Raw genomic sequence first — 576,716 nt, forward strand, 5'->3', positions numbered from 1 at the left:
CTATTTTTGCTCCTGTCTTCAGTGTTTAGGTAGCAGGGCTCCCACCCCAGGCAGAGGTGGGGCGGGGGGAGGCAGGGGGAGACTGGAGACCAGTTTGGAGACGGAGGAGTCTTTGCAGCATAGTCCCCAGAGCGTTTTCCTCCCAAAAACAGTACAAGCAAGAGGACAAAGCAATGACTCTGCTTTCTTTATAACTTGTCGATAAATCTGACTTCTCCAACTTGAGAACACCATCTCACTGAGAGTGCAAACACAAACTATTAGTCCTTCGCTTTGCACGCTGGAACAGAGCACTCGCCTTTCAGCGGAACTGCCGTTCTGACAAAACCACCAGGCTCCAAAGGGGCCAGACGGGGAGAGCCGTGACCTCAGAGGGCCCATGTGCCCTGGGAGCCAGCTCTGGACAGCCCCACCGCGCCTCCACGAGCCTGTCCCAGCCACGAGCAGCCGGGCAGGCCGCAGCGGCCTGGATGGCCTACCCTTCAGACCTTGTCTTGCCCCTCTTCTTCTTCCTGCCTTTCCTCTTCAGGTGGGGCCCCTGCCCCTTCACTCCCTTCCTTCTTCATCCTTCACCACCACCGCGACCCTGACCAGCACTAAGCCAGTTAAAATCCTGCAGAGGCAGGATTGCCAATATCTGCGGTACCTCCTAGATTGGCTAACTTGAACTCATTAACATTGATGTGTTACTTTAAATAAGCCATTGTCTTCTTGCAGAGCAAAAGCTTCTTCTTTGTTCAAGAAATGTCAGGCATTAGTTAGTAAGGAGAGGCTTGTGAGAGGCAGTTGGACTCCTTATCCGGCCTCCAGCCCTGAATAGGAAACTGACCCAGACTTAGGGCTGCGGGGCCCCCGCCCCTGACCTCCTCCTTCTCTTGGGAGACTGGTTACACCTGCTGAAGGGTTAGGTCCAGCTTTGACAAGTCTGATTATGTGCATGCAGCCAAGGAGCAGACTGCACTCAGGGTCTCACGCTGCAGAGTTTCCGGCTGTGCAATCTTGTGCATTTTACCTTAGAACTTCATGCTCTTTATAAAATGGGAATATTAACGTTATGCATAATTGTAATTATATAATTGAAATTATGTACAATGATAAATGTGTGCACATGCTTATAAATGTTTTATATATATAACATATACATATATGTTTATAATAACATGTTATGTTTATATATAACATATATAAATGTTATATATATATGTATATATAGTTGATGTTTGTTGTTTTGTAATCACTTCAGTCATGTCCATTTCTTTTATGACCCCATGGACTATAGCCTACCAGGCTCCTCTGTCCACGAGATTCTCCAGCAAGAATACTGGAGTGGGTTCCCATGCCCTCCTCCAGGGGATCTTCCCAACCCAGGGATCAAACCCACATGTTCTGAATTGCAGGTGGATTCTTTACCACTGAGTCACATGGGAAGCACCTCTCTCTCTCTCTCTCTCTCTCTCTCTATATATATATATATATATATATATATATACACACACATATATATTTACCTGAGTGTCACACTTTCCCCCAGATAGCATACTAATTTTTCAGACCCAACTTGCTCTCGGGTTGGTGTGGAATGACTTTCATGCCCTAGATGCTGGAATTCTTCCCAGCAAAGAGTTTACCTGTTTGTGTTCCATATCTTCTGCGGCGTCCAGCCCATAATAATAGGCATTCAATAAATTAAAGAATGATGCTGCTTCTAATTACATTTCTAAGGAAGGAGTATGCCTCAGAACAAGCCATTTTCTCTAGACAGAAGTGTTTCTTCCTTGTTAGGGTTCCGCTTCTTGAGCTCAATTTTGATCTTTTCTCTTCTTGGGTCCAGCAGGCTCAGAGTCACTGGGGGAGTTTTCTGGCCCCGAAATCAGACCTGTACCTTCCTGTTCTGGTCTGGACCAGATTCCTTACTGCTGGGAGTTAATGCACAATCAATTTTTCTGATTAATCTTTAAAATGGATCAGAAACATAGACTTAAAGCCATGTATCAAAATAAGTAATGTATGTTTAATAATATCATCATCTCAAGTTTTAGTGTCTGACTCTTTGTGACCCCATGGACTGTAGCCCACCAGCCTCCTCTCTCCGTGGATTTCTCCAGGAAAGAATTTTGAATGGGTAACCATTCCCTTCCCCAGGGTAATCTTCCTGACCCAGGGATCGAACTCCGGTCTCCCACATTGCAGGCAGATTCTTTGCCGTCTGAGCCAGCAGGTACTCCTTTTAGCAACCCATGAAACTACTATACCTGGATCCGCTTAGAGGTTGAAAACTCCGGTCCTAGATCCACATTTTTCTCCGGGTGGCTGGGTTGGGTGGTCGCTGTGGCATGGCGGGTTAGAGGGAGATATTAGCGTGGAGCCTGGGGTGCGGACCCCCATCACTAGCAAAGCCCCCGCCGCACTGTGGTTTGGAGGGTGTGTCGCGTGCGGGGCTGAGAGCGGACGCGCCTTTTACTGTTGTTCTGTGCTTCTCCTGTGGGGTCCATACAGGGGCGGGAGCTCCGGGGGCCACGGCACTCAGCTCGCCCTGCACCTGCGGGATGCTCTGGTCCCGCTTGGACGCTCGCCGTCGGGGGGACCTGCGCCCTCGGGCTGGGCTGCCCCAGTCTCCGCCCGGGACACAGCCGAGGCCCCGCGCACGCCTTGTCCCGCGGGCCTGGCCACCTCCTGGGCAAGCAGGTGGCACCGCCCCAGCCCCTGGGACGACCGCATCCCCTCCGAGCGCTCGTGACTTCATCCATCCTTCCGGGCTCTATGTCCCCGCTGTCCCCGCTATCCACCTTTCCCCTCCCAGTCGCTTCTCCCTGCATGCTCCCTCAGTGCCCTACCCCGCCTCCCCGACAACCGCGCAGGACCCATGATCCCTGCGGAGCCCACTCACCTTGCTTCTCCAGGAGAAGGTCAGTTGCTCAGGGATCTCGCCCAGCTCAGCTTGCCGGACGGCAGTGCACCTGCGTGCTGTTCTGGGCTCAGTGCCTTGGGGCCTACCTACAGTGGCTTGCTTTGTTTTGAAGGAGGGGAGGACATTTTATCTGCTTTGTGAAAAAAGAAATCCAGTGTGGAGAAAGACATTGAGAAGAAAACATGAAATGTCAAGTTCAGTTCAGTGCAGTCCCTCAGTCCTGTCTTAGTGACCCCATAGACTGCAGCACGCCAAGCCTCCCTGTCCATCACCAACTCTCGGAGTTTACCCAAACTCATGTCCATTAAATCCGTGATGCCATCCAACCATCTCATCCTCAGCTGTCCCCTTCTCCTCCTGCTTTCAATCTTTCCCAGCATCAGGGTCTTTTCCAATCAGTCAGCTCTTCACATCAGGTGGTCAAAGTATTGGAGTTTCAGCTTCAACATCAGTCCTTCCAATGAACACCCAGGACTGATCTCCTTTAGGATGGACTGGTTGGATCTCCTTGCAGTTCAAGGGACTCTCAAGAGTCTTCTCCAACATCACAGTTCAAAAGCATCAATTCTTCTGTGCTCAGCTTTCTTTATAGTCCAACTCTCACATCCATACATGACCACTGGAAAAACCATAGCCTTGACTAGACGGACTTTGTTGGCGAAGTAATGTCTCTGCTTTTTAATATGCTGTCTAGGTTGGTCATAACTTTCCTTCCAAGGAAATGAAATATCAAAGGCTGACACAAAGGAAAACCATCCTTTTCTAATTTTGTGATATAACAGGGAGTTGGAACTGAAGAGTGTGGGGTTCAGTTTTAAGAAGCTTGAGAATTGTTCTTTTGAAACTGTATCTTGATCAAAGTTATGACTATAATATTTTAGCATGTCTGAGGAAGGAAAGGAGTTTCTTGATGTTAATTTTTAAGGCCTGGTCCTCAGAGAAACTGGGAAGACAGATGAGGAGTGATCAAAAAGAGGGCTGGCAGCCGCTGATGCTCTGTCACTCTGGGATTGAGATGTAACTTGGGTCTGTGTGATTGGAAGGCTTCCTACGTGTCAACAGTGGTAAAGAACCCCCCTGCCAGTGCAGGAGACTTAAGAGACTCCGGTTTGATCCCTGGGTCAGGAAGATCCCCTGGAGGAGGAAATGGCAACCTGCTCCAGGATCCTTGCCTGGAGAATCCCATGGACAGAGGAGCCTGGTGGGCTACCCTCCCTGGGGTCACAAAGAGTCAGACACAACTGACTCCGCATGCGTGCAGGGGTGATGGGGAGGGGAGTCTTCGAGTCTTCAGCTGCTTTGTGTAGAGAGCACTCCCCACCCCATCCTCACCCCCGGACTCAGGGGCAGCCACTCGTACAGGGACCCCTGAAAGCAGACAGCTGCGTGGGGGCTCCCCGGGCACAGGGGCCACAGGTCAGAGGGGCTAAGCGGAGGTCAATCACCCAGCAGGAGGCCCACCGGTAGGAAGGAGACCAGGGTAGATCCCAGGTCTTGCCGCTTCCCTTATGGGCCTGGGGCAGCCGGCTTTGCGAATGTCTGTGTCTGCTTCTCTCGACTCTGTGGCCGCCCAGATGGCCCGAGGAAGCCGGCTAGAATCCCCGCTAGGGTCCGCGGCTTCAGGTCTCCCTTCCCCAGGCGTCAGGCAGCCGCGCGGCTGGACCACTCTCAGCGGATCTGAACTGGGTTCTGGGGCGCCAGCAGCTGTAGGCCCCCTCCCACGGGCCGTGACCCTGGCCCTCAGATCGCTCCTCCTTCTTCTGCGGCTGGGAGCCACTTTCCCCTGGTCACCTGTCCCTGTCCCTGCGCGGGCCGTCCACGCTGGCCAGGGCAGTGCTGGGGGACTCAGTCCACACGCTGTGGCGGGCGGTGGCAGTCCCTCTCGGGCAGGGGACATGTCCCCGCCGCCAGGCGGAGCCCCTTCGGGCCGGTGGCCCCCACAGGCGGCCCCAGGTTCCGGGCGCACTAGCAGGTGTCTGATGTCTGCAGGCGCCGGCTTACAGGAGGCCCTGCCCGCCTCCTTCACCGGCAGCCACGCCCGCCGGGCACGGGGCATCAGGACGCAGCTCCGCTCCCTGCCCGGGGGCCCTGGGACCACGGGCGCCAGGGCTGCTCTGCCTCCGCTGCTCGCAAGCTGGCCTGGCCCCCGGGGGGGTGGGGTGACCCTGAGCTCCGAGGACCCCGGAGCAGAAGAGACAGGCCGCCGTTGAGGTCTACGCTGCCCTCTGTAGCACCGCCTCGCCAGCCCCTCGGGAGGAGCACAGCTCCATCCGGCCCACCTCTGTTCCCAAGAGTCGGAACTTGGGGAGAGGCGTCTGCTCCGACTGCCTGACCCCGGCACCCACACAGGCCGGAGCCCTGCTCTGTGAACACGTGGGGTTTAGAGGGGCAGCTGCAAGCCGGCGAGCCGGGACCCCTGCCCTCCAGAGCAGACAGCGGGGATGGGGGGAGAGGGGGGTGGGGGGGGGCGGGGGTGGGGAAGGCCGTAGAGCCCAGAGCAAGAAACGACATGTGGCAGGGTTGATGCTCACTGGAGTCAGGACAGAAACCAGGGGGAGGCAGGGGGTGTGTATGCGGGGGTGTGTGTGGTTGTGTGTATGTGTGTGGGGGTGGTTGTGTGTGTATCTCTGTGTGGTGGTGTGTGTGAGTGTGTATGTTTGTGTGTGGTTGTGTGTGTGTGTGTGGTTATATGTGTGTGTGGTTGTGTGTGGGGGTTGGTTGGTTGTGTGTGTGATTGTATGTGTGTGGTTGTGTGTGTGTCATTTGTGTGTATATGTGTGTGAGGGTGGTTGTGTGTATGTGGTTGTGTGTGTGTATGTGTGGGGGGTGGTTGTGTGTGTGTGGTTGTTTGTGTGTGTGTGTATGTGTGTGCGGGTGGTTGTGTGTGTGGTTGTGTGTGTGTGGTTGTGTGTATATGGTTGTATGTGTATGTGTGTGTGTGGTTGTATGTGTGTGGTTGTGTGTGTATGTGTGGTTGTGTGTGTGTGGTTGTTTGTGTGTATGTGTGTGTGTGTTTGTGTGTGTGTTTGTGTGTGTGTTTGTGTGTGTGTTTGTGTGTGTGTGTATGTGTGTGTAGAGGGTTTTCGGTAGGTGATACTGGAGCAGAGTCACGCACGGTCATGTAACCATCAGCAGGGAGAGTGTCCGAGCAGAAGGACGAGCAAACACAAGAGCTCTGAGCCCAGAGTGAGGAGGCCACGGTTTCCGGCCACAGGGTCAGGAGGCCTGGGGAGCCTCCGGGCGGGGCAGGGCCGAGGGCCGCAGGGGTCTGGGCGGGAGGAGACGGCCTGGGCCGGCTGGCGGCTGCAGGGGAGTTGCTCAGAGCTGAGCCGTGTTTTTCAAGTGGTTTCAGTTTGCCAGCGGAACAAGCGTTACTCAGCACCTAGACACCATCTCTAGGCATCGACCTGCGCCCTGCTGGCGGTGGTGTGAACAGCTGAGAACCTGAGTGGTGCTACCTTTTCTGAATGGAGTGAAGTTGCCACATGAAAAGTGATCTGCCGAGTCTCCGTGGTTTTCCCTCCTTGTTCAGGGCTCTCTCCCTTCCATGGGCCTGACAGACTAGCCCGCATGTGGCACTGTCCTGACAGCAAAGAGAGGGCTAATTTAAAGGCCTGTCTAAATAATGCAGTCAACAATTCCATGGTTCAGTAGATTTAAGATACATCATTTAAGATAAATGAGTGTAACTGTTCAAAAATTCAGTGAGTGAGAATGACGTGGAAATCAATTTTTTGCAAGAAATAAAAGATAATAGACTGTCCTGAAAAAAAAGAAAATCAACAAAGCTGCTGAAAACTCTTTCCAAGAGATTTCAAGAAGGCTTGATGTGCTGTGAAGGCTTGATGATCACCAAGTACTTGGTGATGTCGATCGGCTAAAAACATGTCTTTGAGCCGGGTTAGCATCCGCAAATACAGCAATAGCATGAGACCTTCTTTGTTCTGAGGTGAGGGGTGGGGTAAGTGACTAGCCCAAGGTCAGGATCCTGAGCGTTTTGTTAATAAGATGATTAAACCCTCGGAAGATTATGATGAGATAGACATGCACTTTGAGGAAAGTGCATTTTCAGTGGTTGCGCATATGAATTATACAACAATTATGTAATTTTGCCCAAAGCAAGAGCTTCTCAAATCCATATTACTCCCATCAAAAGCTCATTAATAATTTGGTCTTGCTATCTAATATTTTTGAGATTGATTTTTTTATTTTTGCAAGCAATTTTTTTTTGTTTGGTTTTATCTGTCACCCCCTGGTGAAAGACTCAGACTTTGTGAAAACTGAATAACTGTTGAAAATTCAATTTTACTGAAAATACTTAGTCATAGGAGAAGATGGCTATGCTTTCCAAACACCCCTCTGTGTCAGGCATTCTTTGTCTTCTCAAGCAGCCCCCCAACTATCCTATAAGGAAGCATTTGAATCACCAGGAGATTCAATAACTTGCACTTAAAACATAGACATAGAGGTTTAACTCAGGCATGTCTAAATTCAAAACCCATGGGACTTTTAAACAGCAAAAAACTCTCAGGCAGCAGTTGAAAGGATGGCCATACTGGAACACATATGTCATTTAAGCATAAATATTTAAGTTGGAGGGCGTGAGATTAAAAGGGAAGGTTTTTGCCGAGTTCAGACACTGCAAGCTCAGAGCACTGTGCTGAGGCTTTGAGTTGACCTTGTTGAGGTCATCTCGCTGTGTGACCCATGATCTCTGCACCCCACCTGCCAGGCTTCAGGGCCAGAACGTCATGACTTCTAATCACAAGGTAAAGAGACGACCAACAACTCACTCAAGTTAGGTAGCTGACTCTGATCTTTATTCTCTGTCAAAAAAAAATTATAGACAAGCTAGAACATATTAGCATAATTTAAACTTGTCTTCTACATTAAAATAATGCCATCTTCTCTGTTCTTCTGCAGTATCATAATTATCAGTAATTAAAATGTTAAATGCCTCATCATTGAAGTGGTTTCCATTTTTTTCTCCAGGCTGTCAAGATAATGATTTTTCACTTTTGTTCTGCAAAGGGGTGCAGCGAAGGAAAGGGCCTGTTGAGGAGAAGCAGATAGGGAAATCGAAGGTGAGGGCGTGACCCGCAGAAGCTAGTTCAGCATCACTGAAGCACTGGTAGTCCGGCTCAGGAATCCGCTCAGGATCTGCGGTTAGAATCTGAGGCTAATGAGTCTAAAATTAGTTGCTCTGCTCGATGTCCTTCCTTTCAGTGCTGGGAACTGATGGAGCAGGGAGAGGACACTCAATCTTTTATTTGCTCTGTGTACGGGATCGCTTCAGTCATGTCTGGCTCTTTAGGACCCTATGGACTCTTCTGTCCATGGGATTCAGGCAGGAATACTCAAGTGGGTCGCCACGCCTTCCCAACCCAGGGATCAAACCTGCATCTCTTATGTCTCCTGCATTGGCAGGTGGGTTCTTTATACTACCGCCAGCTGGCAAGTGTTAACTGTGAGTGACTGCCTGCCCCATCACAGCTGACTCCAGACTGTTCCATTTCTTCTGTTCACCGCGATTTACATTTTTGAGGAAGAGAGAGGATAGGGAAGGTTGTTGAGTTTGGAAGACAGATCATAAATCGAGCTGTCTCAATCCACACTCACCACTCACTCCTTCACCAAGTACTTACTGAGCACTGACTGTCTGCCAGGCTCCCCTCTAGGTCTTTTCGCTGAGCTTATGGCAGTTTGTACCCGCTAAATACTGCACTTAGAATGTGTGCGGCTGAACTCCTGATCTTTTTATTTGGAAAGTGAATTGGGAAAAGCGCCTTCCCCAGGGTTTCCATTTTGTTTTCAGTTCAGCATTGGGAAAGGAGTGCTGATTCCAGGCATACATCTGCTTCTCTATCAGAACGGACTCACTGCAAACTCATTTAAAAACTACTGCTCCGCAGTGAAGTGAGAGAAAGGCGATGAACAAAAAGTTACTCTGGAGAGTATGCACACTCAGTTGGTGAAGGCTGAATGAGACATCGGATCTTTTAAAAGAAGTTTCCAGTGTTGCATTCATTTATTCAATGGTTTATGGAGCATCTACTCTGTGCTGCAGTTTGCAAATTTTTCCTACTATGCTGTAAAATAGCATTGCAGACCCTTGAGCAGGACAAATAGAAAAGAAGTACTCATCTGGAGGAAGAATATGACAGAGCCTCCATGGTACCTTCTTGATTACTAATTAAAGTTCGATTCAGTTCAGTTCAGTCGCTCAGTCATGTCCGACTCTTTGCAACGCCATGAACCTCAGCATGCCAGGCCTCCCTGTCCATTACCAACTCCCAGAGTCCAAACCCATATCCACTGAGTTGGTGATGCCATCCAACCATCTCATCCTCTGCCATCCCCTTCTCCTCCTGCCCTCAATCTTTCCCAGCATCAGGGTCTTTTCAAATGAATTAAACTTCAATAGGATCAGCATAATAATAAATTCCTTTACAAATGATCTCACTGCAGTTTTGTTACAGGTGGTCAAATACTTGTGTTTCATATGAGTGTGTTTACAGTCATTTGGGGGCAGCTGACTCTATTGCAGAAATTAATTTTTTTTTTTTGATCATGCCACCAAACCAGAGATTGAAGCTGTGCCTCCTGCATTGGAAGCACAAAGTCTTAACCACTAGACCACCAGGGAAGTGCCCAGAAATTAATAATGTAGTAAGTCTCCAGAAAGTTGGGTGAAAGTTTTAGGAATTACTGTAAGACAGTTTATTTTCTGGGTGTTGATTTCTAATATGCATAGTTATAAATTAAAATTTTCTCTTCAACAACTAAAATATTCTTTTCCCTTTAAAAAACTGATTCTAAGATTCCGTTCTGTACCAAATCCACTCAGACACTATTTTCTTGAGCTACAAGTTTTCCACGTAATGCTCTCTGCAGACATTATATAGTCTTAGCTATTTTTCAGTCATCAAAAGCATGAATAGATTTATCATGCCACATGTGATAAATATTTGGTTTTAATTGGTTGAGTTGATTAGCACTTAATAAATAGCTTTTAGCCATCGTTGAACAGTCTCTGAGGTTAAAATGTTGACAGTGTCATTAATTTGATTCAAGTCCAATGGAATAATATTATAATGTGTATTGATTCCAAATTATGGAATAGCCTGTGAAATTTATTTTCTCCACTCACCAAACCATATTATTTTCCCCAGTTTTAAAGCCAGCAAATGTTACTTCGATGAAAATGAATAGTATGAATTGTAAAGAGATTGCTTTCAACAAAATGCAGCACAGATATGAAAGAGTGTTTCCAGGGGAAGTGCATTTGAAAATGTGACTAATCGATTAGTGGAAGAACTGAGGTTCATTAACATATCATTTTGCTTCCTTTATGTTGAATAGCAGTTTATTCTTTACTTTGACTAAAGTAACCCTGTGCAAATGCAACATTCCATAAAGTCCAGTGCCCAGGAGGACGGTGTCCTGGGAGCCCTGAGGTCCTGCTGGAGCCCCAGTAGGCTGGTGTCTTCTCTGCAGGATGCTCTGAGTCACTCATTTAATAAACTAGAAATCAAGATTTACAGTTAATTATAGCGCTGAGAGGTCTTCCCCATGGCTCAGCGGTAAAGAATCCACCTGCAATGCAGGAACCACAGGAGACACAGGTTTAATCCCCTGGAAGAGGGCATGGCAACCCACTCCAGCATTCTTGCCTGGAAAATCCCATGGATGGAGGAGCCTGGTGGGCTGCAGTCCATGGGGTCGCTGAGAGTCAGACACGACCGAGCGACTTCACTTTCACTTTTCACTTTCATGCATTGGAGAAGGAAATGGCAACCCACTCCAGTGTTCTTGCCTGGAGAATCCCAGGGACGGGGGAGCCTGGTGGGCTGCCGTCTATGGGGTCGCACAGAGTCGGACACGACTGAAGCGACTTAGCAGCAGGCAGCACAAAGACAAATATAGACCTCACAGAGTACACGGAGAAAGGAAAGGAAGCAAATGATTATTTATGATGAACTTTGGAAGTGATCCTGGTGATTTGGGGCAAAAGCTTACAAAAGATTTCTATTGTTCTTTTGTATACAAATTAATATGCACTATAGGAGATTTTTTATATAAAAATAAGTACAACTTAAAAATTCTTAACCCTAAAATCAGTAATAATAATCCTGTTCAAACATTTTGCTATAGATTTTTGTGGTATATATCATATATATTGGAGTAGGAAATGGCAACCCACTCCAGTGTTCTTGCCTGGAAAATTTCACAGATAGAGGAGCCTGGCGGCTACAGTCCATCAGGTTATGGAGTCGGACACGACTGAGCAACTGAGAGCATACATACGTACACACATAAAACAACATATTTTTAATGGTTGCATTTGTAATAATTCAAGAGATATTTTACTTTAAAAATTCTCTATTGAATTTTACACTCCTAGCTTGTGTTTGAGGAGTTACAAAAAAGATTTTTTAAAATAGTGCCTTGGGTTACTGAAAAAAGTATTAATCAAATAGGTCGAATACCATCTAGCCAACCTAATAAATGTCTCTGAAATTATTCCAGCCTATTGTCTGTCCATCTATTCACTTAAAGAAATCTTTCTTTTTTTTTTTTTTTTTAAAGTAAAGCTTTGTGTTGTTGGTGTCTTTGTTTTGGGTGCACAACAAAGTAAGTCAGATAGATATAGATATCCATCTCAACTATACACGTGTGTATGTGTGTTTATATATATGTGCATATATGTAATCTTTTTTAGATTCTTTCCCACTACAGGCTATGACAAGATATGGAATATAGGGCCCCTGTGTGATCAGTAGGTCCTTGTTGTTTGTCTACTACATACATAGTAGTGTGCACGTGTTTATCTCAAACTCTTAATCTGTCCTTCTCCCCACCTTTTTGTCATTGGTAATGATAAGTTTGTTTTCTATGTCTGTGAGTCCATTTTTGCTTTGTAAGTAAGTTCATTTTTATCATTTTGTTAGAGTCACATGCAAGTGATATCATATGATATATGTCTGATATACTTCACTTAGTGTGATCATCTCTAGGTCCATCATGTTGCCGCAAATGCCATTAGGTCATCCTCTTTGTGACTGAGTAGTATTCCATTGTATATATGCACCACATCTGCTTCGCCCGCTCCTCTGTCAATGGACACGTAGGTTACTTCCAGGTTTTGTCTACTGTAGATAGTGTTGCTATGCATTTTGGGGTCTGTGTAACTGTTTTAAATTAGAATTTTCATCTTTCCTGAATATATGCCCAGGAGTGAGATTGCTGGATCGATCATATGATAACTCTATTTTTAGCTTTTTTAGGAACTTTCATACTGTTTTTCATGGTGTCTGAACCAATTTACATCCCTACCAACAGTGTAGGAAGTGTCTCTTTTCTTTCATCCCCTCTCCAGCATTTATTATTTGTAGACTTTTTGATGATAACAGTGCTAATTGATGTGAGATGATACCTCATGCATTTCTCTAAATTTTAAAGCATCTTTCCATGAGCTTGTTGGCCATCTCTTTGCCTTCTTTGGAGAAATGGTTATTTAGGTCTTCTACCCATGTTTTGATCATTCTGAAATATATATATATCTCAGCTTTATATATATATATATACACACATACAAACAGCTTATACAGCTCTCTTTCTCTCTCTCTCTCTCTATATATATATATGGATCAGCTTTATATATATATATATATACACTTTACATATACAGATATATAGCTTTACATATACAGATATATAGCTTTATATATACATATGTGTGTGTGTGTATATATATATACCTATATCTATCTGTAGGAGCTGTTTGTATGTTTTGGAAATTAAGTCCTTAGTATCATGTACAAGCGTTTTCTCCCATCCCATAGGTTGTCTTCTTGTTTTGTTTACAGTTTCATTTGCTGTGCAAAAGCTTTTGAGTTTAATTAGATCCCATTAACTTTTGTTTTTATTTCCATTCTCTAGGAGACAAATCCAAAAAAATGTTACCTGATTTATGTCAAAGTGTGTTCTGCCTGTTTTCTGGTAGGAGTTTTGTAGTACCCAGGCTTACACTGAGGTCTAATCCATTCTGAGTGTATTTTTGCCTGTAGTCTTAGAGAATGTTCTGATTCCATTCTTTTACATGTAGCAGTCCAGTTTTCCCAGCAGCACTTATTGAAGAGACTGTATTTTCTCCATTGCATATTCTTGCCTCCTTTGTTGTAGATTGACTTACAATGAATGGGTGGGTTTATTTCTGGGTTCTGTACTCTGATCCATTGATCTACATATCTGTTTTGTGTAAGTACCTTACTTTTTTGACTACTATAGCTTCGTAGTATAGTCCAGAGTCAGGGAGCATGATTCCTTCAGCTCCACTCTTCTTTCTCAAGATTGTTTTGGCTATTCAGGGTCTTTTGTGCTTCCATACAAATTTTAAAACTATTTTTTTCTAGTTCTGTGAAAAACACCATTGGTAATTTGATAGGGATTTCATTGAATCTGTGGGCTGCCTTGGGTAGTATGGTCATTAAACAATATTTATTCTGTCAACCTAAGAACATGGTATATTAAAAAAAAAAAAGCAAAACTGGGCAGTTGGAAGAGGATAAAAATCACAGCAAGGTATGCTGATGCAGTGCACACATGGTGACAAGGAGTACGGGTGAAGAACCAAGCGTAGAGGAAAGGATGAACCTGTTTCGGGAAATGCTGAGCTTGAGATGTGTGTAGGACATCTCACAGCTAGTGTAAAGGCAGAACTCAAGCTTAGATGGAAGTTTCACAAATGTACATAGGAAAATGCACATATTTCCCAGCTACACAGTATTTTGTTCAACCTCTTGCATTTTGTATACTTAACTGACATTTTTTAAACCTAAATGTAAGCAAATTATGAAAAGTTTCAAGAGTTTAGATTGAGTTGAAACTCAGCATCTGCTAAACATAAATTAATGTCCAACAGAGATGAACTGGAAATAGGATTTCATCTTCTATTAATCACTTTGAAAGAAATTTTCATCACTATCTATAGATTTGCTCCAAATAAATGTTTGAGAACATTTAACAACCATCTTTGAAAGCCCTTCAGATGTTATTGCCCATTATTAAGAGAATGGGTTCATACAAAATCTGCCCTGAGTGTGAAATAATCACTCATAAAATAATGATTCTTGCTTTAAAGTCTTTGAATCTCATTTTCACATTTCCCACTGGCAAACTGATTGGATAGGAGTACCTCACACCTCTAAGCTAATGACTAACCACAGCTTATTTATTTGTGTACTTTTCTTCATAAATTTTGGCTTCCCAGGTGGCACAGAGGTAAAGAATCTGCCTGCCAATGCAGGAGACACAGGAGACCTGAGTTCGATCCTTGGGTTGGGAAGATCCCTGGAGGAGGACTTGACAACTCATTCCCGTATTCTTGCCTGGAAAATCCCATGGACAGAGGAGCCTGCCGGGCTACAGTCTGGTGGCAAAATTGACTAATACTTTCACTTTATTTGTCCTCTTTTTCTGTGACAGTGGCTTATGCTGTGTTCCCACCATCTGCAACCGGAACTATCTTAACCTCTCCAGCGTCACTTCTCTCCAGCTTCTCACCACCCTGTAGTCCCCCACATTCATCATTCCCTCTTAGGGGCTTCCTCCTATCCCCACTCTGCTTCCTTTACCCCATGCCCAACACATCATCACCAGGAGTAAAGCTCACAGTCCCCTTTCCTCTGTGACTCCTTCCCCTCTCTCCTTCTACCTGCTGAACACCCACAGCACTCTGTGCCATAGCTCGGTGTTGGTTTATTCAGTTCAGTTCAGTTCAGTTGCTCAGTCATGTCTGACTCTTTGTGACACCATGGACTTCAGAATACCAAGCTTCCCTGTCCATCACCAACTCCCTGAGTTCACTCAAACTCATGTCCATTGAGTCAGTGATACCATCCAACCATCTTATCCTCTGTAATCCCCTTCTCCTCCTGCCTTCAATCTTTTGCAGCATCAGGGTCTTTTCCAATGAGTCAGGTCTTCATATCAGGTGGCCAAAGTACTAGAGTTTCAGCTTCACCATCAGTTAGGCCAATGAATATTCAGGACTGATTTCCTTTAGGATGAACTGGTTGGATCTCCTTGCAGGCCAAGGGATTCTCAAGAGTATTCTCCAACACCACAGTTCACAAGCATAACAGTTCACAGTTCATCAATTCTTTGGTGCTCAGCTTCCTTTACAGTCCAACTCTCACATCCATACATGACTACTGGAAATACCAAGGCTTTGACTAGACAGACCTTTGTTGGCAAAGTAATGTCTCTGATTGTTAATATACTGTCTAGGTTGGTCATAACTTTTATTCCAAAAAGCAAGCCTCTTTCAATTTCATGGCTGCAGTCACTATCTGCAGTGATTTTGGAGCACAAGAAAATAAAGTCTCTCACTGTTTCCATTGTTTCCCCATCTATTTGTCATGAAGTGATGGGACTGGGTGCCATGATCTTAGTTCTCTGAATGTTGAATTTTGAGCCAACTTTTTCACTCTCTTCTTTCACTTTCATCAAGAGGCTCTTTAGTTCTTCTTCACTTTCTGCCATAAGGGTGGTATCATCTGCATATCTGAGGTTATTGATATGTCTCCCGGCAATCTTGTTTCCAGCTTGTGCTTCATCCAGTGCAGCGTTTCTCATGATGTACTCTGCATATAAGTTAAATGATAACAATATACAGCCTTGACATGCTCCTTTCCCGATTTGGAACCAGTCTGTAAGTTGACTTATAGTCACAGCCTTTTCAATAGATTTTGTGCTGTTTGCAGTTACTTTACTGTTGCATGTATATCTATTTAAGAAACACTTACATAGTGCCTACTTACCAGGCAATGTTCTAAGAACTTTATAACATTAATTCACTTAATGACCGTAACAGGCCTACTACTTTCCCCATTGTACAGAGAAGAAAACTGAAGCAGAGCCCAAGTTCCCATGGCCAGTAACTGGAGGTCATGTGTTTCAAGCCCAAGCAGCTTGACTCCAAAGCACATGTTCCTAACTACCGCTCTCTCTCAATAGCTGAAGATTTCATGAGCTTAGTGACTGTATCAGCTCCTTTAATAAAATCCCCTATGTGAACTAGTAGAGGGAGGATGTAATAAATGATTGATCAATGAGTACTATACTGAAGGCTTCCTCATGTTTCTTTATCAGGGGCTAGTTCTTCCTTGGGACCAGGCAGCTTTGGGAGGGGCTGAGCTTAGAGGGACGAGGCAGGGAGGTGACTGTGATGGAATGAGATGAGACAGCTGATTGAGCCACGGACGGGCTTCAGAGGCCCCCGCTGAACCACCTTCATACCTTGTGGACCAGAGCTACCCACCAAGTCCAGTGTGAAAGGGAATGGAAGGAACTAAGAGGAAATATGTGTGCGTGGCCAGTCACTAAGTCCTGTCCAACTCTTTTGAGACCCATGCACTATAGCCCATCAGGCTCCTCCGTCCATGGGATTTCCCAGGCAAGAACACTGGAGTGGGTTGCCATGCCCTCCTCGAGGAGATCTTCCCGACCCAGGGATGGAACTTGTTTCTCCTGCACTGGCAGACAGATTCTTTACCACTGAACCACCAGGAAGCACAGTAGGAAATATACACATATATTTAAGAACAATACTTCAATCATTCTGTGAGCAAAGGAAATAAAACTTGAAGTTGGAAAGTCAAATAGAGTACTCAAAGAGAACCAGTCTCTGGATGACATCACACAGCCAGGATCTCAGCACTCTGTTGGAGCTTTGCCCTTCTGCCTGGAACCCCACCCCACCCCCATGCACGTCTGCCTCTTCACACAAGTTCAGCACCATCAGTCATTACCTCCACTCCCCAAGCCCATGGAAGTGACTCAGCTCCTCCTATCTCCCTCCCATCCATCTTCCCCCATCAGACATAACTGATCTTGTATTCTCTCCTCTCTGGGCGATTTCCCTAACAGCAGTGTCACTGATGAGTTAACTGATTGCAAAACTATTCTCCTTGACCTCTGCCAAATGGGAGGTCTAAATTTTCCTAGGGCTTCTCAGGTGGTGCCAGAGGTAAAGAACCCGCCTGCGGATGCAGGAGACACAAGAGACTTGGGTTCAATCCCTGAGTCAGAAAGATGCCCTGGAGAAGGACATGGCAACCCACTCAAATATTCTTGCTTGGAGAATCCTATGGACAGAGGAACCTAAGTGAAAGTGAATGTGTTAGCCATTCAGTCATGTCCGACTCTTTGTGATGCCATAGACTGAGGTCCACCAGGCTCCTCTGTCCATGGGGATTCTCCAGGCAAGGATACTGAAGTAGTTGCCATTTCCTTCTCCAGAGGATCTTCCCAACCCAGGGATTGAACCCGGGTCTCCCACATTGCAGGTAGATTTTTCATCATCTGAGTCACCAGGGAAGTAGATATTTCTAACAAGAGTACAAAACCCAGCTAACATGCCTACCCCCGTTAAGAATAAAGACACCCTGAAAGTGAAAGTCACTCAGTCATGTGTGACTCTTTGAGACCCCATGGACTATACAGTCCATGGAATTCTCTAGGCCAGAATACTGGAGTGGGTAACTTTTCCCTTCTCCGGGGGATCTTCCCAACCCAGCAATTGAACTGGGGTGTCCTGCATTGCAGGCAGATTCTTTACCAGCTGAGCTACCAGGGAATCCTGCCTTCCACGATTTGGGTCAGAACTGCAGGGAAGAGATTCTTCTGTTGTCAAGTGACGAATTCTCTGAGCCACTGATGTTTACGGAGAATGCTCAGTGCTGAAGAAGCTGTGCTCTGGAGTGTACAGCACCGAGAAGGATTCATTCCCTGCTTGTTTTATCTGTTTCTGCATGTAACGTTGACCTGACGGTGTTTAGTCCTTTGTCTGAACAGGCAACTGGAGATAAAAATCATGTGCAATTTTTTAAAACGCTCAGTCTCCTTTCAGGATCACAGATGCACAGAGTCCATTTTCATCATGCAAGCCTTTCATCTTTCTGGTACCAAGGATGACCTGCTGAAATAGCCCGATGAGTCTCAACATTTGGCTTGTCAGCTGGCCTCTAACACCAGACTTATTGGACGCAGCAGAGGAGCAAGCAGGACGAGTGCCCAGCTAGCCTGCTAGGTCAGCTAGGAATTCAAGATCTGTGTCCACTTCCTGTTAGTCAGGGGCTGGCTTATTGTTTACGTAGCTATGGTCACTTCCACAGCTATGATATCACTTTATATAGTTATGATCAAACGTGGGTTTGGCTCTTTTCTGAGGGTGTTTTTGTTTTTTCAGTTATAGCGAAATAACACCAAGCTGAGGGATATGCATGTGTAAGCAGTTTCCTACAAACTCTGGATTTTGACTTCTACTGTTTTGTACCCCTACATAATAAGGAAATATAAATTTTTAAATCATATTAAGTGAATCAGAATTTAATGATTATGGAAATCATGAAAGAAATGGTTGTAGAATAATTTTGTTGCTTTTCAGTCACTAAGTTGTGTCTGACTCTTTGTGACCCCATGAACTACAGCATGCCAAGCTTCTTTGTCCTTCACTATCTCCCAGAGTTTGCTCAGACCCACATCAATTGAGTCAGTGATGCTATCCAACCATTTCATCCTCTGCCACCCCCTTCTAGAATAATTTTTCAAAGATAAATAGGACTCCCAGTACTTCCCCAGTGGTCCAGTAGCTCAGACTGAGCTCCCAATGCAGGGGGCCTGGGTTCTGTATCTGGTCAGGGAACAAGATCCCGCATGCTGCAACTAAGACCCAGCCACTCCTTGTCGGCTTTTTCTCCCTTTCAAACAGAAAAATATTAAACGAAGAAAATATCTCAGAAAGATTAACCTAGGAATAGTTCTAAGGCACCGGGGCAGAAAGCTTGCCTGTGGTCTGACAGAGAGGAGGAGCCAAGCTGAGAGCGGAGGCATTTCAGAGGAAAGAAACCTTGGTCCGACGCTCATGGAGCAGAAGCAGCCAGAAAGAGGAGGGCCACACCACAGGCTGTATGTCTGCCAAACAGGCGTCTGAGGAAGGGAAAGAGTTTTGTTTTAAAGATGTTGACTTTGAGAGAATGGTGGTCCAAGTCAACAGGATTCCAGGAGAATCCTGGAGGCAGAACGCAGATGTTCAGGGCCGTGGACCACAACGGATGGTGTAGTTTAGGAATTGACCAGGAAATGGTAGTTGGTCAATGAGAATTCATCATTCCCAGGAAGTGATTCTGAAGTCAATAAAAGGGCAGACACATGACTGGGGCATGTGTAGCAATGAAGACCACCAGGGGCAGACACCTGCCAGGGAAGGAGGAAGCCTCATTACCAGGTCCCCTGGTAAAAAGAAAGGCAGTGTTCATAAATATGCAATGTGGGGCTTCCCTGGTAGCTCAGCTGGTAAAGAACCCGCCTGCAGTGCAGGAGACCTGGGTTCAATCCCTGGGTTGGGAAGATCCCCTGGAGAAGGAAATGGCAACCCACACCAGTGTTCTTGCCTGGAGAATCCCATGGACAGAGGAGCCTGGTGGGCTACAGTCCATAGGGTCACAGAGAGTTGGACGCGCCTGAGCACATGAATTCTAACTCGTCACACCTCAAAGTACTTAATCGGATCTGAATAAACTTCAGGCATGTTTCCTGTACAAAGCTGAGAGAAGGAACGTCTGGACAACCAGATGCTGGTTCCAGAGCAAGCCTGTGCTCTCTGCGGGCCTGTCAGAATTTCATGTTTTCGAAACAGATGGGTCAGGAGGGAGTAATCGTAGTTCAGCTCTCCTGAACTTGGTTCACGTGTGGGTGTGGAAATCCTCGGGGCACGGGGTGCTGGCTGTGCCCCGGTCCAGAGCGGGACCCCCGGAACCAGGAGGAATGCCCGCCTGCCAGCCTCTTCCAGACCCAGCCCGCTGACCCCCATCACGTTGCACAGAGAGTGAATGTATCATCTAGGGGAAAAAAAATCACGCCTGATTTTTTTGTAGTTGTTTTCGGGGAGGGCGGGTATCTTTGTGCTTTTGGCTGACTGGGGGTTCATTCCACAGGTTGCTTCAGTAGTTATCTCTGGGGAGCCCCTGGTCCCCACCCGCATCCCGTTAGAGGTGATCCTGGTGTGTGCCGGGCTTCGCCTGCTGGCAGAGCCCTGTAGGAACCAAGCAGCTCAGCCTTGTTTCCTACAAATATTAAAAAGTGGACCCTAGGCAGCGCTTTTTAAAAAGACTGATTTCTTTACCGACTGTGGTGGGTTTCATTGCCCTGCAGGCTTTTCTCTAGTTGAGGCAATCGGGGGCTCATCTCAGCCGTGTTGGCGTCTCACTGCGGTGGCGTCTCTTGTTGCAGAGCACAGGCTCTAGAGTTGTGGTACATGGACTTAGTTGCTCCAAGGCACGCGGGATCTTCCCCACCCAGGAATCGAACCCATGTCTCCTGCATTAGCAGGCGAATTCTCTACCAGTGGACCACCAGGGATGTCTGAGGCATCGTTTTTTGTTAGGTCTGCCCATTAAGCACCCAATAAGCTCGCTGGCAGCCAGATGCCGTGTTGGGTCTGCACAGGTCTATCAGCAAACCCAAGTGCCCTTGGTCTGTGGAGACACTGAGCCCCTCCTGCTGTGGGAATGTGAGGGACCTTTGGGTTGCAGAGAAGTGGGTGGAGGAGGGGGAGTTGGCATGGAGAGGCTCCTGCTGGGGGCACAACAGCAGCTGGAGCTCAGGGGCCTGGGCCGTGAGTAGGAGGAGAGGGTCAAAAGCCAGCAAAGGTGGACCCTTGCATCTTAAAGAAGGCAGTTGAACTTGAACCTGAAAGCTACAGGGATTCGTGAAAGGGCTAAGCCGGGGGCAGCAAGTTGGGTGGTTGGATGGGGCGAGGCTGGAGCACAATAGAGACCTCTAGGACTGGCTCATGAGCCCAGGGCTGCCGCTGACAAGGAGCCCCTGACGTTCCAGCTCGCCTCTTCCGGGAAGCGCAGAGCTTCATTTTCCCAATGGAAAGGCTGATTTCAGAGCTGCCGGGTTCAGAGCACGTGGTTCTCTGCGGCATGCACTGTGTATATTTAGGTTTTAGTCCCACGGCAAATAATGTTGCTGTTTAGTCGCTCAGTCATGTCCGACTCTTTGTGACCCCATGGACTGTAGGCCACCAGGCTCCTCTGTCCATGGATTTCCCAGGGAAGAATCCTGGAGTGGATAGCTGTTCCCTTCTCCAGGCCATCATCCCAACTCCAGGATTGAATCTGTATCTTCTGTATTGGCAAGTGGGTTCTTTACCACTGAGCCACCTGGGTAAGTAAGCAAGTGTTAATCGCTCAGGTGTGCCTGACTCTTTGTGACCCCATGGACTGCAGCTCACCAGTCTCCTCTCTCCATAGGATTTTCCAGGCAAGGATACTGGAGTGGGTACCCATTTCCTTCTCCAGGGGATCTTCCCAACCCAGGTCTCCTGAACTGCAGGCAGATCCTTGACAGACTGAGTCACCTGGGAAGCTCCAGCAAATAATACTCAGGGCGAAGTAATTTGTTTCAAAAGTCTGAAGTGTGCTAAAAAGGAGGATGATTTGCTGCCAGGAGTGATTTACCTTCCTAACTGTGCCCAGTGTTGGCAAAAGGTCTGATGTAGCACGCTCTAATTATATTTAATGTCCACATTGCCAGTATTATGTCAAAGAATATTAGCAAGCAAGGATGCCTTTTACTTCACATGAAAGAAAATTGCAGCCTGTCATTTTAATACACAACCTCTATCATTTTAAATAGACAAGAGTGCTTTCAACACAACTGGATTTAAAGGACACTTTGCACGTTGACCCGTGCAAAGGCCACAGTATAAGTCAATTGGCATAAGTGATGGGTGCAGGCTTTGATTGTTCTCGGCGAGTAAATGTGAACGGGATCTCTGCTTGGCCAGGAAACGTGAACACCTGTATTTCTCTAGTGTTTTAGTCGCTCAGTCTTATCTGACTCTTTGTAACCCCATAGACTGTAGCCCGCCAGGCTCCTCTGTCCATGGAGTTCTCCAGGCAAGAATACTGGAGTGGGTTGCCATTCCCTTCTCCAGGGGATCTTCCCCATTCAGGGGTAAAACCCAGGTCTCCCTCATTGCAGGCAGATTCTTTACAGTCTGAGCCACCTGGGAAGCCCCTGGTATTTCCCTCTAGACTTGCACATAACAGCAAGAATAGCAACGGAGGTGAGCTGGGAGCAGTAACAGAGGTGATCGCCTCCAGGCAGTGAGCTGGGAAGGGAACCTGGAACCACTGGGCAACACAACTGCAGAGCAAGCGGCAAGAAAGAAACAAAGGCAGTGAAGACGAGGCGGCGGAAGCGCGGCTGTGCACAGAGCGACCCCTCTGCCTTCCTTGAAGGGCTTTCGAAATCCGCATCCATTTCTTCATGGCGTGACCTTCCTCTCTCCACCCTGCAGAATTTCTCCCTTCTCCACATACTGGCGCACGGGCGCCGGCAGCAGGAAAGACTGGCGGTGGCTTCACAGACACATGGTGACCAGCATGAGGCAGACCTAAGCCCAGAAACAAGGAACTCAGGCCAGACCGGAAACGTGGCCACCGCTGACTCCCACGGCCCAAGGAGGGACACCACCCGTGCAAGGAACCATCGGCCACGCACGCAATCGCTTCTGTGCCTTCAGCTTGAATCTGAATTTCTCAGAGGATTTGGGGGAGTTAAGGCATGATCTTTCAAATTTTTTAAAGCCCTGAATAACTAGCAGTTGGCATTGAGTTTGCCCTTTCCTTCTTTCCAATGGATGGTAGACGTTTCCGTGACCACAGCACTCACCTGACCTCATGCCATCCCAGCCCTCAGGCCTGGCCGCGCAGCTGAGCTCCAAACATCCCTTTCCGCTGCACACCCAATCCGCTTTGTCACAGCTCTTCTGTTCTTCTGGTTGTAATCCAGGCCTGCTGTGGGCAGGGCAGAAGGGAACAAAATACAGAGACCCCGTGGAGACCACAATGGGGTATCAGGACTTCACACCACCTTGTGCAGACGGTGGAAGCTCAGATAGAGACAGAAAGCAATTTCCTGGTGACTCAGTGAAGATCCCAAGGATGATTCAACTTCCTGCACTGTCCTCACACATCCTGTGCGTGCCTGCTAACTCGCTTCAGTCCTGTCCAACTCTTTGTGACCCCATGGACTGCAGCCTGCCAAGCTCCTCTGTCCGTGGGAGTGGGTTTACCGTGTCCTCCTCCAGGGGATCTTTCTGACCCAGGGATCCAACCCCTATCCCTTACATCTCCTGCATTGGCAACGGGTTCTTTACCTCTAGCACTACCTGAGAAGCCCAATACGCATCCTGCTAGTCATCAAAAGAGGGTACTATGATGGCACAGTTGTAAAGAACCCTGTGCAGGAGACATAAGAGGTGGTTCAATCCCTGGGTCAGGAAGATGCCCTGGAGAAGGCATCTTCAGTATTCTTACTTGGAGAATCCCATGGACAGAGGAGCCTGGTGGGCTACAGTCCATAGGTTGGCAAGAGTGGGACATGACTAAAACGACTTAGAATGCATATATTCACACATCTGTATATTTACTTTATGGATGCCAGGGAATCTTCTTTCTTAGAGAGATTGAAATGGACATGCTTAAAAAATTAATAGCCGACTGAAGAGCTGTCATTTCCATTCCTCATCTCAAGTTTTCTCTTACCTTTGGTCAGGGATTCGATTTAAACTGCAAGAGAGGCTGGTCCGAAAGAACTCACTGTGACTGAAGGACTGGAATTTAGCAAAATATATTGGAAAATGGTAGTATATGGTAGACCGTGTGGGTGTGCTTATTAAGTACAAAGAAATACGATTATAAGGGGACAGTTTAAGGACTTTAATTATAAGGATTCCTATTGTTTAATGACCAATATGCCTTTTACATTTACTAAATAAAACCCAGCATGTAAAGCAATTGACTCTGGTTTTGAAGGAGCATTTGACATCAGTGTAAGAGGTCCTCGCAGGCAGGGGTTTGCGGTGTCTCAGGGGAAGGCCCTGTGGACTGAAGAATCCCCGAGAGAACCGGGAAGAATCCCCGTGGAGTCCCGGGAAGGTCCTGGGAACTCAGTGAGCCACACACCACACCCACCAAGGGGACGAAGAAATGTTAGCAGCAGAGTCTGGGCCGAGTCAGGGTCACCCAGAAGAGTAATTTCAGGGCGGAGGCGCTCAGGGCGGAGTCAAGTCTGTAAACAGGAATCGAGCCACCGGGTGAGTGAAGACCCCCCTGAGCTGCAGGAAGACCTGGGGCAGGCTGGACGGCAGGGTGTGGGCACTGAGACCTGCACTCAGCCACAGGAAGGGCGGGCCCTCAGACACGGGCCCTCCACCAGTATAAAGGGACCCCCAGATCCCCATCCATGCAGGCATCCCTCATCCTCTGTGGTTTTGCCATAGTTACGCACTCAAGACTAGAAACTCACCTCACACAGAAGAACACATGTACTGCTCCCCACTCCAGTAGACAGCGGGGGTATCTATAAGGGGCTTCCCCAGTGACTCAGTGGTAGAGACTTTACCTGCAATGCAGGACCCGCAGGAGACACGGGTTCAAGCCTTGGGTTGGGAAGATCCTCTGGAGGAGGAAAGGGCAACCCACTCCAGTTTTCTAGCCTGGGAAATCCTGTGGACAGAGGAGCCTGGCGGGCTATAGTCCATGGGGTCACAAAGAGTCAGACATGAATGAGGCAATTTAGCACACACACCCATCTATGAGGTCGTTTAAAGAATTGCCAATTGAAACTCTGGCGCCGGAATATATAGATAGAAGGCGAGCCCAGAAAAAGATGTTCTTATTCATTTGATCCTTTTTAGAAGGCCAAGCAGTTACACCATCGTTTTGACAAGCAATTAATTCTTTAACAGGGGATCAAGAAAATGCTCAAAACGTTACATTTCAATACAACAGTGGCTGAATCAAATGCAGTCTGTTCAGCATCCAACTTGGGAGGAAAGTCAGCCTCAATCAGAGCACCTCAGCTGCGTTTCAGGAGAAAGATTACTTCCTGGGGTCAGTTTTAATCACTGAAAAATCTGTTTTATTCTGGAAATGCGATTTGCCTTTCATGAAAATATCCTTGATGCTATTTTTATTATCTTTATCTGACCTGTTGTTTTCTGACTCTCTGTGCTCAGTGCCTGGGTTTTGCCAATCTTGGAACATTTTGAGAAGTAACCCCTGGGGGCAGCCATCTGCAGATGAAGCATAAAATCTGTAATCTGGCAGAAATCACCTAATTAATTAGGCCTACACTGACGTTTATGTTCCAAAACCCAAAGTGGTTATTTTAGCAACGTTTGCTGATCACTTAAGAGATTTGAAGACCTAAAAAAAAAATCCTAAAATTTATTTTCAGATTTAGAGAATGAGGACAAATAGGCTGCCCGAATTTCCAGGTTAAATGAGCACGGTTCCCCGATCCAGAGGTGCTGGATGAGGAGGATCATCAGGCCGCTGGATCGACGGAGGCCGTGCGACATCACTGCGTGCTGATCTCCCAGCTTGTGAACACAGTGAAAGGCGACATCCTCGACCAAGTGTGGGCGCAGAGCAACAGAAGAGCCTCCGTGTGGGCGTCAGCAAGAGCAGGTGTCTGGGGAGATGGCCCCCAACTCTGCTAATACATTGCTGTCCGCTTTCTGTCCCTGTGACCCTAGGAAGGGATCAGACCACCCCAGGAGGCAAGGACAGACCAGCTTGTCCTCTCATAGACCTTGGGACGGGTTAATGCAGTGGCCCCATGAGACAAACAAAACCAAAAGTGAGCAGAGACGACTCAGGGCTTCCCCGCCGGACAGACTAAAGCGGTCAGGGCTTCGCTCCAGAGAGAGGGCCAGCAGATGGGGGAACTGCAACACTGCAAAGCGACTGAGGCTCCCAGAGGGGACTGCGGGTTTTCTTTTCCCCTCACATCCCCGCATTCTCGAAGTGGGCTGACACCTGTTAAGTCAGAAACAATTTCCTTCATTTTTCGGAGGGTACATGTCTGGGGCCAGGTGCTGGATGGATTCCAGGAGGATTCAAGGAATGCCGATGTTTGAGATTTCTTGCTCTTTAAGGGGCTCTTGAAAGCTGCGATCCATCTTTGTCTCTCTGTCAACCAGGGCCCCACAGAAGGTTGCGGTTGGAGGGAAGAGCTAACTCTACTGATGAAGCATGTGTTAGATTCCATGGTGACCACTGGAAACATGCCTTTCCATTGGAAGCCTAGGCTGCACAAGATCTCTTTTTGGATAATGGACTAGGCTAAGGGAGGTTAAGTCACGCAAGCAGTCTCTGCAGACCTCCGGAACTGGGTTCTGACCCACTGGGGTGACTGTGAGCCCAACCTCTGCTCTGACTGGTCCCTACAGAAAACCAGGTCCCAGTGCCTCACTTCTGTGAGTTGCTTCAGAGACCCTCCCAAGTTTCATTCAATTCTGTAAACGTTTAAGTAGGATAAAGATGGCCTGCTCCAAAAAGGACAACAGTACCTTTGCCAGATAACACCTAACTCAGTAGGATGAATAGGAAGACACACAGTTCACCGGCCGGGAGAATTCACCTGGATAAACCAGGAATAAGAAGTCAGGGCACAGCCAGCAGGAGAGGCCCTGATGCAGTCTGTTTTGGGTCTTTTGGGACCCCTTCTCTTCCCTCCTGTCACCAAAAAAATATTTACATATACTTGCAAATAGAGTTAAAAAGAAATTGAGAGCTGGGGAAAGACGGGGGAGGAAGGGGCGGGGTTTGGAAACTTTTCCCGGGAGAGGTGGAGCCGGGGGGGGGGGGGGGGGGGGGGGGCGGGGGCGGTACCCAAGGAGGGTGGCTCCCCCTCCAGCCATCCGTGGAGGGGGGCGCCTGCCTCTTTCACCTCTCACTGGGGGTTTTTTCTACTTTCAAACATTCGTTGACTTTCATCTGTCTTTTAGTCCCTGCACTTTGAGCCTCTCCACCTCCTAGCGCCCGCGGGGGAGCAGAGGCGAGCCTGCTAAAGCTCCCGAAGGGCCAAGGAGGTGACCGCGGGGTGGGTGGCTCGGGCTGGCCCCCTGGATCCCTGGGGACCCTGGTGCCCGCGCACCAGGCCCTTGCAGTCGCGGTGCCACACGCTTCCCCTTGCAACTTTGTGCTCCAGGACAGATGGGTCGTCTTCGCCCTGGGTGCTCTGGAGATGCTCTGCGGCTCAAAGCTCTCTCCTCGCTTTAAAGGCAGGAAGGGTCCCCGCCTGGCGGTCAGCTGACTCTGCTTGGCTGAGCCCCCTGGGGGCCGTGCATCCGTCCATCAACATCCGCGAGGGGCGGTCCACCTAATTGAGCTCCCACCGCTTGGCTTTCTTCAAAGGGTTCTCTCGCATGCGCTCCTCGGTGCATCAGCTCCCTCCTCCCTCTCCCTCCTGTCCCTCTCAAGGCGCCCCACCTACCATTACCCCGCCCCACGCCTCCATCTGTGCACCCCGGAGTTCTCAATAACTTCTTGGCCATTCAGAGGAAAGCGACCTTGACCGCATGGCCAAGAGCGCCATCTTCCCAGGCAAGCTTCCGGTATCCCGCTACCTCATTTGATTCCCTTTCTGGAGGGTGCACCCACCACCCGCCACTCACCCCCACCACCCAGCCTTTGATAAAACAACGTGAACATCCCTTTCGTCTTTGTCAGCCTAGGGACCAAAAACCAAAACAAAATAACTGAAAGCAAAGGAGTGATTGAGAGTGAGAAAATTATAATATCAGGATGGAACTTGAAGCACATTCCTGGAACAGCTGTCAACGTGTTAGCCTGGATTTAGAAGAAAATGTTAGTGTGAGGACCTCTGAGTATAGTATGAGTCATTGTTTTGATAAAATATTTCCCACTGAATCTTCCCTATAGATCTGCCCCATCCACCCACCCTCCAAAACATGTATTTGCTGGTTTTTTAGCATTTAGCTTTGTAAACCCATGTTTTGACTCATTAAGTAAAATTCAGTTGAAGAATACTTCAATTGGTTAAACACAGGCTTGCTTCCATACTTCAGTTGTTGTATTTTTATTGAAGTATAGCGGATGTACTGAAGTTCTGTTCAGTTCAGTCACTTAGTTATGTCCATCTCTTTGTGACCTCATGTGACTCTCACAAAAAGTACTGGAGTAGGAAATAGCAAAACACTCCAGTATTCTTACCTGGAAAATTCCATGGGACAGAAGAGCCCAGTGGGCTATAATCCGTGGGCTCACAAAGAGTCAGACACAACTGAGAAACTGAGCACACACACAGGCTGATGTACAATGTTGTGTTAATTTCAGGTGTACAGCAAAGTTGTGTGTGTGTGCATATACATATATAGAAACGTAGTGATCACGTATGGATGTGAGAGTTGGACTATAAAGAAAGCTGAGCACGAAGAATTGATGCTTTTGAACTGTGGTATTGGAGAAGACTTTTGAGAGTCCCTTGGACTGCAACATCAGTCCTGGGTGTCCATTGGTAGGACTGATGTTGAAGCTGAAACTCCAGTACTTTGGCCACCTGATGTGAAGAGCTGACTCATTTGAAAAGACCCTGATGCTGGGAAAGATTGAGGGCAGGAGGAGAAGGGGACGACAGAGGGTGAGATGGCTGGATGGCATCACCAACTCAATGGACATGGGTTTGGGTGGACTCCGGGAGTTGGTGATGGACAGGGAGGCCTGGTGTGCTGTGGTTCATGGGGTCGCAAAGAGTCAGACACGACTGAGCGACTGAACTGAACTGAGTTATTCTTTCTCAGATTCTTTTTCCTTATGGGTTATCACAAAATATTGCATGTGGTTCCCTGTGCTATAAGTAGGTCCTTATTGGTTACCTGCTTTATGTAGAGTAGTGTGTATATGTTAACCCCAAACCCTAATTTATCCCTTCGTGACAACCTTTCCCCATTTATAACGATAAGTTTTTTCCCTGTTTCATTTCTTAAGTTCCTTTTTTGAAAGTATCTACTTTTCCATTCTTGTTGTCAAAACTAATAGTTCTTTCATTTAGAAGAGTGGAGTTGGGGCCATAAGGGGTCATGTGTGAGGCAGGTGGGGTGCCCTGAGACCCCCTGGGCCAGCGTAGGGGATGGGGGAGACAAGTTCAGCTGTGCGTCTCCCTGCCTAGGAAAGTGAATCTGCTCAGTCTACGTACGGAGCAGTAGTGTAGGGGCAGGGAGATGATAAACGTCCCGTTCAAAGGCGTCTTGTGGATGGAGCGTGTAAGGCATACAACCCAGAAAGATATTTCATGAACATTTTATATAAAATGTCCACTTTTAGCAATTCACTGCAAGACATATATCATTTGTTTGTGGCTTATTTATTAAATTCCTACTTGATTTCAGCTTAGATTAGGTGCTGAGGATTTAAAGGTGAATTTGATTCACTTCTACCTTCACGGAGCTTCTTGTCTAGTATAGGAACATAGGCAAGCAAATGGCTTTAAATGTACTTTAAGTTCTTTTCTTTTCCACAGCTGGCCTCCTATACATAGTTGTAGATGCAATCAGTACAGGTTCTGTAAGGACACAGGTCTTCCTGGTGGCTCAGTGGTAAAGAACCTGCCTGCCAATGCAGGAGACATGAGTTTGATCCCTGGGTTCGGAAGATCCCGTGGAGAAGGGCATGGCAACCCGCTCCCGTATTTTTGCCTGGGAAATCCCATGGACAGAGGTTCTTGATTGGTTACAGTCCATGCTGTTTCAAAGAATTGGACACAACTGAGCTGAACAACTTAGCAAGCAAGCAAGCTGTAGGCACAAAGGAATATAAGGGTGCAGTTAGATATATGACGTTGGAGCTGGGTCAGAAAGATATGTTTGAAGGTCCCTACACATAAGAAAAAATTGAAATTATGGGAGGAATCAAGATGATGCAGGAAGGATATGTATTATGACAGGAGAACAGAGCAAGTATGTAAGTTCAGAGATTTTAAGTGTCTGAAAGAAATTTTGGACTGAAGCGAGTTAGCAGCAGCAGCAGCAATGGTTTATATTCAGAGGTGATTCATCTGATAAAAGGGCCACACTATAAAAAAACATACCCCTTGGTGCCACTAAACTTTGGTTTCAAAAGGTAGAATAATTAAGTTTAATCATTTCTTCCATCTATGACTTAAGCAGGTTGTAAGCATACATCACATCTTCAATATTATGCCAGACATCATGGCTATCTGTACCATAAAACAAAGCTCTGCCTTCTTGAGACTTATTTGCCAAAATAAATCTAACCTGAGACAACTGAAAAACGCTATGAAATGTCCTAATAAGGATCAGCATAAACAGTAGGATAATAAATACACTGAACAGAGTTAAGTGGAAAGCATGCAATCTGGAATGTCTTTATGGAGAAACTGGATGAATGCGGTCAGGTCATGTAGGTAGAATGTGGATACCTAGAGGGGATTCCAGGTAGAACGTACTGGATCAAACCCTTTTTAAAATGTTTTGAGGTGACATTGATTTATACTGTTATGAAGTGTCATGTGTATGATACTCGATTTCCACTTCTGTATACAACACAGCCTGGTCACACCAGAAGTTTCCACTATCACTGCACAGTTAATCTCCTTTACCTATCTCACCCTGCCCTCCACTTTGCCTCTCTGGTAACCACTACTCTCTTATCTCTATCTACATGTCTGTTTGGTTTGTTCATTTATTTTGTTTCTGTTTGTTGATTGGTTTTTATATTCCAAATTCAAGTGAACTCAGGGTATTTGTCTTTCTCCATCTGACTCAAATAACTTAGCGCAATATTCTCCAGGTCCATCCATGTTGTCACAAATGGCAAGATTTATCTTCGTTGTATTCATATGTACCGTGTCTTTATCCGTCCGTATGTTGATGGGCACTTAGGCTGCTTCCATACCTTGGTTGTTGCAAATAATGCCTCAGTGAGCATGCGGGTGCAGATATCTTCTCGGATTAGCAATTTTGTATTCTAAAGAGCAAGACACGACTTATTGACTGAACAACAACAAATTCTTTCAGTAAATACCGAAAAGTAAGATACTTGGATCATACGGTAGTTCTATTCTTTATTTTTTGAGCAATCTCCATATGTGGATTGAACTCTTTTGAGTCACAGCAGGACCTGCCTGGGTCCACCTGCCATGGCAGGGATTCCAACCTGCCAGGCACCATTTCCCAGTCCCACCTTTCCAGCAGACGGGCTGCAGGCTCCTGAGACAATATAGTCCATTTTCAGAAGACAGAGCCTGTTTATGCCATCAGCCCCTGAAAAATGGCAGAAAAGACAAGCTAAGCTTTCTGTCTTCTACTCTTGTTCAACGGCTCCAAGGACAATACCATCCTGCTTTGGGAATCGTGTGAGTAACTTGCTTTTAAAAACCTTCCTTAGCCTAGTTTTACCGAACTATTAATCCTGAATTCTGAGCATATCTGCTCAGAAAGGACGCCCCGGGGATCTCACTCTCAAACCTGCATTTTTGTCTTTCGGCTGAGCTCGCAAGACCTCACAGGAGGGTTCCCACAGACAGCCAACCAGTGACCTGGTTAAGGATGTGAGGAGTGGGCTGCAGGCCAGGAGCCAACATGCATGCTTTGACGGGTTCAGTGCCAACACCACCCCCCCACCCACCACAGCCCACTTAGGATCTGTTTAGTCAGGACAGTGTTACCTGCGAAAGAGGGGAAGAGGCGTCCAGGTTAGGCCAGTGCTAATCTCATCGGGTGCAAGTCAGTCTAAAGATGACTTAGAGTGTGGGAAGGTGGTTACCGATGAAGTGGGAAGTCTCCCAGTTAAGAGGACCGCAGGGGAAAATTGCAATCTGGTGTGAACTGCACACACAGATGCTCAGTGCACACTCGCTGAATGGAGGGACTCATTAACGGGTGAAATGCTGCTCAGTGGCTGAGATCCAAACCAGAAAACGCTTTCCCAAGCCTCTCCTAGGAAGGTTCCTCAGCAGCGAGAGAACGTAACTGCTGTCTGCCTTCCTGGAGAGAAGGGGAAAGTGAGGTGAAGTAGGCTGTCACCAAGAAGCAGGACAGAATTTCCCCGTGAGGATGCTCTTTTAAAAGCCTTAAAGTAAAGGGGAGGGGGCAGATAAATCAGGAGTTCAGGGTTAACATGTTCACTCCGTGCTGCACTGTGCTTAGTCACTCCGTCGTGTGCGCCCCCGTGGACTGTAGCCCACCAGGCTCCTCCATCCATGGGATTCTCCAGGCAAGGATACTGGAGTGGGTTGCCATGCCCTCCTCCAGGGGGTCTTCCGACTCAGGGACTGAACCAGGTCTCCCACATTGCAGGCAGATTCTCTACAGTCTGAGCCACCAGGGAAGCCCGACATGCACACACTGCTATACATAAAACAGATAACCAACGAGGACCTACTGCACAGCACGGGGGACTACGGTCAATATCTTGTAATAACCTGTAATAAAGATTCATATAAAACTCGTATAAAACCGAATCAGGGCCTTCCCCGGCGGTCCAGAGGCTGGGGCTCTGCTTCCCCTGCAGGAAAGAAGGGTGGTCGGGGAACTAATATCCCACATGCCGGGTGATGAGGCCAAAAAAATCTGATTCACTTTGCTTTACATCAGAAATGAGCATAACGTTGTAAATTAACAATTTAAAAAAATGGTTAAAAAGCTTTAAAAAAGAACAGTTACCTCTAGAAATTCTACCCAGGTAGTCCTTAGTTTTGTAAGATTTTAAACCAGCCACCAAAACAAACTCAAAGACCTGGCAGCTGGCAGAAGGCGGGGCAGCTCAGGCGGGAGCAGGGATTTGCCCTCTTTCTCTGGTTTCCTGTTCACGGGAGCTTTCCTCTCACAGATTTTCATTCACTGCCGAAGCTAGAGAGTGATAGTCACTCAGTCGTGTTCAATTCTTTGTGACCCCATGGACTGTAGCCCACCAGCCTGTCCATGGGATCCTGTCCATGGGATCCTGTCCATGGGATTCTCCAAGCAAGATACTGGAGTGGGTAGCCATTCCCTCCTCCAGGGGATCTTCACCACCTGAGTGTCGAACCCGTGTCTCCTGCATTGTAGGCAGACTCTTCACCATCTTGAGCCTCCAGGGCAGCCCGTACAGAAGCTAGGAATGAGCTCTAAATCAGAGACAGGCTTTGCAGGCTGCCAAGGGAATTCCAGCTTTAGAGTCTTTGTTTTTGTGGCCAAAATTTAAATTGGAGCCATTAATGTTCCCATGGAGTCTGTTGTCACTAATTTTTATCATTAATAATCATGTCCTCACTGAATTTAATTAAGCACCTCTTAAATGCTACTGGTTTAAATGTAACTTTGATGATTAATATCATTAAAATATTTTATTTCCATGTGAAGAGTTTCAGCTTTTTGCATGAATGATGAAGCAGCTTCACATTTGGTGTGGATCCCAGGCTCTTCTTTCTCTCCAACCGCAGGTCCCCTCTGAGCCACCACTTAGAGAAATGACCGCTGTTTCAAAGCTTGGGCAGTGGTGTGGGCTTTGCAGCACACGAGTGGAGCCTGTCTTCTTGTGAGGTCCGAAAGGGACCAAAATGGCCAAGTTCTGACACATGCGGGACAGAGCGCCAACTCTGGGACCCGCTGGGTCAAATGTCAAACGTCCAACGGCTCTCCTGACCTTGCACCTGGTTTCCCCATAATTCCTGTTATCATTTTTATCCTGATTTTTCTGTTACAAGGACCTGATTTCACAAAATCCACCATATTCACTTTTCATTAACAGATAGGCAGAACACAACCAGGAACTTTACTGAGTGTGTGTAATTGGTCACGAAGGTGATATTTTTGAGAAATACAATGTTAACAAAATCTTAAACTTCAAAGTTGCCTGGTTTTCCAGCTAAGCATGGACATTTTAAAATTACATGCATTCTAGTATGTATGAAGGAGCAGCGTGATGCCTCCCCCACCGCTTCAAGAACTATTTCTTCAACAGGATGGAAGCAAAAGCCAAAATTACTAAATCCAAAACACTTTAACTTCAGGCTTTGCTCAACAATAGAATGTGACCTGAATTTACTGACACTTTTACCTGCCTCGTCTGCTGTATTTTCAGATTACACGCTATCGCACAAGTTAGAGAAACAAAGCGCAGGAAAACGGTAATGAATGAGCATGTGGCTCTGCCCTGCTTGAAACAAGAAGTGTTTGGTGTGTAAATGTTGTGCTTGTCTTTCATTGTTTCAAGATCAAAAATTTAAAATATCTTCCAAATATACATATTTTCATTTGTAAAATGACTACTATGCTTTGGTCACTTGCTAAATCTTCAGACTATAGTTCTCCTAAACTTATGATCATGTTAATAATTTGCTTACCATAAAAAAGAATAATTACTATAAATGATTGTAAAATATTGAATAAATAAAGTATCTTCAAGCAATGGTAATGCTTAAAGAAAGAGAGAAAAGACACTACTCCTTCTGTGGCAGTGACTCCCCTAGGTCCGCATTCTGAACATTGTAAAGTAAAGGGAAGGAATTTATCCTGTCTTTCTAGGAGGGACTGTAGTTTGCCCTGGATAATAGGGAAAAGCTCTCCATTATGAAAAATGCAAGCTCTGATAAGTGTAGGACAAATGATAGGTTTAGGAAACAATCATTTTTCAACTCCCAAAGAAATAACAGATTTGATAAGAATCACCCATGGGTTCAAAACAGTTCAATGAAAGCTGCTGATGAATAGTGACTTATTAATTGCAAATTGTAAAACCAAACCCATACAGTGGGGATCCCATGATCACTACTTAACTGAGTCATGAGACCGAGCATGGTGACAATGTAAAGTAGACAGAAGCACCCAGGAGGTGTCCTCGCCTGAATCATTCACCCAAACTCCATCAAGCCTGCAGAACAAGGTGATCACGCACCTTTTTGCACCTATTTCCTAGTTCCTGCCTGGTATGCAGGTGTAGTTATGAACACGGGCCCTTTTTACTCTCATAAATATTCCAGTTTGGACAAGAAACTATATGGTTACCTCATCCAAACCTAACTTCTAATGATCAGGAAATAGAAGTTATAGAAGAAGCGGGAAGAGGCAGACGCTTTGACCTCTGAGTCACCAGGGCTGCCCTTGGAAACAATAAGGAAACAGTAAATACAGAAAGTGGAATATTCTACCAAAGAATTGGCCTGGTTTCCTCACAGCTTCAATGTTGTGAAAATGGTGGGAAGGCAGGGAACCAGGGCGTGAAGGTTTTGATGAAAGCGACTCAAGGCACATAACAACCAAAAGGCAAAGCCTGGACCTCGACTGGAGGCTGGTTTGGAATAACAAAAATGAAAGTTGTCATAGAAGACACTGAGGAATAATCGGGAAGATCTGATTCTAGATATTGGAGAATAAATTCTATTATTTGTGAAATTTATGTGAAAGGGAGAGACTATTGACTACAGATTTGGAAACTTGGGCTTCCCTGATAGCTCGATTGGTAAAGAAATCTGCCTGCAGTGCAGGAGACCCAGGTTCAATTCCTGGATTGGGAAGATCCGCTGGAGAAGGGATAGCCTACCCACTCCAGTATTCTTGGGCTTCCCTTGTGGCTCAGCTGGTAAGAATCCGCCTGTAATGTGGGAGACCTGGGCTTGATCCCTGGGTTGGGAAGATCCCTTGGAGAAGGGAACGGCTGCCCACTCCAGTATTCTGGCCTGGAGAATTCCACGGACTGTATAGTCCACGGAGTCATAAAGAGTCAGACACAACTGAACAAGTTTCACTTCACTTTTGGAAACTCACTCAATTCTCATGCATAACCATTGTTGTTATTCAGTGGCTCAGTCATGGCTGATTCTTTGCTACCCCATGGACTGCAGCACGCCAGGCCTCCCAGTCCTTCACCATCTCCTGGAGTTTGCTTGAACTCATGTTCATTGAGTTGGTGATGCCATCCAACCATCTCATCCTCTGTCGTCCCCTTCTCCTCCTGCCTTCAATCTTTCCCAGCATCAGGATCTTTTCCAAGGAGTCAGTTCTTCCAATCAGGTGGCCAAACTATTAGAGCTTCCACTTCAGCATCAGTCCTTTCAATGAATATTCACGACTGATTTCCTTTAGGATGGACTGGTTTGATCTCCTTGCAGTCCAAGTGACTCTCAAGAGTCTTCTCCAGCACCATAGTTCACAAGCATCAATTCTTTGGCACGCAGCCTTCTTTATGGTCCAACTCTCACATCTGTACATGACTCCTCCATGTAATCATACAGATCTGTATCTATCACTCGGGCATTACACAGCCTGAGCAGGACCACGGGACACACTACGACTTGGCCCTACCATTGTGGGGAGGTGCCCCTTTGGCCCAGATGGGTAAGCAGATGGCTAATGAGACTGAAGAAATCTCTTCTCCAATTTTTGGATGAGTTGAGAGGTGTTGAAGTGCAATCTAGTTGTAGAATCCTCCTTGGCAAGGGTTTTCTTTTGACTGTGTTGAATTCAGCAACTTTTTTAAAAACTGAGGTTTCAGATGAATATTGAGAAAATAAAGGCTAAGGAACATCAATCCCTCCAAGCTCCAATGCATAATGTAGCTGTCGGGTTCATCCAAAGGACAATCTGAGTGAGTGTGGAGGTGGAGGACCACAAGTCAATATTCCTTTTGACCTCATTTGTGTACCCAGGTCTCCATCAGTAAGGATGTTTTCAGGGCAGGAGAGGGGTGAAGGTCAGAGACATAGCTGCTCAACTCAGCCAAGGGCATTGGTCCATTTTTACCCCTGATGTTCCATGAAGACCCCAGTGGCCAGCGCAGCCCACACTGGACACCACAGTATGGTGGCCACTGAGGGTCATGAGCAGTAAAATCACTGCCAGAGATGCATTTATTCAGACAACTTGATGGCTGGGTACTGTGCAAAGGACAGGAGAGGCGTTAGGGCATTTCCAGAAGAAAGAGCAAGAGGAAAGTAAAGAGGAGCGATCAGAGAGACGAAGGCGTCGGCAGCCACCCTCCAGAGGGGGTGCCTTGCGTCAGGCTGTTCAGAACCACCCCCAGGAAAGTCAGTTCAGGTGCCGTGAGATGACAGGAACAATAGCTGGGAGAGTGGGGGTACAGAGATGCAGAAAAATTAACTCCTTTTCTGACATTGAAATGACAGTTCTGTTTTGACAGAGCTCTAAAATAAGCCCATGTCGCATAAGGTTTTCTTTTATGATAGAGTATCTATATAATTTTAATCTTTTCTATTATAGGATTGTGTGCTGCTCAAAAACAATAGGCACATTCATGTTTATTCATTAATAATTTTGGAGATCGCTTTCATCAGCACTTTAAGTTCCTCATTCCAGAAAGTTTCACTTACTCTGGATGATTTGTGCAATTCCATGATAAAATCATTACTTCACTTTATGCCCTTTAAAGACCCATTATATCTGGCAGAGATCAGTTCTCAGAGGATTTAATTTTTCCAGTGTTAAGGTGACTTTCTGTTATATGAGGAATTCATTCCTGTGAGTTTCAAGTGTGTGAGTGTGCACGAATGTATGTGTATGTGCATGTGAGTGTGTGAAAGTGAGAGTGAGTTGAGGGTGTGAGTGTGTGCAAGTGTAAATGCATGGGTGTGTAAGTGAGTGTGCAGAGTGGAATTGCATTATAGACATGACACCAGGATGTGGAGGCAGCTTTTGTATCCTAGCTCTCTGCCCCTTACTAGCTTTGAGTTGTTGGGCAGGTTTAAATTTTTGTGACTCTATAAAACAAAAATTCTACCTATTTTACACTACTTTTTGAAAGCAAAATGAGATGATGTGAGTAAGATGTCAGTTCCGATACCTGACCCGTAATAAACACAATAAATTCAAATTACTGTTATTTTGTGAATGTTTCTTTTTCATTAGATGTATTTCAGTGTGGAAATCTGTCAAACAGGTATTTATTCCCTTTTAACATTGGAGAGCTATCTACAGAAGTTAAAACGCAAAATGCTAGCCTTTGAACTACATATCAAAACACCTATCCTTAACCCTCTTTGCAAGTTGGTGGAGCCACTGGCTAGTTCAGAAGTAGCTGCCCACTTTCTTACAATCATGGGTAACGGGGTGTGTGCCCCTGATGTGGCAGAATGGGCAGGGACCACCCAGGAGGAGCTCCCCCAGCCGGCCTGCTGAGAGCAGCTTCCGCTGGGAACCAGTGATCTGCAGCTGCTTGGGCAGCGGCGGGGCTCAGGCTCCTCTCTGGTAAGGCGTCAGGAGGAGGGTGTGGGAGCCACGCAGCCGGAGCAGAGCGCTGCCAGGAGCCGTGATCTGCTGAAGCCAGAGGGAAAGCTGGCCTCTCGTCAAAAGACCTTGCGTCACGTCTTTATTTCTGATGACGGGATTTTTGAAACTGTGAAATGCAGGTTTTTCTTCATCATAGTGAATCATTCCTTTTCTTTTTATAAGGCCTGTGCCTTCTTACAATTAAGACAGAGAAACAAAGACTGGGAATGGGTGGAGTGGAGTGGCATGATGGTTCTCGGTCACTAAACCACTGTAGAAAAACGGCAGTGATATTTTGAACTATCAGCCACGAGTGTCCAAGCCTAAAATTGATTATTCTTGTCAGTGCCCCTGACAAGATTTTGTTTTTTAGAGTAATTATAGGCTTACAGAAAAGTTGAGCAGAAAGAACAATGTTCCTTATATTCCTTTTTCATCTTCCCTTCACATCCCTTCCTGCAACAGTTTCCCTTATTACTGACATGTTATGTGAGTGCCGCACAGGTGTTACAATTGATGAACCAACACTGATACATTATTACTAACTGAAGTCTGTAGTTTATCCTAGGGATAGCTCTTGGTACATTCTGTGGGTTTTGCCAAATGCAAGTGGCAGGTAATGTCATGTATCTACCATTATAATATCACAGGGAACAGGTTAAGAGCCCTAAACATCTTCTGTAGCCCGTGTACTCACCCCTTCCTCATCCCAACCCTTGGCAACCATGATCTTTGCATCATCTCCACAGTTTTCCCTTTTCTAGAATGTCTTATAGTTGGAATGATACAGCATGAAGCGCTTTCAGCTTCTCTCACTTAGTAACATGCATTTGAAGTTCCTCCATGTTGTTTTGTGGTTGATAGCTCATTTCTTTTTAGGACTGAATGTACTAGTTTACATCTTGGTTGGGTCCAAGTTTTAGCAATTAGTAATAAAGCTGCGGTAATATCTATGTGTATGTATTTGTGTGAACATAAGTTTTCAACTCATTTCAGCTCAATTTTTTTTTGAAAAGAACTACCTGAAGTTTCATCAGACCTCAGTTTCGTCTTGTTTTTCCTTCCCTGAAGAGCTTTAAAACTTTCTTTCTTTTTCTAGAGGTGGTAAATAAGAGGTATTTATTGGAAATGAAAAAGAGTCTGGACTACTGCATTTAATCGTGTATTGTAATTGTGTTTCTCCACCTTTTACACCAGAGACAGATATACAAAGAGCATTCAGTTATCACAGATGGCACGCTAAGGTGATTCTTCAGGCCTTTTACATAGTGACCCAAAGCCAGACACTGGATTCCACATAATCCAGTCTTAGCCAGAATCTTTAATTTACTTCTGTTGCTGTACATGTACTCGGCCATTACTAGGGCTTGCAAGTCAACAACAGGACAAAGAAATGTGCAATGTGCTGACGCGAAAAGTCAGTTGTGTTAACAGGCCTGCAACACGTGACCAAACTTGCTGAAATTAAAAACACTTTCTGAAAACAGTGTTAATGGCCTAAATATTTTATACACAGTTCATTTACCAAAACAAAATGCATTTAAATAATACAAAGCAACAATAAGTTTCTACCAACTTTATACGTAAGAGAGTACAAAATAACTTAGAGTATTTTGCTATTAATATTATCCAGACAGATGGCTGCTATGGGCAGTTATTTGCCTCTTTAAAAGCATGACATCACAGTGCCCCAAATGTTAGAAGACATAGATGGATGAACGAATGGATGGATGGATGGATAAACTACCACAAAGGTCAGGCAGAAGCCCTGGGAGGGGCCCTCCGCTGGTAAACAATAAAGAGTTGGGTTGCTGGACCATCTACTAGGATTACGCTTTTGTTTCGTTTTCAATATTTATTCATTTGCTGCGCCAGGTCTTAGTTGCAGCCTGAGGGATCTATCGTTGCCTCACGTGAACCCTTTGTTGTGGTGTGTGGGGTCTAGTTCCCTAACCAGGGATTGAACCCAGGCCCCCTCATTGGGAAGGCAGAGCCTTAGTCACTGGACCACCAGGGAGGTCCCCTAAGATTATGTCTGACTTTGTAAGAAACTGTCAAACTGTCTATAAAATAGCTCTACCATGTTGGATTTCCATCAGCAATGAATGAGAGTTCCTGTGGCTCCACATTCTTTTTTGAGGTTCACAAGCAACATTTTCTCCAGGTCTTCCCACAGGTACCAATCCACCAGGATTGAACCTTCCCTGGCACTAAAAAGTCCCAGCCCCAACTCTTCCTGACCTTGTTTGATCTTCTTCAAATGGAACTCAAGCAATTCTATCCCCATGGTCACCTTTCCTTGTCTTGACCCCATCTCAGCTGTACAGTTTCCACCTGAATCCTGCTTGCAGCTATCGCCTCACGGACTCAGTCTACCTTGTCTAGTTCAGTGTCCATCACTTTCCCACCCTCTGAGCGTTAACTTGGTCTGCATGGAAAACAAATAAAAACAAAATTACTGGGGACATTTGAACTTATTATGAGGTTGCAAAGTGGATGGTGATTTTCAAGTGCACATTAAGGTTTTTTGCAAGCTTTAAACTTTGTATTTTGTATTGGGGGTATAGCTGATTAATGGGTTTTCCTGATAGCTCAGCAGTAAAGAATCCGTCTGCAACACAGGAGCCTCAGGAGATGCAGGTTCAATCCCTAGGTGGGGAAGCTCCCCTGGAGGAGGGCGAGGCAACCCACTCCTGTATTCTCATTTAGAGAACCCCCATGGACAGAGGAGCCTGGGGGGCTACAGTCCATAGGGTCGCAAAGAGTTGGGCAGGACTAAAGCAACTTGGCAAGCACGCACATATGGCTGATTAACAATGTTGTGGTAGTTTCAGGAGGACAGCAAAGGGGCTCAGTCATACATACACATGTGTCCATAATCCCCCAAACTCCCCTCCCATCCAGGCTGGCACATAACATTGAGCGGAGTTCCGTGTTCTATAGATTATCCATTTTAAATATAGCAGTGAGTATATGACCTTCCCAAACTCCCTAACCATCCCTTCCCCCCAGCAAACATAACGTCATTTTCTAAGTCTGTGAATCTCTTTCTGTTTTGTAAGTAAGTTCATTTGTATCATTTTCAAGAGCACATTTAAATAAGTGATATGGCATCACTTGCTACTTTTTGCATTTAGCTTCTATTAAAGGTAGTGACAATACCTCTTGTGTATTATTCAGTATTCTACCATATCGGAAGCTTGAAGTTTGACTTATTTAATTTTATTCAGTTGTATTAATTTCCTTACCTTTGTTAAAAAAAGGGGCCTAAAAACTAAAAAGATGAGAAAGGATTTGCTTGTCAGATGGAACTAGTGGAGTGAGCACACAGGACGTTAATGTGGAAAAGTGGAAAGGAGGGGGCAAAGGGGGAGAAGGTGGACATGGGGTGGGTTGTTTGATCAACAGCCCCAAGGGCCAGGGAAGTGAGTCTTCAGTTCAGTTCAGTTCAGTCGCTCAGTCGTGTCCGACTCTTTGCAACCCCATGAATCGCAGCACGCCAGGCCTCCCTGTCCATCACCAACTCCCGGAGTTCACGCAAACTCATGTCCATCGAGTCAGTGATGCCATCCAGCCATCTCATCCTCTGACGTCCCCTTCTCCTCCTGCCCCCAATCCCTCCCAGCATCAGGGTCTTTTCCAATGAGTCAACTCTCTGCATCAGGTGGCCAAAGTATTGGAGTTTCAGCTTCAGCATCAGTCCTTCCAATGAATTCCCAGGACTGATCTCCTTTAGGATGGAGTGGTTGGATCTCCTTGCAGTCCAAGGGATTCTCAAGAGTCTTCTCCAACACCACAGTTCAAAAGCATCAATTCTTCAGCACTCAGCTTTCTTTATGGTCCAACTCTCATATCCATACATGACCACTGGAAAAACCATAGCCTTGACTAGACAGAAGTGAGTCCTACACAACTCTGAAGTGCGCTGTTACCAGTCACATGAATTAAAGATACATTTCCCCACCTCCGTTGCCTTCTCTCAGTTTCTCTAGACACCGGTTCATTCATTTCTCACCATCAACCTGGGTTGCTCCCGGCTTTTAAGTTAACTAGTAGTTGGAACTTACTCTTCTGTTCTGATTTCCTCTTCTCTAAAATGAAGGTGGTTGAATTAGATGGACTCTTTCATCACTCCTGGTTCTTAAAGAGTGTTATTTTTCAGAGTCTTTAAACTGGCCCATCAACACTCAGCTCAAGGTTTGTAGAGCACTGAGCCTATGACACTCCTGCTCCGAGCGTAAGATTTCTCTAAACCAACAGTCTCACTGTGCCCCAGGGCTCTCCTTGTGCTTCTGGGAAAGAAATCTTCCTCCCTGAGAAGAATCTTCTCTTCTATGATCAATGCCCACCACTGGTTTAGAAATCAGGCTTTAAACAGAATTATAACACTCCTAAAAAACCTTGGTGGGCGAGATGACCCCTTTTTTAGTGCACACACAGCTGTTTATTAATGTTATTCATTCATTCTGTAGGAATGGTATGAATGAGTAAAACTGTGCCACATCACATGCTCGGGTAGAGGATAAAAATCTAAACCATCTGTTCCTGACCTTCAAAGAGAATATATCCTCGTAGGACTGATAGAACGCACTGTAAAAACCATGAGTAAAGTTACGGCTGTGATAGTAACTCACAACATGCTCTGTAACGGTCCCTGGGGTCTGTGTAGCTGGACGGTCATGATAAGATGCTCTCCTCTACGGTTTTTTTTTTTTTTTAATCTCTAGTAAAGCAGCTACTCACCAAGCCCTTGCCTACGCAATACACTATTTTGGATTGCCAGGTAGCCAGAAAGTGGTCACTGCCTTCAAGGACTGCATGATTTTATAGAGTGGGCAAGTTATTTACTCGTTACTTTATGAGCAGGAAAGTGGGTGTGAAACATTGGAGTGTGACAAAGTAAGTGTTAGGAACCTGCAGCAGCATGAAAGCAGCACACTAAAACCTGTATTTGGGTCGTTTTGTTCTCTTTGTATTCAGCGGCATTTTAAAACTGTGCATAATTCACCTAAAAAATTGAACTTGGCTTTTGAAATCTGGCTGTATGATTTCCTGCTCCTCATGATGGATATTAGTTAGGTCGAGAGGCACCCGTAGAAGCCGATGCACTGAAGCAGAACGTGCGTCACTGGGCACGCAGTAAGATGCGGTTCTTGTCCTGAAGAGTTAGTTTATGATGGATGCTGGGTTATGTGTGGACGCAGGGGAAACATGGTGAATTGAGTTAGCCGAGTTCCAAGTTCCACAGGAAATGTTAGGGGAGGGTTGGGTAATTGAGTCCAGTGTTCATCTCTGAAGGTCAAGTGAAAAACAATGAAACCATATTGATCTTTAACTCTGCGTGTGATGCTTGTACACGTCTGAACTGCCTTAGGGATCAATAGGGCTCAATCTATTTTTAGGCAGTTTGTAACACGCTTGATCGGACTTCCCACACCTTGGCCCCACTCTGGACCCTCTGACTAGGTTACAGAGTGATTTTCAATTAGGATGATCAAATACATTTTTGTGCATTGAAGTAAGGGGATGTGTCTGTGGCAAGGCCTGTAAGGCAGGCTTAAATTAGCAATGTAATTTTTCTGAAGCAATAAATCAAATTCATGAAGAGGCTGACAGGAAAATCCCAGAAGACAATTAACTTGTCAGTGATTCACATGACTTAGTCCTTTTACAGAGCTATATGCTAACTTCGTGATTAAATTTTGAATTATTAAGAAACTTTTGATTTAAGAGTTCAAGGTGAACATATTTTAATTACAACTTTCAGATTACACTTAGCTTAGACAGCAAATTAACTACCTTAATTCCCATATTCTTGAGTATTTCTCCCTTCTATGGCCTTTTTTTTTTCTTGCCCTTGATTTGGGGCATTGTGTTATTTTCTATGGCTAGTGTAACAAATAACCAAAGACGTAGTGGACTAAGATGACATAAAAGCATTATCTTGCAGCTTTATGAATTACACGTTCAGCACAGGTCCTGCTGTGTTGGGTAAATCAAGGTGTTAGTAGAAGGCATTTCTTTTGCAGCCTTTTCCTTCTTGGATTTTCCACTTTCTACAAGTTGTCCACATTCATTGGCTTGTAGCCTCTTCCTCCATCTTCAAAGCCAGCAGCATCTGTTCAAGTCTTTCTCATGTAATATCACCTCCTCTTCTACAGCCAAATCTCTCTCTGCTTCTCCTTCTATTTTTGCCTCCCACTTTTAAGGTCCCCTGTGATTACATTAGAGCTTCCCTGGTGGCTCGGTGGCAAAGAATCTGCCTGCCAATGCAGGAGATGTGGGATGGATTCCTGGGTTGGGATGATCCCCTGGAGAAGAAAATGGTAACCGACCCTAGTAGTCTTCGCTGAGAAATCCCATGGACAGAGGAGCCCTGCAGGGCTACGGTCCATGGGGTCACAGAGAGTCAGACACAATTCAGTAACTAAATAGCAACAGTGATTTATCAACAGCAATTTATCAAGTGGGCTCACTTGATAAATCCAGGATGATAGCCCCATCTTAAGATCTGCAAGTTAATTACATCTTCACAGACTCTTTTGCACATAAGATGACATTCTCAGTTTCCAGAAATTAGGACTTGAGCATCTTTTAGGAGGGGGATCTTATCCTGCTGACCACAGGCTCTCACCAAAATAGGACGGTCAGTGTGTGTGTATTTCATGTTCTCCAACACACAAAGTCCTGAAAGGATAATATTATTATTGTCTTTGCATCTCTCTTAATTCTTTTTTGCTCCTTTTGCACTGATACCCAGTCTTAGGGCTGAATGCACCAGATAAGAAACAGCAAGACATCAACCAGAGTTGAACCTGCCTATGGTCAGACACTGGAGAAGGCAATGGCACCCCACTCCAGTACTCTTGCCTGGAAAATTCCATGGATGGAGGAGCCTGGTGGGCTGCAGTCCGTGGGGTCGCTAAGAGTCGGACACAACTGAGCGACTTCACTTTCACTTTTCACTTTCATGCTTTGGAGAAGGAAATGGCAACCCACTCCAGTGTTCTTGCCTGGAGAATCCCAGGGACAGGAGCCTGGTGGGCTGCCGTCTATGGGGTCACACAGGGTCGGACACGACTGAAGTGACTTAGCAGCAGTAGCAGCAGCAGCATGGTCAGACACCAGATATAGGAAGTTAAAACAACAAGCAGATGCTGAGTAGAGAGACAGTCAGTGTCAGGCATTAAATATGCAGAAGGGTTGATCATCAGATACCTCTGTCAAGGTCCAACCAGCAGCCGACGCCGGTGCAGGCAGGTGAAGCTCGGCGCTGTGCCTCCTGCGCACAAACAATCTCAGTGGTTATTTATCACGAGGATTTGGTGACTACAGAGAGCACAGAGATGGTCTCATAAATTCTCAGAGATGACGCTTTCCTCTTGCGTGGACTTCTTTAAACACCAGGGACCTGGCTTTCCGAGCTTGTCACTTTGCTCTCCATCTGCCTGAGAGCCCAGTGTCGGATGGCATTTGTTGGGCACCTGCAGAACTGTGCTATTTTACTTCACCATTTTCCATTTATAACTTTCATAGGGATTCTTTTTTCCCCCACTGTAACACAGGCTCTAATGTATTATCTGGAAAACACAGCAGTTCAAATTAATCACATGAGGGGGTTATTAACTCTTCTCTTATGATATATTCATTTTGGTTTGGTGTAAAGATAATTGTTACAAACTCATTTTTGTCACTTTACTAGATTCAACATCTCTATTAATTACTTTCCATACTGGGATTCATTAAGCATGAAAATTTCAATTACATTTTGAAAGAAAATGACTGGCCTTTCTGAATATTAAAGACTATTCTATTTTATTGCACTTTCACGCTGAATGCTTAGGCAAAAAAATTACTAGGAATTATTATTTTTATTATTTGTTAAATTTCATTGTCCTTAGACAAACTCAAGGCACTTTACAATTGGATTCAAACCTGTACCACTTAAAGATATAAATTTGAATAATCTGAGAAGGGAAAAAATTGAATATATGGAGAGGGCATGGCAACCCACTCCAATATTCTTGCCTGGAATCCTGTGGACTGAGGAGTCTAGAGGGCTACAGTCCATAGAGTCACAAGGAGTTGGTCATGACAGAAGTGACTTAGCATGCAGCAGAGGATGTAAAAGGCAATAAGACATTCAGACTTGAGGCAAAAACAGGCCTCTGTCCTCAGAAAGAGAACTTATTCCAAGTAGCACAGAGTCTCACATACCAGGTAAACGCAAAACTCCAAATCCTTTCTGTATAATAGCTGTTTTGATGTATCTGAATAGCAACACCTGTGTCATCTTTGCTTTGGCCTTGGTTGATCATCTTTCCCATGCAAGTGGAGATTTTCCCGGTTTTTGAGTGCTGAGCAATTTTGGATTGGGTCCCGCTCCCGCGTCTTGCTCCAAGCAATGGGAGGACAGGAAGAGAAGAGGCAGCAGCGGTAGTCTGCCTCACTCTCGGATCCCAGTTCCATGGTGGGTAGGCTGGCGAGGACCTTCCCCTGAGCTGACGGCAGGCTGAGGGAGGGTCATTAGAACAAAGGAGACTTGGACAAGTCTTGTAGATGGAAAAGAATGAGCCAGAGGAAGACAGGCACAGACATGGGAGGGAGAGGATTATGGAAGGAGCCCTGTCAGAGGAGGTGGTAGAGAAGTTCTGGAATAATTTGAAGTTCCCTACATTCACCACGATACGCTTCTCTGGTTTCCTTTGCTCGTGTTTTACCTTCTCGATGGAATAGATGCTTCCTCTTTGCTCTGCAATGGCAACCCACTCCAGTGTTCTTGCCTGGAGAATCCCAGGGACGGTGGAGCCTGGTGGGCTGCCGTCTATGGGGTTGCACAGAGTCGGACACGACTGAAGCGACTTAGCAGCAGCAGCAGCTTTGCTCTGCCAGATCTCACTCACCTCCAGGAAGTTGTCACTGAACACCTCCTCCTCCAGCCCTGAAGAAGCTAGATGTCCCTGCCAGGCATGCCCTTTAAAAGAGTGTTTCTCTACTTTCAGACTCACCAGAGCTGCTTACAGCTGTCTGTCTGTGTTCTTACCTGTGAGCCCGCTGTGGGCAAGAACCCTGTCCTATTCAGTTCTCCGTCAACATCACTATATATTAATGTATATGCATGTGTGCTCAGTAGTTCAGTCGTGTCCAACTCTATGCCCCACGGAGTATAGCCCACCAGGCTTCTAAGTCCATGGGATTTTTCAGGCAAGAATACGGGAATACTTTTCCTTCTCCAGTGGCTCGAACCTGCATCTCCTGCATTGGCAGGCAGATTCTTTACCAATGAGTCATGTATATATATACATGTTTGTTGACTGAATACAAGAGCACGTTTGGTAGGGCTGAGACTGTATCAAGTAGCAGGTGAGATGGTTGTGGTGAACTGAGAATGCGCTGAGATCTGGAGGCTGGAGCTGAAGTTTCCTCATGTGCTTATAAGGTCTTCCAATGCAGTAGGCTTGGCAGGTCAAGATGAAGGTCATATGAGTTCTTAAAATTCATTTATTCAAAGTTAGAACATTTGATGACTCATTACTGGGTAAGTGAAATGATGCTGAGGCCCAGAAAGAAGTCAGCAAGGGTGGAGTGGAACACTGGGAGGAAGGCCCTGACCTCATCCTGGAGGGAGGTGGGAGCAGGGCAGGACATCGTGGGGAACGTCACAGGTGATGAGGAGGATGAAAGCAGTGGGTGAGAATCAAGGATCGGAATTCTACACGGCAGGTTACCTGGAGTGAGGGTGGTGGGAAATGGCCTGGCTAGGTTCTGCATGCCTCAGGAGACCAGCAGGGCATGACACATGCCCTGTGACTGTGCCTGGGCCTTGCGGAGCATGGGCACCCGTGAGTTCAGCTCAGTCACTCAGTCATGTCCGACTCTCTGCGACCCCATGGACTGCAGCACGCCAGGCCTCCCTGTCCATCACCAACTCCCAGAGCTGACTCAAACTCATGTCCATCGAATCGGCGATGCCATCCAACCATCTCATCCTCTGTTGTCACCTTCTCCTCCCACCTTCAATCTTTCCCAGCATCAGGGTCTTTTCCAATGAGTCAGTTCTTCACATCAGGTGGCCAAAGTATTGGACCTTCAGCTTCAGCAGTGCATTAGAGGGTAGCTAATGGTCCTTTCTAGGCCAGTCAGAGCTGTGTCCATGTGGGAAGGTGGGAGGTGAAAGAAACCCACAGGATGGAACCCACCCTGCCTCATGACAATGGGAGGTGGGTTCAGATCTGCTAGGGGTACAGGGAGGTGCACAGTGGCTTTGGAGGCAACCCAGAAATCCGTCAACAGGAGGAATAAAAATTGTTTATTCACAAAATGGAACATTAGGCAGAAGTGAAAATGGCTATGTCATCTACATGCTACCAAATGGGTGAATTTAGAAACAAAATGCTAAATGAAAGCTGGCGTATTGTAAACACAGTGACACGGTTTGCTGAAATCCCAAACCAAGCAAAGCTAAAAAATAGACATGAGAAGTACGGGCCCTCTAGGGAGAAGGTGGAAATGGGGAGGGGAGAGAGCAGGCCAGAGCTGAAATGCCGGTGGAGGCCTGATCCCATTCCGTGTTTGATGACTGACTCACAGTGGTCAGTTTATTCTCAAGCTTCATAACTTAGCACTGTGCTTTATACAGATAGTCTTTTGGAAGCATTAAACATTGAACAACAATAAATGAAAATGCCCTGGGGGAATGAACCTTCTCTGTCTTAATCCATCTTTCAAGTCCTTTTGCACAGCCGGCCATTTCCCTAGGCTAGAACTTGATCATAACGGGAGAGCATCCACCTGCTTTTCACAGAAAGTTCACCAGATTTACCTTCTTGCTTAAGATAATCCAGAATCATCCGTTATCCTTCCTAGAGGCAGAGTGCTGTTGGTGGCAAAGATGAGGCTCTGGCTCTCTTCTCATGGGTTAAGTGACCAGTGTCCTGTCTTAACCATTCCTTAGAAAAGGGTCCTTCGTGAAAACTGCAACAATACACAGAGAAAGCAATCAACTCATTCCTCGGGAGGAACACCAGGCCCCTGCCTCCCTTGAAACCCCACAATCTTTGTCTGTTCTCGCTCTCTGCCCCCACAGATAGATACATGCAAGTGGTAGGAAAGCAGCTTTCTTGCTGCTCGAACGCCCCATCCTCCACCCCACCGCCACGCGCCAGTCCCATGGAGGGAAGTGGGATCTGGGCCCAACACTGCTCTTCAGGAAACTGCAGAACACCAGCCACTGGTGTGTGCTTTAAAGACGACAGGGGAGCAGGACCCAGATTCTCCTTCCCCTGCCTCCCTGCTTCACACCTGCTGCTCCTTATTTTTAAAATGGAGAGAATGGGAGGCTCAAACCCACACGTACGTATGGTTCATTTTGTTACATACATCTGAACATGGAGAGAAAAATCTTAGTCGGAAAAAACATCCAGGAGACTTAGGACCTGGTGCTGATTTGATTAAACCTTGGGTAGCTTTTCACCCTCCATGAACCTCAGTTCCCAAGTCTTAAAACAAAAGGACCCCTGCCCTGCTCTCCACCTCTCCACTTTGATGACTCGCCTGTGACTTTCTCAGAGATCAGTCATGTGGCTTCCTCGATGCTTTCAGAGCAGAATACAAGGTCCTTGTGGATGGAAAGGAGGGAGGGAGGGAGGGGCAAAGAGGAAGTGGTGAAGACGGAGGCTGGAGGAGGGAAGAGGGTAGTTAACCGCAGACCGTGGAGAAAAGGCAGCGCGTGGAAAGGCTTTGGGAACTCCAGAGAGCTCATAAAGTTAAAGTGAGTAATGCCATTGCAAAGGGCAATGACTGGTAATAATTACTGCTGCTACTGCTGCTAAGTGGCTTCAGTCGTGTCCGACTCTGTGCGACCCCATAGACGGCAGCCCACCAGGCTCCCCCATCCCCGGGATTCTCCAGGCAAGAACACTGGAGTGGGTTGCCATTTCCTTCTCCAATGCATGAAAGTGAAAGTGAATATGCTCAGTTGTGTCCGACTCTTAGCGACCCCATGGACCGCAGCCTACCAGGCTCCTCCATCCATGGGATTTTCCAGGCAAGAGTACTGGACTGGGTTGCCATTGCCTTCTCCCAATAATTACTATATGTACATAAAGAATAACCCGCTGTTTTGTAAGGAGTTAGAGTGAAAGCGAGTATTTTATTTCTGAACCAATCATTCACCTAGTGTATTTACTGCAGTTGTTTCAATTCACAGAAATGAGCAAAAACAGCCAACGACTGTACCAACTTTTGAACTTGTTGGACACATTTGGACACCACTGTGATTCACCAGGAGAAAACGGAAGCAGAAACGTCCTCAAATTTTCTTACATTTTGGCCTTTTTATACTTTAGATTTAAATATGTGCTACACATATGCATAATAAGTAAAAATAAAAACAACTACTTGGTTTATAAAATTAACAAGAATCATTCTAAAAATAAGTTTATCCTAATTAGTGTGAATCTCACAGCTACTTCCAGTCAATACTCTATTAGCGGTTCTAGCCGGAGCAAGTAAAACGAGCCATGAAACTTTGAGAAACAGTTTGAGTATTTTCTTCTCATCAAGTAGGGTATTTTGAAAATAGTTAATAAATGAAAGCACCTCAATAGTATTGGCAAATTTCTCTGATTTCTTCTCAGACATACCCAGCTGGTAAAATTATTTGAAGACACTGCCAATGTAGAAGCTGATTAAATGCATTATTCAAACGAATTTTATAACAATATGAAACTACGCTTTTCTGGAAGTAGTATAAACATTGGCCACTTTTTCTTTCCTGTTGAAAATTAAGTTCAAGTCTTAATAATATTAGTTAAAATTTGAAAGTCAACTAATTTTGCATTTTTGCTAACTATATGAGCTTTACAGGCTTACTTACTTTATTTTTTTACACTATGACCAAGTAGAATTTATTCTTGGAATTTGAGAATCGGTCAACAAAAATTAATCAATGTGATAAGTTACCTTAATAGAATGAAGGAAAAAAAAAATCATTTCGGTTGATGCAATATAAGAATTTGACAAACTTCCACATCCTTTCATAATAAAAACACTTACTAAAGTAGAAATAGAAGGAAACTTACTATGATAAAAGTCCATATATGAAAAACTCATGGCTAACAACATATTCAGCAGCAAAAGACTAAAGCTTTCCCCCTGGAATCAGGAACAGAGCCCACTTTTGCCACTTCTAGTCAATATCATATTAGATGTTCTGCAAGAAAAAGGCATTCAAATTAGAAAGGAAGAAATAAAATTATCTGTATTCACAAACAACATGATCTTTTATCTAGAAAATGCTAGAGATTACACACATGAAGTTAGAGCTAATAAATGAATTCAGTAAAGTTCCAAAATACAAATTCAACACACAAAAATCAGTTGCATTTCTATACTAGCAATGAGCAACCCAAAAAGATAATTAGGAAAATAATTTCATTTACAGTCTTACTTTGTTGTTCAGTTTCTAAGTCACATCCAGCTCTTTGTGACCCCAAGGACTGCAGCACGCCTGCAGTACTGGAGGACTGTCCTCCACTGCCTCCTGGAGTTTGCTCAAACTCACGTCAATTGAATTGGTAATGCCATCCAACCGTCTCATCCTCTGTCACCCCCTTCTCCTCCTGCCCTCAATCTTTCCCAGCATCAGTGTCTTTTCCAATGAGTTGGCTTTTCATATCAGGTGGCCAAATTATTGGAGCTTCAGCTTCAGCACCGGTTCTTCCAGTGAACATTCAGGGGTGATTTCCTGTAGGACTGACTTGTTTGATCTCCTGGCTTACAAGGGACTCTCAAAAGTCTTCTCCAACACCACAGTTCAAAATCATCAATTCTTTAGTGCTCAATCTTCTTTATGGTCCAACTCTCACATTCCTACTTGACAACAGGAAAAACCATAGCTTTGACTAGATGGACCTTTGTCAGCAAAGTGATGTCTCTGCTGTTTAGTTTTGTCAGAGCTTTCCTTCCAAGGAGCAAGCGTCTTTTAATTTCATGGCTGCAGTCACCGTCTGCAGTGATTTTGGAGCCCAAGAAAATAGTCTCTCACTGTTTCCAATCTTTCCCCTTCTATTTGCCGTGAAGTGATGGGACCAGATGCTGTGATCTTAGTTTTCTGAATGTTGAGTTTTAAACCAGCTTCTTCACTCTACTCTTTCACCCTCGTTAAGAGGCTCTTTAGTTCCTCTTCACTTTCTGCTGTTAGAGTGGTATCATCTGCACATCTGAGGCTGTTGATAGTTCTCCTGGCAATTTTTATAGGCTTTAATAAGCCTATTAAAGTCTTACTTTAATAACTGGCTTTAAAGAATAAACCAAAATGCTTAAAACTGCTTCCACAAAATGATTCATTTTTGATCATTTTTATTCTTTCTATTAATCAGTAGCAGTTAATAAAATGTGGGCATTGACATTAGGATTTTTTTTTCTAATGTACCCAAAATAAGATTTTATTTTCCCATTAAAAGTGCAAAAAGTATTTTTTCCTCAACAAATTAGGTTTTCCATCTGCAGAGTGGTTTGTACATTTCATGAATGGGGAGGGGCTGAGTCACAGGAAGTGGTTTTGTTTTCAGCTGATGACCTTCGAAAGTTCATGAACAGCAAATATTCTTCCTGTCGCCAAAATAATGGATGATTTCAAAGTCAGGGTGTTAAATGGTTGCTAAGGAAGTGTTACGGTGGAAGGCATTGTGCTGCCCAAGTGGTTGTTATGGCCACTCCACGCGTTAGGAAGACGTCAGCTCTTCTGCAGGGGTTGGAATTCTACCTGGTATCCGCTCCGCACCAGCGATTACCATTTTTATTGTAGCAACAAGCCAGTCCTGAAAATGGCTTTCAGTGCTTCTTTTTTGTTTCCCACTAACTATATTCTCGATAATACTGTTGAGATAAACTAGAAAAAAATTTCCACTTGGCCGGCTGGAAGCATTCACATTTGTATTTAGTGGAATGTGGATTGTTTCCAGAGACGGGCAGGTCACTCAGCCTGACACTGTTTCACAGGCTGCTGGTGGTCTTCTTAATTTTTCTCTTCTAAATAATGAGATGGAGAGAAGCCAGAAGTCAAGTTCCTAGCCTCTCACTGTCCTCAGAATCATGGCCATGATGGGTCATGCCCAAAATGAGAAGTATTAAAGAAACAAAAAAATTAAAAACAGAAAATTAAAGCAAGTAATAAAGCATAGAGCTGTATTCCAGCCATCAAGAATTGTGAGTTGTCTTTTTGTCACGTTAGCTTTTAAGTAACAATCTTTTCCTTTCAAGTGAAGGAAAAAGTAGCTTTTTCTTTCAAGTAAAGGAAGGATTATCAGTAAGACTGGAAGTTCTTTCTGCCAGCTCTTTCCCATACTCTCCAGAGCAATGACTATAGGGAGTTCCGTGTATGATTTTCCAGGCCATTCTACTAAACGTTTGCATATTCACAGGATATAATACGTAGTCAATCTATATGTGTTTTTAAAATATACCAAAAAACCACATATTTATTTCTGTATGTCCCTACAATTCGCTTTCTCCCCTCAACATTCTCTTAAAGATAGATAATTCTAATTTCTATGGTTGCAAATCTCTTCCTAAGAATCTTGCTATTTAATAGTTATTTTTAGAGTGAAATTAAGATGAAAAGAAAGCACAAAATTTAAAGACAATCTCATCCACATCACATCCATCTACCTCCACCCTGTAGAAGTTCTTTTGCTTTACATTGACTTTTTACTTCACATTTTTCTTTCTATCCCACTTTCAGAGGAAGAGAATGTTAAATTTAAAAGGTCTCCATTTATTGGAGGTTTTTGAAGAGATTGGTTACAAGTGACTTTCCCAGACAATTGAAATGCCAGATCTTCTCTGGATGGTAGTCTTTCTGAAATAATGTCTTAAACACATCTTAGCCTTAAAAATACAAACAGAAAACAAACAACCCCTGCAATCATGTTGAATATGCTTGCTGAATCGTATGATTTAAGATTTTCCAAGGTCGAGGGCTGTTTTTCCCTGTTGCACTAATGGTCCCATGTGATTTTTTTTCTCTTATATCCAGATTTTATGGTATTTCTGCCCATTGACTTAGTGTCGCATTGACAAAGAGACTTTTGCTCTCATTCTTGGTTAAGACTCTGGAAACCCTCTCCTTCCTGATTCTTAATAAACCATTCTTAACAACTTGGAAAATTTAACCATAAATTAATAAACCCAAACTAGCCTTCTATCTGTGGGGAACTCATTAAGAGCATAAATTTGTGTCACGGGCCTCTTTCTTATTTTTGGTTCTTGGGTGTGTCCTGGTCAAAATAACTAAAGTTGAAGATCTGAATTTTTCTTTGTGGGAAGAAAAAAGAAATATTTTAAAATGAGAAGTGCTTTCTGTTTCTTTTAGTTAATGCTTTTATTTGAGTATATGAAAAAAGTGATGAAGCAATAGGGAACAAGTTGTCATCACAAACAATAAGGACAGCTTTTCAAAGGCTGCCTCTCATAGCAACACAGGGCAGACTTTCTGCTGAACATCCCTTCAGATGTGGAAACTTCTGAGAGGACCCACAGCATCAACATTCATTTCTCAAATTAAAAAAAAAAAAGAAATATTTTCAAGAAGAAAAAATGATTATTTCTTCTGCCAATGATGAAAGAGACCAGTTATACGTGTGCGTATTTTAATATAATGATTTGTGCTGTTTTGGATATAAGTAAAAGCTCATTCATTTGAATCTGAAGTAATAAAACACGAAAATTCAGAGAGATACGTGCTTTCACAGATCATTTTGCCTGTTAAAAAAATGATTTGGCCCAGGGAAAGATGATAGAGATGACTTTGCTGAAAGATCCACTTTTTAAGGATGAAGAACTCACTTAACTTATTTCCATGAAGATGATGGTTGGTGCACAGGCTAGTCCAGGAATGTGTGTGCTTTGCTGGGCTGGGGGCCACGGCCCAGGTCACAGGGCGAGCTGTTGCTTCATATATATATATATATAATTTTATTGTTTTTTAAAATTTTTAATTGAAGGATAATTGCTTTACAAAATGTTGTGTTTCTTTGAATAGTCTGTCTTTCAGACTTTTCACTCTGTCCAAGTCTTTGTTCCCCGTCAAACTCAACCAGCACCATCTTTCTTCAATTATTAAATGAAAAAAGGAGTCAGAGCCTTTGCGTCCTCCCCTTCCCCGCCCCCGTTTGTTTTCCCAGCTAGATTTATTTGGAAAGTAAAGCGCTAATTAAAATACACAACAAAAAATGGTCATAATCGTTAGATCATAAAGTTAGAAAGGGACCCTAGAGGTCACCCAGCCGACCATATTTAGATGAGGTGAGAAGCCCCCTGATGAAAGAGAACCGCCCCGGGAGGTCCTACTGCTTCCCGGAAAAGTGGGCCCCCCACCACGGGAAGTACCAGGGCTTTAGAAGGAGCAAGTGGAAACCCGCAGAGGAGGGGCTCCAACGTCCGACGTGATGCGATATTAAAACGGACACCTGGGAAGCAGCAGGGTTTTGAAAGAGGAGTTAAAGGTTAAAGGGTTGGGTTTCTTCCTCCTCTTTGTTAGGCCTTTACTGTAGGCAGAAGATGGATAGGAAAATGTTGAAGAACATTAAAGGCGTATTTAGCCTAATTATGTTGCACAATAACTAAAGTGCATCCTATTTGAACATGAAAAAAAAATCCCTATAAAATAGTAGTTTCCTCTTCAGACTTTTTTCAAACCGCACAATGCTTTATTCTTTATTCTTGGGACTAAAAGTAGTTTGCATTATTTTAGAAGATATTATCAGAGTTAAACATCATTCCAGTTTCACAGAAATATGAATATTTAAGGTAGATGATTTAAAGAGGTATTTTCAAACACAGCTAAATACATACACCAGTGTGAATGTTCAGCTTCAGGAGAAGGATCAAGGGAACTTCTGAAGGCAAACCCAGCAGCACTACACGACTTCGGCTCGGATCCCACCAGTTACAAGCCCAGGCCTGCCGCCGGTCACGTGGACACAGCCCTGCAGGCAATGGAATCGACCACCTGTGGCCGTGGTTAGAGCCTTCGTGCTGTTCTAGAGCAGGCAGAGGTTGCACAGTCCACGAAATTCCCAGAACAGCCACCAGCTCACAAGCTAGAGCCTAATGAGGTAGGAGAGATAAGCAGGGCTTCCAAGTTCTTTAGTTCCCTTCTTTAAAAAAAAAAAACAAAAACTGGAAATTTGATAGCAGTGAGATCAGGATCTTAAAATTACATGACTTGTCATCATCACAAATGCATTATTTGTTTTATATGGAGCATTGTTGAGGAACATAAGCTTTGAGGGAGAAGTTTTATTCCTTGTTTATTTCATTGGAGTAAATGGAAGTCTCCTGCAGGTCGCTTCACATGTATGAGAACCTACTTGTTGGACCTGTGGAATCAGGGCTGTGCGGATAAACCTAGAGGCATTCGCAGTGCAGGTTGTACTGGACTCGCTGACAAGTCTGTGGGGCTAACAGGGAAATGGGGCTGGGGGCTGGGAGAGGCTTCGCGCGAAGTTTAGCGGTCCTGTCCTGTGTGATGAGATGCAACCCAGCCACACCTGGTTCCCGGGGCTCTGCAGACAAAACAGAATGAAGTCAGTTCAGCTTCCGTGGATGTTTATACTCATACTCCATAGTGACCACTATAGACTCTCTGGGTCTCCTCACTGTTTAATCAATACAGATATTTGGTGCTTCCCTGGTGACTCAGATGGTAAAGAATCTGCCTCCAACATGGGAGACCCATGTTTGGTCACTGCGTTGAGAAGATTCCCTGGAGAAGGGCATGGCAACCCACTCCTGTATTCTTGCCTGGAGCATCCCACGGACGCAGGAGCCTGGCAGGCTACAGTCCATGGGGTTGCAAAGAGTCAGACACGACTCAGCAACTAACACATTCAGCCACAGATTGTACTGGGCAGGGCAGGTAAAGATACTAGCAAAACAGGAGCCCTGCCCTGGGAACCTCAGTCAAACTCCACCGACTGATTCCACCAACTGTGGTGAGTCTTCCAGGAGCGCAGTCTTTGGGCAGAGGGTGTGGGTGTCCTAGCAGGGAGTGGTGACCATCAGCAGGATGTCTGGCTAGGAAATTCTAGACAGAAGCAAGGACTGGGCAGGTTGGCAGCAGCAATGGGTGCACCTGGGGAAGGGGCAGCAAGGTCCCAGTGCTCTGCTCCTGGACTTTGCATTTTCTCCTGTAGGTGATGTCATGACGTCACATGGTCATAGGAGCCTGGGCTGAGTACTGTGTGAACAGGAGGGGAAGTGCGAGTCCACAGGGATTCCATTGTTTCTAGGGTGGAAATCCAGAGCTCGTCCTCAGGCTCATGAAACTTACATGATTTCTTGAAATAAAAGACTGCCTGTTATGTGTGAATATCTGCACAGACTACATTTTGGAAGGATGCAGGGGAAATGTTTCTTTATCCAGGCAGTGGATGTGCAGGTTGGGGATTGGTGGGGAGACTTGCATTTGCCACTGGACACCTTTCTGCATGTTTGTTTTCTACGTTGCAGAGCATACTGTTTGACAGTTCCTAAGTCCCTGAGCACTGCCAGTGGGCCCTCACAGGACCCTGTTCTAGCCCAAGGAGAAAGGATCTACCTTTTTTTTAAATCATACCTCTGCTAACAGATGGATTTTGTTTGTTTTCATTTGGTAATATTTCTATTGCAATGTTTGCTCCTCTATGTGTCATTCAGGACTAGATATGGAGAGTAGGATCTTGTCAAGACTCCCCTTAAAAAATTAACATAATTGACATATGATAGCTTTATATGTACAACATAATGGTTCAATAGCCAGGACTCCTTTTTTTTTTGTTTTATTTTTAAACTTTACAATATTGTATTGGTTTTGCCAAATATCGAAATGAATCCACCACAGGTATACATGTGTTCCCCATCCTGAACCCTCCTCTCTCCTCCCTCCCCATACCATCCCTCTAGGTCGTCCCAGTTCACCAGCCCCAAGCATCCAGTATCGTGCATTGAACCTGGACTGGCGACTCGTTTCATATATGATATTATACGTATTTCAATGCCATTCTCCAAATCATCCCACCCTCTCCCTCTCCCACAGAGTCCAAAAGACTGTTCTATACATCAGTGTCTCTTTTGCAGGACTCCTTTTTGAGTAAAAAAGGGAGTTTCTTTAGAAAATATCAGTATCTGTTGATATTTTCTGGAATTACATTAAAAGAAAAAATAAAAATCATATAGTAGACTAAGGATGATCTTTTTATCTACAAGGAATTTGTGTGTATAGAGTTCCTTCCAATTCCCAAGATAGCATGTTGCATAAATAATTTATTACATTTGTATTATACATACAAATTCTTGAAAACTAAAGCATTAAGTGAGCAAGATAGTTTTTTAAACGTAGCACTGAGGCTGGCTTCTCTTCTCTGGTCCGTGTTATAAAGCGCTGTATGTTCTTTGTTGAGATATGAGGCTCTACACTGTGCCTTTGCTCACAGACAAGCTTGCTCATGTTTTACGTTTCCATATGAATGTGATTGCTCTGATTATGTCTTTCCAGGATTTTCACAGCATGTAAAAAAAGAAAAACTATTAGCAATTAAACTTTTGCTTAATTTTAGTTACATACTTGGCAGAGTCTAAGATATATTCAGCCAGAAGTCTGCATATATTCTTTTCTTTGGCAGAGAGAGAGGAAGTGAGTCTCAATATATACATGACTGTTTAAATTAACCAATACAGATTGCCACAGGAGCTATATCTCAACTTTCCCCCAGCGCCCCCACCCCCACCACCTCTTTTGAAATAGGTCAGTTTCAGCAGACAGTCTCACCGATTCTAAAATTCATATATTTTAAAGCGGATTATAGCTTTGTTGTTGTTCAGTCTCTAAGTCATGTCTGACTCTTTGCAACCCCGTGGACTGTAGCATGCCAGCCTCCTCTGTCCTCCACTGCCTCCTGAAGTTTGCTTAAATTCATGTCCACTGAGTCAGTGATGCCATCCAACCATCTCATCCTCTGTCGCCCCCTTCTCCTCCTGCCTTCAATTTTTCTCAGCATCAATGTCTTTCCCAATGAGTAGGTTCTTCGGTTCAGGTGGCCAAAGTGTTGGAGCTTCAGCATCAGTCCTTCCAATGAATATTCAGGGATGATTTCCTATAGGATTGACTCATTTGATCTCCCTGAAGTCTAAGGGACTCTCAAACGTCTTCTCCAGCACTGCAGTTCGAAAGCATCTATTCTTCAGCACTCAGCTTTCTTTATAGTCCACCTCTCACATCCCTACGTGACTGCTGGAAAAGCCATAGCTTTGACTAGATGGACTTTTATCAGCAAAGTGATGTGTCTTTTTTTTTTTTTAACATGCTGTCTAGTTTCGTCATAGCTTTTCTTCCAAGGAGCAAGCGTCTTTTAATTTTCTTGCGGCAGTCACCTTCTGCAGTGATTTTGGAGCCAAGAAAATAAAATCTGTCACTGCTTCCCCTAGATGATAAAAGTGTGGCATCAGCACGGGAGCCACCTGTGGTTATTTTGACTCACTTACAATAGACAGTGTTAAGCACTGAACTCCTTAGCCAGCCTGGCCAAACTTCAAGCACCGAATAGCCACAGGTTGTTATGGCCCTGTACGGGACAGCACAGGTACAGAATGTGCCATCATCTCAGAAAGTTCCATTGGATTGCACTAGTCTAGAATGAACATACATCATAAACAGAGTCCAAGTGGAAAACTTTCTGTAGTAATTTGTGAAGTGTAGTGAAGGCGGAGGTGCAGCTCCCTATATATTTCTTACAGACCAGAACATCAAGCACGCATCGGGGCTTCAGTTGCCTCTGTCCTGTTTTCACGTAGCATGTAACACGTTTGAGTTTGTGGAGCTCCGTGCTTGCTATGCTTTGTTTGCTTTTTTAGACAAAGGGAGGAAAGCGTGAGAACAGTCACGTGGATGACAGTCGCTGTGTTTCTCTGGTTTAACACAGCAGGAGCTGACTCAAGCTCGGACACAGTGTGCTGGTTTGGGTGGAGTTATAAAGAATCCCATGGACAGAGGAGCCTGGCAGCCTGCAGTCCACAGGGTCCCAAAGGATCGGACACGCCTGAAGGGATGTAGCACAGACCACTGACATTTACTGCCCTTCACTGATATCTGAGGAAAAATGATTTAAAAGGCCAATCTTGATTTCCTATCTTTTCTTCCTAGTATTCTTTGGGTTTCTAACCTTAGATTATCATACTTTATATACATACATATATATTATATACATATATGTATGGAATATATGTATAAAATATATTATAAAATATACATATTAAATATACATATATTTGACCCCTTTGAATAACACAAGTTTGAACTGGGTGGTTCTGCTTATGTGTGAATTTTTTGTAGTATCCACAAATTTTTTGCATCACTGTGTGATATGAAGTTGGTTGAATCCATGGATGCAGAACCGTGCATCTAGAGGGACCACGTATTGGGAGGGGCAACTATAGAGGATGAGATGGTTGGATGGCATCACCGATTCAATGGACATGAGTGTGAGCAAGCTCTGGAAGTTGGTGATGGACATGGAAGCCTGGTGTGCTGCAGTGCATGGGGTTGCAGAGAATTGGACACGACTGAGCAACTGAACTGAACTGACTATAAGTTATGCTCAAATTGTCAACTATGCAGTAGGTCAGTACCCCTAAGGCCAGCATTGTTCTGGCGTTAACTTTCTCTCTCTATGTATATGATACATTGAGCTTCAAAAGTGCTTAGAAATACTATATTATGGGATTCTTTATATAGGTGATCTAATATGTGATGTTGGGTAATTTTCTGTTTCCCTATAGAAGGACTTCATATGATCTTTTTTAGGACTTGCCTGGTGGCTCAGATGGTAAAGAGTAGAATGCGTCCATTGCAGTCTAAAGTTCTGCCATACGGAAGACCTGGGTTTAATCCCTGGATTGGGAGATTCCCCTGGGGGGAAGGGAAAGGCTACCTACTCCGGTATTCTGGCCTGGAGAAATTCATGGACTACATGGGGTCACAAAGAGTCGGCATGACTGAGCCACTTTCACCTTACACCATATAGAAAAATTAACTCAAAATAGATCAAAAACTTAAATGTAAAAGTTAAAACTATGAAACTCTTAGAAGAAAGTGAAAGTGTTAGTCGCTCATTTGTGTCCAACTCTTTGCGATCCCATGGACTGTAGCCCACCAGGCTCCTCTGTCCATGGGATTCTCCAGGCAAGAATACTGGAGTGATTAGTCAGTCCCTTTTCCAGGGGATCTTCCCAACCCAGGAATTGAACTTGTGTCTCCCACATTGCAGGCAGATTTTTTACCATCTGAGCCTCCAGGGAAGCCCCAAAAGGCAGTTGTTGCTTATATGTGATAACTTAAAGCACACGCAACAAAATAAAATAAATGTACTTCATCAAAAAGAAGAACTTGTTTCTCAAAGAACACTATTGATAAAGTGAAAAGACCAACCCACAGGATGGGAGAATGTATTTTCAGAGTGTATCTGATAAGGATCTAGTTGATAAAGAACTTTTGCAACTCAACAATAAAAACACAATCCAATTTTAAAAGAAGGAAAGGATTTAAAGAGCTAAGTCTCTAAAGAAGATATGCATTGCACTGTTCAGTTGCTAAGTCTTGTCAGACTCCCCGGGACCCCATGGACTGCAGCATGCCAGCCTCCTCTGTCCTCCATCTCCTAGAGTTTGTTCAGATTCATGTCCACTGAGTCAGTCCAAAGAAGATATATAAATGGTCAATTAGCCATGAAAACACACTCGACATCATTAGTGAGCAGGGAAATGTAAATCAGAGTACCAGTGAGATACCTTCACACCCACTTTGTCCTCGTTCAGTCGCTCAGTCGTGTCCCACTCTTTGCAACCCCAAGGACTGCAGCACACCAGGCTTCCCTGTCCTGCACCACCTCCTGGAGCTTGCTCAAGCTCATGTGATGGAATTGCACCGACTAGGATGGCTAAAATAAAAAAAAAAAAAAAAAAATTCAAGTGTTGACAAAAACATGTGAAATTAAAACCCTGTACCTTTCGGTGGGAATGTTAAAATGGTGCAGCCATGGTGGAAAAGAATTTGCCAGCTCCTCAAAAAGTGAAACATAGAGATATCATAAGACTCAGCAATTCCACTACGAAATATATACCCAAGATAATTGGAAGTATATAGTCACATGAAAACTTGAATTTGAATGTTCATAGGAGTAAACTCCGGGAGTTGGTGATGGACAGGGAGGTCTGGCGTGCTGCAGTTCATGGGGTTGCAAAGAGTTGGGCACGACTGAGTGACTGAACTGAACTGAGGAGTAACATAGTTATAACCCCAGCGTGGAAACAACTCAAATGTCCATCAGCTGATGGACAGAAAATCAGAATAAGGCATATCTCTACCACAGAATAGCATTCAGCCATAAAAAGCATGAAGTACTAATAGATGCTAAAACATCTAAGCATCATTCATCTATGGATGAATTTTGGAAACATGCTAAGTGAAGGAAGCCGGTCACAGAGGATCTCATGTTGTAAGATTCTGTGTATATGAAACAGAGTAAGCAAATGCACAGAGACGGAAATGAAGCTAGTGGTTGCTAGGAGCTGGGGGATGGAAGGAACGGGGGTGACCTCTAATGGGAATGGGGTTTCCCTTGGGGATTAGGAAATGTTCAGCTGGGGGTTGTGCAGCTTTGTGAATACTCTACAAACTATGCGCTTTTATTAAAGGATGAATTTTATGGTATATTATTATATCGCAATAAAATATTTTAAGATAAATATATAATTCTTGGTTTTTCTTTTTAACACTTTATCTAATCGTATGTAAGTTTCTTGAGTGTTGTCTGATCCAACGTTTTAGGGAACCTGAGGGGGAAAAAACTCAAGTGTCAGAGTGAAATGATAACTGCGAAATCAAGTCCCTGTTGTCATGTAGAAATGTAAGAAAGCGGCTCTTTTCACTTTAGCTAAAAGTATAAATTATAAGCGGAGTGTGTTATTTGTGAGCCAGAAAATTCAATTCTAAAACAATGAAAAGTTTGAAAGACTCAAGTAGTAAGCATCTTTTTTTAAAGTCAAGACTGCATGTTCTATAATCTTTTAACGGCTGTATAAACAGAGCTCTGCACTACACAGGATGTTCATATGTCTCTAAAGTTTGCAGTAAATGGAATGATTCTGAGTGCACTGGCAAACTACTAAGCACATTTATTTCCACTTGTTTGTCGCTCTCTGCATTTGTATTTAAATCTCTGAAGTCCTTTGGCAGGATCACCGCAGAGCTGCGGGCCTGGTGGCTTCATCTGCTGGGCTGTGAAAAAAATCCAGCCTGGACAAGTTGCCTGCAGGAAGTGTTTGCCACATGACCAATAAACAATAAAAGTATGGGTGTAATATTTTTTTAAATTCAGCTAGCTTGCAGAACAAAACAATTGCATGGTGATTTGATCTTAATTTGCAAAAGCCTTCAGACTGTCTGCTAGGGTTTCCAGTTCATTGTCTAAACTTTATACAGAGCTTTTCAGCCGGGCACTCAACCACGGTCTCCACGCCAAATTGAATGGGGACAAGATAAATCAAAGTTTAAAATAAAATTCTTGCTAAGGCCTTATAATTGTTGTGCTAGAGAAGACTTCTGAGAGTCTCTTGGACAGCAAGGAGAGCAGACTAGTCAATTCTAAAGGAAATCAACCTTGAATATTCATTGGAAGGACGGATGCTGTAGCTGAAGCTCCAGTACTTTGGCCACCTGATGTGAGGAGCCAACTGATTTGAAGACCCTTGATGCTGGAAAAGATTGAGGGCAGAATGAGAAGCGGGTGACAGAGGATGAGATGGTGGGATGGCATCACCGACTCCATAGACATGAGTTTGAGCAAGCTCTAGGAGATGGTGAAGGATAGGGAAGCCTGGAGCTGCAGTCCATGGGGTGGCAAAGAGTTGGACAGGACTTGGCTGAGTGACAACAACAAGACCTTATAAGCCATTTGTAACTAAATAATATAATCATATGCAAGATCGAATCTTTCTGAGTCAATATAAGCTAGCTCTTTCTAGGCTAAAAGTTTTATTTCAAGTAAGTACTGGCATATGTCCTACCATATACTGGATGTGCAAAAGCAGTAAGAAATGAACACCTTTCTCCTGAGTCCAGTCATCATAATCTTCAAGGACTACTACTCAATGCTTCTATGCACACATGTCCCTATATTTCACCTGCTATTATTGTGGAGACAACAGCCCAAAGGACAATGGAGTAAGTTAGTTGAGGCAAAGGTGGTGGCATTTGTGGTGACATAGGAAAAAAATGTAGCTAAATTTTTATAAGAACCATAGCTATTTGATTTGTAATCATTATGTTTTTGTGTTCTAATTCACTTAATTTGTAATGATCCCTTGTATAACTGTAAAATATAATTATAGAATAGGTCTACAAAATTAGTAATTTCCCCCTTTTTGTCTTCCTTACTCTTAAACCATCATTTTTTTTTTAATGTTTCTGAAATCTAAAGATCTGGTGACCATTCACAGGATAAGTTGCAATGAACCTTTTAAAAAGCATTATGTTTAAAGACCATTCAGTGGATTTCCATTAAAAATAACAAGAGAGAGGATCATTTACTAGGCATCCAGTTACTTCTTATTGTAGAAGGTTGTTCCAACCACCTGACAGGGTGTGCTTTAAAAGATTTATTTTATAATTTACATTTCAGTTTCCTTTGAAAGGGATATTTCTGTGTCTTCTATACATTCATTGTATTGATAGCAGATATAATATTCATTTAAAACATTGTAATATATTTTAGACAGCATATTAAAGAGCAGAGACATTACTTTGCCAACAAAGGTCCATATAGCCAAGCTACGGTTTTTTCAGTAGCCATGTATGGATGTGAGAGTTGGACCATAAAGAAGGCTGAGGGCAGAAGAATTGATACTTTTGAACTGTGGTGTTGGAGAAGACTCTTGAGAGTCCCTTGGACTGCAAGGTGATCAAACCTGTCAATCTTAAAGGAAACTAACCCTGATTATTCATTGACACTGAAACTAAAGCTCCAACAATTTGGCCACCTGATTCAAAGAGCTGACTCATTAGAAAAGACCCTGATGCTGGGAAAGACTGACGGCAGGAGGAGAAGGGGATGACAGAGGATGAGATGGTTGGATGGCATCACTGACTCAATGTATATGAGTTTGAGCAAGCTCTGGGAGATGGTGGAAGATGGGTAAGCCTGGAGTGCTTCAGTCCATGGGGTCGCAAAGAGTTGGGCATGACTGAGCAAATGAACAACATGTTTTAATTATTTGCATCAAAACACTAAGTGTTTTGTATTTATAATATCTGAGACTGCTCTTTTAATCTGCTGTTTTAAATATCTACTGTGACCTGATGTCTTAACTTATGTAGAACATTTTAAAGTCATGCTTATATATTAAGCAAAACTGAAGGGAATGGGGTGGGTGGTGCCAGGGAGGTTCAAGAGGGAGGGTACATAGATATACCCAGACTGATTCATGCTGATGTATGGCAGAAACCAACACAATACTGTAAAGCAATTTTTCAATTAAAAATAAATGAGTTTTAAAAACTGAGGGGAAATGTAAAGGGTCTTGGCAAAGTTGTGATGGACCCAGCAGAGATACTACAGATGACCAGCTGATAGAACTTTCAAATGACACTGAGATGTAAATTATAAAATAAATGTTTTGAAGTACATCATCTTATGTGGCTAAAACTACCTTCTACAGTAAGAAGTAACTGAAAACCAGTAACTAATCCTCTCTTTGGTTATTTTTAATAGAAATCCACCAAATGGTCTTTTTAGCTAATGCCTTTTTAAAGGTTGTCTACAACTCATTCTGTCAGTGGTCACCAGGTCTTCAGATTTTAGAAACATTTAAAAGATACAGAAAGTTAAGTGAGAGGTGATCCTTAACTAAACATCAGCGCAGTCATCTTCATTTCCCAAGGTCCGCTCCTGATTTATTTCATGCATGTGAACCTCTGTAGCGTTTACGTTTCCTATCAATCGTAGGAAAGGTGCTGTCATTTCATACTGCCTTCTTGCATGTCCATCATCTCCATCAGCGTGAGTGTAAACTCTTTAGGGGGCAGACCAGGAGGAGGCTCCGGAGCCAGCTCGAGCTGTGTTAACCGAAACCCATGCCTCAAACTGGGGCTTCCCGGCCACTTACCAGCCATGGGGCCTGGGACTAGTCGGTAAATTGGTATGAACTCAATGGTCTCACCTTTGAAACGAGAGTGATCATGCTTCCGTTAGAAGACTAAGATGATACCTGTGAAACATCAAGTGGGGCGTGGGAGAGTAAGTTTCAGCCAGCAGCCGCCCTCGCTCTAGGAGGCAGGGTCTCACTCCTTTATTCTTCTGGGTGCACCCAGTGAAATGCTTAGCACACATACTTCATGCGCTGTCAACAAATACTTATTAAAAACCTAGTAGCTGACATAATGGAAAAAGCAGAGGGGGAGGAAATCAGCAAATCTGGTCCAAGCCACTGAACAGCCATGTGACCTGGGAAACCTCAAGAGCTTGCTCAGACTTCAGTTTTCTCATCTGTAAAGTGGGTTATTAGAAATGAATAATGTTCATTTGAAGAGGATGGGGAAGGATTTGTTTGGGGAAGGATGCAGAAAGGGAATAAGATAGAGGAGGATGGAAGGAAACAGTGACAAGGTTGAAATAACTGCTTTAGGTAAACTCTGAATCCAGGAAAGACGAAAACCACATGGTCTTCTTATCCACTATGTGACCAAGCAGTAAAAGAGATCATCCATATAAAACCGCACGTCCAAGTTAAGTTTCGCCTTTGGAAATAAAGGAAAGAAAAACGAGAGTTCATCCTTTCTGAAGGGAGTAGCACACAACAGAGCCAACAAGCACCCTTGGGTTTTCCAGGGTCAGCATCCAGGAAAAGAGAGAAGGATGGGCGCAGCTGACCACGCTCGTCCCAGGCCTTGGCTTGGAGAAGTACCTGGCAGAGAGCAAGTGCTCACAAGTGCCAATTACGACGGAAGCAATAATAATTAGATATCAGTTACTATTAGTACCATTGGTGCTCCTGCATTCTGGCTGGGGTACACAAACACTATTATTCCGCTGTTAAGTAAATACACACAAAGAAGCGGAAAATACATTGTACTGTACATTTCCCCTTTATATAGGCAATAAGAATCCTCCTGGAAATGAAGTTTGAAGTAGAAGAAGCTTAGAACTTGACAGCAAAGAATTGGATGAAAGATGGTTATCAAAAAAACAAAGAAATAAGTTACAATTTTGTAAAGTGAGTAGCAGATCTAGTGAAGTAATCAGAAGCAGAAGAATGGTGATAAACATCTGGGGCGTAAATGTAATAATTAAGTTTTGTTTTTTTTTCTTTAATGCTGCAATTAGCTGAGCAGCCAGTTTCATGTTTAGGAAAAAATAGCTGGAAATGAGTTGTCAGTAATCCCCAATGTGTGGAGATGCATTGTTGTTCAGTCGCTCAGTCATATCCAACTCTTTGCAAGCCCCTGGGCTATAGTCTACCAGGCTCCTCTGCCCATGGGATTTCCCAGGCAGGAATTCTGCGGTGGGGTGCCATGGAGACACATGTGTGTAGTGTTTTAGCAGCTACTGTGAGTGGCCCAGGGACCCGGTGGGGGATTGGCCAGCCTTCAGATTAATCTTAACTCTAGGCTTTCAGACAGTGTAGGAAGATGAAATTAAATCCCAGTTTCACTCCCTTTATACGAATGATGAAAAACCTCTGTGACAGGGCTCTCTTGCTGTACTAACTGTACATGGGAAGAGAAGACCGTGAGATAACTTACATGTCTTCACCCTTTTGAAAAAGAATCATTTCCGAAAAGTATCATGGGATTAAACTCGGTACATTTTATTCTAGGATCAAATTATTCTAGGATGTGCACTTTATGTGCAAAATTATAGCAGTAATGTTCAGTACATTGCTTTTAACCAATATATGCAATTAAGTACAAAATAATTCTACAAGGATGAAGTAGACGTGAAACAAAAATAATACCACTTATGAGACAATTTTAGAACTCACTTTTCAGCCCACTGCAAGTATAGTTTAATCTGACTCTTTGCGACTCTATGGGCTGTAGTTCGCCAGGTTCCTCTGGCAGTGGCATTCTCCAGGCGAGAATACTGGAGCAGGTAGTCATTCCCTTCTCCAGGAGATCTTCCCAACCCAGGGGTCGAACCTGGGTCTCCTGCATTGCAGGTGGATTCTTTACTGTCTGAGCCACCAGGGAAGCCCATAGTTGAATCAAAGTGAGCAGCTACAGAGGAGGGAAAAGGAAGGCGCAACAGAGAGGCCGGGAGAGCTGGATGATCTGCCAGCTCTGTAATCCACTTTGAATTGGATTTTCCATGTGTTTTCAATGAGAAGACAGAACTTGCTGATCTTTAGGAAAAGGCCTGTCGGGTGTTGTATTTCATGATCTATCCTATAGATAAAAAAAAAAAAAAATATATATATATATATATATATATATATCATTAGTTGGAAACTGTGCTCAGAAACCTATAAACAAGGTTATTCGTGCGGCCTGCTCTCTGTATTCTTTCCTTCACATTGTTTGCGTCTTTGGAGCAAATTTCTTCAGTGGAAGGAGACAAACTAGGAGAGAGAGGGCCCATCCTTTCCTGGAGTATTCCAGTCCCAAGGAAGGACAACGCCAAAGAGTGCTCAAACTACGCACAATTGCACTCATCTCACACGCTAGTAAAGTAATGCTCAAAATTCTCCAAGCCAGGCTTCAGCAATATGTGAACCATGAACTTCCAGATGTGCAAGCTGGTTTTAGAAAAGGCAGAGGAACCAGAGATCAAATTGCCAACATCCGCTGGATCATGGAAAAAGCAAGAGAGTTCCAGAAAAACATCTATTTCTGCTTTATTGACTATGCCAAAGCCTTTGACTGTGTGCATCACAATAAACTGTGGAAAATTCTTCAAGAGATGGGAATACCAGACCACCTGAGCTGCCTCTTGAGAAATTTGTATGCAGGTCAGGAAGCAACAGTTAGAACTGGACATGGAACAACAGACTGGTTCCAAATAGGAAAAGGAGTTCGTCAAGGCTGTATATTGTCACCCTGTTTATATAACTTATATGCAGAGTACATCATGAGAAACACTGGACTGGAAGAAACACAAGCTGGAATCAAGATTGCCGAGAGAAATATCAATAACCTCAGATATGCAGATGACACCACCCTTATGGCAGAAAGTGAAGAGGAACTCAAAAGCCTCTTGATGAAAGTGAAAGTGGAGAGTGGAAAAGTTGGCTTAAAGCTCAACATTCAGAAAACAAAGATCATGGCATCCGGTCCCATCACTTCATGGGAAATAGATGGGGAAACAGTGGAAACAGTGTCAGACTTTATTTTTCTGGGCTCCAAAATCACTACAGATGGTGACTGCAGCCATGAAATTAAAAGACGCTCACTCCTTGGAAGCAAAGTTATGACCAACCTAGATAGCATATTCAAAAGCAGAGACATTACTTTGCCAACAAAGGTTCGTCTGTGGTCATGTATGGATGTGAGAGTTGGACTGTGAAGAAGGCTGAGCGCCGAAGAATTGATGCTTTTGAACTGTGGTGTTGGAGAAGACTCTTGAGAGTCCCTTGAACTGCAAGGAGATCCAGCCAGTCCATTCTGAAGGAGATCAGCCCTGGGATTTCTTTGGAAGGAATGATGCTAAAGCTGAAACTCCACTACTTTGGCCACCTCATGCGAAGAGTTGACTCATTGGAAAAGACTCTGATGCTGGGAGGGATTGGGGACAAGAGGAGAAGGGGACGACAGAGGATGAGATTGGCTGATGGCATCACAGACTTGATGAACGTGAGTCTGAGTGAACTCCGGGAGTTGGTGATGGACAGGGAGGCCTGGCGTGCTGCGATTCATGGGGTCGCAAAGAGTCGGACACGACTGAGCGACTGATCTGATCTGATCTGATCTGAGAGAAAAGCAGAGCTCCAAGTCCTGGGGGTCACAGAGTCGGGATTTGGCTCCCAGAATGGGCAGGTCCCGGATTCCCCATCGGTCCCATGGCAGGGGTTCCTCTGGACCCGCGTTTGGACCCTGGGAAAATCAGCCTCCTGTGTCCACGTGGAGAGAGGAAGCTGCAGAATGACCGCTGTTGGAAACGTGCCCCAGGCACGTTGGCGCCAGCCCAGGTTTCTGCTGCTTCCCCAGGCGTGGCCAGACCCGCTGAACCCGCAGCCCTGAGTCCTGTGCTGAGGCGGATGATGGCTGGACTGGCCGTGATCCCCGGAGCCAGTCGCGCCCCTGGGCGGGGCTGAGGGCGGCCCTCCGGCTTCTTCAATACTCTGTGTTTCCCTCTCTCCCGTCTCTTCTTCCACAAACCCCCTCCACCCGGGTTCTTTCCTTTTACTGCCTTTCGAAACATGAAACCCTATCGTTCCCTGGTTTAAATCACTGTTTATCAGCCATTCTTCCAAATTACTAGGTGAAGAACAGCTTTGAAGCTTATTTGATAATGAAGACTAGACACCCTGCTTTTTGTGCTGTATTTTAAGGAAAAGAGTGATTCTAATAGCAGTGTTTCTGAGTGACGGTAGAATGACATTTAGAGAGAGAAGTCTGCTGACAAAGACTTGTTTAAACACAGGCAGCTTTTTCTTCAGATGCCCAGCTATGGGATCATTTCAAAAACCTTATTTCCCCAGGGCAACTGTTTATTTTATTGTCTTATAAGTAAGTGTCATAAGTACTTTAAAGTTGGTAACTTGTAGTTATTATTTTGTAACATGGTCAGAGTCAGGACCCTATTAGCACGAAATAATAATTGCTACTAAGTGATCTCATTAAGAATGCTGTTTTTCATGAGGATGCCGGCCACTTTCAGCAAAGCACAGAAAGACTTCGGACTTGACTTTCCTGCTATCCCCAGGTCCGTGTCAGGTCAATGCCTCCTGATTTCCTCTGAACGGAGGACACAAGTACCTCTTCAGAGAAGTTCAATAGCAAAAGAAAAATGTTTTTAGGAATTCATTTCTGCTTTGCCCTATCCTCAACGGAGTCACCTCCAGAGGGGAGGGTGGAGGAGGTAGGGGGTGGCTGTCTCTCTCTGCTTGTTGTTTAATATCTAAGATAGATGCAGAACGGTTCCAAGACATGGATTTTGACTTTTTCCCTAACACTCCTAACTTACGGTAAACAGTAAAAACCAAAACCACACACGTGTTTGCAATGAGATTTTTTTTCCCCCCATGGAGGGATATTTATTTTTTAATTTTAGCTTTGAAAAAAGTGAAAGTGTTAGTTTCTCAGTAGTGTCTTGACTCTTTGTGACCCCATGGACTGTAGCCTGCCAGGCTCCTCTGTCCATGGGATTTCCCGAGCAACAATGCTGGATTGGGTTGCCACTTTCTCCTCCAGGGGCTCTTCCCAACCCAGGGATCAAACCCCAGTCTCTCCCACTGCAGGCAGGTTCTTTACTGTCTGAGCCACCAGGTTAAACTTTATTGTAATATAATTAACAAGTAAATTTGTAAAATATTCATAGTATACATCGTGATGATTTCATATTAAAATTATCTGTAAGAAAATAAAGAGAATTTTTTTAAAGCTTACTGACCACAGATACATACTGTTTTATTGAAAACAAAGCACAGCTCCAGCATCCTTTACTGACTTAGAAACAGAAATACCAACACTGATTATCATATGCTTACTGTTCTCAGAGACCAAAGACACTCACAGCCATGGCTTTCTGCCACAGTGCAGCTGTGTGTATAATTGACAGTGCTTTCAAACTTTATTTCCCCCTCTTGAAGCTGATTCTCAATAATGGCTTTAAGGAAACAAGCCTTCTAAGATGGCTGTGAACGGCCGTTGCTTATTATACTCATCACAAACTGCCCAATACTTTTGTTTGAACACGGTTAGCCTTTATAGGACTTCAGATATTATTCAAATATTCAAAGAACTAAGCATGTCTGTCTATATAAACTCTATTTTACTGTTTGGGGGTTTTGTTCAATTTTAAACACAAACATTATTGAAATAAAAATCTACTTTTTGTAATATTTCTAGATAATATTCAAGATAGAAGCTCTTTGTGGGAAGCTTATTTATTGTGTCCCAGAAATTCTAATTCTAGATTGATTAAATGATTTGCAGTAAGATAGGTGTTCAGATGGGAGTGACATATTTCTATTCTTGACTCCAAAAGGGTGACCAGCTAAGTGTTTTACATGTTTTATCTAATTAATTCCTAAAACAACACAATGAATAGGATCTCCTTGTTACTGCCATTCTGAAGGTGAGGAAACTGAAGCTTTAGAAGGTTAAATGACCTGTCCAAGTCCACATTGTAAGTGAAGTGGAGTTGCAGCTCTCTGAATCCAAAATCCATGTGCTTAGCCACCAAAAATAATAATAAAAAGATACACACACGTATGTATATAAAGTATGTTTTGATTGTCCATACCTATAAGAACTGTTATGTTAAAATTTAAATATATATTTTCAAAAAACTACCTTTAAAGCAGTTTTCTCCAACAGCACACTGGTTAGTATTAACATCAGGAGCAGTAGGTCTTCATTGCTCTGTAGGAAGCAAATGATTGTTCTAGTTCATTCTCTGGGGAGATGTTTCCAATCTGTGCTTCAAAAACATTGGAGGTTCAGTTCTACCATCACTTATGCCATCTTCCTGGCACCAGGTTACAACCTGACTAGACTCTAGTGCCCTTGGCAACTCTGGTATGTACATTACATTACGTATCTCACTAGCTGCACGTGTTTGGGGTATGCTAAATCATGAACATGAAGCAAATGACTGTTGAGGAATTATTGTCTGTGTTTTCTGACTTCTAGTCAATTATAACCACGCTTATATCAATGTGGAAAGCATGTATAGACATTAGTATTTCTGCACTTCTAAGTACAGCAGCATTGTAAACTCTCAGGAATACTTCACTGTGATGAATTAGATGAGATTCTGTCACTGAAAGGAAGTTACCCAAAACTTTAAGCCCATAATTAGTTATTGAAATTCATTTAGCTTAAATTTAAGCAAATTAGCATCATATGTGTATGATCACTTGTGTCTGACTCTCTGAGACCCTATGGACTGTAACCCACCAGGCTCCTCTGTCCATGGGAGTGGCTTGCCATTTCCTTCTCAAATTAGCATCTATGGTGGGGAAAAAAAGAAAACTAAACACTAAATCAAAATTGTGATTATCCTTTAAGAAATAAAACCTGTGAGTTCTCACATTTTTATTTAAAACAAAAACAAAGTGTATTCTTAGCTTAGGTAAAGGAAAGCTGTTCATGGGGGCCTTCCGTGTGTGAAATAAAGTTCCTCCTTTAGAATTTGTCTGATGAGACACCATCAGGTGCCCTTCCTATTGAGAGTTTGGTTCCCCCACCTTGCTAGAGGTTAAGCTACCTGAATAGAGTCCAAAGGTGGACCCTGCCAGTCTACCTACCCAAGACTGTGTGAAATGCATTCCTTCAACCTAACCTACAAACTCCCTGGGAATGAAGGTCTAAAGTACATTATTTGATTTGTTAAAGATGCAATAGGCTTCCCTGGTGATTCAGTGGTAAAGAATCCACCTGCAATGCAGGAAATGTGGGTTTGATCCCTGGGTCAGGAAGATCCCCTTGAGTAGTAGGAAATGGCAACCTACTCTAGTATTCTAGCCTGGATAATCCCATAGACAGAAGAGCCTGTTGGGTTATAGTCCACAGGGTCACAAAGAGAGTCAGACATGACTTAGGGACTAAACAATAAAGATGCAAGACAACATAACATTGATACTAGATATATTTCTAACAACTCTGACTTGTCTTGGTTACCTAAAATTCAAGTAATATAGTTTCACATATTGTTCACAGAAACATTTAATTGATAATCAACTTAAAGACTATTTATATTTCTCTCAAATTATAACAATAGGTCTTTTTCTTTAGTAAAATGATTGGCATATTAAAAGTAGTTGTTATTCATGGATACATACATTTAATACATATATAAGAAATGAATGGACATTTCCTAATGTGATTTAATTTTGGTAACTTTCCCACAAGAATAAAAGAAAATCATCAGAGGATACATAACTCTGTGTAGTGTAGTTCGTATTTCAAATAGCATCTCTTCAAAGGTTGTTTCCTTACAGATGCTGGCAGTAGAAATGAAATGCTCAGAGTCCCTTACTGTTCTAACCTGAAGGAAAGAGCATTTGAGAATTTTTAGTACTCCTGCCAAGTTGATGTATTCATTAAGACTCTTTGGGGCACAGATGACAGAACCAGTTCTACTGATTACCCATGGCTGTGTAACAAAAGACTCCACATCCTGGCACTTTGAAGGGGCACACACTTCCTGTCTCTGGGTTCCTGTGGGTGAGGAGTTGGGGTGCAGCTCTGCAGGGTCCTCTGGCTCTAGGCCTCTCACAACCTCTCCTGACCTTCCTTCACTCCCCGGGCACACTGCCAGGCTGGCCTCTCATCCCTTCTGCTGCCTTCCATCCATCAGAGCAAGCCACCCTTGAGGGGAGGGGCGACACAGGTGTGACCCTCCCCACCCCGCAGAAGGCGGGGGCCACTGGAGTCACCACGGGAGCACTTGCCACACTCACTCTGGAAAGCATAAAAGCAGGAAAGGTGAATGTGTTAAGGAGACTTAGGGCCTCTCTTGAAACGTGGGCTTGAAGACAGCACTGCCATCCCCGAGTGAACAGTCGAGGGAGAGTGGTCTCCTGTGAGCAAGCACCCAGGGCTCTGTGCACAGACATGGTACCCACCAATTATGGCTGTGCATCTGCCCGTTTTCCGCAGGGGGGCACTCCCGTCTGTGTGACACTTGCAGGAGGTCAGCCCACAGCCTCAGAGACAACTGTGGACTAAAGCTCAAATTCGTGCCTCGGACAGGAGGCGAAAGATGGCGTCTGAAAAGGAGCCAAAGGCAGTCGTAAGCTGTAACCCAAGGCCTTCCGGGGCCAACCGGAAGCCGAAGGCTAAGTGCTTCCGGTCCATCCGCTCTGTCCGCCATGGCCCAGGGGTGGACGTGGACGTGGGCCTCACAAGGCCACCTGCAACTCCTCGGAGCTCCCCGCACCGTCTCTGCCGGCCTTGTTGCCCTCAACTGCAGTCTTCCGCATCCTTGAAAAGTTCTCAGGACTCCAGTCCTTTCTTGCTTTTCAGTTGCCTATTTTGACCACTTCAATTTCAGAACTTAAATTCGGGTAATTCCTCCTAATCGTTCCAATGTGCTCGAGGTCTCTACACGAACTGCAGCTCTCATCCTCCACCGACTCAGGCAGCGTCTTTCCCCTTCACTGAACAAAAGCCTGTTTCCACGGCTTCCAACTCTGCACAGTGCCCACACGCCTCCCGCCCACCCGTGCCTTCCTTCTGTCAAGTCGACTCCCTCTTCAGATGGCTCCCACAGAAGCCTGTCAGTCAAGGAGGAAGCCAGATCCCAGCAACCCCACGTCTCACACACTCCCGCTAAACACCATACAGAAAACTTCAGGAAATGTGAGTAGCTGATGAATGCTAAGGAAAGAGTAAGTCTCAGGGTTTGAGCTGGAAACGTGAGGCATTTCTGAATCAACAGGTGGTGTTTCTCTTTGCCCATTTAGTGTCAGAGAAGGTAAATACTAAAAAGCAGAAATTTGAAGGGGAAATATTTCTCATACACCAATAAAAGTGTAAAGAAATTAGATTTGAGAGGAGGTCAGAATCAGTTTGTAAGTGTGCCAGTAGGAAAGTGAGTAAAAAGATGCCTTCAACTGGGAATATTTGAAGTCCTTTTAATATTTTAGGAGTTTTTAGTTGCCTATTTTGGATTTGTTTTTCTTGCTTCCCTTGTGGCTCAGACGTTAAAGTATCTGCCTACAGTGTGGGAGACCAGGGTTCGATCCCTGGGTGGGGAAGATCCCCTGGAGAAGGAAATGGCAATCCACTCCAGTACTCTTGCCTGGAAAATCCCATGGATGGAGGAGCCTGGTAGGCTACAGTCTATGGGGTCGCAGAGAGTCAGACAGGACTGAGCGACTTCACTTCACTTCAATGACTTTATAATTTAATAATTTCTTCACTGGAAGAAATAGTCCATGAATGATGATGGTGATATGGTTGATAAAGATTATGGTGATGAGAATCATGGTATGTGGTGGTGAGGTGATGATGATGAGGTGGTGGTGGTGAGGGTGGTGGTGTTTGGGGACAGTGACAATGATAGCTGTGTCTTAACTGAGAACTTTGTGTGTGCCAAATTTAGTTCTCATGCGTATTACCTCTAATGTGCATTAACTCACTTGATTCTCATAGCAGCTTTACCAGACTGGTTCTATTATTATCCTCACTTTACCTATGAGGACACTGGGGCAGAGGGGGCTAGGAACTTGCTCAAAGCACTCAGTGGCAATGGCATACATTAGAAGTCCTAACCTGCATTGAGCTGCACTCTGTTGCCGGCACTATGCTAAAGAACCCGCCCGCCAATGTGGGAGATGTATGAGAGAGATGCTGGTTCGATCCCTGGGTGGGGAAGATCCCCTGGAGTAGGAAACAGAAACCCACTCCAGTATGCTTGGCTGGAGAATCCCATGGACAGAAGAGACTGGTGGGCTACAGTCCACGGGGTCTCAAAGAGTCGGACACGACTGAGCGACTGAGCACTCACACACTTCTGCCTCTCCAGCTGGTCCCTCAGGGTAATGTAATTCTATTTCCCAATTATGGTGGCTCTTCACAGGTGGGTCAAACCACACACACACACACCCCCTTCCCAAGAGTGAAGTAGGCACTCAGGTTTCGACACTGGGTTTCTTGAGCCTCTGTGCACTGTGTCCCTCCTCTACATCTGTTTTCTGCTGTGAGATTTGCTCCTCTCCGGATAACTGCCCCTCATCCCTGCCTTTGTAGAACTGTTGGTAGTAGTTACTGTGAACAGTTTGCTTCCACAACCCACATATTTCCTTTGGCACAGACAAGAAAACGTAAGTATTTCTATTATGTCCTTGACTTTGAAACAACAGTGGTGATGTTAGCAGAACCAGAGACTCTGAAGTTCATTGGAAGAAAAATATTTGAAAGGGGAAAAAGAATACAACCCTTGCAGTTCCAGCAGGGAGGGAGTACATGTTCATGCTACGATGTTAGAAACCGCATGACAAAGTAGGAGTACAGAACCCAAAGCACTTTCCTCAAGGCTTAGGCAGTTTAGCACTTAATCTTTTCTAACGGTTTGTGTATCCATTTTCAGGGCAAGAAACTTCTATGTTCTAAGTACCTAACCAGTATAAATAATAAAAGGAGAACTGACAATTAAATGCTAGTGGGCCTTTTTGGAGCAAAAGATTCACATTTAAGTAGGAGGAGCTAGAGTATTTTCTGTGGGTGTCTGGCATTTCTTTTACTCATTTTCTATTGGGTTTTTGATGTCTTCCATAGCAGATTTGAGAGAAGGCAATGGCACCCAACTCCAGTGTTCTTGCCTGGAGAATCCCAGGGACGGTGGTGCCTGGTAGGCTGCCATCTTTGGGGTCGCACAGAGTCGGACACGACTGAAGCGACTTAGCAGCAGCAGCAGCGTAGCAGATTTGTGGTTTTTTATATTCTAGATACTTGTTCTTTCCTATTTATATTTATATTCATAAGTATCTTCTTGCTACTCTGAGTTGTTTCATTTTAATTATTTATTATTCCTGTTGATGAACAGAATTTTTTAATTTTAAAGGTCTCACTTCTGTAACCATTATTTTTATGATTTGTTCTTACAGATCTTAAAGGTATACTCTCCCAAATTTTCTGCTAAGCATTTTAAAGCTGTCTTTTTGTGTTAAGGGCTTTCCCTATCTGAACTGATTTTTGTATGTGGCATAAGTTAGGGGGGCTAATTTTATTCATTGTGAAAAGTCAGTTGTACATGCACTTACAAGGCTCTTAGTGTGGTATTTCTGATATTAAAGGAAATGCCAGGAAATGACATAGGGAAAAATCGTAAGCCAGTCCCACCTCTAAATACATAAACAATAATTCTTTAAAGAATAGCATATTGGACTGACTGAACTTTTAAAAAATTAAGACCAAGTTGCATGGACATTTGAACATTATTCAGCTGACAAATGTTGATGTAATCTACAATATCCTCTAGTGAAGGAGAAAGGCCCAATGATCATCATAATGGATGTGAGAAAGTATTCAGTAAAAAGGGGTTCCATTGTGTAATGGTGAGCACTCTGGACTCTGAAAGTATTCAGTAAATTTTGTTTACTGTTTATTTTTTTAAAAACTTTGAAAAGTCTAATTTTTAACAACCACTTCAAGCAGTCATGATCATATCTTAGTTCTTATGCATAGTTATTTTCAACATATTAACTATTTTAATACTGTCCTGAAATCAAGTTAAATGATCAGAAACTTGGCTTTCTGGCCCCCGTGTGACTTTGTTTCCTTTATGGATTGCACTCTTGAGATGTATGATTGCTTTGCTTTGAGAGGATGCTTGTTATCCTATGTGCTTTAGGGATGTTATTGAGGCTAAGTTTGAGTTTTGAACACAGCTGTCCAGGCCTATCTATTTTCTTCTAGCAAATGGTCTTTTTTCAGTCATGTGCGCACTTATGTGCACAAATCATGTGCACAAATCATGTGAGCTTAGTGTACATTTTCCTCATGACTTCACTTGCCTGGGAGCTCAAACATATGCTGATCCCATAGCCACTTTCTTTCAAAGTAAAGCAGAGCAGATAATTTGATGTTGTGGGCCCCAGCTTTAATTTAGTGTTCCCGAATTTACTTCCTAAGGTCCCAGTTTCTTCTCTATTAATTTATGATGGGCTGTTTTACTGGGTCTGCCTTAAAACTCATGTTTATAAAACAGCATTTAGAGAATAAATCTGAGGCGAGACACCTAACTAGTATACTCACCCTGTTCTTGTTCTTCTCTCAACCAGATATTTAATGTCTAGATTATTTCTTTTTTTGCTTCCCTGGTGGCTCAGTCAGTAAAGAATCTGCCTGCAATGTGGGAGACCTGGGTTTGATCCCTGGACTGGGAAGATCCCCTGGAGATTCCTTTTGTGCTTATGATTTTCTGCCTTGATTTTCGATGTTTCCTGGCCTTCTAAACAAACGGCAAAAAGTTGAATGCAAGGATCAGTTCTAATGTGTCTTTCTTACCCCTTGGAGCTGAGAGGCATGTACCAAGTCACTAAGTTAGAGGCACTGAATGAGTGCATGCCCCTAGTCTTATGCTGGACTGTGTTGAAACAGTTGGAAAGAGATTTTCATGTAATAAACAATAACCTCAAAGTTGTAAAAATGTTTATAAAGAGCTAGAAAGAGGTAAAGATCAATGTTGTTTTAACCAATAAGCCAAGCATGAGTTTTAACATTATTTGACTGAATTCTATATTGTGAATTAAATACATTTATGGGGAAGTAGGGAGAAGGAAATGGCAACCCACTCCAGTATTCTTGCTTGGAGAATCCTGTGGACAGAGGAGCCGGGAGGGCTGCTGTCCATAGGGTCACACACAGTCAGACACGACTGAAGTGACTTAGCATGCATGCATGCATTGGAGAAGGAAATGGCAACCTACTCCAGTATTCTTGCCTGGAGAGTCTCAGGGACAGAGGAGCCTAGTGGGCTGCCATCTATGGGGTCGCACAGAGTCAGACACAACTAAAGTGACTTAGCAGCAGCAGCAGCAGCATGGGGAAGTAGTGGTTTACTGGGAATGAAGTAAGTTTTCTAATCATATTTATAGCAGGCATTTATTAAGTCAAGAAAAGTATAAAAATGCTATTAGCTTTGAAAGGATATGAGTTAGCTATTCAAAACTGACAGTTTTCTACTAAAGGAAGCATTTTAAGGAATTACAAATTAAAAGTGCGAAGACCTGCATTTTGTACAGTGAAAATCAGTACAACTAAAGTACAGCTAAAAGTGAAAAAAAAATCATGGAAAAACAGCTGTGATAAATGTGATGGTCAAGGGTTAATATATACAACACATTATACAAGGAATTAAAAATAAAGAATGTGTGTAAAGAAAATTCAAAGACACTTTACGTAAAGAAACCATGACGTGAACTTTCCCACAACTTTAAGTGCCTCATATCAAGAGATTATTCTTATTGAGCTCATCATTTGGGAAAAATTATTAAATTGGCTTGTGTATAAATAAAAGATAATTAAAATACCAATGAACTACTATTTGCATTCTGTAAAACTAGCAAAAGCTATTCTAAAATGAAATTGAATACAGAAGAGGTTAAAGGGAATAGTTATCCTGAAAAATTCCCAATAATATTGTAAATCAGAATAATATTTTTAAATAAAAATATTTGTACCCTTTAGATCAGGAATCTCACTACTAGAAACTTACCAAAAATAAGTGACTCAAAGTACTACAAAGGGAAAACTGGTCCACAATCCCTTGTCCAAACTCTGGGCAGAATGTGCTTCAGAATTCAGACTTTTTCTTTTTTTTTAAAGATGTTATATGTATCTGCTGTATGTCGTGTGACATCTTACACTGAAATACATTGATATCTTTCTGTGGAACATGTTAGCAAGATAATGACTCACAATGAATTTTGAGTGTAAACTTAAGGGGAAAAATAGATTTTGTTTTCAAGCATGTAAAAAAAATTTTAGGTTTGTGCTTTTTTATTTCATAAATATGTGTAAGACCTCATATCAAAACGATATTATTAATATCAGTATTCTCTCTGACACAAATAACATAAACTATGAAACCATTTAAAGTGAGATATCATGGGAAAATTGATAAGGGTAACTTGGTGAAATACTAAGAAGACTAAAATTAAAATTAAGGAAACTATGTACCCATATGCAAAACTGTTTTTAAAATGTTTAAAAACTGGCTCAGTCTTTACTATGAGATCTTTAATTATAGTGATGTGAAAATGCAAGCTTGCCTGCCTCATCTGTTCCAATGAGTTTGCTCTATAAGAATTGGATGAATTTGGGATGCTTTTTTCTGTAGACATTACTATTTATAAACATGGATTATGTCAGGAATTTGTAATGAATCTAGAGTCTTATATTATTTCTGCCATTTTCCTGAGAGACTGTAAAACCATAATTTGAAAATAACTCATTTCAAATAGACATTTCAAATAGGTAACTCTCCGTTTTACCCTATGGACAGTATTGCGTGCAAGCATGCTAAATCACTTCAGTCCTGTCCAACTGTTTGTCACCTTATGGACTGTAACCTGCCAGGCTCCTCTGTCCATGGATTCTCCAGGCAAGAATGCTGGAGTGGGTTGCCATATCTTCCTCCAAGGGATTGAAAGGTTGTTGTTGAATCACGCGAATACACAGGGATTCTCGGGAAGAATTCAATCTGGGGCCAGAGACGAGGCTTGATCGCTCAGAGCTTTTGTGTAATGAAGTTTTATTAAAGTATAAAGGAGATAGAGAAAGCTTCTGACATAGGCATCAGAAGAGGGCAGAAAGAGTACCCCCCTGTTAGTCTTCAGCTGGATGTTATATAGTCACTAGCAATCTGTTAATGAAAGAAAGGAATGTCTTAAAATTCGGAATAGCACCAGGCCCCTCACCCATAAGATGCATTTTGGGATAATCTTGGCACCAAATGGTTTATCCTGGGCCATAAAATGATTAACTTGAATCTTAAAGAAGGGCAGACCACCATACAAATAGTTTCATTTACATAGATTAGGGGAACAATATCTGAGTATAACATACTGGTTTGTCAAGTAGGTTCTGGGCCAAGAGGCGGAACCGACTTGGAGACAGAGTTTGGGGTAAAGGCATAGTACATTAGCATAGCTTAAGACAAACATTTCCATAAGAAAGAGGCATTGGTTATCTCTAGGCTCAAGAATAGCTAACTTCAGGCGAAACCAGGTGTCATTATGGCCACACAGTATTTTAAGAGAAACCTCCCTTTAAATTTGTATAGAGAAGGAAAAAAATATTGCTAGTTTGTTTCCTCTTGCCGCTTAAGAGAGATAACAATGTCTGACACTTGCAGGCTATTTTGTCCTTTCTTCCTCCTTGAGAATTCCAGACCCTCTCTCTTTGGGGACCCCTAGATTTCCTATCAACCTGCCTAGGAAATGACTCTCTCAGGATCTTCCCAACCCAGTGATGGAACCCGCTTCTCTTAAGTCTCCTGCCTTGGCAGGCAGATTCTTTACCACTAACGCCACCTGCCAGTATTCAGTTCAGTTCAGTCGCTCAGTCGTGTCCCACTCTTTGCCACCCCATGGACTGCAGCACGCCAGGCCTCCCTGTCCATCACCAACTCCCAGAGCTTGCTCAAACTCATGTCCATTAAGTCAGTGATACCATCCAACCATCTTATCCTTTATCATCCCCTTCTTCTCCTGCCTTCAGTCTTTCCCAGCATCAGGGTCTTTTCCAATGAGTCAGTTCTTCACATCAGGTGGCCAAAGTATTGGAGTTTCAACTTCAGCATCAGTCCTTCCAATGACTATTCAGGACTGATTTCCTTTAGGATGGACCGGTTGGATCTCCTTGCTGTCCAGGGGACTCTCAAGAGTCTTCTCTAACACCACAGTTCAAAAGCATCAATTCTTCAGTGCTCAGCTTTCTTTACGGTCCAGCTCTCACATCCATACATGACTACTGGAAAAACCATAGCTTTGACTAGATGGACCTTTGTTGGTAATGAAATGTCTCTGCTTTTTTAATATGCTGTCTAGCTTGGTCATAGCTTTTCTTTCAAGGAGCAGTGTCTTTTAATTTCATCGCTGCAGTCACCATCTGTAGTGATTTTGGAGCCCAAGAAAATAAATTCTGTCACTGTTTCCAGTATTTCCCCATCTATTTGCCATGGAGTGATGGGACCAGATGCCATGATCTTAGTTTTTTGAATGTTGAGTTTTAAGCCAGCTTTTCCACTCTCTCTCTCACCTTCATCAAGAGGCTCTTCAGTTCCTCTTTGCTTTCTACCATAAGAGTGGTATCATCTTCATATCTGAGGTTACTGATATTTCTCCCGGCAATCTTGATTCCAGCTTGTGCTTCATCCAGCCTGGCATTTCACATGATGTACTCTGCATATAAGTTAAATAAGCAGAGTGACAATATACAGCCTTGATGTACTCCTTTTGCAATTTGAAACCAATCCAGTGTTCCATGTCTGGTTCTAACTATTGCTTCTTGACCTACATACAGATTTCTCAGGAAATTCTTCCCATCTCTTGAAGAAATTTCCAGTTTGTTGTGATCCACACAGTCAAAGGCTTTGGCATAGTCAATAAAGCAAAAGTAGATGTTTTTCTGGAACTCTCTTGCTTTTTCTGTGATCCAACGGATGTTGGCAGTTTGATCTCTGGTTCCTCTGCCTTTTCTAAATACAGCTTGAACCTCTGAAATTTCTCAGTTCACATACTGTTGAACCCTAGCTTGGAGAAGTTTGAACATTACTTTGCTAGTGTGTGAGATGAGAGCAGTTGTGTGGTAGTTTGAACATTCTTTGGTATTGCCTATCTCTGGGATTGGGGTGAAAACTGACCTTTTCCAGTTCTGTGGAAGCTGCTGAGTTAAGGAACCTGGAGGTGTAGGGAAGTGATAGGTCACCATCCAGAAGTCACAGTCAGCTCTTTGGTTGCATATGCTCACCCCCATTTGCTTGTGTTTGTGTAAACGCAGGTAATACTGCCTCTGCAATTTGTCCATGTCCTAGGCGGAATGTTCATTAGAATAAAAATAAGTTGATCTAATCACATGGAACCTCTATTTTCTCATCTATAAATGAAGATAATGAGTAATGTTCTTATTGAACATAAACTAGGGAGTCAGAGCATCTCCATTTGAATTGCAGCTTTTCACTTCCTTGGCTCTGCGATTGATGCTGATTTAGTAAGTGGCCTCTGCTGTGTTGTTTGCTGTGTTAAAACCATGTAATAACCTGGAGAGCCTGCCATGTGACAGTGTCTACACTACTTGCAAGAGCACATTGCTCCCACTTACGAGATCAGAAGCTGAGGCTCATGCACACAGACTGGCCTGATAAGTTGGATCTCTTCTAGCTCTCCCCGCTTGACACTGCAGGCAGAGGGTTGACGTGGCGACAGCTTTGGGTGGAAACCAAAGACGAGCAGGAGAGGTGCTTTCAGAACAGTCCTCAAGGTGGAAGGTGAGGAATGTGATCTGGTTAGTATGGTACCAATGCAACTTCTTTAAGAAGCTGTGAAGTGTTAGCAGTGGAGCAAACAGGTGACGGTGCGTGGGAGCCCCGGCGCCTTGTTTCTGTAGTTCTGTACAACTAGAAAGACTGCAAAATAGAAACGTTTTTAAAAGTGCCATATCTGGGAGCATTTATAAAACAGGTGCACTAGAGTATCATGGACTTTATTCCTAGTGCCCAGGGTAGAAATCAGCGCTTTGTCGGTACACAGTTACTAGTGAATGAGTGAATGATTCACTCACCTCAGTAATAATGAATGACAGCTAAGACACAGGCTGATCACTGGGCACCAAAATAGCTCACTAGGAAGTGTTTTCCTCTATAAAAAGGTAAGGTGACATCAGAGCAGGCATTAATTGAACACCTCTTGGCAAGTGTTGGACACTTCAGGGTGCCGTATCTGATTTATTCTCAGTTAGTCCAAGCAGGCAGTACTGAGTTTCAGCTTTCTGTCCGTGAACTGGGATGGTGAGCCTGCACTTCCGCCATGCTGCATGGTGTGTGTGCTGGGATCTGGGCTGGCACAGAGGGGAGAGACAAGCGGTGCTGGAATCAGGGTGTGTAGGAGCCAGTTGTCCACGCAGGGGGCCTGTTCAAGGAACCGTCTTGCTGAACTGAAGGCAGGCCAGTGGCCAGAGATCTAAGTCTAATCTGCCTTGGTTATCATTGTGAGACACACGCTGATCCATTTGCTCGTAAGCTTGTCTTAAAATACATAGAAGCTAGAGGCCAGGTGCAGTGGTCTTATGCCTCTGTAAAGACTGCTTGATTTAGCCCGATGGACATAGTTAGTTCTGGAGTCAGATGGGTTGGGTTTGGGTCAAGGTGCATCTCTCACGGGCAGGTTGCTTCATTTTGCGCTTCATTCTTTTCTAGTGAAAGGGGGTTACTACCAGTGCCCCCTTTGAGTGATTGCCATCGTAATGATTAGGAGAATTTGGAGATGGAAAGAACTGGAATGAAGCCCTTAGGCATCAATAGGTGCCCCTTACTATGATGATATCCTGATCTGCACCAAACACATGTGGCTTTGTTTAAATCCCACTGCTCTTTCATACCTTGCTGCCAGCATTTCATCACAGTACGCATTTTACAGTCTCAATATGTCATCTTTGCAAGTGAAGTATCAGAAAAATGGAAATAAAATCTCTAGAGAAAACCTTTTTGCCTATAATTTGTGGTCTTGTAAATTTAGAAGTCATATTCTGCAGATTTTTTTTTAAAAAGTTAATCATAAAAGATATAAATAGGTCTTCCTGTGTCCCCATAATCAATCCCACTTCCTTCCTGCCCACACCATAAGAATCCACTCACTTAAATTTAGCAGCTTTTGTTCACATTCACATTTTAAAATTTCTACTGTATGTATATATATATTTCTGTATAATACATAGCATTGTTGTGCTTACTTTTAAATGTTATAAGATGATATCCTTTTTTTTAAAAAAGTTATTGTTCGTGAAGTAAAGTTGCTGGGCAGTAGTAAGGTACACCTGTACTCAACTCTACTGCTGTCTAATCTCTCTTGAATTGTGTCAGCATCGAACTTCCATTAACAGTTTTGGATGATGTAGATCTTTGTCAACAACATTTTAGTTACCCATCTAGTAAATTCCTGGAAAAGGGCATGGCAGCCCACTCCAGTATTCTTGCCTGGAAATCCCATGGACAGAGGAGCCTGGCGGACTCTCCAGTTCATGGGGTCGAAAAATGAGTGAGTAACACTACATCTAGTAAATGTGTTTGTTTTAACCACCACCAGTAATAATGCCAGTGACAACAACGAAACCGGAGGAATAACTACGTTCAGTGATTCTTCCTCAGAAGTACCGGTGTGTGTGCCGCCTTTGATTTGCTCATGTTTTTGCTACTGTTACTCTGGTGAGCACTTCTTTCTGAGTGCAGTTTCCGTCTCCTGAGAAACATTCTGAGCTAGGCGTCGAAAACTCTCTTAGTCCTTGAGTTCCTATAATAGTCTTTATTTTTCCCATACTCTTGAATAATAGATTGAGTAAAAAAATTTCTGTTAACATTTATTTTTCCTCAACACTTTGAAGATACTATAAATATTTTCTGATCAGTGAAGAAGTTCCTGCAGGCCCATTTTGTTCCTTTTATCTTCCTTCTCTGGTTATTTAACTGTTTTCTTTTTGTCTTTTGGCATTCTGTAATTTCACTTAAAGTCTGTGATGGTTAATTTCATTATTATGTGTTGACTCAACTGGACCATTTGGCCAAAGATTATTCCGGGTGTTTCTGTGAGGGTATTTTTGGATGGGATTCCTCTGTAAATTGGCAGACTGAGTAAATCATATTGCCCTTCATGGGCTTCCCTGATAGCTCAGTTGGTAAAGAACCACCTGCAATGCGGGAGACCCTGGTTCCATTCCTGGGTCAGGAAGATCCGCTGGAGAAGGGATAGGCTACCCACTCCAGTATTCTGGCCTGGGGAATTCCATGAACTGTATAGTCCATGGGTTCGCAAAGAGTTGGACACGACTGAGCAACTTTCACTTTCAGGGTGTGGCTGGGGCTCATCATCCGATTGGCTGAAGGCCTGATGGGAACGAAGGACTGACTCTCCCTAAGTGAATCCTGCCTGTGGCCTCGGCTGGAACGTCAGCTCCACCTGTGTCTACAGCAGCCCTCAACCCTCACACCCAAACTGGGACAGATGATGATTTCATGAGGCACTTCCTTATAAGAATCCTCTTTATATATCTATTATTAATTCTGTTTCTCTGGAGCCCGTTGACAAATGCAGAGTTAATATCAGGTGTGTGGATATTTATCCTGCCGGGAACTGGTGCACTCCTCCGATGTGAGAGGTCTTGATGTTCAACAGTCCTGAGCAGTCTGCCCTTGCATCCGTCTCGGCCATGCTCTCTACCTCCTCCTCTGGTGCTCAGACTGGGCACGTGCTGGCAGCCCGTCTGCGCTCCTTGTCTCTTAACAGTTCCTTTCCGTGTCCTGACTCTTTAGTCCAGGTGTGTTCTAGGTAATCTTCCATTCCACCTTCTGGTCTGCCAGTTCTCTCTTGTCTCCGTCATCCAGTATGCTGCTTATTTCTTTTTCTATTTTCAGTGACTATATGTCCATTTCCAGAAGCTATTATTTGGTTCTTTTTCAAATCTGCCTGCCTCTTTATTCATAACATTTTTGCTTTGTGGTTCTCAGTGCTTTCCTATCTAAGAATTCCAAGTAGACCTGTCATTTTTCTCTCTTGTCCTAGTTTTTGAAGTGGGGGGAGTGCTAGTCTTTGGTTTGCTGTATGTACATAGCCTCTGTGTGTGTTTGCCTCCCATTTGGTCATTTTTCACGTTGATACCTTTACACCGAGAAGCATGTGTGGCTTAGGTGGTGGCCATGTTCCTCCAGATGGGTATTATTTTGCTTTTGGTGTGGCCCAGGAGCAGCACCTCCCTGTGAACCATCCTTAGGCTTTCTTTTTTTGCCCCAGGGGGTGGGTTCCCACACTGCACAGACACAGTGTAAGTTAGATCCCAAAACCATGCAGTCATCGTGTTTTACTTCTCAGAGATCTTTTCCCCGAGAGACCAGGGAAGCATGTGCTGCCTGCAGTCTCTCTTTCCAGTGAATAGATCCTTCTAGCTTCCTTTTCCTTGGGGATGCAGCCCGTGTAGAGTCCCAGGTCTAAGCTGATGTCTCAGCTTCGTTTCCCCAACTTGCACGGACCCAAAGCCTCATGCCATATCCACGAACAAGAGGTGAACGTTGCCTGGGCACCTGGGTGTTGCATTTGGGTCCTACAGGTAACCCATCACTAGAGGTGCTATTTTTGGCAAAAGAGCATTGTTCCTTTCCCCCTTCATGATCAGATTGTCATTTTATGCTACATCTGTACAGCAGTTTTTCACGTATCATGCTTTCTTGGCTTCTCTGAAAGCTCGGTGCAGGAAGAAGAGACTGAGGTACAGTAAGTAATGAGAAAGTGGCATTATATCTTTTGAGACAGGAGAACAGTTTAATTTTCTCCTGTCAAACAACTGGGTGTTTTAATAATCTTAGCCTTTTAAAGTCTCAGACTTTCAAGTTTCCTTACATCTTTGACATGATTTCTCTTTGCACATTCCACCCACACTTTATGAGCATAATAACGTGCTAACACTCTTTCTTCTACTGCGCTTTTTGTTCAGAGAATTCTAAGCACTTTGTAGACCTTGCCATTTATCCTGACAACACCTTTGCACACTGTGGAAGCTAGTCGGTTAGCAGGAGAGTTGGTTTAATGGAACATGAGGACCAGGGAGCCCAACACTGAAAACAGAATATCAGATTATCCTGTGAATAAATTCACACATGTGCAGCCAGAAACATAGGAAGAGTCTTTCCCCCCTTGCCCAGCTCAAGGAAGGGGTTTAAACCTAAAATAATATAGAAGAAAGTAAATCACCATCCTGCATGGTCTTCAGAGAAGAAACTTAATAGGCTAGCTTCTTGCTCACTTTTGCTTTGTATCTCTGACTTTATGGGGCATGGCTGGTGAAGTTTTCAGCAAGACGAGAACAGGGCTTACTAGGATAATTGCAGCGGGAAAGAAAGCATGTCTGTAGCCCTGATCAACAATGTAGGAAGTGGAGGGCGTGCCGTTTCTGGAACAGCGCAGCCTTCCTTGGCACAGAGAACCTGTGGGTTTGAGAGCAGGTGGTGGTCAGTCATCCAGACAGAAGACTGGCATCCCAGAGAACTGTCACGAGGAACCAGGGACCTGAGGGCAAAAATGCCAACAGGCTCCTGTAAGAGAGCTGTCAAAAGGTGAAGGGCTGCCGGGACATCGTGTGGAGTTGGCTTAACCCCAGGAAAACCCTGGGTGGTAAAGCAGGGAGGGAGAGCATGAAATAACAGAAGGGCTAAGGCTACGACGGAGGATGAGATGGCTGGATGGCATCACTGACTTGATGGACGTGAGTCTGGGTGAACTCCGGGAGTTGGTGATGGACAGGGAGGCCTGGCGTGCTGCGATTCATGGGGTCGCAAAGAGTCGGACACGACTGAGCGACTGAACTGAACTGAACTGAAGGCTACGTTACCGTCAGAAAGCTGGTCGAGTTGCTTCAGGTGAGGACACACTTACCTTCATGTTTCCTGAAAGCCATAGCAAAACAGACAACAGGGTGAGCTAACTCAGAATGAGAGGCTTCTCACTGTGTGGTCCATGCTGTGCCAGGAGTAACTTTCTCATAAAAGAACACTTATTTCCCTGTCATAACTACATCCAGAAAAGTTCATTTTGTGAGTTTCACATAAAGGATCTGAAAACCATGGGAATGTCTTCAGTTTTACCAAAAATGTAGAGGCATTTACCCAAATGAAAGGATGAGATGGCTGGATGGCATCACTGACTAGATGGACGTGAGTCTGAGTGAACTCCGGGAGTTGGTGATGGACAGGGAGGCCTGGCGTGCTGCGGTTCATGGGGTCGCAAAGAGTCGGACACGACTGAGCGACTGAACTGAAATGAACTGAAAGGCATTTACCAAAAACGCCTTTATTGTCTCCTTCTTACCTTGGCCCTTGATACCAGGTGAAAAGAAAATACTGAGTCTCCTGCAGGTCTAGCTCATCATACAGATGATAACTCTTTCTGAGCCCTACTGCCTCCTAGGCACAGTGCTAAGTGCCCTAATGCCTGAATGCACACAGTCCTCGGAGTCACACGATGCGGTGTGTCCATCCTGCGGGTAAGGACACTGAGGCCCAGGAAGGTTAAATGACTCGCTGTTGCTACAGTGTTCAGAGTGGCAGTGTTAGGGTTTAAATCGAAGTCTGGGCTTTAGAGGGGAGGCGTTTTACCGCTCTGTGGTATTTCCTGGATCAGTAGCGCTTGGACAGGGCTTGGAGAATTATCCTTGAGATGCACTCAGACTTTGATCCCACATGACATTTTTACTGGTTTGCTCTTACTGTGTTAAAGTAACTATTAGGTTTTCTCTTTAGAAAATTAGCACGTATTGATGGCAGCAGTCCATTTTTCCGCTCTTCCAGTTACTCATGCAAAACCCTGGAGTCATCCTTCGCTGGCTCTCCTCCAGCCACGCTGGTCTTTGCCGTTCCTCCAGCCCCGCAGGCGCGCTCTGCACACTGTACTTCATGTTGCTGTCCAGTCGCTCAGGTGTGTCTGGTTCTTTGCGACCATGTGGACTGCAGACTTGGTGCTTCTGCCCTGACGCCCCTTCCCCAGATAGTCTCAAGGCTCCCTCCTTCAGTCCCTTCCTGTCTCTGCCCAAATGCCTACTTGGCACAGCAGAGTCCAGATCCCTCTCCTGACACCACAAGCCCCTTCCCTACATGACTCCTCCACGGCACTCAACACCTGCCTGCCTGCTTGATGGTGGTATTTCTTTCCTGTCTGTCTCTCCCAGGGGCTAGGTTTGCCTGTCACGTTCTCTGCTACGTCTCTGGGACCCACAGGACGATGGTTCCCTCTGGAGGTGTGGGGTGTAAGGAGGGGAAACCCCAGAGCTTCTGGAGTGGGGTAGTACTCTATCACTGGCCTGGATACCTGAATCCTGAACTACTTGCTCACATTTTTGTATGCATGCTGTAGAGAGGATAATGCAGAAAGCCCTCTGGGATCAGAGAGAGTGATGCATTTGACAAGGGGACCTCAAATAGAGAAAGACTTCTGAGCAAATGTGGCTTTTGGCTTTCAGTTCAGTTCAGTTGCTCAGTCGTGTCTGACTCTTTGTGACCCCATGAACCACAGCACGCCAGGCCTCCCTGTCCATCACCAACTCTCAGAGTTCAGCCAAACCCGTGTCCATTGAGTCAGTGATGCCATCCTGCCATCTCATCCTCTGTCGTCCCCTTCTCCTCCTGCCCTCAATCTTTCCCAGCATCAGGGTCTTTTCAAATGAGTCAGCTCTTCTCATGAGGTGGCCAAAGTATTGTAGTTTCAGCTTCAGCATCAGTCCTTCCAATGAACACCCAGGACTGGTCTCCTTTAGGATGGACTGGTTGGATCTCCTTGCAGTCCATGGGACTCTCAAGAGTCTTCTCCAGCACCACAGTTCAAAAGCATCAATTCTTCGGTGCTCAGCTTTCTTCACAGTCCCAACTCTCACATCCATACATGACCACTGGAAAAACCATAGCCTTGACTTGATGGACCTTTGTTGGCAAAGTAATGTCTCTGCTTTTTAATAGACTGTCTAGGTTGGTCATAACTTTCCTTCCAAGGAGTAAGCGTCTTTTAATTTCATGGCTGCAATCACCATCTGCAGTGATTTTGGAGTCCAGAAAAATAAAGTCATGGAACATGCCGGTAGAAATAGAGGAGGGGTGTGGAAATGCTGGGAAGGAGTGATTTTCCTTCAGCTTTACCTTTTCTTGTTCTCAGGGTCCCCAGTTTTTTTTTTTTAACCCAGTCTTGAGTTTTGAGTGGGCTTGGGTTTTTTTTTTCCCCCTTGTCTTTTAGTTGGAGTGCAACTTCTAGTAATTTTTTCAGAAAACATGTACAGGTGGCATATTATATGTATGTGTGTGTGTGTGTGTGTGTGTGTGTGTGTATATATATATATATATATATGAAAGTCTCTCAGCTGCCTTCAAAACACAGCTTGACTGCTCAGGTCATTCGATGACTAACAGCAGAAATTTGCTCCACTGTCTCCAGCTTCTGCTGGTACCTAGAAGCCTGCACCTCATCTGGTTTACCCTTAAAATAACCTGAGACTTTTTTCTGCCTAATAATCCATGGCAGGCATGGTTATCTGAGAACAGATATGAACACTTTCAATATTTGCTCTCCCCTTTGCAGTTTTTTTTTTAAAAGTTCACCTCTGAAGTTATCACCCTGTAGACCTAGTCAAGCTAATGGTTTTAACACACTTAAGTCAGAGGTTTACCAAGACTGATCCCATTAGTACAGTGACCCCCGCAAACTTTGGGCCCGTGTGGCTGGGCCCCAGGTTACCCACTGAGCGCCCCAGTTAGGTGAGTGTTGGGTGACTGCCTCCCAGTGGTAGGAGCGGGTGGTGGTTATTTATTCTTGGGCTTCCCTGGTGGCTCAGCTGGTAAAGAATCAGCCTTTAATGCAGGAGACATGGGTTTGATCCCTGGGTTGAGAAGATCCCCTGGAGAAGGGAATGGCAATCTACTCCACTATTCTTGCCTGGAGAATCCCATCGACAGAGGAGCCTGGTGGGCTATAGTCCGGGGGTCGCAAAGAGTCAGACATGACTGAGCGACTAACTCTTCCACTTTTCACTTGTGTGTCTTCACGCAATCTTTTTTTTTAAAAAAGGTTTCCAACTCTCCATGTTTGAAACAATTGCTTTAAATAATTTATCCAAATATTCTTTTGTTTTACTTTATCTCTTTATGTCTTTAAGTTCGAAAATGAAATCAGGATAAAAAAAATCTATTGTATTTTGAGTGTTTTGCTTCTGAAAAAGGCTGATAATTCAATTTCACTGAAATTGAATTTTCACTGGAAAGCTTTAAATACATGCATTTTCCCTGACCTCTGTTTAATTCACATCATTCAAAGACAGTTCTTCTTTTATGAAAAATGTTTATAATTATTCCATAATATAAATTAGTCAACACAGAAAACAGAGTCCCAAAAACTAAGGACTTTGAGATCAACTTGGGCCCTAAAAATCAGAGCTGTTTGGCCCAGGAGGTGGTTTAATTTTCACTGGGGATGTGAGTGTCTTTGGATGTGGCACAGTCTCTCCCAGGCTGTTCTCTGTTCTTATTCCAGGGTATTTTACATTTTCATGTATCTTCAGTTCACTTCAGTCTCTCAGTCATGTCCGACTCTTTGTGATCCCATGGACTGCAGCACACCAGGCTTCCCTGTCCATCACCAACTCCCGAAGCTTGCTCACGTATCTTACCTAAACTTCAGATGGCTTAAAAATGCATTTTGCCTAAATACGCTATCGTTGCAATATCCTTGTTCTTTTTTTTTTTTTTTACTGTTGCAACCCTTCTAGTCTTGTCATAGTCATTATCATATCAGCATCGTGGAGGGGGTCAGATTTTTGCATGGTGAAAACTGGTGTGTTGGAATTGTAAATGGATTCTTTGTCTTCAGACGTTTCTCAGAACCTGTATTGTTTTGGAGAAACTGCGTGGAAGCAGGAGAGCTAATCTTTGTGCTGGGTCAGTGCCAGCACCCACGTCACTCCTGAAGGAGGGGTGAAGCCAGCTCTGAGCTGGCTGACGTTTGTGCCCTCCTCTCCTGGCGTGCGGTGAGACCCACGAGTTTCTTCTTGTGCCCCCGAAGCTGCTCCGTAGGTGCTTAGAAGAGTAGCTGGGCAAAATGAGAGCAACGGTGTTGACTCTGAGACTCCATGAAAAAGGGTCAGTCGCTCTAATGAGCTTTCAGAGATTCTTCCAGTAGATAACTTTTACTTCAGGGTGCAGGGCCTCAGAAGAAATCCCGCACAAGCAGAGTTCCTGCAAACTGCTGTAGATCTCACTGTCTTATCTTCTCAAAAGTGTGTGTGTTGGGGGTGCATGGGATTCCTTGAATGGTTGGATTTTTGCCTAGTTTTCTGCTAAAGACTAAGGCCCAGTTGTCTGAGGAGAAAACAATTTAAATCCTTTTTACTTCTTTTCCCCCGCCCCCCATCTCATTTTTGCAAACATACAAAGCAGCTTTGAATTTTGGTCTTTTCAGCAGCATAAGATGAAAAGCAGCTGGACAAAATAAAATGTCTTCATTTTTCTTTGGAAACATGGGTTATTGAACTTATGTTTCATTAAATAAACAAACAGGCTAAGATTTTTCCTTGCCGTGAATCAAGTGATTGGACAAGAAAGCAAATGATTTATTCATTTCTTTTATGGTTTTTGATCTCCTGGCCCTCTTCCTCCTATCTGTTCGCTCCAAATTTCCATAAACATTTTGAATTCTTGAGTCGACCACTGTGGCTTCAGCCTTAGGAAAATAACCAATGAGCCGGCTCAGGAGACACTTGCAGGCCATCTGTCAATTTGGGGCGGGCTTTCTTGCAGTAATTCCTTCCCGGACCCTGAACTCTTTTCAGGGAAAGGAAGGAAGAGAAAGAGACACCTAGAATTAACCTTTTAAAAATCCCTGGACTTCTGGAAAGGCTCCTTGGCTTCAGCAGGAAAGAGTCCCTCCTGATTCACTGGAGGGCGGCTTTTCTCTGACAGGCTCTACATGCTGACCTCTGACGTAAGCTTCTGAGCAAGAATCATGACACAAAATTAAGTAAAATTTGGCTGCAACGTTAGGATGTGATTCTGGGGAGGAAACGGGTGTCAGTTCTCAAGAACTCTCCTCCGTGTTAGTCACGGAGCTCCTGCGGTCAGCGCTTCTGTGTGAAGTCAGCCCTCAGCTCATCCGGGGGGCCCGGTGCGCGGTCATCGCAGCTGGGAAACCGTGTCCTGTCCGGTGCTGGGCTCACAGCACGGACTCCGGCCCGGAGGCAGGGCGGCTGGAAGGGCAGAGACGCCTCAGCGCATGCTCCGCTCCGGAGCCACGGAAGGATCCTTTCCCCTGGACTGTCTGTTGACACGATGGCACATTTACTTTCTTCTCCATAGACTTGCCCACCTGCCCTTGGGGTTGCTTTCTGTTTTACTGGTTTGGAGCACATTTGGGCTTCTCTGTAATCTCCAGTTGGGTCACAAATGAAGTGGAGAACTTTTCCCAGAGGGGAGTTTCAGCTTGTTTTCCTTGAGTAGGCATCTGTTCTTATAAAATATGGTGCTGTGTGTTCAACTCAGCAAGGGAAGTCCTGTGTTATTCTGTGCCCTGATGTCGGGAGGGATGGGTCTGCCCAGAGAAGCTGCTTCTCAGGCCGGGTGGGATCCACCGGATACCCCCACCCGGCCTTTTACAGACAAGCCAGCAAGGATGACTGGTCCAGCAGCATTCTGACTTGCAGCCACTGAGCTTTTGCAGGTCTCCTTCCACCAGCTTTCTCCTCATTTTTTTTAGCCCCGTGGTCATCTCTTCAGGTTTTTGCTGACATTATTTGAATTATGTCATCTGGGTAGTCATTTATTTTGCTTATTTATAAGACTAGCTATATTTGTCACTAAAAATGTAAAATTTTGAAGATTTTCATCTAACTGTTGAGGATAATTCTTTTCCCCAGGGGAAAATATTTTTTCTGATGTTTCCTCATTCTATTTTTCCCAACATGATAATGCTTTCCAGTTCTGTAGAGTGTTTCTCAGTTTATGTGTCTGATCGCTTGAGAGGGTAGCAGACCCCTGGAGCTCCGTATGCTTCCTCCCTCGCTTCTTCCAAGAGCCGGAGCACCGCTCAGTCATGTCTGACTCTTTGAGACTGCATGGACTGTAGCCTACTAAGCTCCTCAGTCCGTGGGATTTTCCAGGCAAGAATACTGGAATGGGTTGCCATTTCCTTCTCCAGGGGATCTTCCCGACCCAGGGATGGAACCCAGGTCTCCTGCATTGGCAGGCAGACACTTTACCATCTGAGCCACCAGGGAAGGCCTATGTGTTTTGATCACTGGGAGATTCAGGATGCACACAGCCCTCCGGGGACTTTGGAGCGTGACAGACATGGCTTGGATTTCCAGCTCCGCTGCTCCCTGCCTGTGCCCCGGTGAGCATGTCCCTCCGCTGAGTGTGAGCAAGTGAAATTTCGTGTGAAAGAGGACAATGAAGGCTCGCTGTTTTCGATGGATATGTCACGTTGTAAGCAGAAGGGCTCAGAGATCACTGTATACGAGATAGAAAGTGCTCACCCCCACCTCCTGAGAAAGTGAAGAAGAGAGAACGCATGTGGAGAAGTGGGCTAAGGAGAAACTGAGATGTGTCTGGAGTGAATCTCAAGACTTGTCACTGCCGTCCAGGTGAGAGGTCCACAGCCTCCCCCACTGGGCACTCTGAACTGCCACGGCTGGTGTGACCGTGGCTCTGGTCAGGTCCGCTTTACAGTCATAGCTGTGTGTTTATCTCCTTGGCTGGACTGTACGTATCCAGAGAGAGGGGGGTGAGGGCCTGATCATTCACTTCGTTGTCTAAAGCAGAGGGTGATGTGCCTGGGTTCATGTTTTGTTTATATCAAATCAAGAGGAGTTATTATATATTATATTAATTCAAGTAAAAAGACTGTCCAAACTAAGCTTCTGGGTGCAAAATATAGATTTATTTATTTTGGAACAAATTTTATGAAAGGGTTCATAAGATCAATGGGCTTTGTTGTTTTACCTCCAAAGGTGTGACATAATGTTAACTGATTATCAGCGTGCTCAGCAGGAGGAAAGGCCCTGAACTTTGTTATATACCTGACTTCGCAAGTGTCTTGCCTCACCTGGTGTTATTCTGGCATGAATATGAATAAAAACAAACACTTTAACACTTGTGTCATAGTTATAAACCAGTTGTGCAGAATTGGGTCAAAGGAATCGACCTTCCGTTTTTCACAGATAATGGTAAATGTAGTAGGAAATTCATCGTATTTGCTTTGTATCACAGCATTGGGCATGTTTGGAAATAGATTTCCATAAAGTTCATCCAACCTCAACATGAGGTTAATCTGGTACAATTATCTGACATAACCCTGTAATTAATTCTTTACCACTCAAAAAATTGGAGGGCAATATATTTGATTAAATTTATAAATTTGTTCTCTAACACCCACATAAGAAATCAACTTGGAATCCTTAGGTTTAGAAAAGAGTGTAATGCCCTGAGAACTGTAATTTCAGCACCAACAATTGGTTGCTAAATGTGACAAGATTGTAATCAACAGTCCTCAGAGGAAATTTTTAACAGCTTTAAGAGTTTCATTAGAGCCTCAGCTTCTCTTAATTTATGTATCAGCATCTTTTTGTCTAGACCATACTCACTTTATGTCATTTAACATTACAATCAATGAATTAAAAGAAGTGCAGAAATGTGTAAGGTGGGTGATATTTATGGGCCAGTGAGCTTACAGATGGGGCTGGTGTGCCTACTGGGTACAGAGATCCTGCTCCTGTGTGACTGAGTGTGGTAGGGAGGGCAGTGGATGTCCTTCCTCTTCTGTTTACTACAAAGAAACTGTTTACCAGAAAAAGCATCTGGATTCTATTGCTTTTTAATTTGCTGTAGATCATGGATGAAGTCTGGAACCACTTACGATGTAAGTGGCATTACAATATGGACAGGAAATAAGGGTGACAAAAAAGCCTCCCCAGAGTTGAGAGGTTCACATTCAACATCCCTCCTAGAAAATTCTCTTGTGTCTTAATTCACATCCCAAAGTATCAGTAACCTTGAAGCAAATAAAAAGCAATACAGTGTTTTCAAGTTAAGAAGTCACGAATTGGATTGAGGATGACATCATTTCTTACCAAACACTTAAATATTTTTGAAGCTTAGTTTCCTAGCTCAAGGTTCAGAGGAAGTGATAGAACGCATGAAATCATCAACCCTTCATACTGGAAGTCAGTCTCAGCCAGGGCAAGAAAGCCCTTGTATTTTTGTCCTCCTGTCCTGCCCAACAGGGGCCCAGTTCTCGTCCCTACAGTGCAAGGCAACACATTTTATTTTTGAATAGCTCAATAGAAAGTTCTTTATAATGAGTCAGTCTCTGTCTCCACATAATTCTTTTAATCCTCTGCATTTAAAAACGTCTAATTGCTGGTTTGTGTGGCATTCTTAATTTCTAAGACTACAGATGTTGTGCTTAGTTAGTTGCTCAGACGTGTCCAGCTCTTTTGCGACACCATGGACTGTAGCCTGCCAGGCTCCTCTGTCCATGAGATTCTCCAGGAAAGAATACTGGAGTGGGTTGCCATGCCCTCCTCCAGGGGATCTTCCCAACCTAGGGATTGAACCCAGGTCTCCCGCATTGCAAGTGGATTCTTTATCGTCTGAGCCACCAGGGAAGCCCATGACTACAGATGGTCCCCAGTTTATCATGGTTTGGCTTTCAGTTTTCAGCTTTACAATCGTGTGGAAGTGATGTGTGTCCAGTAGAAACGGTCTCCCACTTTTGAATCTTGATCTTTTCTAGGCCAGGGACGCGTGGTTCGATCCTCTTCCCTGCTGCCGGGGAGTGAGCTACAGCTCCCAGTCAGCCGCCAGATCACGAGGCTGAAAGGCCAGTACACTTCCAACTATTCTGTTTTTCACTTTCAGTACTGTATTCAGTAAACTTCCTGAGCTATTCAACACTTATTATAAAACGGGCTTTGTGTTAGATGATTATGCCCAACTGTAGGCTAATGTACGTGTTCTGAGTATGTTTAAAGCCAGCTAGGCTAAGCCGTGGTGTTCAGTAGGCTAGGTGTACTAAATATATTTTAGACTTAATAGTATTGTCCACTGATGATGGGTTTATGGGGAAAGCCCCATTGTAAGTTGAGGAAGATCTGTAGTTCCAGGAGATGGTACATGCTCTCCCTGTGATTTCTCTTTGCCAATTTCAAGACTCTGCATGAACACAGCCAGTGGCCTCCTTAGACCCTGGGACTGAGAACGGTAGTGCTTAAGTGGCCAGGCCAGAGCAGGGGATTGGTTGGTGTGGTCTTCCATTTCTTGAGACTGGACTTGCTTTTATTCATCCTAGAATTGTGTCACAACTCCCTAGCTCTTACCAGTCACATCAGGTCATCTGCTGAAATTCCGTGATGGAGCCAAGGACTGCCTCTCCTGAGGACACTCACTTCCACCATATGCTGTTGTGAGCGCAGTTTGTTGAGATCTCAGTTGTCAGTTAAGGTGATGGCATTTGTGTTATTTGGTCCATGTAAATATTCTTCATAGCTGAGCTAAATAGGGTACCTGAATTCCATTTTTTAATCTTGTATAACTTATTTTCCCTTTGCTTAGAATTAACCTTGTTTTTAGTGTGCTTTATTTTTTAGCTATATCTTGTTTGATTATTTTCCCCAAATGCTCTAACAGATTTGTCACAGCTAACAAGCCAGTTTCCAAATTTATTTCAAACATGTTTAGAGCTCTCCACCAGCCCCGTGGTCTGTTCCCTTGGAGCACTCTCCCGGCACCCTCAGCTCTGGCCCACTGGAAGGGCCACACCTGTTGCCCACTGTGGTCCTGGGAGCTGCTTTCATCAGCAGCCTGGGACGTGCCCAGGAGCCCCCTCTACCTCGTGTTTCTCTTTTTGTTGGTTCGTGCTCTCACTTTGTCAGAACCCATTATGTAGTACCTTTCTGACAAAGGGTACCTGGAGTAAACATTTTGAGACTGTGTATGTCTGAAGATTCTTTTTTCCTCCCTCCATTATATTTCCAGTGGAAACAGAATTCCAGGTTGAAAACCCGTTTTTGTCTGAGTTCTGGACACTTCGCTTCACTATCTTCTGGTGTCCAGTGAGGTTCTTGAGAAAGAGAACACCATCCTTCCTCCCTTCCCTTTGTCTGCGGCCTCTCCTTCTCTGGGAGCTCTCGGACGCTGTTCTGGATCTCCACTGATGATAGACTTTAAAATGTTACCCTTATTTCCTGTCCATACTGTAACGCCACTTACACACTGACATCGTAAGTGGTTCCAGACTCCATCCGTAAAAGCAATAGGATTGCTTTTTAATTCACTGTAGACCATGGATGGTGTCTGGAACTCTGGGGAGGCATTTTTGGACTCTTTCTCTTGTCCCAGGCATGTGATATGTCAGACAGTTTAGAGACTTACTGGAGAAGGAAATGGAAACCCACTCCAGTCTTCTTGCCAGGAGAATCCCAGGGACAGAGGAGCCTGGTGGGCTACAGTCCACGGGGTCACATAGAGTCGGTGTCTTTGTGACTGAACAACAATAGCAGAGACTTATATGCTTCAGTCCTGGGTTATTTTCCTTATTATTTCTTTCTTCTGTTGTTTTTTTTTTCCTGTGTTGAATTAATATTTATATTTTTTATCTTTTCTCTTCTTTAGTTATTTTTGTTCTACTTGTGAGAGTTTTTCAATTTTTTCCCTGAAATTCTCCACTGATTTTTACAGTTTTTAATGTTCTATTTTTCCAAGAATTCTTTACTGTTCTCCAGTTGTTCATTTTATAGCATTCCTTTTACCATGAATGTAATATATTTTCTTCTCTTTCTGAGAATATTATAGTGTTAAGAACTTTTTTTCCTCCTTGTGGTCTCTTTCCAAGGTTCTTTTAACTGCTTGTGACTTTAGCCTCAATCTTCCATGTTGGAAACTTTCCTTGACTATTGCATTATCCTTCATAATCCTTTCCTACTTAAGAATGACACCTGAAAAGCAAATTGGCAGCTCCAGTGAAGTGAGAGGGATGTCAGAGATTGTGGTCTGATGAGCTCTCTGTAGAGTGACTGTGTGGGGCGACCTCAGGTGTCAGTACCAGCAGGTCTTGTCTCTGGCATGGTCCGTTCTGGGGAAGAGGCCTCCTGTCTCCTGTCAGGGCAGGGTGGGTGCAGGAGTAGACACTGGAAGCGCACATTCCAGCAGCCGCGTGGGAAGAGGCAGCTGGGGCAGTGGCGGGGCGCCCTACATTCAGAAATGCTGCTTCTTAACCGTGTTCCTGTCAGTCTAGAGCCTCAGCTCTGCCCTCCTCTGTGTGCAGCGTTCTCCATCCTCTCCCCAGTGTGTCTGACTTCAGAGTCTCTCTGCTTTAGTTTGTCCCAAGAATAAATCCTTTGCTTCTTCTAGGGATGGGGGAAAGTGTCTGCAGGTCTGGACTCTCGATGTAAGGCTTTCAGACCAACCCCCTTGTATGAATCAATATCTAATGTCTTTGAAATGTCTTCATCATGGCTTCCATCTGTAAATTATGGAAAATTGATAAGAGGACCTAAAAATCTTGCTGTGTTCCTATTGGTTTGTCACTGAGAGTGGGAAAGACATTGGCGTAAGCCTGGAGAATAATTATAGAACATGTGCGAGTCAGGGTCAGAACCTTAAGGAAATGCTTCACTTCGAGTGGAGGAGGCAAAGTTGGGCTTAAACAGTGACAGTTAAAGCATCTGGTGGAGCCAGGATAAATACGTTGAATCCTCAAGTTAGACAGCGAGAGCGTTTATTACTGTAAGTGTATCATAAACAGTCTTATTTTCATATACTTATGTTAATGCATTTCTTCCAAGGATTTTGTTTCAGCGCTTGGTTTGGCAGAACGTGTACTAAAATTGGAACTTAGAGAAGAATAGCATGGCTTATGTGCAAGGATGACAAGTAAATTTCTGCTATATTTCACATTTTCAAAAAATTAACTCAAAATTTACCAAGGGCCTAACCATATAGGTTAAAACTATAAAACTCTTAAGAGAAAATAAAAAGAAAACTTTATGATCCTGGATTTACAATGATTTCCTGGCTATGATACCAAAGCATAGATGACAGTGAAAAAGGGAGAATTGAACTTCATCAAAATTTGAAAGTTTTAATTTTAATTTTGGGCACAATAGACAGAGTGAAAAGGCAGCCCACAGAATGGGACAGAATATTTGCAAATCGTGTATCTGATAGTGGATTGCCATCCAGACTGTATAAAGCACACCTGCAACTCAACAACAACAAAAATCAATCCGATTATAAAATGGACAAAAGACTTGAATAAACATTTCTCTGAGGAAGGCATACTAATGTTCAGTAAGCACATGAAAAGATGCTTACCATTAGGAAGCATTAGAGGAATACAGATCAAGACCAAAATGAGATACCACTTCACATCCCTCAGAATAACTGTTTTTTTTTTTAATATATAAAAAGGAAAATAAGAAAAGAACAAGAGCTGCTGAGGATATAGAAATGTTGGACCCTTGTGGAATGTGGATGGGAATGTGAAAGTTATCCAGCAGCAGTGGAAAATAGTGTGACGACTCTTCAAAAATATATGATCCAACAATTTCACTTCTGGAAGTATACCCAAGAGACATGAAGGCAGAGTTCAAAGAGATAGTTGTACATGCCTATTTATGTTCACAGTTGCCAAAAGGTAGAAGCAACGCAGGTATCCATCAAGGGATGAATGGATGAAAGAATGTGGCTATATCCACTCAGTAGAATATTCCTCACCGTAGAGGCAGGGAACTCTGACACACACAGCAGCATAGACGAGGCTTGGGCAGTATGTTAACTGAGAGAAACTTAAGTTGCAAAAGGACGAATACTGCACGATTCCACTCAGGGTTCCTAGAGAAGTCAGGTTGACAGAGATGGAAAGCAGATTGGTGGTTCCCAGGGCTCGAAGTGGAAAGCCTAGGGGGTAGCTTTCAGTGGGCCCAGAGCTTCAGTTTATGAAGATGAAAAGACTTTTGGAGACAGACTGTGATCATGTCTGTACAGCAAGGTGAGTGCGCTTAACACTTTCAAAGAGATCTGCCTTAGGCTCATGGAGCCTGGAGCTCGGCTTTAATAAGGGAAGAAGAAGCTGGTGACGACAGGGACTTTTACACTTTGGACAGTGAACCAAACACTTTTAAAAGGTAAAAATGATAAAGTTTTATGGTAAAATCGTAAAAGCTTATGTGCGTATGCACCGAGATTTAAAAAAATTTCAAGTCAGGAATAACCATTAAAAAGAAAACATTTGCGTTCCCAGGTATTTCATCTTGCTCAGATGTTCAAAACCATCTTGAGTGCCTCCTCTCTCTTAGTTTTCTTCATGACAGAATTCTTTGTCTTCACCCTTTTTCCTAAATGCACAGAGACCTGTCTTCCCTCCTTCCCTGAGGCATAACATCTTCCTCCTCATCCAGTTCCTCACACAGCAGTCAGGCTCTGCACCCTGACTGCTCATCCATAAACGTGAGTCCCTGTCGTCACCAGCTTCTCCTTCCCTTATTAAAGCCGTGCTCCAGGCTCCATCAGCCTAAGGCAGATCTCTTCCAGCGCATTCTCCACACAGGCCTCATCCTGCCCCCTCTGCTTCGCATCTCCAAGCGTCAGCTCTTCTCAGAATGCCTCCCACCTTACCTCCACGCCCTGCCCCAAGCGCTCCTGAAACTGCTTCCTGAGGCCTGGCCCTCTGAAGGCTGCTGATGGCCAGGGACAGCGCTGCTTCCACGGTCCTCACGGGGCACCGGGTCCTGCACAGCGGGACCGGCCTCTCAGCGTGCCTGCGGGCGTGTTCCATCCTGACACCCCTTCTCGTGCCTTGCCCTGCTGGGTGCCTGAGCTCATTCAGAAAATAAAGGAAAACGGAGGAGCTGCTTTTGTAAAGCAGCCATGCTGTGAATTTCACAAACTGAATCGATTGTAAATAAATTGTGCATTTTACAGTTGTGGAAATTTACCACTCCGGCCTCAGTGCCCCATTGTCGGAAAGACTCCCTGACTGTTGTTGGGTGCAGAGTGCTGGCCTGGCACCCGGGCACCTGGTTTCTGCAGTCTGGACGAGAGCACGCTCTGTGGTCTTCCTGCTAGAACTCTGCTCTTCCGAAGTTTGTCCTCCACGGGTGAAGTTACTTACTCTGTGGCCTCGTCCCTAAGCGGACGGCCTGCCATGGTCAAGGAGCCTGCATTTCCTCAACTCCCAGGAATGGTGTAGAGAAGGAAGGGAAACCTGAGTGCTCTGGTGGAAGAGGCTAAGGCTTTTGTGCTAGTCACTCAGTCGTGTCTGACTCTTTGTGACCCCATGGACTGTAGCCCACCCTGGGATTCTCCAGGCATGAGTACTGGAGTGGGTTGCCATTTCCTTCTCCAGGATAAGGCTGGGTAGAAAGCAATTTGTAAGAGTAACCTGAGTTAGTCCAGAGTGAAGGATACAGGTGCTGGGAAATCAGGCTGGACTCCCACAATTTCAGAATGCAGAGAGCGGCTGCCCCCAGAAGAAGCCCCCACTGTTCTAGAGCCATTGGATCATCCCTGCTTTCTGTCAGGCAGTTTTGTATTGTCTTCTTTCTGGGCCCTGATCCATCTGGCTGGCCTTCCATACGGCCAAGCTCTCACTCTCTGAAAGAGGCTTGGCGTGTTTACGTGTGTGTGCATGTGTGTGCACGTGTGTGCATGTGTGAATGTGTGTGTCCTCGCTTGTCATGTCTCCCCCTTCTCCTCTTGGAATCCGATACTCCTATGCATGTCTTTTCTCCTTCAGGAAAACATGGTCTTTTCAGTGGCTCCAAAACACAGCCTTCCTGGAATCCGCTGAATGGTTTATTTGGAGGGAAATGCCTAAATTCGAGATTGGCTTAAATTTAGATGATCTTTATCAATGCACGTGCAGCTTCTGCTGGGTGATTGTCAAGTCTGTGTGCGGCATGTTGTCTAGGACTAATGTTTTTCATCTTATATTAAAAAACTTTAAATGCTGGTTTTCATCCATATAAAAATGGGGCTGCTTATCTCAGAAATGTTTGTCATCTGCGTCCCTCAGCCTCTCCAGGTTTGAGAACTCCGGTGCCGTTTTACGCCCTCTCAGTCTCTCTCCGCTGCCCCCTGTCCTCAGGACTACCAGCCTCTGCTGCTTCAAGCCCATCCCCACCTCCGCCCTGTGCCCACAGCCCATGTGTGGGCCTGGGCTCCTGCCAAGGGCAGATCACCCTGCTGGTCTGGCCCCAGAGCTCCCAGTCTCTGCTCATCCGAGCTTTGCAGGGAAGAGCAGTCGCCCCTAGGTGCTCTGCTGACCTACCTGCTGGGCTTGGCATCATTGGAGCCCAGTGCAGCACCCTCTGTGTTCACACACACACCTTCTTGTGTGCCCATCGCTTGTGTGCAGAACAGTGACTCTCTGCAGCCCTCGGCCCTGGACTGAATCCAGATGGTCACAGCAGACTCCTGAACGTGTCAGTCAGTGGATTTCTCTCAAGGGCCCCAGAGGCCTCCTCTGTGATCCAGTTCCTGTGTCCCCTAGTCTGACAACTGGCTTGTGTGTGCCTATAGCGCAGTCCCGGAAGCTGTCCCAGCTGCAGGCAGGGAGAGTCCTCAGGGCAGAGAGGTGTCACCTGCTCTGCCTGTTGCAGCTTTTCAGGAGAAGGGCACCTCCTGCTGACCCATGATGTCCTGGGTCTTAGCCACTGTCTATTCCTCTTATTTTAGAAAGAAACTTTGGCTCTGGTCTTTTAGACACAGATATCATTAGAATATCCTGAAATTTTAAAGGAACATATGTGATCTATTATGGGCTTCCCAGGTGCTGCCTACCAACGCAGGAGGCATAAGAGACGTGGGTTCAATCCCTGGGTCAGGAAGATCCCCCCAAAGAAGGGCATGGCAACCCACTCCAGGATTCTTGCTTGGAGGATCTCATGGACAGAGGAGCCTGGCAGGCTACAGTCCATGGGGTTGCAAAGAGTTGGACATGACTGACGTGACTTAGCACACACGCACGTACGCGTGATCTATTACACCACGCAAGCCTGGAGACTGGAGGGGTCAGGAAGGCAAAACTGGGGATGCCCCACACCCGGCCCTGCCCTGCCTGCCGGTTCACATCGCTGCTGCCCGGTGGGCTCTCCGCATGAAAGAGGCAGTGCTCGTGACCCTGCGTCGAGCCCGTAGTGTGACTCTGGTATGAGGCGTGAGATGTTACCTGTCTGTGCTGCGTGGGGAATACTGAAGCTCAGACTAGGATGTTAGTCTGACTCCAGCATTTGCTCCATTCTGTGTTTTCATTTCCACACTACTCTAATTACTCAAAATGTTATGCTGGTGGTTTCACGGGTGCATCCATGTATCCCGATTTATCCAAGTGCTGTGTTTAAATATGGGCAGTTTAGGTGTCAGCTATGCCTTCGTGAAGCTGTCTTAAAATAATCATATGTATGAATGTCTATTACATATCAGAAGTCCTCCTTTCACCAATAAAACATTCTAGAATCTGTACGTAGGACTTAAAAATTCCTTACAGTCGAGTGTTGTATGATTTTTCACTTCAGACATCTGTGACCTTGGCTTTCCTGTTAGTTATTTATATGTGAAAGGTGAGAATAGCAAGCCAGAGACCCACGGACGCCTCACGCACACGTCTTAATGCCTGAAGTCCTGGCTCTCCCCTGGCTCCCCTCCCTGCTGCGAACGGCACGGAGAGGGCTGGGCTAACGGCTGAAGAGGACGGCCGTTTGGTGTGCTTCTGGGCTTGTTTGCTCCCATGTCTCTTTGTCTTCAGTCCCCTTTGCTCCTCTCCTCAGTCCTTGCTTTTTTTCTCAGCACGCAGTGCCCAGGTCTTCTGCCCGTGCTGTTCAGTGGTCCCCAGCTCCTTCGTGGTCTTACTGAAGCACTGGGCCCCTGAGGTCTGGCTCTAGAAAAGTGCTCTCCAGCTCTGTTGACTACGATGGCGGTCACTGGCTCCGCTCTGGCCTGTGGAAATGCCAGGGCCGTGGGCAGCTCCCACTGGATAACTGGACCTCTGTCCCATCCCTCCCACTCTAGAAAGCCATTCCGATTGCAAATGAGAGATGAACCTACTTCTTCTAATTGATTTTCAAGAAAAGGCCAAACTGTTATTACTAAAAATCATATTTACTGTAACAGGTTACTTTCAACAGAAGAAGAGCTGAAGTTGCAAACTCCCCCAAGCCACTTTGGTATTTTTCAAAGCCAGCAGGTTCTTAATAGAGGATGCCATTGGGACCCAGTAGTTAAAGCTGGGTGAAGGGTGAAGGGAAAGTGAAACTGTTAGTCTCTCAGCCTCATCCAACTCTTTGTGACCCCGTGGACTGCAGCCCGCCAGGCTCCTCTGTCCATAGAATTCTCTGGGCAAGAATGCTGGAGTTCATAGCTATGCCCTTCTCCAGGGGATCTTCCCAACCTAGGGATTGAACCCCCATCTCCTGCATTGCAGGCAGGTTCTTTACTGTCTGAGCCACCAGGGAGTGAAAGGTACAGGGCACCTTTCTTGTCTCCCCCTCCCCAGGTACCTTATAGATGAAGTAATTCTCAGACCAAATCCTGCAGCTGAGACAGACCTTTGTCAGGGAGTGGGCACAAAGACACACAAAGAGTCATCTGCCTGTGGTTGGAGACTTTCAGGGAGGGCCCCATTCCTGGTTGTAGTGGCATGTTTCACTGGGTGTGTGTGTGTGTGTGTGTGCTCAGTCTCTCAGTTGTGGTTGACTCTTTGCGATCCCCTGGACCATAGCCACAGGCCCCTCTGTCCTTGAAATTTTCCGGGCAAGAATACTGGAGCAGATCGCCACGCCCTCCTCCAGGGGCTCTTCCCCACCCAGGGACAGAACCCACATCTCTCTCGTCTCCTGTACCGGCAGGCAGACTGTATACCACTGCACACCTGGGAAGTCCCACGCCTCGCTGTTCATCGACATTAACACTGTCTCCTCTTGTTCTCTCCAGCCAGCTGCCTCCCTTTCACACTGAAGAGCGGGAGCAGAGGACCTGCTTTGCTGACCCTGAGAAGCAGGACAGACCCCCAGGAGCAGATGAGCCATGAGCCAGCGGAAGGCGGCCTGGATGCCTGCGATGCCTCAGGTACGAAGGAAGGCCTGCTGTGACGCGCCCCTCCCCTCAGCCCGTCTCCCCCTTCTCTGAGAACCCCTCTTCATCTGAGCGGGGGCTTCGTGGACAGTGGCCAAAAAAGCTCTGCACGATTGGGAGAGAGGTGGGCATGGTTGATGTTAGTGTGGTTCCCAGCAATGCAGGCAGCCTGACATGAATTTTCTGGAAAACCTGCGTGGCTTTTGGCTCTTTCACTTACTTTTCCCATGTTTGAAGGTCTGTTTGACCAATATGCTCGCTCTTTATCTCTTTGATTTTTAAGGTTAGGTCAGGCATGCTCTTCACTGAGTAGATAGCACGGGTGCTGGTGCTGCGGGGACTGACAGGTGGTGAGAAGCCGTGTGGTGGGTGAGCTCGTGGCACAGGCTGGGGGCTCCAAGGGAAGTGCCGGGTCCCAGTGAGGAGTGAGCCCTGCAGCCTCTGGAACCCGGTGCGCCTTCGGAGGCTACGGGGGCGGGAGGCCAGGCGGGCGGGACCAGAGGCTGAGAAGGGGGAGCCTTTCCGGGAGAAAGCGAGCAGGTGACAAAGGGCCTGGAGAGCGGAGGGCAGGGCTGGGCAGCGTGGGCCCCGCGTGGACCTGTGGAAGAGCTGTTCCCAGCGGGGCCGGGCCGGGGGCTGTTGGGGGCGGGCCCAGGCAGAACGTGGGGCTGTCGGGGGGGGGCCCAGGCAGAACGTGGGGCTGACGGGGGGACCCAGGCAGAACGTGGGGCTGTCGGGGGGCCCAGGCAGAACGTGGGGCTGTCGGGGGGCCCAGGCAGAATGTGGGGCTGTTGGGGGGGTGCCCAGGCAGAACGTGGAGCTGTCGGGGGGGCCCAGGCAGAACGTGGGGCTGACGGGGGGTGCCCAGGCAGAACGTGGGGCAGTCGGGGGGCCCAGGCAGAACGTGGGGCTGTTGGGGGGCCCAGGCAGAACGTGGGGCTGTCGGGGGGGGCCCAGGCAGAACGTGGGGCTGACGGGGGGGCCCAGGCAGAACGTGGAGCTGTCGGGGGGGCCCAGGCAGAACGTGGGGCTGACGGGGGGCCCAGGCAGAACGTGGGGCAGTCGGGGGGCCCAGGCAGAACATGGGGCTAATGGGGGGGCCCAGGCAGAACGTGGGGCTAATGGGGGGGCCCAGGCAGAACATGGGGCTGACGGGGGCCCAGGCAGAACGTGGGGCTGACGGGGGCCCAGGCAGAACGTGGGGCTGACGGGGGCCCAGGAAGAACGGGGGGCTGACGGGGTGGGCCAAGGACTGAAAGAGTTGGGGGGGTGCCCAGGCAGAACGGTGGGCATGGAAGGCAGCAGGCGTGGAGCACTCTTGCCGTGGGGTTTGCTCCTAGAACAAGGAGGTAGGATGATAAGCTGTCAGGGAGGTGGGGTCAGAAGGGTTTGTTTACTCTTAATTTATTTTAATATGGGGCCGGGCAGAGTGACTGAACCCTCTCCCTCTCCGTAGCAAACTCGGTCATCCTCTAGCCAGGTGGAGATCACCTCCGATCTATAGTAGTCTCCAGAGCAAGATCTATAGTTTCCCTTCAGCCTTAATCATAGGAAAAAAGCTGCTTATCCCACCAGTCAAGATGCCTTGAAGAAAAAGCAGTGCCAGCCAGCTGCAGACAGTTAGACACACACACACACACACACACACACACACACACATGTGCAAAGTCAAGTCTAACGTCAAATACAAGTCCAGTGTGGAAACCAATAACAGCTTCTTTACATTATTGGGTAGCCACTTGCCCTCTGTGGCTACTGTCATTTAAATTCATCAAAGGTCAATGGAATTAAAAATTCAGTTTCTCAATCACACTACCGCATTAGCAGTGCTCAGTGGCCGCACGTGGTGAGTGGCTACTCAGAGAAGAGCGCAGAAGCAGTCTGTTTCCACAGCACATTCTGGGGGCCAGGCTGCTGAGAGTTCTCCCACAAAGGCCTGTGTGAAACAGTGAAAGTGTTAGTCGCTCAGTCAAATCCGACTCTTTGTGACCCCATGGACTGTAGCCTGCCAGGCTCCTCTATCCATGGAATTCTCTAGGCAAGAATTCTGGAGTGAATGGGTTGCCATTTCCTTCTCAGGGGTTCTTCCCGACCCAGAGACTGAACCCAGGTCTCCTGAATTGCAGGCAGATTCTTTATCGTCTGAGCCACCAGGGAAGCCTAAAGAAAAATTAGCCTGGAAGAAGAGGAACTATTCATTGGAAAAGGGAGCAAAGCAAGCTGAAAAGGGATTTGTCAATCCTGAATGAGGAACATAGCAAAAGCCATACCATACACTGGAAGATTTAGGAGACAGGAAATCTTAGGTTGCCTGTGTGAATTGCAGAGGTGAACCCCAAATCAACAGCTATTAATACTAACCAGTTTATTGTAAGAGAAGAAAATTGAACACAAAAAGTCAGTAAAAATATAGTAAAGGCAACTCCAACAATAATACTTCAACTTTTTGCTTGTAATTCAATTATTTGAAACTCAGTACAGGATTCCCTAGAAGCCGAGACTGTGTGGTGATCCACAGAGGAGCTTCCTGTCCTCCACCCTGGGGTGTCCTGAAGCACAGGGCTCATTAGCACATTCCATGTGACCTGGAGGCTCAGGGAGGCTAGCTTCCTCAAATGACGAGTGGAAGGGGGGCCTCTGAGTCCGGGCTCCACGCTGTCTCTGGGACGTCGGTGGGCAGGGCCCTGACCAGGGTCTGGGCGCCCTGAAACTTGGTTGTGAGCAGAGAGGAGTGGTGTGTACAACCCTGTTTTGGAGAGAATCAGCAGGGCTGGGGAGCCACTATGCAGCCTGGGGCAACCTGGCTCGGGCCAGCGATCCAGCCATGGTATTTGCTCATGACATCTATGAGCACCATTTCAGCTACGTTTGGGGTCAAATAGGATTTCCTGGGCTTCTGCCCCAGCAATTCCCATAATTTTAAGGTTGCTGTTTCCATGGAGATATATTTCATGTTTTGAACAATTGACTTGAAATAAACTTTAGAATTTCAACTTTTATATGTTAGCATTCCTAGTTAGGATTACAGTGTTAGCATTTGTCAAAGGCTTAAGCAAATTCTGAACTACTTACTCTGATGGGATAGCCCTGGGGTTAAGTCTAAGAATAGTCTCTCAACATTTTAAAACTCTTGAAAAATTTGCTTTTCTTGAATGAAATCATGTAAATTGTCATACATGAGTCTTTATTTCTCTAATGTCTTCATGGTGAATGAAAATTGGATTTTAATATTGTTTCCAAAGAATCCTTTCATCAGGTAATGAGAACTAATTTTCTACCACAGTTTCTCTCCTTTTTTTGTCATGGCTACCATGAAGCTTCTAGAAGGATGGATTGATTTAATCATAGTCTTTGAAGTTTTAAGTGGAGGAAGGTTTAACACTGAGGCTAAAGAGAGTTATTGGGATCAAGTGAGAGAACAGGATGGAGGTTGGGGGGGGACAGGGCCTCTGGATCTGACTCTGGTTCAAGCCCTGTTCTCAGCCAAGAAGGATGAGACACTGATCTTTGTCAGTTACCCTACATAAATAAGTATTCAGTTCAGTTGTTCAACTGTGTCTGACTCTGTGTGACCCCATGGACTGCAGCACGCCAGGCTTCCCTGCCCATCACCAACTCCCAGAGCCAGTTCAAACTCATGTCCATTGCGTCAGTGATGCCATCCAACAATCCCATCCTCTTTTGTCCCCTTTTCCTCCTGCCTTCAATCTTTCCCAGCATCAGGGTCTTTTCCAGTGAGTCGGTTCTTCACATCAGATGGCCAAAGTATTGGAATTTCAGCTTCAACATCAGTCCTTCCAATGAATATTCAGGACTGATTTCCTTTAGGATTGACAGGCTGGATCTCCTTGCAGTCCAAGGGACTCTCAAGAGTCTTCTCCAACACCACAGTTCAAAAGCATAAAATAAGTATTCATGTTGGGTAATTGACTGCCATCTCAAGTAGTTATCAGAGGACCAGTTGACTTGTAACAATGACAGTCTCTTTCTAGTAACCAGAATCTTCCTGTCTGTAATCCATGGAAACCTCTTTCCTGATACTGAGATGTCTAGGAAGCCAGAATAGCAGTGAGGATTTGCTTACGGATGCAGAGTGAAGGTGCAGGGTGATCGCATCCTGAAGGACGCTTCCCTAGACCATGGTCACATCACCTGGTGCACCTGCTGCCCCACTGAGAACATCGTCTGGTGACGGGGATGCTCTTGTTCTCAGACTTTTATTTTTCCCCTCCCTACTAAGCTCAGCACCACTCAAGTGGGCTTTTCTGAAACCACTGCACCATGTCAGCCGTCCGTCCATCCACATCTTTCTGGATGTGTCTCTGTCACCAGTGTTAGGATGCTGTACGAGGAGGAGGATGGCCATCCCACTGGGAGGATAGGCATCCCATTACCTCCGCACTCCAGGAGGACCACAGCTTGCCTGACTCTTTCTTGGGTCACTTGTGTTACTGTTCTAGTCAATCTTAACTCTTTTTGGAGGTGGGGAACTCACATGGTAAATTGAAACTCCTGAGCTTGTCAACGTTTAAATGAAGGGTCCTCATTAGCAAATGACTTAAAAAATTTTTTTTATTTTACATTATTGGTTTTGCTATACATCAACATGAATCTGCCATGGCTGTACACATGTTCCCCATCCTGAACCCCACTCCCACCTCCCTCCCTGTGCCGTCTCCCAGAGGAATGGTACGGGGAGGGAGGTGGGACCCCATACAAGCCCTTTGTATGTATGACGCCATACAAGCCCCAAGCATCTTGTATCCTGCATCAAACCTGGACTGGCGATTCATTTCTTATATGATATTGTACATGTTTCAATGCCATTCTCCCAAAACATCCCACCCTCTCCCTCTCCCACAGACTCCAAAAGACTGTTCTATACATCTGTGTCTCTTTTGCTGTCTCACATACAGGGTTATCATTACCATCTTTCTAAATTCCGTATATTTGCATTAGTATACTGTATTGGTGGTTTTCTTTCTGGCTTACTTCACTCTGTATAATAGGCTCCAGTTTCATCCACCTCATTAGAACTGATTCAAATGTATTCTTTTTAATGGCTGAGTAATACTCCATTGTGTATATGTACCACAGCTTTGTTATCCATTCGTCTGCTGATGGACATCTAGGTTGCTTCCATGTCCTGGCTATTATAAACAGTGCTGCGATGAATATTGGGGTACATGTGTCTCTTTCCGTTCTGGTTTCCTCAGTGTGTATGTCCAGCAGTGGGATTGCTGGGTCATATGGCAGTTCTGTTTCCAGTTTTTTAAGGAATCTCCACACTGTTCTCCATAGTGGCTGTACTGGTTTGCATTCCCACCAACAGTGATTTTTAGTTATCATCTTAGTAATCCACAGGCAGTTGTGATATTTTTAAAGTCATGAGGCATCTTTTTTAAAAACACACCCCATATTTTACCTTTTATCAAAATTGTCTAGTATGTAAATTTTAATAGCCATCTTTTATATCAAAAGATCAAAAACCAAAAACTGTGTATGAATATTTTCCCGCCGAAGGTCTACTTACTGTCAATTGTATTTGATATCACTCAATTCTATAACAACAGGTTATTTGAATAAGTTCTTGAGTTCATGGACTCTGCCTCACCACCCCAAAAAGCATTTTTTAGAAGACTACTCTGCTTTTGGCATCATGCGAGGTGCTCAGGGAACATGGTGAAGCCTAAAGCCATCTCTGTGCTTTGAAAGGTTTTCTATTTGAAATGTTGCAAGAATTCCTGAGTCCTGTCCTCATGGCTCTATCAGGGGCTGTGGGGTGCTCCCTGGCATCTGGGTGGAGGACAGGCGGGGGCCAATGAGAACTGGAGTGCTGGGCGCTGGTGACGCAGGAGAAGCCACCTGCTGCAGCGTCGGGATTGCGCTTGCCCATGAGGACAGTAGGGTCCAGGGTGAAAAGAGGACGATTGCTGAAAGGAGGTGATCTGAAAGGCAGGGTCAGAAACGAGGAGGAGAGGAAGTCCCGGATGTACGCTGTAACTGTACGCTTGGTTGTGGACTGCTATCAACTGATGATGGAATTAATTTGTTCTATTTTTCTACAGTATGACTTTTTTCCCCTTGACCAAAAATGTATGAGGGCTTCCCTAGTAGCTCAGCTGGTGAAGAATCTGCCTTCAATGCAGGAGACTCCAATTTAATTCCTGGGTTGGGAAGATCTGCTGGAGAAGGGATAGGCTGCCCACTCCAGTATTCTTAGGCTTCCCTGGTGGCTCAGCTGGTAAAGAATCCGCCTGCAATGTGGGAGACCTGGGTTCGATCCCTAGGTTGGGAAGATTCTCTGAAGAGGGAAAGGCTACCCACTCCAGTATTCTGGCCAGGAGAAGTCCATGAACTATACAGTTCATGGGGTGGAAAAGAGTCAAACACGACTGGGTGACTTTCACTCAATCAGTCAAAACCATAAGATGATCAGGTGTATTATGTTGTTCAGCCACTCAGTCAGGTCCGACTCTTTGTGACCCCAGGGACTGCAGCACGCCAGGCCTCCCTGTCCATCACCATCTCCTGGAGTTTGCTCAAACTCATGTCCATTGAGTCAGTGATGCTATCTAACTATCTCATCCTCTGTTGCCCTCATCTCCTGTTGCCCTTAATCTTTCCCAGCATCAGGGTCTTTTTGAATGAGTCAGCTCTTCGCATCAGATGACCAAAGTATTTGAGCTTCAGCTTCAGCATCAGTCCTTCCAATGAATATTTAGGGTTGCACTTCATGGCAAATAGATGGGGAAAAAGTGGAAACAGTGACAAATTTTACTTTCTTGGGCTCCAAAAATCATTGCAGACCATGACTGCAGCACAAAATTAAAATGCTGCTCCTTGCCTGAACATCTGTGACAAAACTAGACAGCATATTCAAAAGCAGAGACATTACTTTGCCAACAAAGGTCCCTCTAGTCAAAGCTATGGTTTTTCCAGTGGTCATGTATGGATGTGAGAGTTGGACCATAAAGATGATGAGGTATATGACAGGAATGGTTTTTTGTCTATCTGTGTGGGTTTGTAGCTTTTTTTGTGTTTATGTTATTAATCTCTCACACTTCTCCAGATCTACGAAAAGGTACATTTCCTGTTCAGTGAAACCTGTCCTCAAAACCTAATTATCAGGAATTTTTGCTGTTGATCAAATCTCATTGATTTCTGTCCCCTCTTAATGTCAGCACACTGGTGAATTCGGAGGTGTGATGGTAAGGACAGAAGCGCCTCTGAGGGGTCTGAGTGGTGACAGGATAACGTATGTCACCTCTGTGTGAACTCGTCTGGGAGGGAGCACTGGACAGGGAAGCCTTCCTGCCGCCAGCTCTCCCTGGAGCGCTCTCAGCCAGGCCCCCAGCAGACAGGCAGTGGGGATGGTGGCTGACTCATAGTTTACGTGGGTTCTCCTGGGTCTTTGCTTGCTCTCTTTCCTGACCCCACGCTACTCTCCATTTCTTTAAAGGAGCACACGCGGGTCCCTCCAGAGCTGTTGGCATTGTGTGCCCCTGTTCAGCTGGCAGTGGGTATCGCTCAAGGACCACAGCCAACAACGCCCACAGTGTTTGCTGGCCCAGAGCCTGAGAACTTGAGCCCGTTCCCAAACGTTTACAGGATTTCTCTGTTAGGGACAACTCACCGTCGTGTGCGACGCTGCTGCAGCTGGGTTTACCCCCTCCTTGGTGAACACGTGTGAATACGTTTGGGGGTGTGTGCAGCTGCCTGGGAAAATGTGTGGAGAAAGGAGATGCTTAGAAGCTGTGTTCCCCATGGCTTGACAACTCCAGTAGCTGATTGTTGCTTCCATTCTTCCTTGCAAGCTGACTTTCTGACTTGCGAAGTCACATCCTTACTGCTGGGGGACTGGCCACCTCCACTTCTTCTCAGAGAATCTCAGGGGGTGTGAAAAGAAGCAGAGACAGGCTGGCTGTCCCTGGTCAGCTTCTCAGCGCCATGCTGTCCCATGGCCTTTGGTGAGGGTTGCTGTTGGGAAGGACTGATGATTAGGAGGTGCTGAAGAGGCAGGATGGAGGTGGAAGATGGGAGGCCCCAGAGAAGATCAGGTCACATTTTCTTGCCTCCGGCCTAAGACCAAGATTTACAGAATGAACAGCAAGGTACAGCATGGTCTTTGGAGTCATTTAGCAAATTGGACAGAGTTTCTGAGCTCTCAGATGAGTCATACTTCTTATCGTTGTTCTTGGAAGATAGCCTCAGCTCCATTTGCATGTTCCTTAACTTCAGATCTATGACTTTTGAACTTACTGTTGAAGGCCCTGAGCTGGCGGACAGTCTCTGCTATGTGTTGCTTCCTTGGAACTCACGGCGGGGGCAGAGAGCTAACAGGGAGTGAGCACAGAAGGAGCCCAGCTGTGTCTTTATCTTTGTATGATGTTGCCCCCAAAACCTCTTACAGCTCTAAACCTGGCAAAGCGAGGCCATGTTTTTTGCCCCCCTCGCCGTCCCTGGAGGAGGCTAACGTGACAGTTGCATCAACCTCCCCTCCAGGCGGCAGAGCGCCAGCGCCGCAGCCCTTCCTAGGCGCGGCTGGCCACTCGCCGGCGTGACACGGCGTGAGGCGGCGTGACACGGTGTGAGGCGGCGTGACACGGTGTAAGATGCTGTGACACTGTGTATGAGATGGTGTGACACAGTGTGAGACAGCGTGACACGGCGTGAGGCGGCGTGACACGGTGTGAGGCGGCGTGACACGGTGTAAGATGGTGTGACACTGTGTATGAGATGGTGTGACACAGTGTGAGACAGCGTGACACGGTGTAAGATGGTGTGACACTGTGTATGAGATGGTGTGACACAGTGTGAGACAGTGTGAGATGGTGTGACACTGTGTGTGTGAGATGGTGTGAGACAGTGTGAGACTGTGACATGGTGTAAGATGGTGTGACACTGTGTACTGTGTGTGTAATATGGTGTGACACAGTGTGAGATGGTGTGACATGGTGTGAGACTGTGACATGGTGTAAGATGGTGTGGCACTGTGTGTGTGAGATGGTGTGACACTGTGTACTGTGTGTGTAATATGGTGTGACACAGTGTGAGACAGTGTGAGATGGTGTGACACTGTGTGTGTGAGATGGTGTGACACAGTGTGAGACTATGACATGGTGTAAGATGGTGTGGCACTGTGTGTGTGAGATGGTGTGAGACAGTGTGAGATGGTGTGACACAGTGTGTGTGAGACAGTGACATAGTGTAAGATGGTGTGACACTATGAGATGGTGTGACACAGTGTGAGACAGTGTGAGATGGTGTGACACTGTGTGTGTGAGATGGTGTGAGACAGTGTGACATTGTGTGTAAGATGGTGTGAGATGGTGTTAACATTGTGTGTGAGACAGTGTGACACTGTGTGTGAGATGGTGTGACACAGTGTGAGACTGTGACATGGTGTAAGATGGTGTGGCACTTTGTGAGATGGTGTGGCACTGTGTACTGTGTAATATGGTGTGACACAGTGTGAGATGGTGTGACATGGTGTGAGACACTGTGACATTGTGTGAGATGGTGTGACACTGTGTGTGTGAGATGGTGTGACACAGTGTGAGACAGTGTGACATGGTGTGATACAGTGTGACACTGTGTGAGATCGTATGACACTGTGAGATGGTGTGACACTGTGTACTGTGTGTGTAATGTGGTGTGGCTGTGAGACAGTGTGAGATGATGTGAGACAGTGTGACATTGTGTGAGATGGTATGACACTGTGTGTGATATGGTGTGACACAGTGTGAGATGGTGTGACACTGTGTACTATGTGTAATATGGTGTGACACAGTGTGAGACAGTGTGACATGGTGTGAGATGGTGTGACACTGTGTGTGTGAGATGGTGTGACATGGCGTGAGACGGTGTGAAACTGTGTGTATGAGATGGTGTAACACAGAGACGGTGTGACACTGTGTGTGTGAGATGGTGTGACACAGTGATCCCAGAGTCTGCACTACTGGAACCGGCGTGGGGAGTGGCTGCAGTCCTGCCTTACTGAAATAATTATTCGCAGGTTTATACAGCTCCAGGACCCGAGGTGTGCAACACGACACGCCCTTCCCTTCCCCACCGCGCGCTGTTCCTGCGTGAGTGGCGTGTGTGCCTTTGCCTCTGAGAGGTGCTGTCCGGCTCTTTTGCTCAGGCGGTCTCCGGGTGGCGGGCTGGGTGGTGAGCGCCGGGCCTCCGCGCGCCTTCCGGAGGCCGTGGGTCTCCCTGGCCTGCTCCTCGTCGGCAGTGGCCTTTCCCAGGGCAAATCCTGCTTCTGCGTGCCGTCGTCTTGTGTAATACGAGTATCAGAGCCCCTGTGTTCCTCTGGTTCTAGCAGATTAGATAGCGCGAGTGACTGTAACGAGCCGTTCTCACTGCTTGGATGACGTGGGAGGCCCGAGCCGGCTGCCAGCCCGGCTTCCTGTGCGCACAGCGGGCCGCCTTTGTCCAGCCCCGCTCCCCGCCCCCTTGAGTCGTGCACGGCTTCTTCGCTTAGCACACGCCTGAGTGTGCCACGTGCTGCCACTCCCGCCTGGAGCTTGTCGATCCCGACGGCCTGCTCCTTGGCGCTCAGGTGTCTGCCGTGCTGCGGAGCGTCCCTGTGCGGGCCTGTATGCGCGCGTGCCCCACGGCAGTGCCGCCCCAGCTGTTGCCGTGGAAGGGTGCTGCCGGCCTGTGCCGAGATTAGACTCAAGCCCTTCGGGGCGGCTCTGAGGTCCTTCCTCAGGCAGAAAGCCCATTGACGTCAGCTCCCGGGGAGCCTGGTCTGGCCTTTTTGTCAGTTAAAAGTGCTCGCTTTCAGAAGGAGACAAAGGGCTGGGTGTTTTTAGAAAATTCAGTTTAACAAGTGCACCTGTTCTCTGCCTTGCGGGGTTTTCCCTTTGCCCTTTATCTCTCATGGAGTTTACCCTTAAGCCGACTCTGTGTCTCAGGGTCTGTCCTGACCCTCACCCTGAGGAAGCTCCATCCTTCGGGGGCTCAGACAGTGTTCGCCTCCTGAAGGGAGGATCAATGCCCTCCAGCAGGTGGTTCCGCCTTCTGCAGGCCCTCCCGTCTTGCCCCTGAGGCTGCAGCACCCAGGGCCACAGCGCCCAGGGTCCCCCGGCAGCCCCTTTGTAGCACGTGAGGGTCCCTCCACTGCGGTAATTCTCTTCCCTTAGTTTATCAAGTAAGTCATTCTTTCAAGACACATCTCAAGCCTATATAGTCTTCCCCATGCTGCTGCTAAGTCACTTCAGTCGTGTCCGACTCTCTGCGACCCCGTAGACAGCAGCCTACCAGGCTCCCCCGTCCCTGGGATTCTCCAGGCAAGAACAGTGGAGTGGGTTGCCATTTCCTTCTCCAATGCATGAAAGTGAAAAGTGAAAGTGAAGTCTCTTAGTCGTGTCCGATTCTTCACGACCCCTTGGACTGTAGCCCACCAGGCTCCTTCGTCCATGGGATTTTCCAGGCAAGAGTACTGGAGTGGGGTGCCATTGCCTTCTCCAGTCTTCCCCATACCTCACTCCAAACATGCACATTCTCCAGGAAGAGTTGATGGTCCTCCCTTCCAGGTACCAGCGTATCTTGTCCTCTCACCTCGTGGTATTCTGAGACTATTTACGTCTGCCTCCTCTCCAGACCGACTCTCCTGAGGGCAGAAGCCACCTTATGTACTCGCACACTCCAGCGTTCTCGCCTGGAGAATCCCACGTACAGAGGAGCCCAGCGGGCTACAGTCCATGGGGTTGCAAGAGTCAGACACTGCTGAGCAACTGCCCCGCCACCACCGTATGGGAACACGTTAGGAAGTCAACAGAACGGTTTTTGCGGAATCGCGGAAGATGGCACGCTCTAAGCTGGGACTGGAGCGGAGCTGCCAGGGTCAGCCTTCACGGAGCCCTCCTCTCACAGTTGAGAGCCCAGCGAGAATGGCCTGCTGTGTGGCTGGGGTTCTGGTTCTGCACACAAACCTGTGGACAGCATGGAGACCCCCAAGACGGAGCGGGTGGTGGGCCTCAGCAGAGCTGAGGGGGGCCCTTCTGCAGGCGCTCTGGTTTTCTCAGGAATTCGCACCCAGACGTCTGAAGCCAGGGCCTTTTGTGCCAACAAAATATCATCCTTCGGTCTATCAATAGAGCTGGAGCATGCTTCATAACTGATGTTTATTCTGTATATGCAAGGCATTTAACTGAGGTACCATTATCTGTGAGATGCAGGAGAATCTGATATTACAAATAGGACCTCTGACTTTGTTCTCCCAATTCTGACAGAATGCAGATATCAGACACTGAATATCTTACAGTTTCCCAGCCAGGGCTGCTGACGACCCTGCATAGATAAACCCTTCAGATGTCTCACTTTCTCTCATTGGTACTACCTGTAAAATCATCTGCATGATAACTTTATCTTCTGTTTAAGAAAAAAAAAAAAGTCATGTAAACGTTAAATTGTACCTTTTTCCTCAGAGTTTGTCCTAAGGGGACAAGAAAACTAGTCAGTTGCGGGATGTATGTGTTGCTCTGACCCCAGAGATAAGCTGATGCTGAAATCCTTCCAGCGGGGGTACACTCGCAAAAACTCTTACGGCTGGCACTTGGAAGATGAAATTTCATTCCAATCACAACCAGCCTGCAGCATTATCTTTAGAAAAGTAGGTATAAAGCTGCACAGGATGAACCATGTAACCTGCAGCAAAAGTTACTTTAAATTCAAATCTGATCTTCCAAATTCTCTTCTGTCCCCATTTGACACAAGATAATGAATAGCATTTTAATCCCCACCCAGTTCTCTAATATTCTCTGTGATGCTACCTGCAAAAAGTAAAGAAGGACACGTTGTGTCTGTGCTCATGCTGGGAGACACTACGAGAAGTGATATTTAAACAGCAGCAGCAGCAGCAGTTCTCCTGAGCTATCATTTGCTCATTTGAAGCCTGCAATTGGATGGTTTGGGGTATATTCATAGATCCGTGCAGCCGTCACTGCAGTCGGGTTTGGAACATCTTTGTTACTTCAGGACGGAACTGCGTGCCCTTTAGCTCCCAGCCACTGCCCGTGGCTCCGCCGCCCTCTCGTGTCCCTAAGCAGCCCAGCTCTCTGTCCCTACTGCTCTGACTTCTGTAGGAGGGGCTTGCGTGGTGCATGGTCTTTTGTGGCTGGCTTCTTTCATGCAGCGTAATGTCTTCAAGCTTTGTCCATGTTGTAGCGTGTGTAGAAAGTGCCTCACTCATTTCTGTGGACAAATACTATTCCATTTGATGGACATACCACATTTTGTCTCTCCACTCTCTAGTCAGTGGACATTCAGATTATTTTCACCTTTTGGCTATTGCTGGTAATGCTGTTTTAAACATTTGTGCTTTGTTGATCTTCTCTGTTGTTTTTCTGTCCTTAGTTTCATTAACTTCTGCTCTTATAATCTGTATAATTGCCTTCCTTCTGCTTGCTTTGTTTAGTTTGCAGTGTCTTTTTCAGTGTCGTAAAGTGGAAGGATAGGTTATTGATTTGTGATCTTTCTGCTTTATCAACAAAGGCATTTGCAGCTATGTATTTCCACCTAAGCACTGCTTTAACTGCATTCTATAAATTCTGTTATGCTGCCTTCATTTTCATTCATCTAAAAGTATTTTCTGATGCCCTTTTTAGTTCTTCTTTGACCCACTGGTTGTTGAGTGTTGCTTAATTTTCATTTATTTTTGACTTTTCCAAATCTCCATGTTGTTGACTCTTAATTTTATTGCACTGTGACCAGAGAACATACTTCCTATTACTTTTATCTTTGTTAACTTGTTAAGGTCGTTTTATGCTCCAGCATCTGGTCTGTCCTGGAGAATCTGCTGTGTGCTGTTGAGAAGGTGTCCCGCTGCTGGTACGTGGAGTGTCCTGTGTTGCGCGTGTCTTCTCATTCCTTCTTGATCGTCTGCCTCATTGTAAATTGGGGTATTGAAACCTCTCTTACTGTTGAATTGTCCTTTTCCCTCTTAAATTATGTCAGTTTTTGCTTCATATATTTCAGTGCTATGATGTTAAGTGCATGTATCTTTGTTATGTCTTCCAGATGGATTCACCTTTTTATCATTATGCAATAGCCCCATTTATCTCTAGTAACATGTTTTTTGTTTTAAACTCTGTTTTGCCTGATACTAGTTACTCCAGCTTTGCTGTGGGTACTGTTTTCCTGATAATATCTTTTTCATTTTTTTACTTTAAACCTATTTATATCTTTCAATTTAAAGTACATCTTCAGTAGATAATAAAGAGTTTTTAATCCAGTCTGACAATTTCTGCCTTTTAGTTGGATTGTTCAACTTATTTACATTTAATGTTATTATTAATATAGTTGAATTTTTAAATTTTTTATTTTATATTGGAGTATAGTTGATTAACAATGTTGTGTTAGTTGTAGTTGGATTTAAGTCTGCTGTTTTATTTTTGCCCCTATGTATCTCATTTAGAGATATATCTCATTTTTGTTTCTGTGTTTTTCCTTCACTGATTTCTTTGGCCTTGCATAATATTTTCTAAGGTAACATTTTAATCTCATGGTAACATTTTAATCTCATTAATGACTTTTTCATTCTATTTTTTCTTTCTGATTGCAAACCGCTCTCACCTTCTATTGTATCAGGCCGCTTCTTACATTTATGATTATAGATAGTTTTCTCTCCATAGGGCCCTAGTTCAGGTTCCTTGCTTTTTCCTTAGGTAGTAGCCCTTATTAGTGTTATTTATCCCAATTTTAATGTTTTTATAACACTGGGGAAGGGACTAGAATTTAGGGCTTAACCTAAGTGTTTCACTAGAGACAGAAGAGATTGCTAGCTGAGCCAAGGAGTCCCTGCTTTACCTGCCTGTTCAAATAGCGGTTCCTTCAGCAACTAGTAATATTGCTGAATAATCTCCCTGGTGTTCATTCATAGCTCTTAAAATTCAGTTGGGAAGAATTCCCTGGCAGTCTTGTGGTTAGGATTCCATGCTTCCACTGCAGGGGACACATGTTTGATCTTTGATGGCAAACTGAGATCCCACAAGCCAAAAAAATAAAGTTGTAGTTAAGCACTAAGGAAATATGTTTATGTTTGTTTGTTTGTTTTATTTAATAATAGGAAGTTGGTATATTGAAGGAAAAGCAAGGATTCACTTCATGAGGTTAATTCTACAAAGCCAAGCCTGAGGCATAAAATAATTCTCTGAGGTGCTATTATTAGGACAATTGATAGGAACCAGTACTCACTACTCCTGGGAATGGTGACTGAGTTCAGTTCAGTTCAGTTCAGTCACTTAGTCATGTCCGACTCTTTGTGACCCCATGAATCTCAGCACGCCAGGCCTCCCTGTCCATCACCAACTCCCAGAGTTCATTCTAACTCACGTCCGTTGAGTCGGTGATGCCATCCAGCCATCTCATCCTCTGTCGTCCCCTTCTCCTCTTGCCCCCAATCCCTCCCAGCATCAGAGTCTTTTCCAATGAGTAAACTCTGTGCATGAGGTGGCCAAAGTACTGGAGTTTCAGCTTTAGCATCATTCCTTCCAATGAACACCCAGGACTGGTCTCCTTTAGGATGGACTGGTTGGATCTCCTTGCAGTCCAAGGGACTCTCAAGAGTCTTCTCCAACACCACAGTTCAAAAGCATCAATTCTTCGGTGCTCAGCTTTCTTGACAGTCCAACTCTCACATCCCTACATGACCACAGGAAAAACCATAGCCTTGACTAGATGGACCTTTGTTGGCAAAGTAGTGTCGCTGCTTTTTAATAGACTGTCTAGGCTGGTCATAACTTGCCTTCCAAGGAGTAAGTGTCTTTTAATTTCATGGCTGCAGTCACCATCTGCAGTGATTTTGGAGCCCCAAAAAAAGTCTGCCACTGTTTCCACTGTTTCTCCATCTATTTGCCATGAAGTGATGGGACCAGATGCCATGATCTTCGTTTTCTGAATGTTGAGCTTTAAGCCAACTTTTTCACTCTCTTTCACTTTCATCAAGAGGGTCTTTAGTTCCTCTTCACTTTCTGCCATAAGGGTGGTGTCATCTGCATATCTGAGCTTATTGATATTTCTCCCAACAATCTTGATTCCAGCTTGTGCTTCTTCCAACCCAGTGTTTCTCATGAGGTACTCTGCATAGAAGTTAAATAAGCAGGGTGACAATATACAGCCTTGACATACTCCTTTTCCTATTTGAACCAGTCTGTTGTTCCATGTCCAGTTCTAACTGTTGCTTCCTGACCTGCATATAGGTTTCTCAAGAGGCAGCTCAGGTGGTCTGGTATTCCCATCTCTTGAAGAATTTTCCACAGTTGATTGTGATCCACACAGTCAAAGGCTTTGGCATAGTCAATAAAGCAGAAATAGGTGTTTTTCTGGAACTCTCTTGCTTTTTCCATGATCCAGCAGATGTTGGCAATTTGATCTCTGTTTCCTCTGCCTTTTCTAGAACCAGCATGAACATCTGGAAGTTCACGGTTCACGTACTGCTGAAGCCTGGCTTGGAGAATTTTGAGCATTACTTTACTAGCGTGTGAGATGAGTGCAATTGTGCGGTAGTTTGAGCATTATTTGGCATTGCCTTTCTTTGGGATTGGAATGAAAACTGACCTTTTCCAGTCCTGTGGCCACTGCTGAGTTTTCCAAATTTGCTGGCATAATGAGTGCAGCACTTTCACAGCATCATCTTTCAGGATTTGAAATAGCTCCACTGGAATTCCATCACCTCCACTAGCTTTGTTCCTAGTAATGCTTTCTAAGGCCCACTTGACTTAACATTCCAGAATGTTTGGCTCTGGGTGAGTGATCACACCATCATGATTATCTTGGTCGTAAAGATCTCTTTTGTACAGTTCTTCTGTGTATTCTTGCCACTTCTTCTTAATATCTTCTGCTTCTGTTAGGTCCATACCATTTCTGTCCTTTATCGAGCCCATCTTTGCATGAAATGTTCCCTTGGTATCTCTAATTTTCTTGAAGACATCTCTAGTCTTTCCCATTCTGTTGTTTTCCTCTATTTCTTTGCATTGATTGCTGAGGAAGGCTTTCTTCTCTCTCCTTGTTATTCTTTGGAACTCTGCATTCAGATGCTTATATCTTTGCTTTTCTCCTCTGCTTTTCACTTCGCTTCTTTTCACAGCTATTTGTAAGGCCTCCCCAGACAGCCATTTTGCTTTTTTGCATTTCTTTTCCATGGGGATGGTCATGATCCCTGTCTCCTGTACAATGTCATGAACTTCATTCCATAGTTCATCAGGCACTCTATCAGATCTAGTCCCTTAAATCTATTTCTCACTTCCACTGTATAATCATAAGGGATTGATTTAGGTCATACCTGAATGGTCTCGTGGTTTTCCCTACTTTCTTCAATTTAAGCCTGAATTTGGCAATAAGGAGCTCATGATCTGAGCCACAGTCAGCTCCTGGCCTTGTTTTTGCTGACTGTATAGAGCTTCTCCATCTTTGGCTGCAAAGAATATAATCAGTCTGATTCCAGTGTTGACCGTCTAGTGATGTCCATGTGTAGAGTCTTCTCTTGTGTTGTTGGAAGAGGGTGTTTGCTGTGACCAGTGTGTTGTCTTGGCAAACCTGTGTTAGCCTTTGCCCTGCTTCATTCTGTATTCCAAGGCCAAAGTTGCCTGTTATACCAGGTGTTTCTTGACTTCCTACTTTTGCATTCCAGTCCCCTATAATGAAAAGGACATCTGTTTTGGGTATTAGTTCTAAAAGGTCTTGTAGGTCTTCATAGAACCATTCAACTTCAGCTTCTTCAGCATTACAGGTTGGGGCATAGACTTGGATTATGGTGATATTGAATGGTTTGCCTTGGAAACGGATAGAGATCATTCTGTTGTAAGACTGGAAAATTTTCGTCTACCCTGTAGTTACAATTAAGTTTTTTTATTATGGGTAAGATACCCATAGCTTAAAACTTACCATCTAAATCATTTAAAATAATATTCTGTTGTATGTATGTACCATAATTTGTTGATCCATTCATCCACCCGCAAACACTTGGGTCATTTCCACCTTTTGTCCATTGTGAATAAAGTTGCTGAGAATATCAGAGCACAGGTATGTTTCAGTCCCTGCTTTCACTTCTTTTGGGCATAAACACAGAGGTAGAACTGCTTAAAGTCTGAGAAGTTGCCATAGCACTTTTTCATAATGGCTACATCATTTTACATTTCCGTCAGCCACCAACTAACAAAGGTTCCAGTTTCTCCACATCCTTGTTATTTTCGTTTGTTGTTTTTTATTTTGGTTTTTTGATAAGAGTCATCCTGGTGGGTGTGAATTGGCCACTGTATTTTTGAGTTATTTTTTAGTGGTTGCTCTAAGGCCTGCCATATATATCTTAACATATTAGAAGCAGCTTCAGATTTATACTAGCTCAAGCCCAGTGATGGGTCTTTGTTGTTCAGTCCCTCAGTCATGTCTGACTCTTTCACGACCCCATGGACTGTAGCCCACCAGGTTTCTCTGTCCATGGAATTCTCCAGGCAGGAATACTGGAGTGGGTTACCATTCCCTTCTCCAGAGGATCTTCACGACCCAGAGACTGAACTCTCCATCTCCTGCTTGGCAGGCAAATTCTTTATCACTGAGCTGCGTGGACAAAGGTCCGTATAGTCAAAGCTATGGTTTTTCCAGTAATCACATGTGATGTGAGAGTTGGTTTGTAATGAAGGCTGAGCACTGAAGAATTGATGCTTGCAAACTGTGGTGCTAGAGAAGACTCTTGAGAGTCCCTTGAACTGCAAGGAGATCAAATCAGGCAATTGTAAAAGGAATCAACCCTGAATATTCATTAGAAGGACTGATGCTGAAACTCTAATACTTTGGCCACCTGATCCAAAGAGCCAACTCATTGGAAAAGACCTTGATGCTGGGAAAGATTGAAGGTGGGAGGAGAGAGGGGTGACAGAGGATGAGATGCTTGGATGGCATGACCGACTCAATGGACATGAATTAGAGCAAACTCGGGGAGACAGTGGAGGACAGAGAGCCTGGTGAGCTACAGTCTATGGAGTCTCAAAGAGTCAGACATGACTGAGCAACTGAACCAGTCCTATTCCTTTCCCCCCTTCTGATGGTATTACTGTTATACATATTAAGTTTATTATAATACAAATCCAACAGTATATTTTCTTACAGTATATTTTCGTAATTATTACTTTACCATCTGCCACCATTTCCGTAGCAATTACAGCCTTGTCCCCACGCACTTCCCTTGTGCTGTTATTGGCAGATACACTATAGTTCTGTCACATTTCTTATGTTATAGGACTAAAAAATGTAATACAGCCATTACTTTATATAATTATTTTTATATAGTAGCTTTTTTAGCGAGTTATGAATCAGAAAAAAATATGCATTTAGAGTGTCTTTTGTAACTATTTCTGCTAGTGGTCTTTACTCATGTGAATTAGAATTTATAATCTTGAGGCTAAAAAATTCCGTTAATATTTTTTATAAAACAAGTTTTCTAGCAACAAGTTATTTTAGTTTTTGCTTTGGGAAAGTTCTTTATTTCCCCTTCATTTTTGAGGTATATCTTTGCTGTGTATAGACTTCTTTGTTGACAGGGTTTTTTTTCCTTTGAGCACTTCAAATGTGTTTTTGGCTGCCTTCTGGACTTGTTTCTCCTGAGAAGTGAGCTTTTAACTTTGTTGTGGTTCCTTTTAATGCACATTCATTTTCTCTTGCTTTTTTCAAGGTTCTCTCCTGTCTTCGCCATTCAGTATTTTTACAATGATGTGTCTATTTGTGGGTATTTTGAGTTGATCACGTTTGAAGTTCATTCAGCTTCCTAGGTGTGTAGGCTATCGGTCATAGTTTTTCAGTGAATTGGAGAAGTTTGAGGCATTATTTATTTGAAGACTTCTTTTTTTTCTGTCCTTTTGGTACTTATATTATGTGTAGGTTAGTACATTTAATGGTACTCCACTTTTCTGTAAAGTTCTGTTCCTTTTTTTTTTCTCTCTCTGTTCAAACTCTGTCAAACTTTCTTCAAGTCTGCTAATTCTTTCTTCTGCCAGTCTGCATCTACTGTTGAGCTCCCCTAGTTTTTTTGGCTGGGCCACACAGCATGTCTTAGTTCCCCGACCAGGGATGGAACCCACATCCCCTACATTGGAAGCCCAGTGTCTTAAGCACTGGACTGCCAGGGAAGCACCTCGTCAACTTTTCATTGCCCCTTGAACTCCACAATTTCCATCTGGCTCTTTTTTTATACATTTCTCTTTATTTTCTGATATTGTCTATTTGATGTGACATTGTCATTATGCCTTCTTTTACTTCTTTAATCATGGTTTCTTTTAGTTCTGTGAACATATTTATAATGACTACTTTGATATCCCCTATTAACTCTGACATCTGGTTACTCTCATAGTCAGTTTCTATTTTTTACTTTCCCTCCTTCCCCCAGCCTTTTCCCCAGTGTTCGGGTCATACTTCCCAGTTTATTTACATGTGTCATAACGTTTTTTAGGAAACTGGACATTTCAGATAATATATTGTAGCCACTCTGGTTCTGGTCCTCCTTCTGACCAGGGCTTGTTGTATTTGCTTGCTTATTTGTTTAGTTATTGCTGGATTATTTTAGTGTGTGCACGGGCAAGCACACACACACACAGTACACACAGCATAAACTTCTGACTGCAAGGAGGTCAAACCAGTCAACCCTACAGGAAGTCAGTGCTGAATATTCATTGGAAGGACTGATGCTGAAGCTGAAGCCCCAATACTTTGGCTACCTGATGGGAAGATTATTTAATTACTTTCAACAATGCCCTGGGGATACATTGATTGACAAACGAATCCAATCAAATTCTGGCTCCTTTGAAGGAAAGGTTTCTTAGGTCATGTTTGATATTTTAACCCTAAGAGGGCACCCACTGAGGGTAATCTTATTCCTTAGTTCTCTCCAGCAAGCTAGCTGAGACTGTCATTTCCTTAAAATCATCAATCTCTTCCCAGTTGCCTTTCATCTCAACCTCTGCTGTTCTTGAAGTTGCCCTCAGACTTAAACTTCTCTGGAAGTGAAGTCAGTTCCTTCCTCTTCCTAAGAGAGAGACCATAAAGAAAGCTGAGCGCCAAGCAATTGATATTTTTGAACTGTGGTATTGGAGAAGACTCTTGAGAGTCCCTTGGACTACAAGGAGATCCAACCAGTCCACCCTAAAGGAAATCAATCCTGAATATTCACTGAAGGAAATGATGCTGAAACTGAAGCTCCAGTACTGTAGCCACGTGATACAAAGAACTGACTCATTATAAAAGACCCTGATGCTGGGAAGGGTTGAAGGCAGGAGAAGGGGACGACAGAGGATGAGATGGTTGGATGGCATCACCGACTCGATGAGCATGAGTTTGAGCAAGCTCTGGGAGATGGTGATGGACAGGGAGGCCTGGCGTGCTGTGGTCCATGGGGTTGCAAAGAGTCAGACACGACTGAGTGACTGAACAACTGCAAAGACATAGGAGCTACCTGTTTTACAGAATGCTTCCCTCCCCAGACAGAAGTGCTGAGCCGAGGCTCTGCGGCTGGGAGTGGGACAGTGGCCAGCTTCTTTCTGAGTGACACTTCTGCTCTGGAGGCTGAGTGCTTGTGGGAGCAGAGAGGTAGACAGCAGTCTGGGGTCCCCTTAGCTCTCCTCTCCTGGCATGGAACCACCGCCTTGCAGCTGGAGGAGTGGTGCCTGGGGCATAGACTTCTGAACATGCCACAGCCATGGTAGAGCCTCCACTCCATGAATTGAGCCTGAGCTGAGAAGGAAGCTCTTCACCGCGCTCACCTGGGACTCATGTCAGCCGCGGGGAGCTGGGCCGGGTGAGAAACGCTCCAGCCACTGCTTCTCTGGCCTGGGGCCTGGCGCCAGGGAGAGGAGCCGCGCCGTCTTGGCTGTGGCTGTCTGAGGTGCAGCTGGCCGGAGGAAGGGAAGATGCCATCTCGGTGCAATTATCACAGACTGTCTCGTTAACAAATGACTGTAGATGCTCTTGCATGGAGGTGTCTCCATTTGTTGTGTGCTTTGGCAATCACTTCGGAGGCTTCAAGTATATGGATTTTCCCCCACAGTTTTCACCAGTTTCATTGGTAAGGAGCCCACAGAGCTCTTCACACTGTGGTGGAACATTGATCTCTAAATGATAGTATTCTGATTATTAGCCATTAGAGAAAAAATATCTTCATTTATATCTCTTATGGAAACATTGTTCACTTCAGGGGATAAAGTGTTACGGGAATGAGGCTGAGAAACAAACATGGCTTTCCATTGGCTTCAATTTCAAGTAAGAGAGATTTATTCCTGGGAGGAAAAGTCCCATAACTGATCGCATGGAAAGCCATGGCAAATACAGGGGAAACTGCTGACTGGTTAAAACTGTGTTTTCAGGGAGTCAACACCCTCTGTGAGGAGCCTTTTGTTTCATTTAGGAGCCAGATTTTGTTCTGATTTTGTGTCTTGTCTTAAAGACACACTGTCAGTGTTCCCTTCTCATCCACCCTGTGTCCCAGATAGTTAAAAACAAACAGAACAAAGCCTTACTGGGTGATGCATTTACCCAGAGAAGCTTCTAGCTGAGCAGGCATTTAGAGACCTTGGACTGAACTCTTCTCATTTTTTGTAAGTGAGGGAATACAGTCCTGGGGGTATGAGGCTTCTTGCCGTCATCAGCCCCATGTGGCAAAGCCTTGATTTCCCGCCTCATGGTGGCTCCATGCTCCAGCTGCTGCTATTACAGGACACTTTCGGGGTGGAGTTGAAGAGCAGTGACTCCCAGCCTCTAGCACTAGGAGATTCAACGGTTTAGCTTATAGACCAGACTTCCACTCATGCAGTGGCAGGTCATGCATGACTTCCTGCTGCTGCCCCAACTGCTTGGTTCCCAGCATGCTGATGGAGGGGGCTCCATATCTTTGCCTGTAGCTTCTACAGTGAAACATGGTGCACAGTGTCCTTAAAATGGATTGATTACAAGGCTGAGGGTAATGACAAAAACCAGATAGCCACAATGGTGTGATCCCCATCTAGAGCCAGACATCCTGGAATGTGAAGTCAAGTGTGCATTAGGAAGCTTCACTATGAACAAAGCTAGTGGAGGTGATGGAATTCCAGCTGAACTCTTTCAAATCCTAAAAGATGATGCTGTGAAAGTGCTGCACTCAGTATGCCAGCAAAGTTGGAAAACGCAGCAGTGGCCACAGGACTGGAAAAGGTCAGTTTTCATTTCAATCCCAAAGAAGGAAGTGCCAAAGAATGTTCAAACTACCGCACAATTGCACTCATCTCACATGTTAGTAAAGTAATGCTCAAAATTCTCCAAGCCAGGCTTCAGCAATATGTGAACCATGAACGTCCAGATGTTGAAGCTGGTTTTAGAAAAGGCAGAGGAACCAGAGATCAAATTGCCAACATCAATTGGATCATAGAAAAAGCAAGGGAATTCCAGAAAAACATCTGCTTCATTGACTATGCTAAAGCCTTTGACTCTGTGGATCACAACAAACTGGAAGATTCTTAACGAGATGGGAATATTGGACCACCTTACCTGCTTCCTGAGAAATCTGTATGCAGGTCAAGAAGCAACAGTTAGAACCGGACATGGAACAACAGATTGGTTCCAAATAGGAAAAGGAGTACGTCAAGGCCGTATATTGTCACCCTGCTTATTTAACTTCTATGCAGAGTACATCATGAGAAACGCTGGGTTGGATGAAGCACAAGCTGGAATCAAGATTTCAGGGAGAAATATCAATAACCTCAGATATGCGGATGACACCACCCTTACGGCAGAAAGTGAAGAGGAACTAAAAAGCCTCTTGATGAAAGTGAAAAAGGAGAGTGAACAAGCTGGCTTAAAACTCAACATTCAGGAAACTAAGATCATGGCATCTGGTCCCATCACTTCATGGCAAATAGATGGGGAAACAATGGAAACAGTGAAAGATTATTTTTTTTTTTTTGGCTCCAAAACCACTACAGATGGTGACCGCAGCCATGAAATTAAAAGACACTTGCTGGTTGGAAGAAAAGCTGTGACAAACCTAGAAAGTGTATTAAAAAGCAGAGACATTACTTTAAACTCCAAAGTACTGGAGTTTCAGTTTCAACATCAGTTCCTTCCAATGAGTTTTCAGGAGTGATTTCCTGATGCTGAAACTGAAACTCCAGTACTTTAGCCACCTCATGTGAAGAGCTGACTCATTGGAAAAGACCCTGATGCTGGGAAAGATTGAAGGCAGGAGGAGAAGCGGACGACAGAGGATGAAATGGTTCGATGGCATCACCAACTCAGTGGACATGAGTTTGAGCAAGCTCTGGGAGTTGGTGATGGACAAGGAAGCCTGGCGTGCTGCAGTTCATGGGGTCACAAAGAGTTGGATACGGCTGAGCAACTGAACAACAATGTCAAAAAATTATAGAATTCCCTACTTATCTGATTTTGTAAGTCTGTCTCTGATAGTTGTAGTGAGATATACTTATGCCTTTCCCCCAACGGCAGGAAGCCTGTTATATAATGAGCCACCTTTCCTTTTGGTTTATGTTACATTCAGAGGGCCTTGAATTATATGCACATTATGTAACAGTGGAGAAGGAAATGGCAACCCGCTCCAGTATCCTTGCCTGGAAAATCCCATGGACAGAGGAGCCTGGTGGGCTACAGTCCATGGGGTCGCAAAGAGTGGGACACGGCTGAGCACAGTGTTCCATTTCCTTTATCTAACACCACTGTGCACCCATGCTGTGTGGGTTTGTGCAGTGTTTTGACCTGTATCCATTAAAATATTTCTTTCAAACTGAATTCATGAAATTCAGAATATATTTTAGAAAAACAATAAGATGATTCATATAACTATATTGCGTAGTGGAAAAACAAACTTTTAAAAACTTTTATGAGTATATGGGAAGAGCCGTCACTATCTGAAATCTGAAAATTGCTTAACAACGCACTATGAATGAATTATTTTGTCTTCTTGCCTGAAGTCAATTGGCCCCACAAAAGAATTAATTCCTGAGATGAATTTGGTTGGTGCTAAGATCGGGGAATACAAGGTTGTGCTTTTAGGTTGGTGAAAATTATTCAGACAAGTCAGGTCCTTAAAACCAACATTGTGAGACTTGGAATACTTACAGGTTTTAAAATAATAGTAAAAAGAGAAGCCATGATAGTGCGGTGGAGTATTGTACTTGACTGATATTCATATTCTAAAACAGTCACTGCAATGTTAAATGTTTCACTTCACTCATGATTTCACCCAGTATTCTCCCAAATGAGAATCTGAACTGACCATTGTATAGATACCCAGTGTGAAATGCAAATCACTCAAGCCAGTGTTTCTAAATCCCTCCCTCAGAGATTCAACACTCAGCACAAACTAGAAGACATAATGATTTTTTATAATTAAAATGTGACACCTAGAACAGATGCATCTTTCAGGCTGCTGATGGTTACCTTGGCCTATTCTGTCTTCTCTGTGGTGTGAATGAAATAAGAGAGGACCCCATTTCCTGCACCCCAGAAATGCACTGCAGACACATCTCTGCAGCACAGCCACTGTGGGTTTAGTTGAAACTTAGAAATAAAATGCAGCACTCCACTTCTCTGGTTGTATGAGGCAGTACTTTTTATTTTGTTAGAAAGGTTGCACATATGTAATCAAAAATGCTCTGGTAATCTCTAAATATGAATTTTCCCCTAAACACAAAATCTGTTTAGAATCTACAGGGCTGGTGTGTGCTGTTTGTGTTACTGCCAAGAAAATGCTTTCCAGACTAAGGTTTTAAAGAGAAACACTCCTCCACATAAGCTTAGCTCTGGGACGTTTTAGCCGAAAGGCACTTGGAAGGACAAACAGAAGAGAGAGGGCTGTGGGGTCCTGTTGATAGTGGTCAGGAAGTACGCCCGGTGGGGACAGACAGGATTCCTGGGCCAGTGAACAAGAAGCCCTAGCTCGGCACTGCCTATGAGAGCAGAAGTCTTTGTAATGCCCACTTACCACCAAAGGTTCAGTTCAGTCACTCAGTTGTATCTGACTCTTTTCGACCCCATGGACTGCAGCACACCAGGCCTCCCTGTCCATCGCCAATTCCTGGAGTTTACTCAAACTCACATCCATTGAGTCAGTGATGCCATCCAACCATCTCATCCTCTGTCATCCCCTTCTCCTCCTGCTTTCAGTCTTTCCCAGCATCAGGGTCTTTTCCAATGAGTCAGTTCTTTGCATCAGCTGGCCAAAGTATTGGAGCTTCAGCTTCAACATCATTCCTTCCAATGAATATTCAGGACTGATCTCCTTTAGGATGGACTGATTGGATCTCCTTGCAGTCCAAGGGACTCTCAAAAGTCTTCTCCAACACCACAGTTCAAAAGCATCAATTCTTTAGTGGTCAGCTTCCTTTATAGTCCAACTCTCACATCCATACATGAGTACTGGAAAAACCATAGCCTTGACTAGATGGACCTTTGTTGGCAAAGTAATGTCTCTGCCTTTTAATATGTCTGCCATCAAAGAGGGCACGCCAAAGGCTTAAGCACACCACTGTCCTCATTCACAGGTGCCCTGAAGAAGAGGGAATGCCTTCACTTCTTCAGAGCACAGCAGTCTGCTATGAAGTTATACCCTGAAATATAAGCTAAACCCTTTGCCACACCCCTTTCACCAGAACTGTGGATCTGAATATAAGGAGAGCTTGGCAAGTGCCCTCCCAGCCTCAGGCACCTTTACAGTCTCACAGAACTCTGTGAGGCCTGGCCTTATGACCATCACTCTGGAGAGGCCGGCAGATATAGGCCTGGAGCTGGATATGAGCCTCTATCTTCCTGCATCAAAGCCCTGTGTCACAGCTCATCCCCTTCCTTCCCTCTTGCATTAGTGGAGTCTAGTGAACAGAGCAGTATGCTGGTCTAGACTATGCTGGTCTATGTTTGAGAGTTAGTCCTGTCACTAATTAGATACTTTTTTAGAATCGTATCTTTTAATATAAAATTACATGGAAGGGGACCCTGTTCCAGGGGTGACTCATTGTATGGACTAAAAGGGATGACTGCTTATCAATTTCATCCGATGTATGTTCAATAAGTGTAAAAGATATAATGAAAATTCACTAATTCAGTAAGTGCTTAGCAAGTGCTTGTTTTAAAAGTGTCAGATGAATGGTAAACAGGACCAACTCAGAGTTTATAGCCCATGGGAGGCAGGATGAATAGCTGGGAGCTCTGGGGCTCCTTGGGAAGTTCAGGTAGGAAAGACATCCCTGCTGGAGCTCTGGTTGGACACTCGGAGGCTTGAGAGAGGCTCCTGAGGGCACCTCAGGAGTTGCTCAGGTAGGAATGGGGTGAAGGAGAGGATGGGACGAGTAGGAGTTTGTGCTCAGCCCAGGAGGTGAGGCAGGTGGGAGCCCGAGGCTGTGCTGTGGCTTCAGGCGTCTGTAGGTGGTGGGAGATGTAACCCCATGAAGACCCTACGAGGCTCACCAGCAAGCTCGGACTTGTCCCTGAGAACCAAGAGGGTGGCCGGATCAGATTCCAGGTTTCTGGAGCTCACTCTGGCTTCATAAGGAAATGGATGGAGAAGGGCACAGCCAGGAAGACCAGAAAGTAGGCGGGCTGGAATGGTTGCGGTTGTACCAACGTTGGATGTGAGGACTTGTGGAGAAAGGTGCCAGAAGAACAGCGCCCAAGCAGCCAGAGACTGTTTGTTTCTGTTGGGAGGAGACCACGTACCAGATCAGAAACTGTCAACCGCAGAAAACGCGCAGCCCGAAAGCTGAGAACTATGTGCTATTTGGCAAACGAAACTGAGGGCCTAAGCCTGGAAGACAGCCTCTCAGATAGGTCTGAGGGACTGCTCCGAATAGGCAAGGGAGGGGCCAGCACACACAGGGATTCTGCAACAAAAACCAGGTAGTTGGAATATTAAAAGTACTATTAAAGAAAACTGGACATCGCAAGTTAATGACTTTAGACTTCCCAGGTGGCTCAGTGATAAAGAATCTGCCTGCCAAGCAGGAGAAAAGTTTCGATGCCTGGGTCAGGAAGATCCCCTGGAGAAGGAAATGGCAACCCACTCCAGTGTTCTTGCCTGGAGGATCCCATGGACAGAGGAGCCTGGTGGGCGACAGTCCATGGAGTTGCAGTCAGACGCGACTGAAGTGACTTAGCATGCACGTGTGTTTTCAGTCTTGGGTGAGCCACACCAACTGGCTACATTTGTGGGGCCCACCCGCTGGCCTGGGGTGGTGCCTGAGGACAGGGGCTTTGGAGTCCGGCCAGTCTCAGCTCAGATCTCAGCTCTGCCACTTACAGCTGTGAGCACTGCGCGCTGCTTGCCTCTGTGCTGCTTAGCCTCCTAGTTCTCACACCCTGAGGCTGCTGGGTTATTAAAGGAGTGAATATTGGGGAAACAATGTCTGGCAAAGAGTGAACACCACATAGTATTTGTTTAAAAATAATCAGATTCCTCGCTGGGAACCTCAGCCTCTGTGTCTAAGACTGCCTGTCTAGAATGTGGAGCCAGTAACAATATTTCATGGAAGCGCTGTGAGATAAAGTATAAAGAAGTGACTTAGACAGGCAAAGCCTGATACATGATACAAATGTTGGTGGGCCTCTGCAGTTTATACTTGAAGAAAGGATCATTTTAAAGTTGGCCCCTCACGACTACCAAACCAATGCACATCTCTGGAAACCCGCATCCTGCTAGTGGAACTAGTGGGAAAGAAGCTGGTCGATGACGGTTCAGGTTGTCCCACTCGGTGACATCTTTTACTTACGAACTTCTTGATTTTACAGTTCTTCTGTTCTTGTTGGTGGTGGTCAGTGGCTAAGTCGTGTCTGACTCTTTGCAGCCCCATACTCTGCAGCACGCCAGGCTTCCCTGTCCTTTACCACCCCCTGGAGTTTGCTCAAACTCAGGTCCATTGAGAGTTAAATACAAGGTAGTGATGCTCAAGTTTATGCTAAAAAACCACCTCAGATTCCCTCTGCTTGGCGATTCTGTAGTTAAGACATCTTCATGAGTGTTGATGTGGAAATACAGTCTCCCTACAAAAAGCGTGCTTGCCTCGGGCAGTGGCCTGCCCGTGGGCATTGTGGGAGCTGGCAGGGCGGGCGGGTGCCTTAAAGCCGCTGGAGGAAGGGTGTGGGTGCATGTGGGGGCAGACTGAAAGGAAAGTGGGTGGTGGGGAGCAGCCATGCTCTGAGCCGCTCTTTGCTAAAACGCTGGACAGACAGAAGTGTAGACGCCATTTCAGCAGCTGCTGTTTCTGTCCGAGTGTTGCTGCTGTCACTCACCTTAGCATCAGACTATTGTGCGCTTTCCAAAGCCTTCCCACGGCGCGTCTAATGGCATCTAATGGAGAGGGCGGCCTCCAGAGCATCTGGGCAGGAGCTCGTGCCCTGCCCTGCGAGCAGGCTCAGGCCCGCGAGAGCCAACAAACGCAGTGACGACGCTTCTGCCCGTATTTGTGCCCACGTCTGAATGACCAGCATCCACAGCGTCTCTAAGGGCTTTCTAAAAAGCACTTACTTACCAAGACATGACGAAACAAAAGAACAGGTACAAATACAATTATGATTTGATTGGAAAAAAGGCTGTTTTTCTTCCTACTACGAACGTATATTAGAGACCTTTGTCTTAGGCGTTGTTGTACTCTGTCTTCTTTATGTGTTGTTTTATTTATTTTTTACAAAAAAACAGTATTTATTTATTTGGCTGCGCCTGGTTTTAGTTGCAGCGTATGGGATCCAGGTCCCCAACCAGGGAGGGAACCTGGGCCCCTGCACTGGGAGCGCAGAGTCCTAGCCACTGGGCCACCAGGGAAGGCCCTATGTGTTATTTTAAGTGCTGACACTGCAGGAATCCCAGTCTCACTCTGGTGTTTAAAACAGAACCAGTAAGCCTGACGCTGGCAGGGTGGCTGTGGCTCCTCCCCGAGCAGCAGCACACGTGGTCGCCCAAACATAAGAGGTCTCCTGAAGCCAGCATGGCGGCAAAGACAGGAGGCGGCAGGCTTTTAAGAAGAGTCAGACTCCTGGAGGCGTTTCCTGTCCTCAGTCATGAGGCACCGAGCCCAACAGGAGAGACCCAAGAGTCTCGCAAGCTGAGGCTCCAAACGCATCCCATCTCAGGACCCGCAGGGCTCCTCCCGGGATGGTAGGAGTGTGCCCCATCAGACAAGTGCGGCTGTGGAGCTGCTTCAGAAGGGACTTAGTAGGTGCTGTGTGTGCATGTGTTTACTTACACACTTTTTGTTGTTTTTCGGTGCTTGTCTGACTTTTCCTTCGGGATACCTGTTGGCTGTGCTGTTTCCTGAACGTCTGTGTTGGTGGTGCCCCCAGGGAGGTCTTCAGTGTGTCCTAAACCACATTCTTTCTGCTCACACTGCGTCCGTCGCCCGGTCCCCCGAGGTCTGCGTCGGTACTCTGATTCTTGTTCAGTCCCTCAGTCGCATCCCGCTCTGTGACCCCGTGGACGGCAGCACGTCAGGCGCCCCTGTCCTTCACCATCTCCTGGCGTCTGCTCTGCGCTGTCCTCCCGGAGCACAGATAATCAGTCCCCTTGGAAAACTCCCCACGCCGAGTTATCATCTGCATCTCTGGTCTTCCTTGCTTCCTGTCAGCCATCCGTTCAGCAGCTGTTTTAGTGAATATGTACTGAGTGCCAGGAGCTGGGCTAAGTGTCAGAGACAGTGATGCACACAGAGCTGGTCTCTGCCCAAGTTGTACGTTGTTGGCAGAGGGAGGTGGGGAGTGGGGGGCTGAGGAGTGAGGAGGGACCAGAGAGGCGAGCAGCTGACTTTACCACGAGTGCTGACGTGGGGAAAACGTAGGTGTCCACAGGGTGGATGGGCGGACACCAGCCCAGACCTGCGGGCGGCGTGCGGCCCTCCAGAAGCGGTGATGTGGCAGCTGCCACCGCCAGGTTCTGGACTGTAGCTGCTGACCATGTTCCCACGGGATGGTAAATGCCATGTTGAGATCAGTTTGTCTGGTTTTATAGATTGGTGGAAAATCAGCACGTCAAAACTAGATCAAGGACAACTTAGAGCCAGTTCATTGTGGCCGTGGGAAATAGATTTTCCAGAACGACACCCACTGTTCTCTGAGTGATTGTACACTCTTTCAATGACAATAAATGCTTTCAGAAAAGTGAGACTCCTTATCATTAGCACAAATGGAGGTATCACCAAGTTAGTTTAGGATGTCGACGCACTTCTCTAAGCGTCTCACTTCCTCTACGGGCTCTGTTAGGGCAAAGCAAGTGGCGGTGACCAGTGCCCTTGTAAAACCGGACCGTTCGGCTTAGTCACCGCGACCCTGCAAAGATCACACCATTTTATAAGGTGATTCAGCTCAGAGCCGATTCTGAGTAAACAATACGTGAATTTCAAAACACTGATATGGTGACTATCTCCTGTTTACAGTTTGTTCTTTTTAGATGAAAGAGAGAAGGATATGAAATAACCATAGGCTCCTTTATCATTTAAGGAAATAGTAGTCTTGTGCTGGCCCAGCTGAGGACTTGATAGAAACGTGCGTGCTCAGCCCAGGCTGGGTCTGAACCAGGAGCTCTGGGGAGAGCAGACTACTCCTTAGAGATCCTCCAGACAGTCAACCACCACTTTATGGGAAAACATACACACACACGCACACACACATGCACACACATATACATGCATTATCACACACGCACATACATGCATGAGCACACACATACGCGCACACACACACAGGTACACAGACATACACACATATGCACACACACACACACGCATACACACTTGGGCTACATCCAGCCCGGCATTTTGCATAATGTACTCTGCATATAAGTTAAATAACAGGGTGATAACATACAGCCTTGACCTACTCCTTTCCCAGTTTGGAAAAAATCTGTTGTTCCATGTCTAGCCCTAACTGTTGCTTCTTGACCTGCATACAGGTTTCTCAGGAGGCAGATAAGGTGATCTGGTATTCCCATCTCTTGAGGAATTTTCCACAGTTTGTTGTGATCCACATAGTCAAAGGCTTTAGCAGAGTCAGTGAAGCAGAAGTAGATGTTTTTCTGGAATTCTCTTGCTTTTTCTCTGATCCAACAGATGTTGGCAATTTGATCTCTGGTTCCTGTACTTTTTCTAAATCCAACTTGTACATTTGAAAGTTCTTGGTTCATGCACTGTTGAAGCCTAGCATGGAGAATTTTCAGCATTACTTTGCTAGCATGTGAAATAAGTGCAATTGTGTGGTAGTTTGAGCATTCTTTGGCATTGCCTTTCTTTGGGATTGGAATGAAAACTGACCTTTTCCAGTCCTGTGGCCACTGCTGAGTTTTCCAACTTTGCTGGCATACTGAGTGCAGCACTTTCACAGCATCATCTTTTAGGATTTGAAATAGCTCAACTGGAATTCCATCACCTCCACTAGCTTTGTTCATAGTGATGCTTCCTAAGGCCCACTTGACTTCACAGTCCAAAATGTCTGACTCTAGGTGAGTGATCACACCATCCTGGTTATCTGGGTATTAAGATCTTTTTTGTGTAGTTCTTCTATGTATTCTTGCCACCTCTTCTTAATATCTTCTGCTTCTGTTAGGTCCATGCCATTTTTGTCCTTTATTGTACCCATCTTTGCATGAAATATTCCCTTGGTATCTCTGATTTTCTTGAAGAGATCTCTAGTCTTGCCCATTCTATCGTTTTCCTCAATTTCTTTGCATTGTTCGCTTAGAAAGGCTTTGTTATCTCTCTTTGCTATTCTTTGACATTCTTCATTTCAGATGGGTGTGAATGCCTTTTGCTTTGCCTTTTGCTTCTCTTCTTTTCTCAGCTATTTGTGAGGCCTCCTCAGGCAGCCATTTTGTGCCGGGGTCCAGCCCCAGCTGATCCAGGGTATTCGAAGGAGAGACGGCGTAGGCGAGGGTCAGGAAACAACTGCTTAATTAAACGTTAATTAAGGATATAAAGAGTAATAGAATGAGGATAGCTCAGTAGGAAAATTCAGTGGAGAAAAGAGGCTGAGTAGCTTGGTTTACGCGGGAGACCAATAAAACTTCAAGACAAGAAGTTTGCACCACTTATGTAGGCCACAGGCGTCCTTCCGTTCTCCCGAAGGAGAGGAGACACTGAGGCCTCCCCGGTCGGATCTTAGAAGCCCAGGCATAATTAGTAAGCATGGCGGGTTCCGCGCTCCACATGGAGACTCAGCCAGAGTGAGAGAGAGACATGGGGAGACTGGTCTTTTGAGGAACTGATCCCAATTCTTTATTTTCCATGGTCTACTTTTATACACTGAGATGTTATGCAAAAGTCACGCAGGGTCAGCAGTCCTGACTTTTATCAAAGTCAGGTGCTTCATACAAATGTATACAGAGGTCTTAGGGGTGTTACATCATCTTCTGGCCAGGGGGCCTGCTGACAATTTATGACCCTCTCCTTGTGACAGCGGTCAGTCAACCAGGACACTTATTTCTCCAGGGGTGATTATTCTTAAAACAGATGCCACCCAAATAAAGTTACATTCCTATAGGGTGAGGGTGTAGTGGGTTTTAGTTAAGGAAAGAATTTACTTAGCCTAAGGTCTAACGTGATTAATATCAAAGGTTAATACTTATTTCTTCTATATATTCATTAATGTGTGTAAGGGCAGGGGATATGGAGACTTAGCAACAAACATTGGCTCAACAAATGAAAAAACCCTTCACCAATACAATTTCTAATCAGCTCATTATACTTATACTAATAGCTTTCTAACTTTTCTAAGGAACCTGTTTTTAGAAGGTTTAAAGCATCTCGTGCCTCTCACGGTTGGGAGGCTGTGAGCAATCACATGTGGCCGGACAAGCCTGTCAGGCAGGCTAGAGAACCTTCAGAGGAGTTTGTAGGTTAAAACACTCTTGTCACGCCCAGGAGTTTTTATTAACTGGAGCTCTAGGTTAACTCCTTCTCCGAAAGAGGTGGTGGGGGACAGCCCCCCGTAAAGTCAGAGGTGTAGGGGAGAAAGCAAAGTAGTAAAGTAGGCAGACTCTGGTTTTGGGGGTAGATGCTCGAGAATTTCCAGGGGGACTCCTGAGGCTCGATCCCGCCTTTGCGTATGTTGAGCCTCCTTCCTCATGACCTTTGTCATGGGCGGAGTTCCTCACGCTGGCTCCCGGCAGTGATAGAATTCCAGTTGAGCTATTCCAGATCCTGAAAGATGATGCTGTGGAAAGTGCTGCACTCAATATGCAATATGCACTCAATATGCAATATGCCGGCTCCCGGCAATTTTGCCTCTTTGCATTTCTTTTTCTTGGTGATGGTCTTGATTACTGCCTCTTGTAACAATGTCACGAACCTTCGTCCATAGTTCTTTAGGCATTCTGTTTTTCAGATCTAATCCCTTGAATCTATTTGTCATGTCCACTGTATGATCGTAAGAAATTTGATTTAGGTCATACCCAAACAATCTAGTGGTTTTTCTCTACTTTCATCAATTTAAGTCTGAATTTGGCAATAAGGAGTTCATGATCTGAACCGTAGTCAGCTCCTAATCTTGTTTTTGCTGACTGTATAGAGCTTCTCCATCTTTGGCTACAAAGAATATAATCCATCTGATTTTGGTTTGGGCCATCTGGTGATGTCCCTTTGTAGAATCATCTTGTGTTGTTGGAAGAGGGTGTTTGCTATGATCAGTGCACTCTTTTGGCAAAACTCTATTAACCTTTGCCCTGCTTCATTTTGTACTCAAGGCCAAACTTGCCTGTTACTCCAGGTATCTCTTGACTTCCTACTTTTGCATTGCAGTCCCTGATGATGAAAAGGACATCTTTTCCAGTGTTAGTTCTAGAAGTTCTTGTAGGTCTTCATAGAACCAGTCAACTTCAGCTTCTTTGGTGTTAGTCATTGGGACATAGACTTGGATTACCGTGATATTGAATGGTTTGCCTTGGAAGTGAACAGAGATCATTCTGCTGTTTTTGAGATTGCACCCAAGTATTGCATTTCAGACTCTTTTGTTGACTATGAGGGCAGCTGCATTTCTTCTAAGGGATTCTTGCCCACAGTAGTAGATATAATGGTCATCTGAATTAACATATTACTCCTTATACCTTAAAGAAGAAATTTCATGGTAGAGTTTTTTCATTTCTCCCAGTTAGGTGCTATACTCCTTAGGAGAAAAACCAAAGAACAAGATCCAAAATTATTTGTTTCCATCCCACTACCCAATGGAGATGCACTGGCGACCCACTCCAGCATTCTTGCCTGGAGAATCCCATGGACGGAGGAGCCTGGTGGGCCGCAGTCCATGGGGTCGCTAAGAGTCGGACACGACTGAGTGACCTCACTTTCACTTTTCACTTTCATGCATTGGAGAAGAAATGGCAACCCACTGCAGTGTTCTTGCCTGGAGAATCCCAGGGACGGGGGAGCCTGGTGGGCTGCCGTCTATGGGTCGCACAGAGTCGGACATGACTGATGTGACTTAGCACCCAATGGCGTACCTAACACTTAACACTACCCGCAGTAGGTACCCAGCAGAATCTAACATATCCATGGTGCCTGTAGATGAAGACCATTTCAGAAGTGCCACTTCCCAAACTTTTCTTTTTGTATCTTGAAACTAGACTCAAGAAATCCTGTTACCCTGTGTCTTTAAAGTGAAAGAGGGTTGAACTCAACCATATAAAATACCATTTCTACAGGGCAAAACCAGTTGAGTACCAGCAGTTTCATAGGTCCAACTGTATTACATATATTTTCCCAAAGTGAAGCAGAATAGCCTTGTACCTAAGGAGACTGTGAAGTATTTCCTTGGCATTCCTGTACTGGGACAGCTTCCAGAGGCCAGCTTCACGTGGACAGCATCTCTGGAGGGTTTTTATCAGAAGGAGGAGGAGGCAGCCCCTCCAGCCTGGGAGAGGTAAGAGCTGCATCAAAATCCAGACTGCCCCTGCCAGGCAGCCTTCCTGACCCCATACCCGCCTCCAGGTTTGTTAGGAGGACTCGGGGAGGCTCTTCACCTCTTTTCCTTATCAACTTTGAAGCTTTCTCCTTCCCTCCCCCCTTTTTTTAAAGATCAGGTTATTTGGGCTGAGATTTATCTGCCTAAATTAGTTTTTAAATAGAGCTACGTTATCTCACCCAGCTCTCTTTTCTTATCCCTTCACATTTTGTTCTCCCTTCCGGATGAGGTTGTTCAAAGTGCAGCTGCGCTGACGGATGCAGGCTGTTGTGTGTGAACGCCCAGGCCACAGCTACCTGAAGTGACCACATGCTCCACACTTCAAATGTTTTTCATACAAATGTTATCAAAATACGCTTGGAAAAAGTCAGAAGTTCAAACAGATCATTTCAGTGGGATTTGTTTCCTTGCTTTTATCTCCTAATGAACTCCTTAACATAAAAGAATCTGGAAAAGTCTGGCTAATGGTTTTAAATCTCCTTCTAGAAGAAAACAGACCCAGTCCTTGTGGATGACAATTAATTTGGTGACTGTTGCTAGGATAGAATTTCCACCACGTGTGAATAGGAATGTGCATGCTAATTTATCATTCAAAGAGAATTTTTTTTATTTTTTGGTAAGAGCTTATGTGCAAAACCTGTTAGCACAAAGGGAGAAAGAAAGAAGGAGAAGCTGGTGTGGGCGGATGAGGGCCGTGATCCAATACAGCCAAGAGAGGGTTTGAGACTTATTTGGCAAAGGACATGGCTGGGGCTGGGGCCTGGCGAGGAGTGAGTAGCATAAGACAAACGGTCTCTGCAGGGCGAGCAGAATAGGGGATGGAGGCCATTTTTACTAACTGTATTTTGGAAAACAAGTAAAATTGCTGTGAGGATTTGTGCTTTCACCCTTACAGTTTAAATTTAAAAAAAGAAAGCCCAAAAGGTTATTGCTTAGTAAGAGATAATACAGAAACATTTTCTAGAAATACTGAAGAGCAAGGTCTAAATACAAGGTTTAACAACAAGGAAGGGATCCTGGGGAAGTGTTCTACATAGAAGCAGAACCAAAAGCATTGGGGTTACTTGAGGGGGAGAAAGAGACAGACAGGAAGAGGAGCACCAGCGTCTGTGAGCGTCAGTGTTCATCTCGTCTAAAGGACGCCTTCCCTGCACCGTGCAGACCACACATGTGGGCACTGTGGGGAGGCAAACGGATGTACAAAGTGAACCACTGCAGGAAGGAAGAGTGCGGATAACTTAAGAAAGATCTTGTATTTTTTTTTAATTTTATTTTTAAACTTGACATAATTGTATTAGTTTTGCCAAATATCAAAATGAATCCACCACAGGTATACATGTGTTCCCCATCCTGAACCCTCCTCCCTCCTCCCTCCCCATACCATCCCTCTGGGTCATCCCAGTGCACTAGCCCCAAGCATCCAGTTTCGTGCATCGAACCTGGACTGGCAACTCGTTTCATACATGATATTTTACATGTTTCAATGCCATTCTCCCAAATCTTCCCACCCTCTCCCTCTCCCACAGAGTCCATAAGACTGTTCTATACATCAGTGTCTCTTTTGCTGTCTCGTACACAGGATTATTGTTACCATCTTTCTAAATTCCATATATATGCGTTAGTATACTGTATTGGTGTTTTTCTTTCTGGCTTACTTCACTCTGTATAATAGGCTCCAGTTTCATCCACCTCATTAGAACTGATTCAAATGTATTCTTTTTAATGGCTGAGTAATACTCCATTGTGTATATGTACCACAGCTTTCTTATCCATTCATCTGCTGATGGGCATCTAGGTTGCTTCCATGTCCTGGCTATTATAAACAGTGCTGCGATGAACATTGGGGTACACGTGTCTCTTTCCCTTCTGGTTTCCTCAGTGTGTATGCCCAGCAGTGGGATTGCTGGGTCATAAGGCAGTTCTATTTCCAGTTTTTTAAGGAATCTCCACACTGTTCTCCATAGTGGCTGTACTAGTTTGCATTCCCACCAACAGTGTAAGAGGGTTCCCTTTTCTCCACACCCTCTCCAGCATTTATTATTTGTAGACTTTTGGATCGCAGCCATTCTGACTGGTTGTAATTTTGTTTTGAAAGTCGTTATCAGAACAGTTCCATTTCTTGGGAATAAGATAGTACCTGTCCTGCAGGAGGAGATGGCGCTTGAGGCCCCTCCCCCATTCACCTTCAGGGCTCTTTGAAGGTCAGCTTCCATCCACTCAGCTGGTAAAGAATCCACCTACAATGCAGGAGACCCCAATTTGATCCCTGGGTTGGGAAGATCTGCTGGAGAGGGGATAGGCTACCCACTCCAGTATTCTTGGGCTTCCCTGGTGGCTCAGCTGGTAAAGAATCTGCCTGCAATGTCAGAGACCTGGGTTTGATCCCTGGGTTGGGAAGATCCCCCGGAGAAGGGAAAGGCTACCCACTCTGCCCACCCCAGTATTCTGGCCTGGAGAATTCCATGGACTGAAGTCCCTGGGGTCACAGAGAGTCGGACACGACTGAGTGATTTTCACTTTCACTTTTCCACCCACTCCTGAGCTTACAGACCTGTCCTTACACAGGAAAGGGGGCACAGCTGTGGATTGCCACTTTGCCAGCCTCCTGGTACCTCCATCCTTCCAGAGCAATTCAGGAGAAAAAATATACATGAAATGTAGATAATATTTTTTAAAAACAAAAGTCAGATCATGTAAGTCCACCAAAGTTTCCCCATTTCATGAAGAAGGAAGACCAAGGCCAATGGCCTAAACAGCTTGCAGGAACTGGTGGCCATGCCCTTGCTACCTCCTGGCCACTCCCGCCCCTGCCCGCCTCAAGTCTCCTGGCACACTGACCACCTGGCTCCTTTGGAGAAGCCACACACGCTGTCTTCGTGGGGCCCGTGAAGTATTTCCCCCGGAGTAGTATTCTCCCCACGCCCACAGGCTCACCCTCGCCTCTGCCAAGTCTTGACTCACATCTCAGCTTCTCAGTGAGCCCCGCCCACCCGCTGCTGAAAGGCTGCCAGTGCCCAACCCCCTCATATCCACCACGGCTGCCACCGTCCAGCCTACTTACTTATGACATTTATGGCTTTCTATTCTCCATCCTGGAGTATGCGCTTCGTAAGGGCAGGGGTTTCTATCTGCTTGGTTCACTCATGTATCCCAAGTGTCTAGAATAATGCCTGGCGTGGTGGACACCCAGCTAAGTGTCTGTTGACAGAGCACATGAGTGATTTCCTAGTGTGGTGCAAGAGCTGGTGGTCAGCCGCCCCCAGACCCCTCGGCCAGCGTTGCCGGGTTTCCTTCTTGGCCCGAGGCCACCTGGGGAGACATGGCAGTGCTTTTGCGTTTGCCCGTCTCCTCGGGGCATCCACACACAGGAGCGCCCTGCGCGCATTCGTTCATTTGGTTTTAAAAATGATCTTATTTTAACTAAATATAGAATGTAAATCATTCAAGAAAAAATTTGAACTAAAAAATATTGAAAGACTTCTTTTCCCTTCTCAATATGCAGAAAATACTTACACAATAATATACTTTAGCCTTATCAAATAAAAATAAACCCTGACTTTAGACCCAGGCATGGATGGCACTGCTAATGACTAGCCGGCATGTAGTCTAATTTTATTTACACTTCGCAGTGATGAGATGCAAAGTTCTGGGGTTTGCGCCTTTTGCTTAATACATGTCTTTCCAAACAAAAACAAGCAGACAAAGCAGATATTTAAATCGTAGGGTTTCAAAAGCATATAAAAAGAGTTGCTTATTTTCAGAATAGCAAATTCATATTAAAAATATAGCCATAGTTTTAGGGCAGACAGAAGTATAGAAAACCGTTGATTTTTCTAATATCAAATTATCTTGATATCTTCACCTCTCTTCTTATCACCAAGATGACTTACTCTAAAAACTCAAGGTTGACAATTTTGCTCAGTTTTCGCAGAAGAAAAGGCCTTGGCTGCGGTGGGCGGGTATGGACTGTGGGCACCTGGATGGAGAATATGCCAAGGCTCAGGGAGGAGGCTGAGAGGTGAGGGAATAAGGAAGAGACAGAATGGAACCACATGTCCCCAAGCTTTGAGAACTGAGCTGGGGAGAAGCCCACAAAAGACACGAAAAATCCCGATTGGCGTTGGAAGTTGGTGTGACAGTGCTCACAGAGCAGCTGCACTTTTCTGCGGCAGATGCTTTGAGGCCTGGTGGCTTCTGTCCTTTCGCGACAAGATCACTGGTTTTCTTTGGCCTGGGAAGGCCTTCAAGAATCATCAGTTAGGCTAAAAGCTTGTTCGCTAAAAACACAGTTCAGCCTGAGTTGTCTCATTTTATGACCCTAAGAAAAATAGTAGGTCCCAGTCATGGGGCGCTGGCCCTGTGCCAGGCATGCATTTTCTCTCTGAATCCTCACAATTAATCCTCACAGTTACGTCTAAAATGACTTGAAAGAGCTGCCAGAGTGTGGCAGATCCAGGCTTCAAAATCAGGCTCTTCTGACTCCAGAGACCAGTTTCTTTCTTTTCCTTTTTTCTTAATAGTATTCCTGTCTATTGCATGCATATGACATGCCAGGCACCACGTGAGACATTTTACACACATCAGATCAGATCAGATCAGTCGCTCAGTCGTGTCGGACTCTTAGCAACCCCATGAATCGCAGCACGCCAGGCCTCCCTGTCCATCACCAACTCCCGGAGTTCACTCAGACTCACGTCCATTGAGTCAGTGATGCCATCCAGCCATCTCATCCTCTGTCGTCCCCTTCTCCTCCTGCCCCCAATCCCTCCCAGCATCAGAGTCTTTTCCAATGAGTCAACTCTTCGCATGAGGTGGCCAAAGGACTGGAGTTTCAGCTTTAGCATCATTCCTTCCAAAGAAATCCCAGGGCTGATCTCCTTCAGAATGGACTGGTTGGATCTCCTTGCAGTCCAAGGGACACTCAAGAGTCTTCTCCAACACCACAGTTCAAAAGCATCAATTCTTTGGCGCTCAGCCTTCTTCACAGTCCAACTCTCACATCCATACATGACCACAGAAAAAACCATAGCCTTGACTAGACGAACCTTTGTTGGCAAAGTAATGTCTCTATATCGTATCTGGGTTGCATAGTCCTCCATAATTCTCACTGTAACATTAGGACATGAATACTATTATTGTTCCCACTTTGATGATGAAAAATGAAGCTCAAAGCCGTTCTGTATTTTGTTCAGAGACACACACTTGGAAGGAGGTATAAGCAGTTTAAACTTGGCCAGTTTGTCTCTCCAACAAAGACACAAGTCTGCCCAGCTCAGATTCTTCTTCCCCACCAGATCTTTATAAAAGTTGAACTTACACTTGGATGCAAAGAACACTTTAAATGTAAAATCAGAGATTTTACAGGGCATATTCTTTTACTATAGTCAAAAAATTTAAAAAAACGATAATAATGTGGCTGAAAACATTCTTTGCTACTTGGAAATTGACAAGCACACTTCTGTATAACCCGTCTATCAAAGAGGATGTTAAAACTGAAATTAGAAATCTAGAAACATGTGAAAGGGGGAATATTTTATTTCGAAGACCATGGGACCCCTGAAAGCACAACTCAGGGAAAATGTATGGAAAGAAATGACTTCAGCATGAGAGAAGAAAGCCTGAAAATAAAGGAGCTGTGTACACATCACAAAAAACTGAGAGAAGATGGTAAGTGCAAGTGCGAAGAGAGAGTTCAGAGCAGCTGAAACCAATAGCGTATAAGATAAGAGAAACTACGGTATTGAGCTGACTCTGTGAAACGGGAAGAGGCTTCAGTTGTGGGCGGGATCTCGGGATCTCTGGGGGGCCTCTCGCTGCCACAGTGTAGTAACTCCTGCTCTCTGAGGACCTGAGTATTAGCCGTTGTCTTTCAAACTTGAGAAAGAAGCCGTTCAATACGTTGCTCTAAAGAAGCCAAACCTGCTATGGTCTGGAAAGAAAACAATGAAAAACGTTTACCTGCTCTGCGTTTCTTGTTTTGGAATAGCGTGCTTCAAAGTAGGGTTATAGGTTTGGCTTTTGTAAACTGAATTCCATGGAAATGCACTCTGGGGAGTCTGCCCACAGTATGGAATCTTGAGTTATGTTCACCTGTATGGGTGCACGTCCTAGTCCCTTCCTTCATCTCTTTCATCTACTGATAAAGTTTTATTTTCATCAGAGCTGCGCTGTGCCTGGTGACTACTTATTCAACAGATAGACCATGATTTTTAGACCCTCTTTAAATTCTTTGCCACTCAGAGCTCATGTATTGCCACTGATTTGGGCTTTTTAGAGGCAGGGTTTTGGGTTTTTCTATTATTACAGAACTTTCCATCTGTATTTTGCGGTTGTGAATCTGCACGTTTACTTTCCAATTAAGACTTGCCCTACCAAGTAGACTTCACAAACCGTGCCCGTCCGGCCTGTACTTGCACAGCAACACCGTTACAGCGCCAGGAAATTGTGATGGTGATTCTTCTACCTTTTAATGTTTTAAAGTAAAATGTGATTTTATAAGCCAAATGCAAGATTTGAAAAATTAGATTTTTCCCCCACTAATTATAGTTTCTTCAGTTATACTGCGCTCAGTAACTGTATCCTAGATAAACCCACCCAGAAATGACAGTTCTGGGGCACGCTAAGTGTGTTTAGTTCCACGTTTAACCGCCTTCATCAGCGTCAGCCCACCGCTTTCACCTTATTTTAATCCTCTGTAAAGGGAACGGGAAAGGAGGCTCTGACATCCAGTACAGACTGCAGACTCCAGTGGCCGCAGTGAATTGCTGGAGTTTTGTTAAAAGGCTTTGGTCAAGTTAAAAGCCCTTGCTTTGGACAGTGACCCAGGAGATATAGATGGGTAATGGATACCTTTAAGCAATTAATGATTTTCTGATAAACTTTGTGGAAATCTTCTATTTTATAATTTGAATCAGGTTCTAAATGCAAGATTCAAATGAATATTCTAGGGAATTCTCTGGCAGTCAAGTAAAGTTAGGACAGTTTTACTGCCCAGGGCCAGAGCTGATGCCGAGTCAGGGAACTCTGATTCCAAAAGCTGAGGTCTGGCCAAAAATAGACAAGCAAACAGATGAATAAAGGGATATTTTAAGTTAGATTATAGATCCAACCCTAGCCCTAACCCTAACCCTAACCTCCTTGCATTGATCTCCTGAAAACTTATTTACAGTGAACTTCTTTAAATCAGAGTTCCAAACATTAAATCAGACTTCACCTGTATTTTATGGTTACTTAAGAAATAAGATTTGACTGAAAACAAATGGATAGATTTTCATAGCATGTATACTTAAAAACCCAGCTATAGAAAACTGGGCTATTTCATGCTTAAGCTTGCTTTTATATCAGAGGAACATATTAACTGAACCCTCTTTAAAGTGATCTAACTATAATAAACACAAAAATTGGAAATACCGAATGCAGACATGCTGCTTTGGAGAATAAAGCACACATTATATATTTAAAGGGAAATCAAAGGCCCTAATTTGCCTTCTGTAGCTGCCTTTCATCAGGTTTATAATCCACATGCAAAATCTACAAAATGGGCCTAATTCCTAGCCCATAAAAGTCACCTCGAGAGCTGTTATGAGCAGTTATGGGAGTAAATTAACTTGAGTGTTTGAGAGCAGCCGTAATAACACATTCATGGAGAGACACAGGAAATGGTCGGCATGAAGGGGGCAGAACCAGCAATCTGTTCTCTCCTCCTGGCCTGACGTGGCTCTCAGAGGCTGTGTGAATGGTGCATGCTCAGTCCTCGAGTTCAGGGGGCACCAGTAGCTGTTGCCAATCTATGCTCTTCAGGGGTTACGTGTCCTCTGTGGTCACCCCAGGGTATCAGGCTCATTGAATCCTGAAACCGTAACTACCAAATCTACCAGTCTCGGGAAAAGAGGGTTAGGAAAATTTAATCAAAATGGTTTAAAAAGATCAGAAGAGTGTTTCACTGCAGCCTCTCATGGGCTGATATTCAGAAAAACAGAGACCCTGGGAATTTATAAGCAGAGAGCATTTACTTTTTATTTTTATCTTTGGTTGACGTGGGTCTTCGTTGCTGTGCACGGGCTTTCTCTAGTTGCAGGAGGCTCCTCACCGTGGTGGCTTCTCTTGTTGCAGAGCCTGGGCTCTAGGCGAGTGGGCTTTGCAAGCTGCGGCCCGCGCGCTCTGGAGCACCGGTTCAGTAGTTGTGGCGTACAGGCTTTCTTGCTTCAGGGCGTGTGGGATCTTCCCCTACAGGGAATGGAACCCATGTCCCCTGCATTAGCAAGTTGGATTCTTATCCACTGTGCCACCAGGGGAGTCCTCATTTACTTTTTGTTCTTCAAAAACAGTGATCTTCTTCTTCAGGGTGATTTAACAGTGATACATTGAACACCTATGAAATCCATCTGTTTACCAGAGTAGGGTAATGTGAAAGTGACAGATTTTCTTTTGTTGGGCTCCAAAATCACTGCCGATGCTGGCTGCAGCCATGAAATTAAAAGATGCTTGTTCCTTGAAAGAAAAGCTGTGACAAGCCTAAACAGCATATTAAAAAGCAGAGACATCACTTTGTCAACAAAGGTCCATATAGTCAGAGCTATGGTTTTTCTGGTAGTCATGCATGTTGGACCATAAAGAAGGCTGAGCACAGAAGGATTGATGCTTTCGAACTGTGGTGTTGGGGAAGACTCTTGGAGGGTCCCTTGGACAGCAAGGAGATCAAACTAGTTAAGCCTAAAGGAAATCAACTCTGAATATTCGTTGGAAGGACTGATGCTGAAGCTGAAGCTCCAATACTCTGGCCACCTGATGTGAAGAGCTGACTCACTGGAAAAGACCCTGATGCTGAGAAAGGTTGAGGGCAGGAGGGGAAGAGGGTGACAGAGGATGAGGTGGTTGGATGGCATCACTGACTCTATGGACATGAGTTTGAGCAAGCTCTGGGAGATGGTGAAGGACAGGGAAGCCTGACGTGCTGCAATCCATGGAGTTGAAAAGAGCTGGACATGAGTTAGTGACTTAACAACAACAGTGTGAAAGGCAGGCCATGGGTGTACAGTGTCCACCTGTTAAGACTCCAGCAGTTAGCAAGAAGGTGGAGGAACACGGTCAACAGAGACACCGGGAAGGTCTCCTTCATCCAGTGTGACCCCAATTCAACTAGTGGGGCCCCGCCCACTGTAACTTCTCAGTTTGTTTTACATTTATCCCCATTCTTGTTCCTCACCTAAAGAGTGTAATGTGATGGAGATTGGGGTATTCTAAGAGCCCAGGGATTGTAAGTCCTCTCTACCAGGTCTGACCTTGACAGCTTCCCTAGAAATACCGCCACTGCTTCTAGTTAAACTCCAGAGCCGAGGTATAAGGCTCCCACGGGGAACACACAGGTTTACATCAAGGTGACTGTATCTTGACTTATTTGCAATTATGTAAGATTATCAGATAAAAGTCACAGTCATTTTAAACTTGGTTTTAATGTTCAATTCCACCCCACTCCAGTACTCTTGCCTGGAGGATCCCATGGGCGGAGGAGCCTGGTGGGCCGCGGTCCATGGGGTCGCGAAGGGTTGGACACGACTAAGCAACTTCACTTTCTCTTTTCACTTTCATGCATTGGAGAAGGAAATGGCAACCCACTCCAGTGTTCTTGCCTGGAGAATCCCAGGGACGGGGGAGCCTCATGGGCTGCCGTCTATGGGGCCGCACAGAGTTGGACACGACTGAAGCGACTTAGCAGCAGCAGCAGCAGGAGAATTTTTCAGGATGCACATTAACATTTCTAAACTTTTGTTGTCAATGAGTTGAATCTGAGTTAATGATGTTTTGTTATTTTTCTTGGTGGCCCTGTGGTAAGGGAAAGTGCCCCTTTATGGTAAGTGGTAAGTGCCCCTTTATGCTGTGGATGGGAAATCAGCCCCTGAGTGGTAACTGTGGTGTGACTGCCTTGAAGCCACCCTTTGTTTCCTGTATTTCACTCAAATGCATTCCCTAGTGGCTCAGGTTAAGGAGTGTACTAGGTCTGGGCGCCATATATGTCCACCTCTATTCCATCTTCAGATTAAGAGGCCCATGTTGGGACCAGAGGCCCACCCTCACTCCCTTTGGAAGGAGAAGACGGGCAGAGTTGACACAGAGAGTGCCCAGGGCTTGCCCATCCGAAGCTCTCTGTGGCTGAGGCCCCATGAGCTGCCCAGTGCAGCAGAACAGTGTCCTGGCCCCCTGCCGGGTGGCACGGCTTTAACGGACGTTCCCTTTCTCCCCGTCAATGACCGGTGCACTGTCTTGGACTTTCTTGGGGCCAGCTGGGCCTCTAGAAAGGACCAGTGTGACGTGGAAAGCAAAGCCAACAGATTACTTAAGGCCACTTAGCCTTGGTGTGGTCTTCTGCAAAGATGGCGTCTGCCTGGTTGGCCACAGTCATGTCCCTCAGCCAGAAGCTCTCAGGGCACAGCAAGCGGAAGAAAAGAAAACTGGATATTTATTATGGGGAATTCCACTTAGGAACATATGTGGCTTTTTGTTCTATTTTTTCAGCTAGGCTTGATATGCTGCATAGTTGGGTTTGGTTAGTGATAGAAGTGATGATGGGTTATTTGAATGGGGCACATGTTCTTACGTAGGATTACTTTGAACACCAGTAGGCAGAGTGTGGGGCTTACCTGGTAGCTTAGCTGGTAAAGAATCCTCCTGCAATGCAGGAGCTCCTGGTTGGATTCCGGGGTTGGGGAGATCCCCTGGAGAAGGGAATGGCAACCCACTCCAGTGTTCTTGCCTGGGGACTCCCATGGACAGACGAGCCTGGCGGGCTACAGTCCATGGGGTCTCAAAGCATCGGACACGACTAAGCAGCTAGCTCCGCATAGCACACAGGCAGAGTGTGGAATACTGCGCCAGGGGCTCAAGACTCCTGGTGGAGATTTCTGGAAACATCCTGTGAAAGTCTCTGCCAGAGTGGAGTCCTAGAGGGAGGATAAGGGAATTTTCACATACACCATACGTGTGTGCTAAGTCGTTTCAGTCATGTCCAGCTCTTTGCAACCCCATGGGCTGTAGCCTGCCAAGCTCCTCTGTCCATGGGATTCTCCAGACTAGAATACTGGAGTGGGCTGCCATTTCCTTCTCCAGGGGATCTTTCAGACCCAGGGACTGAACCTGCGTCTCTTGCAGCTCCTGCACAGCACATGGATTCTTTACCCCTGAGCCACTGGAGAAGCCCTTCACACACACCAGCAGATGGCAAAAATCTAACCGCACACCAAGGATCCTCAAAGGGGCAGATTTGAACTTGGGGCCTCCAGGCTCTGGCTCGTAGTATTTTCCTCTCCTCTGTCTGAAACAAAGGATGTCCTGCCAAAGAGCTCCTTGGGGAGGAAAGGAGACTGTACCATTGCTCTTGTTGATGACCACAATGTGAATTAGTACAGACGATAAAGCAAAGTTATTAAACCCCTGCATCTCAACCACACAAAGTGCAAGTGTCCAGAGGTTTCGGAGGACACACTCTCTCAGCTTTCTCCTCCTTCAAGCACAGCTCTCTGGCTCCTGTGGTCACACAGACAACTGTGGCTGAAAAAACAAGGCTGCTTACTTTCTGGCTTCAGTGAGTCCTTTTTTTTTTTTTTTTTTTTTTTGTGATAAGGGTCCTTTCAAAAGATTTAATATGCAAAGTTGGTGGCTCAGATGGTAAAGCACCTGCCTACCATGCGGGAGACCTGGGTTCAGTCCCTGGGTCGGAAAGATCCTGTGGAGAAGGAAATGGAAACCCACTCCAGTATTTGGAAAATCCCATGGACAGAGGAGCCTGGTGGGCTACAGTCCATGGGATTGCAAAGAGTCGGACACGACTGAGCGACTTCACTTCACTTCAGTGATAGTTCACAACGTGTAGCTTTTCCAGACCTGAGATGGCGTGTGTGTGAGGAGGGTTGCCGTCATCAGGAAAAGGGCCGTCTGTATTGTGAAACCCAGACCCGGAAAAAACTGTCTGTGTGTCTGATGTGTGCAGAGCCCTCGGCGGCTGCACCAGCCTTTCTCTCCGTCTCCTTTTCCCTTCAGATGCTCTTCTGAGAGGAGCTCAGGAGAACGCAGTCTTGGTCAGTCACGGCCCGAGCCGCCCGCCCGTGGGAACGGCCACGGCCTCCGCTGGCCGCCCGTAGAGGCCCGCCAGCTCTGCTCCAGATCCACGCACGAGTCTGGAGCCACTGGTTTTTGTGTTCTGCTGGGGTTTTGTTTTGAGATGAACAGAAAGGAATACATTCTCTGGATTAAATGAGCCATTTTGTTTCTTATTTTTGAGACAAATCTCGGAATCAACAATTTTACTTTTTCTTATAACGGCACTGTGTCCCCTCGTATAAAGGTCAAGTCTCATTGCGAAATGTGGCTATTAAAATAATGTTTGCAAGGAAAGGATTCCCAAGCCACAGATGAAGACCTGCTTATTTCAAATGACCTTGACAACATAGTCATTTGTGTGGACACAAGGCGAGCCTCCCTGGGGAACACACTCATTAGGAACTTTAACAGCTGTTTATGAAACGCTCTGCTTGTCTATATGTAAGGTGGTCTCAGGGGTCAGGAAATTTAGGCCATTCCCAACTTGTCTTATTTCGGAGAAGGCGATGGCACCCCACTCCAGTACTCTTGCCTGGAGAATCCCATGGACGGGGGAGCCTGATGGGCTGCTTTCACTTCTCACTTTCATGCATTGGAGAAGGAAATGGCAACCCACTCCAGTGTTCTTGCCTGGAGAATCCCAGGGATGGAGGAACCTGGTGGGCTGCCGTCTATGGGGACGTACAGAGTCGGACATGACTGAAGCGACTTAGCAGCAGCAGCTTGTCTTATTTATCCCCAGTGCCTCCACGGTCACTTTCTACTTAAATGCTTTAAATTGACTTTGGGTCTCTTTGAGAAGTGTTTCTTTTGTTTAAGTCTTTTATTTGTATAATATATAAAAATGTATATAATTCTCTTATTCAGTTTTCTGTTTGACTCTTAAGATAGCCTCCAAGGAAAGTGATACATGTGACCTCTGAAAGCTGATTCAAAGTGTTGATCATTTAACACTTTAACAGTGTTGATCGTTTAACAGGGCTGTATTCTAATTTGGGTGCTTTTGAGAAGTGAAGACTGCCTCAGCATTCTGTGAATCTCAGTGGGTTTCTGAAGTGACTCAATATTTTCAAAATGGCAGTATCTTCAAAATGTAGTTATGCTCATAGGATTATCACAGAAACTTAGTATTGATTGTTTAACCTCAGCAGGCCTCTTAGCACCAGCCTCCTGGGGGCTAGATGAAAGCAGCGAAGGTGTTAGTCTCAGTCGTGTCCAGCTCTTTGTGACCCCGTGGATGGTAGCCCACCAGGCTCCTCTGTCCATGGAATTCTCCAGGTGAGAATACTGGAGTGGGTTGGCATTCCCTGACCCAGGGATTGAACCCAGGTCTCTCCAATTGCAGGCAGATTCTTTCCTCTCTGAGCCACCAGGGAAGCCCCAGGGGCTGGATACTCAGCCATTAAGCAGTGCTTATTTGCATGAGGAATTAATGTTTTGCTTTTGATTAATGAAAATTTCTACTTGGATCTTATTATTCAGCAAGGAATATGCTGACTCCCCCTTTCATACTTAAGGAGATTTATTTGGAATATTAATGTTTTAACAACAGGCCAGTTCTCAAAAGCATTCCCTAATTGGAAATTAAGCACCATTTAGGCATTGTTTTAGTGAAGAAGAGCAACTGGTTTTTAGTTGTTTTATAACACAAAGCAATACTAAAATTTAATTTGTTTTATAGTTAATTGATTTGAGTTCATAAAATAATTTAATCAGAACTGCAGTTTTAGGAATATTAGGGCTGAAGGAGTTGGTTTTCTCAACTCCAGTCTGTTTTCAAGGCTGTCCCATTCAGTGTATTGACTGTGTAACAACATTGTGCTTATTGAAACTGTAATGCCCTTTTAAGAAATAGGCCTGACTGTAATAGTACTGTAAGAACGCATGCTTCTCTCCAGTCACCATTTGCTGGCGTCAGTGCTAACGGCAGTCTGTCATCAGGTGGCACGAGGTGACAGGCAGGGGAGCCAACGCTGAGTGCCTCCTGCGTGCTGGCCTCTGCTGGAGGTTACGGAGGAAGAGACGCATGACTTCACATATCACGCTGTTTAAAGTAAAATTGTCAATGCAAATTTTATGTGCATTAAAATTTGGAAGAGGTTTAGTGTAACACGTTCATATACGCAGATAAAATACCTTAGTTCCAGGAGACAACAAAGCTGTGATGGATTGGAGAAAAATGAAGGCAGGCTTTGAGAAAGAAGTGCTTAAAACTCCAGTGAGAGACTTGGTGGGCTTGGGAGGCGTGAATTAGTGCCTGGCGGCTGGACTCCAGGTTAACATGCCAGACAAGGAATAAATTATCTTCTTAGAGTGCAGAGAGCTTGTGTGATATGACACATGTTGATAACTTAGTAGCAATTAAATGGAAAAGTCTGACATATAAACCCACATGTTTTTACTACGTTTGGGAGCAATAGACACTTGCTTGTAAATTATTTTGCTCAAATAACTATTTTAAATGTCACAGAAATTAAAATCAGGATAAAAAGAATGTCCTTTTATAGACTGTCTGTATAAATAGACAAGTTTAATATTTAATCAACCTGTGTCTTATATCTTTATAAAGAAAGGTTACTAGCATTTAAAAAGAAAAAACATTATTCAAGAATTAGCACTGTGAATTTTTATAGCTGTAAGCACTAATATTAAAAGTTGTAAAATAAAATCAATTGAGACACAGGCCCACATGTTGATCAAAGCATTCATAAAATATTAATTATACTTATTGTACCTAACTCTTAAGCTCTTTTGTAAAAGGGGTGCATGGTTAACTTATAAAGAAATTTGATGAGAAAAACCAACATTTTACCATTTCTTAGTCTCTTCCTTGAGCCATGCTTTAAAATGTTTTTATGAACATATCTTTCAAATTAGATAATAATCAGGCAGATATTCTTTCCTCTATATATGGATTATTATGCATAAAATACTAAAATTAATATAAAATTAATATGCAATTAAGCTAATTTTAAAATAACATATAGAAGAATTCTTAGAGAATGTAAGTCTGCTTGTAGTTGCACAGGTCCACTAATATAAGGCTTCATTACCAATATAGATTTCTTTCTTGATCGTTTTCCTTCATAGAGGGCAGAGGCGAATGTTTTATATTCTAAAATGCTGAACTGCTAGTGATGAGCATCATGATCTTGGCACCCTTCCTGGTGTTAGCTGCCCTGCTGATATTCTCTTAGTTTCCAATCTTTGCAGTGTGGACGGGCATGTCTTCACCTGAGAACGAAGGAAACTGTTCATTTCATAGAGAGTACATAGTAGTGGGGTGAACTTTGGCAGTGGTTCTTCCTCTGCTTTTGGAATTACAGCTCCTAATTTCGGTTTGCTTAAATTGTATTGTGATCTGATAACATTTTGACATGTAACTAAGTTTCAAGCTTTATGAGGGCTATCAGAATGGAGAGCTCACTTAATTATGAGCCAACCTGTTTATTCCTGAAAGGTTTGGAGTAACAAGTATTCAGTCCCAGTCTTCTCCTTCTGAGACATCACTAAGGAAACTCAAAGCGAAGGAAAAGAATCTGCAAGAAACAGCATTCGACAGGTGTTGCAGCACCTGCACACGTGGGTGAGTGACAGCGCCCTCTGAGGCTGTGTGTCTGTGATTTAAATCTTTGACTAAATATTTCACGAAGAAGAAACAGTGGCTGGGCGCCTATTGGATTCACATGAACAGAAGTGCCCTCCAGTATTAAGTAAGGAGGACACTTAACAGATATGATCAGTAATCAGAAGGCTCCTCCTCAACCTGTTCCTTTTCCGTTGTCAGGCTCTGGCATTTTTCATTGGTACGGGAAGTGTGTGCTGTCCAGCCATCGGCTGGAGAAAAGAAGGAAGTAAAGTAGAAAGAAATTGATTTCAGAAGAGGGCTAGTGACCATCCTGAAGCTTGTGTCCTGATTTAACGAAGACCCAAAAGAACAAATATCTGATGCTTTCCTCCCTGTGCCCTGTGCCTGGGCGCTCCGATGGCTTCTCTTCAAACTAAAGACACATTTTCTTGTAACAGGAAAGTCACTTGAATAACTCCAAAAGGCAACCGAAGAAACCTAAAGGACATTCAGAAGCATTCTGCCTGCAGAAGAATGAACAGTGAACACTTCCAGGAGAAACGCGTCCTCCCCAAACCGCCGGGCAGCCAGGCAGACCCTTCCCGCGGGGCCGAGGGCGCCGCGCGCGCGGATCCCCGACTCCCGGGAGAGTAACAGGTGTTAGCGAAGCCAGCCGCGTCGGCCTGGAGGCTTCGGGAGACCGGGCTATGCGGCTCGGCCGTTTCGGTTCTTTCTTCGCCAAACAAAACAAAACAAAAAAACACAGCAGGCAAATTCCACCCCCTTCCACCCCCCGTAAGGTAAGAGCCACCGGAATCTTTTGCTGGTTCCGCAAAGTGAAGAATTCCGATCCAGCGAGTGCCAGGGCTGGCGCGCGCTAGGAGCGACGCTCAGAGTTCACCGGGCAGTCGCGGAAACGCCCGGGGACCTGGCTGGGGAACCCGGGCCGCGCCGCCGTCCCCGCGCCCCGCCTGCCCAGTCTGGTGCAAATACACACATGCCCTTTTCCACTGTGGCCGTTTGGATGAGAGTGGGGAAAAGCAGACTAGGGAAGAAATTATATTTCAAGATAAAAAAATCCCTCCGAACTGGACGGAGAGAAGAATAAAAAAAAGTGGAGGGCTAGAAGAGACCCCGGGACCAAGCGCACACTGGGGTCCCCGGCCCTGCATCCACCGAGCGGCTGCACCGCCGCGCATGCCTCTCGCTCAGGTGACCGTCTTGACCTTCGCGGAAGCTGGGCTTCGGCGCGCCGGCCCCAGTCCTGGGAAGGTGACCTAGGCCAGGGAGTCTGGGCAGCCCGTCCCGCCGTGGGGCAGCCGACCCACCGCCACAACCCCCGATCCGCAGCGCTGCTATGGCTCCGCTGCCTGCGATGGGCGGGTACCGACACCTGCGCGCCGGGCGCTCGGCTCTCCAACTTGGCAAACTTCTGGCGGCCGCTCCGTGCTCAGAGCGCCCGTTGGGCGACATAGTTCCTTTCTGTAGTCATTGTCTGGATTGGGGCTGGGGGCCGAGGGAGGGGGGCATGGTCCGAGAAAGCCGAGGGTGAGGACTCAGTCTCAGAACTTGTTTGCCTTTTCTATTCTCTGGCCTCACCTGGGCAAACTGGGTTGTGCACACAAAGTTCGTTGTAAAGTATCAGAAAGGGAGTCCTGGGGAAGAGCTGGCTTGCTAAACCCTAGTTTACTGGGAACAGTAAGCCTTGATAGAAATTCCAACCCAGCGTCTGAGTTGGCACTCTCCTGGGAGTTGTGAGCACATTTCGGTTGGAGCTGCGGGCCGGCTGGCGGGAGGGTTCCCGGGCCCGGGCAGGGGACAAGGCTCGCCCGGCGGCGCACAGCTGGAGCAGCTGCAGGGCGGCGGGTATCAAGAATCTAACACCAGGCCCAGATGTGAGGACGCCTCGCAGAGACCCGGGCGTGGCTCGGTCCTCCGGCCCGGGCCCGGGGCGCACCCTGGACCCCGGGAGCCGCTGGGGTGTGGGGCCTGGCGCCGGGGGGCCAAGTAGCTGCGGGGCGCGCTGCGTGGGCGCGGGCGGCTGCGGCGTGGGGCGCCTTGGCTCCGCCAGTGGGCGTCTTCTGCAGCCGCCGCCGCCGCCTCCACGGGCAGCGGCACTGCGGCGCTTTTCTCCGCTGCTTTCGAGCAGTCGCTGAGGCTTAGCCACCACCGGAGCGCGCACAGACCACGCCACGCTTGCAGGCAGCGTCTCCGCCGCCCCTCGCCCGCCGGGAGCACGCCGATTGTGCGCGCCGGCCGGCAGCCAGGCGCCGCCGCGGGGGACTCGCCCTCCGGGCCCCGGGTCCTCCCGGCCCCCCATGCGGAATACGATGTGAAGACTGGGCCGAGCGGGCGCGGAAGACAGGAGAGGAGGACTAGACTGACGAACGGGCCGATCGGCCCGGGAGGGCTGGCCCTGCGGGGGCGGAGCCCGCGGAGTCCCGGCCTGTCGCGCGCCCCTCCCGCCCGCGGCCGGCCCCCACCGGCGGCCCGAGGAGGAGGAGGGGGGCCATGGCCAGCCCCGAAGAGCCACTTGCTCCCCGCCCCCAGGCCCCCCTGCCCGCGGCGGGGGACGAGCCCGGCTCTGGCAAACTCCGCCCGGAGCCCGGGCGCAGCGCCGCCGGCGGGAGGAGCGCAGCCGGCCCGGGCCCGGCCCCCGAGCCGCCTGGTCGCGGCCGGGCCGAGCGCGCCTGGTCCCCGCGCCCGCCCCCCTCTTCCGCTGGCCGCGCCAGCCCCCCGGGGGGCCCCGGCGCCCTGTCTGCGCGCGGCGGCGGGGGTGGCTGGGTTGCAGCGCGCGCTCCCTTCGCGCTCGCCTTCTCCTCCCCGGTCCGCGTCTCCGCTCCATCTTCCTTTTACTTCTGGCCGCCGCCCCCCCAACCCCCGCCTTTTCTTCTCCCCTCCTCATCTGCTTTTCACCTCCCCGCGCGTCTCCCAGGAAGGGAGGGCGCAGCGGCGGCGGCGGCGGCGGCCCGAGGAGGCGGCGGCGATGCTGGCGGCGGCGGCGGCGGCGGACAAGAGGCGGCTCCCCTGAGCGTCCCCCCAAGCAGGAGTCACCGCGGCGGCGGCGGCGGGCGGCGGCGGCTCTTCCTCTCCCCCGCGCTCCGAGGCTTGCTGCTCTCGCCCCGCGCCGGGCCCCGGCCGCCGCCGCCGCCCCGGCTCCCGCTCGGCCCGGCCGCCCCCCGCGCGGGCTCCCGCGGCTTCCCGGGCGCCGGCGGGGGCTGCCCCGCTCCGGTTCCCGGTCCCGGTCCCAACCCGGGCGGCGGCGGCCGAACGGCGCGGCGGCCCCGAGGCGCCGGCGCCGCGCTCGCCTCCGCGTTCCCGCTGCTTTTCGGCTCCGACATGGAAGATGGACCTTCTAATAACGCGAGCTGCTTCCGAAGGCTGACGGAGTGTTTCCTGAGCCCCAGTAAGTGCCAGGTTCCGCGTTCCCCGAGGCGGGTGGCGGGCCGGGTGTGTGTGGCCGGCCGGGGGGCATTGGGCGGCCGGCGACAGGCTTCTCTGGAGGGTCGGGGGGGGCTCGGCCAGCCCGGCACCCCGGGCTTCCCCAGGCTCCTCGTGTCGCGGGGAAGGGTAAGCCGGGAGGGCGGCGGGAGCCGCGCGCTTGGGACGGGACCTGCTGCTGCCCGCCTCGGGCCCCCGGGGCTGTTTCTGGCCACGCTCGCCCTACACGTCTTTTGCTATCATCTCCCACACCACGGACGCTGGCTCCTCTCTATTTAGTCTGGGGCCATTTGGCTGGAGCAGAGGCGCTTCCTTCCTCCGGGGGGGTCCCGCCCGCTGCCTGCCTCGGCTGGAGGAGGGCAGGCCAGGGCCCCGGGACCCCGCGCTCCCCAAGGTGGAGGCACGGGCTGTTCCCCGGGCTCGGTGTCGCGGCCCGGCCTGGCTACCCCGGGTCCCACCGGGACCCGTTTCCAGAGCGTGGACTGACCGCGTGGAGATGGGTGCGCCTCCGCCCAGAGTCCACTTTCTCTCGGATCTCGAGTCTAGATCCTGGGGCTTAGCCGGTGCTCGGGTTGGTAAGGGGCAAGACAATGGGCTGTTAGGGCGAAGGAGAACGGCGCCGCCGGTCCGGACCCCTGGGGCCGCGCCCCACCCGGGACCCCGGACACTCCCCGCGAGCGGGGCTCGGAGCGCGCTGGAGCAGGGGTGGCGAAAGGCGTGTCACGGGGGAGGGGGGCAAAACCGAGCAGAAGCATCGAGGCAGATATTTGCTAGGAGGCAGGAGGCAGGAGATGTTCAGGGAAGAGGCGCCGGGTGCGCGGAGGAGGGGGCCGCCGTTGTCTTGGATGGAGGGCGAGCGAGGTGAGGACCGGAGACCGGGGCGGGGCGGGAGGTCGCGCCCGCGGGAACCCCGGGCAATTCCGGCGCCAGCCGGGTCGGGCGCGGCTCCTCACGGCCCTCGGCGCGGGCTCCGGCGCCACCGTCCGCCGCGTGCGCACCCGAGCCTTTGTCTGCTTCTCGCCCGGGACCCGCGTTTCCGCGGCGCCTTCTCCCGGCCGGCGGTTCCAGGGTGGCCGTTCTCGGCTTCCCGCTCCCATCTGCCGCTCACTCCGCAGCCCTGGCCGGCCTGCAACCTCCCGGGCACCTGGGGTCCGACCCCTTCTCGCGGCCGGAACCCGTCTGGGCTCACCGCCCGCCCGGGAGCCTCTGGGGTGCCGTTCCCGGGCGTGTGAGCGTGTCTGGTGGGGCCTGGCCGCCGCCCCCCATCCTGCCGCGAGCTCCCGCCTCCCTGGCCAGGTTCAGCCCGCTCGGGCCGCGGGACACAGCGGCCTCGCGGACGCTTGTTGGCGGTCTGGAGCCGCTGGCGGCAGTCTCTGCTCGTGTTTGCCGTTGACCTGAAAGGACAGCGGGGTGTGGGCCCTGGACGCCCAGTGGACACCCCTATCCTGTAGCCTCCCCCTAGTCCGACCCGCAGGGCAGCTCTCAGGTGTCTACCTCCTTCGGGCCCCCACCTTGCGGATGTTGCATGACTCCTAGTTGCTGCGGTTCAGGAAGGACACGGTCTGCGGGGAGCGGCCTCGCCTGCTGCCCTTAGACGTGTTAGGTATGGACATCTGTACTTGCTGAAACGGACGCCGCTTGGCAGTGAACTGAAGGAAGGCTGGTGGAGAGTGTGGAGCTCCTAACTCACTCTGACTTAGTCCGGTGCCTAGGACTGGGGTTCCAGTCTGACCCTTTCCTCCTGAACTAGGGATTTCTTTCACTAAAAAATAAAACAGCAGTTTTTCACAATTTGCAGATGGTTGAAGGGAGGGAGAAGGGGGGGAGGCTCCCATACCTTGCGTCTGAAAGTTTTGGGTGAATGACTGTGCTAGGGAGACTGGGTATGTAGGGATTTCCCTAAAATGATGAGGTTTCTGTTCCTGTTGTTACTGCTGTTTGGGGTGGGGCAGGTTGGGAGGGGTGTTGGGGAGAAGAATAAAGATGAACATCTCAGGTAAGATGGAGGTGTCCTGGGAGAGTCCTTAGCAAACTTTCCTTTTGGAAAGACAGAGGACCCCCCGGGGAGAGGGCCATCTGCCCCCCTTCCCACCCCCGGCCCTGCAGGGAGTTTCCACAGGGAGAGGCCCAGTGATAATAGACTCAGGAGTTGTTGAAGGTTTTTGTTTGTTTGTTTCATGGTTTTTTTTTTTTGTTTGTTTTTTCCTCCCCCTTAACCAAGTCAGTGAGAAGTAGCTTGGGATTTGAATTGGAACCAATGTTTATAAAAATCTTTGGGACATTACTAAGGTAGTAAATACTAAAGGTCCCTGGGTTGGGAAGATCCCGTGGAGAAGGGAATGGCTACCCACTCCAGTATTCTGGCCTGGAGAATTCCATGGACTGTGTAGTCCATGGGGTTCAAAGAGTCGGACACAACTGAGGGCCTTTCACACACACACGCACACACGCTTTTGAGAAAAATCTATTATTGGACCCAGCTCACTGCAAAAATGGCAAGAGGCTAGATGGTGGCTTTAAGGACCGCATCAGTTTCTGCTCGGACACTGTGTCCTTCACGTTAGGGACTCTTTCTGTCTGTTGCTGCGTGACAAGCCACATTTGTGAGAATTGCTGAAGTACCTGAACCTTGGCAGACTTTTTTGATATTTGTCAATGAAAATGAGTCTTTTTGAGAAAAATTTGGGCTTCTGTAAGAATGCAAAAGTGCCCACATGTGTAAGGATGTGTCATAGCTGGTGGACGTTTATTCCCTTTTTTCCTTTCTGTCTGATCTCTTCTGGGTCTAACAAGCAAGTTGTCACATAAAGGCTGCTATGTCTGATTGTTGTTTGTAGAAATGCCTGTTTTACCATCATCGGAAAGCAAATCGTGTTTTGAGAGTATAATATCCTGTTTCCACTCCTGTCCATTTTGGCTCTGCATTTTGGTCACACAGATTCACTGATTCGCTCGGTAATACACGGAACAAACACTTATTAAGAGCTCCTGCCACTTGCCAGGTGCTGCCCTACCAGGCTGTAGTCTCAGAGTTCACCAACCTGAGAAGAGAGCCTCCGAGAAGCAAGTGCGGCAATGATGCCCAGTGCCAGGGGGCTTGGCGGTCGCTCTCTGACCCTGGCAGGCTGGTGCCAACTGAGCATCATCAGCCATCTGCCTTTAAGCGCTGACCTCTGAGCTTGTCCTCCGGCACTGGGCTTCAGGACTTCACTGCTCGCAGAGGTGTTGCTTTGAAGTCCGCTCTGCAGTGCCGCGTGTGTGTGTGTGTGTGTGTGTGTGCGCGCGCACACAGACAGGAAAGGAATGCCAAGAGGCCATGCTTTGACAGGCCAGTAGGAGCTGCATTGTCTTTTGGAGGAAACAGCTCAGTTTGTCTACACGTGGAGCATGGCAGGGCGTGCAGGAGGTATGTACACCGGTGGGGCAAGGACTTGGAGTTGAGTTGGGAATCCTGCCCTAAGGACACACGAAAGTTAAAGGAAGGTCCTTGTCTCTTTCTTCCTCACACAAATGCTCCTGCCTCTCTTCTCATGGGTGTTTCCCCAGTAGGCTGCTGTGAATAATGCATAGAGCTGTAGAAAAGAAAAATACTGCTCATAGACAGCAGAGATAGCGAGGAAAATGAGATAGAGAGAGATGAGATAGGATGAGAAAGTGTTTGTTGGTGCAGGCGGCAAACACGTCTTCACGCTACAATTTGTTGTATATTTCTAAAATATTCTGAACAGAAAATGTGTATGTGTCTAGGAAAGGTGGATTTTTAATATACTCTCCATCCATGACTAACCACTCCTTGCTCTGTTTCTTGAGACTTAAGATACTGTGTGGCCAACACTTGAGCAAACTGAGATAAATATGGTCCCTTTTAAGAGCAAGTGTGTGTAACACACAGACTCTACTCTAGACTTCACATTTAACTTGTTCCTGTGGACCTGATGATTCTGGGATTGCAGTGGGATGCGAGGCTGACCACACAGCAGCGAAACTGAGTAGACATCAGTTAACAGCAACTGACAGGGAGACGCAAACAGCGGAAACCAGTCCTTCGGAGGAGCTGCAGTGCTGATGGGATACCCACCAAGATAACCAGCAGAGGAACGCTGTGAGGACTTGCCGCCAGGCCCGGGTGAGATCAGGAAAGAGCCCAGTGAAGTGGAGGTGCCAGTGTCTGTCCTGACTGGTGGAATCAGGGTTTAATCCAAAGGAGAAGCTGTTTGAACCGGGAGGAGTTATTCAGATTTGTCAATTTTTAGTTTCACAAAATTCTTCTTTTAATTTCAAGCAACTTCCATGAACAAAGATAATCCCTAAACATTTAAATGAGAAACAGTGGAAACCGTAGAAGATGGTGTCTTCTGCAACGTCAGCCTGACCCATGAGCTTTAGGTAATTTTGCATCTAAAACTTTTTCTGTCCCATTAACAAAATTAAGTGAGGAGCAATAAATAAATAAGTGATGGGGATACAGCATGGTGACTGTAATTATTAATACTGTATTACATATTTGAAAGTTACCAAGGGAGTAGATCTTAAAAGTACTTATCACACACATACAAATGCAGTATACAAGGTAGTAGATTCTGTTTACTGTACAGAAGGTTAAGCTTGATGTGGTGAACATTTTACCAGTTAATACACTGTTAGCTATTGTTTGTTAAAATCAGCTCACAAATTGTGAGAAGGAAAGAAAAAATAATTTTAACGAAAAAGGAATATTTCCCTCTTAAAAGAAGAACTCAGTTTTAATTAAAAAACATTTTAATTTCCTTTTAAAATGTAGATCGAGCTCCTCCAGCTGATATAAATCTGACTAAAGGGAAGCTCCACTAAGTTGTTACACTGTCGCTCAGTCTTGTCCCACTCTTTGTGACCCCGTGGACTGCAGCAAGCCAGGCTTCCCTGTCCTTCACTGTCTTCCAGAGTTTGCTCAAACTCATGTGCATTGAGTCAGTGATGCTATCCAACCTTCTCAGCCTCTGTCTTCCCCTTCTCTTTTTGCTTTCAGTCTTTCCCAGCATCAGGGTCTCTTCCAGTAAGTTGACTCTTCACATCAGGTGGCCAAAGTATTGGAGCTTCAGTTTAAGCATCAGTCCTTCCAATGAATATTCAAGACTGATTTCTTTTAGGGTGGACTGGTTTGACCTCCTTATAGTCCAAGAGACTCTCAAGAATCTTCTCCAACACCATAGGTCAAAAACATCAATTTTCCAGCACTCAACTTTCTTTATGGTCCAAACTCTCACATCCATACATGTCTACTGGAAAAACCGTAGCTTTGACTATACAGACCTTTGTTGGCAAAGTGATGGGTCTGCTTTAATATGCTGTCCAGGTTTGTCATAGCTTTTCTTCCAAGGAGCAAGTGTCTTTCAATTGTGTGGCTTCAGTCACCATCCCCAAGAAAAGAAAATCTGCTACTATTTTCACCTTTTCCCCATCTATTTGCCATGAAGTCATGGGGCTGGATGCCATGATCCTAGTTTTTTATGTTGGGTTTAAACCAGCTTTTTCACTCTTTCACCTTCATCAAGAGGCTCTTTAGTTCCTCTTTGCTTTCTGCTGTTAGAGGGCTGCATATCTGAGGTTACTGATATTTCTCCTGGAAATCTTGATTCCAGCTTGTGCTTCATCCAGCCCAGCATTTCAAATGATGTACTCTGCATACAAGTTAAATACGCAGGATGGCAGTATGCAGCCTTGATGTAGTCCTTTCCCAATTGGACAGCCCATTGTTCTGTGTCCAATTCCAACTGTTGCTTCTTGATCTGAATACAGGTTTCTCAGGTGACAGGTCAGGTGGTCTGGTTTTCCCATGTCTTTAAGAATTTTCCATAGTTTGTTGTGATCCCTACAGTCAGATCTGAAGTCATGTATGATGTGAAAGTTGGACCATAAAGAAGGCTGAGCACCAAAGAAATGACGCTTTTAAACTGTGGTGCTGGAGAGACTCTTGAGAGTCCCTTGGACAGCAAGGAGATCCAGCCAGTTCATCCTAAAAGAAATCAACCCTGAATATTCATTGGAAGGACTGATGTGGAAGCTGAGGCTCCAATACTTTGGCCACCTGATGGGAAGAGCTGACTCACTGGAAAAGACGCTGATGCTGGGAAAGACTGAGGGCAAGAGGAGAAGGGGATGACAGAGGATGAGATGGTTGGATGGCATCACCGACTCAATGGACATGAGTTTGAACAAACTCCCGGAGATAGTGAAGGACAGGGAAGCCTGACGTATTACAGTCCACGGGGTTGCAAAGAATTGCACATGACTTAGTGACTGAACAACAAAAACTCAGTCAAAGGCTTTAGCTAGTCAATAAAAGTAGAAGTAGATGTTTTTTTTTCTGAAATTCCCTTGCTTTCTCTATAATCCAACAAATGCTGGTGATTTGATCTCTGGTTCCTATGCCTTTTCTAAATCCAGCTTGAACATCTGAAAGATTTTGGTTCACATACTGCTGAAACCTAGCTTGAAGGCTTTTGAGCATTCCTTGTTAGCCTGTGAACTGAGCACAACTGTGCGATAGTTTGAAAGTTCTTTGGCGTTGCCCTTCTTTGAGATTGAAATGAAAACTGACCTTTTGCAGTCCTGGGGCCATTGCTGAGTTTTCCAAATTTGCTGACATATTGAGTGCAACAGTTTCACAGCATCATCTTTTAGGATTTGAAATAGCTCAGCTGGAATTCCATCACCTCTATTAGCTTCGTTAGTAGTAATAGTTCCTAAGGCCCACTTGACAGTCTAGGATGTCTGGCTTTATGTGAGTGACCACACCATCCTGGTTATCCAGGTCATTAAGACCTTTTTTGTACAGTTCTTCTATGTGTTCTTGACACCTCTTCTTCTTGTCTTCTGCTTCTGTTAGGTCCACACCATTTCTGTCCTTTATTGAGCCCATCTTTGGATGAAATGTTTCCTTGGTATCTCCAGTTCTCTGGACTCGATCTCTAGTCTTTCCCATTCTATTGTTTTCCTCAATTTCCTTACATTGTTCACTTATGAAGGTTTTCTTATCTCTCTTTGCTATTCTCTGGAACTCTGCATTCAGTTGGGTTTATCTTTTCCTTTCTCCTAGCCTTTCACTTCTCTTCTTTCCTCAGCTATGTGTAAGGCCTTCTGAGACAATCACTTTGCCTTCTTGCAGTTCTTTTTCTTTGGGATCGTTCTGGTCACCACCTCCTGTACAGTGCTACAAAGCACTGTCCATAGTTGTTCAGGCACTCTGTCTACCAGATCTAATCCCTTGAATCTATTCTTCACGTCCACTGTATAATCATAAGGGATTTGATTTAGGTCATACCTGAGTGAAAGAAAGTGAAAGTGAAGTTGCTCAGTCGTGTTCGACTCTTTGCGACCCCATGGACTGTAGCCCGATAGGATTCCCCAGGCAGGAATACTGGAGTGGGTTGCCATTTCCTTCTCCAAAGTGTGGTTTTCCCTCCTTTCTTCAATTTGAGTCTGAATTTTGCAATAAGAAGCTGATGATTGGAGCCATAGTCAGCTCAGCGGTGGAGCTGCTCAAATCTTACAAAGGACGTAGAGGATGCCCGCACTGTGATTTTACTTGTCGCATTCTGCACCTCTGCAGTTCTCTCACTCAGGGCCTGGCCTGGTTGCTGCTGCCTGTCTCCCTGTGCAGAAGGTGAGCCTGGTGGGAACCTGAGGGCAGGGGCTCCTCTTCTGGGTTACAGTCCTGAGCCTGGAGAGATGGTGACACACCCATGGAAGGAGCCGATCCTTGTGTTGAAAATTCAGAGGCGAAAGGAAGCCGAACAGCAACATGATGTCTGCCTTCTAGGAGCTTAGACGCTGAAGGCCACTCATCAGAAGTGCCCTTGGCCTTGGCCCTGTCCCGAGGAGCCAGGAGTCGGCCCACCATGTGTTAGGGAGCACAGAGACGGGCCAGCGGACAGCAGGTTAGGGCTGTTAGGGCCAGCAGACAGCAGGTTCCTTGGCGAAGCTGGTGCAGCAGCTCTGGGCCTGAGCTGAGGCCCCTCTCCTCGGAGGGCCCAGAAAACATTACACAGCAGCCGGGCCAGGTCTTGCAGTGGAGGGTTCTTCCAGGCAGGGCCGGGGGAAGAGGGCCGGGGAAGGGCACATCGGAGCCTACCGTCTGTGTTCCTGAGTCCAGGGGTGGTCTGCTCACTGCAGGACGAGCCGGTAATCAGAAGACGAGGTGTGGATGCAAGGAGCTGCAAGTTTATTCCAAAGTCTGGCATCCAGGACGATTGTGGACTAGTGTCCTGGAGTACCCTCTATGGGAGTCTGGAGGCTGGGTCTTTCATAGAACAGGGAGGGCGAGGACCTGAAGGAGCCAAGTAAGAGGCTGGCCTCCGGGAGGGGATGTGTTAATTTCTTAGTTCCTGCAGCCATTAACCCCGGGGCAGGGTCAGGGTGTTCCCCTGAGCTGAACAAAGGCTCTTTAGTTTCACATTCTGGCCGTGGGGCAGGTTCTCCGAGGCAGACCATTAAGGAAGTGAAGTTGCTCAGTCCCGTGCAACTCTTGGCGATCTCATGGACAGTAGCCTACCAGGCTCCTCCATCCGTGGAATTTTCCAGGCAAGAGTACGGGAGCGGGTGGGTTGCCATTTCCTTCTCCAGGGGATCTTCCCGACCCGGCAACCGAACCCAGGTCTTCCGCATGGCAAGCAGACGCTTTACCTCTGAGCCACCAGGGAAGCCTAGAGATGGCATCCTTTCAGTGATTGTCCTGACAGAGGCAGTGGGAAGCAGTGGTCGATGGGCAAGACAGAGACCCGCAGGCAGTCAGAGCTGGTGCCTCCCCGTCCCTTCAGGAGGTGGCTGAGGGGCTTCCTGGGGAGGGGGCTGTAAGACTGACGGAGCTTCTCCAGGCCGCTGCCGAGGGTCTCACGGTTGTCCTTTGAAGGGCTGTACAGAGACGTAAGGGGAAAGGTGAGAAGACCACCTTCTGAGGTAGAGCTGGGCAGAGGCGGAGGCGAGGGCGGGGGGCTCCTCTGTGGCAGGCCCTCCTCCAGGTGAGGGGAGGCCGGGCCGGGCAGGATGGGCTGGGTGACCGCGTGAGGTCGGGGACGGTGGAGGTGTATTTTGGGGGCGGGGGCATGGTCCTGTGACCTGGAGAAAAGAAAGATCAGCATGGAAAGACGCTGTGCCTGCCCTGTGGCAAGCCCTGCTGGTGGTGCCTGCCTGCTGTGCTGTAGGCCCTGAGCCGTCAGACGCGGGGACCCCAGATAGCAGAAGTGTCAAGCATCTTCAGAGTTTGCAGTGAGTTAAACTGGACAGTTGGCCGCTCCAGTCTGGGTGATCCATGAGAGTCTCTCTGGGAAGAGGAAGTTACACTGGAATGTCAGCGACCGAGGGCTGCCAGCTCGGTGGGCGTGAGAAAGAGGTCATCCCAGACAGAGGTCACCCCGAGGAGCAGAGTGAGGCCTGACCCCTGGGAGCACCTCCCTGAGGTGCCCACGGGCGGTTAGGGTCCTGTCAAGTTTGCCTTTTGCTCCCTGGTGGGGGACGGTCTCCGAAGGTTCTAGGCAGGTGTGTGATGGGTGATCCGTGAGGTCAGTCCATTCTGCCTGCTGTCAGGCCAGTGAGTCTGAGGGGCTGCGGTGGATATGGTGGCCCAAAGGCCACCTCGCTGTAGTTGGGACCAGAGACAGTGGTCGTTTGGATCAGGGTGGTGATGATGGCAAAGGAAGCCGTCGAATTCCGTGGCTTCGGGGCCGTGTTTGGGGGCAGAATGTATGAGACGTGCAAGTGGATCAGCTACGTGGAGAGGTGGGGGGTGGGGGGGCAAGGCGTCCAGAACAAGACCTAGGCTTTGGCTGGAGCACGGGGGCACCAAGCGAAACTGCTGTGACGGGAGGGACTCAGGCGTCCTGTGTGGCCGTGTCAAGTCTGAGATGCCCGTGGCGCAGTTCAGTGGAGCTGATGAGAAGGCAGTTGGATAAGTTAAGTCTGGAAATTGAAGGGGTCGATGGACCAAGACCGGAGGATTTAGATTATAATCATGGTGTTTAAAGCCATGGGATTGTGTGTTCCCTGCTGTGAGTCTGCGAGTGCTTCAGGTGAAGTCGAGAGTCTTGGTGGGGGTCGCTCAAGAATCAGCCCTGTGCTGTGGGGTGAGGCTCCCCCTGGCTCTGATGAGTGATGGGGGGCTCTGGACAGGGAACTGAGGAGATCTGTGACTCCTCAGGGAGCAGGTGGAGCCCTGTTCTGAATGGGAACCCGAAATAACCGTGGGAGTGAAGGGCCAGAGGCAAAGCCAATGGGAGAGAAAGGGCCGTGGAGGCCCTGAGGAGGGGCTGTCTGAGAGTCAGGAGGCGAAGCCTCCGCAGGGCTTCCGGGGAGCGGTGGAGGCGGAGCTGTCTTCAGGGGCTGGGGGGCAGTGGAGACGAGACCGCGGGGTGTTCAATCCTCACAGAAGGAAGGGGAGACGTCGCCCCGAGACCCAGGGGTCGCCCCATGACCCAGGGGATACCCCGTGACCTGGGGGTCACCCCATGGCCCGGGGAGGGACGTGCTGGCTTTTCCCACCTAGGACTGGCCGGTGAGTTATTCGTTGAGGAAAAGGAGTTTGAAGACTAAGCAAAAAGAGAGTGGGACAGAACCTCCGAGCCCCTTGTCCTCAGAGAGGGGGCAGGGTGAGTGGCCTAGGGGCTGAGGGCCTGACAGCCCCCTCGCGGGCTCTCCTGCCCGGCTCCCTGACTGGGCAGCGCCCTGGGCTCTGAGGGGGATGGGAGTGGGAGGGTAGTGGGGCGAGTCCCCTGAGCCGAGCTGCCCAGGCCCACACCAGAGTCAGGGGCGCGATTGGAAGGTCCTGCCCTGGTCAGAGGGTGGACGGGAGACTGGACAGTTAGCGGAGTGATGGGAACATCGGAGAGCCTTGCAGGAGGGAAGGTATACGGTGAAAGGAGCATGGAGGGCTGACCCTTCACAGTGCGTCGGGGGGCGTGGATGAGGGTGAGCTGGCACAGAGCATGGGCACGCTCGTCTGTGTTGAACCAGGAAGCGTGGACACTTGTGAGCTCTGAGGACACAGCTTGGTGAAAATGGTCCGGCGGGATGAGACTTGAGAAGTGTCTCGAGGGGGCGGAGTGTTAGGCGTGTGGAGCTGAGCCTGGAGGGGAGTCTGCCGTCAGAATCCCGGATGCAGAAGTGGGGTGATCTCGTGGGGGCTTCCTGCAGAGGAGGGAAGATAAAGCTGGTGGGAGGGAGCCAGGAGAGACTACCAGGTCCGGCCCTGCCCTGCACCCCCCCCCCCACCCCAGGTCATTTCAGTGTTTGGTTGGGGAAGGGGCGTCATCAGATGATCTAACATGCGCGTGTCCACTGAGCACCAGCTGCCTTTGTCCCTACTGCTCATGCGTCGGTCCGGACTCATCCTTGCCTTCGACAAGCTGCTGTGTGATGAGGGATGTGGACAAGATCAAAGGCGATCACTGGCAACTGGTGGAGGGTTTCACAGTGGGAAGCACGTGCTTTAATGGTATCCACCGCCCCCAGGAAGACCTCTGTGTCCCCCTCCATCTGCCTTTAAAGCTCTCCGTGCGGTGACCCCAGGCGCCTCCCGCCTCACCTCCCCTCCAATGCCCACGGTGCCAATCGCTTGGGACCCTGAGCTTCTGGCTGGGTCAGGAGGTCTCCTTCTACACCCAGCCCTTCCCCCCCAACCAGGGCTGCTTCGGGTCCTCTGGAGTCCAGCCCTGCTTGCAGCTGCTCACGGGCCCATCTGTGTCTCCCAGTGCCTGAAGCTTGTACTGGTCCACATGCGTGTGCTCCCCGAGGGCAGGCAACACCTTCTATTCCTTGTCTTAACCTCAGTGCCTCGCACAAATGCCAGTGACAGAAGTCTAAGGAATAAGCAGGAGAAGGTGTGAGAGTGGGAGAGACTGAGCAAGACGGTCCTGTAAAAACATGAGTTTCCATAGAGGAACAATGAGATAGGTAATGTGGCCAATAAATTCTGCCCGTGTAAGCCAGAACTTCTTTGATTCTTTTTTCTTTTCCACGGGGTCTGAGTATGCTCTGGACCCAGTGACAGGGCCTCGGAGTCGCTGAGAGCGTGGCATCTTCCTGTGTCTGAGCCATGGGCTCGGGGAGCTCCAGGGCTGAGGGCGGAGGGGCGATCAGCATTAAGAGTGTTCTGGCCGCCTCAGCTTTAGTTCCCGAGGTGGTGATAAAAAGCTTTTTACTTTGACAAAAACATTTTCTAGACTAGGAAAGAGAAAGCGTTGCTTATGAAGTGCTGAAACAGTGCCATGTGTTTGGACATGCTGAATTATTTATAAGCATGCAAGCGTATCTGGACTTTAGAAGTCGGTGAGTGCTGTGTAAGAAGCAGTTTTGCAGGAAGAGCGCGTCCCTGCCTGGGCGGAGCACCCCGAGCAGGGGGGCGGGGGGGGGGGGCAGTCAGGCTGCGCCGCTCTGCCCACGACCTGGGTGTGCTCCCCTGTCCCGGGGTTCTAGCAGCTTCTCAGATGAACCTCTGCAGTGATACCCACAGGAGCTTGATCACTGTGCTGCCTCCATTTGGGTCATTGTACACTTTATCTTTGCTATTAAGACTGCATGCTTTTTTTCCAATTTTCTTTTGTCCCAGGACCAGAAGTTTACTGTGGAAACATTCTCGGGTCCTCAGTCCTTGTGCCTTTTTAGGATAATGTTCTTTGCCTCTCATGGTTAATTATCTTAAGGCAGGTTAAATACCTACTCACAGAACTGCAGAGATTCAAACAATGTGGTGTGGGCATGTGAACAGATAAACCAGTACAACAGAATTGAAAGACCTTAAAACAGCGCCAGACACGTAGAGGAATTTAGTATACTTTAAAAGTGTCATCTCATGTAGGAGAAGTAGAGATGGATTATTGAATAAATGATTTGGGGACGACTGAGTACTCATCTGGAAACAAAATAAAATTAGAGGTTATCTTTTACTCCAGGATAAATTCCATATGGATCATATGTTTAAATATACATTTAAAAAAAGATACCATAGAAACAAGGAAGTTCCTTTCTAGCCTTGGAGTTCAGTTCAGTTCAGTTGTGTCTGACTTTGCCTTGGAGTAGGGAGAGCCATTAAATGTGACTCAAAATCTGGAATTAATCAAAGGAAAGATTGAGGAGTTAGTCTACATTTGCAAAAACACCTTTTGATGGTCCTAAATAACATCGAATCACAGTTTATTCTGTGACACCCTCTGCCTGTCTGCATTATCTCTCTCCTGCTTCTAACAGGGCAGTCAAGGCTCTTCTTTACTGTCAGCCTTGTAAGAAAACTCTAATAGTCCGTATCACAGCAGAGCTCTGCCTGACATACAGGGAGCTCCCAGAATGATGAAGAAAAAGAACAACCCAATAAAAATAGTCAAAAATGAACAAAGAGATGCTCAGCCTCTTTCAGGATAAGCTGGTGAAGTCGCTTAGTCATGTCTGACTCTTTGCAACCCCATGGACTGTAACCTATCAGGCTCCTCCGACCATGGGATTTTCCAGGCAAGAATGCTGGAGTGGGTTGCCATTTCCTTCTCCAGGGGATCTTCCTGACCCAGGGATTGAACCCAGGTCTCCTGCATTTCAGGCAGACACTTTACCATTTAAGCCACCAGGGAAGCTCCTTTCATGATAAGATAAACGCCATTTAAAAGCACACCAAGGTACCATTTTCTCCTGTTGGATTTGCAAAAATTAGTAGATTGTTTAACATACCATTGGTAATTTTATGAGGAGGCAGGTATTGGTGTGCATTCCTGGTGGGAGCACCGATTGGTAGAGCCCAGGAAGAGAGCCATTTGGCAGTGTCGATCAGAATTAACAACGCATGTACTCTTTGAATCAGTTGGGCTCCCCTGGTGGTTCAGACGGTAAAGAATCTGCCTGCAGTGCGGAAGACCTAGGTTCAGTCCCTGGGTTGGGAAGATTCCTTGTAGAAGGAAATGGCAACCCACTCCGGTGCTCTGGTCTGGAGAATTCCATGGACAGAGGAACCTGGTGGGCTACAGTCCATGGGGTTGCAGAGTCAGACACAACTGAGTGACTTTCACTTCACTTTGAATCAGTTGTTTTACTTCTGGGAGTTTATCATTCAGATGTACTCACACACAGGCAAGATGACTTCACTGGGTATTAGCATGCATGTTAAGTTGCTTCAGTCGTATCTAACTCTTTGCGACCCTGTGGAATGTAGCCCACTGGGCTCCTCTGTCCATGGGGATTCTCCAGGCAAGAATCCTGGAGTGGGTTGTCCCGCTCTCCTCCAGTGGATCTTCCTGACCCAGGGATTGAACCCACATCTCCTGCATCTCTGGCATTGGCAGGCGGGCTCTTTACCACTAGTGCCACCTGAGAATCCCAGTATTAACTGATGGCAGCGCTGGTTGAAGAGAACAGTCGAAGAAACCACCGGAAGTTGCCTGTAGGGACCAGGCTGAAGAAAATCTGTAGCAGTGAAATGAATGCACTAAAGCTCTTTGTATACGTCGTCATGTGGAGAAAGCAAAGTGTAAAGCCGTGCACACACCCACACTTTTGTGTTGGAAAAGAGTGAAAGCGTATGCCTGTGTGCGCCTGTGTTGCATAAAGAAACATGGTGGAAACTCAGAAAGCGCGCCCAGTGCTTTGTTGGCAGTTCCGTGGGAGCAGTGGATACCCGGGGGCAGGGGCAACAGGAGATGTAGGGAGACTTCACGCCATAGCTTTTTATATTTTTTTTGATTTTTGAATAATTTATTACCTATTCAAAATTAAATTGAAAAGGAAGTAAGATTTTACCGAAATGCCATTTAACTAACTGTTGTCGTTCAGTTGCTCAGTCGCATCCGACTCTTTGCGACCCCATGGACTGCAGCACGCCAGGCTTCCCTGTCCATCACCATCTCCCAGAGCTTGCTCAAACTCACATCTGTTGCGTCAGCGATACCATCCAGCCATCTCACCCTCTGCTGTCCCCTTCTCCCCCTGCCCCCAGTCTTTCCCAGCGAGCCGGCTCTTGGCTTCAGGTGGCCACAGTGTACTCCTGCCCTCAGTCTTTCCCAGCATCGGGTCTTTCCCAGCGAGCCGGCTCTTGGCTTCAGGTGGCCACAGTGTAGTTGCCCTGGTTTGTGGTTGATGTAATCTTTGCTTTTTCTTTTTTATTGTCCTCCTGTTGAGATCATAGTTGATTTTTCAGGCCCTGAAGTTTGTTCACTTGATTCTGCCTTCCTCTAGCCTCCCACTTACTTCTCCTACACAAGATCTCGAAATGTCAAACCATGCATATTAAAAAAAAAAAAATCGCATGCATCAATTACCTCTCATACTTATCAGCTCCTTTCTACGTCATGCGCAGATTGAAAATGGAAACAAAGCCACTTCTATTTTAATGTACTTTCTGACTCCGATTGAGTCTATGGTTTCACATTTAAGAGATGAACTATTGTTTACACTGTTGGAGAGCTGCCCAGCCAGCTTCATCTGGTGGAAATCACTACATTTTGGCAAGAAACTGAGTGTCTTCCCTGTGAAAATGTGGGCTTTGCATTTTAGAGCTTCTTAAGGGAGTGCAAATGTAACCTTGAGTGGTCTTGTGACTGAATAATGCCCCTCGGCAGGAGACGGTGGTGGATTGTAATTTATTCCCTCATGGTGTTTTCCTTTCGAGCTGGGAAGGTGTGAGCTCATGCATCCATTCATCCTTCTCGGCCGCTGTGGGCGCTGTCTGGGCAGACCCGGTGGAAACCCGCCCTGACCTCAGAGACCTCACTGCCCACCAAGGACAGTGCCTGCCTTCTGGCTGTGCTTTTGTGGTGGAACCGAATTCTTTAGATCCTCACATTTCTGGTTTCTTCTCTGACTTTATTTTAGGTTTACAGTTGCTCTTCCCTGTTGCTCTGAGTGTCTGAGTGGGTTTCTTTCCTATCCCCTTAGTTTGAACTTCACCCCTGCTGATTTTTCCTGTGTTCTGCTTATACCATTGACGTTTTTCTTTGTCTTATCACTTAATATTATTTCCTCCTAGTCCACCCATTGGTTTTATTTTAGCTGCTGCTTCCTTCCTAGTTACTGGATTTTGTGCAGACCCTTTCCTAACCTTAAGCATCAGCCTGTCACTACCTTCACCGATTTCTTTGACCCGTGTGTCCTTGCTTCTGGGATCTTCAGTTAATCCTTGTTACACACCCTAGCCTTGGGGATGAGACGTTGTCAGCTTGCACGTACTTGGGCCTCTTGCTTGAAGGCACGACTTCCCCACAGTAGCCAGGGTTTCAGGCACAGCCCTGATGCTCCCTCTTCTCTTTCCCTGGATGGGACATGTGGAGCCGGGGGAGGGGGTTGGAATCCCTTCTTCACTCTGTTGAGCACCGCAGATGCTTTCAAGGCTTTCCGGGTCACTGGGAATGCCTTCGTGTTAAAGGTTATTCTTTATTAATGTTCCTGCTCTCGTTGAATTGCATTTCTCCTGAGAGCCTGTCATAGCTGGGGGTTCTGGCGCCTTCTGTGCATTGTAACCATTCTATTTTTTTTTTTTTTTTCTTTTGTCAAATGGGCCATCATTAGGAAATCTGTCACTTTTTTTTCCTAAGTTATTTTCAATTCTTTTTGTTTTGTATTGGTACATTTTTTGAAATTATCCTGGCCAGATTCTTGAGATTCAAAATTATTATGACTTCTTGTGGGTTGCAGTCTGGTGAAAAGTACCCCAGACTATTAAGACAGCAAGTTTTTGGGTACCAGGTTTCAGGTGGGATGACCCGATCTTTTTGCAAATGTGATGATGAGACGTGAACAGAGACCCCTGGGGAGGGGTGGGGGTGTGTGTGTGGAGAGAGATACAAACAGTTCATACTCTTGTTCGTCCTTTCTTTCTCTGTTGACACACTGCCGACCCTGGCCAGTGTTCGTAGTGCTTTGGGCTGGTGACTTCTCAGGAAGGAAAAGCAGGTAGTCCAAGGCCCTGGAAATGAGTCTGTGTCCCTCATCTGTTAAGTGGATGCCCAGGACTCGGCCTGAGGCGGTGCTTGTGGGGTTAGACAAGCCCACGTTGGAGCGAAGGTGAAATGAAATGATGTGTGTCAGTGTTGGCAACGATGCCTTGAACAGAGGAGGTGCTGAAGCATGTTGCGTCCACGAATCCCTGGGCCCTGAGGAGCCCCGAGGGACCGTCTTTCCCGGGAGGCAGGCAGGGCAGCCCCACGAGGGCACTGGGAGGCAGGAGATGATGGCGGGCAGGAGGCAGTCGGGGGCAGAGGGACGCAAGGGAAAGGCTGCCCGGCGCATCCACTGGGCACAGAAGGTGTTTTCTTTGTAGTTACAGGAAGCGTAGCTTCTGGAAACACTGATAGCAGGAAATGGCTGGAGCCTTAGAGCGATTCCACTTTCTTGGCAAGGAATTAAAGGAAAACATGTTGAAAATAAAAGGGAAGGATTTTTGGAAAGGGAAAAGAACTGAAGAAAAAAAAGTGACGATCACGAGCATTCTTCCATTTAGGGGATCTATTGTTTGAATGGCTGTCATGTCCCCCATTTGGGGGCCTCCGTGCTTCCAAGGTCTTTGACCTCTATTTTCTTGTGTCTCTGAACTGTTCGCCTGCACTTGGCCTGACTCAGGAGGGACGTTTCTGGTTTCCTCGGGGCCTTCCCGCTCTCGGGTCCGATGGGGAAGCTCCGCAGCTGGCTGTGCTGGGTGCCGGGTGGCCTCAGGCGGGCTGGGCGCAGGCCCGGGGCATCGCTTCCCTCTGGGCTCCGTCCAGAGGGCAGCATGGGTTAGATTTGGTTCCTAGGTATATTTTCTTTGCAGCTGGCTCTTTATTCACATCAGAATTTTGTAGATTGTTGGTCTACATTTTGAATTAGCTCTGTGAATGGTCTGAGTCCTATATATGTATGTTACACTTCTCTTTTGTGATTTAATGAACTCTCACTTGGAGAGAGGTGAGAATGTACCCATGAACAGTTAATCTTCCTAAGGGTGAATTTCGAGGCTACACTTTAAACAATTAAAAAAAAATAACACTCTGTATCTGGTTTGCATTTATCTGAAACAAAACTATCAATGACATATTATTTTCATTAAAAACTTGACAAATAATTTGAAGAATTGTGCTTTTATCTGTTATGATCTTTTGGAATTCTCTCATACTCTATAGTGGACATGTGTATTTTTTAAAAAAATACTGAATTGCTTCCTTTTTTCAGTAGTGTGGGGCTTTCTTGTGGCTCAGACAGTAAAGAATCCGCCTGCAATGCGGGAGACACGGGTTCGATCCCTGGGTTGGGAAGATCCCCTGGAGAAGGGACTAGCACCCCACTCTGGGATTCTTGCCTGGGGAATCCCATGGACAGAGGACCCTGGTGGGCTGCAGTCCACGGGGTCACACACAGTCGGACGCGACTGAGCGACTGTCACTCACTTCCAGTGGAGGAGAGTTCATAAAAATCAAAGGCAGCCCAGGGCTTTCATTCACCCGTGCAGCCTTAGCAAGCACTTCCTGCCCGCCCCTCTGCTCTTTGTACGGAGACCTGAGCTGGGTGGTTAGTCTGTCCTGATACCGAAACTGCTCACTGTTCATCTGTCTTTCCTAACTGTGGGGTCGAGGTGGGCTCTCTCTGGACCTCAGATCACCCACAGAGTCTTCAGCAGGAATCACTCATGAAGTGTGCAGCGAATGAAGGCTTCCCAAGAGCAACTGGTGCCCTGGAAACGTGTTCTGGGAAAAGATGTGGGTTCATGCCTCAGCTCTGCCTGATTTCTGAGCTAAGCTCTGCTCACCTGTAAAACAGGTGCTCAGTATATGTTCGCTTCCCCAAAGAAGAAATAATAGATCTGAGTCAGAGCACTTTGGATTTCATTGAACTGTAACAACTTTAGATCTGTGAAGTTTTCATTCTGATTTTATGTTATGCATGAGAGGCTCAGCTGATTTTTTTTTTTTTTTTTTTTAATATTAAAGTTCAGTTCAGTTGCTCAGTCGTGTCTGACTCTTTGCGACCCCATGGACTGCAGCTCACCAGGCCTCCCTGTCCATCACCAACTCCCAGAGTTTACTCAAACTCATGTCTGTTGAGTCGGTGATGCCATCCAACCATCTCATCCTCTGTCGTCCCCTTCTCCTCCTGCCCTCAATCTTTCCCAGCATCAGGGTCTTTTAAAATGAGTCAGTTCTTTGCATCAGGTGGCCAGAGTATTTGCGCTTCAGCTTCAGCATCAGTCCTTCCAATGAATATTCAGGACTGATTTCCTTTAGGATGGACTGGTTGGACCTCCTTGCAGTCCAAGGGACTCTCAAGAGTCTTCTCCAACACCACAGTTCAACAGCATCAATTCTTCGGCACTCAGCTTTCTTTATACTCCAACTCTCACATCCATACATGACTACTAGAAAAACCATACTCAAAGAAAATACACAAGTTTTCAGAAATCCTTAAAATGCTGCCTCTGATTTTTAGAAGGATCTCTGGCTTCCCGGAGGGTTCTATAATGGAGCATGGCTGGGGAAGTTGCAGGCCCTCCCGCTGCAGAGCTGGTGCTGGCGGCCCGGGTGGCCCATCTTCCTGGCTCCGGTGTCGGGGCTGACCTGCTGCGTGCGTCGCCTGCTGGGTGTTGTTGCCTCGTTTGTCCTGCTCTCTTCTTTTGTGTGAGGAGCCCGTCCTCAAGCGCAGGAGTCTGTGAACCATCTGTGGGTGGCCTAGTAGCTGCTCCCGGTGGCATCAAGTGCCCGGCTGAAGCTTGTGGGAGGTTGGGGGGAGGTCTCATCTGAGAGCTCCTGCAGGTCCCCTGGAGCTGAGTGTGGATGCGTGTCTGTGAAGTCACCCTGGGCTCACACCTCCGGCTCCAGCGGTTCTCTTAATACTCAGTTTCCCTTGAGAAAAGATTTCAAGGAACTCTAGTTTCTTAGTTCGACCTTCCCTGAAAACAGAGGTAGTTGATTTGGGAGGTGATTCCAGGCCTCATAGCTCAGTTGGTAAAGAGTCCACCTGCAATGCAGGAGACCCTGGTTTGATTCCTGGGTTGAGAAGATCAGCTGGAGAAGGGACAGGCTACCCACTCCAGTATTCTTGGGCTTCCCTGGTGGCTCAGCTGGTAAAGAATCCACATGCAATGTGGGATACCTGGGTTCGATCCCTGGGTTGGAAAGATCCCCTGGAGAAGGGAAAGGCTACCCACTCCAGTATTCTGGCCTGGAGAATTCCATGGACTGTACAGTCCATGGGGTCACAAAGAGTCGGACACGACTGAGCGACTTTCACTTTCATGCTCTGCTGGCCTCCACCCCCCTGGAGCAGAGGGACCTCTCTCCACAAGGGTTGCCCCCTCCCCCTCAAGGCTCGGGGTGGGAGCCAGCCAGCAGTGGTCACCCACCTCCCCACTGGGGATGATCCTCCTTGGTGCTCACCCTGCACTTCCAGACACTCCTGCACTTGCCGGAGGGCCTTGTCTCTCCTTCCGGGCTCAGGGTGTGCACACACATAGGATGCAGACCACCCTGGGTCCGGAGAGGGGGTCTCACCTTGCTAGGAACAGGCCCCCATTGCTGGGCCAGAAACCAGAAGTTTCATGTTGCTGTTCCTTGTCCTCAGCTTTCACAAGCATTTCTTCTGGATAATATATTAAAACTGCAGAGGGAATGTAGCTTTATTTATACATTTGGCACAGATGGAATTTAGGTTAGCAAGTCAATTCCAGAAGAAATCAACCTTGAATATTCATTGGAAGGGCTGATGCTGAAGCTGAAGCTCCTATACTTTGGCTACCTGTTGGGAAGAACCAACTCACTGGAAAAGACCCTGATGCTGGGAAAGATTGAAGGCGAAAGGAGAAGCGGGTGACAGAGGATGAGATGGTTCGACAGCATCACTGACTCAGTGGATAGGAATCTGAGCGAACTCTGGGAGGAGCCTGGTACACTGCAGTCCATGGGGTCCCATAAAGTGAGACACGACTTAGTGACGGAACAACGGAAGATACCTTTCCTGTCGGATGTTTCCAAATCAGAAGATCGTGTAAATAATCGATTCAATACAATCAATACAGTGGTTACCTAAGACTACTGAGAAACAGACTATTTCAAAGTAAATGCTAAAACTATATGAAAGCATCGATATGAATTTGTTGTCTGATAACAGGGTGGACTGTTTCTGTGAAGGGCTTGACAGTTCCTGTTTTAGACTTGGTGGGACACAGCTTCTGTCATCCCGGCTCAGCTCTGCTGCCATAGCGGGAAGACATGGGCAGAGCAGGGATGAATGACCTTATTTACAAAACCTGGCATGGGCTGGAGTTTGCTGACCCCTCATGTTAGAAGAATATATTATTTTGATGAACACAAATTCCTTGCTTCAGGCGTTTGGAAAGCACTAAGCCCTGTTTCAATGGAAAGAGTATCTGAGGTCATGTTCCTTGTTTGGGCATGCGGACGCCCACCCCGCAGCAGTGTGGCTGGCTGGCTCCCTGCTCCAGTGGCCCAGTTTGTTTAAGGCAGGGCGCCTGCTCCAGTAATTCAGCTTCTGTGGGGAGTCGAAAGGGCAGCGGTTTCATAAAACAAGAGCTGTTTTGGTGCTCCATGTAGAATTGGTATCGATGATTTTTTTTCTTTCCTTTAAACATCTTGTAGTCCTAAATCACTTCGCAGAGAAGACGACAGAAATCAGCAGACACATGTATAAATATGCACTTATCTCTGGGAACCATATGATGCATGTGTTATTTCTCTTGGCAGAGTGCTTTGCATTTTTTTTTGTACAGTTGAATTTGCCTGGACAGACGTTATTGCTGTACCCTTTTCTGTGGGTTACCAGGTTGATGCACACAGAGGTCAGTGACTTAGTGCCCAGAATGGCCAGTTTGTCAAGGAATCCCTGTTATCATATACATATGTGCATATCTTTCTTTCTTAATACATTGATCACTGATCCTGGGGAAGATTTGAGTAATGCAGCCTGGACTTATGATTTAGATATATTAGGAACATTTTAGCACGGTTTGCATACTGAATGTATGCTGAGTACGTAATGCATAGTGACATATACATTAGATATGATCATGTGTCATTATTACAATGCATGTGTAATAGTAATGCGTGAATAATGGAATGGCTACATTAAAGAAGCCCGAGGGAAATTGCTGGGCCTGTCTTCCTCCATGTGGTGTCCAGGGTGAAGGGAGGGAGATGCCCCCACTCAGCGGAGATGATGGGCGGACCCCAGGGCTCTCCTGAAATGGAGAAAGGGAAAGCCACTCAGTCGTGTCCGACTCTCTGCGACCCCATGGACTATACGGTCCATGGAATTCTCCAGGCCAGAATACTGGAGTGGGCAGCCTTTCCCTTCTCCAGGGGATCTTCCCAACCCAGGGATGGAACCCAGGTCTTCTTCATTGCAGGCTAATTCTTTACCAGCTGACTCACAGAGGAAGCCCAAGAATACTGAAGTGGGTAACCTATTCCTTCTCCAGAGGATCTTCCTGACCCAGGAATCGAACTGGGGTCTCGTGCCTTGCAGGCAGATTCTTTACCAACTGAGCTATCAGGGAAGCCCTAAAAGCCTTGAAATGGCGGAAATTCCTTATCCACTGTCTTCAAACTGGTGTTCCCACTTTCAAGAGGCGTGCATGCTTGCCTGCTCAGTCGGTTCAGTCCTGTTCAACCCTTTGTAGTCCTGTGGGCTATAGCCCGCCAGGCTGCTCTGTCCATGGGATTTTCCAAGAACACTGGAGTGGGTAGCCATGCCTTCCTCCAGGAGCTCTTCCTGACCCAGGGATCGAGTCCACGTCTCTTAGGTCTCTTGCGGTGGCAGGCGGGTTCTTTACCACCAGTGCCTCCTGGGAAGCCCCTTTTCAAGAAGGGGGCTTGGCAAAGATGTTAAGAAATGGATTTAAAGAAATCAATTTCTGTGTTTTCACTGTTCACATAGACTCTGGAAGAAACGAGTTTGCGTCCCTTTCAGGACTGTGCTCCTCCCCACAGCAGCAGCAGGGCTCATCCCGACTCCTCTGCAGTCTCGGCGCCGCTTGCTGGCCCGGCGTGTAGACGCGGGCGCCGACTCGGACCCCCTGAGGAGACCCTGCGCCCACGGAGGGTCCGGGGCGAGGCCCGCGGAGGCGCAGACTCGGACCCCCGAGGAGACCCTGCGCCCACGGAGGGTCGGGGGCGAGGGAGGGCCGACGCCGACGCCGACCCCGCCGAGGAGACCCTGCTCCCACGGAGGGTCGGGGCGAGGCCCGCGGAGGCGCAGACTCGGACCCCCCACCCTGGAGACCTTGCCCCCACGGAGGGTCGGGGCGGGGGCGAGGCCCGCGGAGCTGCTGCGGACGCCGAGCTCGCGGCTGCCCCTGCCCCTGCCCCTCCTCCGTCTTCAGATTCTGCCCCGGAAGTGAGGCGCAGCTTTGGATGTGTCTGCCTTATAAAGTAACTTTTTCAAACGGGAACCGGGCCTGACTTGGTCGTTCAAGGCTGTGGAAGACCGGCTTTGCAGTCAGGCACGCCACAGGACCGTCTCATAGTCTGAATGAACGATGCCTCGGCGCTAAGGTGTTGACGGAAATACGCGTAAGACGTATTTGCTGTAAAAAACATGTGGAAACGTACATCTATTTAAACTTGTGACAGAAATCTTTCTATGCCAACCTAAGAACCTGGTAGAGGGTTCCCTTGCTTCCGGAAGTGAAAGTGTGCCGCGGAAGCGGGAGTGGGTGTGAAAGGCGGTCGCTGCCGGAGCTCGCCCGCTGCGTGCCGGGGAGCCACCCGCGCCACGGGGCCCCTCGCCCAAGAACTGAACGCCCCGCGAGTGGGGCACAGCCAAGGAGGTCGAGGTTACAGACGGGGCCTGCGCCCGCGGTTTGGCTGGCCGGTGTCTTCCACGAGGCCGGAGAGGACCCGCGATTGCCTTCCTGCTGTGCACCAGCCTCTCCCCTCCTGACATCAGACCGCGGGCACTGGGACTTCACACGCCTCCTGTGTGGGCTTCCGCAATGGCTCAGACGGTAAAGAAGGCGCCTGCAATGCAGGAGACCCGACTTCAGTCCCTGTGTCCGGAAGATCCCCTGGAGGCGGGCCTGGCCACCCACTCCGGTATTCTTGCCTGGAGACTCCCATGGACAGAGGAGCCTGGCGTGCTCCGGTCACAGAGTTGAACACGACCGTACGGACTTAGCATGTACACACCTCTTTGTGTAGCAGAGCACACTCCCTGGGTATCTCTGTGGTGGATTATGTTTATTTAATTTTTAAAAATTGATCAGTTTTTCTTTTGGCTGTGCTGGGTCTCTCCCTTGCTGCACGTGGGCTTCTCTCTGCGGTGGCTTCTCCTGCTCCAGAGTTCGGGCTCTCGGGCTCAGGAGCTCCTCACTTGTGGTGCCAGGGCTTAGCTCTGAGGTTTGTGGAATCTTCCTAAACCAGCGATTGAACCCACGCATTGGCAGGTGGGTTCTTAACCACTGGACCACCAGGGAAGTCCCTGTTTGATTATTTCAAATTTCATGCGTATGCACTTTGATCCAGTGAGTGTTTTTTTGAGGGCTTCATGGCGTTGGTACAAAGGTGAACAAAGCTGGGAGTGTCCACAGCTCTGAGGCCTGTGTCCAGCAGTCCAGGCAGACCTCAGCCAACCAGCTGGACCCGTGTGTCCAGGGGTGGAGCTAGGCTGGGCACTCGTCCCCTTGAGGAAGAGACAGGGAGGAGGAGGAGGCTGGCTGATCGGTGGGTGTGGATGCTCTGAAGAGGAGCGAGGGGAGGGCTGGGTGGACGGGAGGTGTTCTGTTGGAGGAGCAGAGGCCTGGGAAGGGGTGCTTCTCTCCCAGGCGTGCGTGTGGGATCTGGTGCCTTGTCAGGGTCCAGGAGACACGCTGCCCTCCCCGCAAGGCCGACCGATTGATCACAGGCAAGCACCTCCCTGACGGATGATGGAGGAAACCAGATTCCGGCGCGGGTACGCCCTTCACATGGGCTTGACGTCCCCGAGGGCACACGCCGCTGGTGCTGCCGTGGGGGCCGGCAGAGACACCCAGTGACCGGGACAGTAACCTGAATAGCAGCACCTTGCAGACCTGGAAAGGTTTTCAGTTTGTAAATTTATTTATATTCATGATTTCCCATGGTTCCTTTTTATTGAAGGATAATTGACTTACAGTGTTACTTGAGTTTCAGGTGTATAACAGCGATTCAGTATTTTTATGCATTATGAGATGATCAGCTCGGTAATCCAGTTACCACCTGTCACACAAAGTTACTACAGTGTTAGTGACTGTGTTTCCTATGCCCTACCTTTCATCCCAGTGACTTTGTAACTGGAAGTTTGCTCCTGTGGTTCTTAAAAACCGTGCAGAGAGGACAGACCGTAAGCAACGGGAGCCTCAGGGTGCAGGCCTGGGCCCAGGGCTGGGGGCGCTTCGAGCCGCGGTCCAGGCCGCTGCAGCCCAGAGGCGCCTGCGAGGTGGCCTCCTGCCGCGTCGCCCTGGGCTGGACCGCCTTTGCCCCTGTGGTCCAGACTGTCTGGAGGGAAACCTTTCCCAGATTACTCAAGTGTAATTTCTAAAGCATCTACTTGTTAAAATACATGTTGTTTTTTAAAAATTATTTATTTTTAGTTGGGGGATAATTCCTTTACAATATGGTGTTGGTTTCTGCCATACATCAACACGGATCAGCCATAGGTGAACATATGTCCCCGCCCTCTTGAACCTCCCTCCCACCTCTTCCCCCCGCCTTGCCCGCCCCCGTGCCCCTCTAGGTTGTCCTAGAGCACCAGGTTTTAGCTTCCTGCCTCATACAGTGGGCATCCCTAGTGGCTCAGAGTCTGCCTGCAATGCAGGAGACCCGGGTTCGACTCCTGGGTCAGGAGGCTACCCTGGAGAAGGGAAGGGCAGCCCACTCCAGTATTCTTGCCTAGAAAAGTGCACGTACAGAGAAACCAGTTCATGGGATCGAAAAGAGTCAGACACGACTGAACGACTAACACTTAAACTCATACGGCCAATTCCCGCTGGCTATCTATTTTACTCATGGTAATGTATATGTTTCCATGCTATTCTTTCAATTCGTCCCATCCTCCCCTTCCCCAGCTGTGTCCACAAGTCTGTGCACTATGTCTGTGTAAAGCATCTGCTTTTAATAAGTTACATAGAAATCTTCCAATAATGTGTGATACCATTCTTACCCTATTGGATGTATATTGTGAATCTAATTATTCTCCCTTTTATCCTTACAAGCATCAATTATTATTCTTTTATAAAATAGAAATGCCTTAAAGAATTTTTAAGGTTTATGGTTCTATAGACTGCTCTAGTTAATAACCTCAGACAGCTGTGCATTCTTATTTCTCTTTCTTGAAGCCGTTTTCTATAGAGAAGTGCAAACATTCTGTTGGTAGATATATTTTTTAGAAAATACTTCCCTGTTTGGCTGTGCTGGGTCTTAGTTGCAGCACGTGGGATCTTCTGTCTTCTTTGCATCCTACAGGGCCTTCTAGCTGCGGCATTCGGGATTTAGTGCCTGGACCAGGGCCCGCTGCATTGGGATCACGGAATCTTAGCTACTGGACCCCTAGGGAGTCCCTGTTACAACTTTTAAGGTTGTTCCCCCCGCCCCCCTTTTTCCCTCTGCAGATCCGTGGGCATCGGCCTCAAAGGCTTGCCTGTCCTCCCTTCCCGCCCTAGGCAGCTTGCTGCTTCTGTCGCCTCTCAGGAGAGGCGGACACATATCTGTGGGAGGTCACTAGCCTTGATTATGGGAACTGCGGGCCTGCGTGTGGATGGAGCACACCCCCTGCGGTGGTGACTTCCCTCCTGACCACAGGAGAGTGGTTCCTGGGGTGGTGACCAGGGTGAGTGATAGTGACTCCATGTGTGCATTTTCAGTCTTTCCTGGTAAGGTGCTGGGCAAAGCAAGGATCAGTAAAGCTGTACTTACCAGGTGAATTATATTGTTCTCTGCCAAACTTATAAACTATTTCTAGTAAGTACTTTTTGTTCAGAATGTGTAGACTATTATTTAAACAATCCAGGTTTGATCTAAATTTGTTATCTTATATCAACAACATCGCATTGTTTACCAAAACTTTATTTTATACATCTAACCTGCAGATGAGCGTCTGGCGTGTTTTCAGTCCTTGTAACAGGAAGGTTGGGGGGAGAGGAAGCGGACAAGCACCCCAGCAGTGACTGATAGTTCCTAGTGACTTGTAGGTTATTACATGGAAGTGCTTCTTAGGTTTTCATGTTCTTTAGCTTTTCTTTGTGCTAAAGTAACTTAACTGCTTCTCTTGCCGTTTTGGAGTCACATGAGTAAGCTTGTGTAAATTTCACAATACAATCTGTTGATAGAACAATGTGAAATTTTTACTTTGAAACCTTTACAGACCAAGAATAGTATAGTTGTACTTGTTTAATATGTGGTTACTGAGTAAATGATGTATTGTGGTTGGAGACTGGAAAGTGATGTAAAATCTTAATATTACATCTAAAATAATACAGAAACAGAAAGGCATGCGACTTTTGAAAGATTTTAAAGATAATTGTTAAAGAAAAGCCATCAGAACTGTTACGATTTGAAAACCTTTTAGCAGTTTAAAAGCATTTTCGACATCTAAAAATTCCACATTGTCTGCATTTCTTATATCCCAATGGAAAAGAGTGACATGCGTGCAATTTAAAGGCCTTTGCTGCATTTGATGTTACATAGGTTATTTCTTTATGTCTGCCTTCAATTTTTATCCTTTATCAATTGCAGTTGAGAATTATCATAGATATGACTTCCTATCAAAATCAGATTAGCTTCTGAATTTTCAGCTGTACAAATTAAGGTAATGAAGGAAAAGTCATAATAGCGGCAAGGCGATAAAAGATAGGTATCAGAGGGTAATGGAGAGAATGCTAAGCCTTGGATCTGACGAGCAGGGTTTGAATGTGGGGCAGTATAAACACTGGCGCCTCCTACCTGCTGGTCATGGGCGCCTGGACACGTCACTGCGTCACTGAGTGTTTCCCCTAGTCTGTAACACGGTGCCCGTCTCACTCTCTGCCTGTCCCCCCTCTCTCTCCCTTTATGGTCAGGATAAGGATGAAACAGTGAATGTGAACGTGCTCTGTAACCTGTAAAATTCAGTGCAAGTGTGATGTGTCCCCAGGGCATTTTATAAAATCCGGGGGACAGGGAGCATAAACCGTAATGGTTCTCATTGTTGCTCGGTGTCTGAGTGGCAGCTCTGTGCTACAGGCTCTCAGAGACTGGCTCCCCCTCAGTAGCTCATCTGCCATTGTTGTTCACAGGCTCTATTTTAGAGTGCTAGGTGGGCAGCCAAGTACATAGCTTGTTATCCAGTGTGGGTGTCTTAACCCTGGGATGATGAACTTAACCTTCACCAAGTTGACTAGTGTACATTTAAATGATCGCGCTTTCAGACTTTGTAGTATACGCTTTGTAAACATTTTATTTTCCTTGCCTGGATCTGTGTAGTTCCGTCCACAGCACAGCCTCTGCAGTGTGAGTGTCCTTTTCCAAACAACAGTGCAGGTGAGCTGGCCTGAGCAGAGGGAGAGGATTACAACGCGTCCTTTCAGAATGAGCACAATGCTGCAGTAATCGGCATAGGAAAATTACGTTGTTCTTCTTTTAATGACGGATTTTCTTTGATATAAAAATACCTGAGCCCTCCCTCCCTCTGCTTCCTTCCTTAATAAAATTTCTTTGCATTTACTTTTGACTACTCCTGTGTTTAAAGTAATCTGCATTGTAAAGTGGAAATATAAGGAAAGGGTAGATGTGCTGCATATTTGAATCACTTCCAAATGGAAGAGGTTAAAATCGTTGCCTTCCTTCCTTCTTTCTTGCTTTCTTTTGGCAGAAAGCAGGAGGCTTTACTCTGAGGCACTTCACAAAAGGCATAATCTTAGAATCTGATTAGATACCCATTTTGAGTCGGACCTTTTCTCGAAGCATAAGAAGAGATCCTGACTCATTTTCAGAAGAGACATTATTGACAGCATGTACTCACAGCAAGTAGTGAATGGAGATGAGGGGAGATGGGATCTGGAATAAAAACTGATGGGAAAATCGGAATACGGAGAATAATTGCTAAAAAGCATTTTCTTACTTCCAAGAGATAGACGAGGCACATTTTTAGAAAATATTTTTTGGCTGGAGGGAAACTCAAGCCAGATTTTGCCTTCTGCTTTGGCATCCTGCCTTTATTGGAAATATCGTCCAGGGAATTCAGTGGGAACTCTGGAAGGGCTTTACTGCAAACCTGGGAGGCTCTCCCGCCTGCCCCCATCCCACCCCAGGAACCACACACTCAGGTCTGGGTGGGGGAGGGGGCCTGGTCCTTGCTCTTCTTTTCCTCCTGTTTGGATGGCACTGGGACAGAGCCTTGTACACACCTTTAAAAACAAGGCCCTTGTCTTTGTGATCCTGTGATGTTGCCTGACACACAGCTAGTGCTCCCAAGAGAATTACTGAGTGGGTTGCTGTGCCCTCTTCCCAGGGATCCTCCCAACCCAGGGGTCCAGCCCAGGTTTCCCTCATTTCAGGCAGAGTCTTTACTGTCTGAGCCACCAGGGAAGCCCATTGGCTGGATGTAGTATCTGCTTTCTCAGGGCAGATGTGATTTTCCAAAACCTGTGTGTGTGTGTGACCACCGTCCACCATACAGCTCACTTCTGGGGACGAAACAGATTGCACCCCCTTTCGTGGTTGGGTACAGTCAGTGCCTGTCACAGGTAGGTTGATCTGGTCATAAACGCACCTCTCGGCCCAGGAGGGCCAGGGTGGGCAGGAGATGTGGGCAGGGACTAGAGGGACGGCAGCCTGGGGAGGCCAGTGATGGGTCTGTGTCGGCCGTGTTCCTGCGTCTGGTTCAGGTGGGGAAGAGCCTCAGCTCACTGTCTGTGAGCAGTTAGTGGTGTGACTGCTTTTTGCCTCAGTTATCTCATCTATGCCAACAAAGGTCCGTCTAGTCAAGGCAGTGGTTTTTCCAGTGGTCATGTATGGATGTGAGAGTTGGACTATAAAGAAAACCGAGCACTGAAGAATTGATGCTTTTGAACTGTGGTGTGTGGTGTGAGAAGACTCTTGAGAGTCCCTTGGACTGCAAGGAGATCCAACCAGTCAATCCTAAAGGAGATCAGTCCTGAATGTTCATTGTAAGGACTGATGGTGAAGCTGAAGCACCAATATTTTGGCCACCTGATGTGAAGAACTGACTCATTTGAAAAGACCCTGATGCTGGGAAAGACTGAAGGCAGGAAGAGAAGGGGATGACATAGGATGAGATGGTTGGATGGCATCACCGACTTAATGGACGTAAGTTTGAGCAAGCTCCGGGAGTTGGTGATGGACAGGGAGGCCTGGCGTGCTGCAGTCCATGGGGTTGCAAAGAGTCAGACACGACTGAGCGATTGGACTGTACTGATCGCATCTATAAAACAGAATGAAAAGAATGGTACCTTGATCATAGATTGACCTAGTTAAATAATAGGCGTGAGGGCAATGCACTGAACACATCTCAGCTCTTGTTTCCTTTACTGAGGATAGCCCTCTTGCTAGAGAGGCAGGCTGTTGTTTTGCAGATTATAAATTGGTTTTGAGGCATCCAGTGACTTAGGCTTCCCTGATGTCTCAGATGGTAAAGAATCTGCCTGCTATGTGGGAGACCCAGTTTAGATCCTTGGGTCAGGAAGATCCCCTGGAGAAGGGAATGGCAACTCACTCCAGAATTCTTGCCTGGAGAATCCCATGGACAGAGGAGCCTGGCGGGCTACAGTCTACGGGGTCACAGAGTCGGACACGATGGAGCTACTGATACGTTCACTTCATTTTTCAGTGACCTGGTGACAGTCCCTCGGCCCAAGAGCAGAGGTTCTGACTTGTCCCCACCCCCAGAGCCTGCCCTGGTCGGGGGTGGAGGGTGTCTGGTTTGAGAATTGGGCGTTTGTACCGTGCACGGAGTCACGCCGGCTTGAAGCAGTGGGCGCATGGCATGGAGGCTCACTGCTGCACCTCCAGCTAATTGTTCATGCCTGTGTCCATGTGAGTGTGTAAACAGCCTGCCTAGTTTCTGCAGAATGACTGCTTGTGTAGCGATTCCTCCGCTGGAACGGTGAGCGCGGTTGCGTTCGCTGTGGGAATGACTGGACAGACGGCCGCTGTTCCTGGATTCTCTTGAGCCTTCACCCCGGAACGTCTGGAATGTGAGGTTTCCTGTCGGGGCCACCTTTGCCTGCGCTCTTCCTGTGAAGATTCTCCAAAAAGCTGTAAATTGCAATCAGATCACAGTGCTCCTTCTTGACAATTGATTTTAGTACTCAAAATTCTGTATCAGTGGAAAGATGATATCAAGTTATGTTTCCATATTTTCACCCTCAATTTTACTCCTCAGAAGAATCGTTAGAACTTTGTTTCGAGGGATGTGTGTGCGGGGTTTGTGTGTGTGTGTGTGTTCCGTGTCAGAATCAAACCAATGATCTGATTTGTTTGTTTGCTGATATGATAAAGTGCATGGGGTAAGCATATGAGATTCATTTCCCACGATTTGTTGTAACCCGAGGGTAGAAATATAAGATTCTTTTGGTAATGTGCACCATGTGTTATCCCAGGTGAACGAGAGATTTTGAATTTACCACATGAACGTAAATGTCTACCTATAGATAGAATATAGAGAGAATTATGCATCTGAAATTTGTAGAAAAAGTAAAGAATAAACACTGAGGGACTTCTAGAGGTCATGGGAATGGCTCAAATTATGCTGAGATGCTTACAATAATGATAACCCTTAGCTTGAGATATTTGCAGTTATTTTGAATGTTACTGTTTGAAACACTGCCTCCAGGCAGATTACTGTATTTATGTGGCATTTCATATTTTTCTGTTAAGAAAGTAGAATCTTTGGTTTTTATTAAATTAAAAAACAATATTCCTGTCTCTTGGTTTTTTGTTCATGATTACTCCTCAGGTGGTTATTAAAGCTATCTTCTTTATTGAATTCCTCAAATTATGTATTTCAGCAAAGACTATGGTCTTTAACATTTATTATTTAAATAGACCTATTCATTTATTTGAATATAATTTAAACTGTTCTAAGAAGCAGTTCCAAATTTCTGAAAAAGTTTTACCAAATGCATAGCTAGGAAAATGTTTAGACTTGTCGCAAATCCCTACACTCTAACTAGCATATCCACTTGTTCTATTGTACAGCATGATTCCAAGTCTGGTTTGTTGCTTGTCATGCACAGAGGCTTCCTAAGTTAATTGTCTACAAATGCAGACCTAAGAGGTTTTGCAAGTTTCCTTCCTCACTCACTGATTTAATGGGCTGATTGTGACTGTACACTCAGAAAGAAGTTGTATGTGGTTGAACTCACTCTGCCTCCCAGCGACACCGAACACATACGCACACGCACACACGTATGTACACACACACAGAGACCCTGTTTGACTGTGCCCTGAAGCCAAATCCCATCTGTGATGGGGTGCTTATGCCAAGACTAAATTGGCACCTCCATTCAGCCTGGTAACGGGATAAGCAATAACCATGGAGCCTTACAAGTGATCACAAGTGAGATCTCTCTGCAGAGACCACCTGTGCTGCTGCTTTTTAAAAACCCATTCCCTGTGCTGGGCACGCGCCCACAGCGCTCGTTCCCTTTGGGGTCTGACTTGCCCGTTTGTCTCTGCCAGAGTGAAATCCAAAGCTTTCTCCAAGGAGAGCTCCAGCCCGCAACCAGGGGAGTCCACAGCCCAGCAGCTGTGAGGGGGTGGTTTCTGCCTGGAGGGGGACGTGGCTGCTCCATTGTAGTGAAAATACCCCGTCACCCTCTGTCTCAAATGAGTCCTTGTCTAACTGACAGCCTGGAGGAACTGCTTTTCAGGAAGTCCAGCGGCTCTTCAGGAGGTCTCATAGGTCAGTGATTGCCACCTGGAAGGTAGAGGCTAGAGTTAGGACGGGCCGGAGACCTGGACTGCACCCGTCCGTGTGAATGGGGCTCCGTCCGGGGGACGTTAGAGTGAGGCTGCGTCTACAGAAAGTCTGCTGTGAAAGCCCGGCAGCATCTGTCACTTCTGTCGTATGTGTTTTGTCTTATCCATGTTTCTGCTATTTTATTTCCTTATTCTTTTTTGTTTTCTTTTTAATTTTGTTTGATTTTATATTGTTTTTTTCATCGTGCTTGATGGATGCTTGCAGTACATACTCTCTGGAACAAGGCAGAATGAATGATCTTCATATATTCATTATTTAGTATGATCCTGAGACAGTCTAATGTATTATCTTTGTTTTAACTGAAAGGAACCAGTGATTTTTATGGCCATGGGGCTACGAACTTGAGCGGCAGGATTCAGTTCGGCTGTAAGTCGTGTTCCTGGAAAACCCAAGCTCATTCCACCAACTGTGCCACCTGCCCCTTCAGGAAGACCAGCCACGAGGACATAACAGCTTCGACTCCACCCACACAGATGAGCTTCGCCGGGGGGCCGCCAACGCAACCACTGTTGTTGTTTAGCTGCTAAATCCTGTCCTACTTTTTTGTGACCCCATGGACTGTAGCCCCCCAGGCTCCTCTGTCCATGGGATTTTCCAGGCAAGAATACTCGAGTGGGTTGCCGTTTCCTTCTCCAGGGGATCGTCCCTACTCAGGGATTGAACCATGTCTCCTACATCGCAGACAGATTCTTTACCGCTGAGCGCCCTGGGAAGGCCCTGGACACAACCATGCCGCAAGCCAAGCACACGCATCCAGAGTGTCAGAGCTGACCCAGCAGGGTTCTCAGGGTGCCTCAGCCCCTCCCCTCGCCTCCTGCAACCGGAACTCAGAGCACCAGCTGACGTACTCTTCACTTTGAGAACCCCCTCAGAGACTTTTTGTTTCTTTTCTTTTTTTCTAGGAAGAAAATAATTGTTTCACAGATAGGATTTCCTTAAATAACAGAAGCTTCATGTCTGTACACATTTCAATTCAATTTTTAAGGATTCAGTTTTTAGACATCACTTCTATAAAATATCTATCATGGGAAAAAAGGAATTTTTAGAAATAAAAATGGATCTGTACTGTCCCTACTCTCCAGCTCCTCCAAACTGCCCGTCCCTGTTTCCTTTGGAGAAATTAAGGCAGGGTTTTAAAAATGTTTGGTTTTTGGTTTCTTTTCTTAGTTATTCCATCCTTTCTTTCTTCCAAGGGGAGTTCGAATCCTGTCTTTGTTTTTTCCCTTTTTTAATATACAGAATGCAGTCTGTGACTCTGTAACTATGAAGATAAAAGTTAGGCTGTCAGTGAAGATTGTATAGTATCTTCATTAAGAAAATCCCACTGGAGTGGGTAGCCTTTCCCTTCTCCAGGGGATCTTCCCAACCCAGAGGTCAAACCCAGGTCTCCCACATTGCAGGTGGATTCTTTACAAGCTGAGCCACAAGGGAAGCCCAAGAATACTGGAATGGGTAGCCTATCCTTTCTCCGGCGGACCTTCCCAACCCAGGAATTGAACCAGGGTCTCTTGCATTTCAGGTCGATTCTTTACCAACTGAGCTATCAGAGAAGCCCGAAGATTGTATAATATCTTCATTAAGGAAATCCCACCTCCTGAAGACATTGAGGCGAACCGTTTGCACTTAGCCCTTCAGTTGCAGGGCTGACTGGCCTCAGTCCCTCATCTTGTGGGCTCTCTCCTGCCCTGCCCCGGGGGACCCCACAGCTTTAATCTCACACTGAACTCTGATACTCTTCTGCACAGAGGAGACCTGGTCCCATGTTGCTGAAGCGTCTGCTCCTCTGTGAGCTTCCGGGCCCCTCCGTGTGCAGAGGCCCTTCCGAGCTGGATTTCAGGGCCGTGAAGTTAATGGAGGGTGCCTTCCTAATCGTTATTGTTTATGCTCCTTAGTATTCTTTTCTCCCTGTGCTTTGTTTGGAGGTAGAAGAGTAAGGCTGTATGCTTAGTCACTGAGTCATGTCTGACTCTTTTCCAGCCCTATAAACTGTAGCCCACCAGGCTCCTTTGTCCATGGGATTCTCCAGGCAAGAATGCTGCAGTGGGTTTCCATGCCCGGGGGATCTTCCCGACCCAGGGATCAAACGTGGGTCTCCCGCATTGCAGGCAGATTCTTTACCGTCTCAGCCACCAAGGAAACCTAGAAGAGCAAGCCTACATCTCACAAATGCATAAAGCACAGACATGGACTTCCCTGTGCAGCGTTCACATCAGAGGAAGATAAAAAGCTGGGTTTTTCTACATAGTGACTTTGTTCTCAGACATGACTATGGTACGCTCTTCACGGAAATTGTGAAATAGTCTCTTCCGACTGATGGAAAAATACCCAAGGTGATGGCAACGTTTTATCATGAAACCTGGGATCTCAGGTGGGAGGAAGCCCTGTGCCTTCAGGCAGAGCTAGGATCCTGCCGATTCCTGGGCGTGTAGCGCTAAAGAACGAGGTGATGTTACCGAAGCTCGTTAGTCGGGGTGTCCTGGAGCTGGAGTCCTGCGAGCCTCCAGTACTTTCTCCAGTTGGAGTTTAGGTGCTTGAAGGAGCCCCGTTGCCACGTCTGCGACTACAGTCGCTGCGCACCGGCAGCCTGTTTGGCTCGAGCGTGTCCGACACGAGCAAGCACAGCCTTCCCGTGGCCACGTCACGCCCAGGGCTGTAGCATCTGGACAGAGGTTCTCCTACCAAGACGCATCGAGGCCCTGGGACCCACGCCATTGAAGTCCATCCTTTTTGTCCTTAATTTGAAATCCCAAGGTATGGTGGTTGTGATGAACCCTCATCTCACAGCTTCTTGGAAGCTGCTGAGATTGAGCACGGAGTTCAATTTTCTTCAAAACACTGCATTTCCTGATGGTTCTCTAGAGTGATAGAAGTTTGTTAAAATTGCAGTGTGAAGGAATTTCTCAGGAGAGAGAGCCGGCCCACTGTTCTGTGTCCTGAAGAGCTTTCTGTGTAGCTGTTATTTGACATTTGCCATCATGGTCTCCTATCTGAGCTTATGTGCTTGAAACTCAAACTAGAATTCGATTTCCTTTGCTTCTAAAGCAGCATAGCTTCTGTGGCCTCCTGCTTAGAGAGGAATGGCATTCACCTCCCGCAGCCTCTGTGATCTCAGCCTCTTCATACCCCCGTTTTTTCTTTAATCTTCTTTTATGTCACTGCCCCTTGTGTATCTGCCTACAATGTGGGAGACCCAGGTTTGATCCCTGGGTTGGAAAGAGCCCCTGGAGAAAGAAATGACAACCCACTCCAGTATTCTTGCCTGGAGAATCCCATGGACAGAGGAGCCTGGTGGGCTACAGTCCAGGGGGTCGCAAAGAGTCGGACAGGACTGAGCTACCAGCACTCTCACTTCACTTTCCTCTTGAGTGTTAGGCACCATCTTTTGGTGATGTCTGCTTATAGTCTAAGTGTATAAGGACATTTTTGTTACATTTAGGTTTTATATAAGACATAATGTCTGATGGACATTGGTAAGACAGTGGAGCTAGTCCTTCTTTACCCCTCTGCATCACGGGGATTATTCACAGTTCTTCCTTATAGGTGTAATGCTTTGTTTATTAATGGTTTTATAGCAGTAAATTTAAATTTTGTAATAAAAATGTAGAAAGGTATTTAATTCAGACACATAACTAATGGTGTCCTATAATTAATAAATTTGATATAGACAATACAGCCTGCAGTTTTGGAAGGGACTTGTTGATGGTAGTTTACTTTTGTCCAAATTGTCTCAAGCAGTCCCAAAAGAATTGATATTTTCCCCCATCCTTACTCCCAGGTGAATGCTAGGGCCAATGTGTACATGGACGACATGTCAGATGGCTGAGTTGACGCTGAACCTCCCTGTAATCCGTCAAAAGACAGTGGCTAGGCGACCTCATGCACAGTGCAGAGGAAAAGAGTAACTCCAGTTCTTTTGATACTTATGTTTTTTTATCATTAAACTTTGTTGCTCTGGGCCATTTGCGGGAGAGCTAGACAGAGCTTTGGACTTGGAGCAGCAAGAGGTCCACCCAGCAGGCTGTGGAGGAGCTGACCCTTGGGTTCTGTCTCTCCAAGATCTCCTTTATTCTTCACATTTTCTACTCAGAAGACTTAACGCATGTAGAGTCTCCGATCGTTGTTTAGGCTATCAGCATCATGCCTTTTGTGAGATTGCGTCATCCTTTCTCTATCTGTATCTAAAACATCAGTATTGTCAAGTGTACATTTCTCTGATAATTTACAGTAGCAATATTTTTTCATTTCCAAATGTGCTCTGTAAATGTGTCCTACCAGTGTTAGCTATGGTGGGCAGAATACATATGTTCTAAGTGTGAAATGCACAATAAGAAATAGAACAAAGAATGAAAAAGGAAAAGCTTCCTTCAGAAAGAGTCTGTATGGGAAACAGATTCTGGATATAATCCGTTGATTATAAAAGCACAACATAATAAAAAAATAGATAAATTGGACTTCATAAGAATTAAAAACTTTGGGGTCTCAAGGGACACTATCAAGAAAGTGAAAAAAAAAGTGCATGGAGATAGAATATTTGGAAATCATTTATTTGATAGGGGTTTAATAACCAGAATATGTAAAGAACTTCTACAACTCAAGAGAAAAAAAACAATTAAACATGGTCAAAGGATTCGAATGACATTTCTCCAGAGAACATATGCAGGTGGCCAATAAGCATATGAAAGGACGCTCTGCATCATTAACCATTAGGGAAATGAAATCAAAACCAGAATGAGATACCAGCTCATGCCCAATACAATAGCAATAATTTAAAAAATGTAAAGTTATTGTTGGTGAGAGTGCTGAGAAATTTGGAACCTCCTGCGCTGCTGAAGGGAATGTAAACTGGTGCAGCCGTAAGGGGAAACAGCCCGTGGTTCCTTAAAAACCTAGACATAGAATCACCAAGGACCCAGCAGGTCCACTCTTAGGCATATATGTCCAGAGGAACTGTAATCAGGGACACAAACTAATACTTGTGTGATAAAGTTGATTGCGGCGTTATTCACAACAGCCAAAGGGTGGGAACATTCCAGATGTCCACTGACAGATGAATGGATGCACAAAATGGTCCGTCCGTAGTATGCAATATCATTCAGTCTTAAGAAGAAAGGAAGGTCTGACACATGCTGCAGCATGGTTAAATCTTGAAGACATGTCCGATGAAAAAGGATAAAGACTGTGTAGTTCCACTTACACGAACTGTCTAGCAGAGGCCAACTTTTAGAGACAGAAAGGAAAATGGAGGTTACCCGGGGCTCCAGAGCAGAGAATGGGGGTGCGCTGCTTAATGGTTACAGTTTCTGTCCGGGGTGATGAAGACGCTTTGGAACTAGAGACTGGTGCTGGTTCTATAACATTGTGAATGAGATTACTGCCATTGAATTGCACACTTAAAAAAGTTACGATATAAGGTCATAATTCCTTCACAGCACTATACATGAAATTGTATGGGATAATTACGATCCATTTTCCACGTAATCACAGTCTTTACATACATTTAAATCAGTGTTGTAAGAGCTTTGCTTGGATTCTCTGATTTTGTATTGAAGTTATGAAGCTTTCAAGGAGCTTGAAGTATTGTTTCAGATGATGAGTGCTTTGCATTAGATTTTTACTAATTGTGGATAAGTTCTTTATATGGACAATGGTGTTTAGTTGGAACCAAAATGAAACCAGTACAGTAAAAATGGTTTAATGCGATCGTAACAATTTGTTCTTGTTCACTTTTACGTTGAAAGCAATTGCTAATCCCGAGCTGGTTAAAATTCTCTAGTGCACTTTTAATTAAAAAAAAAAATTTCATAACTCAAACTAGGCCAATTGAAAGTAATTTTTGCTATTAAAATATATACACTACTATATATAAAATAGATAATTAACAAGGACCTATTGTATAGCACAGGGAACTAATACTCAGTATTTTGTAATAATCTATAAGAGAATAGAACTTGAAAGAATATATATATATATGTATAACTGAGTCACTTTCCCGTACGCCTGGAACTAACACAACAGTGTAAACCAACTTGACATCAATAAAAAAATTATTCATGTTTACTTGGAAAGTTTGTAACTAATTTATATCTTCTTGTTGTTGTTGTTGTTTAGTCTTGTGTCCAACTCTTTGTGACCCCGTGAACTGCAGCGCTCCAGACTTCCCTGTCGTTCTCTGCCTCCCAGAGTTTGCTAAGATTCATGTCCATTGAGTTGGTGATGCTAGCTAACCGTCTCAACCTCTTCCACCTCTTTCTCCTTTTTGTATCTATTTAAGGCGATAAAAAGTTTGGATTTTAAAATGTCATTCAAATGACCCGTTGTTTGACTTCGTGAATCTGGCATTGTGATATTTTAAAGCTCCAGGTCAGGCGAGACTGTTTTCCATGGCACCTTAGCTGTGTGCTGTTAGGATCATGCCTCCTTCTCGTGCCCGGCCTGCTGGAATCCTCCTTTCTGTGCTGTGTCCTTAGGCGCATGAGGAGTGCGTAGAGCACACTCTGTCATTGCTTTCTCCGGAGTCTGGTAGGCGAGGCTCTCTACCTTCGAGTTTGCTGCTGCCTCTGATGTTGGAGAAGACTCTTGAGAGTCCCTTGGGCTGCAAGGAGATCCAGCCAGTCCATTCTAAAGGAGATCAGTCCTGGGTGTTCACTGCAAGGACTGATGCTGAAGCTGAAGCTGAAACTCCAATACTTTGGCCACCTCATGCGAAGAGTTGACTCATTGGAAAAGACTCTGATGCTGGGAGGGATTGGGGGCAGGAGGAGAAGGGGACGACAGAGGATGAGATGGCTGGATGGCATCACCGACTTGATGGACATGAGTTTGGGTGAACTCCGGGAGTTGGTGATGGACAGGGAGGCCTGGCGCGCTGCGGTTCATGGGGTCGCAAAGAGTTGGACACGATTGAGCGACTGAAATGAACTGAACTGACTCCATCTTATCTGCTCACAGGCTCACTGCAGAGCTTAACTTCTGCGACTCCCAGGAACCCTTCAAAAGTTGTTCACCACTTAGTCATCACATCCTCCCACACCATCTACCCACTTGCACATCAGAAATACTGAAATTGTGTCAAGTCATTTATCTCTGTGTTAAAAAAAAAAACAAAACCAAAAAACTGACACTATGAACATCCTGAAATCAGGGATGCTGATTTTAACTCTGACAAAAGTCTGGGCCTTTGAAACACACAGGTCAGCTGCCCTCAGTGAAGTCAGGGCTCATTTCATGATCTGGATATTTTTTTCAATCCTGCACATGGATTATTCAGACCATTACAGTGCTTTTCATTGTGACGAAAGATGTGGTAGTGAATCCAGTTACTTATCATTCTTGAGGTTTAGGCCAGCTTAGTGAATTAATCAGTTTCACCACCCCTTGAAGCAATCACACTTAAAAAAAGTTACCATTTTGGGTGGAAATCTTCTAAATTTTGCTTGAAAGTTACGTGTGCTCTTCTGACTTCCGAATCAGAGCAAACTAATATCACTTGATCTTTTCTTGATAGAAATAACGAAAATCCATGCATCCTCAGCCTATGTCAGGCACCGTGCTTAGCGTCTCGCCTGGCTTGTTTTATGTGAGCCTTGGTCTGACCTGTGAGGTAGTGGAGATTTTCTTCGTTGAATATATATAAGGAAAAGAAACGTCAGAGAGATTAGATAACTTGGCCTGTGAGCACAGAGAGTTCCAAAACCCAGGCAAGCTGATCTCAGAGTGGTGCTATTTTATTTTCTGATGCTTGAAGATTGTCACACCACACTAGTCTCTTAAATTCTGACGGTTTTAAGATTTTTATCGTTTACAGCTATTTTTGTTTGTTCTGCTGTTGCACTGTGGCATTGGTTTATAATCCAGATAAACAAGGTATAAAATCATGTATAAAGCAAGAATAAACCACTTTCAAATAAAATATTGAGAGGAAACCTCATTGAAATCTGGAGAGCTTGTCTTCTGTGACATATTGCCAAATTACCATTCCTTTTTCATTTAAGTAAGTGTAAGGTTTATAAATAATTTTGTACCCTGAGAAAGTTGCTGTTTCAAAGGTGCTTCCCTTGATGACCTTTCTGGCAGTGCTCTTTGAGAGTGTTTTGGTTTCTCTGATTTCTTTTCTCTCCCTCTCCCCCATTCCCTGCTTCCTTCCCTCCCTCTGGGTCTCTCTGCAATTCTTGTGTCGCAAGTTAAAGAGTGTACGATGTGATCATGTGATCGAGTCCCTTGGCATCTGGGTTGATTATTGAGTGTGCTCTGAGCTGGGTGAGAACCCCTTGGGTCTGGTTCTTAGGATGATACCCTGGGTCATTACACTGTACGTCCTTCCCACACTGACCAGGGCATGGGCCCACTGCCAGGCCAAATGCTTAGGGCTCTTTGGTTACCTACCAACACTGCTTTTTTTTCTTTTTTAATGCTTACCCGACACTGTTCCTCTTTCACATCTCATCAGAGGGTTTGCGCCTTTCACTGTGTTTTGTTACAGGAGGAGGGGGAGCTGGTACAGTTCATCAGGCTCTGGCCCAGGAGGCTCTGGCCCAGGAGGCTTGGGGTAGGGGCCGAGGGGTGGAGCTGGCGCTGTTGTGTTTCTGCACAGATTTCCCTGGCTGGAGACGTGGAAAATACTGGAGGGGGGCCTGAACCCCCTCTTCCTGAGTCTCCATGGGCAGAAGGACCATGCCATTCTTGGAGTCTTTGGCTCAGACCACTGTTATTCCCTCCGTGTCTTTGGTCCTTTCTTCACATAGCCCACTTTCTCCTCCAGGAGATGGGCTCCATGTGTGTGAATCACAGCCGGTTCCATGCTGGACGCTGAGATGTGCCTGTGGTGGTGTGAGGAGACATGAGCCGACATAGACGGCCAGCACAGGCCACCTCTGGATAGTCCTCACATTGCCTTTTCTGTGTTTGCAAAGTGGGTGGACTTCACACCCATCTAAAGCAGCATCCAGGCTTTAGACCCAGGAATTACTCTCAAAGCAAATTCTGCTCCCCATGTCTCTTTCACCTGGCTAACCTGCAAGTTGAAGTTTTGCTACACTAACATAATGTAAAAATCCAAATTACTAGACAGTTACGTTAATCCAAGTGATTTTCTTAAGCACCAGTTGTGCCAATGTAGCAAACACATATTTAACCAATACATATTATATATGTGTGTTCATGCACCTGTGTCTATATACAAGCTATTTTTGCTATCAAAAAATTAGGGTCACTGTATTCTTCTCTGAATATTTCATTGATCAGTTTTCAGAAAGTAGTCACAGCCTAAAAGTTGAGTTATTTTTTATTTGGTGGGAATTTTCAGGACTTTAAGCCTGAGAGACAGCATCTCAAGTGAACCTGGCGAGAACCGCTCTGAGGAAGTGAGGGGAGAAGCCAGGTTATATAGAGGTTTTACAACAAAGGGCAGGGAATCAGAACATCAGAAGATTACTTTTAATGAAAATAAACCTGGTATGCAATACAAAGAGCTGACTCATTGGAAAAGACCCTGATGCTGGGAAAGACTGAAGGCAAGAGGAGATGGAGGAAAGACAGAGGAGGAGATGGTTGGATGGCCTCACCGACTCATTGGACATGAGTTTAAGCAAACCCCAGGAGAGAGTGAAAGACAGGGAATACTGGTGTGCTGCAGTCCAAGGGGTCACCAAGAGTCGAACATGACTGAACGATGGAAGAACAACAAAGATATCCCAAGTTAAGGAATTCACAGCTTTTCTATAAAGCGTCTGGGCTCGCTGGAAGAATCGTCCCTTTCACATGCATCTCAGCCCTCCTGGCCCAGCATCCTGTGTTTTCACATCCCGAGCTGCCTTGGGGCTCACCATCGGTAGTGGGTGCAGCCTGATGGCTGGTATTCTTCTCCTTCCCGAGTGCCCTCAGGGCTCACATTGGAGGGCTGGGCTCCCTAATGATTGTGACATCCTTGTTTACTGATAAGGCAGGAAACGCTCCATTTCTCAACATGTAATTTATTTAGAGAAAAAGCAGTCTTTGTTGCTGTGGGATTCTTCCACTGTTGATGCTGTGCTCCACTCCTGAGAGTTTTGTGAATAAGCGTGGATCCTTGAGGCTGAAGGCCGGAGGCATTTATTCTGCTCATAAGGTTGATTCTGTGTTTAGTTGACCTGTATTTTGGCTAAATCTCATGCGGCAGTCAGATCTATAGGGTAGGCTGACCTCCTGACTGGTCCTGGGTGGCTGGGACTTTCCTGAGTTCAGGACAGAATGTCTCACGTCCTGGGAAGCCCCTCAGTCCCTCTCAGGCAAGCCAAGAGAGCCGCTTATCCTGGAGCCAGGCTTTCCGAGGGGCTCACCTCCTCAAGGTCCTAGCCACCACCTCCCCCACTGCGGTACTGGCAGTTGGCAGCTGATGAGATGAAACAGCTCCTTTGAAGTTGTCCATGCAGAGTTGAAAGGTGTGGTCCTGCAGGAGGTACCAAAGTCCTAAAACTGACCCCGTGCTGATTCCGGGCACTGCTTCCTCGGGTAGTTTGTTGTTGCAGGAGGTCAGCTTGCCTGACGGAGTCAGAGGACAGAACTGACCTCTGCTCTCTCTAGAAATGGGCTTCACCCTTTTGGGCTTGCTCAGCTTGTCATCCCAGAGCTTCTCCTGGCTTTTCAGGACCTAAGGATGTAAGTGTTACCACACTCAAGAAAGCATCTTGCACTTGAGAAAACATCAGTCTCTTTTCATTGCAAATATCTCTTCTACGAACATGTATTTTCTTGAAGTTGTGCCCTTAGTTTTGACTCTAGGCATCTAGTACAGAAATAGATTGCCTAATTCTGCAGAGATTCAGGAGATGCCTGCCAGTATAACTGAAGATATTTATCTAAAATAAATTGTATCGAAAAAGTGATCTGTTCCATATCTGTATCGCTTTCAGTGTTTCGCAGTGAAGATGCTGGTGGTGTGCAGTGTATGTGCCTTTCCCTCTGTTGTTGAGAAATCCACTCTGATTTGCATAGGAAACTGCAGTGCACTCTAACTGGCTGGGTTCAGGAGAACCTGAACAGTTGTCTGTTAACAAATCCTTCACGGGGCTAGGAGGTGGCTCGCCTTTGAAGTTCAGTGGCTGTGTAATCATCTCCTGGTCGAATACTGACCTGACGTCCAAGCCAAGCGCCTTTAGTAGCAGGTGCTCTCGGCTTCACCTGTACAAGGCGCGCATGCAAAGTCGCTTGAACCGCGTCTGACTCCTGTTGACCCGTGAGCTGTAGCCCGCCCGGCTCCTCTGTCCATGGGATTCTCCAGGCAAGAGTACTGGAGTGGGTGCCATGCCCTCCTCCAGGGGATCTTCCTGACCCAGGGCTGGAACCCGCACCTCTTATGTCTCCTGCATTTACAGGCGAGTTCTTTCTTTACCACTAGTGCCACCTGGGAAGCCCTTTGTGCATGGTCACATCTTATTATAATATCTTGTGGATTTTGTGTTTATATATATATATTCACATTATGATAATATGTCAAAGAAACTTTAGAAAAGGCCACAAAAGATCTATCCCCTTTAGGCTGTCTGCCTAAAGAAAATGTTTCTCAAAGGGCATGAAAGCTACTTGAGGAAAAACTGGAATGATATTTTTTTAAGAGTTTACTGTGGCTACCAAGGAGCCGTTATTTCGTGAACTCACTCCCAGCACCTTGTGCTATCTCCTTGCTAAATACAGTTCTGGCCGTTTAAAACGAGGCTCTGTGCTAGAGCGAGCGCTGATTTTCACAGTAACTTTGGAGATTGGTTCCTGCGAGTTTCCTGCCTAAGGAAAGTAGAGGAGATGGCAGTCGCTGCCCGCTGAGCTCTGCTCTCTGGCATCCCTGTCTCGTGGGCAGCGCCGCGTGGCACTGAGCCACGGCCCACCTGGGGGATGCCTTCTGTTCCTGGGAAGAGCAGCAGGGGAACTGAAGTTCAGGCAACTTCCTGGAAAGCCAGTGTTTTCCAACTGCAAATCTGGCGTAAAACTAAAGGAGGAAAACTGCGGCTTGTGGGCAGAAGTCAGGGTTCTAGGTTACCGCGTGTGAATCAATGAAAATAGATGTTGCTGTGCTTCCTCCTTTCGGGGGCTTCGGGTGCGCTCCCCGCCGCGCTGCAAACACAGGGACGCAGCCTTGGGTCCCAGGAGCCAGCAAATGAGAGTGACCGTAAGTGGTCCTGATGGAGGTGCCAAGAGGGAGCAACGCAAGTGTGAGAAGACATTGAGCTTTAGTAAGAGAAGTGAGTAGTAGCCCCATAAAATGAATCTAAGCTGAGTGAGTACACCTTACTATGCATAAAGTATTCTTTGCAGAAAAGTGTTTTAAGATAAAATTTTCTTGAAACATTTTGGTACCCATCACACTTGAAAGAACCTCGGGCTCACACATCTAATATTTAATCATTGTTAAAAAAAAAAAGGACGCCCACAAAGCGATCGTGTCTCATTGCCTTCATCGTCACCTAATGAGCGACTTTGCCTCTTGCTTCTGTTTGTCACTCATGGAAGCAGTCCAGACTTAGCTTCATCACTTTGGTATCTGTAACATTCCAAAGTTTTGTTGAGAGTATCTGAATAAAAAGCTTCTTTGGAAGACTGACATTTAAAATGATGGGTTTTACATAGTTATAATGACTTAATTAGCTACCTTACAGATTTGTTTTATCTTAATATAATGAGTGGGGTTTAATTATTTTGTATGTATTTGTGTAAACTGGGTCTGGTGAGTCTACCACTTTGCTCATTAGACTCTCATTTTATCACGCTTCTTAACAGCGAGCAGGCCCCTGGTCCAGCCCTCACTTCCGTGCGACCAGGAGACACTCTGGACCTGCACAGGGAGTATTTTCTCAATTTTCATGCACTTCATCAGTTATTCAGATGTTTCTTGGATGCCTCCAGTGTGCCAGGAACTCTGCTAACTGCTGAAATATAACAGTGAACAAGACAAAAATAGTCCCTGTTCTGAAAAAGGCCCCGGGGGAACAGCTAGGGCAGGCTGCACACACTGGGGAAGCTGCACTGGGGTCAGGCAGATCCAAGGGACGCTTGGGAGACACCTGGGCCTTGGGGGCGGTGTGACTCGGGGGCTGGGGGTAGGGGGTAGGCGCCAGGGAGGGGAAGAGGTGGGGCAGGAGGCAGGGAGGCAGGGCACCCGGAACGCGGATTCAGAAACCCACGTGTGTGTGGCCAGGCCTGAGGCAGGCGTGCGTGGTCTGTCCCAGCGTCCAGGGGCTGGTCACTGTCCTTGCACTTAGAGTCGGGAGGTGTTGAGCTGGGGAAGGGAGGCAAAGGGGTGGCTTGGGATGGGATGTTGGGAGGCTTTCTGAGTAGCATCCACAGTTTTGATGTTACCTTTGCGAGATGAGGACCAGCTGAAAACTCTTAAGGAATAAGGAATAAGGTTGAATGAACACTGACGAAGGAGACTTTAGCATTTTTGGAGGCTGGTTTGGGAGGGCTTGAATAAAAGCAGAAAGGAGCTAGTGGAGTATTTAGGACCCAGTCCCTGACAAAAGGGGTAAAAAGGGAATCTCTGAGAGATGTCTGCAGGACATCATCAGCACAGCTTGGGGCTGTGGGTCCTGGAGAGGGGGGCAGGGAGGACGGGCGGATGGGAGGACACAAGGGGGATGGGTGTGGGCCCAGGAGGAGGGCCCGCTCGGAGCAGAGGAAGAGCTTGGCTTGGGCCAGCTGGGTCTGATGTGCGCATTGGCCCGACGAGTCCAGACCACGGGCGTATAGTCACAGGTCCTGTGGGGACCTGAGTCTAGAGAGAGACTGTCAGGGCTGGCGTCTCGTTGTTGATTAAAGTATCGCTGCGTCTTTAATGTTTCTGCTGCCATTGGAAGAGGAGCTCTGCAGTGCGCTGACTTGGGTGATTTTACACTTCGTTGTGACTAGTAATGTTTGATCGCCTCTACTTTAGAGTTCTATGGGCTTCCTCAGTGTCCACAAATTCGCGATTTCTCAGCTGAAATCAAATATTTGGTTCATTGTCTGCTGGGTTACGGGGCGAAGTATGTTCAAGGAAATACATCCAAACACGTGCAAAGAATGTGTTTTATTACTCTTCAAAAGACAGCACCTATTGGGGAAGTCACATTACCTTCTGTGACACCATGCGATGCAAGGAACAGGAACAAAAGGAGACGTTTGTTTTTCAATTTAAAGTGTGAATATGTGAAAGGAAACCAGGTAATGTAAAAGAGGAACTATTGCCTAAATAAAAATACTCTTTTCTGTTGGAGTTTTAGGACATTTTATGTGTCAGATTGGAATGAATTTTCATCTTCGAACACTGCTTCCAATTACAGATGTAATAAAGGATTTTGCTGGTAGTTCTCATGTCATTCTGTTTGAATTTATGCGCTATTGATTAAAATGGTAATGTTTTGGGTTTTGCTGTGTTGAAGCAGAGATATTTTTATAGTTATTCGTGAAAAAAGTGCAGTGAGGGGAGCATCTTTCTCTAGAGAAGATGTTTCAGTGCCGTTTCTTATGGTGTGCTTCAGTCCGTGTTCTTGGCATGAAGTGAACCAAAGAGGTTTATTTCTCACCTCTTTTCTGATGTGAAGACTTCTTCAAAAGTGTGTGTGGATGCAGAGAGTGTTCCTGATGTTTGCGTGCAGCTGTTGGGTTTCAGACAGGAGTGAGAAGACCCTCCCCTCGGGTTGCCGTAGTTGGGAGGAATACGAGAAGAAAAAATGCTCCCGTCAGAAAACTACTTTCTGTTCTCTGAGCAGTAGACATCTCATTTGGGCTACCTTTAGATTTGTAATGGGTAATTTAGCCTGGATATTTCTGTGCAGATCGTTTCTCCCAGTTATATTGTTCAGTATGTGGCGATGTTTGAAACCCTGCGCGAGATGAGTTGTCTTCTGCACGTGGACAGTGCGTGTTTTCAGTCCCTGGGAGAAGCCGGCACAGGGGTGTGTAAGGCACAGGGTAAGGGGCATCCCGTCTCTGTTGCCCGCTGAAGCTGTAGTTACTCATGACCATGTGACTTTCAGCTGGAACTTGGCAGGTCCTCAGAGGCTGGGAAAGAGAGCTGATTTTTGAATGAAGGAGCTAAAATAACATAAACAGTACATGATCTTTGTTTCACTTATGGTTTTATTAAACAAACACAGCTCGTTTAATCCAAACATTGTGGCAGGTTTTCTTAGAGGAAATTGTATTAATATTTATGGAGAATTTTCTGCATGTTGCTTTCAAGAGAATGAAAACATGTATGGCCACTACCCCACTAATGTGACAGGCTAGCAGGTAATTGTGCAGAGATTAGGTTAGTTTTGGGCTTCTCTGGTGGCTCAGCTGGTAGAGAATCCACCTGCACTGTGGGAGACCTGGATTCGATCCCTGGGTTGGGAAGATCCCCTGGAGAAGGGAAAGGCTACCCACTCCAGTATTCTGGCCTGGAGAATTCCATGAACTGTATAGTCCATGGGGTCAGACACGACGGAGGGACTTTCACTAGGTTAGTTTTAGAGAGAGAGAATTCCGTGCCTAGTGGTACTTGTCCCTCATCTGTCAGCTCCTGGTCACGGCCCTGCATGCCTGCTTTCAGATCAGATCAGATCAGATCAGTCGCTCAGTTGTGTCCGACTCTTTGCGACCCCATGAATAGCAGCACGCCAGGCCTCCCTGTCCATCACCAAACTCCCGGAGTTCACTCAGACTCACGTCCATTGAGTCAATTTGATCTCTGATTCCTCTGCTTTTCTATAACCAGCTTGAACATCTGGAAGTTCACGGTTCACGTATTGCTGAAGCCTGGCTTGGAGAATTTTGAGCATTACTTTACTAGCGTGTGAGATGAGTGCAATTGTGCGGTAGTTTGAGCATTCTTTGGCATTGCCTTTCTTTGGGATTGGAATGAAAACTGACCTTTTCCAGTCCTGTGGCCACTGCTGAGTTTTCCAAATTTGCTGGCATATTTGAGTGCAGCACTTTCACAGCATCATCTTTCAGGATTTGGAATAGCTCAACTGGAATTCCATCACCTCCTTACTAGAAGGCATATGGCTTGGGCTGGACCTCACAGTGTCCATCATCAGGGTAGGGACTCGGCCACGGCTCCTCCGGGCCCTTGTGCAGGGCCGGGAGGGGCCCCAGGGTGGGGGTCCTCTCGTTTTGCTGAGGTTGGTGGGCAGGGGTGGCGTGTGCCTCGTCTGTTGTGTGTGGAAGCCTGTGCTACAGTCAGGACGGGCCAGGTTACGGCGCCGTAACAAGCGGCCCTGGAGTGTCCCGGCTCCGTGCGACACTCACGTCTTTCCTTTTCCCACACAGTTCACCGCAGGACCAGATGAGAGCATCATAACGCCACACTTTTGCTTGCTTGTTTGTTTGTTTGCTGGGCTAAGTATGAATTGGGATTTTTGTCTCTTGCAGTTGAAAGGGTCTTCTGACAAACATGTTGGGATTCGGTTCGGTGGAAAGGAACACCACCGTAGGAGAGAGATTGAGGCAGCTCCGGGGTCAGGCGGCCTCAGGGTTTACTGTAACATGGATTTGGGCTCTCGGCTGCTTCCAGGGCAAGACTCTCAAAGTTACACAAGTCGTTTCCCTTATTTTATGAAGAGAAAGCTGAGGTGATGAGTGACCTGAACCGTCTGTTAAAGGTCAGATGAGAATCTAAGGACCAGGTTCAAGCCAGGAATGGCTTTCTCTACATGCAGGGATTTTTTTCAGGGTTTTCCAATCTCTTTCTCTCTCACACAAATGAAGGTAGAAAAGTTTTCAGGGCTGGACTCAAATCGTCACAAGAAAAGGCAGATGGATATGAGGTAGCAGACATGGTGGGCGCTTTACCCACGAGGTGGGAATTGATTGGATTTGAAAATCCTGTAAGTTATCATGTATGGCAGCAGAAGCACTACTTGAATCAGAACTCTTTCTAGAATAATCAACGGAAGGTGGCTGTTTGTGGGGACGGGTGTTTTGACCCAATCTCATGACACAGCAGTGGTGTTAAGGCCCCTGCCCTTGCTGCTCTGTGAGCTCAGCTGACGCCAGAGACCCGGGGTCTCGTGTGGAGACAGCACCACGTGCCTGAAGCTGTCTTCGCCGGGCACCTGCCCAGTTCCGTCTGCGCTGGTCCTGGAATAATAATCTCAGAACTTCATCGGCCACATGTCGAGGACTGGGCTTTGCAGTGCAGATGTGGCCTCGTCCTTCCAGAGGAGAAGCTGCCCTTTGTAAGAGATGCGTGTGCATTTGAGCTCTTACAGCTTCTACAGTTAATGCATTCCCAAAAGTTAACATTTTTCTCCATCGAAGTGGGAAAAGTATTTTGAAAAATATCAGTCTGCTATTTCCAAGCTAATGAAGCAAGGAACTAGAGAAACTTGGGTTTTTCTTTGATAAGTTTAACAACAGAATAAACATGCTTCCTGTTAGAATATAAAGAGCCTTAGGTTGATCGTCTTCAATTCTAAGTATCACCACACCAGTCTCCTGGGTTGCCACCTCACCTCGGTGTGACCAGGTACATCGCCTCAGAGCCCTTAGCAACCTGACTCAACCCCCTTCCTCAGCCCAGGCTCCCACACGACCTCCACACTCTCCATGCTGCAGCCACACCACACCACAGGGGCTTCTCCTCCCACCTGACTTGCTGTTTGCTCTCTGCCGACCTTTGCACATTCTTCCCTGAGCCTGCTCTGAGCCTTTCTTCCACTTGCTGTTCCCGGTACACCTGCTGCGCTAAGACATGCTCTTCTGTTCCCACTGTAATCCCCGGCGATATTTCTGGTTTTCTGTCCTGGGTGTGAGGTTAGACTGCATCTCCCCGTCCCCTTCAAGCTCGACACTTTGGCCAATAAAATGTAGAAGGAAGTCAGGTGTGTCACTTAACAGTGGACTTCTTTGATGGTCAGCGTGCAGTTTACCGTGTTGCCTTCGCCCAGGCTAAGCAGTGATGTTCTGGACTGTCACTTCAAGTGGCTAAGTGAGAGCAAAGTGAAGGTGTGTCCCGAGAACGTCAGTGGGCAGGTTTAGTGAGTGAAAAGAAATCTTTGATGTTTTAAGTCACTAAGATTTTGGAAGAGTTTGTTGCTGCTGTTTTTCAGTCGCGAAGTCATGTCCGATTCTTTGCAACCCCATGAGCTGTAGCATGCCAGACTTCCCTGTCTTTCACCATCTCCCAGAGTTTGCTCAAACTCATCCATTGAGTCAGTGATGCCATCCAACCATCTCATCCTCTGTCGTCCCCTTCTCCTCCTGCCCTCAATCTTTCCCAGCATCAGGGTCTTTTCCAGTAAGTCGTCTCTTCACATTAAGTGGCCAAAGTATTGGAGCTTCAGCTTCAGCATTAGTCGTTCCAATGAACATTCAGGGTTGATTTCCTTTAGGATTCTCCGAAAGCACAATTCAAAAGCATTAATTCTTTGGTGCTCAGCCTTCTTTATGGTCCACCTCTCACATCCATACATGACTGCTAGAGAAACCATAGCTTTGACTATATAGACCTTTGTTAGCAAAGTGATGTCTCTGCTTTTTAATACGCTGTCTAGATTTATCATAGCTTTTCTTCCAAGTAGCAAGCAGCTTTTAATTTCATGGCTGCAGTCACTGTCTGCAGTGATTTTGGAGCTGAAGAAAATAAAATCTGTCATTGTTTCCATAGTTTCCCCATCTATTTGCCATGAAGTGATGGGACTGGATGCCATGATCTTTATTTTTTTGAATGTTGAGTTTTAAGCCAGCTTTTTCAACTGTTCTCTTTCACTTTCATCAAGAAGCTCTTTAGTTCCTTTTCACTTTCTGCCATAAAGGTGGTGTCATCTGTATATCTGAGGTTATTTCTCCTGGCAGTCTTTATCTTCATCAAGATTGATGATGAAGCTTGAGCTTCATCCAGCCCGGCATTTCGCATGATGTACTCTGCATATAAATTAAATATGCAGGGTGACAATATACAGCCTTGACGTACTCCTTTCCCAACCTGGAACCAGTCCGTTGTTCCATGTCCAGTTCTAACTGTTGCTTCTTGACCTGCATACAGGTTTCTCAGGAGGCAGGTCAGGTGGTCTGGTATTCCCGTCTCTAAGAAGTTTCCACAGTTTTTTTGTGATCCACACAAAGACTTTAGTGTAGTCAATGGATTCGAAGTAGATGTTTTTCTGGAATTCTTTTGTTTTTTCTAGTATCCAGCGGATGTTGGTAATTTGATCTCTGGTTCCTCTGCCTTTGCTAAATCCAGCTTATACATCTGGCAGTTCTTGGTTCAGGTTCTTAATGTAAAAATGTCAGGGGTAGGGCATTAAGAGACTAGGACATTTTGAAAGCAGTTTCTCTTGTGAAGTGAATTTGAAGGACAGGGAAGCTGGCTCTAAGTCCTGGAGTGTATCAACTCTTGTGTGACAGCGTCTGCATCTCTGCCTCCTCCTCCTCCTCCTACTACTAAGTCGCTTCAGTTGTGTCCGACTCTGTGCGACCCCACAGATGGCAGCCCACCAGGCTCCGCCGTCCCTGGGATTCTCCAGGCAATACACTGGAGTGGGTTGCCATTTCCTTCTCCAATGCATGAAAGTGAAAAGTGAAAGTGAAGTCGCTCAGTCATGTCCGACTCTCGCGACCCCATGGACTGCAGCCTACCAAGCTCATGTCAGCTGTAAACCTGACATGCTGTAGTGCTCCTTGTGTGTGTGTGTGTGTGTGTGTGTGTGTTCGCGCAGGCGCGCGCTCCGTCTTTGGGACCTCATGGACTATAGCCCGCCAGGCTTCTCTGTCCATGGGATTTTCCAGGCAAGAATACTGGAGTGGGTTGCCATTTCTGCCTCCAGGGGATCTTCCCCAGCCCAGGGGTCGAACCTGTGTGTCCTGCATCTTCCTGCACTGGCAGTCAGATTCTTTACCACTGAGCCACCTGGGAAGCCCAATGCTACTAAGTCACAAGAAACATTGCCAAGTACATAGCAGCCACTCAACAAATGTTACCAAATCATATGTAATAAATTATGTGTGATAAGAGCTCTTTGAAAAACAGAATGCTAGGGGAGGGATAATTTGGGAGACTGGAATTGACGTATACACAGTACTGTGTATAAAACAGATAACTGATAAAGACCTACTGTACAGCATAGGAAACTCTACATACCACTCTGCAATGGCCTGTATGGGAAAAATAATCTTAGACGTGGATGCGTGTGGGTAACTGATTCACTTTGCTGTACACCTGAAACTAACAGAACACTGTAAATCAACTATATTCCAATGAAAATTACAAAAAGAAACCAAAATGCTAATATCATTGAATTTGAGTAGCTAAAGAAAAAATATTGAAATCATACTTAATCTAAATGTTTGGGTACTAGATTTGGCTAATACTGCTTTCAGCAGCAAGTCTGTTTTAAGAATTAATTCCTTATTTGAGAGGCACGGGTGAAGGGGATTGAGTAGGAGCAATATTTGAAAATACCAAGTTGTGATTGCACTGGGTATAACCCTGGCAGAGACGTTAAAGGCAGCTAAGTGGGCCCTGCAGTTACCTCTGTGGGAAAATACTTTTCTGTGTCCTTGATTAAACAGCCTCAAGACCTTGATGGAACGCACAGTGTGGGAGTGAAAGGTTTGATGAGGAAATATGTGGATGTAAATCTGCCAGCAGGAAGGGGAGCGGAGGTCGAAGAATCCACTGAGGAAGTTCATGCAGGGGGAGGGCTCCGGCTCTGCTGGAGTGTGGGAGAGGGTAGTGGGAGGGGCCGGGATCTGTGATGGGGGCGGGGTCTGTGATGGAGGCGGGGGTCTGTGATGGGGGCCTGGGCTCTGTGATGGGGGCCTGGGCTCTGTGATGGGGGCCGGGGTCTGTGATGGGGCTGGGGGGGTCTGTGATGGGGCTGGGGGGGTCTGTGATGGGGCTGGGGGGGTCTGTGATGGGGTTGGGGTCTGTGATGGGGGCGGGGTCTGTGATGGGGGCCTGGGCTCTGTGATGGGGGCCTGGGCTCTGTGATGGGGGCCGGGGTCTGTGATGGGGCTGGGGGGGGTCTGTGATGGGGCTGGGGGGGTCTGTGATGGGGGTGGGGTCTGTGATGGGGGTGGGGTCTGTGATGGGGGCCTGGGCTCTATGATGGCAGGGGTCTGTGATGGGGGCGGGGTCTGTGATGGGGGCCGGGGTGTGTGATGGGGGCCTGGGCTCTATGATGGCAGGGGTCTGTGATGGGGGCGGGGTCTGTGATGGGGGCCGGGGTGTGTGATGGGGCCCAGGAAGAAGCCCTTGCTATACCGTCCACTGAAGGGCACATCCGAGCAGTTACATATACCTGTGTGTGTGCGCACACATGCGTGTGTGCACACACACACACACACACACACACGAGAATACAGTTTTATTTCTTGAATGGAAACACAGACTCTCAAAAGGCAACCAATCCACTTTCTCATTGGCTTAAGTGTTTACCCTGATCTTAAAACTGTCAAGGACCAGGGTTCTTGGCCTCCTTGATCAATAGGAATCGATCAGAGGCCAGACATCAAATCTAGGCAAGGCTTAATTGGGGTCCCTGCTGCACCAGCGTGGAGCGAGGAGAACAGACAGTAGGTCCCCTTGCCCGCTGTCTTGCTGGGGGAGGGGAACAAGCTGGTTCCTTAGATGGGGTGAGGGTAGGGAGTGTGCCCGGGGAGAGGCTGGCAGCATGGCTTGGGGGTCTGTCTCCCCTTTGGTGGTGCTGTGTGCAGGGGGCATGGGCAGTACCCTGCTTTGCTCCGGACACCCTGCTTTTGTTTTCTGCTCTTCAGAATGGCAGTTGGAAGTTTTTGGTCTCTTTGTAATTTGCCCCAACTGTACATGCACACGCTTTCCAGGTGATTCTAGTGGTAAAGAACCCGCCTGCCTATGCAAGAGACATAAGAGACTCGGGTTTGATCCCTGGGTCAGGAAGATCCCTGGAGGAGGGCATGGTAACCCACTCCAGTATTCTTGCCTGGAGAATCCCATGGACAGAGGAGCCTGGAGGGCTGCAGTCCATGGGGTCGCAAAGAGTCAGACATGACTGAAGTGACTTAGCAGGCACGCAGGCACATCCACAGAGTTATTTTTCGTCCCTTACGGTTTCTTTGTATTTAGTTGTTGGAGATGTTTGTCCGGGGGCAGGCACTGCAGCAAAGGTCCAGGTGCCAGCCTGTCTCACGCCCACACTTTCCAGAGAACTCGTTCCCTGCCATTTCCTAGCAATTGTCCTTTAGAACCATGGGCTTCCTCCCCTCACTCACTCTACCGAGGGGTGAGCGTCTTGGGAAGGCTCAGTCCTCTTGACCGTGGGTCCCCAGCCTGGAGCCCTGAAAATGCAGCGCGGCTTCCCTGGAACCCTGGGGGAGTGAGGGGGAGGGGCTCTGCAGTGCCACCTTCCCACGGAGCTGGGACATGCTGGTGGACAGAGACTCAAGCCTCTGGCCGGGGAGGGGCGAGGGAGGTGCGGGGACGTGAAGGTTCCAGGCTGGGACTGTGATGTCAGCGGCCCTGGGAGCAGAAGCTTGTCCCCAGCCCACGGCAGTTGGAATCTGTTGAAGGGCGGTTGGTCAGTCCTCGGCCTGAGAGAGCTGGGCAGCGGGAGACTCCGCCGGTGTGTCTGCTTGGACTCCGGGTGGAGAGGAGGCCATCTGAGGACTCGTGAGCAAGCCCTTGTCCCCAGGAAAGCCCGCAGGCCAGATGCCAGCCCCGGGGGTCAGGCTGCCCGAGAGGCCGGGCCGGCCAGAGGGGCCAGCTTAGCAGCGCTGTGCGGTCTACCAGAGAAGCCCTCCTGCTTCCTTCTGCCTGCGAGCCCTGGCAGCTAATGACTTTCTGTGGGATGGCAAGATGGTATGGTGAGGAGGGGGCTTGTTCCAGTGGTACAGCTTCAGATGCTTATCAGCCCTTACTGTGTCCCAGGGTGCTCAGCCTGTTTAAAGACCCCTGGGTCCTCTAAGTCACTGTTTTATGGTAGCATCACGTAACTGGGACACCTGGGATTTTCCTCGTTGATGTCGGTTAAGCGATAAAAGCCGTGGCTTCAAGGGTTCCTCTGCCTTTTCATTCTTCTCAAAGGGTAGGAGAGAGACGGGTGAGAAAACTAAAACAGAAATTGATCGTGATGCAATTTATCAGAGAGAAGCTGGGAAAGAGATAGAGGAAAAAAAGAACTGTAGAGACACTGTGCCTTTGTGGAACAGAGAAAACTTCATTCCCATTGCAAGGGGGTGCGTTAAGCTGAGCTGGGGCTGCCCAGGACTGTGTTTTCCTTACGAAGGTGTGGGTGTACACTTTTCTTGGCTTGTTTTCGTATGCTTTTGTTTCCAGCAGAGCATTTATTACTCACCAGAAACACAGGCAGTCACGGTAAGGGGGGAGCTGGCGTACAATTCATCGTGATGGCTTGCATTCTTTATAAATTTCGTCCTATACTGTGGCATTTCCAAAGTTACTAGAGTGAAATAGATATTAGAATGTCTGGATTAGAGTTCAGGCTAATCTAGAAGTACCTTGTGGTGGGACTGTTGCTTGTCTCTGTGAAGGATTGCAGAGACCCATCTGGGTAGGGTAGAAAATAAGGATGGAGAACATGCCATAAGAGACAGCCAGAGATCTCTTCCAGAGACAGCGGATGAAGTGATGCAAAGGTTGTCAGGATGCATGGATCTGGCCATGTCATTTTACATAAATTCAAGTCCAAAGCTATGCTCCTAGCTGACAGCAAAAGCGAATTTCTAACTCTTGGTCTAAAGCACATTGAGTCTTCTAATTTATGTGGAAAAGGACAGGGAGAGGGATTTTTTTTTTTTTTCCTTTGAAAATTAATCGGTAATTCCACCCATTATCCCGGGAGAAGGAAATGGCAAACCACTTCAGGATCCTTGCCTGGAAAATCCCATGGACAGAGGAGCCTAGTGGGCTGCAGTCCATGGGGTCACAAAGAGTCAGACACAACTGAGCAACTAACACTGCCCATTGTATACGCTTAATAGAAAATAGAAGAACCTCAGGAACCATTTATTGAGAAGTTAGGTGTTCTAGATGGCATGTTGAGGGCTTTACCTGCATTACCTTTATTAGCCTTCACAGAAATTCTTACAAGACTGGTACTGTTATTACCACCATTTTACAGATCTGAACCTTAGCACAAGCATTGCCCAGGTCACACAGTAGGGACCGTACCATTTGTTCAATTACAAGTGAAGGGAAGAACTGCCTTTTATGTGATGTGTAACAGCTTCTTACCAGTGACTGAATGTGGAAAGTTTTAAGCAGTTGTGCTGAGAAGTGTTCACTTCATTTGTTTTACCCGCTTTACACGGTGACTTGACAGGGCTGCCGCTGCATTTGCATGTAGCCTTAGAAGTGATGTTGTTAAGGTCGCTCTCATTGTGTTCGTCTTGGGGGCTCTCTCCAAGCTCTGGAAATAGAAGAATAGAAATTAAATATGAGTAGTAGAGTTTGCTTTCAAATTTTTATGACAATAAATTTTACCATTCTCAGATGCAATTAGATATTTGCTAAAATGTATGTTGGTATTTTTGGAGATGGCAATGGCACCCCACTCCAGTACTCTTGCCTGGAGAATCCCATGGATGGAGGAGCCTGGTGGGCTGCAGTCCATGGGGTCGCTAAGAGTCGGACACGACTGAGCGTCTTCACTTTCACTTTTCACGTTCATGCATTGGAGAGGGAAATGGCAACCCACTCCAGTGTTCTTGCCTGGAGAGTCCCAGGGATGGAGGAGCCTGGTGGGCTGCCGTCTATGGGATCGCACAGAGTCGGACACGACTGAAGTGACTTAGCAGCAGCATGTTGGTATTTTAAGATCTAACCAGCAAATTGACAGGTTTGGGGGTTTTCCTCCACAAAAAATAAGTGGGGGAAAATGTCTTTTTATATTAAGACTATAAGTAGTTTGGTAGTCTGATTTATGGCCTTGAGTAACCCAAGAGGCCACGGGCCAAAATGTTACTTCTTTTGGTGAAGTTCTTGTTGTCATAGTGTTTGGTTTCCAGGAGACATCTATTTCACTCTTCCATTTCTTTTCCATTATATTAGGCTTGCAGTCTTCTTTCTGTTAGCTTCTAATTACATTCCATGATATGTAAAAATAAGATTTAAAGGCATGTGAAGGACACAACCAGAACTGTAAGTAAATCTGGTATCATTCATGGTTTCCCTTGTCTGGAGCTTCCTAGGGGGCTCAGTGGTAAAGAATCTACCTGCCAATGCAGGAGACATGGAGTTCAGTCCCTGGTCTGGGAAGATCCTTTGGAGAAGGAAATGGCAACCCACTCCAGTATTCTTCTTAGGAAAAACCTCATGGACAGAGGAGCCTGGCGGGCTACAGTGCGTGGGGTCGAGAAGAGTCGGACACGACTGAGCGACCGAACAACAGATTTCTCTTGTCTGCTTTAGTTTGACATTGCTAAGATCTGTCCGCAGTTACTAAGCTCTCCGGAAAAGAATTAACTAGAACATGTAATAGAGACATGCTGTTTCTGAAGTGGATTTGTTTCTGTCCTATTCCAAGTCTTTGTTTACGTGCCACATTTGGACTTGAGGGACTTCTTCCTACTCATCATAGTAGTCACATTTAATGTCACACACAAGTTACCTTAACACGATTTTGTAGTCAACACAGATTACTTAAAGGAAGATAACATTTCTGTGGCTAAAACTTGAGTTCTGTGTAGGAAAATGCTTGGGTACAACTACAGCTGAAAGCTCTCTGACAGACTTTTCTCCATACAGTTTAAGAACTGAGACAACATATGACTAGTTCATCATTAAAACCTGAGTTGGAAGAAAGCGGTTTAAAAAACACAACCCAGAAGGATAATTTTCTTAATCATGGTTATAGCTGTAGGTCTGTCGTGTATTTATCCATCTGACACTCTTTTGTTGCTTTATTGTTCAGTCAGTAAGTCGTGCCTAACTCTTTGCAACCCCATGGACTGCAGCACACCAGACTCCTCTGTCCTCCACTGCCTCCTGGAGTTTTCGAAAATTTATGTCCATTGAGTCAGTGATGCCATCCAGCCATCTCATCCTCTGTCATCCCTTCTCCTTTTGCCTTCAATCTTTCCTGGTATCAGGGTCTTTTCCAAGGAGCTGGCTCTTTGCATCAGGTGGCCGAAGTATTGGAGCTTCAGCAGATATTCGTTTACACGGCAGATATTAGGTACCTACTATTTTAGGAAGTGGGAATAGAGCAATGAAGAGATAAAACAAAAATCAAACCGCTGTCCTCCTGGATACTACCTGGATGTCTACCTCCCAGGTAGACAGAACAAGTGAAATGTAAGAGTGTCAGGCTGGTAATAAGTGGTATGGGGAAAAATAGAGCAGTGAGGGGGGACGGAGAGTGTAGTTATAATTTTAGTTGATAAATGCAGAATAGGCTACATTAAGAAGGCAAAATCTCAGCAAAGATTCTGAACAGGTGAGCCGGGCCGATCTCTGGTGACAACGTTTCAAGCAGAGGGAGCAACCAGCAAGTGCAGACACCAGGTCTGAGAGCACAGCTGACGTGTTTGAGAGCGCTGATTGCAGCGAGACCAGGGGAAGTAGAGGAGAAAAAAGGAGACTGTAGAAACCCTCCAATAGGGGTTAAGTCTCTTCTCTGTGTAAGACAGGGAGCCATAAAGGGTTTAAGGAGAGGAGTGATTTATCTGACTTAGTAACAATGCCCTGACTGCTGCTTTGAGAACAGACTATAAGGAGAAGAAGGGTGGAAAGAGGGAGACAGGATAGGAAGCCAATGGCTAATCCAGGCAAAGGACGATGGTGGCCAGGCCACAGCAGGGGCAGTGGACTGATGAAAAATGGCGGGTTGTGGACATATTTTAAAGATACAGCTAACAGGACTGAGTTCCAGTGGATCTGGATGTGGAGTGGGAGAGAAAGACATGAATGATGGTGTCAAAGTTTTGGCCAAGTTTCCTGACCAGCGTTTTGGAAAAATGAAGGATCGGGTTGGTGAGAAAATCAGGTGTTTATTTGGTTTTGGACATGTTAACTAGAGCTACCGAGTAGGCTTTTGGCGAAGTTATGATAGAAGTCTGGGTGTTAAAACTTGATTAAAACAGGCTTTGATTTTCATTTGTAATGGATTTCAGGCAAGCATTTCATGGCTATGTCTCATGGTTGATTTTACTTAGTCATTTAAATTGACTAGAATGATGAAATAGTAATAATCTTTTAATTTTGGTTGTCCTATGAGCTCATCTTTATTGACTTTGCAGCCATCCTTCCTTACGACAACTGGATCACTTTTCTTGACTATAATAGAGCCAAAGACATCTAGGTATCTGCACTTAGTGGTGCTGTGTCACTGCTTTGGTGGCAGTGGGGAATTCCAGTTTGAATTTCGTAAGAACTGATGCAAGGACGAGTAGGTTGGGCAAGGGGAGGACTGAGGCTGAGGCAGATAAGGCTGGCCCTGGAGGAACTGGCCAATGCTGAAGGCAGCAAGCTACACTTAGACTTTCGAACCAGAGGGGGTTGAGGTTACCTGGCTCACATAGTCAGATGAATCTTTGTTTTGGAATCAGGTGGGCTTGGTTTAAATTTCAGCTTTGCCAGTCACAAGATACTTGACTTTGAGAAAGTTCTCTGACTTAGCCAAATCTCAGTTTCTTCATCAGTAGATCAGAGATTACCCGACCTCTTGCATCTCATTTAGCATACCAGCTTTATCACTTACCTCTTCTGTATGTGTTGATTCTCTCTCATATTATGCAGGAGAGTATATGGTTCTCTGGCTTCGTGCAAATTCTTACTGCATCCCATAATGTCAGTTCTATTTCTGGTGCTGCTAAATTTGCTCGCTAGGTTCAGATGGTGTCCGCCAGATGTCTGTACTGTAAAGGTATCTTTTCCCCTTTGTTATGAGTAGTCTTTGGAATGATACTTTGAGGTGGTGTGAATATCATGCTTCTAATACCCTTTCATTCAGTGGTTTTAGCATTCATTGATTATCTTTGCCTGAATTATTATTTTGAGATTTTTACAGAATGATGATATTTGAAAATTCTATTTGTTGTACGTTTAAACCTTGACTTATCCTACAAAGAGCTCTCGTCGCAGCCCCCTCCTGACATGACATCTCCTGCTTCTGACCTTACTGCTTTCAGTTTTTGTTGTTTTGCCTTGTTTTGCATAGCATTATGCATTCATGGATTCCTTTTATATTCAATGCTATAATGATGCATTAAAATATATGTTCTTTTTGTTTTATGTTTAATGTCACCGTCTATTACTGTTTTTATTATTTTTGACCATCAAACTGCCCCATGTTTGGCTAGTATCAATTCTTTTCAAAACACTTCCTTACTCCATTTCATGTCTCCATGACCTTGTACAAACTTTTCCGTATTTACTTCATACTTTCCTATCTCAGACCTGGAGTCAACCATTTCTCCAAGGATCCCTGGTCCTGTTTAGTGGGCAACAGTGTTTAGCAGCCAGACCACTGCAGCTTGTGTGTTACTCCTTCTGGTCCCTTGCAGTGGCGAGAGCTAGGGCTCTATCTACTCCATCTGTCTATCATGCTAGTTCCAATTCAAATTCCATACTATAGGGCTTTCTTTACCAGGAAAGGCAATTAAAAATGATTATACAAAGTAATGGGCATAGAAAGCAATTATGAGCAAGCTGATGTATTACAGGCTAGTATGATTCAGTAAGAATCTTATGGTACAACTATTAATATTAGTGATTTAGCTCACTTAGAATAGTTTCTTCTGTGGCCTATGATAGAACAGGAAATCTGAGGAAAATGTTTGTCTTTGGAATCTCCATTTGATAGTTTGCATCCTTAACTTCTTCAGGGTGATTCTACATGCTTAATAGTATTAGTATCTTTATTTGCAAGCTGAATAGGAGTACATTTACTATTTTAACATGTCTTGTTTTAATAAAAATATCTTTATTAAAACATAAATGTTTACTAATAAGACTGAAGGAATTGACTAATGTCTGAATAGTAGCTGCAGATGTTGCTGATGTGATAGTCAACATATGAATTTTGATCTTTAAATTTTTGTATCCCATATTTGTCCTGCTTTTGCCCAGTTTAGGATATAGAATCGTATCAACTCCCCTAATGAGAATACTTTGAAACATTAATTTTAAAAAATGGAGATATCTTTGGTTTATAACATGATATGTCTCACGGGTGTGACATTATATTTGTGCTTCCATACACCCTCCAGTGTGCCTGCTACCACAAGTTTAGTTTTCATCCATCACCATGCAGTTGACCCCCTTTACAAGACCTTTTAGAACTAACATCCAAAAAAGATGTCCTTTTCATTATAGGGGACCGGAATGCAAAAGTAGGAAGTCAAGAAACACCTGGAGTAACAGGCAAATTTGGCCTTGGAATACGGAATGAAGCAGGGCAAAGACTAATAGAGTTTTGCCAAGAAAATGCACTGGTCATAACAAACACCGTCTTCCAACAACACAAGAGAAGACTCTATACATGGACATCACCAGATGGTCAACACCGAAATCAGATTGATTATATTCTTTGCAGCCAAAGATGGAGAAGCTCTATACAGTCAGCAAAAACAAGACCAGGAGCTGACTGTGGCTCAGACCATGAACTCCTTATTGCCAAATTCAGACTTAAATTGAAGAAAGCAGGGAAAACCACTAAACCATTCAGGTATGACCTCAGTCAAATCCCTTATGATTATACAGTGGAAGTGAGAAATAGATTTAAGGGCCTAGATCTGATAGATAGAGTGTCTGATGAACTATGGAATGAGGTTCGTGACACTGTACAGGAGACAGGGATCAAGACCATCCCCATAGAAAAGAAATGCAAAAAAGCAAAATGGCTGTCTGGGGAGGCCTTACAAATAGCTGTGAAAAGAAGAGAAGTGAAAAGCAAAGGAGAAAAGGAAAGATATAAACATCTGAATGCAGAGTTCCAAAGAATAGCAAGAAGAGATAAGAAAGCCTTCTTCAGGGATCAATGCAAAGAAATAGAGGAAAACAACAGAATGGGAAAGACTAGGGATCTCTTCAAGAAAATCAGACATACCAAAGGACCATTTCATGCAAAGATGAGCTCGATAAAGGACAGAAATGGTATGGACCTAATAGAAGCAGAAAATATTAAAAAGAGATGGCAAGAATACACAGAAGAACTGTACAAAAAAGATCTTCACGACCCAGATAATCACAGTGGTGTGATCACTGACCTAGAGCCAGACATCCTGGAATGTGAAGTCAAGAGGGCCTTAGAAAGCATCACTACGAACAAAGCTAGTGGAGGTGATGGAATTCCAGTTGAGCTATTCCAAATCCTGAAAGATGATGCTGTGAAAGTGCTGCACTCAATATGCCAGCAAATTTGGAAAACTCAGCAGTGGCCACAGGACTGGAAAAGGTCAGTTTTCATTCTAATCCCAAAGAAACGCAATGCCAAAGAATGCTCAAACTACCACACAATTGCACTCATCTCACACGCTAGTCAAGTAATGCTCAAAATTCTCCAAGCCAGGCTTCAGTAATATGTGAACTGTGAACTTCCTGATGTTCAAGCTGGTTCTAGAAAAGGCAGAGGAACCAGAGATCAAATTTCCAACATCTGCTGGATCATAGAAAAAGCAAGAGAGTTCCAGAAAAACATCTATTTCTGCTTTATTGACTATGCCAAAGCCTTTGACTGTGTGGATCACAATAAACTGTGGAAAATTCTGAAAGAGATGGGAATACCAGACCACCTGATCTGCCTCTTGAGAAATTTGTATGCAGGTCAGGAAGCAACAGTTAGAACTGGACATGGAACAACAGATTGGTTCCAAATAGGAAAAGGAGTTCGTCAAGACTGTATATTGTCACCCTGTTTATTTAACTTATATGCAGAGTACATCATGAGAAACGCTGGACTGGAAGAAGCACAAGCTGGAATCAAGATTGCTGGGAGAAATATCAATAAGCTCAGATATGCAGATGACACCACCCTTATGGCAGAAAGTAAAGAGGAACTCAAAAGCCTCTTGATGAAAGTGAAAGTGGAGAGTGGAAAAGTTGGCTTAAAGCTCAACATTCAGAAAACGAAGATCGTGGCATCTGGTCCCATCACTTCATGGGAAATAGATGAGGAAACAGTGGAAACAGTGTCAGACTTTATTTTTCTGGGCTCCAAAATCCCTGCAGATGGTGACTGCAGCCATGAAATTAAAAGACGCTTACTCTTTGGAAGGAAAGTTATGACCAACCTAGATAGCATATTGAAAAGCAGAGACATTACTTTGCCAACAAAGGTCCGTCTAGTCAAGGCTATGGTTTTTCCTGTGGTCATGTATGAATGTGAGAGTTGGACTGTGAAGAAGGCTGAGCGCCAAAGAATTGATGCTTTTTCACTGTGGTGTTGGAGAGGACTCTTGAGAGTCCCTTGGACTGCAAGGAGATCCACCCAGCCCCTTCTGAAGGAGATCAGCCCTGGGATTTCTTTGGAAGGACTGCTTCTAAAGCTGAAACTCCAGTACTTTGGCCACCTCATGCGAAGAGTTGACTCATTGGAAAAGACTCTGATGCTGGGAGGGATTGGGGGCAGGAGGAGTAGGGGACGACAGAGGATGAGATGGCTGGATGGCATCACTGACTCGATGGACGTGAGTCTGAGTGCACTCCGGGAGTTGGTGATGGACAGGGAGGCCTGGCGTGCTGCGATTCATGGGGTCGCAAAGAGTCGGACACGACTGAGCGACTGATCTGATCTATTTTTTTTATGTTCTCTTCCATTAAAGGTTATTACAGGACATTAGATATAGTTCCCTGTGCTATACAGTAGGTCCCTTTTGTTTATCTATTTGACATATAGTAGTTTGTATATTTTAATCCCAAACTCTTAGTCTATCCCCCCCACCCCTGCCTTTGGTAACCATAAGTTTGTTTTATATGTGAGTCTGTTTCATTTTTTAAGTATAATTCATTTGTCTCATTTTTTGATTCCACATATGAACAACATCATGTGATATTTGTCCTTCTCTTTCCGGCTTACTTAGCATGATAATCTCTAGGTTCATCCATGTTGCCATAAAGATCATTATTTCCTTCCTCTTTATGGCTGAGTAATATTCCATAGTGTGTGTGTGTGTGAATGAATCTTTATCCAATCATCTGTTGATGGACACTTAGGTTACTTCCATGTCTTAGCTACTGTAAATAACTGTGCTCTGAACATTGGAGTGCATGCATCTTTTCCAGTTATATGCTCAGAGGTGGGACTGCAGGATCATGGTAATGCTATTTTTAGTTTTTTAAGAAACCTCCACACTGTTCTCCATAATTGTTGTCCAGTTGCTAAGTTCTGTCTGACTCTGCAACCCCATGAACCGCAGCATGTCAGGCCTCTGTGTCCATCACTATCTCCTTGAGTTTGCTCAAATTCAAGTCCTTTGAGTAAGTGATGCCATCCAACCATTTCATCCTTTGTCACCCCCTTCTCCTCCTGCCCTCAATCTTTCCCAGCATCAGGGTCTTTTCCAATGAGTCAGCTTTTATTGTCAGGTGGCCAAAGTACTAAAGCTTCAGCTTCAGCATCAGTCCTTCCAATGAGTATTCAGGACTGATTTCCTTTAGGATGGACTGGTTTGATCTCCTTGCAGTCCAAGGGACTATCAAGAGTCTTCTCCAACACCACAGTTCCAAAGCATCAGTTCTTTGGTACTCAGCCTTCTTTATGGTCCAACTCTCATATCCATACATGACTACTGGAAAAACCATAGTTTGACTAGATGGACCTTTGTTGGCAAAGTGATGTCTCTGCTTTTTAAAACACCGTCCAGGTTTGACATAGCTATTCTTCCAAGGAGCAAGTGTATTTTAATTTTGTGGCTGCAGTCACCATCTGCATTGATTTTGGAGCCCAAGAAAGTGAAATCTGACAGTGTTTCCACATTTCCCCCATCTGTTTGCCATGAAGCAATAGGGCCGGATGCACATGATCTCAGTTTTTTGAATGTTGAGTTTTAAGCCAACTTTTTCACTGTCCTCTTTAACCTTTATCAACAGGCTCTTTAGTTTCTTCTTTGCTTTCTGCCATAAAGGTGGTGTCATCTGCATATTTGAGGCTATTTATATTTCTCCCAGCAATCTTGCTTCCAGTTTGTGATTCATTCAGCCCAGCCTTTTGCATGATTACTCTGCATAGAAGTTAAATAAACAGGATGACAATATACCGCCTTGGCATACTCATTTCTCAGTTTAGAACCAGTCCATTGTTCCTTGTCCTGTTTTAACTGTTGCTTCTTGTCCTATGTACAGGTTTCTCAGGAGGCAAGTAAGGTGGTCTGGTATTCTCATTTCTTTAAGAATTTTCCATAGTTTGTTGTAATTCACATAGTCAAAGGCTTTTAGCATAGTCAATGAAGCAGAAGTAGATGTTTCTCTCCTTAGTCTCACCATAACAGAAACAACATTTATTTTCATCACCTATTTTTTTTAACTTAGTATAATAAAAATGATCTGGGACTCTTCATTCTGATTCACCAGTGACCTACCAATCATTCAGCCAATTAATAACTCCTGCTGATTGCCTCTCTTAAATATATCTCAGATGCTTTCCTACTCCCTGTACAAACATTGCTGTTTTTTCCTTGAAGTTAATATTCTTCACTAAAGTGAGGTGGATGCTTCAAAAATGCATGGTAGACTTGAGTTGGAAGATAAGGCCTCAAATACACAAGCATCAGCTTCATTTATGCCTTTCTGCCTTTTATTTATTCTCCATCAACATTGGAGTACTTGTAGTGTACATGTAGTATACATGTAGTATACATGTAGTGCTTGCAGTATACATGCCTCATGCACTTCTAGTATCTATGTCTTGTCATGCTCTGAGCCTTGTCTGGAAATTCCGAAACCACCTCTTTGCTGCATAATTCCTTCCCATTAAGACCCAGTTCAGGCATTGTTTCCAGAAGACACACCTGACCCATTCCTTCCCATGGGTTCATTTGTTCAAATATTTATGATTTAAATATTTATTGAGCATCTATTATGGGGCAGGCATGTTTCTAGGTGTTTGAGATACTTCTATGAACAATAACAATAAAAAGGATTCTTGCTCTTGTCTCTCATATATCCCAGTAGGGGAGACAGCCAAAAAGGTAAATTCGAAATAAATTGCATGAGATTAGAGAGTGGTAGAGTGTCATGGGGAAAGTGTATAAATAGAGCAGAGTGAGGACAGAGATTGGGACAGTGGGCACTGAAAGACAGCAATTTTCTACACAGTGGTCAACCATGGCCCCAAATGAAATGGTGACATTTTAAACTGACTTTAAGTCAGTTTAAAGGAGGTGAACAACTAGTCTATGTAGATACCTGAGAAATGAGCGTTACAGGCAGAGGCAACAACCAGGGCAAAGGTTCCCATGTGCAGGTGTATCTCGTTTGTTCTAGAAGGTCAGAGGGGTTGTGCAGATCAGATCGTGTACGACCTTGTAAATCCCTCTAAGGACTTTGACTTTTAATCTCTGTGAGCTTGGGAGATGTCGGAAGGTTCTGAGCATAGGATAGATATGGTCTCACATTTTGACAGTTGCTATATTGAGACCAGAGGCTAGACAGATGCAGGATGACCAGTTAGGAAGCTATTATTGTCCCATCCAGATGAAAGAGATGAAGCTTGAACAAGAGTGCTGACTGTTAGGGGCATGAAACAGGGTCAGATTTCAAATGTATTTTGAAGTATTGGACAACAGGATTGCCTAACAGTTTGGACATGAGACATGAGGGAAAGAGTGTCAAGAATGAGTGGAATTATCACTGTCCTCTTTCACAACATGACTCTAACTGGTCATCTAGTCCCGTCAGTCCTACCACTTAATTATATTCTTTTTCCCCCTTGTTGTTTGTCAACTGAACTGCTGCAGTGATTTCTTAATAGGCCTTTCTGGATTTGGTTACTCATCCCTGTGGAAATAAAGATTATTCCGAAATGCGAATCTGAGTATACCATTCTTGAGGTTATATTCTCAGGTGTCCCCAGTCACGGGCACAGTGTTTCAAGTCCTTAGCATGGGACAGAAGAGCCTCTGCTTACTTTGGGAGCATCTTCCATCTCCCCATGAGACGCATCTACGGTTTACCAACTCCCTAGGACGTTGGGCCTTCACGCTTCCCTGCCAATGTCTGTGCCATTCCTCCTGTCTGGGATACCCTTCCATCTTGTCTGCTTAGGAAGTGACAAGACCAGCTTGCATGTCCTCCGTCTTGGAGCGCCTTTTCTGACCTTGCCATGGCACTAGTGTGGTACTTGCACTCAGCTGTTTACTGGCCCGATCTTGGAGGTCTCCGACACCACCAGCACCCTAGGGCAGGAGTGGTAGTCCATCCAGCATAGTCCAACACGCCCATGGCTGACTTTTAGGCACTTAGAGCTTCAAGGCAGAAAGGGCGACAGTGAGTTAAATTAGGCCTGAAAGAATGTTAAGTAGAAAAAAGCCTGGTGGCCAAGAAAGGTCAAGGCATTTTGTAGGAGAGCTTTGAGGTTCTCTCTCCTGGAGACTTTTCTCCAGCCAGGGCGAGTGGAGAGGCCAGAAAAGGGCGGAGGAGGCCGACCAGGTGCACAAAGCCATGGGGATTGCATGTTTAAATACTCCTTCAAGGGTTCTTGGCGCAGTCTCTAGCTGTGGGTTCTGGATTTGAGGTCGCAGCGCCTCGTCGGGTGAAGGAAGATTCCGGTCTTTTTGTGCTGGCGGAAACGGAAGTGCCTGGGCAGGCAGCTAGGCTGCATTTCCGGTATACACTGTGAGGTCCCCGGAAGTGCCCCCGCCGTCCCAGCCTCGAGTGCAACGCCCGTAGGGAACCAGGGGAGCGTAGGGCAGTGTGACTGTTTCTCTGGCCATCTGGGGAAAGCTTGGGTTAGGGAGACCGGAGTGAGGGATCCCCGGCTGATTCTGGCCTCAAGGTGGCCCCACAGGTTGTCTCACCCGGCTGTCAGCTGCTGCTGCTGCTGCTAAGTCGTTTCAGTCGTGTCCGACTCTGTGCGACCCCATAGACGGCAGCCCACCAGGCTCCCCCGTCCCTGGGATTCTCCAGGCAAGAACACTGGACTGGGTTGCCATTTCCTTCTCCAATGCATGAAAGTGAAAAGTGAAAGTGAAGTCGCTCAGTCGTGTCCGACTCCCAGCGACCCCATGGACTGCAGCCTACCAGGCTCCTCCGTCCATGGGATTTTCCAGGCAAGAGTACTGGAGTGGGGTGCCATTGCCTTCTCCGCCCGGCTCTCAGAGCAGGGGAGTAAAAGCCTGTGGGTAGACCCGTTGGCTCCACCCGAGATGCCAGGGACAGGGTGGTCTGAGGAAGTGTGGGACCTTCACAGGCCTTTCAGGGGCAGGGTGGTCAAGGCTGGTGACGGCTGCAGCCTCAGGACTTGCCCGTGTGCAGTCTGGTCCCCCTGAGGTCCGCAGACCCTGGAACCGTTCCTGAATTACTGGAGTGTGGCGTGGAAGGGCCTCACCTGGAATAGGGGGTCTGTCCTCCAAGCTGTGCGGTCACGGACATTCGGGGCTAAGGGTTTTTCACCTTCCAGAAAAGTAGTTCTCAGGCTGGTATGGGAAGAGATTATTAGCCTGGAGGCCTGAAAAGAGGAGGAGGCTGTTTCACTGATTGGTAGAACTGTAAGTTGGGGTGCCTTTGCGTTGCAATTTGTAATAGAAGCTCAACTCCAAATTGCTTAAATGGTTGGGAAACCTATGTCATAAAACAAGCAGCCCTGAGGTAGGGCAGCTCCAGGATTGATTAATTCAGTGCCTCCATGAGGTTCTTAAAGATACAGTTTTTATTTTTCCGGTTCTGTTAATTACTTTTGTTCTGATGGTGACAAGATAGGTGCTTTAGCGGCAGATCCGGTGTGAAGACGGGAGGAGAGAGGCTTTTCCCATGTGATGACTCTACCGGGGATGGATTATTTTCGTATTTCAGAGGGATGAAGTGATTTTCATGCTTAATTTATCTGTCCACTATAGTTGCCTTCCCAGACATAAAGAAAATACTGACTGACAGTGTCCTGAACAAGGGCAGTACCACTGAGAAAAGAAAAAGCTAAAAGGATGAGAAATATTATGGAGCTAGCATGAACAGGACTCAGCAATTATGTGTGTTTAAGGACTGATGGAGAGAGTGATTTAAAAGATACTTAGTTTAGGTGATTGGGTGGAAGAGAATCGCTACCCTATGGAATCAAAGAGAGGGATGCAGAAAAGAGAGGAGTAAAGTTTCAAGAAAGGAAGGTGGCAACTATCTTATGTGATTTTTTTTTTTTTAAAGTTGGTTTAGAAGCTAAAGGTAAAGATACAGAAGTCATTCACAGAGATGTTGTGGTTTAAGACATAGGGGGTTGAGAAGACTTTGGAAAACAATGTTGAATGAGGATAGAACAGAAGAAATGTCAACATTTTAACAGGTGAGTAGAGTCTCTAAGTCAGCAAAGAAACTTGGAAGGGCCATTTAGATAGCAAACTAGCACTTTGTAGCTAGCTCCAAGTTTTAAAATGTGTCAGTTCATGAAAATTGTCAATCAACTAAAACTTGTTTCATTTACATATTGAATTTTTTGATATCGGCTCTCAGTCAGTCCCCCACAGCATCCTTGGCTGGGGTTTATTGTATAAAAAGCTTGTAGCATTTTATATCGGATGGCTTACTTTTAACAGTTTTTTTTTTTCCCCTATGAAATTGACAGTTTTTCATTTTACTTTTCATAGAGTGGTTCATCTGTTTAATAATATATTTGCTTTAGAAAAATTGGTTGTTGGCCGATGGACCTTCTTTGCTGTGTCATATAGGAGAAATTCTCAGGACAAGAAGGAATCGGTTAACAATATCTGATATTGCTGAGACTGATGAAGATGAAGACTGAGATAATCATAATAAGCTGTTCAGAGAAGTTTGGTTTCATTGTAGTGCTGGGAGGTGATCTCATAGTGTGATGATAAGGCATGAATTGGAATTGAGTACATCAAGTAAGCACTGGACTACTAATTAGACTTTGATGGTGAAAAAAAAAAATAGAGCGTGTGTTGAATTTATTGGGCTTAAGGAAATTTTTGTGGTTGTTTCAGGGTGAGCGGAAACCTGAGCTTATTAGAAATTTGATAGAAGGGGATAAAAAGTTTGAAGACTTGAGATGTAGAGGTAAATACTTGAGTGAGCAAGGCACAGACTTAATGAAGAACCAAGAGAAAAGCAGTAGCTCAGTTCTAGGAGAAGGTAGAAAGAGAAATGTTGAATAGGAGAAGTGAAGGATCCTCTCGGGGGTGGTGGAGGAGGTCAAGTCACATGTCAGGGAGACAGTTATGTGTCTGGATGTTGAGAACAATGCAACAGTTTTGGTTCAGCTACTTTGGGACCAACATGGGAAGTCATCCAGGGAGAAATAACAAGTATTGGCATGACTGCATTTTTCCTCTTTAAACAGAAATACCAATGAAGGGGATTGGATGGTGGGTTTATCTACTGTTGGGGATATGCATGGCATTCTGTGGTGGTAGCTAAGCCATCCTTGCAGTAATTGGCAAAGATTTTCAGGCTCAGTAATGAGACAAAATTAATTCTAAAGGTGGGGAAACCAGGTGGACAGGGGCCAAAGTGTACACTTGGGGGCGGAGACCAGGCCCAACAGGAATGAAGGAGCAGGGTGTGAGGACGGAAGGTGTTCAGTCCCTAGGCTTGCTGAGACAGACTGTTAGTGACTGTGTGGCTTAAGTCACAGGCACCGCCCACTCTTCTGAAATCTGGGGAGTCCACGATCCAGGCGTTGGCTGGGTCGCTTCCTGATGAGGGCTCTTTTCCGGGTTTGCACATGGTCCTTTTCTTCCTGGGTGCTCAGGGGCAGAGAGACAGGCAGACATCTCTTAAGGGCACTAATGCCGTCAGGAGGGATCCACTCCCATGACCTAATTACCTCCCAAGGACCCCATCTCCAACTATCATTGCACTGAGGGTTTGAGCTTCAGTGTAGAATTTTGTGGGGACACAATTCAGTCCATAACAGAAAGTGTGGTCAGGGGAATTTTGTCCTGGGAGAGAAAGGACAATTTTGCAGTCCATGATTTATGACCTCCAAACCATATAGAAGGGTGCTGTGCTTAGTCACTCAGCCCCGTCCGACTCTGTGACCCTATGGACTGCAGCCTGCCAGGCTCCTCTGTCCATGGGATTCTCCAGGCAAGAATACTGGAGTGGGTTGCCATGCCCTCCTCCTTCCCAACCCAGGTCTTCTGCATTGCAGGGGGATTCTTTACTGTCTGAGCCACCAGGGAAGCCCATATAGAAGGGTGTTTGGGTGCAAATTAATTACATGTATTCTAATTTAACAGGTAAGCTTGAAGGAATAATAAGCAGTGGGTTTGGTGTAATTTTATACCTGTAGTTTTATTAGATATATAACCCAGATGACAATGTAGTTTGTGGTGTATAGTATTTTGAGATATATCATTTTTTAACAGAGAACCATTTAACGTACAAGCCAAGTTGTGGGCTTTCCTGGTGGCGCTAGTGGTGAAGAATCTGCTTGCCAATGCAAGAGATAGAAGAGACCTGGGTTCAACCTTGGTCAGGAAGATCCCCTAGAGAAGGGCATGGCAAACCGCTCCAGTGTTTTTTCCCATGGACAAAGGAGCCTGGTGGGCTATAGTCCCTGAGGTTGCAAAGAGTTGGACACTACCGAAGCAACTTAGCATGCGGAAGTTGAGAATAGTAAATAAAAATTAGTTTTGGATATTTAAAACATAAGTGTTTATTACATTTACAATGACTTTGAAGTTCAGCTATTTAAAAAAAATAATTTTTAGGTAGTTTTTATGAGACAGTTTTTCTCTGCAGGAAACTTAGTCTTGGTTTGAGTGATGTGATTCAGGGTTAAGGGTACCTCTCCGTGCCTTTCGGATCTTGTGTTTAGAATTGTGAACATTGGCAGAGTCTCGAAAGCAGTTTGTCTCATTACCAGCCACCAGACACCTGTTTTAATAGAGCTAATGTAAGAGCTACATGTACATTTTCTACCAGATTCCTTTTTAAAACTCTCCTATGTGGAATATAACAGTCATTCTTCTGGAACTGGAACTTTGACATATACATTTGCGTAAGTAGAAGTAGTTGTCATATAGTTTAGAAAGCCTTTAAAAAAAAACAACAAAAAAAACCCTCTTTTGCTTAAGATTGGGTTTAAGGGCAGAAACTTTGGTTACAATTAACGTAACACATTGGACTGTTTTCTTTTTTGTCGCTGTTAATAAGTGGCTAGAACCTGCTTAGCTCACAACTCTAATCTCCACCCTCACACTCACACAGCTCCCTTCCTTGCGGGTTCACACAGTAATGGGTGAAGTGCCACGCAGTGTAAACCGATAAGATAAGCAGCCCATGGCGCATTGCCACGAGCCGGGGTCCCTGCTGGGCTGGCTGACGCACACAGCACTCCCCTGATGTCAGACAGCTGATAAGTAGCGAGAAAAGGCTCTTTGTCTGAAAAATCAGCTCTATTGAAGTATTTTTTTTAAACATATTATTGCTTTGCTTGACTGAAGGCCAGATTCCCGTCTGTTTAAACCATTTAGTATTATTTCTGTATTGTTCGTCAGAAATGTTGGTCAGCAAAAATATGTTTAACTCATTATGCATGATTTCTGTGATATTTTTGTTACCACTCCCAAAGCCCAACATTTATTTTTGTGCTTTTGTGTGAAAAAAATAAGGGTGGCAAATTAGAGGATACCTGTGTATCATCCCTTTCTTAATAAACCTTTGAGGAGGAGGAAAAAAGTATGGACTGGAATCAATTCAGTACCACTTAACATCTGACAGGCAATTCATTTCAGAAATACTTATTGGCATTTATACTGAAACATGGAGGAATATTAGTTTCATGGGATTGAACTGTTCAAACTGGTGATAATCTACTGGTATAAATGCCAAACACATTCCCTCTGCTGATTAAAAAAAAAAAAACAACACATCAATCAGATCATACTCTAGAGCCAAATTATCATTGCATTGATAAAGTCTGAGCATTTTATCACCTGGTGAAATGTCTGCTTAACTATATGAATGGCTCATTATGAAATCTTTGAGAATAAAGAGAACTTCAAACCTGTAATTTTATGACTTTTGTTAAAAAGGGAAGCTCAGGTTTCCTGTAGCAAAATGAACAAACTGTCTGAAAACCTAAACATCCCAGCATATTATATATCAAAATTGTTGTTTTTTTTTCAGTCCCTCAGTTGTGTCTGACTCTTTGTCATCCATGGACTGCAGCGTGCCAGGCTTCCCTCTCCTTCACTGTCTCCCACAGTTTGCTCAAACTCATTGTCCATTGAGTCGGTGATGCCATCCAACCATCTCATCCTCTGTCATCCCCCCCACCTCCTGCCTTCAGTCTTTCCCAGCATAAGGTCTTTTCCAATAAGTCGGCTCTTCCTATCAGGCCAAAGTATTGGAGCTTCAGCTTCAGCATTTGTCCTTCCAATGTACATTCAGGGTTGATTTCCTTTAGGATTCTCCAAGCACCAAAGAAAGCATTAATTCTTAGTGCTCAGCCTTCTTTATGGTCCAACTCTCACATCCATATAAGACTACTGGAAAAACCATAGGTTTGACTATGCAGACCTTTGTTGGCAAAGTGATGTCTCTGCTTTTTAATACACTGTTGAGGTTTGTCATAGCTTTTCTTCCAAGGAGTAAGCATCTTTTAATATCATGGCTGCAGTCACCATCTGCAGTGATTTTGGAGCTGAAGAAAATAAAATCTGTCACTGTTTCCATTTTTTCCCCATCTATTTGCCATGAAATGATGGGACCGGATGCCATGACCTTCGGTTCTTGAATGTTGAGTTTTAAGCTAGCTTTTCCACTCTCCTCTTTCACCTTTATCAAGAGGCTCTTTAGTTCCTCTTCTCTTTCTGATATAAAGGTGGTGTCATCTGCATATCTGAGGTTATTGATTTTCTCCCTGCAATCTTGCCAGCTTGAGCTTCATCCAGCCCAGCATTTCGCATGATGTATTCTGCATATAAGTTAAATAAGCAGGGTGACAATATACCGCCTTGATGTACTTCTTTCCTGATTTTAAACCACTCCATTGTTCCATGTCTAGTTCTAACTGTTGCTTCTTGACCTGCATCAGGTTTCTCAGGAGCTAGATAAGGTGGTCTGGTATTCCCGTTTCTTTAAGAATTTCCCACAGTTTGGATTTCTTGGTAGCTCAGACAGTAAAGAGTCTGCCTGCAATGCAAGAAACCCGGGTTCAATCCCTGGGTTGGGAAGATCCTCTGGAGAAGGAAATGGCAATCCACTCCAGTATTCTTGCCTAGAAAATCCCATGGATAGAGGAGCCTGGTGTGCTACAGTCCATGGAGTTGCAAAAATTATTAGGTATTAATTCAGAGTTCAATTCAGGTTAGTGAAGTTCAGGTTTTTCATTATCATCTAGATTTTCTATTTCAAAATACACACTTTTGAATAACGTTGGCAATGAGAACTCTAGATTACAATAATAAGCATGTAAATCCAATTAGAATAATAAAGAATGGTAAAGTATGTTGAAAATGAAAACCTGCAGAGAATAATCTTCGAATTTTTTTCAGGAAGCTGAAAAGTGTTTTGGCAATATATAAATGCCATTTAATTCCCAAAGTTTCATTTTTAAGCTGTAGTATTCTACTTAGTCCTCATTTCTAACAACATAGTATTGTGTCTTTTGTTAATATGTTGACTAGTGTCTCATATGTATGTGCGAGCAGTTGCTAGCAATTACTGAGCACAATTTTAAACAGTTTTCATCTAATATCTCACTTAATTCTTAAAACAATCCTATAAGGTATAAATACTGTTTTTGTCTCTGTTTCACAGATGGGGAAATTGAGGTTCAAAAAGTCTGAATAACTTGTTCAATAACTCAGCTAGTGGTAGAGCTCAGAGAAGGACCCTGTCAGTCTTTCTCTAACCAACAGGTTAAATGGTGTCATGCTGCTGCTGCTGCTGCTAAGTCGCTTCAGTCGTGTCCGACTCTGCGACCCCATAGACGGCGGCCCACCAGGCTCCCCCGTCCCTGGGATTCTCCAGGCAAGAACACTGGAGTGGGTTGCCATTTGCTTCTCCAGTGCATAAAAGTGAAAAGTGAAAGTGAAGTCGCTCGGTCGTAGTGATCAGAAAAATAATGGACCTTTTCTTTGGCTGCCAACTTAGCTATCATCATTAGTGATTAAGTACTGAGGAAGGGAACTGGAGCTTTGGAGCTACTAGGCGACATTTTATGAAACTTTTAAGAAAACGGACGTGTTTATATTTAAATTTTTCTCTAGTATAAATGAACACAGTTCTCCTGTGCAGCACGTTTAAATAGTGTGTAGTGTAGATGCTTGTATTCCTAATTGTGGCATTTCTTACTCACTAGGGACAAAATGGGTCCTTAATTATTATTTTTTAATTTCGTAAATCATTTTGTACAAATGTATTAATTGAAATAAGTTAATTTACAGTGTTTTGTTAGTTTCAGGTGTATAGCAAAGTGAGTTAAATCTATATTATATAATGGAATATGTATATATATATGTATATATGTATATATATACACACACACATATACATATATATTCTTTTTCAGGTTCTTTTCCACTAGATTATTACAGGATATTGAGTGTAGTTCCCTGTGATATACAGTAGGTTTTTGTTGTTTATCTGTTTCATATATAATAGTGTGTATATGTCAGTCCCAAACTCCTACTTCATCTTTTCCGCCTTCCCTCTATCCCCTTTGATAACCGTAAGTTTGTTTTCTGTCTATATGAGTCTATTTATTTTGTAAATATATTCGTTTATATCATATTTTTAAGATTCTGTGTGTAAGTGATATCGTATGGCATTTGTCTTTCTGTGTCTGACGGGCTTCGCTCAGTATGACCGTCTCTTGGTCCAGCCATGTTGCTGCAAGCGGCATTATTTCATTCTTTTTTATGGCCAAGTAACATTCCGCCATGCATGTACATACCACATCTTCTTTATCTGTCCATCTGTCAGTAGGCACTTTAGGTTTCCTCCATGTCTTTGCTATTGTAAATAGCGCTTCTATGACTTTGGGATACATGTGTCTTTTCACATTAAAGTTTTCTTCAGATATATGCCTAGGCATGGGATTGCAGGATCATATGGTAACTCTATTTTTAGTTTTTAAAGAAATCTCCATACTGTTCTCCACAATGGCTGCACCAATTTACATTCCCATCAACTGTGTATGAATATTCATTTTTTGCCACAGCTTCTTCAGCATTTATGATTTGTAGACTTTTTAATAATGGTCATTCTTACTGGTGTGAGGTGATACCTTTTTGTACTTTTGATTTGCATTGCTTTAATAATTAGAAATATTGAGCATCTTTCCATGTGCCTGTTGGCCATCTGTTTGTCTTCTTTGGAAAAATGTCTACTTAGATCTTCTGCCCATTTTTTGATTGGGTTTATTTATTTATTTATTAGATATTAAGCTGTATGAGCTGTTTGTATATTTTGGAAGTTAATCCCTTGTCAGTAGCATCATTTACCGATATTTTCTGCCAGTCCTTAGATTATCTTTTCATTTTGTTGATGGTTTCTTTTGCTGTATGAAAGTGTTTGTGTTTAATTAGGCCACATTAAAATTTTTTTCTTTTTATTTTCATTAGTTTAGGAGACAAATAAAAAAACGATTGTTGCAATTTATGTAAAAGAGTGTTCTGCCTGTTTTCCTCTAGGAGTTTTATAGTATCTGGTCTTACATTTAGATTTACATATTGATCCTTTTTGAGTTAATTTTTGTGTGTGGTGTTAGAAAATGTTCTTATTACATTCTTTTACGTGTAGCTGTCCAGTTTTCCTAGCACCACTTATTGAAGAGACTTTTTTTCTCCATTGTATATTCTTGCCTCCTTTGTCTTGAATTAATTGACCATAGGTGTGTGGGTTTACCTTTGGGCAGTCTATCTTATTCCACTGATGTGTATGTTTTTATGCCAGTACCAGACTGTTTTGATTACTGTAGCTTTGTGGTATCATCTGAGATCAGGGCGCACAGTCCCCTCAGCTTCATTCTGGCCTTACTTGCCCTCTGAGACAACTGTCCGCAGCAGTGATACTGACTGTTAAGCACAGGGGGTGTGTGATATCTCAGTGCCAGCTGTAAATGGTGTGCGATTTCTTGCTCCAGTCTGTTGTTAGGACTTGACTCCTTAGCTTTCCCAATATAATTTCATTGCATGTGCTATTTCATTATATTTATATTTATCAGCCAAAAAGCTAGTAGGATAAACAAGATAGGTGGGCCAGAAGGCTTATTCCCCACAGACTCAAGTTGTTTGGTTGACTGCTGGCAGTTTGGCAGATTCAGTGTCATATGGATGTGTCTTAAATGGGATCAAAATAATGAAATTACTGGAAGGAAGAGGAACGTCTCATTATGATAGTGATTTCATTTATTCATTCAGTTCTAAGACATTTATTAAATGACTGCTGTGTGAAAATGAGTCACATCTCATTATTTGTGGATTCTGCATTTGCAGGTTTGTCTGCTCACTAAAATTTATTTGTAATTTCAGAATCAACACAGTGGTTTCATGTTATTCGTGGGCATGTGTATATATAGAGCAGTGGATAACACGAGCAGTGGTAACATCTACACACACATTCCCAGCTGAGGTCGAATGATGCCACACACTGCCTTATTTTTTCAGTTCTCATACTGTAAACAAAACTCATTTTTGTGGTATATTTAGTGTCACATTTTACTCATTTTTGTGCTTTTTATTACTAACTTTGCTGCTGAAATGGCTTCCAAGTGTAGTGTGCAAGTGTTGTTTAGGCTGTGATGTGCCTTTTTATGGAGAAAATGCATGTATCAGATAAGCTTCATTCAAGAATGAGTTACAGTGCTGTGAGCCAAGAGTTCAGTGTTATCAAATCATCAATATTTGCTAAATTAGGTATATTTATTATATATTTAATGCTTCCCTGGTGGCTCAGATGGTAAAGAATCTGCCTGCAATGCAGGAAAGCTGGGTTTGATCCCTGGGTTGGGGAGAGCCCCTGGAGAAGGGAATGGCTACCCACTCCAGTATTCTTGCCTGGAGGTTTTCATGGACATAGGAACATGGCAGGCTACAGTCTATGAGGTTTCAAAGAGCTGGACACAACTGAGCAACTAACACATTATATATTTAAGGTGCCTTTAAATAGAAACATACATAAAGCAAGGCTCTATATTGATCTGTTGGTGAAAATGTTGTGACGGAAGTTTACAGAAATCTAAGCCTGTATTTTGGTGTTCCCTGATGGCTCAGATGGTGAAGAATCGGCCTCCAACGCAAGAGACCTGTGTTCTATCGCTGTTGGGAAGATCCCCTGGAGAAGGAAATGGCAACCCACTCCAGTATTCTTGCCTGGAGAAATCGGACAGAAGAGCCTGGTGGGCTGTAGCCCAATGGATTGCAAAGAGTTGGACACAACTGACCCACTGACTCTTTCACGCTTCCAGCCTGTCTTTATTTTCCCACGAGAAGTGTTCCAGTAGTCATGGCTTCATGTTTGCTTTGGCTTCATAGAACATGACTGCTGCTGCTGACACAGATCAGCAGTGATTACAGGCACTGGGAATGAGAAGGTGAATGAGATGCAGTTCTGTCTTTAAAGATCGTGCTAATGGTGGAGACAGTTTTAAGTCGAAGTTTAGAAAGTTGATACATTGAAGATCCTATATAGCACAGGTCTTTTCAGAAAAGACTTTGAAGTCTTTTGGGGATTGAGATAGCAGTTTATTAACTTTGTTAGAGAAAATTGAGTTATTCCTGTTTTAAAATTAAGTAATGCTTGAGAATATTGGTTTTGATTTAGAAAACATTTATCTTAAAATATACTGTTTTTTATATTAATATGGTAAAACAATGAATTTTTGTAACTTCAAATATGCGTTTTTTAGGTATATGGTAAATCACATTACTATATGCATTGCCTTAATTCTTAGTCACAGCTCCTCCATTTATCTTGATTGTTCTCCTGGTGAGTGCAACTAAATCTAAGCATTAGGAACAGTGTAGTTATATATTTGCATGTCTTAGATATCAGATCAGATTAATAGTCTCTTTTTGCATGCTTACTATTGGATGCAATTAGCATTTATACATTTATTAAAAAGAGTCATTCTGGCTTTTAAAGCAATTTTAGAAATAAGATTGTCAGAAAGGAGAATGCATTGGTTTTCGAGGGCTGCCATAAGGCCATCCGTCACACTGGATTATATGTCCTTTTGCATTTTGTTACTTTCCATTGCTTTTCAGCATGTAAAATGCAGTTCTGAGTTAGTGCATGTCCATTTTATTTCTGGTGCCCAACTTCCTCTGAGAATGTGCCTTCCTGATGGCATTTCTCTCTGCTCTAGTTAACGTTGATTCTTTAAGGAAATGTGGGCCAACAGATATGTTAAGACAGATAGCATCTCCAACGACTAGTCAGCATCAGCGGTAGAGATCACGCAATAGCAGTGAGCATGGTATAGTCCAGCTTTTTTTTTTTTTTTTTTTTTTTCTTAAAATAAAGTACTTGTTTATTCACGGCTGTGTTGGGTCCTCATTGCTGTGCGGGCTTTTCTGTACTGTGGAGAGCAGGGGCCGCTGCCCAGTGCGGCTTCTCTTGTTGGCGAGCTCTTGCTCTAGGGCGCATGGGCTTCGGTCGTTGCAGTTTCCGGGCCCCAGAGTACAGGGTCCATAGTCGTGGTGCACGGGTTTGGTTGCTCTTCAGCATGTGGGGTCTTCCCTGATCGGGGACTAAACCTGTGTCTCTTGCCTTGGCAGGGGGATTCTTTACCACTGAGCCACCAGGGAAGCCCCTGCCGCTGATGAATCAGTTTTCTGTTCTTGGGCAGGTGACTCGTCCTTGGTTTGGGTTTTTCATCATAAAAGGGGAGAACAAGCAGCCTTCACTCCCGCAAGGCTGTGGGTATAGTCACATGAGGCAAGGTACTAGGTGAGCTGTAAAGATTTAAAGAAATTTTGTCGATACATATCAGTTTATATAAATCAGAACTGTTATTTGCTTCACATATTTATCACTTAAAATAGTTAAGTCCAAATCAGTGTTTATAAGTAGGTTGAGAAAGCTGGAGCGTGTCTTTTGAGTCTAATAACACTCTGACGAGAGAACTGCTGCTGCTAAGTCACTTCAGTCGTGTCCGACTCTGCGACCCCATAGACGGCAGCCCACCAGGCTCCCCCGTCCCTGGGATTCTCCAGGCAAGAACACTGGAGTGGGTTGCCATTTCCTTCTCCAGTGCATGCAAGTGAAAAGTGAAAGTGAAGTCGTTCAGTCGTGTCCGACTCTTCGAGACCCCGTGGACTGCAGCCCACCAGACTCCTCCATCCATGGGATTTTCCAGGCAAGCGTACTGGAGTGGGGTGCCATTGCCTTCTCCGCTGACGAGAGAAGGAAACATATTAAGTTTACCTCTCTATGTGGAACCCAAGACTCAGGATGGCAGCTGAGTGGCTGGCAGTTGGTTTCTGCTGTGTGCTTTAACGGCCTCAATTAAGGAACAGAGATCTGGCATAAGCTGGAAAACAAAGGCCTTGGAGCAGTGCTCTCCAACATAAATGTGGTGCCAACCACATATAGAAGTTACTAAACGTTTCCTCTGCTGCTGCTAAGTCACTTCAGTTGTGTCCGACTCTGTGCGACCCCAGAGACGGCAGCCCACCAGGCTCCCCTGTCTCTGGGATTCTCCAGGCAAGAACACTGGAGTGGGTTGCCATTTCCTTCTCCAGTGCATGAAAGTGAAAAGTGAAAGTGAAGTCGCTCAGTCGTGTCCGACTCTTAGCGACCCCATGGACTGTAACCTACCAGGCTCCTCCGTCCATGGGACTTTCAGGCAAGAGCACTGGAGTGGGTGCCATCGCTTAGTAGACACTAAAAAAGTAAACAGCCGAAATTAACTGTAATAATGCATCTAATTTACTCCAGTAAGTAATCGGTTTTTTAAATCTTACACTCTTATACAGTTGTCTTTGAAATCCATGTACATTTTATACTTAAAGCACCTCTCCCTTTGAAGCAGCAGCTTTTCAAGTGCTCAATTGCCACGCGTGGCTAATCACTACTGTGTTGACCAAGCACAGCCTTATAGACTTTCTGACAGTGTATTTCTAGTTCTTTGCTAGAAAATGTTGCTTCTGTGGTTCCAGGAGGCACTTGGTAAATGTTTGTTGACAGATTTGATAAGCCTTGTCTAACTTAATGAAATAATGAGCCATGCCATGTAGGGCCACCCAAGACGGACGGGTCACGGTCAAGAGTTCTGACAAAATGTGGTCCACTGGAGAAGGGAATGGCAAACCACTTCAGTTCTTGCCATGAGAACCCCATGAACAGTATGAAAAGGCAAACAGATGACACTGAAGGATGAACTCTCCAGGTGGGTAGGTGCCCAGTATGCTACTGGAGATCAGTGGAGAAATAACTCCAGAAAGAATGAAGGGATGGAGCCAAAGCAAAAAATACCCAGCTGTGGATGTGACTGTGGATAGAAGCAGGGTCTGATGCTGTAAAGAGCAATATTGCATAGGGACCTGGAAAGTTAGGGCCATGAATCTAGGCAAATTGGAAGTGGTCAGGCAGGAGATGGCAAGAGTGAACATTGACATGTTAAAAATCAGTGAACTAAAAGAGACTGGAATGAGTGAATTTCACTCAGATGACCATTGTATCTACTACTGTGGGCAGGAATCCCTTAGAAGAAATGGAGTAGCCCTCATAGTCAACAAAAGAGTCTGAAATGCAGTACTTGGGTGCAGTTTCAAAAATGACAGATTATCTCTGTCACTCATCTCACGTGCTAGCAAAGTGATGCTCAAAATCCTTCAAGCTAGGCTTCAACAGTATGTGAACTGAGAACTTCCAGATGTCCAAGCTGGATTTAGAAAAGGCAGAGGAACCAGAGATCAAATTGCCAACATCTGATGGATCATCAAAAAAGCAACAGAGTGCCAGAAAAACATATACTTCTGCTTTATTGATTATGCTAAAGCCTTTGTGTGGATCACAACAAATTGTGGAAAATTCTTAAAGAGATGGAAATAGCAGTCCACCTTACCAGCTTCCTGATAAATCTGCATATAGGTCAAGAAACAATGATTAGAACCAGACATGGAACAGCAGACTGGTTCCAAATAGGAAAAGGAGTACATCAAGGCTGTATATTGTCACCCTGCTTATTTAACTTCTATGCAGAGTACATCGTGAGAAATGCTGGGTTGGAAGAAGCACAAGCTGGAATGAAGATTGCTGGGAGAAATATCAATAACCTCAGATATGCAGATGACAACACCCTTCTTATGGCAGAAAGTGAAGAGGAACTAAAAAGCCTCTTGATGAAAGTGAAAGAGGAGAGTGAAAAAGTTGGCTTAAAGTTCAACATTCAGAAGATGAAGATCATGGCATCTGGTCCCATCACTTCATGGGAAATAGATGGGGAAACAGTGGAAACAGTGTCAGACTTTATTATTGGGGGCTCCAAAATCACTGCAGATGGTGATTGCAGCCATGAAATTAAAAGACACTTGCTCCTTGGAAGAAAAGTTTTGACCAACCTAGACAGAATATTCAAAAACAGAGACATTACTTTGCCAACAAAGGTCTGTCTAGTCAAGGCTATGGTTTTGCCAGTGGTCATGTATGGATGTGAGATTTGGATTGTGAAGAAAGCTGAGCACTGAAGAATTGATGCTTTTGAACTGTGGTGTTGGAGAAGACTCTGAGAGTCCCTTGGACTGCAAGGAGATCCAACCAGTTCATTCTAAAGGAGATCAGTCCTGGGTGTTCATTGGAAGGACTAATGATAAAGGTGAAACTCCAATACTCTGGCCACCTCATGTGAAGAGTTGACTCATTGGAAAAGACTCTGATGCTGGGAGGGATTAGGGGCAGGAGGAGAAGGGGACGACAGAGGATGAGATGGCTGGATGGCATCACCGACTCGATGGACATGGGTTTGGGTGAACTCCGGGAGTTGGTGATGGACAGGGAGGCCTGGCGCACTGCGATTCATGGGGTCACAAAGAGTCGGACACGACTGAGCAACTAAACTGAACTGAATGTGAAGTAAGTACATCACTGAACTTCAATCCTTTGGCCACCTGGTGCGAAGATCTGACTCATTGGAAAAGACCCTGATGCTGGGATTGAAGATTGGAGGAGAAGGAGACGACAGAGGATGAGATGGTTGGGTGGCATCACCGACTTGATGGACGTGAGTTTGAGCGGGCTCTGGGAGTTGGTGATGGACAGTGAGGCCTGGCGTGCTGCAGTCCATGGGCTCACAAAGAGTCAGGCCTTAATATCGACTGTGGACTTCAGGCGATTATGACATGTCACTGGAGGTTTATGGATTGTAACAAATGAACCACTCTGGTGGGAAATATTGATAATGCGGCAGGCTACGCACGTAGTGGTAGGTGATCTATAGGAAACCCTGGTGCCTTCCTCTCAATTTCTCTGTGAAACTTAAAACTATTCTAAGAAGTTGTCTTTAAAAACCTAGTTGTGTTGTGGGCTTATGCTGTTAGACTTAAATGTGTTACAGTAAGAATCACTATAATTATTTTCTCCTGAGCACTCATAGGAATGAAATTCATTATTCATAGGGATGTGACCATTCATTATTTTAAAAGATACCCTTGACCTGTTAAAAATATTTCCTGTGCATTTTTTTGGACTAAATGTTTGTAAGAGCCTAGTGCTGTGTTGTGGTGTCAGAGACAGGAAATGTCTTTATCACCAGTAACAGTTTGGAACTCAGCATGCCGCTTGAAAGATGCTTGCTCCTTGTAAGAAAAGCTATGACCAACCTAGACAGCATATTAAAAAGCAGAGGCATTACTTTGCCAACAAAGGTCCATCTAGTCAAAGTTTTGTTTTTTTCCAGTAGTCATGTACAGGTGTGAGAGTTGGACTATAAAGAAAGCTGGGCACCGAAGAATTGATGCTTTTGAACTGTGGTTGTTGGAGAAGACTCTTGAGAGTCCCTTGGACTGCAAGGAGATCCAACCAGTCCATCCTAAAGGAGATCAGTTCTGAATATTCATTGGAAGGACTGATGCCAAAGCTGAAGCTCCAATACTTTGGCCACTTGATATGAAGAACTGACTCATTTGAAAAGACCCTGATGCTGGGAAAGATTGAAGGCAGGAGGAGAAGGGGATGGCAGAGGGTGAGATGGTTAAGATTGCATCCCTGATTCGATGGACATGAGTTTGAGCAAGCTTTGGGAATTGGTGATGGACAGGGAAGCCTGGCATGGTGCAGTCCATGGAGTCGCAAAGAGTTGGATGTGACTGAGTGACTGAACGAAAGATTTAGAAGACTGAAGGGAATTTTTTTTTTTTTTTATAAAAAAATCAGAGACTTTAGAGTTCTTTGTTAAATGTTGTACTAGTGAGATGTGGGTCATCCAGCTTTTACTAGTCCAGCACACCTGCTCAGTCTGTTAGCTTGACCTGGGCTTTGATTTGATGATCTCCCAAATTCCTTCTGGTTCTAAGACTTTGCTTTTATATTCTATATTGATTCTTAGCAATGATACTTTTAAGTGTTGTTGAGGAGTGAAATTATGCTGGTAAAATATATTTTATATATATATATTTATATATATACTTCTCAATTATATATATATATATGTATATCTTGCTTCTTAAAAATTGGAAATAGGTTTGATTCAATAAAATGATTCTTTTCACTAAGATTTTTATCTGTATTCTTGTATGTCTTTAGTATGTGTTTTGCATAATTCCCCTGGTATTTTGTTATAAGTTTTATTTCTTGAAGGAAATCCCTGTCTTCTTAATGTATGTCACAATGTAAAGTCTCCTCCTGTTTTAATATGCCATGATGATAATGTCATAGTTTTTTTACATACTTTGTGAAAATTTCTGTTGCAGTCCTAACCGTAGCTGTTTCTGCTCAATGTTTTCCTTTACTTTTTAAGTTAGGGCTGCTGGAGAGGAATGGTTCGTTTTTCTCTCCCGTGAAGAAGCCTGGATTTATGCATTGAATTTCTATCTGACAAGTGGAAGACACGGTGTTTACATTAAAGTAAGATATATTAGGTGTCAAATATGCTGCTAGTCTGTCAGTTGTTTAATAGCTCCTGATGAATATATGAGTATATATCAGAAAATGAGAGAGACTCTGTATGAAACTTAATCTTACGTTCATTAAAAAAAAAAAAAGAAATGATCAGCTGACAGATTAGAAGTGCAGTACACCAAGGTGAAGGGTAGAATGCTTTCGGTGGGCGGCAGTGTCTCACTGCAGAGTTCCTGGACCCAGTGCCAGCTTGGTGTGTGTGTGTGTGTGCGTGTGTGTGTGTGTGTATGTGTGTGTGTAGGCTTCCCCACCCCAACAGGCTGTTAGTTCCCTGACACCAAGTGTGTGTCTGAGAATTCACCTCGATTTTGACACTTACCTACTCAGAACTAGGATCAGATTCCACCGGTAAAGGGGCTTACTGCCCCCAAGAGCCCTCTTCACCTCACACACCAGTTGCAAGTCCAGCCTGTTACCTGTGCTCTGAAAACCAGAGGTTCCGAGGACTGTCTCCAGCTCAGAATGACAGTCACAAAGTCCAGGTTGTTACCTGTCCTGCTGAGCAACTGACTATAAATCAGAGAGTCCCAGAGCCCCTTCCTCAGGCTTGATTAATTTGCTAGGAAGGCTCAGAGAACCCAGGAAGACCATTTGCTCCTTAGATTGCTGATTTATTATATTAATAAAAGGATACAGATCTGTAGCCAGATGGAGACACACAGGCAAGGTTTTGGACCAGAGAGCTATGTCCCTGTGGGCGTGGGGCCTGGCACGGCGGCCCATGGAAGGACATTCACCATCCCTGGGCTCTCGGGAGCAGGACCTCAGCCTTCCCTTTTGGGTTTTTAATGGAAGCTTTGTTCCATGACTAATCATTGGCCAATGGCCACTGATTCAGCCTCCAGCTCCTCTCCCTTCCCTGGAAGTCCAAGGCGGACTGAGAATTCCCGCCCTCTCATCACAGGGCTGGTTCTCCTGGCCCCTAGCCCTCACCCTTGGATGGCACCCAGAGCCACCTTCCCTGAAGTGCCTCAGGAACTGAGGACAAGGGGCTGAACCTTATCCCATGGCTCTTATCACTCAGGAAATTCCAAGGGTTCGGGAGCTGTGAGCCAGGAACTGCGAATGAAGACCAAACATGTATATTTTTTTTCTGATAAATTTGAGGTATCATATCACTGGTTTGCTGGACTAGGCAAGGAGAAGAATGTGGCTATAGCAGGTGTTTCTAGCTCTCGTGCGTGTGGAATATGCCAGGGCAGGTGGCCATGGGCGACATTTTCAGTGATTACCTCTGAATTAGTTTGAGGAAAGATTTTTACAATTTATTTCTGAGTAATCTCTGTTTTCTCAGGAAGATGTTCCTAGTCAAAACATTTTGTTGTTGTCTAGTCAGGAGTGTCGTGGGGTCCTGTCCGTGTGTGTTTGCAGTCTTGCACGCCCACGTGCTCACGGGTGAGGAGGAGGACCGGAGCGCCTGGCCTGCCGCAGCCCACTGCCTGCCCTCCGCATGCTCAGGCGCGAACCGCATCTCCCCTCGACAGCCCGGCTCCGGAGAGCAGCTGCGGACTGCTTAGGAAGCCCTGGCTTCACAACCCACTCTGTGACTGTCTCCACCGAAAATGCTTGTTCCGAAGGGTCAGGGGTTATGAGTTGAAGGTTTTTGTTGCAGGCTTTTAGGGGAGAAAAAAATCTCAGACCGAGGGTTTTGTGGCTGAGATTTTGAAATTTCTTTTGCAAAATCACAAAGAATCGTCCCTTCCCTTTGAATGCTGTGGATTTCCAGGAGAGAGAGAGAGATAGGGCTAGCCTGTGTGGCTGGGGAGGGCGAGGGTCAGAGCATGGTATGTAAGTGCACCCGCCTTCGTCTGTCTCACCTCCATTCCTGCCATTTCTTGAGCCAAGTTTTACATCATTTACATATATATGTGCAAGCATGTTCAGTCGTGTCCGACTCTTTGTGACCCCACGGACTGTAGCCCCGCCAGGCTCCTTTGTCCATGGGATTTTCCAGGCAAGAATACTTTTAATTCCCGTCAGAGCCATGAAACAGATATATAATTATCAGTTACAGATCAGGAAGCAGGTCAGAAAGACTCCCTAACTTGCTAAGTCATTCTGCTTGTTAGTGGCAGAACCAAGATTTTGAAATGATTTTTGTTTGATGGACACGCATGCTTAGTTGCTCAGCCATATCCGACTCTTTGTGACCCCCATGGACTGTAGCCTGCCAGGCTCCTCTGTCCATGGGATTTTTTCAGGGAAGAATACTGGAGTGGGTTGCCATTTCCTCTTCCAGGGGATCTTCCTGACCCAGGGATCGAACCCTTAGTCTCCTAATATCTCTTGCACTGCAGGCAGATTCTTTACCATCTGAACCATCAGGGAAGATGGACACGTGCATAAATACTTTAAAAATATTTGTGTGTATATGTGTTTATTTGTGTGAGTATAGATATAAAATTAATACATTAGATATAAAATTAATATACCCTACTGGCAAAATCATTTGACTATTTTGGAATAAGAAAAGTACCTATGGCAACCCCCTCTTCTTCTGCCCCACTCCCCAAGGTAAGGCATATTACTCTTGGTAACAAACAGTGGCATATTTTTACTGATGTGTTTCACTTATTGCCCGTGAAATGTGTTTTTACGATTATATTTCTTGTAATAATGGACTTGCCCTTATCTGTAAACATTAGCATTTATTTGCAAGGTGGCTTACAAATTGAGAATATCTCCTGGGTTAGACTGAGGATAAACTGGTCACCCAGGTAAGACAGTCTGATCTGTTGTACGGTGGTACCGCTCAGAAATGAGAACTCCATGATAATAATGCAGTTTACTCAAGGCATAAAGGAACATTCATTGTTTTATTATTATGTCTTTAATGTGGTCTGAATTGTTGTGTCTCTTACAAGCTCTCCCGACGTCAGAGGAAACGTAAACGCTCACCTCCTTGGGTTCCGTGTCCATGGCTGGGTTAATGCTTTGCTTCCCCAGCTCCCAACCCAAATGGATGTTAGCCCTCTGAATTCCTTGTCTTTCCCTTTTGCCTTCTGTTTCCCCAGCCAGAACATCTTCTTGTGCTCCCCGGAGAGTCTTGTGCCCTATTTTGAGAATCGTGGACTTCTCTAGTTTCTAAATGTGAACCAAAATCAATTTGCCTGTTAAAGATTGGGTTGGATTCTTTAGTCTTAAGGCTGCTCTTTATTATGAGTTACAAGCAGTGAAGTATAATAGGTTTTCAGGTATTTGAGCTGAAACATGGGGAAGTTCATTCATTCAGAAAATATTCGATCATCTCTTTCATACACCACATACCCTCCCAGGTGTTTTATGGAAGTGAGTCAAACCCACAAAATGTCTGTTCGCCTGAAGCGTGAGTTGCAGTTGGGGTTGACAGAAAGCAGATCATCATATAAATAATTCAGACACTTTCCGGTGGTGTCAAGGGCTATAAAGGATGTAAAACCAGCCAGAGGATCGAGAATGACCATAGCGTGTGGCAGGACCTGCTTCAGTGGCCGGCAGGTCAGACAGCTCTGGGAAGCCACCCTTGAGCTGAGCCCTGAGAAATGAAGAGGAGGCTGTTAAATCTAGAGAAAGAGCACAGGAAGGAAAGCCAGCAGGCAGCTCCCAGGCCCTTGGCGGGGAATTCCCTCTGTGCGCTCAGGACTGAAGAGCAGGGAGAGCTGACCAACTCAGCAGAGCTTGTGTGAACACACCAGAATGGATAGGTAATAAAAACACTTTTTTTACGCACTTTTTCACCTCTTCACACTTTAAAGGAAATGTCCAGTTCAGTTCAGTCACTCAGTCATGTCTGACTCTTTGTGACCCCATAGACTGCAGCACGCCAGGCCTCCCTGTCCTTCACTCCCAGAGCTTGCTCAAACTCATGTTCATAGAGTCGGTGCCATCCAGCCGTCTCATCTTCTGTCATCCCCTTCTCCTTCCACCTTCAAACTTTCCCAGCATCAGGGTCTTTTCCAATGAGTCAGTTTTTTGCATCAGGTGGCCAAAGTATTGGAGTTTCAGCTTCAGTATCAGTCCTTCCATTGAATATTCAGGACTGATTTCTTTTAGGATGGACTGGTTGGATCTCCTTGCAGTCCAAGGGACTCTCAAGAGTCTTCTCCAACACCACAGTTCAAAAGCATCAATTCTTTGGTGCTCAGCTTTCTTTATAGTCCAACTCTCACATCCATACATGACTACTGGAAAAACCATAGCTTTGACTAGACGGACCTTTGTTGGCAAAGTAATGTCTCTGCTTTTTAATATGCTTTCCAGATTGGTCATAAGTTGTCTTCCAAGGAACAGGCATCTTTACAAGACCCTGGTGGAGAGTTCTAACAAAACATGGTCCACTGGAGAAGGGAAAGGCAAACCACTTCAGTGTTCTTGTCTTGAGAACCCCATGAACAGTATGAAAATGCCAAAAGATAGGACACTGAAAGATGAACTCCCCAGGTCCGTAGGTGCCCAATATGCTACTGGAGATCAGTGGAGAAATAACTGCAGAAAGAATGAAGCTGCTGCCGCTGAAGCTAAGTCGCTTCAGTCGTGTCCGACTCTGTGCAACCCCATAGACGGCAGCCCACCGGGCTCCCCCGTCCCTGGGATTCTCAAGGCAAGAACACTGGAGTGGGTTGCCATTTCCTTCTCCAATGCATGAAAGCGAAAAGTGAAAGTGAAGTCGCTCAGTCGTGTCTGACCCTCAGCGACCCCATGGACTTCAGCCTTCCAGGCTCCTCCGTCCATGGGATATTCCAGGCAAGAGTACTGGAGTGGGGTGCCATCGCCTTCTCCGAAAGAATGAAGAGACGGAGCCAAAGCAAAAACAGCACTCAGATGTGACTGGTGATAGAAGTAAAATCTGGTGCTGTAAAGAGCAATATTGCATAGGAACCTGGAATGCTGGGTCCATGAATCAGGGTAAACTGGAAGTGGTCAAGCAGGAGATGGCAAGAGTGAACATGGACATTTTAGGAATTGGTGAACTAAAATGGACTGGAATAGGTGAATTTAACTCAGATGGTCATTATATCTACTACTGTGGGCAGGAATCCCTTAGAAGAAAGGAAATGTTAGGTGATCGCAAATAAAGGTTGTAATCTAAAAGCCGTCTGGATAGTAAGAATTTGTACATGAGTATGTTATTAGTCCTTTGCCACACATGTCCTGTTTAATAATTCCCCCTAAGTACTGAACCTTTAATTAATTATGATATTTGGAACGAAAAATACACATTTTCCTTTAGAAGCTATGCTTTTTCAGGTTCCTACACAGTAGACAGAGATCTGCAGTATTAAGTGCGGTGGCTGAGCGCTGAACACTGGCCTCGGGGTAAGCCACCTAGTAGCTGTGGGACTCGGAGAAGGCGGTGGCGCCCACTCCAGTGCTCTTGCCTGGAGAATCCCAGGGACGGAGGAGCCCGGTGGGCTGCAGCCCATGGGGTCGCTGAGAGTCCGGCAAGACTGAGCGACTTCACTTTCACTTTTCACTTTCATGCACTGGAGAAAGAAATGGCAACCCACTCCAGTGCTCTTGCCTGGAGAATCCCAGGGACGGGGGAGCCCGGTGGGCTGCCGTCTATGGGGTTGCACAGAGTCGGACACGACTGAAGCGACTTAGCAGCAGCAGCAGCAGCTATGGGACTTAGCCCATCTCTGCTTCAGCTTTCCCATCTGTAAAATGGGAATAAGTAGCAGCAGTTATGTGTGTAAGGGCTGCATGAAATGCCGAGTACCATGCCCGTCGTATTGGAGCAGTCAATGAAAGTTTGTGATTATAATTTTACTGGGCGATCTAGTTGACACTGAAATATTTTACACCCGGTCTGTGAGTTGTCTTGCTTACTTGTCTCTCCAGCTCTTTAGATTTTTATCCTGCTCCTTATTTACCTCCATTTTAATTTCGTTTCTTCCTGCCCCTCTTCTTCCTTTTTTGTTAAAACTTCACTTTGGATTAAATTAACTTTGCTCAGAGTTGTTTAATTTAGGATCCTAGTAATTCACGTGTACCCTCTAACTCAGTGTCTCCGTTTCCTCGTCCGCCGTGCACCCTGGGTTAGAGCTGGGGTGGCGAGGGCACGCTTTCTCTCATTCATTTTCTCTTTGCCTCTGATGTGGTGGCCGGGCCCTTCCCATATGGAGGGGGCGGCCCCTCTGGGGTGAGCTGATGCTTCAGGGGACTCTGGGGGTTTTGTTGAGGAGGAACCGATCCTGCAGGGTCGTAGCCGGCATTTACTGCTCAGGAGATGAGCGTGGATGTCTCTACTCACGCCTCCTCGTGGTTGCTGACGTGGATGCTCTTCTGGTGGCTTTTGTTCCCTTATAGACTTGGGGATGCTTAGGTTTATTTATCTATGAGGCTGCAGGAAATGAGCATCTAGATCTCATTACTTTTTTTTTTTTTTTTTTTAGATCTCATTACTAAATACACGTGTATCTTACGAATAAACTTCCCTTATGCTTTGTTTTGGGATAGCTAATTTCTGTATATTGTGCTTTTATAATAAGTACTGAAATTATTCAGACTGGAGTATTTTATACACTTGTGTTGCGTGCGTGCATGCTCAGTCACTTCAGTCATGTCCTACTCTTTGTGACCCTTTGAACTGTAGCCCGCCAGTCTCCTCTGTCCGTGGAACCCTCCAGGCAAGAATATTGGAGTGGGTTGCCATGCCCTCCTCTAGGGGATCTTCCCAACCCAGGGATCAAACTGGTGTCTTCTGTGTCTCCTGCATTGCAGGTGGATTCTTGACCCAGTGAGCCACCTGGGAAGCCCCATGCACTTGTCTTAATAAAGTATAAATTACATGAGAAGAAACACTTATTTTGATGAATTCAAAGTAAAGTCTTAGATTTTTGAAACGTACTTTAACACGCATTTCAAATTTACCTTTTTTCCCCAATGTGTGGTTTACAGATGTAGAGAGATGGAGATAAAATCATGCAATGAAGAAAATAGACATCTTTCAAAAAGCTTTCAGATAATTACATGTTCAAATGTTTAAACAGTTAAAAAGACAGCTTAGTCTTCTGTGAGAATGTGCTTTAATTGACTTTTCCTGGTTTGGTGACCACGTTGCACCGAAAGTGTTTTCTTGGTTAATCTCAAAAGTCTCCGCTCTGTGGAGCAACCAAATCTGGTGTAGAATTTCAGGACATTATTGAAGCAGAAGGATTATATTCTGGTTTAGCTGATGGGACCACAGAAAGCCTTGAGAATCTGATGAGAGCATGTTGACCTTTTTCAGGAAAATGCACAGATTGCTGAGGAATGCAAGATGCCACAGGCGCCTCTAGGGTTTCTGGATACCCTGGACCCCAGGTGTGCGGGGTTGATGGACCCCTGGTTGAGAAGCTTTTCCAGGTGCTATGAGACGTTTGGGAGCATCTCTCAATCTAGACCACTTCTGTGACTCTGTTTCCTTTTAAATATAAAATTACCAACAGTAGTTTGTCTACCTGAAGGGGAAAATTATAATTTGAACTGGGATGGTTCATATTTCTGTCTTAGACAAGTATTCATGAATTCATTACCAGATCATTAAACTTACTAGTTGAGCAGCAGATAAGTCAGGATTTGACTTGTCAAGCCATTTACCTTCACTACTGTGAGAGAGCAGCATGTCCACGTGAGGCAGTGATGTCCGAGAGGGCCGTTAAAGGTAAACCCCTGGACTGATAACCCGAGTGAAGATTGCTTAGGTCTTGAGGCCTTTCTTTGGGCTCCAAAATCACTGCAGATGGTGACTGCAGCCATGAAATTAAAAGATGCTTACTCCTTGGAAGGAAAGTTATGATCAACCTAGACAGCATATTAAAAAGCAGAGACATTATTTTGCCAACAAAGGTCCATCTAGTCAAGGCTATGGTTTTTCCAGTAGTCATGTATGGTTGTAAGAGTTGGACTGTGATGAAAGCTGAGCACCGAAGAATTGATGCTTTTGAACTCCGGTGTTGGAGAATACTCTTGAGAGTCCCTTGGACTGCAAGGAGATCCAACCAGTCCATCCTAAAGGAGATCAGTCCTGGGTGTTTATTGGAAGGACTGCTGTTGAAGCTGAAACTCCAGTAGTTTGGCCACCTGATGCGAAGAGCTGACTCATTGGAAAAGACCATGATGCTGGGAAAGATTGAGGGCAGGAGGAGAAGGGGCCAACAGAAGATGAGATGGTTGGATGGCATCACCAACGCGATGGACATGAGTTTGAGCACACTCTGGGAGTTGGTGATGGAAAGGGAAGCCTGGAGTGCTGCGGTCCATGGGGTGACAGAGTTTGACATGACTGAGTGACTGAACTGAACTGAAGTGACTGAGCCCTTTCTGTAGAGAACGTCTCTAGCAGCAGTTCTCCAGGGCTGTCCTCAAAGCTTCCACACACTGTGCAGCTTGGATGATAGACATTCATGCTTTCCGAGTTCTGAGGGTCAGGAGCGCAGGATCAGGGTGTTGGCAGAGGTGGTTCCGGGGAGGCTGTGAGGGAACCTGCCCTGGACCTCTCTCCCAGCTTCTGGCGATTTGCTGGGAATCTTGGGCCTCCCTTGGCTTTGGCACCGTCCCCTGACCTTTGCTTCCATTTTTACCTGCTGTTCCCCTCTGTGTGTGTCCGTGTCTTCACACGGCAGTGTTTTATAAGGACACTGGTCCTGTTGGATCAGGAGCCACCTTAGTCCAGCGGGACCCCTTCTCAGCTAATGACATCGCCCGCGACCCTCTTTCCAAATAAGGTCATATCCTGAGGCGCTACTGGAGGTAGCTAGCACTTGCATATGTGAATTTGGGGGATGCCATTCAAGGTACAGCCTTCCTTAAGTGATTTTTATTGCCATAATACCACAGGCCTTCTGTTTGAGGCGGTTCCTAGAAGTCCTAAAGGTCGGATGCCGAGACGTTTAGACCAGCGCTGTCAACATGCCCAGCTACGTTCTCAGCACATGGCCGTCCGTGTAACCTGCCTGCACTTTTAAGAATCTCAGTGTTGTCCGTTTTCTTAAGCTCTTCCCTCTCTTCCTTCCTTTCTCTGATTTACGTTCCTCTTGAGCTTCCACATGTGGGAAAGCTCGTAGCATCAGTTCTTTCAGGAGACACTCACTGGCAGCCTCAGCGCTACTGACACGGTGTGCGGGTGGGTCTTAGTTGCGGGGCTGTTCAGAGCATCGTAAGATGTTTAGTGGCGTCCCCGGCTTGCACCCACCAGATGCCGGTACAGCCCCTCCCCTGCACCGTGGCGAAGCAAACGTCTCGACATGCAGCTGAATGTCCTCCCGGGGACAAGTTTGCCGCCTGCTGAGAACCACTGACTTAAACTGTATGGCAAGTGTTGGGCCAGGTTGGGTACAATGATGACCAAATCCTGTGCTGCAACTCCCGGAGCTTGCTCAAACTCATGTCCATCGAGTTGGTGATGCCATCCAGCCATCTCATCCAGTGTCATTCCCTTCTCCTCCTGCCTTCAATCTTTCCCAGCATCAGGGTCTTTTCCAGTGAGTCGGTGAGTCAGTTCTTCACATCAGGTGGCCAAAGGATTGGAGTTTCAGCGTCAGCCTGAGTCTTTCCAATGAATAGTCAGAACCGATTTCTTTTAGGATTCACTGGTTTGATTTCCTTGCAGTCCAAGGGACTCTCAGTCTTCTCCAACACCACAATTCAAAAGCATCACTTCTTTGGCGCTCAGCTTTCTTTATAGTCCAACTCTCACATCCATACATGACCACTGAAAGAACCATAGCTTTGACTAGGCAGACCTTTGTTGGCTGGAAGAAACGTTAGCCGTCGTTCTTAATGGTTAGACATTTTCTTCGGTATTCTCTAGGTTTTTTTCATCTTTGTCTTAAATTGTAGTTTAAAAAATGTTTATCTGAAAGCTGTTTTGAAGAAGAGCTAATACCAGTGCTCTTATGTTTTAGTGTAAAATATCAATAGTTGGAAAATTGAGACCTTTCATTGATGTAAGAAGATCAGATTCATTCTTTTTCTTCATGGGTATAAATTTAATAACTGACTATATTTTATTTCTTCCTGATACTACACCTTACATTTGAATGCAAATGTACACATTTGGTTTCTATCTTTTGAAATATCTTAAGCTTTGTAATTGTTTTTATTATTAAATAAGGAGAAGCTGTAGTGCATGACTCTGATGCTGGGAAAGATTAGAGGCAGGAGGAGAAGGGGACGACAGAGACTGAGATGGTTGGATGGCATCACTGACTCAACGGACATGAGTTTGAGCACGCTTCGGGAGTTGGTGATGGACAGGGAGGCCTGATGTGCTGCAGTCCATGGGGTCGCAAAGAGTCGGGCAGGACTGAGCGACTGCACTGAACTGATAGTGTGTGTAGTAAAATAATGGGTGCTGTGCCGACTCGGCATTTCTACCGGCAGGGAACAGCTTTGAAAGAGCACAGTCGCTTTTCCTCACAGTCTCAAAGAGGGAGATCATGTCACTGCTGTTCCATTGTATGTTTTAGTGCAGTTTCACTAGGAAATAGATTTTCATTTTGGAAATCTTTTAATCTGATATTATTAAATTTCATTATATTTAAATCATTTAATTTTATAATGGAGTTTTGAAACAAAACAGTGGCACTAAAATGTAACAAAAATGACTTCATACATGATTCATGAAAACTAATATTAATACTTCATAAAGCTTTGTATGGAGGGACTTTCTGGGCTCACACATAGAATTGAAGTTAATACGATTAATCTTTTATGCATTCATGTTGGTGATTATTGGCCTAATTTCGATTATCATGGTCAGCATAATGTTTTAGAGGAATTAAGACCTTGATATTCATAGGTATTAAAAGCTCAGTGCTGCAAGTCAGGCATTTTGAGCTTAATTGCCGTAAATGGACCTACTGATTTTTGTTTTGATTTTGTACTGAATTTGCAGATATAGTGTTAGAGCTCACAGGCTGCTTGCTCTGTTCTTGCAAACAGGGAAGGTATTGAAATATATGAGCATCCTATAGAACAGAGCAGAGGAACATGGTGTCATATGTGTTTGTAAGATACAGGCTCAAAATTTTCTATTTAGATAAAGTCTTGTTGAGCAAAAAACCCAAAATTTGTAGACATAGGATAAAGAAATAATCTTTTCAAAGTTGAACCTTGGGTGACTCCTTTGATATATGATATCCCTTATATTTTTAAAAAATGAGCCTTCTGGAAGACAAAAACGAAGAACTTTTATTTCTTACAGTTTTTTTTTTCTTTTTCCTTCCTGAAAGAATGCTTGTGATTTCTCCTTCCATAAAGGATGTGAACCTTTTTCTCTGTCACCCTATTTTAAGAGATACTATAAAGACCATATTGTACAGCAAGATTAAGTGTACTTTTATTATTTCTTTTCTCCAAATGTATTTCTCTCATTTGTCAAAGAGAAACTTGTAAACTTTTAAGATTTCATATTTGTCGCCAGAAATATTCATTGTTTGGAGGTCAAATTTATTTCTCAAATAAGAATTCAACTACTTTAAAAGTGCTTCATTATTTATAGAATTTGGTAAATAATGGTTATAATTTGGCAATTATAAAAATATAATGCTAAAATTCTGTGACTCCATAGTTCTTTAGGTTATGCAAAAATATGTATTCTCTTATGAATAAAATAAGTTAAATGAATTTTTGACAGTCTGCAGCAAATGCAGTTATTTCCATTTGTAAATAAAGGTTTGTGTCATAATTCACAGAGATTTACTTCCAGAATGCCGGAAACAATTTGTTATGCCTGGAAAAAAATGTAGCACTTCTCTTTGGCAGCAATAAATGATATGCTTTTGTTATTTCCTTTTTCAGACGTTTTCTTTCAGACTCTTCTATCCAAATTCCAGAGTCTTGTGTGATTTTAAACCAAGGCCTATTTTGAACTTATTTAAAAATCAGCTTATTATTTTTTTAAATTAGGAGTTGTTGAAAGACATACACTCATCTTTCAACAGATAATCTGTTGGGTATTTATCATATGTCAGGTACTAAAGAACTGAAAGTAGTGAAGAAAAGAAAACTGGTATATTGACTATGGGCACCAAAGGTAAAAATAGAGAAGAGACTTGTGTGTGTGTTTTGAGTGGCAGAATTGGCAATTTCAGCAAAGATGCCAGGGCGACCTCCCTGAGCATAGAACACCTGTGGATTAAAATCTGAGGGAAATGAAGGAGTGGCCCCTTGGAGCGGCTGGGTAAGGGCTTCCCAGGCAGGGCCACCAGCACGTCGCTGATGAGGCAGCATCCTCGGCGTGTCTGACCACACGCCCGGAGTGAAGTGGACAAGGTGGAAACCAGACAAGTGAGGGGACGGGGTTATCTGGGGAAGGGGCGCCTACTCTGACGATTCGGGAAGGCCTTTGAGCCCAGTGACCGGATCGTGTCTGACTCACAATTTCACAGCATCGGTCTGTTGCCATGTAAAGACGAGCATGAAGGCAGGCACGGGTAACGGCAGGGAAGCCATTTGTGGACCATCTGCTGAGATGTGGAGGTGCCTCAGGCTGTGTCTAGAGCCTGGACGGCCGGAGGAAGGGTACTGAGCGTGTGGACTCTAGGTTTAGGGCCGACTGCGCTTAGCAACTGAGGAGGAGCTTGGGCTGACTAGCGAGATTTTGGCCTGAGAAGAGAAGGGCGTTTCACATACAGAGATGATGGAAACCTTTAAGGAGAAAGTTTTGGAAAAGTCTTATTTTGGAAATGGCATGGATTAAACAATTTTAGGTAGAATGTCACAACAGGAGTGTATTGATTAATTTACTTGCTTGTAAGATACACGGCTTTATTGTCAGTGTCAAACTCGGGTGTGCAGGTCTTCTCTTTTTTTAATTTTCAAGATTGTTCTTGAAGTGTGTTCCCAAGACTCTAGGTCTTGAGTCCGTATAAATTTTTGTATTGGTTTAGCAATTTCTTATAAAAAAAAACTATAAATCAATTTGGAGAGAATAAATGCCTTAATTGTACTGGGTCTTCTAATCCATAAACATCATATATCATTTATTTGTATTCTGTACTTATTTGTTCTGGTAGTTTTTTGTAGGTTCTTTAGGATTTTTTACCTGCAAGGTTATGTATGTTTGTGAATAAAGACAGCTTTACATCTTTCTTTCTAATCCGTTTGCTTTTACTTTTTTTCTTGTATTATTGCATTTTTCTTTGTTTTGCATTATTATACAGACTAGAACCTTCAGTACACTTTTGAACAAAAGTGGTGAGAGCAGACGTCTTTGTCTTATTCTGTGTCTTAGGAAAGGATTCAGTTTTTCACCATGAACTATGGTTTATCGCTGTCGATTTTTTTATAGATGCCTTTTATCTGGTTGAGGAGGTCTCCTTCTGTTTGCTTCGTGGAGAGTTTACATCGTGAGTGGTGGTTGTATTTTGTCATGTAATTTGACCTGTATTGATTTAGGTAATTGTATTTTTTTTTTTGTACTTTATTCACTTGGTGTATTATGTTAATTTATTTTTGGATGTTATACAAACCTTACATCCCTAGGATAAGGCCCTCTTGATTGTGATGCATATGACCTTTTACATGTTATTGGATTTAATTTGCTAGTATTTTATTAAGGATTTTTGCTCTACACTCATGAGGCACACTGATTTCTGTCTGGTATCAGGGCAGAATGCCTCATAACATGGTGGGTAAATCTTCCCTCTTGACTTTGTGTGGGATTGGTATTATTTTCTTCTTAAATATTTTAGATAATTCGCTAGTGAAGCCATGCTTTTTTACCAGTGATGTTGCTGACTGGCTAATGGTTCACAGGCTCTTCCTCCCTCAGGCACTTCCCTACGTACCCGCTGTGTCTGCTGACTGCACCTCCTAACCACTTGTATCCTTACTCAATTAGGTATTTAACCCCCTTTCAGACTTAAATTTATGATATTGGCCCACTTTTTTATGTTCATTGTTATATTAAAATTTGAGTAAATTAAAATACTTTTTGGATAATATTATCCTACCAAGTGAAGGAATTTAAGATATTTGGATTGGGACTCTCTGCTGCTATGGGCTGAATTATGTTTCCCAAAAATCTGTATGTTGAAACCCTAGCCATGAATGTGACTGTATCTGGAGTAAGGAGGTAGTTAAGGTTAAATGAGGTTGTAAGAGTGTGCTCCTAATCCCATGGGATTGGTGTCCTGCAAGAGGGGATGCCAGGGGACTAACGTTCTCTCTCCAGCGTGTGAGGACAGCTGGACGGGAGGCCTGTCCAGGAACCAGACCCTGAGAGGACCTTGACCTTGGGTTGCCCAGTCCCCAGAACTGTGGGCAAATAAAACCCTGTTGCTTCCGGTGCCCAGTCTGTGTGCTCATATTTTGTTACAACAGCCCGAGCTGACTCATGCATCTCCTTTATGCTCCTGCTTTTGGAGCGAGTCTTCCTGACTGCAGTGCCATGTAACGGAATGGCTAATAGAGTCTTCTGTGTAGGCTCTTCAGGGAATCCTGGGTTGGATGCCTGTTCTGGTCTGCTGGGAGAGCTACAGTAGCTAGGAAAATGAACGCGTGCGTCCACAAACTGTGGCCTCAGGAACTTCCTGCTACCAGATGGTGTGTTTCCTCAGAAACATGCACATATTCCCCAGAACTGTTAGTGTCTTTTGGAGTTAATTTGAGCTTGGGAAAGTAGTGATGCACTTTTCTGAGTTTGTACTTCTGTTAAACAAACAAAATAAATCTTTCAACTTTAACAACAGTTGACAGGTATGCTTTTTGTTAAACTGGTTATGGGTCACATAATTTGGGAACTCATACTCCTCTGGGGGAGAAGGCAATGGCACCCCACTCCAGTACTGTTGCCTGGAAAATCCCATGGATGGAGGAGCCTGGTACGCTGTAGTCCATGGGGTCGCACAGAGTCAGACACGACTGAAGTGACTTAGTAGCAGCAGCAGCATACTCCTCTGGGCTTCCCTGGTGGCTCAGATGGTAAAGTGTCTGCCTGCAATGTGGGAGACTGGGGTTTGATCCCTGAGTCAGGAAGATCCCTTGGAGAAGCAAATGGCAGCCCACTCCAGTACTCTTGCCTGGAAAATCCCATGGACGGAGGAGGCTGGTAGGCTACAGTCCATGGGGCGGCAAAGAGTCGGACATGACTCAGCGACTTCACTATACTCCTCTACTTTTAAGGAGATTAATGTGAAAAACAATCCAACCTTCAAAGGTGAATTTACTATTTTTGCATAAGAAATTGCCACAAATTTAATGATTTAAAACGATGCTCATTTATTGGCTCACAGTGCTGTGGACCATTAGTCTGGTATTGTGCTCATCTCACACGCTAGCAAAATGATGCTCAAAATTCTCCAAGCCAGACTTCAATAATATATGAACTGTGAACTTCCAGATGTTCAAGCTGGATTTAGAAAAGGCAGAGGAACCAGAAATCAAATTGCCAACATCCATTGATCATCAAAAAAGTGAGAGAGTTCAAGAAAAACATCTACTTGTGCTTTACTGACCATGCCAAAGCCTTTGACTGTGTGGATCACAAGAAACTATAGAAATTCTTAAAGAGATGGGAATACCAGACCACCTGACCTGCCTCCTAAGAAATCTGTGTGCAGGTCAAGAAACAGTAGTTAGAACTAGACATGGGACAGACTGGTTTCAAATAGGAAAAGGAGTTTTTCAAGGCTGTATATTGTCACCCTGCTTGTTTAACTTAAATGCAGACTACATCATGAGAAATGTTGGACTAGATGAAGCACAAGCTGGAATCAAGATTGCCAGGAGAAATATCAATAACCTCAGATATTCAGATGATACCACACTTATGGCAGAAAGTGAAGAAGAACTAAAGAGCCTCTTGGTGAAAAAGGAGAGTGAAAAAGTTGGCTTAAAACTCAACACTCAGAAAACTAAGATCATGGCATCTGGTCTCATCACCTCATGGCAAATAGATGGGGAAACAGTGGAAACAGTGTCAAACTTTATTTTTTTGGGTGCCAAAATCACTGCAGATGGTGATTGCAGCAATGAAATTAAAAAACCCTTGCTCCTTGGAAGAAAAGTTATGACCAATCTACACAACACATTAAAAAGCAGAGACATTACTTTGCCAGCAAAGGTCCATCTAGTCAAAGCGGTGGTTTCTCCAGTAGTCATGTATGGATATGACAGTTGGACTGTAAGGAAAGCTGAGTGCTGAAGAATTGATGCTTTTGAACTGTGGTATTGGAGAAGACTCTTGAGAGTCCCTTGGACTGCAAGGAGGTGCAACCAGTCCATCCTAAAGGAGACCAGTCATGAATATTCATTGAAAGGACTAATGCTGAAGCTGAAGCTCCAATACTTTGGCCACCTGATGCTAAGAACTGACTCATTTGAAAAGACCCTGATGCTGGGAAAGATTGAAGGTGGGAAGAGAAGGGGATGACAGAGGATGAGGTGGTTCAATGGCATCACTGACTCAATGGATATGACTTTAAGTAAACTCCAAGAGTTGGTGATGGACAGGGAAGTCCATGGGGTTGCAAAGAGTTGGACTCAACTGAGTGACTGAACTGAACTGAACAACGTAACATAACTTAATCACGAGAGTAAAATTCCATTGTATTCACAGTCTGCAAATTATGCAGGGTGTGTCCACCAGAAAAAAGTCTTGGGGGCATCTTAGAGTTACACCTGTCACTTAAGCGATTTATGTCTGTGGTTTTAAATCTTGATATAAAGAAGGATTGATCCAAGTAATTACTATGCAATCCAGTTGACAGAAATCTATACATACATGTTTTACATTTTTCTAGAATGACTCAGTCTTTCTAATGAGACAGTGTATAACACAGTCTCCTTCCATGATTTAAAAAATAGTATGGGGATGGGAATGAGCATTTCTGGTGGAATGCAGTATTTCTGGAAACTCTTGTCCATTTGTAAATCTGCTATCAGTATGAATGACTTCCAAGTGTCCACCTCTTAGCTTCTACAGAACTTCCTTCTTCTGAGCTGCAGATTTATATTTCCTGCTTTTTCCTGGAAATCACCATGTAGATAGTCTTATAGGCAGCTGCAATTTAGCAGACTCCAAAGCATTTTCTTTTCCGCATGCCTCTCACTAACTTCCGTGTCTCGTATGAGTGTCCATTACCTGAGCCAGAAGCCGTGCAGCCAGCTTTGACAGATCCTGTTGTTTCACTGTTGTTTAAATGTTACTAGTTTCTGTTGGCTGGCATTACCTGACATCAGACAGCATTTTAAAACTCCATAAGGTTAAGGATGTTGTTTGTTTATTGTGTGTATCAACCACATAGTTACGCCTGGTTCATAATAGTTACTCAATAAACATTTATTGGGTGAATAAACGAATCTCAGTGTTTAGAATTCATCTGAGCCAAACTCTGTGCTGGGTTAGTGGGCCGTCTCGTCCATGAAGCATGGTTATCTGTCTGACCGTGCATCTTCCTACTTGTTTTTGAATTTCCAGATTCAGCCTAAAACACAATAGAATGCCTGGCAGAGTAAGACTTTAATAATATTTTAAAATGAATTACATTGAATGCTGCTGCTAAGTCACTTCAGTCGTGTCCGACTCTGTGCGACCCCATAGATGTCAGCCCACCAGGTTCCCCTGTCCCTGGGATTCTCCAGGCAAGAACACTGGAGTGGGTTGCCATTTCCTTCTCCAATGCATAGAGCTGTATAAATAGTGATTTACTTTATAGAGAACATGTAGAAAATACCATTTCTGGATCGAGTTATTATAAAAATAATTAAGAAGCTTAAGTTTTTTAGGAAAGAAGGGAAACGTATGTCTTTAAGTCATTTTAAGAAAGATTTTATATTCTTGGATTTTTTTTGTTTCAATTATGTAGGTGAATACTTGATTTAAAAAAAATCTCCTTTGACAAGTAAAAAGGGATGGTTTATAGAAATGCCTAAGCGATGGGCTTCTGTATACTTTCACTTTTATAACATGATTGTTTTAAACTGAGATAAATGAAAGTGAAGATGTGAATACTTAAAAGTGTATTTCACCAGAGTTTAAAGTGACCATAGGAAATTACAGTTGTTACTCTGCTAGTCCTATATAAAGAGTGAACAGTGAAGTTATTAATTAAAAGTCTACCTGTATATTTATTATATCAGTCTCTTTTTTGTATTTCTCTTTTCTCCTTTATTCTTTTTTGTTATACCAGATTAAATTGCATCACAGGAAATCTATTTTCATTCCATTCTATATATTTTTAAGTTTTTTTTAAAACATTATATACTACTATTAATATAAGGTTTATTTCTGTGGGAGCATTTATTAGTTTTTTAACATTTTTAATCAAGTACTTTATTGAAAATCCCAGTATATAGTGGTAAATTTTGCTTTTCTCTTGTTATTGTTGTTTTAAATGTGTAGGTTGTACTTGCTGTTCGGCAGCTAAAGTATTTGTCCAGAGTCGTCATATGTATTGTGGGAAAGAGCAGAATGTGTTCACTTAGTATTAGGTTTATCTCTTGCCTGACATTTGAGAAGCCGCTTTCCCTTTCAGGTGACAGGATTTGATCTTAGCCATTTGGTTAATGCTATTAAAAGACGCTTACTCCTTGGAAGGAAAGTTATGACCAACCTAGATAGCATATTCAAAAGCAGAGACATTACTTTGCCAACAAAGGTCCGTCTAGTCAAGGCTATGGTTTTTCCTGTGGTCATGTATGGATGTGAGAGTTGGACTGTGAAGAAGGCTGAGCGCCAAAGAATTGATGCTTTTTCACTGTGGTGTTGGAGAAGACTCTTGAGAGTCCCTTGGACTGCAAAGAGATCCAACCAGTCCATTCTGAAGGAGATCAGCCCTGGGATTTCTTTGGAAGGAATGATGCTAAAGCTGAAACTCCAGTCCTTTGGCCACCTCATGCGAAGAGTTGACTCATTGGAAAAGACTCTGATGCTGGGAGGGATTGGGGGCAGGAGGAAAAGGGGACGACAGAGGATGAGATGGCTGGATGGCTTCACTGACTCGATGGACATGAGTCTGAGTGCACTCCGGGAGTTGGTGATGGACAGGGAGGCCTGGTGTGCTGCGATTCATGGGGTCGCAAAGAGTCGGACACGACTGAGCGACTGATCTGATCTGATTAATACCTTGTGAATCATATTGGTGACACATTGATTCTCCCTGCCACTTTCCGAAGTCATGACTACTCAGTCCTTGCGCCTTTAATCCCAATCATCCTCCCCAACTCTTGCGCCATGTGAGCTGCGTCAGCATCATTCAAAAACAGAGCTCTGCCCGTCTGACACGTCTTCAAAGCCAAAGCAGTGAACGCTCTTGGGTTACTTCTGTTTTTATCTCTAGGCTGCTTACTCCTTTCCTATTTTTTTGCCCATCTTGCTCATCGACCACTTCCTTCAAGACAGGTCTCAAGTTCACTCACAGATGTGTCTTCAGCTGACTTTTTAACCCTTTGCACAGTGCGCGGTGTCCTGTATACTTGCCCACGGCCTCCCTGTTCCTCTGACTCTCCACTGCTTAATCAGCGCGATCCAGCCTCTGTTAGCCATTCCTACGTGATCCTGCCTGAAAACTCTCAGGTTAGACCTGCTCGGTTCCTTTGAGGTCAGTGTTCAAACGCACTTTCTAGTTAACATGGTGCCAGCTAGACATTTTATTGATTTGATTTAAGAGCTCATGGGTAGGTGTAAAATGTGTTACTATTCTGAAACACACCTAGATGAAATGTTCCTTAAATATAGGTAAATCAGGTTTTGTGAAGTCGAATAACACTTAAACAGTAGCATTATTAGATATCTGTAAAAATCTTAAATCTCTTAATGCTTCCCGATGGAAAGGTGCCCACTGTTTCGATGAGGGTGGACGTTACTAAATAATTTTTCGTTAGTAACAATCTGTACGTGCAGCTCTTTCCGCGCGTCGTGTCCCCGTGGGGTCGGGGCAGCTGTTGCCGCCGCCTTTGTTAGTGAGCGCAGTGAGGCCCAGGCTTGTAGCGACCTGCTTGTGCTTGAGCTTATGGCGACTCAGAGCCTGGAGGGCCAAGATGCCCCACCAGGTTACCCTGAATTTCTAGCTGGACTTGAGTTACAGAGGTGAGAGTCGTAAACCCTCTACACTGCATAGCCTGTGGCCGGGGGTCTGCTTCCGTGTTAGGCTTCGCTGTGGTGCTGGCGTTTCCTGTCATGAGAAGGGTAAAGGTTTGCATCGTGAAGCTTACTCCTGTAATTCTACTCCAGAATCGTTTTTATCTTTATCTTATCACTTTGAGCAAGTTAATAAAAATTTGGCTTTCTCAATTCAAGAAACTCTCATAGATAACCCTCGGCTAAGGGAAAACATGTAATTTCACTTTGGTTTAGAAACACAACAGTGTAGGATTTGCCTTCTGATAAATGCAAATTACAAACGATGGAAACAATGTCTTCTTTGCAGCCAAGTCACCCTCCCCAGGCTGTGAATGCACTTGGAATGAGTAATCAGTTATGTAGGTCAAAATCCTAGTGGTATATTCAATTAAGTTTCATTAAATGACTCCTTTTTAGGTCATAGACAAATCTTCTTTCAGTAAGAATGTACCTGGGTGGAAGAAATTTTTAGGTTATACAAATAGATAATTAGCATGCAAGAATAATTATTATAAGACGTTTAAAACTTTGCTCAGCCTTATGGAAGTATTGTAGATGTATATGTATCCTTGAGGTATACAACATGATGTCTTCAGATACTTATATATTGAGAAAATATTACCACAATCAGGTTAGTTAACACCTCCATCCCCTCACTTAATTACCTTTGTATATGTGTGTGGATAACTTTTAAGATCTACTCTCAACAACTTCTAAGTATATAATACAGTACTGTTAATTACAGTCACAACACTGTATATCCGATCCCCAGGATTCATTCACTATTTCATCTTATAGTTGGAAGTTTGTAACCATTGGCCAAGGGGCTCCCCTGGTGGCTCAGATGGAAGAATCTGCCTGCAGTGCTGGAGACCCAGGTTCCATCCCCGGGTCGAGAAAATCCCCTGGAGAAGGAAATGGCAACCCACTCCAGTATTCTTGCCTGGAGAAGCCCATGGAAAGAAGAGCCTTGCAGGCTACAGTCCCTGGGGTTGCAAAGAGTGGGACGTGACTGAGTGACTGACACACACACAACCATTGACCAACATCTCCCACACCCCCAGCTACAAGCCCCTGGCAACCACCAATACTTTCTCTTTGAGTCTGATTTATTTAGATTCCATGTACAAATGAAATCGTATAGTATTTAATGCAGCATAATGCCTTCAAGTTCCATCCATGTTGTCACAAAGGCAGGCTCTCTTTCCTTTTTATGGCTGAATAATATTCCATTGTGAGTATATGTGTGTGTGTGATGCTTTTTATCCACTCATCTGAGATGGACCCTAAGGTTGTTCCCATGATTTGGTAATTATGAGTAGCGCTGCAATGAAGACGATGAACTAGGAATAAACTCATCAAACCCAGCAATCCTGTTGTGGACACATACCTTGAGAAAACCATAACTCAAAAGACACACGTGCTCCAGTGTTCATTGTAGCGCTGTTTATAACAGTCAGGACGTAGAAACAACCTAGACGCCCGTCGACAGGTTAGTGGTTGAAGAAGCTGTGGTGCATACATGGAATGGAACACCACTCAGCCATAAAAAGGAATGAACTTGAGTCAGTTCTAGTGAGGTGGATGAGCCTAGAGCCTATTATACAGTGAAATAAGTTAGAAAGACGGAGAAAAACAAATATCATGCATTAATGCATATATATGGAATCTAGAAAAATGGCACTGATGAACCTGTTTGCAGGGGAGGAGTAGAAACACAGACAGAGAGGACAGACTTGTGGACCCAGAGGGGGAAGAAGGGATGCATTCAGAGAGTGACGCTGAAACATGCACCTGGCCATATGCGAGCGAGGTAGCTATAAGAAGTTGCTGTAAGCACAGGCAGTTCACCTGGTGCTCTCTGACAGCTTAGAGGTGTGGGGTAGGGCGGGTTGGGAGGTAGGCTCAGAAGCCGGGGGACACATGTATACTTATGGCTGATTCACACTGTCGTACAGTAGAAACCAGTACAACACTGTAAAGCAATTATCCTGCAATTAAAAGAAAGTGTTCTAATGAATCTGTGTAAAAAAAGGCAGCACAGATATATCTCTTCTTCTTCTTTTTTTATGGCAATTCCCTGTGGCTTTCAGGATATTAGTTCCCTGACCTGAGATCCAACCTGTGCCCCTGGATAGAAGCGGGGAGTCCTAACCACTGGACTGCCAGGGGGTCCCCCAGATACATCTCTTAAAGATAGCGGTTTTATCTCCTTCGCATATATACCCAGGAGTACAACTGCTGGATCGTATGAGTTCTATTTTTAACTTTTCAAGGGACCCTCATACCGTTTTCCATGCCGGCTGCACCAGTTTGCATTCCCAGCAACAGTGCACAGGTATAATCACGTTCCCTCTTGTCATTTTGATGACAGCCAGACTAACAGGTGTGAGGTGAAGCTTCACTGCACTTTTGATTTTCATTTACCTGATTATTAGTGATGTTTGATACCTTTGTGTATATTCATCTATTCATCCTGTATGTCTTTTTTGGAAAAATGTCTATTCAAGTCCTACACCCATTTTTTTTTTAAATTTTATTTTATTCTTAAACTTTACATAATTGTATTAGTTTTGCCAAATATCAAAATGAATCCGCCACAGGTATACATGTGTTCCCCTTCCTGAACCCTCCTCCTTCCTTCCTCCCCATACCATCCCTCTGGGTCGTCCCAGTGCATTAGCCCCAAACATCCAGTATCGTGCATCAAACCTGGACTGGCAACTTGTTTCATACATGATATTTTACATGTTTTTAATTGGATTTTTTTTTTTTTTTTTTTTTTTTTTGCCACTGAGGTGGATGAATTGCTCTTATGTTGTGGATATCAACCATTTATCAGACGGATGTTTTTCTCCAATTCTGCAGGTTGCCTTTTTGTTTGGCTGACTGTTTCTGACGTGCAGAAGCTTCCTAGTTGCGTGCAGTCCCCCTTTTTTATTTTTGCTCTTGTCGCTTGTGTCGTCCAGAACAGCTTTGCCAACATCACATCAAGGAGCTTTCACCTGTGTGTTCCTTTAGGAGTTTTGTTGTTTCCCATCTCCTGTTTAAGTCTTAACTCCAATCTTGAGTTAATTCATGAGTGGTGTGAGGTAGGGGTCCCCTTCAGTTCTCATGCATGTGGTCATCCAGCTTTCCCAACATTGTTTATCTAAGAGACTGTCTTTTCCCCACTGAGTCTTCTTGTCTCTCTCGTCAAATATTAGTTGACTCCGTATTTGAAGGTTTTACTCTGGGCTCTTGGTTCTGTCTCCTTGGTCTGTTTGTCTGTTTGTCAGTGGGTGAGTGTTCAGTCATGTCTGACTCTTTGCAGCACCGTGGACTGTAGACCCCAGGCTCCTCTGTCCATGGGATTTTCCAGGCAAGAGTACTGGAGGGGCTTGCCATTTCCTGTCCAGAGGACCTTCCTGATCCGGGGATCAAACCTGCATCTCCTGCATTGCAGGTGGATACTTTACTGCTGAGCTGCCTGGGAAGCCTTTTCTGTCAGTACCATACTGTTTTTATTACTATAACTTTGTAATAACTTTTGTAATCAGGGATTGTGGTGTCTCCAGCTTTATTGTTCTCTATCAACTTTGCTTGGGCTCATTGGGAATGGGTCCCATGAATTGTAGGGCTTTCTGTGAAAAATGACACTCTGCTCCCTGTGTTTCCTCTTCAGTTAAAAAGAATGGTATCATTCCCTATGGGGTTTGACAGAAATCCAAAAAAGCGTCTCATCTGTTCATTTTTGTTGTAATTTTTGGGTCATTTTATTGATACTGAAAACCCATTACATCTCTTACCGGGTAATCTCTATGCATTGCGTATGAGGGACTCTGCCTTTTTAAATAAAGCCCAAAGGAAATGAATGTTAGAACCCACTGCCCGCTTCCCTTATTTGAAGAATGGAAGAAGGAACTGCTCTGTAAATCCTTACGTTTATAAGCTCATGTACACCAGTACACTGTGGGGAGGAGCTTTGACTTAAAGGGTTCATATTATAGAATATACAGGGATCTAATTCCAGACTTGGAGCTTCATTAGAGGTGGATTGAAGGGTGTCTAAATTAGAAAAGCATGTTTGGATAATAAAAAAAAATTCTTATTTTTCAGAAAACAGTATATTTAAACTGTTTCAGTGGGAAAAGAAATAGGAAAGTAGTGTGAAGAAAGAAACGAACCTCATCTGGTGTCAGGGAGGAGGAGTGGGGGGCACGGGCTGCTGAGAGGCGGGGCCCCTCGCTGGGACACTTGCTTTCTGACCTGGCTGCCTCTGTGATCTTGCAGGACTGGGCAGTTTGCAGCCGCATGGCTGCACGTCTGCGATGTCACGTAAGACAAACGATGTCTGTGGATTCATTTATTATTGTTGATGGTCCCTGTGCTGGGGATTCCCAAGACTTCTTCTAAGCTCAGTGATTTTCTGGGGCTCCGGGACACATAGTCATGCTTACGGTCAACACTTGTCATGGCAGGAGAGGGTGCAGTGCCGAACCAGCCAAGGGGGCGGTGCACAGGGTGAGGACCGGGGGATCTGGCAGGAGTCCTCCCCGAGAGGGTCACACAGGACTCGTCTGAGCACCCCCAGCAATGAGTGTGATGGCGTGTGTGCAGTACTGCTGACTAGGGAGACTCACTAGAGACTCAGCACCCGCGTTCTTGCTGGGGGCTCCTCACATAGGCAGGCTCTGCCTGCGGCTGTCCAGAATACAGACTCCCAGAGTGAAAGCAGGTGTTTGGCATAAATCACACTGTTTGCGCAAGCATTCTGGGCCCAGCATCTCACTGGCATCATGCTCCAAGCCAAGTTCTCTGGTGCCAGCCAAAGACCAAGCCTGCAGGCAGACCCTCAGAACAGTCTCAGGCGGGCCTGTCAAGTCTGTCCTGCTTGGAGCCAGGACCATGCTCCGCGGACAGTGGAGAGTGACACAGGCCAACTACTGCCCTCGTGGAGCTCGTTGTCTACCCGCAGAGGCTGGAGTCCAATAAGAGAACAATAAGAAAATAGAGTTCAGCTTGGGAGGGATGATGTGGAGTGAGAGAGAATTGTAGAGCAGCGGAGTGAATGTAGAGCATGTGCTCAGGGAAGTTATCTCTGAGGAAACTGCTCTTCCTTCAGCTAAATGTCTCACTTAGACAAGTGGTGAAGTGTGGAGAAGACTCAAGCAGACTCCAGAGGAGACGGTGGATGGGGAAGGACTGGGCAGGTTTGAGGAAATGAAGGAAACATGGGGGAAAAGGGGGGGTCTCAAGTTAGACTTACTCTCAGGTCTAATGGGTGGTTCCAACTGGTTCCTGCTCTAGAGATTTCTTCCTGCCTTCTTGTCAAAGCCCAGGGTTTAGCAGTCAGTTTCTCAGTCTACAGTCTGAAGTGAAATGTGTCCTGTAGTTCCGATCTGGGAGATAGTGGTCAGGAGCAATCCCACTGACGCATAATAAGCTCAGGGCGAGTGTCAAGAACAAGAGGCAGTTGGGCTTTAGGAGGTGGGCTCCCGGGCTTGTAGCTTTGTCCAGCCTTTAACGAGGGCTTCCACGTGATCACTGTTTGCTTTCAAGCTGCTCTGTGTTTTTTTTCCTTTCTTATGGTTTTGGTGCTAGGATTCATTTATTCAACCAATTTTTGTTGAGCGTTTACTCTGTGCCAGGCACATGATGCCCTGGATTATTAGTCCTCAGTTCAGTTCAGTTCAGTCGCTCAGTCATGTCCAACTCTCTGCGACCCCATGGACTGCAGCATGCCAGGGCTCCCTGTCCATCACCAGCTCCCAGAGTTTACTCCGACTCATATCCATTGAGTTGGTGATGCCATCCAACCATCTCATCCTCTGTTGTCTCCTTCTCCTCCTGCCTTCAGTCTTTCCCAACATCAGGGTCTCTTCAAATGAGTCAGTTCTTCGAATCAGGGGGCCAAACTATTGGAGATTCAACTTCAGCATCAGTCCTTCCAATGAATATTTAGGGTTGATTTCCTTTAGGATGGACTGGTTGGATCTCCTTGCAGTCCAAGGGACTCTCAAGAGTCTTCTTCAACACCACAGTTCAAAAGCATCAATTCTTCGGTGCTCAACTTTCTTTATAGTCCAACTCACATCCATTCATGACTACTGGAAAAACCATAGCTTTGACTAGATGGGCCTTTGTTGGCAAAGTAATGTTTCTGCTTTTAATATGCTGTCTAGGTAGGTTATAACTTTTCTTCCAAGGAGTAAACGTCTTTTAATTTCATGGCTGCAGTCACCATCTGCAGTGATTTTAGAGCCCAAAAAAGTAAAATCTGCCACTCTTTCCCATCTATTTGCCATGAAGTGATGGGACCAGATGCCATGATCTTAGTTTTCTGAATGTTGAGTTTTAAGCCAACTTTTACAATACCCTGGAATCATATACTGAGAAGTGTTGTGGGGAGGGGCAGACAGTGACTAACTGATGCTCTAGCTGTTGTATCTTTCTATTAAGGAAGGAGATCACGTGGTTGGAGTAGAGATGGGGGAGAGAGAGAGAGAGAGAGAGAGATACTCAGGAGGGGGAAGGTGTACAAAGCTGAGTGCGGAATTCAGAAGGCACATTTGCCTGACTTTAAGATCATTTCCCTGCTAAACTGCGCTTGATTTTGGCTAAGTAAAGAAGGCTGTGTGCTGGGGTCCAGCCCCGGTGGATCCAGGGAATTCGAAGCGGGGACGGCGTCGGCGAGAATCAGGAAACAACTGCTTAATTAAACGTTAAATAAGGATATAAAGAGTAATAGAATAAGGATAGCTCAGTGAGGAAATTCAGTGGAGAAAAGAGGCTGAAATAAGGATAGCTCAGTGAGGAAATTCAGTGGAGAAAAGAGGCTGAATAATTCAGCCAGAAGGTGAGAGAAAGAATGACACGGGGAGACCAAGTTTTGGTGAACAAGGCCCACACTTTATTATCCAAAGTAGTTTTTATACCTTAAGTTATGCATAGAGGATAATGGGGGAAGGGGTAGAGTCATGCAGCAAGCCAGGCTTTCTTCCTGCAGACTTATCATATGCAAAAGCTTAGGTGATTTGCATTGTCTTCTGGCCTGGAGGCCTGTTAACATTTTAAGACCCTTTCTTCAGAAAGCTTATTTTTCTCTAAAGGTGATTGGTCAGGAGCCACCCTCCAAAAGCATTAGATAAAGTTGCATTCCTACAGAGCAAAGGTTTGGTGGGCTATAACAAGAAAAAGAATTAACTCAAGGGTCCCAGGTTACAAACATTAAAGCTACTACTTACACCAATTATATTAATCAATACACTGCCAGGGACACAGCAGTTAAGGGATATGGAAACTTAGCAGCAAACATTGGCCCAACAAGTGAAAATCCCTTCACCAATACAATTTCTAATCAATCTTTTAACTGCTCAAAGGAATCTGTATTTGGGCAGTTTAGAACATGGAGCTGTAAGTTAACTCTTTTTTCAGAGAGAGGTAGTGGGGGACAGCCCCCCGTAAAGTCAGAGGTGTAGGTGAAAGCACAAAGCAGAAAGTAGGCAGACTCTGGTTTTGGGGGGTAGATGCTCGAGAATTTCCAGGGGGACTCCTGAGGCTCCATCCCGCCTTTGCGTATGCCGAGCCTCCTTCCTCATGGCCTTTGTCATGGGTGGAGCTCCTCACGCTGGCTCCCGGCAGTGATAGAATTCCAGTTGAGCTGTTCCAGATCCTGAAAGATGATGCTGTGGAAAGTGCTGCACTCAATATGCAATATGCCGGCTCCCGGCAGCTGTGCATAGGAACATATATGCAACCCGCGGGAATGACCACCTGCAGCTTGTGCGTACGCGCACGCACACACAACGTTTAGGAAAGCCTCGCCTTGAGCAGTGTAACCGCCCACCGCTGCTTCGCATGACATGAGAACCTTGTTTTCTTTTAACTTGACAGATGTTGTTCCCCTGCACTTAGAAAGTTTACTTCTTAAAACATATGTTTTCAATGGTCTTTTTAAAAACGCACGTGTTTATTGACTGGGCTGTGCTCGATCTTAGCAGCGCGCGGACTCTTCTCGTGGCGCGGGCCCCGCAGCGCGCGCCTGGGTAGTTACAGCCTGCAGGCTCGGTTGCTGTGCGGCGCGTGGCGTCTTCTCAGACCGGGATCCACCCGGTGTCCTGTGCGCTGCAAGCTGGGTTCTCGACCACTGGACCACTAGGGAAGCCCACGCAGTGTCTTTTGAAGAGTTAATCATGTCCACCAAGAATCGTGTGTTCTCTAAGCTAATCATTTGTCGTGGTTCGCGACTCCTCATGGTGACAGGCGTTTCAGCCCCCTCTCAGCTCAGGTTGTTCTTTGACAATTGAATGATGACAGTGCCGTGTTTAATAGCATGAGAGGTTTGGTTTTTTTTTTCCTTTTTTTATTTTTCTGGTTGCTTCTTTTTAATCCAAAGCTATCTAACAGTTGAACGAAGACTTTAAGAAGCTGAAAATTATTTACTTATTCTTTACACCTGGAGTAAGCATATGGGAAAATATGAAGTTGAGACAATTATTGTGATGAGTCAGAGAAAAGATTCTTAGTAAAATATACCTTAGAATTTTGAAATATATGGTTTCTTCTAATCCAGTTGAGGTTAGCTACTCAACTCTATTGAGTTGGATAATGGGGCAGGAGAGGACTTAATGCTAAGACACCTTCCCTCAGAAAAAAGAGTTCTTTTAAGACAGAGCAGAGCTGAGTTAGGGTAGCATAAGGGCACCATGGAATGGGGGCTCAGGAGCATGGGTGGGCAGGGGAGGGTGCTGGGCTCCTGCCATGCGGTTTCCACTGCTTTTGCAAAAAAAGTACAGACAGATAATAGAGATTTTATCTGCCAATTAAGATAGAGTTAATATTTGAAAAATTGTGTTTTTTTTTCCCCCATTTCTAGCAATAGATCCTTCAGTACTTGTAATTAATCTATAAGTATCCCTCTGAGAAAAACAATAGCCCTTCAGCCTCTGATTTGAAGGTGGTTTTGTAATTTTAATGAATCTGAAAGTGGCAAGATTCCAGAATTAAAAAAAAAGAAAATTCTTCAGCGTGTGGATCCCGTTTTTAGAATAACACTTTGTCATAAAGACACATTACAGATGCCTCCTGAGGTAAACCTGAGCGTGTATTGAGTCAGCGACATCATCAGAGAAGAACATTCCAAGAGACTTTAAAATGCAGTAGCTTGTACGTTTCTCGTGAGATATCTGGGCTTCCCTGGTGGCTCAGTGGCAAAGCATCCGCCTGCAATGCAGGAGATGCAGGACACACAGGTTTGATCCCTGGGTTGAAAAGATCCCCTGGGAGGAGGGCATGGCAACCCACTCAGGTATTCTTGCCTGGAGATTCCATGGACAGAGGAGCCTAGTGGGCTACAGTCCACGGGGTCGCAAAGAGTCAGACATGACTGAGCGACTGGGTTCAGAGTAGTAAAATGCTTAGTTTTTCACCTACAGGAGAACGCTACTGAACCAACTCATTGTAAAAACTGGTCAGTAAAGGGGAACACATTCAGCATGTATCCTGTCTTGTGGCAATGAACTAGCCACACAGCCGATGAGGTGAAGCTTCTTTCCGTGTTATTTGTCTTAGTCAGTGTTTTGGATTGTAACTACGCTAATAGATAGTGGAATCTCATTTTTGTTTAACTCCCTAGTGACAGATGATCATCGTTTCACATTCTTATTTGCCATATCTGTATCTTCCTGTGACAAAGTGTCAGCTCTTTGACTCATTTATAATTGTGGTTTTTTTTTTTTTCTTTTTGAGTTTTAAGCATTCTTTGTATATCTCAGATAGAGTTCCTTTATCTGATACGTAATTTGGCAAATAGGACTTGTGGCTTCCCTGGTGGCTCAGAGGATAAAGCGTCTGCCTGCAATGCAGGAGACCTAGGTTCGATCCCTGGGTTGGGAAGATCCCCTGGAGAAGGCAATGACAACCCACTCCAGTATTTTTGCCTGGTGAACCCCATGGACAAAGGAGCCTGGCGGGCTGCAGTCCACTGGGTCGCAAAAAGTCAGACACGACTGAGTGACTACACACACACACACACAATATGCACTAAGATGAAATGAGGTGACAGTGAGTCAATTATGACTTTATGTTTTCAGCCTGGGTTTCTGGAAGAATGGAGAATAGTAGTAACAGGAAAAAGAGTTAAAATCACTTTGGGAATAAGTGGGAAGGAGATGACTCACATAGTTTTGAGTCAAGATGGAGCTTGGGGTGATGGAAGAATTTCCAAACTAGAGATGAAAAATATACAAAAATTCTTGATTCAGATTTTGCTGTCATCATTGTAGATTACTGTAGAGAAAGCAGAGGTGAAGAGCAAATAGAAAGTTAGGATAGGAACCATATTATGTCACAAAAGGGATACAAGGAAGCTCTAAGAAGGAATCAAGTGTTGAATTTGCTGCACTGTCATGGGCATAATCAGAGTGTGAACATTACTTTGTTTTCTTGAAGTCAGATCAGTTCTCAGCTTACTTCTGTTCTGTGCCTTTTGTATCTGGAGACTCGAACTTGCTTTGTCAAGAGAGCTCTCTCTTACTTTAATGAGTCTCATATCTTTCAATACCTTATAGAATTTCTCAAATTGGATTTTACATCCCTGAGGCTCTTTGCAGGGTGAACATGGACTGGGTCTTGTTTCTTTATTAATTTAATTCAACTACATAATTATGTATAAGAGATCTATATCATTTAAATCAAGTGCTTAGCTAATAATTGAATTGAATTAATTGAAATAAATCATTTGCTTTCTCACTAATACCATTCTGTTGTGGAATCATGCAGTTGTGACTTTAGTCCCCAGCAGAATTAATTAATACGTCTAAGTTCTGTGCCTTGCCTGGTGCTGCAGGCATGCAGCCTGTTCTCTGAAGTCATAACGATATGCTTGGTTTTGTCTTTTCTGCATCTAAAAGTAAGAATTTCCATTGCCTTTTCCACCTAACCGTCTCTAAGGATGGTAATTTATTGAATAATTCACAGAGTATTCAGTAGTACTCTGAATAATTATTTTAAATAATTAAAATCACTGAGTAATGACTACTGATAGCCTGTGATTTTGAGTGCTTTAGTGAAATGGCATACCAACCTGAAGCAACAGTTTGACAATGTATGATTTTGTATTTTTTAAGTGAAGATCTGCGAAAGTTCTTTGAAAATTCTATGTCTATTCAACAGTTATTATTAGACTTTGAAGATTATTTTTGTGAAATGGACTATATATGTGAATATCAATGAAAAAATGTTGAGATTATTTTGGACTGAAGTCAGTTGTATTATTGGATTTAGTGGCCCCGAGAAAAAGGAGAATTTGTGCTGTAAACAGTAAAAGATAAGAACTTATTTAATAACCATATTTTTAGCACCCGAAGTCTGTTAGTACTTTACTCTCCTGTTTGATACTCTTACTAGAGTGTCACTTTTGTTAAGTGTTAAGTGTATGATAATTACTTATGTAAAGTAGAAGTGCTTTGTAAGGCTTAACCGCAGGGCACTAGAATACAGCGCTGATTCAAATGCAACACTGAAATTTATTGTTGGAAAACAGCTATGTAACATGATGAAATATCTGTAGTTTAAAATTTCTGAAGTTTTTTCTTTTTTCTTTACTTTTTCAAAGTGGTGAAACGTAAATAACACAGAATTTGCCGTTTTAAGCACATCAAGTATATAATCCGGTGGCATTAATGATACTCACAATGTGGGCCACCGTCACCCCTGTCTACTTCCCAAACCAGAAACTCTGTATCCGCAAAGCAGAGAATTCCTCCTTCTCCTTTTCCTCAGCTCCTGGAAGCCACTAATCTGCTTTGTCTCTATGAATTTACCTGGTCCAGAGGTTTCCTGTAGGTGGAATCATATAATATTCGCCCTTTGTGTCTAGCTGATTTTATTTACCATACTGTTCTTAAGGTTTCTCCATGTTGTAACTGAACTTCATGCCTCCTTATGGTTGAATCATAGTCCATTGTGTGTATGTATATCGTTAAAAATATTTATGTGCTAAATCTATTTGCATAACGTGTCGTTTTTCCATATCTTTGATGTAGAAGAAGATGTCACATTGGTTAATTTTATTCTGTTCGATTCTTTTACAGATTTGACAGATGAAAAAGTGAAGGCCTATCTTTCTCTCCACCCTCAGGTTTTAGATGAATTTGTGTCTGAAAGCGTTAGTGCAGAGACTGTAGAAAAATGGCTGAAGCGGAAAAACAAGAAGTCAGAAGGTAAGACCGCATTCAGATTGAGTGTTGGATTTTTTTCTATCTCATAGTGACAAAAAAGGTGTTTGTCACTTAACAAAAAATGCTAAAACTAAAATATAGACAAATATTAGTACATTAATTCTGTAAGAATTTCATTCTGCTTAAAAAGATAAAATAAGCTAGAATGAGAGGAAATAAATACAAAAGAATGATCTTTAAAAAAAAATGATCTTTAGTCAAAAAATTGAAAATTTATTTGGATATGACCACATTGAAAAATATGGAAGTTAGCATTAGACTTGACTTTATGCAAGTATTATTATCGATTATAAAAACATTCCATATATACTTCAAAAATATATTATTACATTATTACATTTTGCAAAATGTATTATTGAAACAATTTTTATATGTGCGCAGTAGGAAAATTGAGTTGCATTAGATGTTTCATTCATACTCATAAACTTAGGATATGGTTATATTAATGAAAAATGGAAGGTGGACTCAAAAGAAAAACATGTGAAGTCAAATGAATTTCCCCCTGAGTTGAATCTATATTAATATATTGACTTTGATTATTGTAGTGTTTTAATTTTGGATTTAGATGAATTTATCTTTGGCTGATTATGACTTCTCATTTCTGTGAATGTTGTTTTCATCATAGAAATTAAAGTTTGTGTATAATTTTAATTTATGGAAAACTTTAATATAAGCAAACATGTATACTACTTTTCTGGAAGTTTTTTAGTGCGACAAAAATGCTACACTTAAAGTTCAGAAGTGATCATCATTAAAATATCACGCTGTTAGAGCTATGCTACTGAGTATTGTGCATGAGGCCAACTTTCCTTACTCTACATAGGAAAGCTTCTGTAACTTGCTAACATAATTTTTACAAGACGAAAGAGGTTAATTTTTTAAAAAGAGAGCTTTGGATATTGAAGCACAAAATGGTCTTTAAAGTACATGTCCACTGCTGTGTATGAATGTGTGTGCATGTATGTGTGGATTGAAAGGGAGGGGAAAAAGGAGAAAGAAAGAAACATACATACATCAGAGACAGGCGTATTTTTTTCAAAAGGTTCATAGCACTAATAGTAAGAATAAAGCTTGACATGGCATATTTCATTTGTTACAAACCTTACACATTTGAAAATAATTTGAGATGTTTGAAACTTTTAAGTGTGACTGAGTTGTGCTCAAGGCAAGATGCAAATTTCAACTTGCTATATAATGATGGGTAATAACATGATCCCAAATTACATGATGTCAACATTGTTAATCAGTTACACTCCAATATAAAATAAAAAGTTAAAAATAGATATGATGTCTTTTAAATACAAAATTGAGCATACGTAGAAAATGAAAGGAATTGCAGACTGTTTTAGTGGTGGCTCAGCTGGTAAAGAATCCGCCTGCAATGCGGGAAACCCTGGTTTGATTCCTGGGTCGGGAAGATCCTCTGGAGAAGGGATAGGCTACCCATTCCAGTATTCTTGGGCTTCCCTTGTGGCTCAGCTGGTAAAGAATCCTCCTGCAATGCGGGAGACCTGGGTTTGATCCCTGGGTTGGAAAGATCCCCTGGAGAAGGGAAAGGCTGCCCACTCCAATATTCTGGCCTGGAGAATTCCATGGATACAGTCCATGGGTCACAAAGACTCGGACACGACTGAGTGACTTTTCACTTTCACTTTAGTTTGACAAGGATAGTTTTCTTTTAAATTTTATAAATATTTGAATGCATCACTCCATATCTCCCGAATCTGTTCTCTATGCTAGTTAACCAAATAATCCTTTAAAGTACTGGATACATATCCTCAGGAGTTAAACGACTATTAAGAATAGCAATGTGTGATTGAAACAGTACTCAGTTATGCTGGAAGAACACCTTGTTCTTATAGGAAGGTGATTTTGAAAGTGACCCTGTGCAGGGCTAGACTGCTGCTGCAATTGAGAATGTGAGTGAAGCGTCCCCTGGGGCTCACCGTCCAGCGATGAGAACAGGCCAAGAAGTGAGCGCACTGCAGGGTGCATTGGTAGGAACCAGGGGAGGCGGTTGGCAGTGGAAGGGCGTGAAAAGAACCTTTAATTGTGCTGCCAGGGGTGGGGTCTGGTAAGACCCTTGCTACCTCCTTTTCCAGAGAGTTCATCGCAAGAGTGTATCTGGTTACACCCCCTTCGTATTCAGTGAGATTCTGTAGCCCGGCCCCTGCAGACTGTTTAAAGACAAAATGTAGTGCTGAGCTTGCGTGAGTGGCATGAGAAAGCACTGCCCAATCTTCTTTGAGATGTAGAAAGCCAGTTAAATATCTTGATTTCATTTATGTGGTTACAGATTAAAGTAGTGGCGGTTCTCTGGAACATCCTGTGTCTTTTCCCTCACCGTCTTATTACTTTTTTAAAAAAATTCTGTGTTTTTCTCAAGTAGACCTTATTCTGCTCCCACCCCCTTTCATTGAAAATGTCTTGAGGAAGACAGTTTTTGTGGGGAGGATGTTTTAGGGAGTGTTTGCATTTCCCATGTGTGAACCCAGAAAGAGGAAGTGTGATAGCTAGAAAGATCTTGGAGGAAAGTTTGTTGAAAATGAGACGAGCCTGCCCAAATTATTTCACTTTGTGTGTCAGTTTAGTAAAAGAAAACGAAGTAGGGAAAGCTGTGCTGTAATAAATAATCTGCACAATACCTTGCACACTGGAAGTACTCAATAAATGTTTATTTTTTTAAACACTGCAAAACCAGCCTCATATGGAAATGATCTACACTATGGGGCAGAAAACTGGAAAGGCATATTCTGCCTAGAGAAAGGTATATGAAAATGCAAATTTTTAAACAAATAAAGGGTTATTTAAATTACAAAATCATATTTGCCTTTTAAATGGCCAGCTTTTATACTGCTTGGATATGTTTATTGTTTTAATGATGACTCTGTGCTATTAGAAAAGCTAGTTTTTCTCTCATTTAGTATTTTACTCAGCATCTACTGTTTGCTTGGTGCTTAGAAGGCAAAGCGCTTAAAAAATAGAGAATGCATGACACATTTATTTACACTATGATAATATTTATAATGGATTAATATCATGACCACAGTGCAGCTGTGATTTTCAAGGCACTTCAGATACATTCACCCTTTACATCTGGTTACATTAATGGGGATTAAACTTGGGTTCATTTGGTAGGTGTTGAAACTGTGCCAGGAAAAGCGTAAGGATCCCTGAAGGCTCAGTGTCTAGTTCTTGATAGAATTACTACTGGGCAGCAACTCCACGAGCAGGTCGGGGGCGTAGACTAAGTGTGTTGTGGTTATTTTGGTTTTTCTCACCTAATGGCGCGCTTGGTGCATACTAGGCGATTCTGTAAACACCGCTGTGGGTGGTTTTTATTTAATAAATGATGACATCAGGGAAGGTTACGTTCTCTTCCTCCGAGTGATCCACTCTGACCCTTTCACTACACTTGGTGATCATGTTATACCAGAACTACTTTTATCTTCTCCTTATCTCCCCCATAGTTATTCAAAAGCTTCTTGAAGAAAGGAGTTGCATAATATATGTTTTTAAATCCCTTGAGAGAGCTTGTCTTTCTGTTTACTCAGCAAACTATATGTGAAACACTTTTTAGGTCCTGGAATTATCAAGTTTCTAAGGAATTCATAGTCCATCAAACAGAAGAAGACAGAGAAGTTTCTGCTTTATCCTAGTTAGCCTGACAGTGAGCCAGAGTGGTCTTGTGAGGGACCCGGACAACTGGCCTTGTGACATAGACGGCGGTTGCTGTCTACGCTGAGTGGAAGAGAAGAGGGTTTGGGGAAGGTGAACCGCTGTGCGGCCGCAGGGATTAAACTTCAGAAGTCTTCACTCTGACTGTTTTCAGTTTAATTTTATTGCTTTCATACTGTTTTCATTTTAAACGCATCAAGTTCTACCTGTACTTTTGAGGCCAATTGTCTTTTGAAGGTTGACCTCTGATCCTGAATCCTAAACAGTTGATTTTCAGTAATGTTTGGAAATTGGAGATAGCCTTTATTTCCCTTATAAGCTCTTGTACTTTTTTAGAGAATATATAAACATTTCCTCAGAAAGCACTGAGGCCTGTACACTCTCACAGCTCTGCTTCCATTTGGGAAAAACTTAGGGAAGAAAGAAAATTATCCAGGTCATGAATTGTTTCACTAACTGTTATATTTTATGCTGATTTTTATGCAAAGTAAATTTGATGGGCCCAGCTGGTACTCTTCAAGGCTCAGCCTGCTGAACTATTCAGCATCTACACAAATCTCAAAGTATAAATATAAAGTTAATAAACAAACATTAGGATATGATGCAGATCCAACCAGTTGCACGTTTTGAAAGCACAGTCCGAGACGGAGCACGGCTTATACCCTGTGCTGTTCGGGGTCTCAGCAGGCGAGGGGGAGCTGTCACCCCCACTGTGCTCCTACCCACAATTATTAGTTGATAGTATTGCCGGTATTAGAAGGGGTGCGTGAAGAAGTCAGCATGGCTCTATTTGGAATCTTCTGGTAGCAGAATAAAACTTAAACTATGTGGACTTTGTTTAAAACCCCCCAGATGTGACTGTGATAATTCGTTTTGTAAAGGGAAACTGTGTTTTCAAGAGCGTGATTGACTGAACCCAAATTGTTTAAGAATGATAAGTAGCAGTGCCATCTTTTCTGGCTGACATTTTTTATTATTATTATACTTCTATGTCTAAAATATAGTAGCAGACCATCTCACTGTCATATGTATCTGTAAATGTCAGGTATTTAAGAATGAAAACATCTGTGCTGTTAGCTACCTTCAATGTTTACATGAATGGTTTTTTTTTTTACTCAAAGAATGTAGTTACTATATTTTTTTCACCTCTCCATGATTCTTGAGATGGAATTTAATTTTCACTCAAATAAAACTGTTAGATATTTCATACTTAGCACTAGTGAGATTTATATTATGTCCCCTAAACCTACTATACGCAACCTAAAATTTGGATTAGGTAGCGTCAGCCCTGCTTGTTATGTGGCATACAGTTTCTATGCTGCTGCTGCTGCTAAGTCGCTTTAGTCATGCGACCTGCTAAGTCGCTTTTTTATGTGCGACCGCATAGACGGCAGCCCACCAGGCTCCCCCATCCCTGGGATTCGCCAGGTAAGAATACTGGAATGGTTTGCCATTTCCTTCTCCAACGCATGAAAGTGAAAAGTGAAAGCGAAGTCGCTCAGTTGTGTCCGACTCAGCGACCCATGGACTGCAGCCTACCAGGCTCCTCCATCCATGGGATTTTCCAGGCAAGAGTACTGGAGTGGGGTGCCATGGTCTTCTCCGAGTTTCTATGCTAGTATATGTAATGTAGCAGGATCTTCAGAGAAGTCAATGGCACCCCACTCCAGTACTCTTGCCTGGCAAATCCCATGGATGGAGGAGCCTGGTAGGCTGCAGTCCATGGGGTCGCTAGGAGTTGGACACGACTGAGTGACTTGGCTTTCACTTTTCACTTTCATGCGTTGGAGAAGGAAATGGCAACCCACTCCAGTGTTCTTGCCTGGAGAATCCCAGGGATGGGGGAGCCTGGTGGGCTGCCATCTCTGGGGTTGCACAGAGTTGGACACGACTGAAGTGACTTAGCAGCAGCAGCAGCAGCAGGATCTTAAGTTAACAAAGCATGAATTACAGTGTTAAAAGATTTCAGTAAGTAAGACACTGATCAGTGATGTATTAGCTATTAAGAGGTGTGTGTGTGTTAGTTGCTCAGTTGTGTCTGACTCTTTGTGACCCCATGGACTGTAGCCTGCCAGGTTCCGCTGTCCATGGGATTTCCCAGGCAAGAATACTGGAGTGGTTGCCATTCCCTTCTCCAGGGGATCTTCCTGACCCAAGGATCACACCTGGGTCTCCTGCATTGCAGGCAGATTCTTTACCATCTGAGCCACTAGGGTTGACCCATTAAGACATACCATGAGAAAGAATAAACATAATTGAAATGGTTTACTGGGAACTTCACTTTGGGCACTTTCTCTCTTTTCCTTGAACTTGCTCTCTCAAAAATTGAAGTTACATTTTCACATAGAGCTTTCATATTTTTTTCATAATGGAAAAAAGAAAATGTGTTGATGTTACATGCCTTGATCTGAATTATAAATAAACATGAGTTCACCATCTGGTAAGTGGAAGGGAGATAAAGTTGATATTAATTCATTTGTAGAGGGTTATTTGATATATTTCATTAATTCTGTTAATTTTAAATACTGTTTTTAAAAATGTATCTTTCATATATTCTTTTTAGAGAGTGTTTGAGCTCCTTAGCAATCCAATCAAGTTGATGGGGATTTTGATAATTTCAAAGATTAAATCAGATCATCACAAATTTGTTAGTGATTATGAAATTAATTCAAATAAATTTAGTAGCTTTGGGAGAAGGCAATGGCACCCCACTCTAGTACTCTTGCCTGGAAAATCCCATGGGTGGAGGAGCCTGGTGGGCTATAGTCCATGGGGTCACAAAGAGCCAGACGCGACTGAGAGACTTCACTTTCACTTTTCACTTTCATGCACTGGAGAAGGAAATGGCAACCCACTCGAGTGTTCTTGCCTGGAGAATCCCAGGGACGGGGGAGCCTGGTGGGCTGCCGTCTATGGGGTCACACAGAGTCGGACACGACTGAAGCGACTTAGCAGCAGCAGCTGCAGCAGCAGCTTTGTTACAGACTAGATTGAAGCAGCTTTTATATATTATCTGTAAAATTCCTATTGGTGGCAGCTAATGTCTGTGCATTCAACACTGTTACTACATTTCCTAAGCAAAACTTTTGTTTGCAAGGGATTCTAACTAATGAAAATGTTATGAGCTGATAGAGTGCTGAAAAGACCTTGTTTTGGTCAGTGCTTCTCTTTATAAAAATTTTGTTTGTTAACTGTACATATAGAAAAAGTATGTAATAGAAATCATTGCATCTATTTATTTAATAGACTTTTTTCAGCATTTAAAATTTAGTTTCATATAACAGATTTTTAAAAATAAAAAACCTGTGAAAGATAAGTGATCTAATTGTGTGTGTGTGTGTTTTAATCTACTCCTTAAAACATACTGAAGATGTAACATTGATCTGGATGATTTGACCAAAGGTTGAATAATCTTTTCTAGAAACGTTGATTTCAGTGGTGAGTTGTAGCTGGAATGTGGCCAGGTACGACTCGTTTGTCTAGCTGTTTATTCAGCTTGCGTACATGTTACGGAAGTGTAGTTGGAGAACAAGGACTATAAGCTTGATTCCCTCATGGTCACTTTCTGATAGAGGAAGACATGATAAACACATAATCTAAGAATTAAACTTATTTTAGTATTTGTTGACAGTGTGTATTTGAAAACATCTAACATAATGTCTGCTGCTGCTTCAGCCACTCAGTCATGTCTGACCCTTGCGACCCCAGGGACTGTAGCCCGCCAGGCTCCTCTGTCCATGCGATTTCCCAGGGAAGAATACTGGAGTGGGTTGCCATGCCCTCCTCCAGGGGATCTTCCCGACCCAAGGATGGAACCCAGGTCTTCCTGCAGTACAAGTGGTCTCTTGCATTTCAGGCAGATCCTTTACCAACTGAGCCCCCAAGGAAGCCCAGCCTAGCATAATGTCTAACAAATAGAACATTTTAGTACAATTAAATTTGCTTGAGATTTTAAAATTCACATTGTTTGCTTGTGAACTCAGAGCCGGTATATTGTAAGCATGTCTACGTATCTGACTGCCCATCCTGGGATGATTGTAAGTCACAAGAGCGCTGTTTCTTGTGTTTACTGCCCTTGAGGGACTCACAGTCTTATGGTAGGAAAAGAAGATGTGAAACCAGGAGACTACAGCCATGAGGGTGTATAGTATAAGCGTGTTAAGTTGTGTGCTATAGTTTATCAAGACAACACTTGTGAGAACTGAGGTCATTGAGAGGTATGAAAATTGAGAAGGCTTTTTGCAAGAGTTGGTGCTGGGTTGGCTATTGGTTCCTCAGAGCAGCATCAACATCCCTTGGGAACTAGTTAGAAATACCACAGGTTGAAACTCACCCTAGACCTCCTGAATCAGAAACGTCTGTGGTTGGACCAGCAGTCTGTGTTCTCACAAGCCCCCGCTCCCCCGTAATTCTAATGCAAGCTAACATCTGAGAACCCCAGTCTTGGCCATCCAGGAGCCCAGAGATGAGGAAGTGTGGTTCCACTGTTGGCTGGGGGAGCTGGGGGACAGAGGCAGAGCTTCAGGACTTGCTGTGCTTTACTTCTGGAAGACCCTGGAGAGCAGGGTTCGGCACAGGAAATTCTGGGTGGAAGCAATTTGACAGGAAGTAGGAGGCGCTTAAAGGCAGGTCGGCTAACACAGCAGCTTAGGCAGAAGTTGAGAAATGAGCAAGTGCAGCCACTCTTCTTGTCATTTTTAAAAGTTTAATTTCTTTTGTTTGCTTTTGAAGTGCTGGAAGTTTTCATATGTGTGAAGTCATTTTGCTATAGATTGTGCATCATAAATATTTTTTCTTTATTTTAAGAACAAGAGAAGATGCTGTTTAAATTTTGGTCTTTCTACTCTAATTTTACTTTAGCTATTTTTTCATGTTCTTCATTGGCTGTAATAGGAAACGTGGAAACAGTGTAAAAATCCAAAATAGATGTCTAACTGATAGCTTTGCTAGAGTTTGCTGAGTTATAGGACCATGCGTATTATCACTGTTAGCAAGACAGCGACCACATAAAAATACACAGACTGAAAAACAAACAAAAACCACACGGGCAAAGCTAGTCAAGTGTACATCACTGTGGTGGTTTTGGATTTTGAGGATTTATAGATGTGTTTATAGTCTTCTTATATGAGTTGCTTTTAAAATAAGAAATAAATAAAAGAAATATTAACAGAAAGCTTTTAGTTTTCTTGTATGGAAGGTTTTGCCCCAACTTTCTTTGATTCTAATTCAGTTTAAGCCAATTATCCTCTGCTTGTTTGGCCGCTTTTCTGTTGCAGGGAGGAATAGACATTTCTTCTGTTTTTACTATTCACCTTTATTGTTGGTTTTTCTTCCCCCTCCCCCAATATATTATCTTTGGTCACGTAGATTATCACATAAGAAGTTGGTAGCTGAAATGGAGTCTAGCAAAGCACTCAGCTAGGTTTTTTCAGAGTTATCATTTTAAGTTTACCAGTTATTTTACTCAAATTTACAATTTCTCTTTTATAAGCTTAGCATTTGCTATAATAAGCATGGAATATGAATTCACTTGTAATTTGCTGTCTAAAGGGGGCAAAAAATAATAGTTTGGCCATAATTATTTAAATCAATTGTATAAATTTTTTCTTGTGATGAGAACTTTTAGGGTTTACTCTCTTAGCAACTTTCACACACCATGCAGCAGTGGTAGCTACAGCCCTCGTGCTGCGCCCGAGCCGCAGGACTCACTCACCTCATAACTTGGCGTTTGTACCTTTTGACCACTTTCACCCAATCTCCTCATCCCAAATCAGTTTACAAGGTGTTAAGGTTGAGAACTTTTTCTCTAAGGTCAGGGACGACACACGCTTGCCAACTCTCACCACTTCTATTCAACATGGCACTGGGAAGCCCCAGACTAAACAAGCAACAGAAAGCATCAGAATTGAAAAGGAAGATGTAAAACTGTTTCTGCAGATGACATGATTTTTTTCTTTCTTTTTTTTTTAAAAACTTGATTGTATTGGTTTTGCCGTATGACATGATTTTATATAGAGAAAAGTACTAAAGCCACCACCAGAAAATTGTTAGGTCTAATCAGTTAATTCAGGAAAATTGAAGAATATGATAAAGTATTGCTGAAAAATCAGTAGTATTTCTATATACTAACAATGTACTATTTGAAAAAGAAATAAAACAATTCCATTTACAATAGCATCAAAAGCAATAGAATTCTTAAGGAATAAATTCAACCAAGGAGGTGAAATACCTCTACTCTGAAAACTACAAGACACTGATGAAAGAAATTGAAGAAGACACAAATAAATTGAAAGGTGTACTGTGTTCATGTACTGGAAGAATTAATATTGTTGTAATTTCCATACTACCCCAAACTATCTATAGATTTAACACAGTCCCTGTTAAGCTTCCAGTGGCAGTTTTTTTTAATAGAAGTAGCTGTTGCTGCTGCTAAGTCACTTCAGTCTTGTCCGACTCTGTGCCACCCCACAGACGGCAGCCCACCAGGCTCCCCCGTCCCTGGGATTCTCCAGGCAAGAACACTAGAGTGGATTGCCATTTCCTTCTCCAATGCATGAAAGTGAAAAGTGAAAGTAAAGTCGCTCAGTCGTGTCCGACTCTTAGCGACCCCATGGACTGCAGCCTACCAGGCTCCTCCGTGCATGGGATTTTTCAGGCAAGAGTACTGGAGTGGGGTGCCATTGCCTTCTCCGAATAGAAGTAGAAAAAGGTATTATAACTTATATGAAACCAAAAGAGACCTGAAAAGCCAAAGCAATCTTGAGAAAGAAGAAAGTGTGAAGTGTCACACTTTCTGATTTCAAGCTACAGTACTTAAAACAGTATGGTACTGGCATGAAAAAAGAAAATAGATTAATGGAACAGACTCAAGAACTCAGAAATAAGCCCAAACATATGTCAACTAATATTTGACAATGGAGTCAAGTATACTAAAAAGACAAGCGACAGTCTTCAACAAGTGGTGCTGGCAAGACTGAACTTTTACGTGTGAAAGAACAAACTTAGATCGTTTCCACAAGGATTAACTTGAAAGGATTAAAGACATAAATGTAAGACCTGAGACCGTAAGACTCGTAGGAGAAAACAAAGGAAAAATAGCTCCTTGGCACTGGCATTGTCAGCGATGTTTTAGATGTGATAAAGCACAAGCAACAAAAACAAAAGCAGACAAGTGAGCCTACATCAAGCTAAAAGCTTCTGCACAGCAAAAAGAAACAGCAAAATGAAAAGACACAGAACAGAACGGGAAAAAGTATTTGCAGAGTGTCTATCTGATAAGGGATTAGTTCATCAAAATGTGTGAGGAACTCATACAATTCAGTAGCAACAACAGTAAAACAAAAGTAAGTCTTTCAATGTAAAAATGGGCAAAGGACCTGCATAGATATTTTTCCAAAAGAGATAGGGGAATGGTCAACAGGTACATGAAAAGATGTTCAACCTCCAGAATCATTAAAGTGAAAGTGAAGTCGCTCAGTCATGTCTGACTCTTTGCGACCCCATGGACTGTCGCCTACCAGGCTCCTCAGTCCATGGGATTTTCCTACTAGAGTGGGTTGCCATTTCCTTCTACAGGGGATCTTCCTGACCCAGGGATCAAACCCAGGTCTCCCGCATTGTAGCTGACACTTTACCATCTGAGCCACCAGGGAAGCCCCTCCAGAATCATTAGGAAAACGCAAATTGAAACCGCATCACCTGTAGAATGGCCATCGACAAAGACTAGAGATAACAAATGCTGGCAAGGGTGTGGAGAAAAAGAGCATCCTTGTACATTATTGGTGCAAAATCTAAATTGATAGTCACTGTAGAAAACAGTACGGAAGTTCCTCAGAAAAATAAAAGTACAGTTTTCATATGATTCAGCAGTTTCACTCCTGGGAATGAATACACCCAAAGGAAGTGAAAACACCATGTCAAAGAGGCATCTGCACCGGGAGGCTCACCGCAGCAGCACTCACCACAACGAGGCTGCACGGCAGCCTAAATCTCCACTGCCAAACACAGAAAGAAACTGTGGTCTGTATACACACAGTGCAGTATTGTTCAGTTATTAAAGAAGGCGGAAATCCTGCCACTTGTTACAACCTGGATGGACTTTGAGGGCATTTTGCTAACTCAGAGAAAGACAAATGCTGTACGATCTCACTCTTATGTGAAATAAAAGAATTGTAGAAGAGACCAGATTTGTGGTCACCAGTCATCAGGGGTGGTGTGGCAGCAGGGGGAAAGTGGGTGAAGGTGGTCAAAAGGCACAGACTTCCAGTTACCAGTCAGTGCCGTCACTCAGCTGTGTCCGACTCGGCGACCCCATGACTGCAGCACGCCAGGCCTCCCTGTCCATCACCAGCTCCCGGAGTTCACTCAAACTCATATCCATCGAGTCGGTGATGCCATCTAGCCATCTCATCCTCTGTCGTCCCCTTCTCCTCCTGCCTTCAATCTTTCTAACATCAGGGTCTTTTCAAATGAGTCAGCTCTCCACATCAGGTGGCCAAAGGATTGGAGTTTCAGCTTCAACATCAATCCCTCCAATGAACACCCAGGACTTATCTCCTTTCGGATGGACTGGTTGAATCTCCTTGCAGTCCAAGGGACTCTCAAGAGTCTTCTCCAACACCACAGTTCAAAAGCATCAATTCTTCGGTGCTCAACTTTCTTCACAGTCCAACACTCACATCCATGCATGACTACTGGAAAAACCATAACCTTGACTAGACGGACCTTTGTTGGCAAAGTAATGTCTCTGCTTTTTAATATGCTTTCTAGGTTGGTCATAACTTTCCTTCCAAGGAGCAAGTGTCTTTTAATTTCATGGCTGCAATCACCATCTGCAGTGATTTTGGAGCCCCCCCCAAATAAGTCTGTCACTGTTTCCATTGTTTCCCCATCTATTTCCCATGAAGTGATGGGACCATATGCCATGATCCTCCTTTTCTGAATGTTGAGTTTTAAGCCAACTTTTTCACTCTCCTCTTTCACTTCCATCAAGAGGCTCTAGGAATGTAATGTAAAACCTGACGACTGTAGTTAACACCGGTGTGTACGCACGTTGTTAAGAGAGTCGACTGTAAGAGTTCTCATCACAAGGAGATTTTTTTTCCTTTGTTAGAATTCATATCTATCTAAGACAAGGGATATTCACTAAACTTATTGTCATAATCATTTCACAATGTATATGTCAAATCTTTATGCTGTACTCCCTAATCTTATATAGTGCTGTATGTCAATTATATCCCAATAAAACTAAAAAAACATTTTAAAAAAGTATTAAAAAGGAAGGTTTGTGTTTAAGCTCAGGCCTGATGGATGGGTTTGCTAAAGAGCAGAGAGAGGGAAAGAGCTGGAGGACTCGAAAAGGAAGGGGCTCTGTTGGAGCTTCATGGGGGATATGGGTGTGAGCTGAGCAGGTGGCCCAAGGCCTTTTCAGGGCTTTGGTTTGACCTTTGTTTTGCCAAAGTCAAATGACAACTTACTTGTAGGTATCTTAATGCAATAGCTCAATATTTTGAAATAGAAGCAAAAAGGGTATATTTCTCTAATATCAAGGAATTAGATAATTATGAAATATCTAGGAATAATGTTTTGCTGGAAAGTTTATTTTCAAGTTGGGTAAATAAGCATTCATTTTGCTTTGGGCACAATTTAAAACCTAATGGTAAAACACTGAGTGTATTTGAGGAAAAGGGAACATCCAGTGAAGAAGATTCGGGAAGAGAGAAAGCGCTGATTTCTTTAATCTGTGTAAATCATGAAGCATTATCAAGAGTGACTCATAAAGCGTAGAACATTGACTAGAGACACAACAAAGCAAGGATGGTTCTCCAACTTTCAAAACAGCTGAACAGGAAATGATAAAAGTGATAAAGGGAATGATTTACCTTGAAATAACTGTAAACATGAAAAATTTACAATCAACAAAGCAACCATTAATTCTAGGGATGTTTTAGAAATTAACCTCAGTCTAAGAATTTCAAAAATCAAGGGTCCTTAGATCAATCATAGTCAAAACTCCTTATTTTGGAATTTGTATGATGTTTTTCACTTAAGAGTTTATCTAAAATATATAGAAATAACCGTATTTATTTTCCTAATTGTATATGTATGAGAATTATTTGCGATGGACTTATTAATAGTATTTCTCTCAGCCTTGAACAGTTTTTTTTAGATATCAGCGGAGGCACTCAGTTTTTCAGTTTGACCTATAATTATCCTCATACCGTAGTGTCTTTTCAGGTTTCTATACATTTCATTTTCTGTGGGGCTGAGAAAATTAATTTCTAGACTAAGTCCTATTAGAGTTTTCTACATAAATTGTTTATATGAAAGCATGATACAAAGAAAGGAAACTTAAAATATGTTAAAGTACTGGCAGTTTCTAAAATATGCACTTCAGTTCTTTTTTTGTGTTTGATACTCTAAGAAGGAAATTAGAAAAATAAGTGATTTTTAGAAGCAAAATATTTTTTCTTATATTTTTAACATAAGACTTGTATGTTCCCAATACACATTTAAGCTGTTAAAATTTTTTTGTTTTAAGAATTGCAGCTCTATATCCTAGAACAGTATCCTGTTATACTTGATCTAAATCCTTGCTCTAAATATTCACTGAATGAATATACTGAAGTTAAATATGGACAAGCAAAGTTTCAGTAAAGCTGGGGATTGCTAATATAAATCAATCAAAACTTATGAAATGAAATTAATGCCTGACTGTTAAACATTTATAGAAAGAATGAATGCATATGGTGAGGCCTATAAGATTGCAGAAAATCCCCATATTGTTTTATAAAACAAAAAAAATTGAAAACTGATTTTTATACTATTAAGAAAAAGCAACAATAATAATTTATCAGGAAAGAGCAAATATACAAAATGCTCCTATGTGTGTGTGTGTGTGTGTATATATATATATATATATATATATAAACTTAAATAGTGAAAAGAAGCAAAGATCTCAATAAAGTTTTAGAAATTTGAGTAAAAGATTAACTTTTTCAAATAGTAATAGCAAATAATAATGTAGTACTTATTTGCCAACTACTGTTTTTTTTTTCCCCTGCTGGGGATGGAACCCTGGCCCTGAGAGGGAAAGTACCAAGTCCTAACCACTAAACCACCAGGGCTTTCCCTCAGCTACTATTTTAAGTGCTTTATGTATATTAATTCAGCTAATCCTTACAGTAATATTGTGAGAAGGGTATTATTATCACCCGCGATTTACAGAGGAGCAAACCGAAATAGAGTTCTTAAGTATCAGAGCCCGGATATGAGCACACGTGTTGAAAGCGGGGCCTGGAAGGTATCTTCACACGCACCTACGGGTCATGGCGTTACTTGCAGTGGCAAAACGGCGGGAGCAACGCGAGCGTCCCCGGACGGATGAGAGAAGAGCTGAATGCGGAGCGGACCTTCCGTGAAGGTCTTCCGCCGTGAAAACGAAGGGGATTCTGACACACGCTGCAATAATGGATGCACCTCGAGGACATTATCCCATCACAAAAGGATAACTACTATGTGTTCCAACTAATACTAGCTACCTCGAACAGGTCCCTGTCTCTAAGAAAGAAAGGGTGGTGCTCGGGCGGAGAAGGCAATGGCACCCACTCCAGTGCTCTTGCCTGGAGGGTCCCATGGGCGGAGGAGCCCGGTGGGCTTCCGTCTATGGGGTCGCACAGAGTCGGACACGACTGAAGCGCCTTAGCAGCAGCAGCAGCAGCAGCAGCAGGGCTGGAGGGGAGGCAGGGGGAACTAAGGGTTTAGTGGGTGCAAAGTTTCTGTTTTGCAAGATGAAAAAGGTCTGGAGAGTGAGTGCAGGATAGTGTGAAATATACTCAACGCCGCTGGACTGTACAGTTAGAATCAGTTAAAACAGTCTGTTTTACCTTGTGCGTTTTATCAAAATGTTTAATTAAAGTGTTGACTTAGATGGCCTGGTGCTTCCCACGGTGCCGGCTTGCTTTTGTGGTGCTGGGACACTGGTGTGTAGGAGGGGGTCTGGGGCTTGTGAGGCTTGAGAGAGACCTTTTTGAAGTGAATTGGGTGTAAAAGTGAGTATTTCTCTTTTTTTAAATTTTTATTTTATTGGAGTATAATTGATTTACAATGTTGTGTTAGTTTCAGGGGTACAGGTGATTCAGTTAAGCGTATACATGTATATTCATTCTTTTTCAATTATTTTCTCATATGGAAGAATATTGAGTAGAGTTCCCTTTGCTGTGCAGCAGGTCCTTGTTGGCCATGTCTTAGATACAGTGGTGTGTGTGTTCATCTCAAGCTCCTAACCTACCCGCGCCCCTCCATGTTTCCCCTTTGCTAACCATGAGTTTGCTTTTGAAATCTCTAAGTCTGTTTCTGTTTTGTAAATAAGTGCATTTTTTGTCATTTTTAAAAAAGAAATTTCACGTATGAATGATAGATGACATTTGCTTTTCTTTGTCTGACTTATTTCATTTAAAAGTATAATAATCTCTATGTGTGTCCAAAAGTGAATATTTCTTTGGATTGGGAAAATAAATGACGTTAAATTAAGAATTTTTAAAAGCTGAGCAACCTGCAAACATCACAGAAATCTAGAAAAGTAACATAGTACTGTATTGACTAGCTTCCTGAGACATCCCTTTGCTACTGATTTTTGCGTGTATTTTGGCCCTATACTCCTGCATCTCTGTGTCATGGTTTTGTAATATCATTTTCCATAGAAAGGACAAAAGAGTAATTCAGTCTTCTGCCAGGATGATTGAGAGAATTTTTTTCATTTTGGTAAGTTAGACAGTTTTCTTTTAGCTTTAAAATTCATTATTGGTAACGCCATGAAGTATTTTAGGACTGTTGCCAAATCTGGGAAAACCCACCTCAACGTGTTTCATATGTAAGCTGTAATATTTGGAGATCTTCCAAATTTCTTTCTGTTTTAGTTCTTCTTTGGGACCGACAGCATGTTAAGCGGTTTGTCACTGACCCCCAGTGTCTCTGCACTAGGTGAGTTGGTGCAGGCTGTGTCAGAGGTATTCTGGTTCAAATGTCCGTGGAGGAGACTGGGAAACTCATAAATATACTCTGATAAATCTGGATTAAATCTGTGTCCAGGTCGACTTCCCTTTTGTTGTGCCCTAAAAATACCGTGGCCTTGCGAGCGCTGCTCGAAATGACAGTGACAGAGGGGAGGCCACAGTGCGATGAGACAGCGGTGTTCACCACCCGCGGTTTAAATGCCTGGCTTTTTCAAATTTCATAAATAGTTAACCACAAACACACACGACTCGCTCCAGAGGTTTTGGGGTCCGCTCACTCGCCTCCTGGACACCCCTCTGGTGACGACGCGGGTGACCCCTTCATCACTCGTGGCCGCGGGCCTTAGGGTCAGAGCCTATACCGCTGACACCCTTGTTCTTGCTGCCTAGCCCCTCCAGTAAATGCTTGTTAAATGAGGACTTCAGAAGAACAACTCCAGTTTTAAACTTGGATTCTACCACTTAACATTTAGCCCAAAGACCTCATTTAATTTCTGTACTTTAACCTTATGGAGTCTGTTTCCTCATATCTAACATGGGGATTAAAAAAAAAAAAAGCTCTGTAATTATGTGTGGTGATGAATGTTAATTAGCTGTATTATGTCGATCATTTTGCAGTATAAACAAACATTGAATCATCATGTTGTACATCTGAAGCTAATGTTATGTTGTATGTCAATTATTCCCCAATAAAAATAAAGTGAGTAAGTAAATAAAATGGGGATAAAACCTACTTCACAGGGCTTATGTAGAGATTAGCTCCTGATCCATACAAATCACTGACAAAATGACAGCCGTACACATTAATGTTTTTAAAGAAGAGTGTGCAGTTTCTGAGTGTACTGCTCGGAGTTTTAAAACTTGTATAGATTCATGTAACCACTACCATTCAGAACAGTTGCATCAACCTGAAACACTTTCTTCCTCTATCCTCTCATAATCAGACCCTCTGTCAACTCACTCCCTTGCAGAAAGTTCTCTGTTCTTCATCAGTACAGTTTTGTCTTCTCCAGAGTGTCTGTAAATGAAGTCTTGTGATGTCTTTTATCACTCGATACGATGCCTTGAGACTCGTCCGAGCATGTTGCCTGTGTCACTTGTCCATCTCATTCCCTGGTGGCTCAGAGGTTAAAGCGTCTGCCTCCAATGCAGGAGACCTGGGTTTGATCCCTGGGTGGGGAAGATCCCCTGGAGAAAGGGAAAGTGAAGTTGCTCAGTCGTATCCGACTCTTTGCGACCCCATGGACTGTAGCCTACCAGGTTCCACCGTCTATGGGATTTTCCAGGCAATGGCACCCCACTCCAGTATTCTTGCCTGGAGAATCCCATGGACGGAGAAGCCTGGTGGGCTGCAGTCCATGGGGTCGCAAAGAGTCGGACACGACTTCACGTTCACTTTCTCACTGCTGAGTATACTCTGTTGTGTGGGTGTGCCACCATCTGTTTACTCATTTGGCTGCTAAACCCCATTCAGTTATCCAGTTTTGTGGAATTCTGAGTAAGAGTAGCGCAGCTTTAAGTGACCCCCTAGAGTTTAACTTGCTCCCTAGAGCGATTTCATGGGCCATTCTGGGTCACGTTGCTTTTACCAGAGTGTTTTTATGTATTGACTTACGTTTTGGTCTTTTTCATGAGATTTATTCTTACCCCTTTGATAGGGATCTTTGAGTCTTCTGAGTCCACTTAAGACATCAGTATGATGTGTTTAGATGTGGGAAATGCCATCTGTTTAATGTTTATCCTACTTATGTTCAATTTCTTAGAGATTTAAAAAAAGTTGTTTGGCTGCACCATGCAGCTTGTGGGATCTTAGTACCCTGACCAGGGACTGAACCCTGGCTTCAGCAATGAGAGCCCAAAGTCCTCACCACTGGACCACCAGGCAATTCCCCATCTCAGAGATTTACTGTATTTACTAATTTTCAAACTGTAAGAAGGAATCATTTGATGACAAGAGTTCTCCATGCATTGGCTAAGCAGTGTTTGACATAATGGGCTATATTAAATGTTCACTTAATGAATAAAAGATTGAAAAGTGAATGAATAATTCAAAAGCACTCTAATGTATATAATGAAGTTAGTTTTGATCTATGGTCTGATAGTGACACTGAAAGGTTGTGGTGAATGGCATCAGTTTCACGATCTCTGAAGAGGAGAATTTAGTCTTCGGGACTAGAGATAAGGCTTCAGGCACTCAGAGCTTCAGGTGGCAAAACTTTTATTATAGGGCAGAAGTTTTATTATAGTGCAAAAGGGATAGAAAAAGCTTCTGACATAGACATCAGAGAGGGCAAAGAGTGCCCCGCTGACTAGTTTAGGTGGGGCTTCATATACTTATTTTTTGGTTACTAAGAGTAGATTAAAAGAATATCTCAAGTTTGAAAGGTCTTACCAGACCCACTCCCACAATCTATGTCTTAAGATAACAGGATTAGTCAGAAGCTTCCTATTAAGAAGGAAAAACCTGTCCTTGAACAAGATACATTATTTTTATATAGTCATTAGTACTGAGTTTAAGGAATAACATAACCTCTAGCAGGATGAGTTGTTTTGTTGGGTAATCATTAGCTCTGGGCTTAAAGAAAGTCTTAGAAGAAATAGACTGTTGCCATAACAACTCAAAGCTTAAGGAAAAAAAGTCTTATGCGACTAAGATGAAGGAATGTAGACAAAAAAATGTCCGTCCCTTTCTCCTCCTTGAGGGCCCCAGACCCCTTTCTCCTCCTCAAGGGCCCTGGACTCCTTATCAACCTACCTAAGAATTAACTCTCTCGATACAAGGTTGTTATCTTAATTCATTATGTTAAAAATATGGCTCTTCATATTAATTAGAGACGAACTTTTAGAGTAATTTACATGTTGCTCATAGCGGAAAGAAGGTGTGTGGTCTGTTAGTGCCCAAGGACGACTGCTTAAAGGCAGCTGTTATTTTATTCTTTGATGGCCTTGTAGTTGTTGAGCATGGTAAAGGGAATAATTATATATGTAATTCAAAGTGAAATATGATATTTATGATTATTAAAAATTTTTTTCAATGGCTGGATTTTTCCTCTAATGATTATGTATGGATAAATGACAGAGGAGAAGCACAGGACCCCAGAAGCTGCCTTAGTTCTCACGTTAACCACACTCTTCCGTCCGTTAATGTAACAACTTTGGAACTACCACAGTCGCTTGTCATTTGTCCTTGCATTGCGCTTGTATTTTTATTACTATTATTTTAGCTTTGGCTGTGCGACACAGCTTGTGGGATTTTAGGTCCCCGACCAGAGATTGAACTCAGGACCTCGGCAGTGAGAGTGCCAAGTCCTACGCGCTGGAAAGCCAGGGAGCCCCCTGTCCCTGCGTTCTTCACACGTGGAGTGGCGTCAGGCCACCGAGTGCGTTTATATTGTCATCAGAAGCAGTGCCACCGAGTAAGGCTTCATGTGTGATGGTACGAGAGGGCTCTTTAATCTAGATCCATAAGAAGAGTGCACAGAGAGCCTCTTTTTGACATATATAGATCTTTGGGAACAATGTAACTCGAAATGAAGCAATTTTGAAGGATAATTGCTTTACACAATTTTGTTTTCTGTCAAACCTCAACATGAATCAGCCATAGGTGTACATATGTCCTCTCCCACCCCATCCCACTCCCCCCGACCCCTGGTTTGGTACAGAGCCCCTGTTTGTGTTCCCTGGGACATACAGCAAATTCCCATTGGTTATCTATTTTACATATGGTAATGTAAGTTTCCACGTTACTCTCTCCATACATCTCAGCCTTTCGTCTCCTCTTTCTATGTCCATAAGTCTTTTTTCTATGTCTATTTCTCCACTGCTGCCCTGCAAATTAATTCTTTGGTACCATCTTTCTAGATTCCATATATATTCCTTAGTATATGATATTTTTCTTTCTCTTTCTGACTTACTTCACTCTGTATAACAGGGTCTGGATTCATCCACCTCATTAGAACTGAGTCAAATGTGTTCCTTTTTGTGGCTGAGTAATATTCCATTGCTCACTATGAGAGAAACGTAAATCAAAACTACAATGAGATACCACCTCACACCAGTCAGAATGGCCATCATCAAAATGTCCACAAACAATAAATGCTGGAGAGGGTGTGGAGAAATGGGAATGCTCTTGTACTCTTGGTGGGAATGTAAATTGATGCAGTCACTTTGGAAGATGGTATGGAGATTCCTTCAAAAACTAGGACTAAAACCATTATATGACCCAGCAATCCCACTCCTAGGTAATACCCAGAGGAAGCCAAGTTGAAAAAGACTCATGTACCCTGATGTTCATTGCAGCACTATTTACGACAGCTAGAACATGGAAGCAGCCTAGATGCCCATCCATAGCTGCATGGATAGATAAGCTGTGGTACCTATACACGATGGAGTATTACTCAGCCAAACAATTATTAAGTTGACAGTTTAGAAGTTTTATATACTATATTTGAATATCAGGGTTAGCATAGGGAAGCAGTATGGTGGTTATAGGTAATTACAGTCAGAGAATACAGTTAAAATTGCAGTATTCTGACAGTTTGCTATAATCCTGCTGTTTTTATGGGCTGTTTACAACATTGGAATGATCATGTATTTACCTTCTTGGGGCTTCCCTGATGGCTCAACAGTTAAAAATCTGCCTGCCAGTGCAGGAGCCACGGGTTCCATCCCTGAGTTGGGAAGGTCCCATGGAGAAGGAAATGGCAACTCTCTCCAGTATTCTTGCCTAGGAAATCCCATGGACAGAGGAGCCTGGTGGGCCACAGTCCATGTGGTCACAAAGAGTGGGACAGGACTTAGCAACTAACAACAACAAAATTAACTTTGCCCAAGAACAATCCCAATTTCTACTAATAGATAATTAAAAAAAAAATGTTAGCAGAATAGTTTCCATATATTTAGAAGGGTGGCTTAAAGTGATGTTGAAGATTCCCATTTCTCCACATTTAATTTATGCACATATATACTTCTCAATTTAAGGGACATGTAATTGCTGCTGCTGCTAAGTCGCTTCAGTCATATCCGACTCGGTGCGACCCCATAGACGGCAGCCCACCAGGCTCCGCCATCCCTGGGATTTTCTAGGCAAGAACACTGGAGTGGGTTGCCATTTTCTTCTCCAATGCATGAAAGTGAAAAGTGAAAGTGAAGTTGCTCAGTCGTGTCCGACTCTTTGAGACCCCGTGGACTGCAGCCCACCAGGCTCCTCCAACCATGGGATTTTCCAGGCAAGAGTACTGGAGTGGGTTGCCATTGCCTTCTCCGAAGGGACATGTAATTACTTCATAGCAAATTTAATGAACATAAAATTACTTTATAGCGACAGATATGTTAGGTCTATTTTAATAGCAATTTTTAACTTGAAAGCATCTCTTTAATCCTGATTTTAGAAATATAGAGAAATTTGAAGATGAGAAAATTATTCTTAGAGCACAGTTCTTTGGGGGATTAATGGATATCAGGAGTTCAGTCATAGACATGTTAAGTTTGAGACGTTTATTAGACATAGAAATGTAGTCAGATGTGCAGCTGGATATTTGAGTCTGAAATTCAGAGTGTGCTTAGGGCTGGAGAAATGAATTTGGAAATCATGAGCATATAGATGACATTTAGAGCTGTGAGACTGTGCGTGAGTGTACGCAGAGGCTCTAGGACTTGTACAGTTTCAACACAGGAAACTGGAGAAAAGGACCTAGCAGCAGAAACAGAAGGGAAGTGTCCAGTGAGTTAGGAAGATAACCAAAAATGTGTGGTGTCCTGGGAGCCAAGGGCAGGAGACCTATGGGATAGAGTGAACAATTGCGTCAGATGGCACTGGCAGATAAAGTGAGGTGAGGATGAAGAAGTGATTGTTTACTCTGGCAGTGTGGAAGGGTTAGTGATTTTGCTAAGCATGGTTTTGGCGGAGTGGCAGAGTTGATTGGGATGGGATTAAGAGAGTAGGAGGAGAGGGCCTGGAGATGAAGTGTAAATACGAGTCTTAAGATTTTGTTGGGAAGGAGAAGGACAGGACATGGTATCTGGAAGGGTGATAGCTTATTTATTTATTTTTTTAACATGTGTGCATCGGAGAAGGCAATGGCACCCCACTCCAGTACTCTTGCCTGGAAAATCCCATGGACGGAGGAGCCTGGTGGGCTAAGAGTCAGGTCGCTAAGAGTCAGACCTGACTGAGCGACTTCACTTTCACTTTTTACTTTCATGCATTGGAGGAAGAAATAGCAACCCGCTCCAGGGTTCTTGCCTGGAGAATCCCAAGGATGGTGGAGCCTGATGGGCTGCTGTCTGTGGGGTCGCACAGAGTCAGACACGACTGAAGCGACTTAGTAGTAGTAGTAGTATGGATTTTGTACCAAGAGTATTCCCAGGGGCAGTTAGTTCATCATTCAATAAATTTGGATGATTCATCCCAGCATCAACCACACAAACTAAGTCCAAAAAAATCAGAATGGTTCAGAATTCACATTTTAACCAACCTTTAAGAAACTGTTACATGGCAAATGGTGGTTTCACTTCAAAGAAGAATATATGCTTTTAGTAATACCTGAAAAGTCTATGAAGTCTTCCTCCATTCCCTAACTACATATCTTATGAGATCAGATTTTCTTTGTATGCTTCAACCATAACAACTTGCTACAAAAATTAAGTGCATTAGCTATTTAAAAAAGAATCTAGATTTTTAAATTATCTAGACTTTACAAAGATTTATAAAAATATAAAAATAAGCCTGTCTTCCCAGTAATTATTTTTTTTTGTTTTGGAAAATATTATTTTTTTGTAAAAACATGTATGTGTGTTATATATAATAGGATTATAATTATTATTTTAAAATATCAATACACATTGTAATCACCTCAGTTTTTATTACTATTAAAGCAAATATTAGTACTTATAAAAGGCATAAATCAAAAGCATGGGCTCCTCGTTAATTTTTAAGAGTGTAAAAGGAGTATGACAGTAAAAAAATTGAGAATTACTTCAATCTAAGAATATCCCAGATTTCTAATGCCTGGCTTTTAATGAAAGGCTAAACTCTTTTAAGAAATTATGATCTAAAAAGAGAATTCTAAAAACTCTGTGTAAGTAAGTATTGTACTTTATGCAATAGAGTTGTTCATAATGTATACATTCATTTAATTTCTTCAATTCTATAATATATTAGCATTTTCTGATATTGTTGAGCACATAAAATATGATGTTTGTCTCACTAATAGGTAGGACTTTTTGTTAATTAAAAGCCAATTCAGTGCATTATGACCTTTTTTATTTGCTCAAGTTCATTAAATTCCCATCTTAACTAAAGTGTTTAGATCTGACATATTAATAAAAGCAAATCTAAAGAGTGTGTGAGTAAGGAAAGTGAGAAGGAACTTTTGAGACAAGCATTGTACTTCAAAAAAGCATATAAATTCTAGCATTTGTTTTCATAAAACATGAAAAATTCACTATGAGCCGCTGTGCAACTAGTATCAATTGTATGACTGGAAGTGTTGTATACGTACTACCTTCTTATGAAAATATTCTACTTAATATGCTTCTTGAAAGTCTTGCTCAAATACGCGACCTGCCTCTCATGTAATCATTTTTATTTTCCAGTATTTAGAACAGTGGTAAAATACACATAAAATTTGCCCTTGGAACCATTTTTAGATATACGTTTCATTGGTATGTTACGCAACCATCACCACCATCCATGTCCATAACTCTTTTCCAGACCCATTAAACAATAATTTCCATCCCCCCTTCTCCATTGCTCTTAGAAATCACCGTTCTACTTTCTGTTATTTTGACTACGTATCTCATATTCACTTTCACTTTCATCTCATATAAGTGGAATCATATAGTATTCTCTTTATGACTGGCTTTTTAATTTAGCATAATCTTCTGAAGGTTCATCCGTGTTTTGACATGTATCAGAATTTCCTCCCTCTTTAAGGCTGAGAACTGCTCCGCTGTATGTTGACACCACGTTTTACTTACCCATTTATCTGTCGAGCTTCCATGGTTAGCTGTTTTGAATGAGGAGGCTCTGAACGTGGTTATGCAGATCTCTCTTCCGTCTCTGCCTTCAGTTCTTTGGGGAACATACTCAGAAGTGGAATTCCAGGACAGCAAGTCTGTTTTCAATTGAGGAGCCACCCTATGGTTTTCCATAACAAAACACCATTTAGTATCTTCACCAACAGCGCCCAAGGGTGCCAGTTTTTCCACAACCTCACTAACACTCGTTTTCTACTTTTTTGATAATCGCTATTCTAGTGGATGTCAGGTGGCACCTTGTAACTGATTTGCGTTTCCCTGATGATTGGTGGTGTTGAGCACGCTTTTATGTGCTCAGCCACCACTTTCCTATCTTCTTTGCTGATGTGTCTATTCAAGTCCTTTGCTCATTTTTAATTTGGGTTGTTTATTAGTTGTAGAAGTTCTTTATATATTCTGGATGTTAATCCCTTATCAGATATATTATTTAAAAATATTTTCTCCAGCTCTGTGGGTTGCCTTTCTAATTTGTTGGTAGTATCTTTTGATGCCCCAATTTTTATGCAGCCCAGTTTTTCAGTTTTTTCTTTTACCATGTATGCCTTTGGTATTGTGTCCAAGAAATCATTGATAAATCTGTTATCATGAAGATTTTCCCCATTATTTTAAGTTTCATAGTTTTAGGTCTTTGATCCATTTTGAGTTAATTTTTCTATATGATGAAAAGACTCCATCTTCACTATTTCACATGTGGATATTCAGTTTTTCCCAGCGCTATTTGTCAAAAAGATTTTCCTTTCATCAAGGGTATCCTTAGCACTCTTGTCAAATTATGTGACTATGTATGTGAACGTTTATTTCTGAACTCTTTATTTTATTCCACTGACCTACATGTCTGTCTTTAAGCCAGTACCACACTGGTTTGATTACTGTAGTTTTAAAATCAGAAAATGTGAGTCCTCCGGCTTTGGTTTTGTTTTTGTTTTTTTAATTGTTTTGGCTTTTTGCGGTCCCTTGAGATTTTATGTGAACTTTAGGATAGGTTCTCCTACTTGCTCACAAGTCATCTTTGGGATTTTGGTGTGGATTGTATTGACTCCATAGACTGCTGTGGTTAGTGTTGACATTGCAGCAATGTTAAGTCTTCCCATCATAAACATGGGATGTGTTTCCATTTATATTTACTTTGTTTCATCAATGTTTTGTAGCTTTTATTGTACAAATCTTTCCCCTCCTTGGTTAAATTATCAATACTTCCTAAGTATTTTATTCTTTTTGAGACTAGTGTAAATGGAATTGTTTTCTTAGTTTCATGTTTGCATTATCCAGTGTTAGTATGTAGAAATGCAGCTGACTTTTGTGTGTTGATTTGTATCCTGCTACTTTGCATTTATTAATTTGAATTTGTGCGCGCGCGTGTGTGTGCGTGCGTGTGTGTGTGTGTAATCTTTAGAGTTTGTTAGGTATGAGGTCATGTACAAAGAGAGGTCTTTTTGCTACTTCTTTCCAAGTTGGATGCCTTTTATTTATTTTTCTTGCCTAATTATACACTCTAGAACTTCTTGTATTGTGTTGAATAAAAGCATTGAAAGTGGGCATCCTTGGCTTATTCCTGATATTAAGGGAAAGGCTTCTCTTATATTGAGTGTGATGTTTGCTATGGGTTTTCATTTATGTGCTTTCATTTTGTTGACACAGCTTCTGTTCTAGTTTGTTGAGCATTTTATCATGAAAGGTGCTAAATTTTGTTAAATGCATATTCAGATTCAATTGAGATGTTGTGTTTTCTTCCCCTTCTTTCTGTTAATTTGGCATATTGATCATTTTTTGTAGGTTGATTCATTCTTGCGTTCCAGGAATAAATCTCGCTTGATCATGGTATATAATCCTTTTAATATGGTGATAACTTGAGTTTGCTAGTATTTTATTGAGGATTTTTGCATCGATATTCACAGGAGATATTTTTCTGCAGTTTTCTTTTCTTGTAGTTAATCTTTGTAATGCTGGCTTCAGGCAAAAAAGTTTAAAATGTTTTCTTCAACTTTTTGGAAAAGTATGAAAATACATGGTGTTTGCTCTTCTTTAAATGTTGGCGGCCCACTGGAGAAGGGAGCGGCAGACCGCTTCAGCATTCTCGCTTTCAGAAGCCCATGGACAGCATGGAAAGGCGCAAAAATATGACGCCATGAAATTAAAAGATATTTGCTCCTTAGAAGAAAAGCTCTGACCAACCTAGACAGCATATTAAAAAGCAGAGACATTACTTTGCCAACAAAGGTCCAGCTAGTCAAAGCTATGGTTTTTCCAGTAGTCATGTATGGGTGTGAGAGTTGGACTATAAAGAAAGCTGAGCGCTGAAGAATTGATGATTTTGAACTGTGGTGTTGGAGAAGACTCTTGAGAGTCCCTTGGACTGCAAGGAGATCCAACCAGTCCATCCTAAAGGAAATCAGTCCTGACTATTCATTGGAAGGACTGATACTGAAGCTGAAACTCCAAAATTTTGGCCACCTGATGCTAAGAGCTGACTCTTTAGAAAAGTCCCTGATGCTGGGAAAGATTGAAGGCAGGAGGAGAAGGGGACGACAGAGGATGAGATGGTTGGATGGCATCACCGACTCGATGGACATGAGTTTGAGTAAACTCTGGGAGATGGTGAAGGACAGCGAGGCCAGGCGTGCTGTAGTCCATGGGGTCGCAACGAATAAGACACAGTTTAGCAACTGAATGACGAACAACAAATGTTGGGTAGAATTCACTAGTGAAGCTATCAGGTCCAGGGCTTCTCTTGGTCAAGTTTTTTTCTTTTTTTTAATTCAGTCTCCTACTAGTTATGAGTCTTTTCAGATTTTCTTTTTCTTCACTATTTAATCTTGGTTTATATTTTATAATTTTTAGGAATTTGTCCTAAATTCCTTTATATTTCTAGGAATTTGTCCATTTCATCCAGTTAATTCCATTTGTTGATGTGCAGTTGTTCCTGCTTCTCTCTTATAATCCTTCTTATTTCTGTGGAATCAGTAGTAATAGCTGCACTTTTATTTTTATTTTAGTAATTACAGTCTTTTTTTCTTAATCCATCTATCAAGATTTTATCAAATTTTTGATCCTTTCAAAGAATCAGCTTTTGGTTTCACTGGTTTTCTATTTTGTTTTTCTGTTTGTTTCATTTATCTCTGCTCTAATCTTTTTTTATATTCTGCCTTCTGCTGGTTTGGGGCTTATTTTTTTCTAGTTGCTTTAGTTGTAAAGTTAGGTTGTGGTTTTGAGATCTCTCTTATTTTTTAATGTGAGCATTTCTAGTTATAAATTTTCTCCTTAACACTACTTTTACTGTGTCCCATACATAAGTTTGGTACTTTGTCAGTTTTTCTTTCCTGTTTTACATCTTTGTGTGTTTTCTAATTTCTATTGTGATTTCTTTTTTGAGCCACTGGTTGTTTAAGAAGGTGTTGTTTATTTTCACAAATTTGTGACTTGTCCAGCTCTTCTGTTGCTGTTGATCCTAACTTCATCTCATTGTGGTTGAAGAAGATGCTTTGCATCTATCTTTTTAGGGATTTTGAGACTTGATTTATGGGCTTAACATGTGGTCTGTCCTGTGACGTGTCCCATGTGCGTTTGGGAAGAATGCATATGTTATTATTGTTGGGTAGAGTGTTCTGTATATATATCTGTTTGATTTATTTGGTTGATTATGCTGTTCAGATCTGATGTTTCCTTGCTTATCTTCTGTCTGATTGGTATGTCCATTACAGGGACTAGGGTATTAAAGTTTTGAGCTATTATTGTGGAACTGACTTTCTATTTTCAATGCATTCATTTGTGTTCATGTATTTTCATGGCCTTTTATCCGGCGTGTAAATGTTTTTAACTTTTTAACTTGTTGCTATTTTGAGCATTTTATTAACATACAATGTCCTTTGTTTATTGTAACTTTTTTAGGTAAAAAAATGTGAAGTTGCAAAATTATAGTAATATCAGTACTAACTTGTAAACAAGCTTTTAAAATATGTACTAGCCTCAAATCATGTAGAAGACAAAATTTCAAACAGTTGTTAAAGTAATTTTTGTTGTTCAGTCGCTCAGTTGTGTCCAACTGTTTTGCAACCCCATGGACTGTATGTAGCCTGCCAAACTCCTTTGTGCATTGGATTTCCCAGGCAGGAATACTGGAGTGGGTTGCCATTTCCTTCTTCAGGGGATCTTCCTGGCCCAGTGACTGAATCCAGGTCTCCTACATTGCAGGCAGATTCTTTACCACTGAGCCACCTGGTAATACCAGCTTTAATCATTCTGCACCTGTTTACTTTTACTGAGCCATTCATTTTTTTCATATGACTTTGAGTTACTATCTGATGTCTTTTTATTTCAACTTGTAGAACTCCATCTGGCACTTCTTGTAAAGCAGTAATAAAGGTTATAAACTCTCTTTTGTACCTGAGAATGACTCACTTTTTCTTTTGCTTGTGAAAGATAGTTTTACTGATATAGGATACTTAGTTGATAAACTTTTTTCTTTCAGAACTTTAAATATATTGGCCCACTGCATTCTGGCCTCCAAATTTTCTGATGAGAAATCTGTGGATAATCTTATTGAAGGTCTTTGTGTGTGAAGAATTGCTTTCTCTTTTTCTACTTTCAACTCTCTCCTTCTATTTTTGTAAAGTTTGATTATAATATGTCCTGTATCGGTCCCTTTGAGTGCACCTTACTTGGAATCTAACCTTCTTGGATGTTTATATTCACGTCTTTCATTAAATCTGGGAAGCTTTCAGAGATTTATTTCAATATTCTCTACACTTTGTTTTCCTTTTCTGAGACTCCCACAACACATGTGTCTGTTCACGTGGTGGTCTTCCACAAGTCCTCTGTGCTCTGTTCAATTTGAGCAAGTTTAAAGTCTTTTAAAATCTTTGTCTGCTGACCTGCCATTAGTTCTTTCTCTAGGGAGAGTCTGTGTTGCTCTATTTTTTTTTCCTTTGACTGGGCCATACTGTACTGTTTCTTTGTGTGCCTTGATTTTTTTTTTTAATTGTGTATTTGCATGTAATACATAACTCTTAAAGCCAGATTCTTTCCTTTCTCCAGGATTTGTAATTTTTCGTTTGTTTTTCCATTGCTGTAGGCTCTGTGCAGAGGATCAGCTTAAAGTGTAAGCTCCAAACGTTCTTAGGTCTTTTCTAAGCTTGTGTCTTTACCTGAACATACATGGTATATGCAGATGCTTTGGAATGTCTTTAATGCCTGGCTCCCAGAGGGGAAAAGACAGAAATGGAGGATGGGGAAAAAGAGGAGTACCCTTTTAAACCTCTTGACAGTCTCTTTAGCCAGAAGAGAGGAACAGTTGGGGGAAGTGCAGCAACAATGTTGACCCACCTCCTAGTTTACACCTCTGAAATCAGAAACAGCAGTCAGTGACCGAATCGCAGGCTCTTGATATTTGAAGGTAGAGGTCCTTTTCATCCACCTTGACTCCCACAAGCTCTGTGCAGGCTACTGCAAGAATGCTGCACAGCTGCCTGCCATGGAGTGGGGAGCAGAGAGCTGGCACTGTGCTAGGAGCTGAAACTGACCAAAATTAACTGTAATTTACCATCCAGATGTTCCCTGGAAATTTCAGTCCTTCAGTAGGCTCCAGACTTTCAAATAATTACATCCAACAGATTCTGCCAGTGCAATTATTGTCTAGTGAAAGTGAAAATAGCTCAGTCACATTCAACTCTTTGTGACCCCATGGACTATAGAGTCCATGGAATTCTCCAGGCCAGAATACTGGGGTGGGTAGCCGTTCCCTTCTCCAGGGGATCTTCCCAACCCAGGGATCAAACCCAGGTCTCCCACATTGTGGGCAGATTCTTTACCAGCTGAGCTACCAGGGAAGCCCAAGAATACTGGAGTGGGTAGCCTTTCCCTTCTCCAGCAGATCTTCCCGACCCTGGAATCAAACTGGGGTCTCCTGCATAGCAGGTGGATTCTTTACCAGCTAAGCTACCAGGGAAGCCCTTTGTTGTCTAGAGGGGAGACTAATTTTCAAAATTCTCTCCCCCACCCCCAGGCATCTTACAAGGTATTTCCCCCATTAGTTTGTATTTCCTTATTTTACAAGATATAATTTTTTACTCAGACTCTTTATTCATTAAACATCCTTTGATGTAATAAAGTGAAGTAGCATCAGTTGTATACTCTAAATTTCAAAATTTTTTTTTGCTTTGAAATGCAACAAAACTAGATCTTTAATATTTTGCTCCCTCCTCTGATTTTATATGTATAAGTAGTGCTTCCTTTCCTTTTAAGTGAGCTTTACCCTCATTTAAAATTCTGATGGTTTGACCCTTTCAGACTGCACCACTACTTCTGGAACTTTGTGAAAGTAAATCTGTGAAACGGATCTTTTAAAAATAATTGTAAAGTGTTTCATACATGTAACTGTAGGTCCATACAAGTTGCTTAAATAGCTTATTGGACTTTCATGTAATGTGTTGAAAAGTCAAAGTTTTACCTGACAACAAAATGAATGATGAATATAAAGGAAGGAAGTAGCCGTGTAGGGGAGTGGCTTATGTTGGCTCAGCCAGTTAATAAATTTCCCGGAATGCTATGATCCAGTTGACATCAAAGTTGGTAGCTTGAAATCAGCCATGGGTTAAGTGTTTACACCACAGAAACCAGCAAATGCTACAAATCAGAGTTTTATGTATTTTCCTTCAGAGCTGATCAACAGTTACTTACGGAGCACTGAACTCCGTATCCTTCTACCAATGTGAGGTCACCGAGCTTGGAATTAAGAAGAGATACACAGTAGCACACTGTTACATAGAATTTCTGTCATAGGTGCAGTAGACATGGCCTCAAGGGGGCAGATCACAGTAAAATGTCATAAAATGATTAGAGAATGGTGAGTTTTCAATATTTATTACCTTTAAAATGTTTGTTTATATAATTAGGTTTTTAATAATGGCTGTTTTAACAACCAGCTTGCAAAATTCTTGAAAATTTAATAATTGGTTCTTTCAAGCCTGTACAAGCTGATTTTAGTACATCATAGGAATATTTATACCACAGAGATTGGAATGCTACAAATTAGAGCATACTTTCCCACAGGAGTCATTTGTTAAACTTTCACCAGCTTACCACTGGAGATAAGTCCTATAGTGATTCCGAGGTCCTCTGAAAATCAGTGAAAATTTTAGAGGTTCAGTTATCCTGGGTCATTGCTTGCAAAGTAATATGAAAATTACTACCTCATGCACCTCCCACTACAAAAGAGTTAGCATACAGCTGGTGGTCTGTTCAGGTTGGGAAGAAGCGTGTTCCACCCCTGAGAATGTTCTCTGTCCTGTGTACTGGACGATACAAGAGGCTGGGCTTTGGACTTAGAACACGCGCAGTCTGCCTGTAACAGACCCAGGCTGTGAGGCGAGTGACCTCGCTTCTGGTGCCATGTGACCCGGCGTGTCCTGTGATGGAGATGTGTCAGTGATGAGAAGGACAGCTACCCGAGGGAGTGGGGAGGACATGCCTGGGCCTGAGGTCACTCATCTGGCTGTCTGTTGGTGACCTTTGCTTTCTGCTGATGGTAAATACGCAAGTTTCCCGGCAGTGGCCTGCTACATTAAGGACATCCTTAAACTAAAGTGACTTTTTTTTTTTCTATGAGTCTGTGAGAGCTTTATAAATGTTATTCAACACTTAGAGTATTTCATGACCATTTGTGCTTGTTACCTAACATTACACACAGACACCTATGTATTTTGCTAGTGTGTGGCACACACAGCGATGACAGTGGCCGCTGGACCTGGGCGGCCACAGGCGGTTTCACGAAACAGGTGTCAATCCAGATGTTCCCGGATAAAAGGTGATACTTTGAAAAAGTTATTCAACTCTTGGAATAGCTCAGCATCACTTGGATTTGTTAACCCATATTCAAATGAAAGGTCTTTGATGACTCTTATGTGTGGATTTCAGACAAATACCACGAAAATAATGACATCAGCCACATCTATAGGTTCATTCACCATAAAACAGAATTTCAGTTTTGAAGATGTTTGCGACTGTCTTTAATGGTTACTTTATCCCTGCAGACAGGACTGCACTCTGAGTCCTTGGGCTGACTTCTCATGCAGTAGGCATCCGGCAGCACCCCCTGAACATTTTATCACTTTCTCAGCCACTGTGGGTGCTTCTCTGGTCAATACAATAACATTAACTTACCCTCAAGTCAGTGGCTGTGACATTTCTAGTGTGAAAAGCTCTTATAAGCAATTTGGGGCTTTTAAAGGGGGCACCATGTCTACGTTTAAAATATTCAATTCTTTTCTCTTTATACACTGAATGATTGGTCTCAAAATAACTGTGCAGCTTAACTGGTACCACAGTACTGTTGGCAAATGTTCTTTTGCATAAGGAGGATCACTTCAGTTCAGTGCAGTCACTCAGTCGTGTCCGACTCTTTGCAACCCCATGAGTTGCAGCACGCCAGGCCTCCCTGTCCATCACCATCTCCCGGAGTTCACTCAAATTCAGGTCCATTGAGTTGGTGATGCCATCCAGCCATCTCATCCTCCGTCGTCCCCTTCTCCTCCTTCCCCCAATCCCTCCCAGCATCAGAATCTTTTCCAATGAGTCAACTCTTTGCATGACGTGGCCAAAGTACTGGAGTTTCAGCTTTAGCATCATTCCTTCCAAAGAAATCCCAGGGCTGATCTCCTTCAGAATGGACTGGTTGGATCTCCTTGCAGTCCAAGGGACTCTCAAGAGTCTTCTCCAACACCACACTTCAAAAGCATCAATTCTTTGGTGCTCAGCCTTCTTCATAGTCCAACTCTCACATCCTACATGACCACAGGAAAAATCATAGCCTTGACTAAACAGACCTTTGTTGGCAAAGTAATGTCTCTGCTTTTCAATATGCTATCTAGGTTGGTCATAACTTTCCTTCCAAGGAGTAAGCGTCTTTTAATTTCATGGCTGCAGTCACCGTCTGCAGTGATTTTGGAGCCCAAAAAATAAAGTCTGACACTGTTTCCACTGTTTCCCCATCTATTTCCCATGAAGGGATGGGACCAGATGCCATGATCTTAGTTTTCTGAATGTTGAGCTTTAAGCCAACTTTTTCACTCTCCTCTTTGACTTTCATCAAGAGACTTTTTAGTTCCTCTTCACTTTCTGCCATAAGAGTGGTGTCATCTGCATATCTGAGGTTATTGATATTTCTCCCGGCAGTCTTGATTCCAGCTTGTGTTTCTTCCAGCCCAGCGTTTCTCATGATGTACTCTGCATATCAGTTAAATAAGCAGGGTGACAATATACAGCCTTGACATACTCCTTTTCCTATTTGGAACCAGTCTGTTGTTCCATGTCCAGTTTTAACTGTTGCTTCCTGACCTGCTGCTACTGCTGCTAAGTCACTTCAGTCATGTCCGACTCTGTGCGACCCCATAGACAGCAGCCCACCAGGCTCCCCCATCCCTGGGATTCTCCAGGCAAGAACACTGGAGTGGGTTGCCATTTCCTTCTCCTTCCTGACCTGCAGGATAAGGTAAATTATTAAAGCCAAAAGAGTGATCTTTTATCCTATTTTTTTTTTTTATTTACAGTTTCACCCTGTTCCTTTGGAGTAGATTCCTCCCTCCCATGAGTCGGAGAATCTTCTCATAAGTCAGTTTCATCTTTTTCAGTGTCTTTAGACATAAACGGTGCAGCTGTAGGTTGAGAAAATGAGTCAACTAAGCTCCCCTTTTTAAAGGCTAATGACCTATCCTTAAATATAAGAAAATATACTATGTATGAATTTTGTTTTTAGGATAAAATAATTAAAATATTAAATTCTAAATAATAATAGTTTGGGGTGAAGTGTACATTTTTCTGTGTCTGTGTAGGTGCAAAGAACTTGGGAATCCAAAATAGCTATTTATCAGATGTTATTGAAGTTGCAGAGGCTGGAGCAGGCATGTCCAAAGGCGGCAGATGCAAGTGCTGCAGAGCACTGAGAACATGAAGAGCCTCTGAAGACTCACATACTGATATCTTAAAGCAGTGACCTTAAAACATTTTAGAAAATATTAGGATACAATGGATGCATTCCATGTACTGTAGGAGCATTATGTAGCCTCTGAAAAATACAATGTATATTTGTGAAAAAATAAGAAATAAGTGAGTTGGATTTTAGTGTTATTATGAAAATAGTCTGCTCGTGAGCCCTCTGAATGGTCTCTGGGATGCCAGAGGCCTCTGGACCACATGTTGATAATTGCTGTTACTCAGTGAAAATGATGACTTTTAATGCAAAGCTGGACTTCCACCTATGACTGAGTGAAGAAGGTAGCAAAGTCTTTCCTCAAGAAGCAGTTATCAATTGGACAGTAATGGACAAAACCAGCCACTTTAGTCTCTGAATGTCAACCAAAGGTATACAGCAATTCGAGAGACATTCATAATTTGAAAACTGACCTTCCGTTTTCAGGTAAATTCAGGTAAGAACCGTGGCTATTCATCATGTTATGGCCTGGAGCTTCTTCCGTTACGCCCTGTCCCCTTGGTTGGAGCAGAGGCTCTGACAGCTTCTCTACAAGTTGAAAGGGTTCATTCAACTTGGAGGCGCCACCATCTTTGGAGCTTTGGAGGCCAATGAGTGGGGGAGGGCTGGCAAATCTCAGGCCGTGCCAGCCTGAGATCTCGGTGAGACTGAGACAGACAGGCTCCTGACTGAGGACATGCACACGTTCCTGGAGAAGCTTCCACTGGTTCCCCTTGGAAAGGGCCCAGACAGCATAGAACTCGAGCAGAGCTGAAGAGGGTTGGGATTCTGGGCATTGTCCCCTTCTGCTGGACAGATCCATCAGCAGTTGATGGAGAATGCAAAACTTCCTGTTAAAAATTAGACATCTTGAATAAAGCAGACTCCTGGAAAGATCAAATCACCAAAACTGACATAACAAGAAATAGAAAATCTAACAGGCCTTAGTAATTAAACATATTTCCACAACCCAAAGCTTGTTCTCCCCTGGCTATACTGATGAATCATATCAGGTATTGTAAATGGAGTTACTACCAATCCTTCTCCAGCTCTTTTCGGAAAGAGAGGAGGGAGAAAAACTTCCCAGCTTCTTCTTTGAGTCATGTATTAACCTGATAAGAAAACCAGACTAAAACATCACAAGACAAGCCTCCCTTGAACATACATGCAATAACCCCTAAATAAAATCAGGAAACCAAATCTAGTAACATATTAAAAATATGGTATGACCCTGTATGAATACCAGTTTGTTTAATAGCAGTAAATCAATTATTTAAACTTATTAGAGTTAACACAATTATCTTAATACAGACAAAGGTTTTGATAGAATTCAATATCCATTCATGATGAAAACTGTCAGAGAATTAGGAGACGTGAACTGTTAACTTGAGCAGTAAAAAACAGGACGTATCCAGGTTTAAGTGGAAGAACTAAATCCTTTTCCCACAGATACATGATCCTGGATGTGGAAAATTTTCAAATATTCCACAAAAAACTGCTAAACTAATGAATGTGTGAGCAAGGTCTCAGGAGACAAGGACTGATATAGGAAAAAAATCAAGACACAAAAATCAATCCATTTCCATCTACTAAAAAGGAACAGTCAGAAATTAAGAAAATACTTTTATTCATAATAGCCTCAAAAAATTAAAAAGCTTAGGAATAAATTTAGCAAAGAAACACAAATTTCATACACTGAAATCTATAAATCTTGCTGAGAGGGAGGAAAGAAAAGTCTGAATAAGTGGAAACAGATGTCATGTTCATGGGTTGGGAGAATCAGTATTGCCAGGATGACAGTTCTCCCCAAATTAATCTATATATTCAACTCATTACTTCTCAAAATCCAGGAGGGATTTTTTTAATGCAAATTGAGAGGTTGATTGTAAAAGGTAAAGGACCTGAAAGAGCCATAATAATCACAAAAGTAAAGTCCAGTTTTGAGGAGTTACATTACTTGGTTTCAGAACTTACTGTACTAATGGTATTTCAGCTCTGTTGTCCTGCCTTGCAGATAGGTCCATGCAGCAGAATTACAGATAGGTCCATGCAGCGGAATTACAGATAGGTCCATGCAGCAGAATTACAGATAGGTCCGTGCAGCGGAGTTACAGATAGGTCCGTGCAGCGGAGTTACAGCTAGGTCCGTGCAGCGGAGTTACAGCTAGGTCCGTGCAGCGGAGTTACAGCTAGGTCCGTGCAGCGGAGTTACAGCTAGGTCCGTGCAGCGGAGTTACAGCTAGGTCCGTGCAGCGGAGTTACTGCTAGGTCCGTGCAGCGGAGTTACAGCTTGGTCCGTGCAGCGGAATTACAGCTAGGTCCGTGCAGCGGAATTACAGCTAGGTCCGTGCAGCGGAATCCAGAGTCCAGGTAAAACCCTCACGGGGTCAAATGATTTTCAACAACGATGTTGAAACAATTCCTTAGAAGGAAGCATAGTTGTTATAGAACAATTGGATATCCAGATGCAATATTTAAAAATACTCTTTCCTCACATTATAAACTAAAATTAATTTAATATAGATCATATATCTAATTGAAAGAGCTAAAATTTTGAAATTCCTAGACAAAATAGGAAAAAAAAATTCATGATCTTGGGTGGGCCAAAGAGTTATTTTATACAATACCCCCAAAGGAGGATCCTTAAAATAAAAAAAATTCTTTTGGAAAAATAGACTTCATTAAAAACATATCTAGAATATATAAAGATTTGTTAAATTCAATAAGAAGATAGACAACCCAATGTATAAACAGACAACAGATTTGGATATGCGTTATCCCAGAGAAGTATGCAAATGACGGGTAAGTCTTCTCAACATCAATAACTGTTAGGGGAACGCAGCGAGATGTTGTATACTTACCAAGTATGAAAGGAAAACGACAGACACTGTCCAGTATTGATGACGATGAAGATAAACTGATACCTGTGCAATTCACTTTTGGAAAAGTAAAATGGTAATGGTGCTTTGGAAAACAATTGATCAGTTTCTAAGAAGGTTAAACTTACTTTATTAATATTCATCAAATCTACTCCTAAGTGTCTATCCAAGAGAAAGGAAAGTGTGTCCATACAAAAGATATGTATCCAGTAGTTCCTAGGGGGCATTGTTCAGAATAGCTCCAAATCAAAGACAATTAAAATGACTATTAGCTGGTAAATGGCTAAAATGTGATACATCCATATAATAGGAATACTATTTGGTAATAAGAAATACTGATACATGTTCTAACATGGATGAACCTCAAAATATTGTGCTATGTGGAAGAAGCCAGATACAGCTAGTTCTGTATTGTGTGATTCCACTTATTTGAAATGCCCGGAAAAGGTGAGTCTTTGAGAACCGAGACATCCCTGATGTGACTGGGCTGTGGTGGGAACAGGGATTGAATGTAACGGGGCATAAGGGGACTTGGAGGGGCACAGTGTCTAAACTGGATTGGTGAGAGCCCGTCACACCTCTGTAAATCGACTGGAATCACTGAGTTGTATACTTATCATGGGTTAATTTTATGGCATGTAAATTGGGCTTTAGTAAAGCTGCTAATGAAAAATCAATATCACTGCATATGTCTTAAAGTAGCTACTTTTAAACACACTGACCATATTTTTACAAACATTTCTTAGAGAAAATGTGAGCTCAATTTTTTCACAGATCTACATTTTAAGATGCAGATTTACAGATGACCACTAGGCCTGTTGAGGGGAAAGGTGAGGTTCTTTTGTTAAAAGCATTGTTTAGTCTACTGATCTATATTTAGTTTCTCCTTATTTGCCTAAAGATTTAATGACGGAAGATGGCTAGAAGATTTAGAGAAATGGTTGTCCTGCTAGCCATTCATTCACTCATGGGGGATAACAATGGAATAAAAAAGAATAGTAATCTAACAGGAAATAAAATTTTTCATTTCCTCCTAAAATACTGGGGACATGTTGTTTTTTATATATTTAATGGACTTATCTACAAATATCGGGATTTAGTATTTTATCATCTCACAGTATTAAAACCACCTATCAAAATCTTTTTTCATTTTTTCTTCTTCCTGTAACATCAGTGAACATTACATTTTACTTCTAAGTTGATGATTAGCAAATTATCATGATATTAGTTGCCATTTTGGCTCCAAACCTCCAGGTTATTTTTATACTAATATCTGTGTTTCCATTTCTACAGCCTTGAAGGTATGGTTGTGAGGGTTTATATTTTGAAATGTTCATTTGATTTTGTTTACTGATTTTTAACTACTTTCGACATTTTATGAAAATATTTTCTGGTAAATTAGAAGACCTCGTGATGTCACATATGGATGGATTCTTTGGCCTCTTAGATAGTTGTTTACACTTTATATTCAGTGTAGCTGTGGCTTCAGTCTGTTACACAAGATACTGATTTCATTTTTTCTGTACTTTTGGTGCTATTGTTCAGTTGCTAAGTCACGTTCGACTCTCTGTGACCCCGTGGACTACCGCACGCCAGGCTTCCCTGTCCTCCTCTCTCTCCCACGTTTGCTCACACTCACGTGCATCGAGTCGGTGGTGCCATCCAAGCATCTCATCCACTGTTGTCCCCTTCTTCTCCTGCGCTCAATCAGCGTGAGGGTCTTTTCCAATGAGTACTTAACTCAAAAATAAGTACTTGCTGGAAGGTGTACTTGGATATTCTCCAGGAAATTTTTTGCTGCAAGGGCTGTTTTTTCTAAGGCTTTAAAAAATCATTAAAATGATGTATAGATTGAAGATGGTTTCTTCTTGTCTTTAAAAAAAAATTTCTCTTTAACAAGCATCAATATTCCCTTTCTGAAATTGCTTAAATATTTTTCTTGTTTGTTCATCCTATTAGAAAGTAAGCTCCTTAAGAACAAGGATAAATGCCCGGCACATAACGGGTCCACAGTGCACATTTGTCGAGTAAACAAGCGTTTACAGAACTGCAGTGCCACGTGAAAAGTGGGACTGTTTTGGTTGCTCACTTGATGGTCACGAAGGACTCAAAATCTGGCCTCCATGTCCGTTTCCTCTTTGCCGTGACTCCTTATCCTTTCACTTGTAAGTGAGCGCCCTGGCCGCTCGGTCATGAGTGTGCACCAGGAGTGCAGAGTCGTCCCGGAGTTGTGGGTTCATAGGACGGTCTAGGTCGGGGCCTGGGCCCTCCACTGGCCACCGGCCTATTCGGGACTTGGTCGCTGAGCGGGAGCCAGCCATGGGCTGAGAGAGAAGCTTCGCCTTCCGTTTGCCACGGCTCCCATTGTCGCCTGGTCCACCGTCACTCCCTCCCGTCCACGGAAGGACAGACACCTTGGGGACCACCGCTCTCCTTTTCCTGTTTTATTTTTGCTTGTTTGGCAGCATTGGGCCTTCGCTGAGGGTCTCGTTCCCCAACCAGGGGCCACGGAGTCAGCCTCCAGGGGCCACCGGGGAAGTCCCCAAGTCAGGGCCTTTGTTACTTTGTGATTGTTCTTGTGGAAGGAAAACTATTTTTCAGTGTCAAATTATGTGGACTGGATGTTGCTTCACTTCAGACTTCAGATCAGTTCACTTCAGTCGCTCAGTCATGTCCGACTCTTCACAACCCTATGAATCACAGCACGCCAGGCCTCCCTGTCCATCACCAACTCCCGGAGTTCACTCAGACTCACGTCCATTGAGTCAGTGATGCCATCCAACCATCTCATCCTCTGTCGTCCCCTTTTCCTCCTGCCCCCAATCCCTCCCAGCATCAGAATCTTTTCCAATGAGTCAACTCTTCGCATGAGGTGGCCAAAGTACTGGAGTTTCAGCTTCAGTATCAGTCCTTCCAAAGAAATCCCAGGGCTGATCTCCTTCAGAATGGACTGGTTGGATCTCCTTGCAGTCCAAGGGACTCTCAAGAGTCTTCTCCAACACCACAGTTCAAAAGCAGCAATTCTTCAGCGCTCAGCTTTCTTCATAGTCCAACTCTCACATCCATACATGACCACTGGAAAAACCATAGCCTTGACTAAACGGACCTTTGTTGGCAAAGTAATGTCTCTGCTTTTCAATATGCTATCTAGGTTGGTCATAACTTTTCTTCTAAGAAGTAAGCATCTTTTAATTTCATGGCTGCAGTCACCATCTGCAGTGATTTTGGAACCCCCAAAAATAAAGTCTGACACTGTTCCCACTGTTTCCCCGTCTATTTCCCATGAAGTGATGGGACCGGATGCCATGATCTTAGTTTTCTGAATGTTGAGCTTTAAGCCAACTTTTTCACTCTCCTCTTTCACTTTCATCAAGAGACTTTTTAGTTCCTCTTCACTTTCTGCCATAAGGGTGGTGTCATCTGCATATCTGAGGTTATTGATATTTCTCCCGGCAATTCTTGATTCCAGCTTGTGTTTCTTCCAGTCCAGCGTTTCTCATGATGTACTCTGCATATAAGTTAAATAAGCAGGGTGACAATATACAGCCTTGACCACCTCCTTTTCCTATTTGGAACCAGTCTGTTGGTCCATGTCCAGTTCTAACTGTTGCTTCCTGACCTGCATACAGGTTTCTCAAGTGGCAGGTCAGGTGGTCTGGTATTCCCATCTCTTTCAGAATTTTCAACAGTTTATTGTGATCCACACAATCAAAGGCTTTGGCATAGTCAATAAAGCAGAAATAGATGTTTTTCTGGAACTCTCTTGCTTTTTCCATGATCCAGCGGATGTTGGCAATTTGATCTCTGGTTCCTCTGCCTTTTCTAAAACCAGCTTGAACATCTGGAAGTTCACGGTTCACATATTGCTGCACTTCAGACTTAGAGGCCGTCAAAGGCAGGCAGACTTCTTGCCCAGAGTTAGGACAGCAAGTGAGCGGCGGCCTGGCGTGCTGAGCCTCCTGCCGAGCTGCCTCTGGGGCGCCCCCCTCCCGCCGCTCCACCGCGCAGCACTCACCCAGGCCGTGTCTTCAGGGTGCTGGCCGTTTCCTTGGGCAAGAGAGCTCGATGGAACTTCCAAATACAGGAAGCCAGGTTCCCTTCTCCTAACCAGTTCACTGCGCTCATTAATCCCCTCAGCTGAATTCCCCAAATGTAATGGACTTGACATTCACTTAGCAGAAACTGTTTGGCTTCCTAGTCGGAAGAAGACGTAGAAGATACAGTCTTAAATCTGTACACAAGGTGAAAAAGCCAGATGTTAAGATACAGATAGCATTTTTCTTTCAAATACTTTAAACTGTCCATCAAACCAAAAGAGGAGTTGGTTTGTATAAATACTTAGCAGCAGAGTATCGTTTGCACGCTCGAGTTGGAGAAGCACTGGGCAGAACTGACGGAAAAAGCGAAGGGGACGTGTATATGCAGACGTCTGGACATTCGAGCTCTTCTTCCCTTGAACTAACTTCCGAGTCGTGGTGATGATTGGACAGTGGACGGCCCTAGAGGGTCGCAGCCTGGACGCTCCGCTTAGTGCTGCAGCCAGCTTGTGCGCATGAGCGCTACCTGCCGTCGCCCTGCGTTAATCACCCTTCACTTGTGACCCCCGTTTACTGAACTTCTTCGATAAAATCTAAAAGAGTTAGAAACGTATCTGTCTCTGCAACTTTATAATCTGTTAATTTGTTGTGATGATTAAATCAAATAGTTCAGAGAGCTTTAGAAAAGAATAAGAGGTTAAGGAATAAGTGAAAAAATTTTTAATCAAGTGACTTCAGTATGTAACATAAAGTCTGTGTTTTCCCTATAACATGGTTACATTCTTATGGAAATCAGATGTAATATTCAAATCATTATGGAACAAATATAACAAAATTGTATAAGAAAGATGTGTTAACATAGTAATACAAGAATAGCTACTGTTTACTGAACACGTACTATCTGATAGATCCAACCTTGCTAATTCTGAAAAAGTCCCCAGGTAGAGGCAGTGTGCGTGCATGCTAAGCCGCTTCAGTTGTGTCTGACTCTTTGCGACCCTATGGACTGCAGCCTGCCAGGCTCTTCTGTTCATGGCATTCTTCAAGCAAGAATACTAGAATGGGTTGCCATGCCCTCCTCCAGGGAATCTTCCCAACCCAGGGATCTAACCCAAGTGTCTCGTGTCTCTTGCATTAGCAGGTGGGTTCTTTACCACTAACACCACCTGGGAAGCCCTTTGATGTCTAATTTACTATAAATTCTGAAGCATCCAAGGGGCATGATCAGTTCAGGTCAGTTGAGTCACTCAGTCATGTGTGACTCTTTGCGACCCCATGAACTGCAGCATGCCAGGCTTCCCTGTCCATCACCAACTCCCAGAGCTTGCTCAAACTTATGTCCATTGAATTGGTGATGACATCCAACCATCTCATCCTCTGTTGTCCCCTTTTCCTCCCACCTTCAATCTTTCCCAGCATCAGGGTCTTTTCCAATGAGTCAGTTCTTTGCATCAGGTGGTCAAAGTATTAGAGCTTCAGCTTCAGCCTCAGTCCTTCCAATGAATATTCAGGACTGATTTCCTTTAGGATGGACTGGTTGGATCTCCTTGCAGGCCAAGGGACTGTCAAGAGTCTTCTCCAACACCACAGTTCAAAAGCATCAATTCTTTGGTGCTCAGCTTTCTTTATAGTCCAACTCTCACATCCATACCTGACCACTGGAATGATAGATAGTGATGGATGGAATATTTTTGAAAGATAAACTGGGTGGGTCAGTGTGTGTGTGTGTGTGTGTGTGTATACATGATTCCCAGGGCAGATACTGAATTCAGGGATCAGCTTAGAGGCCACTGGTTGATATGTGCTTTGGGACTATACTTAATATTATTTGTGGAAATGGGTGGTAAGCTGTAAATCTGAAAAAGATTAGAAAAAAAGAGGAAATGCCAGGACTCAGTGGTTTAGTTAATAAGAATGTTGAAGGAGAAAGAAGAATCAGTGCCCTCTCTGGACCTGTGGGACACGCCTTTGTCGGTGTTAAGGCAGATGAGGCTGTGCTCTGGTGTGGTATACACACGTTAGAAACTTGGTGTGCTGAGTGTGTACTGATGGTGGTAGTAAGACAGGGCTTCCTTGCCACACAAGGCCCGAGAAGGCAGCAGCGTTAAAGGCTGCCTCCCAGCGAGGGGTCTCCAGCCCCCACCCGCCACCCGCATCCTCTGGAAGGGCCACGTCAACACATTTTCTCTGGGTCAGAACTAGTTCCCGGGCACGGGGTGCTCACAGCCGGCGGACCTAAAGTGGCGTCTTGGCCGGTTTGTTTCTCATACCCTGTTGGTTACACAGGCATAGTCTGGCCATTAGCCAGCCTCGCAGGGAGAGCCCGTCAGAGGGCCTCACCTAGACCAGGGCAACCCGTCAGTCTTAATTTACCAGAAAGCAGTGCTTCCCTGCTGGTGGAGACAAGCCCGCCGCCTCCCGGGTCCGTGCTGCAGAGCAGCCTGTTGGCGGGAGTGGTCTGTGCCTTCACCAGGCCGTGCAGACACAGCTCTCGTGCCAGCAAGCGCGGGATGCTGGCACCTGCCCTGACAGCACAGGTGCTAATGGCCTTCTGAGACATTCGTGCGGATTGTGTCATTTAGAATATTGCAAATACTACAATCTCATTTTTAGGCATACGTATTGGATAAAATACAGTGTAGCCATATTTTCAGGCATTACTATTTGAGAATCTCTAAAAAGGTAATCATGAAAATGATTAACAAGCTGTTGTGTTATTTCATTTCCCTCCAAAATTGCTACGTACATACATCTAACTCTAAATATATTATGTTTTTTACCTTACAGAGGTTTAAAACCAAATTTTTAGACATTGCAAGAGGAAGCATTGCAAATACCTTCTGGCTTCCAGAGAGTGAATGACATGTTCTGTGTTCTTCAGAAACTACCCAGAGCTTCTAACGTTATTTTTTTTTTCTCCCTCCCTTCATCCCCCAGATGAATCAGCTCCTAAGGAAGTCAGCAGGGTAAGTAATGTGAATATAATTTTTTTTACTACAATATAGAAAGTACATTCTTTTGCATATTTTTTCAGTGCTCTAACATGCTAAAGTGTTAGAAAAATAATTACAAAATTGAGTGCCCTCTCCAAAGCGTCACTCGTGAGCGTGGAGTGAAGCCAGTGGGGAGAGAGGTGTCAAAGCAGAGGGCTCAAACTGATCACAGCGAGCAGATGTGCCCCGCGCGGCCTGCACGTGCTCAAGAGCTTTCTGCTGCTAACGGTCAGAGGCTGAGAGAGTGCATATTAAGATGGGATTTCTGGCTTCTCTTGAAACACACGAAGGTGAGGCCGCGGCGTTCCCAGGTGGGGGCAGGTGCTCCGGCCGCCGCCTCATGGCCCCTGCCCAGTGGCTTCGTGCTGCCTGGCTGGCCGTGCCTGCGAGTTCATGCACCTTCACTCTGCGGGAGCAAAAGGTGACTCCGCCCGGATCGAGGGCGTGACTTTCGTCAGTACTTTCACAAATGTTAAATACACTGTTTTCACACCCAGGAGAAATGCTTTAAGAGACTTAGCAAATTTAAGAGCTTGTGGGATGTGGTATCAAGAACCGTTACAAAATGATAATTCTGTGATTACACATAAAATGGATCTTATAATTCTATATCCTGTTGACAGATAAAGATCTTAACAGGTGGAATCAGTGTTGAAAATAATCAGTCGGAATTATACCTGATACAGCTTTGTGTAAGCGATCACTCTATCATATGATAGAAACTGAAGTACTGTTAATCAGAGTCACATATTCAGATACATTCCTTTATTTTGTATTATCTGAAGAAATGAATCTTTAAAATGACCAGGGCTATTGCTGGAGACCGGGCAGGGTTCCCCCTGCCCATCGCAACCTAACAGACTTCAGATTCTGGAAGTCTCAGGGTTTTCCTGGGTTTGGCACTGTTAGCTTTGCGTCTTCTGGGCTTGCAGTTGGAACGTTCCCAAGTCTGAGTGTTTCAGCGTGTATCAGGGGCAGAGAGATCAGCCTGGAATTTTTACAGCTACTGAGAGCAGCAGAAACAGCTGAAAGCAATGTATGAGGATAACAGAGGATCCTCACGAGTGGACCTGGACTGTCATGAGATACTGAGGTGTTGATATTGGTAAAGCCACTATCTCAGAGCTCCGAGGTGGTACCACCTGTTTATACATCAAGGACAGGAGGGAAAAAGCTGCGATACAACTTACCCATCACATTCTTGTTGTAGAATAGCTTTCATTTGTAGTGAATCCCTAACCTCAACTTAGCCTCTAGAAGCCTGGAAAGGTTTTAGATATTGCTGTTCTGAAGGGAAGTGGGAAAGAGATGCCCCAGGAGGTGGTTCCAACCCGCCCGCATGCCTTCCTTCCGTCCTGTTCCGTTGGCAGTGGAGTGGACAGCGGTCCTCCTGCTGCCTGCTGATGTCACCGCCCTGACTCCGCTCGCCCGCTTAGTGGGCTGCCTCCCAGCGTCCCCCCGTTTAAAGCTTTTGTCCCAGTGTCTGTCATCGGTGAGTTTGTTGCTGCAGTCCACGCTTTCACTTATTCTTGCCAGGCTCTATTTGGGGAAAATAGCTGTGTGAACAAAGAAGAGTCCTTTTGGTTGAATGCATCTTTGCATAGTTTAATTTTGCAAAATATCGCCACCAGGCATTGTGGGTGCAGATGGCAGCGTACGTTGTATAACAGTGCCTCCTGCTGGGTAAGCAGAGAGGAGACGCAGACGACATGGCGTGCTGTCTGTAAGGCCATGAGAAGTGAGGAGCGGCTATACACAGTGCTTTTCTTCTTTGCTATTATTTTATAAGATTCTCCTATTTTAGGCCAGATTTAGAGAAATGCATCTCCCGCTGAGAAGTGCTAAATACATGAGCTGATGATCTAGAAGAGTATCGGTTGCCAGGATCTTTATGTGTTTTTTTTTCCTGAATGTACTCCAGATCTCGGTCAGTTCTGATATTCAGAATTTGCTTTATAAAATGGCATACCAATGTTTAAGTTAAAGTGAGACTTAGAAATACCTTGTGCAACCTTGGGGATCAAACTAGTCAGTCCATCCTAAAGGAAACCAGTCCTGAATATTCATTGGAAGGACTGATGCTAAAGCTGAAACTCCAAAGCTTTAGCTATCTGATGTGAAGAACTGACTCGTTGGAAAAGACCCTGATGCTGGGAAAGACTGAAGGCAAGAGGAGAAGGGGATGACAGAGGATGAGATGGTTGGATGGCATCACCAACTCGATGGACATGAGTTTGAGCAAACTCTGGGAGATAGTGAAGGACAGGGAAGCCTAGCATGCTATAGTCCATGGGGTTGCAAAGAGTTGGACATGACTTAGCGACTGAACAATGAACAAGAAAATGTTTGGTAGAATTTACTAGTAAAGCCATCAGGTCCAGGGCTTTTCTTGGTCAAGTTATTTTTCTTTTGATTCAATCTCCTACTAGTTATGAGTCTTTTCAGATTTTCTTTTTCTTCACTGTTTAATCTTGGTGTGCTTTATATATCTCAGTTCAGTTCAGTCGCTCAGTCGTGTCCTACTCTTTGCAACCCCATGGACTGCAGCACTCCAGGCTTCCCTGTCCATCACCAACTCCCAGAGCTTACTCAAACTCATGCCCATCAAATCAATGATGCTATCCAACCAGTATCAAAACTAACCAAGTTCTGGAGTATATTTAGAACATCAACAAGAAAAACTTACAGATTCTGGCAACTGACACTCGTCTAGGTCATCAGCTCATGTATTTAACATTTCTCAACTTACATTTCTCAGAGATAGTGAAGAACAGGAAAGGTTGGAGTGCTGCAGTCCTTGGAGTTGCAAAGAGTCAGACACGGCTTAGCGACTGAACAACAACAACAAGTGCAAGCTTTAGGTAGATGGTGACCGGTCACAGGGCACACCCACTGTCGAGAGCTTGCTCTCCAGGGAGGCAGATTCTTACTCTCCAGGCAGTTCTGATTGTTGTGAGATACTTTGCACTGGGAGCCAAACAGCCTCTCCTTAACTGCTGTCTGCTAGCATTGTTTTGACTTTTGTAGCAACTCAAAAAAGGCTGGTATGTACAGGCCGCTCCACATGCTGCTGCCGCTGCTGCTAAGGCGCTTCAGTCGTGTCCGACTCTGTGTGACCCCATGGACGGCAGCCCACCAGGCTCCCCCATCCCTGGGATTCTCCAGGCAAGAACACTGGAGTGGGTTGTCATTTCCTTCTCCAATGCATGAAAGTGAAAAGTGAAAGTGAAGTCGCTCAGTCGTGTCCGACTCTTAGCGACCCCATGGACTGCAGCCCACCAGGCTCCTCCGTCCATGGGATTTGCCAGGCAAGAGCACTGGAGTGGGGTGCCATTGCCTTCTCTGATCCACATGAGAACTCCTCAAATAGAGGGACTGCATTCTGTCTTTCCAAGGGAAACACACTCACTCAGGTTTTTCCCATACATCTCCTTAGGGTTGGGTTGACATTCTGACAAAGCCTACTGTATTTCAATGTATTTTTAGAAGGTGGCAGCTCTGGGGCACGACATTGTAGACCAACTGTGGCTTGACCCCTGATAAGACAGGGTAGGCCAGGTAGTTCTTGTCAGCTCCGTGTCTGTAATAGGATTTAGGGAGAATCAGCTTTTCAGAGAAACTCCAGGACATTTATGGTTATTGATCTTTTGGTACACTAAGATATTTTTGACATGAAGTCAAGTCAGATCAGTAAGACTTCGGTCCTTTCTCCTCTTTCTTCCTCTCTTGCTCCTTCCCTCCCCGCCTCCCTCCTCCTCCCTACTTCTATTCCACAGACAAATACTTAGTGAGCATTTGTATGCCAGGCATTGTTCTAGGTTCTAGGAATACAGTGCAAAATGACACCCCAGTTCTCATAGAATGAGAGGCGGTGGTGGAGACAGTTGAAAATTTTTTTAAATTACAAATACACAGAATAAATAAACACATAGAAAGCAGAATGATCCAATAGAGAGTGATGGTGGATTAGGAATGGCGCTACTATAGAGACAAGGCCAGGGAAGAAGACAGGCTGGGGTTTGAGTGTGTAGCCGGCGATGCCTTCCAGGTAACTGGGAAGACATTACAGGGGGTGGAGGAAGGAGACATGCTGAGAGCTGGGGGAAGTGCACTGTGGCAGAAGGCGCAGCAAGTGCAAAGGCCCGGGGGCAGGGAGGTCCACGTCATAGAATGCAGTCATGCAGGCCAGAACTGAAAGAGGAGGGACAGAGCCCTGGTCATAGCCGTCGGGACAGGGACCTGCAGGGATGTGTGTCAGTCAGAGCCTCTAGTCAGGACAATTAGTCTTTTCTTTTACTATTATTGTTCTTGATGTAAGTGGCTCCAGCTTATAAATCAGAAAGATTTCTGACAAGAAAAGGGAGAGAAAACATCAAGCGAAAAAGAATATTTGGGTGCTGAGTACTAGAATATGACAAATTTAACCAGCTCTAGAATTCTTGGGGGCTTCCCTGGTGGCTCAGTGGTAAAGAATCCACCTGCAGTGCAGGAGATGCAGGCTCGGCCCCGGGTCGGCAAGATCCCCTGGGGAAGGAAATGGCAACCCACTCCAGTGTTCTTGCCTAGAAAATTCTGTGAAGAGAGGAGAATCCTTGGGTACTGTCTTTGCCCCTCAGAATGTTATCAATATGTTTCAGTATAGTCTTAATTTTCATTTCGCAGTCTTAGTCTTACGAAATATGTCCTGAAGAAGAATGCTAAGATCTGAGATTACTTGGTGAAAAGACATATGTATTTTGTAATACATACTACAGGTTGATAAGTTGGTTTATCAAATTATTGTTCCAGTTAAGATTTCATTCTAACCCAATTTAATTAGCAGTCATATCTCTTCTCATGTGTCAATGGCATGACTTTGCTTTACTGTTTTCATTTAAAGGAAATGAACACATTGCCACTTGATAACTTTGTTTCCTTTTGTGTGAACTGCATCTATGTTTCATGTGTGATACATTCAAAAGAACTTCTCTGGAACAGTGTAAATCACACAGATCTGAATTTGTTCTTTGCCAGTTTTTATCTGGGTGACCTTTTGAAATAACCTTTAAAAACCTCAAATGTAAAATGGGAATAAAATCTACCAGACCCGAGGTATGCAGTCAAAAGAGGATGAAAATGCATAGTCTTTTATTCAGTTTTGGAATACCAAAAATAAAATTTTTAAAAGCAGAGGGAATTAATGAAAAGAAATTAATGGCCCACAATTTAAAATATAGGCTTAATTAATAATGCAAAGGATATTTTCTTAAACAGATCAATAAAGTAGATGGTTTTGGCAATCTATTCAAGAAATAAGAAAATAGCAAACATTAGGGGATAAGAAAGGGAAGATAACTATAGGCAAAAAGGAGATTATTAATAATTTAATAAGGAATCATATTAATATATACTAATGCATTTGAAAATTTAGACATAATGGCCAATATTAAGGAAATTATAAATTATTAAAGTTTATTGAAGGAAAGTTAAGAAAACTAAATATCTTGTTAACCAGTGAAAAAAACTGAAAAGTTGGTAAAAGTCCCCTTACAATGCTACTGCTAAGTCTCTTCAGTCATGTCCGACTCTGTGCGACCCCATAGACGGCAGCCCACCACGTTCCCCGGGCCCTGGGATTCTCCAGGCAAGAACACTGGAGTGGGTTGCCATTTCCTTCTCCAATGCATGAAAGTGAAAAGGGAACGTGAAGTCGCTCAGTCGTGTCTGACCCTCAGCGACCCCATGGACTGCAGCCTTCCAGGCTCCTCCATCCATGGGATTTTCCAGGCAGGAGTACTGGAGTGGGGTGCCATTGCCTTCTGCACCCCTTACAATGCATGATGCCTAAAAGTTTTTACTGGATGATTCCTCCAAACATGAAAAAGGAGAAAATTTCTACATAATATAAAATATGTATTTCAAAAGCTAAGAAGATACTTTATCTCAAGAGGGAAGTTTATTCCTAAAACAAAAACTAAAGCAATTACACAAGAGAGAGCCCATATTGACCGGTGCTGCTAGTGCAGCCATGAGCGCGGGGATCTTAGGTGCACAAACACAGCAGCCCTCCCAGTGCCAGGGTGCTGACGAGCGGGAGGACGGCGCAGCGGTCCTGGGAAGAGATGAGCGGGAGGACGGCGCAGCGGTCCTGGGAAGAGATGAGCGGGAGGACGGCGCAGCCGTGCTGGGAAGAGACGAGCGGGAGGACAGCGCAGCCGTGCTGGGAAGAGATGAGCGGGAGGACAGCGCAGCCGTCCTGGGAAGAGACGAGCGGGAGGACGGCGCAGCGGTCCTGGGAAGAGATGAGCGGGAGGACGGCGCAGCCGTGCTGGGAAGAGACGAGCGGGAGGACGGCGCAGCCGTCCTGGGAAGAGACGAGCGGGAGGACGGCGCAGCGGTCCTGGGAAGAGATGAGCGGGAGGACAGCGCAGCCGTCCTGGGAAGAGATGAAGGTGGTGGTGATGGCCGTGCGGAGACTTGGCAGACTGAATTCTACACATATTTGGAAAGTAGAGTGAACAAGACCTGCTGATTAATTGGATGCTTGGTATAGAAAAAAAGACAAAAAAGAGAAATGATACCTTTGGGTTTTTGCTTGAGCAGAAGGAACGTCAAGGTTGCCAGCACTCAGATGTGAGTGTTTGCCAGAGCAGGGAGAGGGGTCACCCCTGGGTGTGGAGTCTGAGACCTTTAGTGGATTTCTAAGCTGAGATGTTGAGCAGTTAGTTGACTATTTGAGTCTGGAGTTCAGGGGAATGATCTGAGTTAGAGATACAAATTTGAGAAGCCTTAGTAGTAATATGGATGATTAAGAACCCCAGCATATGGGATGGTATGTGAAGTGCTGAGACTGCGTGAGCTCACCTAGGAGGTGAGTGTGGTTTGAGAAGAGAGGACGAAGCCACGGCCCTGGCACAGGGCGTTCGCAAGTCTTCCATGGGAGAAAGGCCTGTGCAGACTGGATGGAGGGGTCTTTGGGCAGGAGGCGAACCCTGGGCCTGTGCCTCCTGGAGTGGAGGAGAAGCTGGGTCCAGACGAAGAGAGCAGTCACTGGTGTGTTAAATGCTGCCAGCATTTCAGGGAAATAAAGCCCGAGAGCTGGCATTTGGATCTGACGGCGTGGAGGCCACGGGCAACTTCAATCAGAGCTGTTCCACTGGGCAATTAGAGTTGGGGGGCGGGGGAGGAGAAATTGCACGCGGCAAATACATACAATTGTTTTTTGGAGTTTTGCCTTAAAAGAGAGACGAGAAAGTATGTGGTAGCTAGACAGGGAGTCGGGTGTAATTGACACGTGACCTTGATTAGTTTCAGGAGCAGAGCAGAACGATTCAGTTACGCACACACTGTGAAATGATCGTCGCAACAGGCCTAGGTATCATCCGTCGCCACATGGTTATGAACTGCCTCTTCCTGGCGATGAGAACTTTAAGATCTACTCCCTCAGCAACTTTCAAATATCCAGTACAGTCTTATTAATTATAGTCACTGCGCTGTATATTAGAGCCCGAGACTTACTTATTTTGTAACTGAAAGTTGGCATCTTTTGACCACTTTCACCCATTTTGCTCACTCCCCACCCCTGAGATATTATTTTGTTTTTAAAATGTTTTATTTTTCTTCTAAAAAAATGGAATAAACAGCAACAAATGCATACAAATGGAAATAATCCAGTGGAGAGAAAATGTGATGATTTGGGTCACATGGGCCACTTGGTTGCGGCCACAGTTCTTGAGTCTCAGAGGCCTCCCCCACCTTCTGCAGCCTCCCCAGCAAACTTCAGTCTTTCCCTTCACAGAAGACTCACATTTATTCACTTTCAGTTTCTTTTCACAGCATATTGTTTTTTAAAATAATTTTTAATTGGTTATAAGAAAAATATAACCAAATAAACAAATAGAGGAAGAAACAGAGGAGGAGAAATAAAAATTGAGATCGTCAGTACTTTTCTATGAATAAGCAGACTAGCTGGCTGTTAAGCTTCCAGTTATGTGAACCTGAACCTAAGTCAGTCTTCATTTATGTAAAGCTGACCTTAGAAATAAAACAGTTGTTTTACCAGCAAAGTTCTTTGTGTGTGTGTGTGTGTGTGTGTGTGTTTTTCCAGGAATAACAGAGATTTGCAATTTGGGATAAGCATGCTATAGCAGAAACTATACGCAAGCCTAGACAAAGAAGAGGAATGCTCTTTTATTAAGGAAAAGGGGGAAGCTTGGAAGGGCTGTTGACAAGCACGGAGTCCATTGGAAACTGGGAGGGGGGAGTGTAGTGGCTTTTCATTGGCTGAGCTGTTGCTGGGTGGGGAGAAGATCTTCCATCCTTTCCTGGGTAATTAGGTGGTAAGGAACCTTCTTCCAGTTGGAGATGCAGGGTAGTCTCTTCCTGTTTGGGGTCTTGCATGAGTGCTCCCTCTTCTGGTCTTGCCCACTCATTTAATAAGGTATCCTAAAAATAAATAAATACGGTATCCTTTATTCATTTCTACATCTCTTAGGGAAGGATACCTGTCAGTTTTTATTATGGTTATTAAATTTCATGATAATGCAAACCTATTTATCTGATTTTATGTCAATCTTTAGTAAGTTTCAAAGACATACTATTAAAATGTGGTTCAGTGTTCAGTAAGTGAAGGTGATACACACATGACTAGAACAGGCAGTGAAATAGTGAAAGTTGCTCAGTCGTGTCCAACTCTTTGCGACCCCGTGAATTGCAGCACGCCAGGCCTCCCTGTCCATCACCATCTCCCAGAGTTCACCCAGACTCACGTCCATCAAGTCAGTGATGCTATCCAGCCATCTCATCCTCTGTCGTCCCCTTCTCCTCCTGCCCCCAATCCCTCCCAGCATCAGAGTCTTTTCCAATGAGTCAACTCCTCGCATGAGGTGGCCAAAATATTGGAGTTTCAGCTTTAGCATCATTCCTTCCAAAGAACATCCAGGGCTGATCTCCTTTAGAATGGACTGGTTGGATCTCCTTGCAGTCCAAGGGACTCTCAAGAGTCTTCTCCAACACCACAGTTCAAAAGCAGCAATTCTTCAGCGCTCAGCGTTCTTCACAGTCCAACTCTCGCATCCATACATGACCACAGGAAAAACCATAGCCTTAACTAGACGGACATTTGGTGCCGAGGTCCAGCCCCGGCTGATCCAGGGTATTCGAAGGGGAGACGGCTTCGGCGAGTTCACTGGATACACTGGCTTTAATCAAATATTAATTAGAGATATAAAGAGTAATAGAATAAGGATAGCTCAGTAGGAAAATTCAGTGGAGAAAAGAAGCTGAGTAGCTTGGTTTACGCAGGAAACCAATAAAACTTCAAGACAAGAAGCTTGCACCGCTTACATAGGCCGCAGGCATCCTTCCGTTCTCCCGAAGGAGAGGAGACACTGAGGCCTCCCTGGTCAGATCTTAGAAACCCAGGCAAAGTTAGTAGGCTTGGCGGGCTCTGTGCTCCAGATGGAAACTCAGCCAGAGTTTGAGAGAGAGAGAGCGACATGGGTTGACCAGTATTTCGAGGAACTGATCCCAATTCTTTATTTTCCAGGGTCTGTTTTTATACACTGAGGTGTTATACAAAAGTCACGCGGGGACAGCAGTCCTGACTTTTATCAAAGTCAGGTGCTTCATACAAATGTATACAGAGGTCTTAGGGGTGTTACATCATCTTCTGGCCAGGGGGGCCTGCTGACAATTTATGACTCTCTCCTTGTGACAGCGGTCAGTCAACCAGAACACTTATTTCTCCAGGGGTGATTATTTTTGAAACAGACGCCACCTTCCAAAGGTACCAGATAAAGTTAGATTCCTATAGGGTGAGGGTGTAGTGGGTTTTAATTAAGGAAAGAATTTACTTAGCCTAAGGTCTAACCTGATTAATATCAAAGGTTAATACTTATTTCTTCTATATATTCATTAATGTGTATAAGGACAGGGCATGTGGAGACTTAGCAGTAAACATTGGCTCAACAAATGAAAAACCCTTCACCAATACAATTTCTAATCAGCCCACTATACTTATACTAATAGTTTTCTAACTTCTCTAAAGAACCTGTTTTTAGAAAGTTTAAAGCATCTCTTGCCTCTCACGGTTGGGAGGCTGTGAGCAATCATATGTGGCCGGACAAGCCTGTCAGGCAGGCTAGAGAACCTTCAGAGGAGTTTGTAGGTTGAAACACTCCTATCACGCCCAGGAATTATTATTAACTGGAGCTCTAAGTTAACTCCTTCTCCGAAAGAGGTGGTGGGGGACAGCCCCCCCATAAAGTCAGAGGTGTTGGTGAGAGCACAAAGTAGTAAAGTAGGCAGACTCTGGTTTTGGGGGTAGATGCTAGAGAATTTCCAGGGGAACTCCTGAGGCTCAATCCCCCCTTTGCATATGTCTAGCCTCCTTCCTCATGACTTTTGCCACGGGTGGAGGTCCTCACGCCGGCTCCCCGCACTTTGGGATTCTCCAGGCCAGAATACTGGAGTGGGTAGCCATTTCCTTTTCCAGGATATCTTCCCAACCCAGGGATTGAACCCAGGTCTCCCACATTGTAGGCAGATTCTTTACCTGCTGAGTCACAAGGGAAACCCAAGAATACTGGAGTGGGTGATCTATCCGTTCTCCAGGGGAGCTTCTTGATCCAGGAATTGAACTGGGGTCTCCTGCATTGCAGGCAGATTCTTTACCAATGGAGCTATCAGGGAAGCCCAAGAGTAGGCAGACTCTTGTAGAAATACCTTGAGTAGTTTTTCATGTTCCCTATGCCCTCCCTCCAGCTGACAGTCATGGGACTCAGGTGCTGTGACCCGGTGGAGAAGCAGACAGAAAGCATGTCCTCTAAAGTCTCCCTAAGTGCAGTTCCTTTAATCAGGCTTTGGCTAAGAGGGTCTTTGGACACCTGGATATGACAGTTGCAAAGGACCTGGAGGACAGGCAGGTCACCGCCCCATTGATTTCCAACCTAACTGTAGGACTGAGAAGCCAGAGGAACGGCAGAGATGGAACGTTCCAGGCAGGTAACGTGAAATTCTGGCATTTTGAATTTGAAATAGCAAACAGCCTAACAAGGATTTAGCCCTGAAGCTGGGAAAGATTGAGGGCAGGAGGAGAAGGGGACAACAGAGGATGAGATGGTTGGATGGCATCACCAACTCGATGGACATGGGTTCGGGTGGACTCCAGGAGTCGGTGATAGACAGGGAGGCCTGGTGTGCTGCCTTCATGGGGTTGCAAAGAGTCGGACATGACTGAGCGACTGAACTGAACTGAACAAGGATTTCTCACCCTGATGGAAGAATCACCCGCTTTCCCAAGGCATACTGGCCGGAAGCTTGCCAGCAGTGGCTGTGTTTTCCATATGACACAGGGCACTCCAACGTGAGTTTTGTGGAACTCAAAGCAAAATTTCTTACAAAGCGCAGTATTCATTTTAGCTAAATTCCACTTCGCAGCTTTTGCGGCTAGTTACTAACTGTAGCCATAGAAACCTCGGAAGCCTGTGTGGAGGACCAGTTCTCAGCACCTTGGCTTCTGCAGAGACTGAATGGCAGAATATCTCCTGTATAGCTGAATGCATCAATCTGCTATAAGAACATGTTTCATGCTATTTACATACTGGAAAATGGTGGCTAAAGACAGTGATTTTTGTTTGCTCATGCTAAGGATGAAACCCCTAATCTTAACGATAGACACACAAACCACCTGTCTGTTATAGTTTGTTCCTGATCGGTGATAATAAAATGATATTGGTGATATATAGAAGAACACAGATCCTATTAATCATGATGATAGTGATTAAACACACTATCAAGCCATGATGATATTTTTAAAATGGGAACCGAACACATTCTTCTTTAACAAGATTCTAAATTGCTACCTGTTTTTTAAGACCATTCTTGGCAACCACAACTCTGTTTTAGAGAGTGTAGATGTTGAAAAATATTAACAGCAGAGAAACTGTATGAAGCTGTTGACCTTAGTATAGTTTGTTCTTGGCAACAGAAGGGAAGGACGAGAAGGAGTGCTAAGTCGCTCAGTCGTGTCTGACTCTTTGTGATCTCATGGACTGTAACCCGCCAGGCTCCTCTGTCCATGAGATTCTCCAGGCAAGAATACTGGAGTGGGGTGCCATTCCCTTCTCCAGGGGGATCTTCCTGACCCAGTGATTGAATCTGCATCTCTTTAATCTCCTTCACTGGCAGGCAGATTCTTCACCACAGGTGATGCCTGGGAAGCCCAGTCACAGAATCAGAGGCTAATTAAAGTCCATTGTTTTGGGCACATTTCTTTGTTGTATGAAGCAAGAATATAGTAATGATCTAGTCAAAGAACAGTTGTGCATAAAATCCAGTTTCTCCTAGATCATAGTTTATTACATTAAAGATGGCAACTTAATCATAGTATGTTTTTTTGGGGCTTCCCAGGTAGGGGTTCTCTGGTGGCTCAGATGGTAAAGAATCTGCCTGCAATGCAGGAGACTTGTGTTCCACCTCTGGGTTGGAAAGATCCCCTGGAGAAGGATATGGCAATCTACTCCAGTATTCTTGACTGGAGAATTCCATGGACACAGGAGCCTGGCAGGGCTGTAGTCCACAGGGTCACACAGAGTTGGACATGACTGAGCACACATTTTTGCCATAGACATTATCACTGTTTTCTTATATATTTCTTTCTCCCCACTGGGATTTCAATTCCATGAGTGACAGAGCCTGGTCGGATACTTTTACAATAGTAGTGCTTGACACATTGCTGAGGAAATATTTGTTTAAAAAGACTTATTTACATAATGACATTCAGAAATCCATCTACTGGGTAAAGCACTTGGATACATCTTTTGTTTCTTTAACCTTCTCTTTATTCATCTGCTCGTGATTGCTTAATTTTTTTCTGTTAACAGTCTTAGACATATCAGAAATGTTTACTACATGAGTGATTTGAAGACATCTTATCTCATGGAGTCATTTTCCTAAATTAATTTATCATCGTGAAAAGCCCTTTCATCTCTTGGACTTTTTTGCCCTAAATTACATTAGTTAAAATAATCCTTTGAAAACTTAAGTATTCTTTAGGAAAGTTAGTTTTTAAAAGGTCCTTCTAGTCAAGGCTGTGGTTTTTCCAGTAGTCATGTATGGATGTGAGAGTTGGACTATAAAGAAAGCTGAGCGCTGAAGAATTGATGCTTTTGAAGTGTGGTGTTGGAGAAGACTCTTGAGAGTCCCTTGGACTTCAAGGAGATCCAACCAGTCCATCCTAAAGGAAATCAGTCCTGAATATTCCGTGGAAGGATTGATGTTGAAGCTGAAACTCCAATACTCTGGCCACCTAATGGGAAGAGCTGACTCATTGGAAAAGACCCTGATGCTGGAAAAGATTGAAGGCAGGGAGGGGACGACAGAGGATGAGATGGTTGGATGGCATCACTGACTCGATGGACATGAGTTTGCGTGAACTCCAGGAGTTGGTGATGAACAGGGAGGCCTGGCGTGCTGCAGTCCATGGGGTCACTGAGTCAGACACGACTGAGTGACTGAACTGAATTGAACTGAACTGTCCTCATGTTGAGCTGGTGATATGTTTTCGAAAGAGTGTCTCCCTCATTTGTAGCGTGCTTGCTTTCACCACTTTTAACATGAACTTTCTGCCTGGCCTGAGTGTAACCTGCGGTCATTCTGTCCTCTCGTCCTGGTTGTTGCTCTTCAGCCTCCATGTTTCTCCATCCTTTGTGGCTTTTTGTAAGATGCTCCCTCTGAGCTCCTGAAGACTGCTGTGGAGGACTCTGAACCAGCTTCTCGTGCAGCCTTCCCTGTGCACTCAATTAAGTGCGGGACAAGCTAGGCAGCTTCCCCTTGGTGTCAGGATGAATATCTGTTAATCCCTTGCTTGCTGTTAAGGATTTTTAAACTTTACAATAAGCATTTGCAAAGAGTCAGTGGTGCCTTCTTTCCCAGCTCTTTCTCTCCTACAGTGCCTCTGAGGCCCACAAATTTCCTTAACTGTTCATTGTGATCGCCCATGCTTAGTTAGAACTCTCCTGCCTGTGGTGTTTGTATGAAATAAATGACCTTTATTTATAACTTATTTTCCCCTAAAATACCCAAATCATTTTGATAACTTTATTCTTAATATGTAACGTTGAAAAAGGTTTGCCACTTTCTTGTCAAGTTAAACATACATGTACTTTTTGACCCAGGAATAACCCTCTTAAGTATTTGCCTGGTATAATTTTGTTTCTATATTTTTCTGAGAACTATGCTTTAATTTTTAAAAATCTTATTTTTTATTGAAGTATAGTTGCTACACAATATAAGTTACAGGTATACAATTTAGTGATTAACATTTTTTAAAGTGGGAGAAGGCAATGGCACCCCAGTCCAGTACTCTTGCCTGGAGAATCCCATGGACAGAAGAGCCTGGTGGGCTGCAGTCTATGGGGTTACGAAGAGTCGGACGTGGCTGAGCGACTTCACTTTCACTTTTCACTTTCATGCATTAGAGAAGGAAATGACAACCCACTCCAGTGTTCTTGCCTGGAGAATCCCAGGGACCGGGGAGCCTCATGGGCTGCTGTCTATGGGGTTGGACAGAGTCGGACACGACTGAAGCGACTTAGCAGCAGCAGCAGCAACAGCAGCTTTTAAAGATGATGCTCTATGTAGAGTTATTATAAATGTTGGCTCTATTCTCCATGCTGTACAGCGTATTCTGTAGCTTACTTTATATGTGATAGTCTGTACCTCTTAACCCTCTACCCCAGTGTTGCCCTTTCTTGTTCCTCTCTCCGGACTGGTGACCACTAGTTTTTTCTCTGTTCTTGCGAGCCTGCTTCTCTTTTGCTTTCTTCACTGGTGTGTTGTAGTTTTCTTGATTCCGCATATAAGTGATGTCATACAGGATTTGTCTTTCTGACTTATTTCACTCAGCATAATGTCCTCCAAGTCCATCCTTGTTGCTGCAGATGGCAATTTTTCCTCTTTTATGGCTGAATAGTATCCCATTATATCTCACATCTTTATCCGTTCATCTGTTGATGGGCACTTAGGTTGCTTCCATATCTTGGCAATTGTAACTAAAGCTGCTGTGAACTTTGGGGTACATGTGTCTGTTTTAATTTGTGTTTCTGGATTTTTTGGATATATACTCAGGAATGGAATTGCTGGGTCATAACATAGTTCTATTTTTAGGTTGATTTTTTATTTTTTGTTTTTGAGAAACCTCTTATTTTCCCCAGTAGCTGTACCAATTTACATTCCCACCAACAGCGCACAAGAGTTCCCTTTTAACTGACATTTATTATTTGTGTTCTTTTTGATGGTAGCCATTCTGACAAGTGTGAGGTGATATCTCATCGTGGTTTTGATTTTCATTTCCCTAATGATTAGTGATGCTTAGTATTGTTGGACAAATGTCTACTTCATTCTGCTAATTTTTAAATCAGTTTCTTCGTTTTTTTGTTTTTTTTTTTTTGATGTTGAATTGGTGAGCTGTTTATATATGTTGGGTGTTAACTCCTTGTCAGTCATTATTTGCAGCTATCTTTTCCCACTCAGTAGGTTGTCTTTTTGTTTTGTTAATGATTTCCTTTGCTGTGCGAAAGCTTTTAAATTTAATTAGGTCCTTTTTAAAAATTTTTTTTGCTCTTATTTTCTTTACTCTGGGAGACAGATCTAAAAATCATTGCTGCAGTTTGTGTAAGAGTGTTCTCCCGACGTTTTCCTCTAGGAGTTTTCTGGTATCTGGTCTTACATGTAGGTCTGTCATCCATTTTGAGTTTATTTTTGCATATGGTGCTGGAGAGTGTTCTGGTTTCACCCTTTTACGTGTAGCTGTCCAGTGTCCACAGCACCACTTATTGGAGAGACTGTCTTTTCTCTATTGGATATTCTTGCCTCCTTTGTCATAGATTAATTGCCATGTAAATATATATATATATATATATGTATTATATTTGTGTTGATGAGAAGCTTAGAATCAATGAGAGTAGTGGGCACATATAGCTCCAGCTCTTGGATTTTAAATATCATTTGCCACAAAAGAAACTAGGGCTTCTTTGAGAAGCAGAAATAGCTGGATCAAGGGCTAGCAAAATGTTTGATGAGAAAGTAAGAAAGTATTGAAAGAATCGAGAAGATTTGTGAAAAGAGCATAGGAGCTATCTTGAGGGGGTTTCCATTGGTCAAGTTTGGGACAATTTGAGCATTAAAATGCATGTATAACAGTATTAATTAATATTAATTAGTTACACAGGTTGAATAAAATTAGCATCTGTGAGTCCATACTCATGTAAATGAATGAATGAGGGAGAACAGAAAACTCTTCTTCCCAGCAGAAAGCCAAAGAGCAAATACAGGATAGACGATGGTGTTCTAGCTCCATCACCTCACTGTACTCTTGCCCAAAATACAAAACCTCTAAATCTGATCTTGAGAAAATACCAGGCAAATAAAAATTTGCCTTCAAATATTCTTCATATTCTTCAAAAACATTGAGTTCAAGAATGCAAAGAAAGGCTGTGGAGTTGTTCCACATTAAGTATACAAAAGAGACATGACAATTAACTGGCATATACGATTTGGAATTTGAGCCTCGGCCAGTGAGGAAGGGATAATTATAAAGAAAATATTGGGACAAGGTATGAAATTTGAATATGAATTTATCTATTTTTCTGATTATGATAACTATATTGACCTGTGTCTCTCACACTCTGTACAGATTCAGTGTTTGTTCTCTTATTGTTCTTTTTCTTAGGAAATATATACTAAAGGTTTCGGTTAAAGGTATATAACAACTTTTCAAATATTCATAAAAATATGTATTTCTAGTTTATGTGTATCTATGTGTGTGTGTATAGATGGATAGATAGGTAAGACCTACATGGAGAGAGATGGAAGGAGAGAGAGAGAGGGAAGTGGGAAAGGAAGGGAAAGAATTTACCACGAGGATAAGGCAAATATGGTGGTGGTGTAGTCGCTAAGTAATTTCTGACTCTTGCAGCCCCATGGACTGTAGCCTGCCAGGCTTCTCTGACCATGGGATTCCCCAGGCAAGAATACTGGAGTGGGTTGCCATTTCCTTCTCCAGGGGATCTTCCCGACCCAGCGATCTAACCCATGTCTCCCGCATTGCAGGCAGATGCTTTACTGACTGAGCTAAGGCAAATATGATCAAATGTAAATAATTGATGGTATACAGGACTTTCTTGTGCTATTCAAGTTGAAATTATGCCAGCAAATATGGACAACTCAGCAGTGGCCACAGGACTGGAAAAGGTCAGTTTTCATTCCAATCCCAAAGAAAGGCAATGCCAAACAATGCTCAAACTACCACACAATTGCACTCATCTCACACGCTAGTCAAGTAATGCTCAAAATTCTCCAAGCCAGGCTTCAGCAATACGTGAACCGTGAACTTCCAGATGTTCAGGCTGGTTTTAGAAAAGGCAGAGGAACCAGAGATCAAATTGCCAACATCCGCTGGATCATGGAAAAAGCAAGAGAGTTCCAGAAAAACATCTATTTCTGCTTTATTGACTATGCCAAAGCCTTTGACTGTCTGCATCACAAGAAACTGTGGAAAATTCTGAAAGAGATGGGCATACCAGACCACCTGAGCTGCCTCTTGAGAAACCTATATGCAGGTTAAGAAGCAACAGTTAGAACTGGACATGGAACAACAGACTGGTTCCAAATAGGAAAAGGAGTTCATCAAGGCTGTATATTGTCACCCTGCTCATTTAACTTCTATGCAGAATACATCATGAGAAACGCTGGGCTGGAAGAAGCACAAGCTGGAATCAAGATTTCCGGGAGAAATATCAATAAGCTCAGATATGCAGATGACACCACCCTTATGGCAGAAAGTGAAGAAGAACCAAAGAGCCTCTTGATAAAAGTGAAAGAGGAGAGTGAAAAAGTTGGCTTATGCTCAACATTCAGAAAACTAAGATCATGGTATCCGGTCCCATCACTTCATGGGAAATAGATGGGGAAACAGTGGAAACAGTGTCAGACTTTATTTTTATGGGCTCCAAAAACCACTGCAGATGGTGATTGCAGCCATGAAATTAAAAGACGCTTACTCCTTGGAAGGAAAATTATGACCAACCTAGGTAGCATATTAAAAAGCAGAGACATTGCTTTGCCAACAAAGGGTCTGTCTAGTCAAGGCTATGGTTTTTCCAGTGGTCATGTATGGATGTGAGAGTTGGACTATAAAGAAAGCTGAGCACCGAAGAATTGATGCTTTTTCACTGTGGTGTTGGAGAAGACTCTTGAGAGTCCCTTGGACTGCAAGGCGATCCAGTCAGTCCATTCTGAAGGAGATCAGTCCTGGGTGTTTATTGGAAGGACTGATGCTGAAGCTGAAACTCCAATATTTGGCCACCTGATGCAAAGAGCTGACTCATTGGAAAAGACCTTGATGCTGGGAAAGATTGAAGGCAGGAGGAGAAGGGGACGACAGAGGATGAGATGGTTGGATGGCATCATCGACTCGATGCACAAGAGTTTGAGTGAACTCTGGGAGTTGGTGATGGACAAGGAGGCCTGGTGTGCTGCGGTTCATGGGTTTGCAAAGAGTCACAACTCAGCGACTGAACTGATTCAGTCAGTACTATTATTGTTGCTCAGTCATGTTCAACTTTTGTGACCCCACGGACTGCAGCACAGCAGTCTTCCCTGTCCGTCACCAACTCCTGGAGCTTGCTCAGACTCATGTCCATCGAGTCAGTGATGCCATCCAACTATCTCATCCTCTGTTGCCCCCTTCTCCTCCTGCCTTCAATCTTTCCCAGCATCAGGGTCTTTTCCAATGACTTGGCTCTTCGTGTCAGGTGGCTAAAGTATTGTAGCTTCAGCATCAGTCCTTCAGTGAATGTTCAGGGTTGATTTCCTTTAGGATTTATGGGTCTGATCTCCTTGCAGTCCAGGACACTCTCAAGAATCTTCTCCAGAATCCTTGTGTCATGTAAAATTTTATTTCTCTCTGGGTGACAGAGTGGCTATTCCCTGGTCCCCAAGTTGTGTTCCAGATGCCCTCAGGCACCACAGCAAACTCACGGGGACGATTCAGGACATGGTGCAGTTTCACGGGAAGCAACACCATCTGTCAGAGCTTGATGGAGCTCGCAATTTCAGCGCCTGGCTCATATAGTTCCCCGTTTTAATGTTAGATCACCACACTCCTGTCAATGGAGTCATGTCTCTGCAAATCCTTTGTGTGTGTGTGTGGTTTCTCTAATGAAAAGCAAGTACTGCTTGAAAACCAACGTGGAACAGGCAATGAGGGTGACTGTCCAGTTTGATTCTAAGGTTTCCACTGCCCAACTCACTGAACCTTCGAGTTCTGACTCCTCTTGATTGAGAAATGTCTGTGATACTCAGTGCATACTTTATGTGGGTTCTTTTAATAAAGGCAGTGGTGAAAGCACTTGGCGGAGTTGAGCTGCTGTGCAAATACAAGTTCTTAGCAACTTCACTAATATACGGTTGTAATTTCCTATTAGTCAAGACATAGAACTGAAAGTTTATTCAACTGAATTGAATTGATCCCTGGGTAAACTTTCTTCATCATGTTTCTGTAAGAGAAGTGCCTTAGCTGACTTTCATCCCCACTTGCTTCCTCTGCTTTTCCTCTAGTAATAGTACTAATGACTAGCAAAATGGCCATAAGCCTGAGGCCAAATAATTGTTATTATTATTCATATTTCTATATATTTTAACATTTTTAGTATATTGGGACTTGAATGATCCACTAACTGTGAAGATGTGTGTATTAGTCGTTGAGTCGTGTCCAGCTCTTTGCGACCCCATGGACTGCAGCCCACCAGGCTCCTCTGGCCATGGGATTCTCCAGGCAAGAATACTGGAGTGGGTTGCCCTTCCCTTCTCCAAGGGATCTTCCCAAACCAGGGATTGAACCCAGGTCTCCTGCATTGCAGGCAGATTCTTTACCATCTGAACCTTTGATATTTGAGAGGTAATATTATGTTAGCATAAATTAGTAATCATAGTTAAATATTTTGCTTTTATGGTATTTATGCAATTATTGCTAATCAAAGGAAACAGGGTCTGCTAAAAGTAACCCATGTATTATTTTCAAGATTAGAATTTGAAGTTTAATATAAACAGCAACAAAATTTGAGGTCATAGATTGCCACCGAAGGTTACTATTGAAACATATTTTAAATACAGTCCATCTCAATGTTCTTATTACACAAATGATAAAAATGAAAGCTCGGAGACTTGAAAGGAACCCTCGTGATAAAGTGCCCATAACCCCAAGTGTCTCCTTGTTCTCGCTTGTGTGTGACGACCCATTTCCTGTCCCAGATGGAGAGCAGCTGGCCACTGGTCTCAGCACTGCATTCCGGTCACACTGAAGGGCCTGTTCTCAGAATTACATCGTCAGGGAAAAGTCAGTCTGCTGTCATTTTTACAGGGACTCCTCTACTGCGTGACTAAAAACCCTCCTCGAGGCAGGAGGTCGCCCTGTCTCTTTCAGTTGCAGGGACACTTAGGTCAGGTGCTTGGTGCGGTTGAAGCCCTCCGCTGGCCGGGTCATTCTGATCGCAGCTCCAGTTCTGTCCACTGTGCTAACAGCACCCGCCTTGTCTCTGGTTAGTATGCGTGGCCTCCTGTCCCCTGCGAGGCCAGGATCCCATATGCTCAGTGAATCAGGAAAACCCTTTGAACCGCAGTGGTTCCCAGAGTCACCCGTGGCCCACAGCCCAGAGCTCTGCACACAGGCCGGCCTGGCCTGGGGAATGTACTTGTCATGGCCTTGAGGAAGGGAGCGTCCATCGGATATAGCTAAGGGGTGGGTCACTGGGTCTGACAGGAAGAATCCCCGCTAGCCTTCCAGTCTCACCAAGATTAGAATATATACCGGGCAAGTTCTGATTTTCAGCTGCATTAAATATCAGCCATTGAGGGGGAGGAAGCGGCGCAGATTTCAGCTGTCCCGAGTGCAAGCCCACTGAACCCGGTACTTCTGTTTACTGCACCCTGATCCAGTGTTATCTTTATTCTACCCGACCCTAGCCCCCGTGAGGTCCATCTTCATTTGTTTCCCAGGTTTCTACGTGTGAATGAAGTCGCTGAATCGTGTCCTACTCTTTGTAACCCCATGGGCTGTAGCCTACCAGGCTCCTCCGTCCATGGGATTCCCCAGGCAAGAATATTGGAGTAGGGTGCCATTTCCTTCTCCAGGGGGTCTTCGCGACTCAGGGATTGAACCCGGCTCTCCTGCATTGCAGGCAGACGCTTTACCCTCTGAGCCACCAAGGAAGCCCAGGTTTGTATGGGTTAGCTGAATCTCATCTGTCTCATCTCTTGACAGTTTATCCTTGATACTTCATTTTCTGGGGTCTGCCTGGACTTAAGTCTGTTAATGGGTCAGTAGCAGAGAGAGGTGGTGGGCAACCAGCATCCTTCTACAAGGCAGCCAGGGGCGCTAGGCAGCCCCACCCTTCATGGTTCTAGGCTTCACCGGAGCCTGTCCGTGTCGCTCGTGTCCCTGGATCCTTCCGTCCCTGACCATCCCGTTTAAAAAGCCGTCCTTTCCTCCAAAGCTGATTACCGTCAGCCTTCCCGGATCTCCTCTCTGCGTCATGCCCATCACCTTCCATCACACTGTATAGCTTGCTTACTTATTTTCTTCCGGCTAGAGTGTAAGTTCCTTGAGGACTGGAATTTTATCTTGTCCAGGCTCTAGCGTTTCTCGTGTTGGGAAGAGCACCTGTGTAGGTAGTGGATCGTTGGCTCTGGCAGTGCGTGTTTGTGGAGCGACTGACTGATCTCTTCATCCGTTCTTCTGTGTATTCATCCTGCAGAGGGATGGGTGCAGGGCTCAGCAGTAACAACCAGCGGTAGGGCTTTTGGAGTGAAAGATGGCTGAGTGGCCTAGTGAGTGAATAAAAGAGAGACGGCCTGAGATGGTTTCCTCAGCAGACGATCACCACGTTTTGCAGAGCTCAGAGACCACCCTGGGAGAAGCCTTTAGGCTAAGTGCACTGGGGAGCCCCAGGAGTCTGTTGAGCTTCAGAGTGTGACAATTTTATTTTAAAGTTCACCATGTCCGTGGTTTGGAGAGGAGGCTTGGGAAGGATGCTCCGTGGCATGAAGCTCACCAGAAGATGGGTTTTCAGTCCTTTGAAGAAGACACTCCACCGTCTTCCCAGACCTTTGTCTGCTGGCTCCTGCCCTGGCGCCCCAGTGCGGCTAGCTCCATGGGCCTGTGGTGGGGCTGCTGCCCTTGCAGGGGCGGCTCCTGAGAGAGCCTCGCCTTCCTGTTCTCGTGGCAGGGTTGAGATCAGACTCACTTGGGTCCAGGGGTCACTGCATGGGCCCCAGAGAGTGGAGAGTAATAAACAAGCACCGTTTCATCCAGCGCGGGGCATCTTAGGACGTTTCAGTCAGTTAACACGTTTCCGAACTGTCTTTACTGATCCAGCTTGCCTGACCACGTTGTATTTAAAACTTCAGAAACAAACTTGTAACGTTCTGTATTTTAATATAAATATTCATTCATGGAGTCTACAGATATCCTAAGTTGTAGCAGTTTTAACTTTCAATCTATTTTTATGGTACGTTATAATAATTAAGTCATGCTCTATAAAAACATCATGAACAGCTAATATATAATATAAAGCCATGTGTATTAATTGCACATGTGACAAACTAAGGAATTTTTATTTTTTTATATTTAATTATGCCTTTCTTTTTTTATTCAAAGTATCAAGATACAAATATGCAAGGAGTTGTGTATGAACTAAATAGCTATATAGAACAACGGTTGGATACAGGAGGAGACAACCAGCTACTCCTCTATGAACTGAGCAGCATCATCAAAATCGGTAAGGAATGTTTTATGTTCCTCCTAGTAGAAAGATTATACCAAAGTAAATTAAATCATGTTCTCTTTAGTGATGTCATGTAGGCATGTACATCATTCTTTCTGGTTGATGCTTATATTATATTGGTTATTTAGTATTATAAATGTCATTTGTCTATTTTTAAATGCTTTAAAATTAAATGTCTCAAATTTTAAAAAATATTTTCTAATAATTCTAATATTTAAACTTTGACCAATATGTTATTACATAGTACATTGCTGTGTACCTTTGAGAATGTCACATCTTAAAAACAGAAATAGCTAATGAAAAGAAATGAAAATACTCTAAGTATGTAATTTAGTAAAGCCATAAATTATTTAGTTCAGTTTACTGTATGAAAATTATGCTAACAAACGCATTCGAAAGACTCATATTTGAAGTCTCACCTTAGAGAATTCATGCATGTTATATTCTCCCATTGAGATTAGTTTCTTCCTTTTTTATTACTTTGGCAGCCACAAAAGCTGACGGATTTGCACTGTATTTCCTTGGAGAGTGCAATAACGTAAGTATGTAAATTTAGATTTAGGTGTTCTAGATAAGAGGATGTTATAAGCTTTAAAATTATGTTGCAAACAGCAAATGCATCATCATTAAGTACTTTAACCAGCATTTTCTGTTTTGTTTCTGTACGTGGTGGTTACCAGTTGAGTTTACCAACATGGTGACGTTTAGTCATGAAAATCTTAACTTTTTTTTATTGTTTTGGTTTGGTTTGTGGTGTGCTAGTTCATGAATGGCGTTTCTAGACTCATGTTCTGTGCAGGAGTTATTTCATCACTGTGGGCTGGGGTGTCGGGGGCAGTCTATGCCCTTTTTCTACACGCAATCTGCAGCAGAAGCAAATGAGGGCAGAAGTTTTATGTGATGTTTGTGGACTCTGTAAAGCTAACTCTGAAAAGTGCCGGGACGGAGGTGCTGCGTATAGATTCCTGAGCTGTGGGGTGGTGCCTCGGGCTGCTCTTGGTTGGAGCTGCTCAGGGGTGCCCGGTCCACCCGTCGGCAGAGCAGGCTGGACCCCGTGTTCCTGGACTGACTCACTAAAGCACCGTCTGCCGTCAAGTGCAGCTGCTTAGGCACTTCCAGAACCATTTCAGGACTTTCAGTTACTGGCATTTGATTTTTTGTTATGGTGTTAACACATATGTAACATTTTAGAAAAATACTCTGAACCAGCGACACTTATCTTCATAGGTTAAGTGAATAAAACTCAGTTATAACATTATTTTGCAAACTTTTGCTCTGTATTTCTTGTGTGTTAGGCATTGTTATTTGAGATTTGGTATGTATTTTTGCAATGTGATACTTGTTTTGTGAGTAAGCAAAATGTATGCTATTTATATTATATAAAATGTTAATAGGAATAGAGACACAGTATTCTGATATTTTTAGCAGTATTCATGAATAGTAGAGTAGTCCAAACCCTGAAAGTCATTGCACAAAAAGTCCTGATTGGCTGGGTGCCCCTACTCATAACTGACCTCTTCATTTGCACAACCGTTGCTCCCCTTATGTTGTGATGATCTGTGTTACAAGAGTAAAAGCTCTTGAGGATAAGGACCGCTTCTTATTCATTTATGTATTCACCTGTATTGTCTCTTATTTTCTTTCGTATGAGCAGTCAGCAAGAGGGTTTATTAAATAGAATTATTCAGATATTACTCCTACTTGTGAATGCTTTCTATTTTACACACTGGTAGTATTTTAAAATGATGAAGCTACTGAAATAACGAATAGATTTTTGTCCTAGTCATTCTAAAATTTTTTTTTCTAAAATTTGAAATTTTTGTTTAAAAACCAAGACTTCCTTTTAAAAAAGTTAGTATATAATTTACAGTATATTTTTAACATTTTTTAAATTGAAGGATAATTGCTTTACAGAATTTTGAGATTTTCTGTCATAAATCATCAACAAGAATCAGCCATAGGCATACCCATGGCCCTCCCTCCCAGACCTCCCTCCCATCTGCCTCCCCGCCTCACCCTTCAGCCTGCTGCAGAGCCCCTGTTGGAGTTCCCTGAGTCATACAGCAAATTCCCAATGGCTATCTGTTTTACAAACGGTATCGTAAGTTTCTGTTTCTCTCTCCATACCGCTCCCCTTCTGCCCTCCTCCCACCTTGTCCAGAGGTCTGTTCTCTATGTCTGTTTCTCCACTGCTGCCCTGAAGATAGATCCATCTGTGCCGTCTCTCCAGATTCCACACATATGTGTCAGTATGCGATACTTCTCTTTCTCTTTCTGACTTACTTCACTCTGTATAATGGGCTCTAGTTTCATCCACCTCATTAGAACAGATTCAAATGTGCTCCTCTTTACGGCTGAGTAATATTGCCTTGTGTATATGTTCCCCAGTTTCTTTATCCATCCGTCAGTGGACATCTAGGTTGTAAATGGAAACGTAGCTGTAGTTGTACATGCAGATGTAGAGAATAGTTTACAATAATTGTCACGGTTTCTGGTATGCATATTACCGTGTAACTACCGTAGTCCCCGTCTTATCGCTGTTTGCCTGATGTCTCCACACAAGCCTCAGGGCTGGTCCACAGCAGCTGTGTTTGTATTGTGACCCTTGACCTTCAGTCACAGATGTTTATGACCCAAACTGGGACCAGTCGATACCCTGCTGACACCTGGGTTGTGGACTCAGTGTTCTGGCTGTTCTACCTGGAAAGAAATGATATGAACCCTGGGCCGAGGCGAGGCTGCCCTGTGGGCTGGCCCTCTTCTGCTCTGTGTGGAGGAGAATGGGAAGGTGGGGAGAGCTTGTCTGCGGAGGTGGAAAGGGCAGACGACTGGGAGCCTGGTCCGCTGTGCAGGAGCCTCTAACAGGGCCTGGCTCGGAGCTGGGGTTTAGGTTCCCAGACCACCTGCTCTTAATCACTTGGCTATACTTCTGTACTCTGTTGTTGCAGACTTCTGCCTGATTATGATTTAGAAAAAGCTTTTGCAGCTCGAATATCCCAAATGTAATTCTGTTTTGGTTTAGTTGCTAAGCTGTGTCCGACTCTTTGCAACCCCTTGGACTGCAGCCCCCCAGGCTCCTCCGTCCATGGGATTCTCCAGGCAAAAGTGCTGGAGTGGGTTGCCATTTCTTTCTCCAGGGGATCTTCCCGACCCAGGGATGGAACCTGGGTCTCCTGTGCTGGAAGCGATCTGCACTGCTGACTGAGCCCCAGGGAAGCCCCTAAAATATCATCTGCATGTATCTAATCCTTTCACTTTTACTTATTCGCTTTGTAACTTAACTAAGGGATTGGTGATGTCTTCTCAGGCTTTAGTTGGCACCTCCTTCTAAATCCCTGAGGTCAGTTGATTGACTCTCCGTGGTTCTCTCCAGGCTGATGGGGTCTTTACCCCTTTTTTCCCACATCTCAGGGACCAAGTGTATCCTGTTAGTGCAGCCCTAGGAGCAGCAGGGTACAGAGCGAAACGGTAGCCTTTCCTCACTTTCCTAAGTCAGCTTCCACTCTGCTATGCTTTCTTAATGTCAGATCCTTCTCCTTCAAGGCACTGAGCTGAACCTGTAATTTCGTGTTTATCTGTGCCTTGTTTGATTATTTGCTTATCCAGTTTTCTCTCCAGCATATAAGCCTCACAAAGAGGCCTTTCTCCCTAGAAGGATAATTTTAGGGGATAATGACTGGGTTCTACTCCTGTAAGTCCTATTATTCCTTTGGCCCCTTTCAGTCGATATTCTTGAGGTTGTTCCTTCCCCGTTCTATTTCTTAAGATCAGATATGTACTTGTTTTTGCCATTCACTGAAGGTACCACCAATTGAAATCTATGTTGACTAACTTGTGTTGAGATTTTCTTCCCGACCACTGAGTGGTATGGATTCAAGCCTCACATCCACACGATGCACAGTTATCACTTCTCAGATGAGACTTTTATTTTCTCTGCAGCAATAAATTCAAGGTGCTCTGGTTTCCTTGTCATCCCCTTGCAGCTGTGGTGTCTTCACTCTTCAGACTGAGACGAGCCCATAGCCCTGGGCTGGTCCCGACCTGCCTGGGGCCTCCTATTAGACTTCCCAGTAGTGAGGCCTCAGGCTTTACCTCTGGTCGCCCATAGCCCTGGGCTGGTCCCGGCCTGCCTGGGGGCCTCCTATTAGACTTCCCAGTAGTGAGGCCTCAGGCTTTGCCTCTGGTCACCCATAGCCCTGGGCTGGTCCTGACCTGCCTGGGGCCTCCTATTAGACTTCCCAGTAGTGAGGCCTCAGGCTTTGCCTCTGGTCGCCCATAGCCCTGGGCTGGTCCCGGCCTGCCTGGGGGCCTCCTGTTAGACTTCCCAGTAGTGAGGCCTCAGGCTTTGCCTCTGGTCGCCCATAGCCCTGGGCTGGTCCTGACCTGCCTGGGGCCTCCTATTAGACTTCCCAGTAGTGAGGCCTCAGGCTTTACCTCTGGTCGCCCATAGCCCTGGGCTGGTCCTGACCTGCCTGGGGGCCTCCTATTAGACTTCCCAGTAGTGAGGCCTCAGGCTTTGCCTCTGGTCGCCCATAGCCCTGGGCTGGTCCCGGCCTGCCTGGGGGCCTCCTATTAGACTTCCCAGTAGTGAGGCCTCAGGCTTTACCTCTGGTCTCCCGTTAGCCATGCGACTCTGCTGAGGTCAATACAGTTGACCCTCGAACAAATCCATGGGTCACTTTACTGCTGGCTTTCAGAATCCACAAGTGCACTTGTGCACATTCAGTCCGTCGTGGGTGTGCAGCGCTGCTTTGGCACTGTAGAAAGAGAGCCGCGTGTAAGTGACCCGCACAGATCAAACCCGTGTGCTTCAAGGGCCAACTCTGTATCTAGGCTTTAGCTGATGCTCTCAAGGAAAAAAAGAAAATTGGAATTTTCTCACCTCCCAGTCCCTTCATTTACTTCCTTTTAGATTTCTTTGGATCCTTCCAATCTTCTCAGCCCAGCAATGCCTTATAAAATATTTGTGAAATATTCTTTATCCAGCCTTTAAATAATTTTACAATTGTTTTTTTCAGGAGTGTCAAATTATCTAATCTGCCATATTGCTTGCAACAGATGTTGACATACTTCTAAAATGTAAGCTAACTGTATGAAATAAAGTATTGCATTGTTTTTGCACAGATGAGGAGATACATGTATATTTTCTTATATTTCTTCCTTTGTACATGAAAGACAACATATTATAGATATTTATCAATGTTTTTAAAAATTGTCTCTGGATATTGAGTCATAGTTAAAAGTATTTCTTGGTGACTCACTTTCAAAACAAAATGTATATACTTTAGTGACAAAATTATAATAATGCAACCCAAATAGACTACAATGAAAACTTTAGTCTTGATATCAATAAATATTAATACAAGGATTAAGACAGACATGGCATGGTCTAAATCATTCTTACAAAAGTATTCATTTCTTTTTTCACCAATGAGAATCAGTAGAAATAATTTAATTTCTGAAATTGCTACATTGAAAAATATAGCTTAAATAATATTTAAATACATCAAAAGTTATACAGGTAGAATTTAAAACCAACATTCATATTACCAGAGAGAAAAAAAATTAAAACACAGAAAATTTAGGAGATGGTAGAAGACAACTTCAATGGTATTAAAGCACTAAAAATGATACATTAAATGTGATTATTGAACTCATTTTGAAGCTAATTTAAAAGACAATAAAACAATAGAGTGGAAAATAGCAAATTATGAAAGCATACTTACAAATGTGAAAATGTAGGTGAAATGGACAGTTTTTGAGGAAAATAGAAATTGTTCCATTTGATGATAGAAAACTATCTATCCAAATGATGCTAGAAAACCAACAGACCAGTAAGCGGAAGAAGCTGGAGGCAGTGTGGAAGTGATGTGGGGTTTTAAGCCAGTAGGACACTGACAGCGTTGTGAGCAGCAGCGATGTCCGGGCTGTCGTTCGCCCTGGGACACGGCGGGTGACGAACCAGAGCTGCTTCCTTACTCGGAGCTCGCGCTCAGCTGGGGTCAGCCCTTCAGCAGAGGGAATGCCTGGCTGGCCACACTGTTCCAGAGCTTGGGAAGAGAAGGAAAGCTCCCCAGTTAGTTGTTCAGTTTTCCAAAGAGTAAAGATTCTGGAGTTGGATTGTGTGAGTTCCAATTCACTACTTTGGGATTTTGACAAGATCCTCAAACCTTTGAATCTTAGTTTGACCTCCATTGGTTAAGCGTTAGTCTATGCATGTCACTTAACAAGCCATTTTAGACACCAGCCATGTACCAAAATCTGTGTTGAATTTACTGAGCCTACAAATAGATAAAAACCATTCCTGTCCTCAAAGAACGTACAGTCAGTAGGAGAAATGAAGAAATCCACCGTTAATTATACTGCATGATGACACGTGAGCAGAGAGGAGCCGAGGTGCTCCGGGACCCTACCTTTGATTGGCTGGTGGGGTCTGGGCTTGGTAACACTGAAATGAGCTTGGATGGTGAGCTCTGTTTGAACAGAGCGTAGGAGACCTCTCTCTTAGTAGACAAGAAGGGAAAAGGAAGGAGAAAGCAGTCTGTGAGAAATCTAGCAAGGAAGCTTTTTGTGTTCTGACCAATGCCAGTGTCCGGCACATAGCGTATACAGGGTGCTCTTGAAATAGTTGTTGGGAAAAACTGAATTTTTCACGATTGAGATTTTTTGCTTAATACCTAGTCACATACTTCAGTTACTATGTAGCATACTTTATAATGTTCTAATATATTTTTTTATATATATTATCTATAAGAGTAGTTTGTGAAAGCTGAAAAATTTGTGATCTTTAATTATTCATCAGACTTTATAATTCATAAAGTAAGTTCATACATAGCTCTTTATGTATTAGTTTAGAGTAGCCATGTGACTTTGTCAATGCACGGTGAACTTTAGTAAGAATTGTGCAAAGTTAGGGATCTGGCTCACGTTCCAGGGAACTTGGGGCTAGTTGCTCCTGCCCTCTGCACGGAGCGAAATTCATTTACTCTCCAGTGCCATCTAGTGTCTCCAAGAAAAATAACTTAATGGTAAGCCTCAGTAATTTATTTTCTTCTTAAAAAGTGTTTCCGAACTTTAACTGGTTGTGAGTTGAAACCGTAACATAAAAGAGAAGTTTCATGAATAAACTGAACTTTGAATGGTGTGTGGGAAGAAAGATGAAAGCAGATGTTTACCACATAAAGCAGACATCTCTGTGGTTGATGTCAATGAATCAGTTTCCCAATTCATCAGAAACTGCTGTTATTTTTAACAAATAATGTGCAGTAGTCTAGTCTATGGTTCTTTTTCCACCGAACCTATTTCTAAAAATTTGATTTTTTTTAAATAACTTGAATGCTTTTTTATTTCTTCCTTGAGTCAGCTTAGTCATTATGACTACTGTTACCAATCTCCTTTAGTTTAAATGGTTTAACTTTAGAAATATATTTGGAAATGTACTGTTACCACAAAAATATTGGATAGGTCATCATGAGTTTCTTTGAAATAATGAAAAACCTAACTTATGCCCTGCCACTGCCTGGCATCTGGACTGATTTCCAGCCCTGTGGCCAGTCTCCTTGCTGGCGCTGGGAGGTGAAGGGCCTTGTCCAGGCCCCCTGCAGCACTCTCAGCTGCAGTGACCCGCAGGCCGGGGTCAGGAGCACGCCCTGATGCATGGAGCTCTTCTTGAGAAGGCAGGGATGGCTGAGATGTGAAACTTGGAACCTTTTCTTCGTTTTCGGTTTTCATGTAGTTTTTCATCTCTAGCCTCTAAAAAATTTGTGCTAATAAAAGTTTTCAGAGATTTATACAACATTAGAGCAGAAATTAATTTTAGAGACTCATCTCAACACTGGATGTTATAGATTATAAATGTATATATAATCACCTTAATATATTTAATATGTTATACAGTGATATTTGATGAAAGTTTTCATTCATCTTCCTGTGAAAATAAATAATGAGTATAATCTTTTCTCATCTTATTAATTTGAACATCCCAGTCAAATTCTTATGTCAAAATTCGTAAGAATTGACATGGGGGCGTGGGAGGTACAAACCTTGGAGTATAAGATAGGCTTCTAAGGATGTGTTTTATTACAATATGGAAAATATAACCAACATTTTGTAATAACTTTGAATTGAAAGTAAATCTTAAGTATTGTATTAAAGTTCTTTAAAAATACTTCTTTAAAAAACTCATAATGATTGATTTTGAAAAGCAAAGTCTCTGCTCCATTTTTCCATTTCTTTATGGAAACTTTCCTCCACCCATCAGTCGTTAATGCGTTAGTGCAGGACCTTCATCAATGCGAAATGCAAAGTGTGTCTTATAAATCATGATTATTTTGAAACATGAAGAACCAAAGCAAGACTTGGCTTACCAGGTCACAGAATGTACTATAAATTACAGTAATTAAAACAGTGTGGTGAGAAATAAACCCAGTGACACGGGACTGAGAGTTCAGAGACAGGCCCAGGTGTGCTTGAGGATTTACGTGATGAAAGTGTCAGTTCAGCCAGTGGGAAAAGGAAGACTATTCAATCCATAACTATCTTTTTGAAAATTATTTCTGTGGAGTGAGTTAAGGTAGATTTAACAAACTTTCCTCTATTCCCGAATACCTGTAATATTCAGCCTCTAACTTGGAGGTTTGTTATTGACATACTCTGTTTGCAGTAATAACTGCCCACTAGCCCGATCAACCTCAGAGATCACGTACAACATGCTGTTACCGAACACACACTCCAGATGAATCCGAGAATGATGATTTAATCAGGAATGATGCCAGGAAGGGAGCTGTTGCACAGGGGAACCATGTGGAGTTAAAAAAAATGCCACCCAAAAAGAGGAGGAAGCTTCTAGTACAGAGGAGAGACATTGAAGCTGTGAGAACATCAAAACAGGTGTCTGACTGGCTCAGCCCTCACGTTGCCTTCACGAGACCAGCACCTTCGGCCCTCACAGGACAACTTACTTTTTTGTTAGCGCTTGCTCTCAGTTCTCATTTGTAAGCCTTTCTATTTGATAAATGTGAACAAAAATCATAATCAAATTAGTAAAACAAGTACAAAGTCCCCATTGTAAAGAATAATTTTTTTTGATAATTATTTTCCACGAGAAGCTTACCACATTCAGTCAGGTAATTGAAGGATTTCTAAATCATTTATTTTCAGCAAGTCTAGTAGCAGAGTAGCTTGCCATGTACCCACGGTGCATTATTTGCTTGTCTATTTCTTGTACATCATCTAGAAAGTCTGCATAGAGGCAATCAATGTTTATATTAAATAAATGATCCAGGACCATATAAGCTATTTCGTCATTACTGAATTATGAAGCAAAAGGTAACTTGAAGATATTAGTAAATTCAGCCTTAATGGTCTTACAGAAAAGTCAGCCGAAAGAAGTGTCTGTGGTATATCTTCAAACAACAAACACAGGCAGTCAACAAGTGTTAAAAAATATCCAGAGCTTCTGCTGGGAGCTTGCTTCAGCGTTTGTTTTCTGGTGGTGTCGTGGGAAGTTCTTTTAAAGTTATCCAAATGACTCGGGTCAATTTAAGTTCATTTCCTGCAGTTCTGACTTTAAGAAGAGAAATGTTACTCAGCATCCTTGTAATTAACTTTCTCATAATTTGAAAAAATCGTTGTCAATTCTGACTTTTATTCAGCCTACATATACTGTATTTTTTATATTTTTATTGTAGTCCTCTCTCTTCCTGTTCTTGGATCATTTTGCTACTGTCTTGTCAATCGTAAGAAAGAGTAACACTGAATGATGTTTTGCAAGATAGATACTAAATCTAATGAAATTCTTAACTTGCTTATGTCACATGTGTGTTGGTGCATAATAGATTACAGTAACTATTGTAAAAACAGTGACTGGTTTCTAGCCACTTTAAAAATGTGTATGGTCCAATTGTCAATTATCATCACATATGTAGTTAAATTTAAAAACATCTTTTTAAAGTATGTAACTTGTATTTAAACATTTTAAGCTTAATACTTTTAAAAGAAGCAATTTAAAACTGATTTTCACAGACATTGTACTTAATAGTACTGCTTAAACCTAGTCCTAGCTAATATAGATAGACTAATGAATGAAGCTATCTTGAATGTATAATCTTTAGATAATGGTGACTTAAAGCACACAGAATGAGCCGAGGCTCTGTTTTCCTCCTTTCTGTTCCCAGTGATTGAAGTCGCTCAGGTTTATAGTGCTCAATCCCTTGTAAGATTTTATTTGAAGAAAGAGTTCTTTGACAGTGTGTGTGTGTGTGTGTGCACGCTCGCACGTGGGCTTAGTCATGTTCGACTCTTTGTGACACTATGGACTTAGCCCGCCAGGCTCCTCTGTCTGTGGGATTTCCCAGGTAAGGATACTGGAGTGGGTTGCCATTTTCTCCTCCAGGGGATCTTTCCTACCCAGGGATCGAACCCTCATCTTCTGCGTCTTTGACATTCCAAAGTTGGAAAACCACATTATCTAAAAAGCAACACATCAGAGGATTGCCTAATATTTACTAGTTCAAAAGGCCCTCATCCTTAAGTTACAGCAGTTCCAGTTAAGATAAAAGTAAAGTGTTGGGAGAATTTACCAGAACTTTAATATTTTTTAAATCGCGTAGATAATCACAGTGTGGTTCTGTCAAAATATTGCTCCCCCTGCCCAGATGATTTCATTAACAATTCTTGTTTAGTAGAAATTTATTTTAAAATGTGGTTGGGTTTAGTCAAAATAATTGATCGTGTTTAAAAAAATAAATTTAAGATACTTTCGAATGTTCTCCATCTGCCTCATCTTTTGAGGGGGAGAGATACACCCAGGTTTGTCCAGTTGTTTATTTACTTAATTTTTGGTGTGTATGTGCAGAGAAAAGCAAAGATTTTACCAAGAGTATTCTAAATCTGTAGTATTATGGGCAGGCCAGTTTCAGGAATGGAGTGGTCGATTATTAAAAAAAAAAAAGAAGTAACACTGAGAAAGATTTTTAATGAACGTGAAAAAGTATAGTCACCTCACATTGACTTTGTAGTTACAGATCCATGTGCCACGTCTGTAGGAAGCGGGGTGCATCGTGTCTGCTTCTTGACTGGTAGTTTCTAGAGCCCAGAGACAGCTTACATTTCTGTCTTCATGTTAGTATTTCCTGTGGATAAAAATTGGAGGCTGCTGTAAGAGTGTTCACACGTGGACATTTGTGCGAGTCCCGCGTCAGGCGCGTGTCTTGCGCTCGTGGGAATTCCACCTCAGATGCTTACTGTGGTCATCGCAAAGCACCTCCCTTGTTTTGGGGCTCCTCTTTCCCTTGGCTCACAGATTTCTTGTCATCGTTAAGTAATGTCTAGGAGTCTTTGTGTCCCGTGCCAAAAAGCACAGGACAGTTTCTAGAACGTGTTCTTTTCCTCTTTGCAGAGCCTTTGTGTGTTTATCCCGCCTGGAATCAAGGAAGGAAAACCTAAGCTCATCCCCGCTGGTCCCATCGCCCAGGGCACCACCACCTCTGCCTACGTGGCCAAGTCCAGGAAAACGTTGCTGGTGGAAGACATCCTCGGGGTGAGTGGCTTTTCACCCTATGTGACATTTGTAACCCGAAGTATTTAATTAAGAAAGATAACATATACTCTTGATGTTGTAACTTAAACCATGTTATAGCAGCATAAAAGCAAGATAGCGATCAATAAAAGGGTTTGTATGTAAATGAATTCTTTGTACTCCAAGAAATAATCTGATAACCTCCTAAGAGCTAGGTTTGAGTAGTTCTTCTTTCCACATTTGCCTGTGTGCTGATATACATATAAACTGAATGATTACTCTTTGCTGGTTCGTATCCCAGCAGGACAGATCTGAATGAGTTAGCTGTGTGACTGACTGCCCCAGATTTTAGTGGTGCCGTGCAGCAACCACTCGCTGACTCTAGATCGGCCGTTCTGCTGATCCGAGCTTTCTCACACGTCTGAGGTCGTCTGGGCATCCCTTGGGAGCCGGCCAGGCTAAGGTGGCCTTTGTTCTCTGTATGTGTCCCCATCCCTCCCACTGAGGCTAGCCTGGCGTCTTATGGTGCTGGCAGGGGTCAGAGAGAAGTGGACACATGCAGGTGAGTTTTCAAGCCTCTGCTTGCATCAGATTCATGACCTTAAGTTTAGCCAACCAAATCACATAGGGGGCCAGACTCAGTGTAGTCTGACCAAGCCCAGGGGTACAGAGAACAGGACCAGATGGAGCCCTCAGACCAGTCTCCCCCAGTATATGTGCGCGTCATGATGAAATGTTGCTGCGTGAGCTCAGACTTTGAAACTGACAAGCATACAAACAAGTGCATTGGTGTCAGGAATTTGCTCTGAAAAAGTGCTAAATTGGAGTCACAAAATCTAGATTTTAATTTTATTTTTGCCACTAAAAGCCTCTTGATGAAAGTGAAAATGGAGAGTGAAAAAGTTGGCTTAAAGCTCAACATTCAGAAAACGAAGATCATGGCATCCGGTCCCACCACTTCATGGGAAATAGATGGGGAAACAGTGGAAATGGTGTTAGACTTTATTTTTCTGGGCTCCAAAATCACTGCAGATGGTGACTGCAGCCATGAAATTAAAAGACGCTTACTCCTTGGAAGGAAAGTTATGACCAACGTAGATAGCATATTCAAAAGCAGAGACATTACTTTGCCAACAAAGGTTTGTCTAGTCAAGGCTATGGTTTTTCCTGTGGTCATGTATGGATGTGAGAGTTGGACTGTGAAGAAGGCTGAGCACCGAAGAATTGATGCTTTTGAACTGTGGTGCTGGAGAAGACTCTTGAGAGTCCCTTGGACTGCAAGGAGATCCAACCAGTCCATTCTGAAGGAGATCAGCCCTGGGATTTCTTTGGAAGGAATGATGCTAAAGCTGAAATTCCAGTACTTTGGCCACCTCATTCGAAGAGTTGACTCATTGGAAAAGACTCTGATGCTGGGAGGGATTGGGGGCAGGAGGAGAAGGGGACGACAGAGGATGAGATGGCTGGATGGCATCACTGACTTGATGGACATGAGTCTCAGTGAACTCCGGGAGTTGGTGATGGACAGGGAGGCCTGGCGTGCTGCGATTCATGGGGTCGCAAAGAGTCGGACACGACTGAGTGACTGATCTGATCTGATCTGTGTGACTTTGAACAAATCAGTTTGCTAGTTACTGTTATCAAAAAGAAAAAAGTTTTATCAAAAAGAAAAAAAGTGCTTAAAATACATGTTTCACAGTATAATTATATAGACAAGAATATTATAATTGTCAAACTTTCTAAGAGACTAGATCTTCCCCATTCTCACCACGGAAAAGAAAAGATGAGGACGCTGCTGGTGGAGGTCCCAGCAGCGCTGCCGATCCTGCTGCAGTGTCCAGACGCAGCAGATCAGCTCAGCGTGCGCCTCAAAGCCCCACGACGGTGTACACCGAGCCCATCTCATTTTTAGGAAGTACATGTTAAAAGTAGATATGGTATACATTATCACTTAAAATGTTGTGTTGTATGCATATACAAGCTTTCCAGAGATCTGTACATTACAAAGGATAGATCTGTGCTAGTCTTGATTCATGAAAAGCTTCCTGTAGACTGCAGAAAGTGAATAAATAGAATTGATGTTTTGGTATTAATTCATTCCGTTTTCTTGTATTCCTTTGAGTGGTTTTGCTAAGTTAGGAAATGAAGTAGAAGAACCAGTTTCATTCCTTAGGTAAGGGGTGATTATTGGTTGATTTGAGTGCCTAATATGGGTCTTTGGGGTTCAGTTGCAATGACTCTCATATAACCTGTGGTTTTGTGTTATTCTGACCTTAAAAATAAGAGAAAAATTATATAAATAGAATTTGCTATGGCATTTGGGGTAATTTTTACATGTGACTTTATATCTCTATAACTCTTAATTCGGACACTAGAAGGTGAGGAATAAAAAAGTGTTGCTTAGAACTGCTTGTGCGCTCAGTCATGTCCGACTCTTTGCGACCCCATGGCCTGTGGCCCGCCCGGCTTCTCTGTCCACGGATTTCCCAGGCAAGAATACTGGAATGGGTTGCCATTTCCACCTCCAGGGGGTCTTCCAGGCTCAGAGCTCGAACCCGTGTGTGCTGCGGCTCCAGCATTAGCAGGTGGATTCCTCACCACTTGAGCTACCTGGGAACCGTCGTAATTACTTTTATTATTGCATGAAGCTATATATATTCATTCATTAATTGAATTCTCCTGTACAATGATAAAGAAACATGAGGCACTATCTGGGTTTGTGTCCCATGTTGCTAAAGTTATCTTAAACAGCTCAGTGGGTAAATAATCCGCCTGCAGTGCTGGAGTCAGAGGAGACGAGGGTTTGATCCCTGGGTTGGGAAGATCCCTTGGAGGAGGAAACGGAAACCCACTCCAGGATTCCTGTCTGGGAAATCCATGGGCAGAGGGGCCTGGTGGGCTGCAGTCCACAGGATTGCAAAGGGCCAGACACGACTGAGTGACTCAGCACAACACCAGCACAGCCGTGTTGTCAGGGCTTCTGAAACAGGGTTTACAGTGACCATCGTCGTTTGGTTTTCCTTTGAAAAGAACGGCTGATCATGGCTTACAAGTACTAGGGAATTTCTGATAGAATCCTAAATTAATGATTCCATTTCTTTCAAAGAATTTATATCTTCTCCCCGTCCTACGTTTTTAGGATGAACGGTTTCCAAGAGGTACCGGGCTGGAATCAGGGACACGGATCCAGTCTGTTCTTTGTTTGCCGATCGTCACTGCGATTGGGGACTTGATTGGCATCCTGGAGCTCTACCGGCACTGGGGCAAAGAGGCCTTCTGCCTGAGTCACCAGGAGGTGAGCAGCGCTCCCGCGTTAGAAACATTTGGGAAACAGCCCTGGCGGCTCAGGGGTGAAGAGCGTGCCTGCCGAGGCAGGAGACACTCAGGGGTGAAGAACGTGCCTGCCGAGGCAGGAGACACTCAGGGGTGAAGAACGTGCCTGCCGAGGCAGGAGACACTCAGGGGTGAAGAACGTGCCTGCCGAGGCAGGAGACACTCAGGGTGAAGAACGTGCCTGCCGAGGCAGGAGACACTCAGGGGTGAAGAACCTGCCTGCCGAGGCAGGAGACACAGGTTCCATCCCTGGGTCCGGAAGATCCCCTGGGAGGGGAAATGGCAGCCCACTCCAGTATTCTTGCCTGGGAAATCCCATGGACAGAGGAGCCTGGTGGCTACAGCTCCTTAGGGTTGCAAAGAGCTGGACACAACCTAGCAACTAAACAACAGTAACAACAACACCAGCATCTGTTCACTGTTCCTTGAATGGGAACGGCTCAGTGACGCTAAAACCGAAGAGTACCGTGACCTCTCTGTTGCCCGCGACGCTCGTCCAGGCCCCTGGGTGGCCAGCTCCCTGTCCTCTCACCTAGGTGACCGTTCACCACTCCAGCCCCTTCTCTCCCTGCCGCCACGCTGGGCCCTTGCGCATGGCTGGCCCCTCTCCAGCAGATCCCGCACCTCGGTTCCCCCTCTGCTTCGACTTCTCTGTCCCCACCCGGCCACCTCCTCCAGGAGCACGCTCTGACCTCACCTGCTCAGGGTGGCATCTTCCCTGAGCCCTGCACGCAGACGCGAGTGGCACCTGCTCTCTAACAACAGCGCTAGGCCCCAGCTACTGCTGCTAAGTCACTTCAGTCGTGTCCGACTCCGCGACCCCATAGACAGCAGCCCACCAGGCTCCCCTGTCCCTGGGATTCTCCAGGCAAGAACACTGGAGTGGGTTGCCATTTCCTTCTCCAATCTGGGCCCCAGCAGGCACCCAGGAATACTCGTTAGATAAACAGAAAAAAAAAAAACAAAAGAAATAGGATAGCTAGTAGTTTAAGCACTTGTCAGCGAAGTTTGGGAAACAGTTCTTCATTTTTAAAGTGGTCACAAGCAACTGATTTGAGTCAGTCCCAGTGAGGTGGATGAACCTGGAGCCTGTTGTACAGAGTGAAGTAAGCCAGAAAGAGAGAGACAGATACTGTCTAGTAACACATGTTCGTGGAATTTAGAAAGATGGTAACGACGAGCCTGCATGCTGGGCAGCGCGGGAAACACAGATGTGAAGAACAGACTTTTGGGCTCAGTGGGAGTAGGCGAGGGGGGTGATTTGAAAGGATAGCACTGAAACAGGTACATTCCCATGTGTGAAGTAGATGAGCGGTGCAAGGTTGATGCACAACGCTGCGCACCCACAGGTGCTCTGGGACAACCCAGAGGGGTGGGGTGGGGAGGGAGGTGGGAGAGGGGTTTGGGTTGTACACAGGTACCCCAGTGGCTGATTCATGTTGCTGTCTGGCAGAAACCATCACAAAATTGTAAAGTAATTATCCTCCAATTAAAATAAATTAATTAATTTTAAAAAAAAGAAGGAAAGAAAATTGTCACTAGAAGCCTTTTTTATTAGTGATTTCTTTGAAGTGAAAAATAATTATCATAAGCTCAATGGATGACAGTGCTCTTAATAATTTATCTTCCTTTTTATCCCAAATTAAGAGGAACAAAAGAGTATGACACTCAGTCATAAAGAAGTGGGAAATAGAAAAGAGAAATTTTGCGTGCATTTGACAGTTCGGGTTTTCGGAACGTTCTCGGATGCGGTGACCACACCACACTGGAGCCGGTGGCCTGTGTTGGGGTGTGCGCGTGGCGGGGGAAGGCTGGCGTCACGCTCTCCCTTTTCTTGTTTCAGGTCGCGACGGCGCACCTCGCCTGGGCTTCAGTGGCGATACACCAGGTGCAGGTACGTACCGGGGCTGCTTTTACAGGCCGCCCGAGAGAAGGCAGGTGTGCAGCCCGCCGCCAGCAGGCAGAGGGCGGGCCAGCCGCCACCCCGGCCTGCTTTGTGCATAGTAAATGTTTTCCTGTTTCTGAAATGTGTGATCTGGTCACTTATGTTTACTGACTGCTTGCCTTAAATGTCTTCCAACCAATTCTTTTATATAGTTAAACAGGATGTTAAATCATTTGCATTTCTTATCGTGGTTTTTGTTTTCCACCGAAAGCCCAGTAATGATATCCTACTGGCAGTAATGTTGATATTTCTATGATCCATTTCCTAAATTAAAGCATCTACTAAACTTAGTGGTATATGAAAACAATAATCGTAAATTCAAGTTCCTTGATTCTCTTGAAAATGTGATCTAATTTAAAAGGTCACAAACTGCATAGAGTTTCCCTGATAACCAGACTCTTAAGTTCAGGAACATGGCAGAAATAGAATTCTGTTCTGTATCTTCCACTGCTGCTTGTTTTGTTTAAGTCCATTTCAGCAAACTCAGATTGCTGAGGAACTGTCTGATAGGGAGAAAATGTGTGTGTGTGTGTGTGTGTGTATGTGTATACATCAGTTCAGTCACTCAGTCATGTCTGACTCTTTGTGATCCCATGGACTACAGCACGCCAGGCCTCCCTGTCCATCACCAACTCCCCAGGCTTGCTCAAACTCATGTCCATTGAGTCGGTGATGCCATCCAACCATCTCATCTTCTACTGTCCCCTTCTCCTCCTGCCTTCAATCTTTCCCAGCATCAGGATCTTTTCCAATGAGTCAGGTCTTCACATCAGGTGGCCAAAGTATAGGAGTTTCAACTTCAGCGTCAGTCCTTCCAATAAATATTCAGGACTGATTTCCTTTAGAATGAACTGGTTTGATCTTCTTGCAATCCAAGGGGCTCTCAAGAGTCTTCTCCAATACCACAGTTCAAAAGCATCAATTCTTCAACGCTCAGCTTTCTTTTTTATAGTCCAACTCTCACATCCATACATGACCACTGGAAAAGCCATAGCTTTGACTAGATGGACCTTTGTTGACAAAGTAATGTCTCTGTGCTTTTATATATATATATATACACACACACACATAAAATATAAAGCATATATATATATATATTTCAAGATAATGATGTGAGAATCAAGGACTTCCTGGATCTGACAGTACTGAGCGGTGATATATGCTCACATACAATTTTTTAAAAATCCTTGAAGTAGTGATTGTGTTATGCCTTTTTAAATAAATAAGGTAAATAAAATTCTGGAATTTTCATTCCTAAAATAAACAAAAGTCCCTCAAAATTAATAGCCACTGTTTTGTATGGCAGGTATGCAGAGGTCTTGCCAAACAGACTGAACTGAATGACTTTCTACTCGACGTATCAAAGTAAGTGTTCATTTCTAGGGATGTGGTAAGCCCTAACTGGTCAACAGTTTAGATCAGGTGCCTGCCCTGACCGTGACAGACTGCTGTCCGCTGCGGTCAGTAGCAGAAGATCAGTCTTTACCAGGCACGTGATCTGGTAAGTGTGGGCCATCATGTTTGGGCTTAGAGAGTTTCATTCTCACCCACATTCACTTCACAAGTAAAGGATCAAAGACGAATATGTGATCAGCCTAATTTGCAATTGGGCATGTTTGTAAATGACTCACTAGAAGCTGTTAGAGACTATGCAGAGAGATGCCATAGTGTTTCTGTTTGCGTAGGAGAGAATTGACAGCAGTGGAAGGAGGGGAAATGTTGTGGTTTATCATTTTCCCGAAGTCCTCTCTGGCCCTTGCTGTGAACGTCAGTAAATTACAACATACTATTAACATTATTGTTTCGGTTTTCCCATGTGTAGTAGCTCAGGTGTCATTCTCAAAAAGATGGTGCACTTCCCCGGAGTTTAACCTAGGAAAACTCTCTTAGGCTGGCAGTGGAGCAAGTACAGATGTTTATTAAATGTCAGATCCACATCAGGTTTGCTTGCTATGGGGAAGGCCATGTATTAATATCTCTGACCGTCTGCTCAGTGGTTGAGATCTGAAAACGCCCCGGGATGTGCTAGCTTCAGGGCCCCACCCCATGGCAGGTTACTAACTCAAGGAGCACTCCGCAGCAGCTCTGATGCTGTTCCCTCTGACATGTCCCTAGCTTACTCATAACCAAGTCCTGTAATCCCCTCACTTGTGATTCTGAAATTGCATCTTTGTGTTTTGAAATATTAGGGAAGTTTGAGTTGGAGGGCGTGCTCTTTTGATCTCCTTGGCCGACTATCAATATCTTCTCTGAGACAAAATGAAACAGTATGTCTGGACACCAGATGTGACTGCTTCAGAGACACCTGGGAAGGGAAGCCGTGTTCGGCCTCTTGCTAGCCTATCTGAACACTTTGCAAGCCTCCCAAAGCCCAGTTAAAACCCTCATGTGACACCTGAAATCTCTTCCCCAGTGGGAAACTCATTTTCTTCAACCTGTTCCTTGCAGGATATTCCTCAGTGGATGTTGTAACTAAGCATATTAACAGCTTCAAGTCAGATGATTTCTCTTCTTGAAAAGGGCATTGTTAATTGCTATAAGCTATCTTAATCCTGAATACATGGCTAAATTCTCACAGACCTAAACTGAGAGCGGTACCTTGCCAACAGTCTGTGTTAAGAGTATTTGCCACATAGTCCCTGTAACACGTGCCTGCTGATTTATCTGTTTTTCCGGTCTACATTTTAACATATGTTCCATATGCCCCACAAATACTTACTTGCAGTTCATAATGATGAGTCTGTATTTACTTGTGCAGAGTTGTCAGCTCCTATCATTACCTGTATTCTGATATTTCTTCTCAAATGAGTTTCCCTGCTTTTTTAAAAAAATACAGTTAAACTACATTTTAGCTTTCGGGGTTTTCAGTGATTTTTTATATTTTTATCTTATTAATGAGATTTAGCAAATTTAAATATTTTTGTTTTATATCAAAATTATTAATGAGATGTTGAATTTGATGTACCAGTTTTATTTCTTCATCATTTTAGTTAAATGCTACAAACTTTTTCTCTACCTTGAATACTTGCTGATAAAATAATTACTGAAGGCGATCTCTGGAATTAGAGCCCTTATACTAAAGTCAATGATAAACTTTCATTTACCTCTTTAAAATAATAGTATTGGTGGTTTCCACAAAAGGACAACAGTCAAACAGCATATACCTTTCTGTTTTTTTATTTAAATGTAGCCAAAACTGGGAAATGTATTCAAAGTTTCATATGTTCTGTGTTCTAATAACATTACTTAAAGATTTTACCTTTCTTTTTTTTTCAGAACCTATTTTGATAACATAGTTGCAATAGATTCTCTACTTGAACACATAATGGTAGGTTGCCTTCTGTTTTAAAAATGATTTTGTTTAAGCCTTAGTCATGTCCTAATATGGGCTTCCCTGGTGCTCAGATGGTAAAGAATCTGCCTAAAATGCAGAAGACCTGGGTTCTATACCTAGGTTGGGAAGGTCCTCAGGAGAAAGAAACGGCTACCCACTCCAGTATTCTTGCCTGGAGAATCGAGTGGATAGAGGCACCTGGAGGGATACAGTCTATAGAGTTGCAAAGAGTCAGACACGACTGCGTGACTAACACCACTCCTGGGTGTCTTAATATATGATGGAGCATTTTAACGTACAATCATACGTGCTGTTTTAAATACGATGAAAGTGATCTGGAGGCATCACCTTGATTGATCTGTCACTTCCGTTAATTTTGGAGGGGTTTTGAATAATGTTTTGAAAAATACCACAGAGTTTTCCATTATTTAACGGAGAGCTAATTTGAAAAAGCATTTAATCTCTTTCTCTTTCTTCAGAATACCTTTTGCATGTAGGTTCTATTAGGAATTTCCAAAGATTCTTTCTAACCCTGAGTTTCATTCTACTTAGTCTGAGTTATTTCTCTCTTCCAGAAGACTCACAGGCTAGAACTGAAGGCTCCAGGGAGTAGAGTTTGCTTTCCGCACATGTAGTGTTGCTGCTTTAGTGCTCGGGAGAGGGTCCGCTGAGGGAGGGGCTCAGGGTGCGGGAGGTGGTGTGTATGTGGACCCGTGCGTGCCAGGCCGGCTTGCTTGGGACCATCCATGCCTTGTGTGTTTTGATAGGTGTTCTTTCTCCTTCCCGTTTTCCTGGTCTTTCTCAAGATGCAGTGACCTTGCGCACCGAGGCTCCCTTCCACCCCCAGGTTTACTGGTGTGCAGTGGCTGCTTCCCTGATGTCCTGGCAGGTCAGGCGTGAGTGTGCATGCACAGTGTCAGAGTGCTTCCTGAGGGTCACTAGGGGTCACTGCTTTCCGCACGTTCTCCCTGTAAGTAGTTACACTGATGATTTTACAGTTGACCCTTGAGCTGCATGAGTTTGAACAGGCCCACTTACACATGGACTTTTTTCAGTAGTAAATACTGCAGTGAGACACCATCCGGAGTTGTGGAGTCTGTAGATGTGGAACTGTGAATACGGAGGAGACACGTATGTGGAGGGCGATAGAGGTTATATGTGGATTTTTTATTGTGTGGACAGTGTTGAAGGGTCAGCTTTGTTGAGACAGAAAAAGAAACTGATTGCACAGTAAAAAGAAAAATAGCCTCTTTGGTTATGACAAAATTTGAGGAATTTATAAAGCAGTGAAAAGTATTTAAGAAGACATAAAAATATATAATATGGACTGACATATAGCTTGTGTCAGGAGTATAAGAAATGCCATTGACCAGTTCTTGTATTCTTAATGTTATGTTAGAAAACAGTTTTACTGAGATATAATTCATGTACAGTACAATTAATCCATTTAAAGTGCTTAATTCAGTGGTCTTTAGCATCTTCTCAGATAGCTGCAACCATCGCCAGTGAATTTTAGAGCATTTCGTTACTTCAGAAAGAAACTGCCGAGCATTTTAGCTGTCGCCTGTCTGTTCCCCATCCCCTGAGCCTCCAGCCACAGCAGCTACTGATTTACTGTCTCGTCTGTGGATCTCACCTGAATCCCACGCAAGAGGAATCCTGACTCGGTGGCCTTTGCCGCCTGGCTTCTGTCACCTAGCACGGTGTTTCAAAGTCCACGCGTGTTGTAGTATGTGCCACTGCTGCGTCCCTTTTGTAGGCACCTAATATTCTGTTGTATGAATACGCATACCACAGTTTTTTAATCCATTCATCAGCTGGTAGACATTTGAATTTGTTTCCACATTGTGGCTAATGCAAATGCTACTGTTTTGAACATTTGGGTACATTTTTTTTGTTTTAATGCCTGTTTTCAGTTGTTTTAGGTACGAGTGGAACTGCTAAGTGCTATGATTGCTCTGTGCTTACCTTTTTGAGGAGCAGTCAAGCTGTTTCCGTGGCGCTTAACACGATTTTACCTTCCTGCCAGCGGTGCACACGAGTTCCAGTTTCTCCCACTCTCACCAATCTTGCTCATTATCTTAATTTCTGATTATTGCCACTGTAGTGGATGTGAAGGACTGTCTCACTGTGACTCTGATTAGCGTCTCCCTGGCGACTAATGATATTGACTGTCTATCCATGTGATGAAAGATTCAGCTCCATGGGCTGCTTTTTACTTTAGTTTTCAGTGTTGAGTTCTAAGACTTCTTGCGTTTTAGATACCACTCCCTTAATTGATGTATAGTTGGAAAATCTTTTTCCCATCTGTGTATTATATCTTCTCACTTTCCTGATAGCGTGAAGCACCAAAGGTTTTAATTCTCGTAAAGCCTGATTTATCTTCTCACTTTCGTTGCTCGTACTTGTCACACCTAAGAGCCCACTGCCGAATCGATGCCATGAAAACTTACTCCAATATTTTCTTCCAAGAGTTTTGTGGCATTAGCTTTTACATTTAGTTAGGGTATTCATTCATGTTAATTCATTTTTGTTCATGGTGTAAGAGTCCAGTTTCATCCTTTTGCAGGTAGCTGTCCAATTTTACCAGCACCATTTATTGAAAAGACTCTTATTTCCCCTTTAAACGCGGTTTTCCTGGAATCAGTTGAGCACGCACACATTGTTTTCTTCTTAGGGTCTCCGCTCTGTTCAGCTGACCTGTATGTCCAGCTTAATGACAGTACCATCTCGTCTTGATCACTGTTGCTTTATAGCAAGTTTTGAAGTCAGCAAGTGTGAATCCTCCAAAGGTGTTCTTCATATTCATTTCTCTTTTGGCTATTTTGAGTCCCTTGCAATTCCATATAAATTTTAGAAACCAGCTTGTCAATTTCTACAAATTGCTCTTATGGGTTTCTGATAGGGATTTTGTTGACTGTCCATCAATTTGGAGAATATTGCCTTCTTAATATTATGACGGAGAAGGCAATGGCACCCCACTCCAGTACTCTTGCCTGGAAAATCCCATGGACGGAGGAGCCTGGTAGGCTGCAGTCCATGGGGTCGCTAAGAGTTGGACACGACTGAGCGACTTCACTTTCTCTTTTCACTTTCATGCATTGGAGAAGGAAATGGCACCCACTCCAGTGTTCTTGCCTGGAGAATCCCAGGGACAGGGAAGCCTGGTGGGCTGCCGTCTATGGGGTCACACAGAGTCGGACATGACTGAAGTGACTTAGCATAGCATAGCAATATTATGAAGTCTTCCAGTACAGCAACATGGGCGTTTTCCATTTATTTAAATTTTCTTAATTTTTTCAACACTATTCTGTAATTTTCAGAGTACAAGCATTGCCCTTATTTTGGTAAAGTTATTTCTAGATGTTTTATCTTTTAATGCTGTTACGCAGGAGACCTGGGTTCAATCCCTGGGTCGGGAAGATCCCCTGGAGAAGGGAATGGCTACCCACTCCAGTAGGCTTGCCTGGAGAATCCCATGTACAGAGTAGCCTATCGGGCTACAGTCCACGGGGTCACAAAGAATCAGACATGGCTGAGTAGCTAATACTTTCACATAAAGTTACTCCTAGATGTTTTATCTTCTAATGCTATTTAATGCTATCATTAATGTGTTCTTAATTTTATTTTCAGACATTTCATTGAAAATGTATAGAAGTAAACTTGCTTTTTCTATCTTGATCCCCTATCCTACAGTCTTGATGAACTCATTATTTCTGGTAGTTTCCTGGTGGATTCTTTAGTGTCTTTATATGTCATCCACAATTACTGATAGTTGTAGTTCCTCCATCCTAATCCCTATACCTTTTTTCCCCTCCTTTGCATAATCGTCCTGGCTAGGTCCCCCAGGGCAGTACTGAATTAGGGGATGGTGAGTGTGGATATCCTGCATCCATTCTGCAGTCTTGCACGGTTAAGTTTGTGAATTAGTTGTGGACTTCTCTTAGGTAGTCTTTATCAGGGTGAGGACATCCCCTTCTAGTCCTAGTTTTTTAATGTTTTAAATCATGATTGGATGTTGGACATTGTCCTCATTTATTTTCTCTGCATTTATTAAGATGACCATGTGTTTATTTCAGTTTTTGTCATATTGATCTATAATGTGTTATCCAGAGTGATTTTTGGATGTTATATGAACCTAGCATTCCTATGATATATCCCTCTTCACCATGGAGTGTGATTTACATCAGAATTACCTTGAATTTGATAAAATCTTAAGTAGAGTTGATATGTTTAGCATATGGAGTCTTCTTGTACAACAGCATTGTCTTATTTTCAATTAAAAAAATCTCTCTTGATTGAATGTACTGACTTTGATCTCCCATATTTGGTATGTTGTTTTTTCAGTTTACAATCTTGGATTTTCAAGAAAGATCATTTATAGTGATACATGAGAGCGGTGGTTCTACTTTCGCAGTGTTTACACTATGTCTTTTTTCTTTTTTACTGAGTTTGCTAGGACCTGAGAACACTGTGGAATGGGCCAGCGAGAGTGAATATATTGTAGTTTCTTTAATGTGCATGCTTCTCTTGTTTCCTTGCTGTGTATAATTGTTGAAGGTCCCCCAGTAGATACTGTTGATTAACTTAAAAATGTTTCCTTCTGTTCCTTTCTTTGAGTTTATACCAGATTGGGTGTCAAACATTATCAAATTTTGTAAGTCATTATTAAAATTATGTAATTTTTCTTCCTTTAATCAATTAGAATAGGGAACTATATAATTTATCACTTAATGTCAAATGACTCTTGCATTCCTGGAATTATCGACCCCTGTGTAGTTGGGGTTTCCCTGGTGGCTCAGACAATAAAACGTCTGCCTGCAATGTGGCAGACCTGGGTTCCATCCCTGGGTCGGGAAGATCCCTTGGAGAAGGAAATGGCACCCACTCCAGTACTCTTGCCTAGGAAATCCCATGGACAGAGGAGCCTGGTGGGCTACAGTCCATGGGGTCACAAAGAGTCAGACACGACTGAGCGACTTCACTTTCACTTTTCATGTAGTTGTAGTCTGTACTCCTGAATTGGTGGCCATTATTTTTCTGACTTTTTCATCTACATACATAAGTAAGATTGCTCAATGGCTGTCTTTTTTGCCTGTACTTAAATTCTTTTCCTCATCTGTAATTCAATTAATGGATATTTTCTCCCTCTCCCCCCTCTCTCATATCAGACTTCCCTTGAGCTTGTTTGTCAGTCTGGACTCTCTGGTGTAAGGCAAAAGGCGTCACTACCTAACTGACATTAGCCTGAGAGAATCAAGGGGAAGTTTCTTAGCTTGTATCACACTGGAGAGACCTGAATGTTCAGAATCCTATGATTGCTTAGCCTGGGGGCTCATTCATCTTCAGGAATGCGTTGTTCTGGGTCTGTGCAGGTCACCTCTGTATGGGCCTTGTCCTCTGGAGACTTCACTAACCATAAGATTAGCAGGCTTCTACTCCTTCCTTTTTGGCCTTCTAATCTTATATATATTTTTGACACAACCAGATATTTTCAGTCTTTTTAATTAACTTTTTTATATGACAGCTGTAATTTCATAGATATCATTTACTAATGAAATGTACAGTTTAATTATAGCTTTAGTAGTTTCTTTGCTCATCAATTTTGCTTACACTCCAGGTCGTCCTATGCTTTTTTGAATTTATGTATTAATTTTTTCTTGAGCTCATCTCCTTTTCCAAGACAGTTCAAAAGTAGTAATTTTCTAAGTACTTTGTACTTCTGAAATATCTTTATTTTGTCTCATATCTGAATGTTAGCTTGATCTGGTAAAGAATTTTAAGTTTAAAATGTTTTCCTCAGAAATTTGAAGATACATTTCCACTGCATTTGAAATCCTCTATTGCTGTCAAGAATTATTTCCACTTATAAGTAAACCTGTGTTTATATGTAGGAGAGAGAGAGAAGGTGTGTAGGAGACAGGTTGGCTTTTATAATGACCTTGTGGCTCAGTTGGTAAAGAATCCACCTGCAATGCAGGAGACCACGGTTTGATTCCTGGGTTGGGAAGATCCTCTGGAGAAGGGATAGGCTACCCACACCGGTATTCTTCAGTCTCCCTTGTGGCTCAGCTGGTAAAGAATCTGCCCGCAATGTGGGAGACCTGGGTTTGATCCCTGGGTTGGGAAGATCCCCTGGAGAAGGGAAAGGCTGCCCACTCCAGTATTCTGGCCTGGAGAATTCCATGGACTGCATAGTCCTCGGGGTCTCAAAGAGTTGGACACAACTGAGCGACTTTCACTTTTCACTTTCTGAGGCTTGGAGTTCATAACTGTTACCAAAATATGCCTAGGATTTCTTTATTAATTCTTTTCCAGCTTCTGAGTATCATTTCAAAGTGAAAGCTTAATATTCAGGAGAATTTAAAAAATAAATGTATATTTAGAGTGACTTATCTTAAAGCAGAAGTTTTTCCTACTACTTGTAATTGTTTTCAGTTGATTTTCTTGATTTTTCAACATATTCAATAACATCGCGTAACATTAGAATATGGTCTTTTACCTGCTGATGGTTTAGTCCCTAAGTTGTGTCTGACTCTTGAGATCCCATGGACTGTAGTCTGCCAGGCTCGTCTTTCCATGGGATTCTCCAGGCAAGAATACTGGAGTGGGGTGCCATTTCCTTTTTCTGTCTTTTACCTAATTGTGTATTAATAATTATGATAACATTTCTTTGTCTTGTGCATAACTTTAATATCTTAACTTTAATAGGATGATTCTGATATTTTATCATTTTCTATGATGTAGACTATAATTTTCACATATTATTAGGGTGTCTGTGTATACTGATGTATGTATGCATACATATACATTTTTCTTCTGCAAAATTTCTATTTTAAAAAATTTTATCATAAATACTGAATTTTGTTACATATCTTTTTTGATAGCCATGATAATAGTCATGTGATTTTTCTCTCTTTTTTTTTATTGCTTTATGAGCTATAACAATAGACTTTCCAATACTGGAAGTTGTGAGTAAAGTATAATTTTAAATTATTGAAAATTTAAAAATATTATCCTCAATTTGACTTGCTGATATTTTTATTATAATTTTTCTTCTCTTTCCAAGGTAAATTGGTCTATGATTTTCTTTTTTATAGTATCTTTGTCAGTTTTCAGTATCAGTGACTTAGCAAGGGTTGTAAAAGTAACTAGAGAAGTTTTTTTTTGTCTGAACTTGGGTGTATGTGTTGGTTACTTAGTCATGTCTGACTCTTTGCAACCCCATGCACTCTAGTTCACCAGGCTCCTCGGTCCATGGGATTTCCCAGACAAGAGTACTGGAGTGGGTTGCCATTTCCTTCTCCAGGGGATCTTCCTGACCCAGGCATCTGTCTGAACTTACACTAGTTTAAATTAGATGAGACTTTATTTTTGAAAATTCTTAAATGATTTGGACCTGATGCCTTTTATGAGGATAATTTTTTTTTTACAGTATTTCAGTTGTCTGTTTATTCTGATTTCATTCAGATATTTCTCTCCCAAATTCATTTTCTTTTTCTAGAAAATTGTCCATTTCATCCAGATGTTTACAACTATTGACATAAATATGTGCCAGAGTGTTAGGCAACCGACATGGCCACTAAGGGTGGCCATCTCACCCTTAAGGGATCATCTCACCGTAGATGATCCAACAGTTCAGGGGCATTATTGTCACTTAATAGTTCAAGATCTCCTGAGCCTTCCTTCCTATATGTTGTTCCTCCTCCTCAAGTGTTTATTAAGAGTTGTTAGGTTATAGAGATATCTGGTATGTTCTAACCTGAGGCCTGGCAAACTTATTATGAAGGGCCAATAGTAAAGCTTTATGCTTCGTGGGCTGTAGTCGCCTACAGCTATTCAAGACTGCTGATGTAACAGCTGTGAACCACTCATAAAGCATGGTTCCGTCCCAGTGAAACTTTGTTTGCAAGCGAGGTGGGTTTACATGACCTGTGGACGTTAGCTGACCTTTCTCTAAGCCTGGTTCTGGGCACTTGGGATACTGTGGAGGAAAGGAAGCAGTTTCTACTGCCCTGGAGCTCATGAGTCAGCTAGTGGAGGAGAGAAGTCCCCTGGGAGTTGACACTCACGATGCCCAGGGTACTTGGTCACGGTGCATAAGGCACATCCAGTGTTTGTTGGGTGAGTGCGTACAGCTGCTAACAGCAGGGAAGACAAAGACAAAAGATGAGGAAGAACAGGTCCCTAAACCACTCTGATTTCTTTCTGTGAAATCTCTAAGGTGTTTTTACGAGATTATATATTTTTCCTCTGGCCACAAGGTGGCCTAGCAACCTTTTGCATAGACTTTGTGATGGTTCTTCTCGAGCTGTCATTTCATGTCCGTCATCTAAAGGGTTGACGTTGCCAGAATTCTGAATATATGTAAATACAATTTTTGTGACATCGCTGTAATCCCAGCCAACTGGGGACAGTGAGTAGTGTTAGGCATTAGAGAAATACTCGTTGAAGGGAACTGATGGACAAATGAATGGCTATATTAATATACAGTTTTCCATTCAGAAAGAGTAAAGCTTACTTGTTTCAAGAGCTTAGGCCATGGAAGCAGCTCGTGTGAGTTCACGTGCCAGATCCACCCTCTACAAGCCATGTGGTAGTAGGCAGGTTGCCTCTCCGTGTCTCGGTCTTCTGGCGTGCAAAATGTTAGTGAGGGTTAAGTGAATTAGTGCACATAAGTACTGAAAAACTGGCGCATAGAGAACACTAATTGTTGCACATTATTGTTAGTGTAAAAAATAAAGTGCAGCTAATGTAAATACGAGACTTGGAGTCTCATTAGAGGTTGTATTTTGTATTTTTTTACAACTGGTGTTTCATAAACACCCACCATCGGAATAGATACTGGCCTTCCAGCTGGCCTTTGAGCTGACTTGAGACTTGGACGAGGGCACCAGGGAGGCCTGGGAGGTTCCGGAAGAGGAGCCGGGGCGGCGGGTTCTCGGGGAGTGAGGCCGGTACCTGCTCCCGCCCCCGGCACCACAGCCAGGATGCAGAGCAGCTGCTGGTGTGCGCACATGGCCAGTGACGTAGAATTAGTTTGGCCCTTACATGCCTGTATTTATCTAATCATAATGCTCATTTCCCACCCTGTTCCAGTCTAAAACAGCCGCAATTCATATTTATTTTTGATAACATTTACCTGCAACCTCTTCGCATCTCTCACCGGCTGACTCTCGTTTTCTCGTTTGTCTGTAGATATATGCAAAAAACCTGGTGAATGCCGACCGTTGTGCCCTTTTCCAGGTAGACCATAAGAACCAGGAGTTATATTCAGACCTTTTTGATATTGGAGAGGAAAAGGAAGGAAAGCCCGTCTTCAAGAAGACCAAGGAGATCAGGTACAGCGCGCAGTAGCGTGCGGTTGCTGTGGCGGCAGCCGGGCAGGTGCTCCGTCGCCCACTTGTCTGTGCCTCTTCGCAGGCGTGCGGACAGCACTTGTCATACTGTGATATCATTCCCACCAGGACCCGCCTCCTGAAGGTAGTGCTTCTGGGCATGACATTGCAGTGCCAGCGAAACCGCGCCTAGGAAGCTTTAGCGTCACTCCTGGAAATGCCGTCTTCCGGAGGCGGTCCTTTTGGAAATCATGTTGGAAAAACTTACTAGTGCTCCCAGGTAGGTAAAGGTGCGCCCCACCTGGAGTCTGCAGGGCCTCCTGTGTCTAGGAGCAGGTGTACTTAGACAATTTTGTCCCCTCTCCCTCGCAACCTATAGAGCTGTCTGCAAGTCCGGACCACAGTGAAAACTGACCCGGTATATTCCCTAACTTCAACATAGTGTCCTGCAGCCCAGCAGCCGGTTTAACCGATCGCAGCGCACTTGTGCTGCGTCCTGAAGCTAACGAGTTCTTGGATCTGTCAGTGGCCGCTGTTGTCATTTACGGGAGCAGCACGGCCTTTGGCTGGGGGCTGAGTCCTCCCACCATCGGGGCACCTACACGGAGCACTGTCACGGAACTAGTACGCGTCAAGCTGAGCACTCAGAAGCTGTCTTTTTTAGACATTCGCATGTCTTCTGTTTTATACATATGTATGATGCTTAACTACTTTTCCACAAGGTACTCTAACGTACGGTAGTAGTGGCAACATTCCAAGTGAGACGCTGTCCCTTATTAACAGGCCTGGTGCTTCATCTGGGCCGTCTGTCTGCACACAGGAGCCTGGAATGTGCGCACACCGCCGCCCGCCACGGGGTGCTTCGCCTTCTGTGGTCCCGGGATGCTAGTATTCCATACTCACAGGACTCTGACTGCAGGCGCTATTTAGGGTTTTGTAGAAAAAAAAAAATTTCGTTTGTTTATTTAGAGGTCAGTAGATTCGTCTCAATATAGTCATTTAGGTAAAGTCACTTCTCCTGCAGAAGGTTTGAGAGCTCCTCAGCAGGGCCGGCATTGGCCTCATTTTGAAGACATTAACTTGGAGCCTGCACTTACAAGCCCGGGCAGAACAGGCAGCGGGGTGTGGTGGGCTGTAACTCTCTGGGCTGAGCAGTCAGTGCCAGCCACTTACTAAGGGCGTGTGCCTCGGTTACGTTTCCACTGATCGGAGATAGAGACCACCCTGAGCTACCCTCAGACCAAGAAAATCAAGAATGAACCGTGAAACGGGCTCTGGTCTCTGCTCAAGGCCGCCTGACGTGTCGTGTTCATGTTGCTCAAAGCACAAGAAAACGGGGCAAAGACAACCTTGTGTTTTACGTAATACAGTGCTGGGTTCACTTGTTGGTGTTTTAAGAAAAGTTAATTCTCTTTGGTGTCAGTTCTCTTTTGAATTTTCCTTAGGGAAATCCATGGGGTGGAGCTTTATTTCAAGAATGATAATTTTCTATAATGTTGAAAATGTAATATTGTGAGAGCTATTTTTCAGCTACTGAAATATGCAGCTATTGTGATTATAGATATGTTAAGTATGTTTTGAATGAGAGCATGTATTATTATAATATTATAATGAGAAAACTATTTATAAATATGAGAATATACTTATAGATAAAAGAAATGACTGATATTAGATATTAAAGTGTATCCAAGTATAATCAGATAATGCCTGTATTTTGGCTGTTTTTAAATTTAACGAATTAGAGAAGTGAAGATACCAGAAGTTGTAAAGTGTGTTATTTTGGTATAGTAGTTATATTGCAGAGGCCTTAAAATTGAGGTCCTGCATCTCAGGATCATATAACCTGTGGGTCTGGTTATATGTGTGGTGGAAAGTGTACTGGTGTCAACCTGCATTCTTGTTTTTGCTGTGCCACTCATATTTTAAGTATATTGGCAAGTTACTGAACCCATATGGGTCTCAGCTCACAGGAAGAATTATTTTTAAAAACTCATGTTGAAACATCTTGTAAATTATAAGGTATTTTGCAAATCTAAACGATTATTATTGGTCAATGCAGGAGAAGGCTAGTTAATTTTTCAATTTCAGTTTGTGATTCAGCATAATTTAATACATTACGAATTAAGTCTTGTAAGGTCTTCAAGTGATTACCGTGCAGTGTTTTTCTGCTTCACCTTTATACATTTTATAGTAATACAAGCGTTTACAATAGAAGTCTTTTTTATTCAGTGTTTGCTGGCAGTGACGTGTCTCAAGTTCTTCTGCAACATCTGCATGCTCCTCTCTTCTGTGTGTGCAGGTTTTCAATCGAGAAGGGGATCGCTGGCCAAGTAGCAAGGACCGGGGAAGTTCTGAACATCCCAGATGCCTACGCAGACCCGCGCTTCAACAGGTGAGGCGGCCTCCTGTGCTCCAGCGCTCCTCCTTTCCCATCCAGCTCAGCTGAAGCCTCTGCGGTAGGGCCCCAGCTCGCCACGTCCCAGCGCAGTCAGTTTTTCCTCTTTGATGCTGTTACACTTTCTTTGAACCAACTTATTATCAGTAGTCAGTGTTTTCAGATCTTTATAAAAAATGATGGATTCTAAACCATTGATAGTCTCTAGCTGTGCATGCTGCTGCTGCTAAGTCACTTCAGTCGTGTCCGACTCTGTGTGACCCCACAGACGGCAGCCCACCAGCCTCCCTCGACCCTGGGATTCTCCAGGCAAGAACACTGGAGTGGGTCCAGCTGTGCATATGAGTGTGCAAAGTCGCTTCACTCGTGTCTGACTTTGCGACTCCATGAACTATAGCCTGCCAGGCTTCTCTGTCCATGGGATTCTCCAGACAAGAGTACTGGAGTGGGCTGCCATGCCCTCCTCCAGGGGAACTTCCCTACCCAGGGATCAAACTGACATCTCCTGCACTGGCAGGCGGATTCTTTACCACCTGGGAAGCCCCTATCTCCAGCTACAGGAGTTTAAAATGTTTTAAGGAAAACTAAAAAGCAAGAGTTTAAATTTATAAATTTTTTTTCATTATAGTGTCATCATTTTGTCCTAAGCATATTCTTTAGCAAACCGAATCTTCAAAGGCTGTAACACGTAGTGATAAAAGTACCTATTTTGAATCCTGGTTCTGTCCTTCGTCACCTTTACAATGACCCGAAGTGAGTGACTGAATCTGTCACAGCCTCAGTTGTTTTCTCATCTTTAAAATGGGCACAGTAATACCTATTTTGTAGGGTTTTTTTTCAATTTTATAATTAGAGAAAGTATTCAGAAAAGGCCTGGCGACTTCACATGACAAAGTAGGAGCTCAGTCAGTTGCAGACTTTATTGGATGTTAGGATTGCTAATAAATTTTTGTTTGTTTTGAGTTACTTTGGAGAACTAGAAACCAATTTATGTAATTTGATTTAAAAAACTTTCGAAATTGAAAGGCTCAAGGTTGATGCCCTGAAAGTTGACGGTGATGGTTCACCTATTTGACAGCAGTGTTCTGTGCGTTCACAACCGGGTTCCTTTAAGGGGCAGGTAAATAGCACAAGCAATGGGGAGTGTCGCAGGTGTTTGATTAATGTCATATTTACATAACTTTCATATAAACAGAGCTGTATCCTGGTAACCTATTTTTTCAATAAATTGAGTGTGTTGAAAATCTCAATTTTTGTCTTAAAAAAGCCAACTTGTCATTTTAGTACGTAAATATTGAAAATATTCATATATCCTTATATAAAAGCTTTTTAAATAACATGAAAAAGCAGGCAACAGATTGTGAGAACAATTTGCAAAATATATATCTGGCAAAATATTTGTATCTAGCATATATATATTAAAAAAACTTACAAGATAACCCAATTTAATAAATAGGACACAAGATTTTAACAGATGCTTCACAAAATAAGATCGATGAATGGCCATTAAACACATGAAAGACATTTGATCTAAGGGAAATGTAAATTTAGTTGACTATGAAATCCTGTTACATACAAGCTTGAATGGTTAAAATTTTTAAAAAGTGATGCTAGCAAGCGTTGGGAAGAATGTGGAGAAACGCGGACGCTCATACCTTGCAGGTGGGAGTGTGTGTTTGTGCAGCCACCTTGGAGAATAGATTCACAGTGTTTTATAAAGTTCGGCACACACAGCCCTTGTTCAGCTCCACTTCCGGGTAACACTCCAAGAAAAACAGCACCTGTCCACACAAAGACTTGTAGACAAATCTTGAGGGCAGCATTATTCATAATTGCCCCAAACTGGCAGTTAACAAATAATGTCCATTAACTGGTGAAGAGATCAAGAAAATGTGATGTATCCATACCATGAGCTTCTGCAGCGGCTTAGTGGTAAAGAATGTGCCTGCCAGTGCAGGAGACGCAGATTACATCCTTGGGTTGGCAAGATTCCCTGGAGAAGTGAATGGGTATCCACTCCAATATTCTTGCCTGGGAAATCCCACCGACAGAGGAGCCTGGAGGGTTATAATCCATGAGGTCACAAAGAGTCGGACACGACTGAACAACTGAACACACACACACACACACACATCCACACCATAGAATACACTCAGCAAACAAAAGGGCTGAGCTGCTGATAGTGCAACACGGGCGAATCTCAAAACCATCACTCTAGGTGAGAGAGACCCATCAGAGAAGGCTACCGTCTAACTCACTGCCTGTAGTTGTAAAATTGCTCCTATGGAATGACTCCTACTTTCAAAAACTGTTTTGAAACTTTTTCCCCTAACTCAGGAGTCAGCAAATCTCTTCTTTGAAGAATCAGACAATAGGTATTTTTGGCTTTGTGGGCCACAGCATCTGCGTCACAGCTCTGTTGCAGGGCAGTGGGAATCCGTCAAGGAATGGTGTGGTTGTGTCCCATTTATACTGTTTACAAAACTGGAGGGCGCCGGTTTGTACACAGTCTGTAGGTGGCTGACCCCTGCTCTAAACTGTTATGGTGAGGAGTCCCATTTAAGTTTGTTCAGGAAATTTACGGCTCTCATAAACCTGGCCAAGTGCAAACAAACGGGTCATTTTTACCAAATGTATTAGACTGTTCCTCCAAGTCCAGAGTTTGTGTGTACTTTGTGATGTGGGATGTACTTGGTGATACGGGATGCTTCTCATTAGAACCAGATGAGCTGAACACCTCCTGGAGATGGTTCTGAAAAACTCTCTTGAAAGCAGAACTGGGTTAGAATATTTTCAAAAAGGTTTTGTTAAAAACCACTTGCATGTGTCCCCACTGTCTTTGAGTTTAGAAGCTAACAGTTCCGTTGCAGTTTACTGGGAGAAGCGGAACTGGGCCGAGTGTGTGATGGCGCGTGGTTTGCTCTCTCCTGCCTGTGCTGTCTCTTGTGCTGCCGTCTCGCCCCTGCCGCGGGCGCAGAGAGGTGGACTTGTACACGGGCTACACGACCCGGAATATCCTGTGTATGCCCATCGTCAGCCGCGGCAGCGTCATCGGCGTGGTGCAGATGGTCAACAAGCTCAGCGGCAGCGCCTTCTCCAAGACGGACGAGAACAACTTCAAGATGTTTGCTGTCTTCTGTGCTTTAGCCTTACACTGTGCCAACGTAAGTCATGACATTTTTACTACTTGGTGTTAAATTTTATAAACTTGGAAAGTGTTCCCCCCCATTTCCTTTATAAACCCAAAAGAGTGATTCCTGGTTATGCATATCTTAGGAAATACCTTAAAATTCCTTGGAAGGAAACAAAGAAAAGAAAACTGATTTTTTTTCATTTATTTCAAGGTGTTAATTTGATAAAAAGAAAAATGAGGTGAATGTGTACGGTTTCCCTTTCCTGATAACTACCGATGTAGTTTTGGATGTAATCTACCGACGTAGAGGAGGTTATCCAAACACTTAGAGGTTGCCGTTCGCGCTGCGCTTGAGACTCTAGTGCAAAAAAAAAAAAAGAGAGAGAGAGAGAGAGCAATAACTCAAGTCTTAACACCAAGCAGGAAAGTTTCCTCTGTGAGGAAAAGGGAGGCAGCCACTCCGCATGTTTGTGCGGTGCTGTGTGCAGGCATGCTAAGTCGCTCAGTCGTGTCTGACTCTTTGAGAACCCACAGACTGCAGCCCGCCAGCTCCTCTGTCCATGGGTTCTCCAGGCAAGAATACTGGAGTGAGTTGCCATGCCCTCCTCCAGGGGATCTTCTCTACCCAGGATTTGAACCTGTGTCTCCTGCACTGGCAGGCAGATTCTTTATCAAGGAGCCCCCCGATGCCGTGTATTCATTTAATCTTCACAACAGCCCAGCTCTGTGTACTGAACAGTAAGATCAGGTTCCATTTATTTTATGAAGTCTCGCTTTAAAAGAGCTGAACGTGTCATCTTTCTTTTACATTTTAAATGAGTTAAACATTTAGTATTCTATGAACTCTAGTAAGCCCTGGGATTTCTTTGGAAGGAATGATGCTAAAGCTGAAACTCCAGTACTTTGGCCACCTCATGCGAAGAGTTGACTCATTGGAAAAGACCCTGATGCTGGGAGGGATTGGGGGCAGGAGGAGAAGGGGACGACAGAGGATGAGATGGCTGGACGGCATCACTGACTCGATGGATGTGAGTCTGGGTGAACTCCGGGAGTTGGTGATGGACAGGGAGGCCTGGCGTGCTGCGATTCATGGGGTCGCAAAGAGTCAGACACGACTGAGTGACTGAACTGAACTGAACTGAACTCTAGTAATCCTTCAGTGACATTACTGGAATTCTGAACTCGGAGAAGATTTTATTAACCTTTTGTAAAGCCAAATCAGCATGCATGGGAATTGTCACCTTAGTAATTTAGAGAAATTTGTCTTTTTGGAAATCATAGGAGCAGCCATGTGAGTAATGAAAATAGCAGAGAAGACTCGGAACCAAATGGCAAAACAATAAAAGTCTGGCGACGAGGGGTGACCGTGGGCAGTGCACCGAGTCCTTCCTGCGGCCCCGTGCCGCCTCACGGGCGTACGGTCACCCGGCCGTCGGAGACAGCCAGCGCAGCCGGCAAACGCCTCTGACTGCAGACACTTTTATACCGGCAGGTCTCCTCATCAGTGAACACGTGGACAGATGCATCTGCTTAGTTTAAAAGTTGCAGGAAATATAATTTCCACTATATGCTTATTGACTTTATAATTTTTAAATATATTTAATGGAATCCAGGTATTAGAATAATTTGACACCTATTAATGGTCCACTTCCCTGGAAGAGGGCATGGCAACCCACTCCAGTATTCTTGCCTGGAGAATCCCATGGACAGAAGAGCCTGGGAGGCGACAGTTCATGGGATCGCAAAGAGTTGTACACAGCTGAAGCAACTTAGCACAGTCCACTTAAAAATAGAATAAGAAGCTCTTACTACTGAAAAACTTAGTATCATTCTTTTCTCTCTTTGGACTTGTGTTTCTGTTACCCCACAAAAGTTTATTCTAATATGTGTTATACTTTAAAGTGTTTTTTAAAAAATTATAATAGTCTAAAACATGTGTAAGGAGTGTTAAAAATTAATTTTGACCTGTAATGTTATGTCATAGACCTCCCAGGTGGCACAGTAGTAAAGAACCCGCCTGCCCACACAGGAGATGCAAGAGGCAAGGGTTTGATTGCTGAGTGGGGAAGATCCTCTGGAGTAGGAAGTAGCAACCTGCTCCAGTATTCTTGCCAGAAAATTTGCATGGACAGAGGAGCCGGGAGGGCTATAGTCCATGGGGTTGCAGAGTCAGACTTGACTGAGCAACTGAGTACACAGGATTCAGTTCAGTTCAGTCGCTCATTTGTGTCAGACTCTTTGTGACCCCGTGGATTGCAGCACGCCAGGCCTCGCTGTCCATCACCAACTCCCGGAGTTTACCCAAACACATGCCCATCGAGTCGGTGACGCCATCCAACCATCTCATCCTCTGTCGTCCCCTTCTTCTCCTGCCCTCAATCTTTCCCAGTGTCAGGGTCTTTTCCAATGAGTCAGTTTGTGACAAATACCATAGACTGGGTGACTTAAACAACAGAAGATTATGTTTCTGTGGTTTTGACAGCTGGAATTTAAAGATCTGACTACTGGCAGTTTGGTTTCTTCCAGGCCTGTGGCCTCCTGCCTTCCTGTGTCTCCAGTGGTCTTTTCTTTGTGTTCATCTGTGTTCTAATCGCCTCTTCTTATAAGGGCATAGCTCATTGGATTAGGGCCCGCCCTAGTGAAGTTTGTAGACCTCTTTAGTCTCCTTCCTTGGGGCTTCCCCAAGTGGCTCAGTTGGTAAAGGATCTGCTTGCAATTCAGGAGACCCAGGTTTGAGCCCTGGGTAGGGAAGATCCCCTGGAGAAAGAAATGGCCACTCACTCCAACATCTTGCCTGGAGAATTCCTTGGACAGAGGAGCCAGGCAGGCTACAGTCCATGGTATCGCAAAGAGTTGGACACAACTGAGTGATTAACTTTTTTTTTTAGCATTCAACCTAGAATCATTCCTTATTCTGTCTTCTATGTCTTAGGCATTTTGAAGTGTATAGTGAAAGTGAAAGTCGCTTAGTCATGTCCGACTCTTTGCAACCCCATGGACTATACAGTCCATGGAATTCTCCAGGCCAGAATACTGGAGTGGGTGGCTTTTCCCTTCTGCAGGTGATCTTCTTAACCTAGGGGTCGAATCCAGGTCTCCCATATTTCTAGCGGATTCTGTACCAGCTGAGCCACAAGGGAAGCCTAAGAATACTGGAGTGGGTAGCCTATCCCTTTTCCAGCAGATCTTCCCGACCCAGGAATTGAACCAGGGTCTCTTGCACCTCAGGCAGATTCTTTACCAACTGAGCTATCAGGGAAGCCCTTCTGAAGTGTACGGACGGGTTATTTTGTAGGGTGTTTCTATTTTGGTTTTGTCTGGTATTTCCTCATGGCTCTCTCGAGGTTATCATTTTGGCAGGAACATCTCAGCAGGCTGTGTGTTCACGGTGCCAGCTGTGGGCAGGCTCTGGGAAGGAGGTGTCTGCCTGGTTTCTCCACTGAAACATCCTTTCCCCCTGTTGTCACTATTTCAGAAGAGAGTTTACACATAAGCCTGGATATTCTTTGCTTTCTGTCTCTCTCTCTGTCTCTCTCTGCATATCAGAACTTCCTCCTAACTCCAGAGAATTCCTTCCAGCTATTTCATCTCTGTCTTCGGGATATTGCTCTCTGAGAATGTGGCTCCCACTATTTCAGCATAAAGTTTATTTCTGCTTATCACCTTTACTTTTTGGGAAGCTGTGCGAGTTGCTTTCATCTTGAGTCGATGGGAGCAGGAAGAGTTTTATTATAGCAATTGCTCTTAATCTGAACTCCACATGAGCCAAGATGCCAAAGCGTATGGCAATCCCTGTCATCAAAATTGTTTTTAATGATCTGTCAGCTGAAAATTTATTTAGGTCCACGTTCAAGTACCTTATGAAAGCTTTAGAAACCACTTTTAGATGTTATTAACACCAGAATTTGATTTAAGAGATTTTCGTACTAGTGAATCTTGAGAAAGGGGTGATTTGAAATGAGAGGTGGGAAAAGAGCATTTTTAGGTAAGAGTCCATGTAAAGATTAAGGCGGTGGAACTTGATCTTCTTAGAACCCGTGCATGTTTGCGTGCAGCCCTGGAGGACTTCCTGTGCCCGCCCGGGGTGGGCGCCGCGAGGCCGGGTCAGCAGCGCTGTTGCAGAGCTCGCCCCGGCGCTGCAGGCTCTCCTGACGATGACTGTTGCATCAGAAACCTGGACTCAACCACGGCCAAACGATTACACCAACCCCATACTAAAGGTGGAACAAGAGAGAGAACACTCCTCCTGAAAAGTCACGAGTTACACCAACCCCATACTAAAGGTGAAACAAGAGAGATAACACTCCTCCTGAAAAGTCATGAGTAAGTTGACAGGCATTCTACTTTTGTGTTGGGGCAAAGCTAGTGGAGTCGTTTATAGTGAAACCGACGTGTCACTTTTTATAAACACTGAAACTCACCAAAACTGTTTCTGCTCTCCTGCCATGACAGGTAGGGTATGTGCCACCGTTTCATAGTGTCAGCGCCTGGTGGCGGGCTCTAAACCTCTCCTAGATCGAGCAGACCCAGGCCTGGTTGTTGCCTGAAGGTGCGTGTTGAAGCCCAGGTGGCACCGCATCAGCTCTCTATGGAGTTAATCGCCACTTTTTAAACGGCAGTATATCTTCTCCCCATGAGAGCTTATAAAATCTGCATTGTTTCTGACAGTGCCTCCAAACTCAGAAAGCATGACAGCCTCTGACCCCGCAGCTCAGGGGCGCCCCCACCCCCGCCCTGCCCTCTCCACGCGCCTTCCCGTCTGGGGAGCAGCTGGTATTGGAGTTGTTTCTGTTCAATGCAGGGGGAAGACCAACGTACTGCCTTTCTTTACAGTAACACTGGCTGTGTTGAGGCAAGCATCCTCCTAAAGAAAAAGAAAACGCGGAGAGCGCCCACCGTGTGTCAGTGTCTGTAGGCCAGCGATTGGTTTCTTTGCAAGAGAGTTTCCTGTCAGAGCCTTCCTCAGGGGAGGATGTCAGATCATAGACCTCTAGAGTAAAGACCAAGACCTGGATCCCGGTTCCTTCGTTAGTCCCACAGCTATCCCGAGGGAGGCTGTGATTAGCTCCACTCGGTGTGAGAGAGACAGATACATGGATGAAGTAACCCAGGGAAGGTCCCGCAGCACGTGTGTGGCCGGCCTGCTTTGGATGTGGCCCTGGAGTCCTCGGCGCACTGCCCTTCACCCGCCCGCAAGAAAGACAGCTTTGTAAACACTTCCGTCTCAGAGCTAGTCAAGGAAAAAAGTCATTTCTCTGCATCTTGGTACCGTGGTCTCCGTAAACTGGAATAGACGTGCAGGCAGAGGGAGCCACACATCAGATGCTGTATTTTTTCGACGGTGTATTTTTAGTCACTCGATTCTTTTTTATCAGCTCAGTTCTTAGCAGGGACGTCAATCTGTTGATTTTTCCTTGTGTTGGTCTCTTCTTTCCTGGATTTCCTCATTCCTCCATTCCTTTACTTACTTACTCAGATCCGTCTGGAATTGCTTGCCCTGGGGGAGACCCAGGTAACCTTGTCTCTCTGCAGGGTCCTCAGCCCACGAACTCCTCCCTGCAGCCGCAGCTGGGCCTCTGGTCCCTCACAGGGCACGGGGCGCAGCCTCCGCCGGGCCTGGCGTTGCCCTCGCCCCTGTAGCCCTATTTCATGCTACTGCATACAGAGCGCAAGGCTTCCTGTCCATACCTGGTGGACCGTGTTTTTCGTTTTAGGTTTATTTAGGGGCCACATTGACTTCATTAATGACATCATTTAATGCTACTGACATCACATTGAAAATCTGCATTTTAGCAGATATTCCGGCAGTTAGGTTGGGCGTGTGACTTGAGTGAATGGGAAAGAGCACCCAGTTTGTTTCAGCAGGAGTTGAGCCCCTTGCATCTATGGATTGCCTGCAGCCAGTGGCGAGCTGGTAAAGCCAGCTCTCTAACCAAGAAGGGACTTTATGTGTAGCACTTCCCAGTTGGTGTGGAGTGCAGACTCCCACTCAGAGAGGCGCACGCCCGAGGAGCATCCTGAGTGCAGACCTGGGAGCCAGGGTACATCCTCAGCAGGTGGGACTCAGCGCAGACAGCCCTGAAACTCGAGACTTCTTCAGCAGACTGAGCCCTCGGGAGCCCAGCGGCGTGGCCGCGGTGCTGGAGGAGGTGGTCATTGCCGGCCACTTGCCCGAGTTTGTGCTATTCCTTACGTGTGAGACCCCACGGACACCGCGTGTCCTTCCCAACTCGGGCGCTGCGGTGTCCACAGTCTGCACCTGGGAGACCTGGGTGCAGAAAACTCAAGTAACTTGCGTAAAGACTCACAGCTGCTCAATGCAGGAGAGGACCGTCGACCCAGAAAGATGAGCTGGAGTCTGGTTCTTAGCTGGTGTACCTTTAAGTGAGTCCAGGCCTCCTGTGAATGTGAGTAACGTCAGCGCATCCTCCACACGCCCCCATGTCTGTGCCAAGAGCCAGTAGGTAGGGGTGCTGCTTCATAAGATTATGCAGTTGTGTTCTCACCGCGTGGTGGGCACGAGCTAGGTTACACTCCTGTTTCGGCTGGCATCCTGCTGCCTTTGTGCCTTTCCTATAGCCTCGTGTCTGAGATTAATCCCCCATCCAAATCGACGGCGGCCTCCTCTGCTAGCAGTCCCTTCTGGCTGGACAGTGAGCCCAACTTAACTACTCAGCTGTCACAGACAAGTAGTCTGTACAAAGTCAGCACACGACGTGGTGGTCCATCTTCACTAACAGCCTGCGGTGGGGAGAAGACAGCTGAATCGTTTATTAGTAATAAGTTATTTTCGACTATTCATATTGCAGGTCATTTAGAAAATGGGGACTCAAGTAGCTATAAAATTCGCCGAAACATTCTTTTTTTGCTGTAAAGTTAAAGTTCATGTTACTGCCTTACATTGAGTACAAAATTAAAAAAAAAAGGAAATTAACAGTTTATATGTTTACGAACAATATAAACTTATTAAAATTATACATAGTGGTAAATAAAAATGTAGTTTATTCTCAGCGGAGGTCATAAGCTTGTAAAATGCTGAAAAAGAGTGTTTTGTGAGGATTGGGAAGTAGTGTGTGCGGAGCCCTGAATGGCTGCCTGCCGCCGAGCAGGCGCCCCCTGGTAGTAATGACTGGCGGCAGCGCTGTTCTGCTGCCTGACTTGGTTGCTTTCACTCCACCTCCCGCAGAGCGGCCCTGATCGCCCTCCTGCCGGAACCTGCGGTACCCTCTCCAGTGGGAGGGTGTGACGGTCCATTGAGGGTTGGGGGGAGCCTGTGAGAACTTCTGTTAGGGAGTGCTGTGAGGGAAAGTCCATTTTCTCGATTGTGCGTACACGGATGGAGCTTTCACCCGGCTCGTCCGCCAGGTGGCTGTGTCATGTCCAGGGTGCGGTCTCCTGTGACAGGGGCCTTCTATTCTGCAAGGAAGAAGAGCGGACAGGGGTGTCCAGCCTGCACCTCTAAGCCTGAGCCAGCTTTTCCTCAACCATGTTCGGACGACAGCTTTGCAATGTCCACTCATCTCCCTTGTGCTACGAAGGCTTTGCTACTTGCGGCAGAGCACCTGGAATAGTTGTTGAATTCATTGTTTACTTACACATATTTCTTTCAGAAAAAGATGGAAATTCCAAATTGCTGATGTTTCTCTGATGACAAATGACAGTGTTTTCTTACTTATAAGACGTTTTCAAAGAAATGAACATTTAATCTGAACTTTCAAATTGCCAGAAACATTAACACCGAATAAGAAGATAATTGCTTTTCCAGATAAATTCATACTACGAAGAGAGTACTTTGAAAATAGTTATTTTCCATCATCATCATGTGACTTTTTGCTGAAATTTATGTGTCACATACACAAATTACCACATACCTTTACAAAGACTAGGAGCAAGCAGTTTTTAAAAAGAAGTTCACTGAAACTTATAAATATACAATGAACTACATGTGTTTAGAGTATGCAATCTGACAAGTGTACACACACACCCCTGATGACTGGTGTGTCCATCACCCCCACAAGTCTCTGTCACCCGTTCCCACACAGCCCTCCCCATCTTCATCCCCCGTTACAGGCAACCACTCTTGTACTTTCTATAACTTACTTTGAATTTTCCAGTTTATATGACTGGAATTATAAAATCTGTGTTCCTTGCTGTCTGACTTCTTTCCCTTAGCACAATTATTTTTTAGATTCATCCATGACACTGCGTGTGTAAATAGTTCATTCTTTATTACTGAGTATTCCGCTGTATAGATACATTATGAGGTGTTTGTTTAGTCACCTGCTGATGGAAATTTGAGTTATTTCGCTTTTGGCTGTTACAAATAAAGCTGTCCAAGTCTGTGTGTGGGCATGTGCTTCCATTTCTCCTGAGTAAATGCCTAGACTGGTGGGCTTTTGTGGTGGGGGGATGTTTAAGAAACTGCCAAGCCAACCAACTTCCAGTATTCCCAGCATCACTGGCACTGTTCCAGTCTCTCCACATTTGCATCTCTGGGTCGTCTTTGGTGAAGTGTCTGCTCAAGTCATTCGCCTGTTGTTTGTGATTTCTGGCTTTTGTTACTGAGTTTTGATAGTCCTTTTATATATTCTAGATGCAAGTCATCTGCCAGATTACTTATTTGCAAATATTTGCTCCCAGTGTTTGGCTCCTCATTCTCTTAACATTTTCTTCTTCAGAACAGTTCTTAATTTTGAAGAAGCCTAGCATGATTTTTTTCTTTTTGTGATCATACTGTCTGTATTGTATCAAAGAAATATTTCTCTAACCTAAGGTGACAACAGTTTTCTCCTGTGTTGTCTTGTAGAAGTTTTACAGGCTTTACATTTAAGTCTGTGGTTGACTTGAGTAAGTTGTTGCATATGGTAAAAGATGAGGATCAGCATTTACTTGTTTGTTTGCATCCAGGTGCCCAGTTGGTCAGCTCCCTGAGTGGTGCAAACTCTTCTTTCTCTGAGGTCTTGCCTTGCACTTTTGCTGAAAACCAACTGACCCTATGTATTCATTCTCCTGATGCCCTGACCCCTTTTTCACTGAAATGATCTCCTTGGTAATAATCGTACTCTGAAATCTACTTTGTTAGGTATTTGGAATTTGCAGCTGTTCCCGTTTTCTCTAGACTGGTGGTAAATGTTAAACACCTTTTCCAACCTTTAGTTCCTGTTGTTCAGTCTCTAAGTCGTGTCCAGCTCTTTGTGATCCCATGGACTGCAGCACGCCAGGCTTCCCTGTCCTTCAGTATCTCTCAGAATTTTCCCAGACTCATGTCCATTGAGTCAGTGATGCCATCCAACCATCTCATCCTCTGTTACCCTCTTCTCCTCCTGCCCTCAATCTTTCCAAGCATGAGGGTCTTTTCCAGTGAGTCAGCTCTTCGCATCAGGTGGCCAAAATATTGAAGCTTCAGCTTAAGCCTCAGTCCTTTCAATGAATATTCAGGGTCGATTTACTTTAGGATTGACTGGTTTGATGTTGTTGCTGTCCAAAGGACTCTCAAAAGTTTTCTCCAGCATTGCCTTTTGAAAGCATCAATCCTTTGGTGTTCAGCCATCTTTGTGGTCCAGCTCTCACATCCATACATGACTACTGGGAAAACCATAGCTTAGACTATACAGATCTTTGTCAGCAAAGTACTGTCTCTGCTTTTTAATATGCTGCCTAGGTTTGTCATGGCTTTTCTTCTAAGGAGCAATCGTCTTTTAATTTCATAGCTGCAGTCACTGTCCACAGTGACTTTTGGAGCCCAAGAAAAATAAAGTCTACCACTGTTTCCACTTTTTCCCTATCCATTTGCCATGAAGTGATGGGACCAGATGCCATGATCTTTGTTTTTTGAATGCTGAATTTTAATCCAGCTTTTTCACTCTCCTCTTTTGCCTTCATCAAGAGGCTCTTTAGTTCCTCTTCACTTTCTGCCATTAAAGTGGTGTTATCTGTACATATGAGGTTGTTGATATTTCTCTCTGTAGTTTTGATTCCAGCTTGTGATTCATCCAGCATAGCATTTTGCATGATGTACTCTGCATATAAGTTAAATAAAGAGGGTCACAATATACAGCCTTGATGTACTCCTTTCCCAATTTGAAACCAGTCCGTTGTTCCATGTCCAGTTCTAACTGTTGTTTCTTGTCCTGCATACACGTTTTTCAGGACACAGGTAAGGTAGTCTGGTATTCTCATCTCATCTAAGAATTTTCCAGTTGTTGTGATCTACACAGTCCAAGTATTTAGGGTAGTTAATGAATCAGAATATGAAGTCAAGTGGGCCTTAGGAAGCATCACTATGAACAAAGCTAGTGGAGGTGATGGAATTCCAGGTGAGCCATTTCAAATCCTGAAAGATGATGCTGTGAAAGTGCTGCACTAAATATGCCAACAAATTTGGAAAACTCGGCAGTGTCCACAGGACTGGAACAGGCCAGTTTTCATTCCAATCCCAAAGAAAGGCAATGCCAAAGAATGCTCAAACTACCACACAATTGCATAATCTCACACACTAGTAAAGTAATACTTAAAATTCTCCAAGCCTGGCTTCAACAGTACCTGAATCAAGAACTTCCAGATGTTCAAGCTAGATTTAGAAAAGGCAGAGGAACCAGAGATCAAATTGCCAGCATCCGCTGGATCACCAAAAAAACAAAAGAGAGTTCCAGAAAAACGTCTATTTCTGCTTTATTGACTATGCCAAAGCCTTTGACTGTGTGGATCACAATAAACTGTGGAAAATTCTGAAAGAGATGGGAATACCAGACCACCTGACCTGCCTCTTGAGAAATCTGTATGCAGGTCAGGAAGCAACAGTTAGAACTGGACATGGAACAACAGACTGGTTCCAAATGAGGGAAGGAGTATGTTGAGGCTTGTATTGTCACCCTGCTTATTTAACTTATATGCAGAGTCCATCATGAAAAACGCTGGGCTGGATGAAGCACAAGCTGGAATCAAGATCACTGGGAGAAATATCAATAAGCTCAGATATGCAGATGACACCACCCTTATGGCAGAAAGTGAAGAAGAACTAAAGAGCCTCTTGATGAAAGTGAAAGAGAAGAGTTGAAAAAGTTGGCTGAAAGCTCAACATTCAGAAAACGAAGATCATGGCATCTGGTCCCATCACTTCATGGCAAATAGATGGGGATACAGTGAAACAGTGGCTGACTTTATTTTTCTGGGCTCCAAAATTACTGCAGAGGGTGATTGCAGCCATGAAATTAAAAGACGCTTACTCCTTGGAAGCAAAGCTATGACCAACCTAGACAGCATATTAAAAAGCAGAGACATTACTTTGTCAACAAAGGTCCATCTAATCAAGGCTATGGTTTTTCCAGTGATCATGTATGGATGTGAGAGTTGTACTATAAAGAAAGCTGAGCACTGAAGAATTGATCCTTTTGAACCATGGTGTTGGAGAAGACTTGAGAGTCCCTTGGACTGCAAGGAGATCCAACCAGTCCATCCTAAAGGAGATCAGTTCTGAATATTCATTGGAAGGAATGATACTGAAGCTGAAACTCCAATACTTTGGCCACCTGATGTGAAGAACTGACTCATTTGAAAAGACCCTCATGCTGGGAAAGATTGAAGGCAGGAGGAGAAGGGGATGATAGAGGATGAGATGATTGGATGGCATCACTGACTGAATGGACATGAACTTGAGTAGTCTCCGGGAGTTGATGATGGACAGGGAGGCCTAGCGTGCTGCAATTCATGGGGTTGCAAAGAGTTGGACACGACTGAGCAACTGAACTGAAAACTGAATGAACCAGAAGTAGATGTTTTTCTGGAATTCTCCTGCTTTTTCTATGATCCAATGGATGTTCGCAATTTGATCTCTGGTTGCTCTGCATTTTATAAATCTAGGTTGAACATCTGGAAGTTCTCAGTTCATGTACTGGTGAAGTCTAGTTTGAAGGATTTTAAGCATAATCTTGCTAGCATGTGAAATTAGTGCAATTATACGGTAATTTGAACATTCTTTGGCATTGTCTTTTTGGAGTTGGGATGAAAACTGACCTTCTCCATTCCTGTGGCCACTGCTGAGGTTTACGAATCCCCAGCCTTTTACTTTTACCCTGTGTAGAGTGAAATTTGCTCAGTTGTGTCCGACTCTTTACAACACCATGAACTATGCAGTCCATGGAATTCTCTAGACCAGAATACTGCAGTGGGTAGCCTTTTCCTTCTCTAGGGATCTTCCCAGCCCAGGGATGGAACCCAGGTCTTCTGCATTGCAGGTGGATTCTTTACCAGGTGAGCCACAAGGGAAGACCCTATCTGAGTCTTTGTTATATTTAAAGTAGGATTCTTTCTTGTAGACAGTGTGAGTTGGGGTTTTGCTTCCTGCTCAGTCAGATAACCTTTCCTTTAATGAGGCTATTTAGACCAGGCATGTCTTATGTTTAGGTGTACATCCATAATCTTGTTATTTGTTTTGTTTGTTCCATATGTTTTTTATTTCCGTTTCCCTCTTTGTCTTCAAAAGTTGAATTTTTAAAAAAATCTGTTTTATCACACAGTTTTCAACTTATTAATATCTGCTGTATGACAAATTTCACTGATTGTCACTGGTTTTGAACATGATTGACAGTGTATAAAGATGCAGCTGATTGTTTGCAAAAGTAATTGATTTACATCAGGGAAAATAGAAATTTATCTGAATTTCAGTCAAAGACATTAGTGATTAGAGAGCAAAACTGTGAGTGTGATGTGTAAGAACAGGCAGTACTACCTTTGTTCTATTTGACTCCACATACTGTTTGGCCTCACCGACTCGATGGACACGAGGTTGAACAAGCTCTGGGAGTTGGTGATGGTCGGGGAAGCCTGGTGTGCTGCTGTGGGGTCACAAAGAGTTGGACAGGACTGAGCGACTGAACTGAACTTTTTGGCATATTTTTCTCCAATAGGTGGTGCTACTGGTAAAGAACCTGCCTGCCTGCCAAGGCAGGAAATGGAAGGGCAGCGGGTTCGATTCCTGGGTAGGGACGATCGCCTGCAGCAGGGCATGCCCACCCACTGCAGCGTTCTCGGCTGGAGAATCGCATGGGCGGAGGAGCCTGGAGAGCTCTGGTCCCAAGAGTGTCACAAAGAGGCGGACACGACTGAAACGACTCAGCACGCACTCACGCGCTTTTGGCATATTTTTCCCCAGTAGTACCACTGTTTCTAAGTGTTAAATCAAACACCACCATCTCACCAAGTAATAAAGAAAAAAACTTGACAATAGATAACATATAGTGCTTCATTTCAAAATATATAATTGTTTAGTGTGACCAAAAGTCATGCTAAGTCAATAAAATTAAATATTTTTAAAATATGTACTTTTTATCTTTTAAAATTTCTATTATATTTTAATTTATAATACAAACAATATATTAGCACAGTGTGTGATTTCTGAAGGGGCATACATTTATTACATGTGCGTCTATAAACTTATTTTGCCAATAAAGAACTTTACAATCAACAAATTTTCAAACTCCCTGGACTAGAGGACTCTGAGATCACCAAGAGTTAAGCTAAATATTTTTAAAAGGAGACACATAAAAAAAGTCAACTGATGTCTCAATTTAATTGTTTTGCGTCTTAGTCTGTTTGCGCTGCTATAACAAAATACCGCGGACTAGGTGGCTTAAGAACACCAGATGTTTATTTCCCACCAAGGCTGGGAGTCCAAGAATAACGTACCAGGTAATCTCTCCACCTAGATAGAATGTCTGGCCATCTGACAAAAAAAAAACAACAACTTGTTACTAAATTTAAGAAGTCTTTTAAAATGGAGATATGATTTCTTAAAAAGCCATTTGTGTCCTCAGAGTCACATGTGGGGGTTTCTTCAGTGTATATGAAAATATATAGTGATGGTGAGAAAGATCGGGAAAGATTGAAGGCAGCAGGAGAAGGGGGAACAGAGGATGAGATGGTTGGATAGCATCACTGACTCGATGGACATGAGTTTGAGCAAGCTCCAGGGGTTGGTGATGGACAGGGAGGCCTGGCGTGCTGCAGTCCATGGGGTCGCCAAGAGTCGGACATGACTGAGCGACTGAACGGAACTGAACTGATGGTGATGGTAGTTAATGGATGGTAATACGCAGTAATAGTAGTTAAGGACGAGTAATAGTAAATCCAGCTGCAGTTGTGTTTTTTTTTTAATAGCAGCCTCTGCACTTTAATGACGACCATGCACGGGTTAGTTTACATTTTCTGTGTTGGCCCCACCCTCCAGATGTACCACAGGATCCGGCACTCGGAGTGCATCTACAGGGTCACGATGGAGAAGCTGTCGTACCACAGCATCTGCACCGCGGAGGAGTGGCAAGGCCTCATGCACTTCAACCTGCCCGGCCGTCTGTGCAAAGAGATCGAGCTGTGAGCGTCCTGTCCTGTCCGCTTCCTCAGCCACAGTTCTTAGCTGATTGAACTTAGAGTGAAATGGCTTCCAAAAGTAGAATCATAAATATTGCGTTAGACGTGCGGTCTCTGACCTTACCCTTTCCCCCTTCCAAGGAAGGAAAGGCCGGATCTCTTTATCTTTAGAAAAACTAGTCTGAATGCCATTTTGAAATGAACCAACCTAAATGTTAGCTTTCCTTGTTTACATACTTTATGAAATATTTACTATTCAAAATGGCATTTAATCTCAGATAACTGAAAGCTTTCATTTCCATATAGTTTTAAGTTTGCCAGTTAAATTTGAGACTTTATAATACACAGTTTAACATCCACACTCCGCTTCTAATCCCAGGCTAAAACATTTGTTACTGGTGGTCAGATTGCCCATCAAAAGTGTAAGCCAACACTGTGTGTTAATAACAACATAAAAAAATCTTCAAAAGTGATCCAGAGCTGACAGTTATTTAAAATAAGAAAAATCGTGTTGTTAAATTAATTAAATAAGGTCATTAGATTGCTGTGCATTTAATGCCCTGCTGGCCTCGTAAACAAATGGGAATCTAAGCCTGTAAACGCCTCAGGGTCACCAGACGGAAATGCTAAGGACAGCAGTTCTGAACAGCCGGCTAGGCTTCAGCTGGAGCCAGTCAGGTGGTGCATTTTCTTGGCATGGTCTCTGCAGAGGTGTTCCCATGACTCCTGACCACTTTGCAGGTGCTGCCCTTTTCAAATGGGTTTTTGCTCAAATAATTTGCCTCCGTTTATGCTTTGACAGTGTATGTGTTACACAGTGTGTGTGTGTGTATATATGGTATGTGTTGGGATACCCAGGACACAGGAGCCTGGTGGGCTGCGGTCCATGGGTTGCAGAGTTGGACACGACTGCACAACTAATACACACATATACTGCGATACAATAAGAAACACACTCCTGTGGTCTTTGTCGCTAGTTCCCGGCACAGAGCTCCTTTGACCCTTAAAATTTCCTGAGTGATTTGGGTGAGAGAGGTATCTTTTGTTATTCATATTAAGCCTCTTTCAACCACTCAAGAGTTTTTGCTAATGAAAGACTCTGGGCGGATGAGGGCCTGCCCATGAACTCCTTTCCAGGGAGAGAGACGGGGTGGGGGGGGTGGGGGCTACCGGTGAGCAAGGATTTGATCACCTGTACCCCATGTGCTGGAAGCTCCAGAAAACCCTAACTGAGGGGTTCTGAGAGTTTCCAGGCTGTGGAGCACGTCAGGTGCCGGAAAGGGGGTGCCCCCAGAGAGAGGCCGGAGCTGCACGGCCTGCCCCACTGCCTGGCCCTGGGCACCTCTTCCTCTTGGCCGTTCTCGAGTTGTGTCCCAATAATAAGCCAGACGTCTAGCTGAGGTGTTCCTCTGAGTTCTGGAGCTGTTCTAGCGCAGTATCTCCCCCGAGGAGGGGCTTGTGGGAACGGCCGACAGGCCGACGGATTAGAAGGGCGGGTGCCTTGACGTGTGATTGGCGTATGAAGTGGGGCAGTCTGTGGGCCCCAGCCCTGAGCTGTGAGGTCTGCCTCAACTCCAGGTAGTGTGAGGATGGGGTTGGATCCTAGGAAATCAGTGGGTGTCTGCAGGGAACTGGAGAGCTGCTTGGAACAGGTAGTGTGAGGATGGGGTTGAGTCCTAGGAAATCAGTGGGTGTCTGCAGAGGACTGGAGAGCTGCTTGGAACAGGTAGTGTGAGGATGGGGTTGGGTCCTAGGAAATCAGTGGGTGTCTGCAGGGGACTGGAGAGCTGCTTGGCGTGGAAAACTCACACGTGTGGTGTCGGAAGCGTTGCACCTAAAGGAAAATGGTTTAATACTTGAGCATTCTGCTTATTGGGGTTAAATATCCACAACTAAATTAGCATATGAAAATAGGTAATAGCTTTGAATGCTAATATTTATAAAAGTTTTCTCTGGATTAAAATGGGAAATAGATTTTCAGCACTAAAAGAATTTCAGATAGGATCCCCCTTTTCTGTGAATTGTGTAGTGCACATGTCATGTACGTGTGGTGTGTGTACTGATGAGTGTGTGGTATTAAGAGCATGATTGTGTTGTCCTTTTTCATTGCTCTGATAATGACCACAGTATTCCTTTGTAACAGAGACTTAAGCAGTGGCTTAAATCTTGGACTAAGTTCCTGAGGGGGTGGGTGGAATGTCCTCCTGGAAGCATTTGATTACAACAGAGATGTGACTGAGGAGGGGAGAAGGCAGGGGGCCGAACTCCCAGTATTCTTTTAGTTTCGTCATACACATAAAAGTTACTTGCTTTATTTGCACGTTTATCCTAGCTCGCTGCATTTCCTCATGAGTTGTGCTTTCTGTTTATTCCAGGTTCCACTTTGACGTTGGCCCCTTTGAAAACATGTGGCCTGGAATTTTCGTGTACATGATCCACCGATCCTGTGGGACAGCCTGGTATGCGAGACCACCTCGATGCCTCACCGCGTTCTTGGTTGATAATTAAAACATGCCACAAATTGTTTTCTCTAAACACTTGAATTTTTAAAAAAAGGCTAAGATTATTAGACAGCGTGCAGCCTTCTTAGATTCCCTTGGTTCATAACCAGGTCTGACCAGGTGATGATGAGAATGTAGGTGTAGCTGGGATAAATAATTGCATATTGATCCTGTGGGTGTCTTGGAACAAACACACACATTTAGCATCGCCTTTCACCTTTGACATTAACATGCCAGTTAGAGCAAGAGTGGAGGAACCAGGTCTCCTGATTCACTGGCGTCCTTTGTTCAGTGGCGTTAACTTGCACGTTCCTTCCACATCCCCCTTCTTCTGTGGCCTGTCCCAGAGGAACTGCGAGCCCTTTCGTTCGTTTGTTTCTTTGTTTGTTTTAATGTAGCTTAAACACATAGTTAAAATGCAAGAAATGTTTTTTTCTTTTTTTCACTAGTCATTAAGTGGCTTATCGAGGCTCTTGGCTTCTCTAGAGCTAAATTGTCATTCCTTTCCCATTGAATTCTGTTTTCTCTTATTCCCATCAGCGGCTTTTATAAATCACTGTTTCAAAAGAATGAGCGCAAGATACCTAACTTATTTCTTAGATAGCGGTTGAGAGTTTGACCAGATGAAACTCTTGTAATGACACACCTTATACTTCAGGGACTATTTGGAAATTTTCAGTAGAGAAACATAAAGGCTATGCGTATTAATATTTAGAGGTTTTCTGAACTCTCATCTCTGGTATTTCCAGAGCCCTGTTTCATATTGATACGCTTTTGTCTTAAGCTGCCTCATATCCATTGAGAGAGTTAGTGGGGCTCTAAAGAAGTCTAAGTATATTTTAAAAAAATACAAAATCTATTACCACACTGTAGAATAAGAGCATGCATCATAGTCTTTCATGTACTGTTAAGTATTTGAGTGTGATCATCTGCCGCTGCCAGTTAATAATTTGAGTGGACCACAGTAAGTTGGATTCCTTTTCAAAGGATAGCCGCTCATCTAGAAAACTCTTATGGTGTGCACGTTTGCAGTTTGTGAACGTGAATGCACTTTTTTTAGAAAAAACTCTCAAAACGCCCTTGAGCAGGGTGATGGTATGCTGCTGTCTGTTGCCCCTGTGGGCTGCAGGAGATGGTTGACTGTTCAGGAAGCGGTGATGGGAGTCGATGGCAGGGAAGGCAAGCAGATTCTGGGGTCTGCTTGCTGGTGGGCCCGTTACAGTGTCCGAGAGGGAGCCGGTAAAGAGTCCTCCTTCCTTGCTGGCTGGAGGAATGCCGGAGAGCTGGTGAACGGGGCTCACTCAGCACCCCGGAAGTCTCCCCGGGGCAGGTGTGCGTGGGCACAGACCCGTGTGTCTAGACCAGAGCTGCCTCCTGGGACGCGTTGTTTCTTTACCAGTTTCTGTCGTGACGATGTCTCTTCCGCACAGCTTCGAGCTGGAAAAGTTGTGTCGCTTCATCATGTCTGTGAAGAAGAACTACCGCCGGGTCCCTTACCACAACTGGAAGCACGCGGTCACGGTGGCCCACTGCATGTACGCCATCCTGCAGAGCAGCCACGGGCGCTTCACCGACCTCGAGGTGCGCGCGCCTTCCTTTGCCCCGTTTTCAGAGAGCTGGAGGGGGTTTGCACACTCTGTGTCTGCAGCCCATTCACGATATAATTAGGTGCCATGTTATTCCAGGACAAACTTTGGTTCAGTAAATTCATGAGCAGCAGAGTTTTAAATGGCAGTATCCAAGCATTTTTTTCCTATTGTTTTGTATAAGAAATATAGAAACGGACATTCCGGTGTCACCAAAATGTCCCTCAACGAAGCACTGGTTTTTGTAGTCTCTCTTCCCTGGTAAAGCCGGACTGTACTGAAAGGATGTAGATGAGGCAAATTGCTGCTGTCTTTGCCCTCATGCCCTAGATAATGGACACTTATCCTATCCCCCTGAGAGCCCACAACATGAAATGCAATTAAAACATAAACGCTGATCCGACCTTTTCCCGCACAAGAAGACTGGGGCACTGTGATGCTCCACTGATTTGCAGCCTCTACAGCCTTGGAGCTGGTGACACAGTCAGAGAGGACGCGGGGGCCCCTGTCCGTTCATGCCCCGCTGTCTAGCCCTTCCTCGGCCACCCAGCCTCGAGCTCGGGCACCGGAGTGCCTTCACCCCAGCCGTGCCACTCCCAGGCAGACCTTCCCGGTGGCCATGCTGTCCTCTCTCCATCGGCCCCAGCGGCCGCTGTGAAAACCCCAACTCAACCCCCTTCTCTCCTCCTGCTCCAGGACTCGTGACCCTGCAGAGAAAAGGAGCTGCCTGCCCCATGCTTTATGATTTCCTTGTTACAGTCCTCACTCATGATAACCACACCATCGCTAGAATTTAGTGTCGAATAGATTTTTGAAAGAAGAATGGAAACTGCCTTCTCCTTTTGCAGATTCACTTTATCTGTCCTTCTTTGGAACCCTTGCTTTAATTTGCCCCCACTTAAACACTTTTTCCCAGAGCTCAGCAGGAAACCTCAATAGTAATCTGGCTGTCAGAGTCAGCCGCAGAAAGCAAAGTGGTTAAAAAGGAGGCTGGATTATCTGGCATTGCCGCTGTTCCTGAGGACGGGGGCTGCATCCGTGACAGAAGTCAGCATGAGAGCCCCGTTTCTTTGTTTTGAACGTCTGTGCTGTGTTGTCTCTTAAGCGCAAAGGGCTGCTCATCGCGTGTCTGTGCCACGACCTGGACCACCGGGGATTCAGCAACAGCTACCTGCAGAAGTTCGACCACCCCCTGGCCGCGCTCTACTCCACGTCCACCATGGAGCAACACCACTTCTCCCAGACGGTGTCCATCCTGCAGGTCAGCCGCCAGGGCCCCGTCGTCTTCCGAGAGACTCCTGGCTTAGGCAGTTGGGGCCCTCTTTAAAAACAGCAGCCACGTTTTACTGTAGAACCGTTCCTTAGAGTCATCCTCAGATAGTGTTGGTTTTTTTTTGTTTTTTTTTTTTTGAAAAAAGGCTCTTTTTTGAAGATTTATATATATATATATATATATATATATTTTGTAACCACATTCGATTTTTAAGTACCTTATACCCTGAGGCAAATGAACTATTTCACATAGTTCATTTAATCTATGTGGATTGTCATATTCTACAACCAGAATGTGCTGACCAACAAATCTCTAAAGTTAGGCAGGTAACATTTTAAGTGCATTGAAGTTCTTTTTTTCCTTTTGTGTGTTTGTAATTCTGCTGCTTTTACGATGTTCTTAGTGACGCTCTGGACGCTTCCGGTTTTCACATCACAGTGAGATGCATTTGCTTCTTCACTTAAAGCTTTTCCTCAAACTCGTCTTAAATAAGTAGCTATTACCTCGTAGTGGTTTGATTTCCGTCACAATTTTTAAAATATGCTCTGTGTTTGACTCAAAATAGTGGACCCCGTTTCCTCCTCTCAGTGTTAGCACCTTGAAGGAGGAAGAGACATCTCATTAGGTCCCCTGATTACGGATCTGGTTACCGGAAGGATTCTGAATTTGCAAGAATGTGAGGCACCCCCGGCAGGACCTCAGCAGCGACCGCTGTGGTCACCTGTGATGCAGAGGGTGTTTACCACTCAGGACAGCCTTCCTTCCTGGAGTAGCCCAGGCCCCCGCCCACCCAGGGCTGGTTTCCTCCCGCCAGCTTCTCCAGGGGGCTCCTCAGTGTCCCCCTGTCCCTGTGCCTGGGGGTGCCGCAAACCGGATCTTCCGAGCCCAGCAGACTGTGCCTGTCCACGCCCCTTTTCCTCGGGGCTGCCAAGGTGACCGTGAGCGTGCTGGAATGCAGGTGCTCCTCTCTCTGACTCCCTGCCGGGGAGGGGAGAGGTCTGCCCGGCCGGAGCCGCGTCCAGCAGGGGCCGAACGTCCCACCTGTCCCCCAGGCCGGTTCTGTCCCCAAAAGCCACAGGGAATCACCATTCCTGATGGTCCCTGTCCTTCATTTTGTTAAGTGATGTACGTATGGATGGATGGATGGTTTGGATGGATAGGTAGATAGATCCATATATACCTGGAAATTTAAGCAAGATGAAAGATGTGTATGGATATATGTGGGTGTGTATGTGTTTGCATATATGCATATAATATAGATATGTGTGTACCTATATATGTGTGTGTATAATAAATGTGTGTTATACATACGCACATATATATATTAAAACACACACATACTAAAATGAGCTTTCTGTAGGCAGATATTATAAAACTTTATGACGGTTTATACCTACTTTGCCCTTACTCATCCTGTGAGACCATTTACTTGTACAGGAAGAAAGGCAAATGCCAGAGATGACGTCAGCATGCTTTTGCTTAGAGATATTTAGGCCTCCTCAACCCCGTGTGCTTCCTGAGTCCTAAGTGAGTTCATACATTTGGCTTTGATGACATCTCTGCTATTTAATCTGACAGTGAATTTTGATAGCCTTCATAACGTTTCTTCGGAAAACCTTTTCTAAACATAATAGAATTAGCTTGTAAAAAGGCCAGGGTTGCGAAGTCCATTGCTGCCGGAGGGACTGAAACCTGACCTGAGTGATAATGGCAGTGATACCAGCGGGCGGGTGGGGCGGCTGTGACCAGGCACGGACGTGGGGGGGCTGTGACCAGGCACGGACGTGGGGGGGCTGTGACCAGGCACGGACGTGGGGGGGCTGTGACCAGGCACGGACGTGGGGGGGCTGTGACCAGGCACGGACGTGGGGGGGCTGTGACCAGGCACGGACGTGGGGGGGCTGTGACCAGGCACGGACGTGGGGGGGCTGTGACCAGGCACGGACGTGGGGGGGCTGTGACCAGGCACGGACGTGGGGGGGCTGTGACCAGGCACGGACGTGGGGGGGCTGTGACCAGGCACGGACGTGGGGGGGCTGTGACCAGGCACGGACGTGGGGGGGCTGTGACCCAGGCAAGGAAGGCGGCCTCTCTTTTTTGCCGCTGACGCTGAAGGCAGTGTCAACGGTTTACCTCATTTTCAGCAAATCCTCAGCGAAGTGGGGACTGCATATTACATAATGCAGTGTTCCCAGAATGGTCAGAACATGGTCACTGAAACTCAAGGCAGTGAATTAAGTTCAGTCAAGCTGTTGACATCCACAGAGTTGTTGGGGGCATTAGATTCCAAGTATTAGAGAAGGGATTTCCGGCACTGGTGAGGTATGTTTGTGCATTTGCTCTCGTGTCTTTAGAGAAGGTGCGGTCCTCAGTAGAGGACTGGGGTCGCTGGCTAGAGGAACCAGGCGTGGCCACAGGCTCAGGCCTATCCTGGACTGACCGGCACCTCCTGTGCATCTGTGACTGGGGAAACGGCCGGGAATAGACTCATGGCCCCACCCCCATGGGCAGGAGTATTTCGGAGGGTTTCCCTTCGTGTTCTGGAGATGGCTGCCCTGCTGATTTTACACGCTCCTGAGTTTTCCTTCTCAGATGCATCCAACTGCCTCTGAGAATTCCTGCCAACAGCAGATGTGCCTCCTAGCACACGATTTAGGCCTGGGGTACCGTGAGAAGGGCACCAGCCCCGCCCCAGCAGCATGCAAGGAAGGCAGGACCCCTGCCCTCTGCCCACCTCCTGCAGCCCCACCGCCCTCCCAGGCTTGCCTCTCGGCCCTGCGTGTCCACCCGGGACTTGCTGAGGTTCTGCCTCCAGACGCTGGACTCGGCGTCCGCGCGGCCGACCCATGTGCTTCTTCTGCAGCTCCTTCGGTGGTGCCTTGCTCACCCATCGCGGCGCAGCGAACCTGGCAGGGTCGCCCTCCCCGCCTCCAGTCACCAAGTCCCGCCAAGTGTGAGTGTGGTCAGGAGGCTTTCCAGGCTAAACAGTTAAGGTGACATCCTCGGGTAATGGTAAAAATGCCACCGTCCCGTCACTGAACTATCAGGCGGTGCTTTGTTAGCAGACACAGACCGCTCTGGGAGCTCTGTCCGTCAGCGACCCCTGTAAGGAGCGGCTCTGCCCGTGGCAGCCCGGAGCGCCGCGCACACTTCTTCCCCATCACCGCGCAGACCTCAGCGGTCCTGCGACGGCGCCCTCTGGCCACGTGGCCGGAGAGGAAGAGTTCACTCTGACGGATAGGGGAGCTGCCCACAGGCCTTCTCCAAGCCAGGTGTGTGCACACTCGTGTGTGTGTATCAGCCTTGTTCACCCCAAGGCTGACTTTTAGTGGGTTGCCGCACTTCCTTAGTGGACAGTCTGGACAACGGGGGGTGGGGGGACACGGGGAAGAGGACCCCATGTGAGCACAGCAGCACCAGTGCACAGAGAGACTGAGCCAATGGCCTTGACAGCTGACCTCAGTCCAACACCCACACACACAGTATTATTCGTGGTGCAGGTCGGGTATCCGTTGCAGTACAGGGGGCCGGCGGGTGTCTGTAGTTCACCCTTGTGGGTATCTGTCCTGGTACAGGGGGCCGGGCGGGTGTCTCTCCGTTACCCGGGCCCGCACGTTCGTCCTGTGACAAGGATGCAGGGAAGTTCCCTCCCTGCTGGGCGGTGTAGGGAGGAGATCACTTCAGGAATGAAGGAGGAAGTCTCTGCGCACCAGGAGAGAAGAGAGGCTCCCGTTCTCAGTGGGGCTGAGCCGCCCTGTCTCAGTGGCCCCGGGTCTGCCCTCCAGTGATGGAGCTGGGCCGTGTGCAGGCCGCGGGTGGCTGGACAGAAGCGCCCGCTGGCGTCCGTGGTGGACGCCGCATGGGTCCGTCTGGGCACCGCAGCCTCCTGCGTGGCCGGCAGGGACCTTCCCCCGGGATGTCCCAGATTCCGCCTTCATTGGAAGCTGTCTGTCTGACTGCTTTTTCCCCTGGTGACTGCCGTTTCCCCAGGCTCGTGGGTCTCAGGTCTGCCTTCCACGTATATGTCTGAACGTGTTATTCTCCTGTTATAAAAGTGACCAGTGGGTAATAAAGTTCCTTTCTTAACTGATATGCAGTCCTTGATGAACGGCCCCTGCCCATTCCAGAACCGTTGTATCTACCATGCTTCTGTGGCCCCAAACTCTTCCTGACTCTCTGCCCTGTCCAGTTCCCACTTTCTTTCTTTCTTTCAAGCGTCTCCTTGTCTTCAAGGGTCAGCTCAGGCATTTCCTCCTCCAGCGAAATTATTGTATGACATCCCCACACAGCTGGGGCGCAGGTGTGTGCCCCTTCCCTCGGCCCTGAGCCCCTCAGACGCCTGCAGACATCTCACATGTCCCGGAATCTTCTGTCTGTGAGTTTAGCGCACCTCTCCCCTGCGTGGTAAGCCCTGTTCATCGCCGCCGCTGCGGGCCTCTGCCGCGTCTGCTGACATGGGCTCTGTGGGCAACGTGACGACTGTGGACTCAGAGTCGGAGAGGGCAGAGCAGTGTGGGCGCGGTGTGGAGACTGGAAGCTGCCAGCTTTCATTTAGGGGGAAGCGAGTAGATACGTGTCCTCAGGACAGAGCGTGTAGGTGGCTGGGTCGTGGAGTCAAGTGGAATGACTTCAGGCACGGAGTCTAGTCTGTGTGCAGTGACTGAATAAGCTCTGTTTTCTTATCTAAAACGCACCCATGTGTTTTTAGTGTTAGAATACTAAAGCCATTTTAATGCTCATTCACTATTCCTTTATTTAATATTCATAATAATGTTCATTTTAATATTAAAAATGTATTTCATAAGAAGATGTTGATTGTTTTGAATACTGAAGCTGCCCTTTTTCTGTGTTTCTCCTTCTGTGAATACCTCATGGTGGGTACCCAAAAGCCAGCATTTTAGAAACCAGACCAATTAGGGAGGATTATTCTCATTAGTCAGAAAACTGTCTCACTATTCCATTAATCTTAAATTGCCTAGTGCTTTTGAAATATGTTTAGGTTTTTAAAACATCACCTTTATCCCAACATTTTGGGATCCTGTGGCATTTCCATGAGTTTTCTAGTGGTAGCATTTCTGTGGCACGGCCCATCTGCAGTAGGTGGGATTTACTGTCGTCTGCTGCAACTGTAGCGAAATTGTACTCACTCAACACTGTCCCGACTCACAGGCTGCAGCGTGCTAGCTTATTGCAGAGGTTACTGAAACCCAGCCTTTCCTACAGATGAATCCTAAACAGAGAGGGGGCCTCTGGCCGTCGCATTCGCTTCTGGACATGGAGGCCTGTTTGCTTGTCTCTCCTCGCTCTCCCTGAAGCCGCCTGCAGAAGCTACTCTGCTAGACTTCATCACCAGCCCTGCCAGCATACTCACTGTTGCAGCAGTTTGTGCTGCGCTCAGCAGTGTCCAGCTTTCTGTGATGCCCTGGACTGTAGCCCGCCAGGCTTCTCTGTCCATGGGATTCTCCAGGCAAGAATACTGGAGTGGGTTGCCATGCCCTCCTCCAGGAGATCTTCCCAATCCAGGGATTGAACCCTGGTCTCTCCCACATTGCAGGCGGATTCTGTACCGTCTGAGCCACCAGGGAAGCCCTCCTCATTTTTAGGTACTTCCAATAAACAAGAACTTTGCACTTATCAATACATTGCTTTTTGTGGAATCCGGAGAGACAGGTATTATTATTCATGCCCATTTTCCAAATAAGAGTAATGTACATCCAAGAGGTTAAGGTACTTGTTCATTGTCACACAGCTTGTAAGGAGCGGAAGGATATTAACAACCAGAGTTGTTTGACTCCAAAATCTGTGTTCTTAATTACAGTGCTCTTACGTTTCCGAGTATATGGTTGATGCACTTGGCAATTAAACATCAAAATAAATATTGTATATTTTTCAAAGCATCATTGTTTTGAATGCTGGATGCAATTAGTTGCATCATTGACTTTTTTCCTTCCAAAGTCCCAGAATGCACCAGCCTCTGCCTACTGTTCCCACAGTAGTGATTCATAATGTGGGGAGAGGGGGCAGGACTGCTGGAGAGTGAGGGCTGGGCTGGCTTTCTTTAGTCAAATAAAAATGTCATTAATGTTTCAGCAAACACTTCATTTTAGCTATATATCAAAGATTTATTGAAATTTTATCATTTTAAAGTAAAATCATGAGTTTGAAAGGGATTTATAATTTTAGACCATTCTATAGATACCATTGTCAGAACAAGAACCGATTATAAGTAACTCCATTGTTGGGTTGTACCATTGTACCATAGGATAATTTAAATATAAATATAATACCTTAACAGTAAATAATTCAGAAAGATTCTGATAACTGAAAATAAATGGAGAACACACAGCCTTATTTCAGAGTAATAGGAAGCAGATGATGTCTTACTGAAGTATCTGATTTTGTAAAGAAATGTACTTTAATAATTTCAAGTTTGTAACATATTTTATCAGTGAGTAAATATAGTTTAAGACAACTGGAAACAAAAGTCAATTTATAGTACAATTATGAAAGCATTTGCTGCTCAGTCGTGTCCAACTCTTTGAGACCCCATGGACTATCCAGTGGAATAGACTATACAGAGAATTCTAGTGGAATTCTCCAGGCTAGAATACTGGACTGGGTACCTGTTCCCTTCTCCACGGGATCTTCCCAATGGAGAGATCAAACCCAGGTCTCCCACATTGCAGGCAGATTCTTTACCAACTCAGTAGTAGCTCAGTATAATTATGTTAACTAATAAATCATTAAAAAATAATTGATGAACCCACAAGTTGAATCTCAACCTTTTTTGTTTGAACAGAAATGCCACATTTTAGTCTCAATTACAAATCAAAACTTAAAATTCTGAGGGAAATTATTGGAAAAAGGTTGAAGAGATTCACATATAGAAGAATAATTCTGAGGAAATAGAATCCGAATGACAGGTGTTTGGTCTTGTTCAGGGTGGTGATCTGCTGTGTCCAGGTACCGTGAGGACAAAAAGTGGATGGCCTTCCAGTTTTTGTGCCTCAGGGATGTGTGTTTTATGTAGAAGCACTCATGTTTGTATGGAGAGTTTTTAATATGCCTATGAATTTTCCAGTAGTGGGACATTTTCTTCTATGGTACAGAGTAATCAGGTTAATATTCACTAGGCTTGCAGAAATGGACAAGGGTGTAGATGATTTTTTAAGCCCATTAATTTCTACTATAATATGAAAATTACCAAAATTTTTAATTAGTGTAAAAGGAAAATTATTTCACTTAAATATTTTACATATTCCAATCCTTTAATTACTTACTGGAAATATTCCCCAAACTAGGTATATATTTAAATTGCTGGAATTCTGTGGTGGGAAATGTTATGTGGTTTAAATAGTTCCTTTAAGAGGTAGCTTCATTGTTGTATCATAAGGAGAAACCAAAACTCTGATTTCATTGGTCATTTCAAACTATCCTTTTATTCCCCCCAAATGTGTCCTGAAAGCGTTAGTCGCTCAGTCGTATCTGACTCTTTGTGACCCCATGGACTGTAGCCCGTCAGGCTTCTCTGTCCGTGGAATTCTCCAGGCAAGTTTACTGGGGTGAGTTGCCATTTCCTTGTCCAGAGGATCAAACCCGGGTCTGCACTGCAGGCAGCTTCTGTTCGTGACCTAAACGACAACCAGCTGTTGTTTCCCGGCACCGCCTGTGTCGAGAGGCGGGAGCCGGTGCTTGCTGTGGGCGTGTGGGTGTTTGTGCTCATGTGTGTTTGCTTGTGTCTTCCCCTAGTTGGAAGGGCACAACATCTTCTCCACCCTGAGCTCCAGCGAATACGAGCAGGTGCTTGAGATCATCCGCAAAGCCATCATCGCCACGGACCTCGCGCTGTACTTCGGGAACCGGAAGCAGCTGGAAGAGATGTACCAGACCGGGTCGCTGAACCTTAATAACCAATCACATAGGTAAAAAGTGCTTCTGAAAGTTCAGTAGCCTGGGTAGTGTTATTTGGAATAAATGTATATTTTAAAACAAAAGCGTAATTTCAAATTTATATTTGAAAACAGAAATGTAAAGGGAATTTTTGGGGTTTTCTTTTTGTTTGTTTTATGTGCATTTTATATTTACTTTGGATATTTCATTGCTTGACAAGATCGCTGACAGTGTGTTGTGAAGATAACTAAACTACCAATTGGAATTTACACTGGTCGCGTAGGAGTGGGTACTGTCAAAGGGAAGTCATTGTGCAAGACGCCTCTCCTCAGATTTATCACAACCCAGCATTTGGTCATTGACCTCTCAGACTCAGAAGCAAACAGAAATGGATTCATCAGAATCCAAATCTTACTCGCCAAGCCAGTGTGACTGATGTGTAAGAATTGCTTTCCATGTTATTAATCTACAAACGTGTATTGGAGCTCTACACATCAGAATATTGGCACTCAGTGTGGTCACAATCTTAGGAAGCTGAGTGGCCATCCAGAGTCTGTTTGAACGTGGAGTCAAAACAGAGAGAATGAGGGTCCTTAAATGCTCCAGTGGCATCAGGCTGAGGTGGCTTGATTCCTTTTTTTCTGAGAAGGTGTGACTTGCCTGCTGGATTCAGGAACGCATCAGGTCTTTTCTTTGTGAGCCTGGCCACCCGTCTGTCCGTTAGATCTCAGTCCATTGGCTAAAACGCCTCTTGCCCTGGCCAGCGTGTAGGTGGTTACTGCCAGCCTCTCTTTCTAGGACTTTGCTGTTTCAGGGTCCATATCTGACCAAGTCCATCTTAAGTGATACATCTTTAGACCTGGGAACACTTGCTTATTGGTTCATTCCAGTCTTGCTGAACTTGAATCCACTCTTTATTCAGGTGCTTTGTGTGCCCTACTCTGTGATCCATTAAGGTACTGGTCCTAACGTTTCTTTCCAGAGGAATCTACTTTTAGTTTTTAGAAGCAATTTGCTCAGGGGTCCCAAACACAAAACTTTATGTTTACAAATAACTATACAGATGCATAATAAACTTAATCTCCTCAAGAATATGATCATGAAACGTTTTACGGGGAGTCACTTTGAGGAAAAGAAATGCTTAATTTCTTAGAGAGTCTTAATTTCACAGAGTCGTCTGGACATGTTGCCGGGAGCCTCCTAGGATGTGGGAGCGTCCGTGTCACACAGATACCCGCTCCTCCGCCTGCAGCCCGAGGGGTGCCAAGCAATTTGCAGTCTTCATGTGTCTCTGCCTCTAGCAGATTTCACGTGTAGTTCTTGTGCCAAGACCTGTAGGAACAGGTGTTTATTCACAGTTCTCTTTCTTATGGCAATTATAAGATTGGAGAAATATGCCCGACATTACGGCATCCTTCGAGTTGCTGAAAACTCTGTGTCTCCATTGTCTTTAGGTTACAAAGAAGAGCCGTGTAAGTAGGATCAAGTTTCTTGCACATGTTTTTAGCAAAATGATTATGATAATAATATTATTATAAAATAGAAAATTTTAAAAATGTAATTGCAAATGATATTATGCTTGGTGTGTCATGCATGTATACAGGTTAGTGGTGTATACTGGATAGTTATGATGACTGAATAATTTCGGGGTGATTAGTAATTTTAAAGATAATGCATATTTGTTTTAACAGTTTAAAGAGTGCAGCCATATACAAGAAAAGCAATAATAGAGCCGACCGTCAGTGTGTCGGTGGGGGAGGCATTCATTCCCTGACCCCTGCAGATACCAGACACTGCTGCTCAAGCCCCTCACGTAGAATGGCCCCTATCCCCACAGCGTGGATGAGAAGCCCGAGGGTGCCCTGCTCTGTCTGTGGTCCACAGCTAATAGCAGGCTTGGTGTGGTACCATCCCATGCCTTCCCCTGTGTTTATTCACGGCTGTGTGTTTCTGCACGAGCTTATATTTTTAAACAAAAACTTGATCATAGAGCTTCCTCAGTCTCTGGGGTTGGCTCATTAAACCTTCTTTCTATTAATCAAATGTTTCTGGAATTTTGCACTATTATTAATTCTGTTACCAACTCTCTTATCTACTGTCCTTTATAAATATATATGTCACATCACATATGGTGTTAGAAAATTTTCTAAAAGAAAATTAAATTTTCTAAAAGAACTGTAGAAATTTACACTTTTTCTAACATAGGGAAAAAGCCGTTTTTCTTTGAACACGCTGTTCTCTGATAGATGCCTGCATTCCAGACCTTTCCATGTTTGTTGACTGTTGTTCCTACTTCTTTTTGTTTACAATTTGTGTATTTTCTTTGTTGGATTCATTACAATTTTTCACAAATCAGTTCACATTTTAATTTTTGTTAAGGATATTAAGATTTTCTCTGTCATGTTACATTTTCTTTTAAGTGTCTTTCATAATTTTTATTTGTATTTTAACTGCAAAGAAATTAAATTTCTTGAGTCCAAATCTGTCATTTGTTTTTTTCAAGTCTGGCTTCCTGTCTTGCTTATGAAGGCCTCCCCTATCCTCAAAGGAATGTAAATTGTGCTTAAATTTTTCTTTGCATATTTTTGTAATTGGATCTTAATGCTTCTAGAATTACATTTTTATGAACAAAACTTTAGTTCTTTCTGATGAGTTGAATCAATACCATTCAATTAACAATCTGTTCTTTTCCATTGAATTGAAGTTTTCATATAGACTAGAATACTTCTTTTGACTCATTAAGCCATTTAAGTGTTAATTATCTAATCCTCAACTGTGGTCATACTATTTTGACTATTATAACTATGTTAAAATTTATCATACATACCTGGCAAGATAATTTTCATCTTTCATTTGCTTTCCAAAAATTTCATGGAAATTGGTACTTAATAAATGCATTTTTATATTTTTATAAGAAAAATTTCAAACTTAAGAATGGTAGAAATTAGGCTGAAATGTATACTAATACCCATACTCAAGAATTATTAACATTTTAAAATACTTTTTGCCCATTTTTCACTGTGCCATTTCCGTATAAATTACACACATATTGACCCTTTATCCTCTTCATAGTGAATACTTATAAACAAAAAGAACATTCCATCAATCAGGTTTGTTTTCAATTAAAAATATCCACCTTGGGATTTTAATTGCAGCTCTATTGCATTTATCTCTTCACTTGTAAATGAGAGTATATTGGCGGCTTATCCAAGAGCATTGCTGTGACTTTTTAGTCTTGAATAATATTTTATATGGTTTGTTTGCACAGATCCTATCACTTTTTGTTAGTAAAATTATACTGGTCATATCATAGATTTTATCACTTGTGAATGTATTTTTCCCATTTTTAATGGAAATACAGTTTCCAGTATTTAAAAAGTTATGAATTTGATATATTTCTCAGTTTTGCTTCGTGTGTTTAGAAACTTCATTAGGTGCCTAGACATTGTGTATTTCTTTTGTCTTCTCCACGACTGAGCCTCGTGTCACTATGAGAGTCTCTTTCTATCCTGATGGTACCTCTCGCCTTAAAGTTCTCTGTGTCACGTAGCCACACCAGCCTTCCCTTGCTTGCTTCAGTTCAGTTCAATCGCTCAGTCGTGTCCGACTCTTTGCGACCCCCTGGTTTCATGGGGTTCTCAAGGCAGGAATACTGAAGTGGTTTGCCATTCCCTTCTCCCGTGGACCCTGTTTTGTCAGAACTCTCCGCCGTGACCCATCCGTCTCGGGTGGCCCTACAGGGCATGGCTCATTGCTTCGCTGAGCGAGACAAGGCTACGGCCCGTGTGGTGAGAGGGGTTAGTTTCCTGTGACTGTGCTCACTTCTTGGCAATACTTTTTCCAGCGCTTTACCGCCACACTGTCTGCAGCTTTATGTCTAAAGTGTGTCTTGTCATCAGCGGTGGTTGAGACTTTGAATCACTGCTTCCTTTAGGACTCTCAGTTCCTTGGCTTTTAAAAAATGATTTTTTTTTTTTAATTTGTATTGGCATGTAGTTGATTTAAAATGTGTTAGTTTCTGCTGTACTGTTGGTGGAAATGTAAATCACTACAACCATGATAGACAACACTATAGAGTTTCCTTAAAATTGGAGTAGGAAATGGCAACCCACTCCAGTGTTCTTGACTGGAAAATTCCATGGATACAGGAGTCTGGCGGCTACAGTCCGTGGGGTCTCAGAGAGTCGTACATGACTGAATACTCACGCACTGCCTCTAATGTTCCTCCTACTTTCTTTGTCTCCACTTGTAGTTCAGTCGCTAAGTCGTGTCCAACCCCATGGACTGTAGCACGTCAGGCTTCCCTATCCTTCACCTTCTCCCTGAGCTTGCTCAAACTCTTGTTCATTGAGTCGGTGATGCCATCCAGCCATCTCATCCTCTGTCGTCCCCTTCTCCTCCTGCCTTCAGTATTCCCCAGCATCAGGTCTTTTCCAATAAGTTGGCTCTTTGCATCAGGTGGCCAAAGTATTGGAGCTTCAGCGTCAGTCCTTCCAGTGGATATTCGGGGTTGATCTCCTCTAGGATGCACCGGTTGGGTCTCTGCAGTCCAGGGGCCTCTGCCGTCGCCTCGATTCACACTGCTGTGCTCACGCCTCTGGATGCCGGCGTTCTCCTGCAGGCCTTCTCAGCAGCCTCCCCCACACAGGTCTTCAGCCTGTCCTCCACTGAGCACTCCTGAGGGGCCTCTCTAAAAACGTGGCGGGTCGCGCTTGTACCCGCAGCCTCCAGGTGCTTGCCGTCAGAATGTTCCCGTCTGTCTCCAGACTCTGCAGCAAGCAGCCCACGCCCCACCTCCCTGCTGCGTTTCTGCCGGACTGGCTTTCCTGCTGTTCCACAACCACTCAGCGCTTATTCCCGAGTTAGGACTTGCACATTGTCATCGCCACTGGACTCTCACTCATCTTCATATGTTTGCCTCCTTTAAAGTATTTTTCTATAGACTCATTGAATGAAAATTTTCTCCTTACCTTCTGCTTTTCCCCGCTAGAACTTTACTCCTACAAGTTCAGTTCAGTTCAGTCCGACTCTTTGCGACCCCAAGAACCGCAGCACGCCAGGCCTCCCTGTCCATCACCAACTCCTGGAGTTTACCCAAACTCATGTCCCTTGAGTTGGTGGTGGCATCTAACCATCTCATCCTCTGTCGTCCCCTTCTCCTGCCTTCAGTCTTTCCCAACAGCAGGGTCTTTTCAAATGAGTCAGCTCTTCGCATCAGGTGGCCAAAATATTGGCGTTTCAGCTTCAGCATCAGTCCTTCCAATGAACACCCAGGACTGATTTCCTCTAGGATGGACTGGTTGGATCTCCTTGCAGTCCAAGGGACTCTCGAGAGTCTTCTCCAACACCACAGTTGAAAAGCATCAATTCTTCTGAGCAGGGCTTATTTTACTCATTTCTAGAACCATGTCTGACACATACAGGCCTTCAGGACTTTTTGGAATAAATGAATGTGGTGAACTGCCCCCCTGAGGCTGCCCTCCTGAGAACCGTCAGCAGCAGAGGCACCGCGTACCGGGCTCTCACTGCAGCTTCTTAGTGAGGAGGACAGGCAGGGTCATGCCAAGAGCACAGTTGGCATAAACTCCATCCCTTTCAGAGTTGGCTATTGGAATGCAGTATGAATTAGGTCTCCATGCTGCAGTCCATGGGGTCACATGGAGTCAGACATGCATGACTAAGCGACTGAAGTGAGTGAGTCACCAGTTAGGCCTATATCCCATTCATAGAAACGACACAGTTCCAATTCAGGTTAATATTTCCAGGGAACCATGACTATCCAACTAATTAGTCATTAACAGTAAAAAAAAAAAAAGTTTTTTTTTTAAAGGCATTTAATACAGATCTTATCTGTCTTGTTTTTATTTGTTTGGTTAACAGTAAAATACTGGTAAAAATTTTTTTCTAGGTAATTGGACAGTGAAGTCTGAATGATAAGTAGGTTATTATCCTTTCAACCCTAATGGTACCCAGGGAGAAAATTGGTTCACATGCCTCCTAGTGCCCATTTATGTTAACATTTTTTCCTTAGATTTATGAGATACGAAATCTTTCTTGAGATGAAGCTTATTGCAATATTTATCCAAAAGAAATGAATGCTGATTCTTTTGTGTGAATGTAGATTGAATGAGACTGAATTATTTAAGTCTCATGAAATAATTATTTGTTAACAAAATAATAGTATTTTTCATGTTCTGTTTCTGTTTAAATGAACTGGCCTGTTACGCAAACAGAAAATACAGTCATTGCTTTAGAAGCCCAAATCCAGAAATAAATATTCTTCCTGTAAACCACAAAGTGCTTAGGAAACCATCTCAGCAAGAAAATGTGGGCTTTCTGATCATTTAAGGGGTTTATATCTTCACATGACATCCGTTTAGGGGTCACAGGGTGAGTACACGTTTTAAGTCTCAGTGACATTTTTAAAGTCATCTAGACTGCCTGTTAGATACACGATACCCACTTGTCCTTATGAAAAGTAAAGTTGTAGAAGAGATTACTAACGCTGTGCTCAGTCACTCAGTCATGTCCAACTCTTTGCAACCCTTTGGACTGTAGCCCGACAGGCTCTGCTGTCCATGGGATTTTCAGGCAAGAATACTGGAGTGGGCTGCCATTTCCTTCTCCAGAGATCTTCCCCACCCAGGGATCGAACCCATGTCTCTCGTATCTCCTGCATTGGCAGGTGGATTCATTATCACTGAGCCACCTGGCTAATGGGCTGAAAGAAATTGGCTGATGGAAAGTATTAATGCAAAACCTCACAAGTGCTCGGCACCAAAGCATGGATAATAGACAAAGCAGGGTCTCCCAGAGATCCAGGAATCTTTGCTTGAGGGAGCACCCCTAAATCAGAAGCTCCAGCCAAGCCTCTTGCTCTGCTGCGAGCCCTGGTCGACAGGCTCAGGCCCCAGGGCAGCCCTTGCCCACAGATGGGGTCTGTCTGCACCCCTCCAGGAAGACCAACGCCCTTGAGCAGCAGCAGAGTCCTCAGACTCTGGAGTTTAGGTGGGAGGGGCAATGGCGACATCTTCTCGCTTGTTACCAAGTTTTGCGTCTTTCTCCATAATTTGCCTTCTATCATTATGCAATTTGCTTTGTAAAAGTTTAAGTCAGTATATTAAAAGCTCTTAATAGCTAGCGTGTAGTGCCACACTTAAGTGTAGACTTCATTTAGGGTAGACCAAATCCATTACAATTATATAGGGGGTGGGTATGTTTAAATACTTTTTAGGCAATTTTTACTTGTCCTCTAGAGGAAAGACTGAATGAACCATATTTCGGGGGAGGGGGGACCTAGAACACATGGTGGTGAGTGCAAAGCAATTGAGGAAAAACAACCTCCTTTCCGTGGGGATGTTAGAGTTTGTACAGCAGTTGGCGACCCTGCCCTTCTCTGCAGGTGAGGCGGTGAGAGAGCTGTCTGGAAATCTGAGTCCTCTGGCGAGTCCTGGACTGTTTACACCTCGAAGACATCGTTGCACTCATTTGTATCTCACATTCTCCTTCTGTAAAGTGAAAGGATTGGATAGGTTTCCACGCCTCCCCCACCCAAGGTTTCTTTCCACTCTAAAGTTTCACAATTCCATGAAATTCAAAATCTGGTTTGTGGCAGTCAGGTATAGCAGGGATTTAGAAGGTGTCAGGGCCAGGCCAACATGACGTATTTCAGCAGGAAGCAGGAGCAGAGTATGCACTCTTCATGGAACTAGGGAGAGCAGTGACCGGTGTTCTCACGATTAAAGCGACACCATCCCTTAACTGTGTCCTTTGTCTCCCTCCAGCTGCATCTGCTCTGAAAAGCTGTCTTTCCTCCCCGATGCATGCAGCAGTGCCAGCCTGAAGCCGCGCTTGGTCCTGAAACTGCAGAAGTCTTCCTAGCTGTTCCTGTACCTGTGCAAACGCTGTGCTGACCAGTCTTGTCTCGTTGTGTTCTAGAGACCGTGTCATCGGCTTGATGATGACCGCCTGTGATCTTTGTTCTGTGACAAAGCTGTGGCCAGTGACGAGACTGACGGCCAACGACATATATGCAGAATTCTGGGCGGAGGTACGTCCTGGGGTTTCATGTGAATGCAGACGATGTCAAGAAGTGAGGAAAAATTGAGGGGATATTAAATACAGGGATAATGTAGTAACAGTAGCTGCTCACGTTGCGAGCAGTGCCTTAAACCCTACTGTTCAGCCTGCATACAGGTATAAAGTCAGAGCGTCCGACTTGGATACGTGTGTAAATCCTGATCTCCACTGAAACGGTTCAGGAACCGATTCCCTGAACAGCAGTGCAGCAGTTTTCTTTATTTAATAGCCAATCCTTGTCATCTCTTCAATAATTATTAGTGGTCATCCCTTTTATGGCCACTAGAGAAAGTATTAAGAGGGACCCACACACAGGCTGTATTTGCCTGCAGCAGGAAATTTGAGGGACTAATGATGTACCGTAGACACCTGCGATCACATTGCGAATGTGCCAAACAGCCAGTTAAGCTGCAAATGCTGAGCTCCGCAGGCATTGACTCGCGCACTCACGGACTCCCGACATATGAAACAGCTGTGTACATTGCTTTCATGAATACCTTTTAACTCACGCACTCACGCACTCACGGACTCCCGACATATGAAACAGCTGTGTACATTGCTTTCATGAATACCATTTCTTGACTGAATTATCTAAATTATCAGAAATGTGTCTTTGCTCCTCAATTTGCTCTGAGTTGGTCATGAATAAGTAGGATATAATTCTCTTGTTCAAATGAACCCACAGATGCTTAGATCCCTGCATATTAAAAATAAGTTTATGGAAAAATAAACTGTAAAATGTTTGTGCACCTCATTTGGGTAGAAGAAGTCAAAGTAAATTTGGAGGACAAAGAGTTTGGTAAAAACCATAAACCTCATAGCTTAAATCTCATCCAATAGAAGAACAGATATAAAAACTGAAAAAAAAAAACAAAACAGTAACCATTCAGGTAATGATGAATAGAAATGGTCTATGATGTTGGTTTTGTCTCATAATAGTAATACCAAAGAAGTTTTTATTGAGTGAGGACCACAGGCCTTGGGTTGATTATGCTGAAGGTATTGTTTCTACGCCAGCTTCCCTGGTAGCTCAGCTGTACACATTGTATATACATCCTCTTGAATGTTTCTTTTTTAAAAAAAATTTTATCGTGTGTGTGTGTGTGTGTGTGAAAATCTAGTTACTCTCAGACTCAAGATTGTTTTTAAATGTACATGTCTGAGCTGTAATATTTGACTTTATTATCATAATCAGCTTAATTTGCATGTATGTCTAAACTAGTAACATAGTTAATGCTATACGTACCACATAAGAAAGCTTGTCTGAAGCCTGCTGACTGTTTTGCAGACACTTTGATTTATTTAGCAGTGATATACTTCATACCTTAACAACTATATTTGTATTCTAAAACATGAAGCAAAAGGGGACAAACGTGTCGATTTCTTTTCCCTTTCTATTCCTCGTTGGTTAAGCAGTGCAGGGGTTAGGCACAGCATTGGTTAAGTGGTGCAGTGGTTAAGCACGGCATTGGTTAAGGGGTGCACAGAGATTGACCGAGCTCCCAGTAGGCTCACAGATGCCATCTGCAAGGACCTCGCCGTCCCAGGGAGGAAGCAGAGCTGCAGTGCCCAAGCCTTGCCGTGGTTTCATAGATGTTCATGAAGTCCACGCTGCCCTCCTCCCCGCCCCACCCTCTCCCCTCCGTCAGACCCTCACAAGCTCTCGCCTGGATTATTGCAGCGTGCAGCTGGGCTCCTTGCCTGTCTTCTAGAATCAGTGTAACAGTAGCTAAGAGTGTGGGGTCTTTGGTGTCACGCTGTCCGAGATGATCATCCCACCGTAGTACTGAGGCTGACACCTCGGGCCAGCTTTGTGACCCGTCTCAGCCTCAGCTGCCACTCTTGCTGCTTCGGGACAAGTTCTGTTTCCCGGCAACCGCCTGTCTCCCCTCGCTGTGGTGAAGACAGAAGTCACGAGCTTGATGCGCCAAGCCCACGGCCCCTCTGCGGCCTGGGTCCCTGACTGTGCTGTGCAGTTCCATCCGCCTGGAGCCCCCCGCCCCACACCCCCGCAGCCCTCCCCCCTCAGCCCCGACACCGCAGACCACATGCGCACACCGGCCATCCGTCCCGCTGAGGTGTTCTCCTTGTCGGCGTCAGCGTTTGTTGCTAGGTGCCTGTACGAATCACTGCTTATTTAAAATCTTTATATGTCTCGGGGCTTGTGAAATCCTTGAGGGGGCCTGGTCATTTTCATTCCCTTAGGGCAGAGAAGAAGAAAGTGTGAGAACTAGCGCAGTTCATGTTTAAACCAGTAACCTCAGAGCAGACCGCTTCCAGTGACTTTACGTAGTTAAGACAGCGTTCTGGTCCTGTGCTCACACATCCTTAACGAGGGCTATGATCATTCGTCCCGGGACCCTGTCTTAGCAAACTCAGGATGCTTTATGCTTCAGATTTCTGAAAACAAGCACAACAAAATAGTCAAAAATATTAATAATTAAGAAATGCTAAGGACTTAATAATCTTTAACCTTAAAAAAGAAATAAAAAGGGTAAGGTAGTTTTTAAATGTGTAAAATGGGGATAATAATATCTAACTCATAGTATTTCATGAAGATCAAGTGACGTAATATTTACAGTGGCCCTGATACTATACATCTTCAGTAAACATCCATGATTTTAACCTTCATGCTGATCTCTAGCCAGTTATATTGTGTCTTACTGACATGTTTTAGCAGCTGCTCTTTCCTCTTGATGGGTCGGTGTTCCTCTTCACACTGGCTTCATCTGTCTCGGTGCGTGTGAGAAAACCAGCTGAAAGAGTGAGGTGAAGGCCGTGAGGTTATTCCATCCTTGCTCTTGTGTTCCTCCTCACACACACGTGTTCCTCCTCACACACACGTGTATTCCTCCTCACACACATGTGTGTTCCTCCTCACACACGTGTTCCTCCTCACACACACGTGTTCCTCCTCACACACACGTGTGTTCCTCCTCACACACACGTGTTCCTCCTCACACACACGTGTGTTCCTCCTCACACACACGTGTGTTCCTCCTCACACACACGTGTGTTCCTCCTCACACACACGTGTCCTTCTGGTATAACTTTCACCAACTTCTACAAAATGAAGCGGAAGTGATGGCTGGGTTTCTGGTAATTCAGCACAGGAGAGGAACATGAGGATAAAAACCCACAGCAGTACACTACATTTTTATTATTCTGACATTTGTGTGGTCATTAGCCAGAAATAATATTCATTTTGAAAACATTAATGAACAGAGGGAACAGCACGTTAATGCCGACGTTTTATAACTCTGCGTGAAACTGAGAGAGCCTGGTTTCCCCCCGTTTCTCCCAGGGCGATGAAATGAAGAAGCTGGGGATACAGCCCATTCCCATGATGGACAGAGACAAGAAGGACGAGGTCCCACAAGGCCAGGTATGGGCTGTGTGGTCAAGCGGTCGTCCACAGTGGTCGACAGCGGATGGGGGTAAGAAGCACATGCCAGCTGACGGGAGCTGGAACCCGCTGAAGTCTGCTCCATTTAGATGCCCCTTGAGTGGGAAATCCTAGCTAGATTTAAAGACTTCATAACTAGCCTTGTCATCGCCTCTTTCTACAGATAAAATTGCAGTAAATTACAGGCTTTCTTTTCTTACTTGAAATAGAGGGGATGGATGAAGTTGAAACGTTAATATATTTTAGCAAACAAAAAATATTTTGTCATCGAATGTACAAAGATATTTTTTGGAGAATAACATTATAGAGTTTGGTTAGGTCTGCATTTCCTAACAAATAATGAATAATGTTTCAGTACATTTTGAGTTTTGTCTTACTGTAAACTGGCACTCATTATTTTCTTTTCAGGTCTTACAACATACTTTGCATTAATTTTTGATGCTTTGAGAGCTCTAGGGCCTTCTTAACTTTGCATGTATGCGCCTGTGGTGTGATATATTCCTTTGATGATGGTCTTTTAAAACTATCAATCTTCTGACGTCACGATAAGGATGTTAATTACGTCTCTTGGCGGGCACCAGCGCAGTGTGGGAAGGTGTGATTTGCCCATCCTTGTCGCTCAGGGGCACTTTTCTCGACTCCATAGCCAGCTCCTCCACAGGAGGCTCGCTTTCCTTCCCTGTCTGGCTTGCACCGACACGCATGCCATGCCTGTTGAGAGTGTATTTTGCAGTTTAGTCCTGCTTTGACATTGTAAGAGTCCTGTCCCATGCTGAGAGAATATCTTTATTTTCTTCAGCTTATTTTTAATTTCATCATTTTACATTTGATTTGTTCAATTTTTGGAATTCATCTTGTAACGTAGTTAAGAGAGGAAGCTGACAGTATTAGCTTTTCCTTGGAGGCAGTTGAGCAGTGACCCCAATGGGATTCTTGATAAGAGAACTGAAAATGCCGTCAGAAAGTGGACTTTGTTCTCGTGTGATTCCATTAAGAGCAGTGCATTTTTTTTGCCAAAATTCCAGATCCATTTATAGTATTAGTGAATTTTAAATAAGATATTTCTGCGATCCGCTAGTATTTTCCCAAATACATTGCTTCTGACTTGGATTATTGTGCAATTATTCTTTGCCATTTAGTAAAAGACTCCTAAGAATAGGTCATGAATTACAACTGATCTATAATAAGAATCCCACTGAATACTGTACTTGGGTTTTAAAGTAGCTTCTTTTTATGATTTAAATTTTTTATGTTTTATATTGTGAACATATTTTAATGAATTTTAAACGGTCATCTGCAGGAGTGTTCACTGAGGCAAATGTTACTTAGCAAAACCAGAGTGCTTAGATTCTCAGGCGGGCTTGAGAAGTAGAAAATGCACTTGATGAATTTTGACAGTGCTGCTAGAATTGCTAACGTGCCGTCGTGTTTCTTGTCTGCGCTTCTGTGCTGGGCCAGCTGGGGTTCTACAATGCCGTGGCCATTCCATGCTACACCACCCTCACCCAGATCTTCCCCGCCACGGAACCGCTCCTGAAGGCCTGCAGGTATGTACACCAGCTTCACCTCGACGCTTTTCCATCAAAAGTAAAAATCTGGGCAGCGTTTTTTGCCCCATCTAGATATGATGTCTTCACTACAGGTTAGAGTAACTGTTTGCCTGTGTGACAAATATAAGTCAAGAGTGTTTATTCACAAAGTCGTTCATTCACCAAAAAGGAGCGGGAATGTTCTTTCTTATGACTCACAGACCCCTGGCTGATGCTGTTTTTTAAAAGACGATAATGTCTTTTCTGAGCTGCTGGTTTGGAAGGGGACTCAGTTTAAATCACACAGTTTACTGTTTGAAGGGTAGAGACGGGATCGTGAATGCGATCTTAAGTTTCGTTTTCTTCCCGAAAGAAAGGCAGGCCTCCAGCTGACCTGTTCTAGCTCAGATTTCTCTGTGTGCTCTCATTATCCTTTTTAAGGGCTAAACTCAGCTCAGAACGTTGGGAATTTTCTAAGATTTCATTTCACCTGGAAAGGAAATTCCCCTGGGGAGGGTGACAGGCAATGAGCAAACAGCCGTGTGTTGGCTTTCTGCAGGAGAGTGGGCGTGGGGACTGTTTTTGTAACCGCTCGGCCGGAACCACACTGGGGGCTGGAGTGGGTGCACCAGACCTGTGGCTGGAAGGTTGCAGACACAATCAGAGGCTTTTAGGGCTCCCCTGTCCTCTGCTGTTGAAACTCACGAACGGGCTTTTTTTAAGGAAAACAAATAAAACTAACATGCAAGAAGATTTAACAGAGACACTGCTGCCTCCTGTTTAAGTGGTCCTCTTTCTTCTCTGCACCTGTGGCAATGCACACAACGCCCCAGCATGTTTTGTTGAGCCAAGGAAACACAGCAAAGTTAGTGTGCGTCTTTTTTCCAGTATACCAAGAAGTCTCTTTAGGTTTGGGGGAAATGACACCTGATGATATGGTACAGAAGCTAAAGCGTTACATTTTTCAGGTTATATTTTAGGGGTTTCTTTGTACAAAGATCTCTTAGCATTCTGTGCTTGCCGACACTAAGGTTCCCTTCTGATTTTGACATCCCGTCAAGGTGGAGATGTGGATGGGGTCTCTGCGGGGTTGGACGGGGCGGGCCAGGGGCAGCCAGGCAGCAGGAGTGCTCCACCGTTGAAGGGAGACCAAGATGCCCTCGTGTTTGAGCTGCAGATCCTGAGAGAGACTGGGGGGGTGGGGGAGCTGAGGGTGCATTTGAGACCAGAGGCCAGGGGAGCACAAATCAACCACCTAACAAGGAAATCTCAAAGGTCCGTAGCAGGTGTAACTTGAGGTGATTTTTAACGCCTGACATAGTGTTCAGCATGCGGTGTGTGATGGGCGGGACTGACCTGCACAGGGGCACACACTTCCGCCCCGCAGGATGCAAAGGCCTGGCTGGGGGGTCGTCATGGATGCCCCCCTTCCTTCCTCTCCACCTGTGTGTGACCTGATGGCCCAGTCTGCTCTCCCAGTGAATCCTGACTGAGTCAGAAACTCGGAGCGTGGGCTGCCTGTTCACCTCCACAGCCTGAAGCTGGTGGGATGGGGCCTCGGCTCCAGCGGGTGTGGCCCCCTCTGAGGACCCCGAACTGCAGTGCAGGGTCCAGGGGACAGCTGTTATCAGCCAGTCAGTTGGTTCAGTCGCTCAGTCGTGTCCGACTCTGCGACCACCAACTCCCGGAGTTCACTCAAACCCATGTCCGTTGAGTCGGTGATGCCATCCAACCATCTCATCCTCTGTCGTCCCCTTCTCCTCCTGCCCCCAATCCCTCCCAGCATCCGGGTCTTTTCCAATGAGTCAACTCTTCGCATGAGGTGGCCAAAGTATTGGAGTTTCAGCTTCAGCATCAGTCCTTCCAATGAACACCCAGGACTGATCTCCTTTAGGATGGACTGGTTGGATCTCCTTGCAGTCCAAGGGACTCTCAAGAGTCTTCTCCAACACCACAGTTCAAAAGCATCCATTCTTCGGTGCTCAGCTTTCTTTATAGTCCAACTCTCACATCCATATATGACTACTGGAAAAACCATAGCCTTGACTAGACGGACCTTTGTTGGCAAAGTAACATCTGCTTTTTAATATGCCATCTAAAATATATTACAGTGTTTTAAATGAATATTATATATGATCAGGGTGACACCCAGAAGCCAGCAGGCTAAGTTATGCCCAAGTTACACTGTGGGTGGTGTGGGGACAGAGTCCAGAAGTCTTTTCTGAAATGTCCCCTGTCTCTGCCTTCCTCGTTCCAGGAATAACCTGAGCCAGTGGGAGAAGGTGATCCGGGGTGAGGAGAGCGCCCTGGGGATCCCGGACCTGCCAGAGGCTGAGGGGTCCCCAGAGAGGCTGCCCGTGAAGACCGATGACTGACGGCCCCCAGTGGGCCGTCCCACCTGAAAATGCTCATCCTGCTTCTTTGACTTTTCTTCCTTTTATTTTCGGGGGGAACCTACACCTGTTAAACTGGGATGCAGACCTCTTCAAGAAGGACCATCAAGTGCGCGCGTCCAGCAGATGGCTCCCTGCCGCGTCCTCGACGGTGATTGGCCAGACCCCGAGACGCGCCGCCCAGAGACGCCTGCTGACTCGTGGCCCGGCCTTTTGTGATGGGCTGCTAGGCGGAGGCCTTTACGGAGACGGACGCTTAGAAGGGGTACTTTCCCGCTGTATCTTTCTAGTGAGGGTTGAAACGGTACTAAGATGGCACTGCACTCTGGCTTCCACGCCAGTGTTGCTTTGATGTTGTTGGCTATAAACAGGAGCTTTGACACGTTGCGCTTGTGGATGTTCGTGTGTAACCTGGTTGTCCTTAGCGTGGATCGTGGCAGGCAGCCTCAGCCCGTGGCATCGAGCTGACAGAGCAAGAAGTGTCTTTCTGCAATCATTGATGGAAACAGTCAGACTTGGGTTCAGAGCCTCGTGAATTGAAAAAGGTTAGGTGGACTAAAGTGTACTCTTTAAATTTATATAAAGGGCTTAGATGTGTAAATTTAACACTAAAGAAAGTAGATTTTCTATCCTCTCGAGAAGAGATGCAGATATACATCATAATAAATCTAAGAACTCCAATATCAGTTCTAAAGATGTTAAGAGAATTTTTTTTAATTTTTTTTCCTTTATTGTAGTCTTGGCAAATTTCCTAAACCCTTTACACACACACACACACACACACAAAACAAAATAAAAGCAAGGCATACAAATGTTTTTCAACGGACAAGTCTTATGGATGTAAAGTGTGAATTTTTAATAATGATGCTTTTATGTTTTCACTTGATGTCATTGCAAAATCTTAAACTCACATTCAAAAATGAAAGATTTATTCTACAGGTTATTTAAGAGACCATACATTTCTCTTAAAATCAATTAAACCATAAAATCTAAGCCTCCTGGAATCTTCACTCTGGCCTGCTGCGTTCCTCTCCCACATCCTTCCCTCTTCCACCCGATGGTCTTTCAGAAGCTCTGTGCCCACAGCAGGGAGGCCAGAGGACACAGCTGTATCCGGGCCCACCTCTGCCCTTCCTGCTCCACTCAAGGTCAGACATCCACAGAAAACCCTGTGTCTGCAAAGGTGCTTCTGTATCAGTTTGGTAAGCTCATATTACTCTACAGTGTAAATGTTTGGAAAGAAGTATACAAAATTTAGTCAGCCCCCTTCCTGCAAGGATTCAAAGCCAGTCACTCCTGGTGCCTGTTAAAGCTTAACCTCCGAAGCTGCTGGTCCTGACCTGAAGGAATTAGAGTCTCAGAAGTACTGAGTTGTCCCTAACAAGTGGCTTATCCACCATCCTCGTAGCAGGAAACTGGAACATTCCTCTTAATGAAATAAATTTTTTAAAAGATTATTTCACATATCCAATACTGTATACATTGTTGTTCATATGAGCTTGGTTTTTGCAAAAATTATTAAATCGGATGTTTCTAAGATATGATTGGTCTGTAGCAGAGTTAGCTATAGATAAACATCATTCTTATTTTAAAATTAACGCTGTGTTCAGTTTCCTTATGGGCTTCTAAAAGTGGCCCTCTTCCTGACTTGGAGCTCCATTTGCCGTTACAATTTTACAGTATGACATAAAATGAATAACAGAGAATGCCACTGTGGCTAGTTTCACACACACATGGACGTGTGCAGCTGTGCACACGTGTACATGCATGTAGACATACACACGTGTGTAGATATGCACACACATACATACGTGAGAGAAAGGGAGAGAGATGCAGACACATCTGTGAAAAGTACAAATCAGCCCCATTCTTCAAAAGCAGTGATTTTTCATGTGGAAAAATGTATATTGTTGAATATAAAGCTGACTAGAAAAAGCCCTCTTTCACGTTAGTGTATTCATAGAATTGAATTCTAAAATGTTGCATACATCCAAACTTTCTACATCCAAATGTTTAAAACTGGACCCACGAGATTTAACGTTAATCAGGAGAGTGCCTTAGGCCATCTAACTGAACCTGGAGACTGAATTGCTAGGGGGAAGGAACTATTATTTAAGGCTGCTGTGTTATTAAAAAGATTTTAAAAGAATGTGTGAATTCTGCTCCTGCAAAGAGCAGTCCTGGGGAGGGAAGCCTCTGGCTATTTTTGCATTTAAGTTTGCTGTTCTGACCTGATTATTAGAGAAAAGTGTCTTATTTTGACATAGCCAAGTGTGTTACATGATGTGACATGTGCTTTGAACAATAGTTTCCCAAAGAAGTGTATGTGGATTTATTGGTTGGTTAATTTCTTGTGACTCGTCATAATAGAAGCAAAGTTTGAACAAAGGACTGTATTCTAAGGTAAACTGTTAATACTGCTTCCATCATGTGTAAGAGCGACTTGGGAATCATAGACTCACCTAAGATGAAAGGGGCCTCGGTGTTTAGTTAACAATCTGTTGTGGAAAACACGCCGTTGGGAGTATTTTGTATCTCAGCAGATTTATTTAGCAGACACGCTTTTAGAGTTCCATCTTGTCTTTTCCCCAGATCTTTTCTTTAAAGGACAGATGGTTGTCATTGAGAAGTGTTTTGATGAGTTTCTCATTAAGGTGGTATTTTATATTGGGCCCAAGTTCCCTGTTCAGTATAAATTTGGTAACCAGTTGTGAGTATATGTTGAATATTTAATTTTCAAAAATTTTTATTGGTTTTCATTTATAATAGAGAACAGTTTTTATCATCAAATGCAATTATTCCATTCTCTTTCCAGAGATAGTGAATATATTTTTTACCTAGAAATTTTCTTGGAAATGCATGCTAACAACGACATGAAATACTGAACTTGGACAGTGGAATAAAATTCTAAAAAATGCAAGTATCTGGTTAATTACTAGTTGGCTGTGATTTAATTAAACGGAGAGTCTTAAATGCAATTAACGTGGAAAGGAATCCTCAAATACAGCCCTTTTACTAGGGCAGGAATTGTGTGATCCATTTCCCAGCTTTAGTTATTTTCAAGAAGCACGTGAGAAGCCAGCCTTGGAGGAGAGACCAAGTTTTAAATTATTCACACACAGTTGTCCTTCGTCCCAACTCTTCTCAATGGAAAAGCACCTGTGCAGACAACCCCAGAGCTGCTGACTTGCTACCACAGCGACAAAAGCAAAGCTACTCCAGAACAAGGCTTGCTCGGTGTAGGTTCCCTCTCCCTAGCATGCTTTTCAGATACTGCGTTTATTTTACAGAATCAACCTCAGTAAATTTTGCTTTCTTGGTATATTCAAGCACACTAGTTATGCTTGTACACAATACACGTAGATGCATAAATCCTTAGCCTCTTGGATTATTGAACAGATTTAGTTTCTAGTATTATGTTGCTGGTCTTTTAATCCAAAGAAAGGGTTGAGTCTTCGTAAGACTAAATGATTCACCATGCCTTGGTCTGTGCCTTTATTTTTAATACTGCAGTTTTACTTCTTCTTTCATATATTTGTCGTTTGCTTTCTTGCTTGACTATACTTAAAAGCATTTCAAGGGATACATCCATGGTTGATTTTATCAAGTTGAATTAATTAAGATCATTCTCTCCTTATGAGACTTCTATACTGTATTTCATTTTATTCAGTTATCCTCCTGACGTAACCAATGAACTGTGCAGACTCAGTGTTTTTTTGTTTTTTTTTAACAAGAACTTGCAAGAACTGCGACACTGGGATGTGCTGCTGTTGCTTTCCAGGTACATAGGCGCGACTTAGACTCGGAAACCCACTTGTATCTTTATGTGTTTCAAATGTGTTTGCCTTTTACACTTCACTGGTTTTCTTCAGGGTTTCATTCTTTAGAAACTTATTCATTTATTCGCTTTAAAGTATCCCTTCAATTGCGAGTGTTAACATGATTTAAACTCACTGTTAAATGTAAACTCACCAGGTCTGCTGCCGTGGCGCTTTCCCAGGCTTGTCTATAGTGCATGGCTGGTGTCTTTTTACTTTTGCATAAGTATTTATGCTGATACACACTTTGCCAATTTCTTTAAACACTTAGGTTTAAACTGTGATACTCCATGCACTGCTTACTCTGTTTTCTCTTTTTTTCCTGAGTATTTTGATCGAAGCATTAGATACATTTATGCAATGATAAAAATAGCAAAAAAAAAAAAAAAAAGAGGAAGAAAACAGTTTCAATGCTGCTCTCGTTCTAAATTTAAAAGATGGGACAAAGTTAAAGACGTCCATGTTTTCCAAGGAACACATTTGAAATCCAAAGAAGCATCACTGCCTTTGCCCAAACTCTCAGCGTTTTCTTCTCTGACCACTCTGAGAGCCCACAGACCCTCACGCGTCTGCCGGGCAAGGTCAGTGTTACCCCAGGACCCAGGCGGAAACTTCCAGCCAGTCCAAGCCACCAAGTAGAGAAGTAGGTCTACACACGTCAAGTTTCAGCTAATATTACTGAGGAACTGTCCATTTTCTGACGCTTAAGTGGAAAGGTTTCATTCCTATGGCAAGTTAAGTTTTAAAAGTGTGTTATCTCGTACCCTAGCCCACCTAAAAATATCATCCTCTCTTGGGCATTGCAGCATTTGTTTTCTCTTTAGCTCCCAGTCCTGTGTCATGTCTCAAATATCCTAGGCAAATGACGTACGGGAACGTTCTCTTCCATACGATCCGTTGTATGGTGTATATTCTATATATTCACTCAGCGTGAACACTGAACATAGACTTCATCGCAGAAGTGGTTTCCACACGATGCCCCCACATTTTACCGTGCCCGCCCCAGTGACCCGCTGGGAAAAATGTGCATGCCCAAAACACTGTGAAACAGTTACCAAATTTATAGAAATGCAGTATCCTGACTCTTTCTGAAAAGGTGACTTTTCTTTTTAACAAGTCCTTATGAACAAAAGATTCTCTATCTCTACTTAGCTAAGGCATCTGTAATCTCCTTGCTGACAGGAAGCTGCTGGAGTGACATATGGGTTACATGCTATCAAAAATACAGTGAATCTCGTAGTAATGCTGATTTTTAGACTCAGTGGATCTGTATCCACAGTTTTAGTGGGCTCTCTTTTGGAAGGAGAAAGAATTTTGAGTTAATATCCAATTTCATTACAGTTAATGAGTTATAAATTTACAAATATTTTATACATCTGACATAGAAAAACTTTGTAAAATGCACAAGTGCAATAACTTAAAGAGATCTTAACTTTGCATTTATAAATTATAAATATTGTACATGTGTGTAATTTTTTCATGTATTCATTTGCAGTCTTTGTATTTAAAAGAAATCTTTTCTGTTATGTTTGTATAATATAACAATAATCATTTATGATAAACTAGGCAAGTTGTAAATAAATTCATAATTCAAACAGCCAGTGTATATGCATATACAGGTGTTACATTACAAAATCTTTGTTTTACCTACAAGCTTAGAGCGGCTAGAAACTTTTGTCGATATGTAACTATACATTTAAAGTATATTTATATATGTACGATACATGAAACATATGTAGAGATGTTCATAATTTTAATGGCTCTCCTTCGTTGTGAATAATTGAATACAGAATTTTTAAAATACCACCTTTCACGTTCATTGTCTGTTGTCATGTATGGGGAAGGTCAGAGACATTTTGTGCATTGAGGAGGACGTGCAGGGCTTCCTAAACTTCACGTGCAAACAGCCCAGGCCTTGTCTGCAGAGGAGACATCAAGTTCACATTGGAGCAACGTGGTGCATTTGCTTCAAGCATTTTCTGGCAGAAAGGATGAGGCAACATAAAACATTACATTTTTGCAAGACGATTTATTAACCACATTGTATAATCTTAAATGTTGGAAGACTGTTCGGGGAAAGTGTAGTCTTTCAGAAAGACAGTTTCAGGTTACAGAACTCCTGATCCTGAGTGCCCAAGGCCGAGGCTGGCTCTTGAATCTGCCCCCCTGCCGGCGGAGTTTCCAGGACCAGTCCAAGTTCGCCTGGCTACGAGCGGGAAGGACTCCACGGGGCGGGCATGTTTACGAGTTAAGTGATGGGATTCTTTCTGCTGGTAAAGAAAATGTTCTTGGCTAAATTCACATAATCTTTAAACACTGATGAATACCCTCCTGGCTTTAAACTCTGCTTAAAGAAATTGTGTTTATTTGGCTCTTTCTGCTTGCCATCAGGTGAGCAGGCAAATGATAAATATTTAAGACCAGAAAGTTAAAGTTGAATTGTATCCCGAGACCCTCTTTAACTAAAATTATACTAATATACTAACTAAAGATATACCTTTGGGAGCAAATGAAATAAATGTTTCGTGGAATAAAGGCCTGTTGCATTGTTGAACATGTGTGTTCACAGCCTTGTTAATTAGATGAACATAGAAAGACCTCAGAATGGGGCGAGCCCTTCTGCACACCAGACTCCTGCAGATACGGCACTGTGCGTGTTGTAGACAGGATTTTTGTTCAATATCCGTTTCCTGTGAAATTGTATCAAATGTTTGCTGTGTTAAAAATAAATCTCGTGTGCTAATACATCCATCAACTCATCTAGTGACTGAGCTTGCTGATTTGTTCTCTGTAAAACTGATCTGAACGTGAGTCCATATCTTCCTTACGCAGGTTTAACTTCTCCATCAACCTTACCCTAACCAAGAGCTATTTCCCAACACCAAAGGAAACCCTAGAAAAGCAACGCTATTAAACACTTACTCAACAAGTGGGATTGGGCCCCTGATACGTGGTGGAGTGGGGGGTGGGGGGTGCGGCACTGGGCCAGTGCAGGGAAGGGAGCTGAGAGTTGGCTGCACACACATCTTCCCACCCTAAGGCCTCTGTCACCTTGCACAACTCTGTGTGCCCTTCTTCCTTCCTGTGGGGACTGTCCTCAGAGGCCCAGTTCTGGAAGAGACCAAAGGGAAATTGCATATTTATTGACCTGAGAATCTCACGTATTAACAGGACATTTACTTTTTTTTTTTTTTTTTACTAATTTTTATTGGAGTTTAGTTGCTTTAAACATTGCATTAGTTTCTGTCGTACAGCAAAGTGAATCAGTTATACATGTATGTATAGCATCTCTTTTTTAGATTATTTTTCCATATAGGTCATTACAGAGCACTGAACAGAGTTCCCTGTGCTGTGTTCTCATTAGTCATCTATTTTATATATAAGATCAATAATGTTTGTATGTCAGTCGCAGTCTCCCCATCCGTCCCACCTCCTCCTTGGTGTCCGCACGTTTGCTCTCTACATCTGTGTCTCTATTTCTCTTTTGCAAATGAGATCATCTATACTGTGTTTCTGGATTCCACACACGAGTTAACACACGATACTTGTATTTCTCAGTCTGACTTTCTTCACTCTGTATGACAGTCTCTAGAGTCATCCACGTCTCTGCAAATGACTCAGTCACGTTTCTGGTTATGGCTGAGTAATAACAAGACAGTTCTTTAAAAAATCTTCCAAATAATATATAAATAAGGTGGTTCTCCCATGAGGAAACTGAGCCTGATGAAACAGAAGCTGTCAGAAGCCTGTTCCTGCATCCATCGCCCCCCCTCCCATGCCTCTCTCCGACCATCACAAAATTGGGAGCCCCCCACCTACTGCACCACGGGTTGACATTTTTCCTTGATTTTGAGGGGAAAAGGGAAAGTGACTAGGAAATAAAAGCAGGCATTGATTTGAAACATCAACTTCCAAATGCTTATTTGGTAGTTGTACACATTCAGATAAGTCCTTGCTGACATGTCATTTCAGTCATGTCTGACTCTGCAGCCCCATGGACTGTAGCCCACCAGGGTCCTCTGTCCATGGGATTCTCCAGGCAAGATTACCAGAGTGGGTTGCCATTTCCTTCTCTAGGGGATCTTTCCAACCCAGGGATCGAACCTGGGTCGCCCGCATTGTATGCAGATTCTTTACCAGCTGAGCCACAAGGGAAGCCCTCCTTGTTGACCTCTGTTATTAAATAGGTAGAATTGACATTAAATAGGTAGAATTCTTACTCAGAATGATATTTATAGAACATAGTAAATGTTCAGTCATCACAAACAAGTCAAACATTTTAACATACAGAATGACCGAGACGCATGAATATATTAAGAAAATAAAATTTACCTGATAAACCTTGCATTAACTAGAGGCCAAGCCTCAAAACACCTGTTTCCTAAGTCTTCCTGGTAACTGAATTTTGTCTGTGTGACACCTTGACTGTTGAAGTTCGGCCTTAAGGGTCATTGGTTCGACCTTCCATAGCAACTCAACAGCAGTGACTTGCCATGTCTGGAAGACGGTCATCCAAGTTCACATTGCTCCAGGAAGGAAGTCGTGTTCCCACACACAAACCAGACCGTTGACTGACTGCTCTGATGGCCAGGGAGTTTTATCTCGAGTTGTCCTGGAACCTGCAACTTTTTATTAATAGTTTCTATTTCAAGAAATTACTTCTGTAGTTGCAGCCCAGGGATAAACCCACTTCCTCTTTTATTGGACCACCTTTCAATTATTTTAAGAAAGCTATCCCACGTCTTTGGGCTTCTCCGATGGTGTCAATGCTAAAGAACTCGTCTGCCAATGTAAGAGATGTAAGACATGCCGGCTTGATCCCTGGGTCGGGAAGATCCCCTGGAGGAGGGCACGTCAACCCATACCAGTATTCTTGCCTGGGGAATCCCATGGACAGAGAGCCTGGCAGGCTACAGTCCATACAGCTGCAGAGAGTTGAACAGAAGTGTAGCGATTTAGCGTGCCCACATCTTGCCTCTTTGTGCTTAACCTGCTAAGTCGCTTCAGTCGTGTCCGGCTCTGTGTGACCCCATAGACGGCAGCCCATAAGGCTGCCCCGTCCCTGGGAGTCTCCAGGCAAGAACACTGGAGTGGGTTGCCATTTCCTTCTCCAGTGCAGGGAGGTGAAAAGTGAAAGTGAACTCGCTCAGTCGTGTCCAACTTTTAGCGACCCCATGGACTGTGGCCCACCAGGCTCCTCCATCCATGGGATTTTCCAGACAAGAGTGCTGGAGTGGGGTGCCATTGCCTTCTGATGTATTTGAAAAATATAGCTTGACTTAGGAGCCTATGCAATTCTCAACATCCCAGTAGAAGTTTGCCAGCGGCCTCCTGCTGGGCCCTTACTTTCCAGAGAATAAATTGTCAGGTTCATGAGTTGGCTCTCTGGGCTCACCTCGTAGACCTCCTGTCTCCGTGGCTCAGTCACATGGGACGCACACCTGTTCTAGGAGACCCTCCCCCACATCCTTTCTCTCTACCGGAACAACCTTCTGTCTCCTGCTTAGCGCGTCCTTAGAGGCTCCGAGGTTCCCTTCTCTGTTCAAGAATCTCTATTCTCCCCGCCTGGTGACCCGCCCCCTTCCAACCCCCCCCACCCCCGCTGCCCACCCGGGGACCTGTCCCCTCCCGGTCCACTCGCCTGGTGACCCTCCTGCTCGGGGACCCGCCCCCTCCTGGTCCCCTCTCCCTCCCGCCCCCCCCCCCCACCAGGGACTCGCCCCCTCCCCGTCCTCCCGCCTGGTGACCGGATCCCTACTGATCCCCCCGCCTGATGACTGGCTCCCTCCTGACTGTGCTCCTTCTGGACAGAAGTAACAGAGGCTGACATATGCTGGGTGCTTGCTATCTGCCTGGCCCTCCAGGTACTACTTGTATTAACTCAGCGCTTCATAATTCTATAAATTATTCATATCATTACACCCTATTTAAATATGAGGAAAATGAAACCCAAAGAATTTGAAACAGCTAGTCAGAGAGAAAGCAGCTGGTCTAGACGAGGTACAGAGACCCCCTGCCCCAGAGGCACCTGATGCGCTGGGTGCGCCTGGCTTCACTGCCTGTGGGTGAAGGGCGCCTCTTGACTAACACAGACACAGGAACCTTCGAGATGTCAGGGACGATCCAGCCCCCGAGCACGTGGTGCTTATGTGACCTCCCTTCCCACCTTTTCCTGGCGAGGGCTGGGAACCAGGATTCAAGGGAGGAAACAGCACACAACTGTTCAGTTTCACAGTTATGCTTGGAAATTCTGATGACGTCTTCAAGAGAAAGGCTTTTACCGGTGCTTATCACCTGACAGTCTGGCTGCAATGAGAGGCTTTCAGATTGTTCTGCCCCGGCCCTAAGGGTCACCTGCACAGGGCAGGAAGGACTGTGGAGAAGAAAGCACCCCGGGTGTCAGCCTGCTGTCTCCAAGCAGGTCCCTGCCTGCCCTCCGCCAGGTGAGGACCCTGCGGGTGGGAGTCACCCCACATCGGGTCTGTGCAACCTAATCAACAGGGTTCTGGAGCCCACTTTTCTCCTCGAGCTCGGAGAGTGTGGTGCATGATACAGTGGAAGCCTTGGATCAGGCTGCGGGGCGGGGAGGTGGGGTGCTGGGGTGCACACAGCCCCCGCCACCGCTGCGGGGGTCACAGCCCCGCGGGGCTCCTGCTGTGCCAGCAGCCTACACTGTGTGGTGGGGGTGGGCGGAGGGGGACACGGCCTCCGTGAAACCAGCCAGAGGAGCACTGAGCTGCTTTCCTTTCAGAATAAAAGTGCTACTTTTCTTCAATATCTTTTAACATTCATGGTCCATCTGAGCCAACCCAGGAAGCTTAGTCAGGGTTCCCCAGAGAGACAGAATCCATGGGACACACACGTGCACAGTACATATACACGCATGTATGTATGTGTGTGATATGAATATATCCCACTGGCTCTGTTTCTGTGTAGAACCTTACACACACACACACACACACACACAAGCATTTATTACAAGGAATTGGCTCATGCGATTCGGGAGGCTAAGTCTCACCATCCACAGTGGGAGCCAGGAAAGCTGGTGGTTTCACTTCTAAATTCTAGTCTGAGTCCTACGATCTCAGAACCAGGAGCAGCGACAGTGTCAGTCTCAGCCCAGGGCCAGGAGAAGACGAGCGTCCCAGCCCACCGTCAGGCAGAGAGAGCAAGCCCCTCCTCTCCTGCCTTCTGTCTAGGGCACCTGCAGCAGCTTGCCTGGGGCCACCCCCCACCCCGGGAGGGTGATCCGCTTGGTGCTGCACTGTTTCAAAGGCTCATCTGACCAAGCGGCGGCCATCCAGATGGGAGCCAAGACTACAGCTGAGCCAGATATCGGGTCCCAGCAGCTCGGTCATTGACAGGAACACAGACCGTCACAGCAAGACAGACTTTCTTCTATCAGAGTGCTTCCTGTTCTCCAGCTAACCGAGTCCTCCGGGGATCTCTGCTCTTTATGTGTGGGCTGTCTTTCATTTTGGCTCTTTTGCCTCCAGCAGGCTCTGCGGGATCCAGCCAGCCAGTGCCCCTGCTCCAGAGGCTCTGCTCAGCGGTGCTGCTGCTTGGGCCGTGGGCCAGCTTCACTGTCACTTTCTCGGCTGCGGTGAATTCCGACCACGAGTCTGGCTCCGCTCCAGGCACTGGGCGTCCAGCCATGAATGGAAGCAAGAGAAACACTGCTTTCCAGGAGCGTACTGTACATCCAAGTGTGGAAAGAAAGCCAGTCAGGACCTGACCTGTTAGTTGGGCACAGCAGTGATAGAGACAAGCAGGGGAGGGGGTTCAGAAAAGGGGTGTAATCTCTAATGAGACGGCCTTTCAGCAGATCTCTGATCTCTGGTGGCTCAGACGATAAAGAGCCTGCCTGCAATGTGGGAGACCCAGGTTCGATCCCTGGGTTGGGAAGATGCCCTGGAGAAGGAATGGCAACCCACTCCAGTATTCTTGCCTGGACAATTCTGTGGACTTCATGGAGGAGCCTGGTGGGTTATGGTCCGTGGGGACACAAAGAGTCGGACACAAGTGAGTGACTAACACTTATACTGATCAAATGATCCAGGGGTAGGGAACAGCTTTTTAGATATGACACAAAAGCAATTGGTGACAAAAACAGATACATCAAACTTCACTAACACCACGAATACTTGTGCTTCAAAGGGCATTGTTAAGAAAGTGAAAAAAAAAAGAATAGCCCAAAATAGACAACGATTGCAAATCATAGATGTGATAAGGGACTTGTGTCCAAAATATAAAAAGAACTCTTTCAGTAACAAAATAACAATCTGATTTTTAAATGGACAAAGGATATGAATGGCCCTTTCTCCAAGGAAGATATCCCAAAGGCCGATAAGCAAATGTGGAGGTGTTCCACATCATTTGTTATCAGGGAAATACAAGCCACAACCATAACAGCTCACCATGTCACCCCCCCCTCCCCCGCCATGGCTAAAACAAAAGAGATGGACAATGAAAAGTAGTTTTTGGCAAAGACGGGGGAACCTGCAGGCCTCACACACTGCTTCTGGGGTGTAAAATGGTGCCACCACTTTGGAGAACAGTTGGGTCGTTCCTCAAGATGTTAGAGTCTCTATGTAACTCAGTTATTCCTTCCCTAGCTACATATTCGGGAAGAATAAACACATGTTCATACAATACCTAGTTCACAACTGTTCACAGCAGCATTATTCAAGAAGTGGAAACAAACTCAATGTATGTCGACTGGTGCGTGGATACTCAACAGTGCTTCATTCATAACGGAATGTCATTCAATCAGGAAAGGGAATGGTGCGCTGATACCTGTACAACATGGATGAAACCCTGAAAACAATGCTAAGTGAAAGGAGCCAGTCATAAGAGGCCACATACAATATGATTCCACTCATATAAAATGTTCAGGGGAGGCGAATTCATAGAGACAGAAAAACAGATCAGTAGTTGCCAGGGGCTGGGGGTGAAGATGGAGAGTGATGCTAGAAAGTAGGGGGTTCCTTCCAGTGATGACGAAAAACTGTCCTCAAAGCAGGCAATGTTGATGTCCACACCATTCCATGAACCTAAACCACCAGACTGAATATACATAGACACTTTAAGGGAGGAAACCTTAGGGTGTGTTAATTATATTTCAGTAAGACTTATGAAAGAGAATGCATATTGATTCTGTCACATTGGATAAAGAAAAATCCTTGAGTCCATAGTGATCCTCAAAACAAAAAGAAGGAATAAATCCACCAGGCAGCTTTGGAGGTGACTACTGCCTCAAGTCCTTTCTTCAGAAGAGGCCATTAGAGGTAAGGAATAAAGTTTTTACCTCTTTAGGCAATCAGATTCCAGCTTAGGGCTTCCCAGGTGGTGCTGGTGGTAAAGAATCTGCCTGCCAATGTAGGAGACACAAGAGACGTGGGTTTGATCCCTGGGTCGGGAAGATCCCCTGGAGGAGGGTGTGGCAACCCACCCTACTATCCTTGCCTGGAGAATCCCATGGACAGAGGAGCCTGGCAGGCTGCAGTCCATGGGGTCACAGAGTCAGACACGACTGAGCAACTAAACATCCCTGTTTGATGAGGGAAAGCCCTGGTTTCCAGAACAATGTCACATCACCGTGGACGGCACGATGGTGGAAATAAGCACCCCCAGCCCCGAGCTGATTGATTCAGGCAGGCATATCCCTGGAGGAGAAGGGTTCATAGAAACTGGGCGTCCTCACGACCTCCAAGTGCCGCCTCGAAGCATCCTTCCTGACCACAAAATGAAGAGCTACCACCATAGCGACAAGCTATCGCAGGTGCCCCCTCCATGCGAGATCAAATTTTACCTTACTAACCGTGGGAGGCAGTGATCAGCACCTGCCGGGAGCCAGCGCGAGGCACTCCGCCCGTGGCAAAGGTCATGAGGAAGGAGGCTCGGCATACGCAAAGGTGGGATCAAGCCTCAGGAGTCCCCCTGGAAATTCTCAAGCACCTTCCCCCGAAACCAGAGTCTGCCTACTTTACTGCTTTGTGCTCTCACCTACACCTCTGACTTTACGGGGGGCTGTCCCCCACCACCTCTCTCTGAAAAAGTTAACTTACAGCTCCAGTTGATAAAGTTCCTGGGCGTGACAAGAATGTTTCAACCTACAAACTCCTTTGGAAGTCCTCTAGCCTGCCTGAACAGGTTCTTCCGGCCACATGTGATTGTTCAGAGCCTCCCAACCGTGAGAGGCATGAGATGTTCTAAACTGTCTAAATACAGATTCCTTTGAGCAGTTAAAAGATTGATTAGAAACTGTATTGGTGAAGGGTTTTTCACTTGTTGGGCCAATGTTTGTTGCTAAGTTTCCATATCCCTTACCTACTGTGTCCCTGGCAGTGTATTGATTGATATAATTGGTGTATAGGAATGTAAGTAGTGGCTTTAATGTTTGTAACCTTGGACCCTTGAGTTAATTCTTTTCTTGTTATAGCCCACCACACCTTTGCCCTATAGGAATGCAACTTTATCTAATGCTCTCGGTGGGTGGCGCCTGACTTTAGAATAATCACCTTTAGAGAAAAATAAGTTTTCTGAAAAAAGGATCTTAAAATGTTGACAGGCCTCCGGGCCAGAAGATGATGTAATTCACCTAAACTTTTGCATATGATAAGTTTGCAAGAAGAAAGCCTGGCTCACTGCATGACTCTACGCCTTCCCGCATTATCCTCTACGCACAACTTAAGGTATAAAAACTACTTTGGAAAATAAAGTGCAGGCCTTGTTCACCAAAACTTGGTCTCCCCATGTCGTTCTTTCTCTCACCTTCTGGCTGAATTCCCATCTGGAACGTGGAGGCTCGTCAAGCCTACTAATTATGCCTGGGCTTCTAAGATCCGACCAGGGAGGCCTTAGTGTCTCCTCTCCTTCGGGAGAACGGGAGGACACCTGCGGCCTATGTAGGTGACGTAAATTCCTTGCCTTGGAATTTTATTAGCTTTCCACGTAAACCAAGTTATTCAGCCTCTTTTCTCCACTGAATTTTCCTGCTGAGCTATCCTTATTCTATTACTCTTTATATCTCTAATTAATATTTAATTAAAACTATTGTATCCAGTTCGCCGACACCGTCCTTGCTTCGAATTCCCTGGATCCACCAGGGCTGGACCCCGGCAAGCACCCGTGAAGGACTCTCAGCAAGCTGTCTTCACTGCACACAGGCCTTCGATCCCCTCCACTTTATAGATGATCTGAGGCAGACAGGCTGGTACCACTGCAGCAGAATAGACGTAACAGGGCAAGACCCCAAAGTGACGGTGCGTCAGACAACTGGCCTGGTCTCAAAATGTCACTGTCACGAGAAAAATGGAAAGGTGTGACTATTTTAGTGAAAAATGCACAACTCTGTGTCTAAACTAGAAATCATCAAATTGTACATGTTAAATGGGTGACCAGTACACTATGAAAATTATGCATCAAAGCTTTTTAAAGAAAAGGGTAGCAGATAAATGTATGGATTCTTGTTTGAAAATACTCCTATGAATGAGATTTTGTGGATTATTAGGAAAACCTGAACATCGGGCTAGGTATCAGCAGGTAGTAAGAAGGACTGACTTTTCTTTGGTGTTAAAGAGTGGTCTGGGTTATGGATAATTCTCCTTTATATCAGGAGACCCAAGCCCAGGTATTCAGGGCTAAAGACTCCTGATGTCTAATACTGATTCTCAGAAGTTTCAGCAAAAAGGATGGAGAGACAAAATGAATGAGCCAAAATGTGAATGTTTGAATCTGTGTAGTTCGGAGAAGGCAATGGCACCCCACTCCAGTACTCTTGCCTGGAAACTCCCATGGATGGAGGAGCCTGGTAGGCTGCAGTCCATGGGGTCGCTAAGAGTCGGACACGACTGAGCGGCTTCACTTTCACTTTTTACTTTCATGCATCGGAGAAGGAAATGGCAACCCACTCCAGTGTTCTTGCCTGGAGAATCCCAGGGACAGAGGAGCCTTGTAGGAGGCTGTCTATGGGGTCGCACAGAGTCAGACACTACTGAAGCGACTTAGCAGCTTAGCAGCAGTTGTTCATTCTACTGTTCTTTACTTTTTTTGTTTTAAAGAAGTATTACATGGTACATTTAGTGGGCATGAATTGACCCAACAGTACAGGTGTAGAAAAATGATAATTTTCAAAACTCAGGTCGGACTTATCACTCTTCCTGCCAGCTGGTGGGCGCTTCGCCCCATTTATCATGGTGACCTCCTCAAGGTCACGTGAGAGCCCCCGGGTCTGGGTGCAGGGCGGCCTTTCTGCGGGCCCCACCCCAGGTCCTGATGTGTGACCTTGTCCAGGGCAGCTCGAGTGAACACAGGATTGGTGCCACGTCCTGAGATGGGGTCCACCCTGGACATCTGGGGGTCCTCCCTGATGACTGATCTCTGGATGTTATGACGGCCGAGGTGCCCCTGGAGAAACCCCACCCACATCTTCAAGCTGTGGACCCTCTTTTTCTTCCTGTTCTACTCTCCACGCCCCCAAAAAGCTCTTTGCTTTTCTTCTCCCCTGAGCACACTTCCTCCAACGAAATGAGTCTCCAAAACAAACAAGAAAGGAGAGTCACTCTAAACAAGGTCAGCTCTCTGCGGGCATCACGAACCTCCCCCAGAACTGGAGAATGCAGAGCACATATTCTAGACTGTAAATCACTCTGCAATACCCCCCACCCCTGGCACCGAAAACAGAGAAGCAGCTGTAGGTGCCAGGCCACTTAATGATAAAGACGCTTTGCAAAAGAAGTTCATTTAGCATTTCTCAAAGCACACTGCATAGTCAGAGTGGTGCCTTAAGGAAAAGAAAGTCTGTGATGAACTAACTGTAGGGGCTGCTGGAAGGAAAGAATGGGTGGAGACACCCCCGCTCCTCCAGGCGTGAGCCTCAATTCTCCTCAGCATCGTCTCAGACTGTCTGCCTCTTGTACAGGGCAGAGAAGGCAGCGAACAGGGGTGGGGGGTGGTCCAGGGCCCATCGCGGCCGGGAGCCCAGGGCTCTGCATCCTACAGGCAGGCAGGTGACAACCTGGGTCGCTGGATGCACAGGCGTACCTGGAGCCAGACTCCATCTCATCTTTAAAGTATCACTTAGACATAATTTTCCCTCTATTGCCGTAAACTCTGGCTTCATTTCTTATGAGATTAACCGTGTCCCCCCACCTCCCTCTGCTACCTCGCTGGGAAAATGCCCACTGGAGAGACAGAAGGCAGAGCTCTCCCTTCTGCACACTGATGCCCAATTGCCTTGCTGAGTGGGAGGCCTTCCTGCTCTGAAACACGGAGACCACCCTTCAGGTTCACAGGCTCATCAAACAGAAAAGAGCTGCCAGTTCCCAGAGGGGCAACCAGCACCCGCTCTGGGTTTGTGTTCAGGGACCCTCAGGCTGGCCATGACTGTTTTTCAAGGTAGGCAGCTCTTTACCCCAATGAAACACCAGCGATGCAAAGGGTGAGTAAGAAACAGGCTGTGTATGGAAACGTCCGACGGCTTGCTTCCTGCAGCGACAGGGACTGTCTTTCCCTAGCCTGCGTCCCTTTGGAGGGTCCATGGACCTTTCAGACGTCTACAGTATCATGGAGTCAAATGAACCCCAATCAGTAGGTTTTCAATCTTCCCTTCTGCTCGGGCTGTTCCTTAACCACGCTCCCATCTCTCCCATCCTACAAAATCAAACAAAGCCGTCACACTCCCAGAGCAGCAACCTTCCCCAGCCCCTGCTCTGACTCCTGCCTTACTGTTGGATTCGGGAGCCAGGCTCCACGTCTGCCTAGAGGGAGCCTCATCCCCACCCCCACTCCGCTCTGCTCCTGAAGCCAGAAGCCTCTTCCTTTGGCTCTGGGGGCCACATGTGGGGTTTCAGGCCAAGCGTTACCTCCCTCTGGGACAGATTCCCAGGAAGTGAGGCTGTGGGCAGAAGGAAGCTTCTGGGCCACTGACCTTAGCAGGATGGTGTGGTCTTTGCTGGCCAGGGACCCAGAATGTGGGGGTGGGTGGCGGGGGTCCTTCTAAGTGGGAGAGGGAGGCAGGGATCTGTGATGTGAGGTGAGGAGGACTGCACCAGCCTTTGTTCATCACTCACTTCTAAAAATAAATTTCTTTCAGTTATACTGGGATATGATGGACATTTAGCACCATGTAGGTTTAAGGTCGGAGAAGGCAATGGCACCCCACTCCAGTACTCCTGCCTGGAAAATCCCATGGATGGAGGAGCCTGGAAGGCTGCAGTCCATGGGGTCGCTGAGGGTCGGACATGACTGAGCGACTTCCCTTTCACTTTTCACTTTCATGCACTGGAGAAGGAAATGGCAACCCACTCCAGTGTTCTTGCCTGAAGAATCCCAGGGACGGGGGAGCCTGGTGGGCTGCCGTCTATGGGGTCGGACACAATTGAAGTGACTTAGCAGTAGCAGGTTTAAGGCGGTCAAAATATTGGAGTTTCAGCTTCAACATCAGTCCTTCCAATGAACACCCAGGACTGTTTTCCTTTAGGATGAACTGGTTGGATCTCCTTGCTGTCCAAGGGACTCTCAAGAGTCTTCTCCAACACCACTGTTCAAAAGCATCAATTCTTCGGCGCTCTGCTTTCTTTACAGTCCAACTCTCACATCTATACATGACCACTGGAAAAACCATAGCCTTGACTAGATGGACCTTTGTTGGCAAAGTAATGTCTCTGCTTTTTAATATGCTATCCTGATGCAAAGAGCTGTCTCATTTGAAAAGACCCTGATGCTGGGAAAGATTGAAGGCAGGAGAAGAAGGGGACGACAGAGGATGAGATGGTTGGATGGCATCACCGACTCAATGGACATGAGTTTGGGTAAACTTTGGGAGTTGGAGATGGACAGGGAGGCCTGATGTGCTACAGTCCATGGGGTCACAAAGAGTTGGACACGACTGAGCGACTGAACTGAACTGAGGTTTAAGGTGCACAGCACACCCATCTTCCAACGTTTTGGGGTCTTGTGGTTACTTTGTCCTCAAGTACCACTTAAAAATAAAGTGATACTGTGGAAAAGCACCCTTAGGGCAGAGACGGGGCTTCATGTGAGGAGGTATGAGGTACATGGGACATGGAGACGGGACTGGGCCTCAGCCCCTGGTTACAGGAGACCTTGGCTGGAAGCTGGCTGTGTTAGTCTGCCCTGGGCAAGGGGGTCCACTGTCCCACACCCAGCGATGCTCTCTGGCTACAATCTGTTCCCTTAATACATGTGGGGGTGTCTTTGCCTCAGAGAGGTGAGGAATCACAGCAAAACTTTGCTTTAATATACTTTTAAGATTGGAAAAACAAGAGTATGTGTGTTTCTGTATAGAAATATTCCCTGGGGGGATGCGGGGAAGAGGGGGATGAAGAGACGGGTGGGGGTGGAGCAGAAGACCCATCAGAGGGGTGGGGTGGACCCCCCAGAAAGGCACGGGGTCTTGACTGAATTTATGAAAGTTTAAAAGAACACATTCAAAAAGGCATATGAAATATGCTTATGGAATTCGGTTCACTGGAATATGTCAATATTGGATTCAACACAGACTGAGAGAAATCCTTATAGTGTGATGCATTAATTGCATAGCTAAAAATATTATTAAATAAGTCTATTTTTAAAAGCCATTTTGTGTTAGTATTTAGCCAGAATGTTAATTGAGAGTGTGCGATCTTTTATTTGGGATTCCCTTGTGGCTCAGCTGGTATAAAGAAAGCTGAGCGCCCAAGAATTGATGCTTTTGAACTGTGGTGTTGGAGAAGACTCTTGAGAGTCCCTTGGACTGCAAGGAGATCCAACCAGTCCATTCTAAAGGAGATCAGTCCTGGGTGTTCATTGGAAGGACTGATGCTGAAGCTGAAACTCCAATCCTTTGGCCACCTGATGAGAAAAACCAACTCATTGGAAAAGACCCTGATGCTGGGAAAGATGGAGGGCAGGAGGAGAAGGGGACGACAGAGGATGAGATGGTTGGATGGCATCACCAAGTCAATGGGCGTGAGTCTGAGCAAACTCCAGGAGTTGGTGATGGACAGGGAGGCCTGGCGTGCTGCAGTCCATGGGGTCGCAAAGAGTCGGACTCGACTGAGCGACTGAACTGACTGAACTAATCTCTTATTCAAAGCTGCAGGGTGCGCAGGACAGCGCACAGCAGGCGCTCTGAGCATTCAGTGGAGGAAGCCTTCCTGCCCCGTGATAGGAGCGGGCGGCACGGGGGTGAGAGCCCGGCCCCCTTTCAGTGTGTGGGCTGGCGAGGCCCGTCCTGACGCTTATTCCACCGCGTCACTGTCTCCAACACGGCAGCAGAGCTGTCCTCTCCAACGGAACCCCGCAATCGCCTCTGAACTCTTCCAACAGCCCTCTGCGGGCTGAGGGCCCCGCTCTCCCGGAGCTCCCGGCACCCCCAAGTGTCTGCATCTCCCCCTCGGGCTGGCGGGTAGTCTCCATTTACCGCCCAGGTTCCCAAACGCATCTCTGTTTCTCGCCTGCAGGGCGGCGAGGCCCCAAAGATGTTTAAGAAGTCGGCTCACTTGGTTCATCTTTGCGCCATAAATTCTGATAGCTGACGACGCGGTAACGGAAAATGTTCTTTCCGCGCAGTTTACCTTTCCCAGCCGGTCCGTCCTGACCGCCCGAGGCTCTCCCCCCACACCCCCGCACCCCGCCGCTGCAGGCATTTCGGCCTGGGGTCCTCCGGCCCCTCCCTCCTCTCCGCTTCTCCTCCGATCTCCGCGCCCGAGCGCTCCGTTGTCTGACTCCTCTGCACGCAGCACCTTCGGGGGGACGTCGTGTGTCTCTGCAGTCCTGGCAAAGTGACAGGAGCGGACGGTGAGCTTTCTGGACGCAGGGTCGCTGGAGGACGCGCAGACGGAGCTGGATTAACAGGAGTCCCAGGTCGGTCGGTCGAGCCGTAGGGTGTGCTCCGGCCCCACCTAGAGCCGAAACGCAGAACAGCACCTCTCCAGGAACACCTGCGGGCGCGGTTTCAGGCCAGCAGCTCAGTGTCCGACTCTTTGCGACCCCATGAACTGCAGCACGCCAGGCCTTCCTGTCCATCACCAACTCCCGGAGCTTGCTCAAATTCATGTCCGTCGAGTCGGTGATGCCATCCAACCATCTCGTCTTCTGTCATCCCCTTCTCCAGCCTTCAATCTTTCCCAGCATCAATCAGGGTCTTTTCCGATGAATAGGTTCTCCGCATCAGGTGGCCAAAGTATTGGAGCTTCAGCTTCACCGTCAGTCCTTCCAATGAATATTAAGGGTTGATTTCCTTTAGGATGGACTGGTTGGATCTCCGCACAGTTCAAGGGACTCTCAAGAGTCTTCTCCAACACCACAGCTCAAAAGCATCGATTCTTCGGTGCTCAGCTTTCTTTGTAGTCCAACTCTCATATCCATACATGACTACTGGAAAAACCATAGCTTTGACTATGCAGAGCTTTGTTGGCAAAGTAATGTCTCTGGCAAAGTAATGCTTTTTAATATGCTGTCACGGTTAGCACAGGATGATTACAGAGGGCTGGCCAACTGAGAAACCGGAGGATTTCCTGTGTGGTTTCAGAGGATTCATTGACTGCGTTCATAATGTAATACTTAAATACGTTTCTGCCTCAGATGCTTTGTTGAAACATTTAGCAATCAGAGAGCCGCAAGTGGGCTTTTAAAGCTTGATATTGATTTGATCAATGACCTCCTGTTCTTTACTGTGTAAGTGAAGTGAAGTTGCTCAGTCGAGTCTGACTATTTGTGACCCCATGAACTGTAGCAGACCAGGCTCCTCCATCCATGGGATTTTCCAGGCAACAGTACTGGAGTGGGTTGCCATTTCCTTATTCAGGGGATCTTCCCAACCCAGGAATTGAACCCAGGTCTCCCACATTGCAGGCAGATTCTTTACCAACTGAGCCACAAGGAAAGCCCTTACTCTGTAAGGGATGGGTTAATTCATCGTATAAATGTCCACAGAACTAACCTGGGAGAAGCTGAGGTCTTGGGAACAAATGCATTCTTTCTTTCGGATCTAAAGCAAGACTGCATTTCCAGAAGAATGAGCCCAGACCACCCTTGTGTGAGGGCGGCCCTGACTGAACCCTGGAGGCCACAGAACCTCCCCCAACCCCGCTGACCCCTCCTTGCTATGGGTGGCTTCTGATCCCTGTCCCTTCAACCTGCCTGTGGGGGACAGGGGATCCTCTGTCACCCGTCTGCCTGCTTGCAATGGTAGAAACGATGGGATAGTCTGTCTATAAAAGTAATCAGCCGTTTTACTAAACCAGTAAGCAGTTCTGAGCAGAAGGGATCACTGTTTCATCTCCAATAGTTGGTAATAAAGCATCCTGGATCACCACACGTTAGCTCTTAATCTATAATTAACTGGTGGCGGGGGCCTTCCTCTCCCAGGTCAATGCTTCTCTGTTTGTGTGTGATGTGGGCATTTCCTGCCAGCACTTCTCATTACGGTCAGATGCTTAAATGCTGTGAACTTTGGAGAGAGAAGATCAGTAAACAGTTTTGATTATCTGTCTCCAGGTTAAAATTCAATCACACCTGACGAGGGAGCCCTCTGACCCTGCTCAGATCGTGACCTTCCACGGTTTCTGAAATATTCACATTTAAACTGGTCAGCAACTGTGGAAAGAAAAGGAAAATAGGGTGTGTCCTCCTAACCAGCAAGGGTTAATTTTGAATTCACACGGATCAGCACTGTGACTTTAACCCTTACCTTGCTGATTTCATTTTTTTCTTATCATAACATAATGGCTTGCCTCAATGAGATAAGCTGACCTGCCCACCTGAGGAGAACTGTGGCATTTCTTGAATTCTTTGTGTGGCAAATGGCTCAGTGCCCTCCTCGTGTCTGCTGCTTACCTTCATGGCCCAGAAATACACATTTGGGGAGGCCAGAGTCACAGACAGATGTGTCATCTGTTTGTTGACATGACAGGAGATGTTCCCTTTCACAGTTCAGTTCAGTTCAGTTCAGTCACTCAGTCGTGTCTCTTTGCAACCCCATGAACTGCACGCCAGGCCTTCCTGTCCATCACCAACTCCCAGAGTTTACCCAAACCCATGTCCATCGAGTTGGTGATGCCATCCAACCATCTCATCCTCTGTCGTCCCCTTCTCCTCCTGCCCTCAATCTTTCCCAGCATCAGGGTCTTTTCAAATCAGTCAACTCTTTGCATGAGGTGGCCTAAGTATTGGAGTTTCAGCTTCAGCATCAGTCCTTCCAATGAACACCCAGGACTGATCTCCTTTAGCATGGACTAATTGGATCTCCTTGCAATCCAAGGGACTTTCAAGAGTCTTCTCCAACACCACAGTTCAAAAGCATCAATTCTTCGGCGCTCTGCTTTCTTCACAGTCCAACTCTCACATCTATACATGACCACTGGAAAAACCATAGCCTTGACTAGATGGACTTTTGTTGACAAAGTAATGTCTCTGCTTTTCAATATGCTATCTAGGTTAGTCATAACTTTCCTTCCAAGGAACAAGTGTCTTTTAATTTCATGGCTGCAATCACCATCTGCAGTGATTTTGGAGCCCGGAAAAATAAAGTCAGCCACTGTTTCTACTGTTTCCCCATCTATTTGCCATGAAGTGATGGGACCAGATGCCATGATCTTCGTTTTCTGAATGTTGAGCTTTAAGCCAACTTTTTCACTCTCCCCTTTCACCTTCATCAAGAGGCTCTTTAGTTCTTCTTCACTTTCTGCCATAAGGGTGGTGTCATTTGCCTATCTGAGGTTATTGATATTTCTCCCAGCAATCTTGATTCCAGCCAATGCTTCCTCCAGCCCAGCGTTTCTCATGATGTACTCTGCATATAAGTTAAATAAGCAGGGTGACAATATACAGCCTTGACGTACTCCTTTTCCTATTTGGAACCAGTCTGTTGTTCCATGTCCAGTTCTGTTACTTCCTGACCTGCATACAGGTTTCTCAAGAGGCACGTCAGGTGGTCTGGTATTCCCATCTCTTTCAGAATTCTCCACAGTTTATTGTGATCCATACAATCAAAGGCTTTGGCATAGTCAATAAAGCAGAAATAGATGTTTTCCTGGAACTCTCTTACTTTTTCGATGATCCATTAGATGTTGGCAGTTTGATCTCTGGTTCCTTTGCCTTTTCTTGAAGCTAACACATCCTCTTGCCTGAGGCTTGCCAGTCTGGGGCACGTTTACAAGGGTTGAAGTGAAGTGAAGTGAAGTCACTCAGTTGTGTCTGACTCTTTGCGACGTATCAGGCTCCTCTGTCCATGGGATTCTCCAGGCAAGAATACTGGAGTGGGTAGCCATTTCCTTCTCCAGGAGATCTTCCCGACCCAGGGATCGAACCCGGGTCTCCCACATTGTAGGCAGATGCTTTACTGTCTGAGCCACCAGCGAAGTCGTGCAAGGGTTAAATAGTCTTTTTACTTTTTTCCTCACCTCCTCCCATTTCTAATCCGTAAAAGAACCTGGTATCCAGGCCCCAGCAAGATGGTTATTTTGAGGCTCCAGATTGCAGTCTTCTTAGTTAGTCAACCCACTCCTGAAAAGAGTCCCTTCCTTGTCTTCACACCTCGTCTCGGATTTATTGACCTCTCGTGCTGGGAGCAGTGAATTTGGAGTTGGGAACACCCTACACTGGTATTGTCACCTTTCTCATCCGCAGCCTGAGAGTAGTGAGTTCTGCTCAGTCACCTCCCCTGAGCTGGGGAGCTAGTATTCCATGGCACTGAATTCTCTCCGGTGCAAGACATTAAAATACAACACAGTTTTCAAAGATACAAATCTTAGTGGTTTTAAGCTTTTCCTCCCTTGCCTTTGGGATAGCCCGAGGAAAAAGCACAGATTCTGTGCAAAACTTGAATTTACAGGCTTCTCCTCCACATTACTGTTCTCAGGAAGTTCACTTTACCTCCCCTGATCTCAATTCCCCACGAGGAATTTCGTGGATAAAACAGTAAAATGACTAAATGATCATTTAGAGACTGGTACCTACTCTGCACTAGAACTCCAAGCACAGTCGAATGGGTCATGCACTAAACAATCTGTGCATCTCTGTCGAAGATGCCCAACCCAAGGCCACTTAGCTTTGGCTCCCTTGGCTTTGGAAAGGAATTAGAGCATGCAAAGGTATTTTGAATTTTTTCAAATCACATAAAGGGTTTTCTTTTAAAAGGGAAAACAGGCAAGCAAATCTAGTACTCCCTGTTCAAGAAGGCCAGAGGCATAAGAGAGGTTCAGAGGAGAGATCCCTTGGCTGGGACTGTGCCCCGGTTGCCTGGCAACAGAGGAGCCCCGGAGGAGGGGCTTGGAATGTTTGTCTGTTTCCAGAGCAACCCCCAGCCTCAGCAGCTGCAGGTGGAAGGTGGCGATGGCTGAGGACACGGAGCCTGAATGTAAGTAGATGCTGAGCATTTTGTGTTTGGTGTTTGATGTTTGCTGGATGTTTGCCTCGGAACCAACTTCTCTAACCCAGTGTGGAAAATGGGAAAATGAAAAATGAAAACCTTTCTGGCGGTGCAACTTAGCTCCCGGGGTCACTGGGATTTAGGACTGGATTTAGGAATCAGAGCCTTTTCAGAAAATCCAGTAATAAAAGGCAGAAAACGAGGTCGGACGTGTGTGTGTGTGTGTGTGTGTGTGTCCTCTGGAAGGAGGAGAAATAGGAAATTTCTAGACTCTGTTTCTGTGTGTTTTTTTTTTTTTTTTTAAGATGACACATTTAGAGACATTTTCGGCCCTTCTATAGTCCTCAATAAACAACCACACACCACAGAACATGTCCACCGCTGTGTACAAAGTGCTTCCCTGTGTCTGATTTAGTTTCACATCTCTGGAGCCTGGGTTATTGTGATTTTGCAAATGGGGCAGCAGAGTCTCATCTGGGTCTTTGAACTCTGAAGCGCTTGCTTTCTTACCACACAGAGTGCATGAAAGCATTGATGATTCAGATGAACTGGGGTCAGAGGGAAAACTCTGGTTGAAATATTTGTTAGTTTAAATCTAGTCCAAAAAACCTATTGCTGTGTCTTCCTTATCAGCGTCTATTCAGAAGTTGGTTTGGTTTTACTTAAAGCAAATTTATGCTCTGATCATTTTGTAAAGAACCGAATATTCCATGAATCCTTTCAGCGTTTTTCTTCTTTTCCTGCTTATCACGTTGACATGGCAGGATATGCAAATCAGTGTCTACAGTTGAAAACTCTTCAGAGTTTTTCATGGCTGACTTGGAAGCTCTGGTCCTTATCACAGGATCTTGGCAGAGAGAAATAGAATCTGGATTCTCCAGGTCTAGTGAGGCAAGTCTTTCTGCAAACTAAGGAAAAGAAATTCTAAGTCTGGAATGACTTGCTAATTAATTTGCTGGTGACTCCAAATCCTTTTTTGGCATAGAATCAACAAAGAAAATAGCAATTAAGTCACCTCTTCTCATTTTCCAAAGAGAGTTGGTCTAACACATGTGATGGTAAATTTTGTGTGTCAGTTGATGTGGGCTGCTGGGTTGTATATTTGGTCAAGCTTTCTGGATGTTCCTGTTGAGGTGTTTTTGGATGAGATGAACGTTTAAAGAAGAAGTCTTTGACTAAGACAGATTCCCCTCCGTAGTCTGGGTGGGTCACATCTAACCAGTTGAAGATCGTAAAGGAAAAAGACTGACTTCCCACTAGCAAGAGAAAAGTCCTCCAGTAGAAGGCATTTGGATGAACTCTGTCTTCAGCCTACTATCCATCTTGCAGATTTTGGACTCTCCTTTTTTTTTGCATAATTGTGTGAGTCAATTCCTTATAATAAACCTCTATCCTAGACTACCTTACCTGTCTTCTTAGAAACCTGCATGCAGGTCAAGAAGCAACAGTTAGAACTGGACATGAAACAACTGACTGGTTCCAAATTGGGAAAGGAGTACATTAAGGCTGCATATTGTCACCTTATTTAACTTATATGCAAAGTACATCATGTGAATTGCCAGGCTGGATGAATGACAAGCTGGAATCAAGACTGCTGGGAGAAATATCAACAACCTCAGATATACAGATGATAGCACTCTAATGACAGAAAGTGAAGAGGAACTAAAGAGTCTCTTGATAAAGGTGAAAAAGGAGAGTGAAAAGCTGGCTTGAAACATTCAAAGAACAAAGATCATGGCATCTGGTCCCATCACTTCATGGAAAATAGATGGGGAAAAAAGTGGAAACCCTGACAGACTTTATTTTCTTGGGCTCCAGAATCACTGCAGATGGTGACTGCAGCCATGAAATTAAAAGATGCTTGCTCCTTGGAAGGAAACCTATGACAAACCTAGACTGCATATTAAAAAGCAAGAGACATCATTTTGCTGACAAAGGTCTGTACAATCAAAGTGATGGTTTTTCCATAGTCATGTATGGATGTGAGAGTTGGACGATAAAGAAGAAATGATACTTTGAATTGTGATGTTGGAGCAGACTCCTGAGAGCCCCTTGGACTGCAAGGAGATCCAACCAATCAATCCTAAAGGAAATCAACCTTGAATATTCATTGGAAGGACTAATGCTGAAGTTGGAGCCCCAATACTTGGGCCACCTGATGAGAAGAGCTGACTCATTGGAAAAGGCCCTGATGCTGGGGGAGACCGAAGATAGGAGGAGAAGGGGACGACAGAGGGTGAGATGGTTGGATGGCATCACCGACTCAATGGACAACAGTTTGAGCAAACTGGGAGACACTGAAGGCCGTGGAAGCCTGGCGTGCTGCAGTCCGTGAGATTGCAATGAGTTGGACACAACTGAGTGACTGAACAACAACTTATTCATCCTTCTGGGTCTGTTTCCCTGGAGAAACCCAACTAATATGATGTTTTTTTAGTGTTTTCTTTATGTGTTGGTGCCTTTGGTGAATTAGAATATCAATTAAGATATATCTTAATTGGAAACTTGTTTAATTAATATTTTAACATTTCTTAACTGCTTTCTTTGAAGTACTAATCTATTTAATAGGGAAATTCTCAATGATCGCATTGCTCCAAGATCCAGCTACACAGGAGGGACAGGCTGATTCCTTTCCACCCCGGGCCCTGCTGCCCCCTGGCCAGCACGGACCCTGGGACTGAACATGGGGAGAGCGCTCCTGGGTTGCACTGCGTCCCCTGCACTGGTGACCTCATGGCAGGGAGCGTGTCAGGCGCGGGGCAGGGTCAGAGGTCAAGGGCACTGGAACTATGTAGAGTGCCCTTGCTGGCTGGCTCAGGGATGGAGGCCATGTGACCGGGAAGATGGCAGACCCAGGAGCCAGGAAAGATCCCCACCAGCAGCCACCAAGGGGATGGGGACCTCTGTCCTACAGCTGCAAGGAGCTGGATCTGTCCCAACAGGACAGAGCCCAGGACAGATTTCCCCAAGGAGTCCAGGAGCCAGCTAGGCCCGAGCCTGACGTGCCAGTTGTGATCCCAGTGTGGAGAGCCGCCACGGGGCAGGGGACCCACGCCAGTGTGAGGCCTCTGGACGCAGGGCTTCTCGGACAGCGCGAGTCGCTGTCACCCCTCACTCCTTTGTGCTCTCAGCCCTTCCCTCTAAGGTGGCAATGCGGAGGTTAGGGATGCGTCCTGAACTCGGTCTCGGCCAGAGGAGGGGGCGTGGGTCCCGGGACGCCTTGCCCTGGCCCCCTTGGCTCGGGAGGAGGGAAGAGCGACAGGTGGGGTGGAAAAGCTGAATTCAGAAGTCATGCTGGCACTCGTCGGGTGGGGGGGCCCGCACTGGTCACCCCACTGCCCTCGGCCTCCTTGGAACAGAAGGGGCCTCCTTCCAGACGGGTCGGCCGTGCGGACTGAGGGCGGCAGCAGGTGTGGATGTGGGGAAAGCCTCGGCCTCCGGGAGCTCACGATGGACCCTTGAGGGTCCAGATGGGCCTGGTCTGATGCCCTGCATCGGGGCCCCTCCAGCTCGGGGGACAAGGCAGGATGCAGACAGCGTGGCATCTGCTCATGGGCACCTGCAGGCGTCTCCGGGCAGGCCGTGCCTCGGGTCAGTGCCAGCCGGGAGTGGGCCCCTCCCGCTCCTCTGTGGCGTCTGGGCGCTCACGTCCTCCCTGAAGCCCTTAGGCGGTGTTCCCCGCACCGCAGTCCTTTGATGACGCAGGCAGCATTTAGGGAACGTCCCCTCCTTGCCAGGTGCCTCTCTGCCAAAAGCGATTCTATCTGGTTGTCAATTAGCCTCGTCCTGAGTAGGACGAGTCTCCTAATTTTGCTGAAGAAACTGCTTCAGAGAGATGATGTAAGATCTCTGAACTCACGTAGTAGGAAACTGACCAAAAAGCTCGCTTTTCCCATCATCTTCTGTCCTGGGCCAAGTGTCCAAATGGACCCTTGCTTCTGGGACCCTTTGTGGAGGGGGCTGGGGTCCCCATCAACATGCCCCCCAGGTTTCACTCTGTGGGTCATTGTCTTCCTCTGAGTGGGGAAGGGAGGGGGCCAAGTGACCAACTCATTTTTTTTTTTTTTTTTTTTTTTTTTTACCATGCAACAAAACCTTTATCAACATTTTTGACAAGTTCAGCTGTTACTGAGAATGGTAATTTCTAAACTTCAATTGGGGTAAATGGCTAGAGGGCAGAACGATGCCATCATTGGGCATTATGAATAGAAGACTGAAGAATGAGCAACCGCCCCTCAGACGGAGGACAAGCTGCCCGTTGACTCCCCCCAGATGCTGTAATCAGAAGAGTGTGGCCGTCTTCCGGCTGCCTGCCGGCAAAGATGAGCCTCTGCTGGCCAGGGGAAATGCCTTCCTTATCCAGGATCTTGAAAGAAAACCACAGAATTCTGTAAAGCAATTATCCTTCAATTTAAAAATAAATAAATTAAAATTAAAAATAGATTCCCTGTTGGAGCCAAGTCCCTGCTTCCTCCTTCTGGGCTCTGCGGGTCCCGGCTTGCTGATGGGAATTGCCCGTCACGTGCCCCTACCCCAGCCCTCCTCTGCAGCCGGGCTGCCCTCTTTCCTCTCCACGGGCTCCTGCTCTGGGAATGGTAGTCTCCAGCTCAGCAGGTGCACAGGCCCTTTTATGGCCTCAGTGGGGAACTCGAGTGGCACTTACTGGTCTTCTTGTCTTTCCTGACCAGTTTACCTGAGGTGGAAGCAGTGCGAGACACCAGGTGTTAAGACCCTGTGCAATCTGCGGACGCTTCTGGACCAAGTGCAGAAAAACCACAGAGATGATGTCTACACGTACACATCCGGACACCTGAACCCCAACAAGCTTTACAGGCCCCCAGAGACCATCCTGTATCACTGGCCCAATGCCAACAGGCCCCGGGAGGGAAAAGTCTTTGGAGCAGAAAGGCTATCTGATAAGGTCAAGAAGATGAAAGATGCTTTGGCTCATTTTACCATCAACACAGCGGTGGGCCCCAGTGATGCTGAGAACACACCGCTCTTCAGGTATCTGAACCCTCCCGCACAGGCCTCCCACACTTCGCAGGAGGACGTGAGTCCTAAGGCAGGGTTGAGAGAGGCGGGTTCTCCTGCACGGCCAAAGCGAGAGGAGCTGAGATTGCCGGACATGAAGGTTCTGAAGTACAAGGAGGTGAGGTCCAGCCGTGAGTGTGTGATGTCCCCTCCGGGAAGGGACGAGTTCCAGTATGTCAGCTCGCACTTGGCTGCCATAACGAAAGCAGACAGCTACAGGAAGTTCTTGAGCTTCCAGAAACAAGTGCTGGCCAAGCAAGACCTCTTGATGAGGGACTTCACTGGGAGCCAGGCAGCGAGGTGCCATGAGAAGAAGCTGGAGCAGGTAAGGAGGACAGTTCTGTGATGCTATGGAGACCCCCGCCGGGTCTCAAGACTGTGGGCAGAGACTCAGCCTCCGAGGCTGCGCTGACTCTTGCAGGTGGAACAGCAAAGGGCTGCCAGTGGCTGAGAATATCCCACGTGATGTAGGTGAGACAGCTGTTGTTTAGTCACTGAGTCCCACCTGACTCTTGCGACCCTAGGGGCTATAGCCCACCCGGCTCCTCTGTCCATGGGATTCTCCAGGCCAGAAGACTGGAGTGGGTTGCCATTTCTTTCTCTATGGGGGTTTTTCCAACTCAGGGATCAAACCCCAGTCTCCTGAATTGCAGGTGGAAATGCTGAGCCACCTGGGAAGCCCAGATGGTAACACTTAGGGTGCAAGAAAAGAAGCTTGGAAACGTGCCTTGGAGGCGCTTTCACAATGGAAAGCAGTGGCTGCTACAGAGAGGGAAATGCCCCTGGGGCAGCAGAAATAGCTGAGACAAGGTCTGCCTGAGTCATTATGAAAGAATGCGAACGGAGGGTGAGGAGAGAGTTGAGGATGCAGGTAAAGTCTGCATAGGAGTCTCTCCATCTGTAGAAGGAGGTTAGGCATCATGGGATGCGCTATGGAGAGCTGAGAGTGATACTTAGTTGGGGACCTGGTGTTGGAAGGGTGAAGATGCAGGAAAGAGTCAACATATGGAATAACCAAACCTTGATGAGAGCTTTCGGAGAAGGCAATGGCACCCCACTCCAGTACTCTTGCCTGGAAAATCCCATGGATGGAGGAGCCTGGTAGGCTATAGTCCATGGGGTCGCTAAGAGTTGGACACGACTGAGTGACCTCCCTTTCACTTTTCACTTTCATTCATTGGAGAAGGAAATGGCAACCCACTCCAGTGTTCTTGCCTGGAGAATCCCAGGGACAGGGGAGCCTGGTGGGCTTCCGTCTCTGGGGTCGCACAGGGTCGGACACGACTGAAGCGACTTAGCAGCAGCAGCAGATGAGAGCTTTGGCTGAGAGGACTGGTGGAAAGAGAAGGACCTTGGAAACACCGTGGAGGCAGAGAGGCACTGTTTGTTCCCTTGACTTCCAGGATGCAAGGGAATAAATGAAGTCAGGCGATCATAGAGCCTCAGCACCAAGTGGTCTGCTACCCAGCTGACAGAATGCCCCGCCCGAGAAACTAACCAGAAAGGAAAATGAAGTCATCCTGAAGCAGGGTGGTTCTCTTTTCCTCCAGGAGCTCCAGAAAATATGTGTCTGTGACCCTGAAGAGTTCAACAGACTCCAGGTCTTTGGAGAAGTCTTTGAAGATATTTGCAAAAGTTCTTTGGTATTTGGTGATATCTTGAAAGAAATTAAGGTAATAGAAACACATATCTCCCAGGTAACAGTTGAGAGCCATGCATGAGTTTTGCACACATGAGCTCAGGCCACGCAGAAATTCTGCCAAGTTTCATGGTGTCCATTCTACACAGGAGGAGAATCATTCATGGAGAGTCAAAGGAACATGCGTGCAGCCACATGAGTCTTAAGTGGGCCATGTGAGAAAAACACCCAGCTAGCTTACTTCTGAAGCCCATATTTTTCTACTAAAGCTTCCTAATTATAATATAAACTCTTATCCACTGCGCATAAATGTACACAGAAACTTCTAAAGCTATCCATATGTAATTTTAAACGCATCTTGATGGAGTTTTAAGTTTGTTGTCATTTCCTGCTGAAAGTGACCATCATATCAGAGCTGAGTTGGAATCAGGCTGCTTGAAGGGTCTATTACTGTCCATTCCCAAATATAAGGCTTAAAAGCAGGATATGGTGACCAGTCTCCATCACTGGAGCGTTCATCGCTAGGAAGTTTGTTGTTCTTGTTCTGTTGCTCAGTCGTGTCCGATTCTTTGCGACCCCATGGACCCCATGCCAGGCTTCCCGTCCTTCACCAGCTCCTGGAGCTTGCTCAAACTTATGTCCATTGAGTTGGTGATTCCATCCAACCATCTCATCCTCTGTCATCCCCTTCTCCTCCTGCATTCAATCTTTCCCATCAACAGGGTCTTTTCCAGTCAGCTCTTCCCATCAGGTGACCAAAGTATTGGAGTTTCAGTTCCAGCGTCAGCCCTTCCAGTGAATATTCAGGACTGATTTCCTTTAGGATTGACTGGTTTGATCTCCTTGCTGTTCGAGGGTAGCTCAAGAATCTTCACCAGCATCACAGTTCAAAAGCATCAATTCTTTGGTGCTCAGCTTTCTTTATGGTCCAACTCTCACATGCATACATGGTTACTGGTAAAACCATAGCTTTGATTATATGGATCTTTGTCAGCAAAGTAATGTCTCTGCTTTTTAATACACTGTCTAGGTTTGTTGCAGCTTTTCTTCCAAGGAGTAAGTGTCTTTTAATTTCATGGCTGCAGTCACCATTTGCAGTGATTTGGGAGCTGGAGAAAATAAAGTCTGTCACTGTTTCCATTGTTTCCCCATCTATTTGCTGTGAAGTGATGGGACCAGATGCCCTGATTTTTGTTTTTTTGAATGTTCAGTTTTAAGCTAGCTTTTTTGCTCTCCTCTTTCACCTTCATCAAGAGGCTCTTGAGTTCCTCTTCGCTTTCTGCCATAAGGGTGGTGTCATCTGCATATCTGAGGTTATTGATAATTCTTGCAGCAATCTTGATTCCAGCTTGTGCTTTATCCACTGCGGCGTTTCACATGATGTACTCTGCACATAAGTTAAACAAGCAGGGTGACAATATACAGCCTCGACGTACTCCTTTTTCAACTTGGAAAAAGTCTGTTATTCCATATATGGTTCTAACTGTTGCTTCTTGACCTGCATACAGGTTTCTCAGGAGGCAGGTGGTCTGGCATTCCCATTTCTTTAAGAATTTTCTATAGTTTGTTGTGATCCACACATTCAAAGGCTTTAGCATATTCAATAAAGCAGAAGTAGATGTTTTTCTGGAATTCCTTTGCTTTTTCTATGATCCAACAGATGTTGGCAAGTTGATCTCTGGTTCCTCTGCCTTTTCTAAGTCCAGCTTGAACATCTGAAATTTCTTGGTTCACATACTGTTGAAGCCTGGCATGGAGAATTTTGAGCATTACTTACTAGAGTGTGAGATGAGTGCAATTGTGCGGTAGTTAGAGCATTCTGTGGCATTGCCTTTCTTTGGGACTGGAATGAAAACTCATTTTTTCCAGTCCTGCGGCCACTGCTGAGTTTTCCAAATTTGCTGGCATATTGAGTGCAGCATTTTCACAGCATCATCTTTTAGGATTTGAAATAGCTCAGCTGGAATTTCATCACCTCCACTAGCTTTGCTCGTAGTGATGCTTCCTAAGGTCCACTTGACTTTACATTCCAAGATGTCTGGCTCTAGGTGAGTGTGAGTGATCACACCATCGAGGTTATCTGGGTCATTAAGCTCTTTTGTGTATAGTTGTTCTGTGTATTCTTTCCACCTGCTTAATATCTTCTGCTTCTCGCAGGTTCAGTTCAGTTCAGTCGCTCAGTCATGTCCGACTCTTTGCAACCCCATGAACTACAGCATGCCAGGCTTCCAATCCTTCACCATCTCCTGGAGCTTGCTCAAACTCATGTCCATTGAGTCAGTGATGCCATCCAACCATCTCATCCTCTGTCATCCCCTTCGCCTCCCGCCTTCAATCTTTCCCAACATCAGGGTCTTTTCCAATGAGTGGGTTCTTCGCATCAGGTGGTAAAAAGATTGGAGTTTCAGCTTCAGCATCAGTCCTTCCAATGAACATTCAGGACTGATTTCCTTTAGGATGGACTGGTTGGATCTCTTTGCAGTCCCAGGGACTCTCAAGAGTCTTCTCCAACACCACAGTTCAAAAGCATTGGTTCTTTGGCACTCAAGCTTTCTGCAGGTTAAAGTGAAGTGAAAGTTGCTCAGTCGTGCCTGACTCTTTGTACCCCATAGACTATACAGTCCATGGAATTCTCCAGGCCAGAATACTGGAGTGGGTAGCCTTTCCCTCCTCCAGGGTATCTTCCCAACCCAGGAGTCGAACCAGGACCTCCTGCATTGCGGGTGGTTTCTTTACCAACTGAGCTATCAGGGCAGCCCAGATCCACATCGCCCCCTAGTGGCAGAAGTCACATGTTGCACGTGTGTCCAGGTGTTTTGTGAGTCCTAATAGTCAATACTCTATTGTGCTTTAAAAATGGTGAGACTTTTGCACATTTCCGTGTGTACGTTATTTAATATATTGCAGGAGCGTTGTTATATTTAAAAAAATATTCTGAACTGATAGTCCTTAGCCTCTTTACATATGCAAAGAAAGTTACATTGTACAGTAATCTCATAACACATTTCCAATGGATCTTTTTCTACTTTCTTTTTCCTTCTTTCTCCCTCCCTCCCACCTTACTTTCTTACTCATTTCCTTTTCTTCTTTCTTTTTTCTTCTCTCTCTTTTTTTTCTGTAGGAAGAATATGAACTCTACATGCTATTACTTCTGAAGCACCATCCCACAGAACAGTACAAGGTAACAGTGGGTCAGGCATGCCTTAAACAGAGCCTGTTTCTTCATATTTCCAGAGCAGGGGAACAGCCTGAGTCTCGGAAGCCCCGTTTGTTCCTGCACGATTTAGATCAGCGGGTGCTTTTAATGGGCGTGGGCCTTATGTCCGTGAGGACACCGTGACGGACTGGCCCTCTGCCCCTGGCGACAGCGAGGGGCGGCCCGGGAGGCGCGCACGTTTCTTGGTTTGGCCGCCACGTCTGGCCGCCAGTTCTCGGTGGCCTGCGCAGGCTTGTCCTCCGTAACCCGCTCTCCTGGGCTTGCTTTGCTCAGACATGGCTCTGCCTCTCTGCTCGTTGAGGTCCCCCCTACTGATGGTGCCCCGCTTTGCAGGTGGCACCTAGGTCTTTCTAGTGAGTTCCAGATTACAGCGTATCCAGCCAGCGTCCCTCTGAAGGCCGACACTTCGGTGTCTGAGCAGGAAGGTTACTGATCTTAAAAGACTGGGGGTGACCTTGGATTCTCTGTGACACCTTCCAGGGCTTCTCTCCAGGCTTAGGTCACACATGTGGATGCTCGGGAAGGAAAATGGACGGCAGCAATGACATTATCACGCACACAGCTCAGAGAATACGGCACTGTCGCTAAGGCGACGTCTGACTTTTCAATAAAGTTTAAAAACCGTGTCTCTTGGGAAGGAGAGTGTCTCACTGTGTCTATTAAACAAAGAAACAAAGATCATGGCCTGACAAGGAGGGCAGTTCTGACTCAATAGGGAATCGCACTCGGGCATTGTTTCCTTGCCTTGAGTGATCCGTGCCTCAGAAAGAAGCTTCTATTCGGCAGGAATAAGCAAAGGCTCCAGCTGGGGTCTACCTTGCTCTTTGCTTTCTGAGGCTGAGTCACTAAGGACCACATCTGCCCACATCCCCACCAAACACCAGAATGAAAACATCCGCAGGCCGGCAGGGATCTAGATCCTTCTTCCTGGAAACTTGGCAGCCCGTCACCCAAACGAGCCAGAGAGTTTTGTTTTACCACATTTGAGAATCATTACTTTGCAGCCATTGGATTAATATTGTTTTCAATACATTTAGAAAAATAATCACAGTGCTGATAATAATACTCATGAAGTGTGTGTGTATATATATATATACCTTACCCAGACCTTCACCTGACAACTTATCCCTTCTCCAATATTCCTCCTTCGGGTCCATCCCTTCGGTTTACTATTTTACTTAGCCTTTGACCCCGGGCATCTTGAACACACCGTATTAACAGAGAAAATTCTCACCCTTGTTTTCTGTTTGTCTCACCCATTCTGGCCTTGTCCTGCCCAGTCTTTGCTGACTCAGGTCCAGAGTCTGCAGAAGGGGAAGGTGAAGACGGCGGATGTCGAGCGGGCCAGGGAGGAGCTGAGAGCGCTCATGACTGCCATCAGAGCGGCCCTGGACCACAATGACAGGTGGGGAGGGTGATCACGGTTGGTCTGTGCTGGGATTACACTATTATTATTGGACTCATTATTATTTCATTATTGGTCTCAGAGTGTAAAATGCTCCTTGGAAGAAAAGTTATGACCAACCTAGACAGCATATTAAAAAGCAGAGACATTACTTTGCCAACAAAGGTCCGTCTAGTCAAGGCTATGGTTTTTCCAGTGGTCATGGATGGATGTGAGAGTTGGACTCTAAAGAAAGCTGAGTACCAAAGAATTGATTCTTTTGACCTGTGGTGTTGGAGAAGACTCTGAGAGTCCCTTGGACTGCAAGGAAATCCAACCAGTCCATCCTAAAGGAGATCAGTCCTGGGTGTTCATTGGAAGGACTGATGTTGAGGCTGAAACTCCAATACTTTGGCTACCTGATGCTAAGAGCTGACTCTTTTGAAAAGTCCCTGATAATGGGAAAGATTGAAGGCAGAAGGAGAAGGGGACGACAGAGGATGAGATGGTTGGATGGCATCACCGACTTGATGGACATGAGTTTGAGTAAACTGGGAGTTAGTGATGGACAGGGAGGCCTGGCACTCTGCAGTCCATGGGGTCGCAAAGAGTCGGACACGACTGAGCGACTGAACTGAACTAAGTGTAAAATGGCTAGTTTCTTTTCGTCCTTACTTCTTAAAGATTCAAGTCACAAAGGAACATCAGTAGACACTAAAAGCCCAGCTCCTTTAACCAGTGGCTTGGGTGATCTTAATAAGAAAGGATACTTTAGTTTATTGAACTTGACTAATTCAGTCTCATTCTATCTACATCTTCAAGTCATCTTTTTATTGTTAGAAACTAGAGGATCAGTTCTTATTTCTCAGTTTTTAAGTCTGTGATATAAGAGAGATAAAAGGAGGAAGGTATGAACAGGATGCTAACGTATCATGATGTATTTTTACTGGACCGCAGGCTCAGAAATGAACTGGAGCAGGAGCGTGTACTGCTGGAGGCCGCAAGGAGCCGGGCAGGCAAGTAACCCTGTGATTGGTCTTCCGATGTGAGGTTTGCCGTGACCTCCGCGTGAGGAATCTTCAAGACTAGTTCCCTGTTCATGGCTTCTGCTGCTAGTTTGAAAAGGTTTCTCAGAGAGGTTATTATCTTCCCCCTACCCTCATCAAGCTCTTTAGAAATTCAGTAAGTTTTCATTTTTATCTGAAGTGGTTTAAAGTACTTTAAAGACACAGGAAGTAGTTGATCTCTTGGAGAGATTTATCTGGGTGGAGATGTTTATCGCAGTTTCTGTTGCTTTGGGCACGTTTGCTTGTTGAGTTGCTGTAATCACAGACAGCTCGTGTGCGTGTCATCTTCCTGTAAGATCTCTTGGGTTTTAGTGAAACTGAATGAATTCAGGATCTTATGTTGAGAGAATAACCAAAGTACTTGAAATAGAATTTAAGAACCTTGACGCAATGGTGTGAATATGAGAATCAACTCCGCTGAGGAAGTGTTGAAGAATTAAATGTGTTTATTTTAGAGAAGGTGTCTTGAAATACGTAGTGGATTTTAGGGGGGAGCTGTGAATACTCCAGGGCATCCCTGGGGGATGGAAATAGAGGAAGTGTTGCCGTGGCTTGTGGTTTCCAGGGTAACAGCAAGGAGGATGGTCCAGTCTGGTTTCCAGACACTTTGTGTCTTTATTCTTGGATCAAAGGAGTCAGCTTTTCTGGACAACAAGGTTCTGTCCAGGTGTGGGGCACCCTCTCTTGCAAATGGGCCTCAACCTGCGCACCTCAGCACCCCACTCACACGGCTGTTACGTGAACCACTTTCGTGATACTGCTGCCTGTTCAGTGGAGGCAAGGATAGCGCTTCCCTCGTCATTAAGAGGATCTGATACGATAAAAGAACACAGGGCCTGGTGCGGCTGAGTCACTCAGCCTGTGGGTTCCTCCTCATGCCATCATCACTCATGAAGAGGGGCACACGGTTTGTGGGAAATTAATGACATTTTGTAAATATTCATGCACTCAATGAAATAATAGAAATGATCTCAAAATTGGGCACACCATTCACAGCTGGATTAAATGACCCAAAGAGGCTCAGGTGACTGTCTCTCTCACTGACCTCCGCAGTTAACCCTGTGGCTCAGTCAGGTGCCGCTCCCACTCCAGGCTTGTTATGCACTAACTCACGCGGAATCGCGCTTTCATCTCAGCATCTTTGAGGATGTTCTCACAAGTCTAATGGTCTTGCGTTCTTCGGCAAACTTGGCCTCAAAGGTTGTGACCCCAGAGGATTTCGTTTTCCCTCCTCTGGTTCTTTCTGCCCTCCCATGAGCCAGGCCTGTGTGGTTTACCTGATGGGCATCTTTCAAGGGTTTCTTGTGGCCTGAGTCTCAGGGTGGCCTGGTCTTGTGATTCTTCCAGAGCTCAGAGGTTGGTGGATTCCTTCTCTATCTGCAGTCCTGCTCACTCTTGTTTAATGTTTTTAAAAAATGTATTGAAAATAAGAATCCACCTGCAATGCAGGAGATGCAGCTTTGATCCCTGGGTTGGGTAGATCCCCTGCAGGAGGGCATGGCAACCCACTGCAGTATTCTTGCCTGGAGAGTTCCATGGACAGAGGAGCCTGGCGGGCTACAGTCCATGGGGTCGCAGAGAGTCGGACACACCTGGAGCGACTTAGCACACACCCATGGAATATTCTATTGCATGTACTGCATCTGCTTTGTCTCTGTTGATGCACACCGAGGTTGCTGCATGCCTTCTGTTGTGAACAGCGCTGCAAGGGACGTGTGTTGGCTCCTCTCCAGACAGGTCGCAAGATGAGACTGGAGCTCCCTGGTCTTCTGTCTCCTGCTATTTCTTAAAATTTGCCACCATTTTAAAAAATGTAACACTTTATTGCTAAACGCTAACAGAATAACATGGCAAAGGCTCATAAAAATAATAAGCAAAAAGAAGTTACCAACTTTCTAGGCCTGTAGTAATCTTTTCTTAATATTTGGTCCTAGCTGTTTCTGACACGTGTTCAAACACTTAAAGAAACCCGGTGTCCTGCCTGCGTCCTCCTGGATTCTCTTTCTGAAGATTTCTCATTCCTGAGCCTCCTCCAGACAAACACATTTTCTGTGACTCCCCTTGTTTGGATGCCACAGTCTTCCTCTTTAGGTAGAAAGACAAGGCACAGTCGGGCCATGTGAGTGGCTTTCTGCACCTTCTGTCTTCCTTGCTGCCAGTTACTTATTTCGGGTGAAACCTTCAGCTTGGATCGAGATGGGAATCAGAGACATTTTTCTTGGCTCTCTCAGAACTCACGTCAGAAGCGTAAGCGTGACTGCCTCTGCTCCGGCAAGTCTGCTCGTCCAGCATCTGCTGGACTAAGTCACCCAAGTTTTAGAACGCACCTTCACACTTTTCCCTTCTTCCAAATTGGGCAAGTTTGAATGACCGCAGTGACTTGGTGTGTATCAGCAGGTAAGATCACTCTTGCTCATGGCATTTTTCCATTAAAAAAAAAGCAGCTGTTCTTTCTCAAAGAATTAAGTCTTTCGACTCATCAGAGCCTACCTGTGCTGACTGAGAACAGTGCATCCTTACCCCTGAATTATTTTCTGCCTCCATCTCTCGGCTCCTTAAATACCGATCTTTGTTGGAGCTCAGCATGTTTTTGGCTCAATGCACAAGTCTTTGGGTCTAGATCTCTTTCCTGCTATAACACCTTTCAGGCTTACGGTCAGTATATGCCACGGCCTACTGCACATAGCACCTGAGTGCCAGCTCAGCAAGTCCAAAGTGAAGCTTTCCTCTCTGCATTTGCCTGTCCTTGGAAGTTTCAATGAATGGCATCTCCAGACACATGGAGGCTTAAGTCAGGGTACCAGCGGCAGCGTCTTCACTCTCTGCCCCTCAGCCACAACACGGCTTGTCGTAAGTGGCCAGGCTGGCTTCAGACCTCTTCAACCAGCTTTGACTGGTTTCCTCCCGTGGGCTAGAAGACCTTTTCTGATCTGCCGCCTGCTCCTTGTAGTGTTCTGATTTCCTGCTTCTCCCCTGGCCCTCAGTGCCCCCACCGTAGCGTGTAAATTCCGCCTTCCGGAAGGCGTCAGCTCTGCCCCTCTGCCTGCTCCCCACGCCCTCCCGCTCACCTGACTCCTGTGCGTCTTCCTGCTGTCGCCTTAGTCCCACACCTGCTGCAGAGTCGTCCTTGTGCCTTGCCCATGCTGTGCTAGGTTCTCAATAAAGACTCATCAAGTACATAAATGAATTAAAGGAGGGACACCCCGTTCTTGGGTCTGATCATTTTTTTCCCTTTTATTTCAGTTGCTATCCTTGCCTTTACTGTTTATATTTTTAATAGGAAAAGATAGAAAAATATATATCTACACTAAGGCAGTGAAACATATATACTTAATTTGGCTCTCATAATCTTTATTGATGTGCTTGAAGTTTGAATTACATTATATTTTATAACTATATACAATGCACTTAGTATTGTTAACACATAATGTTACTAATAAGAATTAAGGCATTAAACACAGAATATGTTGTTTTTAAAAAAATATTCCAGAATCACCTGAGAAAAAGGTCGTGAAGGAGGAGAACCTTACTCTTATTGAGAAGGTTGAAAAAAAGAGGTGTGAAGTACTTCATAAATGGGATGAGATTCAAGCTCTTGAAAGACTAATTAAAACAAGCTTTGTTCATACTGGAATTTTGCAAATCACTGAAAGTAAGATCAAAAGCTTAGAGGTATGCAAATTGTTTTTTTTTCAATGTCTACATTGTTATTTTGCTGGAAGACCTTGGCAAACATATGAAGTGATTTGACATTCAGTGGAGGCAAAATATAACATTTGGTCTAAACATTTTTCATTTCAACCACTTTGTAGCAAATGAATAGAATAGTTAAGAGATGTAGCTAAACTAGGTCTTCCCAGGTGGCACTAGCTGTAGAGAAGCTGCCTGCCAAAGCAGGAGACGTAAGAGACATAGGTTCCATCCTTGGGTCGACAAGATCCCCTAGAAGGAGGCATAGCAACCCCCTCCAGTTTTCTTGCCTTAGAGAATCCCATGGACAGAGGAGCCTGGAGGGCTATAGTCCATGGGGTCGCAAAGAGTCAGACACAAACTGAGCAACTTAGCCTGTATGTGTGCATAGCTGAAACAACAAAAGTGAAGGTGATAAAAATTCTGTAGAGCTCTATTAAGGGTCAGACTGAATCTCTTCCAGCCCAATTGACATCTCTTAGAAATTAGCAATTTTATATGGAAAATGCTTGTCGTAAAGATAATGACTGGCATCGTTTAGGGTCCAGTGTTTGCTAAGTAGTTTAATCGGAAGCCTAGAGAAGCTAAGTGACCCACCCAATATGGCACAAGACAGAGAGGGCAAAGCTGGGATTCAGCTTAAGTCTTCTGGGCCCCAAAGTCCTTATAATATCGAGCCACATTGACCCCAAGGTTACGTGTACAGTGAGTTTCACATTATGCTGGAAGATAGGATTAACTACTGCCATTGAGAACCTGCTGTATTAGACCTGAACAACTGTTGCTAACCATTTTCTGGATAACAATAAAATTATGATCTTGATACACATAAATTATTATGTGTATTATGTATGATCTAATGTTTTGAAATACTATGATGGCCTACTTCTTAGGTTATAACCTATTTTAAATTGTGTAAAATCTTATTAAATATAACTTCTACTTATAGAGTTTGTAAGTCATATGTGATTATCCTTTTTTCTCCTGGTTACAGACTTTCATATATTTTTCCCAATCCTACTTTATTTTTAAAGCCTATTTATAGGAAGGTGGTGGTGGTCCAAACTTGCTTTGGCTTCTCTTGTGTCTCTTTGAAAATAATCTGGTCAGATTTCTTTCTGTGTTTTCACTGAGAGTCTGCCCCCGTTTTTTAAACTTAATAATGTCCTAAAAAGAAACACTATTTTATAACTGAATGCTTAAACAGCAGAAACCAGTTACAACTTTGTGTTCTGAGCATGCTATAATGCAAAATCATGTAAACTTTGCTTTCAAAATTGAAACCTCTTTTAAACCTGGGAAATAGAAGATTCTATATGATTCCATATCAATAATTTATATTACTTTAAATATTTGTTATTTACATTTGGCTCCTTAATTCAAATACTGGAGGATATAATAGAGCTGCATTTATTATCCTGTTAGATAACTGATTCCTGGGTCTGGATTTGAAATGTTATTTCTAACCAGAAGAAAAAATAACTAAATGTATCACAGGTTTACGATGCACAGATATTGCTGTAAATAGTACAAAAATACTATTTCATTTAATTCCAAACAACCCAAAAAGATAGATGTTTTTATTAACCCCCTTTTTCATACGGGGAAACCAAGGCATGCATATGCTCAGTAACTTGATCAAGCTTACAGTGAGCAAGGGGTAGAATTAGGATGTAAAGTCAGCCCAACTCCCTAATTGTATATTATGCAGCCTCACGATATGCTGATAATCGTGAATGATTTCCATTATGGTGCATCTCTGGAGGAGCAAACCTTTTCATCCCTTCTTCATCATCATTTTGTTCACAATTATCTTGAGTATTCTCATTTACAGTATTAACTAATTTTTCAGTTTCAGTAGTAAATACTCTTGGTTTTTTATTGTGCTTCTAATGAATTTATAGATTCATTTGGGGAGAAATGACAGCTTTTTAATATTAACACTCCATCTAGGATCATTTTATATTTATTCTAATGCATTGGTCTTAAAGATTTTTTGTCACTTTTGTTTCATGACTTTTTGGTATCTGTTGCTATTGTGAATGGAAACTCAAAAAATTTTTCTTCTTAACTTTGCAGTTTATAATCAGTGATGTCTATATATGCATGACTTATTGACATTTGTATTTTTATATTGTATCCAGCCATCTTAAAAATTCCATTATTAGTTCCAAAAATATGTGGAATGTGCCTACTCTGGAACTCCCCTAAAATCCCCTAGTGTTTTGCAACATCAAGCTCCATTTCCTCTGCTTTCTGACCCGAGGGCCAGGATTTTCCTCTCTCATTGAACAGCCTTCATGTCATGCTTTGTGTATCCATTGTTTCTAAGGGGTGTGCTATTGAATACTTTCAAAATTAAAATAATAGCATTCACAGAATACTTTTTGTTCCATAAATGGTGAAAAATACTTAACAAATATTGTTAACCGCTTGTCTTTCTTTTAAAACTGTCTTTCCTTTAGACTGAAACTATGAAGTTGGAAACAGCAAATAAAATTTTAAGGAAGAAAATTCAGGCAAGTGTTTAGAGTCTGCTTTTCAATAGAAATGTTTCCTCCAGCGCCTTCCTGTGCTATATGATGAATCAAGTGCGGCAGTGTATGCGCAAGCTTTCCAAACCATGATGTTCTGTCACGGCGGGAATATCTCGCTATGCTCACCTTAGCTTAAAACTGGACAGGTGTGAGCTAATACGTTAATGAAAATATTCTCCCTTCAATAGTTGAATGTGTCCATCAGAACTGACCATTTCTCGAACCCACCACTCACAACAAAGAATTATCATGAGTTTATGAATGCCATGGCTCCCTTAATGACATCTCACGATAGCCCTCCAAAATGCACGGTAACAATCTGCTGCTTAATGGGTTGCAGTGCTACCTTGATTACCCACGTGCACCTCTCTGCATTATATTTGGCATTAATTAGCATGTTATGCCTGATTCTAGAGGCGGTAATGCATTTGGATGCAATTGGCAACATTACTGATGTTGCCCACGACCAGTACCATGCCACTGAATGTGACCAAGTGGTTTTTAATTCTTGGTAGTTTATTGTGAACTACGTGAAGCAGATCATGGGGAAGAACAAGCTGAGGGAGGAGCAGCAGCAGTGAGTATTGAAGCTCTGATGCAGCAACTATCATTCCCTGACGCTGGAGCCGTTAAAGCCATCCATTCACAACACATGACCTGGACGGTGCTTCTGAAGTCTGCGGTTCCTGAGTGTTAACTTCACATACATTACATATGCTACATCTTTTCCTTTGCAGAATGCTTGGTCCAAGGTTTAAATCTCCATCATATGTATTATTTAGCAATATAGAAATATATATTTTGGGGGGAAAAAACTGAAGAGTTGAAGGTGATTCCTCAAGGGGAAGGATCAGGAAAGGTGGAAGGCGTGTGGCTGTGGGTGGCTTTCTTTTCTCAAATTGCATACCTTCAGATCAGATCAGATCAGTCACTCAGTCGTGTCTGACTCTTTGCAACCCCATGAATCGCAGCACGCCAGGCCTCCCTGTCCATCACCAACTCCCGGAGTTCACTCAGACTCACGTCCATCGAATCAGTGATGCCATCCAGCCATCTCATCCTCTGTCATCCCCTTCTTCTCCTGCCCCCAGTCCCTCCCAGCATCAGAGTCTTTTCCAATGAGTCAACTCTTTGCATGAGGTGGCCAAAGTACTGGAGTTTCAGCTTTAGCATCATTCCTTCCAAAGAAATCCCAGGGCTTATCTCCTTCAAAATGGACTGGTTGGATCTCCTTGCCACCCAAGGGACTCTCAAGAGTCTTCTCCAACACCACAGTTCAAAAACATCAATTCTTTGGCGCTCAGCCTTCTTCACAGTCCAACTCTCACATCCATACATGACCACAGGAAAAACCATAGCCTTGACTAGACGGACGTTTGTTGGCAAAGTGATGTCTCTGCTTTTCAATATGCTACCTAGGTTGGTCATAACTTTCCTTCCAAGGAGTAAGCGTCTTTTAATTTCATGGCTGCACTCACCATCTGCAGTGATTTTGGAGCCCAAGAAAATAAAGTCTGACACTGTTTCCACTGTTTCCCCATCTATTTCCCATGAAGTGATGGGACCAGATGCCATGATCTTCGTTTTCTGAATGTTGAGCTTTAAGCCAACTTTTTCACTCTCCACTTTCACTTTCATCAAGAGGCTTTTGAGTTCCTCTTCACTTTCTGCCATAAGGGTGGTGTCATCTGAATATCTGAGGTTATTGATATTTCTCCCGGAAATCTTGATTCCAGCTTGTGCTTCCTCCAGCCCAGCGTTTCTCATGATGTACTCTGCATATAAATTAAATAAACAGGGTGACAATATACAGCCTTGACGAACTCCTTTTCCTATTTGGAACCAGTCTGTTGTTCCATGTCCAGTTCTAACTGTTGCTTCCTGACCTGCATACAGATTTCTCAAGAGGCAGATCAGGTGGTCTGGTATTCCCATCTCTTTCAGAATTTTCCACAGTTTGTTGTGATCCACACAGTCAAAGGCTTTGGCATAGTCAATAAAGCAAAAATAGATGTTTTTCTGGAACTCTCTTGCTTTTTCCATGATCCAACGGATGTTGGCAATTTGATCTCTGGTTCCTCTGCCTTTTCTAAAACCAGCTTGAACATCAGGAAGTTCACGGTTCACACATTGCTGAAGCCTGGCTTGGAGAATAGTGATACTAAATACATGATAAATTTTTGTGTATTGGTAGTGATACACGGAAAAACCTATGCATGTATTAGTCTGAAAGATTTAATTTAAAAATCAAATGCTGACTATTATTATCTCTTCACTAAGTTTAGATTTTACAGAGTTAACTTTCTTTGAGTTGGTACCATTGTTCAACCCTCAGGATTTGAGACGGCTGGAAAAACCACTGATAGTTTAAATATGGGAAAAGCTTATTGTATCAACAGGTAAAAAGACATTTAGTTGTTGGTGGTACAGGTTCAGTGGAATCAAGGAGTCGGAGTTCTTTTCCTTCCCTGCTGCCCTTGGGTGGTGGCCTGAGGGTGGCCACCTGGCTGTCTTTAGGCACTGGGTCCCTGTCCCGGGGGAAGGAAGAGGGGGGAATCGCAGGACAGCTGGCATCCCACGGTGAGTCTGTTCTGTTGGATTTAGGTAGGAAAGCCCACCCAAGGGACTTCCACTGTATCTCATTGGGCACCAAGGCGACCCTTAGCTGCAAAAGAGTCAGAAAATGGACCATCAGACTTGCCAGCTTACGTGTTAGAGAAAGGAGAAACGGTGTTAGGCTGGGTGCTGGTTGAACCATGCAGGGAGATCCGGGTTCTGGGAGGCCTTGCATTATGTCGGGTGTTCTCAATGGAAAAGAACACGGAAATGCAAACACAGCATTTGGAAGAGTCCTCCAGAGCGTTGTGAATGAGAATGAACTCAGGTGATATCATGGCTCAGATGGTAAAGAATCCACCTGCAATGCGGGAGACCTGGGTTCGATCACTGAGTTGGGAAGTTCCCATGGAGGAAGGCATGGCAACCCACTCCAGTATTCTTGCCTGGAGAATCCCCATGGACAGAGGAGCCTGGAGGGCTACAGTCCATGGGGTCGCAAAGAGTCAGACATGACTGAGCGGCTAAGCACACATCCAGACATCATTAAGGTCAGGGCTTCCCGGGTAGCTGTACTGGCCAAGACCCCACCTGCAGTGCAGGAGACCCCAGTTCGATTCCTGGGTCAGGATGATCCCCTGGAGAAGGGACAGGCTGCGCACTCCAGTGTTCCTGGGTTTCCCTGGTGGCTCAGATGGTAAAGAAGCCGCCTATGATGCGGGAGACCTGGGTTCAATCTCTGCATTGGGAAGATCCCCTGGAGAAGGGAACAGCTACCCACTCCAGTATTCTGGCCTGGAGAATCCCATAGAGAAGCCTGGTGGGCTACACTCCATTGGGTTATAAAGAGTCAGACACGACTGAGTGACTAAGCTCAGCAGCGTCATTAAGGTAAACCCACCTCTGCGGCACAAACTCCTTGGCCTGGAAAGTGTTGCAGAGGCCTGGGCCCATATGCAGAGAAGCTTTGCCACATCCAAGGCCAAGCATCTGTGACAAATACCCTTTAAAATGGAAGGGGAGGGTTGCAAGTCATACTATGCGTGTTTGAGTAAATGTGTTTTAATAGATGTTTGTTTTGAAATTTTCTTTTATGATTCATGTACTTTTTCTCTAACCCATTGTACTCATCTGTTTTCTATTTTAAGGAACCTTTGGGGATTTATTAAAGAATTTGCAAAATTGAAAGAGACTGATATCTCTTAAGTGACTGGAAGAATGGCCTATGAAAATTCACAACCACCATGTACGTGCAATGTGGGTGTTTTTGCAGGTATACATTAAAGAAGATACATTTCACTTTGTCGTTTTAATCTCCAATAAGGTCAATGTGGTCTTTGTATTCTTCTCAAGATATTGAATTAAATACATGTATTCATGTGATTCATTTTACTTTGTAAATACATGTTCACAACAATAGTAGTTCCTAGAGTACTTTCTGCTTTCAGTCAATAACTTTCTTCAGGAAAAAAAAGTACTCTCAATTATTTGATAGGAATAGGAAATTCAGTACTGCTACAACATAGATTAAACTTATTTCTTACTTGCCAATGCAAGTTTAAGTATAAACATTTAACAAAATGCAGTAGTTGTATAATAAATCTCCATTTAATTAAATCATCTTTACCGATTGTGAATGATACAGTGTTTCACAGTGTTACAAAACTGGCCTGGTTCTTTACACTGCACCTGTTACCTGATTTTGACCTTCATGACAACTGTGTGAGTTGGAATTTGTTTTTATCCTTGCCTTGCCTGTAATATGGTCTGAGCACTTAGAGTCAATGCAAGTCTGGTTTCTTTGTTCTTTGGCTGTTGTGAAGGCCAAAGATAAGTGCTGAGTATAAACATGAGGGTTTCAAACTTAACTTAGACGTACTGGGTGACATAGATTTGTTTGCATAAACCTTTAATCTCCAAGTCCCACATGTTAGACTAGAGGAAACACAGAGGTTGCCTCAAGTTCAAGGTCTCCAGGGGCCGGGTGACGCCAGGAGGGTCCATCAGAGGTGCTTTGGGAATGCTGGGCTTTGAAAGAGAAAGAGGCTCAGAGAGAAGGTGGAGTCCCAACACAGAGGGTATACACTTGGCATAAGTTTGAGGTGAGGGAGGAGCAGGTCAATCAATTGTTTTCTGAAAGTGGCCACTGGGGTCCAGGAGCGGATGGCGGGGTAGCGCCAGGGTGAGCCAGGGTGCTGGTGTTCGTGAATAGAGACAGTGGTCGCACTCTGCTTTTAACACACGTAAACCACAGTCCCCAGGCCCCTCACACCTACAGGTCACCCAGCAGTTAAGCTTCAAGTTCCTGTGCGTTGCTATAGAAAGAGCATCTCAGCCCGTCATATGCCCTACGTGTTCCCAGGAGCAGAAGGCGTCTCACACGTGTCCCTGAGTGGGTTCCCTCCTGGCGGGCACTCTGCCAGGCACGTGTCTCCCGAGCTCTCCTGTCCTCTGCAGCCCACCTGCCACAGTCCTCAGGAACGTGTGCTTGCGTGGCCGGGGGCAGCTGGGAGGCGCATCTCCACACTTCATGCTCCGTGCAGCAGAGGCGTGCACGCTGGGTGGCTTCCGTGGATCACCATGCGAAGGGGTAAAGCCTTGTAGGCAGAACAAATTCACTATTTATACTGTCATGAAAGGCAATATTCTAGACCACTGTCTGCACATGGGTCTACCTTGCATGTTGGAAGTGACCAGAATCCTGGTTTTGTCTGTGTAGTTTTGAACCTTTATCTTGACTATAAATATTTATACTGTACATGCTATCATCCCAAGAAAATCTATCTCCCCAAGATACTCATGATGCTGACTCAAGGGATGGCCTTCTGGAGCTCTCTCTGTGTATCTTGTGTTTGATGCATATGTCCATCCATAGAGCAAGCTTGTGCACGGGCCTCCCTGGTGGCTCTGTGGTAAAGAATCCACCTGCCAAAGCAAGAGACCCAGGTTGGATCCCTGGGTCAGGAAGATCCCTTGGAGAAGAGAATGGCTGCCCACTCCAGTATTCTTGCCTGGGAAATCCCACAGACAGAGAAGCCTGGCGGGCTACAGTCCCTGGGGTTGCCAAGTGTGGGACACGACCTAGCAAGTAAACAACAACAACGTTTGTGCACTTGTATGACTAATTAATGATAAATTATAGCTATAAATTAATAGGTACCTATATAGTTTAACTGGGAGAAGGAAATGGCAACCCACTCCAGTATTCTTGCCTAGAGAATTCTGTGGACAGAGGAGCCTGGTGGGCTGCTGTCCATGGGGTTGCACAGAGTCAGACACGACTGAAGTGCCTTAGCCGCAGCAGCAGCATATAGTTTAACTAAATTAGATCAACTTATAATAGCTTTGAAACTTGTCATTATTTGACATTATATTAGAATCATCATTTTAAGTAAGAAAATGACAATCTGCTTTATTTTTGAATGGCTACATCATATTCTATGTTGTGTCTATATCTTAATTGATATAACTATTTCCTCATGCGAAGAGTTGACTCATTGGAAGAGACTCTGATGCTGGGAAGGATTGGGGGCAGGAGGAGAAGGGGATGACAGAGGATGAGATGGCTGAATGGCATCACCGACTCAATGGACATGAGTTTGCGTGAACTCCGGGAGTTGGTGATGGACAGGGAGGCCTGGCGTGCTGCAATTCATGGAGTCGCAAAGAGTTGGACATGACTGAGCGACTGAACTGAACTGATTTCCTTGTGGATTATTGACTATTTAATTTGTTGTCAAAATTTTCTTTTCAATGAAATGGACGTTTGCAACTTCAATGAACAAACTTTATTTGAGACCGTAATTTCTGAAACTATGCAAAGTCAATTTCTGTGTAAGTAGGTTTCTGTGTAAAATGGCACATGCATTAATTTTCTTCTAGATTTGTCACAAAGTCCAGATTGTGAAACTGCACTGTGGTTGTAACAAATTAAACTCTCATCAGCCATAGGCAAGGACACCCATTTCACCTCTTTGTAACTAGCCCGTTACGGGAGTTATTATTGTTGATTCATTCATTACTCACATTTGTTGAAGACATACTGCTTGCTGGGCATTGTCCTCAGTGGTGGAGACTCAGCTGTAGATGCCAAATGCCAGGTCCCTGGAGTCCTGGAGCTTGCATTGCAGAGGGGGCAGACAAACCAACCAGCAAATGGGCGACTCTGTCAGATGGCACTTATTGCTATGAGTGAAAGTAAAGCCAGGGAAGGAGAGGGTTCAGGGTGGCGAGGAGGATGCCATTTCACAGCTGCTGAGGGGAGTTCTGCCTCCTAAGATGCTGGAGAGATGCCTGAAAGAAGAGGGGGAATCATATCCATGTATGGGGGCTTCCAGACAGCAGGAGGGTATGTGCAAAGGCCCTGGGGGCAGAAGGCTGTGGGACTTCAGGATGCAGCGGGACGTACCTTCAGTACTGCTCATGGTACCGTCCCGGGAACAGGCACATTGAGGACGACACCACAGCAGAAAGGAGGGGGCAGGGAGAGATGCTGGGGTAGGGGCAGCGCTTCTCCTGGGGGGGCGACAGGCAGTCATGGCGGGGTGAGAGCAGAGGAGTCAGGACCAGTCTGCCTCCTGTGTAAGGGGCTTGGATGGTGAGTCTTATGGGTCAGTCTAGTCGAGACAGAGCGCCCAGGGATTTAATTGAATGCCACCGAGGTGCTGGTGTCAAGGTATGAGGTAGGTGGGGTTAACATCTACAGCTGGTTGTTGTTGTTCAGTCACTAAGTCGTATCTAACTCTTTGCAACCCCATGGACTGCAGCACACCAGGCTCCTCTGTCCTCCACTGTCTCCCAGAGTTTTCTTGAATTAAAGTCCATTGAGTTGGTGATGCCATCCAACCATCTCATCTGCTGTCGTCCCCTTCTCCTCCTGCCCTTAATCTTTCCCAGCATCAGGGTATTTTCCAAGGAGTCGGCTCTTTGCATGAGGTGGTAAAAGTATTGGAGCTGCAGCTTCAGCATCAGTCCTTCCAATGAATAGTCTGGGTTGATTTCCTTTAGGATGGACTGGTTGGATCTCTCTGAAGTCCAAGGAAGTCTGAAGTCTCTCTGAAGTTAGTTGACTTTAATTAATGGTGATCACCTTCCCTAATGTGGGTGGGCCTTGTCCAATCAATTGAAGTCCCGAAGAGCAAAAACTGAGGTTTCCCTGCAAACAAGTTCTGTCTCTAGATGGCACGGTCTCCTCCCATGTGTTTCTAGCCTGCTGGCCAGTCCTAGAGATTTCAAGCTTGTCAGCCCCCACATCCCATGAGCCAATTCCTTTAAAGATTTATTTTAACCTGCATATCCTCCTGGGGCTTTCCCCTGGAGAATGGAGATTCATACAGGCCCCAGGGCAGAAAACTCCTATGCAGAGAGCCCAGGAGGAGCGTTTTCCGGGAATATGGGCTGGAGGTGATGCGGAGCCAGCCAGGAACCTTGGGGATGGTGAGAAGTGCTCAGAGGTGCTGGAAACGGGGGTAGAGAAAAGCAGATTTGAAGTGAAAATGGCAGGATTTGCTGATAGGATGCGAGGCTGGAGAAAGGGCAGGAAACCAAAGGGCCCCTGAAGGCTTTCTGTCTGAGCACGAGCAGGCACTGCTGGGGGGCTCTGGTTGGAGGACAGTGGGGTGGGAGGGAATTACGAGTTTTTAATTTAAAAAATTCTTACTCGGGCTTTTAAAAATACATTTTATCTCACCATTTAAATGTCTTCTTATTAACAGGATGAAGCCTCTTAAAATATGTGTGTTAGCTATATTTCTTTTTTCCCTTCTGTGTATTTTCTGGCACATAGCTGATACTCAATAACTACTTTTAATTGCTCATTGGCTACCCATTTATGTCATGCCCATTTGTTTTACGGGCTTTTCATCTGAATTCTGTGTAACTTGGCATATGGCATCTTGGGTAGCATTCAGCAAGCATAAAGCACTGATTTCTGTTTGGAATAAACAATTTAGACAACTGTGCTACAGTTTTTAAGTAATCATGAATCTATTCACCTCTCAATGGTATACAAGATGTATACTATTAGTACCACTTTAAATAGTAAGAAAGTTGGAATTATAAGGCGTGTGCCTGTCTGAGTGGTTTATGAGTTGTGTGGATATGTGTGGTAAGCGATCAGGTTGGTTGTCTCACATGGTTGGCTGGAGCATAACCAGCTCCATCTGAAATTTTGGAGGATAGCTTGTAAACAGGTGCCAACATTCTGAAGGTGGATCAGGCAGCATGCAAACTTCTCATGGTTCTCAGAGCCGATTCAGTTCAGTTCAGTTCAGTTTGGTTGCTCAGTCGTGCCCGACTCTTTGCGACCCCATGAATCGCAGCACGCCAGGCCTCCCTGTCCATCACCAACTCCTGGAGTTCACCCAGACTCACATCCATCGAGTCAGTGATGCCATCCAGCCATCTCATCCTCTGTCATCCCCTTCTCCTCCTGCCCCCAATCCCTCCCAGCTTCAGAGACTTTTCCAATGAGTCAACTCTTCGCATGAGGTAGCCAAAGTACTGGAGTTTCAGCTTTATCATCATTCCTTCCAAAGAAATCCCAGGGCTGATCTCCTTCAGAATGGACTGGTTGGATCTCCTTGCAGTCCAAGAGTCTTCTCCAACACCACAGTTTAAAAACATCAATTCTTCGGCACTCAGCTTTCTTTACAGTCTACCTCTCACATCCATACATGACCACAGGAAAAACCATAGCCTTGACTAGACGAACCTTTGTTGGCAAAGTAATGTCTCTGCTTTTCAATATGCTATCTAGGTTGGTCATAACTTTCCTTACAAGGAGTAAGTGTCTTTTAATTTCATGGCTGCAGTCACCATATGCAGTGATTTTGGAGCCCCCCAAAAAATAAAGTCTGACACTGTTTCCACTGTTTCCCCATCTATTTGCCATGAAGTGATGGGACTAGATGCCATGATCGTCGTTTTCTGAATGTTGAGCTTTAAGCTAACTTTTCCACTCTCCTCTTTCACCTTCATCAAGAGGCTTTTTAGTTCCTCTTCACTTTCTGCCATAAGGGTGGTGTCATCTGCATATCTGAGGTTATTGATATTTCTCCCGGCAATCTAGATTCCAGCTTGTGTTTCTTCCAGTCCAGCGTTTCTCATGATGTACTCTGCATAGAAGTTAAATAAGCAGGGTGACAATATACAGTCGATTAGAACCTCTCAAAAGCAGATGAGAATACCAAGTCTCAGCTGTAGGAGGCTGGGGACCCAGGCATCAAGGTGGTCCATCTGGGTGAATCCACATCCTTATCTGCTTGTGGAAATCAGGTCACCTGTATCACCTGAAGACCCACACTGTGCCTTTTGTAAACAGTGGACCTTGGCTTGGGTCAGCGACTCAAAGACTTCCCATCGTCGCTCCCTGCAGTGCATCTGTGTAGCCCACCCTTCTTCCCTGCGGCCTCACTCCCTGCCACTGACCTTCATTCTTGCCTGGCAGAAGACAATCTAATTGTAAAAAATGATACAAATGAACTTGTTTACAAGAACAGAAACTGACTCATGGATTTTTGGGAACAAACTTCTGGTTACCAAAGGGGAAATGTTGGGGGAGAGATAAACAGGAGATTGGGATTAACACATACACATTACTATATATAAAATAGATGACCAACAAGGACTTACTGCATAGCACAGGGAACTCTCCTCAATATTCCCAATAAGCTATATGGGAAAAGAATCCGAAAAAGAATAGATGTATATGTATTTATGGGCTTCCCAGGTGGCTCAGCGGTAAAGAATCTGCTGGCCAATGCAGGAGACGTAAGAGACCCGTGCTCCAACACTGTGTCGGGTAGATCCCCGGAGAGGGGACTGGCAGCCCACTAGTATTCTTGCCTGGGAAATCCCATGGACAGAGGAGCCTGGAGAGCTACAGTCCATGGGGTCACAAAGAGGGGGACGCGACTGAAGCGACTTAGCATTCATGCCAGGGGCAAGCGCTGTCTCAAGTCCTACTTGACACCATCAAGAAAATCAGTTAGAGACAGGCTTGCGCTTGGCAGAAACCCTGACCAATCAGCCACCAGAGGGAACATGGAGACTGTCTCCATGAGCCGGGCAGCAAAGACATGTTTTTGTCTGAGTCCACAGAAAGCATAAAACAAAAAGTAACAAACCACATGGAATTCTGGATGGGGCCCTAGAACAAGACAAGGACGCGGTGGAGAGCCTGGCGAGGCCCAATCAGAGCCGGTGGTTGGATCGGGTCCTAGAACAAGACAAGGATGGCCGTGGAGAGCCTGGCGAGGCCCAATCAGAGCTGGTGGTTGGATCGGGTACTAGAACAAGACAAGGATGGTGGTGGAGAGCCTGGCGAGGCCCAATCAGAGCCGGCGGCTTAGATACCAGTGGGGGAAAGAGTTCATTTCATGGCTTTCACAGATGTACCATCGTTACAAAGGATGATAAAAGTAGGGGAATCTGGGTGAGGACCTAACCCTTAGGAGCTCTCTGCACATCCTTTACAATTTTTAAGTGAACCTGAAGTTATTCCAAAATAAAAAGTTAATAAGCACCAATGAATAGATTATTTCAAATGTCAGGAAGTCCAGAGGCAGGCAGTTTGGATCTGATCCAGTGGCTTTACAATGTCCTCGGGAATCCAAGTTCTGTCCATGGTTCTGTTGCCCTAGTGTTTTGGCTTAATATTTAGATTTCTTCCCTCATGGTAAATTGGCCAAAGAAGAGAGGCATTTCATGTTATTCCTCACTGGCTTTTGTATCAGGGAGGAAAATCTTCCCCAGGAACTATCAGCAGACTTCCCATCAGAAATCACGGGATGGAATTGGGTGGATGCTCGAACTCTGGTTGCAAGAGAGCCTGAGGCTACAGGAGGGAGGCTGGGGCAGAACAGGATAACCTGGGAACAGAGGTGCTAGGGTTGGGGACCTGCAAGGCTGGGACAGTCACTCCGGACTGGCACTTTCAAGGTGTTAGCACCCTGGGCCAAGACATGAGGGGAGGGAGCCATCACTGGACCCCCAAAGCAGGGCATCTTGTAGGGAGACCACCGTGAAAGGAGCCCAAGGTGACCTCCAAGGAAAGGATCTAGCACGTCCGGCTGGGATCTAGGGGCCTGGGGAGTCTCATCCAGCATCGGGCTCTGCTGGCGGTTGGCAGGGGTGGCCATGCTTCCCAGCGTGGCCAGAACCAGTGGCTGCACGTCTCCGAGTTCCTGCATCTGTGAAACGGCAGCAGTGACGATGCTTCCTTCGTATCATTGTTTGGGGATGAAGTGGGGAAATACAGCTTGAGCACTAACGTGCTGCTTGGACTAAAGTAAATAAATGCTTCGTAAGCCTTAGTATCAGCCTGCATTTATGCACAACCAAAGCCCTTTCTCCTCTCAGCCTGCAGGGCAGACCCGACGCAGGCACTGAGCTGATGCAAGAAGTGGCTGTGCATCTGCTTGAGATCTTGGTTCCCCTGGTGCTTTTCTTGGATTTTATGAGAATTTGTGTTTGTGAGAATAATCTTGTAGGACTCTGGAAAAAATAGAACTTTTTTTAAGGGGTAGAAGACAGTGTAAATTAGTATCGCAAAATAAGAGGATCTTTTATTCAGTTCAGTTCAGTCACTCAGTCGTGTCTGACTCATGGACTGCAGCGCTCCAGGCCTCCCTGTCCATCACCAACTCCCGGAGCTTGCTCAAACCCATGTCCATTGAGTCAGTGATGCCATCCAACCATCTCATCCTCTGTGCTCCCCTGCTCCTCCTACCTTCAATCTTTCCCAGCATCAGGGTCTTTTCCAATGAGTTAGTTCTTTGCATCAGGTGGCCAAAGTATTGGAGCTTCAGCTTTAACATCAGTCCTTCCAAAGAAGATTCAGGACTGATCTGCTTTAGGATGGGCTGGTTGGATCTCCTTGCAGTCCAAGGAACTCTCAAGAATCTTCTCCAACACCACAGTTCAAAAGCATTAGTTCTTTAGTGCTCAGCTTTCTTTATAGCTCAACTCTCACATCATACAGGATCACTGGAAAAACCATAGCCTTGACTAAATGGACCTTTGTTGGCAAAGTAATGTCTCTGCTTTTTAATATGTTGTCTAGGTTGGTCAGTTTTTCTTTCAAGGAGAAAGTATCTTTTAATTCCATGGCTGCAATCACCATCCACAGTGATTTTGGAGCCCAGAAATATAAAGTCAGCCACTGTTTCCACTGCTTCCCCTTCTATTTGCAGGAAGTGATGGGACTGGAAGCCATGATCTTAGTTTTTGGAATGTTGACTTTTAAGCCAGCTTTTTCACTCTCCTCTTTCACTTTCATCAGTCATCACTGATGTGAGTGAAAGTCACTCAGTCGTATCTGACTCTTTGCGAGCCTGTGGACTGTACAGTCCTTGGAATTCTCCAGGCCAGAATACTGAATCCCTTCTCCAGGGGATCTTCCCAACCCAGGGATCGAACCCAGGTCTCTCGCATTGCAGGCGGATTCTTTACCAGCTGAATCACAAGGGAAGCCCTTTCATCACTTTATCAAAAGGCTCTTTAGTTCCTCTTCACCTTCTGCCATGAGGGCTGTGTGATCTGCATATCTGAGGTCATTGATATTTCTCCCTGAAATCTTGATTCAAGTTTGTGCTTCATCCAGTCCAGCATTTTGGACGATGTACTCTGCATATAAGTTAAATGAGCAAGGTGACAAAATGCAGACTTGACGTACTCCTTTCCTAATTTGCATACTCCTTTCCTAATTTGCATACTCCTTTCCTAGTTTGGAACCAGCCCGTTCCATGTCTGGTTCTAACTATTGCTTCTTGACCTGAATACAGGTTTCTCAGGAGGCAGGTCAGGTGGTCTGGTATTCCCATCTCTTGAAGAATTTTCCACAGTTTGTTGTCATCCACACAGTCAAAGGCTTTAGCATGGTCAATGAAACAGAAGTAGGTGTTCTTCTGAAATTCTCTTTTTCTATGACCCGACAAATGTTGGCAACTTGATCTCTGGTTCCTTTGCCTTTCCTAATACAGCTTAAACATCTGGAAGTTCTCAGCTTGTCTTTAAAAAATATGCAAGTCTGGGGCTTCCCAGGCGACACTAGAGGTGAAGAACCCGCCTGCTAGAGTTGGGGACATAAGAGACGTGGGTTCGATCCCTGGGTCAGGAAGATCCTGGAGAAGGGCATGGCAACCCACTCCAGTATTCTTGCCTGGAGAACCCCATGGTCAGAGGAGCCTGGCGGGCTGCAGTGCATGGGGTCCTAAAGACCTGGCCTCCATGGAAGCAACTTAGCACAAGGCACCTCTGCCGTCCAGGTGTGTGTTCTGACTCCTGCTGGTGGTGGAGTGGTGGGGGGAGGGGGGCTGGCTGGGACCCAAGGGCTCCAGCAGCATTCTGTCTGTAGGCCTCAGGCCTCTGCTCCAGGCGCCTCTGTCTCCATGGTAGTTCTTGCATTAAAACCAGTGATTTAGGGACTTGCCTGGTGGTCCAGTGGTTAAGAATTTGTCTCCCGACGTGGGGACGTGGGTTCTATCCCTGGTGCAGGTGGAGCAAAGAACCACCTGCTGCAGGGCAATCACAAGTAAGGCCTGATGCAGCCAAAAATAAAAGTAAATCAATTAAAATGTAAAAAAAACCCACAATTATTTAAAATCCCAAGGGCAAGGAGGTTTTACCTGTATTGTTTTACCTATATTTATAAATGCAGTTATGTTTGGGACTTTCCTGGTGGCTCAGATGATAGAGAATCTGCCTGCAATGTGGGAGACCTGGATTCGACCCCTGGGGCTGGAAGATTCCCCTGGAGAATGGCATGGCCACCCACTTCAGTATTCTTGCCTGGAAAATTCCAAGGACAGAGGAGTCCATGGGGTCTCAAAGAGTTGGACACAACTGAGTGACTAAGCACAGCACATAAAGGTAGGTGTGCAATTTTTCAGTGGGGTTTATTTCCTAGAGCAATTCTAGGTTCACAGCAAAATTGAGCAGATGATCCAGAGGTTGCCCATATGGCCCCTGCCCCAACACGTGCACTTCCTCCCACATTATCAACATTCCCCACCAGAGGGATGTATTATTAGCAGTATAATCGATGGGCCTGTGTTGAGACCTCATCACCCAGAGTCCACAGTTTACATTAGGGCTTCACTCTCAGTGTTGTTCCTTTCATGGGTATGAGCTGTATCCACCATTATAGTATCACACAGAACTGTTTCACTCACTGTCCCTCAAATCCTCTGTGTTCTGCCTGCTCATTCTATTCATTCATCCCCTAACCCCTGGCAACTGCTGATCTTTATAATGCTCCCAAAACTTTGCCTTCTCCAAAATGTCCTTTAGCTGGAACCATACAGTGTGTTGAAGAAGGGAATGACAACCCACTCCAGTACTCTTGCCTGGAGAATTCCATGGACAGAGAAACCTGCTGGGTTACAGTCCATGGGGTCGCAAGGAGTTGGACATGACTGAGCGACTAACACACACACACACATACAAACACACACACACACACACACACACACACACACACTGTATGTAGCTTTTTCAGATTGGCCTCTTTCACTTAGGAAAATGCATTTAAGATTCTGTCTCTTTTCATAGTTTGATACCTCATTTCTTTTTAGTGCTGAATGTTGCTGTTGTTCAGTCGCTCAGTTGTGTCCAACTCTTTTAGACCCCGTCAACTGCAGCATGCCGAACTTCCCTGCCTTTCACCATCTCCTGGAGCTTGCTCAAACTCATTAGTCGGTGACGCCATCCAACCATCTCATCCTCTGTTGTCCCCTTCTCCTCCTGTCTTCAATCTTTCCCAGCATCAGGGTCTTTTCAAATGGGTCAGTTCTTCACATCAGGTGGCCAAAGTATTGGAGCTTCAGCTTCAACATCAGGCCTTCCAATGAACATTCAGGATTGATTTCCTTTAGAGTTGACTGGTTTGATCTCCTTGCAGTCCAAGGGACTCTCAAGAGTCTTCTCCAACACCACAGTTCAAAAGCATCAATTCTTCGGCACTCAGCTTTCTTAATAGTCCCAACTCTCACATCCATAAGTGACTACTGGAAAAACCAAAGCTTTGACTAGATGGACCTTTGTCGGCAAAGTAAAGTCTCTGCTTTTTAATATGCTGTCTAGGTTGGTCATAACTTTTCTTCCAAGTAGCAAGCATCTTTTAATTTCACGGTTGCAGTCACTGTCCGTAGTGATTTGGAGCCCAAGAAAATAAAATCTGTCACTGTTTCCATTGTTTCTTCATGTATTTGCCACCAAGTGATGGGACCGAATGTCATGATCTTAGTTTTTTGAATGTTGAGTTTTAAGCCAGGTTTTTCACTCTCCTCTTTCACCTTCATTAAGAGGCTCTTTAGATCCCCTTTGCTTTCTGCCATCAGGGTGGTGTCATCTGCATATCTGAGGTTATTAATATTTCTCCCAGCAATCAATAATAGCCATTATCTGGAGGTATCACAGATTATTTATCCATCAGCTCCTGAAGGACTTCTTGGTTGCTTCCAATTTTTTGGCAATTGTGAATAAAGCTTTCGTAAACATTTATATGCACACTTAGATCATTGGGGAAGAGTGTACTTAGTTTTTAAGAAGCTGCAAGCTTCCTTCCAAAGTTGTCACACGATTTTGCATTCCTTCCCACCGGCAAGAAAGGAGAGTTTCTGTCCTTCACTCTCTCACCCACATTCGCTGTCAGTGTTCTGGATTTGGGGCCTTCTCATAGGTGTGCAGTGGGACCTCATACTGTGTGAATTCACAGTTCCCTGATGACCAATGATGTGCAGCATCTGGTCACAGGCCGTCTGCCACCTGTTTACCTTCGTTGATGAGTTGTCTGTTCAGATCTTTGCCCATGTTTAATCTGGATTATTTATTTTCTTATTGTTGAGTTTTTAAAGGTTTTTACATAAAACAGCCCTTTATCAGATGTGTTTTTTGTAAATATTTTCTCTTAATTTGTGGCTTGTCTTTTCATTCTCTTGACAATAATTCACCTTTAACATAAAATTAAAACATCTTGAAAATCTTTGAAAGTGCATTAAGCAATTAACAATTCCGCAATTTCACCTACTTTTACACTCCCCTACTTTGGAAATTAGTACACTCAAGTTTTCTGTGGCAAAAAGATAAAACCTCAGAATACATACTTCATTTTCTGAGAGTACATGCTCTCAAGAGTTTCATTATTATACAAGTCATACTTCTTTCAGAAATTTTGGAAAATACTTGACAATATAAAAAAGCAGGAAAATGTCCATCATTATGCACACTCAGTGGCTATCAGTGTTCATATTTTGGCAGGTTTGCTTAACCCTGCCAATCTTTTTTCTCCTAATATTTTTAAGACATTCTTTAACAGAAATAAATCATCTGTCCCCTTTCCTGTAAATTACTTAATGTGTTTTCCCATGTTGCCTCTTTTCAATAATAAGCAACAAATTAGCACCATTTATTGGGTAATCCTTTCATAAGAGTGAAAAGGTAATGATTCACAACACTACACACACACACAAAATAGAAATATTGTTTGCTCAGACCAGTTGACTGTACACGTCTATTCCATTCTACACATCTGTGGATTCTACATCAAGGCCTTCAATTTAAAGATCAAGAACAAAAAAGCAATTCATTAGATGAAGGGGTTTGTCCAAGATTCCACAGAAAATCTAGGGGATAGTTAGGACTGAGACTGAGACTGTCTGTGCTTTCAGACTATTCCATCAGCACTTTGCCAGTTACTGAGAAGGAGGTGATACAGGCAGCAGTTTCCAAAAATAGCTCACTTACTTCTCTGAGCTTCTGCTGGGACTCTGCAAAGACAGACACGGTGAAGCCTTGACCTGAATCCTGCAGCGTCCCTCCTGCCTCTGCGACGTGGGAAACAGAACAGAAAAAGGAGACAGGAGAACAAACTGGGGAAGTGTTCAAGGAAAAGGCATTAAAGGAGACAGAAGTGTCTTAGCTCCAGTGATTTCTAGATGATGTTTAAAGGTGCATGGAATCTGAGAAGATTATTGTGCACTTAATAATGTTTTATCACAAATCATAATTCACTACTAGGTCAAATATACTTATTCATTATTTGAAATACATTCATGGACATATATATATGCATATATATATATAATCTCATACATAATATGCATGAAAAACATTGACCAATATAGCAGAAATAGCTATAACTTTAATCAAACACTATTGTCTCTTTTTGCAAACTATTTTTGTGCATGGATGCATGCTAAGTTGCTTTGGTCTTTGCGACCCCACGGACCATAGCCCACCAGGCTCCTTTGGCCATGGTATTCTCCAGGCAAGAATACTGAAGTGGGCTGCCATGCCCTCGTCCAGGGGACCTTCCCGACCCAGGGATCAAGCCTGTGTCTCGCCTGTGTCTCTTGCGTCTCCTGCATTGGCAGGCGAGTTCTTTAGTACTAGTGCCACCTGGCAAGCCCAGCTATTTTTATAAACTTAATTAATTTGGACTTGCAGTTAGTGAAATCATTTAAACTTATTTACAATATGTCGTTTTCTTTAGAACACTGAATAGAGCATTCTACTCAGAACTATGACCATCTTAACTTGAACATGGCCCCTTATTCTAATTTGATCTAGATCTGTTCATAAATATAAAAGTAAACTGCAAACAGGAATATTTTTGCAAGAATAAAATATGATTTTCAGTCTCTATTGATTGTTATTGTGGAGACTTGATCTAAAATTATTACTTGTTATCATCTGAGTTTCCTTAGCTTTGACTGTCAGCTTAGCCTTCTAGATACCATATTTAAGTGGATATTATATTTTATGTTCAAACATAAACAAAATCCCTTGGATCTATTCATTCAAAATTCATTACATCAAGAACTAATCTGGTCCACGGATGTGCCATGTTTTATTCTTGCAGCATTTAACAACATTTTAATTCCAAGATGAGTTGTTAAAATTCTACCATCAGTGCATGTTGTAGATTTTTTCTTGTACCTTCATTGTCTGGAATAGTAGGAGGCAGGGCACTCTGAAGAGTTCTCTTACATCTCAGGATGCAAAGGGGCTTTGCCCGTGGCTCACTTCAGTTCAGTCACTCAGTCATGTCTGACTCTTTGTGACCTTGTGGACTACAATATGCCAGGCCTCCCTGTCCATCACCAGCTCCCGGAGCTTGCTCAAATTCATGTCCATTAGGCCGGTGATGCCATCTAACCATCTCATTCTCTGTCGCCCCCTTCTCCTCATGCCCTCAATCTTTCCCAGCATCAGGGTCTTTTCCAGTGAATCAGTTCTTCACAGCAGGTGGCCAAACTATTGGAGTTTCAGCTTCAGAATCAGTCCTTCCAATGAATATTCAGGACTGATTTCCTTCAGGATTGACTGGTTGGATCTCCTTTCAGTCCAAAGGATTCTCAAGAGTTGTCTCCAACACCACAGTTCAAAAGCATCAGTTCTTTGGCAGTCAGCTTTCTTTATAGTCCAGTTCTCACATCTATACATGACCACTGGAAAAAACATATCTTTGACTAGACAGACCTTTGTCAGCAAAGTAATGTCTCTGCTTTTTAATATGCTGTCTAGGTTGGTCATAGCTTTTCTTCCAAGGAGCAAGCGTCTTCTGATTTCATGGCTGTAGTCACCATCTGTAGTGATTTTGGAGCCTAAAAAAATAAAGTCTCTCACTGTTTCCACTGTTTCCCCATCTATTTGCCATGAAGTGATGGGACCAGATGCCATGATCTTCATTTTTTGAATGTTGAGTTTTAAGCCAGCTTTTTCACTTTCTTTGAGAGGCTCTTTAGTTCTTCTTTACTTTCTGCCATAAGATTGGTGTCATCTGCATATCTGAGGTTATTGATATTTCTCCCAGAAATCTTGATTTCAGCTTGTGCTTCATCCAGCCCTGCATTTCGCATGATGTATTCTGCATATAAGCTAAATAAGTAGGGTGACAATACACAGTCTTGACATACTCCTTTCCCAATTTTGAACCAGTCTGTTGTTCCATGTCCCCTTCTAATTGTTGCTTCTTGACCAGGATACAGATTTCTCAGGAGGCAGATAAGGTGGTCTGGTATTCCCGTCTCTTTCAGAATTTTCCATAGTTTGTTGTGATCCACACAGTCAAAGGCTTTGGCGTAGTCAATAAAGCAGAAGTAGATTTTTTCTGGAACTCTCTTGCTTTTTCAAAGTTCCAGCGGATGTTGGCAGTTTGATCTCTGGTTCCTCTGCCTTTTCTAAATCCAGCTTGAACATCTGGAAGTTCTCGATTCACATATTGTGGAAGCCTGGTTTGGAGAATTTTGAACATTACTTTACTAGTGCGTGAGATGAGTGCAATTGTGTGGTAGTTTGAACGTTCTTTGGCACTGCTTTTCTTTGGGATTGGAATGAAAACTGATCTTTTCCAGTCCTAAGGCCACTGTTGAGTTTTCCATATTTGCTGACATATTGAGTGCAGCACTTTCACAGCATCATCTTTTAGGATTTGAAATAGCTCAGCTGGAATTCCATCACCTCCACTTGCTTTGTAGTGATGCTTCCTAAGGCCCCCCTGACTTCACATTCCAGGGTGTCTGGCTGTAGGTGAGTGTCACACCATCATGGTTATCTGGGTCGTAAAGTTGTCTTTTGTATAGTTCTTCTGTGGCTCAGTGGTAAAGAATCCACCTGCAATGCAGGAGACAAGGGAGACCCAGGTTCCATCCCTGGGTCAGGAAGATCCCCTGGAGTAGGAAATGGCAACCCACCCCAGTATTCTTGTTTGGAGAATCCCATGGACAGTGGAGCCTGGTGGGCTACCTACAGTCTATGGGTCCCAAAGAGTCAAACACAACTGAGGGACTAAGCATGAAGGATGCAAAATTGTTCTGAGCTGAAAACAGAGTAAAAGAGGAAATAACTATTGATTTTATAGGTGTCCTCACAGAAAACGCTGTGACTCATGGCGTCTTAGAAGTGCTTTACTTCCAAGTGCTAAGCAGCAGCTCTTGCTGGATGTCCGAGTCTACTCTTATCTGTGAGGGACTCAGTGTGTGCTCACAGTGCTTCTATGAGCATTTAACTTGTGTGCATTCCAAGCCTCTGGCGGTACCCATCGCTGACTCCTCCATAACATTGCCCTGTCAGTCAGACTCTCTATCTTTAATTGCTCTTTTCCTGTGTTTTTCTCCTTAACTGGTAAACATACCCAAGTTATCCATGTTACGAACAATATACGACAAGGAAAAGTACCAAACTTTGCTTGATTTCAGTTGCTGTAGTGTGGGCTGTCTACCCAGCCTCATTACCCACTTCTGCCTTACTGAAAGAATCTGTTTTACTATTGTTTTACATTATTTTTTTTCACAGTACCCACCTCTCCTCTACCGCAGCCCTTGTAACCTGGCAGACCTGACCTTCCTTCTACACGTAAGAGTGGGTCCCAGATTCCACCAAGTCAAGGGATGTCAATTTTATCCGCACACTAGACTCATCTGAGGGGAAAAAAAATATGTCTGAGCTTCCACCTGGACTAATTAAATTGAGAGATTGATGAGACTTGAGCATCAGAAATTTTTATAAGTTCCCCTGGCTCTTCTAATGGGTGAGATGGGGATTTTGACTTCATTGCTCCCCAGTATTTGGTCAGGAACTTAGGCTGCAGCCGGGTACAGGTGACTCTTCCTGTCCAGGGATGGGAATGAGACCTATGGCGGCCCAATCAGCCAAAGGGAAGGATGCTCCTCTATGGTTGGGAGCGCTCCTCTGGCCCCTGCCGGTCACCAAGGGGGCTGGTTGCCTAGGTAACTGTCGGTGCTGGCTACTGTCTGTGATGACGAGCAAGGGCGTGGAGAGAGTGGTGTGGACAGACAGGAGCACCTGGAGGAGGGTGCGAGACTGTGACCCAACCTGACGCACACTCCTGGAGGCCCCCTACTCCGGCCCCTCTGTGTTTTCTGATCTGAGCCACGCTGAGTCAGGCTATACTGCTTGGGGCATTCATCACCTCCCCGTTCTCCTCTCCAGGGTGTTCAGGCCATGGTCTTCTGACAGCCTCACGTCCAGTCGAAGGGCTGCCATCTGGCGTATGTGCAGGATGCTGGGCACTGTTTTCACTAATGCGGGTAACTGTGTCCTTCTCATTGGTTCCCGTTCATCTGGCTTCACTCCCTCCATCCAAGCACCTGCTCACGGCCCTAAGTAGAGGCCGGTGTCTCTACTTTGACTTCACAGGGGAGCGTTCTCAGCCTAGAGCAGCCGTCCTTTCTTCCTGCCTTCTTAAAGTAGAGCCCATCCTTCCGAATCAGATGTTCACCTCGTCTAGGAAGCTGTCCTCCACTCTCGCAGGGGGAGCATGAAGCCCCTGCTGTGTGCACGTTGTCACAGATGCGACGTCTTTCTGTTAACACGGGATGTCTGTCAGGGGCCAGTGTCCCCAGTGAACGGGGTTGAGCTGTAAGTCACATCACACCTGTGTCTCAACGTCTTCAGATGCATGATGTGTTGTTGTGACTCTTGTGGGCTGAACAGTGTCCCCGCAAAAGACATTGAGTTCCTAACCCCTGTCCTCCCCGTCCTCCAGGATGGGGCTGTGTTTGGAATGAGGGTCTTTGCAGGTTACTAGGTTTGGATGAGGTCACTAGGGTTGGCCCTGCTCCAGTATGTCTGTGCCCTCATGAGAAGGAGTTTTGGACACAGACGTGGCCATGGGGAAACACCGTGGGAAGATCCACCTTGCTTTGCTTCTGGACTGCAGATCAGTGAGGGATGCGTTTCTGTCGTCTCAGCCACGTACACAGTGTCTGAGTCTGTGGTGCTCTGTGACAGCAGCCGTGGGAAGCAAAGAGGGGGACCCTTGCATGGTTACCGGAGGCCTGAGCGAAGACGTGAGCAAAGGGGCTAAGCTTGACCCCAGGAATGAAGGCCCAGCCCCAGTACAGGTAGCTCAGTTCAGTTCAGTCGTTCAGTCATGTCCAACTATTTTCAGCCCCATGAACTGCAGCACGCCAGGCCTCCCTGTCCATCACCAACTCCTGGAGCTTACTCAAACTCATGTCCATTGAGTCAGTGATGCCATCCAGCCATCTCATCCTCTGTCATCCCCTTCTCCTCCTGACTTCAATATTTCCCAGCATCAGGGTCTTTTCAAATGAGTCAGTTCTTCGCATCAGGTGGCCAAAGTATTGGAATTTCAGCTTCAACATCAGTCCTTCCAATGAACACCCAGGACTGATTTCCTTTAGGATGGACTGGTTGGCTCTCCTTGCAGTCCAAGGGCCTCTCAAGAGTCTTCTCCAACACTACAATTCAAAAGCATCAATTCTTTGGTGCTCAGCTTTCTTTATAGTCCAACTCTCACATCCATACATGACCACTGGAAGAACCATAGCCTTGACTAGATGGACCTTTGTTGAAAAAGTAATGTCTCTGCTTTTTTAGTATGCTGTCTAGGTTGGTCATAACTTTTCTTCCAAAGAGTAAGCGTCTTTTAATTTCATGGCTGCAGTCACCATCTGCAGGTAGAGCTGTTACTGAATGCAAGTTCACATACCTGACCCACCATGAGGTCAGTCAGCAGCAAAATGGACTTTGGAGCAGAGACAGGTTTATTGCAGGGCTGCACAAGGAGAACTGGGGGCTGATGCCTCCCCCAAATCCTGAGCTCTTCAAAGAGTTTCAAACTCTTCAAAGAAAGCAAAATAGTTTTTTTTTTTTTTCTTTTTTCCTGTGCCAGGAGGCTTGCTGGATCCTAGTTCCCCAACCAGGGACGGAACCTGGCTGGAGACAGTGAAAGCTTGGAGTCCCAGTGAGTGGACTGTGGGGATTCCCTCAGCAAAGCATTTTTTTAAGACACGGCGAGGTCAGAGCCTGGCAGTTTGTTGTAAACGTCTTGGTGTAGGAATCCTTTGTTCATGCAGGTCAGGTCACCTGTTCCTGTGAACCTTTAACAAGACAAATGCTGTCCTCTGCTCTGCAACTTTTTATCTCTGTATGAATGAGGTATTAACCTTAAAGTTCAGATCCTGAGAATTAGCTCTCCTGTATATTTCAGGCTATACGAGACTTTTTTTTTTTTAATGTCTGTTTTGTTAGTTTCTGGCCATTGCACAGTCATGTGGGGTCTTAGTTCCTCAACCAGGGACCAAACCTGTGCCTCCTGGTTTGGGAGCACAAAGCCTTAACCACTGGACCCCCAGGGAAGTCCTTAACATTCTTAAAGCAAAGCAAAAGCAATAGAATACAAAGGTTAAAGTAGAAGAGAAATCTCACGTGGAAGCAGATTTGTTCTCCCCTATTACAGAGCCGAAGGGTGAGAAAGGCATTTTTACCGCAGGGGTGGGTTCTGGGGCTCAAACCTTGACCACTCTGTTCAAAATGAGGTACACGGTGGATGTGACTTTTAGCTTGTGAATTCACACCCTTCATTTCTAGCTAAGAAAATTATTTTTTAACCTAAGTTTTATCTAGATTTCTTTTCCCCTGCTCTTTTAAGAATTTATGTTAGACTTTTCTCAAATTCAAGCACTCATATAAGCAATTGCATATTTAAAATCTATTTCAAGGTAATTATCTGCTTCAGTGTATTCTTCATTTCAAATCCTCTCGGTTCATTGAAAGTAATTCAGGTTTTCCCTCTCTCCAGACAATGCTTTGCTAGACATTTTCCTACATTTTCAAAACATACTGAACTCAGAGTTCTCGGCAGAAATGAGAAAATAGTGGTGACATCCTCTTCAGGTAGTAAAGTGAAACCGACCTATTTAATTTTTCAAATCTCAAGGAATTTACACACAAATAAAACTGGTTCACACCCCTGTAAAATGGCTGGACATTTATTATCTAATTGTTTCAGAAATGTAACCATTAGCTTACTCTTTCTGAGAAGGTGCCCTTCACATTGGAAAGATGCCTATTTGGCTACTGTATTTCTTTTTGACATGTGAAGTTAAGGGCACACTTTTTCATTTCCCCTTGTCTAAATCACGTACTCTTAAGTTTCCTTGGCTTGTTCAGAACCCTGACTTCTGGAGCTCAGTTAACTTTCTCTGGCAGCTTATCCAGAATATTACAAAGGGGAGCCCCGAGAATTTGATGGGACCCTCCTACCCCCAAACAGCGGCTACTCCAGGTAACGGTCCATCTCTGCCCTGGCGAGGCCAGGGAGGCCAAGTGGAAGGGCAACCCGTGTCAGCGTCTTCACGTCCTCTAGTTCCCCTCTTTCCATACGGGAGGTGATAATAATAACTCATGATAACTATTGGGAAGGTCAAGTCCCAGAAGACAGTGGCTTTGGGGATGTCAGTAGTAACAGTGACGTCCCCCTTTGGAGGGAATCCCACACTCGCCCCGTGAGTGGGGAGCAGGGTGCTGGGCAGCAGCCCACAGTGTCACAGGATGGGCAGCCGACCCTCAGGACTGCCCAACTGAAAGCATGCTGCCCACCTGCTGGGGGCGGGTGCGGTCCTCTGGGAGCCTGTGCCCAGCCCTGGATGGGCTCACCCAGGAGGGCAGACGCTGGGGCAGTTTCTACCAGCTTCCATCTTGCATTGGTCGAGGGTTGGTTGCTGCTGGGGGGGATGGGGGGTAGGGGGGCTCATGACTCTGGTGCCCCCCGCAGAAGCCAGCTGACCTCTGGGGCTAGAGAGGGGTCTCGGGACAGGGGCTTGGCCAGTGCGTGGGACCCTCCTGCCACGCTGCAGGTGACATCCAGGGTGGGGCGAGGGCTTCTAGGAGGACAGGGACAGTATGTGCTGCTACAGAGAAGAGAGACAGGCCAGAGGAAGCTGACCGAGAGGGCAGGTGTGTGCCTGCAGACAGCTGGGCTGAGATGTGCAGGGGCCCCTGGGGCTGAGCATCACTTCCTGCCTCCTCCATGTATACCAGCCTCATGCATCTCAGTTCTTCCGGCCAGTAGGGTTCTGCTGGTGGCTTAAAGATTAATTTTCACAGGGAAGGAGTCCTCTCGTCTTGGGCCTTTTCTGTACCAGCAAACCATCCAGTTCTCAGGCTGCAGCGGAGCCCATGGCATTTTCTGCCCCGTCTTTTTGGGAGCAGCCAGCCGCAGGGTGTGACCTCCTCTGGTGTCTCTGGCTTCCAGATGATCTATGCTCTCTGGCTTGCCCAGGCAGGCCTTTAGGAATTCTTTACAATATTTTACTCAGTTCTCAGTGTCTACCGTCTCCTCCTGCTCTGCTGCAGGTGAGCCAGGGTCCCCCGCCTCTTTCCTTGGATGGTTCTGTCTTTCTCTATATTTAAGGTTACTTATTTGCTCTGTGCTGCCCTGGAAGCTCAGCTGGTAAAGAGTCTGCTGCAATTCAGGAGATCCTGGTTTGATTTTGGGGTACGGAAGGTCCCCTGGAGAAGGGATAGTCTATCCACTCCAGTATTCTTGGGCTTCTCTGGTGGCTCAGACAGTAAAGAATCCACCTGAAATGCGGGAGACCTGGGTTGAACCCTGGGTTGGGAGGATCCCCTGGAGGAGGCCTTTGTAACCCACTCCAGTATACTTGCCTGGAGAATCCCCATGGACAGAGGAGTCTGGCGGGCTACAGTCCATGGGGTCACAAAGTGTCGGACACGACTGAGCAACTAGGGCACAGCACACATTTGCTCTGTGACCCTTGGGCTTCCCTGGTGGCTCAGATGGTAAAGAATCTGCCTGTAATACAGGAGACCTGGGTTTGATCCCTGGGTCAGCACCTTAGCTCTCTCTTGGGATTCAGTTATCATGGTTTTGAAGTTATCTCAATGGCAGCCCATTCCAGTACTCTTGCCTGGAGAATCCCATGGACGTAGGAGCCTGGTAGGCTGCAGTCCATGGGGTCGCTAAGAGTCGGACACGACTGAGTGACTTCCCTTTCACTTTTCACTTTCATGCATTGGAGAAGGAAATGGCAACCCACTCCAGTGTTCTTGCCTGGAGAATCCCAGGGACGGGGGAGCCTGGTGGGAGGCCGTCTATGGGGTCGCACAGAGGTGGACACGACTGAAACAACTTAGCAGCAGCAGCAGCAGCAGTTTTTTCTTGTGACCGGAGTAGGAGAGATGTTTCTTCTGGCTTTCTGCCTCCCAAGTACAAGGGGAACATCTTCCTTCATTCATGTTTCCAGTTGTAAATCTCTGCTAATAGCTTCTGACATATTCTGTCAATAGGGTAATTCGTTTTTACAAACATAATCTTCAGGTGTTGGGAAATCTTGACAGGTCTCTTGACTCAAGTGTTATTTAACACTGCTTTGTAATTTCATTTAGGTAAAGAATCTTCACAGAATGTGGGAGACTTGGGTTCAATCCCCAGGTTGGGAAAATCCCCTGGAGAAGGGAATACCCATTCCAGTATTGCTAGGGCTTCCTTGGTGGCTCAGATGGTAAAGAATTTGCCTACAGTGTGGGAGACCTGGGTTTGATCCTTGGACCAGGAAGAGCCCCTGGAGAAGGAAATGGCAACTCATTCCAGTATTCTTGCCTGGAGAATTCCATGGTTAGAGGAGCCTGCTGAGCTACATCCGTGGGGTCACAAAGAGTCGGACCCAACTGAACAACCAACACTCTTACTTTCAGCGCTGCTTTTGGTTTCTGTCTACTTAGAGATCTAATTTGTTGGAACTCGGTTGTACTTGCAACGTGCAGCCTCAGTGAATATCAAGCTTCCAGACCCACTTGTCAGCTTTGTGTAACAGCCCCTGGGAGTTGAAAGGGAGGGGGGATTCTACCCATGGAAGCAGTCAGGCAAGTGAAGTGAAGTGAAAGTCACTCAGTCGTGTCCAACTCTTTGAGACCCTATGGACTGTAGTCCTTGGAATTCTCCAGGCCAGAACACTGGAGTGGGTAGTCCTTCCCTTCTCCAGGGGATCTTCCCAACCCAGGTATGGAACCAGGGTCTGCAGCCAGATTCTCTACCAACTGAGTCACAAGGGAAGCCCAAGAATACTGGAGTGGGTAGCCTATCCCTTCTCTAGTAGATCTTCCAGACCCAGGAATCAAACTGGGGTCTCCCTCATTGCAGGCAGATTCTTTACCAACTGAGCTACCAGAGAAGCCAGGCAAGGATCCCAGATAATAGGCTGGACCTATCTGCTCCTGGAAATCATCGCTGTTGAGGACGATAGCTTGGAGGGAATGGCTTTCCTGGGCTCCTCCTTCTGTGATCATTATCACACCCACCCCACGCTCACTCTGCCCCCTGCAGCCTGACCCCTGCTGCCAGTCTGATGTTTTTATTCTCATTTAAAATCCATTTTGCGTTCCATTTACACTTATCATTTTTACCCAAGACTTTCTAAGGAGACACCTGAAGACATAGAGAAATCTGTACAGTAAAAGGGTGAAATATTCATTTCAGATCTTGTTTCCTATTCAGGAGTGTACAGGGAACATTTGTGATTACCGACCGGCATGCCGCCTATGGACTGAATGGGTAATAGGAGGAACCGTAAAGCATGGAATAGAATAGAGGATTTCTAAAAAAATGAGTATCTAGAGGTGTTATTGAAATGTTTTTGAGTTACATGAAATATTTTATCCAAGTTTTCCCTGAACTAATTGCTTACTTTTGAAAAGCAATGCTATTTTATTTAAATTACTTGAGTCTCATGGGTAAATGAAATCTAGTGTGTAGATACACGAAGGAATAAGGAAATTTATTGCTATTTAACTTTTTCAGGTTAAGAGTTAGAGAATTCAGCAGAAAGAAATAATAAATTTCACTCAGCAACTCATTTCAAAATTTATGGGATTTTTTACATTATTTATTTTGTAATAATAATAAAACACTTTTATTAAAAGCTCAAGATCTTTCTATTCTATTCCAGAAAAGCATAAGTCTATTCCTATGGAGTTATTCAAATATTTATTCAACCCTTCTACATGCTGCACACGGTGATGAATAAAGCTTAGCCCTTGTCATCAGGAGTTTATATTTCTAATGTAGCTGACAAGGGTCCAAACTCAATTTTTCACATATTTTTTCATTTCCTTCAATGGATAAAAGAAAGAGCTCTTATGGCATTGTGTGGTAAGTCCTGTAGCATAAATGTCTTTGTGTTTTTGTAATATTTTGCCTGTTCAAGTGGAAACTTTATGAGTCACGAGGGGTTTTCTTCTAACCAGTTTGACTTTTGAATTCATTTGAATTGATTGAATTGACTGGTAGCTTTTCTCTGAGAACACAGACAAAAATAATTTTCCAGCTGATCTTTAGCTAAAAATGTCAGTCATGCAAACGTTTGTGTAGTTATTATTCTCTAGCCTTTTAAAATATCATTACAGACCACTTAAAAAATGTTCCTCTATTTCCAGTTGATCCATGGGAGATTGAAATGGTTTCAAGTTACTAAATTAAGTATATTGTGCATTTCATTTATGTCCTTTTTTAAAAGCTATTAGAAAAAAAATATGAAAGGGTTTGCTGTAAAATCTCAAGCAGGGCATGTTTGGGGGGCAATTTTAGAATATCATCAGTAGGAAAGGTACGACCATGTTCATCTTTAGGAAAAACTTTTAGTCTAAAAATGGAAACTTACATTAAGAGAGTCCAAGAGAACTTTGATTCTAGGACTTCCTTATTCCCTGGTGAATTCACAGGCTCAGAGAGCCTCAGACGTTATCAGTGACTTTCCATTATGATTAGCTTGCTAGAGATCAAGCTTTAGAGAAGAGGATCCATCTTATGAAAACATCTGGTGATAATGTTGCAAGGGTCCTGGCTGTTTGAGTCTAACAAATGTAGCAGAAACTAGGAGAACTGGAGCTGAGGTTCCAGGGTTAGTCCAGTGTCTGCTCTGATATTGCTTTTGGCTTGCGGACGTTCATATGTATCTTACTACTCAGGTGAGGGCCCTTGGAATGCCCTTTCTCAGTGTGGTCCACGGGTCGCCTGCATCAGAACCATCTTGGATTTTGGAAAATTCAGATTCCCTGCTCATAGTCCACCTCAGAGCCTGGGGCTCTATATATTTCATCTGGTTCCTGATCAGAGACGTCTCGTTCAGTTTTCGTTTTTGTTCAGTTGCTAAGTTGTGTTTGACTCTTTGTGATCTCATGGACTGCAGCATGCCAGGCTTCCCTGTCCTTCACTACCTCCTGGAGTTTTCTCAAACTCATGTCCATTGAGTCAGTGATGCCATCCAACCATCTCATCCTCTGTCGTCCCCTTCTCCTCCCACCTTCCATCTTTCCCAGCATCGGTCTTTTCCAATGAATCCGTTCTTTGCATCAGGTGGCCAAAGTATTGGAGCCTCAGCTTCAGCATCAGTCCTTCCAATGAGTATTCAGGGTTGATTTCCTTTATGATTGACTGGTTTGATCTCCTTGCTTCCAAGGGACTCTCAAGAGTCTTCTCTAGCACCACGTTAGAAAGCATCCATTCTTCAGCACTCAGCCTCCTTCATTTTTTGTTTTTTGTTGTTGTTGTTGGAGGAGGGGGAAGGGGGCACCAGTTTCCACAGTTTTAAATCAGAGGATTAGACTGGAATTTGGCTTTCAAGGCTTTCCCCATGGGATGCACGTACAAGTCCGAGGAGGGTTGGCACCCCCTTGAAGCTGGGAGGGAAAATAAAGGATTTTCTCCTCAGGCCTCTGGGGAATGTGGCCCTACTAACTCCTTGGCTGCCAGAACTGTGCGAGGATGGCTTCCCGTCATTTGAAACCACACACTGTGGCAACTTGTCAAAGCAGCTGCAGGGCAGTGATATACCATGGTTTTCACTGAACACCAAAGATTCACTGGGAATTTTTACTTTTATCACCTGATGGATTGTCTGGGAATAGGTATGCCTTCTACTCTCAAAAACTAGAAAACTGGGCAAAACGATGCAAGAACTGCTTTCAGACCTTGGCCAACAGGCGGCGCAGTTCTGTGTTCCCTGGGAGAAGAGGACACGCGAGATGGCCTTAGAGCAGGAGGAGGGTCCCCGGCAGAGCCGGTGGGTGGAGACACCGAGGGGCTGGAATTTGCAGAACAGAGGAAACCAGAGTCAGGAGCTGCGCCCGGAACACGCTCCGGAAGTCCGCTTAACAGACGCTTTGAATCTTTGCCGGGTATTTATCTGCACATCTGTACTTGCACATGCGCGCTGTGCTTTTGTAGCGCGTCATCAAAAATTAATCAGTCGCTCTAAGAAAGAATTGGAAAACTTTATTCAAGCCGAATTTGAGAATTGTAACCTGGAAAGAGCATCTCAGAAAGCTCTGAGAACCATTCTACCTGTTAGAAGTCAAGACACAAGTTTATACGCTTTTTTTTTTTTTTTTTTGTGAGACAGAGGGCTGTACATCAAATGATGTATTATTGACAGTTAGCACAATCCAGATCTAAGCGCCTTTGTGATGGGTCATGGGACCCCTTACGAGATCAAGAAGGGATGCTGTGTCAAGGAGTTGTCTTGTTGATGCTGGGAGAATGTTGCTCTTTGTGTCTGAGCAGGTATTTCTGCTGACGGTGGGAGGTCTGGTCTATGCAAAGTGCAGATAAGCAATGCACAGTACAGGTAGAGAGGAGGTCAAAAGGGAAAGAAGAATTTTTATGTTTAAATTCTTCTTGTCTTGAAATATGAAAAATTTTCATATTCAAATTTTATGTATTGAAAAATAAAATATGAATTTTATTTCATAGGAGTGATGCTTGTCATTAGTAACCAGGACAACACACTATTGAAGTCTCGTAAGACATCCAGCTCACCTGCTCCATTAGCTTAAATGAGACGCCTGTTGTTTGCATGGATGACCTTGGCTCAAGAAGATCCCCTGGAGAAGGAAATGACAACTCACTCCAGTATTCTTGCCTGGAGAATCCCAGGGACAGAGGAGCCCATCAGGCTACAGTCCATAGGGTTGCAGAGTCAGACAGGACTTAGCCTGCATGCATGGCACAACAGATGTGGTCATACACTGTGGGTTGGGGTATAAGATGATATTAATCAGCCGGAGCAAGATTAGGCAGCTTCTCATATTTTATATACTCACAGCAGTATAACCCCTTGAATTTACTCCTAGGCGTTTCAAGAGAAGCAAAAAACTTATATTCACACAAAGACATGTGTACAAACGTTAGACCAACTTACTTACAACTGCCTCAAACTGACACTGCTTAGACATCCACCTGGTTAAGAATGAATGAACACAGTGCAGAATATCCATACAGCGGAACACCACTCAGCGAGGAAAGCGGTCAAGTCGCTGGTCCATGCAACCTGGGTGCATCTTAGAATCACGATGACGAGAGAGGGAAGTCAGAAGGCACAGCATATACTGCATGATTCAGTTTATCAAAAATTCTAGGCCTGGCAAAATAGAAAAGAGAGCGGATCTGTGGTTAGGGCTGGTATGAGGGGTGGTTTGGTAAAGAGGCGTGAGGGAAATTTTGGGGGTGAGAGAAAATTTTATCGTGGTAGTGGCAGCGGTAGTTCTGTTTGCATTTGTCAAAACACACTGAACTGTACACTCACAGTGTGTGAATTAATACATTTCATTAGTGAAATATTTCTCATGAATTTTAATTGAGAGTTCCAGTGTTCAGCGAGTATCATGGGGATGGTGGAAGTGGTGGTGGACGTTTAGTCTCTAAGTCGGGTCCAGCTCTTGTGACCCTCCAGGCTCCTCTGTCCATGGATTCTCCAGGCAAGAATACTGAAGTGGGTTGCCATTTCCTTCTCCAGGGGATCTTCCCGACCCCGGAATCAAACCCTGTCTCCTGCATTGCAGGCAGATTTCTTACCGAATGAGGGAGGTAGGGTCGAGACCCCTGCCCCCGCTCTTGGTTCAGTTCTCTGGAACATTCCATTGTGAAGTTCGGATACCATCCTCTCAAACGATAAAGACCAAGTTCCCCGTGTCCGTGTTGAACAGGAGGCTTTCTTTGTATCCACCACAAGATGGCAGGGCAGCCTTCTTCACAGGATTTTAAACTGCTCCACCCAAAGCCAGCTCTGTTTAGGATGCTTTTAGGATCCTAGCAAGGGGTATTGGGGTGGCAAATGTCCCTCCGAGGCTGCAGGCTAAGGGAGAGGGCTGTCTCTCAACCTGAGACTCCCAACCACACCCGGCCCATTGGAAGAGCTGTGCACAGAGACCCTGTCCATGTCTATGCCCCTCAGATGTTCAGGGAGTGTCAGCGTCGAGACAGGCAGAACTTACTGAGGCTGGGCAGCACTGAGCAGACACTTCTGCTTCTTTTATAAAGCCAGGAGTTCCGAGACACATGTGAGAACAGTGTGATTCAATGCACACTGTGATAACAAGGTCTTCAGCAGCCGGGTCAGGAGGCTGCATTCAAGTGGAAACTCTAGGTTGGCAGGCTTCGGTCGCTGGCTTGCTGTTCCAGGAGCTCTTCCTTTCACACCGGCTGCCCCTGGGGAGGAGGGGAAGGAAGGGCGGGAGGAGGGAAGATGACCACAGGAGCATAGTGTTCCTCCGAGGGCGCAGGAACAGAGTCTTCTTCTTGGTTTTAAAAGTTTCATTGAAGTTCAGTTAATTTACAATGTTGTGTCAATTTCTGCTCTACCACAAAGTGATTCAGTGATATAGTAGGAGCTGGTTGGGAATCCGTTCCATATGTAAGTGTTCATCTGCTCACCCCACACTTCCACTTCCCTCTCGCTTGGTAGCCACAAGTCTGTTCTGTATGTCCATGCAGACTCTGCCTTCTCTTCTGTCCGCTCCTGTGGCCCCCACACCAGGAATTACTTTACGTACTAGTAGGTCAGTCGCCTCCAAAATGAATGTAAGAAGGAATGAAAGGTTCAAAGAGAAAGCAACAGCGAGAACTATTAACACATAGCAAGGAACACAGAAAAGTAACTGCAGCTCCTGCAGCTGGAAAGCAGGTGTTTGATGATGTTGTGGCTTCAGGAAACAACCAGTAAGAAAACTGCAATATTCGACTAAGAAGTTAATCTCCATGTCATCTTGAGCCTAAGAGGTTAAAAAAACAACAACACAATAACAACATTTTCCAAAAGAGCACCGCAGTGATGTGCAGAAATAACTTTTTAGGTGTGTTTGCTGTAGAGATCTTTGTAGTCCTGTTTAATTCCCATGTGTTGCAGGGGTAAAGAATAGCCTGCAATGCAGGAGACACAAGAGATGCAGTTCCATCCCTGGGTCGGGAAGATCCCCTGGAGAAGGAAATGGCAACCCACTCCTGTACTCTTGCCTGAAGAATCCCACGGACAGAGGAGCTTGGCAGGTTACAGTCCATGGGGTCGCAAAACAGTTGGACACAATTGATTGAGCACATACACATTAATGTGCCATAATTTACACACTTTTGAATAACAAGTGGGGAGCGAATTTGCTAAAATAATAGAAAATAAAAATAGTTGCGTTTGTACCTGAAGGACTAAATTTGAATACTGACTGGGTGCCTGACTCAGGGGGTGTTTTCCAAAAGTTCAGTTTGTATTTTTCTCTTCTTTACTGCAACTATGTTATGTAACCTGGATGCAAACACCTGTAAATTGCAAGGGCAGAATTTTCTTAGAAGGGTAGAAGTTTTGATTGTCTGTGAAAAAGTGTGCAGGCAAGTACTTTGTTTTTTGAGGATTTCAAAGAAATGATGTTCTAGCTCTTGGGGGATGGTGTCTGGAGAGGAAAGGCAAGCTTTGACCCTGGAGTGGTGGACATCCAGTTCTGACACAGTCCCCCCAGGGCTGGCTTTCCCCCTGAGAATTTCTCTGTGTGTTTCCAGAGAAACCTGAGGCCAGGGCCATGGTCTCGGGCTCAGATGGTGAGATCTTAATGTCAGAGTCTCTAAGGATGGGACCTTCATCCTTGAGAAACTGCATGGCCCAGCAGGATCTTCCCAGACTGGAGGATCTTGCAGATCATGCCGGATCTTGCAGATTATGCCAGATCTGACTTCAGGTCTCTAAGCCTTGTGTGAGAAGAATCTGTATCTCCCCTCTCTGTGCACCCTTCTCCACAACCTCTTGGACCAAAGACATTCCTGGGGCCCTGGGCAATTTAGAGACATGCAACTGAAGTTGAAGCTTCCAAACTTCCTGCAATCAGGAAAGAGAGAGTTCTGAGAAACACAGTGAAAAGAGACACACTCCTGTATGTATACTCCAAATCCCGTGTAAAGAGACACACTGCTGTATGTATACTCCAAATCCCAGAGTGACTCATGTTGATCACACAGTGATCGGACACTTTCTAGAATTATATTCCCACCAGCAAAATAAAGTCACTCCCTACCGACTGGTGTGAATCAGCAAAGGGCATCACTCAGCATTAGAAGCCTACGTGTGTGTGTGTGTGTGTGCTAGTTACTCAGTCATGTCCGACTCTTTTCGACTGCGTGGACCGCAGCCCACAGGCTCCTCTGTCCATGGAATTCTGCAGGCAAGAATACTGGAGTGGGTTGTAATTTCCTTCTCCGTGGAATCATAGCTGTTGGGAAGCCAGACAATGGTGCAGAACCAGCAGCATCAACTACAAAGAGAACCTGGACTGTAATTCTTATGATGTCGGAGTTATAGTTTTCCTTTTTAGTTCCTGTAGGAAAAAAATCAGTAGCTAATATCAGTATATTCGTCTGGATGCGTCATAATGGAGTCCTTATGCATGCATGTGTACTGATCTTATGAATGAATGAACCAGTAGATACATATATTAGTATAATACATATAATACAGTAATATATGTATCAGATCAGATCAGTTGCTCAGTCCTGTCCGACTTTTTGCGACCCCATGAATCGCAGCACGCCAGGCCTCCCTGTCCATCACCAACTCCCGGAGTTCACTCAGACTCACGTCCATCGAGTCAGTGATGACATTCAGCCATCTCACCCTCTGTCATCCCCTTCTCCTCCTGCCCCCAATCCCTCCCAGCATCAGAGTCTTTTCCAATGAGTCAACTCTTTGCATGAGGTGGCCAAAGTACTGGAGTTTCAGCTTTATCATCATTCCTTCCAAAGAAATCCCAGGGCTGATCTCCTTCAGAATGGACTGGTTGGATCTCCTTGCAGTCCAAGGGACTCTCAAGAGTCTTCTCCAACACCACAGTGAAAAAGCATCAATTCTTCGGCGCTCAGCCTTCTTCACAGTCCAACTCTCACATCCATACATGACCACAGGAAAAACCATAGCCTTGACCAGACGAACCTTTGTTGGCAAAGTAATGTCTCTGCTTTTGAATATGCTATCTAGGTTGGTCATAACTTTCCTTCCAAGGAGTAAGCGTCTTTTAATTTCATGGCTGCAGTCACCATCTGTAGTGATTTTGGAGCCCAGAAAAATAAAGTCTGACACTGTTTCCACTGTTTCCCCATCTATTTCCCATGAAGTGGTGGGACCGGATGCCATGATCTTTGTTTTCTGAATGTTGAGCTTTAAGCCAACTTGTTCACTCTCCACTTTCACTTTCATCAAGAGGCTTTTTAGTTCCTCTTCACTTTCTGCCATACGGGTGGTGTCATCTGCATATCTGAGGTTATTGATATTTCTCCTGGCAATCTTGATTCCAGTTTGTGTTTCTTCCAGTCCAGTGTTTCTCATGATGTACTCTGCATATAAGTTAAATAAACAGGGTGACAATATACAGCCTTGACGAACTCCTTTTCCTATTTGGAACCAGTCTGTTGTTCCATGTCCAGTTCTAACTGTTGCTTCCTGACCTGCATACAAATTTCTCAAGAGGCAGATCAGGTGGTCTGGTATTCCCATCTCTTTCAGAATTTTCCACAGTTTATTGTAATCCACACAGTCAAAGGCTTTGGCATAGTCAAGAAAGCAAAAATAGATGTTTTTCTGGAACTCTCTTGCTTTTTCCATGATCCAGCGGATGTTGGCAATTTGATCTCTGGTTCCTCTGCCTTTTCTAAAACCAGCTTGAACATCAGGAAGTTCACGGTTCACATATTGCTGAAGCCTGGCTTGGAGAATTTTGAGCATTACTTGACTAGCGTGTGAGATGAGTGCAATTGTGCGGTAGTTCGAGCATTCTTTGGCATTGCCTTTCTTTGGCATTGGAATGAAAACTGACCTTTTCCAGTCCTGTGGCCACTGCTGAGTTTTCCACATTTGCTGGCATATTGAGTGCAGCACTTTCACAGCATCATCTTTCAGGATTTGGAATACCTCCACTGGAATTCCATCACCTCCACTAGCTTTGTTCATAGTGATGCTTCCTAAGGCCCACTTGATTTCACATTCCAGGATGTCTGGCTCTAGGTCAGTGATCACACCATCATGATTATCTGGGTCGTGAAGATCTTTTTTGTACAGTTCTTCTGTGTATTCTTGCCATCTCTTCTTAATATCTTCTGCTTCTGTTAGGTCCATACCATTTCTGTCCTTTATCAAACTCATCTTTGCATGAAATGTTCCTTTGGTATCTCTGATTTTCTTGAAGAGATCTCTAGTCTTTCCCATTCTGTTGTTTTCCTCTATTTCTTTGCATTGATTGCTGAAGAAGGCTTTCTTATCTCTTCTTGCTATTCTTTGGAACTCTGCATTCAGATGTTTATATCTTTCCTTTTCTCCTTTGCTTTTTGCTTCTCTTCTTTTCACAGCTATTTGTAAGGCCTCTCCAGACCGCCATTTTGCTTTTTTGCATTTCTTTTCTATGGGGATGGTCTTGATCCCTGTCTCCTGTACAATGTCACCAACCTCATTCCATAGTTCATCAGGCACTCTATCTATCAGATCTAGGCCCTTAAATCTATTTCTCACTTCCACTGTATAATCATAAGGGATTTGATTTAGGTCATACCTGAATGGTCTAGTGGTTTTCCCTACTTTCTTCAATTTAAGTCTGAATTTGGCAATAAGGAGTTCATGGTCTGAGCCACAGTCAGCTCCTGGTCTTGTTTTTGCTGACTGTTTTGAGCTTCTCCATCTTTGGCTGCAAAGAATATAATCAATCTGATTTCGGTATTGACCATCTGGTGATGTCCATGTATAGAGTCTTCTCTTGTGTTGTTGGAAGAGGGTGTTTGTTATGATCAGTGCATTTTCTTGGCAAAACTCTATTAGTCTTTGCCCTGCTTCATTCCGTATTCCAAGGCCAAATTTGCCTGTTACTCCAGGTGTTTCTTGACTTCCTACTTTTGCGTTCTAGTCCCCTATAATGAAAAGGACATCTTTTTTGGGTGTTAGTTCTAAAAAGTCTTGTAGGTCTTCATAGAACCGTTCAACTTCAGCTTCTTCAGCATTACTGGTTGGGGCATAGACTTGGATTACTGTGATATTGAATGGTTTGCCTTGGAAACGAACAGAGATCATTCTGTCATTTTTGAGATTGCATCCAAGTACTGCATTTCGGACTCTTTTGTTGACCACGATGACCACTCCATTTCTTCTGAGGGATTCCTGCCCGCAGTAGTATTTACGTGCAAATAGTAGAGTCTATCTCTCTGTCTCTCTACCAGGAGAGAGGAGTAATTGCTACGGGTAAACACAAGTAGCTGCAGCGACAGGAACCAGGTCAGGGGAGTTTTGTCACTTAAACAAACACATCTGAAGCATGAAGACCCTACCAAGGAGGCTGGGTCCACAGGGGCGCCATGATGGAAGGGCTGGAACCACAGGGAGGTCCAGGTTTTCAGGTGGATGAGAGGTGATGCATTGGGGAGTGTGTGTTCAGAGGCAAAACGAAGGCAAGTTAAGTCATGCTCCCCAGGAGGAGGGACGCCAGCACATGTTAGAAGTCCTGGCGGAGAACCACGTCCGGGGGGGACTCCTAGTTCTGTCTGGAACACCGATGCCTATCCCGTGGGCGTGGCTGTCTGGAGACCTGTCTTGAGAGGGGTTTGGTAGGTGAGTCAGACTTCTGTGCTTCAGTAGAAATGTCTCCCTTAGTGCAGGAGTGGGTGGTGAGTTCACATCTGTGTGCATTTGCCATCCCAAGGCTGGAAATAAATAAGTTTAGCTTGGAGAGACAGAAGATATATATACATTCATGTTTATATATATATAAAACTAGTACGATGCATAAAGAGAGCATGCCCAAATGTTGCTGGTAACCATGTAAATTAGTACAGATATTCCGGAGAGCAATTTGCAATGCATATCAAAGCTTAAACAGTGTGCAATATTTGACTCTGAAAGTTTGCTTCTAGGAATTTCTCTTATGAAAGTGATCAGAGATGGGAATACTTACATCGTAAGGATAATGTTCAAAAAACCATGTGTGTTTTTCAAAAAGAGATGTATCAAATAAACTTTGTTTTTATACAATAGCATCTGAGACGCAATTAAAAGTCACGTTTCAGAAGGATATGTAATAATTGGACATGTAAGACTCATCTCTGGATGTTGGCTTATCCCTGACTTACACTTTCCGTAGCATAGCAATTATCACGTTTCTGCACACGCGACGGGTCCACATTTAGAACCTGGGAGGAAGCACTTCGGCATCTTTTCTGTAGCACTAAAAAAATTGGGAATTCTCTGGTGGTCCAGGAGTTACGACTCCTTGCTTTCACTATCAAGAGCCCTGGTCTGGGAACTAAGACCCCATAAGCTGTGTGTCGAGGCACCAATGTAAGAGTTGTTCCAGTCTTTTTCCAAATGATTTCAAACTAATGCGTGTTGTATGTAGATGGACTTTAAATGAGAAAATACATTTCTTAAGTGAAAGCACATTTTTTCCCTGACACATCAATATGTATGGAATGTTTGTTTCTCAAATAGATTTGAATATAAAACTCTAAAATTTTTGTTTTGGCTCATGTTTACCTAGAAGAGCTGTCTTGCAATTGATTGACTATTGATGTCACGCTGTGTAAATAACAATAGAGATCGGAAGAAAACTATACCCTGGGCATCTGTGCAAGATAAACGACAAATTGTGAGAGCAGGGCCAAAGAGGGACTGCTGCCGCTGCTGCTAAGGCGCTTCAGTCGTGTCCAACTCTGTGCGACCCCACAGACGGCAGCCCACCAGGCTCACCCGTCCCTGGGATTCTCCAGGCAAAAACACTGGAGTGGGCTGCTGCCGGGGTCCATCCCCGGCTGATCCAGGGTATTCGAAGGAGAGACGGCTAGGCGACCTATTCAAATGTTAATTAGAGATAATAAAGAGGAATAGAATGAGGATAGCTCAGTAGGAAAATTCAGTGGAGAAAAGAAGCTGAGTGGCTTGGTTTACGCGGAAAATCAATATAACCCGTGACACCAGGTTAGCTCTGACCACGGAGGCCGCAGGCGCCCTCTCGAATAGCGGAAGGTGCCCCACCTTAGACACCTTCTCGAGTGGGTCTTAGAAGCCCAGGCAAATAAATGGTCGCAGAGGACATCCACGCTCCAGATGGACACTCAGCTGGAAGTTAAAGGGAAGAATGACATGGGGAGACCAAGCGTTGGTGAGCAAGGCCCATAGCTTTATTTTCAACAGGGGCTTTTATACCCGAAGTTACACATAGAGGACAATAGGGGATGCAAAATCAGCAGTCTTTGATGCTTATCAAAAGCCAGGGTTTCTTTCCTGCAGATTTATCGTATACAAATGGTTTAGGTGATTTACATCATCTTCTGGCCAGAGGCCTATTAACATTTTATGACTCTTGACAAGGACTTATCAACAAAGACTTATTTTCTCTAAGAGTAATTATTTTAAGGTTTGGCGCCATCTTCCGAAGATAAGATTACGTTCCTATAGGGTGGATGTGTAATGGGTTTACAAAGGAAAGAATTTACTACCTTAAGGGTCTAAAGTTACTAACACCAAGGCCACTACTTATTTTTTCTACATACCAACTATATTAATTAATGCACATTCAAGGATACAATTCAAGGGATGTGAAAACTTGGCAACAAACATTGGCTCATCAATGAAATCTTTTACTAGTTTTATTCTGACAGTTTCTAATTCTCTGAGAGGCTCTAAGCTATTTGAATATCTTAAGCTTCCCGTGCCTCTGGAGGCTGGGAGACTGTAAACAATCGTATGCATAGCTGTAGGTGTCCGGGTAAACTTGTCAGGCGAGTTAGAGAGCCATCTGAGGGGTTTGGATTTAAACACTCCTAATTGCCCAGGAACTTTATTAATTGGAGCTGTAAGTTAACTCTTTGACAGAGAGAGTGAGATGGTGGTGGGGGACAGCCCCCAGTAAAGTCAGAGGTGAGAGCACAAAGCAATAAAGTAGGCAGACTCTGGTTTTTGGGGGGTAGATGCTCGAGAATATCCGGGGGCACTCCCGAGGCTCGATCCCGCCTTTGCGTATGCCGAGCCCCCTTCCTCATGACCTTTGTCACGAGTGGAATGTCTCTCGCCGGCTCCCAGCAGGCTGCCATTTCCTTCTCCAATGCAGGAAAGTGAAAAGTGAAAGTGAAGTCACTCAGTCGTGTCCGACTCCTAGCGACCCCATGGACTGCAGCCCACCATGATAAGATCGACCAATAAAAAAGGTCAATGAAACTATAGGAAGAGATGTTTAGTACTGCTACAGTTCAGGTATTGAATATTTAGTGCACTTAGTAATTTAGTATATTGCTAAAATTCAAATCGCCATGAGACATGCCTTCTAAAAACATCTTGCATTTAAAAGAATGACTGTGCAAGTGTTGAGGACCTGAAACTCTCATACACTCCTATTGTGATTGTTAAATGGTGCAATTGTTTTGGAAAAGAGTTTGCACTTTTCTCAGAAACTTGAATGTTCACCATCCACATGACCCAGGCATCTGACCCCTTGGTATTTACTTTAGAGTAATTAATGCACACTTCCATGCAAATATTTGTACGTATGTTCATAGCAGCTTCAATTGCAAGAGCCCCAGACTGAGAAAGAAAAGGCGGAAAACCTAAATGTCTGGGACTCACTTGGTGGTCCAGTGGTTAAGAATCTACCTTGCAATGCAGGGGACGTGGGTTCCATCCTTGGTGGGGGAACTAAGATGCCGCAAGCTTTGGAGCAACTAAGCCTGTTTGACTCAACTACCAAGCCTGCTCGCCACAGCTAGAGAATCCTCGTGCTCTGAGGAAAGATGCTTCAGGATGCAATTAAGATCCATCCATAGGGTCACAAAGAGTCGGACACGACTGAAGTGACTTAGCACACACGCATGGACTGTAGCCTGCCAGGCTCCTCTGACCACAGGATTCTCCAGGCAAGAATACTGGAATGGGTTGCCATTTCCCTCTCCAATATATGTTGTATACATAAAGTTATATATGTATAACTGAATCAATTTACTGTATGCCTGAAACACAACATTGTAAATCAACATATAGTTGATTAAAAAATATTAGTTATCTCAAAAATAAATAGTTAATCTTAAAAATAAAAACAATACTTGCCGTATGACCAGGCAATCAGCATGGGAGTGAGTGCTTCGCGCTCTGTCCCTCTTAGGGGGTGGTGGGAGGGGTCCTGTCTCCTCCGTCAGTCCCCTGCAGCAGGTCTAATGGGGACGTGGGTCTGGGTCTGTGCCCCGTGTGCTCTGAGAAGCCTCGGGGATGAAGTGTGCCGCTGGCACCTGTCGGGTGTCCCTCTGCTCGTCTCCTCCCCACCCCCAACCCGCTGCAGCTCCAGGGAGGGGGCTGCCTGGGGATCAGCATCCTTGCGGGACCCTCTGCCTCCCGTGTCCCCTGTAGGGGGCGGCTGCCTGGCGATGCTCGAGGCGGCCCTGGAGCCTCTGCCAGTGGCCTGCGCACCGGGTCAGGTGAAATTGCGGGGGAACGCAAGACATCATCCTGGAAGCGCAGGGGGCTCCCTGGTTCTACCTGGGGCGGCCCAATGAGCCTGCAAGCCTGGCTGCCTGCCGACCCAGAGCTAGGTGTCCCAGAGGCTTAGGGCCCCTGTGTGTAGTGCTGGGGGAGACATCTGGGTGGAGGAAGCACATTTATGTCCTCTCGGGAATTAAAACGAAATAGCCAAGCTTGTCCTGTTAGCTTGCTGACTTCTGTTCAGATTCTATATGTTCAACTTGCCTCAGTGGCTGCTGGTTGGACCAATGAGAGGGGCAGCCCAGCCCTGCCATAGACAGATGCCGGCACCTGCAGGCACCTGAAGGGCAGAGCCAGCGGGAGAAGCTGCCCCGGGCCCTCCAGCGGCCTCCTGGGGGGCCACCAGAAGCTGCACCCTGTGGCCGCGCTGGAAGGCCAGCTGACCTGTCTCGTGGGCAGGAGGAGGCCAGCGCTTCCAAAGCCCCCTTTTAGGCCAGAAAGGCAGGAGGGGCAGAAAGGTTGAAAGGCCAGGGAGAGGAAAGGGCACAATGGGCTTCGTTCTGCTTTTAAACCCAAATCTCAGTACTGCAGACTCTTCAGCGGTGTGAAATGTGATCTTTGGATATTCGGCGTGTGTCCTCTTAGGTGCTGGGAGGGAGGGGGGCTGGGTCCCCTGGACGGCAGGTGTGGTGGGCAATTCTGCAGCAGCTTGGCCGGACCGTCACTCTGCACCAAGTAAAACCCTTACCTTCATTATGTGGGTGGGCCTCATCCAATCAGTTGAAGGCCTGAAGCATGAAACTCAAGTTTCCTGGAGAAGAAGGAATTTGGCCTCAGGGCCGCAAGCTCAGCCCTTGCCTGTCCTACCTGTGTGTCTGGCTGACCCGGCTGCCCTGTGGACTGTGGACGCGCACCCTGCCCCCAAACCCCCCACCTTACAAGCCAGTTCCTTAAAATAAGTATCTTTCTCTGCCTCTCCTATTGATTCTGCTCCTCTAGAGAAACCTGACTAGTACAGCATGGGGGGAAAAGTCTTTACAGATAGAAGAGGATGCTTTCACGATTTTCTGGTAGACGGTGGACTTTTTGAGCAGGTGAGGCCCTTGCGCCCTTTACGCTGACTCCAAGCGCAGAGGCTGAGGCCTGTACTGGGTCTCTACCGCCCCTCTTGCGTATCCCCAGCGTTCTGGAACCCGTGGACTCAGCTGCCCTGCTCCGGAGGCTGGTGGACAGTGTCACCTAACTCTGCACCACATGTGTCTTAGGGGCACATTCTCCCTGAATTTAAAGAGCTCTCTTCACAATCCTTGGGATTAGAACCTGTAGGAACCCCAGCTCTCCTGGCAGGAGTGGCTTTGCTTCTTCAGGGAAACACCCCCACTCCTGTCGGTTGGGTGGGTCTGTTCCAGGCATTTGTGTGTGCTGCAGCTTATCTCTAAAGCACCCTACGTCATCCTCACCCTTGCTGAAGGCAGGGCATGGCACCAAAGGGACCCTCCTTCCGATTCCGCATTAAACACAGACTCGTTTCTGTTTTCTCACCACCTGGGAAGCGCTGAGTCCTGGTAGTCCCGAAGCCTTCAGAAGTGGTGGTGTTTAGCCATGCTGGGTCAATATTCCCCAAGCTTTGATCTTTCCAGTTTCAATGAGAATTTTACATCTTTCTTTCCAGCAGACTTTTTTTTTCTCACAAAAGGCTAGGATTCAGCCTTTGATAAATTCTCATTTGCAGAAGGGATGGTAAAAGGAGAAAGAAAAGCATCTGGGCTCTTATTTAAAAAAAAAATAATAAGATTTTACCCTGATGCTTCACCGTGCGATTGTTCTGAAGTCTGAAGGGTAACACACACACATGCACACATACACACCCCTCTTCAAGCATGAAAAGAACTGGAATTAAATCTGGCCCCACGCAAGGGGACGGCGCTCGGAGGAGACAGATGCTGCAAAGGCCCTGACAAGCCTTCTCTTTATTCTCTTGAGCTAATTGTGTCACTTGACACACCAGCATCAGGAACAGTGAGGCTCTGACAGGCTAATTTGAGCTTGCGGTTCCAATGAAATGTATATAAGGCACTTGTTACATTTAGTGACAATCAGTGTCCTTTTCTGTTTAAAAGCAGTCCATTCATTTGCTTGCCTGTGAGTGCAGGGAGCCCCTGGGAGGGAGTTAGAGGTTTAGACATGGTTGGACGATGGAGAGACAGAGACCAGAGGGCCTAGGGAAGGTCCTGGCTGTTGGCTGCCTGGGGTCACCCTGAGGGCAGGCCCTGAAAAACTCGCCTGCCTTTGACACTGAAAATCAGCTCCCGCTTTGCCTGGGTGATCTCAACCCCTATTTGGCAAGATCTTACAGATGTTGACTAGCAGAGGTTCAGATGGTGATTTTATTTGGTTCGAAGTCCTCCTGGTGGCTTTCAGTAGAAAGTTGAAAGTGAATTCCACGTGGATTCCAGGAAATGCCTATAAGGTGTTCCAAAAGGGAAAAAAAAAAAAAAAATCTATAAAATGAGAAGGGGAGCAGAGTATCTTTTGCCAGTAGGTGGCAGTGTCGAGCCAGGCAGAGCGGGGCTTCCTGGTACTGGTGGACTGGGTGGTTCGAGTTGTATAAAATTTCCCGTTGGCACAGAAGGTGAAGTCAAGGGTTGCAATAAAGACCACTTTGAGTCTTTGAAAATGCCTCATGTCAGCAGCAACCAAGACTGACCCTTTGGGGAAAAAAAAAAAAGCTCAGGACCTGGGTCACTACAGAGGGTACAGAAACAAGGTCTGAACAATGTCTGATGGCGTGGGTGAGGATAGACCTCGCTGTGTATTCTGGTCATAAAGTGGCCACATTTCCTAGGTGGCTGGAAGTTTCATCTCATTTTTTATACAGCTTATTTATCTCAGAGAGATAACGAAGATATTCTAAATAACATCTATCTCCTAAACCTGTGTGCTTCCCCACCCCCCGAGGAATCTTAGTGCTAGAACAGCAAGGTCAAGGTAGTATGTAATTGCCGTGCCAGATGGAAATCTATTTCTGCCAACGAGGATTCTAATTTCGTCCTTTCCTTTAGCTAGTACTAAATTGACTCTGCTTAATAGAACCACACGCTGCCGAAACCACCACTCCCTGAGCAACCTGATTTGTGCCTAGCTTGTAATATTTCAGAAAAGCCACCTTTCTAGATGGAATGGACATGAAATAGCAATGCTATAAGAACAACTAAGTTCCAAAGAGGCTGCGGAAGATTCAAGCACAGTATAAACTAGGCTGAGATGGTTCTGTGACCCTGCAAAGCCTTACCTGGGGGATGGGAGCTGAGGTCCCAAGCTGCCATCATCCTAAGCTGCTGCTGCTGCTTCAAAGTCGCTTCAGTCGTGTCCGACTCTGTGCAACCCCATAGACGGCAGCCCACCAGGCTCCCCTGTCCCTGGGATTCTCCAGGCAAGGACACTGGAGTGGGTTGCCACTTCCTTCTCCAATGCAGGAAAGTGAAAAGTGAAAGTGAAGTCACTTAGTCATGTCTGACTCTTAGCGACCCCATGGACTGCAGCCTACCAGGCTCCTCCGTCCCAGCAAGAATTTTGTTGTTGTTCAAAATTCTTTTTTGAGCCAATTTATTTCCCACTTACCGAGAGTGATCATCAGCTAAAGCTGTAGTAAAGCCCCTCACCACCCAAAATCTCTGTAGTTTCTAGGCGGTGAAATGTAATCAGGTCAGAGGTGTGTTATCTTCTCAGACAGGGGTCCAGCCCTGAGGACCTGGGGACCTGGCTTCCTTCCAGAAAGATGCATTAGTCACCTTTTTTTAGGGGGCAGTGGAGTTGTAGACAGAAGTGTAGGAAATGGGGCTTCACAAATTGTTGAGAGAGAAAGAGAGAGAGCTCTGAAGACTCTAAGTGCGGTCAAGATAAACAGTTCTGCCCTGTGCAGTCCGGTTGTGGGAGCCCTTTGTTTTCTTTGGCTTATTTTTTTCTTGCCAGAGTGACCAACTCTGAATACCAACCAAGTCAGAGTGCTGTAGAGGCAGTTAGGTTATTTTCCAGAGGAAATCTGGGCTTGGTCAGTTTTGTAGATGTTGGAGATAAATTCTTCATTTATTACCCATTTGGCTTTTCAGGTTGATGCTTGTTGTTGTTCTGTCGACCATCCGTATCCTACTCTTCGTAACCCCATGGACTGCAGCACGCCAGGCCTCCCTGTCCCTCATCATCTCCCGGAGTTTGCCCAAGTTTACATCCACTGCATCAGTGATGCCATCCAGCCATCTCAATTTCTGATGCCCTCTTCTCCTTCTGCCTCCAGTCTTTCCCAGCATCAGGGTCTTTTCCAATGAATTGGCTGTTCGCGTCAGGTGACCAAAATGCTGGAGCTTCAGCTTCAGCATTAGTCTTTCCAATAAGTATTCAGGGTTGATTTCCTTTAGGATGGACCGGTTGGATCTCCTAAGTTAATGCTGCTGCTGCTGCTGGTGCTAAGTCACGTCAGTCGTGTCTGACTCTGTGCGACCCCATAGACGGCAGCCCACCAGGCTTCCCTGTCCCTGGGATTCTCCAGGCAAGAACACTGGAGTGGGGTGCCATTTCTTTCTCCAATGCATGAAAGTGAAAAGTGAAAGTGAAGTCGCTCAGTTATCTGACTCTAGCGACCCCATGGACTGCAGCCTACCAGGCTCCTCCGTCCATGGGATTTTCCAGGCAACTGCAAATCTCCAAGTTCACTCCATCCCAATGCATACAAGTACTGCTCCGGGCAAAACCTCTCGCCCTCACGTTCTCTGTGTGAAGAGCCCAGGTTCGGAGTGAGAAGCTCTGATTTCGTCTCAGGTCTCTGCTCTTCTAGTGCTGGGCTCCGCTCCTCATCCAGACCTGGCCAGGGCACGCTGACTCGCTTCTGGAGCATCATTTCCGCGTGTCTGGGCACACTAGGAGGGAGAGGGGTTGTCAGGCTTTCTGCTCCCCTCGGTGCTTCTTGAGGGTTATCCGACCACGATTCCTCGACAACGCTGTCCCTTTTTGATCATCACCACCTGATTACATCCCCCTCTTCAAGGGTCTGGTCCTGGCTCACTGGCCGCTAGCCTATCAGACGCCTTCTTCACAGGAAGCAGGGATCCTCTCCACCGAGTCACAGGGCCAGTCAAGCATCAGAGGGATGATGGGCGGGTGTCCCACAGCGTGGCAGCCATGACTTTCTGCTTCTGGATGCATCTTCCTTCCCGACCATCCCAGAGGGAGAAGGATCCTCACTGTCAAGGCTGACCCTTCCAGTGGACATCTGTGTCCTTCAGGATTGCATTCTTTCAATTTTTCCTTCTGTCTTGCTCTCACTTCAACATTCTCCCTTCCCACTGCCCCTCCTTTGCCTTTATACTTATTTCCCAAAAGAATGAAAAATGGGTAAACCTTTCCTAGGGCTTCCCAGGTGGCTCATGGTGAAGAACCTGCCTGCCAACCAATACAGGAGACGTAAGAGAGGTGGGTTTGATCCCTGGGTTGGGAAGATCCTCTGGAGGAGGGCATGGCAACCCACTCCAGTATTCTTGCCTGGAGAATCCCACGGACAGAGGAGCCTGGTGGGCTACAGTCAGTGGGGTCACGAAGAGTCAGACAGGACTGCAGCGACTTAGCACGCATGCATGCAGGGATCCCCTCTAATATCAGAATGCTGGCCCTCTCTTTCCCTGGAAACCAGCTTCAGGAGTGTGCCTGCTTTCTCTGGATGCTGGCCATAGTCGCGTAGTCGGTTTCTTGGTTTCTGCCTATGCGGCCTCCTTTCTGCTCCCCACACATCAGCATTAGTGACTCCCTTTAAACATAAATTCATTATGCCAATTTCTGGCGTAAAATACTGCAGTGTGTTCCAGTTACTCAGATTGAAAGCGAAGCTCCTTACCACGTTGCCCTGGACTTGTTTCCCATGGAAGGCCTGGGCTGTGCTGAGGGCTGCCAGCTCTCTCTGTGCTGCTTCGGTCTTGTTTCCCCCCCACCCCGGGGTCACCCCAGTCTGCTCTTGCTGTCAGAACACCCTGAGCTCTTCACACTGCAGGGGCCTCTTCGTCAAAGTCTTCTTGGGGTGCCTCCCCCCAGTCTTGTAGAAACCTGCTTCTTTCTTTTATGCTTCACATAATATGTGATTAGTATAGTTGTTTAGCTTCTGTCTCTTCCAATAAAATGTAAGCTCTGTGAGAGCAGGAATTATTTGTTTGGTTTATTCTTGTATTGGGCTTTACCTGGTGGCTCTGTGGTAAAGAATCGCCTGCCAATGCAGGAGACACAGGTTCGATCCCTCAGGGGTCAGGAAGGTCCCCTGGAGAAGGAAATGGCAACCCACTCCAGTATTCTTGCCTGGAGAATCCCATGGACAGAGGAGCCTGGCGGGCTACAGTGCATGGGGTCACAAAAGAGTCGGACACGACTTTGCAACTACACAACAAGTCTTGCATCCCCTGCACCTGCTCAGCAGGGGCTCTGGTATATTAAACACTTTGCTTGGATCCTGCATTGTGGAGGTCTCAGCCAGCTGTGCCAATGGGTAAGGCTGAGAGAGATTATTCTACAAGGCAAGTCTCCCCTCACCAAGCTGTTCTCTGTGATATTAGCTGGGAGTCCTACAATTTTACTCAATTCTGACACTACCTGCCTGGACAGAGCATGAGATCCCCCAGGTTAAGGGCTCAGTCCCACAAAACTGCCCTCTGCTACTCTAGGTTATCACCTATGCTTCTGACCAATTGGCTGTAGACCAGAGGTTCTGATGAGTCCCCTCCCTGGGTTTGGTTAATTTGTTAGAGCAGCTCACGGAACTCAGGGAAGCACTTATTTACATTTATCCATTTATTACGGATGCAGTGATGCAGGTCACTCTTTGTGACCCCATGGACTATAGTCCACCAGGCTCCTTGGTCCATGGGATTATTCAGGCAAGAATCCTGGAATGGGTTGCCATTTTCTTCTCCAGGGAATCTTCCTGACATAGGGATCAAACTTGTGTCTCCTGCACTGCAGGTGGGTTCTTTACTGCTGAGCCACCAGGGAAGCCCAGGGATGTAATAAAGGATACAAATGAACAGCCAGATGAAGAGAGCTGCAGAGTGAGGTCTGGACAGCTCCCGGCACTGGAGCCTCTGTCACCCTCTCCACGCTTGGGTGTGTTTGCCAGCCTGGAGCCTCATCGAAGCCCATACTCTTGGGATTCTCTGCAGGCTTTCTTGTGTAGGCATGATCGAGTATTAACTTCACTTCCAGTCCCTTCTCCTTCTATGGAGGGTGGAAGAGGGGTTGGAGCTGAGAATTCCAAGCTTCTAATCCTGGCTTGGTCTTTCTGGTGACCGATGCCCATTTAGGAGCCCACCCAGAGTTACTCCATCAGTGAAAATGATGCCCCTATTTCTCTTATCATTTAGGAACTTACAAGGATTTTATAAACCCTGTGTCAGAGACTGGGGCGGGGGAGGCTATCAAACCTATTTTCAATAGTCTCATGACCTGAAACATGGGATTTCCCTGGGTGTTGAGTCTGCTGGTCTCTGGACTAGAACCACATCATCAGAATTACCAGGAACTTCCTAGTGACAAGCTTTTCACGGTTCACTTGACTATTTAGCTTTATCTGATGCAACTGACAACTCTTCCCCACCCGCCACCCCATGAGAGGTTCTCAACTGGGGGTGATTTTTGTCCCCGAGTTGTTAGCTGGTAACGTCTAGGGCTGCTAGAGACACTGTTGCTTTCATAAATAGGGAGGGATCACTGGAGTCTAGTGGGAGAGATCAGGGACCGCCCCCCCCCCCCCCACAGAGAACTATCCAGCCCAGCATGTCGGTGTGGTATGCCAAGGTGCTGAGTCTATCTTTTGTTTGTAACTGCCTGATGGTTTCAAAGGATGCTCTTGCATCATTTGCTGTCTCATCTTCTTCCAGGTAACCCCTAAATATTAGATTTTTACGAGATTTGGTGCTGTACTTCATTCTCTACTTATATTCTCTCCATTGGCAATCAAATACACTTCCATGTTTTAAAATACCGTTAATATGCTGATTGTCCTAGCTGTAAACACCGGATGGCCTCCAGACTCACAAATCTAATTACTTACCTGACATTGACACTTGAATAAAAAACGGGATCTCAAACTTCATGTGTACAAAACATAATTTAAATCGCTTCAAACCTGTTTCTTGCACCAAACCAACTTTGAATTGCACCAAACCTGTTTCTTCTTTACTTTTCCACTTCTCTATAAAGAACCCTGTAACTTACTCAGTACACAAAGCTCTAGCCATCGTGCTTGCTTCCTCTCATTCTACAGCCACCTACAGTTTATACATTAGCAAGTCGTATCAGCTTTAATTATAAGATATTTCCTGATTTAACTGAATTTTTTTCTAGCTTCCCAGCTGCTCATACAAGACACCATTAAATACTGCTTCTTTTTCTGTTTCATTAAATGGTACTTCTAAATGATCACTCTGCTTCTGCTCTTTGCAACCTATAACCTATATAGAATCTCTAAGGATTATTTCAAAAACAAATCACATGAGCTTCCAGTGACTTATTCTGCATTTAGTAAAAAGACTCCATCTCTTTACCCTGGCACATATATCCTGAATTACGGGGCTACTGCCCATCCCTCTCATTGCATTCACTACATCGGTAATTGTTGGACAGATGGCAAGAATAGCTCCAAGTATTATCCTCCCCAATATATGACTATTTTGCAAAGTGACTTTGAAGCTTCTCCCATTGAAACATGGAGTCTATTTCTCTCCCTCATGAACCTGTGTTTGATTAAAATGAAAGTGATCGTGCATCATCCAGTCCAGGGACCAGGAGGCCTGCTGTGCTTCTGCTAGCGTCTCAAGTCACTGTCCAGACCCCACAAGAGCTGCCTGCTGGAGGACGAGAGAGCCTGGGGAGCAGAGACTTGCTATCGCAGTTGAGGCAGTCTAGGATCAGGAAGCCCCCAACAGACTCAGCAGTAGACCGCTGATGCGTTTGTGCGTCCAACTGAGGCTAGAAATAAAGTCCATCTCAACTTGCCAAAGTTGCTGACTCATTAATAGTGAGCCACGTTAATAGTTACGGGTTTAAAGGATTGAAATTTTGGGATGGCTTGATATACAGCAACAGCAGCTTTCTTTCTGTTCTTCTAATCGGCAAAACTGGTTCCCCCATTTGGATGGTTGTAGTTGCTGTTTCCTTTGCTTGGCATATGTTAAATGAAAAGAAAACTATGTGTAAGTGAATGCAAGAGGCAAATGTGCGGCAGAAATACAAGAGTAATGACCTTCTTCTGGAGACTGTGCTAGGGGACAGAATGTTTCCTAAGAACTTTTCCAAACTTTCATCTTAACATTTAAACATCAAAGGAGGAAAAATATATTAAGGAACCATTGAATTTTAATAATCATATGTGCTTAGTCATTCAGTCATGTCCAACTCTTTGCAACCTCATGGACTGTAGCCCACCAGGCTCCTCTGTCCATGGGGATTCTCCGGGCAAGAATATTGGAGTGGGTTGCCACGCCCTCCTCCAGAGAATCTTTCAAACACAGGGATCAAACCCAGGTCTCCCACATTGCAGGCGGATTCTTTACCATCTGAGCCATCAGGGAAGCTCCTGATAATCATAGCAAGTTTACTGAATGATCTGAGCTCTGAGTAGTGAATAAGGAAGAAACTTTTTTTTTTTTTCTGACTGTGCCCATGGCTTGCAGGTTCTCAGGGGTTGAGCCTCGGCCACAGAAGTGAAAGCCTGGAATCCCAGCCACTAGGCAACCAGGGAACTCCCCAGAAGCAACTTTTTCTAACTCATGCTGAATGACCCTCCCCCTAAGAACAAAGACTCTGGCCAACACTCAGTCAGTTTCAGATGCTGATAGAATTTCATGCACAGAAAATATGTGGGGTCTAAATCAAAACTTCAGTTTGTCATTCAATATTTTAATTTTATTTACTTTATTTTCAAATTAATTTTTATCAGAGTATAGCTGCTTTACAATGTTGTGTTACACTCTACTGTGCAGCTAAGTGTGTCAGCTGTGTGAATACATATCCCCCCTTTCCTGGGTTTCCTTCTTATTGAGATCACCAAAGTGCATTAAGTAGAGCTCCCGATACAGTCGGTTCTCATTGGTTATCTAGTTACATAGTAGTGTATCCATGCCAATCCCAATCTCCCAGTTCTTCCCATTCCCTCTTCCCCCTGTTGGTGTCCACACTTTTGTTCTCTGCGTCTGTGTCTCTCTTTCTGCTTTGCAGATAGTTTCATCTGTGTCATTTTTGTAGATTCCACAGATATGCATTATTATCTGATACTTGGTTTTCTCTTTCTGACTCCCTTCACTTTGTATGACCGTCTAACTCTTTTTGCCACAGGTCTTGCAGCCTGGCCCCAAAGCCTATGTGAGGAAGAAGGTGTGGTTTGCTTTCTCCGCTTTGGTCCTTTTCTTCTCTTAGCCCTGGTTCTTCTGGCACCTCCAGGGTGAGCTGAGACAGGAGTTGCAGGAATGTGAAGGTCTTGCTTGACAGGTGTCTTTGCAACTGGTACTAATGTTTCTGTTGTGAAAATGCAGACACTTGGGCTTCCCTGATAGCTCAGTTGGTAAGAATACACCTACAAGGCAGGAGACCCTAGTTCAATTCCTGGGTTGGGAAGATTCCCCTGGAGAAGGGAAAGGCTACCCACTCCAGTGTTCTGGCCTGGAGAATTCCGTGGACTGTGGAGTCCATGGGGTTGCAAAGAGTCGGACATGACAGAGTGACTTTCACTTTGACTTTACACTTTCAGTATGGGTGTAAACCTCATGCAGCCTCTTTCCATTGATGTCACTTCCCCCTGATGAGCTGTTTCTTGGGATGGGCTACTTTCCATGGTGACCACTCTGGCCCGTGGGGAGCACTAGGCAGGCCCCTTCTCAATGTGGCTATCACTTCTCACTCGTCTATCAAAGATAACTACAGCCAGGCTCTTGCCCTTGAACTTTTTCTTAGATAAAAGTCAGTTACTGAGTCTCTATGTCTCTAGCCCATCGGGCTCCTCCTCCATGGAATTCTCCAGACAAGAATACTGGAGTGGGTTGCCTTTCCTTTCTCCGGGGGATCTTCCCAACTCAGGGATCAGACTTACGTCTCCTGAGTTGCAGGAAGATTCTTTACCATCTGAGCTACCAACAGCCTAAATGTTAGGCTTCCCTTTACCTGGCTTGAATTAGAGGACTTCCCTTGTGGCTCAGATGTCAAAGCATCTGCCTTCAATGCAAGAGACCCGGGTTCGATCCCTGGGTCAGGAAGATCCTCTGGAGAAGGAAATGGCAATCCACTCCAGTACTCTTGCCTGGAAAATCCAATGGATGGAGGAGCGTGGTAGGCTACAGTCCAAGGGAATACTAATCTCCCTTGCTGATTAGTCTCCTCGACGTACCTGGGGGAGAGCCTCAAGGAGCTTTTGTAGCCTTGTGCCTGATTGGTTTGTATCTGCTAGTGTATCTCTTTAGAACATGGAGGTCGTTGACACCTATAAAACTCAGCAGAAACCCTGACTGGAAAAGCCTAATTTAACATGTCCAATAATTTAATTCCTTAAAAGATAGCTTAGATCTGATTACTGAGCAAATCAGTGTGACCAGAACATGGCTGACTCAGGCAGGGTCTTAATGTGAAGTTCCCAGAAGGAGGGAAAGAGACCGTCCGCTGGTGCAAACAAGGCAAAGAACGCTTGTAACGGGGCGCCGCGTGTACGCAGAGAAAATACCACCAACGTAGCTTTCACAGCAATGACCTGTCATGCTGTTGTTCTTGTTTTATAGATGAAGAAATTTACACTTGTTATATTACTGTTACTGTTTTCTAGGCAAAGGAGAGGACAAATATTTAGGCTGGAAACTGATGAAAATGTTATCACCTAGTCAATAGGTATTTTATTTTCTGTGTTCAATTTGATAGATAATTTTAATTCTGCTGCTTTGTTCATTGTCTGTATGCTAATGAGTAAAACGATACTTAACTTTAATGTCCCATGCTACTTAAACTTCCATGTTTAATTTCACACTGAATTCTCATTCTCATCTACCAGGTGACAGATAAATTTTTTCAGTACTGATAGGAACTGACCACTCTAGTGGATTTCCATCCTGATGTCATTAAAATTTTACTAGCCTGGGGTCATTAAAAATAAGAATTCATAGGACTATCCAAATCTGCTCTGTCTCTCCCAAACCTCAACCAGATTCTTCTAGAATGACCCTGCTCTTGTCAAGTCTACAATCTTCTGTGTTCATCTGTTTCTACAATGTTAATCTGCGATATCTAGACTCTGTGAAGGAATATTCATTCTGAAAGAGGCAAAACCACTCTGTGTGAGATTCCGGGGGAAGCCAGCCATGCACTCTATCTGCATGCGTACAGAGAATGTAAGAATAGCTGTCGAGTACTTTTTTGTCTGTGTAAGAGATAAGACACTTTTTTCTCACCCTCCAATTTGTCACTGCCCATTGGAATGTTTATCCAGCGTCAGGGAAACAACCCGAGCATCTATTTTCTGCTTTAATAGCCTGCCAGACACAGACGCCCGAGTAGCTTTTGTTCTGAAAGATGTCCCCACGTTTATTACCTTTACTGTTTGTTGATCATATATTACTCGACATAACAAACTTGACTGGGTTCTTAAAGTATATGACACGACACGATAAGGGTTTAGGTTTCAGATAATTTTGACTGAATGGCATTGGATTCTGGCACTGCTGAACCAGATTGCAGTTTTTCCTGATGGGAGAAACGTGAATACATTAGAGTCACGCGATCAGCCTTTCGTATCCAAGCTAATGGGATGCAGAATTTAGACAGAAAATAATCACAGCAGCCCTGTCAGCATTCCTATCAGAGACGCAGCTGTGCTAACATGCTGCCGCCCCTCTCTTCCAAAACCTGTCTACATGTAAGGTGTCAAAGGGTCACATTTGCTTACAGCTGTGATTTCCTGAGATCCTTCATCAGGATAACCAGCTTCTGGGTGATGCCATCTGTCTTCATTTACCTCTGCAGAATGTCCAGTTCAGAAAAATGAAATGTCTGTATGAGTTAAGGTCTTAGAATACTGGAAGCCAAGCTGAAATCTCTATCAATTAGTTAACTTTTTTCCCATACCACTGTCTCATCTGCTGTAATACATTAAGCATTAAATGTATACTAATACAGCAACACTGGAAGATAAAGGCGCTGGACACTTTTTAGGTTTAGGAATAAGACAGAAATGAATTTTTATGGGCCAGTTATTAATATTTCTCACCTTTGCATGCCTGCTCAGCTGCTCAGTCGTGTCCGACTCTTTGTAACCCTTTGGACTGCAGCCCGACAGGCTCCTCTGTCCATGGAATTTTTCAAGAACACTGGAGGGGGCTGCCATTTCCTCCCACGGGGGGTGGTCTTCCCGACTTGCCGGGGACCAGCCCCGGCTGAGCCAGGGTATTCGAAGGAGAGACGGTGTAGGCGAGGGTCAGGGAACAACTGCTTAATTACACTTTAATTAAGGATACAAAGAGTAATAGAATAAGGATAGGTCAGTGAGGAAATTCAGTGGAGAAAAGCGGCCGAAATAAGGATAGCTCAGTAGGAAAATTCAGTGGAGAAAAGAAGCTGAGTGGCTTGGTTTACGCGGAAAATCAATATAACCCGTGACACCAGGTTAGCTCTGACCACGGAGGCCGCAGGCACCCTCTCGAATAGCGGAAGGTGCCCCACCTTAGACACCTTCTCGAGTGGGTCTTAGAAGCCCAGGCAAATAAATGGTCGCAGAGGACATCCGCGCTCCAGATGGACGCTCAGCTGGAAGTTAAAGGGAAGAATGACATGGGGAGACCAAGCGTTGGTGAGCAAGGCCCGCACTTTATTTTCCAAAGTAGTTTTTATACCTAAAGTTGTGCATAGAGGATAATGGGGGAAGGGGTGGAGTCATGCAAGGACAGCAGTTCCTGGTCCTAATCGAAGCCAGGCTTTCAAACTTATCATATGCAAAAGTTCAGGTGATTGACATCATCTTCTTGCCCGGAGGCCTGTTAACATTTTAAGAAACTTATTTTTCTCTAAAGGTGATTATTCCAAAGTCAGGCACCAGCCTTCCAAAAAGCATTAGACAAAGCTGCATTTTACATTTCTATACACCCATTATATCAATCAATACACTGCCAAGGACACAGTAGGTAAGGAGTATGGAGACTTAGCAGCAAACTGGCTCAACAAGTGAAAAAAACCCTTCACCAATACAATTTCTAATTAATCTTTTAACTACTCAAAGGAATCTGTGTTTAGGCAGTTTAGAACATCTCCTGCCTCTCACAGTTGGGAGGCTCTGAACAATCACATGTGGCCGGAAAAACCCATTCAGGCAGGCTAGAGGATATCCAAAGGAGTTTGTAGGTTGAAACACTGTCACATCCAAGAATTATTAACTGGAGCTGTGAGCTAACTCTTTTTTTTTTTTTTTTTTTTTTTTTTTCAGAGAGAGGTAGTGGGGGACAGCCCCCCGTAAAGTCAGAGGTGTAGGTGAAAGCACAAAGCAGAAAGTAGGCAGACTCTGGTTTTGGGGGTAGATGCTCGAGAATTTCCAGGGGGACTCCTGAGGCTCGATCCCGCCTTTGCGTATGCCGAGCCTCCTTCCTCATGACCTTTGTCATGGGCGGAGTTCCTCACGCTGGCTCCAGGCAGTGATAGAATTCCAGTTGAGCTATTCCAGATCCTCACTCAATATGCAATATGCCGGCTCCCAGCACCGACTCAGGGTTTGAGTCCAGTGTCTTCTGTGCCTCTAGCATTGCAAGCGGATTCTTTACTGTTGAGCCATCCGGGAAGCCCATTTCCCACATGTACAATGTGCAAGAAAAAAAAGAGCAGCAGACGCATGTTGACTAAAGCATCCTTGTTTGCCAGCTGTGGATGCAAAGGTCAGGGTGTCAAGGGCAGGCGTGGAAGCCAGTTGGTGTCAGCCGCGTGGCACAGCTGCCACGGTTTCTCAAGGCGCCGCCGCCAAGGGCGAACGCTGAAATTGAAATGGCATCAAGAATATCAGGTCCCCGAAATAGAAGTACTTGAACTAAAAAGTGAGCCGGTCACAGAACAAATGCTCCCTCTCTTGCAAGTGTTTCAGGTGACCTCTGTATACTGACTCAAGCAGTTGCAACGTTCACCAGCTACAACGCCTCCCTCACCCTGAACTGGTGCCACTGCACGGAGTAATTTTGACTCAGTGTTTTCATATCCTATTTGCTTAACCCCACAGTCTCCACTGTTTTCAAGAGGCATTGAATTTCCCCCCACTTTGTTCCAGACATAGTTAGGTCAGCTGGGGAGATCTTTGAACTATGTGATTTTATGTATTTCCTCTTGTTGCTGTTGTTCAGTCACTCAGTCGTGTCTGACTCTTTGCAACCGCATGGACTGCAGCACGCCAGGTTCCTCTGTCCTCCACTATCTCCCAGAGTTTGCTCAAACTCATATCCACTGAGCTGCTGATGCCATCCAACCATCTCATCCTCTGTCGTCCCCTTCTCCTCCTGCCTTCAATCTTTCCCAGCATCAGGGTCTCTTCCAATGAGCTGGCTCTTCCCATCAGATGGCCAAAGTACTGGAGCTTCAGCTTCAGTTATCAGTTCTTTCAATGAATAATCAGGGTTGATGTCCTTTAGGATTGACTGGTTAACACCTCCTTGCAGTCCAAGGGACTCTTAAAAGTCTTCTCCAACACCACAGTTCAAAAGCATCAATTCTTCAGTGCTCACCTTCTTTAAGGTCCAACTCTCACATCCATACATGACTACTGGAAAAACCATAGCAAAGTAATGGCGCTGCTTTTTAATCTGCTGTCTTTGTTTGTCATAGCTTTGCCAAGGAGCTCGCGTCTTTAAATTTCATGGCAGCAGTCACCATCCTCAGTGATTTTGGAGCCCAAGAAAATCAAGGCTGTCAATGCATTTCTTCATCCTCTGGGTGAAATCTCTGTACAACGGCTCTTGAGCTGGGCACGCACATGGCCCTGCTTCTTTGAAACACCCTGCATCACAGACGTGGGGCTGGGCTGGGCTGAGAGCAAACGGAGCCCTGATTCTCTCCATCTGCTGGGCATGAGGCTGAGCGTCTGCCCTGCGAGTGAGAATCAGGTAAAGAAGAGAGTCCCAGATCCCTCTGCTGCTACTGCCTAGAAAAAGTGCTCCACAACAGACCTGGGGCTTTGGTGAAGAAATGCTGGTGGCTTTCCCTTCCTGGGGGGACTCCTTAGCCATCCCCCGGGAGCTGGCGGGGATTGGGAGGCGGGGGTGGAAGCCTTTTCTGTCTCCAGATGCTGTGGTGCTTCTGTCGCTATGGGGGAAGAGAGGAGTGGGGGAGAGGGCATTATGGTTCAAGTGCTAAGGACTGTTCCTGTCCTTATTTAGGTTTCATAGCTTTTTTTTTTGACCAAATGTGTGTTTGCTATATAGACTTAGGACAATTCACAGAGATTTAAAGTTTTTTTTAAGAAAAATTTCACAGTTTATGCTCATTCCACAGGAGAGTGGGTCCTTGTCTACGCTACCAAGTTAGCCTCGTGTATAGTTTATATTTTACTTTTTTAAATGATTTTTTTCAAGTCATTATTGAATTTGTTACAGTATTGCTTCTGTTGTTTATGTTCTAGTTTTTTGGCCGTGAGGCATGTGGGATCTCAGCTCCCGACCAGGGATCGAACCCACACTCTCTGCATCAGGAGGTGAATGGGCTGTCAGGGAAGTCCTCTCAAGTATGATTTTAAAATAAATGTTATTAACACATAATTTTCTTACAATAAAAGGGTCTATTTTCAGTGCACCATTTGATGGCTTTGACAAGTTGATACGCCTAACTATCTACCAATACCATCAATAAGTAAAGCATTTCTGTCTCAACGAAACATTCCCTTCACCTCTTCCCAGGCAACTCCCTAACCTTCATCTGCTTCCTGCCATGACAGATTTTTCTTTTCTAGAGTTTTCAGTATACAGAGTTATACAATATATACACTTTTACGTCTGGATTCTTTTATTCATCACTGTAAGTTTGAGGTTTATTCACTATATATCTTGCATTAATAGTTCCTTCCTTTTTATTGCTAAACTGTATTCCATTGTATCAATTCATCACAACTTGTTTATCCATTCATTCGATGGACATTTGAGTTGTTTTGAGTCTTGGTGAATTTGAATAAAGATTTTGTAAGCATTCTTTGTGCAGACACGTTTCCATGTCTCCTAGGTAAATGCCAAGACAGGTTTGCCTCCCAAAGTGACTGTACCAAATTGCACTTTTGGAAGAAATGGATCAATTTTCCTATTGCTCCACATCCTCAGGAACACTTGGTATTGTTTACAGATCTGAGTCATTCTTGCAGGTCTATAGCAGTATTAAACTGTAGTTTTAAGTTAGATTTACATAATAGCTGATGATGTTGAGCATCTTTTCATGTGCTTATTTGCCCTCTTTACATATCAATAGCTCTTCTTTGGTGAAGTGACCTAAATGGAAAGGAAATCCAAAAAAGAGAGGATGCATGTACACGTATAACCGATTCACTTTGCTGTACAGCAGAAACTAACCAACATTGTAAAGTAACTCTACTCCAATAAAGTGAAGCAAAGTCTGAAAGTGTTAGTCACTCAGTCGTGTCTGACTCTTGGCGACCCTGTAGACTGTAGGCTGCCAGACTCTTCTGTCTATGGAATTCTCCAGGCAAGAACACTAGAGTAGGTTGCATTCTCTTTTCCAGAGTATTTTCTGGACCCAGGAGTTAAACTTGGGTCTCCTGCATTGTAGGCAGATTATTTACCATCTGAGCCACCATGGAAGTCAGTCCAATAGAGATTAATTAAAAAAAAAAAGTGGAACTGCTCTAGGGCTAATGTCAGGTGAAAATTCAGAGATTTTAGTAATTAGGCTTCCCTGGTGGCTCAGTGGTAAACAATCTGTCTGCCAGTGCAGGAGACGCAGATTTGATCCCTGGGTTGGGAAGATCCCTTGGAGGAGGGCAACCCACTCCAGTATTCTTGCCTGGAGAATCCCATGGGCAGGCTATGGTCTATGGGGTCACAAAGAGTTGGACACGACTGAACGAATAAACCACCGCCAATAAAGAATTACACTCTATGCAGGGCAACGTACAAAGTCCTCAGTGCTATCTTGAGAGGAGTTACTATTATTCTGCCTCTGGTCCTCCAAGTGGAGGGTGCTTCGTTATCGAAACACTGCCTCTCTCCACCCCGTCCTTCTCTCTGTGAGTTGGTGCAAAGCGAACCTGGCCTGAGTAGCACAGCTGCTGCTCCCTCTCCTCAAGAGGGAGGCGTCTGCAGGGATGCAGACTTCTCTTCATTCTGAGTTATCACCGTGTCACAGGGGAAGCCCTGCCGCGGTCAGAAATAATGGGAAATGATGCCCGCTATGATGCCCACTATGCCTGTGGCTGCTTCTGTGATTAAGTCCAAGATATCCTACTGCCTGAAAACTCTTTAATAATCGTTGATCAGTCGAGAAATAGTGTGTTGGATTTACACCTTTTTTGCTATTTCATAATTGACTCAGCTCCCCCACAGGGAAGAGATGTTTGTTTACTTACTGAAACTCCTAGAAATGCAATAATTTTCACAGTTATTTATTTTAAAGATAATCAATGTAAGCTGACATAAAAAAGTACAACTTAGTAAGTGGTTCTATGGTGTGTAAATTTGATGTTGTTACCATATTTTGCTGGATGTTCTAGATCTAGAAATGTATTTTAGAATATCTAGAAGAGAGTAGATGGTCTGCCTGACTTTGAGTTTGCTTTGTTTGCTGGAAAATAGTCACCAGAGCTGCTTGTTGGGAACCGGATATCATTTTTGCAGTTTTATTTCTGCCTCTTGATTATGATTTTGGCAAGTCCAATAAAATCTTGGGAACTCATGCCTCTGAGTCTCAAAGGTTCTGCTTCCCAAACCTGCAGTTCATCACACTTACTCAAGAGCTTGTCCTGTGTCATGACCCCAGGATTCTGGGCCAGAGAGTCCTGTGTGCACTACTGGAGTCTGGGTTTGGTCAGTAGCTCAGGGAGTGAAGGTCTTTTCCACTCTGAGCGTCCATGACTCTCTGGACTTTGCAACTGCTGGGTGATGTTTTCTGTCTCATCCTTGGTGTGTCACCAGTCACACCACTCTCAACATCACGTGTATGTTTTTATGTAAAATGTTTTTTTGGTTAAGTGGTGATACAGTGCTGGTAGCAGGCTGCATGCCGTGGAGCGTGGCGTCGTTTCTCATCATCGCCTGAATCTGAAGACTCCAGAGGCCGCAGAGCCAGTAGACTGGCCCCTTTGGCGTAGCGCTGGAGGCGACACGCAACCCAGAGTTTCAGCGGCTAGTTGACAGGTCAGGGTTGCTGTGAACATGGCCCCACTCGATTCACTTCAGATCAGTTGTTACTCATCTGTGCCTGGTGCTTCATGAAGGAACAAAAGCTGCCCTCAGCTCGGAGCCTGGGGCCACCCGGTGACGCTCCAACAAGGCGTCCTGTCAGCTGGGTGCTGGCAGGCACAAATAAGGAATCTTTTAGACAAAGTATCTTGTCAATCTGCAGCTCGAGAATTTGCATAAATAGGATTTTTGATGTGACGCCTCGGAGCAGCCCCACGGTTGCCTTGTCAGTGCGCCTTGCTAATCCACAGAGAGCTCAGGATATTCATGATGGCGCAGTGGGCCAAGCTTATTTCTAAACCAGTGAGGCAGAGCTTATGGAAACGGCACGGTACAGGGCGGGCAGTACGGAAAAGAGAAGAAAAGGGATTCACTGCCTTTTTTTTTTTTTTGTCCATAAAAGGACCAGAGATAGGTTATTAATCATTTGTTGTCAGCTTCCAGACCCACGCACAAGGTTACGATTTGAACCACACATGATTTAGAGGGAAAATGGACTGGGAAGTTGATCTAGTCAAATCTCTTCACTGCAAAAATGAGGAATGTGCTCTTCAGAGATGTGAAGTGATTTTTCCAAAATAACACAGCTAGCCGATAATAGACCCAAAAATACAGGATCATTTACATCGTGAAAATAGTAACAGGATACATTTCTCCTGTCAATTTCCAACTCTCTCTGTGAAAGGACTACTGTTTTTCGTTTCTCAGCTGTTGTAAGTGTATATTATCTGATGGTTTTCTAATTTAAGCATCAAATGCATTACCTTCTTGTAAATCATTTCCTCGGCAACTTAGCAAAAGTGATACTCATGCCAGTGACTCAGTGGGTTTCTGAGACAGAGCAAAGATTGGTGACATGAAACCGCAAGCGGCTGAAACACAATGAAAATTGTGATATGAAGAAGCCCAGAGTTCTTCCAAATATGCATTTCTGGAAGGGTACTGGCATTATCCATTGTTCAACAGGGAACATTAGGAGAAAAAGACTCTGTGCAATGCTAAGTTTGAACTCTGGAATACTCACTTTGTGCAATGAACAGCACAATCTTTAGTTGGTTTAAAATAGGTAATCAGTTCAGTTCAGTTCAGTTACTCAGTCGTGTCCGACCCTTTGCAACCCCATGAACCACAGCACGCCAGGCTTCCCTGTCCATCACCGACTCCCGGAGTTTAATATATGCTGAGGTTTCAACATATTATACTGCATGCATGCTCAGTTGCTAAGTAGTGTTGGACTCTGTGACCCCATGGACTGTAGTCTGTCAGGCTCCTCTGTCCATGGGGTTTCCCACGCAAGAATACTGGAGTGGGTTGCCATTTCCTCCTTCCCAGCCCAAGGGTCAAACCCACATCTCCTGCACCTTTGGCATTGGCAGGCAGATTCTTTACCACTGAGCCACCTAGGAAGCCCTCCAACCTATTATACGCTGCTGCTGCTGTTAAGTCACTTCAGTCGTGTCCGACTGTGCTACCCCAGAGACGGCAGCCCTCCAGGCTCCCCTGTCCCTGGGATTCTCCAGGCAAGAACACTGGAGTGGGTTGCCATTTCCTTCTCCAATGCATGAAAGTGAAAAGTGAAAGGGAAGTCGCTCAGTTGTGTCCGACTCCTAGCAACCCCATGGACTGCAGCCTACCAGGCTCCTCCATCCATGGGATTTTCCAGGCAAGAGTACTGGAGTGGGGTGCCATTGCCTTCTCCAACCTATTATATAGACACTGCTAATTAAAGATAGAATCTCTGGAGACCAGATTAGTCATTACAGAAAATAGCAGGGCTCAGAGATACATGTTCTTGTTGCCTGTTTTTTTTGTTTTGTTTTGTTTTTCTCTTAAAGAGGATGAAAGGGTTGAAACAGGCTGCGCTGAAACAGATCATGTTGCTATCTTGCGATTCACATTTTAGGGGTTTCTGCTCAGGGAAGAAGCAGCAGGGTATTGAGTGTGGGAGAGAATCTGAATAAAGCTTGTGGCCCTCAAGCATTCAGTGTTAGCTCTTCGTTACAAGTTGGTGGGGAAGGGGTGCTCATGGAGCTCTGTTAGAGCAGCTGCTCATTGGTGCTGCCTCCGAGATGAAGGAGGACAGCGACCTCTCCAGGTGGCGAGTGGGATGGCGCCCCGTCTGTGACATTTTTGAAGGGAGAGTATATCTTCCTTCACAAACTCTTTGTCCTGACCTGTTGAGGCCTATGTTAGATCATCAGTTTTATGGTAGTCTTGAGAGTAACAGGGCAGGACTTCCACAAGGAAAAGACTTCATAGCCCTCAAATGCATGGGCTCATTTACCCACTCATCATGTGTCCCTGTGTACTAAAAGGCGAAGACATCACTCTAATGACAAAGGTCCGTATAGTCAAAGCTATGGTTTTTCCAGTAGTCTTGTACGGATGTGAGAGTTGGACCGTAAAGAAGGCTGAATGCTGAAGAATTGATGCTTTTGAATTATGGTGCTGGAGAAGACACTTGAGAGTCCCTTGGACTGTGCAGAGATCCAACCAGTCAATCCTGAAGGAAATCAGTCCTGAATATTCACTGGAAGGACTGATGCTGAAGCTGAAGCTCCAATACTTTGGCCACCTGATATGAACAGCCGACTCATTGGAAAAGACCCTGATTCTGGGAAAGATGGAGGGCAGGAGGAGAAGGGGACGACAGGGGATGAGATGGTTGGATGGCATCACTGACTCAGTGGACATGGACTCGGGCAGACTCTGGGAGACACAGAGGGACAGGGAGACCTGGCCTACTGCAGTTCATGATATTGCAAAGAGTCAGGCACGACTTAGTGACTAAACAACAGAAGCAGATGGGAAGGGACTGAGTAACGTTGAAGATCCTTCTAGCCCTCTGACTATTTGATCTACGAATTTATTTATGAAATGAGAGCCATTCATATGTGGCCCCATTAAGTGAAATAAGAAAAGTTCTAATAATGCTTCTCCTTTCTAATAAATAGTGAAGTGAAAGTCGCTCAGTCGTGTCCAAGTCTTTGCGACCCCATGGACTATATTGTCCATGGAATTCTCTAGGCCAGAATCCTGGAGTGGGTAGCCTTTCCCTTCTCCAGAGGATCTTCCCAACCGAGGGCTTGAATCCAGGTCTCCCACATTGCAGGCAGATTCTTTACCAGCTGAACCACAAGGGAAGCCCAAAAATACTGGAGTGGGCAGCCTATCCCTTCTCCAGCGGATCTTCCCGACCCAGGAATTGAACCAGGGTCTCCTGCATTGCAGGTGGATTCTTTACCAACTGAGCTATGAGGGAAACCCTCTTCTAATAAATGATGGATGCCCAAAGTGCCTTGTATTATTAATACTCATGATGAAATAGAACATACTTTTATAGCCCGTGGTCTCTTTGTCTATGGCGAGGATAGCCCACTGAATATGCTGGAGCTTTGGCAGAACTCAAGTGGGATTCCCCTGAGCCGGAGGCTAGGACCAGGACACCCGTGCAGAGGTGTGGGACACAGAATCCTAGGATGAGCAGACAACAGTCGCTGTATGGTGCCAAGTCGTGGACAGAACAGACGGTGGGGTAGAGCAAGTGGGAAGTCCAACAGCTGGGCACAGAAGGAATCCTGGACAGATCTAGAGGATTTGCAAGTGGGTCAGGGAGCAAGGGGGTCCAAATTACGCTCCTCAGAAAACAGGCTTGGACTTGTGAGCTGAATCTGGGTGAGAGTCATGGGAGTCGTTCTTTCTGTTGGTCTCTCAGAGCACCTTTTCACCCTGTTCAAATAATTCCAGCCTGGTTGGCATCCCGGCAGGATGCAAGATTCTCCCACATCACCGATACAGGGCACTTACATCTAATGAGATGGAGGCCCATTGTAGGATAAGATTAGTGATTATGTAAGATTATAGCCCATTCTCAGGCTCTAAGAGGCTTACACAGTGGTGGAGATCTGTGTAAATGTTATTAACTTCAACTAATTAGGACCCCTCTAAAATGAGAAATCTGGATTCCAGAAGCAGAGATGAGAACACTTGGACCAGTTTACTGAATTACTAAGCGGCTTACATTTGCCTGTGGCCGGTGCTTGCTTAAATCCTTAAGTAGGAGAGGCTTTAGCTGAGGATGCTCCATCTAGCCTGAACGGAGCAGCTGTTGACAAAAACCTTGGATTTGTCCACTGGGGTTGCTGGGATTTTGACTGTTGGACCATAACTGTTCAGATGCAGGCCACTCCATCCAGACCACTTAAAAAAGGCAAGAAGGCCCACTTTCTCTTAGAAGATTGGAGAAAGAAAAACATAAATTAAACACGATGCACCTAGCCATCTGAATTAAGGATGGCAGAAGTGTTTCTTTTTGGATGTTGAAAGTGTTACTCACTGTGTGTCTAACTCTTTGCGAGCCCATGGGATGTAGCCCATGAGGCTCCTCTGTCCATGGGATTTTCCAGGCAAGAGTACTGGAGTGGGTAGCCATTTCATTGTCCAGGGGGTCTTCCTGACTCAGGGGATCAAACCTGGGTCTCCTGCATCCATTCATCTCCTGGTGAATTTTTTTTATCATCTGAGCCACCAGGGAAGCTAGATAGATTCTCTGTAAGTTAGATGTTAGATGTGCCTAAATCCCCAGCTCCTGATAACAAGGTGGTGGGGGCTGGTCCTGCTTTTCTTCAGGTTGTACCCGCTTTGAGGGTGATGCTTACCTAGCATTGAAGCTGTCGTTTCCTCTCGTCAAGCTCTGTCACCTTCAGGCTCCGTGGAGCCTTCCACCATCCATTGGTTTCGCCCCATCAGCTGAAGGGCTGCGTTTCGGGCTTGCAGAACATCCTCAGCCTTTGCTGAGGGACATATTCAAAATCCCTCTGATGTGCACGCTTCGTCACTGGTTCCGGTCTCTGTGTGATGGAATACATTTTGGAAAGGAGAGCTGTGCTGTGCGTCACCCCAGAGACAGCCCAGGGGGCACGTGTGTCGGAAGGCCCCACCCTGCACTGCATTCTCGGCCTCAGGCGGCTGGGGTCAGACAGGGCTCGTGTCCTGACTGGGCTTGTGGTCTGAGGACTGGCCTCTGCTTTGAAGTGCTGTGCTGCTGCCTAGGCAACCACACTAAATCCTTCCCACCAGAAATCCTGCTCTGCCTCCGGCTAGAGCAGGCACGCGTATATACTGTGAGCACACACACTGTGGACTCGGGTTAGCAACATGCACGCTGGGGTGTCGTCAGCTTGTTTGCTTAGAAATCTAGACTAGTGGTTCAGAACTCCAGCGCCGGGGTCGCGTTCCTTGTATCTGAAGCTTGAAGCTCCTCAGTGTTTGACCTGGAGAGAGTTACTAGCCTCTCTGAATGTCAGTTTCCTTATCTTCGGCTACCTATGTGTCTATGTATCTGGCTATCTTATCTATGCTCTACCTTCCATCTTTCTCTCTGTCGCTTGCATCTGTCTGTGTTCCTATTGCCCATCCATCATCTATCAACCTTTTCTCTCTCTGTCTCTCTCATTTCTATGTGTCTGTCATGTCTACCCATCACCAGTCTACCAGTCACCTATGAATCATCTACATCTATCCATACCTCATAGGTTGTCATCACGATTACACAAGTCATGTTATGCAAAGTGATTTGAACAGTGCCTGGACCATAGGAAATATTTAAGAACAGTTAGCTTTTACAGTTATCCAGCAACACCCTGAGAATCACCCATCTCATAAGGGCCAGTGTTGCTCTGCTCTAGGTTCTTCCCTGCATACAGGCCCTGCCATGCTCCTTTTATCTTTAACTGCTGTGTGTGGGTTGGTTCATCTGTCTTGCACTGAAGGGCAAGGAAGGAAGCTGGAAATTTGTTACTTTTCACTAATAAATAGATCTATATATTTAGCAAATTTCCAGCCAAAATCTTTAAAGATTTTTCTTTTAGAATTAGGATAGACTTTTACTGAAGGTCCTCCTAAAGAAGTGCATGACGATAAAGGCAGGCTTATAACTTAATGAGGTCACTTGCCACACAAGTGAGATGTCGCATTAATGACCCAGGGTGGGTAATGGGAAGGACTCACAGACTCCCCGGGGTACACAGGACGCAGAAATGAAGACAAATGATGCGGCACGCAGGAGCCACTGCTCAAGGTCACGCTCACAGGGCTTTCGGGGCAGCCAATTCCCTCCAGCTGCCCTGCCCTTTCTTACCTTCACGGGGTGTGCTTTATGAACCACTGAGAAACATAACTCAACGCAGAGGAGATCAGTGAGGAAGGATAAATAAGTCAATACGTTATAACAGTGCGTTCTAGGTATTTGTTGTTTTCCTGGAGCGGTCATTTCTATTTTATGATAGAAGTGACCTTCAATTTTACTTCCTGGTAGCCCAGGGACTATTCGGACTGTAACATTGCAGTTAGATACCAAGAACACAAATTTCAGGAAAAACAGATTCTGGTTCTCTGTCAAATTTTGAAAACTGTGCTGTCCTTCATGACTCGAGGCAGAGATATTGGAGAAGAAGGATGAAAAAAAAGAGAGAAACACCATATTTTCTGTTTTACCTTAATTTGTACTGAAAATCCATATGATATTTACTAAAGGATCTCTTTTTATTTGATTTTTAGATATTTTCTATTTTAGTACAAGGCAGACATCTGTTTAATTATGAACTTTAACACCAATATTTCTTCCAGCTTCATTTTTTTTTACACAGCAATGTTTTGAGAGGTATACTTAAAAATGTCCTTTACAGATATGCTTTTAAATGTATGAATGTATCATCTTCAAATTGTTTGTTACTTATTATTTGTGCTTCTTGAGTAAGGCACTCAATTTGGTCTTACAAGCCTGTTTCTGGGACAGGAAGTTCCTTGGAGACCAAGCGTAGATATGCTGGTCATTGGAAAATTGTCTATTTTCTCTGATTATAAACTAATATAGTGACATTCTGTGTTGCAACCTGCTGACTTGGCTTCTGCAAGCCCAGGTTCATTTAATCAGCTCCTTAGAGCTTTAGTTAAATGCTCGTCATCCTCCAGAATTGAGAATAAAAGGAATATTTCACAGCAGATGTCAAAGACGAGATCCCACTATGCGATGACTCGGTATCACGCGTGTGAAGGTTGCAGCGAGCAGCTCTTCACGTCCTTGGTCAGAAAACTCTACGATCCCACAGCCGCTTTGTTTCTAATGCTGTTATTATATTATGATATTGCAGCATTGTGCTTTCTCTCTATTAGTTTTATTCTAATAACTAATTCTCAGCCAAACACACTTGTATATTTTAATAGTTAAGATACATTTTGCAAAAAAAAAGAAAGGTACCTTTGCAACAGAAAATGTGTTTTCTTTTTCTTTTTTTTTTGTGGATAAAGGCAAATGAGGACTGGAAAAGATTTTGTCAGCACAAATGCACTCTCTCTCTGCTCTTTATGAATTAGAAAGCTTCGTCAGTGATTGCTTTAAATTATAGCCTCCTAATCTTGCCACCTAGCAGGCGCATAATTACCAAGTCCTTATCTGTTGCCCACTAATTTTCCATTTGTAATGTCTCCTTTTGGAATGAGAGAAGAACTGCAAGAGATTCTAAAATAGGAAGGATGATGATAAAAACTTCAAATGCTCTGCCAAACAAGAATAAAGCCACACTCATCTCATTTCCACTTCGTCTTCTTGTCTGTACCACAGTCTGTCCTGAAGATTCCCATAGCAGCTGGGGTGTTTATTAACACAAACCGAGGCTGATGTTTCAAAGTCAAGTACAAGTTTGGCAGCAACACTGGACTTGATATAATAAAATAAAAGAAAGAAGATGTTCAGTCTTAAATGTTAATGGAAAGGTCTGTGGACCTCCTTCTTTCTTTGATGCTAATTATATGAGTAAACTCTTTAATTTTGCATGTATGTGTAAAGTATCATTAATGTATATTTAATTATATGAATTGAACATTTATAGATGTTTTCTGTGTTAATTTCACAAAGCAAAACAGGATAAGTGAAGAACAAAAGTCATGTGATATTTAAATACAGCAAATATGGAAAAACCACTTCAGAATATTGAGACTTCAAGAAGAGTTTGTGTTCTAAGCCAGCCTAATCAGAGGTAATGTAGGGTAATGGAAAAACACTGGGAAGAAATGCAGTTGACTTTGGCTTCTTGAAATTTCTGACAGTTTTTAAACTGTCTCATTTTCTGCATTGGGAAAATGACTGTGTTGGGTTATTAGGTCTGATGATGTCAAAACTCTCAGGGTTCAAACATTCAGACATTACCTGATATTTGCATGTCCTTTGCTGTCACTAAAGTGCAGGGATTTTAAAAGCTGGATGAACCAGAGTCAAAGAATCACAGAGAACAATTGTTTAATTATGTCTGATGCCATACTTCGGATAAAATCATAGTCGGCTTAGGAAACGTGCTAGGCACTTTCCTTAGTTATTCTGTTAAAATAATTCTCCATTTAACAACAAAGAAACCAAGAGAATTTAATTGAATTTGTGAAGGTCACACAAGCAGAGACGGTCACACAAGCAGTGAAGGGCAGAGCTGGAATGTAGCCTGAACTGCTGTCTCCCTAATCTCTGATTCTGCATAATATTTATATCTAGATTGTCATAGCATCAATTAATGCTGTCCATTGCTTGTTACGGGCTTTCTTGGTGGCTCAGACAGTAAAGAATCCTCCTGCAATACGGGAGATCTGGGTTCAATCCCTGGGTTGGGAAGATCCCCTGGAGAAGGAAACAGCTACCCACTCCAGTATACTGGCCTGGAGAATTCCAGGGACTGTATAGTCCATGGGGTGACAAAGAGTCAGACATGACTGTCTTTCACACAAATGCTTTTTACACATAAACAGTAATATGTGGTACAATTTGAAGAAATGTAGATGGAACAGCTAGTGATAGTGATACTAGAGATTATATTTTATACAATAATTATTTTGGAAACAAATATTTAAATCTAAGACTGCCTGCATTATTCAGTTCAGTTCAGTTCAGTTGCTCAGTCATGTCTGACTCTTTGCAACCCTATGAACTGCAGCACGCCAGGCCTCCCTGTCCATCACCAACTCCTGGAGTTCACCCAAAGCCACGTCCATTGAGTCGGTGATGCCATCCAACCATCTCATCCTCTGTTGTCCCCTTCTCCTCCTGCCCCCAATCCTTCCCAGCATCAGGGTCTTTTCAAATGAGTCAGCTCTTTGCATCAGGTGGCCAAAGTATTGGAATTTCAGCTTCAATATCAGTCCTTCCAATGAACACCCAGGACTGATCTCCTTTAGGATGGATGGTTGGATTTTCTTGCAGTCCAAGGGCCTCTCAAGAGTCTTCTCCAACACCATAGTTCAAAAGCATCAATTCTTTGGCACTCAGCTTTCTTTATAGTCCAACTCTCACATCCACACATGACCACTGGAAAAGCCATAGATTTGACTAGACAGACATTTGTTGACAAAGTAATGTCTCTGCTTTTTAATATTCTGTCTAAGTAGCTTCTCACAATACATCAGTATGATGGCTCAGTTCAGTTCAGTTCAGTCACTCAGTCATGTCCGACTCTTTGGGACCCCATGGACCACAGCATGCCAGGCCTCCCTGTCCATCACCAACTCCTGAGTCCACTCAAACTCATGTCTATTGAGTTAGTGATACAATCCCACCATCTCATCCTCTGTCATCCCCTTCTCCTGCTGCCTTCAATCTTTCCCAGCATCAGGCTCTTTTCAAAAGAGTCAGCTCTTCACATCAGGTGGCCAAAGTATTGGAGTTTCAGCTTCAACATCAGTCCTTCCAATGAATATTCAGGACTGATCTCCTTTAGGATGGACTGGTTGGATCTCCTTGCAGTCCAAGGGACTCTCAGGAGTCTTCTCCAACACCACAGTTCAAAAGCATCAATTCTTCGGCGCTCAGCTTTCTTTATGGTCCAACTCTCACATCCATACATGACCACTGGAAAAACCATAGCCTTTACTAGATGGACATTTGTTGGCGAAGTAATGTCTCTATTTTTTAATATGCTGTCTAGGTTGGTCATAACTTTCCTTCCAAGGAGTAAATGTCTTTTAATTTCATGGCTGCAATCACCATCTGCAGTGATTTTGAAGCCCCAAATAATAAAGTCTGACCTGTTTCTACTGTTTCCCCATCTGTTTGCCATAAAGTGATGGGACCAGATGCCATGATCTTAGTTTTCTGAATGTTGAGCTTTAAGGCAACTTTTTCACTCTCCTCTTTCACTTTCATCAAGCGGCTCTTTAGCCCTTCTTCACTTTCTGCCATAAGGGAGGTGTCATCTGCATATCTGAGGTTATTGTTATGTCTCTCAGAAATCTTGCTTCCAGCTTGTGCTTTATCCAGCCCAGCGTTTCTCATGATATACTCTGCATATAAGTTAAATAAGCAGAGTGACAATATACAGCCTTGATGTACTCCTTTTCCTATTTGGAACCAGTTGTTTTTCCATGTCCAATTCTAACTGTTGCTTCCTGACCTGCATACAGATTTCTCAAGAGGCAGGTCATGTGGCCTGGTATTCCCACCTTTTTCGGAATTTTCCACAGTTTCTTGTGATCCACACAGTCAAAGGCTTTGGCATAGTCAATAAAGCAGAAATAGATGTTTTTCTGGAACTCTCTTGCTTTTTCCATGATCCAGCGGATGTTGGCAATTTGATCTCTGGTTCCTCTGCCTTTTTGAAAACCAGCTTGAAGATCTGGAAGTTCACGGTTCACGTATTGCTGAAGCCTGGCTTGGAGAATTTTGAGCATTACTTTACTAGTGTGTGAGATGAGTGCAATTGTGCGGTAGTTTGAGCATTCTTTGGCATTGCCTTTCTTTGGGATTTGAATAAAAACTGACCTTTTCCAGTCCTGTGGCCACTGCTGAGTTTTCCAAATGTGCTGGCATATTGCGTGCAGCACTTTCACGGCATCATCTTTAAGGATTTGAAATAGCTCAACTGGAATTCCATCACCTCCACTTTTAGTGATGCTTCCTAAGGCCCACTTGACTTCACATTCCAGGATGTCTGGCTCTAGGTGAGTCATCACACCATCATGGTTATCTGGGTCATTAAGATCTCTTTGTATAGCTCTTCTGTGTATTCTTGCCACCTCTTCTTAGTATCTTCTGCTTCTATTAGGTCCATACACTGCATATTTTAAATTTAGAAAATATAAATGAGCCAATTATTCGTGGATATTATTTTTGTCCATTTCTTTGCACTGATTACTGAGGAAGGCTTTCTTATCTCTCTTTTCTATTCTGTGGAACTCTGCATTCAGATGGGTATATCTTTCCTTTTCTCCTTTGCTTTTTCACTTCTCTTCTTTTCACAGCTATTTGTAAGGACTCCTCAGGCAGTCATTTTGCATTTTTGCATTTCTTTTTCTTGGGGATGGTCTTGATCCCCGCATCCTGTACAATGTCATGAGTGGACATTTATCAGTATAATGGATAAAAGAAGTAAAATGGTTTTCCAAGTTCTGTACTCATCAGTCAGTATTTACAGACATGGCCAAGATCCCAGTATAATTAACGGATGGGTTCAGAGATGAGCAACAGTCATAAAAATGAGAAAAGGAAGTTTTATAAGGGAAGCTAGAATAGGGATATCTTCCCATCCGCTGATCACTGATACAGTGGATTTTTTGTGACAAAATAAATATTGTGGTTTTAAAGTGAGAAAAATAAGAGAGACTTTTATTACTAGGAAGAAAGAAAAATAGTCATTGGGGTAGAAATTGAAGTTCCACTGTATATCAAGTAAGGTTCCAGAAAGAGATAAAAAAGTCATGGGAAAGGGATTTTTCTGGACTTGAAAAAGAAGACATGAAACTTCATTACACAAAAGGACAGGCTTAATAATCACAAATAAAAACAAGTTTATTTATAGGCACACTATAGGAAAATTGTGGACCATCATATCCGAAAATAAATACCTAAACAGCTATCAAAGATAAAAGACAGAATGTCTACCACAAATGACCATTGAAAAGCTTACTCTTCTGGAGAAATGATCCTCATAGGAGGATGGATTGGGTAGGCTACCGTTTTAGGGGGATCATGGTTATGACCTGCATAAAAATCAGGAAAATATGAAAGAAAAAGAAAACATGTTAGAAATGGAAAAAAAATATATTGGGTGGCTTAGAGTGGATCAAATGAAATATAGTAAGAAACTTTGAAAAAAGAAAAGTGAGGAAGATGAAAATGAAATAAAAGTAAAAGGTTCAAAGGGAAAGTGGTTGTCATGGAAGGCAGGAAAAATGGCCCCCAGTAGATGTAGAGTTATTGAAGAAGTAAAACTAAATAAAGGAAGAGAACCAATATTTAACAGTTCAGGTAAACTTTCTGGAAAAGTGAGGAAAGCCTTAAGTTTGTTTACTTAAAGGGGCCATTGTTTTCCCTGGAAAATTGACCTGAAATGGTTAAACTTGAAGGTAGCCTATTAAAAGTATTCATTGGACCTTCTGAAAAAAAGAAAAGAGTTGCTTATATGGTTAAATGCATCAGGCAAGCTTGAGACCCAGCAGGTCTCCGAGCACAGGCTTTAGGGCACCAGGGCTGAAGGTGTGGGCTCCAGGCCGGGAGTGCGCACGCGGATTGCGGCACATGGCTGAGGGGATGGTCGCCATCAGGTGAGGAGCTACAGCAAAAGAGAAGAAAGAGAGAAAGGAAAGAAGATCCACTGGCCAGTTTCCCGAGAAAAAACGGGAGAAAGCACAAATACACAAGACAACTAGTGATAGGAGTTTGAAAGAAGATAAAACATTTCTTACACTTCTATGGAAATATTGGAAAACCTCAGTGAAATGAACAATTTCTTAGGAAAACAAAATGTATCCAAGTTAATCCCAGTAGAAATAGAAAGCTTCTATCCATTCCCATAGAAGAAATAGGACAGTTTTCTGGACTGTAGGAGTCCTAGGCCCAGAGGCTGTCACAGGAGAAGTCCACTGAATCATTAGATGACCAGATAACCTCAAAGCTGAAAAAATATTGTAGAAAATGAATGAAAATTTCTAAAACCATTTTATGACTCAAGATTAACATTGACACAGATATGCCAAAAATAAAATCTACATCAGTGTTGCTTATGAATATTGTGCAAATACTAATTATAATATTAGAAAGCAGGTTGAAGCTGCCTTAAAAATAAGTATACCATGACTAAGTGGGATGTGTATTGTGAACAAAAATCAGACATAGTAGGAAATCTATTGATGTAACTGTTCATCCTAATGACTTCAAGGAGAAAAATATAAGTATCTCCAATTGTGATTTAAAATTGTTTGGCAAATTCAACATCTGCCATTAAAAACATTTAAGAAAAAAGGTATAGGTGGATATTTTCTTAACATCATAATATATTGGGTTGGACAAAAAGTTTGTTTGATTTTTCTGGAGGATGTTATGGACAAAACCAAAAAAAACTTTTTGGCCAGCCCAATATAATAACTCAGTCTTAGCATCAGACTGTTAATGGGGAGACAAGAGATTTTCCCTTCATGGTCAGAAGCAAGAATATTAAGCAATTTATGTGAAGCCAGTGCAATTAAGAAAGAGAACAATTAGGGACACAAGTCTTGGAAGAACAGTAAAACCATTATTAACAGCCGATATGAAAGCTTGCTAAAGAAATGATAATAAAACTAACTCAAATCATAAAAGAATTCATCAGGGTAGTAGAATATAAACTTTACACACAAAAATCAATAGCCTTCATACACAGAAAAAAAAAATAATTAGAGTACAATGGAAGAGAAAACCCCATTTGTAACAGCAACAAAAAGATGACATACTTAGGAATAAACTTAATAATTTAAATGGATGAAATTCATCTATTAAAAGACAAATATTCTCAGAATGGATTAAAGAAAGTCTAGCTACATGCTGTTTACAAGAGTTATCTATGTACCTAAAATGCAAGGCTATAGAAGGGTCGAAATGTAGAAAGGTAAAATTATAAAGCAGGGAGTTATTATCTTAAAGAAATCTAGATTAACTATATCTGAAAAAATTATAGAGAAAAGCATTAAGAAGAATAAAGAAGGAGCTTGCTTAATAATAAAAGCAGTATTTCCTCAAGAAGATTTAAAAATCATGTCCCTTATTCGCCAAACTCCACGGCTTCAAAATACTGAAATCAATAGAAAGGGGATAGATTATCATACTCATTGGCAAATTTACTTTCACAGCAGAGATTTTGATTTTCATAAACTGAGAGAAAAAATAGACAGATTGTTGCCTATTGTATATTATGTCTCATTTAGTCCTCGTGATGATCCCATGTGTGTGTGCTGCAGGCTAAGTCCCTTCAGTGGTGTCCGACTCTTTGCGAACCTGTGGACTGTAGCCCACCAGGCTCCTCTGTCCATGGGAGTCTCCAGGCAAGAGTACTGGAGTGGGTTGCCGTCCCCTCCTCCAGGGGATCTTCCCCACCCAGGGATCGAACCCACATCTCTTATGTCTTCTGCATTGGCAGGTGGGTTCTTTACCACTGAGCCACCTGGGAAACCCCGATAATCCTATGCGTGTGTGTGTGCGTGCGAGCTAAGTTGCTTCAGTCGTGTCTGACTCTGTGGACCCTATGGACTGCAGCTCACCAGGCTCTTCTGTCCATGGGGATTCTATGAAGTGGGTACAATTATCATTCACAGCTGAGGAAACTGGGAGCACAGAATGGCCAAGTGACTTGCTCAGGGGCACAGAGCAGGTAACTGATAGACCTAGGAATCAATATTTGGCCACCTGGCCCCAGAACCTGTGTGTTTATGCCCTGAAGACAGAAAGGGAGACCTCATGAATTAGCCTGAGTTGCCTTACTTGCATCACTTCACTTAGGTTTTCAGTTTTCCGTCTGAAAAATAAAGGAATGGTTCATGCTGTTGCTTAGTCCCTGTCATATCCGACTCTTTGCGACCCCACGGACTGTAGCCCGCCAGGCTCCACTGGCCACAGGATTTTCCAGGCGAGAATACTGGAGTGGGATGCCATTTCCTCCTCCAGGGGATCTTCCTGACCCAGGGATTGAACTCAGGGATGGAACCCAGGTCTATTACATCTTCCACATTGGCAGGGAGGTTCTTTATGTCTGAGCCAGCAGGGAAGCCCACCCATTGTTAATACACAGTGGTCTCTATAAATGGTAGCTTTCACTGGTCTCAGCCTCTCTCACTGCCAGGTATTATAATTCCACTTTCCCTCCTGAAGATGCTGCTGAAAAAGGGGCTGCCTCTTCACCCCCCGCTTATGTCTTGCATGTCATTCTAATATGTCATCAACTTTAGAAGGGTTCATTGGAAACCCTCAAGAACCAGAGGACAGGCACACTGAACTCTCAGGAAGAACTACAATTGACTAGTAAACATTTGATAAAAGTAAAGGCCACCCTCACTACTATTAAAAGAACATGGAAATTTCAAACAACATTCTCAAATAACAGGCTAGGAGCCATTGAACAGGAGAGAATACTTCGTGTTGGCCAGGCTGTATGAGAAGTTGATTCTTTTTTTTTTTTTGCTTTAACATCTTTCCCAGCTTTTTTCTTTTTTTTAAATATAAATTTATTTATTTTAATTGTAGGCTAATTACTTTACAATATTGTATTGGTTTTGCCATACATCAACATGCATCTGCCACAGGTGTACACGTGTTCCCCATCCTGAACCCCCCTCCCACCTCCCTCCCTGTACCATCCCTCTGGGTCATCGCAGTGCACCAGCCCCAAGCATCCTGTATCCTGCATTGAACCTGGACTGGCGATTCGTTTCATATATGATGTTATACATGTTTCCATGCCATTCTCACTCTTGCCCCTGCTGTCGGAATTTTACTACGTGCAGTCTCTCTGAGTATGCATCAACCACATTTTAAAAGTTCATATGACTATGACTATAATTCTACTTCAACCACTTATATGATGGTAATACCAAGCATTTATTGAGTTCTTGGGATGCACCACCTGGAAAGGCTAAGCAGGAAACTCTTGGGATGCACAGGCATCGAATCCCTTCCCAAGAACTGTATGGGTCTCCTCTTCAGATACTCCAGCACGTGACTCAACAGTGCAACAGACTTTCTGAAGAGTCTCTAGACCATGAGACCCTTGAGGGCATAACCTGCCCTAAAGACACAGCAGTCTTCATCCCCAGGGCAGCGGTTGGCTTATCTGATGGCTTATTTACTGAATTAATAAATAGATTTCAAGCTGATTTGGGAATCTGGGGTCAAAGCCCCTGGGTTATGAAATAATGAGATGAATTTTATAGAAGATATACTTGTTTTTAAATACAACATTGAAATATATTGGATTGGATTCCACAGGACCCTAACTGCTAGTCTCCCTTTTCAGAACATCTATTACAGCCAAGGCCAACCAGCTCCAGGAACAAATGCTCTGGACTCAGGACTGTCAGTTACCTGCCGGTTAGAGAGCAAAACTCCCTCCTAAATAAAAAGCAGAGTCTGCAGAAGCTGGTTTGGGTAGGAAATCGGAGGAAGGAAATGGATGAGGAACTGGAACATCCCGGGTGGAGGGCAAGGGTGCTCGGTGCTGTGGGCAGAGGGGTCCACAGCCGCCTGCCTGCCTGGTGGCCCGTCTTGCCCAGGGCCTCTCTGGGTCGAATGCCCCAGGAGTAAGGACCAGAATCAAGCACAGGAGGGTGAGGCCGGAAGTCAAGTGTGGGTGAGGAAACCGCGAGCCGTTCTCAGGAGCTGTGTGGACAGGCCTGCAGAGGAACCTCCGTCTCTGGGGAAGCCCTCTCCAGAGCCTTGCTCCTCAGAGCCACTTTATGAGTTCTCTGCTGCAAAACAGGGGGTAAATGAGTGAACTGGTAATGTTTCTTGTGGCTGTATCAAATGTAAAGTGTGTAATATTTCCCAGAAAAAGGCATCAGGTGGATTACAAATATGGACCTTTCAATCCATAGTCCGAATCTAGTCCCCTGATTTCTGGCTCTGGTGAAAATGTACTTTTGGAAAAAAATGTAACAAGGAAACTGGATCAAGCCTTTCTGATTTCGCTCTTCTTGAATGTCTGACACACATTCCAGCCCGGTTGTCTGGGATGCCCTCGTGGGCTGATCTAAAGGTAACATCTTACTGTGTGAAATACAGGGAATACTCTCTGAAAGGGCGTGAATCTCCAAGAGACCTAATGAAAACACTTCCAGTGCCCATCACGGCCAGAGCATCTTCCATCAACTATTATTTGGGGAAGAAAAGTAGCCAGACCAAAGAAGACCAAACTCACACTCCTTCTATTGTTCTGAGCTTCTTTTGAAAAGCACTTAGAAACACGGAATCAATATCTTCCTCTGATTACAGGATGATAAGTAGGGTACCTATCTTTCTCCCTGTTTCTTTCTCTTTTTCTTTCTCTAACATCATGGAATTGACTGCTGACTTTTTTTTATTAAATTTTTTAAAAAAATTTATATTTCACTGGAGTATAGTTGTTTTATACTGTTGTGTTGGTTTCTGCTGTACAGCAAAATGAATCAGCTTTATGCACATGTATATCCCGTCTTTGCTAGACCGAGAATGGAGTGAAGTTCCCTGCAGTATAGCGTAGGTTCTCATTAGATATCTACTTTATACACAGGAAAAATATGGAATGCTTCATGAATTTTCATATAATCCTTGCGAAGGGGCCATGCTAATCTTCTCTGTATCCTTCCAATTTTAGTATATGTGCTGACGAAGCGAACACATTGACATTTTAAACTTAGATGGTGATCATTGAAACTCCTTACAATGGAAGGAACAAATATGCCTTAATGGGATTTTGATGATAAAACTGTGTCTAATTGAATATTTGCCTTCAATACTCGTAACTTTAGAATCTAAAATAATTCAGTAATAATTTATTCAACACATATTCAATCGGCACTTATCAAACCTCTACTTTGGGGTAGGTCTCCTCCGTCTGGCCCTGGGGTTAGCAAGATGACCAGGAATCTGCCCCTTTTCTCTAAAATCTTACCATTTGGTCAGAGAGCCAGGTACGTCTGTAAATGAGTTTATTCCGATGCAGATATACAGTAAGTGAGGCACACGATAATACTGAGGCTAAAGGAAGGGAGAAGCCAGTTTTATCTGTGAATACTTCAAGAAAAAATTCTGTGGAATAGTTTCTTAAAGAATATACAACTGGAGACATCACTTAAAACACGCCGGGAATTGTGAATGACAGTTCATGCAGAAGAAAAAACTTGAGTAAAAACAAAGGACAGGTTATATTAGTGGGGATAGAGCTTCATCAATCTGGGGCTTTTAAATACCAGAGTGAAAAATTTGAAACAGAAGCCACTGACTATAACAGAGGAGTGGCATTTTTCCTCTGAATTTATGGAAGCAAGCCTGCTGCTGGTGTCTGTAAATAGCCCAGATTTCGAAGAAGCAAGATGGTAGGAGGAGGGCCATCAGCTCCAGCTATGAACGTGGGCAGTGGCCGCAATAAGATATGGGTGGATGTAAGGAAGTGAATTTAACGATTGTTCACAGTGGCACTAGAGGGGCATTGATGATATATCGGAATGGGAGTAGTTTGTCATGTGTCTGTGGGGATTATGTAGGAAATCCTGTTTAGAAAATGTTGCTTCAAAGGTTTGGGAATCCTGCATCAAGATGTTAACCAGGCAAGTCAAAATGTGGTTTGGAGCTCATAAGACAGATCAAAGCTGCAGGTGGGAGTTTGTATTCCATCAGCTTCAGATTGGTAGTGAAAGCCACCAGAGTAGAACCTATTGCCAAGGAGAATTTGAGGAGTAAAAAGGAAAAACAATGAACGTTGAGGTAAAGAACAACTGTAACAATGAGGACAGCAACTAACCCCAGTGTCAACGGCCGTAGCAGTGGCCTTCCCAGAGGGCCCTCGCCGATTCTCAGCTCCTGCTGCCACGCCTGTTACGGCCTGACAGCGTCTCCTCACCACCCTTCCCCCTCCCCGCCCCCCACCAGGTCTACCTAGAATCTCAGAATGCAACTTTTTTTTTTTTTTGGAAATAAGTTTTTTTTTTTTTTGCAGATGTAATCAAGTTAAGGAGAGGTCATACTGGGTTGGGTGGGTCTGCAAATCCAATGACTTGTGTCCCTCCCTATAAGAAGAGAGAACTTTCTTAAAACGTATTTTTTAATTGGAGGAAAATTGCTTTACAATGTTGTGATGGTTTCTGCCATACAGCAATGCGAATCAGCCATAATTCTACAAGAAACAGGGAGATTTGTAGACCCAGAGTGTAGGACCCCATGGGAAGCTGCAGGCAGAGCCTGGCTGATGCATCTACAAGCCAGTGACGGCCAAGGATTGCCAGCAACCTCTGAGAGCGGCAAGGAAGAGATTCTCCCTTCCAGCAGGAGGCAGCTCTGATGACCCCTGGATTTTGGACGTCTTGCCTGCAGAGCTGAGATGGGATGCTATTTGAAGCCACTTGATTTGTGGTACTTTATTACAGCCGCACTAAGAACCAATACAAGTCCTGTGCCACCCTCTCTCACACTGGATGGGGCTGGGCTGCCTGACCAATGGGGCGCTGCAGGAATGACCACGTGCAGCTTCTGCCTTGCTCTCTTTTGGGGTGGCCTCTGTAGGGGGCGCTGGTGGCTGTGTTTAAGGACCCAGAGGCAGCCCAGTGGCCAGGCCCTGGGCTGAGGAACCACAGCCTCTGCCAACCACCAGCATCGACTTGCTGGGTCTGAGGTCGGGCCTCACCAGGAGCAGACATCCCAGCCCCAGATGAGCCTTCAGACTATCGCAGCCCCAGCCAGCACCGTGACCGAACTCTCCCAAGAGAGCCTGAACCAGACCACCTGGCTGAGCTGACTCCAGATTCCTGACCCCCAGAAACTGTATGAGCTTACAAGTATTTGTTTTTTGAATGGCTCATTTTGGAGGCTGACTTTTATACAACAGAACAAAATGGATTCTCATTTGTAAGGGTTTTCTGTTCCCTTCTCTATGGCTACCCCTCAGGCAGATCACAGGGGAGATGCCCTCCTTAATGACTGAGGGCTTGCAGTTTGCTTCTGACTTGTGCAAAGTTTAACCCCTGAAGGATTTTTCAAGGTCACCTAACAATCACAGGATTTTTTTCAGGCCAGAATCACAGTTTCTTGGGTGACACCCTCCCATCATGCTTCTGACTTATCTATTTCTGGTCAGTTGCATGGGGGAAAACCACACCCAGTTTCATTCCTGGACATGTCTTTTCTTCTTCCTCCCATGATCCTTAAATAAAAGGCATCTTAAAGGGTGGAGTCTGGTATTTAAGGCAGCTCGAGGTCACTGTTCAATTGAAGAGTCGTAGTAACCTTCGTTGCTCAAAGCTCTAATTGGTCTTATTCTCTTCTATTTGAACCCATAAGCACTTGGCTTTTCTTTATTTTTAGATGTTCTGTATTTTCTTTAATTTCTGCTTGAAAACCACGGATGTTTTGTCTCTCTAGGCCAGAATACTGGAGTGGGTAGTTCCCTTCTCCAGGGGATCTTCCCAACCCAGGGATCGAACCCAGGTCTCCCACATTACGGGCAGATTCTTTACCATTTGAGCTACCAGGGAAGCCCAAGAATACTGGAGTGGGTAGCCTATTCCTTCTCCAGCAGATCTTCCTGACTCAGGAATCGAACCGGGGTCTCCTGCATTGCAGGCAGAGTCTTTACCAGGGAAGCCCCCATGCTTAGCCTACATGTATGCGAGCCAAGCTGCTTCAGCTGTGTTCGACTGTGTGACGCTATGCACTGTAGCCCGCCAGGCTGCTCTGTCCATGGGATTCTCCAGGCAAAAATACTGACATGGGGTGCATTACCCTCCTCTGGGGGATCTTCCCAAGCCAGGGAAGCTTCTTACATCTCCTGCACTGGCAGGCAGATTCTTTACCACTAGGGCCACCTGGGAAACCTGCTGAGCTCAGCCTAAAGCCGCCCAAACACACAATGCTCCCACTCTCAATCTGACCCAGCTACTCTGCTGACCACATTAGCCCCGGCGGCAGTTTCGCCAAGTGGCTCAGCACAGACGGCAAGACTCTCTGGTGTTCCTGGACCCCTGCTGCCTGCCTGCTACAACAATGCACACATTTTAGGGTTTCATTAGGGCAGCACCCCACTTCAAAACACCAATTTCTAGATTGGTTTACTGTAGGCTAATTGATACAGAAAACAAATGTGCAAGTTCCATTGCTGTGACAGAGAAAATTTATTTCCTGCTCATCTAACCAGAGCACATGGGTCCACATCAGAGTTTCTAGATGTAGGAGATTCTGTTCCTTATATTTTATTCAGGGACTCAGGCTGCCAAAGCGTTACCATCTTCACCTTGCTGGCCAGTGTTCAGCCACGACACCTGTAAAGAGCGTGGGGAGCTATGCCCAGAATATTTTTTTATGGTTCTGACTCGGAACATATACAAGTCCTTCCCACTGGCTCTATATGAAGCTAGGAAACACAGCCTGACCATGGCCTAAAATGCAAGGAAATAGGATTGATGATCAGCAAGCAGTCATGACACAGGCCTTGAATCTTGAGACGTTCTCTTACTTATGGAATAATTGGGCTTCCTAGGTGGCTCAGCAGTTAAGAATCTGCCTGCAATGCAGGAGATGCAGGTTCGATCCCTGAGTCAGGGAAGATCTCCTGGAGGAGGGCAGGCATGGCAGCCCACTCTAGTATTCTTGCCTGGAGAATCCCATGGACAGAGGAGCCTGGTGGGCTACAATATATAGGATCGCAAAGAGTCAGACATGACTGAAGTGACTTAGCATGCACACCAAGAATAATTATCAGAAGGAAGAAAGAACGGAATTGAAAATGAAGCTATTAGAGTGGGATAAGACCAAGCAGAAGCAGTGACAAATAGGTCAATGAAACAAAATGAAACAAGGAGAGTGATAGTTCTAAGGACCGAGGGACAGGTTTTGTGTTTTAGGTCTGTAAATCTCTCCTGTCACCACTCACATCTTCAGAGAAACACACTATTCATGCCACACACGTGTGTGCAGTTATATTTAGAAGTGGGCTGAGTTGAAATGTTGGGTTTAGGCAGTAAATTAGAGATCAGGTCACTGTTTCCAGATACCTAGAGCACCTTTAATCTTAAAACAACATTGGGAATATAGAATGGAAGAAAGCATAAGCATATTAAAATCATGTCTACACTGGTTTCAAAATGAATTGTTCACTTAAACTGTCCAGGCAATGGGTGATTGTAGCTGGAGCATAACCTCCAGTGGGTTATAAAACTTCCCATCTTCCTTCACCCTTAAGGAAGAGGCATGTAAAGGAATATAGTGGAAAATTTAACCCTACTATGGTAGGACTTTTAAACTTACATAAGTAAAGTAAATAGAGCTTTTGGGTGGAAAATCCATGTGGTTAGAAGAGATATTTTTCAAGATTTTTTTTATTTCTCTACCATTTAGAATTTCATCTTTTATTTTATTGTTCTTCCTTGGGGTAGTGATAAAATGTGGTCCAGGAGTCTCTCCAACCTGGGAGGAAATACTTGTAAATAATTCTTTGTACTAACTCTGAGTTATAAAGCTAGGTAGTTGCAACCCGCTGGGACCAGGAGATAATAAGCACAGGGAAGGCCTCTCTTATGGGCTTTCCAGGTGGCTTAGTGGTGAAGAATTCTCCTGCCAATGCAGGAGACACAGGAAACATGGATTTGACCACTGGGTCGGAAAGATCTGATGGAGGAGTAAATGGCAACCCACTGGAGGGTCCCATAGACAGGGGAACGTGGAGGGCTATAGTCCATTGGGTCATGAAGAGTTGAGCACGATTGATCATGCAGGTCTCTCTTAAACTCATGCTTTGTCTGGGCTTCAGACTGGAGGGAAAACCAAGATTTCTTCATCTGACTCATGTTATCACACTAGGAATGTTTATAGAGATATGAGGCTGGATTTCTAGTAATCCAGTTAAGTTCTAATTTTTGTGGAGTGCCTTTTGTGATATATGCCCATAGAATACCAGCAGAGAATGAAAATTCAGAAATTCTGATTCTTGGTTCTCTTTACAGAATAGAGAAAATAATAGTGATAAGTGAACAAATGTAATAAGTAAATAAGTCTTTCATTTTAAATTGCATTTTGTTTCTTTTCTTGTGTTATTTAAAAAAATGTCTACATCCTTTATGTCTGTCTGTCTCTGTCATCATCATCTATTCACCATCTATGTATCTTTTATTTTACTGATTGTTGGGAAACATTAATCATTTCTCACCTACACACTGAGGACTTCTTGATGAAGTACTTCTTTCAGTACTAAAATGGTTCCAGAGTATGTTCTGTAAGTTTATCCCTATCACATTGAGTACAGTTAGCTCATGGCAGTTTCTAAATATGATTTTCTCTTGGAGTAAAGTGATTGCCATATCCCTTTCTTATCATGATTTGGGGCAACACGGTTATGTCTAACTGTATGCTACACACTCAATAATGTTTTGAAGTCTAAGTAATAATTAAAAGTGAGACCCAAAACACCAATTTTGTATCAGGGCATTAGCTCATTAGTTACTTTCTCAGAGTTCACTCAGACTCATGTCCATCGAGTCAGTGATGCCATCCAGCCATCTCATCCTCTGTTGTCCCCTTCTCCTCTTACCACCAATCCCTCCCAGCATAGGAGTCTTTTCCAATGAGTCAACTCTTTGCATGAGGTGGCCAAAGTACTGGACTTTCAGCTTTAGCATTATTCCTTCCAAAGAACACCCAGGGCTGAGCATTCTTACATGTTATTAAATAATTAAAAAACACATTTTCTAAAAGAACTGGAGTTTAGATCTCCATTTTAATAATTTCCTGTTATTGGTGCTCTGGTTTTCTCTTAAATAGTGCTGTGAATTATATTTATTTTTGTAGCTTCTTTATGATAAATGATAGAAAGTCGTGTTACAGATTTAAAGGGTGCAATCTTTAAAAAAAGGTCTGCACTGAGTTTTGCTCTCAGTAATACATATTCACAAAATTATTACTACTCTAAATCTTTACTAAGATTAGAGATGAGCATAATGGATCAATGTTTCAAGTTGTATTTCTGTAATTACCAATAAGATGGAATTTCCGCCATATTGTTATCAGACTTTTGTATTTCTTTCATGAATTTTCTTTACTTTCTTGGCCTTAGCCCACTGCATGTTGTGGATCTCAGGGAGACTAGATTAATAGCATCGTGAACGCAGCACGATTCCATCGTTTTCACGTGTTGATTACTGACACAACCAGAGCGTCCTTTCTCTCCTTCTTATTGTGTTTTCATTTCTATCATCTATTTTGAAAAAATCACACTCATAGAAGACAATAGTAGAAAGCAGGAGTGAAGGGGGACCTACTGGGAGAGCACTGGCCACAATCGGGGGGCACAGGGTGGGGGTGGGAGCGCTCTGGAGCAGCACATGCTGGGCCTTGTGTCTCATTGGTTGAGAGTATTGGGAGGTCCACTTTGGTCCAACAGAACTCACCTGGATGAATGTCTTCTGAAGACGAGGATAGAGGGAAAGAAGTTATGTCCATCAACTTATTCTTCTCCTGAATATTGAAGAGGAATTTTGATTATCGTTCAAATGGATGAAGAATGAGTTGAAAGCAATCCACATAACTTCAGTTCAGTTTAATCACTCAGTCGTGTCTGACTCTTTGGGACCCCATGGACTGTAGCACGCCAGGCCTTCTTGTTCATTACCAACTCCCAGAGTTTACTCAAACTCATGTCCATTGAGTCGGTGATGCCATCCAACCATCTCATCCTCTGTTGTCCCCTTCTCCTCCTGCCCTCAATCTTTCCAGCAAAGGATCTTTTCAAATGAATGAGCTCTTTTCATCAGGTGGCTAAAGTATTGGGGCTTCAGCTTCAACATCAGTCCTTCCAATGAATATTCAGGACCGATTTCCTTTAGTATGGACAGGTTGGATCTCCTTGCAGTCCAAAGGACTCTCAGGAGTCTTCTCCAACACCACAGTTCAAAAGCATCAATTCTTTGGTGCTCAACTTTCTTTATGGTCCAACTCTCACATCCATACATGACTACTGGAAAAACCAGAGCCTTGACTAGACGGACCTTTGTCAGCAAAGTGATATGTCTGCTTTTTAATATGCTTTCTAGGTTGGTCATAACTTTTCTTTCATGGAGCAGGCATCTTTTAATTTCATGGCTGCAGTCACCATCTGCAGTGATTTTGGAGCCCCCAAAATAAAGTCTGCCACTGTTTCCATTGTTTCCCCATCTATTTGCCATGAAGTGATGGGACCAGCATCACATATTCAGCAATATGTGAACCGTGAACTTCCTGATGTTCAAGCTGGTTTTAGAAAAGGTGGAGGAACCAGAAATCAAATTGCCAACATCCGCTGGATCATAGAAAAAGCAAGAGAGTTCCAGAAAAACATCTATTTCTGCTTTATTGACTATGCCAAAGCCTTTGACTGTGTGGATCACAATAAACTGTGGAAAATTCTGAAAGAGATGGGAATACCAGACCACCTGACCTGCCTCTTGAGAAATCTGTATGCAGGTCAGGAAGCAACAGTTAGAACTGGACATGGAACAACAGACTGGTTCCAAATAGGAAAAGGAGTTCGTCAAGGCTGTATATTGTCCCCAGTTTCTCATGATGTACTCTGCATATGAGTTAAGTAAGCAGGGGGACAATATACAGCCTTGGCGTATTCCTTTTCCTATTTGGAACCAGTCTGTTGTTCCATGTCCAGTTCTAACTATTGCTTCTTGACCTGCATACAGATTTCTTCAGAGGCAGGTCAGGTGGTCTGGTATTCCCATCTCTTTCAGAATTTTCCACAGTTTATTGTGATCTACACAGTCAAAGGCTTGGCATAGTCAATGAAGCAGAAATAGACATTTTCCTGGAATTCTCTTGCTTTTTCTATGATCCAACGGATGTTGGCAATTTGATCTCTGGTTCCTGTGCCTTTTCTAAATCCAGCTTGAACATCTGGAAGTTCATGGTTCACGTATTGTTGAAGCCTGGCTTGGAGAATTTTGAGCATTACTTTGCTAGCATGTGAAATGGGTGCAATTGTGAGGTAGTTTAAACATTCTTTTACATTGTCTTTCTTTGGGATTGAAATGACAACTGACCTTTTCCAGTCCTGTGGCCACGGCTGAATTTTCCAAATTTGCTGGCATATTGAGTGCAGCACTTTCACAGCATCATCTTTTAAGATTTGAAATAGCTCAGCTGGAATTTCATCACTTCCACTAGCTTTGTTTGTAGTGATGCTTCCTAAGGCCTACTTGACTTCACATTCCAGGATGTCTGGCTCTAGGTCAGTGATCACACCATTGTGATTATCTGGGTCATTAAGATCTCTTTTGTATACTTCTTCTGTGTATTCTTGCCACCTCTTCTTAGTATCTTCTGCTTCTATTAGGTCCACACACTGCATATTTTTAATTTAGAAAATATAAATGAGCCAATTATTAGTGGATATTATTTTTTTTACAAGTTGTCATCTGTTCCTGTTCTATCTATAACCTGTGCATACAGCAATGCTACCATTCTAACTATTTTTAAACATGCATTCCTAGCAAAAATACCGGGAGAAAATGCAAGAAAATATTAGAAGTAATTATCTCTTTAAAGCCCTAGAGGCATTCTTTCTTTATTTCTGGCCTGTGTGTTTCACATTCACTTAATTTTCATGCATTTTTAATTTGTAAAAAACCAAAGATTTTATTGATATAATAAAAGGCATTTTTGCAATGGCTTGCATGCTTAAAAGAAAAGAACTGATATTCTGAACTTGTGATGCAAGATTTTGAGCAAGATATATAGATTCAAAAGTATCATAAAGAACATAAGTTTGTACAAAATTTCTGTCTATTTTTTAATAGTAAAAAAATAGACAAATATTATGAGTAAATACTTTTAAAATTATATGTTTAATATGTGATGCTTTACATATTTACAATATTTTTAAATTAAAAATCAACAGAATTTAGTTTGAAATGTAGATTAATGTATTAAAAATCAAATTTGGGAAGTTTTGAGACTTTTAGAAATGATTCTATCTGCCCCTTTCTTTCTCTCTCCTCTTTCTAGCACTTATTACATGAATGTCAGTACCTATGATAATCACATAAGTCTCTGAGACCCTGTTCACTTATCTTATTTATCTTTAATTTCTTTGATTTGGATTGTGTTATTTGCTCAATCCTGTCTGAGTCTTTGAGATCCCATGGCTCCTTTGTCCATGGGATTCTCCAGACAAGAATACTGGAGTGGGTTGGCATTTCCTTCTCTGGGGAATCTTCCTGACCCAGGGACTGAATCCCAGTCTCCCACATTGCAGGCAGATTCTTTACTGTAGGAACCAAGATTGGACGTATTGACTGACTTGTATTACAGTTTCCTGTCCTTTTCTTCTGGTAACTCAGATGTGCTGTTCAGCCCCTCAGTGAACTCAGTTATTTCACTTGTCAACTCCTGTTTCTATTTGATAACTTTTTCCAATTTGTATATTTTTTGATATTTTCTATTTGTTTTAATGTTTCCTCTAATTCCTGTTGGCCCAGCTGGTAAAACATCTGCCTGTCAGTGCAGGAGACCCAGGTTCCATCCCTGGTTTGGGAAGATCCCGTGGAAAGGGAAATGGCAAGCCACTCCAGCATTCTTACATGGGAAATCCCATGGACCAAGGACAAAGCCTGGCAGGCTACAGTCCATGGGTTTTCAAGAGTCAGACCTGACTTAGCAACTGAACACCACTAAATCCTTAGACATGGTTCCTTTCTTTTTTTTTTTCCACATATTTTTAATAGTCGATTTAACATCTTTGTTTCATAAGTCCTCCAGAGCTATCAGAGTTTCTATTGACTTATTTTTTCCTGCACAGGAGCCATACCTTACTGCTTCTTTAAATGTCTTATAATATTTTGTTTGAACACTGGGATTTTAAATAACACAGTATGGAAATCAGATTCTCCACCTGCCCCTCTTCAGAGTTGGTGATTGTTGATTTTCTTGTAGTTTTTGTTGTTTTTTTGCTTTGATTACTTTCCTGAACTAATTCTATAAAGTGTGTATTCTTTCTCACATGGAACCACTGAAGCGTCTGCCTTGTTGTCTTAGTGGTCAGGTAACAGTTATACAGAGATTTATTTAAATGTCTTGACATAGGCAGTCTCCAGTGTGTGCTAATGAGCTCTGTGTTCATCTTGGGGATCCGTCTTCAGTGTGTTTAGAGTGTACAACTCTGCCTTAGTCTTCACTCGACACTTGCACAGACCTTCAAGTTTCCCTGAAGTCCGTGTTTGGGACGTTTGGAATGCATACAGCTTTGCATAAGCATATTGACTTCTAGAGGTCCAGGAATATGTTGGGTTTTTCTCATTGCTTCTATGGATATTTCATCCCTGAGATTTTTTTTAAAAGAAAACTTTTATTTTTGGTGAGCTTTGTGTTTCATCCAAATATTACTCCCTCCTCAGGCAGCTGTGATATTAAACAGTCACCACTAAAGTATGCATGGAAGAAAATTGCTCAGAGCAGGCAACTTCTGAGTGAGGTCCAATAAGGAACAGCCTTGGAAGTGGGGGTTTCCAGGGAGCTTCAGACAGGCTGGAGAGTGCCAGTTTCCCAAGGGTGAAGCTTTGGGAGCTTTTACCTCATTCTTCCCCATCCAGACACATCTGGGCCGCTGCTCCTCAGATCTCCTATCATCCTGAGGCTGTTGGTTCTCAGGGCCCCACAGAGATGGTGTGAGGAAGAGGCAACTGGGCAAGTTAAAGCACAGAAACATCACTGTTTTTACTGACGTTCGGGCTTTGTCCCTGGATAAACTGGGACTGTGGCCAGCCGTTGTTGAACTCCCGAGTTCTGCAAAGGCTGACTTGCCGTCTTTGCTAATGTCGTCACTGATGTTGTAGAGGAACATATTTTCATGAAGTGGTCCTGACTGTCATGAAGATCCTCACTCCATTATGCTGGCGTATGGCATCACTGTCTCCTTATTCCTCTCATCAGGAACATGGAAGGTGTGTCTAGGGTGAACGGAATCTTGTAACTATGAACACAACAGTCCTACAGTAAGGAGAGCAGAGCCGGAGGATAAATGAAGCCTAAATCTTCCATATTTTCAATCATTCTGTGAATCCAGCTCTGGTATTCCATTTATGGAAGAGAAAAATTCCCTTACTTAAAAAAAAATTTAATTAATTTATTTTAATTAGAGGCTAATTACTTTACAATATTGTAGTGTTTTTTTGCCATACATTGACGTGAATCAGCCATGGGTGTACATGTCCCCCCTTCCCGAATCCCCTTCCCATGTCCCTCCCCATCCCACCCCTCTGGGTTGTCCCAGAGCACTGGCTTTGAGTGCCCTGTTTCATGCGTTGAACTTGGACTGGTGATCTGTTTCACATATGGTAATATACATGCTTCAGAGCTATTCTCTCAAGTCATCCCACCCTCGCCTTCTCCCACAGAGTCCAAACCACTGTTTGATTTTGCAATTTTTGTTGCCATTACTTGTAACGGAATGCAAGAGCAGCCCAGTGTATGGTGTAGAACACTTGTTAAATAAATCATTTTTGAAAAGCATTAGTTGATTGATAGTCTCTATTGCATGTGACTAAGTATAGATTCACAAGGGAATGCTTCCTTTATGACACTTTATGGTAATTTATCGAATAGATTCATTAGAGATAAATCTGTTGGAGATGTTCCTTGAAGGAATTCAATGAGCAGAGCAGAGCTGGAGGAGGAAAGTGTCAAAGCATGACATGAAGAATGGCAGAGAGGCCGGAAAGTGCAGGATACAAAAGGGGATGTTGAGGAAGTGTGGTTCCCTGGTGGGAGTTGAACTGATAAAGTTAGGCTGAAGTCACTCATCCGAGGACCTTCAATGGTATGTTAAGAAATTTTGGCCCTTCTAACATATGCAAATTGGTGGTGGAGTCTGTCTTTTCCCAGACGGTAAGAAACATTTCCTTAAAGATATCTTCAGTCTTTGCTTTAAAAGAGTGAGAGCTGCACAGCACAATTTTTTTCAGCCTGCCAGCTCTCAGCTGGCATGGAGAGATAGGACCGGTCCAATTTCAATTTCACTATCTCTTCTGCAAACACATTAGAGCATGACCAGCAATAAAAATGGAAAACTCATCCCACAGTTTGATAAATACCTCTTCAGAAATGCCAGTCTTCCTAGGGGCAGCTTCATCTCACAAAGGATGGGCGGCCTAGTGATAAGGACCACTCCACACATGTGGGTTGATGGGAACTAAAATGCATCAAATATTCAATTTCAATTCTTCCCAACATCATATTATTGTTTCACAGAATGTCTCCACAATAATAATCTTAGAAGTCATTTTAAAGTATAATAACTGAAATAAAACTGTTCAGCAATTTTTAGTAAAAATTTTAACATGGAAACAGAAAATATGGGTGTGGCTAGTCTTTTTATCATGAAAACTCTGGTAAAAGATCTTATGGAAAAATAACAATAACATGAAAATATCATTGTATATTAAGTTTGCTTATGCTATGTATGGCAGTAGCTGTTAGAAATTCTTCAAAGAGAGATTACTCTTACCTAAGCCTGATTTTTATGTTTAATCCATGGAAGTGAAAGGTTGTTGTTGAACGAAAAAAGATGCTGGGATTCTTGGCCCCCGGAGGAGAAGAATTCAATCTGGGGCCAGAGACGAGGCTTGATTGCTCAGAGCTTTTGTATAATAAAGTTTTATTAAAGTATAAAGGAGATAGAGAAAGCTTCTGACATAGGCATCAGAAGGGGGCAGAAAGAGTAGCCCCCTGCTAGTCTTCAGCTGTATGTTATGTAGTCTGTTAATGAAAGAAAGGAATGTCTTAAAACTCAGAATGGCACCAGGCCCCTCACCCATAAGATGCATTTTGGGATAATCTTGGCAGCAAATGGTTCATCCTGGGCCATAAAATGATTAACTTGAAACTTGAAGAAGGGCAGATCACCATACAAATAGTTTCATTTACATAGATTAGGGGAACAATATCTAGGTATAACATACTGGTTTGTCAAGTAGGTTCTGAGCCATTTGGCAGAACCGACTTGAAGACACGAGCTTGGGGTAAATGCATAATACGTTAGCATAGCTTAAGACAAACATTTCCATGAGAAAAAGGCATTGGTTATCTCAAGGTTTGAGAACAGTTAACTTCAGGTGAAACCAGGTGTCATTGTGGCAACAGTATTTTAAGAGAAACCTCCTTTTAAATTTGTATAGAGAAGGAAAAAATATCCATAGTTTGTTTCCTCCTGCCGCTTAAGAGAGATAAAAATGTCTGACACCTGCAGCCTATTTCCTCTGTTTGGAGACCCCTGGCCCACCTGTCTGTTACCCTCTCAGAAGGTCCTTATAAAATATTATTTTCAAGCTGTTAGCATCCATATCCATAGACTTAGTGATATTGGGAATCAGTTAAGACACATTCTTACTGGTGGGAACATACTGAATCTCTCAGATATTTAAAAAAGAAAAAAAATGATTGAGAAGAATTCAGTTTTTGTCTCTGTGGACAATAAAGGTTTGGGGTTCCTTCAAAACTTGCTTTCACATCAGCTTTCGCATGTCTCCTTCAATATTTAACCAGCTCACAACTTCACAGACCTTTATTTGCAAGCTCTAGTTGGATTGCACAACAGAAATAGTAATTTCCCATGAAGATCTGCCTCGAGTTCCAACCAAGAACCTTCTGAAATAACCACTTCTTTCACACACACACACAAAATAAAATGCTGAAAGTTCTCAGTTTCTGTCACCTAGCCACCATACATGCTAATTCTATTTCTTCTATATCTGAAAGAGGTCTGAAAAGAACGAGAAGTATCTTTTTTTCATTTAAATCTGAAAAACAAATTGTCTCAAAAGTAATTTTAGATAATGATGTCCAACAGAGCTTTCTGCAGTGACCACTCACTGAACAACTGACATGTGTCTACTGCAACTGAGGGACTTTTGCTTTATTTTTTAGTATTAAATAATTGAAATTTTTTTTTTTTGTTTTGTTTTTAATTTTATTTTATTTTTAAACTTTACATAACTGTATTAGATTTGCCAAATATCAAAATGAATCCGCCACAGGTTTACATGTGTTCCCCATCCTGAACCCTCCTCCCTCCTCCCTCCCCATTCCATCCCTCTGGGTCGTCCCAGTGCACCAGCCCCAAGCATCCAGTATCGTGCATCGAACCTGGACTGGCAACTCGTTTCATACATGATATTTTACATGTTTCAATGCCATTCTCCCAAATCTTCCCACCCTCTCCCTCTCCCACAGAGTCCATAAGATTGTTCTATACATCAGTGTCTCTTTTGCTGTCTCGTACACAGGGTTATTGTTACCATCTTTCTAAATTCCATATATATGCGTTAGTATACTGTATTGGTGTTTTTCTTTCTGGCTTACTTCACTCTGTATAATAGGCTCCAGTTTCATCCACCTCATTAGAACTGCTTCAAATGTATTCTTTTTAATGGCTGAATAATACTCCATTGTGTATATGTACCACAGCTTTCTTATCCATTCATCTGCTGATGGGCATCTAGGTTGCTTCCATGTCCTGGCTATTATAAACAGTGCTGCGATGAACATTGGGGTACTCGTGTCTCTTTCCCTTCTGGTTTTCTCAGTGTGTATGCCCAGCAGTGGGATTGCTGGATCATAAGGCATGTCTATTTCCAGTTTTTTAAGGAATCTCCACACTGTTCTCCATAGTGGCTGTACTAGTTTGCATTCCCACCAACAGTGTAAGAGGGTTCCCTTTTCTCCACACCCTCTCCAGCATTTATTACTTGTAGACTTTTGGATTGCAGCCATTCTGACTGGCGTGAAATGGTACCTCATAGTGGTTTTGATTTGCATTTCTCTGATAATGAGTGATGCTGAGCATCTTTTCATGTGTTTGTTAGCCATCTGTATGTCTTCTTTGGAGAAATGTCTATTTAGTTCTTTGGCCCATTTTTTGATTGGGTCATTTATTTTTCTGGAGTTGAGCTGTAGGAGTTGCTTGTATATTCTCGAGATTAGTTGTTTGTCAGTTGCTTCATTTGCTATTATCTTCTCCCATTCTGAAGGTTGTCTTTTCACCTTGCTAATAGTTTCCTTTGATGTGCAGAAGCTTTTAAGGTTATTTAGGTCTCATTTGTTTATTTTTGCTTTTATTTCCAATATTCTGGGAGGTGGGTCATAGAGGATCCTGCTGTGATGTATGTCAGAGAGTGTTTTGCCTATGTTCTCCTCTAGGAGTTTTATAGTTTCTGGTCTTACGTTTAGATCTTTAATCCATTTTGAGTTTATTTTTGTGTATGGTGTTAGAAAGTGTTCTAGTTTCATTCTTTTACAAGTGGTTGACCAGAGTTCCCAGCACCACTTGTTAAAGAGATTGTCTTTAATCCATTGTATATTCTTGCCTCCTTTGTCGAAGATAAGGTGTCCATATGTGCGTGGATTTATCTCTGGGCTTTCTATTTTGTTCCATTGATCTATATTTCTGTCTTTGTGCCAGTACCATACTGTCTTGATAACTGTGGCTTTGTAGTAGAGCCTGAAGTCAGGTAGGTTGATTCCTCCCGTTCCATTCTTCTTTCTCAAGATCGCTTTGGCTATTCGAGGTTTTTTGTTTTTCCATACAAATTGTGAAATTATTTGTTCTAGCTCTGTGAAGAATGCTGTTGGTAGCTTGATAGGGATTGCATTGAATCTATAGATTGCTTTGGGTAGTATACTCATTTTCACTACATTGATTCTTCCAATCCATGAACATGGTATATTTCTCCATCTGTTAGTGTCCTCTTTGATTTCTTTCACCAGTGTTTTATAGTTTTCTATATATAGGTCTTTAGTTTCTTTAGGTAGATATATTCCTAAGTATTTTATTCTTTCCGTTGCAATGGTGAATGGAATTGTTTCCTTAATTTCTCTTTCTGTTTTCTCATTATTAGTGTATAGGAATGCAAGGGATTTCTGTGTGTTGATTTTATATCCTGCAACTTTACTATAGTCATTGATTAGTTCTAGTAATTTTCTGGTGGAGTCTTTAGGGTTTTCTATGTAGAGGATCATGTCATCTGCAAACAGTGAGAGCTTTACTTCTTCTTTTCCAATTTGGATTCCTTTTATTTCTTTTTCTGCTCTGATTGCTGTGGCCAAAACTTCCAAAACTATGTTGAATAGTAATGGTGAAAGTGGGCACCCTTGTCTTGTTCCTGACTTTAGAGGAAATGCTTTCAATTTTTCACCATTGAGGATAATGTTTGCTGTGGGTTTGTCATATATAGCTTTGATTATGTTGAGGTATGTTCCTTCTATTCCTGCTTTCTGGAGAGTTTTTATCATAAATGGATGTTGAATTTTGTCAAAGGCTTTCTCTGCATCTATTGAGATAATCATATGGTTTTTATTTTTCAATTTGTTAATGTGGTGTATTACATTGATTGATTTGCGGATATTGAAGAATCCTTGCATCCCTGGGATAAAGCCCACTTGGTCATGGTGTATGATCTTTTTAATGTGTTGTTGGATTCTGTTTGCTAGAATTTTGTTAAGGATTTTTGCATCTATGTTCATCAGTGATATTGGCCTGTAGTTTTCTTTTTTTGTGGGATCTTTGTCAGGTTTTGGTATTAGGGTGATGGTGGCCTCATAGAATGAGTTTGGAAGTTTACCATCCTCTGCAATTTTCTGGAAGAGTTTGAGCAGGATAGGTGTTAGCTCTTCTCTAAATTTTTGGTAGAATTCAGCTGTGAAGCCGTCTGGACCTGGGCTTTTGTTTGCTGGAAGATTTTTTATTACAGTTTCAATTTCCGTGCTTGTGATGGGTCTGTTAAGATTTTCTATTTCTTCCTGATCGAGTTTTGGAAAGTTGTACTTTTCTAAGAATTTGTCCATTTCTTCCTCGTTGTCCTAAATAATTGAAATTTAAGTAGGCAACAGGAAGGCAGAGCTTCTATGCCTACCTGCTTGCATCTCTTCAGTTCAGTTCAGTTCAGTTGCTCAGTCGTGTCCAACTCTTTGTGACCCCATGAATCGCAGCATGCCAGGCCTCCCTGTCCATCACCAACTCCTGGAGCTCGCTCAAACTCATGTCTATCGAGTCAGTGATGCCATCCAGCCATCTCATCCTCTGTTGTCCCCTTTTCCTCCTGCCCCCAATCCCTCCCAGCATTAGAGTCTTTTCCAATGAGTCAACTCTTTGCATCAGGTGGCCAAAGTATTGGAGTTTCAGCTTTAGCATCAGTCCTTCCAAAGAACACCCAGGACTGATCTCCTTTAGAATGGACTGGTTGGATCTCCTTGCAGTCCATGGGACTCTCAAGAGTCTTCTCCAACACCACAGTTCAAAAGCATCAATTCTTCGGCACTCAGCTTTCTTCACAGTCCAACTGACATCCATACATGACCACTGGAAAAACCATAGCCTTGACTAGACGGACCTTTGTTGGCAAAGTAATGTCTCTGCTTTTTAATATGTTATCCAGGTTGGATATAACTTTCCTTCCAAGGAGTAAGTGTCTTTTTGAAGAAGGAATTCATAGGGCCTGGACTCCATCTTAGGCCTGTTCATGCTGATCATGCTCGGCCACTTTTCCAATGGACTCTGAACTCTGTGTTTAGTGCCTATGAAAACAACAACAGAAGGAAGGATAAGATCCCCTCCAGACAGGGGAACATTGAAGATGGTGTCTAGGTTACTCATCACCTAAGAGAAAACATACACTAATCACTCCTTCCTCCAGACAGGCCATAAATTTTTCTGTATCTTTTGGAGTGTAACTTCGGGTTTATTGATTATTGGCTAATTGTTTGACTGTTTGAGCACATGAGCACATAGCACGTGAATGATGGGGTTATTGGGATTGTATTTTCCTTGGTTTATGTAAGTCTCAAGGAATTTGGAGTGGTGGGTTCATACACGTACACATGGGGTATAAAAGATTTTCACAAATGCTGGTCGGGGTCCTTGGCTAAGAGCAGACTCTGCCTTGGGCCCACCGGTGTAATGAACTGCATTCCACTATCTGCATTGTCCTTCTGAGTGAGTTTGTTTTCCAGAAAGTGGCTACAACATTTTAATTTCATGGCTGCAATCACCATCTGCAGTGATTTTGGAGCCCCCCAAAATAAAGTCTGACACTGTTTCCACTGTTTCCCCATCTATTTCCCATGAAGTGGTGGGACCGGATGCCATGATCTTCATTTTCTGAATGTTGAGCTTTAAGCCAACTTTTTCACTCTCCTTTTTGACTTTCATCAAGAGGCTTTTTACTTCCTCTTCACTTTCTGCCATAAGGGTGGTGCCATCTGCATAGCTGAGGTTATTGATATTTCTCCTGCCAATCTTGATTCCAGCTTGTGCTTCTTTCAGCCCAGCATTTCTCATATTGTACTCTGCATATAAGTTAAATAAGCAGGGTGACAATATACAGCCTTGATGTACTCCTTTTCCTATTTGGAACCAGTCTGCATCTCTTACATGTCCTATATTAATAAATCTATTTCTTTTCTATCACATAAATAAATAAACAGACACACGAACTACTGTCCTGGGGAGTGTGTACTAGATAAACTCAGCGTGCAGGTCAAATCACAATGACTACTCTTTAGCATGCTGAGAAAAGCATCATTTAATCTATGTTTGAATAGAGTTGCTTTTTGAGCTTCAGGTAAAGATTTCCAGGAAGATGTCTAGGCACATAGCTTGTGAAAGGTTGCTGTTGAATCACGCGAAGACACCGGGATTCTTGGCCCCTGGAGGAGAAGAATTCAATCTGGGGCCAGAGATGAGGCTTGATTGCTCAGAGCTTTTGTGTAATAAAGTTTTATTAAAGTATAAAGGAGATAGAGAAAGCTTCTGACATAGGCATCAGAAGGGGGTAGAAAGAATACCCGCTTGCTAGTGTTAACAATGAAGTTATATACTCCAAAGAATGCCTGGAGGTTGTAAAGACCTCCCATAATTTACATTTTAAGATAACAGAATTAGCCAGAAGGTTTAATCCAGAGACTGTCCTCAGGCAGGATACATTATTGTTATAAAGTCCTAAGGAATGTAGGGAAAGAAAAAAAAAGTTTATCCTTTCTTCCTCCTTGAAATTCCAGACCCCTCTCTCCTTGGGGATCCCTAGACTCCTTATCAACCTGCCTAGGAAATGACTCTCTCATTCCCCACTTTTCTTTTAGGAGAATTATGTTGCCTAGGGAAAGGGGCATCGTTCTCTTTCCGTAACTGCTTCCGAGCTGACAAGGGGGCGTTGTCCCTAAATTGGTGAGGCAACATATTCTCCTAATCCTCATATTGAGGATATCTGATCCAGGGGCCCCAAATAGTAGTTGGAGGAAGCTACAGCAGTAGCAGGAGTTTGAGCAACCATTTGTAACTTAAAAGCTTTCATGCGGCTAGAAACAAATCCAGTTATACAATTACAGATGCAGGAAGCAAACAGCAAGAACAAAACAATCAGAATCAAAATTAAAAGTCACATTATGTCCATAGTTAAAGTGCAAAGTGTTGCACCAGTCCATTTTAGGGTTGGTAGATGTCATCAGATGTCGAAGGTATTCACAGACTTGGAGAAAGTCTTTTCCTTGAAGTGGAGATGTCCACCTCTGGAAGCCTTCCACTGATGAAGAGGGGAGTGCTCCACAGACCCAGCAGTTAGACCAATTGTGGAATGCAGCGTAGGAGTGAGCCCAGGACAAGAAGACATTGTCTTGAGGATCCAACGGCAGACTCAGGATTTTTGGAGTCAGCAGAAGTAGACTCACATAGATTATCAGGCCCATCCGCTGCCCTTTGCTTAACTCTAGAGCTCGGGTCAGAGCCACAAGCTCCGCTAACTGAGCACTGGTTCCCTGGGAGAGAGATTTTGCTTCCAAAACCTGTTCAGCAGTCACCATGGCATAACCTGCTTTACGCTTTCCATCCCGAACAAAAGAACTGCCATCTGTAAATATTTCCATGTCAGGATTGTCTAATGGGGTATCCTTTAGATCCTCCTGAGCTGCATAGTTTAAAGTTAGGAATTGAGAACAATCGTGATCAGGTGTTTCATTTTCCTTCTCAGGAAGGAAAGTGGCAGGATTTAGATTTCCACAAACTTTAAGCTTAGTTACTGGTCTTTCTAACAACAATGACTGATACTTAAGAAGCCTACTGTCTGTCATCCAAATATTAACCTTAGAATTTAAGATTCCACTCACATCATGAGAAGTCAGGACAGTAAGGTTTCGTCCATTAATTATTTTTAAAGCTTCAGGTGCTAATAAAGCCGCTGCCCCAATTACTCTTAGGCAGTGGGGCCACCCACGTGAAACTACATCTAATTCTCTGCTTAGATAAGCAATAAGTTGCTGGTGAGGCCCTCGGGGTTGTGTCAAAACTCCCAAAGCCACACCTTTTCTTTCAGTGACAAATTAAATTCTGACCCTGTGGGCAAGCTCAGAGCTGGAGCTTGCAGGAGAGCAGTCTGAAGAACCTTAAAAGCCTTTTGGGTTTCTGGAGACCAAACTAGTTTGTCGGTTTGGGCCTGCTGAGTTTCAGCTATAAGTTTATATAAAGGCCGGGCAAGTTCCCCGTAACCCGGAATCCAAATGCGACAGTAATCTGTAATTCCCAAAAATCCTCTCAATTGTCTTACAGTCATAGGTAGGGGGTGATTTAGTATAGGTTTAATTCTCTCAGGGCCTATGGCCCTAGTCCCTTCTGATATGATTAGGCCCAGATATCTAACTGATTGTTGAGAAAGCTGAGCCTTTACTCTTGATGCCTTGTAACCACAGTCTGCCAGAAAGTTTAAGAAATCTTCTGAGGCTTGCGAACAAGCTTCCTCTGTCTCAGCACAGAGCAAAATATCATCTACATATTGTAACACCACTGCTTCAGAGCTATTAAAGTTTTGTAGATCCCGTGACAAACTTTGTCCGAATAAGTGAGGACTGTCATGAAATCCCTGAGGCAAAACTGTCCAGGTTAACTGAGAAGCTGGCTGCGTAGGGTCTTCAAAGGCAAATAGAAATTGACTTTCTTCCACCAAAGGCACTGAATAGAAGGCATCCTTTAAATCAATTACTGAGAAATATTTGGCCCGTTCAGGAATTTCAGACAATAGAGTATAAGGATTAGGCACTACGGGGTGTAAAGGAATTACAGCCTCATTTATTATTTGTAAATCTTGAACTAGTCTCCATTTACCATTCGATATCTTTATACCCAAAATAGGAGTGTTGCAAGGACTGTTACAGGGAATTAATAGTCCCTGCTCCTTTAAATTTTCGATGATGGGTTTTAATCCTTCCTTAACTTCAGGTTTCAGTGGATACTGCTTCTTATGTGGAAATACGTGTGGGTCTTTGAGCTTAACAACTACAGGAATAGCATTTTGTGCTCAACCCACAGATTTTCCATCAGCCCATACTCTAGGATTTACATTTTGTTCAACTAAAGGGAGAGAAAGGAAGGGTTCCATACTCATGAAAACAGAGGCATGGACCTTGCTCAGTATATCCCTTCCCAAAAACGGTGAGGGAGATTCTGGCACAATCAGAAACTCGTGTGAAAACAGCACAGAATCCCAGTTGCAAGATAAAGAATAACTGAAATAATACCTTTTGGCTCGTCCAGACAGTCCCATTACGGAAGTGGATCAGGAAGAAAGTGGGCCAGGGGCTTCGGTAAGCACAGAATAAGTTGCCCCAGTATCTAAAAGGAAATCGACAGATTGGCCCTGCACAATTATTAATACCCAGGGTTCCTCAGGAGTAATTAGGACGGGAGCTTGTGTGGGGACCCCCTGACACCTTCAGTCCTGATTGTCTTGAGAGCCCAACCCGGGAGACCTACGTCCCTGGGGGCAGTCTCTCCTCCGTTGTGGTCCTTTGCAGACTGGACATGGAGCCAGGGGCGGCTTAGATGCCTGAGGGCAATCCTGCTTGAGGTGCCCCTCCTTTCCACAGTAATAGCAAGCCCATCCCTTTTCTCCTGGGTCCCTCTGGGCATTTTTCTCAGGCTGTTTAAGAACGTTTTTCATAGCTGTGGCGAAGGCTTCTGCCTTTTCCTTTGTCTTTTTTTGCCTTTCTTTCTTTTCCTCATATTCCCTACCATAATAGACTGTCTGAGCCAGTTGTAACAGAGTATCTAAAGACTGATTTAGTCCATACGCCTGTTTTAATAGCTTACGTTGGATATCTGGAGCTGACTGAGTGAGAAATCTATCCTTTAAGATCACTTTTCCCTCTTCACTTTCGGGATCAATCTCAGTGAATCTGCGAAGGCCTTCTCTCAGTCTGTCTAGGAATTTACCAGGAGCTTCCTTCTCCTCCTGTTCTATGTCTGCCAATTTGCCATAGTTTAAAGGCTTAGAACGCGCCTGCCTGCCTAAGTCCTTCAAGAATACATCTAACAAAATGACTCTGATCCCATCTTCCTTTAGCTGTGTTGCAGTCCCAGTCTGGTTCTATAGTTGGGACTGCCTGATTCCCAGTGGGGAGGGCCGCTATCTCATTCTCCTTCTTCCCTACTGATTCATTGCCAAGCCATTCATCTCCATAAGCAACCACTTTTTCCAAAACTTGAGTCTTTGACTCGGGAGTCAGCATTTGTCCCAAGATATACATCACATCCTTCCAAGTGAGGTCATAAAGCAGAGTAACACCTTTAAAGGCTCTAATATATTTTTCTGGGTCCTCTAAATAGTCTCCCAGATCCTCCTTGATTCTTTGTATTTCTTGATAAGAGAAAGGCTTATTAACTCTCACAGACTGATTATTTCTCCCGGTGGCTGTTTCATAAAGAGGCAACAGCTTGTGTGGCTGTTCCTCAGTCTCTCTGGCTGCTCTGCGCATATGATCCCAGGGATAGATTGGAGAAACCTGTTTTTCCTCTTCTCTTTGTCTCCTGTCCTCCATCTCATCTCTTACTTCGATGGTCTGAGTTTCTACTGAAATGAGTGTAGTCTGAGGTCGTACTGAGACAGGAGTTGTAAAGGAGGGAGCTGAAGGTTTCACGCCCAAATCTATACCCTTAGGACATAAGTCTGGCATATTTTGCAGAGAGAAAAAGGGCAACACATATGCTACTTCTACCCATTTCCCTTGTTCCTTACAGACCCGGTCTAATTGTAGAACAGTATTATACTTAAGAGACCCTCTAACTGGCCACTGTTCGCCATCCTCCAGTGGATACCGAGGCCATGCAGTATCACATAGGAAGACCAGGTGTGTCTTCTTTAAGCCCTGGGGATCAAATCTATCCCAGTTTTCCAGGATACAGTTCAAAGGAGTGAGGCTGGAATTGTTAGCTCCCATCTGTAAGAGAGAAAAAAAGCAACCAGCGCCATTTTTCTACCAGAGGCGTCTCTCCCTGCTCTAGATGGGGGTGTAGACAGACGTTACACCAAAAGCTTTTCCTTCCTGGTCGGACTTAGTCTGTCCCTTACTGATGCAGGCACAGTCTGCGTCCCTCCCGGTTCTACCACCAAGATGGGGTGGGGATGTACCAGGGGTAGACTTGATAGCATCCCTACTTGACGTCCAGCTCTTCACCTTTAACTTTGCTTGCCTCTGATGTCACCCGGGGTGAATCAGAGTAACCTTCCGGAATGCCTCCCAAGCTAAGACCACTAGGGGAAACATTCATTACCTGAGTGCCTGTGCACGACCCTGAGTATTTCCTGACCACAATAAGACCGACACGAACACAAAACTGAGATGTTCTTTCCAAGCATCACCACACCAGTATAACAGCCTCCTCTGATCTACTAAGAGCCGGCATTACCAAAGAAAAAAACCCATTGCAGTCCCAATCTGAGTAACCTTTAACCTCAGAGATGTTCTGGGAGCTAGAGCTCCATCTAGCTTCCGAACTTTCGATTCCTAGCGAGGCTAGGTGCTTTCTTGACTACCAATCAAGTTTGGGACCTAAGTCACAGTACACAATAACAGTATAGATCACAAGTCCCTTGAAAGTCTATGATCCGATAGATTAGGTTAGTACTTCTAATTCCCAAGGAGTTATGAAATGGTCAAAGAGACCGAAAAGTTTGACCGAGAAAGGAGTTTGCCTATTTCTGGTCAGTTCCCGAAGGAGACATTGGGTGCCTCTTGGCATTGGCAGGTCGGTATAATCCCCTGACAGGTTTCTGCCATAAGCCATATGAGATCACCGTGGAACCGCAGAGCAGGGTTCCTTACTTGCTTCACGCAGGGCCTGCCATTCATTCACACAAGCACACGGTAGAGTTAGTAAAGCACAGCAGAAAACGTGTTTGCTAAGAGAACAAAGAACTAAAGCTCTAAGCATCCTTACCTTGTCCTGAAGGATCCCGGACGAGCCCCCAAGATGAAAGGTTGTTGTTGAATCACTCGAAGACACCGGGATTCTTGGCCCCTGGAGGAGAAAAATTCAATCCGGGGCCAGGGATAAGGCTTGATTGCTCAGAGCTTTTGTGTAATAAAGTTTTATTAAAGTATAAAGGAGATAGAGAAAGCTTCTGACATAGGCATCAGAAGGGGGTAGAAAGAGTACCCACTTGCTAGTGTTAACAATGAAGTTACATACTCCAAAGAATGTCTGGAGGTTGTAAAGACCTCCCATAATTTACATTTTAAGATAACAGAATTAGCCAGAAGGTTTAATCCAGAGACTGTCCTCAGGCAGGATACATTATTGTTATAAAATCCTAAGGAATGTAGAGAAAGAAAAAAAAGTTTGTCCTTTCTTCCTCCTTGAAATTCCAGACCCCTCTCTCTTTGGGGACCCCTAGACTCCCTATCAACCTGCCTAGGAAATGACTCTCTCAGTTGCAGATCATGGAGTTGACTTTGTGTGTGTGACTTTGTGTTTTGTTTTTTAAACTAAGCTTTAGTGAGGTCTAAATTATGTATACTAAAATGTACTAATTTTTAGTTACAATTCAGTGAGTTCTGATTATTTACAATTGTGAACCGCCAGGGCTACAATCACAACGTGGGATGTTTCTAGCGCTCCACAACCTTCCGCGGTACACCTGGTTTCCTGTCATCGCGCCTTCTCTGTTCTTTCTTGTCTGATCACATCTCATTGTAATATTTTGAGATTTGTCGGTGGTGATGTCTGTCTCAGTAATTTATTCTGTTTTATTGTGGACACTCCATTATATGGATTTGCCACACTTTTTTTCTGTCCTTCACCTCTTGATGTTCATTTTGATGATTTACTTTTTTTTTTTTTGGATGCTATGAATACATTTTGTGCGAAAATAATTTTAAAAATTTATTTTGGGTAGGTTAGAGGGTTAGAGGGGAATGGTTGGGTTGTATGGCAAATACATGTTTAATATTTTAAGAAATGGCCAACTGTTTTGCAAAGTGGTGGTGCCATTTTGCATTCCCACTGACAGTGTATGAGCTTTCTGACTATTCAAAATCTTAATCAATGTGTGGCATAGTCAGTTAAAAAAATTTTTATAATGCATGTGAGAGGGGGCTTCCCTGATAGCTCAGTTAGTAGAGCATCTGTCTGCAATGCAGGAAACCCTGGTTCAATTCCTGGGTCAGGAAGATCCCCTGGAGAAGGGATAGGCTACCTACTCCAGTATTCTTGGGCTTCCCTGGTCGCTCAGCTGGTAAAGAATCTGCCTGCAATGTGGGAGACCTGGGTTCGATCCCTGGGTTGGGAAGATCCCCTGGAGAAGGGGCAAGCTACCCACTCCAGTATTCTGGCCTGGAGAGTTCCATGGACTGTATATCCATGGGGTTGCAAAGAGTCGGACACGACTGAAGCATATAGTGTGGTGTGCAGTGCATGTGAGAGGGCTTTCCAGGTGTCTCAAATGATAAAGAACCCACCTGCCAATGCAGGAGCCACAGGAGACATGGTTCAATCCCTAGGTCGGAAAGATCCCCTGGAGGAGTAAATGGTAACCCACTCCAATATTCTTGCCTGGGAAATCCCATGGACAGAAATCCCATGGTTGGCTCCAGTCCAAAGGTCACAAAGAGCTGGACACGACTGAATCGACGGAGCACACACACAAGAGCATGAGAAGTAGCGCCTCACTGTGGTTTTATTCTGCGTTTACCTGAAAACTACTGATGTGGAGTATCTTTTTTTGAACTTATTAGCCACTGATATTTCTTCTTTGATACTATGTCTGTTTGAGTATTTTCCCCATTTTTTTCAGTTAGGGTTTTGACTTCTCATCATTAAGTCATAAGAGTTTTCTATATATTCTGGATGTTTTTAAAATTAAAAACAAATTTAAATTAAAATTTTAAAATTGGATATACTTAAAAAATATTTATCTCTAGTATGTTGTTTGACCTTTGAATTTTTAAGTGGCCTCTTAAAAAATTAATTTTGAGGAAGTTCAATTTTTAATTTTTGTTTTATAGTTCATGAATTTTGTGTGCTATCTTAGAAATCTATTTTTAACCCACAGTAATAAATTTTCATGTTTTCTTCTCAGAATGTTATAGATTTACCTCTGACATTTAGTTCTATGCTGTGTTTGAATTTTACTTTTGTTTAGAGTATAAGGTGAGAGTTGAGGTTTGTTTATTCCTTCCTTCCCCTCTTCCTTTTTCTGTTTTGCATCTAGGTAGCAGATGTTTCAACACTGATTGCTGAAGTGTTCTTCTTTTGCCCATTGAGTTAGTTTGGCAACATTGTAAAAATACTTATTGGATGTTAGCATCTGTTTCTGGACTCCCTGTTCTGTGTTCTTCGGGAGACGTGAGTTTGATCCCAGGGTCGGGAAGATCTGTTGGAGAAGGGAATGACAACCCACTCCAGTATTCTTGCCTGAAAAATTTCATGGACAGAAGAACCTGACAGGCTACCATCCACGGGGTCGCAAAGAGTCAGACCCGACTGAATACTGAGCACACACCTGCCCTCTTCTGTGCTGTTAGCCCGCAGTACTTCTAAAAGCTAAAATCAGCTTGGTGAGTTACATGGTAAGCAACTGAGAATGATGACTGGAAGGTACACTTTCCATCCAACTTAATTATAAAATGTTGTTCTGAAAAGAGTATTCATTGTGGTTTTCTGGAAAGTCTGTACATGACTCTGGAGATATTAGAGATGCTAGGTGATAAAACTAGCTTTGGGAGAGGAATTTTCTTATTTCCACACTACATGGCTTCAGAGTTGCTTATTCAGCAGCAAGCCAGTCTTTGCACTGTCCTTAGTCAAGTGGCTTACTTCCCTGCT

The 576,716-nt window shown here is 44.6% G+C and overlaps 2 protein-coding genes and 2 non-coding genes across 7 annotated transcripts; 3 read left to right on the plus strand and 1 right to left on the minus strand.

Moving 5' to 3' along the window:
- The first annotated feature begins 101,303 nt into the window (after positions 1-101,303).
- On the plus strand, positions 101,304-101,405 carry LOC112587701. Its single transcript, XR_006542565.1, has one exon. It is a non-coding gene; the product is annotated as a U6 spliceosomal RNA (small nuclear RNA).
- Positions 101,406-161,623: 60,218 nt separating this feature from the next.
- PDE10A (phosphodiesterase 10A) lies at positions 161,624-427,070 on the plus strand. Of its 2 annotated transcripts, none has more exons than XM_025294284.3 (22): positions 161,624-162,546; positions 280,711-280,839; positions 325,400-325,428; positions 348,152-348,272; positions 348,767-348,816; positions 359,677-359,817; positions 362,936-363,091; positions 364,973-365,023; positions 366,381-366,439; positions 368,351-368,402; positions 377,655-377,749; positions 380,046-380,138; positions 383,119-383,305; positions 397,499-397,641; positions 400,014-400,097; positions 401,570-401,720; positions 402,831-402,986; positions 410,748-410,920; positions 418,827-418,938; positions 422,272-422,352; positions 423,832-423,920; positions 426,160-427,070. In XM_025294284.3, exons 1-22 carry the CDS (start codon positions 161,652-161,654, stop codon positions 426,275-426,277), a joined length of 3,165 nt encoding a protein of 1,054 aa, XP_025150069.2. In that variant the 5' UTR covers positions 161,624-161,651; the 3' UTR covers positions 426,278-427,070. The 2 variants fall into 2 exon arrangements, with proteins under 2 accessions (XP_025150069.2, XP_006067125.2); XM_006067063.4 differs by having other exon boundaries at positions 161,637-162,546; positions 377,607-377,749.
- A 24,268-nt stretch (positions 427,071-451,338) lies between these two features.
- On the plus strand, positions 451,339-475,604 carry C10H6orf118 (chromosome 10 C6orf118 homolog). 3 transcript variants are annotated; one of them, XM_006067059.4, is made up of 10 exons: positions 451,341-451,477; positions 456,178-456,848; positions 458,074-458,196; positions 461,284-461,343; positions 462,660-462,784; positions 463,721-463,779; positions 467,321-467,502; positions 469,986-470,039; positions 470,573-470,634; positions 473,762-475,604. In XM_006067059.4, exons 1-10 carry the CDS (start codon positions 451,453-451,455, stop codon positions 473,817-473,819), a joined length of 1,419 nt encoding a protein of 472 aa, XP_006067121.3. In that variant the 5' UTR covers positions 451,341-451,452; the 3' UTR covers positions 473,820-475,604. The 3 variants fall into 3 exon arrangements, with proteins under 3 accessions (XP_006067122.3, XP_006067124.3, XP_006067121.3); XM_006067060.4 differs by lacking the exon at positions 461,284-461,343 and having other exon boundaries at positions 451,339-451,477; XM_006067062.4 differs by lacking the exons at positions 458,074-458,196; positions 461,284-461,343 and having other exon boundaries at positions 451,339-451,477.
- A 73,525-nt stretch (positions 475,605-549,129) lies between these two features.
- LOC112587686 lies at positions 549,130-549,236 on the minus strand. Its single transcript, XR_003112185.1, has one exon. It is a non-coding gene; the product is annotated as a U6 spliceosomal RNA (small nuclear RNA).
- Positions 549,237-576,716: the final 27,480 nt, after the last annotated feature.

Source organism: Bubalus bubalis, chromosome 10, assembly GCF_019923935.1.
Source record: "Bubalus bubalis isolate 160015118507 breed Murrah chromosome 10, NDDB_SH_1, whole genome shotgun sequence".
In the NCBI taxonomy this organism is placed as follows: domain Eukaryota; kingdom Metazoa; phylum Chordata; class Mammalia; order Artiodactyla; family Bovidae; genus Bubalus; species Bubalus bubalis.

Excerpts from the sequence above, each read along its gene's own strand:
- PDE10A (XM_006067063.4), top strand. The coding sequence starts at position 161,652 with ATGGCCAGCCCCGAAGAGCCACTTGCTCCCCGCCCCCAGGCCCCCCTG. Across the intron at positions 325,429-348,151 it reads CTCCTAAGGAAGTCAGCAGG|TATCAAGATACAAATATGCA; the intron begins GTAAGTAATGTG and ends TTTTATTCAAAG. Across the intron at positions 383,306-397,498 it reads TAGCCTTACACTGTGCCAAC|ATGTACCACAGGATCCGGCA; the intron begins GTAAGTCATGAC and ends CCCACCCTCCAG.
- C10H6orf118 (XM_006067059.4), top strand. The coding sequence starts at position 451,453 with ATGGCTGAGGACACGGAGCCTGAAT. Across the intron at positions 461,344-462,659 it reads ATCCCACAGAACAGTACAAG|TCTTTGCTGACTCAGGTCCA; the intron begins GTAACAGTGGGT and ends TGTCCTGCCCAG. Across the intron at positions 470,040-470,572 it reads TTTTAAGGAAGAAAATTCAG|TTTATTGTGAACTACGTGAA; the intron begins GCAAGTGTTTAG and ends AATTCTTGGTAG.